The following is a 573,353-nucleotide window of genomic DNA, read 5'->3' as shown; positions in this document are numbered from 1 at the left end:
GAGCTTACTGTAGGATACTATGCTGTTATATTAATAAGTAGCTGAATGACTGGACACGTACAAATTACTATGAGGAGAAGAACGGGGGCCACCGGAACAAATAGCAGAGGTCTTTGAGTTGATTTAGGAGGTTGGGAAGACTGCTGAGGATTTGGTCTGGACCTGGGGAACTGGCTGGGTGAAGGGTTTGCAGGGCTTGAGACCAGAGACAGGAAGGGAATCAGCCTTGGGAGGAAGTGAGAGATGGACTGAGAACTAAGGCCCAGAGAGTGATGGGAGAGTGGCCCAAGGGGAGTTAGGCGGGGATTCCCAGCCTTATGGGAGGTCCTGCAGGGCCAGAGCCCAAAGCAGGCCTTGAGGAATTTAAATGTGATCAGTTGTGATTATATTTGCGTTTTGTAAAGAGTACCCTGATAGGTGGGCAGAATTCCAGGTGATTGCTGGAAAGCTGCTGTGATGATCCAAGTGAGAACCAAAGTGGCAGCCTCATTAGGAAGGTGAGGGTGAACATAGAGAAAACCACATAGATCTTGGACATGTTTTGGAGGTGGACACCGCAAAACTGGTCATTAACTTGCATCTAGGCGGTGAAGGAGCCATCCGGGACACCTTACCAGATTTCTGGCCTGCACGGCTGGGCAAGAATAGTAACATTTTGCGAGAGAGCAAAGGATGAGAAGAAACAGGCTTGTTTTTTACTCTTGGGTGGGGGGAGGGGACGAGCGGGGATGAGCTCGAGTTTTAGAACCAGTCCATTGACAGAGGAGCCTTTGGGCTATCCACGTGGACTGAGCAGTAGGCAGCTGGAAGATTCCGGAGATTTCTGCCCTGGAGCTACTGGTTTAGAATAAGTGGAATATAAACCTAAATGGATCATTAGCATGAGAAAGATTGCCTGGAAAGTAGGCAGTACGGGAAACCTGTAGAGGTGGTTGAGGAGGAAGGAGAAAAACCAAGAAAGTGTGACAAAATGTGTTCCCAAGGCCACAGGAGGAAGACATTTGAAGCAGAGTGTGGTCAGTAGTCTCAGGAGCTTCAGAGAGGTCAAGCAAGAAGGGGTCTGACAAGTGTTTGGGTTTAGTGACACGAAGGTCATTGATGACCTTCATGAAAGCTGTTTTCTGTAGAGAAATGGGGGCCAAATCGAATTTGGGGGAATAACTAGGCAAGGTAGTGGTGAAGGTGTATATTTTAAGCATTTCCAAAGAAGTCTGCCTGTGAAGGATCATGAAAATAAAAGAGGGCCGTCACTGAGAGGGAGGAAAAGGGGGGCTGAGCGCCCCAGAAATACCCATCTGATAGACATTATCTGGAGCCTGTTATGTGCTTACTTTATGCGAGCTGCGTATAGTGGTGAATGAGACAGGTTCTCCCCGGCCCTTCTAGGGTGAAAGAAAATTATTTTCTTCCATGGTCAGAACATTTTCAAACCTACCAGAATTCTAATTTCTTAATATCATCTTAAATGTAATTTGTTTTCAGATTTCCCTAGTTGTGCCTAAAATGTGCTTTACAATACTATGTCCAAACCAGGATCCGGTTTAAAACCACACGCCACATCTGGTTGTTCAGTCTCTTGAGTTTCTTTGAAATTAGAGTAGTTTTCTTTTTTCCTGACTTTCCATTTTTCATGATCCTGACTTTGGTCTTGTGGACTATTCTTCTGGATTTATCACTTTGCATTCTCCTGGTATAATTTAGCTTGATCCTCCCTCTGGCTCTTGGATCCACTTCTAAACTGAACTTAGACCTTAAGCTTCATTGGATTCCTGATTGTTGTTAAGAAGGTCTCCTGGGTATGGTAGGCTCCGTCTTCATCAGAGATGAATCTGGATCCCCACGTTTGGGTCACACTAGGCTTGGCCCTTGAATTAAGTTAGTGAAAAGCCTGATTGATCTCTTGATTCAAACTTAACTTTTAGCCTTGTGGTCAGAAAGTAATCTGTGTAACATTATCTTGGATAGATCCAAATTCGCAGTTCCCCACCAATCAGTCAGCTATTGGTGTCAACCAAATGTTAATTTTTCCTTAATCGAAAGTTTTATTAAGGGTTGTAAAATAATGATTTTCCAATTCTACCACTCCTTTTACATTTATTAGTCTGTGTTCTTCTGTAAAGTATGATTTTTCTTAAACCATTGGACTCTTCTGGTGATTTTGAAATAAGTTTCCTACCAGAAAGAGATTAAAAAAACACTTAATTTTACTTCAATTCACAATGTTCAAAGCTTCTGTTAAAACGAGTAGTCATTATTCTTTTCGATTCTCAAATTGTCACAAGTTTGGCCAGTGGGACCTTTTTTAGACATTTAAAGTGTGGTAAAATCTACATAACAAAAATATCATTATAACCATGTTTAAGTGTATAATTAGTGGCATTAGTCATACCGCATTTCTGTGCGACCATCCCCACTATTAATCTCAACAACTTTTTTCATCTTCCATAATTGAAACTCTTTTATTTTTATTTTTTAAATTCAAATTTAATTAATTAACATATGATGTATTATTTGTTTCAGGGGCTGTAATTCATCAGTCTTCTATAATACCCAGTGCTCATTACAACACGTACTATCCCCAGTGTCCATCACCCAGTTCCCCCATCCCTCCATGTAGCAACCCTCAGTTTGTTTCCTTTAAGAGTCTCCTGTGGGGGGCGCCTGGGTGGCTCAGTGGGTTGAGGCCTCTGCCTTCAGCTTGGGTCTTGGGTCCAGGGTCCCAAGGTCCCAGGGTCCAGGTCCAGGGTCCTGGGATCGAGCCCTACAGTTGGGCTCTCTGCTCGGTGGGGGGCCTGCTTCCCCCTCTCTCTCTGCCTACTTGTGATCTCTCTCTGTCAGATAGATTAATAAAATCATTTAAAAAAAAAAAGAGTCTCCTGCAGTTTTTCCCTCACTTCTACTATGTTCCTCTGCCTTCCAAACTGAAACTCTTTAACCAATAAAAAGTAACTTCTCAATTCCACCCTGCCCATCTCCCTGGCAGGAAATCACCATTCTACTTTGTCTCTTTGAATTTGACTTTCTTAGATATCTCATATGAATGGAAACATACATTTTTTTTGTCCTTTTGTGACCAACTTATTTGACTTAGCTTAATGTCTTCCAGGCTCATTCATGTTGAAGTATGTATCAGAATTTCCTCTCTCTCTCTCTCTCTTTTTTTTTTTTAAGGCTGAATAATATTCCATTGTAGGTATATGCCCCAGCTTGTTCATCCATTTATCTGCTGATAGATACTTTGGGTTGCTTCTACATTTTGGCTCCGATGAATTCTGCTGCCATGTATATGGGCATACAATTACCTGTTTCAGTCCCTGCTTTCAATTCTTGTAGGGAGATACCAGAAGTGGAATTGTTACATCATAAAGTAATTTTATTTTTAATTTGTTGAAGGGCTGTCATACTCTTTTCCATAGTGGCTGCACCATTTTTCATTGCTGCCATCAGTGCACGAGGGTTCTAATTTTTCCATGTCTTGCCATCACTTTGGGTTGTTTTTTTGTTTTTGGTAACAATCATTTTAAATGGGTGTGAAGTGGTATCACATTGTGGCTTTGGTTTGCATTTCCCTAATGGTTAGTTATGTTGAGCATCTTTCATTTGCTTGTTGGACATTTGTATATCCTTGGAGAAAAGTCTAGTTCAGTCCCTTGCCCATTATTGAATTGGGTTGTTTGTTTTGGGTTAAGTTCTAGGAGCTCCCTATATCTTCCGGATATTAGTCTCCGTTAGATATGTGATTTGCAAATGTATTCTCCCCTTCTGCGGGTTGCCCTTATAACTCTGCTGGTGGTGTCTTTTGACGCACAAAAGATTTTATTTATTTATTTATTTATTTATTTTTAAGATTTTATTTATTTATTTGACAGAGAGAGATCACAAGCAGGCAGAGAGGCAGGCAGAGAGAGAGGAGGAAGCAGGCTCCCTGCTGAGCAGAGAGCCCGATGCGGGGCTCCGATCCCAGGACCCTGAGATCATGACCTGAGCCGAACGCAGCGGCTTAACCCACTGAGCCACCCAGGCGCCCCCAAAAGATTTTAATTTGATGAAATTCAGCTTCTCTTTTCTTCTTCTGTTGCCATGCCTTTAGTGTCATATCCGAGAAATCATTGCCAAATCCAACGTCATGAAGCTTTCCCCCTATGTTTCCTTCTAAGAGTTATAGTTTAGCTCTTGTGTGGAGGTCTTTGATCCATTTTGAGTCAATTTTCATATGTGGTATTAAGTAAAGGCCTTTCATTATTTGGCATGTGGATATCCCGCTTTGCCAGCACCATTTATTGAAAAGGCTGTCCTTTCCCCCGTTGAACGATCTTGGCACCCTTGTTGAAAATCATTTGACCATATGTATGGAGGTTTATTTCTGGGCTCTATTCCTTTTGTTGATGAATAGGTCTATACTTAATGCCAATATTACATTGTTTTGATGACTTAACTTTGTAGTAAGTTTTGAAATCACGAAGTGCGAATTTTCTAATTTTGTTCTTTTTCAAGATTGTTTTTGGCTATTTGGGGTCCCTTGCAATTCCATATGAATTTTAGGGGGTAGATGATTCTTGCAAAAAAGGTATTTTGGTAAGAGGTCGTATGGAATCTGTAGGTGGTTTTGCGTAGCATTGACATCATAACTATTAAAGTCTTCCAGTCCATGAACACTAAGATGTCTCTCCGTTTATTTTGTATTTAATTTCTTTCAGTAATATTTTGTAGTTTTCAGTGATTAAGTTAACCTCCTTGGTTATTTATAAATATTTAATTCTTTTTTTTTGATGCTATTATCCATTAAATTGATTTTGTAATTCCCTTTACAGATAGTTTATCATCAGTGTATAGAAACAACTGATTTTTGTGTATTGAATTTGAATCTTTTTTTTATTTTTTAATTGATTTTTATTTTTATTTTTTTTTAAGATTTTATTTACTTATTTATTTGTCAGAGAGAGAGAAAGACAGAGAGAGAGAGCACAAGCAGGCAGAGTGCAGCAAGGCAGAAGCGGAGAGAGAAGCAGGCTCCCTGCTGAGCAAAGAGCCCGATGCAGGACTCGATCCCAGGACCCTGGAATCATGGCCTGAGCCGAAGGCAGTTGTTTAACCGACTGAGCCACCCAGATATCCCCAAATCTTTTTTTTTTTTTTAATTTAAAGTTTACTTAGTTAACTTACAGTACAATATTGGTTTCAGGAGTAGAATTCAGGGACACCTGGGTGTCTCAGTCGGTTAAACATCTGCCTTCAGCTCAGGTCATGATGCCAAGGTCCTGGAATCGAGTCCATGGTCATGCTCCTTGCTCAGTGGGGAGCCTACTTCTCCCTCTGCCTGCTCCTCCCCTTGCTTGTGTGCTCTTGCTCTCCCTATGACACATAAATAAAATCTTAAAAAAAAAAGTAGAATTCAGTGATTCACTGGTATAACACTCAGTGCTCATCGCAAGTGCCCTCCTTAATACCACCCATCTAGCCCATCCCCACCACCTCCCTGCCCTCAAACCTCATTTTGTTCTGTATCATTAAGAATCTCTTATGGTCTGTTTCCCTCTCTCCTTTTTTCCCTGCTTCCCATTTGTTCACTGTTTTCTTTTTTTGTTGTTGTTCTTTAAAGATTGATTTTTGAGAGAGAGAGAGAGAGAGAACGAGCACTGGCAGGGGAGGAGTAGAGGGAGAGGGAGAAGTAGCCTCTGGACTGAGCAGGGAGCCTGATGTGGGGCTCCATCCCAGGACCCTGAGATCATGACCTGAACCAAAGCAGACACTTAACCAACTGAGCCACCCAGATGCCCTATTTTCTTTCTTAAATTCCTTACATGAATGAGATCATATGGTAATTTATCTTTCTTTGACTAATTTCATTTAGCGTAATACAATCTAGGTCCATCCACATCATTGCAAATGGCAGGATTTTTTTCTTTTCTTTTCCTTTTTCTTTCTTTCCTTTAAGAGAGGAAGAGGGAGGTGGGGAAAAGGGCAGAGGGAGAGGGAGAGAGAGAATCTTAAGCAAGTTCCACACCCAGTGCAGAGACCCATATGGAGCCTGATCTCATGACCCTGAAGTCATGACCTGAGCTGAAGTTAAGAGTCAATCACTTAACTGACTGAGCCACACAGGTACCCCCAAGATTTCATTCTTTTTGATGGCTGAGTAATATTCCACTGTGTGATTGAGATAGATATATATCCCCCAATTTTGGCTGTTGTTGATAATGCTGGTATAAACATGGGGGTGCATGTACCCCTTTGAATCTGTATTTTGTGTACTTTGGGTGAATACCTAGTAGTGCAATTGCTGGGTCATAGGGTAGCTCTGTTTTTAACTTTTTGAGGAACCTCCATACTGTTCTCCAGAGTGGCTGTACCAGTTTGCATTCCCACAACAGTGCAAGAGGGTTTCCCTTTCTCTGCATCCTCGCCAACACCTGTTGTTTCTTCTGTTGTTAATTTTAGCCATTCTGACAGGTGTGAGATGGTATCTCATCATTGTTTTGGTTTGTATTTCCCTGATGCTGAGTGATGGTGAGCATCTTTTAATGATTCTGTTAGCCATCAGGATGTCTTCTTTGGAAAAGTATCTACTCATGCCTTGAATTTGAATCTTACTACTTATGGGGTGCCTGGTGGTTCAGTTGGCTAAGTGTCTGACTCTTGGTCTCAACTTGGTCATGATCCTCAGGGTCATGGGATGGAATCCTGAGTTGGGCTCCACACTCTGTACAGTCTGCTTGAGATTATTTCCCTCTTCCTTTACCCTCTCTGACACTCACATGTGTGTACTCATGCTCTCAAATAAACAAATAAACAACCTTTTATAAAATGACTCTTACTACTGCTGAATTTGTTAGTTCTAACAGGTGTATGTATAATCCTTAGGTTTTCCACATATATGATCATATCATCTGGGAACAGACAGTTTACTTCTTTTCCAATACAGATGCCTTTTATTTTTATCTGATTGCTCTGGTTAGAACTTCCAATACAATGTGGAATAAAAATGGTCAAAGTGGGCATCCTTGTCTTCTTGATCTTAAAGAGCCTTCAGTCTTTCATCATGAATATGCTATAAGCTAAGAGTTTTTCATAAATGCCTTTTATCAAATTGGAAGTTTCTTTCTATTCTTCGCTTTTTGAGAGTTTTTTTCCTTAATCATGAAAGGGTATTGGATTGTTTCAAATGCTTTTTCTGCTTTCTCCCCCCTTTATTTTAGTTTAATTTTCAGATGCTGAATCAGCCTTGTCTTCCTGGAATAAATTCCACTTGGTTATGTTGTATAATCTGATTAATATGCTGGTGGATTTGGTTTGCTGAATTTTTTTTTAAAGATTTTATTTATTTATTTGAGAGGGAGAGTGAGAGAGCATGAGAGGGGAGAAGATCAGAGGGAGAAGCAGACTCCCCATGGAGCTGGGAGCCCGATGCGGGACTCGATCCTGGGACTCCAGGATTGTGACCTGCACCAAAGGCAGTCGCCCAACCAACTGAGCCACCCAGGCGCCCTGCTGAATTTTTAAAAAAATATTTATTTATTTATTTGACAGACAGAGATCACAAAGAGGCAAAGAGGCAGGCAGAGAGAGAGGAGGAAGCAGGCTCCCCACTGAGCAGAGAGCCCAGTGCGGGGCTTGATCCCAGGACCCCGGGATCATGACCTGAGCCGAAGGCAGAGGCTTTAACCCACTGAGCCACCCAGGTGCCCCTGAATTTTTTTTTTTTTTAAGGATTTTTTTGGTATCTGTATTCACGAAAGATGTTGGTCTGTTGTTTAGTTTACTTGTGATGTCTTTGCGTGGCTTTGGTATTAAGGCAGTGCCAGAATGAGGTAGCAAGTATTCCCTCCTCTTCAATTTTTTGAAAGAATTTGAGAAGCATTGATATCCATCCTTCCTTAAATATTTAGAATTCACCATAACCCATCAAGTTCAGGGTTTTTCTTTGTCCTAGAGGGTTTTGATTACTGATTCAGTCTCTTTACTAGTTATGGGTCTGTATGGATTTTCTACTTCTTCATGATTCAGTGTTGGTAGATTTTGGTCTTTTTAGGTATTTATCCATTTTATTTAGGTTATCCAAACTGTTGGAATGAAATTGTTCCTAGTACTCTCATAATCTTTTTTGTTTCTGTAAAATGGGTAGTAATGTCCTCACTTTCACATTTTTCTTGGCCAGTCTAGCTAAAGGTTTGGCAATTTGTTAATCTCTCCAAAGAACCAGTTCTTGGTTTCATTGATATTTTTTCTAATATTTCATCTCTTCTGCTAGCTTTGGGGTTAGTTTGTTCTTCTTCTTTTTTTTAAGTTCCTTAAGGTGTAAAGCTAGATTGTTGATTTGAGCTTTTTTAAAAAATTATTATTATAGGGCGCCTGGGTGGCTCAGTGGGTTAAGCCGCTGCCTTCAGCTCAGGTCATGATCTCAGGGTCCTGGGATCGAGGCCCGCATCGGGCTCTCTGCTCAGCAGGGAGCCTGCTTCCCTCTCTCTCTCTCTCTGCCTGCCTCTCCGTCTGCTTGTGATCTCTCTCTGTCAAATAAATAAATAAAATCTTTTAAAAAAAAAATTATTATTATAAGCATTTACAGCTACAAATTCCCTCTTGGGAGGGAAAATGTATAGAATATTTCCTATTTAAATTCACCATTATTTTTACGTAGTTTATTCTGATTTTAAATTAATTAACTAATTAATTATGAAAGATTTTATCTATTTATTTGTCAGAGAGAGAAACAGTGAGAGAGGAAACACAAGTGGGGGTAGAGGGTGAGGGAGAAGCAGGCTTCCTGATGAACAGGGAGCACGTGGGGCTCAATCCCAGGACCCTGGGATCATGACCTGAGCCGAAGGCAAAAACTTAGCAACTGAGCCCCCGAGGTGCCTCTACTCTGATTTTTAAAATAGCATTTTTCACTTGCTGAAAATCCTGATTTCTTACAATATTATTTTGAAACTATTTTAATGAAAAATAACAAACAGAAGTGAATATAAGTGTACAGCCTAATGGATGATTACACAGTGAAGATCTATGAAACATTGCCACCACTGCAGAAGCCCCCTCCATGCCCCTTATCATTGTCTCCCCTGCTCCCCTCTAATAGAACTTGTACCTTATTATCTGGACATAACTTCTTTGAATTCCGCTATTTCTGTTCTGTGATGTTTCTGTAATTGGTGTAAAAGCCGGAATTGCTTTCTTAAGTTTGCTTTCTTTTTGTGTGTGTGCGTGAATGTTGCTCATTTTTTCTTGATCTGTGGCAACATTTTTTCCGGTCAATTTCTTTAAGATTTTATTTATTTATTTGGGAGAGAGAAAGAAAGCGAGAGAAGCAAGTGCCTGAGCCTGAGCTGGGGTGGGGGTGTGTGTGCAGAGGGAGAAGGAGAAGCAGTGGGGGAGGGACAGAGGGAGAAGATGCTGGGATCCATCCAAGGACCCCCTGGGATCATGACCTGACCTGAAGGCAGATGCTTAACCAACTGAGCCACCCAGGAGCCCTGATTTATTTTGTTCGTTTGTTTTGGTTTTTGAGATTGCAATATTCAATTTCTCTTGGTGTTTTAGTATCTTCTGTGGATACTGTATTTTTTACTTAGGTTTTGGTTTTCATATTTGAATGGATTGGTCTTTTCTGGACTGTCGCAGTGGAGGAATAGATGGGAAACTATTCATTAAGGTAGTTTCAAAATAATATTGTGAGAAATCAGGATTTTTAGCAAGAGCTCTCTCTAATGCTACAGTGATGGACAGCTTTAAAATTTTTTCTTGGATCTCGTCCTGTTTCAAGAGGTTCTACTGCCCATCTCTTCTTTATTTCCCTTTACACCAGACAGTCTTCCAGGAATACCACCTCTTGACTTCCAAGCTAATCTCCTACCCTTGTTAAAAATCGTCCTCTTTTCCTCACCTCCTCTAGTGTTTGATCTCAGACTTGTCCACTGCAGTTCCAACTCAGCTCAGACCCTCTTCTGTAAGTAAATATTTGCAGATGCTTTCTAAGTTTGACTAGAGCCATGACCCATCTGAACCCTCAATTCTTCCCACTCTTGTGTCTTTCTGCACTTAGGCCAATTTTGTATGTTTTTTCACCCTTACACTTAAAGATATCTTTGAAGGTTTTCTCAGAGTTTTACTGAAGCTATAGGCTATGGAATATTTTTTTTGCTCTCTTGGTTCTTTTTTTGACATGAACATGACAAGGAGGAAAAATGGCATGTGTCCCATCCAGGCTTCCACTGAGCTCCTATCAGCTAGACTTGCTTCTTAGAAAGTCCACCCAGGAGAATGGCCTGGTGCTGGGATAATTCAGGCAAAAGATTTTGGAGGCTGGATAAGGGAGATGGGAAAGAGGGATGGAGTTGGGAAGGAGGGACATGTGGAATTGGAATTTGAACTAGGGGTGAATTTCACTTCTCTCTCTTCAAGGATACTGAGAAGTCAATGTCCATCTTGGACATGTCTCCATCTCCTAGACGCAGTGGAGTGCATACCTCTTGGAATGATGGCACATCAGGCATTCACTACTTCCTTCCGTGCACAGAGCTGGAGAGGATCCCTTTGGCCTTAGCTGAGGCTCCCAGGCAGAATGCAAGTGAAATGGGGCCACAGTTCAATATGCTGCTGCCTGAGCATGGTGTGACTCGCACACCTTCCCAGATGATGTACTGTGAGGGAATGTCTCCCTCCCAGCCAGGCATGGTGATTTTCAAGGGTCCTCAGATGATGCCCTTAGGAGAGCCCAGTACTCCAGGGGTGGCCATGACCTTTGGTAGGAATCTAAGGATGCCCCGCAGTGGGCCGCCAGTCTCAGCTCCCAGTGGAATCTCAGTGACATCCCACATCAATGTTCCATCAATGCCTTATTCTGGCCCCCCCACAGTACCTTCTAACAGAGACTCTTTAACACCTAAAATGTTACTGGTCCCAACCATGCCTTCTACTGAGGCCCAGGCAATGCTTCCTTCTTTGACTCAGATGTTGCCCCCTAAAGAACCCCATGACTTTAGGAGGAGCCCAGCTGGGTCCCCATCATTTCTGGCTTTAGAATCCCAGGACTCTCTCAGCCAGCCAGGCTCCCAGGAAGACCCCTTACCCAAGCAGCCCATGCATGCCCCACTGAAAGCAGAGCGGAACTCCAGGTCCCAGGAAAGGGCTCTCAGGAGGAGATCCCCGGTTTCAAGGCCTTACTGCTGCCAATATGAAAGCTGTGGAAAAGCTTATACTAAGCGCTCCCACCTTGTGAGTCACCAACGCAAACACACAGGTGAATGAGGTGTCAGATAGGTGGGGTAGGGTTGGGTGGGGTAGAGGAGTCTCTGGGCTTTAGATTTGTGCTAGACCACTGGTTTGTAATGGCTTGGGATTAGCTTGTTATCTTTCAAGCTTGGGGTCAAACTATATTGGCCCCACCAGTGTGCTTTCCCTGCTATCTAGTGTGACCATGTCAGAATCATGGGACTGCTGGTTTTGTTGCCTCCTTGCTCCTTTCCCTTGGTTTTCTTGTGGTTTCTCAACCTTGACTGCTCTTCCTCAATAGAGTCAGACCCCTTTCTAAGCACCTGCTGGCATGTTCTTCTACTTAATTTCTTCTGTCCCTTGTCACCTCCCCACAGGTGAGAGGCCCTATAAATGCATGTGGGAAAGCTGTATGTGGTCTTTCTTCCGTTCTGATGAGCTTGGACGACATATGCGGATACACACCAGATACCGACCACATAGATGTGATCAATGCAGCCGACAATTCATGAGATCTGACCATCTCAGGCAACACCAAAGGATTCATCAACGGGTGCCAGGATCCCCAGATCCCCAGGCCAGCAATGGACAGATGGCTGGTCCTCCTGCTGCTGGTCTTTAGACCAATCTCCTCTCCTCATCTTGGTTTCTCTACCCAGATCTTGCCTGCCTCTGACCAGCTAGTCTTCAGTAGGTATAGGCTTAGATGAAGACAGAGAAAGATTATGAGGTGGTGTTAAAGCCTATGAGCTCTGGACTCCTTGGAACTGTCTTGCGTGTCCTCGCCTCTCTGGGGCCACCTACTTTTGCCAAGGTTCGCCACGTGGGAAAATGAAGGAAAGTAGAGATTGGGAGCTTTATCCAAAAGCTCGCTCTTTATCTTGTGTCACTGCCCAGCTTGAAACTCTTCAGCGACTTTCCTTCACCTGCTACATAAAATCCAACTTCCTTATCTTGGTCTTCTATAGTTTCCAGAACCAGACTATGTTTAAATCCTAAATTTACCACTTACTAGCCATGTGACCTGGGAAAAGGTGTTTGGTCTCTATACCATGTTTCCTCATCTGGCACACAAGAAAAACAGTGTTGGACTGTTTTGGACCCGTCTTAGGTACTGAATGAGATTCTCTCTGGCACTCACCAGCCACATGTCCAGAGATTTTCTTTCCTATAGCTTCGAGACTTGGATGGAATGCCGCACTGCAGGGCATGGGATCTGGTATCTCAGGTTGCTATTAGCAGCCCAGAAGTGTGGGGGAGTAAATGCTCCTGAGATAACAATTAATGGGAGATGGGAGAAACTCAGGCGGATCAAGTACCTTCTTCCCTCCCTTTCCTTGGTAGCTGCAAGGCATTGTTTTTCCAATGGGGAGATTGCCCAAGTAGCCATTGGGCACACCTGCTGTGTTTCTTCAAGGCTTGTCATGAAGCAGGACCCAACTGCTATCACTTTGCATTACTATCAGTTCTTCCCTGCCTTGCTTCCCTTTTCTCACTCAGTGTCCTGGGTTTGCACCTCTCAAATAAAACATTAGTACTTAGTTCTTGTTTCAGGCTCTGTTTTCTAGGTGACTTGGGGTGGAGGACAGTAGACTGGGGCAGAGAAGGACAAAGCCTACTGTAACTTCCTCTTCTCCCCTAACCGGTACCTGGGCTACCAAATACCAGGTATTAAAGGCTCTGTCCTGCCCTTTTCCCTCCTGTAGGGTTGAGAGGATAATAGCTATCCTGAGTACTCAGGTGGTTTTGAGTCTCATTTCTGGACTTCTCAGCCAGCCATTCCACTGGCTGGCAAACTAATAGGGACTTGCCTAAACTCAGGTGGCAGAGCTGGAATTCCAACCAGAATTGGGATTGTTGCCAAACACTGCCAGGTGATAGCTGCAGAGATATGAATCAGGTCCTGTGGCCAAGGGATCATCTTGTCTAGGGGCTGAGAAGTCCACCTAGGTGTGGCCATGGAGAGAAGGAACACCTAAAGGGAAGGTCACCCTTGAGCTCAGTGAGTATATGTAATATCTAATAATCCCTTAAGTGTTGAAATAAACTGAGCAGGTGAATGAAGAGAAAAGAATTCCAGACAGATTGCTGGACCAACACAACTGCTCAGAGGAGAGTCAAACCAGCAAGCTTCTATTCATTTGACAAACATTCTTTGAGTCTACTACAGGAGCATCACAGCTGTGGGGACTCATGGTGGAGAGCACAGGGACAATGGAAGGGTGTGTCAGGGAAGAAAGACTTCTCAAAAGGAGGTGCCTGAGCCAGCCCTGAAGGACTCATGGGCCTTAGCCAGACCTCAATTTCCTGGATATCTCCCCTTGGTCATGTCCTGTGTTGGACACTAAGGACTCAGAGCATGACAGTACCTTGCTGTGGGCCATTAAGACCACAGTTAAACATTCTGAAAGCACTCAGTGTTGCCAAGAAGAGCTGCCAGATCTCGGGGGGGCTCAGATTTATTCTGGGCATTGTGGAAGTCCCACAGGTAGAGTGACACCTGTGACCCCCATCCCCACCCTTACCTCCTCCTGCATGGCCACCTTGGTCTGTTCCCTTGGTAGCCCCGGTGTACCTGCACCATGCATTTGGTGCCTTCCACCCAAACTATTGAGTGGGGGGAGTGGACATGATAAATAAGGGCAGGGGTGCTTGATTGGGACCCATTGCGTGGCCTCAGGTCTCAAGAGCCCAAAGTCTCTCTCATTCCCACCTGGGCACCGGGTCCCTTCTGTGAAGCAGGACATCTCAGGCTCAGTGGGCCAGAATGGGTCTCCATTCCCTGCCCTACCTGGCTCACACACATCCCTGCTGGTAGGGTCAGAAGGCCAGATTGCTTGTTGGGACATAAGAGAGAGGTCTGTTGGTGACCCATCACTTTAACCAAGGAATGGAACTGGAAGGAGCCAGAGAGGGCAGGGGTGTGCCAGACACTACAGAGTTGGGCAACAAGGGGCCCTGCCCTTGTGGAGGTCACAATCTAGTGGAGGAAGGACAACAGACATTTGGAATGCAGTGAGGACAAATATCAGGGACTTGCCTGTAAGAGGACAAGGGTTAGGAAGGCATTCCCTTGGGAAATAGGGTTTGAGCTCAGTGGTAAGGACTAACTAGGAGGCAGATAAGGAGGTGAGGAAGTTACTGGACGGGAAGAAGTTTACAGGTTACCTTATCGCAGGCCTTGGCTAAGCCTTTCCCAGAATTATCTTGTTCAACACCAGGTAGTATGGGTGGGGTAAAGGCTTTGTGGGCTCTGGAGTGAGATTAGTAGATTTTGAATCCTGCCTCTGCCATTTTCTGGACTGTGGCCTTGGGCAATTTCCTTATCTCTGCACCAGATAGCAAGTGGGGCAAGATTGACACCTTCAAACTGATGAGAGAATTAGTCGTGATTAAAAATGGTTCCTTCTGCTTAAAGGGAAGGGATCATTTCAGGTGAGAGTGGAAGAGAGTGGAAGGTGGCTGGGACAGGGTGTGACCGTGTAGGTGGAGAGTAGTAGAAAGGTTTAAGAGATAAAATCAACCCGGGGATAGCTGGATCTGGTTGGCCAGGGAGAAGTCAAGGATAACTCCCAGGTTAATAGCTTGTGTTCGAAGTGACTGGAAGGAGAATGGATGAAGTTTATTTTTTTGTATTTTTATTATTGATGTCGATCATGTGCAAAAAAGTTAGCTTATATACAGTTTAAAGTAATAATGTATTTGCCCTTTAGGCCACTTTAAAAAAGAAGCACACACTAAAAACATTTGATGCCTTGGTGCTCCCCTCTGACCAGGGGCCTCATCCTCTACAGAGGTAACCACTATCCTGAATTTTGGTGAATTTGTGTTTGCTTTTCTTTTTTACCATATGTATATATTCTTAAACCCTATAATGATTTGTTTTATGTGGTTTTGAACTTTGTTTATTCTGTCCGGGGTTCATTGAATGTCTTCCATCTAAAGGTTTATTGTCAATAAAACTCGGAATTTTTTGCATGTTTTGTCAATTTTTTGTCCCCCTCCCCTTTTTCTCCTGACTCAGAATCTCCCCATATAATAGACTGTTTGCTGTTGTCCCACAGGCCACGGATGCTCTGTCCATTTTTTTCAGTCTTTTCTTTCTCATTTTAGATCTTTTCTTCTACAGTGTAATCTGCTCTGTTTTTCAGATACTGTACTTTTCATCTCTAAAAATTCCACCTGGATCTTTAAAAAATCTATTTCTCTTCTTATCATTCCCATATTTTTCTCTCCCTCAAACATAAGAAGCATAGTTAAAAGAGCTGTTTTAATGTCCTCAGATGCTGGTTCCATCATGTTCATCATTTCTGAGTCTGTAATGGTTGGTTTTTCTCTTGACAATTGTCCTTATTTTCCTGCTCTGAATAGCTGATAATTTTTGTACTAGAGGCCAGACAATTTTGAATGTACATTGTTGGTTGCTGGATTTTGTTTTATTCCTTTACATATTGCTAGTTTTTAATTCTGGCATGCATTGCACTTTCTTGGAGTTAATTGGATCTCTTTGAGGCTTACTTTTCTTTCCCTTGGAGAATATTTATTTATTTAAAGATTTTATTTATTCATTTGTCAAAGAGAGCATGCAAGCAGGGAGAGCAGCAGGCAGAGGGAGAAGCAGGCTCCCTGCTGAACAAGGAGCCTGATGCGGGACTCGATTCCAGGACCTGAGCAGAAAGGCAGATGGTTAAATGACTGAGCCACCCAGGCATCTGGGGTATTTTTATTCATGTGAGATTTACACTTTCAGCTTTTTTAGAACAGTCTCAGAACTGCATTTTTTTCTAGGGCTAATTTAACCTCACTACTAAGGCAACATTCTGAGGATTCTTCCTGATCCGTATATTATGTTCTTGCATTCTGGTTGGTGAAAACAAACTATTTCCCATCCTGTGCGAGATCCAGGAATTGTTTGCCTACTTTTCAGTGTTTTTCTTCTTAGTCTCAAGTAATTTCTTCTCATGCTTGATCAGTACTTAGTCAAAGACGCAGAGGGGGGACGCCTGGGTGGCTCAGTTGGTTGGGCCGCTGCCTTCGGCTCAGGTCATGATCCCAGCGTCCTGGGATCGAGTCCCACATCGGGCTCCTTGTTCTGTGGGGAGCCTGCTTCTCCCTCAGCCTCTGCCTGCCACTCTGTCTGCCTGTGCTCGTGCTCTCTCTCTCTCTCTCTCTGACAAATAAATAAATAAAATCTTTAAAAAAAAAAAAAAAGACGCAGAGGGACTCCTCTCTGGATCTTGAGCCACCCAGGTACTCCTCATCATTTTTTTTTAATAGAGTTAGAGGATGAATGGGGGGGTGGAGGGAGAGACAGAGAAGATCCCAAGAAGGCTCCATGGTCAGTGCAGAGCCTGACATGGGGCTTGATCTCACCTCTCTGAGGTCATGACCTGAGCCAAACCAAGAGTCTAATGCTTAACTGACTGAGTCACCCAGGCACCCCTCATTCCTTTTTTTTTTTTTAATTGAAGTATAATTGACACACAACGTGACATTAGTTTCAGCTGTACAACATTGTGACTTGACAAGTCTGTTGGCCATTTGTGTATCTTCTTCAGAAAAATGTCTATTGAGGTCCTCTGTCCATTTTTATTTTATTTTATTTTATTTTTTTAAGATTTTTTTTAAGGATTTTATTTATTTATTTGACAGACAGAGATCACAAGTAGGCAGAGAGGCAGGCAGAGAGAGAGAGAGAGAGAGGAGGAAGCAGGCTCCCCGCTGAGGAGAGAGCCCGATGTGGGGCTCGATCCCAGGACCCTGGGATCATGACCTGAGCCGAAGGCAGAGGCTTCAACCCACTGAGCCACCCAGGTGCCCCCCTCTGTCCATTTTTAAATCTGATTATTTGTTTTTCTGCTGTTGCGTTGTATAAGTTCTTTATATATTTTGGATATTAACCCCTTATTAGATATATAATTTGCAAATATCTGGGAGAACAATGTTTTTTAAGTAGCACTGTAGTGAGACATCCCAAGGTAGATGGGATGGGAGAATGAATCTTAGGGTAGGTGGATGGGTTGGGATGTCTTCACAGGGCAGAGATGTGGCAAGACGTGAAGTCAAGAAGAAGAAATAGTTTCTTGGAGGAGATGGAGGATGTTGGGGAGTTCCCAGATTATGGAACAGTTTCAGAGAGTACAGTGGGCTAGTTTGGGAGGGAACTTGGAGGGAAGGATGGGAAATAAAAAATAAAATGGGGGAAGGCTTTCCAAAGGTCTTTGGAACATTGTCCTTGAACAGTGTTAGAAGTCGCATTGTATGCATTCTCTTCCATTCATCAGAAAATTTACTGGGTGTCTACTGGGTGCCCAGGGGTCTCAGTGATGGGGATACTGTGGCCAGGTGGTCAGCTGGATCTTAGCCCTCCCTGGAGCTCTGAGCTAAATGCAGGAAAGGCTGACTCCCAAACAGATGATTACAGTTGCGTTTGGAAAGCCCATCTTGGTTGCCTTGGGTGAAGAATGGATGCATTATACTGGGCTGAGGAGCAGGCGACTGCATTTGGGGAAGATGAAGCGTGGTTTGCACAGACAAGCAGATTCACGAGAAGTGGTTACATAACGTATGTGAGCTGAAAAGAATTTCTGACTTCCTGCTACAGGGCACCTCCCAGCCCTCAGCCACAACTGCTGCTGGTTGGTTGTGCTGGGAACTCATCCTGCCCTGGGTGCATTTGATGACGATCCTGCTTTTGTCAAACAGGTTCCGGGGGCTGCCTGGCTTGAGGCTCTGGGGCTGTAGCTAATGCCCTCCCAAAGGCAACTTTCCTGGGTCCAGCCTGGGTCCAAAGGAGAACACTCTGTCCACTGTCTGTGCTGGTGTAGAATTCAGCCACCCTCCACAGACTAGAGAGACAGTTTTTTTTTTTCTTAAGATTTTTTATTTATTTATTTGAGAGAGAGAGATCACAAGTAGGCAGAGAGGCAGGCAGAGAGAGAGGGGGAAGCAGGCCCGATGTGCAGAGAGCCCGATGCGGGGCTCGATCCCAGAACCCTGAGATCACCACCTGCGCCGAAGGCAGAGGCTTAACCCACCGAGCCAACCAGGCGCCCCGAGAGACAGTTTTTAAAGAGAATCCTAGGTTCCGGGGCAGTGGGGATGGAAGCCACCTGCAGATTGGAGCCCTGAGTGGGTACAGAGATGGTGTGAGGGGTCAGGTCGGGGAGGGAGAGGAGGGATAACCGGTGAACAGGTTTTGTTTGAGAAAACACTGGCACAGCTATTCTACTCTTAACATATGACGTAGCAAGAAGAGTGGCTTTTCCAATAAATAGTCTTCTTCTTCTGGTTTTCAGATGTTCATCCATTCACTCAATTCTCCCTTGCCTGACTCGTACCTCACACAATGAATCAGACTTTTACTTGTATTAAGTGTTGAGATAAAAGATAAGCAGGACCTCTGGCTTTCAGTCTTCTCTTCCCTTTCTGTCCTCCTTTTCCTTTGGCTGGCTCATGAAGAACATTTTAAAGATTTTATTTATTTATTTGACAGACAGAGATCACAAGTAGGCAGAGAGGCAGGGAGAGAGAGAGAGGAGGAAGCAGGCTCCCCGCTGAGCAGAGAGCCCAATGTGGGGCTCGATCCCAGGACCCTGGGACCATGACCTGAGCCGAAGGCAGAGGCTTTAACCCACCGAGCCACCCAGGTGCCCCATGAAGAACATTTTAAATAGACAATATATACATGTAGTACAAAATTCAAAAGGCGGAACATAGTAGTCAGGGAAAAGTCCTCCTCCTGCTCCTGAGCGCCTCCTTGGAAGTGATGCTTCTTTGGTAATGTGCCAAAAAATATTATATATTACATTTATATATTTATATATATATTATAGGTATATAATATGAATATTATATATCTGTAATATATAAATGGCGGATTATTCACACGGCTGGGTGTCTTGCTGTCTTCGCTTATCAGTATGTCTTGGAGCCTGTTTGGTGGAAGCAAATAGAGAACGACTAGAATCTTTTCAATGGGTGCATAGAATTCCGTTGTGTGGATGGACCATATTCATTTCCTCCATCTTCTGTTGCAGGATGTTCGGCTCATTTGCCATGAAACAATGTTATAATCTTGAGAAAATTGTTTTATTTATTTGATAGAGAGTGTGAAAGAGAAAGAGAGAACACAAGCAGGGGGAGCAGCAGGCAGAAGGAGAAGCAGCTCCTTGCTGAGCAAGGAGCTTGATGTGGGACTCGATCCCAGGACCCCAGGATCATGACCTGAGCTGAAGGCAGACACTTAACCGAATGAGCCACCCAGTTGTCCCCGCACTTTCCTTGTTTTTGGCAACCTTGACAGTTCTGAAGAGCACGAGCGAGATATTTTGTAGAATGTCCATTGGTTGGGATTTATTTCTTGCAAATGGGCCACACATGTCCATGTGCATATGTATTTCTAGCCCAGTGGCCTCCAAACATTCAGAGGTTTCTTTATGGGAGCCTTGGTGGTCTGAATCAGTACTTTTCCACTTGAAGCCCTCCTCCCCATCCTCCCTCAGATTCCCTAGGTCCATAAAAAGGCAGGAGCCTTTCAGTTCAGGGCTCCTCAGCAGTGAGGCATTCCCTTGTCTGTCTGTATCCAAGTGACTTTACTTGGGGGCTTTAGGGAGCCAGCACCTCTCCTCTTCACCTCTTGCTTGTACTGTCAAAGAAAGTAAATAAAGCCTTGACTTTTACCTTCCGTTTGGCTCATTGTCCTAATGAACCATCTCAGCACCTGGCAACTCAATAAACTGATGGAGCAAGACAGTGGGGGGCCTGCTGAGCACAAAGCTGTTCTGGAAGAATAAAACCCCTGAGGGCCCCACAAGGCACCTCCACAGCCATACCAACAGGATGTGGCAGTGGGGGTGCTAGCGGATTATTTACAGATACTTTTCAGTTCAAAGGGGAATCATGGGTCTCTTTTAGCCCTCCACTCCTGGCTAGGCTTGCCCAGTGGGTCCAATGAGAAATCCAACTCTAGGAAACTCTAGGAACTCTAGGAAAGCTAGGGCTTCTGTTCCCTAGCTACTACTGCTCATGGTCCTCCAGAAATGGGACCAAAAACTGTGAGAACACACACGCTGAATTGCACCTGATAACTATGAGCTCTTTTGCTGATGCCAAAGGACGTCCTGCGACATAGCGTGATAGGAGACTTGACTTCAGTGAAAGAGTGTAAAGGTCTTTGTCCTGTGGCCCAAATAGACGTAGAGACTTGGTGAATTTGCCTCTGCAATGAAATAGATCACCTTGTTGGACTAGCGATGGAGAGAGGCGCTCGTCGGGCGCACTGCTACAAATTCTCTTTGGAAGTGCCCTGGCGGTGGGCAAACATCTGAGACCACCTTCCTCAATGGGTGCTGTGTGGCTCCAACAGGTTTGTCCCACCTGTGACAAGTTCCATGTTTGGACCACACTTGTAGAAGCTCTAATGTTGCTGCAAACCAACCTTGTGATCCCTTGGTCTACGATGAGGGACGGAGAACAGCAGATGGTCAGATTGTTAGCCAGATTCAAATTTCCAAGTTTGTTCATGCTACTCCTGCCGGCCCTGGTCACCAGGCCTCATTAAACCTCTGCATGAGATCAGGTCAGTTCACCTGTGACACAATCCAAGTCTTCACTGACAAATTCTTGGACAGGGAAAAAGCAGCCACTGGCAAGAAAGCAAATTGACCAGGACAAAGAGTGGCATTAAGAGTAATAAACTAGGGGCGCCTGGGTGGCTCAGTGGGTTAAAGCCTCTGCCTTCGGCTCAGGTCATGGTCCCAGGGTCCTGGGATTGAGCCCCACATCAGGCTCTCTGCTCAGCAGGGAACCTGCCTCCTCCTCTCTCTCTGCCTGCATCTCTGCCTACTTGTGATCTCTGTCAAATAAATAAATAAAATCTTTAAAAAAAAAAAAAAAAGAGTAATAAACTAGCGCCCTCTCCTGGGAAGCCTGGGTAAAGCCTTTCCAGAAAGATTTCTGAATTTGGTTACTTTGTGACAGTCTCAAAGGAAGAAATTGGTAGGGCAAGGAAATAAGGGCTGGAGGGGTATCTGATAGCAGGTTCCTCCCAGTGAGCCTGGACCTCTTGGCATTCAAAAATAAGACTTTGGGATGGGCCAAGACCCCTCTGTTCCCATGGGGTATCAGAGGCCCTATGCCAAGGTCAAGGTTCAACACCGTTGTGGGGGAGAGTTGCACTTCTTGGGTCTCTGGCTGCTGGCACACAGGTGACTGTGATCCCTGAAATCCTAGCTCCAGGATGGGGGGAAATAGATAAAGCTCTACCACCCATGCCTAGCTATGGGTGGATCCTTTTGGGTCCCTACAAACTTCCTTTGCTATGGCTCCCACTAGTGAATGTATTATTGGTATAGAAGTATTGTCTATGTCTATAGATGACTTGCCTTTGCCCCAAATCCCTGATAAGAACTGCTGTATTTTAGTGGGACCTGTGGATGAACCTACCCTATTGCCTACCAGTGCCTAGTACTGCTGTCTATTCCAAAAAATACTGACTGCTTGAGGGAGAAAAAGAAATAACCATCCACACTGCCCATCTCAAGGAAGCCAAAGTTCCATGAGATGATTTCTTCATTCAGTAGACCAGTTTGGCCTGTGCACACGGCCTAGGGTATCTGGAGATTCATGATTGGTTAGAGAAGGCTCAGGGCCATAGTTCTGAAGTACCTGGTATCATGATTGTCACAGAGACTACTGCCCAAGCTGAAGAAATCTGCTATGTAGCAACTGCGATTAAAAATTTTTTTTTTTTTCGGGACGCCTGGGTGGCTCAGTTGGTTAAGCAGCTGCCTTCGGCTCAGGTCGTGATCCCAGTGTCCTGGGATCGAGTCCCACATCAGGCTCCTTGCTTGGCAGCGAGCCTGCTTCTCCCTCTGCCTCTGCCTGCCACTCTGTCTGCCTGTGCTCACTCTCGCTTCTCTCTCTATGACAAATAAATAAATAAATAAATAATCTTTAAAAAAAAAAATTTTTTTTTCTAGGGGTGCCTGGGTGGCTCAGTGGGTTAAAGCCTCTGCTTTTGGCTTTCTGGTCCTGGGATCGAGCCCCACATCGGGCTTTCTGCTCGGCGGGGAGCCTGCCTCCACCTCTCTCTCTGCCTGCCTCTTTGCCTACTTGTGATTTCTGTCTGTGAAGTAAATAAATTAAATCTTTTTTTTTTAAAGACTTTATTTATTTATTTGACAGACAGAGATCACAAGCAGGCAGAGAGGCAGGTAGAGAGAGAGGAGGAAGCAGGCTCCCCGCTGAGCAGAGAGCCCGATGCGGGGCTCGATCCCAGGACCCTGAGATCATGACCCGAGCCGAAGGCAGCGGCTTAACCCACTGAGCCACCCAGGCGCCTCTAAATTAAATCTTTTTTAAAAATGTTTTTTCTAGCAACCCCTCTCTAGCCAGATCATCAGGGTCAAATTCGTCTTTATGTGCAATGCATTGCAATACACCTTTCATGTCCTGTTACAAGGCTACCTAAATTTTCCAGCTCTTTGCCATCAGTGTGACCTGGAAAAAGTTCTGCTCCCAGAAGGAGCACTAGCCTTTGTTATATTGATAACATCCTCCTAGTGGGCCCACAAAAGGGCACCAGCCCATAAGAACGAGATGCTCTATTGACCACCAAGCAACACAAAAGTGGGTCGTTAACACAGGCAGGGCACAATGACCTCATGCCCAGTGAAACTTTAGGCATTATCTTGGAAAGGGTGTGATGTCTCATTCCAGAGATGACTGCCCTTATACATTAGGGAGGCCTAGTGATTAGTGGGGTGCTCTGGCTATTGGCGCTCTCATAACCAATGTAGGAATATTGGGGGCATCCATCTATTGGGTTACCAGAAAGACAGCTCCCTTAGAGTGGGGCTTTTAACAAAATACCTGGAGGCTCTCCAATGGGCCACCCTGGCTGACCTTCCCCTGGTTCCCACAGATCCACATTTACCTTTGAGTTAGAAGTTTCAGCAAACTCTTGAGTTCACTAAGCACAACTTATAAGAACTGTGCCATGGGCTAGTCGCACCACCTGGTTTTTTAATCCATAAACCCCTGGAGTTGGCTGAAAGGTACACATTCTTTGAGAGGCAATTACTGGTCTCTTAGGGTCTTTCTGGTACCTCAAGTGCACCAACTTAATGTGGACACGACACATTGCCACTACTGGATTCTATAGGAGCAAAACACCTCCCTAAATGTAAACTCACTCCTGTCAGAGAAGGAGGCAACCAGAACATCTGGGAGAGCAGTGCAGGGTCTTCCATCAGAGCTGTTTTGGCTACAGTGGTGGTGGCCTCCCTCCCTCCGTTCACTCCTGCCCTACAGAGGCTGTGTGGTTATTCTCATTGTCCTCCAATTAGAAAAGGTTGTACCAAAAAAAAAAAAAAAAAGAAAGAAAAGAGAAGGTCATACACTTATCTGTCCTTGCTCTTCCATTGAGATTATTACTAATCCTATCCCAGCCTCAACACCTTGGCCCAAGTACTGTTGGCTAACTGCAGAGTCCTTGGCTTCCTGCTGGCCAGCCGAGGAGGGTCGTTGTAATGGCCAACAACTTGGATCAATGAATCTGGCAACAGAGAACGGTCCATTAGGTGGCTTAGATAGAAGGGCTCCTGGCTCTCTAGGATAGATGCTAAAGAGCTCTGTATCTTTGCCTGGCTTAGCAGCTGTTAGGGCTCACGGCTATATTCACTCTTCTGGGCTGGCCTGATATTCTACTTAGAGTGACTTTGACCATGGCCGTCAGACTGATTAACCAGACTTGTTGCAATGTCTGGCTCATCTGAGTCCCTCATGGAGCAGACTATTTTTCTCGCTCAGGCCCTGAAGGATCAAGGAGTGAAGTTGAGGAGTCCAGCTCCAGGCCAAAATCCTGTTTGTGATCTTTCAGGCCCAACCGTAGGTAATTAATTACAAGACCTTGCCTGCCAGTCCTTGCCGGGAAAAAGCTGCTCTCTCCACACCAGACTTGGTGCCCAGCAGGTGCACCACAATTTTCTGAACAGAGCTGTTGTCAAGAAGTCACTCCACAGGCCAGCCCTGCTCATATGCGTATCTGCATATCTGCATTCCCAGCCTGGGCACCTCCATTCAGAATCCTCTCTTCACTGGGGAACCTGCTGAGATATTTTTTTTTCTCTAACTGACTCAGTACTTTTCCAATCCTAGCACTTTCCCCTCTTCCTCCTTCTGTTATCCCTTCCATGAAAAGGTAGGAGAATCTTTTTACTTAGGGCAGTGCGAGACTTCCCCTGTCCTCACTGCATGCCCCTTAACCCTAGCCAGGTGCCCTTTCATGGGGAAAGATGCAACATTGAAGAGCTGGTGCCTCTTCTCTTTGCATCCTGCTTTCTCTATAGCCGGAAGCAAGACTTGTTATTTTCAGTTTGGCTCATTGTCCTAACTGGCCATCTTGACATCTGCCTGTGCACCATGGGGTGATGGGCTCCCACAGATGTTCACTGGTTTATACTTCTAACTTACATGGACTATTTCATATAATACCAAATACAACATTAAGATAGGGTTTTTTAAATGCTGTCTGAATCCCTTAAAGACTCAGGGATCTAGTGTCTGGGGGTGAGGTGAAAGTGTGTAGGTCAAAAGCGCTTCAAATGCTTCAGAGCTGATTGAAGCCCTGGTGTTTTGTGGTCCACTCCCCTTTTAGGGCTCCAGGTGGAAAGAGCTTTTCAAAGTGCTCCCTTTGGAAATGAGGAGTGGGATAGATCACATCCTTGGCTTTTCCCAGCCTTTTTTGCCAGGAGGATATTATATAAGCTGGGGTTTGGACAAGAGTCAAGCCCAAAGAGGGCAGAATCTTTTGAGAGCTGGAAGAGGACCTAGTCAGCAAGGAAAGATGGCGGAGCTTCTCTGAAGCAGTTGTCAAATCATGCCCAGGCAAAGACCAACAGATTGCAGGTCATCCTGCCTGCAGAAGCAATGAGCAAAGGGCCCAGAGCCCAGTGGCAAGGATAGATCCTTCTCCTGGCAGCCGTCCCATGACCACCCCTGTTCCAATACGATCACTCTCTGTATCCTGACAGCATATGGAGAAGGTAGGGCAGGAAAGAGACACTTTGCCTGAGAGAAGAAACAGTCATGACAAGAAGTTCAACTTTTGAATAGATTTAGTACTCATCCAAATGAATTCCATTTTAATTTTAGAGCATTTTACACAATATGTGACCAAGTGTCTCCCTCCTCTTAACTGCATAGAAAGGGACACCCAGAGAAACGTGAGCTTAGATACAGAATGCTACAGTCTTTGCACACTGGAACTATGTATAAATTTCAATCATCTACATATATACATCTTTACCAGTACACATAGAGGCAAAGGCACAGAGCAAGATCTAGAAGGATCAATAGCACAGGATCAAAAGTAACCCTTGCAGTGGGAAGTGAATGAAAAGTGCTTCTGAGCCTATTGAAATGCACACACGAATTCCTTGTATGTTTCTGAAAAAAATAAACAAAAACCTTAAAAACTTACAAATATCAAGCTCTTACTACATGCTGGCACAGTGCCAGGTACAGAGCAAACAAAGACATAGTAGAGAGAATCTTTCAGCTGAACTCATTTCTTCTTGTTCTGACAAGTTTATAGTCATGGGCGAGTATTATCTATGGATTCTCTGATGCTGCTTCAGGTGATCAGATCGTGCAAAATTCCGGCTGCATTTAGTACACAGGTAGGGTCGCTCCCCGCTATGCCTCCTCTTGTGTCTGTTGAGCTCATCTGAACGGGGGAATTTCCACGTGCATCCCTTCACATTGCATTTGTATGGCTTCTCCCCTGGACCAGAAAGAGAGAAATTTGTCATGCTTCAGGGCAGCATGGGACAGGGAAGTGGAAAGAGAAAAGAGAAGATAAAGGGCTTGAGCGTGTTGGAGTGGGAGAGAGAGAGTGTGAGAGGAGAGGAAACCAGAGGTGGTAAGTGAAAGAGGAAAACAAGGAAGGCAGAGTGAGCTGGAAGGACAAGAGAAAAATTGTGAAGGAGGGAAAGGAAGAGAAATAGGCAAAGCAAAGGTCAGCAGGAAAGTCAGTGAGGAAATAAGGTCAAGGGTACGTATCTGTTGGGCCTCAGGAGAGGTCCATGTAGTGTCAGTCCTAGTAGAGGTAGGGTCAAAAGCAACCACAGGAGGGCAAACAAAGCCTTCCACTTATTCCCACCATCCCAGCACAGGTAACAACACAAAAGGCTGCAGCCAGATTGGCTCTGGCCCAGAACTATGTAGTCTGTTTCTGGGACTGCTTTATATACCCTTTCAAATAGGCCAACTTTTTCTAGTCTTCTGAGGTCCCAGACTTAGAGAGAGGTGACAACAATCTCAAATGATCCCAAAGTTTTATAAAGGCACCTCCCAGTCCCTTAGCCTTCACTTACCAGTGTGTTTGCGCTCATGGATGCGGAGGTGGGAAGGCTTAGTATATGATTTCCCACAGTCCTGGTATGTGCAAGTATAGGTCTTCAAAGTCCCAGGATTCTTCTGGAATTGATGACTCTGGGTCTTGATGTTGTTCTTCTGCTTTTCTAAGGATTGTCCTTGGATCAAATGGGAACTTGAAAGATACAGGAACCCCGGATATGGCAGTGATGGTGATTGATGTGGCATCATATGGCCTCCATAGAGAGTGTTGTCATCAGCAAACGTTGTCATATGATCCTCCTTAAGGGTCATCATCTGATTTCCATAGGGGGTCTGGTCACCACTGTATATTGTCATTTGGCCCCCAGTGAAGGTCTGGCCACCAGTGAAGGCCATTGTATAGCCCCCTTTAAGAGTTGTCATCTGGCCTCCATAGAGGATCTGGTCCCCACTGAAGGCCATCTGTCCTCCATAAGGGGTCTGGTCATCACAAAGTGTCTTCATCTGGCCCCCACATGGGATCTGGTCCACACTGAAGGTAATCTGGGCTTCATAGAGGGTCTGGTCACCACTGAGGGTCTTTATCTGCTCTTCACACAGTGCTGTCCTTTGGTTCCAATTCAGGCTATGGTCACTACTGGAAGTCATTGTATGGCCCTCAGTGAAGGTCTGGTTACCACTAACAGTCATCACATGGCCCTCTTTAAGAGTTATCCCTGGTCTTTCATAGAGGATCTTGTCGTCACTGGTCATCATCTTCATCTGGCTACCTTCACTGGGGATTGCTATCTTGTTTGCAGTGATAGTTACCTTTTGGCATTCAGTGAATGTTTTTGGGTTGTCAGTAGTATCTATCATCCAAGAGGTTGTTGTGGGTTTCCTCTCATCAAAGAAGGCCACCTTTGGGTTCATGGAAAAAGTTTCACCTCGGTCTTCAGGGGGCATATCAAGGGCTTTAGCAGTGGGTATTATTGAGTTCTGAATAAGGTGTGTCCCAGGGATGTTAGAACATGCAGAAATCATCATTGTGGATGTCAAAGGAGTCATTGCCCTCTGGGTTGACTCCTGTTGGTTGTCCTCACCATGGGCAGTCGGAGGTATATCAAGCTGTGGTTCTGGTGCAGCTGAGGTTCTTGCCTTATATGTCTCAGAGACATCCTTCAGAAACTCTTCAATTTCCTCAACTGTTCGAAGTAAGGAGTCTGTGGAAGTCTCTTTGCTATTGCTGGATAATTGAACTGGATCTTCCGTTGTGGGATCCTGAAAAAAAGTTAGAAGTTCAAGGGTCTCACCCAGCTCAAATTCCAATTCCATAAACCCTTCCTCTCCATCTTTGCTGATCCTATCCTAGTCTACCCCACCATCATCTCTTATCTAAAAGCCTGCAGTTGCCTCTCAGCTGGTCTTCCTGAGTCTGAAATAAGAAGGAACAAACACAACATAATGAAGGCCAGATATGACAAGGCCACAGCTAACATCACACTGAATGAAGAAAGGCTGAAAGTTTTCCCTCTAAGATCAAGAACAAGACAAGGGTGCTCATTCTCACACTCCTTTTCATCACGGTGCTAGAAGTCTTACCCAGAGCAATTAGGCAAGAAAAAGAAATAAATGGCACCCAAATCTGATAAGAAGAAGTAAAATTTTCCTTGTGTACAGATGATATGATCTTATATATAGACAACCCTACAGACTCCCCACAAAAAACTGTTAGAACTAATAAACAAATTCAGTCAAGTTGCAGGATGAAAAATCAATACACAAAAATCAATTGTGTTTCTATACGCTAGCAACAAACTATTGAAAAAAAATTTTTTTAATCCCATTTACAAAAACATGAAAAACAATAAAATTCTTGGGAATAAATTTAACGAGGGTGAAAAACTTGTTCTCTGAAAACTGTAAGACACTGAAGGAAGAAACAGAAGACCCAAACAGAAAGCTATCACCTATTCTTGGATTGAGAAGGTTATTGTTATAATGTCCACCCTATCCAAAATGATCTACAGATTCAAAGTAATCCCTAACAAAATTCCAAAGCAATTTTTCACAAAAATAGAAAAAAACAGTTCTAAAATTCAAATCAAACCACAAAAGATTTAAAATAACAAAAGTAATCTTGAGAGAAGAACATAGCTGGAGGGATCACCATTTCCAATTTCAAATTATGTTACAAAGCTTTAGTAATCAAAATATATATATAGCACCACCATAAAAACAGACACATAGGCCAACAAAACAAAGTTGAGTGCACAGAGATTAACCCACACATATAGGTCAACTAATCTTTGACAAGGGTGCCAAGAACACACAGGGGAAAAGATAGTTTCTTCCATAATGGTGGGAAAAATGGATATGCACGTGCAAAAGAATGACAGTAGATCCCTTTCTTACAGCACTTGCAAAATTTACTTAAAATGGATTGAAGAGTGGGGCACCTCAGTGGCTCAGTCAGTTAAGTGTCTGCCTTCCGCTCAGGTCATGATCGAGCCATGCACAGGGATCCCTGCTTAGCCTGGAGCCTGTTTCTCGCTCTGCCCCTCCCCCTGGCTTATGCTTGTGCTGGCTCTCTCTTTGAAATAAATACATAAAATCTATAAGCCTCTGTACAGCAGAAGGAAATTAGCAACAAAGTAAAAAGCAACCTGTGGACTGGGAGAAAAATACTTGCAAGCCATCTGTCTGATAAGGAGTTAATATCTAAATAATGAGAAAGTCATATAACTCGATAGCAAAAAACCAAACAATTCCACTGAAAAATGGACAAAACACCTGAATAGACATTTCTCCAAAGAAGATATACAGATAGCTGATGGTATAGGAAAAGGTGTTGACCATCACTAATAATCAGGAAATGCAAATATAAACCACAACAAGCTAGCACCTCATTAATTGTAAAATAGCTATTATTGAAAAGACAGGAGATACCACAGTTGGGGGAGGATGTGGAGAAAAGGGAACCCTTGTGCACTGTTGTTGGAATTCACAAACTGGTACAGTCATTATGGAAAATGGTATGCAAGTTCCTCCAAAAATAAACAGTAGAACTACCATCCAGGTGTTCTTCTTCTGTATGTTTATCTGAGGGAAATATAACCAGGATCTCAGGGATAGCTGCACACCTCATTGCAGCATCATTCACAATGGTCGAGATATGGAAACAACCCAAATGTCTGTTGACAGGGCGAATGGATAAATAAAGACAACATAGGGGGTGCCTGGGTGGCTCAGTGGGTTAAGACTCTGCCTTCAACTTTGGTCATGATCCCAGGTCCTAGGATCTGAGCTCTGCATGGGGCTTTCTGCTCGGCGGGGAGCCTGCTTCCCCCCCTCTCTCTGCCTGCCTCTCTGGCTACTTGTGATCTGTCAAATAAATAAATAAAATCTTTATTTTATAAAGATTTTATTTATTTATTTGACAGACAGAGATCACAAGTAGGCAGAGAGGCAGGCGGGGGGGGGGGAGCAGGCTCCCCGCTGAGCAGAGAGCCCAACTTGGGGCTTGATCCCAGGACCCTGGGATCATGACCTGAGCCAAAGGCAGAGGCTTTAACCCACTGAGCCACCCAGGTGCCCCTTAAATAAATTAAATCTTTAAAAAAAACAATGGGGGGGGGTCTAATATATACAATGGAATATTATTCAGCCATTAAAAAGAAGGAAATTCTGTCTTTTGTGACAACATGGGTGAACCTGAAGGACATGATGCTATGTGATATAGGTCTGATGGAGAAAGACAAATACTGGATCACTCTGATGTGGAATATACAAAAGAAAAGTCTGAAATCAGAGAGTAGAGGAGAGGTTGGTCAAAGGGTACAGACTTGTAGTTAAAAGCTGAAGAAGTTCAAGATCTAATGTACGGCCTGGAGATGGCTGCTAATAATGCTGAAATTACTGAAATCTGCTAAGGCAGTAGGTCTTAAGGATTCTCACCTACACAAAAAGGTGACCACGTGAGGTGATAGATGTGTTAATCACCTTGATTGCAGTGGTCATTACACAAAGTATACACACATCAAATCATCGTGTTGTACATTTTGAATAGATTCGAGTTTGCCAACTAACTTGCATAAAACTGGGGAAATTTTTAAAAAAGATTTTCCTTAAAGAAAAAAAAAAGGGGGAAAGAAGGAAGGATGGCGGGAAGGGAGAGAAAGAAGGAATCATTCCCCCCCCGCCCCGCACCCGCATCCACACCATGGCTCTGTCTCCAGATGCTAGCTAATTTTTAACCGAACCCACCCCAGGCCCCTCTGCCTCATCGGCCTTGCGTTCTGCCCATCCTTCCATCCCTTGCACGATGTGTGCAGTCGCCCAGGGCCAGGGCGGTAGTCTGGGGACCTCCAGCGCACCAGGCAGGGAGCGGACGTGCCCCCAGACTTCAGGGCCAGTAACCAGCAGGCCCAACCCAGACCATGTCTCCTCGGCAGGCCGCGTCCGTCTGTCTGGAGGAGGACGGCACCCCCTCGGGCAGGGCAGGCACGCAGGGGTGAAGGTGGAGGGCTCAGGAAACATATTCCCCAAGAAATGAACCATTTCGAATGTTTCGAACCCCTCCTCCCCATGAGGGGCCAGGACCCCCGACAGTCCACCTGAAGACCGTCGGACCTCCTGCTCGCTTTTTTTGCCCCAGGACTTTTGCCCCTGCGTGGGAAGGGCCAGACTCACCATAACTGGCTCCAGAGCGCGAGCAGAGAGGGTGCGGTCGTGAGCCAGGGCGAAGCCGCTCTGGGAGGCCAGGCGCAGGGCCTGGCTTCATATAGGGCCCGGCCGGATGCGCGCGGCTCACAGATTCGCGCCTTCCGTCGGCCACGCCCTTCGGGGCGGAGCCCCGGGCACCTATCCCGCCACCTGTGCAGCCGCGACAGGACAGCCGCTGATCGCGTTACCTGCGAGACGCCTCTGGAGGTCGTCGCAATCGTTTCCCGACTGTTCTCACTGGGCGAGGGAGTGATGCGCACGCATTAGCCCATTCGTCCCCACGACGCTGCCGTGAGGTGGATTTTGTCATTGGCATTTTACTATGTGAAAAGTGAAGCTCAGAGAGGTTAAGTAATTAGCTGCGATTAAAAAGAAAATCGACCGCGGAGATCAGAACTAGATTTAAACTCAAACGGCTTTGCGAGTGTAGTCTGTCCCGAAACAGACGAGGCTTCAACCCTAAATCCAATCAGCCACTGAGTTCTGAGTCCACCTCTTTGGGGCAAATTTAATCAAATTAATGGACCGAGGAAAGCTCTAGATTCGGTCAGGTCACCTAGAAATGATAATGGTAATTCTTGATGCCCTTCTCCCTTCCCCCACTCCTCAGGTCCCGAGACTGTTTCACCCCCGTAAAGGCACTCACGCCTGGGGTTGCAGGAGTGACTTCGACCTCCTCTGGACTCTGCTCCAGGTCTCCGTTGGGTCCCCACCACCGATGGCCCAGCCGTCACCAACTAGCCTTGGGGCTTTAGCGATTCCCAGAAAGTCCCGCCTGAGGGCCACCCCCTCTCCAGCCTCGGGTCTCTAAAATTTTTAACGCAAGTCACCTACGCCCCTTTGCCTGGGGCCTGAGATGGGTTGAGAGGTGAGGGGAGACGGGCCGCAGGGACTCCCAGACCCTGGCTCCGGCTCTCAGCGGCTGGAAGGCCTGGCTGAGGAGCTGCCATCATGGGATAAATTTATAATCCATATTGGTTTCTCGCTCCCACCGTTCCATCTCCCGGCAACTACTCACCTGCTTTCTCCCTACTAATGTTTTTATGTGCTTTTAAATTCATTTAAATGGGGGCGCCTGGGTGGCTCAGGCGGTTAAGCGTCTGCCTTCGGCTCAGGTCATGATCGCCGGGTCCTGGGATCCAGCCCCGGTTCCGCATCGCTCGCCCTGCCCAGCGGGGAGCCGGCTTCTCCCTCTCCCTCTGCTTCTCCCCCTGGTTGTGCTTTCTTTCTATCCAATAAATAAATAAAATGTTAAAAAAAAATAAATTCATGTAAGTGTCATTATCCACCGTTTATTTCGAAATTTACCTCTTTTCATTTGGATGTTATGTCTTGACAACCATTCATGTGGTTAGGGATCAGCCTTTTAACTGCTGCTTTTGTCCCTTGTATGAACAGATAAATGAGGAGGGGCCGCTGAGATGTCTCAGGGTTCCCAGGAGAGACCGGCTTTTCTGATTTTTTTTTTTTAAGATTTTATTTATTTATTTGTCAGAGAGAGAGGCGCAAAAGCGAGCACAGGCAGACAGAGTGGCAGGCAGAGGCAGAGGGAGAAGCAGGCTCCCTGCCAAGCAAGGAGCCCAATGTGGGACTCGATCCCAGGATGCTGGGATCATGACCTGAGCTGAAGGCAGCTGCTTAACCAACTGAGCCACCCAGGCATCCCCCCCCCCCTTTTTTTAAACGATTTTATTTATTTACTTGACAGAGACAGAGAGATCACAAGTAGTCAGAGACGCAGGCAGAGAGAGAGGAGGAAGCAGGCTCCCTGCTGAGCAAGGAGCCCAATGTGGGACTCGATCCCAGGACCCTGAGATCATGAACTGAGCCGAAGGCAGAGGCTTTAACCCACTGAGCCACCCAGGTGCCCCCCCGGCTTTTCTGATTTTGAAGCAGGGCAAGTAGGGAAGCTTTTAGCGCCACCGCACCACCAGGGTAAAGGAAAGTCGGTTCCTCTGCAGATTACTGTTGAAGAAGTTGGGAAATGACCTTTAAATAAGGAAGGTCAGTCGTTTTTCGCAGATGCATGCAAAGTCAAGGGCCCAAGCCCCTCAACAACAGTGCTGCTGATTGAATTTGTATCGATCTATTAAAGTAGTACAGTAAATAGTTTGAAGAAATTAGTCTTTCGTACTCTGGATCTTAATCTCTTAAACCTCTGAGGGAAAAAAAAAAAGGATGGGGCAAGTGAAAAAAAATAAATTGGACTAGAATGTGTTTTAAAACTTTGGTTAAAAGGTAAACATCACACTCTAATAAAAATTTAGAACTTCAGGGCGCCTGGGTGGCTCAGTTGGTTGAGCAACTGCCTTCGGCTCAGGTCATGATCCTGGAGTCCTGGGATGGATACCCGCTCAGCAGGGGGTCGGCTTCTCCCTCCACCCCCCACCCCCCCATGCTGTGTCTCTCAAATAAATAAATAAAATCTTTTTTTTTTTTTAATTTAGAACTTCGTGTAAATAACTAGGTAAACAACTAGGTTATTGAAAGAATTTTATTTTGTTTAAAGATTTTATTTGACAGAGGGAGAGTGTGCATGTGCACCAGCAGGGGGAGCTGCAGGGGGAGGGGAGAAGGAGAGAGAGAGAGAGAGAGAGAGAGAGAAGCAGGCTCCCTGTGGACCACAGAGACAGCTGAGGGGCTCCGTCCCAGGATGCCGGGGTCATGACCTCAGTGGAAGGAAGCTGCTTAACCAATTGAACCACCCAGGCGCCCCTGGTATTTAGAAACATTAAAAAAAAAAAAAAAAAAAGATTTCACCTATTTATTTGACAGAGAGAGCCAAAGCGAGAGAGGGAATACAAGCTTGGGGAGTGGGAGAGGGAGAAGCAGGCCTGTTGCTGAGCAGGGAGCCTGAAGTGGGGCTCCATCCGAGAAGCTTGGGATCATGACCTGAGCCGAAGGCAGACACTTAATGACTGAGCCACCCAGGCGCCCCTGGAAGCATTTTAAATAGTATTCATCTAATTCCTTTGTCTGAAGAGTGTGTTTGATAAAAGAAAAGCCTTTGATTGATGGCATCCATGTCACTGCTGGGATGGAGATACAGAATGAAGATGTGCAAGTTGACAGCAAGTCAACAATTACTAGTCATAAAAAAGGTTTTAAGGAACTCTTTTGTATCAAGACTTTTTTATTAAGTAGGCTCTGAACCCAGTGTGAGGCTTGAACTCACAACCCTGAGATCAAGAGTCACATGCTCTACCGACTGAGCTAGCCAGGTGCCTCTGTACTAAGACTTTTAACTGATATTCAGAAAGTAAATGAAATCAAGGAAATTGAAATTTCATCAATATTAATTAATACACTTAAGGTAAACCCTTTGATAAATTGTTTGGGGAGTCTGGGTATTTTTTTTAAATTTTTTTTCTCACTATCTAGGAGACTTTTTTTTTTAAAGATTTTATTTATTTATTTGACAGAGAGATCACAAGTAGGCAGAGAGGCAGGCAGAGAGAGAGGAGGAAGCAGGCTCCTTGCTAAGCAGAGAGCCTGATGCGGGACTCGATCCCGGGACCCTGAGGTCATGACCTGAGCTGAAGGCAGAGGCTTAACCCACTGAACCACCCAGGCACCCTGGGTATTTTATTTATTTATTTGAGAGAGAGCACAAGCAGGGGGCAGGGGCAGAGGAAGAAGCAGGCTCCCCACTGAGCAGGGAGCATGAATCATCAGGACTTGGTCCTGGGACTCCAGGATCATGACCTGAGCCAAAGGTGGTTAGTTGCTCAATGGACTGAGTCACCCAGACACCTAAATCTGGGGTTTAAATGATGACTGTATGACTTCTAGATTTTACTTATGTGATAAATAAACATGCAAACAGTTTAATTTATCTAAGGCTCTGGATTTGATTTCAATAAAAAGGCTAGATTAAAAGAATCACCTAAATTCCTTAAAATTGCCTTATGAGGCATATTATTATTTACACCAATATGTAAGAATTCTAAATGTAAACCCAGGTGTACAATTAAGTTGAATTATAATTTAAATATATAGTACCTTTAGATGGAAGCAACCTAAGTGTTCATCAATAGATGAATGGATAAAGATGATGTGGCATACACCTACAATGGAATATTATTCAGCCATTATTGTAGAACTGTATTTCTCCCTTCAGTTTTTCAGTTTTTGCTTTATATATCCTGACTTAGTATTACATACATAAATGTTTGTAATTGTTCCATTTTCTTCATGTATTAAATATTTTAGGAATGCATAACATCCTTCTTTGTCTCTTGTAACCATGGAGCCAACTCAGGCTTGAACTCAGGACCCTGAGATCAGTGCCTGAGTGGAGATTAAGATTGGACACCCAACTGACTGGGTCACCCAGGCATCCCATCTTGATTTAAAGTCTGTTTTGTCTGATAATTAGTTTAGCAACTTCCCCTCCCTCTTGGCTACTATCTGTGTCTGTATTTATTCTGTAACAGAAAAATATCTATATTTTATCATTTTCTTTTCTTTTTTACTTTTTAAGATTTTATTCATTTATTTGAGAGAGAGAGAAAGTGCACAAGTGGTGGGGGAGGTACAAAGGGAGAGGGAGAAGCAGACTCTTGGCTGACCAGGGAGCCTGATACGGGGCTCGATCCCAGGACCCTGGGATTATGACCTGAGTCAAGGCAGATTCTTTGTCCACTGAGCCACCCAGGTGCCCCTTTCTGTTTTGTTCTTTCACTTTCAACCTATTTGGGTCTTTGGATCTAAAGTGAGCTTCTTGTACACAGTATGTAGTTGGATCATGTGTTTTAAATCCATTCTACTAATCTCTGTCTTTGGAGAGTTTAACACATTTACATTTAATCTAATTACTGACAAGAAGGGATTTAATTCTACCATTTTGCTATTTGTTTTCTATATGCCTCACAGCATTGTTCCCCATGCCACCCCCCCCCCCGCCGCTGCAATTCCTGCACTACTGTCTTCTTTTGTATTTAGTTTATTTTTTAATAGGTTTTCATTTCTTTCTGGTTTCCTTTTGCATATATTGTATAGGTATTTGCTTTGTGGCTACCATGGGAACTATCCTTAATATCACAAAGCTTTAATGCTCTAATTTGAATTTATACCAGCTTAACTTTAATAGCATATAAACACTAAGCTCCTGGGCACCTGGGTCGCTGGTTCACTCAGTTGGTTAAACGTCTGCCTTCAGCTCAGGTCATGATCCCAAAGTCCTAGGATTGAGCCCCATGTTGGGCTCTCTGCTCAGCGGGGAGCCTGCTTCACCCTCTCCCACTCCCCCAACTTGTGTTCCCTCTCTCGCTGTCTCTCTCTCTGTCAAATAAATAATTAGAATCTTAAAAAAAAAAAAAAAGAAGTTTTTAAAAAAAAAACACACAAAAACTGAGCTCCTATGCAACTCCATTCCCCTTTCAGGAAGAGCTAATGAGAACAATGTTGCCTGAGTTGGGGCATGTTTAAAATTGCTTTCCTACAGCCTTGGTATTACAGGCAAACTGTCTCACAGTATCTCTCCTTTTGTAGGTGCTATTCCACTGTTGTCTTGTACTGAATGTTTATGTCAGGAACATAATGTTGTACTGATTTTCCTCTTGTTAAATGACTTGGTCTTTCTTCCTAAAATCCATAAGGTTTTTTTTTTTTTTTAATCTTTAAAGTCTAATAATTCTTTTTTTTTTTAAGTCTAGTAATTCTTTTTTTTTTTTTAAAGATTTTATTTATTTATTTGACAGACAGAGATCATAAGTAGGCAGAGAGGCAGGCAGAGAGAGAGGGGGAAACAGGCTCCCTGCTGGGTAGAGAGCCCGATGTGGGGCTTGATCCCAGAACCCTGGGATCATGACCTGAGCTGAAGGCAGAGGCTTAACCCACTGAGCCACCCAGGTGCCCCTAAAGTCTAGTAATTCTACCTGTCCTGAGTTGATTTCTCCAGGCAGATGTGGTGCTTTTTTTTTTTTTTAAGATTTTATTTATTTATTTGACAGACAGAGATCACAAGTAGGCAGAGAGGCAGGCAGAGAGAGAGGAGGAAGCAGGCTCCCCGCTGAACAGAGAACCTGATGCGGGGCTCAATCCCAGGACCCTGAGATCATGACCTGAGCAGAAGGCAGAGGCTTAACCCACTGAGCCATCCAGGCGCCCCAGATGTGGTGCTTTTAAAATACAATAAAATCATACATTTGGATCCTATTTAATGTCAAACCATTTTTTAAAATTAGAATTTAAAAATTAGTTCCACTCCCCTGCTTTTCTTGCTCAGAAACTCCAATTATACATCTGTTGCTCCTCCTTGCCTATATTCTGTATTGATCTCTTTCTGATCTTTTTACTTATTATGTTTGGACTTTCAAACATTTTAAATTTAACTTTCTGATATTAAAAAAACTTTATTTTTGAATCATTTTCTTGGCTCTTTTCATGTATATTCTCTATATCCTTTACTGTATTTGCAGCTAATTTATTCTCCCTTGGACATCCTGTAATTTAATCTTCATTTCTGAGATAATTTTACCTTTTTCAGTCTCTTTCCTGAGCTAATCAACTCCATTTTACATCATCCTCTGGTTTGGTCCATTTTGTATTTTTTTGCATTTCTGTTTCTTGTGACCCATGCCCCACCCTACCCCCAGCCATATCTACAATTGCTTTTTAAAGTATTCTAAATTCAGGTTGGATCATTGTTTTACGATTTTCCTCTGCTATATGATAGAAATGTTTCTGAGTGTTTTCATCTGAAAATGCATAATTGATTTTCATTTTTAACACTTACTGTATCTTTGTATGTATGCTTGATTTTAATTTTTTTTTTGTTAGTATTTGGAATGTGTTGGGTTTTTCTGGACCATTTATTTGTGTTAGGGCCGATTTAATGTTGAAACCTGTTTAACTATTAGGGCCTGCTTAGCTAGAGTGACTCCATATTGCCTAGGTGGCCATATTGTTGTTTACATCCATGGACTTCATTCTGGGAATAAATGCCCCAGTAGTTCCTAGTATCAGTTCCTGGTATCGATTCCGGGAGTAAACGCCTTAACAATAGAAGCCACCTACACTGAGGTCTGCGGTTATGCCCTATAAAACCAGCCTGTGAGATCAGGATGGGGTGGCTCTCTTTGGAGGTGGCCCTGGCCGGTCAGTCTGACTTCTAATACTTGGCATAGAATAAAGCTTTGCATAACTTACACTTTGTCTCAGTCTCGTTCCTTTGATAACAGACCCCAACAATTTGAAGGAGGAATTTCTGGAGGATAAAGAAGGAAGGTTTAAGTATTTTTACTGATGTTCATCTCAAGAGTTCCCTCTTCCATTGCCATAGTATAAGGCTGAATACCTTTAGGCTGTTACCCTTTACTGTAGGGTAACTTTATTTCTGGTCAAATTTTCTTTGATCCTTAGATCTCATCTATTTAAGAAGAATCCTTATTCTGAGCTACTTCTTTCCTTTTCTTCATCATCTACTGAGGCCTTCTGGGGTCACTGCTAACTTTCAGGGTGCCTCTTTTTTTCTCCCTTAAAAGTAGTACCTTCTGGGGCGCCTGGGTGGCTCAGTGGGTTAAAGCCTCTGCCTTCGGCTCGGGTCGTGATCCCAGGGTCCTGGGATCGAGCCCCGCGTCGGGCTCTCTGCTCAGCGGGGAGCCTGCTTCCTCCTCTCTCTGCCTGCCTCTCTGCCTGCCTGTGGTCTCTGTCTGTCAAGTAAATAAATAAAATCTTAAAAAAAAAAAAAGTAGTACCTTCCAAAGATCGCAGGCACTTCCCAAGCCACTTCCCATGACTTCTCTCAGACCTGCTCTCAGTAGTTCCCTTCAGGGTGGGTTCCTTTCCTTTGAGGAGTGAATCTTGTTGATGTTACCTATGTTCTGCCACTGGTCAGACCACCTAGATTCTTTACTCTTGCATAGCCACATCTATGTGGGCTCCAGCAACAATTCTGCTAGTCTCTGGCATTTATCTCCTTCTCGTTCTCTTAAATTGGAATGTGTAGTCTTTCCTGTTTGTGAGTTATACTCTGAGGATAAGTTCTGGGTATTTTTATTTGCTCTCAATTTTCTATTTGATGTTTAAATATCTTATTTATTTATTTGACTGACTGACACACACAGAGAGAGAGAGAGAGAGCAGGGGGACTGGCAGGCAAAGGGAGAGGGAGATGCAGGCTTCCTGCTGAGCAAGGAGCCCAATGTGGGGCTCAATCCCAGGACCCTGGGATCATGACCTGAGCTGAAGGCAGACGCTTAACTGACTGAGCCAGCCAGGTGCCCCACAACATCCTTTCTTGATTAAAATTCTTCACAGTGTAGGGATAGAGGGTACATACATCAATATCATAAAAGCTGTCTATGAAAAACCCACAGTGAATATCATTCTCAATGGGGAAAAACTGAGAGCTTTTCCCCTAAGATCAGGAACATAGCAGGGATGTCCACTATCGCCACTGCTGTTCAATGTAGTACTAGAAGTTCTAGCCTCAGCAATCAGACAACAAAAAGAAATTAAGTCATTCGAATCAGCAAAGAAGTCAAACTCTCACTCTTTGCAGATGATATGATACTTTAATGTCAAAAACCCAAAAGACTCCACCCCAAAATTGCTAGAACTCATATAGGAATTCAGTAAAGTGGCAGGATATAAAATCAATGCACAGAAATGAAATAAGTTGCATTTCTATACACCAACGAGACAGAAGAAAGAGAAATTAAGGAATCGATCCCATTTACAATTGCACCCAAAACCGTAAGATACCTAGAAATAAGTCTAACCAAAGAGGCAAAGGATCTGTAAAGAAATTGAGGAAGACACAAAGAAATGATGGATTGGAAGAACAAATATTGTTAAAATGTCTATGCTAACCAGAGCAATCTACACACCCAAGGCAATACCTATCAAAATACCATCAACTTTTTTCATAGAAGTGGAACAACTAATCCTAAAATTTGAATGGAACCAGAAAAGACCCCAAGTGGCCAAAGGAATGTTGAAAAATATTCAAAAAAAAAATGTTGAATACCAAGACAGTATGGTACTGGCACAAAAACAGACACATAGATCAGTGGAACAGAATAGAGAGCCCAGAAATGAACCCACAACTCTATGATCAATTTATTTGCAGGAAAGACTATCCAATGGAAAAAAGACAGTCTCCTCAACAAATGGTGTTGGGAAAACTGGACAGCCACATGCAGAAGAATGAAACTGGACCATTTCCTTACACCATGCACAAAAATAGACTCAAAATGGATGAAAGACCTAAATGTGAAGCAGGAATCCATTAAAATCCTAGAGGAGAACACAGGCAGCGAATGTCCCTTGTGACTTTGTCTACAGCAACTTCTTGCTAGACATGTTTCCAAAGGCAAGGGAAACAAAAGCAAAAATGAACTACTGGAACTTCATCAAGGTAAAAAGCTTTTGCACAGCCAAGGAAACAGTCAACAAAACCAAAAGACAACTGACAGAATGGGAGAAAATAATTACAACTGTCTTATCAGATAAAGGGATAGTATCCAATATCTATAAAGAAGTTATCAGACTCAATACCAAAAGAACAAATGACCCAATCAAGAAATGGGTAGAAGACATGAACAGACATTTCTGCAAAGAAGGCATCCAGATGGCCAACAGACACATGAAAAAGTGCTCAACATCACTCGGCATCAGGGAAATACAAATCAAAACTACAATGAGATACCACCTCACACCAGTCAGAATGGCTAAAATTAACAAGTCAGGAAATGACAGGTGTTGGCAAGGATGAGGAGAAAGGAGAACCCTCCTACACTGTTGGTGGGAATGCAAGCTGGTGCAGCCACTCTGGAAAACAATATAGAGTTTCCTCAAAAAGTTGAAAATAGAACTACCCTATGACCCAGCAATGGCATTACAGGGTATTTACCCTGAAGATATAAATGTAGTGATCCAAAGGGGCAGCTGCATCCTTGTTTATAGCAGTAATGTCTACAATAGTCAAACTATGGAAAGAGCCCATATGTCCATCAACAGATAAATGGATAAAGAAGATGTGGTTATGGAATGGAATGTTATGCAGCCATCAGAAAAAAAGAAAAAAGAAATCTTGCCATTTGCAACAACGTGGATAGAACTAGAGATTATTGTGCTAAGCAAAATAAGTCAGTCAGAGAAAGACAATTATCATATGACGTCACTGATATGTGGAATTTAAGAAACAAGGCAGAGGATCATAGGGGAAGAGAGGAACAAGTGAAATAAGAAGAAACCAGAGGGGCACCTGGGTGGCTCAGTGGATTAAAGCCTCTGCCTTCAGCTCAGGTCATGATCTCAGGGTCCTAAGATCGAGCCCCACATCGGGCTCCCTGCTCAGCAGGAAGCCTGCTTCCCCCTCTCTCGCTGCCTGCCTCTCTGCCTACTTGTGATCTCTGTCAAATAAATAAATAAAATCTTAAAAAAAAAAAAAAAGAAGAAGAAGAAACCAGAAAGGGAGACCAACCATAAGAGACACTTAATCTCAGGAAACAAACTGAGGACTGCTGGAGGGGAGTGGGGTTGGGGGTGAGGTGGTTGGATGATGGACACTGGGGATGGTATGCTTTGTGGTGAGCACTGTGAATTGCGTAAGACTGATGAATCACAGGCCTGTACCCCTGAAACAAATAATATGTTATATGTTAATAATAAAAAATTAAAAAGGAAAAAAGAAATATGTTGCCTTTCTTCATCAGTATGAAACTACCTATTCTGGTGGAAAATTCATGGGTAGGGGTGCCTGGGTAGCTCAGTGGGTTAAAGCCTCTGCCTTCAGCTCAGGTCGTGATCCCAGGTTCCTGGGATCAAGCCCCGCATCGGGCTCTCTGCTCGGCAGGGGAGTCTGCTTCCTCCTCTCTCTCTCTGCCTGCCTCTCTGCCTACCTGTGATCTCTGTCTGTCAAATAAATAAATAAACAAAATCTTAAAAAAAAAAAAGAAAATTCATGGGTAAAGTATATAATATAGGTTTTTTTTTTAAGTTTCAGGATGGAATGTGTAATCATATTTCTTCTTTTTTTCCTTTTTTAAAATCATATTTCTATTCTGAGTATATTTTTTATTTTATTTTTTTAAAGATTTTTTTATTTATTATTTGAGAGAGAGAGAATGAGAGAGCAGAGCAGGGACCCTGATGCTGGATGACAAAGGCAGTCATTTAACCAACTGAGCCACCCAGGCGCCCCATGAACGTATCTTTTAAAATCATGGATGAGGGGTGCCTGGGTGGTTCAGTGGGTTAAGCCTGCCTTCAGCTCAGGTCATGATCTCAGGGTCCTGGGATCGAGCCCAACATCGGGCTCTCTGCTTAGCAGGGAGCCTGCTTCCCCCTCTCTGTCTCTGCCTGCCTCTCTGCATATTTGTGATCTCTATCTGTCAAATAAATAAATAAAATCTTTTAAAAAAATAAAATAAAATCATGGATGAGGGGTGCCTGGGTGGCTCAGTCAGTTAAACAACTGACTCTTGATTTTGGCTCACATCATGATCACAGGGTTGTAGGATTGAGCCCCACACTGGGCTCCAGGCTCAGTGCAGAGTCTGCTTATCCCTCCCCCTCTGCTCCCCCATTTCTGACACTCTCACGGTCTCTCTCAAATAAATAAATTAATTAAATCTTTTTAAAAAATTGTGGATGAATTGGGTCTGCTTATTTGAAAGGTTATTTCCACATGTCAGAAGCCCTAGGTCACCATGGTCTTCGTGTCTTCCACACACTAGGTGTCACCTAAGTCAAGGAACTGTCGCCAGGTTCCATTTCTGATAAGTTTTGACAAGTCTGTCTTCAGAAAATTTCAATGCTATGGGAATTTCTAATTAAATTGTGACTATCTCTCCCAATGCAAATGTTACCTCAGGGTCACTCTGCTTTTATTTAAATCCTTCCTTTACTGTCATCCCATTCAGTCATAATTTCCTTTAAAAATCTCCCTCAGGAGGGGCGCCTGGGTGGCTCAGTGGGTTAAAGCCTCTGCCTTCGGCTCAGGTCATGATCCCAGGGTCCTGGGATCGAGCCCCGCATCGGGCTCTCTCCTCAGCGGGAAGCCTGCTTCTCCCTCTCTCTCTCTGCCTGCCTCTCTGCCTACTTGTGATTTCTGTCTGTCAAATAAATAAATAAAATCTTTAAAAAAAAAAAAAATCTCCCTCAGGAGACCTGGTGGAGAATTTCTAGAGGACAAACCACAATCCCAGGGCAGGAGGCTTCTGTGCTAGTAGCTCTGACTAAATCTCCAGTGTCTACTTCTAAAAACCCTGTTTCAGTGATCTTTAAACAACAAGAATTCTTCCTTCTGTTCCTCTTTCCTTCTGGTCTTGACAGAGGTTGAATTATTTGTTGTGTTTCACCAGCAAAAAGAGGTTTTGGGTAGGATTCTTCCAGAAGTCCTCTCTGAGGCTAGGGCCCATATGAAGTGGCTTATTAAGGAAAGTTCTCAGGAGAACCAGTGAGGGAATGGTGAACCAGATTCCTAAAGGGGCAGGAACCAGGCAAGAATGAGGTTGCTTGTGATGTCTCCGATACACCTGGTCCTGCTGGGAGCTCTAGGGCAATAATTAGGCTTCAGAGTTCGGTCTGTCCTAAAGACGGGCTTTTTTTTTTTTAAGATTTTGTTTATTTGGGATAGAAAGAGCACTTGAACACAAGCGGGGGTTGGGGGTTGGGGGATGGGGATGGAGGGGTAGGGGCAGAGGGAGAGGGAGAAGCAGGCTCTCGGTGGAGCAGGAAGCCTGATGTGGGGCTCAATACCAGGACCCTGGGATCATGACCTGAGCTGAAGGCAGACACTTAACCGACTGAGCCATCCAGGCACCCCAAGACATAGGCTTTTGTACTCCTAGCCAATGACTGGTTAAGGGCAGGCTGGGGTGGGAGGTCGAATGGTCTTTTAAGACTCCCAGGCACTTCCACCCCTCTGCATGGTGGGTGGGGTGGAATGGCATATGGGGGTGGGGGGAGGGGAGGGGCAGCAGGAGTCCAGTGCCCAAGGGCAATCCTGAGAATGCTGCAAGTAAGTGTTAGCTTTTAGCAGCGAAGTCTGCAGGAGATGGAGGAAGGGTGCACAGAGCTGATAAAGCAGAACTGAGAGCATGGGCCAGGGGAGCCCTGCAGGAACCAATTCCTGTAGATGAATCTATTCTCAAAGCACCTGTTATGGGCTGAATTGTGTCCCTCTCGGGTTCATATGCTGAATTCCTGACCCCCAGTACCTCAGAATATGACTGTATTTGGAGACTAGTCTTTGAAGAGGTAATTGAGTTAAAATGAGGACATTAGCATGAGCTCTAATCCAATCTGACTGGTACCTTTATAAGGAGGAGATTTTGACACACACAGATAGGCAGAGAAGATCCTGGAAGACCCAGGGAGAAGACAGACATCTACACACCCAGGAGAGGGGTTTCAGAAGAAACCAGTCCTGACAACACCTTGAAATCAGATTTCCAACTTCTACAACTGTGAGAAAACAGACCTGTGTTGTTTAAGGCACCCAGTCTGCTACGGCAGCCCTAGCAAACCAAAGCATCCCTGGCATCTGGAAGCAGGAGGAGTCCCTTCTGTAATTATACCACTTTTAAAGCAATAAATTAAAAAATAAAAATAAATTCAAACAAGAGTGTTTCTGTACCTGGATACCTTCTAGGAAGACCACAAAATTAGTAAAAATACTTATATTTTGTTTTTTGGTTTTTTTAAGATTTTATTTATTTATTTGACAGATGGAGATCACAAGTAGGCAGAGAAGCAGGCAGAGAGAGGAGGAAGCAGGGGCTCAATCCCAGGACCCTGGGATCATGACCTGTGCCGAAGGCAGAAGCTTTAACCCACTGAGCCACCCAGGCACCCCAAAAATACTTATATTTTGATTCAATATTTCTACTCGGTGAATGAAACGATTTTGCCTTCATTTCCATTTGCCCCTCATTCAGCCACATGTTTGGTCCAACATGCCAGCTACTGCTAAGTATTCCATAATTGCAGACTTAGATTCTACCTTCGTTGTTCCAGTCTACGTATAAAACATTCCAAGGCCTATCTGTTTCACCAAATGATTTTAAAAGTTTTAAATAGGGGCGCCTGGGTGGCTCAGTGGGTTAAGCCGCTGCCTTCGGCTCAGGTCATGATCTCAGGGTCCTGGGATCGAGCCCCACATCGGGCTCTCTGCTCAGCGGGGAGCCTGCTTCCCTCTCTCTCTCTCTCTCTCTCTGCCTGCCTCTCCGTCTACTTGTGATCTCTCTCTGTCAAATAAATAAATAAAATCTTTAAAAAAAAAATAAAAGTTTTAAATAATATTATGTTTCCTGGTTGCTTAGCCTCATTCAACATAATGGTGATCGATTGCTCTTCCTTCAGTAGATGCCCTCAAACAGAATAACCATCTTTCCACAGTTCTGGTGCCCGGGGTCCACTACCTGGAACATAATATCTCAGTATGGAACAGCATCTCTACCACACCCAACAAACAGTTATTTTTGAGAAATCCAGACACACTACAATTTCACAGATGTACTCTTTGTTGGAAATGTTCTCTTTTCCTCTCACGAATAAAAATAAGAAAAAGCTATGACTAATGGGAGTTCCATATTCAAAAATTTTTTTTGCATTGAAGTGAACATTTTTTTTAAAGATTTTATTTATTTATTTGACAGAGATCACAAGTAGGCAGAGAGGCAGGCGGGGGATGGGGGGGCGGGAGCAGGCTCCCCACTGAGCAGAGAGCCCGATGCGGGGCTCGATCCCAGGACTCTGGGATCATGACCTGAGCCAAAGGCAGAGGCTTTAACCCACTGAGACATCCAGGCACCCCTGAAGTGAACATTTTTTGTAAGGATGGATACTAGAACTGCACACAGCACTTAACAAGCCTTGGTGGGTGGTGCTTCCAGAGACTTGGTGAGCTGGGGAAACAAATCAAAATCAGAACAAGTGTCTATGCCCCTGGGGTCAAATCACTACCACTTTATGATGTGAACAAACTGCCCCAGGGTGCCTAGCTGTCCCCAAGTGCATGTGGCTAAAGGTTAGTCACCTTGCTGGCGCATTGGGCAACAACAATGGCAGCAAGCCTGTTCAGCCTTGGTAAGGGGAAGTCCATGTCATTGAGCCCATTTTATTTATGAATCCATTGAGCAAGTTCTGGGGTGACCGGGAGAGGAGGCTGACCAACCCCCAGAGAACAGGTCCTCTTGTCTTCCAGAGTGTGGAAAATCTCCCCCATTTTGAAGATTCATAAGATGCATAAATACGTTTATAGTCTGGACCCATTTTCAGAGGATCTTGAATCCATCTACATACCTCTTCTCCCGTCTTCCTTGTCATCCATTTTCTTTTCTTGCCCCTTCCAAGTTCCTGACCCTATAGCTAACAATTTGCCACCCTTTTTGTATCACTGTAGGACCTTATCTCAGGTCAGCTCCCCTAATAGGGAAAGTGGACAAAAAGATGTGTTACCTGGGGCGCCTGGGTGGCTCAGTGGGTTAAAGCCTACGCCTTCGGCTTAGGTCATGATCCCAGAGTCCTGGGATCGACCTCTGCATCGGGCTCTCTGCTCTTCAGGGAGCCTGCTTCCCCCTCCCCTCTCTCTGCTTGCCTCTCTGCCTACTTGTGATCTGTCTGTCAAATAAATAAATAAATAAATAAATCTTTAAAAAAAAAAAAAGGATGTGTTACCTGAAATTCTACCCAGAGTTTTCTTCTCTACAGTCCTTCAAGGACACTTTGAATATAATATAATGGCACATATAGCACAATAGTATACGTTTGGCCACTGCCAGTGTCCTGCCAAGTAGTCTATAAAGGCTAAAAGCTTTCCTTCTTAGCTCGCTGATCACAGAAAGCTCTCTGTGAGGTCCTAGGTATAGGCTGAGCATGGATGACATATGACAGGAGTCATACTGGGGACGGAAACAGCTCATGCAACTTACATGTATGTTCAGACTTGGGCCTGATCCTGTAAGTACCATTTTTAATTAATGGATGATGTGCCATCTAGTTTATGGTTTGGGACCAGTCTGGGCTGTATAGTCACCAAATATTTCATGGCTAAGTGTTTTTATACTGTCCTGGCCTCCAGTAGCAAGCCAGGTGCTAGTTCTCAAAAGAGCCATTTGCTGGAGATGCTTTCCAAATGATACTTGATGAGAGCAAAGCTAGCTTCACCTGGCAATTTCAAATGATTGTTCTCCTGGCCTTAATGCATATGTTTCTAGCACACCAGTGCATCTCAAACTAAAGGCCACTGGCCCCCATCTTTATTTTGCTCTAACTGGTCAAATAAGAGATTACCTCATGCCTCAATTTTTCCCTACCTGCTCCCCTATCCACTGATGATAAAAAAGAAGAAGGAGAAGGAGAAGGAGAAGGAGAAGGAGAAGAAGAAGAAGAAGAAGAAGAAGAAGAAGAAGAAGAAGAAGAAGGAGAAGGAGAAGGAGAAGGAGAAGGAGAAGGAGAAGGAGAAGGAGAAGGAGAAGGAGAAGGAGAAGAAGAAGAAGAAGAAGAAGAAGAAATAAGGATGCTGGGTTAGAGAGCCCTTTGGGAAATTTTCCTATATTGGGTTCTGGGTCCCATAAAACTACCATGTAAGTATTTATACTTCTCACGGGAAGCATATGGGATTAACAGACTGTGACAATGGTCTTTTATTTTTCCATAATATTTTAACTTCTAACTGTTAAAAGCCTTTCAAGACCAAAGAAAGCAACTTAAAGAAAGCAATTTATATTATAAAACTTTTATTTGATCTAACACTTGATCTTGCTCTTTTGAGTTCAATGACTTTACCAGGAGAGATGTGAGTGAGGGAATTCATACCTTTTTATTACGGAAAGTTTCAAACATACATAGAGAGAATGGAATCTTGAGCCTCCATGCACCCATCACCCAGGGTCAATGGTTATCAACACTCTGTTCCTCTTATTTATAATTTGTCCTTCTCCCCCCCCCCCTAGTTTTTTTTCTTTTGCTAAAGTATTTTATTTTATTTTTATTTATTCTTTTAAGGATTTTATTTAATTATTTGACAGAGAGGGACACAGGGAGAGAGGGAACACAAGCAAGCGAAGTGGGAGAGGTAGAAACAGGCTTCCCACCAAGCAGGGAGCCCGAGGCGGGGCTCAATCCCAGGACTCTGAGATCAGGACCTGAGCTGAAGGCAGATGCTTAAGGACTGTGCCACCCAGACCCCCTTGCTAGAGGATTTTAAAACAATCCAAGAGGGGCGCCTGGGTGGCTCAGTGGGTTAAGCCGCTGCCTTCGGCTCAGGTCATAATCTCGGAGTCCTGGGATCGAGCCCCGCATCGGGCTCTCTGCTCAGCAGGGAGCCTGCTTCCTCCTCTCTCTCTCTGCCTGCCTCTCTGCCTGCTTGTGATCTCTCTGTCAAATAAATAAATAAAATCTTAAAAAAAATAAATAAAAGAAAAATAAAACAATCCAAGACATATCATTTCACTTGTAAATACTTGGGTAAAAATCTCTTAACACGTACAGACTAATTTTATAACCAGAACATGACCATAATTTTATGACACACAGCAAAATTAATAATTCCTTAATTCATCTAAAAATCAGTCCATGTTCAGTTTTCCCCAATTGTCTCAAAATGTATTTTTATAGTTGGCTTATTTAAATCAGGATCGAAACAAAATCTACATATTGCATTCGGTTGGTAGGTACCTTTAGCCTCACTCTCTATCTTAAAAAAGTAAAATGCAGGCTTTCTATTGAAAAGAAATTTCCTTCCTAATTCCTAAAATAGACATCACATTTCTAAACAGAACAAAAAAGTCTTCGCTGAAGAGCCTTGTATGAGACATTCAGACTGGTCTAGGAAAAACGATAAATGAATAAATGGATTTGAATAAATTAAGGTGCACATTCAGAACAGAACTGTAGCTTTTAGTTAGAGACCCCAGAACCAAAGGCCAAAAACCTGCCAAGATGAAGGCAGGTTTTCACTGCTATTTATTTATTTATTTATTTATTTATTTATTTATCGTTTACTGCTCCAGTCAATGAAAGGAAAACTTGTCTGAGGACCCAGGGCCTTGGGGCTCCGGCTGGAGGCCGCCCCCCAGCCCCCCAGCCCCCCAGCCAAGGAAGAGAGGGAGCAGGGGCCTTATTTGACCTTCTTATTGGGGCCAGGTTACTGGCGTGGGTGCATTTCTGGAGGCCGGGGGACAGCGCCCGGTGCGGGCGAGCGTCACACTTGGGCCAATCATCTTGTCGCGGTCGTGTTTCTGGGCCAGCGAGGGGAGGGAAGGCCCCATGAGGCCACCTCGGTGGCGAAGCACCACGTGCAGGGTAGACTCTCTCTGGCTATTGTAATCTGACACCGCAAAAATCCGAAGCTGCGGGACGCCTGGGTGGCTCAGTGGGTTAAAGCCTCTGCCTTCGGCTCAGGTCATGATCTCAGGGTGCAGGGATCGAGCCCCACATCGGGTTCTCTGCTCAGTGGGGAGCCTGCTTCCTCCTCTCTCTCTCTGCCTGCCTCTCTGCTTACTTATGATCTCTATCAAATAAGTAAATAAATAAAATCTTAAAAAAAAAAAAAAAATCCAAAGCTGCCAGGCAGGCGGGATGCCCTCCTTGCCTTGCATTTCGGCTTTGACCTTCTTAGTGGTGCTGCTGGGGTCCACCTCGAGGGGACTGTCCTGCCGGCTAGGGTCTGCACAAAGGTCTGCAACTCTGAGTTTGCTGCAAGGCCACCTCCTTGAAGAGGAGGAATCTTTATTCACTTTTTAAAAAATAGGGATGCCTGGGTGGCTCAGTCATTCTGCGTCTGCCTTTTTAGCTCAGGTCATGATCCCAGAGTCCTGATATCTGGTCCCATACTGGGCTCCCTGCTCAGGTGGGAGCCTGCTTTTCACTCTGCCTGCTGCTCCCCCTGCTTGTGCTCATGCACTCTTTCTCTGACAAATAAATAAATAATCTTTATACACACACACACACACACACACACAATGTGTTTTCTTTGTTTCCCTTCATGTAGTGTTCATCTTGATGTTATATAAACTGCATTACCAAACTAGAATACAAGCTTTTATTTTTTATTTTATTTTTTTTAAAGATTTTATTTATTTTTTTTTCTAAAGATTTTATTTATTTATTTGACAGAGAGATCACAAGCAGGCAGAGAGGCAGGCAGAGAGAGAGGAGGAAGCAGGCTCCCTGCAGAGCAGAGAGCCCGATGCGGGGCTCGATCCCAGGACTCCGAGATCATGACCTGAGCTGAAGGCAGCGGCTTAACCCACTGAGCCACCCAGGCGCCCAAGATTTTATTTTTTTGACCCTGACCAGGACCCTGGATTCTAGGCGCCCCTAGAATACAAGCTTTTAAATACAATTTAAAAGTTTAGTGGGTATTTCATGCAATAAAAAAAGATGGCATAGAGGGGCGCCTGGGTGGCTCAGTGTGTTAAAGCCTCTGCCTTTGGCTCAGGTCATGATCCCAGGATCCTGGGATCGAGCCGCGCATCGGGCTCTCTGCTCACTTGGCAGGGAGCCTGCTTGCTCCTCTCTCTCTGCCTGCCTCTCTGCCTACTTGTGATCTCTGTCTGTCAAATCAATCAATTAACCAATAAATAAAATCTTAAAAAAAAAAAGATGGCATAGAAAGTTCCTTTTGGTTTTAAAGTTTTATACAAAAACTTTCTCATATATACACAAGAAGTGTTTCCTTTTTGCCTTCACATACTTTAGTGTAAGACATTACTACAAAATCACATGACTCCAGGGCAAACACTAGGTCACAGAGCAGGATGATGGGCATTGTAAGGAACTGCTCTCTTCCTATGCGAGAAGCCGCTCGCGTGCTGCCAGTTTCCTAGGAGGAAGTGGAAGGCTTTGGCAAAGATTGTCATTCATCTCCAAGGCCAAGTCTACAATGATTGTTTGTTTTTTTTTTTTTAATTTTTTAAAGATTCCATTTATTTATTTGACAGAGACAGAGTGGGAGAGGGAACACAAGCAGGGGAGGTGGGAGAGAGGGAAGCAGGCTTCCCACCGAGCAGGGAGCCCGCTGTGGGGCTCCATCCCAGGATGCTGGGATCATGACCTGAGCTGAAGGCAGACACTTAATGACTGAGCCACCCAGGGGCTCCTAAAATGACTGTTTAGGATGTCATCACAAAAGCAACATAGCCTGGAGAGCTGTTTCAAATGTTCTTATAATTGAACTTTGGGAAAGTTCACTTTGTAAAGAGGTGCAAAAAAGCCAAACACACAGGCACCCAAAGTAGGCATATCTCCAAAGAAAAAGAGATGTTCCCAATCTGTTTGCCAGAAGGTTTAGGCACCCCTTGGCTTGTCTGTGTATATGTGTTCCGCTTCTCGGAGGTGGAAGAGGGAAGGCTGTCCTCTGATCAGGAGAATACTATGCTTAATGCTCCCCAAGGCATTTTTCCAGGCAGGATCAAACTGGAAAGAAAAGGAATTCAGGAAGCAAACCCAAGAATTTTGTCACAGTCAAGAATTGTGAGTCATCCAAGAATGTGGAAAAACTGCTAGAAGCAGCTTCTTTTCTAGAAGAGCAATGTAAGCCAGTGTATCTGCCCCCTGCATTGCCCAGAGATCATAGTCAGATCTGCATTTGTGTTCTTAAAAAATTTAGTGTTTTTCCAGCCGAGAAATAATGTCATCAGTGATCAAAATTGCTACCTCCCCTCTTGAACCTCTCTGTGTATCATGTATGATACTGATGTTCAAGAGTGCACCATAAAATTTGTCATAAAACATCACCACCAGGGACTCACCATGTACAATGGGAACCCTCCACCACCACCACTTCTACAGCAGCTGAGCTCCAAGGGGGCCGCCATCTTGCTGGGCCTGAACTTTGCCACTCTTAAGTCTCTTTCAATCAATAGAATGGCCACTCTTTCTTTGTTACTGGTTTCATTTTGGTTTTGTTTTATGCAATTTATTTATCGAAGAAACTGGGTGCTTTGGCATGTGGGATCTCCCACATTATGGATTTGGATTTGTAATTTTGTGATGTCATTTAACATATTTTTCTATCCTCTGTATTCTTTATAAACTGATACCTGCATCTAGAGGCTTGATGATTTTTGTTTTTGTCGTGAGTACTTGGTAAGTGGTACTACAGGTTCTACCACATCAGGTCAGGAGGCACAGTCAGCTTGTAATGAGGTTGAAATTAATCAGTGAGGTCAGGAGTTTCCAGCCTCCTTTAAAGTTTGTCATCAACTTCCACCCAAAACTTTTATTTTATTTTAATTTTTTTTTAAGATTTTATTCATTTATTTGACAGGCAGAGATCACAAGTAGTCAGAGAGGCAGGCAGAGAGGGAGGAGGAAGCAGGCTGCCCGCTGAGCAGAGAGCCCGATGCGGGGCCCGATCCCAGGACCCCGAGACCACGACCCGAGCCGAAGGCAGAGGCCCCAACCCACTGAGCCACCCAGGCGCCCCTTATTTTAATTTTTTAAGAGTTTTATTTATTTATTTGACAGAGAGAGAGAGCACAAGCAGGGGGAGCTGCAGGCAGAGTGAGAAGCAGGCTGCCTGCTGAGCAAGGAGCCTGATGTGGGATTTGGCCCCAGGACCTTGGGATTACAACCTGAGCCTGAGGCAGATGCGTAAGTGACTGAGCCACCCACGTGTCCCCCATCCACAACTTTTAATTATAATTTTTTAAAAATATTTTATTTATTTATTTGACAGAGAGAGAGCACAAGTAGGCAGAGAGGCAGGCAGAGAGAGAGAGAGGGAAGCAGGCTCCCTGCTGAGCAGAGAGCCCGATGTGGGACTCGATCCCAGGACCCCAAGATCATGACCTGAGCCAAAGGCAGTGGCTTAACCCACTGAGCCACCCAGGCGCCCCACACAACTTTTAATTATAATTGATGATCATTGCCTAGATCCATTATTTCATAAAGGAGTGTGAAACAGAAAAAAATTTTTTTTGTTTCCACTTTTTTTTTTTTTTGCATTTATTAGCTGTGGTTTTTCTATAAGTTACTTTCTCTAATCATTGATTCTAATAGCCTAAAATACAAGATATTCAGGAGAGGCCCCTTTTTCCTTCCCTTAAAAAAAAAAAATCTGGGGCACCTGGGTGGCTCAGTGGGTTAAAGCCTCTGCCTTCGGCTCAGGTCGTGATCCCAGGGTCCTGGGATTAAGCCTCCAATTGGGCTCTCTGTCAGCGGGGGGCCTGCTTCCTCCTCTGTCTCTCTGTCTCTCTGCCTACTTGTGATCTCTGTCTGTCAAATAAATAAATAAATAAAAATCTTAAAAAAAAAATCAACTTTTGGAATAATGAGATCATACTCTAGCCATGTCCAGGGGTGGTCGATGAGTCATTACATGGTCCTATGTATCATGAGGTTTTGGAGGGTTTTTTTGTTTTTTGTTTTGTTTTGTTTTGTTTTTAAAGATTTTATTTATTTATTTGACAGACAGAAATCACAAGTAGGCAGAGAGGCAGGCAGAGAGAGAGAGGGAGAAGCAGGCTTCCCGCTGAGCAGAGAGCCCGACGCGGGGCTCGATCCCAGTACCCTGGGACCATGACCTGAGGCGAAGGCAGAGGCTTTAACCCACTGAGCCACCCAGGTGCCCCGGTTTTGGAGTTTTTTAAGCCGCTACATTTTGCAGTGAGCTCGTTGCACAGCAGTAGGTATTCAAGACAGTGAGTCGCAAAGGATTAGCATGTAACAATGAGGTTTCGAAAAATTGTTATTATGAACTCATGGACGGTTATATATTCCATGTGTTTCATTCTTTGTAGTCAATATTTCTCTCTCTCTCTCTTTTTAAGATTTTGTTTATTTGAGAGAGAGAATGAGAGAGAGAGAGCATGAGCTGGGGCAGAGGGAGAAGCCGACTCCCCACTGAGCAGGGAGCCTGATGTGGGGCTTGATCCCAGGACCACAGGACCATGACCTGAGCTGAAGGCAGACACTTTTTTTTGCAGAGACAGAGACAGAGAGAGAAGCAGGCTCCCTGCTGAGCAGAGAGCCTGATGCAGGACTCAATCCCAGGACCCTGAGATCATGACCTAAACCGAAGGCAGCGTCTTAACCCACTGAGCCACCCAGGTGCCCCTCAAGTCAGACACTTAACCAACTGATCCACCCAGGCACCCTGCATTTATTTTTCTATAATTTTCCCATTTTTCTACTGGGTTGTTAGACAAGGATTTGAATTTCTTTTTAATATTTAGAAAATTTGCATATTGAGATATTGGCCTTTGAGATATTGTTACAATTTTGTCATTTGTTACATTTTTTAATTTAACTTTTGACATTGCTGATGGTGTTTTGGGCAGGCATTTAATTTTTTTAAAATTTTAGATAGATAAATTTATCCATTTTCCTTTATTGATTCCAGGTATAGAATCACAGTTAAGAAAGTTGTCCTCCTTCTTATGTCATAAAGAAACTGACTTATACTTTCCTCAAAAATTTGTATGACTCAATTTTTTTTCATTTAGGTATCTGATCCATTTGGAACTTATCCTACTATAAGGTATGAGGAATGAATCCAGTTTTATTTTTATCCACATGGCTATCAGAGGATAAACTGTTTGTTTATCAAACATTAAATTTCCATATGCCTTTGGAGTCTATCTTTGGATTTTATATTCTCTTCCGTTAGTCATCTGTCTACTTATGCACCAATAGCATAATGTTTTAATTACAGGGGCTTTATAAATGCTTCAATGTATGGGTAATTTCCCCATTGCTATTTTTGGGGGACAAGGGCAAGGGAGAGATTTTTTTTTAAATGGGAAATGCCACTTAGATTTTTTAAAAATTTATTTGACAGAGATGGAGAGATCACAAGTAGTCAGAGAGGCAGGCAGAGAGAGGGGGAAGTAGGCTCCCTGCTGAGCCGAGAGCCCAATGTGGGGCTCAATCCCAGGACCCTGAGATCATGACCTGAGCCGAAGGCAGAGGCTTAGCCCCCTGAGCCACCGAGGTGCCCCGATTCCTGGCTAGTCTTGTATTTATTTTTCAAAATAACTAATAATCAACTTGTGTGGCTCCAGGAAAAAAAAATTAGTAACTTGGATATTTTTATTGGAATCACATTAAATTTGTAAATTTTAACTTGAAGAAAATTGGTACCTTCTGATATTGATTCTTCTGATCAAAAATAAGGCATCTTTTTCCATTTGTTCAAGTCTACTTTTTGTCCTGTAAGATTGTTTTATGGTTTTTCTCATGTCGGTTTTACACAATTTTCTTTAAATTTGCACCTACATTTGTCCCTACATTTATTTTGCTTATGCTATTGTAAATGGGATCTGCGACTTTCTTTTCCATTATTTCTTCCGACCGGTTACTGTTGTTACTGTTTCTTCCAAGTGGTTATGAAAACTATTTCTGTATGTAATTTTTTATCTTGCTACTTTGCAAAATGCTTTTACTATTCATAGGAGGTCTTCATTCATTATAAGCTTCCTCAAAACATATCATCTGCACATGTATGTAATCTTATCTCTTCTTTTTAAATTCTTATGCCTCTAATTGCCTTTTCTTGTATTAAAATAGTGGCCATCCTCTTCTTGTTTCCGATTTTTGCAATGAGTTCCAAGCCAATTATCTGATACCAACTGAGTGTTCAACAATTCAGTTCAGTTCTGACAATAACTACCCACAGGGGGTCTGTGAAGACCCCCACAGGGAAGGGTTTTCAGTTCCACAAGACTGGCCCCATGGGGGATGTTGGTTGAAAATCCTTAAGCCATTAGTACTTCTGCCTTGCTGGCTACACACTGGGGTCCTCATACAACCTCCTCAGGTTGGTAATTCACTATTGACAATTACAATTTTATTATAAAGGATACTAATGAACAGCTAAATGAGATGTACATGAGTAAGATCTCGAGGCCACTTAGTCTGTGGCCTACCTTGGGCTACAGAGTTTCCATGCCCTCTCCTTACAGAATCTAAGACGGCTGCCCTCTGAGCCCATCAAGGTGTTCACCAAATGGGGAAGTTCCCTTGTGCTCCAGGATTATTAAGTCATTGTCTTCATGAATGAACTCTATCCCCAGTCCCTCTCCCTTTCCCCAAGGTTGGTATGTGTGTGTGTTGTGTGGGAGGTCGTTGAGATTTCCAACCCTCTAATAGCATGGTTGGTTCCTCTGGCCTTGGCCACCATCCTGAAGCAATCAGATCCCTCTGCCCGTGAATCATTGCCATGAATCATTTTATTAGCATGAACTCGAGTATTGAGTTGATAAAGTATTGAGTTTATAAACTCAAGTATCAAGGAACTCATGAGTAACAAGACATTCCTATCATTCGGGAAATTTCAAGGTTTTTTTTTTTTTTAGCTTTTATTTATTTATTTGACAGAGATCACAAGCAGGCAGAGAGGCAGGCAGAGAGAGAGGGGGAAGCAAAGATGCGGGGCTCGATCCCAGGACCCTGGGATCATGACCTGAGCAGAAGGCAAAGGCTTAACCCACTGAGCCACCCAGGTGCCCCAATTTCAAGGGTTTTTGAAGCTCCGTGCCAGGAACCTGGAACAAAAACCCAAATTTATTTTTTATTATATCACAAACAGGAAAGACTCTAGAGTTTGCCCATTAATATTAATGCTATATTTGGGGTCGAGATATGTAATGGAAATATCCCTCAATTTCTATTTCATTGAGTCTTTAACATGTATGGGCTTTGAATTTGTCAAATGCCTTTTCAGGGTCTGTGGAGGTTATCTGTTCATTTTTTCCTTATGTGTATAAATTTGATACATTATGTTAACAGATTTCCTATTATTAAATTATCTTTGTATTCCTGAAATAAACCCCACTTGGTTATGTATTTATTTAATTTGCTGGGTTATGATTGCTAATACTTTATCTGTTTTATTCATTTACTATCAATATTATACTTTGTTTCACAAAAAAGAAATTAGAAGTATTTCTTCATCTTCTATGCTCCAGAATTGTTGAAGCAACATTCAGATGACCTTTGCTTTAAAGATTTAGTATAGGGCGCCTGGGTGGCTCAGTGGGTTAAGCCACTGCCTTCGGCTCAGGTCATGATCTCAGGGTCCTGGGATCGAGTCCCGCATCCGGCTCTCTGCTCAGCAGGGAGCCTGCTTCCCTCTCTCTCTCTCTCTCTCTGCCTGCCTCACCATCTACTTGTGATCTCTCTGTCAAATAAATAAATAAAATCTTAAAAAAAAGAAAGATTTAGTATAAATCCTCTGTGAAGCCATCTTGGTCTGATACTTTTTTTGTTGGGTTTCTGTTTTACAAAATTGCATTTCTACATAATTCTATCTGTTGAGACTTTATGTCTCTATTGGGTTCAACTTTGGTAAATTTTATTTACTTCGAAAGTTATCTATTTCTTTGAGATTTTCATATTTATTTGCATAAAATCATACAAATTAGTAGGCTATGTTTTGGGGCCACATATCCCTTATCATTTAGCTTGTATAATTGTTCTTTCTCTCAAGAAAAAGTTGTCTAATAGTTTGTGTACAGTATTAGTGTTTTCAAACATTAAGTCTTCTTATGTATGTACTATTTTTGCTCTGATTCTGTTTTTTAATTCACTAAATTTTCACTCTTAATAATTCCTTCCTTATGGGACGCCTGGGTGGCTCAGTTGGTTAAGCAGCTGCCTTCGGCTCAGGTCGTGATCCCAGCCTCCTGGGATCGAGTCCCACATCTGGCTCCTTGCTCAGCAGGGAGCCTGCTTCTCCCTCTGCCTCTGCCTGCCACTCTATCTGCCTGTGCTCACTCTCTCTGTCAAATAAATAAATAAAATCTTTAAAAAAAAAAGATTAAAAAAATAATAATAATTCCTTCCTTATACTTTCCTTTGAGCTTTTTCTAGCCAATGTTTCATTTATTTACCTTCATTTCATTGACATACATATCTACTATAAGAATTTTCCTCTGATAATGATTTTTACTGTAGATCATTTATTCCGATGGGATGATTTCGTTATTAATGTAGTATTTCCAAGAAATCCTATTTTTTTTTCATTTTCCTTTTTCTGCAGGAATCACTTAAAAGTATGTGCATTAAAAAAAAAATCCAAGTGGAAGAAATTTGGTTATTAGCACTATCAGTTTCTAACATTGTAGTTAGACAGCACTGTTTGTGTTATTTGCATTTTATTACAGTTTTTCTTTATGGCCTGAGATATCCATATGGACATTCCAAGTGCATGTCAAAGAGAGGTATATTCTCTAATATTGGGATTCAGAGTCTGATGTGTATTTGTAAGAGTTACCATATTGATTATGTTGTTAGGTCAATGCAATTCATAGAAGCTGGTCTACTGTGTCACTATAAGCTCACAATAGTTCAGCTGATCTCCCCACTTCGGTAGCAAGACTTTCTCCATGAAGGAAGTGATGCATTGATTTATATTCTGGGACAAGCTTCCAATCTCACTGCATCTGGTAAGCACGGTTCATGAATTGGCACCCACCTCTAACCACATTTTCAGTAGCGCTGGATTAGGTTTCCTAAATCCTTATTCATTTTGGTTTTGTCCACTTGATTTGTCTTCAACTGAGAGTAAAGTGTTGAACTTTCCTCTTGTTGATGTGTTTCTAGTTCATCTACATCTCCTGTAGTTTTTACTGTCCAAAAGTTGATTGCTGTGCTATAAAGCAGATATCTACCTCCATTGTTAATTTAGCCAGTAGAATTATAAGAAGCCCTTCTTTTCCTTTTTAATGCTTCTTGGTCAGAATTATACCTTGACAGATAGACATGAACCTTGCATTTTCTGTGTTTTATATTTTGCCTAGTATATATGTGTCTGTCCATCCTTTTATTTTTAAACAGTCTCAGTCTCTTTGTTTTTGATGTGTCTAATATGTAACAGGGTTAGACTTTGCTTGGTTTGATGATTTGAAAATACTTTCATTTGATATATGAGTTTGCCTCATTTATATTATTGATAAAGACCAACATGTTTTTTTTTTTTTTTCAATTTAAAATATCTCACAATATGGTCACCTGTTTTTTTTTTCCTCTCTCCTTTTCTTTTGAGCTTCAAAAACTATTTCTTTTGGATAAGGAGTTCTATATTTTGTTCTAATTGTTACTTTCATAATAATACCTTTGCAAAATACTAGTTCCTTCCTTTTTAAGGTAATAGTCCACTGGTCCCTACTTTGAGCAATATTAAAATTAACAAGTTACAACTTCTTCACCTTCTGCTTCCTCTCCCTGAAATTTAGTTAAAGCGATATATTATTATTCACTCTTAATAACTATAAGGCAATTGATGAGCTTATCCTGTTTTTCATATATTCTCCCTTTCCCCATTTTTAAAAGATTTTTAAAAATTTTTTCCTTTCCCCCATTTTTGATATGCACTTTATCTACATTGTCAGAGCACATAACAAGTACATGCCATTCTGTCACCCTTAATCTTGACATTTGCTTTTAGTTCTACAACTAAATAAATTCAGTGTTTACTGCCAATCCTCATGCTGAAGTTTTTCTAGGTATTTCATGGTTGTATAAAGGCCATTTTATAGTAGATTCCTCAGGAATGATCTCATGGGAACAACATTTGCTAAGTTTTCACATGTTCATAACAACTTGTCTATGGCCTTTATACTTTCTGGTCATTTTAGCTGGATATAAAATGCTTGGGCCATATTTTCTTGAGTATTTTAAGGATGTTACTTTATTGTCTTCTGGTATAAAGTATTTTGGTGGAAAACACTGATGCAAAACTGATATCCTTTCATTTGTAAGTAATTCAGTCTTCTTGCCTCACTCAGGTTGTTCCCCTCCCCAGGATAGCCCACATCGATGACCAGCTGGGATGGGAATGCAAGGACCTGGTTGGTTTCCTCACTCCATCTAGAGACAACTCGGAAGGGTCATCTCACCTTCAGAGCATCTCTTGGGGCCAACTGAGGTCTTTCTGGGATTTTATCACAGTCCAACTTCTCCCTTGAACTAATACAATAATGTTAATAATATAAAAACCCAGATCTGCTTTTCCCCTTTCCCTCTACAGATATTGGTACCAACAGTACCAGTTTAACAGATATCACGATATCTATGTTTCAGAGTACGCTTCTCAAGGACTTTAACCCACAGTAACGTTTGCATGAATCAAAACAGCCCCTCATCACACCTCCAACTGACACTGCTCTTTTGCTCTAATGCAACCTATGTTTGCTCTTTCTTAGAGGTGGAAAGCAAATATGTAGCTTCAGTAAACCCCTGCTTAAAAACCCCAACCCCCAATTTGTTTAGAACCCATCTTGGTCGGGTTTCCTTTCTCCTTCTTAAAAAACAAAAACAAAAACAAAAACAAAGGAATTGAGGTACCTGAATGGCTCAGTTGGTTAAGCGTCTGACTCTTGATTTCAGCTCAGGTCATGATGTCAGGGTTGTGAGGTCAAGCCCTGCATTGGGCTCCATGCTCAGCCTGGAGTCTGCTTAAGATTCTCTCTCTCTCTCTCTCCCTCTACCCACCCCCACTCTCTTTGTCTCTGTCTAAAATTAATAAAAAAGGAATAAACCTAGACTTGAGTATCTAAAACAAGGTAAAATTGAGATGGGATATCAAAAAGTGCCACATGAGCATGAGGAGAGTAGTGAAAGGTGCCAGAACCCACCTCCACTGGTGTGACAGCATTTGCACCCTTGGTGTTTGGCTGCACTTCAGACCCTCCTTCCTGCCACCGGTCCCCATTACCCCCCATCACCCCCACTGCCAAAACCGGCTCTGGGTCTTAGGACTGTTTGGGTAATTTAAAACTCTTTCCTTCAAACAGAGGACAGGAACAGTATGAATAAAATCTGGATAGTGCTTGGCAATGGCTTAAATAGGAAAAAAAGAAAGTAAGACCCTTTTGGGACACCTGGGAGGCTCAGTCCGTTAAGTGCTTGTGTTCAGCTCAGGTCATGGTCCCAGGGTCCCAACACTGGGCTCCCTGCTCAGCAGGGGAGTCTGCTTCTCCCTCTACCCTTCTCCCTGCTCTCTCTCTCTCTCAAATAAATAAAATCTTTAAGGACAATCAAAAATGAAAAATAAAAATAAAAAACAGAAAGTAAGACCCTTTGGTCAGTATTGGTCTCTGAGTGTGACTTCAATTTCCATCCTACAAATTTGTATCAAATTATACAATTTCATTGTATAATATGAAATCAAAGTAGTCTTGTTTACAGAGGGGGCATTCCCCTCTATATTTTGGTGGACTCTGGAATGAGATCTGCTATATGAAGTTGTTACTCCCATTTTTCTTTTTCTTTTTTGAAGATTTATTTATTTGAGAGTGCAAGAGAGAGAGAGAGAGAGAGAGCGTGTGCACGTGCGCGCGCACGCACGCACACACACACGTGTGTGTGTGTGTGTTGGGGAAGGGCAGAGGGAGAGAATATCAAAGACTCCCCACGGAGCAAAGAGCCCAATGCAGGGCTTGATTCCAAAACGGATGAGATAATGACCAGAGCCAAAACCATGAGCTGGACCCTCAACAGACTGAGCCACCCAGGTGCTCCTCTTACTCCCATTTTCAAATCCTGTTTCACTTTTACACAAAACCAATATTGAGGGACAGCAGTGATTGCTGCCTTCCCTGTTCCTGACTTTAATGGCAGTGCATTTAGCCATTTGATATGATGTTTGCTCTTAGTGTCTTAGAAAAGGAAAATAGACTAACTCTTTATCATAGTTAGGAAATGTCTGGTGCCTCTTGTTTTACTTAGGGTTTTTTTTTTTTCCAGAAATAGTTCTTGAATTTTCTCAGCTGCTATGTAATATAATTGTATAGCTTTCAATTTGATTTTATTAATGTGATTAATTAGGTTGATGGATTTCCCAATTTTGTACTATCCTTAAGGGCCTGAAATAAATTCTATTTTTTAGGTTTATTCTTAGTGTTAATAGTTTTTGTTGCTATTGTGAATGTCATCTTATTTGCTATTACATTTTCTAATTGGTTATTGCTGGTATATAGGAAGGCTATTGATTTTGCACTTCGATCTTGTATGTGGTCCCCTTGCTGAATTCTCTAATTCGTTCTAATACTTTGTCAATTGATTTTTTTAGGTTTTTCTGTGTAAGCAATAGTGTCATCTGCAAATAATCGCAACTTGCCTCTTGCTTTTCTAATGTTTATGTGTCTTATTACTCTTCTTCCCTTTTTGAATTGGAGAGAACATCTGACACCAGTTTGAATGAGAATAGTGATAAAGGTCATTCTTGTCTTATTCTTGACTTCAATTGGAATGTGTCTATTGTTTCGCCAGTAAGTGTGGCATTTGCTGTGGGTTTTGTTGTCGTTGTTCATTTTATTGTTGTTGTTGTTGTTTTTAGATTTTATTTATTTTTAGAGACAGAGAGAGAGCACAAATGAGAGGGAGGGGGAGAGGGAGAATCCAAAGACGACTCCACAATGAGCAAGGAGCCAGACACGGGCTCCATCTCACTACCCCTGAGATCATGACCTAGCCCAAACCAAGAGCCGGATGCTTAACCAACTGTGCCATCTAGGTGCAACCATTTGCTATAGGCTTTTATCATTGCTTTATCAAAAACAAATAGTGTATATGCCCTCAAAAAAAATAGTGTATCAAATTAAGACTATTCTTTTCCTAGTTTGCTAGGATATTTTTTCTTTTAGATTATTAATGGGTATAGAATTTATTAAGACAGTCATATTTAAACATTTTTAAAAAAATATTTTATTTATTTATTTAACAGAGAGATCACAAGTAAGCAGAGAGGCAGGCGGAGAGATGGGGAAGCAGGCTCCCTGCTGAGCAGAGAGCCCGATGCAGGGCTCCATCCCAGAACCCTGAGATCATGATCTGAGCCAAAGGCAGACGTTTAACCCACTGAGCCACCCAGGTGCCCCATATTTAAACATTTTAAATTATTAATATAATAAGTTAAATTGATATATATTCTTTTTAAAGTGTGTGTGTGTATATATATATGTAGAGAGAGAGAGAGTATGCTCATTGAGTCTAAGGTGCTAAGTCTCATTAAGTCTAAGGTGATCCTGGCACAATCTTCTTCTTCTTCTTCTTCTTTTTTTTTTTTTAGATTTATTTGAGAGAGAGAGAGAGAGAGAGAGAGAGAGAAAGCACAGGAGGACGGGCAGAGGAAAGGGAGAAAGAATCTTAAGCAGGCTCCGTGCCAGTGCAGCCCAAGGCCAGGCTCAATCTCATTACCCTGAGATCATGACCTGAGCTGAAATCAAGAGTCAGACGAATTGACTGAGCTATGCAGGCGCCCCTAAATTGTAAGGTAGATTCCAACACCTGATTTATAATTCTTGCCTCACATTCTGTAACCCCCATCTCCTTCAGGGTTTTAGCCATTGTCTGTGCCTCTTGGCATACTCTTGGGAGAAGCCATCTCACCAGACTCCATGACATCCAGTGATCACACTTCTTGGGCTAAATCACCCACATGAATGTATTTCATTCCTGGTCTTGATGCAAGTTCTTTGCCTGACATGGTTCTTCCAACCTCTGGTGTAGCTTGCCTTTCCCACCCTCCAGCTCTGCCTCCATGTGCCCTGACCAGGGAGCAGAATGTTCAGCCTTTTCTTATTTCCTTAAATTGTTTACATAAGGTGAGAATTTTTTTTTAATATTTTATTTATTTATTTGACAGACAGAGGTCACAAGTAGACAGAGGCAGCGGGGAAGCAGGCTCCCTGCTGAGCAGAGACCCCCGATGTGGGGCTCGATCCCAGGACTCGGATATCATGACCTGAGCCGAAGGCAGAGGCTTAACCCACTGAGCCACCCAGGCACCTCAGAGAATTATCTATTTTTCAAAGCATTCCTCTCTTACGTTCTGATATTGTGCCATTTTCAAAATTTGAATTGAGAAAAATTTCAATTTCTTATATGCTCTAAAGTCAATTTGAATAAATGAGGAAACTTCTGTTCCTTGAAGGTCAACTAGAACTTTTCTCTTTGTAATTTTCAGCCTGCTACCTTTTAAAATTGTAGCTCAATAATAATATTTTGAGTTTTTCTTGCTTACTGCTCTATTTAGTCTCCTAATTCTTCTTGGAACAATTTTGGATGCTTGTTTTTATTAGAAATCATAACTAAAAATTATGCCTTTAACTGATAAACACGTTAATATCAGAATAGTCATGAATTTGTATTTATTTTTGGACAGTAAAAACCCAGCTAATATCAAAGGCAGCCCAGGGCCTGCTACTAATAGATTACCACCTGAATGAAAGTTGCACCGAAGGCAAAGCCTTGGGGAACCAAATGGCCTCTGTACAGAGCAGCATGAGGGCAGGGGGCTTTGGGAACTGCAGTGAAGAGGGGTTTCTTTCTGGACAGAGTAAAGAAAAAGAATGTCAATCTCAATATCCTGAAATTTTGGCTCAAGACAAGTCCCAGACCATCGACTTTATAAGTCTATGATAAAAATAACTTATCTCTTGCAGTCATGGGGCTGAGTATAATTGAAAATCAAATCTAAAGTGTGATATCAAGGGACGCCTGGGTGGCTCCATCACTTAAGCGTCTGCCTTTGGCTCAGGTCATGATCCCAGGGTCCTGGGATCTGTCAGGCTCCCCACTCAGCAGGAAGCCTGCTTCTCCCTCTCCTACTTCCCCTCCTTGTGTTCCCTCTCTCTGTGTCAGATAAATAAGCAAAATCCTTAAAAAAAAAAAAAAAGAAAGAAAGAAAGAAAGAAAGGAAAAGAAGAAAAACTTAAAAAAAAAAATGAAGCGTGATACTGAGAATTGTAGTATAATATCAGGTAAAATGATAGCCTTGCCATGTCCCTTATGTGAATATTAGAGCACTGATCAGAAAAGAAAGCATTCAGATGACTTGGAGCATCCAAAATTTTACCCCCTTGAACCTCCCTTGCTGGCAGAAGTTCCTCTTTCTTCCTCTGTTGAGGTTAATGAGTGACTCCTGACCATCCCTGTCAGCAGGCGGGAACTGTGACATAATTTCTGTCAAAGCCTTCTATTGACACCTTCTGGTAAATCAAGAATGCACCAGGGGATGCCTGAGTGGTGTGGTCCACTAAGCGTCTGACTCTTGGTTTCAGCTCACGGCATGATCTCAGGGTCATGAGATCAAGCCGGCATCAAGCTTTGCACTCGGCACTGATTCTGCTTGAGATCTCTCTCCTTCTCCCTCTGCTCCTCCCGCTGTGCTCTCTCTTTCTCTAAAATTAAAAAAAAAAAAAAAAAAAAGAATGTGCCAGGATCACAGCATCCTAGATTCAATGAAATAAAGCAAACCCTGTGGAAATAGACGGCAGGGGTGTGTCTGGAGGAAGTGCCTGTCTTACATACATGTTACCTCGCCTTACACCCTCCTACCATATTCAAGGGGCAGAAGACCATCTCATTGGTTCACATTAAAAAATAATTAAAAATTCACATAACATAACATTAACTATTTTAACCTGAACAATTCAGTGGTGCTTTGTACATTCAAAATGTGTTTTCTTCACATTTTAACATCTCTGACATGAAATTCTTCTTACAATTAATGGTATATTATGGCTGAACTACTAGTGCTTTTAAAAATTCTTCATGGTGGAATATAAATGAAGGTGTGCTTTGCAGTTGATGGTGACTTCGATTAGTGGAAATGTGGTACTTGGTGGTTTTCTTGGATTTTTGAGGAGTATACATTATATTTGGGTATCTGGCTCCCCACTCATTTACTGAGTCACCTGAAAGGCTGTCTGCTTTGAGAGGAATCCAGAACAAAGGAAAACTGCCCAGTTGGTCAAGGCTGCCAAGTAAATAGACGGGCCACTTGGTCTCCACGACCCCCCCCAGATCCGATCATGTTCATGTCCCATGTTGATGGAGTCTATAGCAAGCCCAGGAGGAACAATGCAGAAGAAGCCCCTGGGATTTAGGAAGAAAGCTGTGCCCTGTTTGGCAAATAACTGATCTCCCTTTGAGAAAGCTTTATCTTATGTTGGGGCCCTGATAGAGACTGACTGCTTATCCATGGGACAACCAGGTGACCTTGCAAACCTAACTGCCCAACACAGCTTGCAAGCTATTGGGTCCACTATAATGTCTGTAGTGTCCAATAGCACTCATTATCAAGAAGAAAGGATACACATGTGGCCAGGCCTAAGCTTGTTCTTTTTTGCTACCCATCCAACACCTATGGTCTCAAGAGGCAGAGGTTGTCCAAATGGATGAAAAAGAATAAAACTCAAACATGTGTAACAGAAGCACTTAAAATGTAAACATACCAAAAAGATGAAATAAAATGGAAGGAAAAAGATATACCATGCAAACAGCAAGCTTGTGAAAGCTGGAGTCGCTCTTACTCAACTGAAGTATACTTTAAGACAAAGACCTTGCCAGAGATAAAGATAGATATATAACAATAATTAATGGGTCAATTCACCAGGAAGCTATAATAATTATAATAATAACAGAGCTTCAAAATATATGGAACAAATATGGACAGAATTAAAGGAAGAAACAGATGATTCCACAATCATAGTTGGAGATTTTAAACCCCCTTCAGCAATTGATATAATAGACCAAAAAAAAAAAAAATCAATAAAGGAGATTATATGAACAATACTGTCAATCATATTGACCTAATTGGTATTTCTAGAACTCCATACCAAACTGTGGGACACACATTTTTTTCAAGTGTACCTGGTATATTCACCAGTGGACCATATGCAGGGCCATAAAAGGGCTCTCAATAAATTTAATAAATTCTCAATAAATTTAAAAGAATTGAAATGATATAGAACATGTTCTCTGGCCACAGTGAAATTAAATTAGATATCAATGATCATCAGATACCTAGAAAACTCTCAAACATTTAAAAATATAGTGAGCCACATAGTTCTAAATAACCCACGGATCAAAGAAGCAATCACAGGGAAATTAGAATGATAATGAAAACGTAACATAATTTGTAGGATGCAGCGAAAGCAGTGATTATGGTGAAACTTAGAGCATTAAGTATTTATAATGGAAAAGAAGGAAGATCTACATACCCCTTACATTTTAGCATGGGATGCTGACTTGCATCTCTACCTTGATAGCGTAGGGGATAGAATAATTCTCAGCTCATGTTCGGGAGTTCAAGTCTCATACTTAGTGTCTCATGGTCAAGCATTCAGTTTCTACTGGGTCCAGCTGTAAGCCAGAAACTGCTTTTCAAGTGATGGCTGCTTGTTTGCAGCCTGGGTGCTTGTGCTATGACTCTCCCCTTGGGACTGCCTGCAGGTATGTATAAGATCCTTGTCACACACAGAATCTTCCCAGACCATCGGGTCTGCTGGCTACTCAGGCCAAATTGCTAACACAGCTCGCACTGCAACCTGGACCAACCGGGGAACCCCTTTTTGAGCCAGACCCCTCTCTGACCTTACAGGTTACCCGGTAAATGGGTCAATGCAGCAGGCCCGGATCTTGGACATGTGGCCTCCAACCCCAAAGAAGACCACTGAGCTTTGTAACGCTTTCTTTGAGGTGGGTGGTACAAGGTGCAAGGTCTTGCCTCTGACTTTGATTTTTATTTATTTGGTTAATTTAGAAAAGCAAGAGAATTGAGTTGCAAAGAAGTTTTATAAGGGACTCCAGACTTTAGAAGGAGTGGCTCGCCAAAGATGAACATGTATTTAAAAGAAAAATATCTCAGGGCACCTGGGCGGCTCAGTGGGTTAAGCCTCTGCCTTCAGCTCCAGTCATGATCTCAGGGTCCTGGGATCGAGCCCCGAATGGGGCTCTCTGCTCCTCGGGGAGCCTGCTTCCCCCTCTCTCTCTGCCTGCCTCTCTGCCTATTTGTGATCTCTGTCTGTCGAATAAATAAATAAAATCTTTAAAAAAAGAAAAAAAATGAAAAATATCTCCGTTCAAGCTGTTCCAGCAGAACTCCTACAGACTGGGTGGCTTAAACAATAGAAACTTACTGGACCATGGTTCTGGCAGCTGGGAAGACGGCTCTATGAAGGGAAAAAAAAGAAAAAAAAAAAAAAAAGGAGCCACATGGCATAAGATAATCAGGAGGTGAGGGTGGGGTGAGGGGGGGTGAGGGCAGGAGCCAGGAATCCACTCTGGAAAGTTGGTAACTGTCAATAGGACACTGGCAGGGGAAGAAGAGAGATGTATGCGAGAGAGAGAATTCCAGGGGCCCCTGGATGTCTCAGTTAGTTAAGCGACTGCCTTCGGCTCAGGTCATGACCCTGGAGTCGGGGATTGAGTCCCACATCAGACTCCCTGCTCGGCAGGGAGTCTGCTCCTCCCACTAACCTCTCCTCTCATGCTCTTTCTCTCATTCACTCTCAAATAAATAAATAGAATCTTTTAAAAAGAAAGAGAGAGAATTCCAGAAAGGTTGAAATGGGAGGCGGCACAGAACACCCAAGAGACCCTGAAGTAGGCGGAGGTGAGGGGACCAACAGCAAGCTTTTCCTCTGTGGCGGATGGGGGAGGAGTGTCTACTGGGCTGCACGTCTGGAGACTCAGTGCTGGGGGTTGGCAGCAGCCCAGAGAGCCCCCCAAGAAGGACTTGCCCCACTCTCAGACAACTGGCTGCTGGCGCGCCTATGTCCTTCAGTTGTTCCCGGAAAAGGGCTTCATCCTTCTTGATCCCCAAACTAATCAGGGCCCACACAAGCCTCCTCAAAGCCCCTACCCCCAGCTTCTTGCCCTGGACTTCCGGATCCCAGCCAGCTCCCTATGGGCTTTCCCCCAGGGGCTCCACCTGGAAGTCTCAGGGCCTTGGGGAGGGGCCATCTTGATCGGGGCCAATCAGAAGCTTCCCTCCATTTACTTGTTTCTTCTTATTGAGGAATAACTTTCCCAGTCTATTTCTTAAGATAAAGTGCCCAAGATCCCTGTTGGAGGCAGTGATGGCATTTGTCATTACTGCTGTATACTCAGGACTAGCGCAAGGCTTGGCATGAGTGCTAGGCTTCTTCCTCTTTAAAAAAAAAAAAAATTATTTGCCTAACCTCTACACCCAACCTGGGGCTCGAACTCATGACCCAGAGATCATAAGTCGCATGCTTCACTGACTGAGGCAACCAGGCACCCCAAGAGCCACACTTCTTTTTTTTTCTTTTTTTTAAAGATTTTATTTATTTATTTGACAGAGATCACGAGTAGGCAGAGAGGCAGGCAGAGAGAGAAGGGGAAGCAGGCTCCCTGCAGAGCAGACAGCCCAATGTGGGGCTTGATCCCAGGACTCTGGGATCATGACCTGGGCCGAAGGCAGAGGCTTTAACCCACTGAGCCACCCAGGCACCCCAAGTGCCACGCTTCTAAGTGACTACAGTAAGTGCTAAACAATTTGTTGAGTGAACTAATGATCAAAATTGCATCATTTGACATTCTCATCAACCCAGTAGGCTGGAGTCTAGGGCAGAAGTACTCTTGCCGAGAATGGGTATCACAACTATTATTTTACAGTTTTCACCTACCCAATAAGGCAAACACTGATATCTCATTATCGTTTTCAATTTCTCCATTTCCTTTCGTCAATTTACTTCTCATTTCATTTCACTTCTTTCATCAGATGATGCTGCCTGTTTACCTGTACATGTATTGGCTGTAGCACTTTTTCTGGAGCTTTCCTAATCACGCTCTTTGCCCATTTTGAAAAGTGGGAAATCTGTCCTTGTTCGTTAGAAGTTGTTCCTGATAGTTAAGCTGAGCAAGACGGGGTCAGAGTGAGAGGCTCTGGATCTTGAGCACAGCACGTACAGATTGCCTCCCCTTTCCCGCAGTTTCTAAGGAGCCTCATGCATATAAAACCTGTGGGGACCTTGTGCAGGGAAAGCTCCGGGGATGAGGAGATCTGCTCCGCTGCTGCTGCCGCTGGAGTGGTACACTCCAAGGATGAGGCGCAGGGTGGAGGGTGAGGAGGTAGAGGGGAGAGGGAGAAGGGAGAAGAAGCAAGGAAGGGAAGAGCCAGGCCCGGTCCTTGGGAGCCCCAGTCTACTATTTCTGGGCCCAGATGTGAATAGACAAGCTGAGGAGGGATGGGCTTCTGGGCCCCTCTAAAATTCTGTTTTCTGTATCCACATGCAATCATGCATGTTCCTAATTCTAGGGGATGCTACCACTGCCTCCCACCTGGTTCTTCTCCTCCAGCGCCCCCCCCCCCCCACCCCCCAACTGGCAGGCTGTCATGGCCACTCCCACATGTCTTTCAGTGGCTTCATACTGCTCTTAGAGATAAGCAAAAATTCCTTTAAGGTTGGCTCTGCAGCCCCAGAGTGTCCGGGCCTGAAGTCCCTCTTCCTGGCTCTGCAATAGGTCACTGTAGTGAAGAGTCTCTCCAGAAGTGATGTTGTGTTCCCACAGAGGATCTGATGGGTGTTGCAGAACAAGCCCCTCTCCGGGTGGACAGTGGAACTGTTGCCACTTGCAATCTGGTTGAGGAAGTGTGGGCAGTGGCTCCTCAGATGGGTCGAGGGAGGCATCCTTCTCTTGTCCCCTTTTCCCAATCCCCGGACTCAGTTTTCCCAAGGGAAGAGAAGCTCTGGACCATACATTTGGGGAATTTCCCAATGATGGCAGCTACAGTGGTACACTCCAAGGATGAGGATAGAATCTAGACTGTGGCCAAGAAAAGATACCATCTAATTGCTCACTGGGTAAAACCCAAACTCTTTACCATGGCCCTCTATACCTACCTCTGATCTCAAGTCTTCCTATTCTCCCCCTCCTCACTCACCACTGGCCACACTGGCCTTTTTTCTTTATGTGCCTTTAATATGGAGAGTTCCTTCCATCTTATGGATTTTGTGTTTATTATTCCTCCTGTCTGAAACATTCTTTCCCCACATAGTCTGTGGCTGCTTCCATCATTTAATCCTCAGCTCAGATTTCAGGGGAGGTTTCCCTGACCACACTACGTAAGTAGTCCCCTATCCTATTACCCTATTTTATTTTTTTCATAGCTCTTGTCACCATAAAAACTAACATTGTTTTATTGCTGAGTTTCTCGTTTTCCACCAAGGGACATTTGTATCTCATTCACCTACTGCATCCCTAGAGCCTAGAACAATGCCTGATACATACCTACATTTATGTATCATGATCCTCATAGAAATAAATCTATCAGGGGAGGGGCACCTGGGTGGCTCTGTTGACTAAGTATCCGACTCTTGATTTCAGCTCAGGTCATGATCTCAGGGGTCTGCACTGGGCATGGAGCCTGCTTAAGATTCTCTCTCTCCTTCTCCCCCTGCTCCCCCACCCCATACCCCCACTCATATGTGCTCGCTCTTTCTCAAAAAGAAAACAAAAACAATAAATTAAAAAAAAAAAGTCTATCAGCAGAGATAGCTATAAAACAAATAATTACACAACTAACTACAAGTAGAGTCAAGTGTTTGAGGCACAGGTGCAGGACTCTTTCCCATTGCTCTGTTCTCTTCTGGCTCCAAGGACCATTCCTTTACCCTGAGGGCAATTTCTGCACGAGACCCTGGCTTTGCCTAGAAACTAGAGCCCAGAGGATTCACCCAGAAATCAGGTCTCTGGAAAAGCGCAAGATTTCTACCTCCAGATCCAGTTCTTCAAAGTTTTGGGATCTAGGTAGGCTGGCAGCTGCAGCTGCTGCGTCCCTGTCCCCTCCAAGCCAGAGCAGGCTACAACATTGATTGCTAAGTTGTGCAGGCTCTGTGCTCCTCAAGTCCCTGCTTGGTTCTTTGGCAGCCTGGGGTCTAATTTCCTCAGGGCCTTGCCAAGCCCTCACTCCATGCTCAATGGCTACGTGTCTTCCATGTTTGTGGGATGGTATGCAGAGACTGAAGTTGGGAGCTGCTTTCCCTGTGTCTTCTGCGCTTCCTCAGGACCTCCTGTTCCAGACGTTTCTCTCTCCAGGGAGATTAATAAATTTCTTCCTTTAAGAGAGACTTCTTCTGGCTGCTCCCTGCTCGGGGCTGTGTTCTTGGGCCTCTTTGTAACCCACACTAGCGCTGTTCGCTTCCAGGCCAGTTTAGTTCCAGGAAAGCCCCATGGGAGGGTGAGCTCCCTCAGAGAAGCTGTGAGGGTGCAGGCCTCACTCCAACTTGGCAGCCATCCTGGGATGCTCCGCTTTGACTAGTTCATCTCTTCACCTCCGACGCTTAGCACAGTGCCTGGCACACACTTAACATTTAATGAACAGGGGCCGTTAATACTACTAATTCATTTAATAAAAAAATTAAACGTGCCAGGCAATTTGCTAACGTTTTGCACGGATTATCGGTCCTTCACTTAAGCAGGTGCCATTACAATTTCCATTTCATAAATGAAACGGCCTCAGAGGAATTAAGCGACTTCCAAAACTCTGCGCTGTTTTTATTGCCCGAGATGCAACAAAGCAACGTAGAGCGGAAATGCCAGAAAGCAAGCAGCACCCGAACGTCGGCGAGCGGGTGGGAGCCAAATCCTGCCACGAGCTCACCAGTCAGCCGCTTTCGCACTGTGTTGCCAGCCGGCTCCATTTCCGCGAAGCACAGACCGGAAGTGTTCCTGCCGGCCGAGTTTAGAGTGCGCACGACCGGAAGTTTCTCTCCGCGGCTTTGCGGGCATAGGGGAGCGGTAGACCCCGCAGTCAGAATCCAGGTGCCGAGGCGCTGGGGTTTAGGAGGCAGACGGGGCAGTTAGTGAGACCCAAACGGTGGGAGACAGGCCGAACCCCGACCACATCTGAACTGCCCTCCTCGTAGCGGTCTGTCTCTTCACCCTGCCTCAGTTGGGGCTGAAGTGGCTCCGCCCCCCGGCCTGAGCCTGGTCCCTTCTCAGGCACTGACCCTTGACCTCGGGGCGCTCCCCCATCAGGCGCGATGGCCACAGGCGCGGATGTGCGGGACATACTAGAACTCGGAGGTCCAGAGGGGGATGCAGCTTCCGGGACCATCAGCAAAAAGGACATTATCAACCCAGACAAGGTAGCGGGGGCGCCTGAGAGCCTTGGGTACTGGGAGTGAAGTGGGGAGCAGTGACAATGGGAGAGAGAGGGGGGAGAAGGAGGGCGGTGCTGCGCTCCTAGAGAGATGGGCGATAAAAGGTGTGACATAATGGGACAGACAGTGTTACCTTGATGAGATGGGATGGAGGTGGTGGGACACCCATGGGAAATGGTGGGGACGAAGAGAGTGTGATACTCCTAAGAGATGAGAGTACCAAAAGAGTGAGACTCTTGTAGAATATTGGGGCAGGGTGGCACCAGGTCGGTGTGACGTTCTGAGAGACGGTGGAAAAATATCTTCTACTCTGACAGGTCGGGGCTCTACCCAGCGAGGTGGGGTTGGGCAGGAATGACCTGCTCCAACTAGAGGTTTCCCTGTGAGTGGGCCTTCCCAGTGTGTCGTTATGTGTCAAGTGTGTATGCGTTATCATTGTACCTGTAGGTGCTGTTTTGTTCAGGGATTGGGCTGGGCTAGAGAATTTTCAGGGAAGGGAGTCTAGGCTGGGGTTCCTATCCTGTGGTTTCTCTTCTCAGAAAAAGTCCAAGAAGTCCTCCGAGACATTGACCTTCAAGAGGCCCGAGGGCATGCACCGAGAGGTCTATGCACTGCTCTACTCTGACAAGAAGCAAGTACTAAAATCCCAAGCACCCTAGATTCTGGTCCTTGACCAGTCTGCATGTCCCTATCTCCTGGTTTTCTCTGCCACTTCTCTCCCTGCTGCCCTCCCCAGTCGGGGCTCCTGCTTGCTTAGTAGGATGTAGGAGGAGCTCAGACCTCTCATTCCAGGATGTGACTTCCTTGCTCCAGGGTAGATCAGCCTGGTCCCAAAGGCTCTCTGCACACCTCTGACTCTAACCTCTCATCTCTCCAAACTCTGCTGCCAGGGATGCACCCCCACTGCTACCCAGTGACACTGGTCAAGGCTACCGCACAGTGAAAGCCAAGTTAGGCTCCAAGAAGGTGCGGCCCTGGAAGTGGATGCCGTTCACCAACCCAGCCCGTAAGGATGGAGCTATGTTCTTTCACTGGCGACGGGCAGCTGAGGAGGGCAAGGACTACCCCTTCGCCAGGTTCAATAAGGTGAGCCATCACCATTTGGACATAGGCCAACATAGCTCAGCCACTCAGAGCTACTCCCGGGAGCTCTCAGCCTCCTGGGGTTGGCTCCAGAGGTATGGTCAGTCTTTGTGTCAACCACGGTTACTCACTCAGTCCACATGGCACATACCTGCAGGGTGAGACTTCATGGGTCTCATCCGCCCATGGGATCCTGTCCTTTCCTGGGCCTGGTCTGGTTTTTGGTGGTTTCTCTTGGCCCTTCCAATGTTGCTGTTCCTCAGAGCTGTGTCCCTGTCTGTTTGTACTTTCTCCCTAGTGGGTCTCATTTTCCCTGTAGCTTCGGTTGCCTGCTATGTGCAAGGCATTAAGTGACCCCACTTAATATCTTCAGTCATTTACTTAATGTCTCTTCGGGAAGGCCCCACAAGAACTTCAAGTAGGTACCCCTGAGCAGAACTCATCTGTTCCCTCTCTTCCTCACCCGTATCAGTGAATGGTACCACTGTCCACCCAGCTACCCAAACCGAAAACATGGGAATCATCCTTGACGTCACTTCTCCTGTGGTCTCTAATTATTTCATTCAACAATAGGACCAAGAAGGCAGGGAAGGATAGATGACAAAAATGTAAGCAAATAAATAGGATTCTTTCAGATAAGAGCCATCTTATCTGAAATGAAAAGTAAAAAGTAAAAGGTAAAATGAAACCAGGATATGAAATGAGTTAAAGAGTGAACTTGTAGGCCATAGGGGAGGCCTAATTTAGATAATGTGGTTAGGATAGGCCTCTGTGAGAAGGTGGCACTTGAACTAAATCTCAGCGATACATTGAATCATTGAGTCCACGGATTCTGTTCCCATGATAAACCACATCTGCCTTTGTTCTTCATTCCCTATGCCGGCACCCTGGTCCAAGCTGAATCATTTCTGGTCTAGATGACTAAGGCTCAGACGGAGCAGGGCCTTACCCACACTCCCCCAGCCAGTGAGAGGCAGAGCTGGACTAGGCTAGGACTTCCTAGGCTGTTGTTCAAGCCATTATATGATACGGTGTCACAGTCCCTGCAGCCTGGAGCAGCCTCGACTTGGAGGCCCAAAACACTGGGCCCTGATCCCAGGGCTTCAAGTCCTGACTCCCCCCCCCGCCCCTCAGCCCAGTGTAGCCAGCTGTACCTGCACTGCTCTGCCTGGGTGGCTCACAGGCTTCCCGGACTGAGCACATCCGGGTGTGACCCGTCATTCTCCCTCACCTCAGAGAGACCAGGTTTTCCTCCATCTCACCACCATCCTCAGACCCCCTAAGTTCCAGTGGAGGGAGAGGCTGGAGGTACAGGATTGAGAAGGGACAACCAAGAGGTGAGGTGTTGAGATGGGAGGGAAGGTTGAATGAGACAATTTGAGAAGACAAAAGAATGTTCATTTTGTATTTGGTAAAAGCTGCTTCATGCCAAGTCAAACCTTAGGTATTCAGAACACAGAATTACACCAGCAACAATAACTACCCTCAAGAAACTCTCCATATTGTTGGGGAAGGAGTGGGGAGAGGCACAGGTAATTACAGTCCAGTAGGATGCATGCTGTTTGGGGAGGACTTGAAGGCCATGGAAGCTTCCTGGAGCAGTTAGAGTGGAGTTGTGTCCTAAAGTATGTCACCAGCCAATGTTAGGAACAAAGTGTAGTGACTTTTTCAGACAGAGGGCCCAGCAGGAGCAAAGGCATAGATAGAAAACCAGTCACATGTATGGTGTGCTGCAGGCTTTTCCCTCCTGATGAAGCCTAAACCCGGGGTAGGACATGGTGCAAGATGAGGCCCAAGAGGTCAGCAGGGTCTAGTCAGGCAGGGCTTGGCAGCCCGGCTCAGGAATCTGGGCTTGGCCCTACTATCTTTGGGTAGCGACTGACAGATCTTTAAATAGAGTACTGTCAGGATCCGATTTGAGTCTTAGAAGGATCGTGGTGACTGCAGGTGGAGAATGAAGTCGGAGTAAGGTGAACTAATGATCTTCCTTCCAGTACCACTGGTTCCTGGGGCCCCATTCTCAGTCTGTGGCTCCCCAGCTGCTCTCTTGCTCAAGCCTGAGACACAGGGGTCACCTGTGATGGTGTCTTCTTTTATCCCTTATGTCCAGGTGCCAAGTCTTGTGGTTTTAACCCCAAATTAGGTCTGTGCCCTGTTCCCTACCTTCCACTGGTGCGGTTTTAGTTCAGGCCTCTTCACTTCTCACCTGGATTGTTTCTAAAACCTGCCAGCTGGCCTTCCAGGCTCTGGTTTCCCCTCGTCTGTCCTTACTGCTGCCAGCGTGGTCTTTATAAAAGAGAATCTTGATCATTTCACTCTTCTCTTTCAAAGTAACCTTATTGTTTCCTGTCACCTCTTCCCTGACCAACCCTTGTCCCCAGGCTGGATCAGGTATCACTTGTTATACCCTTAGGTGTACGGTTGGCATCAAACTCGCCACACTGGACTAAATTATTTTTTCAGCAGACTCTGAGCTCTGAGAAGGTAAGGCCACTGTCTGTCTTACTCAGCATTCAGCACTGGTGTTCTCAGCATAGGTCTGGCAGGCCCAGGATAAATATATGTTGAATGAATGAATGTCTCCCTCACTTGACTGTGAGCCCCTTGAGAGCAGAACTGGCTATACAGGTCCTGAGCTTTTTTTTTTTTTTTTTCCTTAATTAAATGGAATTGAAATACTTGGAAGGGATACTTAACCAAGCCTGGGAAACCAGAGAGACTTCCAAGAGGAGCTGAAACCTGTAAGAGGCCAAAAGGATGAGAAGTTAACCTATGTAGAGGAAGGAATGTGGAAGTGGAAATGCACTTTAGGCAAGAACAACAAAGGCTGAGGGGAGCCCAGTGAGTTCCCAACACTGCTAGTCATTTGTTTGGAACTTGGGGCACGTGAGCGTGTGGCTGCAGAGAGGCTGGGTCACCCACCCCTGTGTTCATTGGTTGATTCTGTAAATATTCCTTGATCCTCAGAGTGTCCTGTCCTGGTGCTGACCTGTGCTTTTGAGGAGTTTGTGAATTAGCAAGAAGACACTTTTAGTATAGTAGAGAACTTCCGAGGGGTTTAGGAAGAGATGGGTGACATGATCAGATATTTATTCTAGAACAGTGCTTCTCAATTATCTGTGATGAAGAGCTTAAAAAAATAATTTCCAGTCCATCAGAGACTGATAGTAAGGTGACAAGAAAAGACAAAATACAAGTCCCTGGGGTTTTTTTTTTTAAACTTATTAGAGAGAGAGCAAGGTAGGTGGAGGGGCAGAGGAGAGGGAGACTCCCCACTGAGCAGGGATCCTGACACGGGGTTTGATCCCAGGACCCCAAGATCACGACCTAAACCACCAGGTGCCCCCCAACCCGCGTGTTTCTTCATATTCAATTCAGTAGGATGTGATTTCTGTGAAATTGTCATAAAGGTTTCTAAATGCCTACTCTCACTTTCCATATTTAACATAGACCACTGGTACCAGTTTGCAAACAGCAGTGGTCTACAGGCTGTCCTTTATGTAGTAGCACTGGTCAGAGAGATCACATCTTGGATGCAGATGGAGAATTATTTGGAGGGGGATCAAATGGAGACAGAGAGGCTGATGGGGAGGCTGTTTCTCTGATGCAGGCAGTGGTGGTGATGGTCTGGACTGGGATGTGGCAGGTAGAGATAGAGATCCTGGGGGTAAAAGCCCCAGCTTTGTGGAAGGGGAGGGGTGAAAGGTAAAGGTAGGAGTTAAAGATGCTTAAAGATGCTTTCTAGTCTTCTGGCTTGGGCACCTGTGTTGGCTAATGGTGACATTGACTTGAGAATCGACCTGAAAGAGCTAGAAGTTTGAGGGAGGGTGATGAGCTCAGTATACTGAACACACACATATATTTCTTTTGAGGTATAATCAACATACAATATTGTTTCAGGTTCATATTTGTGTATATTGCAAAATGATCACCACAATAAGTCTGGTTAACATCTGTCACCTGAGCATATTAAGTTTGAGGTGTATGGGGGACCTCCAGGAGAAGTCTTCCAGGAGGCAGCTAGAAACAGGGTCTTGAGAGCAGGTTGCTAGAAACAGGGTCTTGAGAGCAGGTTTAGAACCAGTGTGGTCTTTGATAGAGAAAAGGAACTTCCCTAGTCTAGCCTAACATTGACTCCTTCCCGGGGTTTCTGACTGGCTGGCTCATTTGGTGGTGGTGCTTTTTGTCCCCGAGGAGGGTCTGGGGGTTGGGGCATGGCAGGAGGGAGGCAGGGATGTGTGCAGGGGTGCATGTGCTGGGAGTAGGATTCAGGCCCCTTTTCTGTAGAGAGATGAGACTTTGGCCTGCTCTGGGGAGCTGCAAGTCTCATTGTCGCCACTGGGTGGCAGCAGTGCTTCAGAGAAGGGTTCCCCAGACTCGGGCATCCTGGGCCTTTCTCCAGTATTTAGCCATCTGCTCTACTCCAGAGTTAACCTTTGGACTCCACAGAAGCCCTTACATGTGAGCCCACCTTAACCCTGGGGACAGGAGCATGTATCCTGTTACTGAGGTTCTGGAGCTGAAGGCATGGTCACATTGCTCCTGGGCCCAATCCAGAGGCAGGCTGCAGTCCTAGCCTGCTGGGGTCTCTGGGCAAGCAGTGTGTTTCTTCACCTGGAAACATCATTTCCAGGCTGGAATGTGCCGGGCTCTAGGCAGAGGGTTTGCTTTGGTCCCGCCTAGGAATGGGCGGTACACAGATCACAGGCTGTGACCACAGGGGGCTGAAGCCTGCTGGCCATGACGTGGTATGCCCCTACTCTGTCCCTCTGTGCCAGTAGACCGTGCAGGTTCCCGTGTACTCAGAGCAGGAGTACCAGCTATACCTCCACGATGACGCCTGGACTAAGGCAGAGACGGACCATCTCTTTGATCTCAGCCGCCGCTTTGATTTACGTTTTGTAGTAATCCACGACCGCTATGACCACCAGCAGTTCAAGGTGAGCTGGTGTTACGCATTTGCATGTGTGTCCCACCCCTGTGCCTGGCCAGCCCCCTGCCTTCATGAGACTTCGTCCCTGTGCCTCTGGGCACGCACCGTCCATTCCCACCTTGTCTTTATCCTCAGAAGCGTTCTGTGGAGGACTTGAAGGAGCGGTACTATCACATCTGTGCCAAGCTTGCCAATGTTCGGGCTGTGCCAGGCACAGACCTCAAGATACCAGTGTTCGATGCTGGGCACGAGCGGCGGCGGAAGGAGCAGCTGGAGCGTCTCTACAACCGGACCCCGGAGCAGGTCAGTCCCTGAAGCCCTCTGCTTTCATCCCGCAGGCTCGCAGTTCCCTCCCCTCCGGGTTCTGCCGCTGCCCCGCCTAGTCCTTCCTCGCTAGCCACTCTCCCCACTCCCCACCCCTCCCCCTCCCTCATGGTCCCTTGCCTCTCGGTGTGGCTCACGGACAGGCTAGTGGGCCTGCAGCTCCCCATCTGCCCCGGTCCCCCCCCCACCGCCATGCACCCTCACACTTGAGGTGTCTCGCTTTCCCAGGTAGCAGAGGAGGAGTATCTGCTGCAGGAGCTGCGCAAGATTGAGGCCCGGAAGAAGGAGCGGGAGAAGCGCAGCCAGGACCTGCAGAAGCTGATAACGGCGGCCGACACCACCGCAGAGCAGCGCCGCACCGAGCGCAAGGCCCCCAAGAAGAAGCTACCCCAGAAAAAGGAGGCGGAGAAGCCGGTGCGGAGACTGAGTCAGCCCAGTTCAGGGTGCAGAGCTCCGAGGGCACCCAGAGCTGGCAGGGCATCGGGACTAACCCTGGGCCCTCCCGCCACTGTGCCTCGGTCTCCATAACTTCTTCTCCCCCAGGCTGTTCCCGAGACTGCAGGCATCAAGTTCCCAGACTTCAAGTCCGCTGGTGTTACCCTGCGGAGCCAGCGGGTACGTGTCGCCTCCATCGCCGTGCTGGGGCCCTGGGCTCCCTGCAGCCTGCACGTGGCAGCCGTGGCCCTGGAGCCCCGGGCGGGGGTGGGCATGTGCTTCAGAGAGAGGTCTTGGGGGTGTGGCCGGGCTGAAGTCAAAGCTCTTGCTCTGTTCCACAGAGCTCCTTCCAAGGGTTCACTTCTCTCCCGCTCCCCTTGCCTTTGGTCCCTGTTGTCCTTAACCACTCGTCGGGGAGAGGGCTTAGTATCCTGGGTCATTGCAGATGAAGCTGCCAAGCTCCGTGGGACAGAAGAAGATCAAGGCCCTGGAGCAGATGCTGCTGGAGCTTGGTGTGGGTGAGTGGGGACTGGGCCCACGGGACCTGGCCGCCTGTGGCTCGCGATCAAGGCTGGGCGGGGAAGGGCACTTCGTGTCGCTGGCCTTCCCGCACACCCTGGCTCTGCCTGCGCCCTCCACCCACCGCCTGCAGAGCTGAGCCCGACGCCCACGGAGGAGCTGGTGCACATGTTCAACGAGCTGCGGAGTGACCTGGTGCTGCTCTACGAGCTCAAGCAGGCCTGCGCCAACTGCGAGTACGAGCTACAGATGCTGCGGCACCGGCACGAGGCCCTGGCCCGGGCCGGTGTGCTTGGGGGCCCCGCCACGCCAGCGTCCGGCCCAGCCCCAGCCTCTGCAGAGCCGGCAGTGCCTGACCCCGGTCTCGGCCCCGACCCCACCAAGGACACCATCATTGATGTGGTGGGCGCGCCCCTCACGCCCAATTCGGTAAGAGCCCAGTTGGGCAGGGGGAGCGCGAACGGCCGGCCCCGCTCCCTCCAATGCCCGCAGTTACTGTGACGGGGTTCTGAGACTGAGGGCAGGACTGGGTGGCCGTGGGCATCACCCGCCCTGAGTGTGAAACGCATGCACCGAGCCCGAGCAGAGCTTGGGGGCGCCATTGACTCCATTGCCTTCTGTGTCTTCTCAGAGGAAGCGACGGGAATCAGCCTCCAGTTCCTCTTCTGTGAAGAAAGCCAAGAAGCCATGAGAGGCCACAGTGGGTGCGGGTGCTGCTGTGTAAATAGAGCTGCTGAGTCGGACTGGGCTGCTTCCTTTTCCTTCCCACCCCTGGCTAGGGGGGCGGGGGGTGCAGTCACCACACCCACTCGACAGGGGTGGCCTTGGGACCTGCCTGTGTGGATGCCCCGAGCAGCCTTCTCACCACTGCCAGTGTTGCCCAAACATCTGTACTTGGTTCTGCTCTCAAGATGGCTTACACATAGCAGTGGCTTCAGATCCAGCCACTTCGACCACTGCCTTGTGCTTAGACAGTGCCCATGGCCCTGTGCTTATTCAGGGAGGGTCTCATAGGTGCTCCAGTGACTGCCAGCCACTCCGGTGGCCTTTAGCCCCAGAGCAGCCTGGAACACACGCTAACCCCTGTGCACCTTGGACAGCAGGCACAGCAGCGCCCAGTCCACACACACCCACAGCCTCGTTTCCCCGACTTTATTCAGTGGCACGTTCACAGCGGGGATGGGGGTAGACACAAGGTGGGGCCTGATCTGTCCTGGAGCCCTGGGGGCACCACACACCATGCACTACAGATGGGAGGGGGCACAGGGGGGCTCGGTGGCCCCAGCAGAAGCCTGTGTACCAGGGAAGAGGCGGTGAGTGCCTGGGTCCCCCTAGCCCAGGCCCACAATGGGAGGGGCTAATACTGGGCTGAGGTTGAGGGATTGGGGTGGGGGGCACAAAGTGTCTGCTCCAGAGGGGCCGATTGGCCAAGCCCTTACCCAGGGCACAAGCCCACAGGGCAGGCTGGGGGACACTCTGGATGTAGAGCTGTGCCACTCTCCCTTTTCCCCTCTGGTGAGGGAAAGGAGGGTTCTGGGCTGGGCCAAGCAGCTACCCTGTCCTGCCCCATCCCGTCCTCGGCCAATCAGAACGGCTTTGATGTCTGCTTGAAGATGAAGCCTTGATACGCAAGTGTCTTCATGATGTTGGCAATGTTCTTGCAGTCATCTGAGAAGAGAAAGAGAGGACATTTAGATGGGGTCCAGATCCTTCCCCTCTGTGCCCACAGGTGCTCTTACATGGCTGGGGGAGGGGAGCAGGGTCAGATTCAGGAGACACAGGCTCTTAACCAGGGGGTCCTGTGGCGGCATCTCCAGCCTTACGTTGGGCTGGATGAGGCTGGGCCAGCAGGAAGCATGATCTCAATGCTGCTCAGTCCCATAATTCATGCTGGAAATTGGCCGGCGTGTCCCGCCCCAGCCCCAGCGGTGATGTATGGGTGCCGTCGCAGTAAGAAAAAGGCAGAGTAAATGTGTAATTTCTCCCTTGACGGCCCCCGGCCGCTGGGCGATCCTTCTTGTTGCCGCCGCGTGGGGACGGCCCGTCCGCCACACTCCGTCTTCCCGCCACCCGCCTTGATGTCTCCATTTCATTACTGTGCGGCCATTCATCACGCCCACGGCCAGGGTGACTTTGCCGGCACTTGTGTGTGTGTGTGTGTGTGTGTGTGTGTGTGTGTGTGTGTGTGTGAGAGAGAGAGAGAGAGAGAGAGAGAGAGATGGAGATGTGGCCCAGGCCATAATGGCTGGTAACAAAGCACAGGCCTTGGCACTTTTGGGCCGGGAGCCTGGGAAGCCTACTCTGGGCCCCAGGCTTGTGCGCTCCCAACAGCAGCCTGCCTGGGCCCCTTCTCCTGTGGAGCCCAGAGCAGTAGAGAGGGTCCAGGTCTGCAGTCCTCCCACACCCTGGCCCGCAATCCTCCACTAGACGTGCCTGTGTGCTCAGGCTAAGCTCTGCTTCTCCCACCCCACTAGGTTCGAAGCTGGTGCCCGTCAGGCTTCAGTAGTCCTGTCTCTGGCTGTATCTAAGTACATCTGCTCCTGCCAGACCCTGTCACGGCAGTTTCTCCAGTACTGATCCCTGTGAGAAACTCCTGGAACCCTGGTGGCTGCAGGAGCAGGTACTCTGGGCCGTCAGTATCATGGACACCCACCAGGACTTGTTCTAATGCCACCAGCAGGAGGTGCAGCTGCCCAACACTCGTCCCTCTACAGAAAGCCAAGGACGGAAATACCCAAGTGGCCAGAGTTTTTCTGTTCCACTGCCAACAACACCAGTCCGCTCCCCATCCCTTCGTCTGCCTCTCCTCCCACCCCTCTCCCACCTCCTACAGATGCTCCTGGGCCATAACCAGGACCTCAGCCGCTACCAGCCCTCATGGGATCGATGCTGTGATTGCAGAAGCATTATACTTCGATGTCATAATCAGGTGCGGGGCGGTGGTAAGGTCAAGGTGGGGTCAGGAGGCCTCTGCATCTGTCAAGGGCCAACTCCTTCCATTGAGCCCTTCAGCCTGCCCTTGCTAGAACCTTAGACTAGGAAACAGGGCCCAATGGAGCTAGAGAAGGGCTGTGGGAGGGGAGTCGGCCGGCCCAGGTCCCATGTCATTAGCCAGACACGACTCTGAGCCCTGTTTAGGGCAGACCAGTCGCACATGGTCCTCTTTAGCCGACCTCTACATGAACATACTCAAGGGGGATACGGACATGTAAGTGATACAGGACCCAGACACGGGGACACCCTTTTCCTCCAGGGACTCAAGAAGCCACGAGGGCTGGTCTGAGGCAGGACAGTGGGAAGACAGATGGGTGGGTAGTGGCGGCCATGGCAACTCCAGACGTGACCCGTCCCCGTGGTTTATGGGCCGGACACGCACCCCGCTCAGCAGAGGCCCCGTCATTTGTCTCCCTTAGTGTGTATGCCTGTGCTGTGGGGGTAGAAGTTGGAGGGAGGGGGCTGCGACAGGAGTGAGGCAGCTGACAGGAAGGAGAAGGGGGCAGGAAGATCTGTGTAGGAGGGGCAGGCTGAAGATGGGGCAGGAAGGGCCCTGGGAGCAGGAGGGTTTATGATAGGGTCCAGAGGCTGTGATGGCACCGTCAAAAGGTGCTACGATAGGGTGATTTTCTTCCCAAAGATGTCTGGCCTTGTCAGGGCACCTCCAATCCTTCCTGTCTCCTGCACTCTGGGGACCATGGCCGCTGTGCATATTAAGAATAAGTCCCCTCGTTATCTGCAATTACCCAGCGGCCACACACCTCATTTCTTCCAGCAGAAAAGAAAATTAGTTTTCTATTGACTTCATCTGGCTCCTCCCTCATTGCTGGACAAATCACTCAATCTGCCTCCCCCGACCCAAGTGAATGTGCCCAGCCCCTCCCCCCAGGCCACCAGCCATCCAGAGAGCCAGCACTGACCTCCCACTTGTGCCTGGCCCCAGTCAGTCCTTGACCTCTCCCCACTGGACACAGTGGCTGGTTTCGTCCATGCCCTGAGTTTCAGCGAGCCCTGAAGATCGCCGTCTCCTGCCTGCACTTCTCCTGAGCTCTGGAACATCTCTTTCTAGATCATGTAAACTCAAAAACATCCAGTAATGCACCAATGTCCTTCCCACATGTCTTCACTACCTAGTGTTCTCCATCTCAATGAACAGCAACCCAAGTGCTCCCAAAGAAGCCTGAGAATCGGGCTTGACACTTTGCCTTCTCCCTCCCCAATTCTCAAGCATCAACTGTGAATTTTACCTTCTTACTGTTTAATCATCTACTTCCCTTCATTCTGGCACCACCCCCCCACCCCCACCGCCCAGGGCAGACCCCATGATCTCTTGCTCTTACACAGCCTATCCTCTTTCTTCTCCCTCTAATCCATTCTCTTGTAGCCCAAGTGATCTTTCTTACACAAATCTGATCACATCCTTGTCTCTTTAAATCCTTTCAATGGCTCCTGCTGCCCTCAGGTTCAAGGCTATATACTCTTTAATATGACTTAAAGGTAAAGGCCCTATAAAAAACGGGTCCCCGCTCTCTCTGGTCTCACCTCTGCCATTCTCTACCCCCAATCCCTGTCTTCCAATCTCCAGGAACCACTGTTTTCTGAAAATGACACAGACCCATTTCTAGTCTTTGCCCACTGGCTGTGTGCTTGTGGCAAGTGCTTAAGTTTCTTTGAAGTTCAGATTCCTCCACTAGGGGTGATCAGGGATGCTACCTGTGTTAACTGTGAGCACTGAGCAGGTGACACCCCTCCACACCCTGTCTTTGTCTAGGTACTCTAGGTTTGGAGTACTTCCTCTTTTTGGAGGGAAGGCAAGGATGCTAGTTTCCCGGGTGACCCGACGGTGAGAAGGTAAATCCCGTACAATCTATGGCGCAGATGACAGAGAGGCCAGCACACGTGCTGAGACCAACTGGCATTCACTGCACAAGCTCACACTGACTACTGATCCTGTTTACTGAGCATTCTGGAGTCTAACTTGTTGTAACTGGTCCACTACAACAAAGACCCAGACTGGGGAAGACACCTGCTTCAGTTCCCCAAGTCCGCAGTATGGCAGTTGTGGGCTTCTAGCCCAGGCTCTTTTTCTAGCCCTGGAAACCTCGTGAGCTAGTGCAACCTACTAAGCAGGTTTAAAAAGTCAATGGTATGGTTAGAAGATGAGGAAATGGAGCAGAAGCAAAGAGACAAATCTGGGCCTTTTAACAGGCCACAAGTTCAGAGAGAGCAGCAGGGTGAGGCTGGTGACAACATGGCCTCTGGGAGAGTCCTCTGCTTAAAGCCCAGGGGCCACCTGGTCAGCAGCTCCCCCTTCTGGAACCTCCCACTGAGCTAACGAGGCCAGCCTGACGCTGGCATGGTGTAGAAGGTGAGGGGCGGGAGGCACACAGCCTCTTGCCCACAACAGAGGCCTCCAAGGTAGGTCTTCCTTACCTCCAAATTCTAGAAGACTAGCCTGATTTTATGTTCCTGCAGGGTTATCAGCTTGTGACAGGATGACTCTCTTCTGTTTGGGGCATTAATATTCTTAACATTGGAAATATTTTTATATTGCCAACTCCATAAGGGGAGATGTGCAGCTGCTTAAATCTGTCAGAGGTGAGTGGGGCTAGCACCTGACAAAGGATAAGCTTGTTGGCTGGGCCCAAGGGTAATCAAATATCTGCTTGGCAAAGCTGCTAGTGGAAGGAGGGCTCAGACCACAGAGGACACCCAGTGAGGGCTTACACAGAACAATGACCTGAGGCTGACACGAGCCAGTTAGGAGCGCTTGTCTGGGAGCCGAACAGTAGAGGGCTTCCGGGAAGCAGGGCCTGGGTGAGGGCCACCCTCAGGAGGCAAAGGGCCCAAGGAAATTCTTAGAGAACCATTTATTCGTGCATGCCTTCATTCAGCACACGCACACTGATACCTCTGCATGCTGGGTGCACACGGGCCAAGCCGGGTCACAGGCCTGGCTGCAGACCCGTCAGAGGTGCGGTGTGAGCAGTGCTGTGGGAAAAGTCAGCACAGAAAAGGCACGGAGGATGGGGAAAGGGGTCCCCAGGGACAAAGCCAGGCAGAAGTCTAAGGGCATGTGGGAGGGGGCCCGCCAGCAAGCTGGGCTTGGAGTGGGGAGGGGACCCCGGCACACGGGCACCTGGCTAGAGGGGAAATGTAGTGTGTCCAGAAACAAGTACTTAAGTCTAGCAGGCGGTAGGGGTGCTGAAGAGTAAGAGGCAGGCGCGCGGCGAGAGACGAAGCTGGACAGGCTGGCAGTGACTGGCCAGAGGAAGCCCTGCAGACGGACGGGATGGCTAGCTAAGGAGTTTCAGAGCTTACTACTCCGGGAATGACGGGGAGACGCCAACCTAGGTGAGGAGGGACAAGACAGAACCACATCCGCATTTCATAATAATCACTCAAGGATTGGAGGGGTTAACCCTGAAGGCACAGACACCAGTTAGCAGACTGTACAATGGTCCAGGCCAGAAACAGTGGCCCAGAACTGGCCCAGTGGCGGTGGAGACAGAGGTGGGGATGTACGGATGGTGCAGAGACATGGACAGAGGCAAGAGCTTTCAAAGGAACAGAATGAGCAAGGCTTACTGGGGGGAGATAGAGTGTGGGGCTATGGGTGGGGGGTGAGTCTAGGATCTTAGCACCACCCACAGAGGTAAGGCAAACCTGAGGTGGTGTAGGTTTGGGGCAGTGGTGACCTTAGTGTTAAATCTCGAGATTCCTATGGGACATGTCAACATATCAGGCATTTCCCTTACAGCTTCTAGGCTTTGTATCTCACTGAAAAAGGCCTTCCCTATCCCAGTGCTATTAGAAAACTATCATGTATTTTCTTCTAATACTTTTGTTTTTATATTTAACTTTTTAATCCGTCTGGAATTTATTTTCATATATGGTGAGAAATAAAAGATCCAACTTTCCTTTTTTCCCCCAGTGGATAGCCATTGTCCTATCACCATCGACTGAACTGTCCACACTTTCCCCACCCTTCTGAAATGATGCTGCCATTATATGTACAATTCCCATACGTGCGTCTGTTGGAGCGAGGAAAGAGAATGCACATGAAATGATCAAAGAGACAAACGGGACTGGGAGACATCAGGGGCAGAAGGGTGACGTGCTGCTGACTTTATGGGGCTGCAAGGCAGTGTGGCCTAAAGGAAGATTCAGACAAACAGGAGGCCTTCTGTCTCAAAAACTCAGCCTGGTAAGCACACTTTCTTAGTGATCTCTAGGAGCTGGGGGCCAGAGCCCATGGAGCAAGAGCCAGGAAAGAAGGGGTGGGAACAGCACTGGGAGCAGGAACCTTGGTAAGGACGGAAGAGCAAGAACCCTGATGTGTTGACATTCTAGAACCTCATTTTGCTGCTACATCTTTCTGTCTGTTAGCACATCTTGGCAGCATCATGCCCGAGAGCAAAGGGCCAGTGAGTCAATGCTGGGCCTGCTTGACAGAGGACTGCCATATTAAGAAGTCCCCAGCTCCAGAGGGGACATACTTATACTAAAAAATTATTTGTTCTGGGCCCTTGGGTGGCTCAGCGGCTAAGTATCTGCCTTTGGCTCCGGTTGTGATCCCGGGGTCCTGGGATTGAGCCCCACATTGTGCTCCCTGCTCAGTGGGGAGCCTGCTTCTCCCTCTCCTACTCCCCCAGTTGTGTTCCCTCTCTGGCTGTCTGTTAAATAAATAATAAAAATAAAATCTTTTTTAAAAAAAGTTATTTGTTCTTTGGCTGACGTTTAAATTTAGTTAGTGCCCTATATTTTTATTTGCTAACTGGGCAACTCTATGCTGGGGGCCAGCATTTCAAGCTATACTGGGTACAACTCAGGGTACAACAGCACAGGGTAACTCAGAAGGAAGACAGGAGCCAGTGAATTTAGGACTGAACCAGCAGAGGGCCCTGGATATCCTGAGATTCTGGGTTCAAATCCAAACTCCATCACTTCGTAACTATGAACTAGAGCAAGTTATGGTCTTATTTCACCTCTCTGTGTCTTGGTTTCTTCTCTTCTAAAATGGGAACGATAATGATAATTATAGCAACTATTTCCCTCAAAGGGTTGTTGAAAGATGAAATGAGTTTTTATTTGTGAAGTGCTTAAAACAGTGGCTGGGTTAGTGATTATTATTATGGTTGCTATTCCAATAATATCCAATAATAACGTTATTCCAGGAGTAATCCCCTGATATCCCACAAGCCCCTATTCCTTGTCCCAGACATGGCCCATGCAGTCCCCTGGGTGCCCAGACAGGGCTACCCTGGCCCACCTAACACCACCCCCAGATACAGACCCCTGTCCCCAGACACGGCTCCCACAGCTCCCTCTGCTCCCCCCAAGTCAGGGCCCTTATAGCCTCAACTCCAAAGTGACCCCTTCTTCTAGCCCCTCCCCACCGCCCCCTCCACGCCACCGAGGTGCCTGGAGGTGCCACAGGGCTGATGGTGAAGGATGACGGTGGTTCCACAATAAGGGGAAAAGGCAATTTCATCTTGATTAGCAGGCGATTTCTCTCTCCGTAATAAGCGCGCTCCAAATAATTAGCGTGTTTTACGTAATAATGAAATTACAGAAATGCAGTCCACTTATTCAAACAACTCACCATTACCATATTTTTAAATATTAGACTTAATTAGAGTTTATCACTTCAGAGAAGTATGCGGACCGAAGATGTTTTTAAAAAAATCCTCATAAAGTGTTTATTAAGCGCTGGTAAAGCTGGGATAATGATGTGTTTGGAAATTAAGGCAATCAAACACTTACCGCCGCTCCTGGAGGCCGGGCATGGAAATGAGGCCATTACACGCCCATTACCCGCCAGCTCACAGCCACTTGGGGGGCGGGGAGAGGATGTGCCCGGCCGAGAGGGCATAGTGCCCGGAAACGCCTATGCCAACAGCCCGCAACAGCCTGGCCGGCGAGCAGGTGTCAAAACCTTATGTCACTCACATAGCATTTGGTCACCAGGAACCCAACTCAGACTTGGCCACACAAATGACCAGAGCGGTCCCAAATGCCAAAGAAGACACCCAAGACCAATCCTGAACTAGACTCCCAGGCTGGGCAGGACCTGTCACCTCCATTTAGACCCTAGTGCTGAAGGGGACAGAAGCCAGCTTGGGCAGCCAAGAGAGGTCAACGAGTGGAGGCGGAGGCTGAGGAAGCCACAGATCCTGAGCAGGTGACCACTTCCAACTCTGGGCCACACAGGAAGGACTAGCTACAGTTGGGGGAGAAGGGTCTAAGAGGGAACTGTGGAACTGAACCACAAGCCAAAGGTATAGAGGAGCCAGGGGTCAGGCCCGTGAACACACCTGGATCAGGAAAAGCAGGCAAGAAGGGTGGAGGGAGAGGGGCTGGTGGCTCCAGGCCCCATTTATCCCAGTGAATAACTAATTCCAGAATTTATAGTGCTGGGTTTTTGTTCTGTGGCCATTTATATCTGCGAGGGGAGGAAATGAAGAGGCAGCGCGGACGCCACATCTTTCTGTGTTATTGCTTGTCTGCCATTTGCAAATCATTATTAATTGTGGGCCCTGGTGGCGGGCTGGGCGGGGGCCGGGCTGGGTACATCCACATAGCTCTTCATCAAGGACCCCAGCCGCTGCCCCAGAGAGCCAATTACCCCGCCCTGATTGGGATCAGATAAAGAGGGAATTTTTACAAATTAGGGAATAAATAGAATTTCCACACAGGGCGCGGGCAGGACCTGAGAGGCTGTAATGAAAAACCATCCGTCACCATCAGCAGCTCGGCCTGGGTACGCAGCCCCGGCACTCCCTCCCCTTGTGGGCCCGCCCTAACGCTCAGGGGCCTGGGTGTACAGGTCTAAGGACACCACTACCCCCCACCCCCATCCCAGGCCCAGAAGCAGGGAGAGGACTTCCCTGGCGGGGTATCTCTACACTCTTGGGGTTAAGAGGCCTAGGCCCCAGCTCCAACCCTTTCCCTACTGCCTCCATTTCCTCTGGATGTTAACAAGAAGGACACTGAGATGGTCAGGAGAAAAGCCAGAGTTAGGGACCATGGGGCACCATAGCCCCTACAGCTATGGCAGCTCTAGGGCAGAGCCCTGGCCCTGCGGACCACTCACTCCGGGCTCCCATTAGCGCTCCTCCCCTTGGATCATTAAATATGTATATCTTATTACACGCCTTGTTAGAGTATCGAGCTCTATTGACTGATGATAAATCCTGAGCCTCGTCCTGGCCATAAATTTATCTGGAGATGATGAAGACTCAATAATCTAGTCAGGCAGATAATATCATCGGGCCTTAAAAAAGATCATTACATTATATGTCAGAATTAAAAGTGAAATACGCCATAGTAACAGGGCGGCTGCTCTGGCCATTACAACGGGTGCCCACCTCCCCCACTCATTCCCAGCCAAGGCCCCATCCAGGTAGAGGGGCCGAGAAGCCTCGCCCTCCTCCTCCTGACTCTGGGATACTACAGCTAGAAGAGCCAGAGGTTAGCGGGATAACTCAAGGCTGAGTGAAGGGGACCTGGCCAGGAGTGGGGTGAGGAGCAGAGGCAGCTCCAGAGCACAGCTGAGCACCTCTGCCCCATTCCACCTTACCCTGTCCCTAGGGGTATCCCGTGGCACTATCTTCTAAGGGTCCCTGAGTGGCTCCAATAGGAAGGTGACAGGGCCTTACCCCCTTCCAGAATGGCCTGACCAACCAGGGTAGATTTTTTCCAAAATGCCAACACTGGGATACAGACAGGTTAGGCCACTTGCCTGTACTGCCCCAGGCACCTGTGACCTGTCCCCAGACCCATGTGCTAGCAGCCTGAGGCCTTTCTCAGAAGCATGTGCTGGCAATCCAGACCCTGACCACCTCCTTCCCAAGAGACCTGCCTGCCACAGCCTCTACAACCAGTCCTTGGAGAAACTTGCTGCCAGCCTCTTAGATCTTTGAACTCAGCACTAATGACCATTTCCGCTGTATCCCATTTCTACTCATTTCCACAGTTACACCTTTTACCTTTTTAACATCCTCCACTGCTCTTCCTTTGAAATATTAAATTCAAATCTCCCTAGTTACTGGCAATAATACACTTTTCTTTCATCTCACTGGAACCTTGAAACATGAATACCTCTGCTCTCTCCGGATACACCACCTGCCTCCTGTCTACTTTCTCCCCTGTATACTCGTGACTGCTTACCCAACAGTCATGCTCTTGCTGCCAGCCTGGCAGAGCCCACTCCTCGATCATGGGACCAGGGGTGAGTCCCTTGGGTCTGAGCCACCTGCGGTGATCCCTGCCCCCTTGTGGGTCATTGGTATAGGGGTGGCCGTGTGTTCTGACTAGTGAGAATGAGGCTAAGTTTGCTGAAGGACCTGAACGGAAAACTTCACTCTTATGAAAAGAAACATGAGGAGGAAATAGTTCTTTATATTCTGCCGGATGTTTTCATGTCTGCATATAATGTCTGGGACTGCAGAAGCCATCTTCCAGCCATTAGAGGAGTTAGCCTGTGAAGAACATGCTGAAGATAACAGAACAGAAAAATGGGAAACGTCTGGTCCTTTATGACATTGCTGAGATGCTGAATTAACTAATCCTAGGATCACCTTATCTCCAAACTTTTGTGAGGTAATAAATCCTATTTTTTAAAAGATTTTATTTGTTTATTTGACAGGGAGAGCCCACAAGGAGGCAGAGAGGCAGACAGGGGGTGGGGAAGCAGACTCCCCACTGAGCAGAGACCCCCCCCCACCCCCCATGTAGGGCTCGATCCCAGGACCCTGGAATCATGACCCAAGCCAGAGGCAGATGCTTAACCCACTGAGCCACCCAGGCACTCCAATAAATCCAATTATTTAAGATACCTTGCATTGAGTTTTCTTTTTCTTGTAGCCAGAAGCATACCAACTGATAGAGAATGTAAAGACAGGAGAGAGAATGACAGAACAAATGGGCCCTATAACATAAACTTGGCTGAAGGGTGGAGGAGCAAAGGGCAATGAGGGTGCTGTTATTTCGAGCCAGGAAGCTGGTAACTCTTGTTATGCTCTCTTGAAACATCTGACCAAATTGTTTCCTGCTATATCGCAAGACACAGGCCATGTTCCACTAGAAAGGCTAAAAGAGTCAGGTTTTGATGGGAACCCACATGAAAACAGAGAGGGAAAAAAATGCAGCTGAATGAAGAAAAATTGTTTATGTCTATGGTTTGTGATCTAAGTTGCCTGAAAGCCCTGTGGCTCCATAAAGCCACGAGGGGCTTAGACTACTTCCTTCTGCCCTTTTCAGCATGTTGCTTCCAATTTCCAGGTTACCTCCTGGTCCAAAATGGCTTCGGGAGCTCCAAGCATCACATCCACATTTCAGGAGAGAGGAAGATGGGAACAGCAAAATAATGTACTTCCCAGTTGAGTCACTTCCTTTTAAAAGTATTCCTGGAGGTCTCACATGCTTTTCCTTTTACCTCACTGGCCAGAACTCAGGGACGTAACTGTATCTAGCCGCACGAGGAACTAAAATAAGTGGTGTTTTAACTGGGCACATGCTGCTGCCCCTAGTGATACAAGGGCTCCATTTAGTGAGGAAGGAAGACAATGGCTATCGGGTATGTACCAAGCAGTTCCCATCCTAGCAACATGACCAACACACCTCACACAGGAGCCGGCATTCCATGGGTGATCATCTCAGTCCTTTCTTGCCAATATTCTCAACTCTCTTGCTCCCTTTTCTTCTCATCATCCTTGCCTGGAAAAACCTAGACTGCCTTCTCTCTGCTTGCATCTGGGCGGAGGGTGACTAGAGAACACGGCAACCGTACAGATCTGTGCCCCTACAATCAGTCTGCAAGCTCACCTGGTTGTATAAAGCCACCCAGCCGGCCTCCTATGTCCCTGATCAGCGTGCACGCTCTTTCCCTTTCTCCCTGGCAGCAACGTCACATTTTCTCTACTTCCCCCATTCGCAAGTCCCCCACCCCGACCCCTCTCCCACAGTTTGGTCACCTACTTCACAGGAGACATAGGGGGCGCTCTTCTCTCACCTGCTACAGAGGGAGGAGAGAGGGCGCATCCTGATGGCACTTCTAAAGCCTGCCCTCACTCTACCTGGGTTCTCCACCACACTTCCTTTGGGCGGCATTCCATGCTAAGCAAGCCCCTTTCTCTCTCACAGAGCCTCAGTGGTTTTTCTGCACTGCTTCCTTAACATAAGCATGTAAACATAACAAATCTCTCCCATCTTTAAAAACAACCTTGCCTTAACTCCTTTTCCCCCGTGACTGGTACCCAACCTCTCCTCCCTTTCATAGCCAAACTTCCCAGTCAACACTCAAGGCCTCCTTCCCTCATTTCCCGCCCTACAACCCGATTTCCCCACCTGCGTCCTACTGAACCACTTTCTCGAATGATCCCTCCAACCTCACAGGGCTCAAGTCCAGTGGTTTAGATCGCCCCAGTGGACTAACTCGTGCCCTGAAGCTCTTCTCCCGGGGCTACAGTGACAGCATCTTTCCTCCCTCCCCAACTCCTTCCGCTTCTTTGTACGTGTCTTTCTTCTGATCGTCCCTACAGAGTGGGTATTGCTCAGAGCTGCCACTGGCCCCCTTCTCACTCTCCATCCAGCCCTGAGCCTTATCCACCCTAGATATCCCAGTGATTTCTAAACCTATATTCACACTACCACCACCCTGGTCAAGGGTACCACCACCTCTCACCTAGGAGACTGCATTGCCCCCATCAATCTCCTCCAAGGTGTCCTTCTAAGCCACAAATCTGGTCATTTCACTCCCTGTCTTAAAACCCTTCAATAATCCTGGAACAGAAAAAGGAAAGCATTGGTGACACTGCTGAAATCCAAGGAAGCCCTCCAGTGTAGGGCACAGTATAGTAGCCACGTTTATTTCCTGGTGCTGGTAACTGCTGCAATTATGTCAGATGCCAACATGAGAGAAAGCTCGGTAAGAGATGTATAGAAAACTTCTCTGCAAGTAAAATTGGTTCAAAGTAAAAAGCTTAAGAGTTAATCATTAAAATAACAACCACCACTCCAACAGCACTTCACTGCTCTCAGGACAGCATCCAGACTTCTTTATACAGTTCTGGGGATCTGCCCAGCTTCCCCCTTGGGCCTCGTCTTCCCCACTCTCTTGCTGGACCCCAGAGTTCAGGCTCTTTTGCTTCTTGGCATGCCTTCCTTCTGCTGGAAAGCCCCACCCCTTGCTATCATTTCCTCATGCGTCTTACCTGGGCCCTCATGTTTGTGTTAGGGATCCTTCTCTGTCACCTCCTGCTAGATCACAAACCCCATGGCACTAATGTTACCTGTGCAGAGGCCCTCAGTAAACACATGCTAAGTGGAAAAAAGGAAGAACTGGAAGAAAAGAAAGAGGGAAGGATGGGAGGCAAAATCATAGGCAAACCTATTACAGCCCTGACATCTGTTGCCCGAAGCCTAGACGTGCCCGGGCCCTGAAAATGAGTCAAGGTCCTTGTCCTCAGCTTCCAAAGTGCTGGGGGCTGAGCCCTTTCCCCACCTCCCCTCCTTCCTAGTATCTTGATTTCCCCAAGACCTGCTGGGCTGGGACACTGGCTGGGACCTGAGCTCTCAGCAGTCTGGCCACAAGTCTGTCCAGCAAACTGATGCATCTGGGGGCAGCAGTATCGGTGGTGGGACTCCCCAGTCCTAGCAGTGATGCCCTGGAGAAGGGCCTGGCTCTGCCTGGGGACTCTGCGAGGGGGGCTGCCTCCCCGAAGCCCAGTCCCACCTGGTAAATATTTCATCCTCAAGCTGCTCAGCTAATCCCTATTAATTTCAATACCGCCGCCTTGCCTGGCTCAGCTCCCAATGCATTATTTATCCCCTTTGTTTGTTTGTCGCTAACAGGTGGGCCCCAGCGGAGGCGCTGACTGGGGACAAGCCCACTCCATCACAGTGTGGCTGTGAATTAATCATGAGGACTAATGGGAAGCACCTCAGCTCCAGGCACTGCCCTCGCCGCCTCCCCCTGCCCTGGCACCCAGGGGTGGGCCACGGCCACCTCAGCTCAACTTCATTCAAAACAACACATTTTATTTACTAACTGCCTACACGAGCCAGACACAAGCTTACCCTTTGGGGATACAAGGTGAACAAACGGGCGTCAGTTCCTGCCCTCAGGGAACTTACAATCCAGCTGAGGAGAGAGGCGTTAAAGGACTATTAATTAGGATTGTGAGGAAAGGCTGTGCAGGGCAAGTGCTGGGTGGTAGGCAGGTGTGCCCAGGTGAGGACCTGACTGAGTCTAAGAGTCAGGGTAGGCTCCCCTGGGGAAGCAAACTTTGAGCTGCTCTCTGAAGGATGGGCAGGAGTTAATCAGGCCAAGGGATGGGAATGGGGGGCACCTAAGGTCCATAAAGCCACGTGGGAAGGCCTTGAGGTGAGAGAAGGAATGGAAGTTTCCAGAAAATGGGGGAGGGTCCTGTGCTGGAGTGCAGAGGGCATGAGGAGAGAGGCTTGAGAAGGGGCAGGGGACTGGGCGACAAGGCCCAGCTTGGGGATGCTCTTCTCCCTACACGACCGGCATTTGCTCCTAGTGGATGGCCATGGACACATCCTGAACACCTGATATGCACACTCGCACCACCTTTGCTGACGTGAGCAACATCTGATTTCTTGGCCTTCTGCTTGTGGCTCCTGAGATCGTCAAGATCATTACCCCTCAACTGCACCGATTAGGAAACACAGGTGGGCATTCAACCTGGGGCTTATGTGAAGGCCTCTGTGGGCCCCTCAGCAGCCTGAAGCTTAGGTGTGCCTGTGGCAGGACCAGGCTGGATCTGGCCCACTGACTCTACGTGGGGACCAGGCACAGGGCTGGGAACCCTGAGCTGCCTCAGCCACAAGTGCTCACATCACCTCCTGGCAAGGAACCTCCCTCACCTCTGAAAGCCAGCACTGGCCTGGGCCCCCAGAAGACCTCAGCAAACATCTTCTGAATGAATGACTGAACAGAAGTGAATGAATGACCCACAATTCCCCACAAAGATCTTTCCCTCAGATACTCTCCTCAGAACTTTTACAGAGATCTAAAATAGACAAATGAGCTAACTGGCACTCGGTAGGCAGGGAGGGTGGGGTGGTTTACAGTATTTTCAAATGCATTACCTCTTTTCTCCTCATAGTAGGTCTGGGAGGTTGGAGTCACCATCAACCCCATTTTAAAGAGGAAGAGATAGAGGCCCAGAGTGGTGAATGACATATCCAAGACCACACAACCTGGAAGTGGTGAGTCTTGACTAGAACAAGGACATCCTGTTTCTAGGATCTAGGCCCCAGCACATCCATGGGTCTGCCCCTCTGTGGGCATTTCCCCAGGGATCCCTTGGTGGCTCCAGGGACCCTAGTTCTCAAGAATGATCCCCAAATGGCCCCACCTCATTTTTTAACCAAATGGAGCTCTGCCAGGGCAGAGGCTTCACTGTGCACATGGTCAGGGTTTGTAATTCTATTCAAAGTGGCCACTTTGAAAATCCATATGTCTCCAGGCTCCCTGTACATCATGGTGTCAAGTCCTGGAGCAGAGGCATCCATCAGCACCTCCCGACGCCATGGCCTGTGTGCCCACACGCCTCTTCCCACCCCGTGCCTGTCCTTGGCTCCCGGCCGCTCAGGCAGTACTAGCCGGCCCCGGGCAAAGGCTCACGCTGGCCCGCCTGCTGGGCCCCAGAGTACCCTTGCCGGCAGACCAGCTTGGCTGCTGGGCCGCACCCCTGCCCCACATGCGGCCCCCGCCCTGCCTGCTCCTGCAATCTCTCGGAGCTAGGCAGCCGGCACGGAGGCAGCCTCGGTAACTTGCTAACGTGCTGCCCATGCTGTTCTTAAAAATTTATGACTGTGCAACATGAAAAATCCGGCTGAGGAGCCGTCATTAGCGGCGCTGCCTCCCTCCCCCACCAGAGCCGCCCTCGTAAATTGAGATTTATGGCTGCAGCAGGCGGGGCGGGGGCGTGTGCAGGCGGTGAGGATGTTGTGGGGGAGACAGGGAGACCGATGAGCTGGCGGCGGGGCCGGGGGCTCCCCCCTGCGGCAGCTCCAGCTTATCACAGTCTGCGGTGAGACCCACGGAGAACAAGGTCTTGGCTGGGGTGCAAGCCTGGCACAGGTACTGGATTCCACCTAGCCGCAGGACTGGACAAGGAGGGGCCTACCCCCTGCCATCACTACCTCCTTCAGGTGGAGGACCAGATCCTGAGGTCCAGGTGCGGAGCAAAGGCCTCTCAGGAGGATGACCTGAGGAAGAAGAAAGTTGGACGGAGGGAGGCAGCATCGTGCTCGCTGGAGTCACAAGGCCTGGGCCCCAGAGCCAGCTTCTCCAACCAGAAGCACATAGGTTGTCTGTGACTGTGGTAACCCCACAGAGAACTGGAGGGCAGGCAGGGAGTGGGGAAGGAGGGTGCCAGCCTCTTCCCTGCTCCTCTTTTCTCTTGTAAGGAGGGCTGGAGGAGAGCACCTTGGTGTGGGGTGGGGGTTGGGGAGGGCAAGCCCTAGAACCAGACTGGGGCTGAAGAGGAGGTAATCCTGCAAGCCATTCCCCACTGAAGCCCCCCCCCCCCAGACCCCTCCTATTACCTCCCCGCTGCCTCCTCCCCTGCTCACTTAGCCCTGTCAGCCAGGCCATTATGAAATTGGGGTTTCATTTACAGACTAATTAAACATTACAGCTTGTTCACAATTACAACGCGGGGATGAGGGAGTAACTAATTACGGAAGAAATGAGCTAACATTTATCTCTGCTCCCACCCTCCCTCTCCCCACCGCCCCCCCCCCCCCCCCCAATCTGGCTTCCTCCCACTCTCTGGTCAGTACCTGCTCTCTAGGTTTATTTCCTAGGATGGGGGACTGGAAGGGCCCAGCACCCACCCACCCCGGACACAGGATCTGACTATTGTTCCCAGACACTCTGGGGAGGGGCTCAGCCCCAAGGACCCTGCTGCAGGAGACAGGGGTTTTGTGCAAGACCTTGGGTGTGATGAAAGTGAGGGTCCCTGTGATGGTATGTGTGACTATGACATGGGGGAAGGGTCGGAGAGACACTCTACTTCGGTGTGAGTGTGACAGTACAGCGGGGCTGAGGCGCTGGGCTATGTTGCTCTACCTTGCAGAGCAGGGTTTTGGTGTGACTGCTGCAGACAACTATTTGTGTGATGGGGCATGCGTGTGAATGAACCACACCCTCACCCTCAAACCCAGACAGAACAGACAAGAACTAGGTGGTTGCAGGAGGTGATGGTCAAAGCAGCCCTAGGCCCAAATCTCCACTGGGCAGCCCTATTCATTCCTGCCTCAGAAGCAAGAAAGGGAGCAAGGTTACCCTGTGCTGGGAGCTCAGCTCATCCCTGCCCTCAGGTTGGTCTTGGCCTCTGGCCAGATGCCTCCTGGGGCCCAAGAAGCCTCCTGGGGGCCTGGGGTGCCCCCTGTGGGCAGGAGTCCTGGGGTCTGGCTGGCCTGCCGCAGAGTTTAATAATAGTAACAGTGAGAGTAAGCGTTTCCATCCTTCCTGCCTTTGGGCAGAAGAAGAAAGGAAAGAGGAGGGAGAGGAGGGAGTGGAGGGAGCGGGCTGAAGGGAGGCTTTGAGGCCTCAGAACTCACATCAAACGGCCGGATCTGGGCCTAATTGTCTGACCCCTGCCCCTGCCTTCAATCAGCTCTGCGGCTCCCTGCCCGCCCCTCGCCTAACTAGCAGCCATGTTCTCCTCATTAGGACAAGCTCCCCTTGCACACGTGTCCCCGGACATGTCCCCAGCACTCTCGGCTTCCAACCCTGCCTGGTGGGAGGGTACAGTGGGGACCGAGTTTTGGAGGGGCCCCTGGGACAGCTCTACCCTCTGCCACCACAGCTGCCTGGACCGAGATGCTCAGCCCCTCTTCTTGAGCTGCAGGGGCCTGGATGCCACATGTGGTGACATATCCTGGGGCTGGCTCGGCCGCTGGGTGCATTCTGTCCTCTGTGCGTCCTTCTTGCTACAGCCCGACTGTCTCAGACACACTGCTCCTGAGGGCGGCATGTGTTTGAATCCTGTCCTTTTTGGTCTGGTTCAGCCCAGCAGGGGTTCTGGTCTGGGTCAGGGTCTGTGTTCAGAGGCTGGGAGCGGAAGGAACGTGTCTGCCCACTCTACAAGGGTGGCTCCCTTCCACAGGCCCAGGCATGCTGACGTGTGGAGTGTCTGGGTCTGCTGCCACAGCAGTGAAGCCACAGAACTTGGTGGTTTCGAGCTCTGGCCTTAGAGAGATACATGCTTAAATTCCGGCTCTCCCACATCCCTGCTCTGCTGCCTGGGGTGAACGGGAACCTTCCTGAGCTCCAGTGTGCTCACATACGCTAGTGCGGACAGCCCCTAGCTCACAGGGTTTGGGAATGAGATGACAGCTGGAAACTCCTCTGTACTACATCAGGCGCTCAGTAAATGTGGGGTACCGGTGTTGGAAGGCAATTGAGACCAAGGTGCCCCCTCTACAGGCCAAAGCCCCACTGTGCCCAGGAGAGGTCTGGGCCCTGGTCACAGGGTGTCAAGGAGGAACTGTGGACAAGGGGCTAATACCAGGGGCAGAAGCACCCGATGCTGGATGCTTGGGGGCAGGGATGTCACACAGAGGCTTCAGGTGGCAAGGTCCGGGCCCAGCTTAAGGACTGTTGGGGGGCATTAGGTCAGCTACGTGGGTCTGGGGCTGGCCCATGAAGCACGGCCCCACCCAGGAGTACTGAGAGCCTGGGAGCAGGCCTGCCGTGAACACCATCAGAGTGCAGGCTGTCTGGCTACACACAGTGCTCACTTCCAGGGTGCCAGACCTGGATGCAATCAGGGGAGGGGCTGGCCTGGTCTGGGCCCTGACATTGTCTCTCACCTTAAACCAGTGGTAATGACTTGCAAATATTGATGAAAACGCAAACTAGAGAGATTGTGTTTTTCGGGGAGTGAAGGTGGGGAGCAGGGATAAGGAGGAAAATAAACTGAAATGAAGTCCAGTTATCTCCCATCTGTGGCTGCTCCTAATCCCCCAGCCCAAAGGAATCCAATGCAGCCCCTTATCTGCCCTGTCAATCACTCCATCACCGCCCAGTGCTCAGTGGGCACCACACACCCTCACACACACTCAAGCACATGCTCGCACATGCACACACACACGCACACACTCACTCCACCGACTCTTGCTCCAACACTCCCGCCCACCCCCAGCCCATTACTCCTCTGAGTAGGAGCCGCCAGCACGCAGGTCCTGCCAGATGGATGCAATTTGCATAATATCAGCAGCGGAGGCTGCAAGATCACCAGGGGTCAGGGCGCTGACATCCCCGCACAGTCTATCTGCAAGTGCTAATTTGGCCGGCATTGATCTGTCTTTCTGATTTCTTTGTCATTTACGTGTGCGACGGTTTGACAGGAGATACAGAGAGAGACAAGGGGAGGCCAGGCCGGGCCTGGGGCTAGGAAGGTAGGGAAACAAAGATTGTACTTCCCAGTGCATCACACACACACAACACATACACACATATACCAGAACCTTCCCCCATCCATCCAGCAGTCCACTTGTCCATCTGTCCAGCCATTTTTCCACCTGTGGTTGCTACTGAAGACCACAGCCTGGTGTCTGGCAAGGACCCATTCCTCAGACGTCCCCGGGGCTCTGAGGGCACCAGTTCAGGAAGGAAGGAGTACCCCTCCAGGGGAACACTGCCTCCAGGCAGGCCACTGGAGCCCATCGATGCCTAGAGAGCTATCCCTTCTCATAGCCACCTGTCCCCCAGCTGCTCGTTTTCTCTGGGCCACACCAGAAACAAGTAGATGGAGTGGGGGGTGGGGGTGGAGCCAAGGAGGCACATATTCAAGCTCTCTCTGCCCCCTCCTGAACCCACCCTGAAGACGGCCAAAGTGGAGGGACTCGGGAGTGGCCTGAGCAGCACCCAGCACCTTTCTGCCTCTCTGGGATAGCCAGGGAGAGGGCTACTAGGTCTGCAGGGGCCTTATATCAATACTCACCACCCTCAGGTCTTCCAAAGCCCAGACTGGTTTTTAGCTGATTCTGAAGGCCCTTAGCTCAGCCAGAAAGCCTTAGATCAGACCAGATCTATATGCTACCCGCTCAACCCTCGGCCACTGTCCCCACATTCTTCCGTGCCTTGGGAGAAGGGTGCCCCCATAGGGATGGGGCACTGCCTGGATAGATGTCAATGGTAAGGGGGAGGGGAAGATAAGACTGCAACTCTGGAGAGAAAGAATCCACTGCAGAGAAGTGAACATGGTCACTCTGTCAAGGGAGGAAGAGGGGCCTGAGCCTTCCAAGGGTGAAAACCCCCTCCCTGACAGCCACAGTGGCTCTGTCTTGGCCCCACCTCCTTTCCCTCTCCGATGGCAGCAGAGCAGGGTGATCAGAAGGAACTCCCTGCTGGGCAAGAGGGGGGCTGGCGTTTGGTGTGTGCTAATCCCGGGCCTGAGGTCTTCAGAGGGACCTGGGGAACTTCAAGGAGGGGAAAGCAAAGCTGTACTGTAGACGAGCTCATTAGCCAGCACCCCCACACCCCCACGAGGAGGAGGGCGGGCGGCCCAGGGAGCGTGGCGGCAGAGGCGGCAGAGAAAAGGCTGTCACTGTCCTTTCTTCCTTTTGGTACAAGCATCTCCCTGAGCCGACGATTCTCCTGCAGTGACACCTCTCACGGGAGCTAATGAGATCCGTGTCACAGAGCTAATGTGCTCTGACTGGACTCTTGATAGACACCCTACTCCTTCAGGGGAGACCACAGGCCAGTACTGCCCCCCTGGGGCCAGGTTCCCACCTTGCCTCCTGCCAGCCCAGCTCTTTTTGCCAAACCACGCTGGGCAATGACCTCCTGAGAGTCCACTTGGTGTCTGGCTGTCCCTCCTTACCATGAGCCTCAGAGGGACCCTCCTCAGGCCCTGAGCAGAGGAGCTAAGGAACCAGGGCAGGACCACCCAGTGGGCACCAGGGAAGTTTCCAGTTACTCTCCTAGCCAGCTGAAATCAGCAGTCTGTGGGGCCTCCATGTCCCCAAAACAGGTGAGATTTTACTGACATTTCCTATGCAGATTTCTGGGACCTGCTGTTAGAGATATCAAGTATGGAGAGCCTGAACATCACCTCTGACAAACTGTGAGTGCGGTCCAAGGATGTATTTTGTACATGCACACTGGGAAGTCCAGACAAGATTCCCAGAAGAGGTGGCCCCTGGAAAAGGGGCAGGATTTTCCTGGTCAATGAGGTGGAGAGCAAACAAATCAGAGTAAGAACTGTCAGAGCCAGAAGGAGGTCAGAAGCCAAGAGTTGCTGGGCTCTGGCTCTGAGGGCAACTGTAGCAGGCGTGAAAGAAAGGGTGGCAATGCCTCCTTTCCTTTCTTCCTTGACAAGGCTTTGTCAAGGCCTGTCTGTTCACACTGATTGAGGAAAATGAGGGAAGTGAGCCTGTGTTCTTCCTCATGTCTCTGTTGGTAGCACAAAGCCCAACACCCAAAAGGTGCCTTCTAGATCAGCACAGCAGTAAGAACATAGAGCCTGCACTCAGACGGACCTGTGTTTGAGCCCTGCTCTTCAATTCAACCAGCTGTGACCTCAACTTCCTAGTCTATAAAACGGGAATGCTAATGCCTGCCTTCCATAAAACTGATGTGAAAATTATGTTAATAAAGAGCACCCCCAAATACTTGCTGACCCTTTGCAGAAACACGAGAAGCACCACACAGCGCTCCGAAGCCACCTGCGGAGGCGGCCCTGCCCCAAAGCCTTTGGTCCACAGCAAGGGTGCAGATGGGAGTCCGCGTACCGCCAGGCGTCAGCAGTCCCCCACTCGTGGTCCCTCTTCACCCACACCCCGCTCCACACCACGCTGTTCATGGGGCTCGCAAAGCCAAATCCACCAACCGAGGAGGACATGTCCCTCTCCTGACTCAGAAGCCATGCTGACAGCCCTTGACACCCCTGTCTGCCTAGAGCTCCACCACCTCTCCCTCCGCAGCCAGGGCCAACTGGACCTGTGCTGACGACCGTACCTGAGCTCTGTGGGCACTCTGACATCCTTACCAATACACCTATCACAGCTCTTGACACATATAACAGGTGCAAGGTAAACATTCACTGACGGGTCTTCTGCCTCCATTCCCACGGCTCCTGCTGGCTCTGAATTAACCGTCGCCTCCATGAACCTTACAGAACCACCCCCTCTGCAGTTTCTTCTTGCTAGTCCTCCCTGTGAAACCTGTCAGACTGTTCGAATTGCAGCCCAACTCTGACCAGGGCACTGCTCTGCCAGGATGCCCCCCGGCTCCCCGGCAAACAGTTCAGCCATGCACATTCATCCCAGCGGGCCCTCTCCCCTTCTATAGCCTACCGTCCAGCCCAGGGCTGGCCGCCCAACCCTCTAGCACGCCTGCCCCTCTCTCTCTCTCAGCACCACCACACCGGGCGCTCAGCCCACCCAGGTAGGCCCACAAACTGTCCCTGCCACCCATACCTTAGAAAGAGGCTCAGGAGCTCTCTCTAGGTCCTAGGATCATCAGTGATTTGTGCACAGAGAAACTGCCTACCCACCCCCACACTGCATCATGGGAGAGCCAAGCGGATCCCAGAGATGGCTAAGCTGTGGGATCTGTGGAACCCTTGGCCCCCATCACCAATGCCGCCCCCCCCATATGCATACCACTCCCCACTTCAGGCTGGCAGCTCCTCACGCAGTTAATTAGCACTATGTCACTGAGGACCAGCCTGAGTGGCCAGTGACAGGAGCTGACCCTTGACCCCAGGGCTGGGAAACAGTCCACATCAAACTCTTACAGCGCGACCCTTTTAGCACGCACAGTAACTCGGGGCACCACCAGCTGAAGCTCATTAAAGCTGTCTCTTTGGTGCGAGGGCCATTAACCTCACTGCTCAAAACCAACGCCTCCCCTCCCCGCCTCTCCCAGCCCAATTAATGCCCTGCATCCTCCCTCCCCTCCAAACACCCTCACCCACACCTCGGAGCCAGCTGGGAGCTGGCAGGGCAGCCCTCTGTGCTCAGAGATACAAAGACCCAGTGCAAGGAACCCCACGGGCCCTGGGGAGGCCACGGTGCTGGCAGGACCACGGGGGAGGGGTAGCTGCTTGAGTACCTACTATGTGCCGGGCCAGGCACGGCACAGCCCTTTACACAGGCAGCTTCACAGAACCTCCCCAACAGCCCTGAGAAGCACTGGCACTGTCCCTTGTCTGAGGTCACAGGGCTCTGGGCGGCAGAGCCAGAACTACTTCTAGCTCCAAAACCCTTACCCCATTGTCCCCTAGACAGGGAACACCTCAGGAGTCCTAACAGAGAGGGAGGAGGAAGCTCTTCCTCTCACAAACACACCCTGGGACACATCCACAGACACAGGGCACCCAGCTCAAGGCCGATCCAGCCCCATGATCCCTCTGGCAGCGAGACTCAACTACTGGCAGTGCGTGCTGACTCCTGATCATCCTGCAAGGGTCTCCTGACTCAGAAGTCTTTCTTCTCTAGGAAACTCCCTGCTGAGCTCCCACACATATGACCTTGCTAGGTTTGGGGTCTCCTCCAGGTTGTATGGGATAACTCCTATGGAAGGGAATAGCAGCTGCTGTGGGGTACCCCTAATTCCTTAGAGCTGCTGACTGATTCCTCTTTCCCCCACCCTGGACCCCAGAGGGGCCTTGGGGTGTCCCAACAAGAATGATACACGGCATCCCTGAAGTCAGTGAGATGTACATAAATGAGCAGAAGTCACTTTGGCCCCTGAAGACAGGGGAATCCTCCCTTGGGACAGCCTAGGTGCTCCTATCACAGCCCTTAGTACCCAGTTCAGTCTCCATCTCATCCTAGGATGTGACCTCCTTGAGGACAAGCATCTCCACTCAGCATGCCCAGCACCCACCAGGTACCAGTGATCTCTGTGGAAAGGATGAAGGGCTAGTCTGTGACAGGTGACTGGGTCCTTTTGGTGTATCTTGCTGGTGCCTCTGCCACCATAGCTCCCCACAGGTTACACAGGTTATGATTACACCACCTCCCAGGAGTACCACTCCCCGCCCCTGCTCCTCCCCACAGGAACAAAAGCCTGTGCTTGTCAAGTACCCCGCCTGAAAGCATTTGCATGACGTGTGCTCACACACAGAAAATCAGATACACAGAAATGAACAGACACACTTTCGGGTGGATACACATACAGGTTGATGGTCGCTTCCATATACAGACCAATGTCCTCAGGAAAATCAACCCAGATATATCATTACACTCACTCACACCCCCGCCCAATACTGATATATCTGAAGTTAGCAGAGCCTCCAATGCCTAGAACAACAGCCACTCCAGCCCCCTCCAAGCAAGGATCCTTCTGAGGATGCACCCCCACCTGGTACCCCAAGTGGCCCCTCCCAACCCAGGCACCGCTCAATGGAGGCTGTGCTCCTGCGGGGGAGTCAATACCCTGTGGACGGAGCCATCGGTCAGAAGGACCCCGACTAATTAAAAGCTGGTGAGGTTTAAATAATTCATCTCCTTAACTCCCATTGATCGCCCAGTTTAGTAGCCACAGACTTGAAACAATATTAAACAGTCTCCTCTAGCTCCACGGGGAGGGGGCGGTAAGCTGACATGTGCCCACCCCTCTGAGGACATCACCCACCAGAGATGCAGGCAGGTGTGGGGGCATCTTGCCCTGAATCCAAGGCCACCTGTGACCCACCCAAAGCCCAGACCCCAGTCTCCTCCTAAACAGTGTTTTGAGAGATCTTTTCCAGTGGTCTGGTTCCATTTTCCGGTACACCACCCTCCTTCCCCACTCCCCCCCAGCTATGGGAAGCACCCCGTTAGAACACATGATGAGCCACAGAACCCCTCTGTGTGCCAGGGGACTGGGGCATGCGGGCAGGGGGCTGACTGAGCTGCCAGGGGGTATATGTGGAGGGACTGACCAATGCCGCTGTGGGGCCGGCCTATGTGTTGAAGGCTGAGGCCCTTGTTCATGTCTAGAAGTCCATTCTTGGGCCAGCAGCCCATGGCGAAGCTGTAAGCCTGGAAGACAGGAGGCAAGAATGGTTAACAGAGGCCCTGACCCCCAGGACTCACCACCTCCACCCTCCAGCCAAATCTTCCCCCTAAGGGTTTACTCTCATTATGTCATTTCATGAGAGTCCCTGCACTAGGTCCCCTTTCCACCAGGGCCCCCACCAGAAAATCCCTTCCTCTTTCAGAGGTCCTTTTGTCCTAGGCATCTCCCCATCAGAGACCTCCAGCCCCCAACGGATACCCCCTTACCAGTCTCCTCTAGAGAGCTCCCATTTACTAAGACCCTCCTTCTCAGGACCATCGTGTCATCAGGGCACCCCCTTCACCAGGCAGCCCTGTTAGATAACCCTCCTAGGGTACCCAGCACTGTGCTGGGCCCCTCCCCCACAGTACTGCTGGTCACAAAGCCTGGTGTCAGGAAGTACTTGGAGACCAACATATGCAAACTGAACTCTGTATAGGAAAACTGAAGCAGGAGGGGGCTGACCACCTGCCCTTGGTCTGTTTGCTTTAGACCGAGAGGCAGACCAGGCTATGGAAGGCTGAATGCCATGCGTGGGCTCAACAGAGGAGGGCTAAGGTCACCTGGTCGACTCAAGCAGCTGTGAGGGGAACACATGAAGAGAGAGAGAGAGAGAGTGTGTGTGTGTGTGTTTGTGTGTGTGTGTTTGTGCGTGTGTGTGCACACCAGAATGTGTGTGTGGTAGGGGGAACAGATCTCTGCTGAAGGTCAAGTGCTCACTTATGCATATTCAAAGCAGCCACCCATCGATCTGTACTTAATTGTTTTCCTGGGGTTGGGGAAGGAAGTGCTGGGGGCATCGATCTGCTCAGGCCCCTAGCACTTCATTGTCCCCCTCCATCCCCTGCTCGCACCACCTGGCCGCCACCAACCTCCATGGTGGGGGGGCGGTACATGGCAGGACAAGGGATGGCACTTTCCTTTCACAATCCCTTACAGGCACAACAGACTTGACATCACAGATGAGGAAACTGAGGCCCAGAAAGAAGAGACTTGCAAGGGTTAGAATGCTATTAAGTGGCCTAGTGTGAACTGAGTTCCTGCTCCACCAGCTAGCGAAGTCCTGGGCTTCTACCAGGGGGCTTGTGTAGCTGGCTGGCCTTCAGACATTACCTATCCCCTCACCTTTTAAGTCCTGGAACCCAGGCTACCCTGCTCCCAGTGGCAGGAAGCATATGGGATGTGGTCAACAGGAGTGTAGCCTGGGGGAGTTCCCAGAAGCTCAGTGCGGAGACCATGAGGCGAACTAAGGGGACTGCGGCCACTTCAGACAGGCACTACAGTGTCCCCACCCATGCCCCGGCCTGGAGGTCCCCATCCCACTAGAGACTCCCTCACAGCAAGGAGGGCCTAACACAGAGTCAAAAACCAAAGACAGGAGGCTGGACACAGAGTCCGTGCTGAGGCCAAGGGGCTGGTACCCTTCTTTCCCAGCTGCAGGAACCAAGCCCTGGTCCTCAGAGTCCTTCAACCTGAGCGCCCTCCAGAGCCGCTTTCCTTGACCACAGAGGTACCAGCCACAATTCAACGTCCCAGCCAACCCTTCCACACTTTCCCAGGCAACAGCTGGACCCCCAAATCAGGGGCTGAGTGTGAGGCTCAAGGGCAGGGGAGAGAACACTGGCTTGTGGCCAGGGCAGAGCTGGGGGAAGGCAGGCAGCGAGGGAAGTAGCCGGTGGGTGGGGCACAGCTGGACGAGCTGCTAAGCCTGGTCAGGGCCATGGCTGGAGCGCAGTGGGCCAGAGAGCAGTGGCGGGCCGGCTTTCAAGTACTTTAAAATCACTTACAAAGGCCGGATTAAATGATCAGAAATTCCATTTAATAGGACAAATAAAGAAATAACAATCTGCCCTATCAGCCTGGAGAAGGCGAGCTGGATGGGTTTTTTTCCCCCTCTAAAAAGGAAAAAGGGAAGGAAGGGGGAAAAAAGAAGGATAATGTGTGTTTACTCAAGCAAAGAAAAAAATATTTAAGTGATGTCGGGGAGAAGATTGCAGTAACTAGTGAAGAATAACATCGTCTACTTTGCTGTCAAATCACACCCGAATTTCAGTAATAGATTCTCGGCTGACACTCAATTCAATTCGAAGGTGATCCTGCTTTATCCCAGCCCATCAAATATTAAACACTTGCATTAGCAGGTGCTGCCGCTTCCCGGCTTAAAGCGGCGGGCGGGCAGCCCCTCTGCGCTGTTCGCGGCTTGGGGACAGGGCAGCTCCGTTATCTGCCCGTCACCCCGAGTCTTATCGCAGCTCAGCGGGAAGACCACTTCAGATAACGCTTGCCCTGACGCGTCACCGTGATTAGATTATTATAGTAATTATGACTCCCCAAGATCTCCCCTAGACTGGGACATGTGGAAGGCGGGTGGCGGGCTGGGCTGAGCCTGGCTGGACGAGGGCAAGCCAAAAACCCAGGCAGGGAAGCAGAGGTAGCAGGCGAGGCAGCGGCCCCGGTCCCGCCTGACAGATGCCTTTCAGGAAGGGCAGCCTAGCTTGTCAGAGCGAGGCCGAGATGAATTGGCGTCTGCAGCGTGGCCGCAGGGTCATGCGCCCAGTTTCATACTCCCAGATAAGGCACGATAACCAACCGCTGCGGTGACACGGCCTCAGCCAGTACTTCCTCAGGGGGGCATAGGCGGGAGGCAGGGGGCAGCACGTGCACATGGGTCTGCCAAGATCCTAATAAGAGGGATTTAATTTTTACAAATGCTGCTTCCAGCGGGGCCTTCACATACCAGCCAAAGTCCAAAATGATATTAAAAACGGTTAATTAAAACTGCTCTCCTTCAGCCTGGGCTCTCCCCCTGCTGCCCTTGCTGAGAACCCCGGCACGTCTCCCCCAGGTACTGTCACACACCCTGTAGAGCTGAACCTTCAGAAGTGACCACCAGCCTCAAGGAACCCCCACAGGCACAGTCCCAGGGCACAGTCTCACAAGCTCCCTCCAACTCCTGCCATCTGAGGTACCCCTCAGCCACAACGAGCAGATGCAGAAAGCCACCCAGAGAACACAGGGCCCTACAGCAATCTGTGTTCCTACTTGTGTGTGGTCTGGATCCTCACACCTGCTACCCTTCTACACCTGTACCCACACGCCCACCACCCCCAGCACTCACTTCTAAAGTCCCTCCCTGCCAGATACATACACCATCAAGTGTGCACACGGCACAGGCACCAAACTCTCCCTTGGGTTACTCGGTGCATCCTTCCACTCCCCACTCCCTCCAGACATCCTCCCCAAGATTACAACCATCTATGAATCTGAGCAGAGCCTTCTCAGGAGCCCCACTCAGGACAAGGTGATGTGGGTTGTGTCTCGGAGATTCTGGCTAAGAAGTCAAGGCTGGGACCTAGGGAACCAGCAGAACAGGAGAATCAGGGAGGCTATCCCCTGCGGCTGCCCACAGGGGCACTGGAGAGAAGCAGGCCTGTGTGGGGTTTGGAAGCAGCTAGGAAAACTTCCTGGAGGGAGTGGTAGTGGAGGGCTGGACGGGGGTTTGACAGCACTCCAGGCAAGAGACACAGCAAGGACAAAGGAGAATGGCAAGAGCAGGCTTGGTGAGAGCACAGACCAGGGCTTGGGTGTGGCTGGGGCAGCCCGCCCCATCTTCAGGTGCTCCCTCCCAGCTCTGTGTTCCAATGGCAACACTGGCATCAATCAAGGGACCTTATTACTTGTCCATCCCCTTTATTCCACCTGCTCCTTTTCCCTGCTCCCTCCTTCTCTCCTGCCAGCCTGCAAGGACCTAGGAGTTTTCTGACCTCAGTCAGCAAGGGGTGGGAAAATGTTTTAAGAGCTCTCACCAAGAGCCTGTGCCCAAGCCCCTTTTCCATACTGGTTCCAAATTCTTGGGGTGCCACTTCCCCAGCTGCCCCTCTCCTGGCCACCAGGACCCATCTGCCCAGCTGTGGCTTCCTGGCCAAAGAGTGGGGCAGGTGGAGCTGGGGTGAAAGATGCTGGGTCTACCAAACCACCCCACCGCAGCCCTGTGCCAGGCAGGCACACACACTTCCCGTCCCCTGGGCTGCTGTAATTTCCATGCGCGGGGAAGCAGGTGCCGAGCTGCTCCCGGCTGGCTCTTCTCTCTCGCGGCTCTGCCCGCCTTGGCTGCTGCCCCATTAGCTTAGTGGCCAGCCATCTGCGACGGGCCTGCCGCGCAGCCCTGCTGTAGGCGCGGCGGGTGGCCCCCTGTGTAACAGGGAGCTTTGCCATTAGCGCCTTTAATATTCTGACACCTCAGCACAGCCTGCTATTACATGCAAACGCTGATCGCCCTGTGAAATTACATTGCTGGGCCCGCGAAATGGAATCGTGTATAATCAGCCTCCTCCATGCACTGTCAGTCCCATCACAAACACGGCGCCCGGCGGCTTACGGGGGCTTAGCAGCTGCGACAAGTGTATTGGGTTTAATAGATGAAGTAGCCCTCATCGGCAGCAGCATCAGATCCTTCAAAGAGGAAGGACGAGGCATCGATGGCTACGAGGGTGCCTCTGCCCACCCACTCACTACCTGCCAGGGCCCTGAAGGGGGGTGGCCACTGAGTGGGCAGGGCAGTGGCTGGGGTTAGAACCCAGCTCAGACTGCATACAGAAGCACAGACGGCTCTGTAACTTCCAGAAAACCCAGAGCTTCCAAGCTGCAACCAGCACGTGGGACCCACCCAGCTTCCTCATGATGGGGGGAGGAGCAGGCCTTTAACCAGACCTCTGGGTGACATGTCACCTGGTGGACCCAAGGCTGATGGGTCATTTCCCAAGATGAGGAAGCCAATCAAATCACCTGCCATTCCCAAGAACACCCAACAGATGAAGCTGTAAGGGGAATACTCTGGACGATGGGGGAGAGAAAACCTGACAGACACAACTACTACTTAAGTCCTTATCTAATTGGCCAGCACTTCTCTATCTGGTGAACCAAGTACCAAGGACAGAGGTAAATACGAGGATGGCAGACCCAGCAGCCCAGGCCTCGGAGAAAGGCAGTGTGGTTGGGCTCAGGAGTCAGACAAGTCATGAATTCAGTTCCCAGTCTGCCAGTTATTAGCACTGTCACTTGGGAGGAGTTACCAAATGTCTCTGAGCCTCAGTCCCCTATACTATAACATGGGAGGACAGTTCTTTCTCAGGGTATATCTGAGGTCACTCAGAACATACACTCCCACTGCGACCTCCAGATATTCTTGGCGCTGTCACCTGAAATGCCTTTGAGAATGCGGTTCCCTCTCCCTTTCCTGGGCTCAGACAAGCACCAGTTGTGGCTTTCCAGGGATGTGTTTTCCAGGGATGGCTGCAACACCATCTCCCATCTCATATGCTCTTCTTCCAATGTGACTTTGACTCCCTTGTTATCAAGAGAGGGAGTCTATGCCCCTCTCTTTGAAACAGCATAGGCTGTTGGGACTATTTCAACTAGCAGAGTAATGCAGAAGTAATGCAATGCGACTTCAAGGCGATTTCAGAAATAGAGGAGGCAGCTTCCTCCTCATTCATTAGAACACTTGCCGGGGAACCCTGAGCGGCTCCGTACATAGCCAGATGGCCCCAGGGCAGCCATCTTGTAAGGAAGCCCACACTAGTCTGTGCAGAGACCACATACAGAAGCCATGAGAATAGCAAGGGAAGAGGGATGCCCGCAGCCAGCTCCCAGCTGATCCAATCACACCCTATGCCGGCTCCAAGGACTAACTACAAATGAATGAGAGAAGCTGAGCCAGAACCTATTTACTGAGCCCCTCCTAAATTCCTGACCCACAGAAACCACGAGATAAAATCAGATAGCTATTGTGTTAAGTCACTAAATTTGGGGGTGACTAATTATGTGGCAATACTAGCTAGAAAACCAATACCTACGCAATTCTGGATATACTCTGTCAAAACCCCTTCAACTTCTTGCTGCTTTGAGACTATTCCTCCCCTCTCTCTGGGACTCCATTCCAGGTCATCATCATACTGGGTAACTTTAGTATCTACAGGACAGCCCAGCCATGAACCTGGCCTTTCAGTTTCTCAACTTCCTATGCTCTAATGACCTTCTCCTCTACCTATTTCAGCCATCCATAGGGAGTGGGTGCTTGAATGGTAGATCTCAGGGCTCCAGGCCTGGTAGACAGAGGATCAAGACCAGAAGGGAATGGACAGACTAGGAAAAGAGCAAGAGAAGGTACAGAAGCTGGCAGGATAGGAGGCTGGAGTCAGAGTGGAATCTGTCATTGTAAGATTTCTGAGGGAGAGCAGTTCTGGTTGATAACAAGGCCCCAGGATCTACCAGTTTAAGCACCCACTTCACGGTCTTCAAGCCCCCTGACCACTTATCCAAGTACATCTTCCCTGAGAAAACCCAATGGTGACTCCATTTCTCCACACTTGAACCTGAGCTAAGCGATGCCAGAAAGTCACTCTGATGCATAGAAAGTGGCCACAGTGGGTCCAAGATCACAAACTGAGCAATTTTCAGTGGTATGCAACACTCCTACTCTTCTCTGACTTTCACAAAGCTCATAAAAGCTGTGGCGCAGAACTCTTTCAACTGCATGCCCCTCGTCTACAGATGCGTCTGTACCCTTCCCTACCTGCTTCTCCACCAATGCTCTTCCAACAGAAGGGACACCTCGCTTCTTGTCTAAGGCCAATCCCGTACTTGTGCTTGACATCTCACCCTTCTCCTGCCTGCTTGGTCCTCCTCCATCTGGGATCCCCTTTCTTTCTAATCTTTTAAGCTCCCTATCTCTGCTGGCTCCTTACCACTAGCATTCTAGCAAATGTCTGAATCTCTATCAACTTTACAGGATTTATGTCTCAGGTTCCTCTTTATAAAATGGGGGCAATAACAGTTTCTATCCCATAGAACTGATGTGAGGATTAAATGAATTATTGTGTGTAAAATGTTTAAAACAATGCCCAGCCCTCTGAAATTTATGTCACTATTAGATTATTATTTTTAAAGCCCTCCTTTCACTCCAGGTCCCCACTTGGCGACTGACTGTTTTCCTGTTAACAACCAAACTTCTCAAGATTATCTCCACTTGCCTCCACTTACCTCCCCCATTGCTCCTTCACACCTGCCCGTCTGCCTTCTGGCCTGACTGGTGTCATTCAGCTCCTGCTAAAGCCAACAGTCCTCCTCATGCTGTCCACACCTAGGGACGGTTTCAGAGCTTTGCTGTCCCCGCCTCTCTGCGGCCTGCTTCAGCTTTTACACTCTTCTCCTTTGGTTCTCTTTGAGTTCTCTTATCTCTCTGCCCTGCCACTTTCCTCATACTCTCCCAGTAGTCCCCTCTGAGTGCAGACCATCCTCCTCATGCCCTCAGATCTTCTCGCTTCCTGTCTTTGTCTACACTCTACCTACCTACCCTCTCCCCGGGTGACTTTTTCAACTTCCTGTCTTCCACCTCTCCACCTTCCAAATCGATCATCTTTGCCACTACTTGAGTATAAACACATATTTTCTATTGCCTACCTGACATTTCTACCTGGATTTCACCCAGGTACTTCATTCTCAAACATCAAAACAAAACAAAAAATCCCAAACTAAAAAAACCTGTTCCAACATCTCCTCTCCCAAGTTATCCTTCTCTTGGGTTCCCAAATCCCAGTGAAAGCCATTATCATTTCTGTGTCTATCAAAAGTCCTTTTCTTCTTTACTGCCCCCTGAGTCTCGGGATTGCTGTTTCATGCCTCCAAGACTTGACTTGAGCAATTCCTTCAGCCTGCCTAGAATGCCCTTGGCCTTCTCCCACCTTTGTCCCAGTAAACACATACTCTTCTTTCACCACTGACTCAAAGTCTTTACCAAGTCCTCCCTGACTTGTCCCTTCTTTAAACCCATCCACACTCTGAGCAGCATCTGTAACACCAGATTTGTTCACGTAACTGTTACCCCACGATGGCGCTGGGAGATTCTTAAGGTCAGGGGCTGGCTCTGCTGTTTCTCTAAATGATCTTCATTGAGGGGATGGGAAAATAAGACCTCCCTTTGGGCCTAATTTTGCCAAGCGGGAAAGTCTGGTTTTCAGAGTTGCTGCTCCTGTTGACCCTATCTGGTCTCCTTCGAGAACCACTGCTGTTCTTACCCAGCAGACCAGCAATCTCCCCAAAGCCAACCTTAGAACTGGGGGCTCGGCTGTCTGTGTTACGAGAGAAGGAAAGACTGTTTCTGTCCCTCCTTCTCTTTTTCTGAGCTCTTTGGCTTTACGGGGAGCTCCCACTCCATTCCTGTGACCCAGCAGAGCAGCAAGAGGATGGACACTCACATCAGCTGACACATCCCATCCTCTCTATGTCTAGTGGATAGTATGTCCACAGTGTTCCCTGGTCAGGGGTCCCAGAGCTGCCGCCGCCTCTGTCCATCAACAGACCTTGAGTAGGATGATTATTGTCTCTGTGTACTTAATCTTCCTCCACTCGGCCCACAGCAGGACGGCTGCCTCCAGCGAGCTGGACCACCACTATTATAGCAAAGGCTGGGGCTGCAGCACTGGGAGGACAGCTGCCAACTTAGCTGGATCCCATGAGGGTCCTGAGTCTATTTTCAGGTGGAGTAATCCAGAGCCTTTGCTTCACTGCTGAGTCAGAGGGGACTTGGGGACACCGAGGTTTCTGAGGCGAGAACCAGATAAGGAGCTCCTGAGCCACGCTGCCTGAGCCCCCACGGAAGAGGCTGGCCTCTCTGGGGCACCACACGCACTGTCACAGAGTCAAAGGCAGCAGGTCTCAGCCAGCTGCCCAGGGTGAGAGCTACCTTGTGAATTTTCTTTGTTTTCATTACAATTTCCTCTCCCATTGCTTCTTTTTAGCCAGCCCTCTCCTCCCCGGGGTGCTGGGGATTGAATGAAACACCACCCCCGGCTCCAATAAGTGTATTTCAATTACATCTGTCACTGCATAACGATATAATGATATATCATGTGATATTAAATCCATGGTAATCATATCAGGGATTTTTTTTAATCGTGCACTAATCGCATTATTACATCTCTATAATTAACAACAGGAGGTATGGAAATTCAGTTAAGGCAGAAGGCTCAATGTACTCCCCTCACCCCATCCATGCCCTAGCTTCCCCAGATTAGGGCCCGATTAGGAGTTGGGAACTGCAGGGCACCAACATGATGGGCCAAAGCTTCCACCTCCCAGTGCCTTGGCCATGGGCAGAGCCTTCAGCATCCAGGGCTGGCAGAGATAGGACAGACTGAGACCAGGAGCATCTTGCAGACACTCAGAAAAGAGCGTGGGGTGGAGGCCACACAGAGAGGCCCAATGACGAGGCTCAGCTGGGTCTTCTAGACCTCCTGTTCCTGCAGCACCAAATCTTCTCCATGGGGAGGGGTGTTACCTTTCCTTCCAACCAGCAAGGTTCTCAAAGGTGCTTGCAAGGCACAAGGCAAAATTTTTTTTTTTTTAAAGATTTTATTTATTTATTTGACAGAGAGAGATCACAAGCAGGCAGAGAGGCAGGCAGAGAGAGAGGAGGAAGCAGGCTCCCTGCTGAGCAGCGAGCCCGACGCGACGCGGGGCTCGATCCCAGGACCCTGAGATCATGACCTGAGCCGAAGGCAGCGGCTTAACCCACTGAGCCACCCAGGCGCCCCCACAAGGCAAATTCTTGCCTCACGGTCTCCTAGATCAGAATTCCTCTTGCTACTGCTACACACATTCCCTCTCTCTGACCTGGCCCACTGTGGTAGCAGGTCTCTTAATATCACCAGGTCCAGCAGCTATGATGTCGCTACCTCTTGGTCCTAAAATCCCTGAGCTGAACAAACCAAATTTGCCCTGGGTCCATTCCTCCCCAATTCTTTCTCTGAAGCCTGTCCCTTCATATTGCATGACAAGTGGGCTTTTTGATAACCACTGGGGTTGTTCCCCCATCCCCCAGAATAGTCCAGGTTCTTACGTCCTCCCACCCAGACCTATATGGAGAAGGGAGGGGCCTGGGACTGCAGCTTGAACTATGTCAAATGACCCTGACTCTCCCACCTTCCTCCCCCCCACCCTTTCCTGATACTGAGCTGTTAGGGCTAATCCCCTCAGGGGTGTCAGAACCAGTCTGCAAAGCAGAATTCTGTGTTTCAAGTCCAAAGCTTTGAACTTGGCATGTAACTAGTCCTCAGTGAGGGGCAGGCATTTTGCTAAGTTTGACTCTCAGAAGTTGGACAGGCCTGAAGATAAAAGAGAAAAATCATGTCCTTTTTCCTAATAAAAAGGAGACACTAATAGCAGTCAGCACTTAGGCAAAGCACTTTAAGTTTCTAAAGTGCTTTCCAAATTAAAATATAATCCTTTACTGAGCATGTGACACCACCACCACGACCACCAACCCCTCACACACGAGAGCATGTGCCTGCTTGCACATAGCACATACACCTTCCACTTTCCTTCTCCCTGGGAAAAATGAAAAGGGTGTTCAAAACTTTCATCTCAGAGCTCTCTGCACCTTCATTGGCTTGCTCATATAACACACACTTACTGAGTAATGACCACGTGCCAAGCTCTGTGCTAGGTGCTGGAGACACAAAGATCAAGTGGACTAAGCCACTGCCTTCAAGGAGTGTCCAAGCTAGAAGGAGAAACACAGAAATTTACATGCAGTGGTAGGGGGAGCTTAGATCCTGTAACAAGAGGCAGAAACCCTAACCAGGCCTGGTGGGAAATCAGCTAGAAGACTGACGTGGCCTTCCGTAGGACATCCAAGGCAGGGTGCCTAGAGAATGTGGACGTGTGGGCCTAGAGCTCAGTTCAGAGGTCTGAGATGAGGTAAGAAAAGTCCTAAGAATGTGTAGGGGCGGCACTTGAAACTGAGTAGGTTAAGATCACCCAGAAAGAAAATAAAAACCTTTGAGGGTCACAAGAGGCCCTCTCTTCTTTGATGTTTGGATAGAAAAGGGAAAGGCTGAGAGATGGAAGGCTGAAACCCTAGAGCCTCTAGGACTGATACCCAAAGAGCCTCCTCTCTGGACACGCCCACCATCCTGTCCCCTGTAGGCTCTTGTCACCGCCACCTTTGCTCTGCCTAGATGTGTTTCAACGGAGGACTGCAGGCTCTGCAATCACACTGACTCGCTCGTGACAAACATTAATGGACAGCCTATCGTATGTGAGGTCACATGCATACATTAGCAATAGAGACACAGTACTGTCCTCAGAGAGCTTCAGTCTGTCGGAAAAAGCGGATGTTAACTAAAGAGCAATGTAAATAACCACTAAGGACCTATAGTAAGGACTCAAAGAAGAAAGGTAGGCTGTTAAGACAGGATAGAAGATGGAAACCTGACCTAGATGGGGAACACTTCCCTGAGGACAGGGAAGCAGGAACTGATGGACTGGAGGGAGAGGTGTTTGCGGTCAAGGGTATGAAGCGTGCTAGGGCCTTTAGGCAAAGGGTAACAGCACTTGGAAGGAATCAAACACTTGGTATCTCTGGAGCACAGGAGACAAGTATGAATTGCGGCTGATGAGGAAGACAGGAGATGCCCAGACATGTAGGGCCTCAGAGGACACAATAAAGAGCTTCATTATTGTTTCCTAAGGTGATGGGATGCCATCCGAGGGTCTACCACTGTCATGTGATGTGATGTTAGGGTGCTATACCAAAGTCAAAAGTTAGTTGCTGTGCACACCTACCCCTCCCCATTCCTAAGGGTAGTCAGGCCCGGGAAAAGCTAATAGAGAACCAAGACCATTTTATTCTGAAAGGAGAGGGAGAAACTGCACAAGCAGCTGAACTCATTCATTTATTCACTGAAGACTCACACAGTCACTGAAGGCCTGCCAGACCCTGGCACCTCAACTGAATCCCATGTACACCCTGCCCTCAAGAACTCACAGTCCTTCCCGGGAAAATGAATACAGATGCCATGAAGCGCCCAGTCACTGTGACAAAGTGATCAGTGAGAACTGCAAGAGCGTTACGAAGGAGGAAAGTGCTTAGGCCCAGAGGCATCTGGAGCCCGGAATCCGTGTGCTGCCTCCTGGTCCTCTCCTCACTGCAAGCAGCAGTTGGCTGGCTGGGACAAGCACTCCCACACAGACTGCACACTGGGCAGTGTGAGGAGGACCCTGAGCCAAGGCTCCCAGGAAAGGGCTGGATACCAAGCAGGAATGAACTTGAGCCAGGATCTTCTGATTGCACAAATGAAGGTTGGAAGGATGTGACCAAAGCTACAGAGGACAGAGGAGGGAAAGGATCACTGTATCATCCCAGGATGATGGAAGGGGCACCTTTAGAATAAGCAACAGGGCTTAAATAGGAAATCATCCAGGACATGATTCAGGCAACTCTAGTCCCCTGCCCTGTCTCCGCTTTGGAACGTGAGGGGCTTAATTACTTGACTTCTTAGGTCTCTTCCTGATCTGAAATTCACTGGATCTGAGGTGAAACTCCCACAAAAGTCAGGCTTATTTCTGATCCCACATCTTTGCTTACACCATTTTACCCCCAAAACAGTGGCCTTCTTCCACCCTCTCCAAATCCTGCTTGTCTGCCAGGACACCACTTTCAGGAAGCCCGTCCTGATTTCTCTTCCTCCCACCCCCACGTCCCACCCTGACCTCCACAGTTCATACTATGTTTCTCCCTATAGCACTTTGCTTAATTACTTATCACAGGGGTCTGGTTCTCTCACTCGACTGGTCTGGGGACTGTCTTGTCTCTCCCCGACCCCTGACATCCATTTCAGAGGCAGGCGGGGAGCTCCACTCTTGCAGGCCCTAGAGGCAGGCAGAAGTCTGGGTCCCCACTCCCTCTGCCCACAGTCCTTTGAGAACTCGACAGGCCTCCACTTGAAAAGGGTGCTAAAAGCAATGATGTCTCCAAGTGCGATGGGAGATATTTGTGTCTGCTTTACCCTTGGCTTTTTGCTCCGGTTCAGGTAGGAGCGGGGTGGGCCGGCTGGCAGATCTGAGAGCGCGGCACGCCCCAGCGGGCAGGGCGCACAGCGCGGGGAAGGCGCGAGTCAGTCTGGAGTGCTCCCCATTTATCAAGCTCACGCAGGCCGCCAGCCGAGCGAGTCTTTCTATCATTACACCTCTCAAAATCCGATTCATACCACTAATCCTGCCTTCATTCTCCCAGATTAATAACATCTCTTTCAACCTTCACAGTGTGATAAATAGACAAAGAGAGAACAAAAGGAGAGACAGAAGAGAGAGAAAGAGCTGGAGCAAGTCCCCATAATAGAGAGAGACGAGAAAGAGGAGAGGGAAAAAAGGAGAGCGAGCGAGAGCAGGCAGCGGCCGGAGACTACAGCTACCTCAGAGAGCGGCTGAGGAGAGCGGGCCGCTGCACCCCGCTATGCGCTCCGCTCCGTCCCTGAAGAGAAAGAAAGGCTCGTTAACAGCTCCTTCCTGCCTGCACTTTTGTTCAGATTCTTTTCTTCCCTTCCAATCCTGCTTTAGGTCAAATTCTAGTGAAAATGAGTCGCGGTTTCCCGGGCTCCTCCCAGCCTCCCTACCAGGCCCAGGGAACCAATCGGGCCCCTGGCAGCAGGGCTGGATCTAGGCCCAGGCAGGGCTGGAATGGGTTTAGCAAGGGAGGGGTAAGCTGGCCTAAAAGCTTCCCCAGAGCTGTTGCCTTAGCCAGGCTCCCTGCCTTGCTCTTTAGGCTGACCAGGAGAGGAAACGGAGGAGAGGGAGGCTCCAGGGTCCATTTCCTAGGGCTCTGTCCTGTACAGTTCTCTGACCTAAAGCTCTGGCTGATCCAATCCAAGGCTCCTAGCCCCCAGCAGCCCAGCCCCAGCTAGATGGTGGAAGTAGGCCCCATGAAGGCTTGCGAAAACTGAGGTGTGGCCCATACAATCAAATCATGATGGAGAAGTGTGCTGGGAAAATAAATCCCACTGGGTCCCAGCGCTAGGCCTAACACAACTGATCTGTGACGATTCTCCTTGTTCTCTCTGCCCAGAGGCTCGCCCACACTTGTCTCCATAGCACACTCCCCATCCTCCTCACAGAATGAGTTCAAGAGCCCCCCTTCTTCCCATGACCCCCGCTTCTGGATGCCAGTCTGAGCTCTTCCGGGAGAATTCAGCCACTCCCTCTTCTGGGCTCTGGAAAGCAACACCATTTATACCACCCTGCAGTGAATGTCTCCCTCACTCCACTGGGAGTCTTCCAGCATTCTGAGTTCTCTGTTCCCAGGTGCAAGCTACCCATGGCACTTTCGCTCTTTCTTGACTTTGCCCAAACTAGCCCTAGCAGAAAACTAAGCCAAACAAGAGCTGACCCTCCCTCTGGACTGCACAGTATTCCTAGGGAGTTCACAGGCCTAGCTGAGAGGCAGGGGTAGAGGCATTCGGCCCTGGGAAGCTCTCTTGGCTCTGCGCACCCACTTCTTTCACAACTCACCAGATGGGACAATGTGCATTTTTTTTTTAATAATCCAAAGACTTTAATGACTTAAACCTGATTAGAATATGCCACATGAGAATCAGTATTTTACAGAAAGTTGTACAGAATTTTTTACAAAGAAAACTTTATGTCTGTACCACATACATTTTATCTATTTGAAAAATTTTTTTACATTAAGCTCCTCAGGTTTCTCAATCCCTTAGTATACTCTTACGGTGGGACGTGGGTGGTATAGGTGGTATATGCGCAGAACAAAGGCCTGTCCTGCCCAACCCAGCCTAGTATGAGGAGCCGTCCAAGAAAGTCAAGGCTTCTCCAAGGGTGGAGGTTGGTGGTAGAGAGAAGCAGAGCCTCAGTAGAAAGATGGTAGCCTTGTGGTCTGCTTAAAGACAAGTCCTATCTAGGAAATATCCTGCAGACACTTGTCAGCTACTTTCCTCTAAAAAGCCTCCCCCTATCCCCCAAACACAGCCCTGCTTTTGGATCAAAATGGCTGCTACCTACCCCCACCATCATTCCCGGGGACCCCGTTACTTCTAACTCCAACCCTCAGGTTTGGGGAACTTGAAAAAGCTCGAAGAACTGGAGAACTGGAGGCTTCACAGGGCTAAGTAAATGAAACAAGTAGGCAGAGGGTAGTCCTTGGGATCATATCCCTCTCACAAAAAAACCCAGAGAACCTGTTAACCTTCCTTCAGCCCTGTGTCAGGACTCTCCGCACTCACCTGTGCCACCAGACCTCTAAGATCAGACACCTACAACAGACAGGGTGAAGGAATGATAGCGACTGATATTTGTCCATGGGTCCAAGTGACCCAAGGAGTTGGGTAAGAGGGGGACTCATACAGTCTCAGTGAAGGAGAATGGTCCTCCCTACAACCAACCTAGCCCACTTGTACCCTGAACTCTGGTGCAGCTGGCACACAGGCCCATACTGCTTTCAAGCCCAAGGCCACAGGAGAATGCCAGAAACATGGAACTTGGCCCCTCCCTTCCCTAAGAGCCCACATTACTGGCAGATCAGAGAGCCTCAGCCAGTCAACCCCCCTGCAGCCCTCTAGACACAGGCAACCAGTAGGTCCAGACACCCCTAAACTTGCTCTAACCAGCTCCCATGCTCTAAATTCCCAGGCAACTTCCTGGAAAAATTTCCCAGGGGCTCAGAAAGATGCTCTAGCTGCTGCAGCCTCACCCCAGACAGAAGGACAACCCCAGAGTCTGAGAAGTCAAGTCATAGCAGCCCCTCCATCCTCTGCTTCTGCTGCCAATCCTTATTCAATACACAGTCTCACTGCCACCCCTGTAGGTAAGACTCTACCACGTACCCAACTCTGAGGGATGAACCTCATTCCTTCAGGGGGTTTGACTCCTTCAACTGAGAGGGACAGCCTAGATCCCAGTAAGGGACCTGTCTGGGGAGGAGACAGAAGGACGTCAGCCAGACACAACAGGGTCTCTGTCAGGTCAGGAAGCTAGATCCCAGTGATGCTTTTCCCCTGAACCGGACTTGGAGAGTTCACCCCCGAAGTTTCCAGTTCTAGAGCCCACTCCTCCAGGCAGCCAGTGGCACAGAGCAGGAAGAAGTTGGGTCCTAATGTGTAAAAAGCTCCAGCAAAGCAAAATCATTTACTCTTCGGTGTGACTGCTCAGCAGAGCTAATAAATCTTGCATGAGCAGGGCCGATTCTAATTTCCTAATATGAAAAGGCATTTGGATTGAGAGAGAGGGGGAGATAAAAGTGATTGAATCTCCAATAGTCCAGGTTACTGACAAGAAACATCCTGCTCAGCCCTGAGAGAAGGATGGCAGCGCCCGCCCGCCCGCACACACCCATCCATTCTGCCCCCCTCTTGGCGCGATACATCTCAGTCTCGTCTATTGACAGGACGTGGCTTTAAACACAGTTACACAAGTTATCATTTCTGCTTTCTGATCAATCTGAATTTTCAGGACAATTACCCTCTTAATCAATGATTGCTATCAGCAGCCCTGCGCCTGGACGGATTTCTCAGCAAGGTAATCATGCCGCCAGGCTGGACGGCGCGTGCATAGGCAATGAAGCTCCGGGTGGGGTCTCCTCCCTCCCTCCTGAGTTCCCCATATCCCAGCGCTCCTGCCAGTATCGAGGACAAGGACGGCAAAGTGTGAAGGCCACTTCAAGGAGTGATGGGAATAGAAGGAAGGGAGGGGAGGGGAGGGGGCCCAGCCACCCAGTCAGCCTTTCAGACCACCTGATTATGGAGCAAGCCTATTAAAACCCTAGATTTACTGCCCAGCACCCTGATGCATCTCCACATGCCCTCCTGCCATCATTCCTACCTCCTAATTAGCCTAATAAAGCCCAATTCTAATTATGGGCTCAAACTATTAGGGTGAGTAAATGCAAAGAAAAGAGAAATATTGGTTTTACCAATCTCTCAGAGGCTATTGGTTCTAGAAATTCCTTTTCTTTTATAGACCTGGTTCATACGGGCTACTGACTAGAATGGCAGAGGCAACCTCCTCTCCTCAGATACCCAGGTTTCTGGAGCTGTCACAAAGCCAGCCTGGCCTAGAGCCAGGAGGCCACCCAGCTTAACAGCCCCTCCAGGGCCTTTCCACAGATCCTACCCTCCCTGTATAAAACAATCTGGGGCCCCTCAGGAGAAAAGGGAGAGGAGGGGGTAGAGTCAGCCTCTACATCAGTGTTGAGTTAGCCAGAGACCTTACTGACCTTACTTGCCATCAAGGGGGCAACTTAGGAAAGCTTCTCGGACTAGCTGTTGTTGGGCAAAGAACTTACACCAGAGAGGCCAACAGTGGAAATGAGAAGGGCATGGTCTGGGACACTGATGAATGAGCTTACACCTCAGTGTGGGTGGCAGATAGGCGAATATAGATACAGGGGACAGAGCGGCTTAGGGAACTGCTATTATATCCCAAGAGGGAAGAGAATTAGAAGGCATGCATGTATTCATTCACTGATATTTACTGAGAGCTAGCCACGGCTAAGTGGTGGGGATACAGCAATTAATACAGGAGTGACCCTTACTCTGAGGAGCTCACAATCTACTTGAAAGACAGGTGTAACACAAACAAACAAAACACCAAAATGCAAAAATAATAAAGTGAACTTGTACACGAATATTCATAGCGGCATTATTCGTAACAGCCAAAAAGTAGAAACAATCCGAATGTCCACCAACTGATGAATGGATGAATAAAATGTGATATATCCATGCAGCGGAGTATTAGTCGGTAATGAAAAGAAATGAAGTGCTGATTCACGATGCAACATGGATGAACCCTGGAAATGATGCTAAGTGAAAGAAGCCAGTCACAAAAGACCACATATAAAAAAACTCCCAGAACTGCAAGAATAGGCAAATTCATAGACTGAAAGTAGATTAGTGGTTGGCTAGGGCAGGGCCATTTTGGGGAAATGGTTAAGTGTTGGGGGCAAAAATGTCCTAAACTCAGACAGGGATGATGGCTACACAACCCTAGGAATATACTAAGGAAGACTGAATGGTACACTCTAAGTGGGTAAATTGTATGGTATGTGAATTACAGCGCAACATAACTTTTTTTTTTTTTTTTAAGTACTCTACCACAGAAGAAGTGCCAAGAGCCCACAGCAGGCTCACCTAAATGAACAAAGCCAGAAAGCTCTACCACAGTACATAGGCACTTAATGAATAGGTGTGTGAAAGAGCAGGAAGTTGCAAATGGGAAACACAACAAGTCTTCAAAGAGCACATAAAGGGGTTAGGTCTTGAAGGGTAGGTAGAAGTTCACAAGGCAGAAATGCAGCAAAGGGCATTCTAGATAAACAGAACACGAGTATGAATAAGGTCTGTGAGTGACCATGCAGGCCGTCTTCGTACAGCTAAAAACCCAAAGGAGTTTCAAGAGGTAGGCTAGAGAGCTTGTACTGTACCTAGCAGTCAAGATTTTTCAAGAGTAGTACAGGAATAGCTTGGGCTTTGACGGTTTAGGCATGGGAAATAACATGTCACAGGTGAAAGGTCATGGTTTCTGGAGTCACATGTCCAGCATTTAAATCCTTCAATTTTTCTCCCAATAAACTCGAATGACCAATAAGGGCTGGAATTCTGTCTATTTTGCTTGCTATTTTATTCCCAGTGCTTGGCAGAGTGCCTGACCTAGTAGGTGGTCAACAGCTGTTTACTGAATGAAAGTGAATGAATGAATATGTTGAATCCAGTCCCATTTGACAAACATTGATTTACCATCTACTGCAAAGTTCGCACTGGTTACGCAGTGTGAGCTCTTCGTGGGCAGGGTCCCTGTCTGATCTCTGCCTCAGTGACTCACAGTTTGGAACGGGGCAAGTGTTCGAATTGTATTAATTCCCCTCCCTCTCCTGGTCTGGGAGGTTCCCCTCAGACGCAGTGACTCTTGGATAGGTGTGGCACAAACACGCTGCAGTGGCGGACAAGAAAAGGGGAGCTGAAGCTGTCAGGGTACAAGGCTTCAGGAGCAGGTGGTGGTACCCAAGGTATCTGTCCCACAGCAAGCCATGCGATCTAGGAAGCTAGCAGGCAATTCCAGTTATCAAAGCCCATGAGGACCTGAGTGGGAATTCACAGAATCCTCTGCAAACTACCCTGCACCCAAGGCCCCCAAGCAGGGCGGGGGCCAGCACAGACATAAGGTGGGAACATAAGCTGTGGGATGTGCAGGTAGATGAGGAGGAGAAGGTCTGGCCTTATTTCCTGAGCACCTGCCCTGAGCCCAGAGATCCGCCATTTCCACTCCTCTCCTCCGGTCAGGAGAGCCCTTTAGCTCACAGCTGACCACAGTATGAAGGGGGATCCTCAGTCTCCCAGCCCCCAATTCCTGTAGGGCCTCTCCCTCCCCTCCCTGTTCTTCCCTCCCTTTCCTTCCTGCAGAGCTTCCCTTGAGCCATAAAAATAAAATAAAACACAAACACCCACAGTCCAGGAGGAGGGCGTCAGACAGATAATGGGCATTTTATATCTTTTTATGACACTCCCCATAGGCAGCTCGGCAATCACAGCGCAATAAAGGCAGGCATGCAGCTTGCATAGTTAAACAACTGCTGGGTAATTAGGCACAGCAAACACACCACTGGGGAGGCCTCAGGATTGCCCTGGGATCTGCCTGCAGCCTGTCCTCCTGCCAGCAGCCAAGTAGGTGCAAAGCCCAGGCCTAGTGCCATAAGCCCTGGTCGTGGTGCTGAAGACGGACCCCTGGCTGATGCCCTATGCACACTTGGGCTCATGCCCATGCACTAATAGCCGCAGCTGTCTGCACCCATACAGAAGTACTTCCCAAGCAGCTAGCCTGGACCGCATCTTCCCAGAAGGACCACTCCTCTTTACCATGTAGAACAGCCTAGCGTCTCTTGGGGCCCTGCATTAAGGCCCCTGAAAAAGTCACTGGCCCAGATGCAGCTGGGATGAGCTCACCTGGGTAGCTCTGAGCTTACTGAGTCACACAGGCAAGGGACATATAAACACAAAGACATGCCTACATGGATTCTCTCTCTTGTGCATTCTAACTCATACAAAGCTGAATTCAAAATAAATTATTTTTAAAAGCACACCTAAACATACCATACACATAATTCCTATTATTGTACTTAACTACCTCTATTGTATATTTCCCCATTTTCCCTGCCAGACTGGGAGCCCTGTATAGGTAAAGACTAGACCTGATTCATCTCAGAGTCTAAATGCCCGATACACAGGGCTTTAGAGAGTGACTGGTGGCTCAATGTGAATGTAGAGGTCCTGGCGCAGGCAGGGCACAGGTCACCAGGTTCAGGCTGATCTAAGCTTAGCTTACAGACAAACGTCCTCCCAGCACCGAGGACACCTCACTGTGAGTCTACACAATGCCTTTTCCTTCTCTAGTGACCACCCAGCCAGTCAATTTCAGAAATTTCAGGGAGCTGGTGGCTAATTCATGGGACAAAATAGACAAAACCCTGCTATAATCCCATCTGAAGACTGAGATGGCCAAAGGTCCCATTTCGAAGCCACCCAAATCAGCTTTGAGGAATCAGTCAGGGGAAATTAAAGCACCCAACCCTAAGCCACTCTTCCCCCAAAAGAGCTGATAGCAGGCCAAGTGAGCTCACACAAAGGCTCTGGGTTGAACCAGCAAGTTCCATATGAAGGTGAACACACATCCAGCTCTTTGTTCTGGTCTCTACCTGACCGTCACTCTGCACCTGCCAGGACAATCAACAATGGGGATCAAAGGCCAGAGGAAAGGCCTGGGCTGCACCCTGTCTTTAAAGGTATCGAGAGCCCCCCTTCCCACCACCCCCCTAAAGAACCAGGGAGACAACAAGCTTCACCTCACCCCATGTTCTCATGGAGAAGTCCAAAGCCTCCACAGCACTCAACTCTAGTCCAGGCCATCCCAAACTGTGACAGGACCAGCTATCCAATACCTGAGCCCCAGCCCTTCTGAGCTGATGCCAGGCAATGCTCTGCCTTCCCTGGACCCTCAGCTTCTCCTAGTGGGATAGTGGAACAGTCAGTCCCAAGGCTGGAGATCAAAGTAGGTACGAGTTTAAGGGAAACTTCTCTCACCTTCCTTACATCTGTCTCATTTTCTACTGAGAACAAAAAAGAGGAAACAAAGGCAGAAGAGACTGCCTTCTCTGGCCCCCTTATTTGTTAGATGAGGAAACTATGGGCTCAGAAAAGGCAAGTGACCCAACACCAGAGCCCAGCCAACACCAGACCCAACACCAGAGACTTTAATCTTCCAGCTTCAAGTTCCGCCCAGGAGTCTTTGTACTGTTCCATGCTGTCCTCCAGAGATAAGGGCCTCATCTGTTCACCTTCAGGTGCACATGTATTTCCACAGAACCCATATTTACATACTTTCCATATCCCTATATGTGGGCATGTGCAAGTACCCAAGTATACATAGACACAAGCCTCCCACATGGACAAATACAATTCTTTAAATACAGATAGATATCCACGTACACCTGGGCACACCCCATACACACACACATAGATCCCCGTTAAGTAACTGCCACTCTCAAGAGACCTGGATCATGAGGCCAATCCCTATCCTTCCCAAGTCACTGCCTTTCACTGACCATACAACTAGTAATGGCCAGCTATGTGTTTGACCTAGGCTCTTGTTCCAACCAGGCCAGACCAGAAGAACTGCCTTGAGGTGGTATCTGTTACAGGCCAAGTGACAAGAAAGAGGCCATGAAAGGAGAGAAGCTGAATTTATATCCTGGTCATCGGGCTTTGGGCAAGCTTAGTTTCTCTGAGTCTCTACTTCAGCACCCATAGCACAGGGACAATAGCCCTCCCTTGCTGCATAGTTGTGAAGATGAAACGAATGAACGGATGTAAGGCACCGAGTATGGAGACTGGCACCAGCTGGGGCTCCGAACGTTGGTGCTCTGTTATTGACAGTGACAGACGTGGTCAGCCCTGCTTTTCCAGAGTGGCAGCAGGGCAACCAGGGAGGGACAAGGGAGGCAGGCAGGGCTGTGCCTCCTGCCTTCAAGAAAGCCTCCTTATCCTTTTCTCTCCTTTTCTGTAACTCCTTTTGGTTTCTAGGGTCCAGAGTAGCAGTAACAATAACAACAAAGCAAAACAAAACACAAAAAGAAAAAAAAAAAAAACGAAATGAAACAAAAACTTGGGAGAAGGCAGAGTAACTCAGTTCCCTTACTTCTCTCAGACTTATCACCGAGTGTAGATGAGTCAACCTCTCCCTTGCCTCGCCTCTCTCCCTAGCGGCCCTCAGCTCTTCCACAGGGTCTTCCCGACATCCCCTCTGCTGGCCTAGCTCTGTGGATCGAGAATTCTGATGGATTCAAGAATGAGATCTAGTCCCTATGCTTGAGCGGCTCATGGTCCTGCACAGGGACAGACCAGGCCACATAAAATAACCAAGAGGCACTGCCTAGGTTATTCAAAATAACCTAGAGGATAGCCCGAGGGTTACAGTGCAGCTGATAGTCGGGATGCCTAGGCTTAAATCCAAGCCCCACACAGATCCAGGAGAGCTCACACGCTCCCCTGTTCTCAGGATTCACTTCCTCAAGGACACAAGAGAAAGACAGAGGAGCTACAGAGTGGGACCAGGAGATAGAGGTGGCATCACCTGACAAAACACAGACTCTGAGCCACGGCCAGCAAGAGACAGACCATGAGGTGGGCCTCATCGCAAAGACCTGCCATGGAGGCCACTACAAGCAACTCCAGGGCAGAGTTGCTTGCTCCCTCATGGAGGGAGAAGGAATCCCGGCTGGCTTGAGCGGACTCCCTCATTCGTTCCATTTCCCCTTGTGGCCACACTCATGGGGAAGGCAGAACAAGGAGGGCTGGCCCCTTAGCTGTGAATGTGCTAGGCTAGCCAATCACACACCAAGTGCCAGCACATGCTAAAAGATTTACACACATTACCTAATTGATTCCTCACACTGTATTGCATTTTTTTTTTCTTAAGAAAGGGAGAGAGAGTGGGGAGGCGGCAGAGGAAGAGCAAGAGAGAGTATCTTAAGCAGGGCGTGGAGGTGGGGCTTGATCTCACAACCCTAAAATCCTGACCTGAGCCAGAAGCAAGAGTTGGATGCGTAAGTAACTGAGCCACCAGGCACCCCGGTTCCTCACTATAATTTGCCACCTTCTACTGGAAGGATATGGAGGTCCTCTGGCACAGCAGTGTCAGACTGCCCAGAGCTGATAATGCTACAAGGCATGGTGCTCTCTTTCCCATCCTGCTATCCTGCGCCCGTGGCCTCTTTCTTCCCACACATGGACATAAACGTGGCATTTTACTGGAGCTACCGCCACATTCTTAGAAGGAAGCTTAGGCTAGCTCCACCGAGACACTGGGCAATGGTACCTTCCTGTCCTTACTCTCCCAGCTTCTCTGGGAGAAGGCATACACATGGCTGGCCCACATCAGTAGCTTAAAAACCCTATAAACTACTTTGCAGGTCCCCAATTCGGCAAGTTGCTGCACTCCTCCAGGCCTCTGTGGACATTGCTGCCTCCGCCTGGAATGCCCTTCCCACCCTATCTCCCCAACACTTTCAAGGCCCAAGTCAAATATTCCCGTGAAATCTTTGTTGACTTTCTCTCCTGCCCCCAGATGAAAACGACTCCTCCCTCCTCTGCGCTGGATGCAACAGAGCAGTAAGAGCACGGTCTTGGAGCCTGCTGCCTAGACTCGGAGGCTGCTCCGGCTCTCGTTAGCAGGTGAACCCTGTGCCAGGTGCCTCAGCCTCTCTGGATCTCCGTCTCCTCATCTGTAAGATGCCAATGCCAGGGCTTAGTTCTTAGAATGGGGGATTAGGGACCTAATTCATTTAAGCATTTAGACCAGTACCTCTTCATTTTTATTAATTACCTCTACTTTATTTACAAAGGAGGAAACCAAGATTCTGAGAAGGGAAGTAACTTGTCCAAGGTCATAACGCAGGTAGTGACAGAGCCAGGGATCATCTGAAGGTAAATGTGACCATGCACTCCACTGTACACCAGCCACGCTGATGGCAGCTGGAACCAAGAAGAGGAGATGGACAGCTCCGTTCACTACCTTCACACTCAGGGTGAGCTCGTCCACAGATGGCATGAGGCTTGTCCTCCCTGTACCCCCATGAATTCTGCCAGGGGGCCTCTTTCTCCTAGCTCCTACGCACAAAGTCTGCCTTGAGCTCCTCTCTCCTTTACCGCCCATGTCTAGTCACCTCGGTCCTAGTGGTCAGTACGAGGACAGGGGAGGACCTTTCATGTCCAAGACAACTCTAGGAGTGATGGTATTGTTTTTCTTCTTCTATAAAGAATGATACTAAAAAAAAAAAAAAAAAAAAAAAAAAAGAATGATACTGAAGCTTAAAAAAGTGACTTTCCTGAAGCCCCACAGCTAGTAAGTGCAGTCAAGATTCTAAATCAAGCCTACTGGACTCTGGAGCCTGCTTCTGTGGTATTAGTTGTCTTTTACAGGTTCAGGGAGGTTCAGGAATTTGCTTCAGATCACATAGCTAGTTGGGAGCAATGTTAGAAGTCTGAGCCAGACTCATCTGATTCTAAAGCTCCTTTTCTTGCACTAATGGTCTCCAGCCTATGAGCAACATCCCCAGGGACCAGTGTCCACACCAAGCATCACCTGAAGACTAAATGAAGGGTCCATTTCACATATAGCCAGGCCTGCTGTTTAGGTAGGTTTATGCAGATAGCGTTGTAATTAACAGTACAAGTCCATTCACCTTAGCTTTTTCCATTAGTACTTTCCTTATCTTATCTTTAAACACCCAAAACATCAGTTCCACCAAGTGCTGAGGGGGGTGGGAGGGGAAGAATGCCTGTGAAGTTTTCCAACAATACTAAGAGCTCCAGGTACTCTGCCTGCTCACCAACTTAAGAGCTCTCTGCAACCACAGGCAGGAACTTTGTCAAGGCACTTTTCCCCATAGTTAGTTACAAGCACACAGTAGAGAAGTGTCTTTTGTATGGAGTAACTGTCCAAAAGTCCTTAGCAGTGACAGGAGGCACAATCCCTTCAAGGACTTGAGACCACGAATGCTAAGAACCAATGCCATCTCTAGCAAAGGGGACTCAAGTCTGGAGCTAGGAAAGGAAGGAAGGAGTCAGAGAAGTGAGTCTGTCTTTCCAACCCTGGCTTCCAACTCCTTCCCTGCCCACCTGCCTAAGTTATATGGTCAGGGAAAAGAGCACCTCACCCAGGCTCAAATCCTAGCTTTATCTCTTCCTGGCTATGTGTCCTCAGATAAGTTACTTAACTTCTTCAAGCCTATTTGTCTGAGAGATCTGGCAGGGGACTAGGCATGGACTCCTGAGCTCATTAGTCCAGCCCTATATTCAGTGTGGCTTCAAGTAGTTCTTGTTTTTGCCCAGTGTGTGTCCCATCCAGTGCTGAGCACCAGAAATACAGAGATGGATGGCATGTAGGCCTCAAAGTGCTCACAGTCTACTAGGAAATACAAACGTATGAGCAGATAATTACAAGAGCATGCAATACACTCATTATAAAGTGTGAAACCATCCAAAGGAGGAGGTGATTGACTCTTTCTACCAGGGGTCAAAAGCCTTCACAGAAGAGGGTTTTGAAGGATGAACAGGAGTTTTCTCAACATACTAAAAGGGGAAAGGCAAGGTAGGCAAAGGGAACAGAATGAGCAAAGGGAAGTAAAACAGTCCCTTTTGAAGAGTGTATTTGAAGAATGGCAAGAAGTTTGATATGGTCAGAATGTTAGAGGGACAGGAGAGACGAAGCTAGGGATGCTGCAAAGGGCCTTGGGTACTTTGCTCAAGAGAAAGGATGGGCCACAGCTTTCCATACCTACCCTCTTGGCTCCAGTGCTTTTCCTGTCAAAACAAGCACACTGCAATCGCACCCTTTCCTGTGCCTTTGATTTAAGAGTTCCTCTCCTGGCCCTGACAGTAAGGCATTTCTGTCCCACAGATTATAACTCACTCTGGGCTATTATTCAGCTCCCCAGCCCTGGCCCTGCTGCAGTTAGTCCAAACATAATATCCTTCATGCATATATTATCTGTCTCCCTATTATCTGGAATCATTTCGGAATTAAATTTCAGTCCTGCAATATTGGCTTCAGGAGCGGCGCGCTTTATGGGCTAGTCAAAGGTTAGAATACCAATCAAAATAACAGTGCCGATGCAGCGAGACATTTTAATATTCCAAAACCCGGTAATTGTAAAAGGACATAATATTTTTTCCCTGATTACCCCAAAGGCAACACATGTTAACAAGGCGAGGGAAGGAGTGAAAGAAATTTCAGAGTTCAGACAGCTGTAAGACATATTTAAAGGAAAAGCCGGGCAGGGCACTACACCATGGGGGCAGGGATATGCGAAGAAAGGAGACATTCTCTCCAGCTCCAGCTGCCCCTGATTCCAAACACAGCACTGTTCCCTCTGCTACTTCTGGACCACATCCCAAGAACTCATACCCAAGGGCAGACATTGCAGAGGGTGGGATGAAAGGAGAAAGAGCTCAGCACATGGAGTCTTGAGGCCTGGGTTCTAGTTACAGCTCTACAATCCAGGAGCCTCCAGACCCCAAGACTGGCTCCTCCCAGGGCTTCAGCATCAAACCCAGCAGCAAAAGCTCCAGGTTGTTTTCTCACTTGCCCCCCCATTGTCCCACGCCTGTGCCCCCACTTCTCCCTCATTTACACCTGGTGCTCTGTGTCCTGTCCTCTGTGTACTATTTCTTCCCCAACACGGCCAGAGGCCCTGGCCTCAGAGCTGGTTCCCACCAGGATAGTGGCCCATAACTGCCCCACACCATGCTCTGTACTTTGGATGATGCCAAAGACCTGGACCACAGCACATCTGGTTCTGACCACCGAGTGGTCCAGAAGCATCTGTCTTGATGCAAACCCTCTTGGCCCTCCAAAATAAAACACCTTGCAGGGCCCCTAGATCTTCATACCCCTATCTCAGTTTTCAGTTCTGTTTGGTCTGTTTTTTTCCAAATTAGCTTGTGAATAACCCCGATGGAGGGACTCTGCAGGAGGCACCATGTGGCCACCATTCTATAGAGTCCCAGCCTCTGTCAGGCTGCCTATCACTTGAGCAGTTTAATTCCCAGAGCTCCAAAATAGTGACCTGACCAACAGAGTTTCAGATCTTTTCACTCCTGATGGCTTCCCAGCTAGCTGAGTCTACTCGCTGGGGCCTCCAATCTGCATCACTCCGACCTGCTGACCTGCCTATGGCCCCCAGCAAAGAACTTCATTAAGGCCAAGAATTTATTCCTCCATAAGCCCTTAATTTATTACTGCACTGATTGGGACTCTGAATGCTCCAAGGTCAGGAAAAGTCGTGCTCAATCGTAGACACCAACCTTCCCTTCCGCAGTCTCTCCTGCTGTCCACTCCCAGGGGAGGGGGAGATAGAAATGCTTCTTGGAGGGACCCAAAAAGGTCTCCTCCTCTTCATTCTCTCTTTCACAGCTGGCCCCAACCCCACCCCCTTCAGAGCACCCAGAAATTACAGCAGGGCAGAGAGCACAGATGGCACAGGCAAAGTGGAACAACAGTCTTCACACTCTGGCACATCTGGGTCTGTTAAATTCTAGGTGACCCCCTCCCTACAACTTCTGAGTGTGATTGGTTGAGCCCTGTCAGTGCTCAGAATCCTCCTAAGACACTTGCCTGCTTCCCCCAAAGCCCGTCTAAACAGGCCCAGAGGGAATTCCAGACCATTTGTGAGCGTATGTGCACGCACCTAACTGGCTTGGTCTGAATATATGTTAACTGTATATGCATACATGCGGGCATATCTTTGTATATACATTTACCCCTCTGCATCCATACATATGCAGAGAGAATATATACATTATGTGTGCGTTTGTGTGTCCACATACTCACTTCCTTATGGAAGTCGCATCTGACCTATCCCTTTGTTAACCTCTTGTTTACAGTAACATTTTCCTCCACCCAATCTTAGCTACTCACTCCCAGGGGTACACCTTGGAACCTGCCAACATGGAGAACTGCCCCATGTCTGAAATCACTAAATCACACATCCTGTGCTAACCATAATCTCTTATCTCTCCATGTGGCATGCTCAACTACACCTGACACACTTTTCCTCGCCTTACTGGGACCTAGCTACTTCTTCCATATCCATCAGGCCCCCTGCTGTCTTCTCTCTCCTCAGTATCCAGCTGAGATGTCCTAGTCCATCTTGGCAACCACCGTCTTGCCAGTATTTTCAACTCCTTTGTTCCTTTCATCATACTCCTTGGGAAAGTCTTCACCCTGGATCAATTAAGTGTCTGCTGCCGGCATGCCTACAACCAGGCAGCTGAGCTCTCTAAAGACAAGTCCTACAGCAGAAGAGAGTGGTTCCACCATGGATGAATGCCAACAACCTCGAAAAGACCCTCAATACTGCCTAGAAATCCTACTCTGTTTCTCAAGCTGGCTCACACTTCTACTCTTTACTCTTTGCTAAATTTACAGCAATCCTTTCCACTTTCTACAAACCTTCCCACTCCTCCACTATTAGCAAGTGGCTCATCTACTTCATAGGGGAAACAAACCATCAGATGGGAATTACTTTACCTTGTCGTCAAATCCGCATGCCTTCTGCCTCTACCGCACCCACCTTTCCCTTCCCCCTCGTGGCAGGTCTTCCTCCTGCAGAGAGCCGATTTCCATCCTTTTCTCCACCCCATCTCCTCCTCATCGTCTCAGAGACCTCTCTCACTCCTGTATTTTTAAACTTTCCTTCTCTAACGGTGCCTACAACCAAGCACATCTCCCATCTTAGGACACACCACCTCCTTCAACCCCACACTTGCCCCATCACAGTTCTCGTCCTTTCTCTCTCCTTCAAAGCTATGTTTCTGAAAAGGTTAAAATATCTCTATCAGCTCATTTACTCCCCAATTCACTCCAATTTGGGTCCAGTTCCTCTCACGCCATCGAATTTTTTTTTTTTAAGATTTTTTATTTATTTGAGAGAGAGATCACAAGTAGGCAGAGAGGCAGGCAGAGAGAGAGGGGGAAGCAGGCTCCCCGCTGAGCAGAGAGCCCGATGCGGGGCTCAATCCCAGGATCCTGAGATCATGACCTGAGCCGAAGGCAGGCACTTAACCCACTGAGCCACCCAGGTGCCCACGCCATCGAATTTTTACCAAGGTTGCCGAGCCCTTCCGTCCCAGGCGCTCAGGGTTCAGTCCTTCTGTTATGTGGCTCTTGTTCTGCGAGCTGACTGGTCCTCTTGTTCTGAAAATTCTTTTGTTTCTGTGGCTTTTGTGGCACCACATCTGGTCTATCCTTTTCTAGCACTCTTTACTCTCTCATTTTTACCCTCTCTTTAGCACAAAAGGTTAGGCAAAACTAAATTTCAGTTCTACCCCTACCAGGTATCAATGTGGGACACTGAGCAAGTTGCATCCTCACTCCCTTGTTTTCTCAACAAGGTAGTACCTGTTTTCTCAACCTTAAAACATGAAAAATAGAGATATGCAAATAATAACAGATTACTTCAAGAAGTAATCAATATAAAAATTACTAACAAAAAATTAATAAACCGTTTTGTATTTAAGTATGTAACTTATACTTAAAATGTATATCAATTCAGGGGCGCCTGGGTGACTCAGTGTGTTAAAGCCTCTGCCTTTGATCCCAGAGTCCTGGGATGGAGCCCCATATTGGGCTCTCTGCTTGGCGGGGAGCCTGCTTCCTCCTCTCTCTCTCTGCCTGCCTCTCTACTTGTGATCTCTGTCAAATAAATAAATAAAATCTTAAAAAAAAATCTATCAATTCAGATGCTAAATCTTCATTAGAAATATTAGATCTCTATTTAGATTTTAAGCAGCTAACAGTTGAAAATGTAAACTCACCAATATAGGTTGTTCTAAATATATTTAAAAGAAGTTCTTCAAGAAAGTTTATTTAAATATAAGTTAACTAAACTTTTAAAATGAAAAAAAAAAAGGCATCTATAATGGACAATACAGGTAGAGCACACAAAATGCAATCAATAAATGAGAATTTTTACCACTACCACCAGTGACCACTCCTTCTCTAGTCTGACTCTTTCTCCTCTATTAAGTACTGGCGTTTCTCAGTGCTCATCCTAGGCTCTCTTTCCTTCTCGCCCTGTATATTCTACACTCCCATGGCTTCGGTGAGCATTCCTATACCAACAACTCCCCTGAACATGTAGCTCTTATTCAGACCCTATCCCTGAGCCCCGGACCTATATATTCAACTACTCTGTAGTTTCACAAGAACATCTGAAAGCATCTAAATTTTATGTGTGCCAATTGATCTTCTCCTCTAATCCCCAAACTTCTCTTCCTTCCATTTCATCCAGTTGCTCAAATCATAAACCTTAAGAGTCATTGTGGCTTCCTCCTTCATCATCAACCGTCACAGCCAATCAGTCACTCTTTCCTGTCCATGGTACAGTCTGTTCTGCTATAATACCTGTTTTGCAAGAGCACATTCATTTCAATGCAGTCAATGTATTAGGAAACAGTCTGGCAGAATGCGAATTTTATCTTTGTTTATGTGTGATTTTGTCCATAATCAATACCAGATAGGCACAGGAAAGTATACCCAGCTGAAGAGAGCTGTGTAAGAATATGCAGAACGCACACATGCTTACACTTCAAACATATCGTAGCTTCCTAGAACACTACATGTGTCATAAGCCGCATCCATCTGGCTTCAACTTTCCAACCAATTCCAGAGAACTCTCCTTCTACCACTTCGCAATAACTCACAAGCTGCAACCTTTCTCATGCCTACTGCCAAGCAAACTTCATGGTTTTTTCAAGGTAGAGAGCCATATCTTTTGTAGTATTTACGTATTTCTTAGCCATTTAACATGTGTAAAATTATGCTACCATTTTTATTAGGTTCTTATCTTTTTTCATACGTCACTGATGAAGTTTTTGAGTATTGTGCTCCTAACCCCATTTTTATTGCAACTTTTTATTACAACTTTTCATAGCACGGTGATTTTTAAGAAGGTCTATGTTGCATTATAGCAGAACTGACTGTACCATTTAACACTCTAGAATCAATCCATTTTTCTACATTTCCACTCCTATCAGTTCAATCCTGGTGACTATTGTCTTTTACCTGGACTGTAGCAATGGTCTAATTCTGTGGTTCTCAACCAGGGACAGGACCTCCCCACTCCCACCCTTGTCTAGGCCACCGTAAATGTATGTGCATATGGTGGGGATGGAGCACTTTTGGTTGGAGCAACAACTTGGAGCAAGGCACTACTAGCAGGACAAGAATGCTACAAGTTCAGCAATGTTGTCCATAATTTCTCCCACCCCAAGATGCCAACTATAGACCCATTAAGAAAAACCAGTACTGATCCCCCCCATATCAACACTCAGCTCTTTCTACACTGTAGCCAGAAAGAGCTTTTTCAAAATCCACATCAGATGACACCTCTCCTACGTTTAGTAGCCTTTAATAGCTTCCCCTTACCCTAAGGATAAGGATCAAAATCTCAAGTGTGGCCTCCCCTTCCAGCTTCATCCCTCACCACTCTCCTCTCTTCTCCACATTCACTATGCTCCAGGCAGTCATTCATTCAACAAATAATGACTAAACATCACTGTGTGCCAGGAACTATTCAAAGTGATGAGGACAGAACAGTGAACAGAGGAGACAAAAATTCTCCACTCTCATGGAATTCACATTCTAGTTCCATGAAGCTCCCAGCCTTCTCCTTACCTCAGGGCCTTGCCACACGCTTGTTAGCGAATTCCTACTCATCCTTCAGATCTCAGCTTAGATACCCTTCCTCAGGGAACCATTCTATGCCTCCCTAAGTCAGGCCCCCTTATGAAATGATGCCATGACTCTGGAACTTAGCAGTGTTACAACACAATTAGAATTATTTAATATCCATCTTTTCTGTTGTATCTCCAGGCCTAGTACAGTACCTGGAACACAGAGGGCACTCAATAATATGTGTTTACTGATGAAGATGTGTATGTTTTTATATATATATATCTACACATGTCTTCATGCCTTATGAATATGTATGTATAAACATTCGTGCCTGTGTTATATTTCCATATATTTCTGAGGGTGAATATGTGACTATATATTTATACCCATATGTATGAATGGAAACATACATACAATTTTGGATATGCCTACTTGGGTATATTCATTCACTTGAGTAAACACGTGTATATTCATGCACCTGTGTGTGTGTGTGTGTGTGTGTGTGTGTGTGTGTGTTTGTGTTCTTCTGGCTCCTCACTGACAGCTCTGACCTCCTGGAGGGAGCTGGGAGCAGGGCCCCAAGTCTTCTCTAAGCTGACAGTTCAATAAGAGTGTAAGATCATTCAATGACACTCCAAATGTCAGCAAACACTGGCTTGCTTCACTCTGCTACAGGGGAAGTGGGTGGAGGCGGGCAGTGTGGCAGCCTGGCCACTGAGAACCTGCTCTTCCCTGATGCAGTGCACACCATTTCTGGACAGGAGAGGCTTTAGGAAATGGGGATGGTGAATTCAGTCCCAGTTCACTCAATGGCTAAGTCTTGGCAGCCAAACAGACCACAACCCCTACCCCTGTACTCTTTCCATGGGTAAAGTTCTGCTTGTGGAGTTGAGGAGGAGAGGAAAAGGAAGGAAAGTGGGAAGGAAAGTGGGGAGGAAAGAGTCAGATCAAGGACAGGAGAGGGCCCTGGAGACAGTCAGGGCCTGGTCACAACTCAGGGAAAGAAGGGCACGGAGTAATACGCTGCACAATACCCACGCAACCCAGGCGATGACCTCTCTGGCTGGCTCTTATTGTTACTATTTTTAAGGGAGCAGGAATCTTTGTGCAGCCTGCACTAACTCATGCTGTAAAAAGGTCAGAAAGATCAACATGCCCCTGGAACTCCAGGGCCCCGTAACCCCTCTGTCTGGAATGGCTGCTGGCAAAGACAGGCCCAAAGTCTGGAACTGAGTCATTTCTCCTGCTGGGCTCTCAGGTACATCTGGAACATGATGTGGCTAGAGGGCAGAGAGGAAGGGATTAGGCCTCTCTAATGCCACTTGCCTCATGCCACTCTTGTTTTTCCTAGACCTGCTCAGTTTACCTAAACACAAACACAAGGCCAACTGGGAACAGGGTCTCCAGTTTCCACTGGTACCCATGTCCCTCCTATAGCTTGGCACAGTCCAAAGAGAACCACACTGAACAGGCTCAGGACAGCTTGCCTCCAACCCCAGCAGCATCAAGGTAGCCTCGAGTGGCAATGGTAACACACGGGTTGGCTGTTTTCCTGCCTCTCTGCCAAGGAACCTGGAGGCAGGGACCTATCTGGACACCAAAAAGTCTAGTGAACTTCACAGAGCAATTGTTCATGGTCAGTGCCCGCTTCGCCTGGCCGGGCCTTCACATTGCATTTGCTGAGGCCAGCAAGCAGCCTCAGATGCGCGCTGACAGCTGGCACGCTGTCTTTCAGGAGCGCAGACCCAGCCGCACCCCTGTGCAGAGCCCCGCCAAGCCCTGCGTGAGAGGGCCTGTGGAGCCAGCTCTCAAAGATCAGCCAGCCAGCCAGCCACTATTCGCTGAGCATGTACTCTGTACCTAGCCCTGGCCTGGCCGCCTCGGACACAGAGAGGAAGCAGCCTCAGTCTCCGTGCTCCAGATGGACAGGTCTGTGAGGAAACAGAGAGGGACTCGGTTTCAGTACTCAAAAGTCACTGATATCTAAAGGGCCAAGGGGGTCTCAAGACTAGAGACTGACTGCTGACCTCTCAGAAGAGATGATGCTTGAGCTGAATCCTCAAGAATAGCAAATGCACTTTAGGAAGGTGACCAGGGGCACTCCAGGCAGAGGTAAGGCCACAGGCCAAGACCTGAAGGTAGGACAGAGACTGGCCCCTCACCCACAGATGGAAGGCAGTAAGTAGCTACTGCTCAGGTCCAAGGGAGGTCAGCTGGAGAGGTGGGTGAAGGTCAAAATATAAACAAGGACCAAGGGTAAAGGACCTGAGTACCAGAGGAAAGCAAAGGAGTTCACAAATGATGCCACAAAGAATGGCTGCCCTGAGATGGACGGAAAGAAGTCCAGGATCATTCTCCTCTACTGTTCCTCTACGTGTTCACTCAGCTCCAGCCCACACACACACCAAAAGCATGCTGCTCCCCTCGCCTGGAAAGTCTTCTTTCCTCTTCAGATTCATATTCCACCTGTCTTGAATGCCCAGTTCATGACCCAAATCCTTGCAATACCTAGTCTTACCCTTCAATGACCTCTCTCTTCTCTAAGCCCCCCTGGGAGCCACTACTCTGACCCCTGGTGTCTTCTCTCTTCTCTGATTTCCTGGGGGTCACTAAGCTGATCAGCAGCATGGGGTTCTTGAGGCTGCTCCAGGGCTGTTGCCCTTACTTGAGAATTATGGGGGTGAGTCTCTCTAGCAGACTGGAGCTCCAGAAGGAAGCAACCCAACAGAGTGATGGGAATCCCTATCTTAGGAGTCTATTCCTATACCTCCTTTCTTCTGCTTACCTGAGAAGTATAGCACATATTAGAAAAGTACAGTTTTCTGGGTAATTCATTCTCTGCCAGGCTCTAATTTTGTAGCCACTTGGGGTTCCCTCCCAGCCCATAGGCCCAGCATGCACTCCCCAGGGACTTGGTGCTACATTAGGGCCAGACTCCTTCCTCATACTCGAAGGGAATTGGACTCCAGCTTCCACGGTCCTTCTCACATGAGCAGGCTCTGCTGGGGCGAGGCAGGACCAAAGCTAGCCTGAACCAATTCTACCTCCTAACCAGAGGGAGATACCAGGGCCACTCAGAATGGTCAGAGGCCACACTCATGATCACATCAAAGCAGGATACTTTCCCAGATGGTCAGCTAGCAGCACATCCCTCCTAAAGACAATGCGGCTCAGCCCCGTGATTCAGTTCTGAGCAAGAACTGACAAAGTCCCCTTCGTTGCGACTTCTCCGCACATCTGGATGACACTGCCATAGGACAATGTTATACTCTACCCCAAACAGCTCCCCACTTCCAGAAAGGTCCACTTCCAGTGCATGTTAGCTAGGAAAGAGGAAGGAGGGATGTTGAGAAAAGAGAACAAAAAGAAAAGGAAAAAGGCGACAACAAAAAGAGAACAGACATGAGTAGAATAAAGAAAGCAAGGGGGGAGGGGATCTAAGGCACAGGAGACCCAGAGAAAGCACCCGAATGGGGCTCAGACACAATACCTTTTTCAGATTAATCCACTGCTTGAAGTAATCCGCCACCGGCAAGCCCAAGTACTGGCACTGGCCTGGGAGCCTACAAGAAAGGGAAAAGAGAACAAGTTGGGAACATCCATGTCCCAGGTATGGAGTGTGAATCTAGGAAATGCAAACACCTCCTCGGAAGGTAACCCATTAGCCACGGGTCCCACCCTGCCCAGTAAAGGCACCCCACCTCTAGCACCCCAGACACCAGGCTGCAGATCTACATGTGAGCACCTGGAGCCTCTCTTCGAACTAACACGAGCAGCCACTATTTTCTGATGGCCTGTAGAATGCTAAGGCTCTTACTTGCATGGGCACGTGATTCCTCAGCACGGCGCTGGGAGGTACCATTGCCTACTTTTTACAGATGAGAAAATAAAATTCAGAGGGGTCACCGAAGGTCCCACAGCTAAAAACTGACAGTGCCAAGAACTGAACCCAGGTCTATCTCACCCCAAAGCCTATGTTCTTTCCAATGTACCAGTTTGCAGTTGTTTTGTTACAGCAGAGAGGCAGGCATCTAAGACGGGAGGAGAGAGAGAAGGAGCATGTGAGTTGGTGATACCTGGGCAGGGGCTCCAGTTCACGTTTAAGTCTCTAGCAAGAGGTTTTCTGCCGACAGAGAAGAGACCGTGCAAAAGGATGAGATCAGAATTTAAACCAAAAGCCCGTTTTTACTTTTCCTTGTAATTTATAAATGGTCTTTCCCTGTAAATAGGATGTTGTACCTGCATAAATCCATTCAACCAATCATTTACTGAAGTTTAATAATAGACAGGCACCTAGAGCTCAAAGCGAAAGTCTCAGCCCCTGCCCCTAAGGGGCTCACAATCTGTTCAGTGAGATGGACAATAAAAGAAACAGACTAAACAGCCTTAAGTTGGAGCACTGGGATACATGAAAACATGGAGGAAGATACCAGAAATATTAGCTGGGACAGAACACAGGATTTTCTTGCTAAAAGAAGAGCTTGGCCTTAGGCAATGGAGCCCCCCTGAAGAGTTGTGATTTACAATGATTTATCTGGGGACGACAAAAACAATACCCTGAAAAAGCTGGATAGTAGCCGAGAGCTAGATAGAGGCTGTAGAAACAACGAGCAAGGAACACACATGAGAGGTGAAGGAGGCCTTGGCAACCAAATGGGATGTGGGGCCCAATGAGAGAAAGTGGTCTAGAGCCCAATTCAAAGGTTTGTGGCTTGGCTAGCTTCATGCTACTCTCTGAATCAGATAGAAAGAGGGAGGCAGGGGCAGAGAGAGGCTATAAGACACCCAGAGCAAATCAGCATTTTAGTCAATTTTACAGCTGTTTCTAAATTCTCTACCCGAATCGCGGTGCACTGCTGGAAGGAGGCGCAAATTTGGGAATGCAGCTTTATGTACATGTATGGTACATGGTGGGCACTCAGTGTCTGCTGAGTTCAAAGTGCCCATGAGACATGTGGCAGGCAAATGATATCTACAGAGGTGGCCGCATATTCAGTTTTGAGCAGATGTCTGGACTGGAGATATAAACTGCTGAATCATTAATGTAATTCAAATGAAATTAAAGCCACGAGAACAGATCAACAGGGAAGAGTATGGAGTAGGATAAGCAGAGGGCCCAGGCTAATGTCTCGAAAGTGTTACTGAGCAAATATGCAATCAGGTCTCCCCAGAAGATCATCGCCACACACATGGAACTCATTACTTTACGTAGCAATCAGCTGTAGTTTTGAACTCCTTCAATTCTAGAACATCCTTTCTCGATACTGAACTAAGATCTCTCTCTATAACTTCTGCCCATGAGTCTTTAGAAACTGGACAGAGAGACTTCCATTTCTTCCTTACAGAATACTCCCAAGATCTGAGGGCCCAGGAAGCCTCCTCCCCCAGGGGTCCCTTTTCAGCTCTTCCAGAATTCCACAGCAGGTAATGTACCATGAATCAGGACTCAACCAATTTACCCTCATTCTAGAGGGCAGAGCTTCTGGACCTTTTTCAGGATACCAGATACCCAGAGTTACACATGTACTTTTGACCTCAATTTGTGTCAACCTGTGGTCAACCTAAACAACCTAAAAGCACATTTCCCTTTTCTGGAATATATATAACTGATTTTTGAGCTTAAGTTACAGGTCATTAGTGTCAAATGCCACAGAGTGGTCAAGCAAGATGACAGCTGAGAAAAATCCAATGAATCTGGCATCAGTGGGTTGGTGGGAGCAAAAGGTAGCATGCAACATGTCCAAAGGTAAGAGAAAAGAAAGTGGAGACCACAGTGTAAAGTCCTTCCTGAGGAAATCTGGTTAAGATTCCAGTTAGGATGACTGGTTCCAGCCCAGAAAGTTCCAGGGCAGTCCAGCCTCCCCTCCATTACTCCATTGTTTGGCAGACACTGAGAGGAAACGGATACCCATGTTTAAGGCAGTACAGTAAGAATTCCCCTTAGTTGAAGGGGAGGTCCCTCTCAAATATCCAGGTGGCACAGGAACATTAACTACAACTAGTCAATTTCCCAGAAAGAAAGTTCTGGTTGAGACCATGATGAAGGAGTATCCACACAGCCCGTCCCCACGTGGGAACCGAGGACCAAGAATATAAGGATACTGGGAAAGGTTTTGAAGGCTGAAAGATAGCCTTAGGAGCTACAATTTGATTGCTTAAGGAGAACTATATTGTTTGGATAACTTTCTCATTTCCTTCCATTTTTCTTTTATGTTCCTTATCCTTGTTATTTGTGAAAATGTTTGCTGAGCTCAGCTATTTTTGAAAAGCCACATTAGTCTGTAAGTGAAGGGGCCACCAGAAGTAGCAGAATCTGCAAAGGACTAGGTCGGGGGACCAGCCAGCCAAAGGCAGGGGTCCTGAGCTACCTATCATATTCTCCCTTAGCCATTCCCAGTGCCCTGATTTTTTTGGATGACATGGACCAGGAGTCCTACTGACTGTGGCTTACACTGGTGGGGGGCGCAGGGAGGGTTGGGGGTGGTGGTGGCTCCCTCTTCAGCAAGATCTTAAAGGTAGACATTTCTACCCAGGTAGGAAGGTCTGGCACAGTAGAATCCTACCTGACCCTCTTGGAGGAGGGCCTATATCAGACGGGCCGCATCAAAGACAGACTAGACAGGCCATCGGGCAGGTTGGTCAGCCTCTGATACGGCTCAGCAGCAGCCCTGCACGTTATCTGTACCCGTGGCTGACTGAGGCAGGGCATGATGGGACTGTAATTCTCGCTCAGGCTCCAGGACTTACAGGTCTACATGCAGTCTGCAGACTTACAGGCACTCAGGTTGCGGAGTCCTTCAGTCTATGGCTGGTCCTAGCCCTGTGATTCCAAGGCACAAGCAGTTGAGATGCAGCAGCGTCCAGGCCCAGGTCCGCAAGAGACACAGAGCCAAATGCAAAACCTGAACTTCCAGTTACCTCATGGGAAGACAGCTACACATTTCTATGACAGAACCCTACCCAGCTCAGAGAGAGCACCAAGAGAAACTGGGCGAGAAAGGTAGGTCAGAGTAGTTGTTATCCCCTACATAAAATAGGAAAGTGATGCCCAGAGAAGAAAAAGGATTTGCTTGATCACACAACAAGCCAAGGGGAGAACAAAAAGTAGGACCTCAGGCTTCCGACTGCACAAGGTATCAGTCACGCACATGCACATGGAGTTCTTTACAATCCCTAGGAAGGCCAGCGCTGGGGCCTCAGAGAGGCAGGTAGCATGGTAAGCATGGTGGTTACTGCTCAAGGTCACACCTGGCTCCAGGGTTCTTAGGAGCCTAAGGCTACAGTCCGTGGGTAACAGGGGGTACATGGTTCTACGAATTTGGAAAGGAAGAGGGCAAAAGTCCCCCTGGCATAAAGGGTCTGAAAGCCGTGAGTTCCTACCAGATACTGATCCCAGGAAAAGAGCCACTGGCAGTGGGCCCTGGACTAGCCTGCGGGCATGAACGTGCAGGCAGGTTTATGGTGCCCAGGTCTCCGTGCAGCTGGAATCACTGGGCACAGAGCTCCTCAACTGCCCAAACATCATCTGGCCATGCTTATTACTGTTGCCCAATGAAATTTTATGCACCGAGTCCACAGGTGTGATTTCCCCTTCTTTATGAGGGTCGGAATGACATCACTGATGGCCAATAGAAAAGAACCAATTATGTCCAGGCCATAAAAAGGAATGAGATTTTTTCAACCAAATCAAAACTTCCTTCAGCTTCATGAATGCAAGGGGCCCCCTTTAAGGAAGGGCCCCCCCAGTCCTGCCGTGGGCTCTAAACCGAGGGATTGCGATCGCTTTTCAAATACTATGGGGCCTAGGGCTGGAGAGGGGTACGCCTTCCGCATTCACCATGTGATGCTGCTCCTATCACACTGGGCCCTGGGGTCATCAGCACAGAATATCAAACCCTACTCAAAGATGCCTGATTAGCTCTTCACTACTTCAAACTCCAGGCAGGAGTTAAAGATGAGGTATTCTTCAAGTTCCCTTATTACTCCTTCCAAATAACAAAAAAGAAAGCAGAGAGCCCTCCCCCACTTAGAACAGTGTGGGAGGAAGAGGGGTACAAGAAACTGCCCCCTCCAATAAGCATAGGGCACAAAGCATAAGGAACCCAGCCCTCCCCACCCACCCCTCATCCAGGCCCACCACCTGCAGCCCAGCGCTTGGGCTGGGCCCAGACAGCCCTGATGGCAAACAGGTGTGATCAGCTCGGCGCCAGCCAAGGCAGGGGACTAGCTCATTAAGGGAACACCACCCTCGATAATAGGTAAGGGCAGGATGAAGCCATTGTGAACAGTCGCTCAGCTTTGAAGATTAGGTGAAGCAGAGCTGGGGGCTCTAGAACTGCTAGCCTTGAGTTGAGGAGGCCAGCAACATCCGCGGAGGTTGGACAGACACCAACAGCCAGGATGAGCAGGAGCACAGGCACCAGTGCTGGCAAAGGTTATGCACGTAATTCCTTCTGCGCTTTTCTCTCTAAGTCTAAGGAGCAACTCCACATGAGGGAGATATAGGTCACTCGCACTTTTAGCAGACCTGAGCCCTGAAAGAGCAGGAGGCCAGCCAGATCTGGAGCCACATGCGATCCCTTCCTGCCTCTCTAGGAAGGCCGTGAGACCCAGATCTTGAAATAATGTAGGCCATCTGTCCTGGAGTCCAAAAACTCGAGGAGACACACACTGCTCACCTGCAAAGGCACACTGTTTTGTCCCAGATATGCAGAAATGGGGGGGGTACTGAGGGGCAAAGGGAAGAGTAGGGAGAAAGGCTCGGTCTTCTCCCAAGCCACAGCTGTGCCACAGAGGGACAGAAGGCCCAGCCTGGCAAGGAGTAGGCAAACAGACGAAGCCAATCAGCCAGGTGCTCCTGCTGAAGTGACACCTTGGAGAGGGAGTGGGGCTTGCTTCCATGTGAGGTCTCTACGCTTGCTCATTCTGATACAAACGTGAACGTGGAGTGTTGTCATGCTGGCTGTCCTGCATTCCAGAACTGCCATGTTTCCGAGGCCTCAGGAAAGGTCCCATTTCCAGCAGATCCCAGTCTGGGAAGTGCACCCATTAGGAGACCACACGGCCGGGGCGATGAGTCTGCATCCGGCACAGGCAGGCTGTCCCAGGCGAGGCAGCACTTAGCCAGGGACACAGCTCTTTGTCTCTCCTGTTTCCAGTCCCCCCCCACCAGAGGAGATAAACAGACCCTGGGTGATAAACGGCCCGCCTTTCACGATCACTTTTCCTCAAGTTGAGGAGAGTAGTTAGTGATGGATGGGCTGGAATTTGGTTATCGGGAAGGGCTGTCAGCCAGAGGTGCCTATCTCCTCCCCCACTATGCAGGGCATCATTACACTGTGGCATCGAGGTAAAATATGAGCAAGGGGAGGGAAGGAAGAAAGAGGGGAAGGCTGGGCTTCCACACAGAGCAAATTGAGCTACAATGAGAGCGGGCACAAGGCTGGGACGTTCGTTATCTGCCATGACACCTTTATCTCTGTGCAAATTGGTCCTTCCTCCCCCACAGCATCCTCTTGTACAAACAGAGGCAGGCACAATGTGTCACCACTGCAACAGCGTAGCAATTTAACCCGAATTAGTGAGGGGGTCAAGCCAGGAAATAGGGGTTTCTCATTTCAACAGGTTCCTTAGTCTCTGCTCTGAACCACCACATTGGAGGGAGGAGGGTGGACAGAAAGCAGACTCATAATTGAATTCACTCACTTGGCCACTGCTGATGTTTAAAAAAATGAATGCTGGAGCCTCCTACTTATCAAAGCTGGTTAGTTTCCATCTCACCTGCGAGACGCACTATGGCAAAAGACATGACCTACGCCACCCTTGCAGGATGAGCTTCCAGTGCTTTAAGACCACGTGGGAATCAGCAGGGTCCGGAAGGTAGACAACAGTGCTGCCCAAGACAGCAGCCCCATGCCAACAACCCCTTCTAGAAGCCTACAGGACGGGGTGCTGGGTGGCTCAGTCATTAAGGGTGTACTTTCGGCTCAGGTCATGATCTCACGGTCTTGGGATCGAGCCCCCACATCAGGCTCCCTGATTGGCAGGAAGCCTCCTTCTCCTTCTCCCACTCCTCCTGCTTGTATTCCCTCTTTCAGTTTCTCTTTCTCTCTCTGCCAAATAAATAAATAAAATCTAAAAAGAAGACGCCTAGAGGATAGAGTGCAGGGTGGGGTGAAGGATGTAGGCCAGGGGAAGGGGCAGTAGAAGGTAATCACATTAAAGATGATTCTGGACAATTCAAGAATATACTTCAGTCTACATACATGAGAAGCATTCCGGCTCCACTCTCTACCCAATATCCAAGGTGCTTTAAGAGGGGTGTCCTGTAACCCCTCTCTGCACCCCTGACAGATAAGACACACACACACACACACAGAGTTGTGCTGAAATTGAGGAAGCCAAAGGCAGCACTGATGGCAATGACAGAGCAGGAATAGTCAGGCCCATTCCCCAGTGGCTCCCCCACTGCAGACCCTGGAGCTAGAAGGGGGCAGGGGGGTGGGAGAGGGCAGCACAACCCCTGGCCAGCACATGGCTCTGCTGCACAAGGAGACAACTTGGTCAAGTGCCCACATGTCCTTGAGCAAGTGCCCACACACCCTGCTCTATGAAGGTTGTAGGAGCCAGCCAAGGGAAACACATTCCTACATGAGCACTTGTACAAGTGAATCTGGCTATAAAGAGGTCAGCTGTGACCAAACCTACAATAGCCTTTGGAGAGGCTTCCAGGCCACCAGCCGCGAGAAGACAGCACCTGACTCAGGAAAAATACCCTGGAGAAGCTCTGCTAGGGATGACACAGAAAGGGGATATTCTAAAACCACTGAATAATTTCAAAAAATGAATTCCAAAAATTCATTTGGGGATGAAGGAAGGAAGCACCTTGGGATTCATTCTCCAAATCCAAAGAATCAGCACACAAATAGGAGGGAACAAAAATCAAGGCCTCAGTCTAGACACAAAATTGAAGAACATTCTACCTCAACTGACACTACAGACTTAAGGGTATCACTGAGACCCAGGACCCTCAAGGGCAGATGCCAATCAAGCCTGATTCCTAGACTCAGGGAGCTTCTAAGACCACCCAGAAGATAATCACAACATGAAACATAATGATCACTCCAGGAAAAATGGCAGAAAGGGCCATCCTATTTTTGGTGATGGGAGAGCACTGCTGGGGAGCACTTACAAACACTCCGCTTTAGTCCCCTATTAGAACACACACACACACAGTCTGTCTGTCTGTCTGTCTGTCTCTCCCTCCATTCATTCTTCTCTGCCTGCCCACAGCCCTGGGAGAGTGCCTACTTCTCAGCCCACTTTGCTCCCACACTTGCTCCCATCCTCTGGGACAGCTGCAGGTTACAATTCCAACCACAGGCTTCAGAAAGATGATACACTTGCTGGAGCCTGCAAAGGGTCAGGAGAGAGTACTGTTTGAAATACCAGCGTGACAGCTGGCTCCTTGTCTGTCTCTTCCTCCCTCACCCCCCTCCCCAAACTTGTCATGGTACAAGAAGTCTATAAGCAGCCCATCAGCTTTAAATATCAGTGTGCGTGAAGCAGGAGCACGAGAGCGAGGGAGCGGGAAGCAGACAGCGAGCGCCTCTGTCGCCACTGCCTGTCAGGGAACACTAATGAATTTCACCACCAGCAGCCATGCTTCAGATTGGGAGGGGGGGATGTGGTGGGGGTGGGGAGTTTTCTAAGGAGAACCTCGCAGTATTAAAACATCTTTTCCCAAAGCCCTGTTAATAAATGTCACTGCAGAGCTGAGAACTGCGGCCTACCACTAGGACTTCAAGGCAAGGGAGGGGTAGGACAAGCCCTAAGGTCCTCCCAACAGAAGAATGCCAAGTGTGAGGCTGGAGGGGGTCAGCTGGGCTCTGCAAATTGGGAGGGTGAACACCATGACCCACCCATGCTCATCTTATAAAGGCCTTGGGCTGCCTAGCTCAGAGGACCAGGACAGGAAGGAAAGGCCTCAGGTGGGGGGGATATCACCAGCTGTGTCTTCCAAACCAGAATTACTGTCCACTCCACTCCCCATCAACTTTAGCTACCTCATTTCACAGGGAGGCCCGTGGGCAAGGGACTGCTGGGGCTTCTAGATCTCCTAGATCTAGGGGAGGGAGGGGGAGGAAACTCTGGCACCAGTCCCAACAGGAAGTATTCCCCCATAGGGGGCAGGATCCAGAGCTTATCGTAATCTTCATTTTACAGATGAGGACATGGAGGTTGAGTGGGAATGTGATTTTTCCAAGATCCTACAATTACTAAGTAATGGAGTCAGGACTCGAACCCAGGTCTCTTAATTCTAAAGGCCCATCTCTTTCCACAGCACTATGCAGGTTCTTTAAGGAAGGGCCAATCACCTCATGGCCTCCTGTGTGTCCTCTCTTCCCAGGCCCTGCCCATCCCCTCCATTCCCTCCCACTGGTACACATGCACCTTTGGCCTGGCATAGGCCGCAGCTGCCATGTAGCACAGGGCTGGGCTCCAGGCCAGGGTGAACCCAGCCTGGCAGAGAAAGCCCTGGGAGCGAGCCAGGCCATCACCTGGGAGTCTCCACAGCTCAGAGGGCATGGCTGCAGGCATAAGCCTTCCCTTGGGTACCCTCTGCACAGCTCTGATCAGCAGTGTCTGATCTGGCAGCGACCTGCTGTGCAGGGGGCAAATGACATTTAATTTCCTCTTGGTTTCCCTATGGTACAGACGAAAGGCCGTCACCTGCGTCTGGGTCTGGTGGCACAGCTGGAAGTGTTCCCAGACATGCTGCTCTGGAGAGTTCCCAAACAGAAACCAGAACACAAGCAGAGCGGAGGGACGCCCCATAGGCCAGGCTGCTGGTCATCCCTGAGAAAACCAACCTCAAATCCCCATTGCCAAGCAGTTGCTCAAAGCCTCCAAAGGCACTGAAATGTAAACGGCCCCTCCCGGCTCTGCTGCTTGCTGGCCCACTGGCCCACCATTTCTCCCCCACGGAGCCCACAGAAATGACCACAAGCACACAAGTGCCACAAGTGCCACACGCACCCTATGGTGTTTAAGATGTATATGAAGTATAACATGCACTTCCCTGTGCCACAAACAGTTCAGGAAGTCAAATACCTTCTATCTCCCCACCCCCTCTCCAGTGAAACAATAAGACAAGCATCCCTCCACGGTCTCCCCAAGGCCAGTTCCTCCAAGTAAAGGGCACGGTGCCCCACCTGTTGTGACTATGGGAAGTGTCAGAGCTGCCACCAGGTCCTGGCTAGAGCTCTCTCCCAGATGGAATGGCCCCAGCAGGCAGCAGGGAAGAGGGTAGAGGGAGGAGGGGGAGCAGGTGATAGGAGGTTTCCAGGGCACTTTGGTCAGTGTCTCAGCTGATGAGCTATTCTCTTTTTTGGCCAAGGAAATCAAGAGCTCCTTAGCAGTTTGAGCTGTTTCCAAGACATCTCACTTGTCCCCCACTACAATCTCCACCTGGCCTGTGGCCATCTTGACCCTTTGCCTGGGCTGCTTTAGTGTGGCCTACAATGCCCTCTGGAGGCTCCATGGAGAGGCATCCTGCAAGCAGCCAGGTTCCGGGACGTAGACTGATCGCTGCTGCGATACACAAGGACGTAGCTGTTCCCCTTACCCTCTGGCTGATATCTGCCCTGACCCCAGCTCCCCTGGCTCCCTTAAAACAGGTAACCACTTGGCCTACACAGAGTCGCACTTCTGGGTGGGCATTAGAACAGGCTAGCGGTTTTTAAACTGTGCTCAATGGGGTTCTAGGACTCTAGAGGGGACATGAGGCAACTCTGTGGACCGGGGAAAGGGAGGAAGAAGGACAGGGTCTTGCCCTAGCTTCAACCAGAGCAGTTCAACTTTTATACACTTTGTAATATTGGGATTTCTTTAATATTTGTGTTTTTTTTTTAAAGTTTCCTGCTAAAAAATACTACTCCTTCAGTCTCTCTACTATGTACCTGTAGGCTCTCACGGCATTTGTTCTGTATCTTCTCTGTAGCGCTCCCATCCTCCACTTACTCAGCCTATAGTTAGTCACGTGCATGCCACATTCTGTCCCGACCACCTGTGCTGCTGACGGTCCCCAGCACAGGACTTCCCGACTTTCCGGCCGGAGCGGCTCTCAGCAGGGGCTGACTCTGGGCTGTTGCTAGAATACCAGCACTTCCAGCAGACACAGTGGTCAGCACCTTCAGGGGCAGTTTCTGAAAGACTTCTCTGAAAAAGAGCTGCAGTGGAGGAGGACTGACACTCACAAAGAAGGTCCTAGTGAAGACACGTGGCATATGTCACTCTTAAATCACCAAGTGGGACACACCCGCTACCATCATTATCACCCAAATCGACCTTTGGGGGAACCAAAGAGGCTTTCGCAAACGGCCAATCTTTAGGCAAAATGCAGACATTCCAACCGGAAATATCACTTATTAGAAGTTTCCAAACCATGAATGTGAGACCATCCACGGAAACACAGATGATGCTCATCAGCTGAGTACTCGGGGTCTGTGGCCTTGGAAAAGAGTCACTAGTCCCACAATTCTGCTTGTAGCACTGAAAATGGGTGAAGCCCCTTGGCCCCATAAACCAACCCTACTGCCTGACCTCCTCCAGCCAGCTCTGGGGAAGGGGCAGGAGGGAGGCAGTGGTCTGTGCTCCTCCTAGCTAAAGCCACTTGTTAATAGGCCCTAGATTCCCTTATCCCCGGGGAAAGGAAGGTAGCAATGAGCCCTCTCCCTTGCACGCCACCCTCCCCAATATGCCTCCCAGCAGGGCCAGGGAAGAGAGCCATTAGTGTGTGCCTCAGCAGACAATGGGGAGGAGAAGTCTCCAGAGCAAAGGACAACTGCAGCAATTAGAATGCAGGGAGGTTCAGAAGCTATTTAACTGGGTGACCCCTGAGGTCGCTGCATCTGACTCCCATCCCTGGATAAATATTGTATGAGAGGGGAGGGGGGGGGAGAGTGAGGGAGCCCTCAGAGCGCTGCTCCTCCTTCCACTCTCTTCCCCACCCCACACGGCTGCCTCCAGCCACACACACCAAGAACATTATTTACAGCCCTGACAGTCAGAGCAATCACTCTGCTAACCAAGAGGGAATGGACAAAGTCGACTTACCAAAAATTGACTATGGCAATTGAAGAAGAAACCAGGGCTGTGGGGGAAGGGAGCTGAGCCAAGACTGAGATGCAAGGCTTCCCCCACATTCTGGGTCCGGCTGGAGCAAATATTTCCCAACACCCCAAGACCACTGGCAGGTGAAGCTGGTCCCAACTGGCAGAGTAAATCAGAAATGGTGTATCGTTCCACCTTTTGGGGGCTTCCTAATTGAAAAACTCCTGGATCTCATCACTACCCAGGTGTTCCTTAGCAAAGACGGGAGTCCTAGCAACCTGCCCAGAGGACGTGGGACTAGCCACATTGTCACTCATCCAGCGGGTTCCTCAGCTGACCTCTAGGAAAAGGCCACAGGCAGGAGAGTCAGCCATAGCAGAAAGGGGTCAGGCTGGGGGAAGAAGAGGAGGGCATCTGAGTGCGGGCTGCGCCTCGGCCCCCACATGTGTCGCTCCTCCAGTCCTGCTCTAATGCACCCTGACATGCCTCTGAAGACAGAGAGCTGTTTGCAGTCAGCACCGTGATTTGTTAGTAATTATTTCCATGGTGTCACATTGCTGTCACTCTGTTAACAAAGAGACAGGCTGCCTCAGGCTGCCTGCAAGAAAGAATCGCAGAGAAAAAGGCCTGTCAGGCTCCCGGGATTCTCTGGGCTGGCTGGCTTTCTTCCCCAAACCAACATCCTTGCAGGCTTTGGAAGAAACAGTTTTACAGAACTATCAAGTCTGAGTATGTCACCCTTTAGCCAGGGACACTGAAAATTTACCCCACCCACTCACAGCCATCTCTCCCAAGCCCTACTGAGCTAAGCCCCCAAAGTCCACAGATCATACAGGCCCAGGCCATTATGCCAGTTGCAGCTTCAACTTCCCCAGCCTTCATCTTCCAAGACCCTTGCCTCCTGACTCCTTTCCCCCACTGGGGTGTTTGCAGCCTCTCATGTGCTGTTAGGAGCCCAACAGAGGAAACCTACTTCAGACCAAAGTGAAGCAGCTGCCCCCCTGGCATGGAGAGTGGTTAAAGAACACAAGATGGCAGGGCATCTCCCCTCCTTGAACCTGCCAACCACAGTTCAGGACCAAAGCTGCTCCGGTGTCAATGCCCCTGCAGTCTCTAGACGCTGTGCACCTGTGAGGAGATCCCCACAGACTGCCCGTCATTCCTAGTGCCTGCCTGGATCGGTCTGGTATCCACACAAGAACTGGTGGTTTGCTTTAGCACAGAGTAATGTCTCCATTACCCTGGCTGGGAATTAGAGGACAGATTGGCAAGCGCTGACAAAACAGAGGTCACTCACCTTACAGGCATGGAAAGTTGGAGATTAATTCTCTCCTCTCACGGAGGGAATCAGACTCCTGGACAGTGGAAGGGAAGCACCAATACTGAGAAACCCTTTCACTGCCAAGCAGTAACAGCAGGAGAGGGAAACAAAAGCCATACAGAGGCCTTGTCAAGCTGGCAAGGGCCATTGCCACCCAGCTCCCTTGGAGCCCCACAGGATAGAGGAGCCTGGGCAAAATCAAGATTCTTCTGGCACCAGGGTCCAAAGGGCAGAGGGCAGGGCTGGCTGCATGCACTGGAATGTAAACTCTATGAAGGCAGAATGTTTTAGAAGTTTTATCTCCTAACTTTGCTCCTTACCTAGAATAGTGTGAGACAGAGTGGGTGGGTATTTAATCAACATCTGCTGAAAGAGTAACTAAATGGGTCAGTATGGCTCAAAGGCCACTTCCACAGGTCTGGGGCCAGCCTCTACCTCAGAGAAGAGGGAAGCCAGTGCAGATTCCAGAAGAGACAGGGAGGCCACATATCCAAAGGACTGGTATTAGGTTTTAAAGGATGAGGGAGATTTGGATAGGCCTTGGGAGATTCTCATATCGAACAGAACATCCCCATACTCATTTGACAACCATGTACCGAAGGGCTAAAGAAGGTATGTAGTCCAACAAAAGGAGAAGGGATAAAGTACAGTACAGAAATACAAGGGGACACTATACGGCAATGAAAAGGCTGAACTGCTAATACATAAAACAACCATGGAAGACTCTCTCATATGTTGAGCAAAGGAAGTCAGACATAAAAGACTATATTCTGTAGGATTCTACTCATTGGAAGTCAAGAACAGGCAAAACGAACCAAAAGTAACAGAAGTCAGAACAGTGGTTACCTAACAGCAAAGGGCATTACTGAGAAGTGGCACAAGGGGATTTCTAGGACGACGGAAAGGGTTTTTTTTATCTTGAGCTGGATGGCGGCTGCACAGGTGTGTATTTGCATATAACCCTATAGAGCTGTACATTCCACATTTGTATGCTTTATGTACCCGACATGCCTATTTCATACCAAGATTTCTAAAAATATTAGGGAAAAAAAAAGGTTAGGTCTCAAGAGTCACACAGAGTTGTGTTTTTTTTTTTTTCTTTTTTAAAACACAGAAACATCTCACCCAGAGTAAAACGTTTTCCAGAAGCAACAGTGTCTCCTTCTCCTTGGGAGTTCAGGAGATAGGCCCTCCAGCCTTCACTCTCTAGCTGCCAGAGGACAGAGGAGCCCAAATGACCAAGGCCTGGGAAGGTTCAGAAATATTCAAAACACAAAGGAATGCAGCCCGAGTCCCCGGCCTAGGAGGCAGTAACAGCCTCTATTCCGTACCAGGTGAGCTTCGGGGAAGCAGAGAGGGAACATATGGTCAAGCCACGGTTCCAGCTGGTTCTGAGGCTCTCTGAAGCAGCCTGTCAGAGACTGCCACAAAGGATAGAACCAGACTTCCAGAGACAGTCTCCAAGAGCCACAAGACCAATTTGTCTTCCTGACAAGCCAGGCAGACACTGGCTGAGCTACCCCAACTCTGGGTTACGCAAAGGTCTCAATGCCTACAGCCCCTGCTGTCAGGGAGATGGAGGTGGTAAGACCCTCACAGATGGTCAAGGGGAGTGTAACTCGGGGCCAGTACTTGGGCAGCAGCTCTTGCCTCAGGACCAATGAAGCAGCTAAGAGCCATCCGGTCAGCGGCCCCGCAGCAGCCTCCCCCGCACGAGGCTGCCCCGACCACACACACCTCAGAGCCTCATCACTTACCACACAAAGTCTTTATCTTTTATCGGGATTTTAGCCAAGCAAACCTTCCATTCCAGGGGTTCCAAAAAATCACCAGAGTGCTTTTAGATCCTCGGACACCTTCCTAGCAGATGAGGAGAGGAGGCCAACATTACAGTCCCACCACTGGGCTGAAAAGTGCCCAGAAAGTGGATCACCAGATGCTCTGCCTCCCATGGAGGGGCCAAACTTATTGATCAGACAACAGAGCTTCTCCCCAGTGCCCCTCCAGGTCCAAAATCCTTCCAGACCAGACCAAATGCCCCAAACTCAGGCTCCCAGGTAAGGACACGGGCTGAACTGCCTGCTGACATGCGGCTCCAGGACCACATGGAGAAGAATGGAAAGGGGGCTCGGGCAGGGACCTAGGAGTCCCCTGGGCACCCCAGAGAAACCTACTCCTGCCCTAGGCCCTGCCCACAGGAAAGGGGATAATCCCAAGCCCACACTCAGAAGCCCCTTTACCACTAGTGCTGGGCACCAGGACACGTGCTGGAGGGAAGTCTCACGTGTCTGTGAGTAGGCTGGCCCCAGAGGCCTGCAGGCTCTCAGGGGGAGGCGGGGCACCCCTCGCTCCTCAGAGCCCAAGAACTCTCGGCCCAAGGAGCTGTCAGGCTAACGAGGCTACCCCACCGCCACTCCATCTGAGCATGGCAGGCTGCACCGCACGACTGGCTTCAGGTGGCTCTTCTTTAATTAATGGCATCCCAGGCTCTGCAGGGAGCTTCACCCTACAATGAATGGCCCTCTCTCATTAGAGGCAGGCCTGCCATGATGTATTCAGAGCGAGGGCCAGGATTCATTTCCCTGTCTGTGGGCTGGGGATGGGAGGGAGGGAGGGGAGAGGCAGCGGGGAGAGATTTATATCGAGTGACTTGGATTAGCTGCAGCTGAAACATGACCCCATCAACTCCAGCTGCCTTCTTGGGGCTAACCCAATGCACCTCTGCTGACGAGAGGGCTCTAGGGAAGCTGAAGGGAGGGCAGAAGGTCTGATTCTTGTTCTCTCTGGGCTTAGGCTACAGCTCGAAGGCCCAGAATTCCTATACAACCTCCAGAACCCCCTCCCCAACCACCACACACACGCACTGAGAGCCTGGCCTGACTCTGAGCTCGTCTTGCCCGCTGAGAGCCTCTTCACAGCCAGGAAGCTGACACACTGGCCTGCGAGCTAGAGGGCTGCTCGTGGCTGGCGGCTGGCTTTCCTACTACTTTGTGGAGGAAACACCCCCCCTCCCTACTTCAGAGGACAAATGCACAACATAGTAATGCCCCCATATCTGCTGTCTGGACAGGATCCAAGAACATTCTGCCACAGGGCATCTCAGACCTCAGGCTACCCAGCCCCAGGGAAAAGGCAGGCATTGGTCTGACACTAAAACATGCTGTCAGCTATCACCTCACCAAGCGTCCAAGGTGGGGAGATTCTGTACAAAACTGCTCGTCTCCACCTCCCTCTGAGGCCATCTCACAGGGATCACAAGACTGAGCACGGGGACGTGGGGTCTTCAGGGCAAAAGGGTATTCACATGTCCAGCGTACTCAGAGACTCAGAAAGCTACCCTGCGTGCTGCTATTCACACAGATGGGGGCTAGGTAGGTTCAGGTTGGCAGCAAACAGCAAACTCGCCCTGTAAATCCCACTGAATTTGACATCAGTCTTGCTTGTGCTTGGGATAAAAATCATACATCAGAGCCTGTCCTCTAACAATCCTTAGCCCTCTTAGAAATGCCCAATTCACTGAGAGAGCTGGAGAGTGGACCCTCACCTGCCCCCGCCAGCCAATCAGAAGGCTGCTCCGCAAGCTTGCCACGTCCCTAGGAAGGCCAAGGCAGAACGCCTATCATCTGTACGCACACCCATTCCATGTCATCCACGCTTCTCCCTGGCCCTTGTGGAAGAGCATTTACCCTTCCTTCCCTACTCAGAAAGAGATGTAGCTCAGTTCCGCTTTGCTAAGCCCTATTTGGCAATGTGTCTAAACACATGCAAACTTAATTAGTTCAGGAGGGGAGCCCAAGCACTTGCAGTGAGAGATAAAAGTATTGGGAAATGAGACAAGTCAGGACTGCCAGGGAGTTCTTACTCAAGGCCCTTCCTCCAGCAGGCTGCTAATCAGAGGTGATGCAGCTCAGAGCTGGGACCAACTGGCACACCCATGGGCAAGGGGCAAGGCTTTCATGAGCTTAGTGACATGATGAGATCCCCTACATGCTTCCAAACATACTATAGGAAAGAGGTATCCAAAATGACACTGGCAGTGGTTTCCTTAGAACACATTTGAGGACTCATTCATTTGTAGCTCATCGAGGAAGCTCCCCGACACCCCAAACCATCCCTCACAACACCTGGCCAACCACGCCCCCATATCAAAATAAACCTAACAGTCCAGACCTCCACCAATACCAGATCAGGTACCAGCAGCCTAGGGTGTCAGAGAACACCTGCCACTCAGTGCAAATAAAGGAAAGAGGGAAGGGAATCCCCACCATATCACAAAGCCATGGGCCATGAAGGGCAGATGGCACAGTGGTTAAACACACGGGTTCTAGAGTCAGAATGTCTAAGTTCAAATCCCCACCACAAACTGGTTGTGTGCCCTTGACAAATTACTTAGCTCTCTGGACTCCAGCTTCCTCATCACTTATTTAAAAAAAAAAAAAAAATTATAAAATGAATTTATTTCATAGGACTGTGGTAGAATTAAGTGAGATAATGTGTAAATAGAACAGCAGGACTCCTGGTATATAATACATGCCTGATACATGCTGGCTATCTTTATTATCTAATGTAAATGTCTCCAGAGCAATCCCAGCCCTTAGTCTTAGAAGGCACAAACTCTCAGAGAGCCCTTCGGCCAGCTCCTAGGACCAAATTCCTCCATGGCCCAGGCTTGTAGGCCATCTCACCCAGTACCCACCATGGAAGGAAGACCCAACACCCTGTGTTGGCAGTGAGAAAATCCAGGAGCTTCCTGGCATTAGCAGCATAGTTCTCCAACCCCTCATACTCAGCTTGGTGCAGGAAGGCCCAAGATTTCCTCTTCTGTTCCATTCTCCCTGAATCTACCTTCCATTGATCCTATGTCATTCTTCCTGAGTACAGATTCCACAGGCTCACTCCATTCCTGAGCTGTCATTTATTCAACATACATTTATTGAACAACTACTACATACCAAACATTGTTCAAGATTATAATGGTGCCCACAGTCTAGTGAGAGGGACAGACAAGTAGAGGCAGACACAATACAATTTCATGTATAAGTACATGTGCTCCAGAAACACACAGGAAGGCACCTAGAAATTGATGTTCCGAAGGATCATGAGGAACTGGCCAGCTAGAGCATCTGGCTGGGGTTGGGGGGGGAGGGTGCACAGAGAGTTATGAAGATGAGGTTCGAGAAGTAGACAAGGGCCTCATTAAGCAACATGACTTTGCCTTGAGGGCAAGAGGAAGCCTTGAGAGTGTTTTGCGGGTATGTGACATAATTTGCTATAGTCAGAATGGCAAGGAGGTAAAACTAGAGTCAGAGAGACGACTTAGAAGACTTTTGTAATCCAAGAAGAATATGTTGACCTGAGGGGCACCTGGTTGGCTCAGTCGGTTGAGAGTCTGACTCTTAGTTTTGGCTCAGGTTGTGATCTCAGGGCTGTGGAATCGAGCCCTGTGTCAGGCTCCATGCTTCACAGAGTCTGTTTGAGATTCTCTTCTTCTCCCTCTGCCCCTCCCCCTGCTCGCACTCTCACTCTCTCAAATAAATAAATCAATCTTAAAAAAAAAAAAAAAAGGCAGCACCTGGTGACCTGAACTACTGGCAGCCATAGTGGGGATGGAAAGAAGACAAAGTCTTTGAGAAATCTCTGGCAGGAAGAATCAATAAGATTTGGCAGTTAATTGGTTGTGGCTAGAGAAGAGGCATCAAGGATGAGTCTCGGGTTTCTGACAGAACTACCAGACAGTGGTTCCAGTCACAACTTGAGAGCAAGTTGGAGGACGAAGTGTTGGGAGAAGGAGGACACCTGAACTTTAAGGGGCCTGTGGCATTCAGATGGAGATACAGAATAGGTAGTTGGATATCAAAGCTTGGAGTTCAGCTGGCAGATAAGGCAGACTGCTTTTCCCCAGCAGGATCTCTGCTGCCATGTCAAAGATGGAACCCCTTTACAGAGACATTCCCTGCCTGGGTAGGCAGAGAAGAGAGAAAATTGGAAAAAGAATACTAAACGCCATGAAGAGCTTCAAGAACCATGAGGTAAGGCAAAAGAAAGGTGGGTCAGGTAGGGGAGGAAGCTGACCAAGGGCCAAAGCCATAACAAGTGTCATTTCTTAAACAAGTTGAAAAGGAAAATTAAATCCGTGCCCACTAAATTAAAACCCACCTCGGCAGGATCTGTGACTACAGCATCAAAAGCCCACAGAGTATCAACTCATCTGGCTTTGACAAAAGATGGACACAAAATGATTCTGTCGGGACCGGAGCAGATTTCTTTTCTCCAGTGGGATTTCTGCTGCCACTTTAGTTCCCATTTCTCAGTGCTTCACTAATCAGGCCCTTTCCAACAAAAGTGATGGGAAGCTGGCTGGGGGTGGGTGTTGGGAGAGAGGGGAAGAGCAGCAATGAGAAAAAGCCATGGCTCCGGGAAACTAGAGTGGGAAATGAAAATATTTGCTGAATTCCTTAGACTTAGTTAAATCTGAAAATGGATGTCAGAATAAGAAGCGAGCCCCATACTAACAAGTTGCGGGTGTCAATTTACCACCACCCTTGTCAGGTTCCTCAGCAGCCTTTACCGGGCGCATAAAAAGGTGATGGCTCTGACGAGAGCCATCTGATGAGAGGTTCCAGGAACACCGATAAGCTGTGCACTGTCACGAAACACTACTTAGGTTTCCTCTCTGGCTGTTTTTATTTTGTTACACATTTAATTAAGAGCCTTCCCAGCAGTTATGTGGAGTCCTGCTTCTAAAAGGCAGCCACAAAGCTCTCCTCCCCCAGCCCCCGCCACCTGACATCTGCTTCTTTCCTGCATATTCTTTTTCAGAGCTTCACTGGTCTTTTCAATACAAACCCAAACCAGCTACCAAAGTCTGCCCAATCCCTCTCTTTTAGAAGCAACATGGTCTTAGAATTCAATTTTGTCTAGCTACGAGTCTACCAGTTTAGGCCTCGGTTTCGAATTCTGTTTTGTTTTTTCCCTCTATAAAAGGGAATATAATTAGGAGGACCGAATGAAATTAAATGAAATTAAACCATTAAAATTTGGTTTCAGTGTGGCTGGGTGGTACAACTGATTAAGCAACTGACTCTTGGTTTTGGCTCAGGTCATGATCTCAGGGTCCTGGGATGGAGCCCCATCTCAGGCTCTGTGTTCAGTGTGTAGTCTGCTGTCCGCCCCCCTACCCCCCAACGCCAACTCATGCTGTCTCTTTCTCTCTCTAAAATAAATCTGATCTGGTGCTATAGGTCAAAATGGCCAGACCCAAAGAGAACACCCTCTGAAATTCCTTCTTTGTCTCATGGAGAAACCAACTGAGGAGACCTGGCCAGACAGTCCCCACAGGGATGCACAGGGACGTTTTCATACACACACACATACATGCCATTCCCAGTTAATGCAGAAGATTCTGGAATATGGGTGTCTGGGATATAAATACACCAAAGAGCAAAATCCACCTGGAAGAGTGGGAGTCCTGGGAAGCTATCTGGAGAAACTGGGCCTCTGGACTGGGTTACATGAGCCCCAGATGCTGGGTATGGCCTGAACTGTGCCCACCCCAAACAGCTTCTCTTAGGCTACGGAGCTCAACCTAAATCCCTTCTCTGCTTCAGGCACTCAGAGCGGCCCAGATGCCATAAATAAGAGCAAGACTTCTTCCTCCTCACCTTCCCCACAGAACCCTCCCCCTGATTCATATCTGCTTCCAGATCCAGCCTCTGTCATTTCTCTGCCCCATGAGTGTCGTCTGGGAACACAAATCCTCTGGAGCTCTGGGAGTCCTGTGCATACACCTAGAGGTACCCAGTCAGTGTGGACATGAGGTGCGTAGGTGTTTATGTGCTTTGGATTTGCTTCTCCTCCTGTCTCAAGTCGGTGTCCAGCAGCAGGCTTGATATCCACCAGAGTGTGTAACTTCACCTCAATACCCAGCATCCAAAGGCATAAAAAAGGACCTTGGTGAGAAGATCATGCCTAATTTGGTAGGAAATGTCACTCCAGAGCCACTATTCCTCACCCCCCACCAACACCCCAACTATGCACACAAGTGTGCACGCACGTGCGCGCACACACACACACACACACACACTCTCCCAGAATGCCTGCAGCTGCCTTTGGTCACAAAGAACACAGAGGTATCGATTCTATCAATCCTCAGCAAACAGTGCCCCCAACCACCTCCACCCCGCTTTAGCTCCCTGGGGGCTGTCTGAAGCCAGGTATCCATGAGGACAGACAAGAGGCAAAAGTGTCAACCCAGCAACGGAACCAGTTCTGTCTTCTATGACCAGGGCAAGACCCAGAGACAAAGAGAAAAGGCAGTGCGGACAAAGGAGGGACAAGGAGGCTAGGGAACTGGGTAGCTCCCTAGAAGCAGCCCTCTCTCATCCCACCAATGGGCCTGCAGTTGAATCATCAGGGCCTTGTACCCCAGATAAAAGGATGGCACAGCAGAATGGTTAAGAGACAGGATCCTGGAGCCAGGTTGCCTGGGTTTGAATCCTGGCTCCGTGTGTTCTTGGGCAAGTTACTTAACCTCTCTGTGCCTTAATTCCCTTATCTATAAAATAGGAATAAAAGTACCAAGGTTTATTAAACAAATGACTATTTCTAAAGCATTAAGGGTAGTAAACACTATACATTTGGTAGAAAAAAAAAAGGATCTTCTTTTAATCCCTTCCTTCCTTCCAGGGCAGTAACACGGAGCCCCACAACTGGAAGGGCTGTCCTGAGCAGTGGGACCTGGCAAAGGCAGGAAGGTCCAGACAATTGCAGACCTAGTAGGGTCCTTGATTGGTCTACTCCCAGCTCCAGAGTCAGAAGGCGGGTTCCCAGCCCTCTTTACACCGTGGCAGCCCCAAAGATCCAGGGACTCGCTGAGCCAGCTTCCCTGTAGGCTTGGACGTGTTGGCCTGCGAAAGGCATGACCTGGTCCCATAGTTTCCAAGCCCTGCCAATAAAGTAGTCCTTCTCATACTCACATGACTTTCAAGTCCCAGTCTCCACAGGTGACAAAAATTGACTTGACGTTTGGATCTAAGAGGCCTTCTTTCGCCATCCACTCATCGACCCTCTGAAAAGTACACAACACGAACAGATGAGATTTTCCTTTTTTTTTCTTCCCAAGTCTGTGAAGAGCCACACCAAAGAAACGCAGATAAGCTGCTTGTAATCAGAGCAAAAGAAAAATGTAATCTTATCCGGCCATGGCTCTGCTCTTGGCTCTCAGCCTTGGCTCAGGGCTGAGGGGGCAGTGGAAGGGTGATCCCTGCAGGGAAGATCCACAAACCTGAATGAGTGGGGGAAGGGAGCCCCTCCACTGCGCCGATGCCTGGCAACCTAACCCCAGATGGGATAAGGACATATCCCGGTAAGTCGGTCCTCAAAAGCAAAGCCTAGCACAGCCACAGGATGCCCTGGGCCATGAGGACAGGCGGGAAGGAGGCCCCAGGCAGGGACTCCAATCCACAGGTTCATTCATTCCTGTTCATTTCACCCTCCCACCAAAGGCTTATTAACCAAATTTATGAATTTCCCAAATGAGGATGAAGTTAATCTTCACTGTGAGTCTAGCAGAAAAAGCTCCCTTGCTGGGCTGGAACTCCACCTTGATCCCTGGGGTGGCACTGCCCGCTTCAGTCTCTTGAAAGCTCATAAACTGGCCCCAGACTTTACGTTTCCCCTCTCCTGGTTGAGGATTCAAATCCAGATTCAGGAGAATCTTTTCAAAGCTGAGCTCAATGCCTAGACAGGGATAAAAACTGCTCCTAAACACACTTTAAGTATTTCTTTCCCTTCATCCCTTTAATCAGTTTCAGTATTTGCACTCACAGGGAAAGTACAGATACTAAAATCAGTATATACTGAGAGAATTATCATAAAGCGCTCCTGAAGCATTGCCTATTTTTCAGAAGATCCAGGAATGGGGTGGGAGTACAGCAGATGACCACCGTGCCATTCACACAGAAGGATTCGTTTTTAAAGGCTACATTGCAAAGTTGCTACAAATGCAGGATTGAAAGTCAGACACATCTGGGTGCTAACCTTGGCTCTTCCATATCCTGGCTGTGTCACTGATGGGAAGTCATTTAAAAGTCATTTAACCTCTGTGAACTTCAGCTTCCTTCATCTATAAAACGAGGTAGCATGACTAACCTTACGGGGTTGTTTTGAGAATTAAATGTAATAATGTATTAAGTGCCTACCACAAAATAGACAGTAGGCTGAGAAGGCGAGAAAGGCAAATCATCTAAATACAATAAAATAGATGCAGCCACGGAGAAGCCACCAGAATGCTGTAGGACCAAGAGGAGGAGGTGACCAGCTCTACCTTTGACAGAGAAAGGAGTCTGAAAGGAAGGCTTCACAAAGACGCCACTCCCAACTAGGGGACCTGGTGGCTGGGTTTGCATGACAGGGTGGAGCAGAGCAAAGGAAAGTACAGGCGCAATCATTTTGTATTGAGAAGCAATTGTGTGCTCAGTATCTGCCTCCCCCAACAGACTAGAAGCACCATGAAGCAGGGACTTTCATTCATCTTATTCACTGTGTAAATCCTTAACCCAGCAGGGTCCTCTCAACAGATTCCTGCTGATTCACTAAAACATGAGTAGGGAATAGTGTGACTGAAGTCCAGTGTGTAGAAAGGAAGGACAGGAAATGACACTGGGGGATACATGGGCCATACTGTGAAGACTCCAGTGGGTAATGGAGAGCCCACTGAAATCGTGAAGGAAGCTAACTCTTAGCAGGTGTAGGCTGGCTCCCTGGGACATCTCAAAGATACTGGAGGCCTGGTCCACGCCAAAGCAGTCTTTGAGTAGAGCCAAAGGTCCTAGGTCATTCTCTGGCTAGAGTGGTCCTACCTCTCAGGGGGTCAGAGCTGCTCCTTGAGCCAAACTGTGCAGACCCTCCTCACGGTCTGCACACCAAAGAATTGCCCTCAGCCGAAGAGTCTCCCCAGCAAGCTAAATTCTGGAACTTCCACTGCTGAATGGCTTATTTCCCCAGCCTCCATGGCCCACTTGCACAGAGGACATGGACACATTCACATTCATGTATCCTTTCCCATGACTTTATGTAAGAAAAGAAGTAAGGCAATCCTAGGGCTGCCTGTGTCATCCAACCTTGCTCTAGCTCACTGGCCTTATATCCCCAAGGTAAGTGCCCTATCTGCTAGGGGGGTATCCCAATGCCCCAACTCCTACACAGTGGTCTTGGAAAAGATAGCAAGACAGGATTGTCAGGAGCCAGTGCCCAGCAGGACCTACCCCATGAGAAGCACTTACTATTCCATGGGGTTATTCCTTGGAAGCTTAGACCCAGCCCATTCACTGGTGCAACAGATGTTTAGTGAGAACCTTTTAGGGTGAGCTGTCCAGGGAAGTGGTACTATATTTGGAATAAAGACTGTTTTTTTCCTTCCCTTCTCTGCTTAAATGGACGAAGAGTTAGAGGAATTACCAAGACAATCCCCAATGAACTGTGACCACCCTCCCAGCTACTGAAGGTCTAGCATGAGTCCTACCTGAACCAAACTAGTCAGAGAAACATCTAGCTGACCACTCGCTCAGAGCCTTGGTTAGGACAAGAAGTCAGCTTTTTAGCTATTTGACCAACTCAGGGCTAATGAGACAAAGCAGAGCCCATTGTGGTCTCCTGGCCAGAGACTCCCTATTCAGGCTGATGCCAGGTGTCTTCCCTTTTCACCCACAAAGTACGCTAAAGTAGCAGAAAGTAGCCTCATGGATAAGACTCAGAATCCCCCCAGCATTCTGCTCCAGGCTGACCTGAGATTAGCAGGAGGAAGCCTCCTAAAGACCATAGCTCCCTCAAACAGCACCACTGAGGGAAAAAAAAAAAAATCCCATAACCTCAATAGCTCTGGTTTGATGCTGGACGTCTTCCTTCTAGGATCCTGGCCGGAGACATTCCAGGAAATAGCGTGTGGCCTCCCTCAGAAGCTAGGCCCTGGCTGGGACATAGGAAAGGATGGGTTGGTCCCCTCTTTCTCCTTGAGTCTGGTCTTATAGGGAGCATCGATGCTGAGGTGCCCCCTCAATCATAGGAGCCAATCTCCCCTCAAAAAAAGAGGGTCAGTGGGGCTGTGAGACACCTCACAGTTCATCTTCTCTTCTCCCAACCTACTGCAGGCACCCTAACACTGACCCGACCCAGAGCTTGACTGATCAGAGAACCCAGGCTTGTACACTCCCAGGGACAGGGAGTATACCTGCCACCGGGTGGGCCTAAACCCGACTCCATCCTGAGGAGTCCCAGGAAATTCAGTCTGCATTTCTCTCTCCCATGGGACAGGGCCTCTAGATCTTCTTCCCTCCCCAGTCTACCCCCCCAACTTCCTCTAGGCTGACTACCTCCACTGTAGACGTGCCCTGCTACCCACCCCCAACTCTGCTTCCTCCTGTGCTTTGATAGGGGCTGAGCTTTGGGTTTACTGGTCTTAAAGATAAATAAAGCACCTAATGAGATCCATGGGCTTTTTCTCTTCTCCCCTCCCCCTAGAGAGGAGGGAGGGGGGAAAGGGACCTTCTCCCTCCCCCAGGCCAGAACGGGTGGGAGAAAAGCTGAGGCCAAGCACAGCCCTCGCTTATTCCCTCAGGCTGGAGCACAAGCAGCAGCATCTTAACCTTTTCCAGCTCCCTGAGGAGAACATCCTAGAAGTGTGGTCTCTGCCAAGGGTTCTAAAGCCTTTAATTTGATTTCCCTCACATAGGCAATTGTTGTAATTATTCTGATTAGGAACCATTACCCAGTGCAGCCTCTGCACCCCTGACAGGCACAGTGCATCCAGCGGCAAGCTGCAGTGGGGCAGGCGGGCCCAGCCGCACCTCCTGGAGGAGCTGACAGCAAACAAAAGCCATCGATGGGGAGTTCTGGGTGAGTTAATGAAGTGCTCACATGCCACAAGAAGCCAACACTAAAGCTAAACAAAAACACCTTCGGTCTCCAGGGCTAGTCCTGCGGTGCCACGGCTCGGCTCCCCTCCTCCCCGATGCGCCTAGCGCCGGCCGCCTGTGCTGCCCAGCCCAGGGCCAGGGGCCAGGAGGAGGTGGAGGCCCCGTGTGGAACTCGGGGCAGCACTCGGACATCTTGCCAGTAACCCTGACGGGAACAGCTGGAGATGACAGATCAATGGTTCAATACTCTCAACAGCATGTCACTGATGTGACAGCAAATGTTATTCTAATCAAGCCATAATCATAGTCAAATTACACGGCTACATTCTCAGGAGGGGAGGGAGAGAAAGGCAGCGGAAAAGGGTCAGAGGTCAGGAATTAAAGGTCACTCAACCTACCTCCAGTACTTGCTGCAGGCTCGGCTGACCATCCACCATGGCTTGAATAATCCCAGTGAGCTGAAAGGAAAGAGAAATAGCCAATAGGTGGAATAGCAGGACACAGGGTCTCAAAGCCGGACTGGATCCTCTCCTTTCTCCTTCTGCCATAAAAGACTGGCCTGCACTGCTTTTGGCTCAGAACCTGCCAGAGGCCTTGGGAATATAGTCCCAGGACATAAGGTGAACTTTCTCCACAACATCCTGCCCCAAGAGGGGGAAACACATCCATGCTGACCACAGGGTATGTTTCGTAGCTATTTCAGCTTTCACTTTGAAAAGAAAAAAAAAAAGGAAAAAGATTTTATGTGTCTTGTATTCAATAAACTCCAATAAATCCCTACAAATTATAATCTAAAATACATTTACCTCCAAGCTTCACAGAAGATCTTGTAGACCTTGAGGAATGCTCACACAGGACAGCCACACCTGGGTTCAAGTCCACCCCTTCTCTGGGTCTCAATATCCAGCGTTTTCCCAACATCAGAGAAGAACCGGGGGAACCCGACAGGCATCTACCCTTTACCCTGAACACCTGGGTCCTTGATACCAACCAGGCAAGCAAGAAGTAGACATCTTTAACTGACAGGGAAACACAGATGCAAATGCCTAATAAAGGAACCTGGTCTAGAGAATTTCTGACTCACAGGTCTATGCTCCACCCACGTCAGACCTAGGTTCAAACAGGCTTGTTGCTTTGCTTTGTTTTGTTTTAAAGTGAAAATATCCTTCGAACACAGAGGAAGATAGACTGCCTCAGGGATCTGAGGCAGGAGGCCCCTATCCACAGACCTGGACCTTGCTGGAAATCACCATGCCCAATGTGCCCGGGGCTACTTCTACAGAGAGCTGCATCTCAGGCTTGCTGGGGAACTTCTTCTTCTTCCTTTTTTTAAAGTGTTGGGGGGGGGGGATTAAACTCCAATTAAACTATAATTACATTTAATGAATATCAAATATCCAACTCACAGGAACCGCTGGCTCTAAGAAGGAAGGTTATTTTCTCATAGCGACTTACACGGAATGGTAATACACACCTTTTAGGGAAGAAATTTTCATTTTAAGAACGCGGAGTTCCTCTAGGTGGGTTTCTGTAGTTCATCAAGTCATTATTAGGTGGTATTTTAAGGAAGTGTAAGGACACAGCCACTCTATTTTATATTCCAGAAACTGTTTTTATATTAATCTGTATTTTAATTGGGTAACAGCTGCTGCCTACAGACTTCCCATGGTCTAAAAGGAAAATAAATTAGAAAGATTAACTACACTGTTGTTTCGCAAGGCTTTAACCCACAGCAGGCCCGCCCAGCTGGCCCCTCCACACCCTTTCCTTGCTTGGGAGACCGAAGAACTGCCCAGCAGAGGGAGGGCCTGAGCCAAAGAGAAGGAAAGTTGGTCCACTGAGGGCTAGGGGTGGGGCTGGGAGGTGAGGGGTGAGGAAGACCTCTGGGTCAGCAGCTTTAATCTTCGAGAGCTAACACTCCTCCTTTCATTTAGTCAACAACTACTCATGGACAGCCTACAATGTACTGGGCCCCATTCCAGGAACTAGGGATCCAGCCGTGAGGAAAAACTGAAATCCCTGCCCTCATGGAATCTGCATTCTTCTTGGCAGCCCCTTCTAGGCCCAGCCCTGCCAGCACCCAGAGCCTGCACACCTTCCAGAGCACACCCTAAGCAGGCAGCGGCCCTGTGTTTTGTCTCAGGCACACAGAGGCCAGAGTCCAGAGTGGGCTTGTTGTTGACTCCAGGTGCACTACCCAGGTGACTAACAAGCACCCACCACTGCTCTTCCTGGCCCCGCTTCTCTCCTGCTTCATTCTTCCAGGACCAAGCCATACCCCCAAGCCTGGAGCTAAGACTTGGGTAAGGACTATCCTGGAAAACCTATAGCCACTCATGCTTCTTAGAAAGCTCTAGGGTCTGTGTGCCATTCCCATGTCTCATCTGAGTCTTCTGGGGTAAGGTTAGGTCTACCATTTCTTTTGAATCCTTATACCCAGGGTCACTGAGATGAGCTGAGCACTGAAGGGTTTCCAGAAAGGTTCACTCACAGAAAAAAACCAATGGCACCCTTGTCAAGAGACCTCCCTCCTTGGAGATGGGTCTTGGGTCAGCATCTATGTACTCCACCTGTTCCTGGCCCCCAGAAACTCACTAATGTGGGGAGAGAAAGTCACTGCACTATAAAGGAAAACCAGGGCACCGCTCTGCACGACCTCTCACTACAGACTAGGCCCGCCTTTTCCACCCTGGTGGTAGGCAGTAGGGCTCCAGGGTCCTGGGGCTTTCTCACACTCCTGTCCAGCGGTCAGCAAGCCTGGAACATCAGCCTGGGAGAAGCCCAGTGAGACCAGCTCCCTCTCTCTCTCCCTGGTTCCTAGACCACTCGTGGTTCAGCCAGACACAGCTTACAGCTGACGTCCTAAAGGGCTTGAATTCAACCTCCAGAGACACAGGCGCTTGCACTATTGGTTCAGCTAGAGGCACCCTTCCAGGGGAAGCCCTCACTCCCCTGTATGAAGCCTTCCAAGGACAGACTACATCTTACTGGCTCCACCAAGGCACTAGTTGAAGAAGAGTGTGAAATTAAGAAATTAGTCCCTGTATCTGATACAACCTAAGACATCTCTAAGACATAAAACAGAAGCCATGAAAGCTAATTTAATAAATTTAATAAATACTGGAAAGTTCTACCTTAGGCATAACTTAAGTCCTTCATGCTGCAGTTTGAATCCAATCCCACTTGGGTTAATATATATTTGTAAAAAGCTTTTACATCCTCACAATGAAAGGTACTAGAGCAAAGCCAAGTATTATTAAGCTGAGAACCAGGGCTCACAGGCTAAACAGAGCTCAAAGACCTTAACCACTTAAAGCTGGAGAGGTGAGAGGAAGAATTAATGTGTGCTCTGTGGCTCCTTTCACTGAGGGATTACAGATTAACTCCCGCTTCTCCAGACTCGGAAACCACAAGGCAAGGGGCTTTTAACCCTGACTGATAACATGACTGGTTACTGAGATCCCCTACCCTCACAAGGGCTTTGTCCGGGAACGAGCTGGCTTCATCATAAACACTAGCCACTACAGGAAGCAGCCCAGGACACTCAATGCCAATAGCATGTCAGCATCCAGCGCTTTCTCCTTTCACAGTTTATCTCCAACACAATCGTATTCTGACACCAAGACAGTTTGTTGATTACATAAGCACTTGTCTCTGGTGTACAATCTGATAATCAGACCCACTCTTTCTCCTCAGACAAAGAGACCAATAAATCTAACCCTTTATAAGTACAGGTGCAAGACAAAGCCCTTTACTGGCATTTAGCAAAATTGGTATTTTTTTCTAGTTTTTTTTTTTTTTTTCCCCCCAAGACAATGACAACAACAACAAAAAAGACTACACATGGTCAGGGACTCTGGCAGCAGCCCAGCTGCTAGAAGCAGAGATCTGACAGGTTGGAACAGATTCTAGATGTGGGAGAGAAAGGGCTTGGGAAGGAATGAAACTTATCCCATCCTGTCTCTGTTAGAAACAAGTCAGACTATGAACTGGAATGAAGAAAGGATGTGAAGAAGGCTACTCACATGCCCATTACAGAGAGCAGTAAGAGTGTCTGTATGTGGGTCACATACCCACTCAAGGCAGCATCCCTCTTCTTGGCTGCCCAGCACTGAGCCTGTCTCTCCCCCGCACAAGCATGTGCTCATATGTGTACTTATGTGTCATGATGTGTGTGCACACACATACACACACAGGCCAGGGTTCTTAAGAACTTCTTGTGCACAAGAGGGAATCCTACTGGAGGAGATGCTTAGGCACAATCCTTACTGAAGAAAGATCTTCTCTGACCGTGATGATCTCTCTCTCTGCCCCAAAGGCAGCCCACTGCCACACAGGACGAGGTCGCACAATGTCGGCCTGCATCCTGTGCCCATGCCTTTCTCTATATTCCACTCCATTTGGAATGGAAACGGCAATATTTAGATGATCTGAGGTTTTCCAAAGAAGACTTCACTTGCTCGAAAAGACAGAGTGAGCAGGACAGTTACTTCAGGGCAGGGGCAGGGTGGCAGGCAGCAAGGTGTGGTTGAATACTCTTTGACAATATTCACTCATTTAAGAAACACGTGTCAAGTGCTTACTTGGCACCAGGCTCCAATGATGGGCCAGAGATAGATCAGACCTAGGTTCTGCCCTCAAAGAACACACGGTCTAGTGGGGAGACACATAAGTAAATACAGTATAATGCATCGCTCAGGGCTTTGGGTGGTGGCACCAGCCATGGGCTCAGGGAAGGCTCCCCAGAGAAGGTGACCCTGAGCAAAGTCCTAGAGGACAAGTGTTGGGGGTGGGGAGGGAGAGGACAAGAGTGGGAGCAGCGTACCGGCAAGAGCATCACAGGCACAGGGAGACGGTGAGGGGGCAACCTTAGGTGAGCAAAGTGCAGGGCATGAAGCAGGAAAATGTGAGGCTGGACAAAAGGCCAGGACCAGGTCAAGGAGAGTTGGAGGCTCCAGAAGCCTGAGGCGAAATCGCACCCTTGGTGCCACAGCTCACTCACATCTTCACTTTCAGATAAGGCTTCAGGACAATGGTCCCAACCTCACCATGCCTCCTGCCCTCCAAATTATGTATGTGTGTCCTGGGGTGAAGCTTTCCAGAAAAAAGAAGAATAGCTCTCATCATAGTCTCACAATCCCTCCTCCCTCTACCCCCCAAAAGAAGCAGCAGCAGCCCTGATCTCAAAAAAATCCCTTTTCCCAATACTCTCAGGTACTCACTCCTGCCCAGGGCTGAGCTCCAACAGCACTGTTCCATGCCAAAACAAGAGTAACCTTTCCCAAATTGGGGCCTGCCCGGCTGTGCCAGGTAGCCTAGCTGCAGCTGGAACCCCCATGGGGAGTCTGCACACAGACAGGAGGAAGAGAAGGACAAGAGGATATTGCATTTTCAGGCCAGTGGCTTGCTTAAGGAAAATCTTCCCTTTCCACAAGGAAGGGGATTTTCACCATTAAAATGGTGACTTTTTTTTCCCAAAAGGGGCAAAAAGAACAGATTAGCGCCCCCTGGTGGTACAGGTAATTTCCAGGGGACAAGGGGGGAAAAACAGCAGATTCCAAGGGAGCAAGAATCTCAACATCATTAGTGGGAACAAAGGGGGTGAGAGACTACACACCTTGGGAGATGGATGCCTGCACCAAAAGGCCTATCTGGGTTGGGCGTGAAACACTGGCATCAAGCCCAGTAGCAACCCCCGGAAACTTCGTATCTGGGCTGAGTCAACCTCAGAGTCCATGGGGCCCTCCCATCAGTGGCAGGTAGGCCCTTTCCCAGCATTCCCCACACCAAGACAATGGTTTTAGGGTCACTCAAGAGCTTTTTTTCTCATGTTTCACTTATATGCAGAAAGTAGATTTCTAAACAAAGGCACACTATCTTGAATATACCCCAGCCCCAAATTCTTAAAAAAAAAAAAAAAAAAAAAAGATTCCAGAAACACTCATGTTTTCCCATTACTTCTGCTGCCACACATACATGGCCCATGATTCCACTACAGCCTGTGGCTACCACAGTGCAAAACATGCCATGTCACAGGGGAAACTAGTCACAGAAGATCCTGAGAATAAGAACTCTGCAGGGGCACCTGCTCTCCGCTATTAGCTCTTTTAAGCCTCTAGCAAGCATCAAGATCTCAAGTTAGCCCAGTTTTACAATCTGCAGAATGGGGCCAATACTAACCTGCTGGCAAAGTGGCTGAGTCCAATACCAGCACAGCATAAGGGTAAGGCCATTTCAGCCTCATATAACCACTTAGACCACCCTTCTCTTTCCTCAACGATAGGGTTGTGCTTCCCACAAACTCAAGCAGGGCCACTTTGCTCCAGGACAGAAAAACATCACCAGAAGCTAAGAGAGCCTTAACATAACCTCTCCTTCCAAGAAGCTGAAATCTTTACTTCTTGTCAAGAGGCCCAAAGGGAAATGGAACTGAAGAGAAACTGAGCCCCGGAAGCACCACCCTCGAGTGGGGCAGCACTCCAAGTGCTGGTCACCAGGAGGGGTAGGGACAATAAGGGAGGGAAAAGGCTGGGGAAGCCGGGACAGATTGTGCCACTTCTTGGGTCCCCAGTGACCACAGCAGTGCAAGTGGAGTGGCAGACTTTGTAAAATGCCAGCTGATGGCTGGGTCCCATGCTCACCTGCCTTAACCAGCAGTAAGACTCAAGCTGCCCTAAGCTGCAGGGTCAGCGAACAAGTGACCCAAAACTCCTGTCCCAGCAGCCCGGGCTGCCCCGCTCCAGGGCCCTTACCTCTGTACAGAAGGGAGTAAGCTGTGGATGGACTACGGGCTGGACATACATGTGAAAGGTAGACTCAATCTCCATGGTCCGACCATTTAGCTTCAGGATGGGGAACTCGATGATTTCCTGGAATGGCAAAGACATAGAAAAAGAAGAACACACTTTTTTAACCAACCATTTCAAGGAACTCAAGAATGAGGGACTGTTTTGGACTCCTGAACTCCTGACAGAACAGACCCAAGACTGAAATGGCACCAGCTCAGTTTCCATCCTAACCTTCCCACTGTCACTACCCTCACAGGCAGCAGGGACTAGACACACCCCACTCCCACTGTCTCTGGAAAGAGGAAAGAAGACAGTAGTACAAGCTGCCCCAGTTTCCCCAACTGGTTCTCTGCCAGAGGCCTATTTACCAGAGCCCACAAAAGTAGCCCCACTGCTTCCACTTGCCCAGGCCTCTGCCCTGGATGGGCCTGGATCTCCAGTCACCTAGACAACCAGCCATAAGACCAATCAGAGCCTTCTGCATTTGAAGTTTAAGCAGAACCGATGAGTTTCTTCATTCGTTTTTCAAAAAAAAAAAAAAAAGATAAATAATAAATAAAGCCAAAGGGGATACTAAAGAGAAGCAGAAAACTGAGTAAGAGTAATAGGAGCTAGTGCTTCCCACCTTTCTTTCAGGCAGTACACCCTCCCCCAGCCTGCTCCCCCCAATCACTTAGCCAGCCCTTCCCAGTCCACTGGAACGTAATGGAAGAGAAGGAGGAGGAGTGACAATTTGTTTGGTGTCTCTAAGATTAATTTGTCTCCGTTATTTAATAGAGATGCACAGCGCCAAGGTCCTGGTGTGCAAACAGGCTTGCAGAACGCTGGCTGTGCAGCACGCCTCCCACATCGCTCCTGGGAAGGGAGGAATGCACCAGAGGGGGGAGAGGGCAGGAGAGCACACACGCACCAGAGAGAAAAGGGAAAGCGAGGAGAGAGAATAAAAAAAATTATTGCTTTTTAATATTCAAAAACAGTTTGCAAAATTTAATCAAAGCAGAGGAAAAGCTAACATTTTTACCACTTTGACATTTTTATTAGCGCTTTCATAAATTTTTAAAACATGAATGGAATTAGTTTACAACACAAAAAAACTGCCCTGAAAACATCTGGAAGAGACAAATAGGAAATAATAAAAAAAATAAATAAAAGCAAAATCCTCCGAGTAAAATTAGCATGTGGAAAAGGCCTCCACTGCAGAGAGCGAAGGGGGGCTCTGCCTACTCCGTGCCCCCAGTAGTCAGCTCCAGCGGCATCCCTACCCCAGGTTCCCAGTTCTAGAGGGGATCTTTCTAGTATCACTAAAGTCAAGGCAAACTGGTTCTCTCCAGGGACAGCCTGGAGGAGCAGCACGGAAGCTATTGACACCTGACCATGTGCAGGACGTGGACGAGTGGGAAGATGGGAGAAATGGCCAATCTCCTTGATGTCGCAGGGCAGCCAGGCAGCCTCTCCCTCAAACGCACTTGTGATTATCGGGCTTGTTTTTAAAGCATCTATTTTTACCCAACACCTTCAAGCAGGACTGAAGACCCAATCAAGGCAGTGAGATTTCATGACAGAAAAACCCAGAGGTTCTGTTTGCTTGGCCTCCCCAGCTGATCCCCCCAAATGGGGAAGCTGACAGGAGCCCCCTGAGATAGGAAGGGCAACAAGGCTGAGGCAGAGGGGGCAATGGCAAGGAGGCCCCAGCTTTTGCTTAGGTTAGGTGATACCTTTCCTCCCAACTTGAGACGAGGAGACTCCCCCAGTCCCCCGGGCCTTTCTCACTCCTCACAAAACACTCCTTAGCAGAACTGGCAGAAGATAGTTTTGTGCTGAAAAATAAAATGGAGGCACACATACACAAAAATACATACTGGTCCCCCTGAAAAACCAGACAGCCAAGATTTCCAAGCACTCCCTCTGAAGCGGGGCTCACCGGATGCCCGAATTTCTGATGTATCCTGCTTCTCCTGCTACGGAGAAGCAGCACTTCCCCAGAAGGAGCTCCACAGCCTGGTGAGTTTGGCTGCCCTGGTGTCTAAAGAAACAAATACAGCCAGTTCCTCACTAACAATGTTAGCTTGGCCCACAATGAAATTGAACCTGTGACACAACTGTACTTTTCATTTAAACTTTCATTTGGAGAGAAGCAGTGTTTGGAGACCTGCAGTTTGTCCTGCTAATAAAGACAAGTGTTGGGACCTTTAAGGATGCCATTCATCTCTGGCTTTTATTAAATTCAATTTTCTTAAGCCCATGATACATTATGAAATTAGGAGATGACATTCCTCTGGAAACAAAAATATCTATCAAACATAAATAGAAAAAAACCCTCTATTACCAAGAATTTATGGCTTAAAGTTGATCTCTTTCCACTTTTTTACAAGCACATGGTTTGTTTTAGATATCTGAAATGTTATTACAGATCTAGAATTTCATTAGTATTTATTATAAAATAGTAAGCGCTTCAGCTCCTGCTCTGACCAGCACCAAGTCGGCATCCCCGGTAGATTCTCTGAAAATGGCCTTTGGGTTTCCCCACCGCAGCTTGCTCTTCCACCTCTCCTGCTGCTGGCTCCCTCACCCCGAGGGAAATGGAGCTAACCCGTGCTCACACTCAGTAGTACCCTTCCAGGGACGAAGAAGCAGCTAGCCTCAGCTCTAAGCAAACTGAGAAAGGAGATCCCAGAGAGACCTGGCGGCCAGGGACACAGCGAACTGGACCTATCCTAAACACACCTCTCCAGAGGTCCATCAACCAGGCCTTCTCCCCAAGCCCAAGAAGAGGGACTTCCAAGAGCCAATCTTAGAACACGACTTTGCATGCGTCCCTTCTCAGCACCATCAGTGGCTGCTGTGTCAGTGACCTTGCACACTGGCACCCTCATTTAAGCCAATGAGGATGGAAAGAAGAGCTTCGGACAGAAGACCCTCTGGGGAGTCAGAGCACAAAGGATTTCACTTTGGTACTTCTTAACCCTCGCATATTACCCATCCAAGCCCAGAACCTCAAAATCCTGGCCCCAACAGCCCATTCATGGGAGAGGAACCCTAATCTCTACCAAGGGGGCGTGACTCTGCAGCCAGTGCACCCAGAGCAGGCCAACAGTTTTTGGCTCATAAGGATCGGAAAGGTAAGATCAAAGTTACAGGTTGATCACATTAATTCCAACCAGGCGCTTGGGAAGCTGTGCCTCCGTGCTAGCTTCGGGAGGCAGGCGCTCTGATGATGATCAAACTGTTATTCCTGCCCCTCCTCCTTTTCCCTCCCTCAATCTCCTCATTCCCCTGGGAGGAAGTTTTTAGGAGTAGCTGAGTGTCTGCTTACGCAGAGGTAGCACCAGGAAGGAAAGAAGAACCAGTGTGTGTGCACCAGCCCTCTCTTCCTCCTCTAACAGTTTCCCAATTCCTTACATGCGTATGTCATGTGCATTCAATTAAACCACCTGGGCGGCATCTACTGGGAGCAGGGCACTGTACGGGTGTTGGGAGTGGGGATTTGGAGGAAAGATGTAGCCTCTGCTTTGGAGAAGTGCACAGACTAGTGAGCAGAGAAGATACTGACCAACTAATGAACAACGCACTACGATAAACATCTTAGTGGAGGGACATACTGAGTGTTAGGACTTTCAACTTACAGGTGTGCTTGCAAATACATTTTCTTATCTTACCCTTATTAATCCTGGAAGATAGGTCCTATCAGCGGCAGCAGCAGCTCATAAACTAACACTATTAAGCAGGTACTATTTACCAGGCAAGGGCTGGGTGTGGACATAGAGACAAATATAAGGAGACGTGGCTCCTCCGTCTGAGGGGCAAAGAGTAGAGAGGAGCTGGCCCCAACACCCTCAGGGCCACGTGGAAAATGGAATCATTTCATTCCTTCCATTTGTTGTTTACTACATAGCAGACCCTCCGCCAGATGCTTAACAGGAACGACCTCACTGAAGCTTCCTAATAACTCAGGAGGTGGGAATCACTAAGATCTTTATTTTACAGATGAACTCAGGCCCAAAAAGAAGTGGTGCTTTGCTCGAGGTTACACTCCTTGTACGGGGCAGAACTGGGACTCCAAATGGGGAAAGGAGACTTAAGAGAACAGGGCTCCCAGCTTTCAGAATCTGACAGTTCAAGAGCTGATTCTTCCAGGCTGAAAGGCTGTCTTTAGGAGGCTTGGCCTGCTATCTCCTCGGAAGAGAGGCTGCTCTCGAGTTACCAGAGCACAGAATGTAGCCTCCCTGGGCAGAAAGTCCTGGAGGACCACTGCTGCACAGTGATGCAGCTGGCACTATGCTCTGAGGGCAGGGACAGTGGGAACCCGGAGCCTTAGGTCTGCATCTCCAGCACCCAGCTCTGTCCTGGCACACAGAACTCACTCTCTCCGCTTCTGATGAGTAACACCAGAGGGGGCCGTAAATGGCAAGGCAGAAGCCAAGCACTTGGCTCTAAGAGAAACATTTCAGCTTTTACACAGCTCCCCACAGGTCAGGGAGATGAAGTGATCTACTGAAGGTGACAAACAGGGTAAAGGTGGTGGTGGAGACAGGATTCAAATGCAGACATAGAACACCCCAAAGCACCTTGTCTCTCATCTTTAAGCGGCTTCTCATCCTCCCTCAACTGCTACAAACCACCAACATCCAGCTTTCTGTCTGTCCAGACCCAGGGTTCCCTGGAACACAAAACTTTCAGAGCTAAAACTGGGACAGCAGGTCACCCTTCACTATCCACAAGCTACCTGGACCACTAGGTTGTCCAAGGATAGAGCATAATAGTCCCCAAAAGCTGGTCTGCTGATGGTGGATGGGAATTAGCCACAACTTGACAACTCAGGACAAAAGCCTCAGAACTTGAATTGTTCAAAGTATCCAGGGTTCCAAACCTACTGTGTCTGTTGTCTCCCTCAATAAAATGCCAGCAGCAAACCTTTCTTTGTTTTTTTAAGGGGAGAGAAGACAGATAAAAAGGAAGAACTAAGTAAATATTCTTTTACCTTTTTAAGTGAGCAGAGGTATAAGTTGGAGCAAAGGTTTTAGACAGAGCTGCTTTCTAGTTGCTCAACGAGGAACACCAGAGATTGTCTTGATTAACTGAGGACAAAAGTGTAATAGCATCTCAAGTGAAATTTCACACCTACAACCAGCAGATTACAAGAAATAAATGTGTAGGTTGCTTTCAGGGTATTCAAACTCCCTTCAACTAAAGTGTCTTCAGTGATAAGATTATATTTGAAGATAGAACAACAATAACAAAAGGATTTTTAAGGAGAAGGGACTTAGGTTAGACTGCTGGAATTTCTTGACAATGGGACAGAAGATTTAATAGTGTCACGTTCTTACAGACCTTTTCTCCAAAGCACAGTTTCTCCTTTGCCTGAGCTGATGGCTCTATGGTCCTGTCTAAAATAAGGGAATCAGCAAATCATTATTCATGGCTTCCTCCTCTCAACCCAGGAACTAGCATTCCTTCAATTTAGAGATGGTAACAACTAACCTACCCCTTCCCTCCGGCCTCAGAAGAAAATACTGAACTTTGCAACACACCTGCAAGGAAAGGTTTGATAAATCCAAAAGCGACATTGCACCACAAGGTAGAAAAAGCAGTACGTGGCAAAAACATGAGTTTTCTGCAAATATTTGGGTTTTGCCTACAAGTCCCATGCAAAGGCAGGCCCTTCCTCAAGGGATCGAGGAGGCTCCTGGCCACAGGGAAGAGGGGAAGTTGAGAGGGGAAAGTGAGGGCTACACTGGGCAACGAACAGGGCATGGTTTGCTTAACAGTTTCTCCCTTGGGGGAAAAAAAAAGACATTTTATGCACAAGGAGCTTATTTCTTAAACAAACACTCGTGGTTTTGATTTACACCACAGCCTGCTCCTAAATAATTTATGGCGGTTTAAATTTATTGCCAAGCCCTGGCTGGCTGCAAATTCGAATTGCCAAATAATTAGATTTTAGGGCAAAGCTTATAAATTACCCGTCGATTTGTCCGGACTTGTTTGTCAGTTGCTTTGTGCTTCAGGTCATCTTTGGCATTTGGCTGTTTGGGTTTTAATTGCTGATTTACACTTTGACAGATGAGAGCTGATGCTCGAAGTTTCAGGACAAGGAAGGGTAAAAAATTGGAGCTTTAAAAGGCTGGTTTTTCACCTATATGTCCGTTTTCACTATCCCTACAGACCCCAAAGCAATTAAAATGTAGAAAAGAGGCTGAAAATAGACAGTGCTATTCTTTATTGGGGGGGGGGGGGTGCAGAATGATTTATAATTCACTTTTACTATAATGTGAATTTTAAAAAATAATAATACCAATAAATGAAGGGGCCCAAAAGTTTTCAAAACTGCATCCTCACCCAGGAGTGTGCCTGTCTGTGTCTACCTTCACGTGACTCTGGATCCACCTCAGTTCAAGCATTTTTACATACTCAATTGTAAATAACTGCAGATATTAGTGGCCTCTTTGAAGCTAACCCTCCAGGACAGCAAACAACCAAATGATTCCTTTGTAGCTACCTGTATACATACTGGTCATAAAATTAATTTAAGCAAATCTCGGGGTTGTGTGCAGGAGAGGCCCCCCAAAGGCAGGACTAAGGGAGGGCACGGAAATGGAAGGTTTCCAAGTCCAACTTACCATTCCAGTACAGGAAAAAAAAAATCTCTAGGTGGTGCTTCAGCTCTACCCACTATGTTGATAGAAGGCCTAAAGGCTTTCTCTATGCTTCCAGAAGCAGGGCCTTCTTCCCAGCCACCTGCTCTATCTCAATACCCTGCAATGATGCCATGATTAAGAAGACTTCTAGTACTAATTCCACTAGGAAGAGCTAACTCCTATAGCTATGACATGTAAGGCACTGTTCTAAGCACTTACACTTTATCCTCCCAACAGTCCTATGAGACTGGTGCTATTATTAACCCCTTTTTGCCAGTAGGGCAACTGAAGCATGAAGAGTACAAGTAACTTGCCCAAGGCAAGTCATACCATTAGTAGGTGGTGGAGACTGGGCTCAAATCCAGAGTCCAGTTCTGGAATCTATGCTTCGAACCATTATGTTGTATTACTTCTCATCAGAATAGCCTCTCCCTCAGTTTCCCTCACTTTGGGGATCCAAGGTCCACATTCTAGGACTTGGGCACATGCAGCCAATGACTATTCATTTACTCAACCAGTAAGGTGAGGAAAAGTCACGTAACATGCTCAGGATCACAAGACGAATCAGAGGCTTGGTTAGTCAAAGACCATTTTCCCAATCAGTGCAAATACTGCACCAAAGATCCAGTACTTTAGGGTAACAGGTGATCGGGAGAGGCCCAGGCCCACTCAGGCAGACAGAGGTCCTGGCCAGGCATCTTGGGCAGGAGACCAGAGAAACTGGCTGGGCTTCAGGAGGCCCTGCTCCTGAAAGGGCTACTGGTCTCTTCACAGAAGGCTTAGTTCCATGGGGTGCTTCATAGATTCCCTGCTCTCTGTACAAAGCTGCTGGCCAGAAGCCAGGATAGGAAAACCGTTGTGCTGGTATGACAGCAGATTTTTAAAATCACTGACCATGGAGCAAGCAATACACAGACTGACATCCTGCCTACAATGCACGGAACACTTTTGTCACACATTGGCTCATTTGATCTTACATCTCTGTAAGGCAGGCAGGAATCGCTGACCTATTTTATAGACGAAAAAGCTTGGGAGGTCAGTGGGCCTCAAAGCATGTTCCCTCACTGGGAGCATCCCATCACTAGGGAATTTACCAGAAATGCAAATTCCTAGCCTCTAACCCAGACTCTGGATCAGAAACCCTGAGGTTGGGACCAATAATCCATGTTTTAACCAGCTCTCCAGGTTAATTCTGATCACTCTTCTGACTAAGTTTAAGAACCACTGGTCTAGACTAGAGCAGTGTCTCTCAGACTTCAAATTACCCAAAGATCTTGTCAAATTACAGATTCTATTTAGTGCTGGAGTAGGGTCTGATATTCTAACAGCATTTCTAACAGGCTCCTACATGATGAGGATGCTGCTAGTTCTTCCACCACAGTGACAAACAAAGGTTTAGTCTAGAACATCTATGAGATTATCTCCTCATACTGACCAAGTGAGAATCTGTGCCACAAGTCTTAGTTCCTTTCTTAGAGCAAACCCTTCCTTGGCCCACTTTCAAACACTTGGGACAAGCCTTTTTCTGCCAACCACTCCTGGCTCTAGCCATCAGACATTTCATTCTCCTTGCTGCCACAATCCAGGGGAGAAAAACTGGCAAGTCACACCCCAGAGCTTTACTGAGCAAGCTGGCAACTCTCTGCTAGGGAGCCAATAAGAGATCTTCTTTCATGACAATACGTGCTCCTCTCCAGAAAAAAACACCTTCCTTCTGTCCAAATGAATCAAAAAGCAGCTCTGGATCCTTCTCCAATGAAGACTTCTTGAGAAATACCTAACTGTGGGCACAGATCTGGAACAGGATCCCAGCAATTCCTACAAATATCCCGAGGTACCAAGCTGGGGATTCCTCACCAACATCAACCAACTGCTACATTCTACACCATCACCATGAACTCCCTTTTAAGGTCTACCCCTGGCCTTGTTTCTCTAGCCACTTACCCTTCCAGTGAAAGTAGACCTTATCAAAATGGCATGTTTCATTCCCATTCTTCAATGTCTACCTCCTCTGTCCCCAGTTAACTACCAATCCCTTTCAGTCCATCAGTTGGCCTTCCATTCAAATGCTGCTAAGACTGGGGAAAGAAAAAAAAGCACCCATGAACAATTCAGACAGACTCCCTGGAACTCTATTTTCAAAACACCACAATCTCAAGCCATGACTCTCAATTTCTTTTTTTTTTTTTTTAAAGATTTTATTTATTTATTTGACAGAGAGAGATCATAAGTAGGCAGAGGCAGGCAAAGAGAGAGAGGAGGAAGCAGGCTCCCCGCTGAGCAGAAAGCCCAACGCAGGGCTTGATCCCAGGACCCTGGGATCATGACCTGAGCCGAAGGCAGAGGCTTTAAACCCACTGAGCCACCCAGGCACCCCATGACTCTCAGTTTCTATCACACTTCTGGAGAGCAAGATTCCAAGCTTTCTTTCCAGTTATCATGCTATCTACCTGATCATCACTACCAACCTCCCCTAGGCTTCTGGCCAAATGATTCATCAAAAAGATCCTACTTACAACACCACTAAGGAACTCAGCTTATCGGTGCTCCCTGATAGGAATCTTCAGTTCGGAGCACCCCTTTTACAACCACCATAGGTTCCACTTTTACTCCTTGCCAAATCTCAGTGCCACTGATCCTCAGGGGCCCACCAGTATCCAAAGAAGCCACCGCCTACTTTAAAGCATGGTTCTCAAGCTCACTTCTTTCCCAGCACATCTAAAAACTACAGCACATAACTTTTTCTCTCTAACTCCACTATCACTACCGTAGTCCAGCCTATGAACAACTCTTTCAAATAATGCCTCCTAATCAGGTTCCCCACGTCCATTTCTATTTAAAACCTTCGAACACCTTCCCCACCATTCCCATGAACTCTGGCTTGCAACATCTCCTTCTGTTTCTTCTACTCCATTCAATAACACCTTCACACTTTCTCTTCTGGCTCACCATCTTTCCCCCAGCCTCACCGTGGGACCCTGTATGCTCCCTTCCTTTCAGAAACATCAGCATCTTCAATTAAGAGCCTCTGCCAGCATTCAGCCTTCAGGCCAACCCTTGGCTGGGAAAGGCCTCCCTAGGACTAGACACTGACCAGGGTACTGGAACAGAAGTGGACTGATCACATAAGAGATGTGTTTTCCTGCCCACAAACCAAGATCGTCCACTGGCCACTACATACAGGGATAGGACCAAAACAGCAGGCTATTCCAAGGTACGTGCACATCAGATTAAAAGCTTTGCTCATGTTTGTCTCTCCCTCCAGGGTCCACTTACCTCCTTTCTGATTCTCTCAGCGCCGAATGGGGCTTTGCCCGTGGCAGCACTCTACACTCACAGACCCTTGTCTGCCTGTCCCAGCCTGCTCACCCTTTTGCTGCAGACCTGCCAGCCTGGGGGGCTAGTGTCAATCTGGGAACACTCTTGTTTCAGGCTTTTAGGCTATGACTCAATTTTCACAGCTAGAGCTCAAAGCTCATCACATAAATGTATAGCTGTGGGGTTTTTGTTGGTTTTTTTTTTTGAAGTACTGTGAACACCCAGCATTAAGAAAATAAAAAATAATCACCCCAGTGGCATCTTAATCCAAATGATGTAGGATTCTTTTCCCCAACAAGATAAAGGGATGGAGAAAGCATCTCCTAGTATCAGTTTTCTCATGTCAAACAACTGAGATCAGTCTACAAAGTAAGAAATGTAATCAATATCGGAGAGAAGAAAAAACAAGACAGGATGGAGGCAGGAAGAAGTGAAGCCTATGGACTTAGCTAAATACTCCTCTGGATTTCATTTCACTACCCCCATCCCAAACTACTTGTTTTCTTTCTATGGCTGTGTACCTGTTGCTCCTGCTCAGAGGAAGAGCTTACCCCCATCCTGACACTTCTGCTCTAGCACATTTTCTCTTGTTACCCAGGCCCGCCTGCCTCTTCCTTAACCCTTCCATCTAACCTCTCGGTGTTAGTCAGCCAGCTTATCTGTTTGATGGATCCGGTGTAAGGAAGGTAGCTTCTTCCCAAAGGATGTCTCGCAGATCCAGATCCAAACTGCCAGTACTGTGCGGGATCAGAGGGAGCCACCGTGTCATTCTCTAGCCCTTCTTTTTCCCTGAAGGCCTAGTAGCCCAACCCCGTGCTACCTTAAATAGCACCGGGGTATCCGATTAGCCCTCCCCAGCAATGCTTCAAGGCCTCAGCTTACATATTTTTTTGTTGATCCTTACGTTTTTGCCCACACTTTATTGGCTAAAATTCTCTCAAACCTCTGCTAGCCTTCATACTCTCACAGATCCCACTAAGACCTTCTAGCTCGCAGGGCGCCTGGGTAGCTCAGTCCGTTAAGTGTCTGCCTTCAGCTCAGGTCATGGTCCCAGGGTCCTGGGATGGAGATCCACATCGGGCTCCCTGCTCAGCAGGTAGTCTCCTTCTGCCCCTCTCTGCTGCTAAAAACAAAACAAAACAAAACAAACAAAAACCACCTTCTCAGTTGAATGTGAGAAATACCATATAACCAACACAGATAATCCTACTAAACAAACAGTGAAATATTTGTCACATTCAAAGCCTTTACTCTATCTCTTCCTCATTTTCAACATTTCCACAAACAACCCTGCAATCCATGTCAGTTTTTCAGACTCGGGTCAATTCATCTTGGCTTACTCTGTGAGCACCTTCTTTCATTCCTGCTACAACAATTCTAGAGGCCAAAGGCTGGCTTGGCTCTCTTGGATCTCCTAAACTTCTCTAACATCAGGCCTATGTGACCCCTCCTCCACACTGAGCAGAGTTGATTTTTCCCCTCCTTTGAGCCCCCACTGCACCAAGTACTTATCTACAGGATATACTCAAATGCTTAACAGTGGTTACATGCAGGTCTATCCTCAACTACCAGCTCCTTGAGGGTAAGGACTGTTTCTTGTTTCTATGTCCCCAGCATCTAACACGGAGCTTGAAGTTGCTATCCAAAGCGTAAAAAGAGGCCTTTTCATTGCCTCTAAGGTAGTTACAATGAGGTCCTCCCCATTCCTTTGCTTACTTGGTTGGTTTTGTCGTATCCAACAAAAACTTTAAAAGGCAGCTCAGTGTCACTGTTCGTTTACAGTCCCTGATTTCATTCATCATTTATCAATGGCCCTATTCTTTACAGCTCTTCCCCACCACCAACCTTAGCCCAGTGTCTAACAAAATCTGCATTCCAACAGCTGTCTCAGCCCTGGGGAAGCCACCAGGATAATAAGAGGCTAGGGGGAGGTTTCCTGATTTGTACTAAATTATGTGGTGATTTTGTTACCAATGACCCAGTGCTCCCCAAGGAAAGTTCCTGGTCCCACCCCCAGGCGACTCCACAGCCCTAACTACACACCACAGCAGCTTAAAGGTATAAACCCTGGGGAAGATAGAGAAGCAGTGTGAATAGAGCAAATAAACCCACTTCGATCTCTGCCTCTGCTATGCCAAACACATAAGGCAGCACCACCACGCATCGGTGCTCCACTCCCGGGGATGTATATTTTACTTCGACATTGCTATGTCTGCTCCAAATAAAGAAGGGCCCTTCGGCTTTCACGTGAAGTTACAACAAGGCCAAGACCCGGACACAGCAAATGCTTGTTCCCATTCAGGGAGCAGTTGTGAGGAGCCACAGTGACAGTCAGAGGGAAGGGATGGTGGGGGTGGGGGGTGGGGATCCCTGTAAGGGACCACCAGGGAACAGCCGTCTGTGAAGGAGGGGGGCTTTTGGAGGTGGAGGGGGAAGCACCACTTTTATGGAGGCAGCAACAAAAAGGACAAAAGCGTCTAGTGGGCTGTCCCATTCCCACCACCATCACTGGCCACCAATAGAGGAATTCATTTACGATGACCCTGGAAAAAGAGATGTGTTAAAGCAGAAATATAACTAAAATGAAAGGCAATAATTGGTCTGATGGGCAGGGGAAAAATTATACCAGGAGTCGGGAGCCTGTGCAAGAACACTTACAGCTCACACAGTCGTCATAACTCAGCCCCCTCAAGCATTTTGTGCTCTGCTTATGGTGTTAACTTTAATGTCTTAACATATAACACCATCCGCACTAACACAAAATACTACACACGCCAGATGAGGCTGAATTATAGTTGCTGTGGGAAGCATAACTTTGAATTTCCTGATTTTGGTGCATTTAATCTCAACCATAATGTTACATTAACGTCGGTTTTGCATTTCATTTCCCAGTTTAGAAGAATAGCGTCAGCGCCTTCGCCTGTCTGTAGAGAAAAAAAGCGCAGGCTGACTGGGGCCACAGGCGGATGGCCCACAACCCAACAATTGGGCCCTCCCAATAGAAAGCCTGGCTGCACCCGTCCTACTTGAAGGAGCTGGGACTGGGACAAGTGAATGGGGCAGGACGGGTGGGTTCTTTCTCTAGAGAACTGCCTTTCTGTCCACTTGGAGGGCACAGAAACCAAGAGCAGGGAGAAGGAAAGGTGACTACATAGGAAGATAGTATGTGTGCGCACACTGGTTGGGAGCAGGGGGAACGGATTGGGGGATCCTGCTTTTTAGCCCTGAATGGAGAAGGGAATTGATACAGTTTGATTTGTAGGGAGCTTAACAATTTCCTGTAAAGTTTCCCAAAATGTCTTTCTCACAGAAGACTAATAATGATATACCAGTTCTAAGTCACACTGAAATCCTCCCAATGCCTCTCTTCCATATTATTCCTTCTCCTGTCACCATTAACCTTCCTCCACCTACCTTCCCAAAATAACCCAGCATCTGGACAATCTTCTATAAAAGAGAAACCCCTTTACTCATAGTTCTAACTCAAAATGCAGATGGAGTTTCTTCAAGGTTTCCTTTAAAAAAGAAAGAAAGAAAGAAAAGCCCCTGTGGACAAAGACCAAACACTAGAAAACCTCAACCCCAAAGGTCATTTTTCTCCAAAGTTATGGGCACTTGAATACAGATGAGAAGGAAAACAGTCACAGGGCTGCTGCAGAGCAGTGAGAAAAAGACCATACCCAGGAGCCTGATGGACAGCTAGAGGGAACTCAGGGAGGGACAGCAGGCAGTGGCCAGAACTTTGCTCCACAGAACTTTTGCTCCACAGGAGAGCAGGGCGGCCCTCTCCCTGGCCATTCGGATAGCTGACGTTATTTCCTTCTCCTCTGCGCTAAGGCCTACACCTCACTGTCCTCACATTTGCTTTGTTCCTTTCTAAACAGTGAGGTGGTGAGAGAACTTGCCCCCAGGTTAAAGATGGACAATTAAAGATCCCACCAAAGCTTTCAGGCTGCTCCCTGGGCTTCAGGGTCACAACCACCATTATTCGATGCACATCCACACCAAAATGAGCACATGAACTCCTGCTAACCAGGAGAAAGGAGTCAGAATTCTCCTAAACCAGATAAAAACCTACTTCCCTATCAGGAAACAACTCCTAAAGTAAGAAAGGAATCCTATTCCTCAAACTTAGAGTCTCTAAAGCAATTTAAACCATCTAAATTAACATTTAAGGAGCGCCTGGGTGGCTCAGTGGGTTAAGCCGCTGCCTTCGGCTCAGGTCATGATCCCAGGTCCTGGGTTCGAGCCCCGCATCGGGCTTTCTGCTCAGCAGGGAGCCTGCTTCCTCCTCTCTCTCTGCCTGCCTCTCTGCCTACTTGTGATTTCTCTCTGTCAAATAAATAAATAAAATCTTTAAAAAAAAATAAATTAATTAATTAACATTTAAGCGGAAAAATGTTTTCAAATGTGAAAGTCTCGTATTCTGCCAATATCTACCATGTTAATCTGAATTTACATTTTAATTCATCATCATCATCATCATCATCAAAATGAGTGCAAAACCCAGAAAAGTGAAGTCTATCACTGGTAAACCAACCACTCCAGCTACACCTAGCTGAACAAAGTACAAAAATAAACAGCAAAAATGATGACAAACGGAAAATACCAGATATTTTACCACATTTATAACCAATACTGTTACTCACCCAAGTACAACAGAGCTTATACATGTTCGTTTTCACGGTGCCATTCCTTAAGAACAGTCTCAATAAGCTGACTCAGGAACTTCTGAAGACCAAAGATGGATCAGAAAAATGAGCCCCGTAGCAAGCCTTCAGATAGATCCTGGACCCAAACTTGTTTCTCCCTCCTACACCCCACCCCCAAGGGGTAACAGCACACTCTCATAAGGACTGGAAATGTACTGTGTAGATGCCTTGAGTATTCAAAGCAACTAGGAGCCAGGGAGGAAGAAGGCTGATTCACAGTCCCAAGCTCGTCCCCAGGAGGCACAGAGACCTTGCCTATAAAGCATCTCTGTCGAGTGGATAGCCATTAAGCTATTCTGAGAGGGCAATAGAGAGGGCTGGATTCAGCTAGCAGCCCATCTTTTCCAGTCTCTTCTAAATGTTCATTCTCATCCCAAATCTCACTCTGTTTCCATTTAAATTCATTTCTTTTTTTATCCTTATTAAAATGAAGAGCAAGTTATTAGTATACTCCTTGGAACACCTCCCATGTGAAGAAATAAGTCACTAAAACCATATTCAATTTCTCTTCTAAGTCCTATTTTTGTACCCTAATGATTTTTTCCCCCCTCTTAATCTGAGCTTTTCCAATTCTCCACTGCCCCTGCTGACTGGAAGACCTACACAGCCCAGAGGCTCTAATGACAACATGACTATGATAACCTCAGTGGAAGGACGCTAGCCTATGTGGGACTGACAAATTCTCCAAACCATCTTCCAAGATTCCTCAGAATCCTGTCAGGATGCTGCTACTTGCAAACTTTAGAGAAGATTTTTTTTTCAAAGAGAGATAGGCTTTAAGTTGCCACAAACAAGTCTCAAATCGCTCCTGAGCTACACATCCTTCTCCTGAGAATGATCCAATGGGCAGTCCAACAGAGCTGCCTGGCCCCAACTCACCTTCCCACCTGTTGATCACAGCATTGTGGAGGCTTAATGAAGTAGAGATGCATTACATTTATCACTTACCCCAGATCCACTCAAATCCATCACTGTGTCACAGCAAGAAGTTAGATTGATCTGACAGGATTTGCTCTTCTTTGCAAACCCATGTAAGTTATTACTCAGTACCCTATGCTCTTCTAGCTGTTTGCTGATTGATTATCTGACGATCAGGTCAAGTATCTTCTCTGGAATCACAGTAAACTAACGGGTCTATAATTTCCAAGATCATTCGTATTCCCCTTTCTAAAGATAAGCAAGACAGCGAGTGCTTCTTCCTGAGTTCTCTAAAGCAACAGCTAATGCTTTCTAATAATGAACCAGGGCAGCCAATTCTTTAAGTGCCCTTGGAATCACATAATCAGGGTTCATTGATTCTGGAGATAATCTTCAATCAGGCCCAGAACCTGGTAAACGGCAAGAAGTCCTACCTCCGCCTAGGTCAGGAAGGCCTTGGTGCCTAAGTCTGGGTGGGAAGTTGGTGATACGAGGGATTTAAATCTGTATTGCATTATATCTTTAGCATTGCAATAAATAACTAAAAAGAACAATGACCTTCAAAGAGAGATGGAAGGTGATCCTGACAGACCAAACTGAGACATGAATCAAGCTTCACCTTCAGCAACATTGATGGGACACTCTGTAGGACAAGAGAACAGAGCTACAAAATTATCTGAGCTTACAATCTAATTGAAAAGTTCAGAAATAAGCATATACAAGCATGTGCCAGAAAGCAGAATGTAGAAAATGCCACAAAGGAGGTGCCAAGTGATTACAAGAGTTCAGAAGAGGGATGAATCATAGGCAATCGGGATGTGTTGGATCTTAGACTCATGTCCACTAGGGCTTACTCAATAACTGAAATCTACATCAGTAAGGGAAATAATATGGTGTGTTATGATTTGGATCCTTGATTCCTAAGCTGGGAGAATCTACGTAACCAAAATTCCCACCCACCACCCAGAAACAGCCAGCAAAGAATCTCCAATAGTTTGGGGAGGCAGAGAAGACTCTAGAGAATGGGCAGGAGCAAGAGGCTGAGAAAGTAAGTGTGGCTCAGACAGCACCCAAGCTATATTCCTTTTATGCAAAATTCCTCCCCTCGGGACCTTCTCCTCATCTTGCTCCTGTCTTCCCAAACCTCCACAGGCCTAATTCCAAGGCTCCCAAAGACAGACCACTACTTGAAGGGAGAACAGGAAAAAAGAGAGAGAAGGAGGAAGGTAAAAGGGTGGTGGCATCTGCTTTATGGAAAATAATCTACTATTCTAAAGACAGAACCTCTTCATGGGAAAAAAAAAACAACCATGAGAAATGAACCCAGTTCATCTTTGAATGGACCCCGCTCCTCCCTGTCTCCCAAGTGCCTGATGCTACCATCCTCCCCCTTGCCCCCTCCTCCCTACCACTGAATGCTGCTCCAGACTAACATGTCTACACATCCCAAAATTACACTCCTAATAACCCAGGCCCGCAGGGAAGAGTAACAGTCCTAGAGCCGTGCATACTAAAGGCCCCCACAGCACAATGAACTGCCACATCAGCCCCCAATCGTTCCCCCTAAAGAGACACCAAGCATGCCAATATCTCTAAGCACAGGTGCCTCTGTGCTGCTAATCCAAACCTCCTAGTAGCACTACCTTAAAAGTTAAAAGGTCTCTGAACTCAGTTGATGACAGGAAAAAAAGCAAGCAAAAACATTTTCCTTTCCAACAAACCAAAAGTTGTACTTTTTCAGGTTCTCGAATGCTGCAAAACACATCATCCCCAAACTCAGTGGTTTAAAACATCAATAATCACTTCTTAACTCACAGTTTTTGCCAGCCAGGAAGGAGTGGCTCAGTGGACCAGACTGGCTCAGGGTCTCTCCTGAGGTTGAAGTCAGATGTCACTGGGGCTGGCAGATTCACTTCCGAGACAGCACCAAGAAACATGAATGGCACTGGTACTGGTTTTTAGCTAAGAAACTCGGTTCCTATAGATGCATGCCTCTCCCCAGGCCCTTTGAGAGCCCTCGATGCATGGCGGCAAGTAATCCAGAGCAAGTGATCCAAAAGAGCAAGGCAAACCACAGCGCTTTTTATGACTCAGCCTCAGAAAGCCCACTATGGCTTTTCCTCTCTAGTCTACTGGTTATACAAGGCTAGCCCAATTCAGTGTGGGAGAAAAACTACCAAGGGTTAGGAATCTCAGGAGGCAAGGGTCACTGGGTGCCATCTTTGGGGCTGACTTCCACAATATTCCTCAAAATAATGTGCAGCAATAGCAGGAGAAGGAAGGAGGGAAGGGAAAGGAGAGAGGAAAGATGGGACATTAGGAAATATTTAGATTTCCAAAGGCCGAGACCAGAGAGAAAACAATATGCCCAATTCTCTCCAAAGACTTGTCAGGTCTACCTTACCCTAAAGCATGCCTGAACCAAGTCCGGCTTCCTAGGCAGGAATTCCCAATGAGTAGCTAGAAGCCAGGAAGACATGAGAAAGTTCCTCTGGAACCCAGAAAGCAAGACTAACCTCCCTCCCTCCTTGCCCTCCCCCCCCTTTCCTGAAGCAATGATGCAACAGTTACCTGAGGATGAATCTGTGGCTTGTCGCACGTGGCCTCAAAGTCCAGCACTAAAAAGTAGTGATACCTCTGGGGAGGGAAGGGCACCATTGCCGCCATGGATGCGCCAAAGCCGTGGGCCGCCAGTTTTCTGGTGGATATGGAACAGAACTCCGGGACACCACAGGGAGAAAATAAGTGGGAGCCCAGCACTTTTCTTGCTCTTGAAAGTAAATATGAAGAAAATCGAGCTGCTCCAGTCTGTAAAGGTGCTAGCATTGAACATCCAGAAGCATCTAAAACTTAGGGGAGGAAAGTTTAAAAAAAAAAAAAAAGAAAAGAAAAAGAAAAGAAAAAAAAAAAAAAAAGAACAAAGAGCCTGGGTTACTCCCCTCCCACGGTGGCCCTGTTCCATCTGGTCTTCAGGAATAGTCCCACAACATGAACCACTCCCCAGTGTTTCCGGACCCCTTTTCGAAATCAACAGTATTCGTTACTGCAGTTCAAGACCCTAATACTGGCCCCCGCAGCATTATGACAGCTCTGAGTCTCCAAGACCATCCTCAGAACAATCTGCCATGCTGGCCTTCATCTTTAAATGGAGCTCTAAAGTTCAAAAGAGAGAGAGAAAAATTCTGTGGTCATTTCTCAGGTGGCACAGTTAATGTAAAGCTAAGGTTCCCAAAGTAACATGAGGTGACAAAGCCACACAATCCATCCTGGGAGCTAAGGAGCCTCAAACAGTGGAAAATGCCAAATATTCTCTTCTCAGCTCATAACAAGCCATTTGCCCCTGGGTTTCCAGTCCCTATCGCACACCTCCACATTCCCTCCCTCTGGTCTCCCCAAGGTGAAATGGAACGCAGCCCAGCCGCAGCCCAGCCGGGGAGCTTGCTACTGATGTGCTGGTGATTCCCCAGCCCCCATACCAGTAAGTGGCACCCTGGGGGAATGAATGACGCCTGGAGAGCACAGCTGGCAACAGCCTCAGGCCTTCCCTTCCCGTTTGCTGCGTTTAGACTCACTCTCTACTAGAGACCCTGAATGACTGCGGGACTTTTTTTAAATAGGGAAGAAAAAGAGAAAACCCAGATGTGGCAGTAATGGGAGCATTCCTTAAAGAAAAAAAAAGAAAAAGAAAAAAAGGTCTAGTAAAGTTTTCTGAGTGAACATGTGCAAAAAAAAAAAAAATCCAAATCACTTTTCAAGTTTTTCCTTTAAATTTGCAGAATGTCTGCTCTTTAGAGGGTTAAGAAAATTTAAACACCAAAGCCTAAGTTTTATTCACAAATAACTCAGGCTTCCTTAAAAAAAAAAAAAAAAAGGAACAAATAATTTTTTTTTTTTTTTACCCATCTTATACCAATATTCAAATTCCCTCAGCTTTAATCCTCAAAGTCAAAAGAGAAATCTCACTGCTCAATGCAGAAATGGCCATAGTTTATGCCTTCCAAAGCCCTGTTCTAATAGAGCCAAAAGCTTGCCTCTGAAAGGCGGCAGATGGGCACTGGCTCCTTCCTGCAGGGCTGAGGGGGGTAGCAGCATGTGAAGTCCAGGACACACTCGGAGGCAATGAGGTGACCACTGCCTGAATGGACGTATACAATGCCAAGTATCAATTTTCCTTCTGGCTCTTCCCTGACTCACTGAATGACCTACAATAACTTGTCTGCATATTTTCTAGGACACATGTGGGTCCTCGATTTCCCCATCCCCGTAGTGAGATTCCATGGGGATTCAGAGGTGCTAAGACTGAAAAGTATTTGAAGTTTCTCATGGGTCCTACAGAGCACAGTGCTTGCTTTCACCATGGCTTTACCGCATTGCCAAAAACGCAGCCCCAACTCTTCAGCTTAGGGTAGACAAAGGCTGGCTTGGATTTCACTATGGAATCCCTTGGAAAGGCAAAGGGGCCAACATCCCTCTGAAAACCAGAATCCAAAATAACTTCACATCACCCCCCACACACACACACACGTACCCCTGCCTTGAACAGTACTGGAAGCCTTGCTGAGATGGGAGACCCACTCTGTTCAGATTATGCATTACAGTTTGGACCCAAAGTCCCTCAGGGCCTTAGAATGCTCCTCTAACTCCTTGAAGTCAGGCTGTATGGATAAGGACTTTTGAGAGTCCTAATATTTGTCAATATTCACAGCGAGTGTATATAGTATATGTAGTCAACCAGACCCCATCTGCCAAACACTACCGGCAATTAAGCATCATGATTAAGGAGGCCTTCCAGGTTTGCATCCTGGATGAGCCACTCATTTGCCATGGCACCTTTGGCCAAGCTCTGTTCTTCCATCCTTCACCTGTAAAATGACAATATTTCTTATTCCATAAGTGAGAATGAAATGAGAGGACACATGTAAAGCATTAAGAGCAGTGTTGGGCACATAGGGGCTCAATATAGTTTACTATTATTACTATTACTACTATTCTATACTACTACTGCCTGGCCAAGCCTGGACCCCCCCTTACTTGGAGCCTATATATCCAATTAATGCCAAATCTCCTGCATGCCCAGAATGCTCCAGGCCTCCCATACGGCATACTATATGTGTACTATCCCTTTTCATGAATGACACATTGATGACCAGGAATCCTCTTGCCTGCAGGCCTTGCTTTCTCAACTGATTTCACCCACATCAAAAAGCTTCTCTTACAGGAAATCTTGAGAATAGACAATAGTAGGAGACCAATCCTCCACATGTCAGTAATCACTGGATTCCACACTTCCTCTACTTCTAAAAACCAAGTTCAACTCAAGTCAAGAAACAGAGGGCAGCTCTTCCTCTTCCCTTCCTGAAAAAATTTATTCTTATGGCTTTAGAGTCATTAGTTGTGGCAGAGGAACATAGTATCTACAAGTTGAAATGGGGGGAGCCAACGAGTCTGGCCATGGGGGCAGAGGGTATCAGAGCCCAAGCAGAGTAAGTAAGGCATCTGTATAGAGGCAAGAAGGTGTGACACAGCATGTCAGAGCCCATGTGGGGTGTAGAGGGTATGGGGAGGAGGGGAGCAAGCCTGATGCAGGGAGTCACAGGCAAGGTAAAAGAGGCATTCAAGATGGGGAAGGAGCAATGGTAACAAATGGGAGATTGGTTACATACAGAGGGATTGATCAAAGGGCATATATTAAGGGTAATGAGAACCAGGTTTCTCACTGTTACAGGTTGGAATTAAAATATGGAATGAAGAGGGGCGCCTGGGTGGCTCAGTGGGTTAAGCCGCTGCCTTCGGCTCAGGTCATGATCTCAGGGTCCTGGGATCGAGCCCCGCATCGGGCTCTCTGCTCGGCGGGGAGCCTGCTTCCTCCTCTCTCTCTGCCTGCTTGTGATCTCTCTCTGTCAAGTGAATAAATAAAATCTTTAAAAAAAAAAAAAAATATGGAATGAAGAAAAAAAATACATGGAGTGAAACTGAAATTGGAGGAAACAGTGTGAACTCATGGTTTCTGATATATAATATATAAAAATAAGCTAGACATGGGCACCTTGGTGGCTCAGTCATTAAGCATCTGCCTTCGGCTCAGGTCATGATCCCAGGGTCCTGGGATCAAGCCCCACATCGGGCTCCCTGCTCAGCAAGAAGCCTGCTTCTCCCTCTCCTACTCCCCCTGCTTATGTTCCCTCTCTCACTGTGTCTCTCTCTGTCAAATAAATAAATAAAATCTTTTTAAAAATAAATAAATAAGCTAGACATAACTGTGAATATGGACACACACACACCCACACACACATCTGTTTTCTAGCTCTATTGAAAGGTCAAAGAAGCAGAGCAACACTCCAGCAGCACTAAGCACACCTAGCACCCACTGCCTTCTAAATAACATTCTTCAGTGGAAGAACCAGAACTCTTAGGAGAAATAGCTAATCCTGCAACTATGGCAGGGAAAATACAAGATGAATCTAGAACATCTTGTTTTGGGGCCAGAAAGCAAGGAAATGCTAAAAGAATGATGGGAATTATTAATCAAAAGGATGCAGAAGCCAGTTTGAAGGGGCTCCCACTGGCAGTAAATAATGATATTAACAGATTACACTGCATTGAATAAGAAAGGAAACCATGAATCTGAAATACACAAATTAATTAACTAATTAATAAATTAAAGTCTGGTGAGGGATATTCACGTATTTCAAACTATCTCCCCACAGAATGCTTATTAACTGTAACAGGAAGTATACAATGGAGAAGCCTGGCAGACATCACCTTAATCAAGTGATCAAAATGAACACAATGGGAAAAATCAAAATCATGCACCACATGATAGGAGGCCATGAGAAGAAAGCATCATTTCTGTGATATTTCTGTTAAAGATGCATAATCTAACTCTAATCATGAGAAAATATCCAACAAACCCTAATTGAGGGACAGTCTACATAATAACAAGCCTATAATCCTCAGAAGTATCAAGGTCATGAATGTCAAAAAACTTTTACTGAGCAAAATCTAAAGGAGATTAAAGGGGCTTGATAACTAAATGCAATGCACATTCTGAACTAGATCATTTTGCTACAAAAAACATCACTGGGACAACTGGCAAACTTGAATGGAATTTCAGAACTAGAAGGAGGTAAGGTAGCAATATTAATTTCCTGGTTTTGCTGGTTGTACAATGGTTAGGTAAGAAAATGTCATTGCATGTAAGAAATACACTCAAAGTATTCAGGGTGATGGGACATTAAGTTAACATTAGCTCTCAAATTGTTCCACAAAAAAATCTCTGTACTATTAATTCCAACTTGCATGTAAATTTGGCCTATTCCAAACTGTCTAAAAATTATTTTTTTAGGGGCGCCTGGGTGGCTCAGTTGGTTGAGCTACTGCCTTCAGCTCAAGTCATGATCCTGGAGTTCTGGGATCAAGCCCTGAATCCCTGCTCAGCAGGGGGTCTGCTTCTCCTTCTGCCCTTCCCCCTCTCATGCTCTCTCTCTTTCTCTCTCTCAAATAAATAAAATCTTTAAAAAAAAATTTTTTAAATCTATATGCTGCAATGCAGTTTTAAAAAGGGGTGGGGAGAGGAAAGAGAGAGAAGAGATGGTTTGTGGGGCTCAATCTCTCCATACTGCCCATGAAAGGTAGGCTGTGCATACAGCCTACTGTCTACCTTAAGAGCCAAAGCCAGTCCTTAAAGCATCAAGTCTCAATGCTAAGAGCCCCCACTCAATGCCTCCTCACTGGGCACTCCTGCCACCATTCTCAAGAAATAGCCCTGCACTCCCTGCAGGGGCATCCCACCTGCCTTGCACCCTCTGGCCTCTTGGGGATGCCCCTTTGGTGGGGATGCCCCTTTGGTAGTGCTGCTTTATACTTTCGTCCCAAGCTTGTAGACTCTAAGCCTGTAACTTGTATCATCAACTGGGACTTCAAGTATCTAGTCAAGGGGCAGAATTCAAAAGGAACAGTTTATGATTCTATGTATTTCTGCATGCTATCTTTCATCAGCGACCAAGACTTACACACCTTTATTCTCAGACACCCTTTTTCTTCTCCTAGCAATTAAAGGTAGTAAGTAGCCTGTGGCAAGAAGGAAAATAAATGATTCCCTCCTCAAAATGAAAGGACCAGCCCCCAACTGAGACAGGGGAGTGGTAAATAGGGACTGCCATGGGGCCAGTCCGATTTGGAGAAATAGGCCTGCGCCACAGCCCCTGGAGGACGGTCTCTGTGCACAGTATTTACACAACAGACACCAATGGCTCCTCTGCAGCCATTATTGTCGGTCAGGTAAATAACGCATGTGCCAAAACACACATTTAATGAGGGATATAATATGCCTTTATAAAAAGCCTCTATCTGTATTTACCTGAGAGACCAGAGAAGCACCAAATCACCAGATTAGTGGAACCACAGAGGAGTCATTCTGGTGTCTTGGGTAAATAGACATTTTACAGCCTTCCATTACTGAGGGAGGAAGAGAGAGCAAAGGGAGGGGGCCATCCTTGAACATCCACATACACAGACCACAGGAACGTGGGGGATAGGAAAGAAGAGAGGGCCATCATGAAATATGGGATCTACACCCACCCCATCTCCCCAACGGCCCATACAGTTGACCCTTGAACAACTCAGAGGTTAGGGCCACTGACTCCCCCATACAGAGAGGAATCCGCCAATAACTTCTGACTCTCCAGAAACAACTACTTATAGTACTGTTGACTGGAAGCCTTACCAATAACATAGAGTCAATTAATACATATCTTACATATGTATTATACACTGAATTCTTAAAATAAAGGTAGAGAAAAGAAAATGTCAAGAAAATCTTGAGAAAGTACACTGACAGTACTGTACTGTATTTATTGAAAAAAATCGACAAGTAAGTTGGATCTGCACAGTTCAAACCCATGCTGTTCAAGGGTCAACTGTACTTGGAATCCCTGGGGAGGGTTTAGGCTGGCACCATCCCTGGATTCAATCCATTCCATTAAAAACTAGACTGGGAGGCAGAAGCACACGCCAGAGAAACTCTAAGGCACTAGAGGCAGGCTCTGAGTCCAGCCAACTAGAAGCACCTGAGAGAGCTACAGCTTCCCGAGGTCCCAGTCCAGGGCAAGTCCCTGACCCAATCTGACTGACAGTATCACAAGGGTTCAGGTACCTGAGGCACGGAGGCATCAGCAGAGAGCACAGTTAATACGTGTCCAGAACCACTCAGTCACAGGCTCTGTATTAGGCAGCTAAAAATGGCCCGGGAAAAATCTAAATAAACCGCATGCCTTCAAATGTCATCATCTTCCAGCTAATGAATGCATCCTTGCTGCCAGAGCACTTTCTGTGAAAATCACAGACTGTTAAAGGTGAAAGAAAACCTAAGGGGAGACACTGTACAGCCAGCCAGGGAAAAGGAGCCCCAGGAAGAGTAAAGGACTGCCCAAGACTCACATCGCAAGTAACAACAGAACTCAGCGCTCCTGACTCCCACACCAGGGTCTCAGACCACTGCCCCAACACAAGGAGCAGGCCTCACCACTCACCTCCCAAGATTCTCTGCAGTCTCACCATGGAGGCTGGGGGCCTGAGGGTTCGGCCTAGTCTGCTGAAAGCTAGAGGCTGAGGCAGAACAAAGCTTGACATGCTCTGGAACCTCTCTACACAGCTTCCTGATGGCCCCAAAGTAGAATGGAAGCAGGAACTCTAAAGCTGTCGTCACCTCAGCAAAACACTCTCTTGCTCTCTACAACCTGTCACTCCCTTGGCCAGTAACTACAGCTGCTTCTGTTCCAAGGTGGAGCGAGGGAGAACATTCTCAGCATCAGAAGCAGCTGTTAACCCTAAATTACCAGGAGAGCTACAGTCACTAAAGACCTTCGGGAACACCACATGCCGATGGCAACATCACAGGCCACAGGAGGCTTACTCTCCTTTTCAATTAGCCGTCTCAGCAGCTCAAGGCAGCACCTAAAAAGAAGTGACTGTGATTTGCCTGCTGTTTGCTAACTAATCCCTATACCAGTAGTTGGGCAAACTCCTTCAAGGGGCCAAAGCTGGGAGACATCTCTTTGCAATGTCCTACAAGTCAGCTGTGATGTCCATTGCATGTGAGAGGGGACAAAGGTTTGTTTCTAACATACCGTAAGTAGGACAGAAATGACCAAAGGGCAGAGTATGGTACTCTTATCCCTTTAAGCACCTCTCACACTTGTAGACAGCACCTGACCCCAGAGGAGAGGTACCAAGAACCTGCCATTCCCCTGCTTCCAAGATGGAACTGGTATAGAAACAAGGAGTTACACAGCCCAGATGTTTAAACACTGGAATCAGACAAATCTAGGTTCAAATCCTGACTCTGCCACATATTCTTTTTTTTTTTTTTAAGTAGGCTCCACACCAACGTGGGACTTGAACTCATGACCCCAAGATCAAGAGTTGCATGCTCTACCGACTGAGCCAGCCCCTCTACCACGTATTTTTAATAATAACAGCTATAATAACAATACCTATCTCTCTGGGGTTCAGTGCAACCACACAACGTATATAAAGCACTTTGTACAGTTTAAGCACTCAATGGAAGGGAACTACTGCCAGTAATGCATGAGAAAGAGGAGAGGGAAACACAATTACAAGCCAGAAGCCAGGCACTGTATTAGTGATCTACGTATTTCATCCTCCTAACTCTCAAGCAAAATGGGGGAACAGTATTTCCATTTTACACACGAGAAAACTAAGCCTCAGAGGTCTTCAGCTCTTCGGGGCCCTGTTCTCTCCCATGTTTGAGGGCCCACATTCCCCACTTGATTGAGTCCCCTATCCACGAAAGGGCTAAAAACACATATCAACTTCAGTTTTTCCTTTGAGGTAAGGTGTGACTTTAACTAAAAATAACTCAGCCATAAGCAATGATCGGGTCTGTCCAAATCACCCAAATCTGTTCTCATAATACATTTACCACATTTTAACAAGAAAAACAAATTGCAGCCCTGGGTACAAAAAAGTAGGAAAAGGAAGGGCTGCATTGGACTAAAACAAATGGAGCACAAGAAACTCAAAGCCTCTTCTCAAACACAATTCCAGAAGAGCAGAGAAACTGGCAGGAGCCAGGGTGACGACTAGCTCTTGCTCAGGTCCCCAAATGTGATGCTTCCCCAAATGTGATGTTTCCTTTTACAAATCTATGTCTTGGCAAATGCTACTCCCCCTGCTTTGGAATGTTACTTCCATTTTCACCAGGCTCCTTCTTCAAAATGCAACTCCAAACTCCCTTTTAGTAGCGTTCTCCAATACTCCATCAGAAAGTTAATTACTTAAGTGTGATCCAGTAACACATTCTATTCCTATGTCATAACTTTTTGTCTCACTATATTCTAAAATTTTAATCTAGTTCTCCTACTATAATTTTCAGAGCGTTTGGTGAGAAAGCTGTAAGATAGCAGGTAGAGGTATGTGTGCATGTGTGTGTAAAAAAAGCATAATTTCTTTGGCTTGTTCTTTTAAAGACCCTTTGATGTATTTTAAAATTTCAAGTAGCGTTAAAGAAACGCATCAGATTAATTTTTTCACATGCATGAGTTTAAAAACTCTGAAAAACACTGAGATTCCCATAGATCTTTAAGGGCAAGGACCACATTTTAATCAGTTCTGTATTCCCAGCACCCAGCACAGGGCCAGGCACAAAGTTAGTGTGAATCAGTGTTTGCTGAATGAATATGCCCGAAGTCCCAATGTCAACTGCTCTGGAATCAGAACGTGTTAGAACAGAGCAAACCCTAAGCACCAAGCAAAGCTTCTTTTTTTCCCTCTTTCTTCCTAGCCCACCCCATTCTGTCCTCCCCAGTTAAAGACAGAAAGACACCACATTGCCTTGGTGCTAGAATACTATTAAAAGGATTAATTTAGGGACCGGTGTTTGGACTGTCACATCCAATCACTACCCCCAGATCTACAGCTTCCCAAATCAAGCTCATGCAAAGAGGAATCAATTGCAAGGACACAGAGGGTCTGAACAGGCATACTAATGGCCTCCTGAGGTGCCAGCGGCCAGCTCTGACACTCCCATAAATTATCCGCCTTTTGATTTTACCTGTAGCTGTGGGGCACAAGGCACAATTTTGAACATATCAAAGCAATCTCTTGTAACCCAAGGCTCCCCCAAGAATGTCCCCAAAGGAGGAGGGGCTAAAAACAATGACCCAAAGGGAATCTGCTTCCCTGGTCCAAGCAATCGTCAATTAAAACCCAACAGGACCAAGTGGATAAAGTGGGACCCAAATCACTCCTAGCACATCTGGACAAAGCATGCATCAGTCTGCAGTTCCGCAATGACGACACGTCTCTCACTCAAAGGAAGAGAAATCACAGCAATAAACACAATTTCTTCTGGGGGCAAATCTGCACTAGCTCCGATGGTACCTCACAGTGTGTCCTCGAGCAACATACTTAACCTTTGTGGGCCTCAGTTTCCTCACAGGGGTAAGCAGGGACAATAATACTGACTACCTAACTCATTCCCAGAGTGATGGTGAAAAGTAATAAAAAAAAAAAAATTCAAGAGACACTTTACAAAGATGTAGGGCCACAAGGGTGGCAACACTAATAAATGACCCTGACCAACTGGGAGAAATGACAGGTCACACTTTGGTGAATTTCTTTCGAGCAGCTGCTCACTCAATTCACTTCACTGATGGTACTGGGGCTAAGGTCCACCTGAAGAAAGTTCTGATTTTCTGGACTCCTGATGGCTGAAAAATTTCCATTATGAAGAGTGGCCCTTTCTGTTAGTTATAACTCCCTTCTGTCTACTGGCTCTCACCACCAGTGGTTATGTTTCAATCATACAGCCATAATGACAACTGTGAGGACCCAAAACATACGAAGGCAAAGGCCAACTCACCCAATTGTGGGCTGCTTTAAAAAAAAAAAAAAATTATTGTGTAAAATAATATTAGTAACTAAAGTTATTAAAACACTGTGCTAAGAGCTTTACATACATTATCTCATTAAATCCATTAATCGACAGTCTTAAGTCCCATTATCTGTATTTTACAGATGGGAAAGTAAAGCTCAGAAAGGTAAGTCACTTGCCCAAGGTTACACAAACACCTTAATGTGGGTTATCAGAAACCTATAGGCTTCCCTTCAACAAGGCAAGTAGGCTTGCAGGAGGAGGAAGACAATTCATCAGACACTCAACAAACACTTTGGCTCCTGTGCCTGGCATATACCAGCATACCTGAACCAGGAGACAATACCCAAAACAGAAAAAAGGTCATCAGGTCGCTACAAACAAGGAAAGTTATGACTGAGTAGGGCATGTAACAGAATGAGGACAATTCCCTGGAAAACTTATGAAAATGTGTCCTCCTCTGTTTATATAGTTCAAAACATTTAAAGCAATTGACACTAAGCTAGGAGCCCGAAGACCAACATTCCTACCAGCGCTCCATTTATTCCCTACTTCTTTGATTAGAAAAGAGTTCCCCAAACCTTTTCATTCATTCCACACTTTCCCTTCCTACATCTTTTCTAGTCTGTAAAATAGGAGCTGGTATTACCAACAAATTCTTTGGTAGACACGCTTTAAGTTCTAGTCAATAGCCGGGAAATTAATAAAGATAACCAGTATACACATTATGTAAAAATTCAGTTGTGTTGAATTTTTAAGTGTCAAAATACTGCCTCAAAGGGTTAAATATAAAATGCTACCATGCAACGGTCACCGGCTCCTTTAACTGGTTTCTGCCTCCAGTATTGTCCCCTCAGTTCATTCTTAAGGTTCTAAAACACAAATCTAATTATCGGTCCACAGCTTAAAGCTTTTTAATGGCTTCTTACTGCTCTTACGATCGTCTGATCCAGGCATTGGCAAACTATGTTTCATGGGCCAAATCCAGCTGCCACTGGTTTTTATAAAGTTTTACTAGAACATAGCCACGCTCATTCATTTTCATACTATGGCTGCTTTCGTGCTGTAACAGCAGAGTTGAATGGAGTTGAATAGCTGTGACAGAGACCACAAAGCCTAAATAGTTACTATTTGGTCCTTTATAGAAAAAGATCTAGTCTAACCTAATCCTAAGAGCCGATAAGGCCTTGGCGTCTACTTACTTCTCCTGCTTCATTTCTCACCATATTCTCTAAACCCCTGTCCACTGAATATGCTGTTTCATCACATTGAACTTCAGTTTCTCAAACTCAACAAAACTCTGACCTTTACACTTGGTCCCTAATGTCTTCATTTAATTCTAGATGAGGAGCCTACAAGTCTGGGTTGTGGACCCTTTTGAGTACTCCCAAAGCACCTAAATTTGCTTTATTATAGCACTCCCAGAGTGTATCAGAACTGCTTCTTTACTACCCATCTCTCCCCTGAATTTGTAAGCCCTGTGGTATCAGAGACAGAAGCTGTCTTGTTCACCACTACAATTCTGGTCCTAGCAAAGTGTCCGGCCCTTTGTTACTAAACAGCCTCTGAGATCCGGGAAATTAGTCAGAGTCTGCCTTTTCAGCCAGACCTGATCCTTGCAAAACGGAGACAGGCTGGGATTCACCATCCACCCAACTGTGACTCCCAAACCAAATCAAACCAAGATCCCAAAGGCCTTGGTCAAATGCATTATCAGAAGCCAAATCAATGTGTTCTTCCTGTTATCTTAAGCTGTGTATTTCTCAGGATGAAGGACTATTTCTGAACCTATTGTAGGGTGCTCATGCAATGCCCACAGAGAAATCCTAACAGAACTTGAGAGTATGGCTACCCCACCTCTAATCCTTGCCACTTTATAGGTGTTGGGTACATTTCACTGGTCTTTGAGCACATAGTGTCTAATCAGATAAAACTACAGAAAAACACAGTCTGCACCAACCACCACCCCTTCACCCTCTAAACCCAAATACTCATAAGAAAAAGTCAAGCCAAACTTGACCATGCAACAAGATTCTCACCTCTCCTTACTTCGAAGATGCCAAGACTGCCAGCTGGGGATGCTGAAGGTTCTGTGAGAGCTGGAAACCCCCAATGCTGTGGATAAATACACATCTCTGCAACAAGTCTATTTCAGTATAAAGGATCAAATCCCCAGGGGACGGTAGGACCACCCGAAACCTCAAACTCCTAAACTCAAACTACTTTGGGGTAACAGTTACCTATGAGGAAGAACAAGACCCGAACAGAGCTTTCAGAAGCTACTAGCACTATATATTTTTGGAATGATGAATTTCATGTTCTCTAATAGCACACTTTTCTTCCTAAGGAGGTTATCTCCTAGAAACACTAAACATTTATAATAGCTGAGCTTGGCCTAAGAAAGATGGCCGTGAAATTGTGTCTCTCGGGATCACACCAGAATCCTAGTCTAGTGGAGGAGACACTGGTGGGGCGCCTGGGTGGCTCAGTGGGTTAAGCCTCTGCCTTCAGCTCAGGTCATGATCTCAGGGTCCTGGGATCAAGCCCCACATCAGGCTCTCTGCTCAGCAGGGAGCCTGCTTCCCCCCCTCTCTCTGCCTACTTGTGATCTCTCTGTCAAATGAATAAATAAAATCTTTAAAAAAAAAAACAAAAAAAAACGGAGGAGACACTGGTAAGGCTGACAATATTCAGAACTCAGGAACTGAGACCAGGACTGGGGGAGAGGCTGGCTGCCACAAACCCAGAGGCCACATTGAAAATGGCCAAACAAACCATTACACGCTTACAGTATACTTCCAGGTCTACCTCAGTCCTAAGAAAGTCAAAGTGTAACCAAACCCTAAGTCAAAACATTAATGGATGCCTATCATATTTATCACCTAATTCAGATTTTCCAAAAAAGTAGAAGTTGCAGAGGTGCTCCTGTAAGCTAGCAATGCCCCTGGCGCAGAGAAAACACTTGTTTGGAACCAATCTATTCCTGTCTGCCACTCTACTCATTTAAGACTTTATGCTACTCAGATCCCCTGGGAAAGACCAGTTACAGACTTACCCCACCACAAAGAAAACACTTTTAAAATGAAAGGGAATAAAGGCACTTTGGAAATTTCAAGTTGGAAGGAGAGCTCTCAGCCAAGCTCTAGGACCTAGCTAGCCGATTATTTACAGGATCTTTGGGCAGGAATTGTTAATGAGCTTTTAATTTGGAGTGCTTAAGTTGCCAAAGTGCTCTGAGCTCCAGTGAAGCACCACAGAATCCATAAAGGAAACCTTATCAATCACTTCCCGGCAGCTCCCTTCCCCCACATCCCACCTCTCTGAGGAAAGGCAGCCAAGTGGGTTTCTAACCAAGATCACAGACATACACATTAGTGGAGTCACACTCCAAGTCCCTGTTTATAAATTGGCTTTTAAATGCTAGGGGATTCAGGTATAATATACTTAAGCTCCAGGAACGAACCCACTAAAACAAGGCATGCCATGTATGATAAAGTCAGAATAAAGCAGAATTTGATGAAGCCAATTTCTGGTAGAAACTCTACAATCAAAAATCATTCAGCCAATCACAACCTACTATAGTTCAAATAGTGTACAGTCTTTAGCCAATGGGATTCGTGGTTTTTTGCCCTTCAGCTCCAAGATTGATAAAATGTCTAAAAAAAGCTAATCCCGTAGAGGTGGCCAGAGACCTAGAGCAGAGACAATGATAGGCATTATCCGTTTGCAAAATCCAGCCCTAAGGGCAGAATCCAAACCCCCAGGAAGGAGCCACACGCACTATCTTCCAAGTCAACCAGGAAAAGTTACATTATGCAAGAATTCACAATCAAGCCTCTATTCAAGTTCATACTTTTTTGTTTTAAGAGAACCACCTGTTGCTGGAACACTTGCAGGAAAAGCAAACAGAAAGCTAGCTAGGTTAGGCCCGTTACTCACTCGTTCCACCATCACTGCTACTACCACTGCTACAGATTTACAAAGAGGTAAAGCGCTAACCTTGTGTATGTGGAGAGGGAGGAATGGGGTTATTCTATCTACTACCTCTTTGCTGAGTTTCTGTACCTACTGTGGTCAAACCTCTCTTCCTCTTCCCTAGTAATCCCAAGTAAAAAGTCAGTACCCTTCATCACCCCACCCAGTCAGTCTGGCAAAGCCCTGCCCCGCTCCCTCTCGGCCAGAACGTTACTCAGTAGATCATGCATCCAGGGTGAGCACATGGGCTAGCACCCCAGACTGCACAAACTGCGCGCCGCGACCCTCACCCCGCATGCATTAAAGAGGGCCCAATCTGGGGGGGCCTCCCCGCATCACCCACCCCAGGGTGTTGCCCCCAACTTGGGCCCATCCAAGTCCAGGGGAGAGTAAGGGGAGGGGCAGGGGGCCAGGAGACCAGCCCTCCTTCCCAGGGCCGCCCCCGCCCCCCGTCAGCGGCGGGAGAGGCTGTCGCCATGGCAACGCCCCCTCCTCGGGGCCAGCGCGGCAGGCTCCCTCCAGGTGCAGGCCCCGACGTCTCCCTCGGCCTCAGCAGGCGCTCAGGGCAGTTTACGGCGGCGGGCGCGGCCCGCGCCGACTGCGGCGCCGGCCAGGCAGAGGCAAGGCCAGCTCCGCCCGCTCCCCACCGCCCGTTCCCGGCCGCCTCAACAGCGGCAGCCAGCACCACGAGTCCACAACACACCGACTCACCTCCGCGCACTCTGACCCCGACCGACGCGACTGACGGGCGGGCGCGGTGGCCAACCGCTGAGCCCGCCGCTTGCTCCTTCGACCAATGGGCTTTAGGGGGGCGGGGCTTCTTCTCCCCAAATGCTCGCTCTACCGCCGACATGCGCGCTAAGGTGTATCAAGATGGTGACTCCCCGCGGCTGGCCTTATGGGACTTGTAGTTTTGGGGTGGCACGTACTCAGAAGAAAGTGAAGGGGGAGCTCCCCTTCCGAGCTGGGAAAGAAATATTTTAAATAACGAAAACTTTCTAAGGCCTAAAGCGACCCAGATCCCCCACTTCCGTTTTCCCACCTCCCAATATACTCATGAGGTGAGTATAGGCTCATAAGATGACGTGTTATATTTAGATAACTCCTCATGATCTGTTCATTCAACAAGTCATTATTACCATCCACTCTCAGAGGTGGGCCTGGAGAGAGCTGAGGGGAGGCAGATTTTAGGCTAAGAAGAAAATTCTTAGATTTCTGCTTCCTGCATAAGAGGGAACTGATTTGTTTGGGTCAGCTCCGGAGGGAACGTCAGAGTTGAAAGGATTCTGGCCTCAACTATAGGGAGCTACCACAGACAGTCTATTCTGTCATCTGGAGAGAAGTCTGGCTAAAGACAGAAATGTGTTTCTTCAACTGGTTTATGGCACGTTGGGAAGTCATGGGTAACAGGTTCTGAGGCGGGAAGCCCCCACCCTGGCCAAACCAGTGATGGTTTTGACAGCTTCCCAGTCAGCCAGGAACCATCTTCTGGGCCCATCTTTGATCACCAAGCCCTCTGTCTTCCATTTGTGTGTTTTCACATAAGAAAATGATGTCATTTCTGGGTCTACCGTTTCTGTGAGATCTGACGTTAACATAATGGTTCCTGCCTGAGCTGGAAATGCCTGGTAATACCCATATTAGGGAATGTCTTCCTTAATCCCATGTAATGGGCTAGGGGATTCTACTCTGCACCTACAGAATTTATTGCATTGTTTTATAATTGTCTATTTCCTTGTTGTCTCTCCCCCAGGCCTGTAAATTCATTTAAGGTAAGCATTATTTCTGTATTCTTCATGGTGTATGAGTAATACCCAGCACAGTTCTGAATATAAAGCAGGAATCTGGTAAATGGTTGTGGACAAATGAGGAAATAAACATCAGTAGGGACAGATGTCACTTAACCCAAGGTCAGTAAAGCACATCTTCCTCTCTGATTCTTGGGGCTGGAATTGGGTCTTCCTCCTCCCGTTAATGTCATCTAGACATTAATCCCAGTTGATTAGTCAGTCAACATATATTTATAGTGCCTCGGCTAGGTGTTGGCAACTGTTTTTGATATAAGGATGCATTGGTGAATAAGGCACCCAAAACCTGGTCCTTGAGGAGCCTTTATATTGGGAAGGGGAAGGTAGAGGCAGAACAGACAATAAACAAATAAGTAAATAGATAAATTAAATTAGACAAATGAGAGGCTCTGAGATGGTCTCTCCTGTCCCTGGCTTTCATGTGTCCTGAGTCTGGCCTGGGAATAGGGCACAACCAACCTTTTTGGCTGTAAGAATGAAGTCAATCTACACTGTATGGATTGGAGGCTTCCATTAAGGCCTAGCACCAATATCCTCCATGGAGTCTTCCATGGTGCTCATAACTTCCCCAAAATGTGCTCTTTCCTCCTTGGTGCTCTAGAGCTCACCCCTACAGCTTCCAGGACCTCACCAGACTGTATTATATATAAGCTCTTTTTGGACAAAGACAAGGCCAAATGTATTCAAATAATAAACAGTTTAAGAGATCGATATATATTTGGTATCTTACACTGCTGCCTAACCCTAACACTGCTCGAGGTTCCCTCAAGCCTTTGGCTCTGATGTGATTCCCTCTGTTTTCTGATTTTGTAGAAAACAGAGCTTGAGGTAAAGCTTATGTGGTAAAACTTCTTTAGGAAATATAATCCCAGGGCAGCAAGAGTTGAAAAGGTAAAGGGAAGTGAGGCAAAGACGAAAAGGAAGAAAATATAAGGTTGTATATAATAAAGTTGACCAGAGTTTCATAGAAAACACAGCTAGTCATTGAGGCCTTATAGAACCATCATTTAAATAAATAAAATCTTAAAAAAAAAAAAAAAGGGGGCGCCTGGGTGGCTCAGTGGGTTAAGCCGCTGCCTTCGGCTCAGGTCATGATCCCAGGTCCTGGGTTCAAGCCCCACATCGGGCTTTCTGCTCAGCAGGGAGCCTGCTTCCTCCTCTCTCTCTGCCTGCCTCTCTGCCTACTTGTGATTTCTCTCTGTCAAATAAATAAATAAAATCTTTAAAAAAAAAAAAAAAAGGACCATCACTTATAAGGGAAAAAGGAGGTTGTATTACCCCCACCTGGCCGGTAGCCACAGGGGGTGCCAGATCCCACACCCTAAAGCACAGCAGTGCATCTGAGACTAGATGAGACTAGACTATATGAGGGGAGTCATAGCCCCTGGTTTGGCCAAATTAGGCCCACTGCAGTCCCATCACGGTGGGCACAATGGAAGCTCTGTCGAAACCTAACCCTCCTCCCGAGGACTAAGACAACCAGATGTGTTAGTAAATAAGATGATGGTAATGGCAGCTGAGCTGTGCAAAAAACTGGTGGCCAAGGCCCAGGGTAGGAGTACAGATGGGGCAAGTAAATCTTTGGAGGCAGATGAACTGAGTCTGGTACACAGACACAGATATACCTTGGGCAGCCTCCTGGCTGATGGATTTTTTTTTTTAAGATTTTATTTATTTGACAGACGGAGATCGCAAGTAGGCAGAGAAACAGGCAGAGAGAGGGGGCAGGGAAAGCAGGTTCCCCGCTGAGCAGAGAGCCCAATGCGGGGCTCAATCCCAGGACCCTGACATCATGATCTGAGCTGAAGCAGAGGCTTTAACCCGCTGAGCCACCCAGGCACCCTTGATAGATTTTTTTTTTTTTTAAGATTTTATTTATTTATTTATTTGACACAGAGAGAGAAAGAGAGCGTGTGCACAAGTGGGGGGGGGGGCAGCAGGCAGAGGGAGAGGGAGAAGCAGTCCTCCTACTGAGTAAGGAGCCCAATGTGGGGCTTGATATCAGGCCTCAGGGATCATGACCTAAACCAAAGGCAGACGCTTAACCAACTGAGACATCTAGGTGCCCCCTGGTTGATGGATTAAGTGACTGAGCTAAAGTGAACACACAGCAGGAATTGAAGAGAGGGCCAAGTTGGTTCTGCTGCCCTGTGAAACCACAAGAGAAAATAGCAAGATGGCCAGCAAAGCTGGTACCTTAACCAGCACTCTAAGGGCAGAGAATCCAGGACCCAAGGACAATGCAAGCATGGCAGCCCCTAGACTTGGCACAGCTGAGAAAAACCAGATTGGGTCTGAAACTATTTTATCTAAGAACTGGAAATGGTTCTGCCATTCACAGTCCCTGTAAGCTGCATAAGATAGCATCGTGCAGTTAGGAGGAGTGTGAGCATAGAGACAGCCTGTTCAGGCTGGGGTCCTGACTCCATCTCTGACCTTAGGCAAGCCACAAACCTCTCTGAGGCTCCGTTTCTTCATCTGTGGAGTGGCGATAATACTAGTATCTACTTATTAGAATTAAATACAAACATGCTTAGCATAGCATCCAGCATAAAGAGTTCAGTAAATATTGGCTGTTATTACTGTTATTCTCACCCCTCCTCCATGCCTCTGTCCAACTCCTCTTTCCGCCATGACCACAACCACCCCCCCTTCTCACGCCCCCATGCCCTGCCCCCCACAGTCTCTGCTGCAAGAGCAGTGGGAGCCAGACCTGGCCATGCCTTCTCTGCCCTGCTTTCCCCAGGGCTGTTCCCCATGAGCCTGAGCCATTCATCTCCCTGGTGACCTGAATCTGAACTAAGAGATGGATGTGGGGTGGCTGAGGCCAGGGTGGTAATGTGCTCCCTTATCTCCGTGCCCCTCACTGGGGCCTAGTTAATTTTCCCTTTGATTTTAATATAGATTTATTGAAAGTTTCAGTTATCAAAACAAACTGCAGCAGCAAATTGGTGTTCTTTGCAGGCCTACAAGTGCCTATAAAGCTGCCATGGTCGGGGACGAATGGCGCTCTCCGGGAGGTCAGTCATGGCAACAGGAAGTCCCTGGGGACACACACACTGCAGTTTAATATTTTTCTTATTAGCCTTTTTCTTCTTGGCCATCTAAGCCTCCCCTTTAAATCGGAAATCAAATGGAGCCACCTGCCCAGGGAGGCTCTCTTCCCCAAGCTGTTCCACTCTGCCTTCTCTGTCCTAGCCTCCCCACCTCTTGTCCCGACTTCTCCCTGCCTTGTCCACTGTTCCAGAGAACGTGCTGATTTACATGGCCCAGAGGTGTGGCTCAAAGCCCCACCCCAACTATGAAGCTTGGCTTGAGCTATCCAGTCACTCTAGTCAGAGGAAAAGCATCCCTAGAAAAGACTGGGGCCCCAGACCTCTTGGAATCTGGGGCTCAGAGGGGAGGGAAAAGACACGTTTTTAAAGCAAAGGAGTTGTTTTCAAAAGGACAGATAATCCTGTCAGGATCTATTGAATTCAACCAGAAGCAAAAAAGAACCTGGGCAAGTTTTCCTTCCAGCTCCCAAATTGTCTGATTTCATTCCCATTTCCCCACGGCCACTAGCCACTCCCAATATGGCCTCTCTTCTCAATCCCAACTTGATTTTTGAGAGCTCCCCTCCCCATTCTCTAGTCCCAATCTGCCACTCTAAGAACCAGCCTGGTTTGTTGCCTCCAGTGGCTCCCATAACTAGAACCACACACTGCCACTTCTAGATGCTGGAATCAGTCCTGTCCTTGGAAAGCTTCCCTGACCTGGTGACCCTGAGGCCGCCATCATCTCTTCTTCTGGACCTGAGCTACTGCTGGGTCACCTGTACATGTCCCATCCCAATTCCCAATATCCTCCTCTTGCTCTTACAACTTCGCTGCCAGCAGCATGGGCTCCCACCCTTCCTCAGAACTTGGGCTCTGACTAAGCCAAAAACTATTGCTATGTGGCTAAAGTGGTGGCAGGTGCTAAGGTTTGAATCCAGACAATCCAGGAATTGAATCCTGGCTCTGATACTTAATGACTCTGTGACTTGGGGAACCTCTTTGTGGTGTCATTGTACTTCGTGCTTCTGTCTGCCCTTGTCTGCCCCTGTATCTCTCACCCCCAATATTCGGTGGTCTTCAAAGAAGAAGACTGTGTTTTAATCATCTTTATATTCTAAGTGTGTATATTTGATGAATAAGCAAAGTCGTCTTACCTTGGCCTGTTTCCTCCACTCAGAAATGGAGATAGTATCTGTGTAACCAATAAAGCGAAGAAAGCACTGTAAGGTATTTGCTCAGTGAGTCAAATATCCTTCATCAGGTTTCTCTTCAGGTTGGCCCTCAGCCTCCCACTTCTGCCTTTTGCCTGTTCCCATCTCCGCTTCAAGTTCAGCTCTCTCCTGTTTGCCTTTTTTTTTTTTTTAAAGATTTTATTTATTTATTTGAGAGAGAGACAGTGAGAGAGAGCATGAGCGAGGAGAAGGTCAGAGGGAGAAGCAGACTCCCCATGGAGCTGGGAGCCCGATGCGGGACTCGATCCCTGGACTCCGGGATCATGACCTGAGCCGAAGGCAGTCGTCCAACCAACTGAGCCACCCAGGCGTCCCTCCTGTTTGCCTTTTAGAGCTTCTCATCACTGATCAAATGCCAGCATTCAACCTGGACCCTTTGGAGTGGTACTGATGTCTCCTCTCCTCCAGGCCGGACTCCCTCAGTTTTTCCAAACCCACTCACAAAGTGTTGCCTCCTGGTGGTTCTGTTTCTATTCCCTAGCTGGCCTCGTAGTTCGTCTGTTGCAAGGCTTTTCCAGCTGGCGGTACCAATGAGTTTATGTTAACATTCTTATACCAGTCTTGCTAATGCTAGCCCCACCTGCTCCTATAGAAATACCAGTCCCTGGCAATGTTTCTTTAAAAAGACCCTGTTGTGCCCATGGCTCCATCCAAGCTACTGTGCTCCACTGGCTTCTGTCGCTAAGTGCACCATAGATGCTGGCCTTGAAGCCTCTGCCTGATGTGCTCAATTCTCATGATACCGTGACAGTGTGAGCACAGCAGTCTTTCACAAAGTAAGAAGAATTCCTCCGTATTACATTCAGCTAGGAGGACATGAAGCCCAGCTCAGGTGTTTGAGCTCTTAAGTGTTTCACAGACAGTTCTTTCCACTTACTCAACGATTCCTCTTTCCTCTCATTCTGCAAACCCACTACCATGAGAGTAGCCAGTACCCGTAAACTTGGGCGAGTTTATGTAAGAATCATCATACTGAACCAGAGCCGCGGTCCTCTTCACCCATTAGCCTTACTGTGGAAACTGGCTCGTCTGCCAGCCTCCTCCCTTCTCTATCATTAGGCCTCTGTCTCTCTCAAGCTCTGCTGGCTCTTCTGGCAATCTGGGATCCATTGGGTTGTCCACACACCCCCACCGTAATCATGCTGGTCCAGCATGGTTCAGGCTTGGTTCAAATATATTTGTTTGGCTTTGTAGCTCCATGTAAAACAGTAGATTCAAATAGAGTCAGGGGATGTTGCCTAATTCCCCATAGTGGATGTAGCCCAGTATCAGTTCCAACACACTATGACCCCCATTATACAGCATATTCTCCCCAGGATTCAATGAATAAACTTGTACTTACTTTCCCTTTCCTTGGCCTTCCCAGACAAATACAGCCTCGTCTTTCCAGTGGACCCCTTGTGATTTCATAGTTCCTCCTTCCTGATCTCGACTCGGCCTTCAAGTGCTTTACACTCAGGCTTCAACCTACACTTTCAGTCTTATTTCCTAGTAGTTCTATTTTTTTTTTAAGATTTTTTTTATTTATTTGACAGACAGAGATCTACAAGTAGGCAGAGAGGCAGGGAGAGAGAGAGGTGGAAGCAGGCTCCCCGCTGAGCAGAGAGCCGGATTCGGGGCTTGATCCCAGGACCCTGGGATCATGACCCAAGCTGAAGGCAGAGGCTTTAACCCACTGAGCCACCCAGGCGCCCCTCCTAGTAGTTCTTTACCTCTCCTTCTCTTCCAGGCCAAAAGAACTAATTATTATTCAACAAGGTGCTTTGCACTTCTCTGCCTCCAAGACTTTCTTTGCTGGTGGTAGCCTCTCAACTAAGAGTGCCTTCCCTGTTTCCATCTCTACCATTGAACTCCCTGAGAAATGTGCCCTGCTCCAGGAAGCATTTCCTGATCCCCAAATGATTGTTCCTTTCCCTCCTCTGAGCCCCCAACCCCCTTTTGTGTGTCCTGCCCAGTGTGGCACTCACTAATCCACAGGGCAAGGGTTTGCTCAGAATTTTTTCTTTTTTAAAGTAGACTCCATGTCCAACGTGGGGCTTGAACTCGTAACCCTGAGATGGAGAGTCACGTGCTCTACCAACTGAGCCAGCCAGCCAGGCACCCCTCAGCATTCTTATACTGTAGGCACTGCCTGACCACACCTCCCAAGACCCCAGAATGCTGTAGGGCTTTTAGGAGGCATCTGAAGCCTTCAGGGGATCTCTTCCAGCAGCCCCAGCTGATCTAAGAGCTTGAGCTCATCCTTCTCAGAGTGTGTACTTTTTCAAGATTCAACAACATTCTTTGAATTCCTGCTTTGTGCTAGGCTCCTTGAAAGCACAGGACAAGATCATGAACAGTAGACACAGTTCTGCCCTCTTAGAGCTTACACTGAAATGAGGGAGTCACTGATAAAGAAGTGTGTCACTCAGAGTGATAACTGTGATCAGAGAGACAGACCAATTGCAGTGAAAGTTCGAAGAGGAGGCACCAATCACAGCTGGAAAGGTTTAGCATTGAAGTCAGGTGTTTTTTGAGTAGGAATTTCCCAGGCCAAGGGGGAGGGCGGGGAGAAAAGGGTGAAGAGGAGAGGCCAGTCCAGGCAAAGAGAGTAAGTTGAGCAAAGCCATGAGGCAAAGAAATGACTCCCATGTGGATGGAAAGAAACTCAGTGCTATTGGAGCAGTAAGTGTGACAGAGCCTGTGGTGAAAGGGAAGTTTGAAGGAAGCAAAAGTTAGACCATGCCTAGTCTTAAAGTGAGCCTTCTTGATGGGTTTGGACTTGAGTTTGAGAGCAATAGAGAGCCAAAGGGTTTAAAGCAAAGCAGTGACCCGGTGTGTTCTATATTAGATCATTGCTCCTCAAACCTAAGCGTGCATTCCAGTCACCTGGGAATCTTGTTAAAATGCAAACTGTGATAATGGGGTCTGGGAAAGGCCTCAGATTCTGCATTTCTAACAAATTCCTCAGTGATGCTGATGATGTTGGCCCTCAGGCCACACACAAAGTAGCAGTCCCTCTGGCCCACCTTCCCCAAACACTCATCTGCTTACATCTGCAAGCACAGAGCATTTTCCTTTCCACGGAAAATGGTCCAAGGCTGCTGTGGCTCTTCGCTTTTAAGTAGCCGCTATCTTTTAGAAGCTGTTTATTGAATATTTATTTGCTCCATGCCTGCCCAGTTTAGGACTAGGTGAGGGGGGTGCGGGGGGTGGGAGGAGGAGACTGGGGAAAAACAAAAAGCAAGACGTTTTCCTGCCCAAAAGTGTTCGGCATCATCTTGAAGGGGCAGCTTTCCCTGAGCTGCCCTCTGCCAGACCTGTCATAAACATGGTAAATGAAGCCTGTCTCAGTGGTTCTCCCTGGGGCTCCCACCGCCTCTGTAGCCCCATCCATAGATGAGCCTGTTTATCCCTAACGGTTGTCTCTGACCTCTAAATCAATTCCCTGTCTGATACAAAAACCCCAATCCTCCCGGTCCGCCTCCCAATCCCAGAGTATGACAGTTTTTAAAACTAGAGGCAGTATATGATGACAGCGGTTCCCAGCCCAGGCTCTGAAGTCAGACTGTCTGGATTCATAGCCCAACCCTCCTACTTATTAGCTGGGTGACCTTGGGCAAGTGGCTTAACGTCTCTAAGCTTCAGTCTTCTCATCCGTAAATTGGGGATAATAATTCTTTCTGTATCACGAGGCTGTTGTGAGAGTCGGTATGACAATGCATTATAAAACACAGCCCCTGAGACAGGCAGAGAACATGCAATCACTGTTAGCCACCGTTTTTGTAAATATGAAAACCTGTGTGTCTAGAAGCTTATTAAAGCCTTCTCGGAAATCTATATAAACAAAATTCTGTCTCGGTCATCCTTATCCACCTGTGATGGTTTTTTCCTGCTGGCATCAGCCCCTCCTTAATGCTGGGAAGGCAGAGGCAGCCTTGGAAGTCAGTGCAGAGAAGCGCTGCTGAAGGAGGCAGCCTTTGGGGAGCACTTTTGGGACGGGAGGTTTCAGCCTGAGGCTCTGCGTCGGAGGGGGATGCTTTGTGGATCCCCTCCTACCCCAACCCCACCCCACACAGTGTCCCCTCTGTACAGGGTCACCCAGGCTGTCCCTCCTTCTGGCTGCAGGGAAAGAGGCAGCTTCAATCATTCATCTTAATGTCTCTATTAAGCAGGGTTATGACCAGGATGAGACAAGAAACAAGGTCTTTTAGTGTAAAAACATGGCTCCCAGGGCTTGGCCTCAGGGGACTCCTTCCCTGCGCTGCTGCTCCCAGCTACGACTGCGGTGGTGCCGGAGGGCTAGTTGAGGCCCCGGATGGGACAGGAAGTTTCAGCCCTGAGTTCTTTCTCTCCCTTTCCTTCCCTGGATCCTGCTACGTGCCTAGAGCTTTCTTTTCCAAAGAGAAGAGCAATGACTTGGCAATTAGTTGCAGCCACAGGGTCCTTGAGTCCTGCACCCTGACTTGGGATCACCGTCCTCATCACTATCTCACCTCTCGTTGGCATTGTGGAAGCAGCTACAGCCTTAGCCACTGAGCCCTGGGCAGGCGAGGGCCTCACCCGGAGTCTGGGCTCAGAGCCTAGGGGATTACAGGAATATTCTTGATTATGGAAAGATCTTAACGAGACCATACCAGAAGTCCCCATCTCTCATATTCAAGGAGGCTTAGGAGCCATTGGTGGAGTCAGCATATGCTTAGACCTGGGGCCTGGGTTCTAAGGTGGTAGCTGTCTGCCCGAGGAGCCCTGTGCTTACTGATTCTCACCTACGCCCGTGCATGGGCAGAGGTTGGCAGGCGGCAGCTGGACCAACCCCCTCACCTGGGGAGAAGGGCTGAGGCTCCCGGAGAACTGGAATCAAAAGGCCTCCAAAAGAGCAAAGGCACAGACCCGGCCTTCAGAGGCATAGAAAGAGTCCCCAGATGGCTGCTCCCACGTGTTAGTAATGTCCCATTAGAACGCGAGTCCTTGAGCTAACTGGAGTGGGAGATTAAGAAAGTGGAACCCAGAGGGGTCAGGGCCTGAAGAAGGAGACCGCTCACCCGATACTGCTTGCTGCCCGCACTCCTGCTAATGCTCGGGCCACTGCCTTCTATTTTCCACTGTGCTGCTGCCTTCTCCCTGGTCCCGGGATTTCCCTCTGGATCACCACTTACCCTAAACATGACCTTTCTCTGCGGGCTTCCCGGAGGTGGGCTGGCCAAGAGGAAAAGCCATAGCCGTGGGGCCAGGTAAAACTGGGTTCACATCCTGGCGCTACCCTTCTGAGCAAAGTGACCCTGACAGAGTCAATGTCGCTCCCAGAGCTCTAGTCTGTTCTTTCATTCTTAAGATCTTGAGGAGTCAACGAGACAGCATGCATGCATTTGCTTGGCTTAGAGTAGAACCTGAAACACTGTGGAAAGGGAGAAGGGGTGGAGGAGAGAACTGGGAGTTTCAGGCCTCTCCATGTGTAGGAGGGAAGGCTCTGTGCCTAAACACGGGGGGTGTGGGTCTTGAGCAAGGAGGGTTGCAGGAGCAGGGGGGCTGTGGAGGGAATGCCAGAGCAGCTGAGGGCAGCACAAAGTCAGAGTGAGTTAGCACTGGTCCCAGGGGCTGCATGAGCCGGGCAGGCTTTTACAGAGATATCCAGGGAACAAGAAATACCAGCAAGGAAGTTGCCCCATTAATAAATAAGAAGGCGGGAAATTAATGATGGTCTGAAAATGGCTGAGCTACTGAACTCGTTCCTTAAATCTGTCTTTAACAAGAAAAATAAAGAAAAGAGATTTGGCCAATTAGGAGGTAATGAAGACATCGCAGAAATAGCACCTGACAAAAGCACACGTGGGGGTGGGGGGCGGGGTTGCTGAGTGAACATCCAATGGCTTTGACCCCTTCAGAAGAAGAATGCTGAAGGAGAGGAGGACGGGAGATCATGGCAGGGCCTGGGAAGGGGTAGGGAGGGAACTGGGATGGGGGTGGGGGCTGAGGGCAAGACACTGTCCCCTGAAGGTGAGAATGGGGGTTGGAGGGGACACAATGAGGGCAGATGGAGGTGACTGGAAGGGGCCCAGAGAAATCTCTAAAAGCAGAGAAAACCAGAAGGACCCTGATTAGAAATACAAAAGGGCTAGATCCCTGACAAGTCTGGGGTGGTCCCTTTTAGGGAGTCTATGCCTATAAATGGGAGAAGGGAACAGGAGAGGAGTCATGGGAGGGAAGGAGAGAGAAGTCAGGAAGAGAGACCTGGGGCCTGAGGGAGAGAGGGAAAGGTAACTGTACAGAGAAAGGAAAATTAAAGATGGTATTTAGGCAAGGCTTAGAGAAGCGGCCAGGGGGAGAGTGGGAGGGAAAGGGCTGTTTTGCTAAATGGAGAAAAACCACACTGCTGGCCAGCCACGGAGGCACAGGTGATCCATCCGGTGAGCAAAATGGCAGCCTCAGTGACAGGTGGTGGTAGGATAGAGGGGTCACAGGTTGAGCATAAGCAGAGGAACCTCAAGAAAAAAGGGGGGGGCTAGAAAGATGAGGGTGAGAAAGGAGTCCCAGAGCAGGGGAAGCTTTGCCACTGAAGGGGGGTTCTCTGGGGAAGTGTCTGGGTGCTGTTCTGCACACCCTGCCGCTGGGTCACTGCTACAGCAGTCCTCCTCCCACCCATGCTCTATGAGGATGTAAGGAGAGGGTGGGGGGCCTGTGAGACAGGCAGCATCACAAGGACATTGAAAGGAGGGCTCTTGGGAAGATCTAGGCAGGGAAGGAGTGGAACGTCTTGTGGAAGAAAGGAAGGAATGAGAAGGCAGGTCCAGCCATTTAAGCCCCCCACCCCCAGCCCCTCCCTACACAGAAATAAAGGCTGACCTATATTTAGGAAGGGAGCCCTCTGCTCCGTTAGCCCTCCCATCCTTTTCCAGGCCAGGGCCTCCATCTCCTGCAGCCCCTGGGTGCTGCCTTTGGGCTAACCCCAGTTGCCCAGGGAAGCCAAGGCCCACAGCCCCCCAGGGACAAGAGCAGTCTGGCCTAGGAAGCTCATCAGCTCCAGGGTCTGTCCTGAATCTACATCCAGAATGCAACCCCAAGTGGCTGGGCTGTAACACTACTGACACCGTCTGCACAGGGGTTGGGGTGGGGGTAAGAGCAGTGAAACCGCAGGAGAAAGGGAGGGTGGCCAGTGATGAATAGGGGCGGCCAGAGCCTCGTTAGAGGGGGCTGTGGAGAGGCTGGCCGCTGCAGGGATGAGCCCTGGGCCTGATTTATCATCTTCAGAGCTGATCCGAGCGAGAGGGGTTAAGTAGCAAGTTAATGAAATCCGCAGATGCTGCTAAATGGGGAGAGTGGGGAGCACCAGGCTAGAGGGGGTGCCAGGAGGCAGGCTGGCTGGCCACTGAAGAAGGGGAGTCATCTGGAGGGAAGAGAGGATGGACATATTCCTGCTTGGGGGGGGGGGGATCCTGTCATAGTCCCTGAAATCTGGTTTGGTCCAGCCAGAGAGAAAGAGGTTAGAGAGACAGCAGGGATTCAGAGAGAACACGGGTCCCGTCCCAGGGGTGTCCCCAGTCAAGCTTCACAGCCCCCTGCCCCAGTCCCAGTGGGCTTCAGCAAACACTGGGCGGCCCCTGAGCCCCAGAGACCAGGAGGTGAATGGAAACGGGCCCCTGCCTCTTTCCCCGAGGCTGAGTGGCGGAACAAGTAACTACAGTTCGCTGTGATAAGTGCTGTTGAGCAACACAAAAGGAGGGAGCAATTAATTCTGACAGGGGAGGGCAGGGAGGTCAGGATGACATTAAAGCGAGGCTTGAAAAATAAGGATTTTGCCAGGCAGAAAAAGGAAAAGAGGGACTCTGGGCAGAAGGAACAGCATGAGCCAAGGCCAGGAAAAGCACAAAGGAAGCCAAGGGAAAGGGAGCTGACCTGGCAGAGACACTGTTCACGGAAGGGAAGGGGTAAGCAGAACCCAGCCAAAAGCCCTGTGTACCCCACCACGGGGCTCAGCTGAGGACACTGGGTGTTGGGTGAGGCCGGTGGGCCTAGGCATTGTGTTGGGTGGGCCCAGGCGCTCTGGTGGTCCTGTAGTGGTCTGACTGTGCAGGACAGGCCCAGGAGCAGCACAGTCCTGGCCAGAAGAGCCCCTTCTACATGCTGACCTCCTGTTCCACTTCTAACAGTAGGCCTGGACCTCCCCAAAGGGTTGACACAGAGTTAAATGATGTCATCCATAGAGCTTTGGGCACAAGGCTTGGCGCACAGTACGTGCTTACTAAATGTAAATTATGATTATTTTGGTAGTTAGTATTTCCAGGCTGAATGAAAAAGAAACAAAAAACAGAACCTGAGCCAGGGTAAGATTGGGGCTCCAGAATGCATGCAGGGAGCAAGCAGACAGGTGGTTACTTAACAGGTAGAAACTTGGGCCCATGGGATGGAAAGTAATCAATCTCTCTAATGATGCGGTGGGGCAGGGTGCTGCTGAGACATCAGGACTGATAGCCCCAAGAAAGGGAAGATGACCCATAGGCTATAACTAAAGGAACTCTGAAGACCAGACCATCAACCCTTCTGACCAGGCCCATCAGGGGCAGCTCTTAAAGCAGAGGAAAGCAGTTTCCATCTTTGGGCCAAATAGCCACGTCACTTTATTCCTCCTCCAGCTCTCAGAGCTATCTGGGCCAATGAGTACAGCCTTCCGTGTAGAGGTCCTCCCTTTTCTACTCTTGTCTTGAGCAGCCACCCTCTCCATGTAGGAGAACCTTCCCTAAGGGTATAGTAGCAAGTGGCAAGACATCTCCTTCGCTCCTTATAATTCTGTAGTAACTAGGTATTCATTGAATGTTTGTTGGATGAAGGAATGGATGAACCAGTAAAAATCCTGAAGCTCTTCAGCATAGCAGAGTACAGTCAGAGCTAGAAAAATCTTCCCTGGCCACCATTCATACACACACACGCACACACACGCACACAAGAACGCACACGCACATGCACACACACACACCCTCTTTCTTCATTCTATCTCAAGGCAGCTGGCCTGAAGAGAATGGCTGATACTGTGGCTATTTAAAGAGTAGGCCTTGGAGTCAGACTGTCTTGTGATTCAGACTTTGCTCCACTACTTACCAGTTCTGTGCTCCTTAACCCCTGCCAAGTCCTAGTTTCTAGGGTAAAATGGGAATAATAACAATGTGAATAATAGAATCGTGCCCACCTCGTATGTTGTATGGATTAAATTCATAATTCATAACAGTTCATATGAAGGACTTACTACAGTGCCTGGCTCACAGAAAGACTTACACAGAAAGAATTACTATTAAAACAGTAGAGAAAATTAAAACAGTAGTAGAGTAAATATCTTGATTCTCCCTTCACCTCCACTTTGTGTCCCTTCAAACTTTCCTTGTGGGCCCATACTCCCGCTGCTGCCGCATGTTTTTTCAGGCAGGTCCTAAAACTTCATCCTTTCACCAAAACTGAGTTCTGAGATCCACCGAGTCATGGGGTTAGGCAGGCCCAGTAAGAATCCATCCTAAGATGGAAGAACTCCATGTGAGGCCGAGCATGAGCAAAAATGGAGCGCACAAGCAAGCTACAGTGTAGTATCCCATGTCATCTACCACTGGTGTGCCAGTGCCTCTCCTCTGCTCACACCTAGCTTGTATGGAAAGATTCCTCATAATGAGGAAATAGGAGAGAAAAGCCCTACCTTAGTTTATGGATGGCTTGATGCAAGGTGTGAGTACAAGCAGAAATGGACAGTGGCTACCCTGAAACAGTGGTGAGGGAAAATCCTCTCAATGGGCAAAGTCCCCTGGTCACCCACTTTTTGTGGAAAGAAAGGAGATTCAAGGATAGAATATTTATGGATTCAAGGGCCGTGGGTAATGACTATGGCGGCTGGAAGGGGCAAGACTGGAAGATCACAGACAAGGAGGTCTGGGGTAGTAGACCGTGAACGGACATAAGAGAATGAACACAAAGTGGGAAGATCTTTGTATGACATGTTAGGGCCCACCAGTGAATATCCACCATTGGAAAGGGAACTAAACCATCAAGTCAATAAAATGACTCAGCCTGTTGACATCAACCAGCTTCTGTCATTGGCTACCCCAGCGCCAGTACGATGAATGCATGGATGGAGTAACAATGATGGCAGGGGTGGATGGAAGTTACACACAGGCTTTATAGCATGGGTTCCCATTTACCAAGGCTGATCTAGCCACTGCCACTGTGCAATGTTCAGCCTAGAAGTAACAGAAACCAATGCTAAGTCCCCAGGATGGCACCATCCTTTGAGGAGATCAATAAGCCCATTGGTGGCAAGTTGATTATTTTGGGCCCTTTCCATTTTGGAAGAAGTATAAATTCACTTTGACAGGAATAGCTACATATTCTGGATATGAGTTTGCCTTTCCTGCTTCTAGAGCTTTAGCCAGCACCATCAAATGAAGGCTTACAGAATATCTGAACCATCAGCATACAATCTCATATCCTATCTACCATGTCATACCAAGAGACCTACTTTACAGGAATGGAGGTGCAAGAGTGAGCCCATAACAAGGGGTCCATTGGTTTTATCACATGCTATGGCACCCAGAAGCTGCTAACCTAACTGAACAATGAAATGGCCCTTTGAAGGCACAGCTGAAACACCAGCTAGGACATGATACTCTTTGAGAAAGGGGCACCATGTATTTGGATACTGGCTCTCAACTGGGGATGATTTTGCCCCCTAGGGGACATTGGGTAATATCTGGAGATGTTTTTCATTTTTGCAATTGGAGGAAGGGAGAAGGAGAGGTAGTGCTACTGGCATTTAGTAGATAGAAGCTAGGGACGTGCATTCTACAATGCACAGGACAACCTCTCTCTCTCCCCCACACACCCAAATAAAGGATTATCCATCCCAAAATGTCAATAGTGCCAAGATTAAGAAACTCTGTTCTAAGACATGGTGTGCATTTTTTAGGAGGGCAAGTGGGGGGAGCAAATCTTAAGCAGACTCCACGCCCAGCATGAATCCTAATGTGGGGCTCGATCTCACAACCCTGAGATCATGACCTGAGCCAAAATCAAGAGTCAGGGGCTTAACTGACTCAGCCACCCAGGTGCCCCTTAGGACACAGTATACATTTTAAATCAAAGATCTTTATATGGAGATGTGTTCCCAGTGGGGTCCAGAAACCAAAGCCTCATTTACAATTACTCCCAGTAATCTATGTGTGAAATATACCATGCTGGGCTTTGCAAATTTAGAAGAGCTAATACCCAAAGGGGAACACTTCTGTTAGAAGACACAGCAAGAGGCCCATTAAACTGTATACTATGACTGCTGCCTGGGTTCTTCAGGTTCGCCATGCCATGGACAACAGGCAAGAAGAAGAGTCACTCTATCTTGGCAGAGGTAATTGGCTCAGATCATCAGGAGACAGCAGGGCTGCAATTACACAATGGGAATAGCCAGGCAATCCACTTGATACTTGATCTATTGGTACTCCCTTCTCCTAATTTGATGATATAAGGACAAGTGCAGCAACCTCAGCCTGAGAAGGGAATAGTAACCAATCTGAGATCTCCCCCAAGGATGAGAGTCTGTGTCATGCCATTGGCTAAGCTATCAAGACCAACAGATGCGCTAGCTGAGGGAAAAAGAAATCCCAGATTTTGAGCCGAGGAGGAGTATAATGGATCTAATCTGCGACTCTGAGACCAGATCCAACAATGGGGTCTGCTGTTCATTCTTCGGAACTTCTTCTAAGTTTCCCCTGGAAAGAGAGGCCTGCAGAAATCCTGGAGGAGATGCTCTCAGAACCAGTATGAGAAAGTGAATCTAAGTGGTACCAGGGTCAATCGCAGTGAATGCAGTCATCTGCTGCCTCGCTCCCTGTTCAGGAATGAAGGACTGATTGCACCAGTTGCTGGGAGCACTGCTAGCAGCCCTCAATGGCTGGCCTTGTTGGAGGATGGCTCAGCTGAAGAAAACTTCTTTGCCCAAGGTCCTGCCTCTTTCTAAAGGCAGTTGCATCAATGACTCATCCATACTGGGGCATGAAGATCCACTTGTCCCAACTCTGGGTAATTTTGAAAGATCATCCCAGCTCCAGGCCTTCCTATAGGACTGGCTGAGGTCCTGTTGGGACTGCTTCCTAGTTCCTAGTTCTGAAGCTTCTAGAAGTTCCTAGAAGTTCCTAGAAGCTTCCTAGTTCAGCTTCTCCCTCTGCCTAATCGTGCTTGCCTCTATTGGTGCTGATCCCAAGAGCAGTCTACTAAACATCTTGCATACTAATCTTTGTCTCAAAATCTGCTTTCTGGCTCGCTCTCCTCTCTCTCTGACAAATAAATAAAATCTTAAAAAAAAAAAATCTGCTTTCTGGGGAAACAGTCAATAAACAAAATAAGACCTCTATCCATGTTGCGCTTACATTCTGGGGCAGGTGAGTGGGGACCTAGGGGAAAAAAACCATAAATGAATAAGTAAGTAAATCATCAAGTATGTTGGAAGATGGTAAGTATGATAAGTTCTAAGGAATAAAGAAAAAGAGTGGAGTAAGGAGATCAGTACAGTCTGGGTACAGGAGTTGGCAGACAGGCAGCAGTATTCACTCAGATGCCAAAGTGGGCCTCATTGAGAAGATGAGATTTCAGCAAAATTTAAAGGAAGTAAGGGAGTTGAACAAGTGGGTATCTGGATACATTCCAGGTAAAGAGAAGAGCAGAGATCCTAAGGCGGGAGCCAGTTTGTTTCAGGAGCACCCAGAAGGCCAGTGAAGGTAGAGTAGGGTGAGCAAAAGGGGAATACAATGACAGGAATAGAAAACGGAAAGGCAATGAGGGTCACATAATGTAGGGTGATTTTAAGGGTGATGATTTGTGGTTTGAGTAAGATGAGAACTGTATCTAATTCATCTTCCTCTAGGAAGCCCTCCCTGACTGTCTCTGACTAGATGTGCTCTTCCTGGTGCCTCCTCTGTGCTCTCACAGCCTCCTGGGCTTCCGCCATGGCTGCGTTTATCACACTCTGCCATAATTGCTTCATTGTCTGTCTGTGTTACCCACTTAATCGTGAATTCCATGAGGACACACTGAAATTGTGTTGGTAATAGGGGATCATTGTGAGGACATAGAAAGTAATAAGGAAGTCGAGACAGAGCCACACCATGAGACTTCACAGAGCCCTTAGAAACTCTGAGAACACTGTTGTTTAGGATACAGTGTAATTCTAGAAATGAGGTATTTTCATTACTGCCTCTGAGTGAGCATTCATTGATCTCCAATCTTGTCTTTTGCCCGTATAGTCACTTAGTACTCTGCCCTTGCTTCTGCAGCACCTAGCACTTAGAATTAACGTGAGTTTCTATTTTCCAAGGAAAAGAATCTAATTGGCTTGGCCACATTCCAGTCCGTAACTCTGTTGAGCAGAATTCCTTGCTAGGCCACTTCATGGACTCCTGACCAACGAATAGATTGGCTGCCTTTGGGTCACGTGTCCAGCCCTGACCCAGTTAGCTGTGGTCAGAGTAGTAAAGTCACTTGACGCCAAGCATGGTCATCTCTGCAGAAGGAAGCACCCGGAGGCCCTTCTCCTAGCAAGGATCTGTAGATGGAGCAGCTGTTCATTCTCTGGTACAGATGACTCTCCGGTACAACTTACAACAGGAACTTGCGAATGGGAAACCTCAACCCATCAGTCATTCTTAGATAATGCCCATCCCTCCTAAGGGCTCAGCGCGGGGCCCAGCATAGAATAGGCAACAATAATTATTTCAGAGTGGAAGGCCAGGACTTGCAGATGACATGGCACGAAAGGAGGCGATACAGAGTAGTGGTTTACACGTGGATTCCTGCCAAAGACTGCTTGAGTTCAGATCCCAGCTCTGCTCCTCAGCAACCATAGGACTTTAAGTAAGCTCCTTAACCTTTCTGAGACTTAGTTCTTGCATCTGTAAAATGAAGCCACAGATGGCATCCATGACATAGGAAACTCGGGTGCATGAAATGAGAAAATATATATAAAGTGCTTTTGTACAGTCCCTGGCACGTGGTGATGCCTCCGTGAGAGTAGTATGGTGATTTTCCTTTGTCAGACTTATGCTAATGAGCATGGAGCTCTAGGCTAAATACAGGTCTGGAAGGCAGTAGTCCTATCCTTCCTTCAACTGAGTGGGGTAGGGTCCTACCACACAGAGAGCTGCCTAAGCATACGCTGATTCTGAGACTGGCAAGGCCATGGTCCACTGGCTGGACTCGCTGTCTTCCCTGTGGCCCTGCCCACCTGGTTACAAGTAACCTGGACTTTATGGGTCATCCAAGCAGCTACTGCTGATTTTAGCAAAGAAAGCCACTATGAAGGATAGATCCCAAATCTTTCTGGGTCAGCAATAAATATATTAGTTATTGGGCAAGCTGTACCCACAGTCTCTTGAGAAATGACAGGTAAGTCCAGCAGAGAATAGGGGGAGAGGAGAGAGAGAAACAAGAGTGTGCACTGACCACAATCAAGGATTCAAAGATTCAAGGATTCTGTAAGTTATAATTCAGTATCTAGCCAAGCCAATCTTAATATTTCCAGTATGGAGAAGCCTTCTGGTCACCATGTCTCAGCACACAGGGATCAATGGGAAGGTCAAGATGGAGATAGGTTTCTGTGCATTTGTGTGAAGGTAGGCGTGTTTGAGACTGGGGGCTCTTTCAGGGCAAAGAAAAGCAAGCCAGCCTTACACCCTCCTGAGCCCCACTCCAGGCTGGCATGCTGAATGGGACTGAGAACTGACAGAAGATGAGGTTCTTCTTAGGAGCCTGCTTAACCAGGAAGGGCTCCCTATGGAAGAGATTACTAGAAGGTTTTGGGAAAGAAATGAGAGTAGTTGCCTTGGCCCAGGGTATGTTGAGGAGACAGAGGGGTGAGAGGCAGGGAGAAGGAATACAGAGAGCAGAGGGAAGATGGAGTCACTGCCGCATTGCTGGACCCTCGGTAGACTGAGCAAAGAGCAGCAAGAGTTACTCTCTCCGTAGAATTCCATGGTGGCCTGCACTGGGGGCTGGAGCCTCAACCGCTTCCCTTTGAGGCTCTCTGAGGCAAGAAGGCTGGGCTTCTTGGTTCCCTCCAGGAGCTCCCAACTGCTACAAAACCCCTGCCACCCCCCCCCCACACCCAAGGAACACCACACAAGCAATGCCAGCTCCCTCTTTATTGGGCACAGCACCTGGTAGCCTAGAGGCATACTTGTCAAGAGAGAAGTTTCCATTAGGAGAGGACAATTCTCGTTTCCTCACCAGTTCAGCTAGGAATTTCCTTTGAGGAAATGGTGGTACCTCAGGCACCACCAGGGGGCACTAGGGCCTCTAGGCACCAGGGGCCAAGGCACGTTAAATCCCAGAAGCTTGGAGACCCAGGTCCAGTCTCACAAACCCCACCCCCAACCCCTGCAGCAGCCCCTCCAGCAGGACCTTGGTGCAGAAGATCAGGGAGACTGTGCTGCTGACTTATCTAACGAGAAATGAGAGGACTGGGCCAAAGAGCCCTATTTCTGTCCAGCCCTACACTACCTGCCATAAAATTAAATGATCACAATGAGTACATTAATTACCTGACACAAACGCTTTAACATAACAAAATTATTAGCCGTTTTAGATTTAGTGTTTGTACAGTACTTTATATTTGCAGGGACGTCGCAATAACTTCCCCTGTTGAGGGCGCGTTTCGGGCCCGAATGACATCCTAAAGCGTTTCTTCTGGCCGGCCAGCTGTCTGGCCTCTGCCACAGCTGGTCCCCTGCCTTTCTTGCCTGCACTGACTGCTTCTCTTCCCCTCCAACAGCCACCTGGCAGTCCCTTGTGGCGACCCCCCCCATCTGTTCACCGAATCTCTTTTGTCTGAGAGCCGGGAGACCGTTTCTTCCCTTGTGCCCAGGTTCCCTACTTGACCCTGCATCAGAACTCAGGGGCCCAAGGGCAAGAGCCCTGGGCAGGGCTGGCCTTGGTGTCTGGCAAGTCTCTCTCTCACGCTGGCAGTGGTGGCAAGTATGGACACACGATGGCTTCCGCACACAGTAGGAACTCTGAGTCTGGGGCCTGACGCGGCTCAAACTCCACAGGAACCGATGGCTTGTCCTGTCCTGTCATCCATAGTGAGCTTACCGTACCCACACCAGAGCCAGCCCTAGGCCCTTGAAGGGGTATGGCGTTGAAGGGACTCGCCGCGGTGCAGATTCAGTTCCAGACTGGATGGGGTATTACAGGAAACTTCACTAGTAAAACTTGTTGCAGTTGGCTTGGGTGTGAAATCTGCTTCCCAGGGCAGAGAGATCAAAAGCCCAGTTGATGGATGTCTGTGTACCCAGCTCTCCTTGCTCGCTTTCATCTTCCTTCCAGAAAGAGGAGTAAACATTCAGCTCGCGAGCACTGCAGGTGTTCCCTTGAGGCGTGGAAAGGAATATCACTGAAAGCAGACAAGACCACCAATGAAGGTGTCCACAGGATATCGAGGGTCTCAAGAAGGAGCAAAACGAAGGACATTTGCAGCAGCAGTTCCAGAATTTCTGTGTAGGAAGGCCTTTGGGGTAGCAGCAATTTGACTGGAAGGCAGCTGGGGGACTATACTTGAAGCTGAATTTGTGTAGCTTATACGGTGCAGATCCATAATATTTCCTGATGCTTTTGGTCATACTTTACAAAAGTGGAGAGAACATCAATTATCTATATAAGGTTTATCTTGGTGCATATACAGCGGTTAAGGGCCGACCTCTGGATCTGTATTGCTTGGGTTCAAACTTCAGCTTCACCATAAATCATCGAGGTAACCTCAGACCAGGGCCTTAACTTCTCTGTGATCTAATTTCCTCATCTATAAAAGGTGGGTAACTATAGTGCCAACCTCACAGACTTGTGAGGATTAAATGAGTTAATCTGTATAAAGTGTTGAACATATAGTAAGTCCTCTTTGAGGGTTACTAGTTACTAGCTACTGTTACTTACAGTAGAGATTTGAGAGCGCCTAGGGGTGGCTGTGTGCCCAAACTGGGTGTTCGAAAGTCGTTTTCTAAGTCATTCAAAGTGAAGGGGAGTTGAGGAGAGGGACTCGCGATTTAGGCAGGAATGGTGTGTACGGTGGGGTGCTGAGTAGACTCCTGCTGAAGTCCAGACAATTCCATCTCTATAGGTGTCGTGGAAGGAAAAGGACTGGGTTCCAGGGCATTAAAGACCCACAACCTTACAGTGTACATTAAGGAGTGGGGACAGCCTGGAACCCCCTTTGACAAAAATAGATGTTACCCCTAAGAGTAGTGGGGGAAATGGCTCTTTTCTTGCCTTTGTGAGCACAGTCTAGGAAACCTATAGAAGGGGGTACAGAATGGGAGGAAAGAGGATACAGGCCCAGCCAGGGGAGCAGGTGGGGTGGGGTTGCAGAGACTGTCCCAGGCACAGGATATCTGTGCAGTGGGCAGGTGGCCCTGCACCGCTGCTCTGCCCCTGCCTTACTGTCCAGGCTTTAGAGGGAGAGTGGCTCTCATGGCTAATCACAGTGACCGGCTAATTAGCTGGCCTCCTCCTGCTTTCCCTGCTGCCTCCAGGATCTGGGCCTCTTAGAAACTCAAGGGGGATGAGGGAGCAGTGACCACTCCCGGGAAAGAGGACATCCTGGTTCTTGGCCCAGACCCAGAGTGGTAATGGGGTGGAGATGAGCTCAGTAAGTGAGAAAACCTCACCTTTGGCCGGGTCCTGGAGTTGGGAGGCTTGGGCACCTCATCCCACATCTCCCTCTAAAGTGTAACGGGGGCAGGGGGGTTGCTCTGACAAGCTTCCCCTAAAAGCCTCTTCCAGCAGCAAGCCTGTATGAGATTCTGTCTCAGTTTGTGGTCGGGGAAAGGAAAATGAGGGAGCAGACCTGAGTTCTACAGTCTTGTTAGGACACCGATAAGCTCGGGAACCTTAAAACTGAGATGACTAGGGCCAAATCCTGGTCCTGCCCCACACTCCAGACCCAGACCCATCCACCATACAAGTGGCCCAGATGTCCATGTGCTCTCTACTTGGTAGGTCACCTGGTCACCTGTCATGAAGGGAAACGATGTATCCCGATGGGGAGCAGGGAATTCAACAATATGGAAGATTAACAAAGGTTCTTTATATATATGCACAGTAGAATTTTTCATTGAAGTATGGTTGACATACAACATTCCATTAGTTTCAGGGGTACAACATAGGAATTGGACAAGTTTATACCTTATGCTATGTTCATCACAGGTGTAACTACCTCGTCACACGCTATTACAATACCATTGACTGATTTCCCCATGCTGTACCTTTAATTCCTGTGACTTAGTCACTCCATGTTTGGAAGCCTAGATCTCCCCCTTGCCTTCACCTATTTTGCCCATCACCCCCATCCTTCTCCCCTCGAGTAACCATCAGTTTGTGCTCTGTATGGGACTGTTTCTGCTTTTGTTTGTTGCTTTGTTTTGTTTTGTTTTAATTTAAATTCAATTAATTAACAGATAGTGTATTATTAGTTTCAGAGGTAGAGGTCAGTGATTCATCAGTGTTATATAATACCCAGTGCTCACTACATCACGTGCCCTCCTTAATGTCTATCACCCAGTTACCCCATCCCCTCAACTCCCTTCCCTCTGGCAACCCTCAGTTTGTTTCCTATGATTAAGAGTCTCTTATGATTTGTCTCCTTCTCTGATTTCATCTTCTTTTATTTTTCCCTCTCTTCCCCTATGATCCTCTGTTTTGTTTCGTAAATTCTACATATGAGGGGCACCTGGGTGGCTCAGTGGGTTAAGCCTCTGCCTTCGGCTCAGGTCATGATCTCAGGGTCCTGGAATCAAGCCCCTTATCCAGCTCTCTGCTCAGCAGGGAGCCTGCTTCCCCCGCTCTCTCTGCCTGCCTCTCTGCCTACTTGTGATCTCTCTCTCTGTCAAATAAATAAATAAAATCTTTAAAAAAAAGAAAGATTTTTTAAAAATTCCACATATGAGTGAGATCGTATAATTATCTTCCTCTGATTGACTTATTTCGCTTACAAATACACTCTAGTCTCACCCACGTTGTTGCAAATGGCAAGATTTCATTTATTTTTTTATGGCTGAGCAGTATTCCATTGTATAAGATATATACACCACATCTTTTTTATCCATTCATCTATCGATGAACATCTGGGCTCTTTCCATGGTTTGGCTATTGTGGACATTGCTGCTATAAACTTTGGGGTTGACAGAGGTTCTTAGGATGTGTTGCAGTTAATGTGCGCCCAGTTAAGGGATTTAATTATATTAACTAGTTTTAGCTAAATTTCTTCATGGAATGGACAGAGGTTTTAAAAAATTCCTACAAAGAAAACATGACTTTTAAATAATACCGAAAAATGCAAGCACAATCAATCACTTCTACTCCTATGGGAGCTCTTAGACAGATTATTAGATACAAACAATCATAAGCTAATCAGATCTGACAAGAAGTCAGCAAAAACGTTTTGAAATTATTCAGAAGAGTATTTGAAGTAAGGATTTACATACATTATAATGAATTCTGCCCTAAGTATATATTGTGTCTTGAGATATTAGCTGATGGTAGTAATTCAGAAATAAATATACATATATTGGGAGAGGGTGTGCTTTTTTTACTGATAAGTATGCATGGTCAAGAGACCATGGAGACCATTGGAGACCACTATTTCAGCTTATCTGTGGCTCAGGTTTTGTCAAAAATGATTGTTGTTTTCCAGAAAAGTGATAGGATAATACTTCACTTCTCTTAATTTATGGTATGTTATTTGGTGTGTGGACTGTCGTTTTCTATCTGTGAAACCTTGTACAAGTGTCTTAAAACTCTCTGAGCCTCGCTTTACTTATCTGTAAATTGTTATATGGTTGTTATAAGATTACAGAAAAATGTTCAAATGTCCACAATGTGGGCCCTTGATAAATGGCTGATGTCATTATAAAGGAGGGTATTGCTAAGTCAAATTAAGAGGTTTAATAAGTTAATAAAACAGACAATAGTTTGGTGCAACATATTTTTTTAAAGACTTTGTTTATTTGACAGAGAGATAGAGAGCACAAGTAGGTAGAGCAGGAGGAAGAGGGAGAAGCAGGCTTTCCACTGAGAAGGGAGCCAGATGCGGGACTCGATCCCAGGACTCTGGGATCATGACCTGAGCAGAAGGCAGCCACTTAACCAACTGAGCCACCCAGGTCCCCTGGTGCAACGTATTTTAAAGTACTTGGAGGTTCAAATTCACTTTGGGCTAAGGGCTAAGAATCCAGAGAGGAATTTGATAGAGACTCTATGGTCTAGAATTTGGAGCTGGCTTGTCCAATTACTACAGCAGCTTCCTGACTAGTGTCCCTAGCTTCCTTGTCCCCCACGGTTCCCTGGTTCCAGCCACTACCTCCCTGTGAGTGGCAGACCTGTCCGCATCACTTCCTTCATTTCCATGTGTAAAAACCTTCGATAACTTGTACGCTACACAATTCTCTGTTATAAACTGTTTTGAACTGTTCAGTAATCTCTCTTCAATTCAGACTTCTCTTCCCAGATAAAACTGTTGTAGTTAGGACTTAGAACTTATAAATAAGGAAAATAAGGTTGCCCCTGAGAGAATTTAACTTAATGGGCAGGTGATGAAAAGAACCCAAGGTCTCCTAGGCCCTTGGGAACAGTTACTTAATTACTAATCAGTGGTATGGACACATCTAAGGGAAGAAAGCTTCAATGTGGACTGCTTTACAACACAAAATAGAGGAAAGCTGCAGAGATAAATGTTAGCTGAATGCATCCAGCACTGACCATGGGATAAAGAAAGATACCGGAAACAGGAGAACCTGAACATTTCAGGCTTCAGGGCTAGTTATTTCCTCTGGCCAGGAGAAGTCCCCCTCCTTTCTATGTCTCCAGTAAAGGTACTCAGTATTCTTGTCGTCTTGGATCTCCTGAATGAAATAGTCCCCCTTTTAAATTACTAGATCTGGCGATCTCATCAGACTGCTTGTTTACTAATTCTGCTTTTCAGGTATTTACAGATTGAGATAGGGCACCTCTGTCAGGGTCTCAAGCACTCTGGTCAATTTATGTGAGTCTGACAATCTTAGTTTATGTGGATCTGATAAAGTAAAGATCTTAGTGAAAAAGATGAAACTTATGAGACAGGAGAAAATATAGCAGAATATTTTATTTATTTGTTTATTTGTTTATTATTTTAAAAGACTTTTAAAATTTGTTTATTTGACAGAGAGAAAGAGCACAAGCAGGGGGAGCAGCAGGCAAAGGGAGAGGGAGAAGCAGGCTCCCTGGTGAGCAGGGAGCCCAACACGGGGCTCAATTCCAGGACCCTGGGATCACGACCTGAGCCGAAGGCAGATGCTTAACAGACTGAGCCACCCAGGCACCCTGAATATATATATTTTTTAGTCACATGGTTGAAATGTTCCTTTTAAGTAAGACATACCATCTACAATCTATAAAGGAAAAGATCTAACTAGGTACAAGACTTAACTTCTATACAAAGAAAAACACTATCAACAAACTTGAAAGACATGATAGACTAGGATCACATATTGGCAAGTAACATAATAAAGGATTGATTGATTGATATATTGTGGGTATATGAAGATGAAGATATATTGTAGATACAATATATGAAGAAAACCTAATAATGAATAAAGGAAAGACTACCCAATAGAAGAACGGGCAGAGGATATGAATTAGAAAAGTTACAGAAAATATGTCTAATAATAATATGTCTCACAAACATTTGAGAATGGTTGAAGTTCAATACAATAAGTTCAAGACAATAGGACAGTTTGTCTCATTGATCAACTCTTCCTTTCACAAAAGGTTTCTCTATAGCATGTAGTGCTGTTTGATAGCATTTTACCCACAGTAGAATTTCATTCAAAATTCAAAATTCAAAATTTCATTCAAAAATTGAAATTCAAAATTTCATTCCTTCCAAATTTAATCAACTAAGTTTATGGAATGTCCTAAATCCTTTATTGTCATTTCCATAATCTTTTTTTTTAAAGATTTTATTTATTTACCTGATAGACAGAGATCACAAGTAGGCAGAGAGAGAGAGAGAGGAAGGGAAGCAGTCTCCCTGCCGAGCAGAGAGCCCGATGCGGGGCTTGATCCCAGGACTCTGGGATCATGACCCAAGCCAAAGGCAGAGGCTTTAACCCAGTGAGCCACCCAGGCGCCCCTCATTTCCACAATCTTCACAGCATCTTCACCAGGAGGAGATTCCATCTCAAGAAACCACTTTCTTTATTCGTCCATAAGATGTAACTCCTCTTCGGTTCAGGTTTTATCAAGAGATGGCAGCAATTCAGCCACATTTCAAGGCTCCCTTCTAATTCTGGTTCTCTTGCTCTTTCTACCACATCTGCAGCTACTTCTTCCACTAAAGTCTTGAACCCCTCAAAGTCATCCAGGAAGGTTGGAATCAACTTCCTCCAAATTCCTGTTAATGTTGCTATTCTGGCCTCTTCCCATGAATGACAAATGTTTTTAATGGCATCTAGAATAGTGAATCCTTTTGAGAAAGTTTTCAATGTAGTTTGCCCAGATTTTTCAGAGGAATCACTCTCTATGGCAGCTATAACCTTACAAAATGTATTTCTTAAATAATACGTTTGAAAGTTGAAATTACTCCTTGATCCTTGGGCAGCAGAATGGATGCTATGTTAGCAGGCATGAAAACAGCACTCATCTCATTGTCCATCTCCGTTAGAGCTCTTGGGTGACCAGGTGCACCATCAAGAGCAGCAATATTTGGAAAGGAATCTTTTTTCCTGAGTAGGATGTCTCAACAGTGGGCCTCAAATATTCAGTAAACCATGTTCTAAAGAGAACAGTAAATGAGCATTGGCTTCAACTTAAAATTTCCACCTGTATTAACCTCTAGCAAAAGCGTCCGCTTGTCCTTTGATGCTCTGATGCCAGGCATTGACTTCTCTCTAGCTATGAAAGTTTTAGATGACATCTTCTTCCAATATAAGTCTGTTTTGCTTATATTGAAAATCTGTTGTTTAGTGCAGCCGCCTTTGTGAATTCTCATAGCCAGATCTTCTGGAGAACTTGCTGCAGCTTCTACATTATCACTTGCTGCTTCACCTTGAACTTTTATGTTACAGGGGTGGCTTCTTTCCTCCAACTGCATGAACCCACCCCTCCTAGCTTCTGACTTTTCTTCTGCATCTTCCTCCCCTCTTTGTCCTTCACAGAATTGAAAAGAGTGAGAGCCTTGCTCTGGATTAAGTTTTGACTTAAAGGAGTGTTATGGTTGATTTGACCTCTCAAACTTTTTCCATATCAACCGTAAGGCTCTTGTTTTCTTTTCATTCATGTGTTCACCGGAGTGGCCCTTAAGATTTCATTCAGGAACTTTTCTTTTGCATTCACAACTTGGCTATTTGGCTTATGGGGCCTAGATTTTGACCTATTTAAGCTTTTGACATGCCTTCCTCACTATGCTTAATCATTTCTAGTTTTTTATTTAAAGTGAGGGATGTGCAGCTCTTCCTTTTACTCAAACACTTAGAGCCCACTGTAGGGTTATTAACTGGCCTAATTTCAATATTTTTGTGTCTCAGGGACTAGGAGAGGGAGAGAGACTAGGGGAACTGCCAGTTGGTGGAGCAGTTAGAACACATAAAACATTTATTGTTTAAGTTTGTCATCTTATATGGGCACAGTTCATGGCACCCCATAATAAATGTTCATGGTGTCCCAAATACAATAGTAACCTCCAAGATCACTGGCCACAGATCACCATAACAAATATAATAATAATGAAAAAGTGGGGAGGGTATGTGATATGGTGAGTGCTGTGAAGTGTGTGAGCCTGACGATTCACAGACCTTACCCCTGGGGCAAATAATACATTATATGTTAATAAAAATAATTAATAAAAAAAAATAATAATAATGAAAAAGGTTGAAATATTGCAAGAAATACCAAAATGAGGGGTGCCTCCGTGGCATAGTCGGTTAAGCATCTGACTCTTGGTTTCAGGTCAGGTTGTGATCTCCTGGTTGTGGGATCAGGCCCTACAATAGACTCCCTGCTCAGCATGAAGTCTGCTTGAGATTCTCTCTCCTGTCCCCTCTTGTCCCTCCTGCTCATGCTCTCTGTCTCTCAAATAAAATAAAATAAACCTTTAAAAAAACTTACCAAAATGTGACACAGAGCACAAAATGAACAAATGCTGTTGGAAAAATGGTGCCAATAGACTTGCTCAATGCAGGGTCGCCACAATTTATAAAAAACTATGAAATGTAATAAAGCAAAGCACAATAAAACAGGATATGCCTTATTTGAAAAACAACTTGACTAAGAATAAAATTCATGGCTTGCATTTGCTTCCCCTCACACCCTTGAAGTCATGCTCCATTGTTTTTCTACTTTTAGTCCAGCATTTTCATTCATCTCTTGGTTGGCTTGATTTCATCTGAAGTTGTTGTTTTTTTTTTTCAGAAAGGATTGTATGTTATTTACTCCCCAAGTTCTTGCTTGTTTGAGAATGTGTCTTATTGGCTTATTGACTTAAATGACAACCTGACCAGATATTATATTCTTGGGCTCACTTTATTGCCCTAGAAACTTTGCAGCCACCGAATGCCACTATGGAGAAGTCTGAGACCAACCTGATTCTTCCTTCTTATAAGTGATCTGCTTTTTCTGCCTGTATAGCTAAAGAATTCCTCCTTTATTCTGAAAGATGAAGAACTTAATAAAGATATATCTTGGTTTCAATTGTTCTTTGTTGGTTTTCTTACGACACAGTGTGTCCTTTTCATGTGTAGACTCAGTACTCCTCAGATCTTCACATCAGGAAAAATTTCTCTTGTTATAGATGAAAACACCTTTTCTTTTTAATTTGTCACGTTCTTGCACCCAGTTTTACGTCTTCAAAGCATGTGTCACTACTTGAAAGTATCTTATTTGTTTAATAGTTTAATGTCTTTCTAACCCTTGGAATGTAAATTCCATGAGAAAAGGAATTTTATCTCTCCGTTGTAATTTCTGTATCTCCCATATCATGAACAGTGCCAAGGAAGACCATTGCTGTTTCAATAAATATTTATTTCCAATTTTATAAATTATGCAGTGAACATTCTCAGCATACATCTTTTTGAACCATTTAAATGATCTCTTTAGAGTAAATTTCTGGAAGTGGGATTACTGTACCAAGAGGTACACACATTTCATATTATGGTCCCCATTGCCAAATTGTTTCCAGAAAGATTCTTCAAATTTATGCTAAAGTGCAGTTGACTGCCCATTTTCCTTACCTCCACAGAATGTAGTCAATCTTTCTAATCTTTGCCAACCTATGGGTAAAATGTAATAGCTTATTGTTTTACTCATATTTTCTTTAGGTTCTTAGACACTTGTAGATCTTAGACTGTGCATTTTCTATTTATGCAGCTTGACCTTTTGCTAGTGGGTTGTTAATATTTTCTTGTTGATTTATAAGAGCTAGTTAGATATATGTTATTAACTCTTTTTAATTAAGTATGATAAATATTTTCACTATTTGCTATTTGTCTTCCAGTCTTATTTATGGCCTTTCTCACCATGCAGAATGTTAACACTGGTATGGGATTACTAGTTTCTCTTTATGGTTTCTAACTTTTGGGACATGTTTTGAAAGCTTACTTCAACTCCAAGGTTATACAACTATTTCCCTGTGTTTTCTTCAAGTATTTTTATGGTTTCATTCCCCACCCCCCACACGCTTTGGGTCGAAGGAGTGAGGTAGGGATAAAGCTGTATTTTTTTCCTAAAAGATTAGCCAGTTATTCCAAAGTCATTTACTGAATTATTCAACATACATCCACTGATTAGCATTGATTGACTAACATCCCTGTGTTTTGTTCAAGTATTTTTATGGTTTCATTCCCCACCCCCCACATGCTTTGGGTCGAAGGAGTGAGGTAGGGATAAAGCTGTATTTTTTTCCTAAAAGACTGGCCAGTTATTCCAAAGTCATTTACTGAATTATTCAACATACATCCACTGATTAGCATTGATTGACTATCATGTGCCAGACACTACGTCCTTTACATGCATAATCTAGTTTAATCCACACATCAAGAGATGACAAAATCAGATTTGCATTTAAAAAATAAAATAAAAGTTTTTGGATGCCTGGGTGGCTCAGTCGGTTAAGTGTCTGCCTTCAGCTCGGGTCATGATCTCAGGGTTTAGGGATTGAGTCCCGAATCAGGCTCCCTGCTCGGCAGAAAACCTGCTTCTCCTTCTGCTTATTGCTCCCTCTGCCTTATTCTCTCTCTGATAAACAAGTAAATACAATCTTTAAAAAAAAAAAAAGGAATGAATCTTTGTTTCCAAAGAAAATAGACTGGAGGGAAAAAAGGGATTTCAACGTGACCAGTTATTTAAGTGATCCAGGCAAGAGACCCCTTTGCTGTTGTATATTCTAGCACTTATTGGTCATGGCATGTGATAATGACTTGGACCAGAGAGGTGGTGGTAGGGATGGAGAAAAATGGACAAACTTTGAGAAATAGGTTTTTTTTTTAAAGATTTTATTTATTTATTTGACAGACAGAGATCACAAGTAGGCAGAGAGGCAGACAGAGAGAGAGGGGGAAGCAGGCTCTCCACCGAGCAGAGAGCCCGATGCGGGGCTCGATCCCAGGACCCTGAGATCATGACCTGAGCTGAAGGCAGAGGCTTAACCCACTGAGCCACCCAGGCACCCCTTGAGAAATAGTTTGGAAATTGAATTAACAGATCTTACTTAAATATGGGAGAAGTAAGAGAGGGAGATGTCAAAGGTGACTCAGGTTTATGGAAAGAATATCTTTAATGGAAAAGTGATGAGTTTACTTTTGAACACACTGAGTTGAAGATACCTTGGAAGTATTCATCTGAGGATGTCAGGTAAGCAGTTAGTTACATCAATCTGGAGCTTAAACAACAATTCTGAATTCGGGTATGAATTTGAAGAGCATAAGCATACTGATAGTAGTATTGAACCCATTGGAAGAGCTGATTACTTAAGGAGAAGGTATTGAATGAAAAGAGAAAAGCACCTAGGACAGGTCCCTGAAACACTCCGGCATTTAAACATTTAGTAATAGAGGAGGGAGAAAGGAGTAAAAATGTCTGTGAAAGGCTGCTGGACAAGCAAGAGAAACCAGGAGAGTGTGGTGTCTTAGAAGACAAGGAAAGAATGCATTCAAGGAGAGAGTTCAGGGTAATTCTAAGAGCTAGTGAAATGATAGACCATGAATGCTAAGCTAGATAAATAGAGAAGTAAAGATAGGAAGGGGGTGATAGAAAGGAAGTGAAGTGATCGATAATCTTTTCGAACAGAGGGAAGGGCATTTGCCATCAGGCTGGTGTAATAACTGAACTGAAAGTGGACTATCAGAATTAGTGATTTTAGGGGAGAGGGGAAAAGAATTAGTGGTTTTAGAAATAAAGAAAATAGGGGCGCCTGGGTGGCTCAGTGGGTTGAAGCCTCTGCCTCCGGCTCAGGTCGTGATCTCAGGGTCCTGGGATAGAGCCCCGAGTCAGGCTTTCTGCTCGGCGGGGAGGCTGCTTCCCTTCCTCTCTCTCTGCCTGCTTCTCTGCCTGCTTGTAATCTCTGTCTGTCAAAGGAATGGATAGAATCTTTAAAAAAAAAAAAAAGAAAGAAGGAAAGAAAGAAGGAAAGAAAGAAGGAAGGAAAGAAAGAAAGAAAGAAAGAAAGAAAGAAAGAAAGAAAGAAAGAAAGAAAGGAAATAGAGGGGTTTTAGGTGATGAGTGATTGTGGGGGTTAGGTGGCCAAATAGTATTGGAGGAGGACTTCGGCGATTAGGTGGGTCTTTCATGAGGACTCGAACTCACTTAGGATGACGGCAGGACTTGCAATACCAGAGAACACAGTAACCAAGTGCCAGTGTCTTCTGTGAACAATGAGTCCACACAGGGCAGGTGGATTACAGTGACTAATCAGGGAGAGGGTGGCAGGGGTTTTTACAAAAGGGTGGGGGAGCAGTGGACTCTGACTAGCACCGGGGAGTATCCTGGTCTCCTGACACTAAATAGATGTGAAAAATATGAACAGACCTCACTGGAGAGAGCAGCCTGGGAAGTGGCCTAGAGAAGTCTAGGTTGAAATAAATACCGAAGTGGAAAGAACATTCCGGGAAATGATTGAATGTGTAGAGGAGTTGAAATTCCAGAAGGTAAATGGAGGGTTTGTGTAGGGAAGGAGGAGAGGGATTACACTAGGCTTAAGGAAGTGTAGAACATTTTAGGAATGACAGTTCCATAGAGGACAAATTTGGGAAGAGAGCAGGTAATTCTGTTTGGAGCTTTGACCTATGGAAAGTGGAATGAAGCTTGGTGATTTAGTCACAGCTGACTCCTGGAGAACAGTGGACACAAAAGTTTAGTAAAAGTCAACTGTGGTCTGGAAGGTCCTGCAAGTATTTATTCTCATGCAGAAGTGTGATTAGTCTCAGGAGATGCAGCGGAGGACAGTAGTGGGAGCTAAGAAGCTTGAAGTTCAAGGTTCTTTGAGGGGAGGAATGAACAGTTGTCCTAAGACTGTTCTTAGGTGTAGCATCAACTGGGGTCCTCTTTAAACAGAGGTTGGAGGTCTTGATACTTATAGCTTCAGGTGGGAGTGGGGAAACAGGGACTTAGTAGTGACCCGGGAAACGAATCTAGAGCTGTAAATGCAGATACAGTTTAGAACTTCCTCTGGAGAACAAATTTTGATTTTCACTCTTCCAGCATAGAAATGATTCCAGAACTATGATCTCAGAGTATTTTCATCCATTATTACAAGCTCAAATTTGAAATGATTTGGGCCATTTCCCCCAAGTTTCCTTCTTATTTTAGCAAAGTATGTATTTGCTTAATTCATAATTTACGTAATTGTTGGTAAGTTAAATTTTCCAACACAAGAGATATCATGGTTTCTGGTTGGTATAACTATAGAATTCAGGAGTCTTAACAAAACTTAAAGGTGTCCCATTTCAGGGGGTAAAGTATAAATCTTAGTTTTTAACTTTTTCTTTTCCTGCCAATGCCTTTATAGAATCGGTAGAAAATGCTTTAACAGGGGCGCCTGGGTGGCTCAGTGGTTTAAGCCGCTGCCTTCGCCTCAGGTCATGATCTCGGGGTCCTGGGATCGAGTCCCGCGATCGAGTCCCGCATCGGGCTCTCTGCTCAGCGGGGAGCCTGCTTCCCTTCCTCTCTCTCTGCCTGCCTCTCTGCCTGCTTGTGATCTCTGTCTGTCAAATAAATAAATAAAGTCTTTTAAAAAAAAATGCTTTAACAGAACTAGGCCAATGTCATACACAGGGCCCCTCCCTCCCTCCCCTCACTCAGCTCCTTGGGACCTCTAGTTGCGCTAAACTTCTGGAGATGCTTTGTGTTTTTAGCTCTCACTTGGATATGGATAGATTCTGTTTTTTCACTGTGGAAGCTCATTGTTTTTTACTCATATAAAATCACTTCTTAGATGCATATTTTTCCACATTTTAACAGCTCAGAAAATTGAGATGTTTCTTATAATCCAAACTGTCTTTGATTTGATGATCCCTCCCCTCCCACAGCCTAACATAATTCCTGACACACAGGAAGAGCTGAACAAATGTTTGTTTATTGATTGACTAATATGTAAATTAAGAAGAGGCCATACAAGTTGAATTATTTCTTAAATACCAATTTTAACTTGACCTCCAGCATTTATTCAAACTTTTAAGTTTCATGAGTCTTTTTATTCAAGAGAATGTTAGGTTGTTACAAAAATAGAGGAAAGGAATAAAGAAAAGCATAATAATTTGTCTGCCTTTATAATGATTTTAAAAAGGATTTAATATTTACAAGGCATTCCTTAACAATACCTAACCTTACTTTTGTGTAGAATTTGTCACCAAACAACAGTAACAAAAACAACCAACCATACGATATATATAGAAAAAAAGTGACTATTAGAATAATAGAGGGATGCCTGGCTGTCTCAGTCTGTAGAGCATGTGACTCTTGATCTTGGGGTCATAAATTTGAACCCCACATTGGGCCTAGAGATAACTTTAAAAAAAAAGACCACTCACTTTATGGGGTACCTGGCTGCCTCAGCTGTGGGAACATGCAACACTTGATCTTGGGGTTGTAAGTTCGAGCCCCACATTGGCTGTAGAGATTACTTAAATAAATAAACTTTAAAAAATGGATAATAGAGGGGCACCTGGGTGGCTCAGCGGGTTAAGCCACTGCCTTCGGCTCAGGTCATGATCTCGGGGTCCTGGGATCGAGCCCCGCGTCGGGCTCTCTGCTCAGAAGCCTGCTTCTTCCTCTCTCTCTGCCTGCCTCTCTGCCTACTTGTGATCTCTCTCTGTCAAATGAATAAATAAAATCTTAAAAAAAATGGATAATAGAGAAATTTATCTAAATTCTATCTAAGTTCTTTTTATCTTTTTTTTAAATTTAGATTTACCTAAATTTATCTAAATTGGTTTCTTGGTTTATAGTACTTGTTCTTCACACCAGGCTGGGTTGTCCCACGGAAAGACAGATGTATCAAAAGCATTCTTAAATGAAGTGCACTTGTGCAAAGTGCTTCTTAAAACTGATAGCCTTAAAGTGAAATTCTCACTGCTTATGTGCATTCATCTCTTTCTAGTCTTCAGAAGAAGGGGAAAAGGGAAAAGATGCAGCACCGCTGAAATATAATTGCTTAGTAGGCACCATTCAATAAGGGAGGCAGTAAAAAGTGAAACTCCTATTATTACATAGTAAAGAGCACCTTATTTAGCTCTTGGGAAAGATTGAAGGATATTTACAGGTAAAATGCAATTTTTCACTCACTTTGTAGGTATGATCACAAGTGTCAACTCGTTTTCTGACTTAGAACCTTTAAGTCATCCTCATGAAATGTTTATATTCCTTTGTCTTACCTTCTCTGCTCATACCGCGGTGGTGTCACTCCACTGCTTTGCTGTGATTTGACTTTGGGAGTAATTTTCACTCCTACACATATATTTCCAGGCTCTCCTTAGGTTATCCCTTTCTTGCTTTGGCTTTCATTGCAATGATATGTTCTCTGACATCCATTTTAGCCAAGATTAACTTCCTTTTGCCCCTGAATATTTTATTTTTCTCTACCTACAAGCTGGTTTTGAAGTCAGGTGTGTCCCAGGGTACAGGTGTCTATTTTTCATCTCACTAAAGTTACTTCCTGGAATTGCTTCTTTCTTGGAAAAAAAAAAAAAGGGTGGGGTGGTTTTCAGCAAAGCTCAGGACTCCAAAAAATTAGTGAGCACTAACTTTGCAAGTTTTAGTGAAGAATGTTGGTAGTAGTGGTTGCCTTCTTTTATGGGGAAGTCATCATATTGATGCTTATTTCTGCCTTCCCACTCAAAATGCCTACAAGTTATCAGAGAAGGGACCTCTCGTGACCTCCAGTTATTTCCCCCTTTGACTTTTTTTCAATTACTTTTTTTTTAAAGACTTTATTTATTTATTTGACAGAGAGAGATCACAAGCAGGCAGAGAGGCAGGCAGAGGGAGAGAGAGAGAGAGGGAAGCAGGCTCCCCGCCGAGCAGAGAGCCCGATGCGGGGCTTGATCCCAGGACCCCGAGATCATGACCTGAGCCGAAGGCAGCGGCTTAACCCACTGAGCCACCCAGGCGCCCCTCAATTACTTTTTTATAGTTTGTTAGTTCTGCTTTCTAGCTATGTTTTACTTTTTTTTTTTTTTTAAACAAGCTCTGGCCAGTTTCTTAAAGATGAATTTTGCATATTTTGCTTTTCACCAATCTGTTTTGGCATGCTTCTAATAATATCAGGATCACCTGGATCAACGATAGCCAGTGTGCATACCCCACAGTATTTCCCACATTCTAAACCCAATTCAGTAGTATTGCCACTGTACTGATGGACACCAGTTTTGGCCAAAATGGCATAGTACTCTATTTCAGATTTCCTCAAGGCGGGACAGTAGTTGGCAAGGACGATCAGTTTCACTTTGCTGTGTCTGATAATTTTCAGAGTCTGCTTGTACCCAAGCACATACTTTCCACTTTCCATAATGAGTTGGAGCCCACAGTAAAGAGACTCCAGTACCTTTTTTGTCTTCTTTGCAACCACCGTCTTCCTGCCTTAGGTGTGGGCAGACCCCAACCAAGAACAGCCACCAAGATGGCTGGGAGCAAGAAAAAGGTGCTATGTTCTACTTTTTAAGCTACATTTTAGCTAACTTTCTGAGTGGGCTATTTAATCTAAGCTTCAATTAGTTTATCTGTAAAATATGGATGAAAATGCCCACCTATCAGCAGTTTTTGTGACACTGCTCATCCAGAAGCGGCTAGCTCATTCATTTCATAGCTCTTTATAAAATCTCATTCAAGGGGCACCTGGGTGGCTCAGTGGGTTACGCCTTTGTCTTTGGCTCAGGTCATGATCCCAGGGTCCTGGGATTGAGCCCCACATTGGGCTCTCTGCTCAGTGGGGAGCCTACTTCCCCATCTCTCTCTGCCTGACTCTCTGCCTCCTTGTGATCTCTCTCTCTCTGTCAAATAAATAAAATAAAATAAGAAACCTCATTCAGTTCAGTACATTCCTTCACTGTCTGCAACTTGAAATCACTCTAATTTCTTGCTATGCTCTTGTCCTAAATGTTCTTCCCCTTAACTCACTATTCTCACAAATTCGTGTGGTCTTCTGGTTGGCTGGTCATATAATTTATTTGGACACTTTTTTTTCTTTAAACTAAGCTCTATGCCCAACATGGGTCTTAAACTCAAGACCCTGAGATCAAGAGTTGCATGCTCTACCAACTGAGCCAGCTGGGCACCCCTAATTTATTTGGACACCTGTAAGCATACAAGGGGACAGCACCATCAATTATTATGCTAGGATAACAGATGTAAACTGGGATTGTCCTAAGCAAATTAGAATGTATCCCATCCATTAGCCCTCTCCTGGCTAAAGCAGACTACTTCCTACTCTGGGAATTATCTTCTTCACGTTTCCATTTCAGGACTCCACTGCTTTATTGACCTTCTGTATAAATCCTTCCCTCTGTCACTATGACTATCAATACCTATGCTCAGAACTACATATATTTACTTTTTTTTAAAAGATTTTATTTATTTATTTGAGAGAGAGACAGTGAGAGAGAGCATGAGCGAGGAGAAGGTCAGAGGGAGAAGCAGACTCCCCATGGAGCTGGGAGCCCAATGTGGGACTCGATCCCGGCACCCCAGGATCATGACCTGAGGCGAAGGCAGTCGTCCAACCAACTGAGCCACCCAGGCGTCCCTACATATATTTACTTTTTAAACCACCTTCCTTTACCAAGTTTTCCATTTCTGTTAAAGGATAGCCCACATTTCAGAATTTATCTTTGACTTTCTTTATTCCCTCAGATCTCATATCCAGCTGGTTGGCAACGTCTGTTAATTCAATTCTATAAGCATATATTGAGTATTCACTTGGTTCCAGACTCCAAGTGAAGTGCCAGGGATACAAAGAGAAATAAGATATAGATAGTATCTTTGGTATAGTGGTTATGTTAACATGGAAGTTATCGATTCTGCTTGAATGAGTCAAGGAAGACTTTGCAGAAATAAAGTTGAAACTGATCTGTCACTTACTATATGAAAATATTAATATATATTTTATTACCAAAATTTGCTAGACACTATGCTATGCACTAAGAATACATTGATAGGTAGGGCAGGACTCTGGAGTTTAGAGACTATTAGTGAAGGTAGACCATATAAAAGTGAGGAGTGTTAGAAAAGGTAAGAATGGGGCATAATATGAATGTATAGAAGGAGAACTGGCCAACTCTGCTTTCATTTAAGCCAAAACCTATAAAGACAAATAGGAGTGGTTAGGTGAAGGGGAGAGGTTGCTAGGAGAGAGGAGGAGAGATAGGTGTGAAAGAGGAGAGAGGATGATGCATTGAAGCACTGATGGGAGATGAACATGTCTTTAGGGAGAGAGAAGTGGGGAAAGGGACATAGAATGAAGGTGGATGCTCAGACGGGGGTCAGAATGTATAAGACCTTGTAGACCATATTAAGGATTTTGGACTTTATCCCAAAATCAATGGACAACCATTATATTACACATAAGCACTGACAGTGATAGCCCTTTTTTAAAGAAGACTATTGCAGTAGCTTAGATAAGAGATGATGGTGGTAAAAATGGAAAAGAAGATGGTTTTTAGAATATCTAGAAAGTATAATGACAAAATCAGTCATTGATTTGTAATGAATGGTGAAGAAGGAATGGTCGAAGATGACTCTCAGAGCCGCTGGTACTAGCATGTACTGAGCTGAGAAACACCAGAGGAGGACCAGGTTTGGGAATGAAGATGATAAGTCTAGATTTGGATATGCCAAGTTTAAGGTGCCAGTGGAAAATTCAGGTAGAGGGCTTATGGAGGCAGTTGGATATATGAGTGTGAAACTATGGATTTGAGAGTTGTAGGTATGCCAATGGTAAAAAAAAAAAAAAAAGCCATTTACCTTAGGTAAAAGCCAAAGTAGGAAGAGATGTGTGCATTAGCACAGAAAGTGAGAAACATTTATTGGTTGCACAAAAGAGATGTAAGATGGTCAAAAAGGAACATCTAGAGAAGAGAAAAGAAAATCATAAGTGTGTGATGTCACAGACTTTAAAGGAAGAAAGCATTTCAAACAGAGACTGGCCAAGTAAAAGGAGAAATAAAAATTGATGATCTTACTGAGACAGTTTTTGAGGAATGGCAGGAACAAATTCCAGATTGATGGGGTTGAGGAGTAAGGGGTGGTTAATAATATCAAGGCAGAGTCTGTGGGCTAATACTTTGGGAAGGCGGGGAGGGAGAGCATAAGAGCTGGAGAAGGATGTGGATGAAAGACTAAGGAGGATTTATCTTTTTTTTTTTTCTTTTAATGAGGGATACTTGAGTATGTTTAAATATTGACTAGAAAGGAACCATTAAAGAGGACGAGGTTGGAAACAGGAAAGAGACCATACTAGTGCAAAAGGCTCCAATGAAAGCCAGGGCTCCAAAGCACAGGTGGAGGGTCCAGCTTTTAAAATGAAGAGGAGCTCTTCTTCCCTTTCTGCAATGGGAGAGAACAAAGAAAGGGAATTACAGGTGCAGGTAGGAGGTGGGAAGTGAAGTAGGTTCCCCTCGATAGCTTTTCATCTTTCAAAAATAGGTACTCAATAAATATTTATTAAGTCAATGAATGAATAAATGCAAGTAACACAAATCTGAAATCCACTCAGTTTCTGTTTTCCTCCAGGAGCATTCTGTTGTCTAGAAAAGCATGGAGATGATAGTGGAGGTGAGCAGGATTCAGAGTATTTTTAGGAAGAGTGAAGAATACCTTTCAAGAAAGGATGTTTCAAAATCAAACAATAAGTATGCTAAAGTCATGATCCAAAAGAGAATCAGCAGGGATAACGCTGTTCTGTTGAATGAAGGGAAAGCAAAAAGGCTGACTGCCTTTTCTATACAGGTCTGTTTTGTTCTGTATTTTTAATTTTGAAAATTCTTTTTCAATCCCTAGAAGTTTCAGACCACAAACTGCGACTCTGGGGGGAGAGCATAGAACTATCACCTACTGAGCACTTATTTGCCAAGAACTATGGAGAGTAACTTTCATTTTATCTTCATGTCAACTTTATGAGGTCGGTGTAATTAATACTGGCCCCATTTTAAGATGGGGGAAACTGAGCTTCAGAGACAATGAATGTGACAAGGCCCCTCAACCTTTCAGTGGTAGAAACAGGATTCAAACCCAGATCTGCCTTCAGTTGTTCTTAACTGCAGTGCTATATGGATCCATCTCAGATTTTAACACTTTTTCTTTTTTAAAGAATTTATTTATTTATTTACTTGAGAGAGAGAGTGAGAGAGCACAAGAGGGGAGAAGGTCAGAGGGAGAAGCAGACTCCCCATGGAGCTGGGAGCCGAAAGCGGGACTTGATCCCAGAACTCCGGGTTCACGACCTGAGCCGAAAGCAGTCACCCAACCAACCAAGCCACCCAGGTGCCCTCAGATTTTAACTCTTAATCATTACAGACACTCTTCATGATGCGGTCATGAGTAAAATGTTCCCTGACATGCCATGGGCGCTATTCTTGTGATATTCCGCTCTCTTCAAGATTCAAATTCTATCGCTATTAATGCCCTGTCTAAATCCTACTTCTTTCCTAAACACGTCAGGATACCTCAAACCCCAGTGGTCTCTCTGTCTTTCGAAATCCTACAACAGTTTGTGTTACTCATTTGAAGAATTTTTTTTCTGCATTGTAATTGAGAATATTAACTTTTCTTTTGAACTTTCCATAGGATTATTTTATGATTATAACTTAACACCACAATTCCACAAGCTTCTTATGGGGTAGGAAGTACATCTCATGTCCTTTTATTTGTTTTCTCCTTCCTTCCTACCTTCCTTCCCTCCTTCCTTCCTTCCTTTTTAAATATCTTTTAAAACTTTTTCCTAGTGTCTTGTCCATAGCTTGCAGTCAGTATTTGTTGCTTAAGATTGCTGGCTCAATCCCACCACGGATATTGGTTGAACGTCTCTGAGAACTGTCCTCAACTACTTCAGAAAGTTTCTTATTGATAAGTCAGTCTGAGAAATGGAGGATTTATTATTGTTTCTGCTGTGGATCTTATTTTTCTTGTTTGGTTACAAAACTGGGAATCTCAAAGAGACTATTCATTTGTATGTGTATGGGGGGGTTCCTTTGAAAGGGACTTTAGAAAAGCAGACTTTTTATTTTGTAAAGGATTTTTGCAGCTTACAAGTCCTCATAAAAAAAAAAAAGCCCAAATTGGTTGAACTTGATGTTCCCCTCCTCCTTTCTCCTCCTTCAGAGCCTTTTTCTAAACCTACTTCCCTTAAAATGACTTTTATTGATTTTCACTCAATGAGAGTTATTCTTCAGAATGAGGATGGAGGGGTCAGAGAGAGAAATTTACCCTGTGTTACCTGTGGAATAGGTGTACCTCCGTATCTAGTCTTGTTTTATTTGTTCTGTTTCCTGTATCCAGAAACCTGCACACTAGGGATCATTAGGTCCTCTGTGTCTTGGTCGGAGCTTGAGTACAGTATACTAATAGATCAATTTATGTGTTCATTCATTCAGCAAACATTTATTGAGCAGGCATGTCCTAGGCATTGGAGATACTAAGATGAATAAGATGTAGTCACTGCCCTCAATGACCTCCAGATGTACATGAAGGCACCAATTCGGTGGGGGTTGGGGTCAGGGAAGGCTTCCTCAACGAGGTAACTGAATATCCTCCCTTAGGGAATCCTAAGAGACTAAAGAGGTCAGCCTTGTAAAATACATATAAACATCTAATCAAATTAGCCAATTAGAAAGACATTTATTAAGAAAGGACAGTCTTTTACCAGTATGTCCTATGTTTCTTTTTCAATTTTTTCCAATTTCTTTGTCTCCAGTCTTATCCCTCTCCAGTCTACATTTAAAATTGCCTCCAAAGCTATTTTTCTAAACTCTGATCTGATCATGTCGTTTCTGTCATGAGAATTTGTAGTGGCTATTCATTCATTCATTCATTCATTCATTCATTCATTTATTCTATGTAATCATCAATCACCTACCATGACTGTTAAGTGTTTGGGATGCGGTGGTGAGCAAACCGTCTTTCCCTTTAAGAAGCTTTTCAGTCTAGGGGTGCCTGGGTGGCTCAGTGGTTTAAAGCCTCTGCCTTGGCTCAGGGTCCCCACATCGAGCTCTCTGTTCAGCAGGGAGCCTGCTTCCAACCCCACCCCCTCGCCTGCCTCTCTGCCTACTTGTGATCTCTGTCTGTCAAATAAATAAGTAAAATCTTTAAAAAAAAAATAAAATAAAAGAAGCTTACAGTCTAGACCAGGAGACAGACAAGCAGACAAGTAAGTAGACAGTTTCAGTATAGTTTAATACTAGCTTTGACAAGGTAAGCACACGATTCTGTGGGAGTGTATAGAGGAACACCTTGTCCTGTCTTGGAAAGCCAGGTAGTACTTCCTGAATCTTGTCCTTATCTTTTTATCAATTCAGTCTAACAGATACTAGTATCTATTGTGCTAAGTCCTATGCAAAACAACTGCTTTCAAGCAGATCAAAGTCTAGTGGAGGTGCCTGAAAATTTAATCGATAACTCCAGCACCATGTGGTAAGTGGATAGATAAATGCATAGCATGCTCCAATAACACGGATTGGGGAAAAAAGAGGCCGGTGGTAGTGCAGCTTCCTGGAAGAGACCAGGCCTAAGCAGAGGCTTGAAGTAGGAGTAGGAGTTGGCTAGACAGTGCATCGTTTAGATCCTTAACAGACAAAAATACCCCTTCACAATCCATTGATCTACTTCCTCAATGCGCTTTTACATCTTCTATGCCTTTGTTTTTCAAATGAGAAAAAATAACCCCTGGATTATTTAGTGTTACACATGTGATATGAGAACGTGCTGGACAAATGTGGTGCATCTTTCTGGAGCATCAGTTTTATCAGCTGATAAATCATTGAGAACACTGTTTTATATTCAAACACAATATATTTGTGGAGTTGAAGGCAAATTTTCCATTAAGTATTTCAAGATAAAACCGGATACGTAAATTCAGGCTTGCCCTTAGACACCACTATCCACCATCACCCCTTTCTTTTAGAAAAGTTTGAAAGGCACTATCTGAATGCGCCAAGAACTTTTATGTCTCTGTGCCCTAGCATATGCTGTTCCCTTGCCCTAGAGGACTCATCCCACTTTTCTCCCTAGGTAAACTCACTCTTCTCCTCCTAGATAAACTTTATACTTCAATGTCCTACTTAATGTCATCCCATAATAGTCTTTTTTTTTTTTTTTTTGAGAGAGAGAGAGAGAATGGGTAGGGGAGGTGGGGTGGGAAGGCAGAGGAAGAGGGAGAGAGAGAATCTCAAGCAGGCATGGAGCCCATTGCAGGGCTCAATCTCATGACTCTGAGATCATGAGTCTGATACTTAACTGACTGTGCCATATTATGAGGAGCCCCCTCCTCATAATAGTCATTTTAACACAATTTAAATATCATCCTATGTAATGTTTTGGGGGTTTGTTTTTTGTTTTCGTTTTTGTTTTTAGATTTTACTTGTTTATTTGAGAGAGAGCACAAGAAGGGGGAAGGGCAGAGGAAGAGAGACAAGCAGACTCCCCACTGAGCAGGGAGCCAGACATGGGGCTCAGTCCCAGGACCCTGAGATCATGACCTGAGCCAGTCAGACACTTAAACAATGGAGCCACCCAGGCACCCTTATAAAGGTTATTTTTTGAACACCCACTTCAGTCCCTGCCTCCTTTCTTAGTAGCTCCAGGTAGAGCCAACGCCTCTGGTCGTCCTTTACTCAGGATCTCCATTATAGCCCTGCTCACATTCTACAGCACTGCTTACCAGCTGCTTCCTCATTTGTCTCTGCTGCTGGAATTGGAAGCTTCTCTAGGGCAGGGATGGACTCTTTTAAAATTTAACTTTGTTTTCTTAATGCCTGGCCCAGTAAATACCTGTTGAATGTTATTTATACGGACCATTCCTTATTCTGCATCAGCTCTGCTCTTACCTAAAATATTATCTCCTTTACTTCTCATTTTCAGGGAGTGGTGTGTTCCATGAATGTATATTTTCCAGACAAATGCAATAGACTTCCTAAAGCATCAAAATCTGCTTTGGGTGGGAATTTATTTTTCTAAGTTTTTACATATTTGCTTGCTCTCATAAGTAAAATATACTAAGCATAATGTGTTCCTTGATGATTTAGCCCTTCAAGCATTAGGGTTTTGCTGGTTTGGAATTTGTGACATCCTCTGGGGCCACTGACGGGATAGGGCTTCTTGCCTCCACACTGAAGAACCCCATCATCTTCTAGTTTGTGACTTATAGTGCTTGCTTCTTGTATATTGGTCACGGCTTCTGGCTGCGAATGTGCTCGTTCTAACCACATTGCTCTTTGCTCCTTTTATATGCTTTTTAATGGATATTAAAATTATAAAACTAATATATGTTCACTGAAACACAAACAAACAGAAGCATTTGAAGCAAAAAGCCCCTTCTTTATTCCCGCTCCCCCTCTCCCCTCTCCCACCCACATTCCCACTCCCGCTCCCTGGCATAACTATTGTTGGCAGTTTAATGTATATCCCTACAGGCCATTTCTGTCAATATGTGTACGTACTTGGGTACATACAAATATCCGATCATATTACGTATGCTGTTATATGACTTGCTGGTCTTCCCACTGGACAGTATACAATAGGTATCCTTGTGTGTCAGTTCATCCAAGTCTATCTCCTCCTTTTTAATGGCTGCCCCCTTTTAATTTGACAATCTTAATCAGCTGTAAATGGGAAAGCCAAATAATCAAGCTTATTAGAATTGTACCTAAGAAAGAGTAAATCGGCTCTGAGTGAAAGCTTGAGGAATTCTCCTAGGAGTAAAATGTGTTAACTTTAGTGCAAGGACTTTGTAATGTTTATTTTGGCTATTCTGGGACCCTTTTTGCTTATTTCCTGGTCCATTGTGTTTTGGATAGCTGAGGTTGCTGGACAATGACCCGCGAATTCGTGAGGTATTACATATTCGATTTTGCATTATATAATTTTGCTATGATTTTGTGGATTTAATTTTTTCATTATTTCACCTAATTCTTAAGTACTTGCATCATAGTGCAGAGCACTGAATATGGTAGGACTTCAAAAATGCTTGGTTTGGTGATTGACATAGGGCTTCTATCATCTCCTCGTGAGAATGTCCACTGGATTTATGAGAACTCTAGAAGCTGATCTGAGGAAGCCTTTAACTACTAATGAACATTAAAGTACTGGGGTGCCTGGGTGGCTCAGTGGGTTGGGGCCTCTGCCTTCTGCTCGGGTCGTGGTCCCGAGGTCCTGGGATCGGGCCCCAAGTCGGGGTCTCTGCTCGGCAGGGAGCCTGCTTCCCTTCCTTTCTCTCTGCCTGTCTCTCTGCCTACTTCAAAAAAAAAAGGACTGATAGAATCTTGTCTTCCAAATAATAAAGTGCTATTTCAGATTCATAGAGGGTCTTCTTTTGCTTCATCTACCATAGAAAGTGGCTAAATCCTATTGTCTTTTTTTTTTTTTAAATAGACTCCAGACCCAGCATGGAGCCAAATGGGGGTGGGGAGCTTGAACTCATGATGACCCTGAGATCAAGACCTGAGCTGAAATCAAGAGTTGGAGGCTTAACTGACTGAGCCACCCAGGTAGCCCTGCCTTTTATTTATTTATTTATTTATTTATTTATTTATATTTTTTAAAGATTTTATCTATTTATTTGACAGAGAGAGATCACAAGCAGACAGAGAGGCAGGCAGAGAGAGAGAGGGAAGCAGGCTTCTCGCTGAGCAGAGAGCCCGATGCGGGACTCGATCCCAGGACCCTGAGATCATGACCTGAGCCGAAGGCAGCGGCTTAACCCACTGAGCCACCCAGGCGCCCCTATTTATTTATTTTTTAAAGTAATCTCTACACTCAATGTGGGGCTCCAACTTAAACCCGGAGATCAAGAGTCACATGTTCTACCAACTAAACCAGCCAGGCACCCCTAAATCCTGTTGATCCCACCTTTCGATCTCACTGCAATGTGTTCCCTCCTCTCCATACACTGCCTCAGTACCTTGATTCAGGCTTTACTAGATCCCAAATGACTTACCTGTCATAAACATCTTAACTGGTCTTCCTGCCTCCTGTCTAACCTCCACCATGCTCACCCAATAACTGGTACTCTTTATGAGCAGAAATCTTACCATGTCATATCCCTGAAAAACACTCTAGGGGTTTTTCATCAGTGGATAAAGTCCACTTTCCTTAACTTAGACTATATAGCCTTTTGTGATTTGCCCCACTTGTCCTGATTATCTCTTGCTGCTCAATGCCTCATACTTCAATTTCTAGAGAAATCAAGCAGCTCATAGTTCCTTCAACACATCACACAAGAGAATTCTCAACAGATGCTTGTTAAATGAATGAATGAAACACCCCATATAGCTGGGATGACCATTCAACCCGCTCAGCTGGGGATGGTCCTTTTTCACACCGGCCATCACAGCGTAATTATGAATGGTGCTCCTTTTCATGATCAGACTTGTCTCACACCAATAAATTACACGGTCATCCCAATAGCAGCCACCAAATTGTCTTCTACCTCTAGTCTCCTCTACCAGACGGCGAGCTCTTTGAGAGTGGAAATTGTGTTTGTTCACTTTATTTTTATATCCTCATATATGCATTCAGCTAAAAGGTTACCACTGTTAGATACTGAGGATATAATGCTGAATAAAATAAAAATGGTTCTTGCCCTCAGGAAGCTTACACTCCAGCAGGAAAGAATAAACTAATGGGAAGAATAGCACCTACTATAATAAATCCTGCTGTGAGTAAATGACTAAATGTGGACTAAGATTTAGAGGCTCCTAAACAGTGCTCGCTTCGGCAGCACATATACTAGAGGCTCCTAAACAAACAACGGTAATCCCATGAATTACAGATACAGAAATAGTCATAACCATAGAACTCTAGATTGATCAAATCAATCATTTACTTAAAGAATTGCTCATTAAAATTAAAAATAAAGAAAATTTTAAAAAATAAAATTAAGAACCTAAACATACATGATGTGTAGATGCTACCTTAATGTTAAGCATAAGAAAAAAGGACCATGCAATAATAGCAAGAATGAGACTCTGAGGGCTCTGTGTTTTTAGAGAGACAGTTTGTAATCCCATGTGGTTCTTTGCTGAGTGGATTATCAGTATGTACTCTATCCCCCCCAGCCCCCCACCCCACTTTTTTTTCAGATGGGAAATCTGAGGTTTCAGAAACTGAGCCACAAACAAAGGAATGATTTCTTAAACCAGGATTAGATTTTGGTTGGGCTTTGCTTTCTGAGCTAGGAGTACCTGCTATCCTAGACTTGTTAACCATATTCCATGAGCAAATTGCAAAAACCCTTTCAACCTCAGTTTCCTATTTTATATATAAAATAATGATAATATTATCTCCAGAATTAATCTAAGGATTAAATGGGGTTATGTAAAGGCATTTAGTCCTGTAACCTGGCTCTTAGAAGGCACTCAGGGAATGTTAGTTCTCCATCCATTTCCCCCTATTTATCTTTCTGTACTTGGTGAATTAAAAAAAAAAATGATAGAAAGAAAAGGGGCACCTGGGTGGCTCAGTCGTTCAGCATCTGCCTTGGGCTCAGGTCATGATCCCAGGGTTCTGGGATTGAGCCCCCAGTTGGGCTCCTTGCTCAGAGGGAAGCCTGCTTCTTCCCTCTCCCACTCCCCCTGCTTGTGTTCCCTCTCTCACTATCTCTCTCTCTCTCTCTCTCTGTCAAATATATAAATAAATAAAATCTTTTTAAAAAGGATAGAAGATGATTAAAAAAGAAAAAGAAGTGTAACATAAATACCAGTAAAATTTTTAATTCTTGATTCTGGGTGCTAAACTAGGCCCTCTCCACAATCTCTAAAACTTGTAGTTTTATTTATATTCATCTGTTATCTTACTCTTTTTTTTTTTTAAAGATTTTATTTATTTATTTGACAGAGAGAAATCACAGGTAGGCAGAGAGGCAGGCAGAGAGAGAGGAGGAAGCAGGCTCCCCGCTGAGCAGAAAGCCCGACGCGGGGCCGGAACCCAGGACCTGGGATCATGACCTGAGCTGAAGGCAGCGGCTTAACCCACTGAGCCACCCAGGCGCCCCTGTTATCTTACTCTTATAGGCAAAGACCCTGAGAAGTATTCCAGGAGCAAAGCAGTAGGTAAGATTTTTCTGGAAAAAGGCAGAGTTTATGAGGAAGCCAGGATTTGGGAGTCATTCAGCTGCTGTGGGTGTCAGCCTTAAAGACCATTTACTGTTGGTCACTTTTGGTTCAAGAAAGGAAGAGCACTAAGCAATTCATTGAGATCTCCCTGGGCGGGGGGGGGGGGGGGGGGGGGGGGGGGGAGGGTGTGATGAGGGGGAAGTGTGAACAAAAGCATGCGCTCTCTGTTGGGTTGCCACAATATCCAGCGACCCCAAGACTTTCCAGCTCTTTCCTGAGGGCCAGCAGGTCTGTTCTCCAGGAGTGCCCTGGATCTGGACTCCATTTCCCAGAGTCCCTTAGTGCCCTAATGTATTCAGTGCTCAGAGTGCCTGTATGTGTGTGAGTGTGAGAGAATGTGTGCGTGTGTGTGCGTGCGTGTGTGTGTGTGTGTGTCTCCGAGTCCCTGGGAGAGTGGAGGCTCATTCACTGATTAGAGCCAGCGCTGAGAGGCAGCACTGCTCCTTCTCTCACACCAACCGAGTCTCTTGATCTGTACATGCAATCCCAGGCAGCTCGCGAACACAAACCCGGGGCCAGCCGCCTACTGCTGCTGCTGCCGCTGCCGCCGCCGCCGCCACCGCTGCCTCCGCCGGCTCTGCGCACCCGGGACTTTTCATGCACCACACTCACTGCCTCCTTCCCTCCGTGTCCTGAAAAGTGCGACCGTTCTCCCAAGGAATTTCCACGGCAAGTATGGAGACCAGAAAGGGGTGTGGGTGTGTGCGCCTACACAGAGGGGTGGGTGCGAGAGCGGCGGGTTGCTCGGGAACCTAACTTTCCGGGTCCGTTTCCTAGGGATTCGGGCGGCTCCCCGCGACAGGGGCAGGGACTGGGACCTGGGCTGGCGCGTCTCAGATCTCCGCGACGGTGCCTGCTGGCAACGGTGCCCTGCGCACTCCGTGCGCTGCCTCGCTCAAACTTTCCGTCTTGAGTTTTCCTTAATGTGTTTTATTTGGGGGGTGCGAGGGGGAGGGACCAGACGCGGGAATTGGACAAGTAGGGAGGGTGAGGGGACAGCCGGGGAAGGGAGCAGGACTTCTTTTTTCCATCTTTTAATAAGCCCCGTTCCCACTTTGTTTGGGTCGCTGCGGAGATAGCCTTATCGCCGGGCTCCCCCGCGTATCCCGCGGCGATTTCCGGCAGGGCCTGGCCCGGGCGGTGCTCAGTGGGGAGCCTGAGACTGCAGGCAGGGTGGGGAAGGGGAGAGCCTAGGGAGGAGCATCCCCACCGCCCCCACACTGCTAGCCACCGGCCCGGTGGGGTACGCGCGCAGCGCTGGGAGCCTCGGGCCCCCGGTTGCTGGGCTCACTTTTTCCCAGCGGGGGCGGGTGTGAAGGGCGTGGAGGGAGGTGGGGGTGGGGTGGGGGGAGTCGCGGCGCGCAGGAAGGAGGCAGGTGCTGGCACTGAGGTGGTCTGTTCTAAACGCAACCGGTAAACTCCCTGCTCCGCCCGGCTGGACCCGCCTGGCCTTAGAGCAGCCGGACCCGTGGGGGGTCTCCCGGGATTTTCGGGGTCGGGACTCTAGCCCCGTGATTCTACGGAGCCGGGCGGGAGGACCGCCGTGTAGACAGCGGCGCGTGGCTCTTTTTATTTTAATCTTAGACCTGCCTTAAACTGAGTAACAATTTCTCTCCCTCCGACTTGAGAACAAAACTTTTCAGCGAGCACGCAGTTCGCTGCAGTCCTGCGGCCACCGCCACCGTGCTCGTCAGCCCCTGCGGAGCGACCTTCTCCGCCCGGAGCCGGGCCCCGCCACCGCGCTCCCGAGCCTCCGGCCGGCCCCTCTCCCCAGCCCCGGGCTTTTCAGGGCTCGGCCTGGGCGTTTCGCCTTTGTGCTTTGTAAGGGAAAGCCTTTTCTTCCAGGGCACAACAAACTTGGGCGGAGAGCTTCCGTGTGGCCCACCGGGCGACGCCGCCCACGGTGGTGAGACCATCCGAGGGGATGCCTGGTCCGTCCTTTGCTCCACGAGCCCCTCCAAGAGCTAGAGGCCCAGGTGGTCCCCGGCCGGCGAGGGCGCGCGGGAGCCCCGAAGTAGCGGGGGCTCCGGCTGCCCAGAGGCAGAGGAAAAGCTCTCGTTTCCCGTTCGGAACGCACTGCTTTTTTGGGCCCTGGCCGCAGGTCCAGCGGAGTGGCAGGGCCCCGGCTCCGAGCCGGGCGCGCGTCGCACCGGGTGGGTGCATGGGGCGGGGGCGCCCGGTGTGCGGTTCAGTCCTGCCTGGCGTGGCCGGGCCCGGCCGTCCGGGGTCTGTGGCCTGCGCCGCCTACCTGCCCGGGGAAGAGCAGGGAGGGAGGACTCGGGCGCGCTCTGCCCGCGATGCCCACCAGCCACGTCTCGCCTCCAGCCCCCGCTCCGGACTCGGCTTGAGCAGAGGTGGGGGGGGGGGGGGGAAGGAAAAATAAAGAGAAAAAAGGGCGGGCAGTGGGGAAACGGCGGGTCAGACTGGAGGGAGCTGAGCGGCCAGGGATGCCCGGCCTCCTCCTCTGCCCGTCTCGGGGGGGTTCTTGCCCAAAATGGAAAACGAGCCGAAGGGGGAAGGTAGAAAGAGCGTCGAGGAAGAGATGCGGGAGTCTTACGTTCCCATCCCTCCTGGCCCGCGGAAAACCGGCAAAAGTGGCATGAGTTCGCTCGCTGCGATCCGGGGCGAGGTGGGGGAAGGCCGAGGACAGGGCGGCGCCGCCCCGCTGGTGACCGACCGTGGCCGGGGCCGGGCGCCCAGCGAGCGGGGACACACACCTGTTCTGCGAGGCTGCGTCGTGTGTGGCGGCCGGACGGCGTAGGCGCGAAAGGCAAAACTCTCCCTCCCTCACCCCAGGCCCGCAGTCCCGGAACCGGGAGGGCCCGGTTGCCCCGCGCCGGCCCGCATTTACGGGAGCGCCAGAATCCATGAGCCCGGTGGCTGCCCGCCGAAGCGGTGGCGCGCGGCGCGGAGACCCGGGTGACCCGCGGGGCGGGGTTGTTCAGCGGCACGAGGTCCCTGGACTTTGATCGAAGGCAGACTCCCCCCAGTCCCTGCCCCGCGGGCCTTGCCCGGCTGTGGACCGGGGCTCCTCGCACTTGTCGATTCTTGCCTGGCCGGCGCCCTGTTTCCCCCAAAGTTACAAGCAGCTGCTTTCGTGCAGAGGTTGTTGGGATCTAAAGTATTCTTTGTGCAATGGCAGCCGAGAGCTGGGGGAGACGTCAGGCCAAGGAGTGGTGGGCTCGGCTCTGCGTTGGCCCCAAGTTTTTGCAGGTTTCGCCTTCACCTCTTCTTCCTCCGTTTTCCCTAAAAGAGTTGGTTTTCCTGGGCTAAGACTCCTCCCGGCTGAATTTTGCACCCGCTTGGCTGAGCTGGCAGCCCCGCAGCCCCGCACTCTTCGAGAGGCCGGGTTATTTCGGATTCGCACCCGTTGGCCACGCCGGGCCTGGGTCGGGGCCCAAATCTGGGACGGATACCCGGCCACGTCTGAATTGCAGGCGTTGGCCCCAGCCTTTGGAATAGTGTTAAGCTTATGCTTCCTGAGCTCTTGCATATGGTGGTAAAATTTCTGTTAGAGCGGTGTTTCCAAATACCCCCTGGGCATTTGGTGTGCGGGAATTCTCTTCAAGCGAAGAAGTCTGTGAACTTAAAAAAAAAAAAAAAATTCTTTCCTGAGTTCTTCACAACCCCCCACTACCCTGGCCCCACTTCCCATTGTTCTTTGCTTTTTAAGTTGCCTGTTAATTTTTTAAAAGTTTATTTATGCAAAGGAAAAATATCGTTTAATTTGTTCTATTATTTTAATTCCTGGCTTTTGGAAACGATTCAGAGACCACAAAAATGTCACCTGTTGTAATAAGCAGAGGAGTGTTGTGTGTGCGTTTTAATTGCCCGCAGAGTCGTAGTTTGGTGGGCGTTCAGAGCCAGGGCTCGGGGAAAGAGGCTTTGCAGCTTTTCTTTGTGGCAGTCATTTGCAAGTGGGTTTGGCTCCTAGCGGCAGCAGCAGCGCCGCTTCCTTCTACGCGGATCCCAGCGCGGGTCAGGAAGCCCAGACCCTGAACGGGGATGGTCAGAGGCTGGGGTGGGAGATCGCCCACTCTCTGAGACTTTCTTTCTGACTTTCGGTTTTTCAATGCGAAAGTGGCTAGTTCGCGCCGGAGAGCGCGGAGCGCTGCGCATCAGCCCAGCTCCAGACATTTTCACGTTCCAAACGCCAGTTTCTTCGTTTCATTTGTCTTGGTTCTGGCATGTTTAGCCCCGCAATTAGTAATCTCACTAATTATTCAGTTAGCTGGCGTTTTGTAATCACTTTAAACCAGGGTCGGGTGTGTGATTTAACAAACAAACAAACTCCCACACATACGGACCTCAACCAAGCCCATCACGTCAAGGATTTGAAAATTTTAAAACTCAATATTTGCTGGTCCCCCCGTCCAACCTCACTGCCTGCCAGACAATTTATTTAGCTTCGTGGATTGATCCCTCCTCCTTGTTTAGTTAATTCAACAAAGACTTTTTGCAATCTGTTTGGAGTTTGTCTGATGCCGTGGAAAAGTAGCTGATGATTTATTTGGTTGCTTTTCGATTTCTGTCTTCAGTCCTTCTTTCTCCTCCTTTCAGCAGGGATGTCAGCTGTTATTACTTCCTATTGATCCCTTTGCAAAGTGAGAAGTGAACTAAAATTAATGTCAATTCCACTGCTCGGATCAATAGCTGGAGTTATTTTAATCTGGATTTGCACGAAGTGCTAAATTAAAAAAAATCAGCATAGAGGCAGAAAAGTAACAGTTACTTACTTTCCCTTTGCCTGGTTCTTTACAGTCACCCAAATGCTCCATCAAGCTGATTATCTTACAATCCATATTTTTTTAATTAAGAGGGTCAGTTAGTTTTCTTATTTTGGGTTCTGTGTTTAAACCCATGACATTTTGACATTGGGAGTGTATTAACTATAGATTTTCATAATGACTGTGGTCTGCTGAAGCCCCATCTATACAAGTTGTTAATGTGAGGAGGGGGTAAGAAAGAAAAGGAAAAAGAAAACACACACACACACACACACACACACACACACACCCTCCCCCTACAGAGACCAACGCCCACACAGTGGAGTAAAAGAGATGTGGCCTGGAAAAATATTGTTGATTTATTTTCAGTATAATGAAGTTTCAAATGAATAACCAGGTTTGAGTGATTCACCGTGTTCTGTTGGAGTGTCCGGTGCTGTCGCCAGATTGCTAATTTATGAAACTCATTTAACATAATGAGGTGATCCAGGAAGTAAAAATAGAAAGTGAATTCTCTGGGCAATTGGTTATTTGGGGGGAAAACATTCCACCCTTCACCCCCCACCTGTGGTGTATTATGTTTGTCCTTTTCTCCTGCTTGCCTTATGTGATATTGCTTGTTGAGAGACAAGAAGTTAGTTATTTCTGTTATGAAGAGCTGCTTAGAACCCTTGGAACAGCCCTAGACCCACTTTTAGAGCATCCATGTTGTGTGACCATTAATCTGACTTGGAAACAGCCAAGAACAGGATTCCCAGACCAGGCTTGTCAGGCTAACTGGCTGTCCTTGGCAGATCATTCCCTGAGCTGCTATAACTTGACAGGAAAGTTATTTAAAATTTGGAAGAGAGAAAAATCCGTTAATGTGAGATACATAATCTGGTAATTTAGCAATGATGTCTATAAGAAGAGATGCCAAATGAGGAAGCAGTCTGATGGTGTGCACTCATCTTCCCAATTAATAACAGTCATTGACACGTCTGCTACAGGATGAGAGAAGGAAATACTCTCTTTGCACTGCATTAAGCCAAGGGGATTCATCTACAGTTTAACTGAGGCTTCTCTAGTTGAAGGAATATCAAAGATACTCCATTATCTAGTGTTTTGTGGGTTTTTTTTTTTTCCCCTAAAGGGAGGGGGTAAATTCTTATTTGAGCTATGACTCTCAATTTAAAGGTGATAATTTGTAGCATATGGTGATTTTTGGTTACACTTTGAGTTTCATTAAGTTTCTGTCTAGTGTATATTTTTGAAGCTAATAAATTCTAGTGTTCATCTTATGTAATCCTGACTTTTGATATATAGCCCTTCTCTCACTTCCCCAACCCCCTACTCAAAATAAATTTTGAAATGGAATCAGTGGCTATGGAGATGTACAACCTAAATTTAAAAGGGAAATTGAAGGAAGTCTCTCCGAACTCCAGATTTTTCCATGGGCCTTTATCAGACAACAACTGTGACCAGGCCAATAAGCAGAGCAAAATAAGTCAGAAATTTTGTTAACATTTTGCTCCAAATGTTAATGGCAAATTCAAGGCTGTTTACAAATCTACTTAAGAGCGAGTGCATTAGTAACTAAAATTACCGATCCGTTCTTTGCTGCCCCTGGAAGACAGCCGCTTCTAGAGAACGTATGCCAAAGGCACCCATTATGGTGTTAAATATTGTCAGAGATGCCAGGCATTTTACTGATGAAGGTTTTGTTCCTTCTCAGGAAAGAGAAAACCTGTATGATTAGAGAGGGGTGTGCATCAAAAATAATATTGCACTTCTTTCTGGAAACAGCTTTAAATGATACATGAAGATATGTGTTGATGTATGTGCCAATGTGTGTGATTTATCCACACGTACAATTCGTACCGACTAGCATGTACAGATGGTCTAGATGTGCTTGATTTAGGAATTTTTCAGCACCGGGGCATTGTCAGGGGAGATGAAGAGAGAATGTGTTTGTGGGGGTCACCTAGGTAGAACCTCGCCTCTGTTTGAACATCAGGCCTGCCATGAGCGGTGTTTGCGGGTAGAAACCCTTTAAAATATAGACCCCACCTAATCTACTGGATGTCTTGGCCTTCCAAAGCTCATTTGCTCAGGGAATATTGTATTTGGAGGTTTTATGATTTTTTTTTCCTTTGCTGGGCTCAGGCGCATTTCACCCGGAACGTGTAGGGACCAAAGTCAGCTACGCGTACATCACAGTAAGTTGTCTATTGATTTTCCTGAATGAATATGGTCTGATGCTGACTGGCTCCTAAAGCCTCTGGTGTCTCTTGCCCGAGCATCTGTAAGCCAGAAGGATGGTGTTTCGATCACTTGGGGTTTCCCTTTTTTTCCTCCCCCTGACCTTCCTCCCCCCTCTTTTCTTCTCTTTGCTGTTTCTGCAGGTCTTAGAAGGGGATGATTCCCCAGTAATATTCCCTGCCCTGATCCAAGGTGCCACTCGGCCTCCTTCCCAGGGAAGACTGCTTCTCGTGTGACACCAGCCATAGAAAGAGACTCCGATGGACTTACACCGGGCAGCCTTCAAGATGGAGAACTCATCCTACCTCCCCAACCCACTGGCATCCCCAGCACTGATGGTCCTGGCGTCCACGGCTGAGGCCAGCCGCGATGCTTCCATCCCTTGTCAGCAGCCACGACCCTTTGGTGTACCTGTCTCAGTAGACAAGGACGTGCATATTCCCTTCACCAACGGTTCCTACACCTTTGCCTCTATGTACCATCGGCAAGGTGGGGTGCCCGGCACTTTTGCCAATCGTGATTTTCCCCCTTCTTTACTGCACCTCCACCCTCAGTTTGCTCCCCCAAATCTAGATTGCACCCCAATCAGTATGCTGAATCATAGTGGAGTGGGGGCTTTCCGTCCCTTCGCTTCCACTGAGGACCGTGAGAGTTACCAGTCAGCCTTTACGCCGGCCAAGCGACTTAAGAACTGCCATGACACAGAGTCTCCCCACTTGCGCTTCTCAGATGCAGATGGCAAGGAATATGACTTTGGGACACAGCTGCCATCTAGCTCCCCCGGTTCACTTAAGGTTGATGATACTGGGAAGAAGATTTTTGCTGTCTCTGGCCTCATTTCGGATCGGGAAGCCTCTTCTAGCCCAGAGGATCGGAATGACAGATGTAAGTACTTTGGTGCAAGCCTTCCCTATCCCCAGCAAGCCCTGCCTCACAGTAATGTTCAACAGGTCGGTGGCAGTTTTCATGCTCCTAGGAGTAGGGAGGGCCGGCTCCTTCCCACTCAGTGGCTGCGGAGTGCTAACATTTACTTGTCTAATGTCGATGAGAATTGACAGTTCCGGGAGGACATGTTTTCCTGATGGTAGCCAGAGGCAAGTTGGTCTCCAAGCTGCCTCTCCCCAGGGCATGATTGACTTATTCTCTGGGGACTCACTCTGGAATGAAGAGGGGTGCCATATGTATACAGAAGCAAATGTCATTTTATTAGAAAGCGTAGGTTCCTAGGATATTTGGGGGGCCCGAAGAAACTTGCCCATCCCTCCTCTCTTTGCTATCCTCATTATATTTCTCTGATCTTGACATTATTTTTTAGCTTTTCCATTGTATCACATCCAGTGGACTCCACGTGATTTTATTTTCCCAACTCTCAGCCCTTGTCCACATCAGGCTATTTTTCAGAGACGGACAAAGGTGTCGTCAATCACCATAAAGCATTTCAAACAGCTGTGTTTTCCTTGCGATCACAAGGCTAGAAAGCCAACTTCTCTTGGGATTTAACAGGTTTGCTGGATGCTTATCCTGGGGCTCACTTTTAGGACTAGACATGGTTGACCTGTGTGACTATTCCATATTTGATGTTCACAACTATTATTAATTTCTGCTTATGGAACAGCTTTCTTGTGTTCTCCCAGTGCCTCGTTGAGCTTTGGTGACCTTGCTAATAGTTGGAACCAAGCCTTTATTTGGAACTTGTAGACCAGGAGGGCTGAACCCTGCAATTCTCCTCTAATAGAATCAGAGAATAATTGTGTTCTGACGCTTTTGGGCTGTGGGTAGGCAGAGCAGTTTTCCTCAAGCCTAGTGAGAATTTATGAACTGAGGGCGTTTTTCCACTCAACCCTTTGTTCTAAGATTTGCTTCATTTTATTTTCTTAAGAAAACTACATCTGAGGTTTGCTTTCCCCTCTTTCTTTTTTTTTTTTGTGCTTCTGTCCTCTCCATAACCAACACGAATACCATTTTTTTTCTCTTCTCTTTATGATGCCGAGGAGAGTAATAGAGACATTGCAGCTCTCTCCCCTGTCGGCACTGCTTCCTCAGGCTGTCTCCTTGAATTAGGTACTGTGTTAACTTTCCTGCGCTAAAAGGCATCTGCCTAAACCCAGCGTACCTTTTCAATAAAAGTCATCATAAAATCAACCTGCCTTGTAAATCCATCGCTCTTTGGTTTTGAAATATGTTGCAAGTGTGTCTTTTATGTCAGCGTCTGTAAGCCCGAGACCTCCCCACTTCAGGGAGAAGCTGCTAGCACAAGTGCCCATGTGTTCTCTCACTTCGCTTGGGCCCCTCTTCCGTTGTCTCTCTCCTTTTGGACAGCTGATGCATGCATTACCATCCTGCTTTCCCAGTATACCTGCAGGACACGCTGGCGTCTTGTGGGTCTGTTGTGTTTTACTTCAGTGCAGTTTTCATTTGTCAGTGGGCAAGCCATCAAGGCGAGCTGTCATCTGACCTCTGGCTAAGCTGGCCTGGGTGATTCTGCGCCCCTTTTTGCTCCAAATACAAGTCAAAGATGAAATCCTCTCAAACCTAACATGCCGTCAAGTAACATCTGGAGATCAAGATTCCTTTCTTCTCTCCCAGCAGATCTGGCTGGTCTCCGTTTTTCTCTCTTTTTAGTCCAAACCTGTGTCAGACCCCCAGAGCAGGAGGAAGCTTGTTAGTCAAGTCAGAACTCATAGATGTGGCTATCCATTCCCCTCCGAGTGTCAAAGCCATAACTCTTCTGTTTGCCTGGTTTGCATTGTGTGGTGGTGCCATTCCCCATGGAGATGGCTCCCTCACACAGGAATACGCCTGGGTGGAGAAAAATTAAATGAGTCTATCTCCCAAAGTGAAATGGAATTCTGACCTTGAAATTAATGAGATTCTGATCAGAAGGGTGGGGAAACTTCTTTATTTCAAATTGTAGTGCTGCAGAAATGGGAACCCTTTCCCCTTTTATTTGCTTAAAATATTCTTTCTTTCAAGAGTACTTTGTCTTCTCTTTTTTCTCTTACACAAACATAAAACCTATAGGGGTGTCTATGAGCGTAGGATGTTTGCGCACCCACAGTATTACCTAGAGTTGCGTTAGTGACTAATCTTTAACAAGAAACAAAGGTGCCAAGTGAAGAGGAGCCTCTTAGCCTGTGATAGCCCTAGGTCTGGGTTCCTTCCTCCTTTTCTTTCCTTAGGGGGCAGAGCAGCCTTCGCAGGGTTGTACTGGGGAGCGTTTGTGCTTTTGGTTTTGAGTTTTTGGAAGGCGGGAGAAACATTTTTCTGTAGGGAAGGGTTGAAGAGGCACCGTGACAAAGTCGGCAGCGGCTCTCTTGGCTCCTGTCATATGCCGACGTGTGTCGGAATATTTATGGTCTGTTTTATGTAAATACATATTTAAGGGCCGTTAGAAGGCCTGATTATTCCCACTAGATGCCTTTCAGGTCCTCCCTACAGAACCGTTTTGAAATAAGTAATATTTCTCAGATAATCGAGTGACAGTGTACAAGACTACTTCTGAAGGGAGAGCTTAAGGGGCAGCTGGGGCAGTGAGGGGAGATGGGGAGGCCAGAAGAGAGAGGATAGAAAGTGTTCAAAAGAGCAAAGTAATAGGATGCAGTGACTTTTGGTCAGATTGCCAAAATTAACCAGGTATATTCTAGTTTTTTATTCTTTAAATTTAGAGTTAATTTCTGATGTGGTGGACTTATTCTTCAGTTCTCTTCTTATAAATAAATTTTTCTCATAAAATGTTAAAAAAAAGTCTTAATTAAATACAACAGTAAAACTTCCAAATAGGCACTTAGCTTTAGGGTTTTTTTTCAGGGGTGGGAGCTGAGCATGGGTGTGTGTGTGTGTGTGTCCTTAGAGTACAAGTTTTATGACTGAGTTTTAGGTCAATGAAAAATCAGTTTTACTATGGAAACACTGACAGTTTTTACTGTCGCAGCCACCCCCCTGCTCACACACTGCATCCATATGCAGATATGTCCACATGTGAGCGCATTTGAAAGAGGGGCCTGCAGACATGGTGTAATGCACACGTGTTCTTTCCTTAAATCTGGGTGCCGATAGGCAGGCTTTCTTTTGCGATTAAATATGCATTTTTGTAGACCTAAATTGTAGCTATTTGGGTAAAGTGTTGTCTCTCCTAGTAGATGATTTCCGGTTTGCTTCCCTGTTCACCTACCTGGTATCACAGGTGATTCGTGAGTTAGGTGTTGGGTTCTATGGAAAAAAGAAGCCTTGACTCGGCAGGACTGACTTATTTGCCCTGGAGAAAGGGAGAAGTGTTTTGTGAGAAGCCGTTCATGGAGGATGCGTAATTCCCCAGGAAGGGAACTGAGGTAACTCCTGTTTATTGTCACTCCCTGAACCAGTCTCCAAGGCTTCTTGTCCAGGGAAATGATGCTAAAATTTATGGACCAATTACGAATAGTCCACGTGTGTCTTACATATGAAGTGTCTTCAGATATGTTTCCCAGGGCTTTTAAAATAAACATTTCCTCATTAAGGAAACTTTACAACAAGAGGGAAGCTAAGTATTGTCCGCTGCCTTGTGCTAGAATCTATACATTTATTAGCCCCTTGGCGCCCTGGCTCTTACCATGTGCATTTCCTTGTTGTGCTCTGTTGGCCACCCCTGTGCCCAGATTCCTGCCTGGGTGATGCAGGTGTTTTTGTGTTTTGGGGTGGTGGGGTGGGGGGAACCAGCCTGCCAGTCATTCTACTCCGTCAGCCCAAATTGGAGTTGGCTAGTATGCAGGCTCACCAGAGGGCTGAGAGGAACCAGAACTGTCCCAGTTGGAGCAATGACTGGCCCAGGCTTCTGATTCACCTCAGGGACAGGCACTGGGCATTGACCCTGCAATGGCCCTGTTTCCTTGGCCCTTCCCTGTGTCAGGCAGATTCACAGGTAGGCAGGAAACCGGGTGGCTTACAGCAGTTCCTGGATGTTCAATTTTGCTCTCATCTTTGATGTAGTTGAAAAGTCTTTCTTGAGCCCTGAATAGGAGATGGTATTTGTACCCGGAGAATGTGTCATGTATCATCGAAGACCCTGTGTCTTAACAGATCAGCTGAGCCCACATACGCCCAAGGACAGTCTGGAATGAGGAGTCCTGGCTACATCATGAGGGTGGTATTAAGGGGGATTCTTCCCAAGGGCCCTGGGACTGGAGTGGCCAGGGATCCTAACCTGGGGTTTTAGGAGAATTGCTCTCACTGGGGAAGATGTCTGGGATAGTTGTCAGGTCCCCAGGCTCAACTTCTGGATTGTAGCTGGAGCAGATGACTGAAGTGGAAGGGCCAGCAGATCGCCAGGGGAGATGGGTCAGATGGCTCCTTCCATACCCACTGCCCACACCTAGCCCAGTTATCCCTCAGCTGCTCCCGGATTTCTCCCGCAGCCCCTTTTCTCCTCTCTCCGGGGGTGGAGGGCAAGAACTCCTGTAATGTGTGGTTGTTTCTGGTTGTTCGCTCCCAGCACAGTCATGGAGACTCCTTTTCATGCTGCCGGGTTTAATTGTCTTGTTGGGATAAAGAAATGTTTGCACAGCTAAAGTGGGGCCGGGCTGGACGGGAGCAGTCCCTGATGGCTGCAGAGCCATCTGGCCTGTCTTGGCTTGGCTCAGCGCGCCGCTCGCCCGCCGCCCGCCCGGCGGCTGGGCTCGCTCCCGCTCTCGCTCTCTTCCCCCGTCCTCGCTCCACGCCGCGCCGCTCTGGTCGGCGGCTGCCTCCTCGCGCGGCCGGAATGCCTAATCACCATGGTGAGAAAACGGACACCGCAGCCGTCCTCCCTCCTCGCCTCGCGCCCTCCCTCCCATCAATTGTCATGCAGAAGTGATCCGGGCTGCCGTTTCCTCGCGGCCGCCAGCCAGCCCCTCGCCGCTCCCGGCAGAAGGGTGGCTGGTAATTGATCGTTTGGGGGAGGGGGCGCGGAGAGACGCGAGGCCCGGCCAGGGGAAGGAAGGACCACAGAGCGGGCACCGTTGGCTTCCTTGGAAAGGACCCCCCTTGGAAAGGACTCCCCAGCCTCCGCCACCGAGATGGCTTTCAAGTGGTTTCAGAAATGTTGGCGACCTCGCCGTCGCTCGGCCGGACTCGGAGGCTGCGGGAGAACTCCGGGCGCTGCCCCAGGGCCGGGCGAGAACCGCGCCAACGCCGCCGCCGACGCCGCCGCCGTCTGCGGCCGGGACCCGCGGGCCGGCCTGGTCCCCCGCCCCGCCCCACCCCGCCCTCCACGTCCCGCGGCCCCAGGTCGCACTAGGAACCGAGCCCTGGGTCGGTTTCCTGTGCTGTCGTCTCAGCCGCAGAGGGAGTGTGGGGACGGGGGTGAGGACAAGGGAGTGAGTGTGACCCCCCGGGGGGGCACGCCCACGCGGGGGGTCGGGCTGATGGGGGACGGGGTGGGAGGTGCAGGTGAGCGCGTGGCTGTCTGAGGAGGCGAGGGGACCCAGCGCGGGCGGCCAGCGCGCGGCAAGGGGGTGGGGGGGGGGGCGAGGGGAGGGAGGAGGGCGTGGGGGAGGGCGCGGGGGCGCGTCCAGGAGGACGGACGTGTGTACACGCGCATCTGGTGCTAGCATTTCCCTCGGCAGCCGAGGACTTTGAGGTTTCTCCTGTAGATTCGAAATGTTTCCCCGTCTCGATTTTTAAATTTGTAAAACGCTCCGGGGAATGTTTCCCAAGTCCTGGGGTTCGTGAATCCGCAGGATGGCTGGTTTTCGGGCGAGGCGAGTCTCGGTCGCCTCGGACAGTCTGAGGCTCTCAGCCAGCACAGCGGGGCTTGTTAAAGTCCGGGCAATTTCTGGAACTCTTCCCACGGGAAGTTTTCCGGGGCTGCCTTCCGGTCAGCGGCCCCAGGTTGATTATTTGGTGGCCCTTTTTTGTTTGAAAACAAAAAACACACATTGTATCCTAATAACAAAAGTTGCTCTCCCTCCCCATCCCCTTTCCTCATTAGGCAGAAGAGGAAACTGAAAAAATAGAATTATATTTTTATATTAGTTTTTCTTATTTTTAACCCTTGTTAGCTACATCCATCTGGTTAATAAATATTAGCACACATTGAAACGTATTATTTGTAAATACTTGGCAGCTGGACTGACAATACATTTAATAGAGTTATATATTCATAATGGTTTTTCATATTTTTTTTAAGATTTTATTTATTTATTTGACAGAGAGAGATCACAAGCAGGCAGAGAGAGAGGAGGAAGCAGGCTCCCCGCTGAGCAGAGAGCCCGATGCGGGGCTCAATCCCAGGACCCTGAGATCATGACCTGAGCCGAAGGCAGCGGCTTAACCCACTGAGCCACCAGGCGCCCCAGTTTTTCATATTTTTAAGTCTTATTAACCACGTCCGTCTGGTCAATAAATATCAACGTCCATGTTGGAATGTACTCTTTATAAATACTTGGGATTTGGAGTGATGATACATTTTAAGTGTAAAACCCACACAATTGTAACACCAAAATTACAGTAATCTTTGGATTTGACTATTCTCTTCCAACAGTTTAACAGCATTTCCCAGTGCCATTCCCCCCCCCCCCAACGACAGATGAACTGCAGACTTGAGGATAACTTATTGCCGTATAGCAGCTAAAATGCCTTCACGTTTAAAAAATACCATTTAAATTATGACGTTTGTGGCTGAATAGAACCTGCAAGTCTGTGCTGTGGGTGGGAATTTGTAAATATCTCTTTCTTTGGGCAAGGAGGAGAATTTTCTGCAAAAGAACTTTCACCTACTTAGTCTCTCTCTTAGGCCTTTTCCAGGAAAAGATCCTGATTTGGGACTATGGGTTTAGGCCTGGAGAAATGATGGGCTGTGGTATGAATTAGTAAACCTGGCAGATGCTGAGTAAACAGGAGAAATTCATTCCCTTCTATTTTTTACCCAGTGGATTAGGTTTTTCTATACTCTTAAGCACAGTTTAGTTTTAGTACTAAAAAAATTTTGGGGGGACACCGGTGCCAATCACATCGAAGGGTTCAGTGTTAGTTGAGTATTGAATAAATTAACGGTGGTGATTATAACCTAATTTTCCTCCCAAGTTTTCGTCTGTTTGCCACTCTGGCATTGCACTGAGTAATATCTATTAGACTATTCTATCCCAAAGGTGTAGAGGTTGGAGGGAAGAAAAGAAGAATTTATTTACACCTTGAGGTTTAATAATGACAAAAGTAGGTAGGGAGTTTTTCAAGAGATATGTGAAATTGCCTTTCTCAGCTATAGACGTATTGATTATTTGGGGGTACCAAAAGAATCTTTCCTAGCTTAAAAAATAATTCAAAATTTGCTTTTCTCACCTAACACTCTAGGAACCTAAGATCAGAGGCTATCTCCTTCCCAAATGTTTTCTCACAGCATTACGTCCCCTATCATGGCGTCCACAAATGCTGATCTGCTTTTGATGTGTATTTTTAAAAAAACAAGTTCCTACCCAGGTCCTGGGTGAAGCTGGAAACAGTCAAGTGATGTGGAGGTTTTGTGGACACACATAACCATCTGGCAGTTCAGACATTTGACCGTCAATCTTCCCTGTGGAATGTGTTCTGATTGAAGATGACCTAGAGGAAATGAAAGTTGTGTTTTTTGGGGGAAGACATGGTGCTGCATCCAGCATATTCTGTTCAGCAGATGCGGAGCTGCAGGAAAGTCTAGAGCTGTATGTGTAAGGAAGGGACCTTTTGGTACAGTCTCATGAGAAATCAAGCCCAGTAAGCCTGAGTGGGACTCACCAGATGAGGGTTGTCTTTTTCCACTGAAATTCATTTGCAGGCTGAGACTTATGGCTTTGCATCCATCTTAGAGCAGCAGACAGTGCGAAAGCTGTAGGGAGGGGGCAAGGGCCAGTCCTGGACAGATCTATGCTTTATTTTCAGGTGTATGACTCCCCTTTAGGTGCCAGCTAATCCTAGAGTGCTCTCATTTGGTCTTTGCTTTTTGGAGTGTGACTTACACCAAGTCAGAGTGGCCTAGCAGAATAAATACCTGTGAGAGGAATAAATGTTGCATTTACCCTTTTGGAGCCTCAACTTGAAAATATTTTAGATCAAAGGTGGGAAGACAGTCTAACACAGTAGTTAGGAGTTCAGCCTCTGGAGTAAGATCCTGACCCTCTAACTTACTTACTCAGTGATCCTAGGCAAATTACCTGACCTTTCTGGGCCTCGGTATTCTCACCTGTAAAATGGGAATTACACAACTTAAAGAGCTGTTGTGAAGGACTGAATGAGATTAAATACACAGCTAATGCTTGGAACAGTACCTCAGACATACTAAGCATTCAATACCTAATGACTTATTCCAAGGATAATCTGGTGGTATAATCTTCATGGTTAGAAGCACTGATGTAGCCAAACACAGGGTCATTAACAACTGGCATGTATGTAGGATCCTTTCATACATTCGTGCCTTATGGCAATATGGAAAAAGGAGAGAGAAAGTCTAAGAGCCCTTTTCTGCAATACCCAGCTGCTTCACCTCCCTTCATTATTACCCATCCACCATGATTAGCCCCGGTGGCCCTCTGACCTCTTTCTCCTTTCATTTTATTTAGAAGCAAGGCAATATTAGAGTTAAAGAAACCCAGTCTGAGTCAGGAAGCGACCTGACCAGGGTTAGTTAGTTATCAAGGCAGTGGCCCAGGTCAGAGAATCCAGATCTCGTCATATTTTCTTATTCTGGAACTTTGTATTATCAGATATCATTTGAAACAAATGGACCATTAGAATTTGTTTGTGGTAGAGATTTGAGCTACATGTAATCAGATTTTCTGTAATGGTATTTGACTAGTATTAGAATGCAAAGTCCCAGACTCTCTAGTATGTCCCTAGATTTTAAGTTATACAGGCACTTTTACCCTCTTGCCTATGTGAGAGAAATCTGTGAACCTTCCCCGCATCTGTGTGTGTCACAGTCCCACAGCATGATGGATTGTCTCTGCTTGGGGGAGGCTTAGGACGGGGCTTGAAGGGGGCTTGTAGGTCAGGAGAGAAATACAGCAGCAGGACTGAGCTGGGGGAGCTGCTGGGGCGGGATTAGCAGGGGAAGGGGAGGGCAGGGTTGGGTGGGGATAGGCCTTTTCCATGGTGTCTGTGTGCATTTTCCTAGGAGTAAAAGAGGGCTGTCCATTACTCTGAGTGCACAAATAAACTCAGTGTTTTCTTCTTTGTAGAAAGAAAGCCCCATGAGGCTTGGGAATATCAGAGAATGATTCTGCACGTCAGTGGGAGAGGTGGAGAGTAGGGGGATGGGAGTGGGCAAGACTGACCTTCTGCCTGAGGACCTTGGATTTGAGTCTATTATTTAAACATAGTGGTTTGGATTTGAAAAGTCTCCTGTTCACATACATATGTAGCAGAAATAGCCATTGGCGGCCAATTGAGGCCGACACCTCAATCCTTGTTAGGTCCTTCATGGTTCTGTTGAAGAGAAGGGGTTCAGGTCCGCGGTTGGTGGTAAAGAGCACCCACTTCTCCTCTCACCCTATCCCCAGTCCTTAGGTAGGAAGGGAAAAGCTCACCACTCTTAATTTTGAGTTGTTAAAGAAGTGGGGAACGTCGGAGATTTAGGCCCCAATGCCAAAATCAGTGGAAGGAAGGAATTCCAGAAAAGAGAAGAGTTGGACCCAAGAGGTGGATAGGGAGGTAAAGGCAGTAGTGCCTACTGGGGTAAGGAATCAGCAGGGACTGCAGTTAGAGCCTAGGCTTTGCCTTCCTTCCTGAGCAGTAAAATTTAAAAAAAAAAAAAAAAAAAAAAAAAAAAAAAAAAATCCTTAGAACAACAAAAGTCTGGACGCATGGGCTTCCTTCCTGACAGGCCAACCTGGTGGGGCTTCATTCAGCCTGAGCAGCAGTCAAGGCTGATTTACTGGTAAGAGATCCCAGGCAGACGTTTGGGCTTAACCCTTTCCTAACTGCAGCGATGCCTCATTGCCAGAGCTGCCCTCTTCTTCCAACTTCCCATCACAGTGTGAGTAGCTTCTTACAGTCACTTGTTCTTTATTTAAAGAGGGTCCTTGCTGCTGAAGGGCCTAATACCCTCTTCGTGAGAAAGCTGGGTCTAGGAGAAGTTGAATGACTTGAAAGAGAGGTCTTACCATCAAGTCTGTGACAGGGCTGGCATTGTGGCTTACGGATGATTTAACTCTCAGGCTCTTAGTGATATTATATTGACTTTGGAGCGTTATATTCATCCTTTGGTCGTGGAAGTGCCTCCTGGAGTCTGTATTGGGGTGATCCTCTGAGCCTCAGCTCTGCCTCCATACTGTGCTGGCCCCACAGAAGGAACACTGCTGCTTATCTTAAGTGTTTATTGGTGTATTATGGATAAAACTGGCTGAGTACATGAGGCATGATTCAGTTTCCATCTTGCTAATATGATGCACTCATTAATTCATGTAATTATTCAATCAGTATTTACTAAGTACCTGCATTGTTCCAGGCATTATGCTAAGCGCTGGGAATACAATGATGAGCAAGGCAGATTATATACAGTCTCTGCCTTACTGTAGCTTAAAGTTTAGCAAGCAATTGCCAGATGTTGTAAAAAGTACAATAGGGGAAGTATAAAATGCCATGGGATTAGAAGCTGGAGCACCTAATCTTGTCTGTGAATGTGGATAACTTTCTGGAGCGAGTGACCTTTAAGCTGATATCTGGACATCAAGAAGGAATTACTTTATTCAAAGGGACTAGGTGTGGCTGTTTGCCTTTATGGACAAAGTATAGCATCTGAGAGTGGAAGAACTCCAGAGCTGCCAAGGACTTCTTATGATAAAGGAAAAATAGAATTTCTGTCTGTCAGGACCTGAGGCATGACCTTGGGTCTCTATAGTACTTCATCCTATAGGCAGGTGTTCCTGAGAACTTCCTTTAATGCTTATATACTTCTGAAGCCGAATATCATATAGGGTCTTGTTTTTAAAGTAACTTTCTCTTGTTTTGTCTGTTTTGTTGAAGTATAGTTAACGTGGAGTAGTAGAGGGAGGAGATAACTAACAGAGTAGTAGAAACATTGGTTTCAGGCATATAGTATAATGATCCAGCAGTTCTGTACATTACTCAGTGCTCATCAAGATAAGTGTCCTTTTAATCCCCTTCACCTGTTCCACCCATTCCCCTCTGGCAACCACTAGTTTATTCTCTGTATTTAAGAGTCTGTTTGGGGCACCTGGAGTCTGCTTCTCCCTCTGACCTCTCCCCTCTCATGCTCTCTCTCTCAAATAAATAAGAAAAAAAAATTTTTTTTAAAGATTTTATTTATTTATTTGACAGATCACAAGTAGGCAGAGAGGCAGGCAGAGAGAGAGGAAGGGAAGCAGGCTCCCTGCTGAGCAGAGAGCCCAATGCGGGGCTCAATCCCAGGATCCTGGGATCATGACCCGAGCCAAAGGCAGAGGCTTTAACCCACTGAGCCACCCAGGTGCCCCAAATAAGAAAAATCTTAAAAAAAAAAAAAAAAAAAAAAAAAAAAGGGAGTCTGGTTTTTGCTCTCTTTTTTTCCTTTGTTTTGTTTCTTGAACTCCACATATGAGTGAAATGACTTAATATTATACCCTCTAGGTCCCTCCATGTTGCTGCACATGGCAAGATCTCATTCTTTTTTATGGCTGAGTTATATTCCATGGTATATATATGTAGCCACATCTTCTTTGCCCATGCATCTACGGATGGACACTTGGGCTGCTTCCATATCTTGGCTATTGTAAATAATGCTGCAATAAACATAGGGGTGCATATATCTGTTTGAACTAGTGTTTTCATTTTCTTTGGGTAAATACCCACTAGTGAAATTCCTGGATCCTACAGTAATTCTAGTTTTAATTTTTTGAGAATACTCCATACTGTTTTCCATAGTGGCTGCGCCAATTTGTATTCCTACCAACCGTGCACTTTTCCTCCACATTGTCACCAACACTTGTTACTTTCTGTGGTTTTTGACTGTAGCCTTTTGACAGATGTAAGGTAGTATCTCACTGTGGTTTTGATTTGCATTACCCTGATGATTAGTGTTGAGAATCTTATCATGTGTCCGTTGGCCATCTGTATGTCATCTTTGGAAAAAAGTCTGTTTGGGTGCTCTGCCCATTTTTAATTGGATTATTTGTGGTTTTGTATTGAGTTGCATAAATTCTTTACATATTTTGGATATTAACCCCTTATCAGATACATCACTTGCATGTATCTTCTCCCATTCAGTAGGTTGCCATTTTTTCGTTTTCCTTCGCTATTAAAAAACAAAACAAAAGTAACTTCCTAAAGATAAGTCACTATAAAATACTTTGTAATGACCTATATGATATCTTAAGACCGGTGAATACCCAGAACCATGCTTGATACAAAGTACTCAGGAAATATTTGTTGAATATGGAAGACCATTATCCTTGAGGATGTTTCAGGGGCTAGATCAAGGGTCCTGGTCTTTTTACTCAAGTTGATGCTCAGCTGTATACTCTCCTTGCACGGAAATCCGATAAGCCTGAAGGTCTAAAGTCCTCCCTGACCGTTAAACTAAGCCACACAGCACCCAGGATTCTTGGCAGGATTTCTTGGCAAAGCTTCCTATGGGAGGTGCTTTGTTCAGGCATGACTTTCATGAGGGAGGTTAGATAAGTAGTGCCAAGACTATTGAAGAAGGAAAAAAAGAAAGCAAGGCAAACCGTTGTTCCAGGCTGGCACACGTAGGCATACTAAAAACAGTTCCCTCCAGCCAGGGCCTCGGTACTCTGCCATCCCTGTTGTGGTTTTCCTTCCCCTGGCCTCTTATCGTGGTCATCACTCAACAGCCACAGCATTTCCTGTAGAGCTCGGTGCTCAGGGCTGTTTGCAGAGGAGTCAAAAAAGTAGAGGATACTTCCTCTTCTTGTGGGCCTATGGTTAAGGTGAGTGGTTAGGATGTATATATGAAAAAAGAAATGATGATATAAAATAACAGACAGCAGGGGCTCTGGGATCTCAGGGGGAGTCATTCCCAAAGGTGGGCTTCTTAAAATGTGATTTAAGGACCACCAGCTTCCCTACCACTAGTGGTGGGGGGGGCGGGTTTTGGGGTGGGGTGGGGGATTATTACCTATAATGCAGATTCCCAGGGCCCACTCCAGACCTCCTAATCAGAATCACAGGGAATGTGACCTGGAAATCTGTATATTTAGCAAGCAGGCCATTCTTAGATTCCTTAAAGTGTGTGAGTCACTCACCAAGGGTAAGAGTCTCAGAGGGAAGATTTCACCAAGGAGTACAGCTTTGGAGGAAGGCGAGTCAGTATGGGCAAGCAGAGGGGAAGAGCTGGGCTTCCACCCAGAAGCCCGGAGTGGTAAGAGTGAAGATGCAGCCTCCGCTTAAGACAGTGTCTTTCTTCTCCAGTGTGTGGGATCTGTCCTACTGCCTCTAGTTGCCCCCTTGGCCCTTCCTTGCCCCTCCTCTGGTTGTTTCCATTTTCCTCCCTTATTGCTGACCGGCTGATGGTACGTGCTCAGACCGCCCCTTTCTTGGTGCAGTATAGTAGCTGTAAGGTGGCCCAGTGGAGGGGCTCGCGGTGCTTAGCCAGATGTGAGAGAGCCAGTGCGCGCTCTGGTACTTCTTGGGCTCCAGCCAGTTGGCTGCTCGCTGCTGTTATACTGCCGAGTTGGGGCTAGAGAGGGGTTTTGCCAGCCTCCTCTCTCCTCTTCCCCAGCCCTTAAGCTTTCTTCTTATGCTAAAATGCTCATTTGTAAAGAAATAAGGGTTCGTGGTGGGTTGGAGGGTTAGAAGAATCTCTCAGAGGCTGAATTAGTCACCAGCACCTGCAGATTGGCTCTCTGCTGCAAGCTTTAACCCTTGTGGGTACAGCCGGGGGTGGATGGAAGGTTCAGCAAACCCCGCGCTTCAGGTGGTTCAGGCACCTGCGCAGGAGCCGATGCTCTCATCTATTTTGCTCATGAACTCGGGAGTGGTGTCCCTTTCTGGACCTACTCTCCCCATTTAAAACACTCATCACACTGTATTTTAATTATTTGCCTAATTGCCCCTCCTCCACGGGCCCAGGTCTGTCTTCTTATGTGACTCTACCCAGTGTTTCTTCTCCTGTAGCACCTGGCTCAGTAAATATTTGTTGTGAGAATACGTGAACGCATGGTCCCTGTTTCCTCGACCGAGTTATGCTGAGCATTGCCAGCTGGCTCTAACTTAGAGCTTTAACATAGTCTGAAGGACCATGTGGGATCCACCGCTGGGCTGGGCAGCCCCTGGCACATGGACAAGTGGGAAGTGATGACTAGAAATAGAGGCTTTGGAAACAGCTCAGTGACAGGCCAAGAGCCCAGAGCCAGAAGCTCCAGCTTCTCATTTATGAGCTGTGTACCTTTGGGTCCGTCCGTCTCTCTGAGCCCCAGAGCCTCATATATAAAATGAAAGGCGGCAAACAATCCTCACCCTCCTTTACAGGGTTGTTGAATCAAGAAAGATAAGACAGATGTGTTTTGTCATCCAAAGTTACCATATAAATGGCACACGAGCACACAGACCACAGATAACACGTACCCATACCCCATATAATGCGTTCTTCCCCTTCTGGGAGCATCTGTCTAAGGAGTAGCATGGTCTTGGGGGAGTAAAGCGGTTTATGAAATACCTGAGTGTTCAACCTAGAGGGAGCCCTCCTACCTGCAGTTCCATCCTTGTAGCCGGACTCCACGGGAGAGGCTGCGGTCCCCGCCACAGGCTGGGCTGAAACATTATTTTCCCAGGTGGTTTGGGGCAAAAGTTTTGTACTCTTTGTGGATGCAGGTTGGCAGGCTGCTTTCTGTATGGATCCGTGACATCTGAGCTGAAATATTATTTTGCCGGATTCCCACTGAAACGAATTCACCCTCTGCCTTTCTTCTCAGCAAAGCTCAGAGCACCTTTCTTTTTCAATTCCCAGGGCCCGTGACTCTATTCCTACTTTGGGGAGGGAAATATTTTGACTTAGAGGCAGAATGCCTTGGCCAAAGGATTGATAGGCAGAATCGAGGTGAAGAGGGCTTTCCGCCCTGGAGACCTTGCTTGGGCCACAAGAACAGCCAGGCTCTACAGGCGAGTAGGACAAGGTGAAGAGGGCTATCAGATTTGGAAGGATTTGGAAGGACTTGCCCCGCAGGCGAGATCTTTAGAAGTCAGAGCTGAGCCAGGAGGATTGGAAAGAGCAAGCATTTGAAAAAGGCTTTACTTGTGCGAGGTAAACTTCATTGTGTGATTATTTAATAGACCATTAACAAGCAGATTCATTAACAAGATCTTAATTAACAAGTTCCAGGGTTATTCCTCCAACTTCCCAGGGGAACTGTTCTCCTCCTATTTAGTCCCAGAGACTTCCTATCCTCCTTAAACTAACCATACCAGACGCATTTAAATTCAGTCTTTTTATTGCAAGAGGAATGACTGCGGGCAAAGACAGACACACAGCACTACTCCTAATAAGAAGAGCTAACACCTTTCGAGTGCTCTCCATGAGTTAGACACGGTTCCGAGTGCTTTACAAGTAGTTGTGTGTTTAGTCCTCATAAAGTCCCTTTGAGATCGATATTGTTATCATGTCCATTTTACAGATGAGGAAACCGAGGCCCAGAGCATTTAAGCACATATCCACTGTCACAAAAGCAAGGGATAGCAGAGGTGAGATTCAGAAGCAGGAAGTTTGGCTGCCGAGCCAATGGGAAGGAGGAAAACCCCAGGAGAGGAAAGACTGTGGGTCAGATTCGTGAGGTAATAAGAATAATACTTGTATCTGTTCATGGTGCAACAGATACTTCTCGGTACCTCGTGTATGTATGCCAGGGCGTGTCCACACTGGAAGAAATTGTAGGACTCCTTTGTAGTGAGGCAGCCCTTAGGCGAGGACCCTTTTGGCCCACTCACAGGCCTCTCTCTCGCCCCACCTGCTCTGTGAGTTCCTTGAGGTAGGAATGGTGTCTTACTCATCTCTGTTCTCAGTCCCTAATGTGTTGCCTGGAACTTTCTAGTTATGATCGCAAACAAAACAAAACAAAAACAAGTCTGTCAGATATGCCCCTCCATGGGAGAGGGGGCAGATGGTTTTAGCATCTGCTAACTCCTCATGCTGTCTGTGGGCCAGAGCCTGCCGGCGGGGAACTCTGCACTTCACAGACCGAGCCATTCAAAGAGAGCTAACTCTGAGACAGGCCAGACGTGTGTGGTCTTTCTCTGCCTCAGTTTCCTCAGGGTAAAGTAGGACTCGCACTACTACCAGTCTCCTAGGGTTGTTAGGAGGTAAGTGAGTTCATATAAGATGCAAATAAAGTCCCAAGAATAGTTCCTGGCACAAAGTAGACCCTTAAAACATGTTGGGTTTCATAGTCGCTATCACAAGGACTCTGTCACAATTTTGAAGTCTCTTGGACCAGGCCTTTCCCTCACCTGCCTCTATTCTTGTTTTGGGTTTTTTTTTTTTCTTCTTTTTTTCAAATTTTTATTTAAATTCTAGTTCGCCCCAGCTTCTATTCTTGATTACATTACAGAGGCAGTGACCGATGAGCCCTGATCTCTTACGAGTTTGTGCAGTTTGTGCCAGTTCTTTCTATAGCTGAAAAAAAATTCCCACTTGACATTAAGGAGCTGGTCCCTTTAATGTTGTCTTTGCCTTCTTGGCTCCAGTTACATGGAGACTAGAGCGAGGAGACTACAGCTTATCTGATGATCCCTCCTTTTAACTACCTTAACTGGCATAGGGTGGAAATAGCCAGAATTCCACGCTAAACTCCTACCAGGGAAAGGACAGGGAGCCATCAGGACTTTATTTGGGAATAAAGGGTTTGGTGAGTCTTGTTCTTGGCCTCTTCCTTGGCAGCCTTTCAGAGAGCAAGCCTGTGGGCTCTGCCAGCTGTGTTGGAGAGAAGATGAGGAAGCGGCGGGATGCCTGAAATCATTGGGAAATGTGACCTAGGAAAGAACTATTGTAGGCGGCTTTATTTTGCTTGTTCTCTGATTACTTACGCGGAGCTTACGTGAAGCTGTGTTCTTCCCCTTAGCCTAAGAAAAGAATTACTTCTTCTCTATCCAGATTCTAGTCTCATCTGTACATTCTGTAAATACCGGTCTCCTCAGTCTCAACCTGAAGACCTACAAGAGCGCCCTTTTTCACGCTGGCTACTTTTGCTCCCACTCCAGGATCCACCCGCTGCCCCATCATCTTTCATTAACGATAGATGCTTATAAACCCCCAAACTGGCCTCCCTCCTCCCAACTTACTATCCTTGTGTTCTTTCTGAGTAGCTTGCTTGGCCATAATATCACTTTCTTCAGCAGCATTCTAACTTCTAAGAAGCTTAATAGGCAAGGAGATTGTGGGGTCTTTGACTTTCTCTGAGCCTCAGCCTTAAGTGGTTTATTCTATTAAGCTGATTCTTGGTGGTGGATAGAGCTTTGCTGGATAAGAAGTTGGGGATGAAGAGGGGGTTGCAGTTTGAGGAATAGGATCGTTTCACTCCCTCTTTACTGTTCCCCACCCTCAAACCCATTCCTGCACTAGGATCCTGTTTTTAGAGCTCAGGAATGAAAGGGGGTGGTGATGGATCCAAAGTAAAGAACTTTTCTTTGAGGACTTAAGAAGTTGGCTTTTTTTTTCTTTTTTTTTAAACTGTGCTTTGCCTCCTTACCTCTACCCTTCCTGCCCATTTGTTCCTCTTCTTCAGGCAGCCACTTTGGGATTTTCCCTTTGTTTCCTTCCCTCCTTTTGCCTCCTCTCCAATTCTGGCTACCAAAAAAAAAAAAAAAAAAAAGGAGCAATGAATAAAAATTACGAACTGTTGATTTAAAGAGAGGAAATCCAGGTGTGGAATGTAGAAGAAAAAATAACAGATTCAATTCTAACAGAGGAAATAATGCAGAATTCTTCTCAGTGTTCTTTTTCTTTAGAGTTACACCAAGATGAATTTATTCCTTCTTATATTTTGGCCCAGATTAAAGATCTTCAGGTTTCCCTATTAACATTCTCTCTCGGTTCAGAAGGGCCAGCAGGTTGGAGAGCAGGGCAGGGGAACTGTTTTTTTTGTTGAATCATGGGGAGCTGCAGGAAAACTATAATGGAAATTTGTGAGCAGGAAAAAGCAAGGTGGCCGGAGAAGTGGGGGAAGAAACCAAGAGTGTAAGTGTAGAAAAAGGTGCAGCGAGACAGGTGAAGGGAGGGTAAAGAGGTACAGACTTCTAGTTAGAAAATAAATAAGTCAGAGAGGTGAAAAGTGAAACATAGGGAATATAGTCAATAATATTGTAAGAAGGTTAGATGGTGACAGGTGATGACTGCACTTATCATGGTGAACCTTGTGTCATGGAGAGAATTGTTGAATCACTATGCTATGCACTGAAACGAATATAATATTGTATGTTAACTAGATACTTGAATAATAATTTTTTTTAAAAAAGGTACAAGACAGTCTTATCAGAGAGGGCAGGAAGAAAATCAAAAGTAACCAGAAAGCTAAAAAGAGGGAAAGAATACTTGAAGATGGAGGTGGGAAGATGATAGAACATTTGAAACATCTCAGGGAATTACGAACAATTTGTTTCATAGTGTACCCATGTTGATGAAGGTGCTGGGACACAGGGCCTTGTACATAGTTGATGGGATTGTAAAATGCCATAATCTCTTTGGAGGGCAATTTGGTAATATCTATGAAACTTTTTTAAAAAAATATTTTATTTATTTATTTGACAGGGATCACAAGTAGGTAGAGAGGCAGGCAGAGAGAGAGGGAGAAGCAGACTCCCTACTGAGCAGAGAGCCCGATGTGGGGCTCGATCCCAGGACCCTGAGATCATGACCTGAGCCAAAGGCAGAGGCTTTAACCCACTGAGCTACCCAGGCGCCCCTATGAACTTATAAATGCAAATATCTTTTTTTTTTTTAAAGATTTTATTTATTTATCTGACAGAGAGAGATCACAAGTAGACGGAGAGGCAGGCAGAGAGAGAGAGAGAGAGAGAGAGAAGCAGGCTTCCTGCTGAGCAGAGAGCCCGATGTTGGGACTCGATCCCAGGACCCTGAGATCATGACCTGAGCCGAAGGCAGCGGCTTAACCCACTGAGCCACCCAGGTGCCCCGCAAATATCTTTTGATGCAGTTCAACTGTAGGAATTTATCCTACATATATTTGGTCAAGTACATAAGGATATATGTACTTTATAATATTGTTTGTAATTTGAAAAAACAGAAGCAACCTAAATGTACATTGATAGGGGGAAAGAAAAGTACATTGATAGGGAATTGGTAAATTATGACACATCTATGTAACAGAAGACTAGGTAGTGGTTTTAAAAAGTAAGTTAGGACCATAGGTTCTTATATGTAAAACTAGGTACAGAGAAGTATATGACCTCTTTGTATAGAAAAGAAGATACATACATATATGTCTTTATACACATATATAACTTTTGGAAGGGGACAAAGGGGGTTGTTAACAGTAGTTTTATTTGGGGAGTATAACTAGGAAAGAGAGTTGAAGTAATACTTTTTATTGTATGCTCTTCTGCAGTATTTGAATAAGTGATATGTGTATATACTGTTTTTATAATAAAAAAATCTAGTTTATGATTTAATACATAGTTTGGAGGTGCTAGAATCGAAAAAGGACATTAGGTAAAAAGTAAAGAAATCTGAATAAAATATGAACTTGAGTTAGTAATAGTGTGTCAACATTGGCTCATTAGTTATAACAAATGTACCATACTAAAAATAGATGTTATAATAGGGGAAACTGGGTGTGAGGATATGGGAACTGTCTGTACTATCTTTGCAATTTTTCTGTAAATCTAAAAACTTCTAAAAAGTTTATTTTAGAAAGACAATTTGGGTGCGCCTGGATGGCTTGGTTGGCTAACTGTCCAACTTGATCTGAGCTCAGGTCTTGATCTGAGGGTTGTGAGTTCAAGCCCTGTGTTGGACTCCACTTTAAAAAAAAGACAATTAGGACGGGGCACCTGGGTGGCTCAGTGGGTTGGGCCTCTGCCTTCGGCTCAGGTCATGGTCTCAGGGTCCTGGGATGGAGCCCCGCGTCGGGCTCTCTGCTCAGCGGGGAGCCTGCTTCCCTTCCTCTCTCTGCCTGCCTCTCTGCCTACTTGTGATCTCTGTCTGTCAAATAAATAAATAAATAAAATCTTTAAAAAAAAAAAAGACAATTAGGGGCACCTGGGTGGCTCAGTGGGTTAAAGCCTCTACCTTCGGCTCAGGTCATGATCCCAAGGTCCTGGGATCGAGCTCCGCATTGGGCTCTCTTTTCAGCGGGGAGCCTGCTTCCCCCTCTCTGCCTGCCTCTCTGCCTACTTGTGATCTCTCTCTGTCAAATAAATTAATAAAATCTTAAAAAAAAAAGACAATTAAAAAAAAAGATAATTCGGAAGACTATATTATGTGAAAGGCCCATGACTAGCATTTAAGGATTGAATCTTAGAGAGATGATTTGATAAAGCTGGATGATTTCTCTAGTTGTAGAACTCATTACTGATTGGTTCCATTTCTTGCAAATGCCGAGTGGAATGGGATGGATAGTCACAATTTCTGTGAGTGTGTCTGATTTTGTTGTTGGTGTTATTTACAAAATTAATTTTCTTTTCCGAATTAGTTTAAAAAAAGGTTAAATTAACTGATGGTTGTTTCCGCTTCACCATCCGAAAAGTACAGGCTGGTGCAGGAGCTACCTAGTGAAGGGAGTTTGTTTATTTATTTTTTTAAAGATTTTTAATTTATTGATTTGACAGACAGAGATCACAAGTAGGCAGAGAGGCAGGCAGAGAGAGAGCAGGAAGCAGGCTCCCCGCTGAGCAAAGAGCCCGATGAGGGGGGAGGGGGGGTGTCGATCCCAGGACCCTGGGATCATGACCCCCAGCGGAAGGCAGAGGCTTAACCCACTGAGCCACCCAGGCGCCCCTAGTGAAGGGAGTTTAAAAATGAAAAGAGACTTAAAGGTGGTCAAATGCTTGCTACTTTCTTTGAGTGAGTGAGATGGGGTAAATAGAGAGCAGATGGGAGGATTAAGTTGTATTCTACGTAAGCAGTTCTGTTTGTGGTCATTTATATGAGATTTAGCACAATAGCCAACTAGGAACAGACCAGAAGACTCTATCCCTAAGCCATCCTCCAAGTGGCCTCTCTTCCCTTCTCATGCACTGGTCAGGGCTACTGACAGCCATTGGCTGAGTTCTTTGCAGGAGTAGGGTCTAAAGATCACAGAGCTGCCATTGGCTTAATATGATATGTGCTTTTCTATCTTTCTGCCTCTTACATTAAGAAATGGTTAAGACCAAAGATAAGAATTTCTCCTTTGAGCTAACTCACATGCCAGCTAGAGGAAAGCAGACTTGATTTTTAACCTTTCCATGTAGCGAAGGGAGATCTCTAGGCTGTACTTCGGGTTGGCCCTGGCACCCAGTTCAGAGGAGGGAATCCTTTATGGTACTGGATACAACTAACCCCTGACTTCATCCTTCTTGGAACTCCCACTCCCTTGGCTTCTGGGACATTATATTTCCTTTGTTCTTCTCCTACTCCTTTCCCCTTGTTTCTGTTCTCCTAATACCTGTATTTCCCTGTATCACAGCACTTAAAACTTTTTTATTGTGATAGAGTGTGAGGGGAATTAAGTGCTGTGTTAGCCTGTAGAGGAATGTCAAAACAACAGTCAACTTAAAGTTGGTTTGCTTTTTAATGTCATCGTGCACTGGTGATTTTAAACAATGTCAGTTATAAAATATTTATAAAATATTTCTCTCCAAAAATATCTTTTGTTGGTCTAAGTTCTGAAAAATTGCTGGGGTCACTGTTGAGTTTTACCAATATATATGTATCTTTATATTAGCACATTTTAAATTTTATTCTTTACTAAATACTGTATTCTGTAAGGAAGAATTGGGAGAATTTTTGTTATCCTGTGGACCCATGACACCTGTCGGCTCGGTTGGCTTTTCGAGCAAGTGCCTAACACTTCTGAAGCAGCTGAGCTTACTTCTGTCCTCAGCTCCTGTGATATGGCTCAACTCCTGCTTGCAAATGGGAAATTCAAAATAAATAATGAGAGCACGTTAATTGTAAAGATAAAGAAACAAAAATTGAGTTATTTCAGTCTGCCATTCTTTCTGACCTCTTGGAGTTCTTATGTTTTAAACTTTGAAACAGTGGAACAAACTATGAAATGGGGTGTGACATTTCCGTTTGGTAGGGGCAAATTTTAGTTCATCTGGTTAATAGTTTACTAAATTAGAATATCTTTAAAAAAAAAACATTAGGGGCGCCTGGGTGGCTCAGTGGGTTAAGGCCTCTGCCTTCGGCTCAGTTCGTGGTCTCAGGGTCCTGGGATCGAGCCCTGCATCGGGCTCTCCACTTGGTGGGGAGCCTGCTGCCCGCCCCACCCCCCGATTCTCTCTGCCTGGCTTTCTGCTTACTTGTGATCTCTGTCTGCCAAATAAATAAAATAAATTCTTAAAAAAAAAAACCATTATCTTTCAGTTGTTAATCACTTACATTAAAACTGAAACATCAATCAAAATAATTGTTATGATTGATCATGGCATGATTATTTGTCATAGAAAATGGCCCGCTGTGTCCACTATGCCTGGTATGCCCCCGGAGGTGATGTTCGAACAGGAAATATGAGTGGTGAGCAAGTGGCAACCGCAGAAGCGTTTGGGTCCTGGTACATTTGAGGGACAGAGAGCCTGAGGGCTGGGATGGGGTGAACTTGGGGGAATCCAGCAGTAGATGAAAGAAAGAGCAGCCAGATCTCCATGAATCTTTTAGATCATAGAGAGTTTGGATTTTATTCTTTATGCAACAGGAAGCCACAGAGTATTTTGAATGGAGAAATACCATGTTGTGATTTATCATTTAAAAGAGGACTATGGGGCGCCTGGGTGGCTCAGTGGGTTAAGCCGCTGCCTTCGGCTCAGGTCATGATCCCAGGTCCTGGGTTCAAGCCCCACATCGGGCTTTCTGCTCAGCGGGGAGCCTGCTTCCTCCTCTCTCTCTGCCTGCCTCTCTGCCTACTTGTGATTTCTCTCTGTCAAATAAATAAATAAAATCTTAAAAAAAAAATAAAAAATAAAAAAAATAAAAGAGGACTGTGGCTGTTGTGTGACTAATGGGTTCAAATAGGGTGTTAGTAAAAAAAGATCATTGTAAAAAGGCCATTGCAGTAGTCACAGATGAGAGAGCAGGGAAGGAATAGTGCCTTACACTTAACTGAAATAGCAAAAATTTCCATAGTAAGTACTCAGTAAATACTAAATAAATAAATTGGCAGAACACTAAATGCTTAAGAAAACAAAACAAAAACAAAAACTGTAGCAGAGCAGTGCTGAACAACACGGTGGTAAGCCAAGACCACTGACTTTGGAGTTCAACACATTGAGCTTTAGTTCAACAGCTTGGGCTCTTATTAGATGTGCTGCTCTGAGGTAGGTAGTTTAAACTTTTGAGCCTCAGTTTCCTTGTCTGTAAAGTGGGAACAAACTGACTCACCTTTTTGTTTTATTAAAAACTGTATATTTTTAAAAAGATTTTATTTATTTATTTGTCAGAGAGAGAGAGAGCATGCACAAGCAGGCAGAGAGGCAGGCAGAGGCAGAGAGAGAATCTGGCTCCCTGCCGAGCAAGGGGCCCAATTCGGGACTCGATTCTAGGACCCTGGGATCACCGCCCGAGCCGAAGGCAGTGGCTTAACCAACTGAGCCACCCAGGTGTCCCTGAAATACTGTATTTATAGCATGGTGTCTGATATACACTAGCCACTCAATCAGTAGTGACCATTATAGTTAGCAGGACATGAGCTAGTGGTCAGTGAAGTTTTGATGTGTGTACAGGCACGGGGAAGAGGGCATCTGGTGTTCCTCAGGATTTCAGGAACACTCTGGACCTTTTAACAATTGAGAGTCCATCTCCTGAGTCTAAACTTTTACTGGCCTTTGAGTAACTCTGTTTGAGGGCCTTAGGAGGAAAAAACAGAAGAGACCTTTAGAAAGAGACAGTTAAAGATTAGCATATTCTCTGTCAGCTCAGCTTTTTTCCCTGATTTTGGGAAGAGTCAAATCTCCTGTCTCTTCATTTCCAAGTTGAACTGTGAAGTCCTAAGGTAGGTGCTTCCTTCACACGCAAAATAGCTACTCTCTGAAGCAAGTTTCCAGTTTTCTCTGCCAAAGCGGCCTGGGGCACCAGATGCTGTAGGCTTGTACCTAGTTAAAGACCTTGATTAGGGATGCAGTCCTAGCTTTTGTCTCTGTGTATCATTTGACCCTACCTAAAGCAGCCCCAGAGGCCTGGTGATCATTCAAATCCATGGTGACCATTCCAGATCCATGGTGATCATTCCAGATCCATGAGGACAAGGTGGAGTTGGAGACTGCTTCTATCCCTCGTGGGGAGATAGCTACTTCTCTGGGGGTGATATAGTTTTCTTTTTCTTAAGATTTTCTTGCCAAGATATGTGTGTGTGTGAGTGAAAGAGAGAATAAATAGAAAGGAAAAAAAGGCCCAACAGTGCACAGAAACTGTTAGCACAAAGGCTGGGGGAGGGACTTGCAGGGGAGGACAAGGAAGTGATTTTGCCCAGTTTAAATCCCACTTGAACCGTGTGGTTTCTGCGTCCTGAACCTTTTGAGGTTCAAGTTGAGTGCACTCTTGACAAAACGTGATTTTCTGGTTCACATCAAAAAGGCTTTAAAAGACTTCGAAGTCTTTTCCTTGGGACATCAAACAGTCCTCAACAAAGCAGGGTGTTGATGAGATGCGTGCAAATGGACAGATTAAATTCTCCCGTGAGAATTAGATGCTCCTTAAGAAGCAGGCAAAGTTGGAAACACGGGAGACGAGACGAGGCTGTGCCCAAACATACTCACACGCAGGGACCCCAGAGTGCCCTCACGCCCGTTTCCCCACATTACCTCCCTGGGCCCAGGGGCTGACCTTATTTGTTACCAGGTTCACCCAGGAGTACCCAGGGAATTAGAAACTGAAACAAACTCTTCTGTATTCTCTCTCTTGCCTAAGGCAGCACTTATGTTCCCCAATAAAAGGTGTAAATTAACTTAGAAAAGATAGGGCATTCCTTTGAAAAATTGTCAGTTGTCTTGGTGGCTTAGAGCAGAATTTTGCTTATTGAAGCAGCCTCAATCTTTCGAGAACTAAGGACTTCCATGTCTGCTGCCTTATGGTAAATGGACTAGCCAACTTGAGGACTGGTGTGCCAAACCAACCAGCGCCGTCGAATTTTGTTACCAGCAAAGCCCCGAAGCTAGAGTCAACTGCATAGACACAACGGCATCGAGCATGGTTTCTGAGCTGAGCAGCTAAAATATTAATGATTAGCTTTGAGGAGGAGCAACTCTGACCGAGACCACTCTCTTGAAGATACCATAATTAGCAATTAAAATATATTTTTAAAAAAACTGTTCCAAACCAACAGCTTCTAAATAAATAATTGTCACTGCTGATTGAACTTGTTTTATTTTCCTGTGTTTTTTCTTATCTTTTCTTCTCCCTGCATAACTTACAACCCGGTAAATGCTCAGGAGCTGTTAATATGATTCTGTCAATACGTTTACCATGGTGACTTGGGCTGTATTTGGCGAGCATTTGAAGAAATCAGTCACTGGTTGGAGGGAGGAAAGACAAGCTGTCGATATCCGGGGAAAAATGCTAATAACCCTAGTGACAAATCGTCCTCTGGATTCTCCAAGGGTTAAGAAAAAGCACCTCTTTGACATGGGAGCTCCGGGCTAAGTGGTGGTGACTCGTTAGAAGGCACAGACATTCGCTGTCACAGAACTGCAATGTCCTTTTCATTGTCATACGTTGCACCTTTCAAGCCACAGATGAGTTTTGGATATAAACGGGCCTGGAATTGGATCCCGAGTCCCCTGCTTTTTAACTGTGTGACCTTGAGCAATCACCAAACCTTCATTTTCTCATCTGTGAGTTAGAGGGTGTGATACGTAGTCTCAAAAGTGGTTGGGAAAGACCTTGCACAAAGATATTATTTGCTGCTCCTCCAACTCTTCTGGGAAAGTACACAAATGATAAAAGAACAGGAACTTCCGGCCCCCCAGCATTGTAATGGTGTATAGAAAATGTAACATATTTGGGAGTCTTATAGTACCTAAGTTTTTGTGAATTTTACATTCTGGGTTTAATGTATCAAGACAATGTTTAAATATGCTGATCATTAAAACTGGTGCTCTGATATAATTCATTAATTGAACACGTATCTGTTGAATGCCTATTATGTGCCAAGCAATTCAAGACGCCAGGGATACCACAGTGAATAAGATAGGTTGGGTTCGTGCTCCCAGTGACTTACAGTTGCCTCAACCAGGAAACTTGGTACTGGATATTTCTCAGGTTCCCTGTGACCCATTTGAGGGGACACCAAACCCCATACCAGAGAATCCTGGGGAGGACCTCCCACTGGCTAACCGCCATGATTTTAAGTGGGGAAAGAGAGAACCATTAATATTTTGGCATCTGTCCTTCCAGGTTCCTTTATATGAGTTGACAGATAAGTAAGCTGACATATATTTTTATGCAAAGAGGATCGTACTAACATGCTTGTTTTTTCACTTTTTCATTTATTATAGATAATGCTCCATGTCAATAAATGTAGATCTATAGCAGCAACCTTAAATAGCTCCTTAGTATTCCATTGTAGAGAAGTACCGTATTTTATGTAACCAGTTTTCTGGCTATCTAATTAGGTTGTTTCCAGCTTTTCAGTGTGATAAACAACCCTGCAGAGAACATCTTTGTAAATTCACCTTTGGCAAGTATCTGATTATTTTCTTAGGATAAAAGGAGAATTGTTGAATAAAAAAATGTACATATTTGGGGCACCCGGGTGGTTCAGTTGGTTAAGCATCTAACTAACTCTTGATTTCAGCTCAGGTCATGATCTCAGGGTCTCCTGAGAGACCCTGAGCTCCACACTGTTGGGTTGCACACTGGATGTAAGGTCTGCTTACAATTCTCTCTCTCCCTCTTCCTCTGCCGCTACCCCCCATGCACATGTAAAAAAAATATATATATTTACATTTTTATGCTTACTGTCACATTACCTATTTCTTTATACTCTTATCAATATATTATAAAATATTTTCATTTTGTCAAATAGGCAAAAAATGGTATTTTGTTTACTTCACCTGCATTCTTTAATTACTAATGAAGTTAAACATTTCAAAAATATTTATTGACATTGGTCTGTCTTTTTTGTATTGCCCGTTTATATCCTTTCTCCATCTTTCTCTTACTGATTTCAAGAGCTTTTTTATGAGAAGACTGGTCATCCTTTTCTATCATATATGTTGTACATTTTTTCCCTAGTTATCATTTGTCTTGATATATTAAGATGGTAGGGTTTTGTTGTTTACTTTGCATACAGAAATTCTTCATTCTTAAATGAGCTCTTTTATGGTTCCTATCGTTTTTAGTTTCTGACTTGGGCTTGTCCTTAGAAAGGTGTAAGGCCACTTCTGATCAATCCCTAAAGCATATGCAAATATGCAGTAGTTATCTCAGAGGTAATGGTCCCCAACTTGGAAAAAGTCTAAATCTTGAGCTCCTGTGGATTTCCACTAAAAGGGAAGTTAAGAGGCATCCAGATCAGGGAGGTAGTCCATAGATAGGATAACCAAAGAAACTGACAACCTAATGGAAAGTATAGACAGACAGTCATTAAAATAAAATGTGATTAGTGATATAACAGGAGAAGGCAACAAAGGGGAAACCAGACTGGGTCCAGAGTCTGAGGATGGGCATCCTGGAAGAACAGGTGTTCAGGTGGAGATTTTCAGCCCGAGTAGAAGTTAGCTAGGTAAAAAGTGGGGAAATACATTTCATGCAGCAAAATGGCAAACACAAAGACCTACAGTCTAAACCTGTCAGTTATGGTATGGGGGCTATTTAAATTTAATTAGACTTGAGTAAGATTACAATATTTTTATGAGTCCCACTAACTACAATTCAGTCCCTGACATGTGACTAGTAGCTATTACAGTAAAGAGCTCAGGGACAGAACTTTTTCTCTTATTTTAGAAAGTCCTGTTGGATAGCACTATGGAGGAGGAACTTTATGTATTCAGGGAACTGAGAAGACTTCATTCCAGCAGGTACACAGTGTAGAGTGGAGGGGGGTGGCAAGAGATGAAGAGGACACAGCAAAGAAGGGAGGGGCTTGGTTGAAGCTGACGGTGGCATTGGGGCTGATGTTCGAAGCCTGTTCCAGAGGAAGTAGAAGGGAAATGGGAATAAATTTAAATTTTACTACACATCAACCTTTCTGGTAGATTTTATCTCCATTAGACAATGCAGTGGAGACTGGGAGAACTACTTAAGACACTTGACTAATGCACACCTAGTTAGTGGCAGAGCTGAGATTCAAAGCCAGACCTGTCTGGTGCTGAAAACTTGTATTCTTTCTGTCAGTTCAATTGACTAAAGAAAGTTCTATGGAGTCATCTATCGGATCAGGGTGGAAGAGATTCTGACTTAGAACAGATTGCTTCTTAACTTGGTACTCTGTTCTGGGAGTATTACTGATGGGTGATTTTGGGACCCAGTTTGGAAGTATGGGAGAAAGAGAGAGAGAGAAAGGGAGGAGAGAGGAGAGAGCTTAGAGGCAGAGCTTTCTTTGGACCTTTAGACCTCTTGATCCCTGAGTCCCCCAAGAGAAACTCCTTCTGCTGCCCTAGAGACATTGACATTAGGCAAATTTAAGGGAGAGCTCTGTCCAGGGGCTGACTCTTAGAACCAAGACTACATTACCAAAAAGAGCAATTGGCTTGAAGAATCCTGTCTGAAATCGGTCAGAGGAACTCACGGGTATTGGAATATATGACTTGATTCATCTCTGACCTAGAGTCCATTCTGGTGGCCACTTTCAAGATAGTATCTTCAGAAAGGAAGGGTGCTGATCTCCCGCTAAAGAGGGAGGTCCTTGCCTTAGTACAAGCCCATCTAGTCCAGCAGTTGAGGAGTGTGTGGGGCCACGTCTGACCCAGCCCTAAGCAGTCATAGGGACTGAAGTTTTTCTTTTTTAATTAAAAAAAAAATGGGGGGGGTCGAGGGGAACTGAAGCTTTTAATTTGCTGTCATAGCACCAAGCATTTTCTGAGCCTATGAAAGTCATGCCTGGCAGGATATTAAAGAGTGTATTACCAACAGAATGTGAACTCTACATAAGTCTGTTTCCTAGGTCTCATGTTTTCTAGAGTGAGTATGTTACCTTCACATTCTCTGAGCTGGTATGAGTAATTGGGAAGAAAATATGTATGATCATATAGATCAGGAATAATGAAGGATGCAAATCTGAGAAACAAGTGCAAGAGAGATAGTTAAGGTGATGGATAAAATGGTTAGCTTTGGAGATGAGCAGCAAATCTAGGAAGGGCGATAGAGAAGATTCTAAATGGGGGAGGAAGATGCTATGGCCTCCACCTTTAAAGTAGGAAGCAAGATACTTTGTGGAGAACTGTGGAGGAAAGGATGGAGTAGCGATTGGAAAGTTAGTACGTGGAGAAGGTTCCTGATCCCTGTTGTGCGGTGCAGAGAACACTCAAGACATGATAGTAGGAGAATTGAGTAGCAAGCATATCATCATTTTCATTCACTCATTCCACAAATGTATTGAGTACCCGTTACATACTATAAGCCATTCAGTCATTAGAATCCAGAACCCTGAGATCATGACCTGAGCCGAAGGCAGACCCTTAACTGACTGAGCCACCCAGGCACCCCAAGCCTCTATATCTTATTGATCTCCTTATATCTGAACTCAGACCCTTTTAATCCATCTTTGTCATAACTACCAAAGTTCTATTTCTAAGACAAACCTTACTCTAGTAATTCCCATGCCTGGAACCCCTCAGTTCCATTGCCTCCTGGACAACATAGCAGGTAAGGTCCTCCATCATCTGCCCTAAAAGCCTCAGCCTGTGCTGGATCCTCTCAACCCCCTCCTTCCTCTTTATTTACTGTAACCTCCATCTCTACCAAACTGCTTACAGTTCCTTGAACACATAAAACTCTTTTTTATACCTCCCTTTGCCAGAGTTATGCTTTCCCCCCCGCTTTGTCTTTAATTGGGAGAATACCTACTCATCGTTTTTAAATTCAGTTCAAAGGTCACTGCTTCTTTAAGACCTTTCCAACTCTCCTTTTCATCCCTCATTAACCTCACCATCTTTTGTCCTCCTACTAAATACACTAGTATTATTGCTAGCAGGGCATCTGTTTATTCTACTGCAAATACCAGTTAATATACTTCCCTTTCCCACTAGACTATACAGATGCCCTCCGAAGGCATGGGGAGCCCCTTGAATGGAGGCATATTTCTTACCCCTCTCTTTCATCTTGGGCCTACCACAGTGCCTGGCACAGAGTAGGAGGTGGTAAACAGTAGTCATTGTCATTAGTGTTATTAGTGTTATTGTCCCCCTGTTTCCTTGTTAGGTTGGGAACTCCTTGAGGGCCTGACACTTGGTTGGCATGCAGTGACATTTGTTGAATGAATGAATAACTTACAAAAACTTCTAGAAACAGCGATTGGTTTAAAGTGATATTTGGAGTAGGAATATAGAAGCCACGTGTATTATATTTGCAGAGGAAAAAAGCTGATTTATATCCATTTCGTGGGGATGAAATCTGAACCTCAAATAAATGCAAAGCAAAATTTTATAAGAGCAAATGTAAAATTTTATGCTTGGGTTAAAAATTTAAGCTGCAGGGCGCCTGGGTGGCTCAGTGGGTTAAGCCACTGCCTTCGGCTCAGGTCATGATCTCGGGGTCCTGGGATCGAGTCCCGCATCGGGTTCTCTGCTCGGCAGATATCCTGCTTCCCTCTCTCTCTCTGCCTGCCTCTCCATTTACTTGTGATCTCTCTCTGTCAAATAAATAAATAAAATCTTTAAAAAAAAATTTAAGCTGCAAAAGTAAAACTGGGAAAAGCCCGACTCATCCGGGCCTGTGGGAAAGGAGCTGAACTCTGTTATATGATATTGTCCCTCCTCTAGAAAGATTACATTTTTGCAGCAGATGATAATTTGTATGTGAGTGTGACTGGAAAGATGAAAATCTAAGAACACGGTCCTATCCTTTGGTCAGCACCGATGTCTGCTGTCTGAAGAGCTTGTCAGTGTTACAGTGACATCTTGTAAATGGCCCAGCTAAGACTTTCTTTGCTCAAAAAGAATGCCTCTTCCCTGGAGTAACTGTTCTTAAGCAGCTATCTTCATCCCCACACAGTAGATGAGGTTCACGTGCATGGTCATCTGTCGTAGACAAATCCGCGTTGATGTATAATTTCTGGCCCATGAGCTCTGCCTCCTCCTCTTTGTCTCCGCCTCAAGAAAGCATATCATAATGGAAGTGTACAATCATGACATTATTTATTAGAGTGATAACCTTGATCTGCTCCAAGTTCTGTTTTCTCAAAACTCAATAATTTCTCCAAACTTCAATACTTTCATTATTAGTGGTAAGAAATTACTATATTCCTCACAATTGACATCTTGGTTGAGAACCAAGATATGAACAGCAGTCTATTTTATTTGTAGAGAGATGAGAAACTTTGGAGTCAGACCAATTGTGATTCATTTACAGTGCAGTCCCTGCCACGTGATCCTAAGTTGCTTAATATCTCTGACTTTCATCTGCAAAATGGGCCACTTTATAAGTTGCTGTCAGGACTATAAATAATTATGTAAAACACCCAGCATAGTGCCTACCTCCTAAATATCTTTCAAATCTGTATACCTCTCTCTCCCCACTTCCTACCCCACACCGGCTGTATGCATGGTACCATGTTCCAGATACCTGCAGCAGCAGCCTTCTTTCTAGTCTTTTGCCCCCACTTTTATTTGCCCTGTTTCCTTCAAAGCAAGTATTCTCAAAGGGTCCACCCACAACAGGTATGTCCCGGGTACGGGTATGGAGACTTAGCTTCCATTTACGGAGTGCCTGTCACATGACAGGGGCTGGTCTCTAGCATTTTGTGCATGATCTGTTTAATCCTCACAGTAAGCCTGAGAAGCAAGTATCATCATTCACCTCTTAAAAACGAGAGGTTGGAGAGATCGAGTGACTTGCCCACCGCCACTCAGCTAGGAAGCGAGGAGCTCTGTGTGTATCCAGGTTAATCTGGTTCCAAAGTTAATGCTCTGTTCCTCTTCCATGCTTCAGAGCCTGGTGCTGTTAAACACCCTAATCCTATTACTAGCTCCGTGCATGCTGATTCTGAGCTTACCATCCGGTCTGCTAACAATTGGGCTTTGCACGTCCCTTGGCTACAGGCCGATGATGGTGGATACAAATACCTCTTTGTATATTAATAAACTGACACTCTAGTTTTATACTTCAGTTTTTCATGACTTAGTGGACATGTGTAAACCTCCCTGGTGTCTCTCACCTGACAGGATTGAGTTTCTGGACCAGCGAGGCTGAGGGCCAGATTCTGGACTTGGATAAATTTGCCAGGGCAATACCCCTGGTGTGAGTCTTCTGGCAACTAGCCCACTGCTCCAAGCCACAACTTTCTGATGCCTATCATTAACCTTGATGACATTGATGAAACATCTTTTATTTGGTTTACCAAAACCCGACTGCTTGTCTAGGCTTCTGGACGGTAACAGAGATGAAGACTATCTACACTTGGTTTCCCAAGACTTAGGCTAGCCTTGTGTATGGCTCCTCACTTCTTAATGTTTTCTCAAGCATTCCATTGACAGACATGTTTGGGGTTTTTTTTTTTTTTTTTTTTTTTGACAAACATGTTTTGAGCCTTGTAACAAGGGAATACAAGAAATTTAGTATTTAAGATACTTTACTGTGTAATTGGAAGCATTAGACATGAAAAAAAGAAATGACCAACAATTGAAAATACCAGATCACAGTACTTTCATATAGTTAGCTTTCTATGAATCAAATCGGTTCGAAGTGAATGTTTGATATCATATGTGGCTGGAGCTTATATGGGAGCTCAATAAATATTTATTGAATGAGGGGCATCTGGGTGGCTCAGTGGGTTAAAGCCTCTACCTTTGGCTTGGGTCATGATCACAGGGTCCTGGGATCGAGCCCCACATTGGGGCTAAATCTTTTTTTTTTTAAGACTTTATTTATTTATTGGACAGACAGATATCACAGCTAGGCAGAGAGGCAGGCAGAGAGAGAGGAAGGGAAGCAGGCTCCCTGCTGAGCAGAGAGCCTGACGTGGGGCTCGATCCCAGGACCCTGGGATCATGACTTGAGCCGAAGGCAGAGGCTTAACCCACTGAGCCACCCAGGTGCCCCAAATTTAAAAAAATCTAAAAAAATATTTATTGAATGATTATTGAATGTTGACCTCCCAAATGCCACTCTCCCATAGATAACTTCCAATCCATATCTCTAGCTCTGACCTCTCTAAGAAGCTGCAGGCTTGTGATATCCAGCTGCCCCCCTGGACAACTCCACCTCAATGAATACCCCATTAGCATCTCAATCACAACATGTCAAAATTGATTTTATTAACTTTCCATCTTTGGAGAGGCACTCTAACCCCGGGATTAAGAGCATGGAGTCTAGGATATTGGTTTGAATTGCATCTCCCATATTTAGTGGCTGCATGACCTTGGGAAAGTCTCTTGACTCTTCTTTCCTTGTGTGAGGTTGTTCTTAGGAGTCAATGTGATAATGATAATGGATATAAAGCATTTAGCACAATACCGGCCCATAGTCAGTAATCATTAAATGTTAGCTATTGTCATCATTCCCCCAAACTTCCTATTTTCTTTACTTGGTAATGATGCCATTACCCACTCCAACCCTCACCTTCACCCCATCCCATCTACTTAGTTACCTAAAACTGTGTGTTTACCTTTTTGTTATCTTCCGGATGATGACTCATTCGACATACACTGACTCATCATCTGCTGAATGCCAAACACTTTGCTAGGCTCTGAAGACCCAGAGATGAATACTTACCAGTCTCTGTGTTTATGAAGGCAGATACATGCATAATTGTAGCCTTTAAGTAATCCACTTAGTGGAAATGCATGAAGGGAGTTAAAAAGAGCCTGGGAGAAATATTCTTTCCTCTTTTCAAAACCAATGCTCTCGCTTCAGCCTGTATCCCCTCTAACTGTGGATATTACAGTTCTTCCTCTCCTTCCTCTTCCTCTTTTTTCTCTTCTTTCTATTCTTCCTCCTCCCTTGTTCCTCCCCTCCTCCTCCCCTCTTCCTCTCCTCTTCCTCCCCTCCTCCTCCTCTTCTCCTTCCCTTCCTCTTCCCCTCCTCCTCCTCCTCATTGTTTTTGAAAACATACAGGTAAAACAGAAATAGGTGCTCATTGAAAAAGAATAAATTACAGAATAATTACAAAGTAAATTTGTCCTCCACTTCTGTAATCCCGCTTCCATCCACAAAGGTTAACACGATTTACAGTTTAGTATGTACCTCCTATAGACCTTTTCCTATTTATAGATGTGTATGCTTATGTAGATATAGTTCGATGTAGGTAAAAGATATGTTTTTACACAAATGGGATCATACCATAAACAGGTTTTTTGCTCTTTTTACTTAGCAATATATCTTTTTTTTTTTTAAAGGTGCATTTATTTATTTGAGAGAGAGAGAGAGCAAAAGAGCATGCAGCACAGAGGGACAGAGAGAGTCTTAAGCAAACTCTGCGCCGAGCACAGAGCCCAATCCAGGGCTCCATCTCACAACCCAGAGATCACAACCAGCCAAAACTGAGTCCAAAATCTAACTGACTGGGCCACCCAGGCACCCCTTAACGATATATCTTTAAAATTTTTTCATAGCAATGCATAGTAGAATCACCTTACTCTTTTTTTTTTAAGATTTTTTTTTCTTAAAGATTTTATTTATTTATTTGAGAGAGAGACAGTGAGAGAGAGCATGAGCGAGGAGAAGGTCAGAGAGAGAAGCAGACTCCCCATGGAGCTGGGAGCCCGATGCGGGACTCGATCCCGGGATTCCCAGGATCATGACCTGAGCCGAAGGCAGTCGTCCAACCAACTGAGCCACCCAGGCGTCCCGTATCACCTTACTCTTTTAACCCTTAATGCTATTCCATATTTTGTAACTACCATAAATTTATTTAGTTGTTTCCCTATTGGAATCCTTGTAGTGCTTTGTTTTTTCACTATCACAAGCAATGCAGTTGCAAACCTTCTGCACAGATCTTTTTATGGCTGTATGCAATTGTTTCTGCAAGTCAGTTTCTAGCAGCAGTAGGGCTGAGATAAAAGATGTGAGAATTTAAGTTTTTGTTAGAGTGTGCTTCAGAAAGATTGTATCTGCTTACATTGCCATCCAACAGTGAATGAGAATACTCATTTTCCCACATCTCACCCCTACTGGCTATGATCAGTTCTCAGTAAATCTAACGAGCAAAAAAGCTATATTAATCTTTTGCAGATTTGTATTTCTGTGGTTACTAGTCAATTTGAGCGTGCTTCCATATATTTATTGATCACTTGTATTTCTTCTGCAAATGGCCTGTCTATATTATTTGCCTATTTCCCTATTAGATTGTTGTCTTTTTCTCATTGATTTGAAGGCTTGCATCATTACATTTTGATATTAATTCTTTTTCTGTTATATATGTTGCAGCTGCTTTTTCCAAGCTTATTGCTTTTTTTTTTTTTTTGGCTTGTCTTTTTACTGTCTGTCTTACATCACACAAAAGGTTTTCTTATGTAGTAAAACTTGCCAGTCTTTTTCTATTATGACTTCTGAGGTTTGTTTTGCTTAGAATGCCATCCTTACTTTCAAAAGATTATATATATATATATAATCTCTTTCAATACTTTCACAGTTTTGTCGTCCCAAATTAGATCTTTTTTTTTTTTTTAAGATTTTATTTATTTATTTGTCAGAGAGAGAGAGAGAGAGAGCGAGCACAGGCAGACAGAGTGGCAGGCAGAGGCAGAGGGAGAAGCAGGCTCCCCACAGAACAAGGAGCCTGATGTGGGACTCGATCCCAGGACGCTGGGCTCATGACCTGAGCCGAAGGCAGCAGCTTAACCAACTGAGCCACCCAGGCGTCCCCCAAATTAGATCTTTAATATAATTAAAATAAATCTTTTTCAGTAATGTGAATTAGGATTATAATCTTAGTTTTTTCTAAGGTAATTTCCAGTTGTCCCAACGTGATTAGTTAAATACTCCACCTTTCCCCACTGATTTGAGATGCCAGGTTGTACATAGGTCTGCTTCTGGATTCTATCCTTATCCCTTGATTTCTTTTCTTTTTTTTTTTTTTTTTGGTCCATTTTTGTACCAGCATCACTCTGTTTCAATTACAGTAGCATTACAGGACATGTTTATACCTTAAGGGACCCAGAACTGTATATTCTACATTTTCATTATGTTTCTTTTTTCTTTTCACATTGTTTTTCTTTCTCATAATTTTTTTGACTGCCTTTGTACATTTCCTCTACCAAGTGAACTTTGGAATCAATTTGCCAAGTTCCATAAAATATCCTATAAGTATTTTAATTGGAATTTCATTAAATTTATAGTTTAATTTGAGTTTCATCCAAGAACATGATGTATTCTTCATTTATTTTTGTCTTCTCTTAATGTCTTTCAATAAAGTTTACAGTTTCTTCATATAAATCTTGGGCATATCGGTGAGTTTAGTCACATGTATTTTACAATTTGCTTGCTATTATAAATTAGATACTTCCCAATACATTATAGTTGGTTGTAGTTGGTTATAGTTGGTTATAGTTGGTGTATAGGAAAAGGAATGATTGTTGTTGATCTTTTATCAAGCTTTTCCTGAAATCTAGTATTCGTTTTGAGTTCTTACAGTTAATTTTTAGATTTTCTAAGTTGAAAATTTTATCACTTATAGATTGTGACAGTTTTATGTCTGACTTTGTAATGCTTCTATTTCTTTTTCTTATCCTATTGGACCATCTAGGACCTCCAGTGCCGTGTTTAGTAGTTACCATGATAGCAATGAAAGCTGGCATCATTTTCTTGTTCCTGACCTTAATGGGACTGGTAAATGTCCTTTATCAAATTAAAGAAATTTCTTTCCATTACTGGCTTGTCAAGAGTTTTTAAATTTTTGTTTTGTTTTTTGTTTGTTTGCTTGCTTGCCTCTTAAAATCAGAAATGGGAATTTAAGGTATCATTTTTTAAAGTGTCATTTTGTGTGGTGATCATGACTTTTTCTCCTTTAATCTATTGATGTAATGAATTATATTAATAGATTCCCTGATAGAAAATCAGCCCTTACATTTCTGGATAAATCTGAGCTGTTATTAGTTATGAAAAAGCCTTTTTAGAGCAATTAATTTAAGACATTTGTACTGATGTTCTTAAGTAAGCTGATAGTTTTCTTCTTTGTCTCTTTTTCATGTTGGAGTAATATTAGTTTAATACAATGGTTCTCAAATATGTGTCCCAGGACCCATGTACTCTCTTAAAAATTATTGAGGAACCTCAAAGAATTTTTGTTCATGTGTTTCCTGTCAATATTAGAAACTAAAATGAAGCAAATTTTTAAAACACATGAATGTACAAGCACACATTTCGTTAATTGCCAGAGCAATGACGTCATTACATAGTATTTTGTTAGTCTCTAGAAAATGCCACCTACACTTGTGTGAAAGAATGAGAATGAAAAAGTCAAAACATCTTAGTATTGTTATCAACGTAGTTTTGACCTTATGGACTCCCAGAAAAGTCCCCAGGGATCTTAAGGGATCCCTAGCCCACACTTTGAGAACCACCGGCTAGCAGAACGAGTTGCAAAATTTCCACTTTTTTTCCTGTACTATATAAATAACATCGAAATTGTTTGTGTCTTGAAGGTAGAACTCATCTGTAAATTATTTGGAACTGATGGTTTTGGGGATTTTATATCTTTGCCTACCATTTCAATTCCCCATATGACTATTAGCCTACTCAGGTTTATACCTCTTCTTGAGTTAATTTATACATTCATATTTACCTAGAAAAACATGCAATTTCATGTAGATTTTTATTTTATTTTATTTGTTTATTTATCTTATTTATTTTATTTTATTTTATTTTTATTTTATAAGTAATGGTTATGCTTAAATTATAATTTTTAGATTTTCTTTATATCAAAAATTAAATCCGCTTTTTTTATTTCCAATATTGTTTGCCTATGTGTTCTCTCTTTTACTCTCATTTGGATTTGCCAGAATTTTATCTATTGTATTGGTATGTGTTGGTGTATTTTAAAGAACCAGTTTTTGTATTATTAATCAGGTTTATTGTTTTTTGTTTGTTTCTGCATCTCTATTAATTCTTCTATTTTGGTGGATATATTTTTTAAAGATATTTATTTATTGAGATATAATTTACACATAGTAAAATTCACCTTTTATAGTGTACAGTTCTAGGAGTTTTGACAAATTCATACAATCATGTAACTACCAGCCCAGTCAGGACACAGAAAACTTCTGTCATCCTCAGAAATTCCCTCATTCCCCTTTGCAGTGATCTTCCCCTTGATCCTCAGTTTCTGGTGTCATGTTTCCTATTTTAGTAGTTTCTTTTTTTTTCTGAGTAATATTCCATTTACCAGTTGAAGGATATAAAGGTTGTTTCCAGTTTGGGGTGATTATGAATAAAGCCACTATAAACATTTGTGGATATGTTTTTGTGTAAACATTTGTGAATATGTTTTTGTATTGTAAGTTTTCATTTTTCTTGAATAAATACCTAAGAGTAGCATTTCTAGGTCATATGGTAAGTATATGTTTGACTTTATAAGAAATGGCAAATTGTTTTCCTGTCATTCTCTGTTTACTGGATTTCTGTTTGTTTTGTTCTTTCCTTTACTTCTGTCGGATCTCTTTTTTTAGAATGTAAGTTGGTCACCTCTTGCTCATTCACCTTAGCAAGGGCATAGGGCATACTGCAATGCCTCAAGCATAAAACACCAGGGAAGACTCCTCAGTGACAAGACTTGGGAAGTGGTTGAGTAAGATGATATGAAGTTTTCCCAAGTGAGACACCCATTGGGGGTCATAGGAGGGAGAGGAGGAAAATGGAAAAGATGAAAAAAAGAAAGAGCAAAAGAAGGGCAAGAAAATAAATGAAAACAAAAGTGCTACCCTGTAGTAGCTTCATGTGTCATGGCAGCCTAGAGCACTGACCTTGAGGGCAATAGAGTAGGGGAGGTGGGCCAGAAGCCACCAAAGCAGATCCTTAAAGCCTATGGTTCCAAGGTTCAATATGAGTAGAGAGGTAAGCCATTGTGGGCTTTGGGAAAGGGGAATGATCTGATCCCAGTGATTATTGTGATGGGATTGGGGTTTAGGAAAAGGAGAGAGGCTGAGAAGGGGACAATAGTGAGGCAGCTGTAAGAGTCTCAGGGCAGGGGAGGGGGGCTTCATGGTGCTATCAAAGGAAAGAGAAATTTGTGGGATGGAAAATGTGGTAGGTATTCAATAAATACTTGTTTAATTAACTGATTAAAGAACTCTTGATATTTCAAGTCGGTTGTAAGAAGTAGAGGTTTCTTAGAACTACAAATGAATGAACTAGAGAGGTGAAAACATGGAGAACAATATGGAAAGATGAGTAAGCTGGGAGGCGAAAAGAATCCTGATTAACTAAATTAATGGTCTAGGGTAAGGGAAGGAGTTGGCAACAGAGACTTAAAGCTGTAACTATAACATGAACTTTGTGAATAAACATGGAAACCTCGTGAAGCCCAAGGATGAATTTCTGGGTTCTCTGGCTCAAGCACCTGCCATCTGTCCCTGGTTGAGGTCTGAGCTTGTCTATGGATACCCTGAGGCCAGACAGCCAAGTGATGTGAAGGAATGTTCCTGAGGGGTTTGAAGCTTTGGGGTGGGGGTGAGGGGTAGATAACATGACTCTGAAGAACTTTTCTAGCTTTGGGATCCTGTGATTCTAGTGAAATTACTACTCGAGTGTCATATTCCCAGAAAAGAATAAGGACTCTCTTGACTTGGAGAAAGGCCCTAAGGCCTTCAGTGGGAAAGAACAAGTAAAGGTCAGGAAAGGTCAATAAAATCTTTTAAAAAATACTTCGTTGCTAAAACAAACAAACAAACAAACAAACAAAAACATCATCTGAGTTTTCAGCCAGTCATAATACTTTTGCTGGTGGAGGGTCAGTCTTGCCCCAATGTTGGTGGCTGCTGACCCAATGTTGGTGGGTGCTGAAGGCTGGGGTGGCTCTGGTGATTTCTTAAAATAAGACAAATAAGACAATAACGAGGTTTGTCTCCTCGGTTGCCTCTTCCTCTCACAAACAGTTTCTCTGTAGCATGCAATGCTGTTTGATAGCTTTTTATTCACGGCAGAACTTCTTTGGAATTGGAGTTAATCCTCTCAACCCTGCTGCTTTATCAACTAAATTTATACAACATTCTAAATCCTTTGTTGTCATTTCAACAATCTTCACAGTATCTTCACCAGGAGGAGATTCCATCTCAAGAAACCACTTTCTTGGCTCACCCATAAGAAGCAACGACGTTCAAGTGTCATCACGAGATTACAGCATTTCAGCCACATCTTCAGGCTCCACTTCTAATTCTGGTTCTCTGGCTCTTTCCATCCCATCTGTGGTTACTTCCCCCACTGAAGTCTTGAACCCCTCACAGTCATCCGTGGGGGTTGGAATCAACTTCTTCCAAACTCCTGTTTCTTTTGCTGTTTTGACCTCTATTATGAATCATAAATATTCTTTTTGTTTGTTTGTTTGTTTGTTTTTTTAAAGATTTTTATTTATTTATTTGACAGAGAGATCACAAGTAGGCAGAGAGGCAGGCAGAGAGAGGAGGAAGCAGGCTCCCTGCCGAGCAGAGAGCCCGATGCGGGGCTCGATCCCAGGACTCTGAGATCATGACCTGAGCCGAAGGCATCGGCTTAACCCACTAAGCCACCCAGGCGCCCCAATCATAAATATTCTTAATGGCATCTAGAATGGTTAAATCTTTTACAAAAGATTTTCAATATACTTTGCCCAGACTTGTCAGAGGACTCACTGTGCCAGCTATAACCTTACAAAATATATTTCTTAAATAACAAGACTTGAGAGTCGAAATGACTCTTTGATCCATGGGCTGCAGAATGGGTGATGTATTAGCAGACTTGTAAACAGCATTAATCTCATTGTCCATCTCCGTTAGAGCTCTTAGGTGACCAGGTGCATCATCAATGAGCAGCAATATTTGGGAAGGAATCTTTTTCTGAGTAGTATGTCTCAACAATGGGCTTAAAATATTCAGTAAACCATGCTGTAAATAGACTGGTCATTGAGCATGGGATTCAACTGAGAGTCGCCAGCTGCATTAACCCCCAGCAAGAGAATCAGCCTGTCCTTTGAAGCTTTGAAACCAGGCGTTGACTCTCTCTAGTGATGAAGGTCCTAGATGACATCTTTTTCCAATTTAAGGCTGTTTTCACTACACTGAAAATCTATTGTTTACTGTAGCCACTTTCATTAATGGTCTTACCCAGATCTGGATAATTTGCTGGTGCTTCTACACCAGCACTTGCTACTTTAACCTTGGACTTTTATGTTATGAAGATGGCTTCTTTCCTCCAACCTCATGAACCCACCTCTTCTAGCCTCTGACTTTTCTTCTACAGCTTCGTCCCCACTCTCAACCTTCACAGAATTGAATAGAGTTAGGGCCTTGCTCTGGGTTAGGCTTTGGCTTAAGGGAGTGTTATGGTTGGTTGGAGCTATCCAGACCTCTCAAACTTTCTCCTTATCAGCAGTAAGGTTGTTTTGCCTTCTTATCATTGATGTGTTCACTGGAGTAGCTTGCATTTAACTTCCATCAAGAACTTTTCCTTTGTAGTCACAACTTGGCTTTTTGGCACTAGAGGCCTAGCTTTTGGCTGGTCTTGGCTTTCCACATTTCTTCCTTGCTAAACTTAATCATTTCTAGCTTTTTATTTCAAGTACAGATATGCAACTCTTCCTTTCACTCAAACACTCACAGGCCACTATAAGGTTATTCGTTGGCCTAATTTCACTTTTGTGTTTGCATGGAATAGGGAGGCCCGAGAAGGAGTGACATCAGAGGAACTGCTGGTTAGTGGAACGGTCAGAACACGCACAACATTTATCAATTAGGTTATATGGGTGGGGTTCGTGGTACCCCAAAATAATTATAATAATAACCTCAAAGATCACTGATCACTGATCATCATAACAAATATAATAACGATAAAAAAATCTGAAGTATTGCCAGCATTACCAAACTATGGCACAGAGACAAAAAGGGGGCAATGACTGTTGGAAAAATGGCACCCAAAGATTCACATGACACAGGGTTGCCACAAACTTTCAATCTGTAAAAAACTCATTATCTGTGAAGTATAATAAGATGAGGTGTGCTTGTAATTGGCAGAATGACTAGAAATAGGAATAAGGGAATTGGCTGAAGATAAAAATCATAGAGGTAAGAAGGATCCTGTCTGTATCTTTGGATTTTTTCCCAGTTGGGAGTGGGAGAAAGGAACGGAAATCAAAGGGTTTTGGTTTTTTTTTTTTTAATTCAATTAGCCAACATATAGTACATCATTAGTTTCTGATGCAGTGTTTAATGATTCATCAGTTGCGCATAACATCCAGCACTCTTCATAACACGTGCCCTCCTTGATGCCCATCACCCAGTTACACCATCCCCCCACCCACTTCCCCTCCAGCAGCCCTCAGTTTGTTTCCTAGAGTCAAGAGTGGAAATCAGATGTTATATTCAGATCTGTGTTTTCAGAAGATAACAGATTCTTTATTGCTATTCCATCTCCAAAATTTTAAATGCTAAAACAGAAGAAGTCTTACTCATTCACCATTGCTACAATGTTGATGAATCAAAATCAGTTAAGATAGGAAGTCATGAAAACTACTACATATAGGTGTTCACCATTTTATTCTAATTTAGAACATATAAATGCACACTGGCTCTTTTTTTTTTTTTTTTTTTTTTTTTTTTTTGAGAGAGACAGTGAGAGAGAGCATGAGCGAGGAGAAGGTCAGAGGGAGAAGCAGACTCCCTGTGGAGCTTGGAGCCCGATGTGGGACTCGATCCTAGGACTCCAGGATCATGACCTGAGCTGAAGGCAGTTGCTTAACCAACTGAGCCACCCAGGTGCCCCAGGTGCCCCACTGGCTCATCTTCTTCCTTTTTTTTTTTTTAAAGATTTTATTTATTTATTTGACAGACAGAGATCACAAGTAGGCAGAGAGGCAGACAGATAGAAAGAGAGGTGGAAGCAGGCTCCCTACAGAGCACAGAGCCCGATGCGGGGCTCAATCCCAGGACACTGGGAACATGACCTGAGCCGAAGGCAGAGGCTTTAACCCACTGAGCCACCCAGGTGCCCCACTGGCTCATCTTCTTAAGACCTTTCCTTAAGTGTGGAGTCCTTAATTCTTGAATGACTGTACCCATATGGAATCATCTTTGGATTTTAGCTTCAAGTTTTTTAAAGTAGAACAAAAGGGCGCATGGGTGGCCCAGTCGACCATTAAGTGTCTGCCTTCAGCTCAGGTCATGATCCTAGGATCCTGGGATGAAGCCCCGAATCAGGCTCCCTGCTCAGCAGGAAGCCTGCTTCTCCCTCTCCACTCCCTCTGCCTGTGTTCCTTCCCTTGCTGTGTCTCTCTTTCTCAAAAAAATAAATAAAATCTTTTTAAAAAAAAAAAAGATAAAGTAGAACAAATACTTCTTGTAAAATAACCTTAGCACAGATTCTATTACTAGGATTTTTCAGGTTTTGTACAGAATAGCATAATAATGGTAAAGAGCGCAGCCTCTCAAGCCAGACAGCCTGGGTTCAAATCCTGGATGCACTGCTTCCGAACTCAGGCAAGTTGTTTAGTCTCTTCGTGCTTCTGTTTCCTCAATACTCACTTTAGAGAGTTATTATATTTTATATAAAGGCTTTGTGTGGTACCTGACACACAGTAAACATTCAGTAGATGTTAACTGTTTTCCAGTTTTTCCACCCATACCCAATTCAAGAACATTTAAAAAAGGAAACCTAGGGGCGCCTGGGTGGCTCAGTCGGTTAAGTGTCCAACTCTTGGTTTCAGCTCAGGTCATGATCCCAGGGCCATGAGATCAAGCCCTGCGTCAGGCTCCGTGTTCAGTGTGGAGTCTGCTTGAGATTCTCTCTCTCTCCCTCTGGTCCCCACCCCCGTTCACTCTCCCTCTTTCTCGCTCTAAAGTAAATAAATAAATAAACTAATTAATTAAATGAAATGAAAAGGAGATTTACCTTTATTGAGACTTTCCAAAGCATTTGGTTTTGTATTCTTGGAAACAATTCTCTTTTTTTTTTGTACCATTGGTTTACATAATGTTTACTTAAATTATGTAAATTCAGTGACCATTATCATTGGCTTAAACAATTTTGGGCCTAAACAGCCCCTTCCACTCAACTGTTGGAATCAGACACAGACGTACCGGACTAACTTACTCACCAGGAACATTGAGGGTGCTGTGGCCATTAACTGGTGAGTATCACAATGGAAATGAAAAGTTGTAGTGAATCCAGTAGGTCAGTAAAGACAAGGTCAGTTAAGAGAACATCTAATCTTGGATGACAACCCCTATCCTTCCAGCATCCTCTCTCCCTTGTGTCTCTTCTAGCTACATCTTAATTTCATCAACTTCCCAGACCCAGGCCAGACCTTTAATCTTCCTAAACACCAGAAAAGAGAATGCTCCCCTATGGAATTTAAAATAAAAACAATACTAACTTGTAAAATAAGCATAAGGAAATCCAGTAAAGTTCTGACTTTTCCCATGGTGATTATTTCAGCACTCTTTTTTTAAAATTTCAGGTTCTTTCCCCAGATATGTTGTAGGTGGTCCCTTTGCTTTGCTGGTACCCTGAGAATGTGTGTATCTGTTGGGTAATCCCAGACTGCCTTTGACTCTTCCGTTTTCGTGCCAATCTCTCAGCCTCCCAGAATCACTTCCCTCCTTTTTGAGCCTAGATCCTGTGGTGCATTGCTTTTAACTGCTTTCTTACCAATATCTTCTCTTCCATTTCCTTACATACTTGTCTTTACACAGAACCCATCCAGTAACCCTTTGAACACTGGATATATTGAATTTGGGGTGATTTAGCAGCTTATGGGTGAAAATACCCAACAGGCAGTAGAACATAAAAGTCTAGAACCTAGGAGAGAGTAAAAGTAGATAAAGAGATTTGGAAATCTTCAATAGATAAGTGCGATTTGACCCCATGTGTGTATGTCACATCACTAAGGGCATGTCAAGTGGGAAGAGCATTGGTGGAGCTGGGAACTCTGGGGAATATCACCGTGTAGGGGGTAGGTGGAACAGGAGCTGCTGATGGAAGAAGGAAGTCTGAATCTAAGGAAAGAGGGCTTCAAGAAGGAGTGGTTGCCAGTATCAAAAGTAACAAAGAGGTGAGGCAAGATTAGACAGTGCCCAACACCTAGCAGTTACTCAATGCGTATCTGTTAACTGACTAAGTAATTAGGACTGAAATGATTAGGATGTTGGTAGTGATCTTGGTGCTTGGTTTGAGTTTCCCTAAGCAGACCCTGAAATAAACATTAGTGTATTTGGAAGATGAAGGAAAACTGGGAGGTGGGAGAGAGTGAAACAGGACGGGGGAGAACCCGGTAAAGGATGAGTTATCAAGCCAGCAGCCATTGGAGTGAGCAGTTGGGAGTTTAATCTCCCAGGGAAAATTCTGGAAGTCAGTGCAGAACACCCAGCTCATTGTTATCCCTCTCAAGGAATGAGAGAACTGGAGTATTTATATACCAACTCCTGCAGGTCATTGGTTGAGAGCTGCTCTTGGAGGGCATTAATTCAGTGACATTTCCAGTCTGCTGTTTAGACAAGAAAGCAGACCTTGGATGTATAAGGAAGCAAATGAACACAAGTCCTGGCATTTGGAAGTCTAGTGTGCCCTCTAGTAGTAAGGGCAGGGATACAGACGGGACACCAACAGCCCCTGTAACTCTTGGTATCTGCAGTTTTAGTAGCAGAAGCTAGACTTGTGTGAGTTGGTAGTAAATTGGAGGTGAGAAGTGGAGATAATGAGTGTAGCTATCTATTTCAAGATGCTTATCTGAAAGTAAAAGATGTGCGAACTGGCTGACTCTGTAGAGGGAAAGAAAGAAGAGCAAGGAGTATTGGAAAATCAGAACGTCCTAGTGATGTTCACTGAAGAGATTCATGGGGCATGTGGTTGACACAGTCAGTTAAGTGACAGACTCTTAGTTTCAGCTCAGGGTCCTGGGATCGAGCCCCTCATTGGGCGCACTCAATGCAGAGTCTGTTGGAGACTTTCTCTTCCTTTGCCTCTACTCCTCCCCACCACGTGCTTGCTCGCTTTCTCGCAAATAAATAAATAAATCTTGAAGAAAAATAAAAGGGGGGGAAATTCACAACATTTTCCCATTTTCAGTTAGGTTGAGATGTACTTAGCTGCACTAACTACTACTCACCTCAGGGTCCTTCTTCCGCTTCCTTGGACCAGCAGCTAGAGTTTCCTCTGCTGGGCTTTGAGAACTGCGGTCCCCTTCTGGAAAAACCCTTTTGAGCTAGCCTTTTCCAGCCTCAAAGTCCCAGAGGATGAGACTGACTGTAGCACCAAGCGGATTTTGGCAGGTGTGCCTCTGAGCCCACAGAGGACCACAAGGTCGGAGGAGAGCTGCTTCTAAGGGGCCTTCCACTAAGTAGCTCCTTGCTTTCCTGCCCTTCCCCTCTCACATTCACAAATCACAATCATTGGTTTGATTGGGGCATGGCAGGCATAATGCTAAAAGAAATATTCTCGTGACATTGACCTAAAAAAATGGCTCTTTATTTGATTGCTGTCTATCTCTTAGCCAAAGCATAAATTCATGAGGGACTATGTTCATTTTAGCAGCATCCTATCCCTAGTGACTGGTTCATAGTCAGAATTCAATAAATATTTGCTTAATGGAGAAAAACCCACGGATACTACTGTCTGTTGATGGTGCCTCGACCAAGAAGAAGCTGAGATTTTTATTTTTTAATCCCCCCAGAAGTAGATTTTCTATGAAGCTAATGAAATTGAAACTTATAAAGGCCCCTTACCTGCAGGGCTCCTTCCAAGATACTGGGAGAGGCCTTAACAATACTTTTACATGGTCACAATTTTTATATTTGCAAAAATAAAATACCTTAACCAAAGTTGAGTGAGACCCCTGATTCTGCTCAGACTGCACGTCCCCTCCTGTGGAGTGGCTTTGGAGTGGCTACAGGTGTTTGGAGGACCTGGTTAAGGGAAGTTGAATTGGGAATATATTCAGTTTATTTGGGTTTAATGGGATCTACTTATGTGGGTTGCGGTCTCATCCATGCTGTGTAACTTACTACTGGCTGTCTCAGTGTACAGCTGGCTCTCAGGAGTAGTGCTTCTGCCTCCACTGCTAACTCAGAGGCATCAGGACAAGAAGGTGGGTGGCCAGAGCTTGCAGGAAATGTGAATGTGCCCCATGGCACCCTGCAATAGAAGAGAAGCAAGGCTAAAAATATATGGGTCCAGAAACTACGATTTTGTTTTATGATTTTTTTACTAAAACTTTATGTATTTATTTGGGAGAGAGAGAACATGAGGAGGGGGAGAAGCAGACTCCCCGCTGAGCATGGAGCCCAACGTGGGGCTCGATCCCAAGACCCTGAGATCATGACCTGAGCCAAGGGCAGATGCTCAACTGACCGAGCCACCCAGGCGCCCCAGAAATTTTGGTTCTTATTAATGCCTGGTTAAAACAAAGCCTCTCCCCTGTTGGGAATATCCTCCTTAATGCACTGTATACAATGATAAACGCATCATACACATTTTTTTCAATGAAAATCACATAAGATAGAGTTTATTAAAACTCCTATGTTTATAGGGCATAAACCCATAACAACACTATTCATAATGAGGTCATTCTTATGCAAAGTTATATATTTTACATATCTCCACAGTATATTGACATCACCAAAGGTAAAATAAAACTCCTATTATGCCATTATAGCTAGGGCATCAATAATAAACTGACAAAAAAAAATGTCAATAAAGTCCAAGAGTATTCAGGAAAATTCAAAATGCCCTGAAATCTTACAACTCCTAAACAAAAGAAATTTGATAGATGTTTCCCCAAATTTCACAACAATACTAAAAGATTTATATAACAATACTAATAGGGAGTTTTGAAGCTGAAAGAAAATCTTCTAAGTTATAAATAATAAAGTTTGATCAACAGTGGTAGAAGGCTGAATTATATTTCGATTTTTCTATAGAAAATGATACATAAACATGTTCATATGAAGATTCCATCAGAAAGTCTGCAACCCCAAAATTGTAGGCAATAATCACTTAGGGGTATATCAGACAATTAGTTTTAAAATCATATTAAAAATTTGGGGGGATGTTTACGGTCAACTTTAAAGATTTTCTTTATTTATTTGACAGAGAGAGGAGACAGAGCCAGAGAGGGAACACAAGCAGGGGGCGTGGGAGAGGGAGAAGCAGACTCCCCACTGAGCAGGGAGCCTGATGTGGGGCTCCATCCCAGGACCCTGGGATCATGACCGGAGCCGAAGGCAGATGCAAACAACTGAGCCATCCCAGCGTGCCTATGGTCAACTTCAAAAATTTTGTTATTTGTTGTGCTATCATTTGTCGTGTTAAATACATACTCACTTTTGAACGTAATTTTATAGTTGTTCTTCTGTTTCATTTTCTTTTCTTTTTAAGAGGACCCTCAAAGTTGTATATGCTAAGCTTCAGAGGCCACAAAACATGGATCTGCCCCTAATCCTCCTTTATCTTCCTAGCGTTAGGTGATTTTGGATAAAAAAAAAACATTATCTTTAGCGTCCTAACTACAGACCATTGGTGTATAACTAGTTTCCATGTTTTAGACATTTTAGATGGCTCTTGGCCTTCTTTTTTGGTTTATAGAGTAAATTGAGTTTCTAGAATTAGCCAGGTGCTGAAGACCACTCCCTTCTGATTTATTCATGGCGTCTGAGTTTGAACCTCTTAATTCTAAAGTCTCTTTGAGCCCAGGCCCCAAGGACAGAATTCTTCTTCCTTTTGGAAGGAAGAGCCTTCTATTTGGCTGGCTCTAGGATGGAGGCAGAGTGAAAAGGAAGAGGGAGAAGAGGCCCTCATGAACACAGAATTCTAATTTGATGACTTTTGGGGAGTACCCCCTAATTGGTCCCAGTTGGTATATCTTGTTGAGAAAAGAGAAGGCATATGATGACTGTGGAAGGAAGTGAGGATATTTAGCCTAGAGAAGAGATCTCTTGGTCGGAAACCTGTATTAGCAGCTCTTGCCCCAACCTTGCACAACAAACCACTCAAAACTCAGTGCTCGAAGGTAGTGAGTATTCATTTCTTGAATGCACAGATATCTGGATCAGAGGATCTAGGCTGGGCTCTGCCAGGCTTGGCTCCACTGTGAGTGAGCTCCAGGGCTGCTCCACGTGCCTTTATTCTCCTTGAACCAGCAACTCCCAGAGGCATGTTTTTCCTCACGGTGAAAGGCAAGAGCCCAAGAGACCAGCCAGCACATTTCCATCCTCTGCTTGCATAATATCTGCTAACATTTCCCTGAATGAAGCACATCGAGAGCCAAGCCCAAAGTCAAGGGTAGGAAGATGACTCCGCCCTGCGGTGAAGTCAAAGCAAGCCATAAGAGCAAGGCAATATCGGGGAGCCGGGAAGATGGAGGCGGAGGCACGGAAAGAGGAAGGAGGGACTATTTGAGGGGCGATCATCTAATAATGTCACCAGAACTGTCATAGCGAAGAGAGAACAGATTCCTCACCTCTCAGTCCTCAATGCACTACTCTAGTCTCATCCCTTGCTTTTACCAAAACCACTAAGTCTTACTTATTTTGCTTCATTATATGTAGAATGTGGTTCTTCTTCATGCTTGCCTGGATTGCTGCCGCAGCCTGATAACTGCTCTCCTTGTCTCTGGTCTCGTCTTTCCCCAGTTCATCGTGCACAGGGCCACCGGCTGTCATCCAGACCCCGTCAGCAACAGCATTCATGTTACGTATTCTGCGTTACATGTACTAGTTATGTGTCTTGTGTCTTCATTGTACTGAGAACTCCTGGAGGGCAAGAACTGTGTTTTTCTTATCCTTTTTTTTTAAGATTTTATTTATTTATTTGACAGAGATCACAAGTAGACAGAGAGGCAGGCAGAGAGAGAGGAGGAAGCAGGCTCCCCGCTGAGCAGAGAGCCTGATGCGGGGCTCGATCCCAGGACCCCGGGATCATGACCTGAGCGGGAGGCAGAGGTTTTAACCCAGTGAGCCACCCAGGTGCCCCTCTTTTCCTTATCTTTGAATCTCCAGGATCCTGCACTGGGCCTGACACAGCAACACTTCAATAAGGAAAGGAGGATGATGGGGGACTCCGATTTAAGTCTTGCATGACCTTAAAGCCCAAACTCTTTCTACTCTACCATAATTTAGACTTAGTCACAGGTATGTTGATGATAAAAAGAAGGCCAAAGCTCAAACCCTCCCACCGCTACCCCAGTGGGAAAGTAAGCTACTAGATCAAGATTAGCAAAGATCCTTTCTCCCGTAATCACAGTAATCCTTCTTAATCCTAATTCTTGGAAAATGGAAAAGTCTTAAAGCCATAAAAAATTGCAAATGGTCCTCAGCATTTTAAATATAGGAAAAGATGCTCAACTTCCACTCTTAGAGGAATGCATGCAGCCTTTTTTACCTATCAGGTTGTCAGGGATCAAGAAAAGTTTTAACATTGTCTTGGTGAAGGGTGAGGAAAGAGGCATTCACGTGTATTGCTGATGGGAGTGTAAATCACTCCATCCTCTATGGAGGGGGGTGGCAATTGGGCAATGTCTGTTGGCTCTTTAGGTACTGATGCAGGGAGGTCTCTGATAAACCCTGTGTTGTAAGTAAAAAAGAAAATTGCAGAATATGGAGTACACTGTTACTTTCTGTGGGGGGGCGGGGGAGGGAACAGACACCATACAAATTGTTGTGTTCAAGCAAGCTCTGGAAAGATCTGTAAGACACCATTAATAGCACTTGCCTTTGGGAGGGGAATTGAGCTGGAGAACAAGGATAAGAGGAAAATTTCTTTGTCCTCGTGTCTATTTGACATTTTCTTCCATTTAGAATAGAACTGTTTAGATGACATAAATAATATCAGAAGATCAACAAACTGGAGAACATATTTGCCACATGATATTGCAAAGGGCTAATTTCCTTAATCTACAGAGTTTATAAATCAGTTAAATTAAGACAGAGGGAGAAGTAGGTAAGAGATATAAGCACTAATTTTAGAAAAAAATACAAAAAGCCAGTAATTACATGAAAAAAAAAAAAAAGCTCAACTCATACATTATTAAAGAAAATAAAGGAAAAATCAGAAGGAATCTTTCAGAGAAGAATTGAGCTTTGTTATTCGATGTGTTTAGGTGGAGACAAAGTGACCGAGTACTAAGGTTGCCATTGAAGAGTCTTTTTAAAGTCTCTGACCAAGGAAAGATTTCTAGCACCCGAAGGAATGAATTTATTCCCATCCTTAGAGGACTTAATTCCTTCTGGTACCCAGTGGAGGGGTGTTCACAACGTCTAGTATAAGAAGGGAAAGGAAAATAATGAAAAGTCACCTAGAAACCACAAAATCTCAGAAATGGAAGGGAATCTACCACCTAATGCTCCGTCTCTTGGGACATAGTCCCAGATCTGCCACTTAATGACACTGAGCAAGTTTATTACTATATCATTCATTCAATAAATATTTACTGTGTTCCTTCTGCGTTTGTCAGGCACAGCCCCTATCCTCATGGAGACAGACATTAATCAAATATTTATTCAAACAAATGTAAAATTGGTAACTGTGGCGGGTTGTGAAAGCCTCAGAATATGATGTGACCCAGACAGGGGTTTTAGGAAAGTTGAGTAGGAGTTTAACGAGGCACCAAGGAGAGGGGAAGGTGCCAGGTGGAGGCAGCGGCGCGTGCAAAGGGCCCAATGGGAGGGCTCATGACAAGGCCTAGGAGGGGGGAAAAAATTGGACATGCTGATGACTGTGTGGTCTGAGGCAAGGCTGAGGAGAGACAGGTCTGGCCTTAAGGAGCTCAGTCAGAGTCCTCAGGCCAATGGAAACCCTTCAGAGGGTTTGGGGATGGAGAAGAAGGGGGCCAAGACCTGGAGCAAATGCACATTTTTAAACTACTACTCTGGCCATAGAGGGGAGAGTGAATTGGTGGCGGCAAGAGCGGATTGCACTGGTGGGCCAGGAAGCCGAGAAGGGATGGTGGCTCGCGTTTACAGCGCCGGAGGGCAGGTGGAGAAAGACGCCTGGGCGGTAAAATCGGCAGGACTCTCTGGTGGATTCAATCTGAAGAGTGACAGAGGGGAAGGAAAGTGTCAGCCCTGCTTCCTGAGTGGCTAGATGGCAGTACCATTCACAGACAGTAGATAATGGGAGAGAACTCAGTTTGGGAGGAAATGTCAGTTTGTTTAAGAGACCCTGAGATGCTTTTGGGAGGCCATGTCGGTCGGTCAGCAGCATTTACCATGGAGCAGCGTCTGTGCAGCTGGCCGTGGAATATACGAGTGTGTTTATTTGCAATAAAGGGGAACAAAGAGATGAACACAATACCCCCTTTGAGGCCCTTTCTGTTGCACTATTCTGTTGTTTCTTCCTTCTTCCTTCTGTCATTTGCCAATTTTCTGACTCTCCTCCTCATCTGTTGGATGGAATGATCCAATACCTTACATTTATATCTTCTTGGCCTATTAATTTCTAAAGACCTTTATCACCATTAACTTGGCTGTCTAGTCCCACGGCCACACCGTGAACCTTATCACTCAGAACCCACCAACCTTAAACTTCTCACAGTAACTGTGCTCTCCTATCCTGCCAGATTTCCCTTCCCCTCTGTGTCCCCGTCCTCCTGCATTTACAGTCCTGTTTTTTTTCTTTGTTTCTTTGTTTGTTTTAAGATTTTATTTATTTGTCAGAGAGAGAGAGTGAGAGAGCACAAGCAGGCAGAGTGGCAGGCAGAGGCAGAGAGAGAAGCAGGCTCCCTGCCTCCTTCCCAGGAAGGGAGAAGCTTCCCCTCCCTGAGAAGTAACCCGATGTGGGACTCGATCCCAGGACCCTGGGATCATAACCTGAGCCGAAGGCAGCCACTTAACTGACTGAGCCACCCAGGTGTCCCATACGGTCCCATTTCTTTCCTTCCCATTATTTCCGAACCTCCCGGAAGGATCTCCTCCCTATCATCGCTGGACACATAACAGGCATTCAATAAACATCTGTTGAGGGAACGAAAAGTTGTCTCTGCTTCCTTATTAACCAACTGCTTGCAGAAGTGTTGACTTGCATCACTCCACTGGTAGGCGGATGGGGCGTCCTAATTACCAAATCCAGTGGGTACTTTTTTCAGCCTTTATTTTAATCAGACCGCCCTTCATTGTAGCTGGCCTTGGTGCCTTTCTTTTCATACTACATTTCCTTGAATTCTGCAGTTTTCTGCCTCTCTGCTTTTTCTTTGCCTCTTTTGAGGAATCCTAACCCTCAAAGAGTGTCTTCAGCCTTCATCTACCCATTTTCCCTAAATGATTCTATCCACTCTCTGTGTTGTGAATCCCAAAATATCTACATCCAGCGAAGAATTCTATCCAGCTCTGAAAATGAAGTCAATACCTGCCTCCTGGGTATTCCCACCAGACACCTAGTAGGTGTTTGCATATTGGTTGACTGAATGAAGCTATAAGCTCCCACCTCGTAATTACCATGTCCAAAGAAGAAATCATATTTTCCTTCCAGCCCTCTCCTCCTCTTTTTTTTGTTTCCTATTCTGGTTAATGGTAGCACTGCCCATCTAGTCATCCAAACCCCTCACATTAAGCACTAAGATCTGATTACTTTTACCCCTAAATATGTTTAAATCTGTGTCTTCCTCAATCCCCACTACCACTACCTTAGTCTAGCCCTTCATCAGGTCCCTGCTGTTTTTTTTTCCTTTCTCACTCTTATAATTTACCTAGATTATTCAAATAGGTTTCTAAACTAGTCTCTCTGGTCTTTATCTTGCTGCTCTCCAGTCTATTTTTTTAAAAATCAAATAAATTTCATCATTTTTTTCATTTTGAAGTAATACAACTCAGTGGTTTTTAGTATATTCACAATGGCATACAGCCATCACCCCTGACTAATTCCAGGACTTTCCCATCACCCCAAAAAGAAACTGTGCCTCCCAACCCCACTTTGGCAACCACTAACCACTCTTTGTATTTATGGATTTGCCTATTCTGGACATCATACATAAGTGGATGCATACAACATGTTGCCTTTCATGTCTGACTTTTTTCACTTAGCATATTTTTTTAAGGTTCATTCAGCATATGTCAATACTCCAGCCCTTTTTATGGCTGAATAATATTCCATCATATAGATGCATCACATTTGGTTTATCCATTATCTTTTGCTGGAGATTGGGGTCATCTCCTCTTCTCGGCTATTATGAGCACTAGTGTGGTGTGTTATGTGGACATAGGCTTTTGTTTCTCTTGGGTATATACCTAGGAGTGGAATTTCTGGGTCATTGGTTAACTCTCTGCCATACGGTCTTCCACAGAGGCTACATAGTTGACAGCCACCATTGCCATAGGTAGGTAGTATGTGAGGGTTCCAGTTTCTCCACATCCTGGCCAATCTTTGCTATTTCCTGGTTGGTTGGCTGGCTTCTCTGTTTTTAAAAGCCATCCTCCTGGGTGTGGAGTGACATCTCATTGTGGTTTTGATTTGCACTTCTCTAACGACTAATGATGTTGAGCATCTTTTCATTTTTTTCGCCATTTGTACATCTTCTTTGGATGTAGAGTCTTTTTAAAAGACAATTCCATCATGGCACTTCAGTGTTAAAAATTTTTAATCATGGGGCACCTGGGTGGCTCAGTGGGTTAAAGCCTCTGCCTTCGGCTCAGTCATGATCCCAGGGTCCTGGGATCGAACCCCACATCGGGCTTACTGCTCAGCAGGGAGCCTGCTTCCTCCTCTCTCTCTGCCTGCCTCTCTGCCTACTTGTGATCTTTGTCAGTCAAATAAATAAATAAAATCTTAAAAAAATTTTTTTTTTTTTTAATCAGTCTCGGGGTGCCTGGGTGGCTCAGTGGGTTAAGCCTCTGCTTTCGGCTCAGGTCATGATCCCAGGGTCCTGGGATCAAACCTCTGCATCGGGCTCTCTGCTCAGCAGGGGGCCAGCTTCCCCCTCCGCTCTGCCTGCTTCTCTGCCTACTTGTGATCTCTCTCTCTCTCTCTGTCAAATAAATAAATAACAACTTAAAAAAAATTAAGATTGTTGTAAAGACTTGAGATTGAGGCCGGCCCTTATGATGTACCTTCTAGGGCCCAGGGAGAGCCCTCTCTTCCTCAAAGTACTCCATAGAGCGAGACATCCCTTTAAAAAAAAATTTTTTTTTAAGTCACTCCCTATTGTCTAAATAAAGGCCCTTCAAGATCTGGCCTCTGCTTTTTTTTGAGGGGCAGGGCTCAACACCTTCTATTACTCTCCTCCTCTGACTTGATGTTTTAGCCATATTGAACTGAGAAGAGGCAGTGGGATTGTACTTTTGTTTCCTTCTGTGTCAACTCAGTCTCCAACGATAGAGGATGCTCAACCAAAGTTAAGGAAGAGTCATCTGAGCAGCACAGTGATGAGGTGGGATTAGGATACCTGTGAGCCCTACTGGTGTTCCCTTTCTTCCTCTTATTCTCTTGGCAGCTCTCACTTTGCCCTGATCAGACCACGTGAGCACCAGACAGGACACATTCATGTCTCTAGGCCTTACTGAAAGGTTCTCTCTTAGGTCTTCCTGGACTGCGAAGTGTGTGTTTCTTCATGTCCCTGCACATCCTGGGACTCTACAACCCAGGAGGAGGCAGGCGGGCAGAGGAATAGTGGCCAATTTGTTCTATAGGCCCTTCCCTCTCTTGTCTTGACTGCAAAGGGCTGGAAAGTCAGCTTCTATTGTGATTAAGTTATAATTTAAGGCAGTGAACATGTGCTCTGCTGGCGGCTATAAAGATTCAAATCATAAAGTTTTACAGTGGAACGGTTTCTGTAAAAGCATCGTTAGGAAGTGGGAACCATGCCTTTAATTCTTATGACATATGGGACTGCCTGGTTTGTTTTGGTTTCAGTGGAGTTTAGTAGGGTGACGGTCTGACTAATTAAAGTCAGACCTTCTTCCTCTCCACAGTGCTGTGCCCTGTCAGAGGACAGTGTAGAAAGGTGGAACTTTCTCTCTACTTATGTTCCTCTCAACTTATCAGGGACAAGGGACTCTTAGAAATCAAGAGCAACTTCAATTGCTGAGTATCTTAGAATCTCTTCCAGCCTACCAGGCTTCATTCACTGGGGAGTCCACGTCTTCCTCTGTCCCTTACTGGCCAACGGGACAAACCTAGAAAATGAACCAAGCCTAACAGAAGAGGCTGATTTCATTCAGGGGGATCAGCTGTGGAGATAGATGGGCCTTGTAACTATGGCAATGCTAGAAGCAAAGAGAATAATAGTTGAGTAGCTCTCTAACTAACTTTCACTTAACTTACTTGCCTGGTTAACCGTTGCTTTCTATGCCATGTGTAAAATGTACTACTGCCTACAGTGATGGCTGCAGGTGATGGCTACTCTTGATTTTGCTGTTATCGGATACGCCATCTCACTGCTTCTCCCACCAGCTGACTTGTAACCAAGACCCGGAGATACTTGCCCCTAAGCCTGTTTATGCCATGGCAGTTGCTATTATAACTGGCTGATTTCATGAAATATTTTGTTAATTCAGCAATAAAATTGGAGAGATTTTTATGTTGTTGTTTTATGAAAGCCAAGTTGAAAACCAAGGTGAGTTTTTAAAATAATGGCTGCTGAAAGAGCTGTGAATAATACTGACTGAGGGAAAACATCACAACAATCTGGGAATCGGCCCTCTAATTTCTCTAAGTTCTTGTTCCTCTATAAAAAACTAAAACCAAGAAATGAAGACAATGTATCATGGGTGTGATTTATGCGGGAAAGATCTGGAAAGCCAGTCAGCAGACACATTCCTTGGCCTTACACCAAAAAATTGGAGAATGAATCCACATTTGTATATTTTAAGTTAAAATAAAATGTTTGAGGTAAGTATATATCTTTTTAAATGACATTCTGCTTTACAGGACTTTTTGGATAATCAACCAATACGTCGGATAAGAGAGTTTCTCTGTAATGGGATTTATCATTCATTGGTATCGTTATTGAGTGTGTAAAAATCTTTGCAGTGGAAGGCACTGCAATCCCCATTTTACAAGTGAGGAAACTGAGGCTTGGAAGAGTTAAACTGTGCTAGTTCACACAGAGAGGGTGAGCACTTCAAGTCCGTTAGCTATAGAAGTGAGAAGAAAATGAAAAAAGTCCACTGTGGAATACAGGAGCAAATGGGTCAGGGAAAGAGGTGTTTGGGTTTGATCAAAAAAGTAATAATAAGTAGCACCTGGTGGGCTGCTGGGAATAAAAATTTGGTATCAACACTTTGAAAAAACAAAACATTATCTTCATTTATTCAACCACTAACTATTGAGTCACCTACTCTGTGCCAAGCACTGTTCTATATTTTGGAGAAATGGTAATGAACAAAATAGAAGACACTGACCTCATGCATTGTAGCTTACATTCTTGTAGAGCTGAACAGATATATATCACATGCCTTAGCATTTCCATCCCTTGGTATATTCCCTAGAGAAACTCCTGCTCACATCCTCCAAAAGACGTGTGTACAAGAATGTTCATGGCAGAATTGTTCGTAATAGCAACAAAACAAAGCCTGTAAATAACCTGTATGTCCATTAACAAGAGGAAGGATTAACAGACTGTGGTATAATCGTATAACTGAATACTACAAGGAGGTGAAAATGAAAGCACCATTACCATAAGAATCAACATAGAAAACACTTAGAAATAAAACTTTGAGTAGAAAAAAAGAACAGTTGCAAAAGAATACACATAAGTCTGGGAAGGAATGAGGGAGGGAGGTAAGGAGATGGGATCCAGAAGGAGCACATAACTATTAGTTGTTATGTTCTATTTCTTAAGTTTGGATGGTGGTTCACAGATGTTCATTTTATTATTACGTTTCATATCTTCATATCATATAGAATATGTCCGTATCCTATATCTTTGTATCATAAAATTCATATAATATTTAATAAAATGTTAGTGCCTGAACAAAGAAAAGAAAATAGAAAAGTTTTAGAGATTAAAGTAAAAGATCTTGGAGCACCTGGCTGACTCAGTCAATAGAGCATTGATCTTGAAGTCCTAAGTTCAAGCCCAGGGGTGCCTGGGTGGCTCAGTTGGTTAAGCTTTCAGCTCAGGCCATGATCTCAGGGTCCTGGGATCGAGCCCCACATCGCATTGGGCTCCTTGCTCAGTAAGGAGTCTGCTTCTCCTTCTCCCTCTGCCTGCCGCTCCCCTTGTTTGTGCTCCCTCTCTCTGTCAAATAAATAAAAATAAAATCTTTAAAAAAAAAAAGTTCAAGCCCAATGTTGGGCATAGATCTTACTTTAAAATAAAAAGGTCAGGGCGCCTGGGTGGCTCAGTGGGTTAAGCCTCTGCCTTCAGCTCAGGTCATGATCTCAGGGTCCTGGGATCGAGGCCCGCATTGGGCTCTCTGCTCAGCGGGGAGCCTGCTTTCTCCTCTCTCTCTCTATGCCTGCCTCTCTGCATACTTTTGATCTCTCTCTCTGTTTCAAATAAATAAATAAAATCTTTTAAAAAAATAAAAAAAAATAAAATAAAAAGGTCAGAGATCTTGACTTGGAGAAGCTTGGGGTTAGAAAAGCTAGAAAGTCGGTCCCCAATCTGTAGCTTGTACCAGGATCCAGGCCTTGGTTTTTCTTTCTACCTCTCCCATATAGGAGGATCTTCATGCTCTGGAACCCCTCTGCTTCTTCACAGTATATGATCTGTGACTTCAGAAACACTGTAGAGACTGACATTGGGACCTTGTAGCAGGGGCAGCAAATACTACAGGGAGAAGCTAATGGTAGCTTGGGAAAGGTATGTGCTAGAGTTCCCAGGCTGTGGGCTCAGTCATCAGGCTGAAGGTAGAAGATATCTTTGGACTTCATGTTTCTGTCATAGCCTCGAACCAAAGCTCTGGGTGTCTGCATGTGTTTTATGGGTATGTTTATGTTTTTGGAGTGGGTGGAATGCACCAACCAAGCTTGGTGAAAAAAAACTTGCTCTGACCTTGGCAGAACAGCAGATAGCCTGATCTACATCTTTGACCCCAAGTCATAATAGTTGTCTCAAAACAATCAGAAATAATGTAAAGAAGGAGCCCATCAGTTATATATTTTAACTGTGTTGGTTGGTTTGTTTGCCAGCCTAATTATTTGGGAAGCATAGCTCACTAGGAAGGGAACAAAGCGGTTACTATTAAAAATAAGGAGAAGAGGGGCACCTAGGTGGCTCAGTCAGTTGAACATTCAACTATTGGGTCATGATCTCAGGGTCCTGGAATCGAGCCTTGTGTCAGGCTCTGCACTCAGTGGGGAATCTGCTTGAGGATTATCTCCCTCTGCCCCTCCCCAGCTGTCTTTCTCTCTCTCTCTAAAACAAATAAATAAATCTCTAAAAAATTAGGAAGAATGGAAAAATTGAATTACACGTTCTAAAGCTATTTTCTAGGCAGGCCAAAGAGTATTCCAAGTTCATTCACTCCCTTTAAAAATTCCTTTACTCAACAAATATTTACTGATAACCTATTATGTGCCAGTACTAATCCTAGACTTTGAGAGTGCATTAGTGAATAAGTGGCTATGGTCCTTCCCCTTACAAGGCCTATAGTCCAGTGGAGAAAGCAAACAAACTAAATATTTATTCTTACACACAGGGGTGAATGCTATGAGATAAATGGCATAATAATGTAGGATAATTGGGTGATGTACTAAAGGTGGTCTCTGAAGAAATGAATTTGTATGAAGATCTGAAGTAAAGACCTACAATGAGCACAGGGCACATTCAAAACAAAGAACAGGTTGTTTCAATAGTCTTGAAGCAGGAAAGGGCGTGTTGCATTTTAAGAACGAGAAAGAACCAGTTAGCTTTTGCTACATAATAAACTAGCACAAAAATCTTAGCTGCGTACAACAGTAGCGCTTACTTCTCATGCATCTGTAAGTCAGCTAATCTAGCTTTAGCTCGGCCAAGAGTCTTTGCTCCTTGCAAACGTTGAGCTCTAGAATGATCCATGGGTACTCATTCTGCAGTTTGGGCTGAAGAGAGAGCAGCTTCATAGGGAGAACATCTCTTCAAGAGGGCCCCTCCCACAAGTACATTTCAAGTCCGTGCTTGGGAATATCTGCCCCAACGTACCATTAGCCAAAACAATCACATAATTGAGCCAAAAGTCAAGAAGCAGGAAAGTAAACTTCTCCATGGAGACAGCAGGGGAGTAAATATTTTTGGACAATAATCTAATCTAGCACAGTCTACCCCTTGTTCGTGAATAGTCACATAACTCCCACTTGCCAAACACACTCACCTACAATCCCAAGACTCCCCCACATTTTTTTCTAAATCATGGCACCTGGCTTATTAAAGTCTAGGATCTTATAATCCCTATATTAGGTCTAACTGTGATTTCTCTTTATCTGATGACCTAAGAACCAAAATAAATAAATAAAACAACACCACCACCACCCATTTAATATACATTGGTGGAATAGGTACAAAGATAATAGCAATAAACTACTCCATGTAAAAAAGAGAAGAACTAGATGCATATAGAAATTATCAATCCGTAGCAGTTCTGAAATTCTACTGGGCAAATGTTGAACAGGTCCAACCATCCTGGGAGTTGGGAATTCTTTGATTAGTCCTCAGTTCTGTTTTCTGGGAGTAGCTCTCCAATCTGTTGTTCACTATAGCTCTTTGTTCTATCCTCTAGAAGTTCTTCCTTTTCCATAAGCCTTGGATGCTTCTTCTAGGATGCAAAGGGAGAGGGAGAGAGAATATATAGTTTTTAAGATTCTATTTATTTATTTGACAGAGAGATCACAAGTAGGCAGAGAGGCAGTCAGAGAGGGGGAAGCAGGCTCCCTGCTGAGCAATTCCCGCTAAGCAGGGAGCCCCATGCCAGGCTCGGTCCCAGAACCCTGAGATCATGACCTGAGCCGAAGGCAGAGGCTTAATCCACTGAGCCACTCAGGCGCCCTGGAGAGAGAGAATCTTAAGCAGCCCAGTGTGTACCCTGACACAGAGCTCAATCTCACAACACTGAGATCGTGACCTGACCTGAAATTGAGAGTTAGACCCTTAACCGACTGAGCCACCCAGGAGCCCTGCCTTGACTGCTTCTAAAAAGAACATTAAATAGCATATTTTTCTGATGGCTGAGCAGATTTTTCTGCCTACTGCCTATCCATAGAAATCTGAGGACTCAGAGATCTTTTTACATCTTTAACAGTCTCAGTCTCTTTTAGTTGGAGCTGACAGTGTTTTTGCCAATACAACTCTCTCACAAACTTTGTGGGTTTTCTATATATTTGATACTAGTCAGCTCTGGGTGCCACAAGCCCCACCCACGGTTTTTGCAAGACTTGATCCATCCAGACTTAATTACTGGCAGTCTGGACATGTCAGGCTGCTGGAGAACCACACTCATGAGCTATCTAGGAGCCTCTTTTCCAGCAGAAAGAACCTACTAGATGCTACCTTATTTCCTTCAGAGCTTAATGAAAACCCTTAATTTTTACCTCACCTGGAAACGATCTTTTCTGGCAGCATCCTAAATTTGATCTTTAGCCCCAGGATGGATCTTAATTGAAAATATTTTGCTGGAGAGGTTGGAGTTGAGAAAGTTTTATGTTTCAACCCATTAAGCTCTGAGTTCTTTGTATTTTACTGAATTCTGCTTGTAGACTAGCCAGTTCTTTTTAAAGTTTATCTCTTTCTTCTTAGTGCCTCATCAAATGTACCTAAAAGCAACAAGCTCGTGATTTCAATATTTTACTGTAAGATCTCCTTCAGTTCTACTAGCTCATTAGATCCATTTTCTGTCTTCCAGATTACTATTGCTTAACCAAGTATTTACCTCTACATGATACAAGTTACTCTTTTCTAGTCTTTTATATCAGCTTCCTTGCAGCTCTGCCTAGTTCCAAAGCCAGTGTCCTATATTTGAGATGTTTTGCTGTTTTCGTTAGAACAACATTTCATTACTTAGAGTGTTAAAAAAGATGAAATCACCAAGGCAAATCATGTTAAAAGCAGGAAAAAAGGGCACAGATCCAACCCCCAGAGACCTATAACATTTAAAGATTTAGGAGAAGAAGAAAGGACTCTGAGAAGGATGGTAAAACCAAGGAGCAGAAGGGGAATTTTAAGAAAAGAGCAAATGGTGAGCTATGTCAAATGCTACTGAGAGATCAAGTAAAGGGTTGTGTCTGCGGGATTTGGCAATATGGAAGGTGATTGGTAGCCTTGAGAGCCGTTTTAGTGGAGTGACAGGGCAAATTCAAATTGTCATGAGTTGAAGAGTTAATGAGAGGTGAGAAAAGGTACATAGCATATGTAGACAACACTGGAGATGTTTGGCTATAAAGAAGAGCATAAAAATATGATGGCAAGTAAAGAGATGTGAGGTTAAGTGAGGGATTTTTTTCTTTTTAATAGAGGAGACAAGTACGTGTGTGAATGTTGATGGAAATGATTCAGACAAAGAAAAAGATGGGTAGTACAAGAAAAAGAGATGATGATTAATGATGCAGTTTTTAAATGGCAAGAAGGGATAGGACCCAGAGCACATGTGGAGGACTGACTTCAATAGGAAGAGGATCATCGTTCTCATCAGGAAGATGGGTGTTAATCCAGAGACAGGAAACCAAAACAATGACAGCTAAGTGGGGTGCCTGGGTGGCTCAGTGGGTTAGAGCCTCTGCCTTCAGCTCAGGTCGTGACCCAGGGTCCTGGGATCGAGCCCCACCTCGAGCTCTGCTTCGGACTCTCAGCTCAGCAGGGAGCCTGCTTCCTCCTCTCTCTCTGCCTACTTGTGATCTCCATCTGTCAAATAAATAAATAAAATCTTTAAAACAAACAAACAAACAATGACAGCTAACATTTCCTGGGTGCCTGTTATTTGTCAGGCATTGTGCCAAATGTTTTGCATGCACTACTTCAGTCCCCGTGAACTTGCTTTTATTTCATCCCCATTTTACAGGTAAGAGAACAGAGCCTTCAAGAAGTTAAGTAATTTTCCTAAGATTTCTCTACTTATAAGTAGCAGAACTAGAACTTGAACCTGATCAGCCTGACTCTAAACCCACACACACTTTTTTTTTTTTTTTTTTAAGATTATTTATTTGAGGAGGGGAGTGGCAGAGGGAAAGGGAAAGAGAGACCCAGGTAGACTCCACGTTGACCGGCGAGGCTGAGAGGCTCTCTCTGACAACACTGAGATCAGACCTGAGCCAAAACTAAGAGTCGGGTGCCCAGTCAACTGTACCACACAGGCTCTCCTGCACCCACACTCCTAAACGTCTATTCCAAACTGACTCAATTCATTTTTCCATAAAGGGATAATATTTTTTTTAATGAGATAAAACCAAGAATGCTCTGTAAGCCAGACCAGAACTGGTCTAGACGAGGTCTCTGCAGGCTCCCTTCTCAAGTGGACAGGAGGGGTAGGGAGAGAGGGCTGCAGTAAAGACATTTGAAGGAAGGAGGGAGATCAGACCAGTGCTAATACTGATCTCTTCCTCTTTTGTTTTATCTTTTTATTTTTAAAATGATTTTTATTTATTTATTTGAGAGAGAGAGAGAGAGAGCGAGAGTGAGAGAGCATGATCGAGGTAAAGAACAGAAGGATTAGCCGACTCCCTGCTGAGCAGGGAGCCAGATATGGGGCTTGATCCAGGACCCTGGGATCATGACCTGAGCCGAAGGCAGACACTCAACCGACTGAGCCTCCGGGCATCCCTGTTCCCCTTTTATATGCCGCAGATTTTTCAAAGCATTTTTGTGTTCCTTCTCTCAGTGAGTAATGAACAGCTTATGTGGAGTTAACGGTCCTTCTGTAGGAGGAAAAGGAGTTCTTTTCTGGTAGCATGAGGTACTTGGGCTTGTTCACGTTTCACATTGCCGGCCCTTGGCATAGCCTGTGGCTAATTCAGTCCTGGTGTTAATTGACATACACCTGTCAAGGAGATCAGCTCCATCTCCTGTGGGCCAGTTAGCTCTGCTCCACCCTCTCAATGCCAGAAGCCCAGCTTCCAGATAGTCGCTCTGGATCAGGAAGAAAGCTGAAAGGAAGTATGGGGAGGAACCATCTCCAGTGTCTAGGGCACTATTTTAGAGGGCATCCCAACATGGGCAGAGTTAGAAGATAAACTCATCACATTAACCTGCGCCACGTTGGGAGTGCCTGGGTGGCCTGGGTGGCTCAGTTGGTTAAGCGTCTGCCTTCGGCTTGGGTCGTGATCCCAGGGTTCTGGCGTGGAGTCCTGAGTCAGGCTCTCTACTCAGCAGGGAGCCTGCTTCTCCGTCTGCTGTTGCCTCTGCTTGTGTTCTCTCTCTCTCTCTCTCAAATAAATTTTTAAAAAATCTTTAGGGGGGCACCTGGGTGGCTCAGTGGGTTAAAGCCGCTGCCTTCGGCTCAGGTCATGATCCCGGGGTCCTGGGATCGAGTCCCACATCGGGCTCTCTGCTCTGCGGGGAGCCTGCTTCCTCCTCTCTCTCTCTCTGCTTGCCTGTCTGCCCACTTGTGATCTCTCTCTGTCAGATAAATAAAATTTAAAAAAAAAAAAAAAAATCTTTAGGGCACCTGGGTGGCTCAGTGGGTTAAGCAGCTGCCTTCAGCTCACGTCATGATCCTAGAGTCCTGGGATCGAGTCCTGCATCGGGCTCCCTGCTCGACATGGAGTCTCCTTCTCCCTCTGACCCTTCCCCTTCTCATGCTCCCTCTCTCAAACAAATAAATAAAGACTTAAAAAAAAAATCTATAAAAACAAAACAAAAAACCGACATGTGCAATGTTTTGTGCCCATTCATTCTGCAGATATTGAGGTAGTCCTGAGCTAGGCCCGGTACCGGCTAAAGTGGTGTAGAGTGGAATGAGGCTCTTCTCCTGACCTTGAAGAGCTCCTAAGCTCGTGGGCAAGCAGATTACCTTGGAAAGGTGTTTGAAAATATGTCCAGGGAGCTGGAGAATAGGCAGTAGGCAAGAGTAGACAAGTAACCAGATGAGACAGGGCCGAGATGTGTAAGCAGCCCAGCAACTCGATCTGATTCGAGATCCTGATTTCTAGTTTGCTTTCATACACATGTTCATTATTCTATCTGATCAGACTTTCAGACTACCCCCTCATTACCTCTTCTCCCTTGAGCCTTCCAAAGCCTATCAGATGAAATCAAGTATGTGAGGGACCAAGAAACCCCCAACGCTGTGAGCTCCCTCTTCCGGGTGGAGAGTCTGGGCCCACAGCTGGCTGTTGCCATCCTAAGCCCCTCACCCTATCCAAATATGTTTTCCTAGCCTTGGGATCCAGACTCTCCTTCCTCACCTATCCTTCACAAGCTGTAGAGCCTCCTGAGAAAGGGGCTGGGTCAGCTCACTTTTAGAGTTCATTACTCAGTGTAAGGTATTTTCTACACCAAGCAAACCTGTTCTGAGGGCAGCTTCATAGCAGTGATTTGGGAATTCAAGTTTGTCAACACTAAGGGTTCAGAATCCTCTTCTAGATGTTCTAGCTGGCATCTGAGGAAAGAAAGAGAGCATAAAGGATCAAGTAGGAGACTTATTGGCCCAGGGGAAGTAGCATAGCACACATCACCTTCACCTATGATCCAATGACTGGAACTCAGTCATATCTAACCACAAGGGAGGCTAGTGAAGACCGTCTATCTGTACGCCCAGGAAGAAGAAACAGGTTTCAGTGGGCACACACTAGACTCTGCCACACAACAGGCAGAACTGACAGAGAATAGACTGCTGAGCTCTGGTGACGATGACAACAATGAAGCAGCCCCAGGGTCCCCCAACGTCCATGCCTGGAGACCAGAGATATTCTACTTCAGGTTTTCAGTGGGATGGTCAGTGAAGGCCCTATCCACTTCATGAACGAAAGGAGCCCCGTGTGAGGGGTTGAGTGAGACCTGCTGTGACTAGGATGGCAGGGCAGCGGGGAGAGCAGACTCCTGTGGCCTGGAAGAGGGTTCTCTGGTGGGCTTTCTGAATAATGCTGTACCAGAGTCTGTCTGTCTGTCAGCCTTTCCATCCAGAGTAAGCACAGATGCCCTAAGCTGTCCCTTCAACATAATGAATTAACTTCTCTCTTGTGCCTTTAGAATGTACTGTCTAGATGGACTAATCGTACCATCCTTGGGAGAACTAAGAAAATAGTTACTGAGGTAATTTTTCGGTCTCTGAGGTTCAGTTGAGGAACCCTGGTTGAGAACCACAGCCTGTGGTGCGGCAAACAGCATTTTGTATTTGAAGCAAACACTCTGGGCTCTTTTCCCCCTTCCCCCAGTCTCCTGCCCCCTGAAAGGAAACAAACTGATGTCATGAGAAATTCCTTTCTAATAACAAAAACAAATGGGCTGTCTCAGGGGACTGTATGCATGGAGAGACAGTGGTCGTTTAAGAATGAGGAAATGGTGACTCCTGCTCCGAGTTCTCTTTAAGTATCAGGTAGAATCTTTCCAGCATCATTCTGAATCAAGAGAGGCAGGAAAATCACTTTAGTAAAATCTTGGAGTGGGAAAAACTGTAAAGAAAACAAAATCCTACTAAGGCTGCTTTTCCCCAGGAAAGGCATTAGTCGGGCAGGCTCTCTCAAGAGCCTGTTTTTCAGTGTCACTACGGTGACTCTCCATGCTCTGGGTTTTAATTCTAGCCTCTAATCTCAGTTGCTTCTGTGATAAATTAATTGTAATGATAGAGGCCCCAGTTACGAGGTCTGCACCGTTTGCTTGTAATGTGAGCGACAGGTTTAGGACCTGCTTTATTTAAGATGCTGGGGTAATTACATGGGAGTTAGCATATGCCGGCAGAGATATGATTCATTCTTCCAGCCACAAGCATGACACAGCTGTTTGCGGGATAAAATAGGGGAACCGTGTTGTTACAAAATGTTCCCCTTATTATACCTCATTAAAAACAAGGCTGTGATAAGTCAGGACTGGCAATGAAGAAAATCTATTGCCCCTCTGTAAAACCTGATAGGAGAGAGCCTCAGAGCTGTGCCGTGTCATTTTATTTTTTATTTATTTTTATTTTTATTTATTTATTTTTTGCCCCTTCTCTGACTCTTCTCCCTGTTATTTAGCAACTCACCGATACCTGGGGAAGGAACAGTCTCCCAGACCCTCTTCCTTTCTTCTAATGAAATAAGGTCTGCCCTTTCCCTTTCTTAGATAAAGCTGAGCATTTTCAGAAAGAGAGAGCATTCACTGAGAACAAAGGATTGGGGTCTTTTGGGCGACCTGGCCCAATTTTGTCCTCATCACCTTCAACAGGAGCACGTGGGCTGAGAGGGCACCCAGAGCTCGGAGGCTCCAGCAGGAAGCAGAGCTTCAAAGTCAGAGAAAGCCACGGGCAAGAGACAGAGGCTCTTTCCTTTCAAGAGACAGATATATGCTGTCTTCCCCCATCATCTTGCTTTTTAAAAATAACCTTAAAAATTGAAATGCATTGTTGGCCTCATTTTCCTCCTCTTTTCTCTCTCCGAGGGAACTAGTGAGAGTCTAAACCAACCTGCCGATTAACATTGAACCCAGGGCCAAATAAATTAGGCTATTCTTCATCAAAATGGATGGTTAGGAAAGATAGGAGCTACCAGGTGAAGAATATTCTTCAGGAAAGAGCTACTCGAGCCCAGTCCGGAAGAGTTGTTCCTTGAGACATGGATGTGTCTGTCCAACAGTAAAGCCCACTTAGGAAGCCACTAGATCTTAATGATTAAGAGCATGGGCTGAAATACTAGACGACATGGGTTCAAATAGCTCCACCACCTCCTACTTTTGTGGCTTTGGGGAAATGGAGTCAACATTTCTGTGCCTCAATCTCCCCAATCTATAAAATGAAATTGGCAATAATATTGCCTACCTCTTGGGTTATTATAAGAAGTAAATATGATCGGGGTGCCTGGGTGGCTCAGTTGGTTATGCATCCGCCTTTGCTCTCAGGTCATGATCTCAGGGTCCTGGGATCCTGCTTCTCCCTCTCCCTCTGTTGCTGCCCCTGCTTATGCGCTCACTCTCTCTCTCTCTCTCTTTGTCAAATAAATAAATAAAATCTTACAAAAAAAAAAGTAAGTGTGATAATACATGTAAGAGCTTTGAATAATGTCTGGTAAACACCATGTGCCAAGTAACTGCTGTTATTATAAGTAGTGCAATTAACAGCAGCGAACTGCTAGGAGCCAGGTTGTGTGTTAGATTTGAAAGGACAGTTCCAGGTGGGTTTCTTTTGTTTTTTTGTTTTTTTTTAAATGTTGTCGCTGCAACAGAAATAAGGACTCTAACCAGATTCGTGATCCTTTTCCGAAGTTTGGGGTTGGGGACAAAGTCTCAAAATTTTGGCTAGAGATACAGGGAAGGAAGTCACGAGCATTCTTAGTTGTTGAGTTACAGACCAAAGACCTGCGCATCTTGGTAATATGTGTGTCTTAGAGTAGTGGCCTTCAAACTTTTTACAGTATGATTTATATTTTAAAAAAATATGTTTTACAGTGTGACTCAGTATACACACTCACCAACTGAAACAAAAGTTTCACAAAGATAGTAGTTTCCTTACTTTATGTGATGCACTCTACAATTTTCTGTCTTACTCTATTGCATTTCATTAAAAAGTGCTGATGATCATTCTTAAGTTGATATTACCCTCCACTAATGGATCTCACTTTATAAGTGATGGACACTTGATTAGTTCTCAAAAAGTGCTTGTTGAATTGAGTTGAAGTATTCTGGAAGAGGGGTTAGACTATGAGAAGGACAGAATCAATTGTATATGGCATGTTCAAGTTTTAAAATACTGCTGAAGTTATAAAAGTTGAATGCTGATGTAGTAGGGTATATATATCCAATAGTTAGAATCAGGAAAGCATTAGATCCTAAGAGAACAGATAATAGAGGTTTATAGATAACTATACTATGAAATCAAAGGTTTTCAACACCATAAGAACAATTCTGAGAATTTTGGGAGATTGGAGGAAGTTGAGATGGCTTTCAGCTGGGAAATCTTGGTATTCCTCAGGATTCTGTTCTACACATTGTTCATTCATGCATTTATTAAATGAATATTTTTTGAGTTCCCACTATGTGCCAGACACTCCCTTGGCTCTTATCCATCTTCCTAGTTTCAACTGCATGAGGAGAACTTGAGTTTTTAGCTGTTCATTTGGCACTTTCCTGTATGGAAAGGTAAATGGTTTTACTCCAAATCCCAGTTGGAAGTCCCAGTACCACCTTTTGGCTTTGACTTGTGCCATCCTGAACCATCACCATGCCAGGACAACATAATGCTCTAATTGTCTTATGCCTGGGTCACATCCATTACCCTGGAGTGATGGGTGGAATCTGCTTCACCAGAATCTCATAGACTGAGGATAGGGAAAAGGGTGGTCATGAATACCATATTTTGTTTCACAGCTCTAAATCTACATATTGTTTCCACTGCCTGGGAAATGATCTTTCGCGATTCTGCCTAACTAATTAATTATTATTTATCCTTAAAAGCCCTGCTCAGTAATCACCTCTATTGTAAGAGTTAGTCTGTTAAACAGAGCTAATTACTTTATTTTCTATATTCTTTGGAACTTTAAACATAAGTCTGTCATTGAATTTATCAACCTCTATTATGCTTATCTGTTTCAGGGTCATCTCTCCCACTGTACTGTGCATTACTTCAGTGCAGGAAGTGTCTTAACCATTTTTGTATTCCCAGTCCTCAGCTTGAACATAGTAGGTCTCAAGAAATGTTTATTAAACTAAACTGTTCTTCATAAGACTAGTCAGGCAACAAAATATCAACTAGAAAGGAAAGTACTGGATATGTTTCTTAGGGACAGTTAAAGATACATATGGAAGGGTCAAAGATGAAATCAAAAGGGAAATTAGAAATTGATATGAAAAAAAAAAAGAAATTGATATGAATTAAAATGGTAACACAACACATGAAAACTTAAGAGATGCAGCTAAAGCAGCGCTCAGAGGGAAATCATAGTTCTAAACACCTACACTTTAAAAAGAAGAACTATCTCAGATTAATAACCTAACCTTGCAGTTTAAGAAACTAGAAAAAGGAAAGCAAACTAAACTCAAAGCAAACAGAAGGAAGGAAATAATGAAGATTAGACAATAAAATAAGTGAAATATTGAATTAAAAACAAGAAAATCAACAAAACTAAAAAGTGGTTCTTCAGAAAGATCAACAAATGGGCAAACCTTTAGCTAGACTGAATAAGAAAAAAGAAAAAATACTCAGATTACAAAAATCTAGGAATGAAAGAGGAGACATCACTCCCATCCTTGCAGAAATTTAAAAAAAGAAAAAAAACACTGTTAGTGAATAACTAAACAGTTGTTTAGTAGATAATTAGTAAAAAAAAAGTAGGTAACTAAAAAAAGTAGATAACTTAGACAAAATGGACAAATTTCTAGAAAAATAAAAACTACCAAAAGTGACTTAAGAGAAAGAAAATCTGAGTAGACCTATAACAAGGAAGTTGAATTGGTAATTTTAAAACTTCCCACAAAGAAAAGCCCAACTCCAGATGGCTTCACTGGTGAATTTTCCCCAACTTTTAAAGACTAGTCAATACCAATCCTTCACAAACTCTTCCAAAACATAGAAGAGGAAGGAACCCTTCCCAAGTCATTCTTTGAAGACAATATTACTGTGATGCCAAACCAGTCAAAAGGATCATAAGAAAATAAAATTACAGATCCCTCGTGAATATATGCACAAAAATCTTTAATAAAATTATAGCAAATCCAGCAACATCTAAAAAGGAAGGATTATGCACCTTAACTAAACAGGAATGCAAAGTTGGTTTAACATTTGAAAAAAAATCAATGTAATACACTATACTAATAGAATAGAGGACAAAAACCAAATGATCATCACAATACATGAGGGAAAAAAGCATTTGACAAATTCAGCAGCCCTTCATGATAAAAACACTCAAGAAATTAGGAATAGAAGGGAACTTCCTCAGTGAGGAAAATTGGGAGTATCAAAAAACAAGATAAGAAGTCCACTCTCACCACTTATGTTCAACATTGTGCTGGAGAGTCTAGCCAGAACAGTTAGGCAAGAAAATAAAATAAAAGACATCCAGATTGTGAAGAAAGAAGTAAACTCAATAATAAAAAGCATAACCCAATATTAAAATGGGTAAAAGATTTAAATAGCTATTTCTCTAAAGAAGATACATGAAAACCCAGTAAATACATGAAAAGATGCTCAATACCATTAGCCATCAGGGAAATGCTCACCAAAACCACAATGAGATTTTACTTCACACCCACTAGGGTGGCTATAATCAAAAAGTCAAGTAAATGTTGGTAAGGAAGTGGAGAATTAGAACATTTATAAATTACTATTGGGAGTTAAAATGGTGCAACCACTTTGAAAACAGTCTGAAAATTCCCCAAAAAGTTAAACATAGAGTTACCATTTGACCCAGGAATTCTGACTCTTAGGTTTATGCCCCAAAGAACTGAAAACATATGTCCATACAAAAATTTGTACACAGATGTTCATGGAAGCATTATTCATAATAGCCAAAGGTAGAAAGAATTCAAATATTCATCAAGTGATGAGTGAATAAACAAAATGTAATTTATGCAACAATGAAATAGTATTCAGTCATAAAATGGCTGGTACATGAAGTACCAAATATTTAAAGAAGCATTAATACCAATCTTTCTCAAACTCTGACAAAAATTGAAGAGGAAGAAACACTTCCAAAAGATTTTTACAAGGTTGCACTACCTTGATAGAAAAGCCAGATAAGGACACTGTAAGAAAAGAAACCTATAGGCCAATATCCTTGATAAGGAAGTTCTCAACAGAATATTATTTTTTTTTTAAGATTTTATTTATTTATTTATTTGACAGACAGAGATCATAAGCAGGCTGAGAGGCAGGCAGAGAGAGAGGAGGAAGCAGGCTCCCTGCTGAGCAGTAAGCCCGATGCGGGGCTCGATCCCAGGACCCTGAGATCATGACCTGAGCCGAAGGCAGCGGCTTAACCCACTGAGCCACCCAGGCGCCCCTCAACAGAATATTATTAACAGCACTTTAAAAAAAAGGATCATACACCATGATCGAGTGAGATTAATCCCTGGTTTGCAAGGATGGTCCAACATACACAAATCAATAAATCTGATAAACTACATTAATAGAATAAAAGATAAGAATCATGTAATTATCTCAATAGATGCAGAAAAAGCATTTGACAAAATACAGCATCCTTTAATGATAAAAATTTTTTTGGAGTGCCTGGGTATCCCAGTCAGTTAAGCATCTTGACTCAGGTCTGATCTCAGGGTCGTGAAATTGAGCCCCACCTCAGGCTCTGCACCTACCCACCCCCCACCCTCACCCCTGTTGGGCGCTGTACTCAGTGTGAAGTCTGCTCAGGTTTCTCTCTCCCTCTCTCTCTGCCCTCCCCACCTCTCTCTCTCTCTCTCTCTCTCTAAAATAAATAAATAAATCTTTTAAAAAAATTCTCAACAAATTGACTATAACAGAAACACCTCAACATAATAAAGGCCATATGACCAGCTTACAACTAAAACATCATACTCAACAAAAGAGTCAAAGCTTCTCCTGTAAGATCAGGAATGATACAAGGGTGCCCACTCTCACCACTCCTATTCAACATTGTACTAAAAGTCTTAGCTGGACATTCAAGCAAGAAAAATAAAATTCATCCAAATTAGAAAGGAAGATGTAAAACTGTTTGCAGATGATACGATCCTATATGGAGGAAATCCTAAAGACTCCACCAAAAAACGAACAAACAAACAATAACAACAACAAAAAACCTGTTAGAACAAATCAACAAAAATCAGTAAGGTTACAAGTTACAAAATCAACATATAGAAATTGGTTGCATTTCTATACACTAGCAATGGAATGTCTGAAAAAGAAATAAAACAATTCCGTTTACAAGAGCATCAAAAACAATAAAATACTTAAGAATGACTTTAACCAAGGAGGTGAAAGAGGTGTACACTGAAAACTATAAGACTTTGGTGAAAGAAATTGAAAAAGACACAAATAAATGGAATGATAACCCATGTTATTGGATCAGAAGAATTAATATTGGTGAAATGTCCATTCTACACAAAACCACCTATGCAGTCAAGGTAATCCCTATCAAAATTCCAATGGCATTTTTCACAGAAATAGAACAAACAACCCTAAAATTTGTATGAAACTACAAAGGACACCGAATAGTCAAAGAAATCCTGAAAAAGAACAGAGCTGGAAGCATCACACTTACTGCCGTCAAGCTATCTACAAAGCTGTAGTAATCAAAACAGTATGGTACTGGCATGAAAATAGGCACACAGAACAATGAAACAGAACTGAGAACCCAGAAATAAACCCTCACCTAAACAGTCAACTAATATTCGACAAGGGACCCCAGACTACTCAATGGAGAAAGGATAGTCTGTCTCTTCAATAAACTAGTGGAAAAACTGGCTAATCACATGCAGAAAAATGAAATTGGACTCCTATCTTACAATGCTCACAAAAATTTAACTCTAAATGGATTAAAGACTTAAATGTAAGCTCTGAGACCATAAAATTCCTGGGAGAAAACAGAGAACATGTTCCTTGATGTTCTTAGCAACAATTTTTTAGGTATGACACCAGAAGCACAAGCAACAAACGCAAAAATAAGTAAGTGGGACTACATCAAACTGAACAGTTTCTGCACATCCCAAGCAACCATGAACAAAATAAAAATGCAACATACTGAGTGGGAGAAGATATTTGTAAGTCATATATTGGATAAGGGGTTAACATCCAAAATATATAAGGAACTCCTACAACTCAATAGTTGAAAAAAATCTTATTGAAAGTTGAGCACAGGATCTGAATATTCTTCCAAAGAAGACATACCAGTGTCCAATAAGTACATGAAATACATTCAGCATCACTAATCATCAAGGAAATGCAAATTACAACCACAATGAGATATCATCTCACACCTGTTAGAATGACTGTCATCAAAAAGACAAGAGGTAACAAGTGTTGGTGAGGATGTGGAGAAAAGGGAACCCTCGAGGCACTGTTGGTGGGGGATGGAGCTTGGCTGAGCTACTATGGAAAACAGTATGGAGGTTCCTCAAAAAATTAAAAATACAATATCGTATGATCCAGAAATTCTATTTCTCAGTATACAGCCAAAGGAAATGAAATCAGGATCTCAAAGAGATATCTGCACTCCCATGTTTATTGCAGCATTATTCACAATAGCCAAGACAGAGAAGCAACTTAAGTGTCCATCAACAGATAAACGGATAAACAAAATAGGATGCATACATATACAGCATTAAGAGTATTCAACCATAAAAAAAAAAAATCCTGTCCTTTGTCATAACATGGATGGACCTTGAGAACGTTATGCTAGGTGAAATGAGTCAGACAGAGAAAGCAAATACTGTAGGATATCACTTACATGTGTAATCTAAAAAAATGTGAAACAGGGGCGCCTGGCTGGGTCAGTCGGTAGAACATGCAAGTCTTGATCTCAGGGTCATGAGTTCGAGCCCCATGTTGAGGGTAGAGGTGACTAAATAAATAAGTAAATAAATAAGCCAGATTCATAGAAACAGACATTAGAATGGGGGTTTCCAAGGGCTGGTGAGTGCGGGGAAATGGAGATGTTGGGCAAATGATAGAAACATCCACTTATACGATGAATAAATTCTGGGAAATCTCATGTATAGCATGGTGATTACAGTTAACAACACTATATTATCTACTAGAAAGTTCTGAGGGGAGTCAGTCTTTTTCTTTTTTTCTTTTTTTTTTTTTAAGGGACTTAGTCTTTAATGTTCTCACCACAAAAAGAAATGGTACTTATGTGAGGTGATAGAGATGCTAACTAGCCCTACTATGGTAATTATTTTGTGGGTTTTTTGTGTTTTTTTTTTTAAGATTTTATTTATTTATTTGACAGAGAGAGAGATCACAAGTAGACAGAGAGGCAGGCAGAGAGGGGGAAGCAGGTTCCCTGCTGAACAGAGAACCCGATGCAGGGCTCGATCCCAGGACCCTGAGATCATGACCTGAGCCGAAGGCAGAGGCTTAACCCACTGAGCCACCCAGGCACCCTGTGGTAATTATTTTGTAGTAGGTGTGCGTCAGATTAACACAGTGTATACCTTAGGCTTATGCAATGTTGTATGTCAATTATATCTCAATAAAGCTGGGGAAAAAAAAGGGATGGATACATGCTTTAACAGGGATGAACCTTGACTATGTCATACGAAAGGCCATGTATTGTTTGGTTCCATTTATATGAAAGCTCCAAGATAGGCAAACCAAGATAGAAAGTAGATTAGTGGTTGGTAGGACTGTGGGGAATAAAAGGATTAAGGGTGATAGCTTAAAGGTATGGCTTTTTGGGGGGGTGATGAAAATATTCTAAAATTCATTGTGGTGATAGCTGCACAACTCTGGATATATCCAAATCATTGCATTTTTAATGGGTCTATCGTTTGGTATGTAAATTACACCTTAATAAAGATGTATTTCCAAAAGACAAGAAAGCTGAGGACTTGAACTGGAACAGTAATAGTGAGAATAAAAAAGGGGGGATAAACTAAAGAGAGGTGAAGAGGTTGAGGATCTATTGGACTTAGCTAAGATTTTGATGTATGGACAAGTGAGAAAAAATAATTCATGATTAAGTTTCTAAGTTGTGTGCCTGTGAGCAATGGGTAGCACCATTAATATGAACAGGAAAGAACAATTTTTTAAAGAAGAGTATGTTTGGGGACACCTGGGAGGCTCAGTCAATTAAGCAGCTGCCTTCAGCTGGGGTCATGATCCCAGGGTCCTGGGATCCAGCCCCACATAGGGCTCTCTGCTCAGCAGAGAGCCTGCTTCTCCCTCTCGCTCTGTCTGCCTCTCTGCCTACTTGTGCTCTTTATCTCTCTGTCAAATAAATAAATAAAATCTTTGGGGAAAAAAAAAGTATGTTTGGATGGCAAGATAAATGTTCTCAGAATTCCACAATGCTAGGCACTGAGGATAAAAGAAGATGATGTCGAAAACTGCCTTCAAATAATGTACAAGTCTTATGGCAATACAGACAGCTTAAAAAGCAGTTAAAAGAAAATGTAGTTGAGTGCTTTGATGGGGCTGGTACAAGTTGCTTTAGAAGCATGTGGTTAGGGGAAACTAACCTGGTCTGGAGAGCGTGAGAGACCTAAATGATGAGTAGGAGTTAGCTAGGCAGGAGGAAATGGAGTAGGGAGACATTCTGGTAGAAGGAAGACAATGAGCTTTCCAGGCAGAATAATAAACTTTGTATATATTGGCCCAGAGGTGAGAGGGGAACAGAAAGTACATCAGGATAGCTAGAATCCAAGATGGTGGAGACCCATTCTGTTCACTGCCTTATCCCACCAGTTGGAATACTATCTGGCAGGTAGTAAGCACTCAATGCACAGTCACTGAATGAATGGGTAAATGAAACAGTGACAAGAGATTATGCAGGAGAGGTAGGCAAGAGTCAGCCATGGGGGGCTTTTATCAGCCTTGTTAAGGAGCTTGGTCCGAATCCTAAAGACAATGGGAAACCATCAGAGTTTTCAATTTTAGGAAACACCGCGGATTTGTACTTTAGAAAGAGCAGTATGGTTCTCGAGCGGAAAATAAAGAGTAGCTCCAGGATAGACTGGGTGGCAGGGTGAACAGAAGGGGCATCCACTGAAATGGGAGGGCAAATTAAGATGAAGGGGAGTAAGAATGAGTTCTGCTTTTGACATACTGCATTTTAGGTGCCTATGGGGGAATCCTGGTGAAGTTGGAGGTACCAGTTTTCCCAGGATGGAAATCAGAAGAGAGGTCTGTTAGAACCACTAACCTTTCTATCACAACTAAAGCTGTGAAAGTGAGTGAGATATCCCTAGACGATGAAAGGAATGGCAGGAGAATGAATGAGTGAAATGAATGAATGAAACGCAGACACCCACTCTGAAGAGCTTTGGCTAAATACCCATGGGGTGAGAAATGCTGTGGAAAGATGGGAAGACTTAAATGAATGAACCAGTGCCCCCTCCCAACCCCAGTCCTGCAGAGCTAGTGTACGAGAAGAAAGGGGCAGGCCATGGAGTAGGGAAGGAGGACTCGCCACATCAGCCGCTCCTACTTTTCACCCTTGACCTTTGTTCCCTCCCGAGTCCCATGTGGTGCTGCTGTGTCTAGATTAGTGTGATGTGGGCTGAGAGTCCAGAGCCCAGCTTTTAGTCTAGTTCTTCCCTCCCCCGCCCCAACAATGAAACAGCCTCCCCAGTTCACCTAGCAAGTTGCTAAAATTGAAACTTAATCAAGCATGGTCACTTGGGAATGCTGAATAATTTTGCAGCCTGCTCTCGAAAACATGGAACTGCTAGGGCAGAGAAGGACAGCATGAGGGCTGCGGAAGGTGCCTGCTCTTTCCTATGGTCCCCGTCCTGATGAGCAGAAAGACAGTGGCCCCTTCCTCCTGCCCACCCGCCTATTGCTTTAAAGGCAAAGAGTCCCGGCCAGAATATTTCCTGGCCTGAGGTTGGGGGCGGGACCTTCAGGACAATTTCTCCTCTGACCACTTCTGCCCTTGCCCTGGATACAGAGCAAGAGCTACGTTAGTGTCACCTTTCAAATTAGTTCTGAGTCTCAGAGCCCAGAATTCCTGAGGCATCTCTGGGGTTTCCTTTAAAACAATGCTGCTATGACAGACGTATTTCATACGTCTGTTCCCTCTTTTCTGATGGTGTCTACCTTACCTTATTTACAATCCAGATATGTTCTCAAGGCTAGTGATTCTGGGCATATATATACTTGATGATTCCTTCCCCCCACCACCGGTCTTCTACCCTATGCTTAGAGACCAAGCTCTTCCTGTATAAAGTCACCTGCCCTTTATGTCCTTGGACCTTTACACACCTGTGTGGGATAATCTGGAATCTTAAGTGACCCTCAGGTCTCACCAGGGTATGCTCAGACTCCAGCATCTGGCACTTCCTCCCATCCGCTGGTGTGTGATCCCTTAGTGCCCCATCCCCACCATGTGATAACCCTTCTCTTTGGCCTTAGTGTTGTTTTATTATATGAGAGAATCTCCCTCAATCAAGTCTTCCTGCATAAAGACCAAACCAGGGATGCCTGGGTGGCTCAGTTGGTTGGACGACTGTCTTCGGCTCAGGTCATGATCCCGGGGTTCCAGGATCGAGTCCCGCATCGGGCTCCCAGCTCCGTGGGGAGTCTGCTTCTCCCTCTGACCTTCTCCTCGCTCATGCTCTCTCTCACTGTCTCTCTCTCAAATAAATAAATAAAATCTTTAAAAAAAAAAAAAGACCAAACCATAAAGCATCCATATATGATCATCCTTACTCCTTTTCCCTAGTACCTGATAATCTCCCCCATTCCCCCCAATTCAATAATTCTCCTCATTCCTGGGTTTATTATCTACATTTATTAAGCACATATTATACAACTCTCAAGACCCTCCCTTTCTGCTAGAAGTTGCTCCTAAATTCTTAGGATACATCTTCTTCCAAAGCTAATTGTGTTCCTTCTCTTATCTGAACTCCCAAGGCATCTGGACTGGACGTGGAGGCCAAGATGCCTGGTACATGAAAAGCTGCTTGTGCTTCCATGAGAAAAGAAACCAGCTGGGGAAAAGCCTGGCCTGGCCAAGGAGCTCACTGGTTGGAACAGTGCATCAGCAGAGACCTTGCCAGAACTTGGCTCAGAGAGCCCTTGCTTCCCTAGACGTGGGCATGCCCAAAGGAAGCCAGCATTTACCATGGAGTGTGTTTGGTGGACAGTGAACATACCTCTTTCTTTCGTTTATAGATCTGTCTGTCCTCCCAAACTACATTGCTTCTGGGTTCCCAGAAGAGAAAGACACATTAACTTTGGAATGCGGAATGTGGAAACTCCAGAGGTCCACATGCTCCTAAAAATACTGTCATGCCTTCTGTGGTAGCACAACCAGCCTCACCACTAAGTTCTGCCCCAGAGTCTACCTGAACCAGTGTCATCATGCTTTCTGTTTACGTACTCACCACCAAAGTCCCTGGCTCCCAGGAGGACATCATCACCTGGACTCTGTCATTCCTTAGAGCTCTGTATAATGCATAATCTAGTGGTTCTCAGCCTTGCCCACATATTGGAATCACAGGGCAAACTGAAAAATACTGATATCCTCAAAGTCCCCATCCCTGACAGATTATAATTTCACTGATTCTAGAGGACAGTCTGGGCACTGGGAGTTTTAAAGCCCTCCTGGTGATTCTAAAGTCGTGTGCCCGTGGTTGACAACCACTGCCCTAATCTGATCCCACTCTCACCCCACCCCCTGCCCAACTCCCACAGTCCATCAAAATCTACTATACCAGTAATCGTCAAACATTAACATCATCAAGTCATCCAGGAGGGCTAGACTTCTGGACCCTATCCTCCGAGTTTCTGATCGTATCAGAAACTCTAGAATCTAGAGTTTCTGCCCAAAGAGTCCAGCCCAAAGATTTGTGTTGCCAGTGCTCCTGGTCCAAGGACACCCCCCTCCCCAAGAACCATTTCCAATTTCCAGCTCTCTTGGTTCTTAAACCTTCTCTCTTCTAGTAATGTTGTCTTCCACTCTACCTCAATGAAGGACTCTGAAGTTCATTCCTAAAACCTTGTCATTATCATTACCAAAACTGAACCCCTTTGTAATATTCATTACACCAATTCAGTCCAAGTGCCCCAATTCCAGCTCCAGTGGGACAATACTCCACTGGTCCTACCAGCTTTTCACTGTCCCTTACCACATCATGCCCTAATTTCTCTCCTAACCTAGCTTAGATTTCAGGGCCCACTGTTATTTTTGTTGCCTTTTATGTACCCTCAACTAACTACCTTACCTTTCTCTCTTTCATTATACTCTCCTAGAGAAACTCCAACCCTAGCTGCGTCCACCTCTTGCCTTCTCTCTGCTTAATTCTTGCTTCTCATTTAATGGAGAAAATGGACCCATCAGAAGATAACTTATACCAGCTTCCCCCATCTCATGGACCTCATTTCATCTGTATCTGTACCTCTGTTTGACCCTTCTCCCTATTGCTATAGGTGACATGTCATGTTTCTCTAGAAGGAGAACTCCTATACTTATGCTCTGGACCCCAGTCCCTCTTACTTCATTAAGGACACTCACTGTCCCGGCAGTTGTCTCCTCTCCATCTCATCATCAGATTTTCTCTCTCTGCTGGATCATTCCCGTCAACATACAAATATGTGTCGATATTGACCACCTTCTAAAGAACCCTTCCATTGATCCCATTCCCCTTTACGTCGATCCTTGTTGTCACCCTCCTCTCCTTTCATTCTCACTCAAACCCTCTCCACACAGATTTTTCCCCAACCTTTCCTCTGAAATGGCTTTTGTCAAGGTTACTAGTGACTTCTTCTATTGCCAAATCCAATGACCAGTCCTCAGTCTACATCACACTCAACCTATCATTCCCTCCTCCCAGCCTTTCTTCACACGCCTTTTAAGACACCGCTTTCTCTTGATTCTCCTACCTCACTCCTTGCTCCTCTTTTGCTGGTTCCTCTTCCTCTCTGACCTCTAAGCTTTGGAGTACCCTTGGACTTGGCCACAGATTTCTCCTCTTTTCTATCTACACTCCCATCCTAGGCAATCTCATCCAGTCTCTTGGCTTTAATACCAGCCATGTGTGGGCGACTCATAGATGTATACCTCTAGCCCAGGCCTGTCCCCTCAACTTCAAACCCCTGTTCCCAGTTGCTTACTGGACATCGCCACTGGAATGTCTAATAGGCAGCTCAGATGTATAAGCCCAGAACTGAACTCCTCATTCTTCTAAGTGCATAGGCCCAAATAAGTATCCCCTTTATCTCCACCTTATCAATAAATGGCTACTTCAGTCTTCCATTTGGATCAGACCCCAAACCCTGAAGTCTTGCTTAATTCCTTTCTCTCATGCCTTCCATGCAACCAACCAGCAAATCCTGTTGGCTCTACCAGCAGGACATAACCAAAATCTGGCCACTCCTCTCCATTTCTACCTCAGTCCCTGGTCCAAGCCACCATCATCTCTCGCCCAGGTAATTACAACAGTCTCCTGATAAGGTCTCCGCACTTCTGTGTTTGCCCTGGGAACTTTTAAGACATAAATCAAATTATCTGACCCTTCTGGCTTCCCACCCATTCAGAGTAAAATCCAACCCCCTTATCAAGGCTTAAGAGACCCTACATTATCTGGCCTCCCAGCTCCTCTCTAATCTCATGCTTACAGTTTCCCTTTGATCTCACTGCTTCAGCCTTTCTCTTCCTTTATCAATAATTTAGGGCCTCTGTTCTTGCTGTTCCCTCAGGCTGGGATCCTCCTTTCCCAGACACTTCCTTGAGATAGGCCTTGGTCTAAATTCTGACTGTATCAGGAGGCCTTCATGACACACCCTCCCCTCTCCCAGTTAACACTACCCCACCTAGCGCTCTCTAGCCCATTTTCTGTCTCTGTTTTTCCATACACACTTACACCTGAAAGTTGATTCAATTTGTTGGTTCTCTCTCTCCCACTAGAATGTAAGCTCTGCAAGGAGGGGACTATATTTTGTCCACGGCCATTTCCCCAGTGAGCATATGGTAGGTGCTCAATAAATACTTGTTGAATTAATTAATTAATTGAAAATTGTTTAGATTTTTTCCTCCCCAGTGGCTGCCACCCTGCTCAGGGAGGTGTCCCCCCGCTGCCTTTCTCTATTCTCTAATAGCCTCCTGGCTACCACCTGGGCCCCCTCCCTTCCCCAGAGCCTGCCAGACCATTCTAATTGCTCCCGCAGCAGAGGGAGGGAGGGAGTCTCTAAAGAAGGAGGAGGGTGGGAGGATCTCCATCTGGTGTCCAGGAAAACAAGGGGGCAAGCTTGGGGCTGCTGTTCTAGGTCCACTCTCAAGCCCGCCCGGGATGTGTGGCTAAGGAGCCATGACGCCAGGCCCTCTTCCAGCCTAGACTTGCTCTTGGCTCTCTTTACTTCCATCAAAGGGTGGGCCTTGAACCTCCATAGAGGGCCCCAACTTCTCCTGGTTTGGTCAACTAAGCTGGGCCCAGCATTAGGCCTCCAAGCTGCAGAAGGCAGTGGGGGTGGGGTGGCCAGAGACAATGGGGAGCCCAGAGCCAGCTCTCTTTTTCCACCAGCCTCAAGTGATACAATGATACAAAGGGAGAGTCTTGTGCTTGGGGGAAGGGGATGGGAGAGCCCTTTGTCCCTCTATTTTATGCATTGCTGGGGGGGGGGGGGGCGAGGGGTTGGAAGGTTGGGGGGGTGGCTGGTGAGCGGCAGTCAATATGGGGAGGAGTAGAGAGTGGTGCTGAGGGCCCTGGAAAGTTTTTGAATTTCAATCAGATTGGCTTTGAAAGAGTTTGGCTTTTGTTGTAAGAGAGAGAAAGGTTAATGCTAAAGTTGAGGGGGAGGGGGTGGGTTCTGAAGATGGAGTCCTGTTTGCAGGCCAGTCAGCTGTGGGACCCCCTGGCTGGTGGCAAGGCTGGGATGGGAGCACAGGAAGGTGGAGAAGTCCCATCTCCCTCCACGGGAAGAGGATGGAGGAGTGCCCTGCAGAGAAGCCTGGGGAGTGTTTGGTTGGGTAGGAGCAGATGAACCGGTCAGCAGGGAAGCCCTGCAGGGCCAAGCAGGGGAACTCCTTTCTTCCTTTACGAGGCTTACCGAGCCTTTGACTTACTTTAAGCCCGCGGAGAATGACGTTCCCTCGTGCTCTCCCCTCCCCCACCCCCAGTAGCCGCAGCGCCGTGGCCAGGACTGACTTGTGACAAGTGCAGGCTTAGGTTGTGGGGGAGGGGAGGCCAGGGTGGCTTAGGACCCCCTAGTGGTAGGAGTCAGGTGGGTTCCCTGCTCTGGGCTTCTGCTGACCCTCCCCAGCACCCTAACTCTCCAACAATAAAACAAAATTGTGGTGTTGTTGTGGTCTTTGGAACAGCAGGAAAAGAGAAAGGATGAGGGACCCCAGGCCAGGAAGCAGGCTGCAGCCACCAGTCGGGTGTGGGGACCAGCCATTCCCGGGACAGACCAGGTCCACAGGTCATTCCCTTCCCTGAATTTGCGGCAGGAATTCCCACCCACAGCCCACGCATCCACTTTCTAAGGCTGTTGGCTAAGGCTGCAGTCCGATCTGTTGTTCTGGGAGTCCTTGGGGAGGAATCTGCGGGGTGCTTAGTTTTCCAAATGGTACCACTGTGTGCTCTAAGCTCCACGGGTTACAGACCTGCCAATGATAACCACCCCCCACCCTCGGACTCCAGTCTCGAAATACTGGAGGAGCAAAGAGTCCGAGGAAGAGAGAAGAATTGGTGAATGGGCTTATTCTCATTTCTACATTTAATAAACACATGCACGGTGTTAGGCCTCTTCTTTACAGAGCAATATTTGTTCATTAAATATTTGTTAAACCTTCCTTGGGTTAAACGTTATGCCAGGCCCTTGAGTAAGAACTGTCTCTGTCCTCAAGGAGCTCACAGTCTAGAATAGAAAAACAGGAACAAATAATTATAATCCAGTGAGATAACAATGCTATCCCCACACCACACAGCACATTGCAACGTAAATCACATCTAATTTCATTTGACAGAAAAATACTACAGAATTATGTGTGAATTCATTTTTTAAGATTACATTCACTTTTTTTTTTTTTTTTTGTCTTTTAATTCTGGTCCATTTGAAATGTCTACCAAAAAAAAAAAAAAAAAAAGCATTCCAGAGATGAAAACTCGCCCCAGTGAGCAAGAAGAGGCTTGAACTCCAAATCTTGGCTAAAAGAAATAAAAGAGGAATGTGCCCATTTTCGTGTGCACGCAAATTTAGGTGCTGAAAGATGTCCAGATCTGTGCCACCCTTCATCCACTGGCCCGCTGAGAGTACTTTTCTGATTTTTTTCTCTGTCTGGTTTGCAGCCAAAAAATCATCCCAGGACCCCCCAACCTTAACCCCCATCCCTGCCTCCAACAGTGGGTCTTTTGGTCCATCTTTGAAGACCAGGTCTGAGATGGTAAGAGAGCACTGGGAAAGTTGACCAGAGGAAGATTTCTCGGCCAGTGTCCTCATAGCCAGGTCCCTGGACCGGTAGCGTCCACATCACCTGGGAATTCAGAAATGGGAATCGTCAGGCCCCACTCCAGACGTGCTCAACCAGAAATTCTGGGTGTGGACCTAGCAATTTGTCTTTTAATAAGCTCTCCACTCGATTCTGATGCTCCTTAAAGTTCTAGGCATGCTGATCAACTACCTTTGGTTAGGTAATCCCGATGCACCTCAAAAATATCCTGATCTGGGTAGAAGCCAAGCCCGTGGGCCAGCCCAGCCTGCCACCTGTCTTTGGGCTGGATCACGAGCTCATCTGCCCAAGGTTGTGAACGTTAATGGCTGCCACACAGAAGCTGTAAGGACCACCTTAGCGTGGACCCGTGGGGCTCAGGCCCTTGTGACCCTCCCCGGCCTCCTGGGCTCAGATTCAGAGACCAGAAGGAGGCAGAAGGAGGAGAGACTGGTTGAAGCCCAGAGTGGCGACCCAGTGCGGCCGGTTCCTTTGAGATTCCTGTCAGGAATCCGGGCTTGTAACAACACCGAATGCAGTTTAATTCTCTGGGGTTCTGGATGGGCACAGGTTATGACAAGTGGTTAGAATGGAACAGGCGGAAAGGGCAAAGCCTCCTCTTGCATATTTGATTTTGCGGATAGTGTTTGATACCTCGGAAACAGGGCTCCAGAGACCTGGGCCCCCCGCAATCTCTTTGTCATCAATAACTTTCTCAGCATCAATGGACAGTGTCCTTTGGAGGCCACATGACCGTTTCCGTCTTAAGAAGGAGGCATCTATCCATTAATCCAATCTGTGTCTCTGGCCTTTTTCCCGCCCCTCACCTCACGCTGGAAACCTTTGGAATGCTCAGGCCCGTCTCAGGGTGCTGTCATCGCATGACCAGTTTTGATCTCTAAATGTGAGGCTAAGAATTCCTTTCAGAGGGAGAGAAAAATCAACATTGAATAGATGTTAAGTGCCAAGCACTGTTCTCCCTGCTTTACATTCATTTCATTTATCTTCATGGCGGCTCCCAAAACTGCATGTGATGTCTGCCATTTTATCACCGAGGAAACTGAAACTGAAAGAGAACGCCACTTACACAGGGTCCACGGGCTTTTAAGAAGCGTAGGATTTGAACCCAGGTCTGACTGACTTTGAAGCTCCCATTCAACTCCCTTTACCTCATGGCTTCCAGAGAGTTCCTCTAGGTCCTGGCTCCCTCCCAGGCAACCATCAAGGAGACAGGACTCTGGCCAAGTCCATGGGCCATGTCGGTCCTGGCTGGATTCCCTCTTGGTTGGGCTCCGAGTCAGGCCTTACCTAGTTTCTGTCCTCCCCTTCCGGCTTGCTGTGCTGTGTGCCCTCTTGGCTCTTCATGGCCTCCCATGGGAGAGGGCAAGTGAGGCCTAGACAGGTCGCTGGGAGCGTCCCCTCCATCCCCTGTTAACCCCTGCGGCCAGCCCACAGCAGGGAAGCCTTCTTGCCTAGCTCGGCGAGATCTGCTCGCCTGCCTGAGTTTGCATTATTTATTTAATGTCTTGTACCGTAAATAATGGTAACTTTATGGTTATTAGGAACGGGTTAAGGTACATGCGGGTAGCACCAGGCTGCCTTCAAAAGGAACAGTCCTGGCATAAAATGTTGCGATAATTGCTTTACTGCTGAGTGTTGGTCTTTATTTTGTGTCTGATTTGTCCCTTAAGCCAGCGTAACATTCTCCCCACGGCAGGAGAATGCAGAGAGCAAATTGAAGGGCTGAGCATGAACAATGCGACATGGCGCACTGCTGGGTTTTTCTTTTTTCCTCTTTCTTCGTTTCTCCCTTGACCTCGCTCCAATCCTCTCCGCTCCCCTCCCCCCATGCCCTGCCCAGTCTCCGCCCTCCTCTGGTTGGTGGAATCCTTTTCCCCCACCCTTAACACCTCAGGAAGGTATCCCATTTTACCCCCCTTATTTTGAAAAACGAGGCGAAAAGAACACTCCTATCCCTTACCTCTGCTCGGGGCAGCAAACTAGACAGAACAAAAGAATAAACACAAACACCGAGGCTTCCTCTGCGTGGACCCAGGGCCCAAGCAATGCCCAGGCATCCCAGCCCAGAGGTGGCTGTCCCTTCATTGCTTACAAGGAAGTGGGGTACTGGCACCAGGACACTAATCTCCTTAGGGCCATCTCACCAACGTGACAGTCCCACAGTGGTCAGAGCGGGGCAGGTGTGCAGGAAGGACAGTCCCACAGTGGTCAGAGTGGGACAGGTGTGCAGGAAGACCCGGTCTGCCAGCAGCTTCTGATAGTGGGATAGGGAAGTGGGCTCCAGTGGCCGCTGGAACTCTTCCCCCTCTCTTCTGTCATTACACCAAGACAGGCAGGCTGAAGGCACTGGAAGGAAGGAACTGCCAAGGAAGATTGTCATCACCGGCCAGGGAATAGAGAAGAGGGAAAGTGCCATGGGGCCCTCGGTTTGGGTCCATCTTTTGACGCCCTCATCTGTTTGCCCCGAGGGTTATCTCTCAGTCTCTGGCCATGCTGCATAGGCTGGGATGACCCAAGAAAGGTAAGACCTCCACTCCCTCTTCCCAAAGAGCAAGCCCAGAATCCTTGCAAAGAGCACTCCCGTTCACCCTGGGCCTCTCTGACATTCAGGGAGTTTGGCTGAGGGGAGGACACTGATGCGGGAGTCAGGAGGCCTGGCCTCTTGTCTTCGTTCTGCCATTGACTCGCCGAACAGTAGGTGTGGTGATGGAAGTTCCTTGGAGTCTTTCCATCTCAAGTTCATGTGTAAAGTGAAGGCAAAAATATCTGCCTTGTGAGATGGTGAAGATCCAAAAGGAGAGAACTGATTCATACAAACCCCAGAACCACTGTGGTAGGGTTATCATGGAGGCTCAGATATCCCATCATGCTCTCTAGCCAAAGGCAAGTGGCTCATTCTGGGCAAGGAAGGGAAGGTGAGAATGGGGGGAAATTTGGGGTGGTACAAAGAAGGAGAGAGGAGGAAGGTAGAGCCCACCCACCCAGCCCACATGGTTCCCCTTGGGGAGGGAAATCACTGCTGCTCTTGTCCACATAGCCCATCATTGGTCAATGGGGCAGATCACCACGCTGTGCCTGACCTCGTGGGATGCCATTCATCCAGCAGGCAGGATGGCCTCTTGCCCTCGGACCTATGCCCTCCTCTTCTTCTGGCTCCCTTGCCTCAAGCGTTTCTTTTCCTCCCCGCTAGGGTTTCTCCCTCTGGGCTATAAACGCAGGGACAACAGAGTCCAAGCACGTTGACAGCCAGTGCTTTAAGCTACAGGAGACTGAGGAGATCTGTACCTCTCTCCACTCACCCCACCTCTCCAGAGCCTAGTAACTCATCAATAGCGGAAATTTGAACAAAGTGGAGAACCTGGGATGAAAGGAGAAATGCTGCAGTGATTGGGGTTGCGGGGGAAGGGGGCAGGGGGATGGCTTTAATTAGGGCTTCTTGGCCTCTTTAGTCCTGGGGCTGGTTGGGGTAATCCAGTTAGAGTCCTCGCCTTTCATCTCAGCTGGCTGGCCTCTCTGGGGCCCTGTCAGAGCCTTTAGGGGGCAACAAGTAGCGGGCTGCTCCGAGTGGGGGAGTGGGGTGGGGGTTGGTACCGCACTCCTTTCCAGCTGGACGCAGAGGGGGGTGTGGAATGAAGCCCAGCCAGCTCAGCAGTTGGTGGTGGGCAGTGAAGTGGCCTGTGCGGGCGGCTTGGGCGCTGGGCGGCTGTCTCCTGACACCAGAAACTCTCTTTATGAAAGGATCAAGTCGGGAGCATTGTTCCCTAGGCCAGGGAACCAAGGGCTCAGAATGCTCTTTTGTGTGGCCATGCCCCCCCCCCCAACCTCCCCCTTCTTTTTTCTCCCTTTGAGCCACTGCTGGCTGTGCCTCTGCCCCCGTGCTCGGGAGAGGGGGGAGCCATGGAGTGGTGGAGATGGGCTCGGGACAGACAGTCCTGGGGGAGCCATCTGTGCTGGGGTAGGATCCACTGGAGCTGAAAAATTAAACAGCATTTTCAATTAACTTTTCCTCTCTTGTTTGGGGGTGGGCGTGAGGGGGGTGGTGGAGCGGGCTGGTTGAATTTAACCTTTGAAAAGCTGCTGTGGAGAGGAGGAGGAGGGAATGACCTTTCTTCCTGAGGCAGGGTTGGGCGGGGGATGGGGAGCAGTGGGATTGTTTCCTTAGGCAAGCCTGGGGACCCTCTCTCTGGTGAATATTCGAAGAAGCTCTTGGTGTTCTTGACCTGAGGGCCCACCTGTGTAGATTGGGTTTGTGCATGTGTCCCCAGAAGGCACACCCTAGAAGAGATGGGGGAACCGCATAGAGTCAGCAGGTGGGGCGCAGACTCACTGCTGGGCAGGGAGACCTCTTCTACCCTTCAGTTGCCCCTTAATGGCTATCCCTGTTCTCTACACACCTCCCCTTCTTTTCCTCAAGAAGTTCTGCCTTTGAGTCTCAACTCTTGGGAGGGGTGCCCCAGAACACGGAAGAACGCTGATGGAAGGGTTTCTGTTCAGGTGGTGTTTGACCTAGATGTGTTCAGAGGCCTTTCCAACCCTGTTCCGATGGCAATGTGGAATATACCTAGAATATTACATCATCCAAGAGTCCAGGTTGTACCATTCTCCCGTCCCCAGGGCTGCATCTCGTGGCCTTATCCATCTTCTGGAGGCTCTGGGGGCAGATCTTCCTCAGGCTTTGCTGGTCTCTTCCTCACTCTGGGCTACATAGCGACTACAGGGCCCCCCAGCTCTTCCTGGGTCACCATAGTGAAGACTTCTCTCTCCATCCTGACCACTACTAAGCCAAAGAACACTCTGTAGTTTTCAAAGGATTCCCGTGAGTCTCCTTGCGATCTGTGGAGATAGGTGGATAGGGTTAATCCCTTTTTTTAATGATGGGGAAACTGGGACTCAAGAGGGGTTAATTTTGAAAAATTAACCCTTGGATGGTATATCAGCATCACCTAGGGACCTCTTCCAAATTGCCTGTCCATTCCCGAAGATTCCAAAACTTTCACCCCCTCCTACACCCACCTTCACTCCAGAGTAGAATTGTTTCATGAGGTTGTATCTTTCGCATTTTTCTTTAGCCAAGCCTAGACTCCCATTTATAGGTGAGAAAATCTGGAGGGTCACTTGATTAGCTAAGGCAGAAGAGAGAATAAATCCAATGGCTTCACTTGATTTTTTACCATCCCCTGTCATCAAAGCAACAGGGGGGATGAACTGGAATGTTCCAAAGTACTGGAAATGAATTGTTCCTCAACTCTTCTAGGGCACAGTGGAGCATAATTTTCCTTCCCAATCCTGTTCCTTATCTTGAATTTCATCCTCAGTTTAGGGCATTATTCCCTCGCCTTGGCTGACGGCGTTCTCCCCTTCCCTGTGCTCAGTCAACTACTTTTCCTTTGGTTCATCGAACGTTCAAACTTTCCTTTGAGGCATCTTAGTGTACATTGCACCCAACTCTTACCCATCCTTCCCACCTCTGTGAACGTCACTGCTTAAAGAAGCCTTCCCTGTCCTCCCAATGTAAGTCTTGTCTTCTTGTTTTACTTTCTCATACCACCCGGAGAGCATTTCATGTCTCCTCTACTAGACCTCAAGAACTGTGAGATCAGGCATCCCGCCATTTTGTTCACTACTCTATCCCCAGTGCTTGCGGTAGGCGCTCAAGCACTTAATACAAGTTGAATGAATGAGTAAATGAATGAATGAGAGAATGGGGGAATGAATGAATGAAAGGAGAAAGAGGAAAGGTAGCAACTCACAGAGAAAATGAGCAAAATGAAAACCAAGTCTTCCCAGAGGTAAAAGTGAGAGCTAAGTATTACTCTGAGATCTAGAAAATGTCTTTAGAACCCCATAATGGAAGCCAGTAAGCCTGAATGGCACAGAGAACATTTTCAAGGCAGGGGATGGGAGAAACTGGAAATGATGGTCGAGGTCTTTTAGGTGAGGCAGGGAAAGCAGTCAGCTAGCTTCAGTTTTCCCCCCTATATTCCAAAGATGCCAGTTCAATTTTGGAGCCCCAAGGAGGAGAAGGCTGGAAAAACACTCAGAACTTCAGCCCAGTTCTGATGCATAGTAAGAGAAAAAGAAAGGTTTAGCCGGCTAGAATAGCTTTGGGTGAGGTCACCCTAGTGTTCAGCAAAATAAGAGGATTGTCTTTGGTAGGCAGCAGAGGAGAGATCCTGGGGCCTGTGGGCAAGAGAACAAACCATAGGAGGTGGAGAGAAACTTGAACTAGTGAAGAGTTAAAGGGAATAAACATGTTTTGCAATATATTGAGGGTGAGGGGAAGGGAAAGGTGGGGGAAAGACCAGAGAGCATACATAGACTGTTAATAAATGAGGAGAAGTGGGAGATTCATCTTACCTCCTACAGGGCAGAGATACTCAGCTCATTTTTTAGATCAGTCTTTAAAAAGAAAAATGACAAAAAGGAATTTGGATAATTAGGAAGTAAATGCAGACGGTGCAAAAATCGTTACTGATAGAAAGCAGGTAGGAGAATACTCAGAAAATGTAAAGGTTTCACAAATCAGCAAGCCAGGATGACATCCATCATGAGGTATTAAGGCCAGTGTTCTGGGAACATGCTAAGCGGGGAGCTGATTGAACCACTTATAATTATGTCTTGGAAAATCATAGAAAGTAAAAGGGGCCATCAGGAGCCTGGAGAAGTGAAACGGATGTGACTTCTAAAAAATGGTCCAACAGTCCTAAAAATGTTCATCCGGTTAGTTTGGAGCTAGATACAGTGAAAGGGGGAGGGAACCTGTCATCTTTGGGAGGAAAACAGAACTGAGAGCCGTGCGTGCGTGTGTGCGTGTGTGCGTGCGTGTGTAAGTGTGCCTAAGGGCCAAACCACACCAAACAGAATAACGCTAAGTGATCAAATTGGAAACAGAACAACAGATGTGTTGTAATGGGTCCACCACAAGTGGCTCTTGTTAAAACGGGTTCAGGTTTTCTCCAGTGGTGTAGACATGTAGGTGAAGACTGCACAGAAAGGGAAAATCAGCAGCAGGGAATCCATTCGGGGAGAAGGACACCCTCCCAATGAACAGAGGGTTCTGAACCCACTGACGAGGTCTCAATTTGGAGCAGTGTGGGGAGGGGGTAAACTGTGCGCTGAAGGAGCTGATTGGGGGGGATGTGGCCAAGGAATGACATGGGAGCCTGAAGAAGTCATTGGTGTAGGCACCTACGTATGCGTGTGTGTGGTGGGCTTGGGCTCGAACAAATCAACCTGGCCGGGGGAAGCTCCCCTGCTCTTCCAGGAGAACCATAGGAAGGCCCGGGGAGCCACCTGGCTTAGAGGGCTACATGCTTGCACAACTGTTTTAAGGAAGAGCTAGAAGGGAGGTGACACTCTGGAGTGGCTTCAGAAAGAGTGGGGAAGGCCCCTCCAGGCCGGCTGCGGGGGGAGTGGCCTCTCATGGTAATGATCCTAACTGACTCCCCGGCCCCAGCGCCCTGCACGCTTTTACAAGGTTAAAGCAACAGCTTGAACCTGTATGGGGTGAGCATTTGTTTCCTTTCCAGATTGCCAGCTAATGAGGAAAGATTAAAGGAGCTAAATCTGTTTAGCTTGGCTAAGTGACGATGGAGGCGGCGGGAGTTGAGTGCCATGCTGGGCCGGCCAGGCTGGGCTAGGGGTGTGATAACTGGCTGCAGATTTTGGGAAGGTGTAATTCCAGAGCAGGAGGAGCAGAGGGCTCAGGTGCTGTGTGAACCTCAGATGAAGGGAGTGCCCCCGGGAGGAGGCCGTTGACCTGAGGGGTGCACAGAAGGTCCCCGCTGAGCTAAGGGAGGGACCAAGCCAACCCGTGTACTTAGCAAGACTGTCCCGGTGGGCCGGCTTTCATTTTACCTTCTGCTAACAGCACCTTCTAGTATTCCTGATGGGCCTCTTCGACCCACTGCCCCCACCACAGCCTGTGACTTAGGAGACTTGGAACCCAAAAAGGTGACTCCACTTTCTGGCCTGTGACGTTCTTAGTAGCTGGTCTGGTGGTTCATAGCCAGGCGGGGCTCTCTGGATGTCTTCCGATGGTATCTTTCCTAAGCTGTGAGTTCAGCACCTGTGAGAAGAGCCCTTCTAGAAACAGAAAGAACTGGTCCAAAAAGGGGGGACAAGGCCCAGGCTTTCCCAAGCCCGGACCCTCCTCAGGAGACCTGGGCTGCCTCTTGTCATGCTTCCTGTTGGCAATCTCATGGTTAAACACTTAAACAATCTTTCTTTCTCCTCTTTTCTCTCTCCCCCTCTCTCTCTCTTTCTCTCTTCTTTTCAGAGTTGACAGGGGCCAAATAAAGGCCCTTTTAAAAAAAACACACAAAACAATTTTGTTCCTTCTGAAAGTGATGGAGCGAAAGTGAGTGCAGATTATAGGCCTGTGAGGCGAGGGCCTTCCTGACAGGGGAGAAGCGGTGACATGATGGGAACCTAATGGCAGTAATTGGCCCTGGCTTTGACAGGGCCCATATCACAGCTCAGGAAAAGAGAGATGTTTAAAGTAAAAATTTACACAAAATTATATGTTTTCGGGGTGAAAAAGACTGTTTGGATTTCATTTTTTTTCTTCCTCTTCTTCCCCCCAGGGCATGTTTCATGGGTCTTCCTTTGCCGGGTGTGTGTGTGTGTGTGTGTGTGTGTGTGTGTGTGTGTGTGTTTGTGTACATGCATACACACAGCCATGCCTCTGTCCCCCTGGGTATATGGGCATTTTATACCTGCGTGGTCAATGCCTTCTGTTTTCTCCCTTACTGCATCGGAGGTATTGCTTAGCTTTGGAAGTTTCTCTTCCAGAAGTAGAGGGAACCTACAAGAAGGGAGAAACAGAGAACCATTCGAAAAATGTCTTAGGCCACCCTTAATAATGTCCCCTTAGCATTGCTTGTTCAGATCCAATATATAGGCAGCTGGCATCTTGTAGTGCTTCATCCTAAATATAACCAAGCAATAGATTGGGTAATTGTATTTGTTTAGCATCTGACTCCTGCCCCTCCAGACGGTGATCCCTTTGAATGCAGGACTTTGTCTTGTTCAATGCCATAATCCCAGCACAGTGCCCAGCACCCAGCAGGCATTCAGTATTTGTTCCGTGAGTGGCCCAGAATCTTAGAATTACGTTGAGACGGGAACGGTGTTGGAAAACCATACCTCCCTGAGAATAAAATGCTGAGAAACCAGACGTTTGTCTTGGGTATCAAAATATGCAGAGAATTGGTTCTTTGTTGCTTATTGGAAATGTGGCCTGACGGGAAGACTTCCAAGATGGCAGAGAAACTAGAACATGAGGTGTTCATCCCCTGTTCTGAGTAGTTCCGACTTTCTCCACTGTGAGCTATACTCTATAGAAGCTCTACAGTCAAAGTCCAATCAACTCTTTAATGCTAGTGACCATTTCCAGTGTAGGCTGGTCCACTGGGGGCTTGCAAGATGGACTACAGCTCCCTATTTGATCTGGAGGGTAAGCATCACGCATGGGCCAAGCTGAACTCTGGTCAGCCCTCCAGCTACTTCTTAGATTTTTTAAAAATATATACCCCTTGACTAAAGTAGTAATGAGATGCATGAATGAAACTAAATTGAATGTTTTCTTCAGATGAGCTCAAGGTGAGATACTGGAATCACAGTCTCTCAGACTGGGGAGAGACTTTACAGGTTCTGAAGTCTGTCTTTCATAAGTTGCACGCATATAATCTCTACACTAATTCCTCAAGCTCCAAATGCAAAGATTGGTATGTCCGGCAGGAGTCGAGAAATGAGGGGGCTAGGAACTGGGCTGGGCAAGAGTCTGTCCTTGGGAATGGGCCAGTCATGGGGGCCACAGTTAGAAAGGGGAGATGTGGCAGGGACTGTGCAGGGGAGTTGTTGAGGTGGTAGAAACCAGTTCTCAAAGGAGAGTCCAGGAGACTGGTAGAGAGTGGTAGGGACCAGGAGCAGAGACGAGGCAATATTCTTTGTCCTCTCCATTTAACTCAGTGAACTGAAGAAGATTTCAACCGAGGCAGAGTAGAAGGTTCCAAAAACACTGGGGGAATCCAGAACCCTGGGTGGACATCACTGGGGGTGCGAGAAGGGCAGCAGTGGCTAGAATCCAATGGAGTGATGCTCCTAGAGCTGTGACACTCACCGAGATGCTGACTGATGATGAGTCGATACAGTTCAGGGGACAGTTCTGGAACAACATCGGGTGTGGCCCACGTGCTCAGGACGGAGTCAGGTACAGTAATAGCAAGTGATGTAAGTAAGTCATAAGATTCACGAGCTCTAGGAGGAGAGAGGATGAAGGGATCGCTTATGGTCAGAGTACAGGTTCGGAAAGAAAAACCGAGGCATTTGGGGCTTTAGAACCGTTTATCTGTGCCAATATTTATGGAATGCCTACTCTATTCTAGGCATCCCATTTGGTCAAAGCCCTCCAGACCTACTGTTTAAGTCACTTCCCTTTTATTTTCCCTTTATATGCTGGATCAAAATTGTGAGTAAAGAAAAAAAAAATGGCTGGCATTCCATGAAGGAAAATCACAAAATATGAGAAGTCTCTCTTGGCAATCTCAGGGTTCTCTGAGCTCTGTAGACGCTCCAAGAGTGTAAGGGAACAGCTGCAGCTTACAGAAGTCTCCTTCTTTTTGGCATTTAGCACAGAAATGATAACCTTGTCCTCCTATATTACCTCAGTGTAGGAATATTACAATTGTAAATTACTTGCATTTTCCTAAAATACAGTCCTTTCACTGGGATCTGGAATAATGACTTGGCTGCAGGTGCCTCTGGGTACCACTTGGCTTGCCAGTCACTGCAGCACGTTGATCTGAAAGATGAGATGCTGAAACCTTCTAGCCTGACTCCCTTGGACGTGATCTTGGCTGTTAGAGCTACTCTTCTAACAGGATAGCAAAGGAGCTGTGGGTGGTGCTTGTTTTTTCACTCGTCTAAACTTTTTGCTTAAAATCATGGAATTTCAGAGCCTTGGAGGTCATGCAGCATTTCTTAATAGACTTCCTTCTCTAAGTTAAATGCTAGAGATACAGAGCTTAAAAAATAGTTCCCGCTTAAAGGAATTCGTAGTCCACAGAGGAGACAGCCCAGCTAGAGAGATCATGTCAGTATACTACGATACGTGCCAAGATAGAAGTCTGAACGAGTTGCAGAACCACCTAGAAGCAGCAAGTACCTAAATCAGCTAGAGACCTCAAAAAAAGTCACAGAGTTGGCAAAACTGTTGAATGATTCCTTACGGAGAGCCCAAGTTTGATAAGCCGCGGAAACGCACGGGGAAGGGCGTTCCAAGTAGAAGGCAGAGTGGAACTGTTGAAAGCATGAAATTTAAGTTGACCAGTCCCAGCCCTGAGTTCCGTAGCAGTTTCTCAGAAGTTCACTCTCCTCACCTTTGTGACAACTGTGGGCAAGGTACAGGGTCAGCGAGAAAGGGAAAGGGCTTGGAGAACCATGAAGAGAAAGGAAGTGGGAATAGATTAGAGAGCAAGAGGAAGAGAAAGAAAGGAAACTGGTATTTATGGAGAGCCTGTCCTGTGCCAGGTGGCTTTACATTATCTCATTTCGTGTTACTGCTCCCACTTTAGAAGTGACGAAAATGTGATGAATGAATTCCTTCACCCTCCCTTCACTCTTCCGTCCTCTCCCGCCCACCCCCCAGCCCCATCCCCACTCTTAAGTCTACCTCAGACCCCTGCCTGCTGGTGACTCACTTGGATCTCTGACAGACACTCCAACTTACCTGTCCAGAATACTGCCAATAATTAACCCTCCCGGCTAGTCTGCTCCTTCTCCACTCTTCCCATGCCCCCTCCCTGCCCACGTGCTTGCACAGGAAACCAGAACCACTCTTGCTTGAACTTTCCCTCTTGCTGGGCCCCACATTTGATGCCTCATGCAGTCCTGCCCATGCCACCTCTGAGACTTCTCTTAAGGGCATACACTTCTAGCCCAATTCTCTCCACACACACACACACACACCCACCCCCACCCCCACCCCCAAGCAGCCTGTCGTCACCTATCATCTGGTACGGCTAAAATAGTCTTACTTGGTGTCTTTCTTCCATTCTTGCTACCTTCCAATCCAGCCTCTCCACTGGGTAACCCAGAAATCTCTTTAAGATGCTTGGCCCCTAGAGTCAAGTTCATAATCCCTAACGTGGTGAGACGGGCTCCCTATCAGACCTGTCCCTCTCCTCACTTTGGGGGTCTTTGCCTCCCACCCACCTCTTCACATGGCTGGGTCCTTATGCTTCAGATCTTTGCTTAAATGCCATTTCCCCCAGAGAACTCTTCCCAATCTAATAAAAATGTCTCCTATTTTTCTATTTATTACCTTTACCTTTAAGTGTTTATGATGAACTGTAGTGATATGTCTGTTTGTGTGTTTGTTTGATGCCTGTCTCCTCCACCAAACCTAAGTTCTGTGCAGGGAGTACTATGTCTCCTTTGTTCGCCTCTGAATCACCGCCACCTTGCACAATGCCACGCTTTGAGTAGGCACTTAATATTATACATTAAAATATTATGTTTTGTTAAAAAAAAAAAAAGGAATATCGGGGTGCCTGGGCAGCTCAGTGGGTTAAAGCCTCTGCCTTCAGCTCATGTCATGATCTCAGGGTCCTGGGATTGAGCCCCGCATCGGGCTCTCTGCTCAGCGGGGAGCCTGCTTCCCCCTCTCTCTCTGCCTGCCTCTCTGCCTACTTGTGATCTCTGTCTGTCAAATAAATAAATAACATCTTTAAAAAAAAAAGAATATCAATTAAAACTGGTTCAAGATAAGGAGGAGCTTGGATTTAAATTCACCTCTTTCTGGGGTTCCTGGGTGGCTCAGTGGGTTAAGCCTCTGCCTTCGACTCAGGTCATGATCCCAGCGTCCTGGAATCGAGTCCCGTGTCGGGCTCTCTGTTCAATAGGGAGACTGCTTACCCTCTCTCTCTGCCTGTCTCTCTACCTACTTGTGATCTCTCTGTCAAATAGATAAATAAAAATCTTTAAATTCACCTCTTCCAGAGCCCCAGCACTTTCCTCTCCACCATCCTGCCCTCCTGTGACCATCACACCCCTGAGAACCAGCACGGACAGGCAGGCAACGTGTGGTCTTTCTGGAGTTCTTCTCAGGGACGGGATGAAGAGCCTTCAGAAACTTAACCCTGATGGGACAGTGAACTCTGTGAAGCCAGGGGCCATGTCCTCACTGTTTAGCAAAGCGCCTGGTACAGAGCAGGTGCTTAATAAATGATGAATGAACAAATGAACCATGAGAAACTCTTAGGTTTCTAATACGAACCAATGGGCGTAGGTACCATTTACAGAGGTGGAAAGGGGAGAGGAGGAGAAAGAGATTCACTGGGGGGTGGGGAGACATGGGGAGAAACAAAAAGTTTAGTTTCAGAATGACCTGCCCGGAAGGCACAAACATCAGTTAGTGTGTGTTTCAGGAACCATGAGCAGTTTATCCATTCATTTCTTCGTTTATGTGACCATTCATTTAATCGACAAATGCCTGTTAAAGGTTTAGCACAGACCAAGTCCAATGCTACATGCTTAACATGAGACAGTAAGTCAGATATAGTCAAGTAAGGGGAAAGGGTAAGAAAACAGATTAAAACAGAGAGAAGTGACGCCATTATAAAAATGAGTACATAGTTCCGTGGGACTTCAGAAGTGGAGGCAGAAAGACTTTCTGGAGAAAGTAACACCTCACTTGCATCCTGAAAACTGTAGGAAGTAGGTGCCAGCCTGACTGAAAGCCAGAGGAAGGGTGTTCGAAGCAAAGGAAGTAGCATGTGCAAAAGCCCAGTGGCAAAAGAAAGAAAAGCGTTCAGGGAACTATAAATAATTCAGCAAGTGGGAATCATGGTGTTGGGCGCAGAATGCTCCAGGGAAAGTAGTAAGACATTCAAGCCGTGGACCTCTTCAACATCCCTGCTCTCTGTCTCCCCATTTGGACAGAGAGAATAGATAATGCTGGAAGTCGAGTGCAGATGTTAGTTAAGCCAGTGTGGCTCACAGTGATGTGTGTGAGGAGAAAGTGGGGTTGGAATCATAAGCTTGCACCAAGTGGATAAGAGCCTTTTTTGCCATAACAAAGCATATGACTTCTAGGGGCAATTGGTAGCCACCGCGAGCTTTAAATCAGGGAGGGTCTTGGGGGTGATATGATCAGATATGTATCTTAGAGAACTTATAGCTAGCATGAAAAATGGATTTGGATTAACAGAGACATAACCGGAAGCTACTTTCTGTCATATTTTCTGTCAAGAAGACATTCTTCAGATTGGAAAAAAAAAAAGGATGACAAGAAAATATCGAAGTCTGAGACAGTGTGTGTGGGGGGTGTTATGTGGTGTGTGTGCGTGCGTGCGTGTGTGTGCACGCGCACGTGTGTGTGCATGTGATCATAAGAAGCTATCTACAAGACTCCCTATTCTGAACCTCATGGCAACTGAACTACTTGCCATGTATTTGCCTCACATGTCCTAGGTTTGCCTCTATGCCAGAACATATTTGCCACCTCTTCTCAAAAGGTCCTCCCTGCCTCGTGTCCATCTGAAATTAAAACCGTAGGTCTCAGCTCAGCCTTCCCTCCCCCTCTTCCCCCAGCCAGATTTAACAGTTCCATTCTCTGGACATAACAACTGCTCTAGAACTACTGGTTTTCTTTTCCTCTATGTATGTATTTATTTATTTGAAAGAGAGAGTGTGTCTGTGCAAGTGGGGGGAGGGGCAGAGGAAGAGAGGAGAGAAAACTTCAAGCAGCTCCCCTCCAAGGATAGAGTTTAACATGGGGCTCGCTCTCATGACCCTGAGGTCATGACCTGAGCCAAAATCAAGAGTCGGACACTCAACTGACTGGGCCACCCAGGCATCCCTAGAACTACTAGTTTTCTTCTCTGTCTCTCAAAGTTGACTGTAGGCTCCCCAAGAGCTAAGACTGTGCAAGTTTCCTTGTATCCCCAGCATCAGGTAGGCTCAGGGTAAACAGTAGGTACTCTAAATATTAGACAGATTGAAATTTATCAGAATACTAATAACTGGCATGGTCTAACGTGAAATTTAACAAATGCAAACTCCTGCACTTGGATCCAAAACTTCAGGAGTACCAGTAGAGGATGGGAAAGCAAGATTATTCAGTCAGCAAACATCTATTGACTGTCAAGTACATGCCAGGTACTGCGCTTGACACGGGACATAAAGCAGGCAAGCAGGGTGACACATTCTTTGCCCTCATGGAGTTGATAATCTGTTAGGAGGATCGATTTTGAACAAGTAGTTAATGTAAGCGAAACGCTACAGAGAAGAACACAGACAGCCAAGGAGATCTAGCCTTGTCCGGGGGGCGGGGAAAACTCTACAAGAAAGTGCTGCAGAGGCTGATCTGAAAGACAGCTGGAGTTCCCTAGGCAAAGTCAAGGGTCGGTGGGGCCCTGTAGTGGGGATTGGGGTAGGAGATCCGGTTCGCAGCAGATCTCAGCTCTGTTACTACTTCCGTAGGTCAACTTTCCCTGACCTTCTTGACAAGGTCACATCTCCTATAGCAACATGGATGGCTCTTGCAGAACTTATCTGCATCGCAGACTCACACGTATTTCTGTCATTCCTCGAATGCCCATCACATCCCTAGACCGTATGCACAGTGAAGAGACTTGTCTCGTTTTTGTTCACCAGCGTATTCCCAGTGCCTATATCTGGCATATAGGAGGCTCTCAATTGATGTTTACTGAATGAATGAAAGCGTATATGAATGAATTAGCAAGAGAATGAATGAGGAGGTGGGCCTTCCAGGCAGAGGGAATAAGCAACGAAGAAGACCTACCGATGTGTCTGGGAACAGAGTGAGGGGGACACGGAGAGTGAGAAAGCCTGAGGGTTTGGTTGACGGTCAGCTGTGTATAGAACAACAAAGGAGGATAGAAGACTAAAAACTCAGGCTTCATTGAGAAAAGTCTCTCTAGTCTGCCCTGGCTAGACTAAACCCAGGGTGTTATTTTCTTTCCAGGGGGCCACACTTTAGTAAAGACTGTGACAAGTATTTGCAAAACATTTCCATGTGGGGAGTTCTGTCACGTAATGGAAAGACCATGGGATTTCTGATTCAGACGGACACCTGAGTTTGAATTCCAGCTCCACCATTTGCTCGCTGGATTGGACAAATCACTCAACTTCCCAGAGCCTCTTTTCTTGTCTATAACATACAAATAATAATATCCAAAGTTCTGAAACCCAAATAAAATAACATGTAAAATGCCTAGTACAAGAGGCATGTAGTAAATGTGAGCCCTCACATCTATTAGAAGATAAAGAACTCTGAGCTATTTGAGTTAAAGAAGGCGTCTTTATTTATTTTTTTAAGATTTTATTTATTTGAGAGAGAGAGAGAGAGAGAGCATGAGCAGGAGGAGGGGGAGGGCGGGGCCGAGGAAGAGGCAGAGAGAGAGGGACAAGCAGGCTCCCCACTGAGCAAGGGACCCTGACTCAGGGCTCCATCCCAGGACCCTGAGATCATAACCTGAGCCGAAGGCAGACACTCAACCAACTGAGCCATCCAGGTGCCCCAAGGAAGGCTACTTGAAGGGGGCAAAATCTGAGCAGATCCCTTAGGGACTGGAGGACTTTCTTAAGAGGCCTCAGTTGAGGGGGTAGGCAGTTACTGAGCATGGCAATATGCTGGGCCCTATGCCTGGATAGAGAACCAAGTAGAGCCCATTCCAAGCTCCCGGCCAAGAATTTCCCTTCTGGGCGGCAACCTTCTATCGCTTATCTTACCTTCCCAATAGGAATATAACGCCCAGGAACCATCTCTGACTAGGGCACGGGTTTTGGAAAGTAGGGAACCTCCAGCCTGGTTTAGGATTTGCTCACCAACTCGGGCAGCCTCTGAGAACCTACCCTCTTTGAGCTGATGTGGAACACGCACTCCACTAACGGAGCTCCGAGTCAATGTGTGCACGCGCGCACGTGTGTGCGTGCCCACACGCACACGTGTGCACACACTAAAGCCCGCAGCCAAGCCCAAACAAAGCACGCTAGCCACACCACAGCTTGGCCGTGACATCCAAAAGCAGCCCATCCAGAGGGTAGCTTTGGGTAGGGAAGGACCAGTAAGGGAGAAGGGAGGCGAGAGATGGGAAAGAACATATGTTCAAAAATAAACACTGCCTCCTGCTAAATGGTCTAGAAAGCATGTGTAAGAGGGGCTCTGGGCTGTGGGGTTTCCGAGGATGGTTAGCGCGGGGATGTTTTGTCTGTGCAGTTGGGGTTGGGGGCTTCCACATCCTGCCCCATTGCCACATCTGGGGAAGTCATCTGTGCTGCACTGATGGCTCCCCGAGCACTCCTATTTTAATGGCTCGTGGTACCGCAAGAAGTGGCCCTGGAATGGCCATTCCAGGCTGCCCTGGGGAAGGGTCTGGGGCAGGCCCCAGGCAGCCTGTTTGCTTTTCTCCCACCCCAGCCCGTCTTGCACCTTCCAGGCTCTCTCCGCCGCAGTGAGCTGGCATGCATCATGGTTGGTATCCTCCAGCTGCCCGCAGGGTGACCGTGGGACCAGGGGACTTCAGCATGGGGCATGGGGAACGGACCTGGCCCTGCTCTCCTGGACTGCCCTCCCCTTGATGAGGCACCAGCTCCTACATCCATCGTGGTTTTCTTTCTTCTTTTGATGCCGCTCTGTCTCATCTCCTCGCAAAAGAGGGAGGTTCAGGGTTATGGGGTCACTTCCAAGACCAAGCGGTGCAGAAAGGGCAGGCACAGCACATTTTGAAAGAAGTGCTTCTCTCTGTGAAGCATGGTATTCGGGCGAGAAATGAAAAGAGCAAAAAGCGGAGAGCCGTGTTGAGGGCTCCTGCCTCTGCTGTCCCCTCAGGTCTAAGGGAACCCCCTAGTTCTTTCCGCCTTTGTGCTCCAATGCAGCCCCATTCCAGAGACAGTCCCTCAGCCCGAGGCAGATGGCTGTAGGTGGAGACAGACCCGCTCCCAGGAGAACTCTGGGATGGGGCCATTCTCCCTGCCTTGCTGACAGCCCTAGAGAATTACCGGAGGGACCCAGGAGAAGGGGCATCGCCTGGGGAGGTAACTGCAGGTGGCCAGGATTGAGTGAGGGACAAAGGCTTCAGCAAGGGCCAGGACCCCCTCCATACACACACACATGCATATCGGTGTCCCCGCAGCAGCCTGGCTCGAGTGGGGGCCCACAGCGCATGGGGAGAAGCTGGAGGGGCCGAGGAGAGGGGAGGGCTTGCGCTCCTCCCTCGGCAAGGGCTCGTAAAGCTGCAGGTGTGAGATGTTGTTATTTAGTCTAGAGCCTGGTATGTGACAGCCCGGGCCCTCTCTCCTGTGACTGCCGCCACCGCCTCTGCTGGCCAGATAATTAGTCCATTACGACTCTCCCACCTCGGGTGGGTGGGGGCAGGGCGAGAGCCCACCCTCAGACTCCTTGTAATTCAACTTCCTGTGTTTTATGGAAGCGGGCTGTTGGGGGCAGCCAGTGAAAGGCCCTCCCTAGGCTTGGCCAACCCCTCTCTCGGCTCCCAGCCCCCACCGCTCTCCTTGCCCCCCCCCAACCCCAAACCCAGTTGCTGTGGTGACCAAAGGTTATTTCCCAGCTTCGTATTCCAACTAATTTGTAAAAGTTTTTTTTACATCCCTTACCTGCCGAAAACATGAATACGAGCTGGGGTCTATCTCGTCCCGAGTCTTGCTCTGCCGGTCTCTCTTCCTCCGCATCTCTCCTCTGTCTCTCTCTATTTTTATTACACGCTTATCGCCTTTTTCCCTCCTGCTTTTGAAATTGATTTCCTTTCCTTTCTCCCCCTATTCAGGACCTAAACGCTGAATGTTCGATATTTCATTTGAGACCGCTAATCGCATTACTGCCCTTGACGTTTCACAGATATCATATTATGGGCGCAAATTTGGCAAATTATTAGCGCTGTAATGTATAGCTTGTCAGAGGTATTTAAGACGCTAAGAGCCCAAGGCTTATCGGGGTTAGCAGAGAGCTCTCGTTGAGCTTTTGAAATGCAGAGAGCCAGTTATAAAACACACTGTGACTCTCTCTTCAGCTGGTGAAAAAAAGGAAAAGAGAAAAAGAGAAAGAAAAAGAAAAAAAATGTCACCCGTCTATCAGAGGCTTCCAGGGCTGATAACAAGCAAAATTCTTCTCTGTGGGTTTCACTGGAAATGTGAGAAGCTTTTAAAACATTTCTCAAGCTGTCTGGAAAAGAAAAAAAATCTTTATTGAAAGGATGTAGCAATCTTTTTTACCGTGGCCTATTTATCTCTGGGGAAAAAGCTGTAACAAGAAGATCTCCTACCGGCCATCAGCCGTGTCACGGCCTGCCTGGCTTTGGTGGCAGGACTTTGGTGTGGGGGGCTTGCTGAGAGAGAGTGGGGCCACCTTTGGCAGAAAAGGAGAGGCTGCTGGCTCTGGTGCATTCCTCTGGGAGAGAGAGCCTTGTCGCCACACCTAGAGCCCTCTGTGCTCAGGGCTCATCGGACCCATCTTATCACATCCCTTCGGAATGAATGCGCGATTGAACCGACCAACTAAATAAACAGAGCCTGCCCCCCACTGCCCCCCCCCCACTTTGGCTGGCCCACCAGTGCCCTGAACCTGTTGGTTGGCCTATCGTACCCTCAGCAGTGAGGTGCTTGCTCAGCGCCACCCCACCCCCCAGCCCTGGTCTCTGAGCCTACGCCAGCCACTTGGTCTTCTTGTCACTGCCATCTGCTGATGACATCTCCCCACTAGTCACTGTGAACTTTGGCCCTTGACTCAATATCTCCCCAGGCCCCGATTCCCACCTTTGTCCTGGGAATTTCAACACCCACAGGGACCACCGAAATCCCAGATTCTCTCCTCCAGTCTCCTATACTCCCACAGCAGAAGGCCAGAGACACACGGCCCCACCCTCCATCTGACTGTGTCCCAGGATTTCTTCACCTCAGAAAACCCACATTCTAGCCAGACCCTTCTATCCTTCTACATCTGTACTACTGCCTCACTCCCACGGAGGCTGTTTTTGACCTTATATAGACCCTCGATCCTTGGACCATTCCTAATGTAACAAGCCCATCATTCTCTCCTAGGCTTAGTTTTGTTCTTACCCAACCTTGACCCTCAATCTTTTTAAAGAATTTCTTGGTTCCGTTTCCTTACCCCTTTGCCTTCCTGCCTACCTCAGATACAACTCCGAGTAAGTATCTGCTTTCTCCCCTACCTCCACCCTGTGATGCTGGACTGAGAAAAATCACACAACCATTTTGCCCAGTAAGAACTTTATTTAGCTGGGCCCTGAATGCTTCTCGCCAGTCCTCCAGCTCGGCCTAGAACCAATTCCCTTTTCCATTTCCCACAGCAGTTGTTTTAAGCCTTTCCTTCCCTCAAAAAATTTACTTCCTTGCCTCTGTTTACCTCATTCTCCCTGGATGACTTCATTTTCTGCTTTCCAGAGAGACCAGAGACCAAAAGCGCAACTTTTCTCCCCTTTAACCTTACCCTTGACCCAGACGGTCATCTCCACAGCATTGGGTCCCGACTCAGTACTAATCCTCCCCCTGTGCCCTGGTGCCCGTCTCCGCTGCTCCTTGAGACCTTATACCACCATGTCTTCTTCAACATCCCTCTTTCTACAGGTGCCTTTCCCTCTACCTTCAAGCACCCTCACGTCTCCCCTGCAAACCTTGTTCTACACTATTGTTCAAGTACGTTACCGCCCCATCTTCCGCATTCTCTTTACTGATAAACTTGTTCAAAAGCAGCCCTAACTCTCATGTGTCCACTGCCACATCTCCAGCTCATGCAGCACATTGTAGACCATGTTTGATTTCATTGCTTTACGGTTACTTGGATCACCTTTCCCCCACTTCAAGTTCTCTTTTTCCTTAGCTTCTCCAACTCATTCCTTTGGGTTTTATCTACTTCTTCTCATTCTCATTCCCTAGCTTCTCCTCCTATGTACGTCCCTTCCACATGGCTGCTGCCCAGAATACCTTCACTTGTCTCTTCCGACTTTACGCCTCTGCCCTGCGAGAGCTTATCATTTCTGGTGGTACCACTTGGCTTCTCAACACTGATGACTCCATGGCTACAACTTCAGCCTCAACCTCTCTCCTGAGCTTCATGCCTCATAGTCCACCTGCCAACTCAACCATCTTTGAACCTCTGCAGGACACTCATATTCAACATATTTGAAAGTGACATCTGTATATTTTTGTCATTCTGCAACTTAAATGATCCTTAAGCACCATCCAATCAAACACACAAGCGAAACCTGGTTCAATCTAGATTCTTCCCCCTTTCCCTGCCCTTTACCTGTCCTTCTTCGCCTGAAAAGAAAAGAAATATTGGGAGGTAGCTAAAGAGCAAGTCCCTTGTCTTGTACCTCATATCAAAATAAATTCCAGATGAATTAAAAAGTTAAATGCAGAGGATGAGCCACAGCTAGATCTGTATCAAATATGGATATGTATAACCAGTTGGGGAAGGACCTTCTTAGCATAAAGACAACAGAAGAAGTCACCAAAACGTTTAGATTTCTGTACAACAATGAAAGTCCTGCCACAAACAAAAATAAAAGGCAAATGCTCAAATGCCACCTGAAAAACAAAGATTTGCTTTAAACACAGCAGAACATTTGGTATTCTTAATATATAAAGAGCTCTTACAAATCAATGAAAAGCACTACTAGCTCGATATAAAATGAACTAAGGCATGAACAAGCAGTTTGTGAAAGAAATAGGAAAATCTTCAAATTAATATAGCTAATATTAATTAAATAAATGAGATAATATTTTGCTTATACAAATGGACAACTTTTAAAATGATAAAGTTCAGTGTTAATAAGGGTGGAGTTAGATAGGCATTTTTGTATACTATTCTTAAAAGCACACGTTTGTATAACCTGTCTGGAAGCAATATTGTAATGTGTAGCAAAAGCCTTAAAATATTCATGCCCTTTACTTCAGTAATTCCTTTTTTGGAATCTAGTCTAAGAAAATAACTGGACACGTAGTCAATGATTTATGCATAAGGATAACCATTTCGCTGTTATGTATAGCTGGGAAAATTTGTAAACAACCTAACTGTTCAACAACAAAGGAATGAGTACATAAATTATAGTGAAATCATATGAAGGAATTTTGCACAGCTATTAAATAATCATGTTTTTGGAGACTATTTCAGAGAATATTTTGGAGAATATTAGCAGAGATCCTAAAATAAGGTTAATTAAAACTATGCCTAGAAAAAGATAAAAGGAATACACCAACATATTATACCAAGTGGTGGGATTATATGTCACTCACTGAGTTTCCTTCTCTAGAGATCTCTTTATTTTCTAAATTATCTACAATGGACATATGTTACATTTACAATTAGAAAAAAAATTCTTGGGATGCCTGGATTGCTCAGTCAGTTAAGAGTCTGACTCTCAATTTCGGCTCAGGTCATGATCTCAGGGTCCTGGGATGGAGCCCCTTGTGGGGATCCTGAGATCGTTGTGCTCCATGCCCAGCGGGGAGTCTGCCTCGGGATTCTCTCCCTTCCCCTGTCCCTCTCTCCCCACCACTCACTCTCGTGCTCTCTCTCAAATAAATCTTTTTTTTTTTTTAAGATTTTATTTATTTATTTGACAGAGAACACGAGTAGGGGGCATGGCAGGCAGAGGGAAAGGGAGAAGCAGGCTCTCCACTCAGCAAGGATCCTGACATGGGGCTCTATTCCAGGACCCTGGGATCATGATCTGAGCCGAAGGCAGATGTTTACCCACCTGAGCCACCCAGGCATGCTTGTGATCATTTTTAAATGTAGGTGTGACTGTGCCACTGTTTTTCAATCCCCGTTATGCTTTCTGTAACCCTTACTGTACATTCAAGGACTTCAGCAAGTTGCACTATGTCTTTAGTCTCGCTTCCCACATACCTCATCCTCCCTGAATGTGCCCTGCTGGTGCACAGTACCATGGCTTTGCACATCTTGTCCCTTCCACCTGTTGTACCCCTACTTCCCTTTTCCATCGCGTAAGAGCATTTCTTAAAGACTCACCTCGAGGACTCCCAGCACTTAGTTATTCTCTCTGGCGTGCATCCAAGCTCTTTGCCAGACCTCTGTCATGACAGTTAACCCCATAAGACGTAAGAGCGCTGAGTCTTTTTTCCTTATTTTTGTTATTTTTTTCAGCATCTAGACAATGCCTGGCATGTAGTAGATGTTTAATGAATATCAGGATTTCTGATTCTTCCCTGCCCCTTTAATGACAAAGAGCCATGACATTTCAGGGTAGGAGAGCTCTGGTCTCAACCTCCCTGTTTGAATTCTCTCTACTAGACCCAACTAACATCAACCAACCTCTGCTTGAATACCTCTTATGGGGTGGGGGGGGCTCATTACTTCTCAAAGCAGTCCTTGTCTGGATATCTGATTGTTAGAAAATACTTTTCTTAAAAGGAACCCAAATTTGAGGAGTCTAAATTAGCTTTCACTTTCCTGTTCTTGGTTTTTCTCATGGGGGACTTAACAGAAATCAGCTCCTTCTGCCTTTACCAGCTTCCTTCTTATAAAGTGATGATTCTCCCCCTTTCTTTCTATGATGCTGAGTCCCCTGCCCTCCCTTGCAGTACTGTTTATTGCAATACCTACTACAGATGATCTCTACCTCACTTGCTAATATGCTGCTGACAGCTCATAGTAGTGCTTTCCATGCGGACAAGCTCTGTGGCTTACAGGAGGTCTTCATGTGTATGGTTGGTTGGGGCTCTTGGAGAATGGTGCCCGGACCAGCACTGCCCGAGGCAGATCATTCACTGCTTTGTGAGTGCCGTGGGATCTCTCACCCACTGCTGGCTTCTACTGAGCTGGTCACCAAACCAAACCCCAAACTGTTCATTGCTGAATCATGTCTCTTTCACCCCATTCTATGCTCTTGGGTTTTTATTGTTTATTTTATTTTTTTAAGATCTTATTTATCTATTTGAGAGAGAATAAGAGAGATCACAGAGGGAGAGGGAGAAGCAGACTCACCACTGAACAGAGAGCCTGATGTGGGGCTCGATCCCAGGACCCTGAGATCATGACCTGAGCCGAAAGCAGACGCTTAACCAACTGAGCCACCCAGACATCCCATATGCTGTTGGGTTTTTAGATCCAAATTCAGACCTTTTCATTTATTGGTATTAGTATTATCTCTACTGTTCATTAAGTCTTTGCTGTCTACCAGGGGTAGGCACTTCAGATATATGCATACAATGATATCTTCTATCAAATATTTTAGTCCTTATTAATGTTATGGGTGGGCTTTATTATTTCCATTTTATAGGTAGGAAAAGTGAAGCTGAGGAAAGCGAAGCAGTTTTCCCAAGGGTGAATACCTTAGAAGAGACAGAAGTATTTTTGGACTTCCAAGCCCATGTTCTTTTTTTTTTTCCCTCTTTTTATGGTCACAGTGTGTCTTTCGATGGGAAAGAAGTGTGACTTCAGTGACAGTATGACTTCAATGCTCCTCGTGTGACTTCCCAGGGTTAGGGGCGCTATGTCGGGGTCTCAGTTCCTCTCCGTCACCACCCTGGGGAGGGCACCAGTAGCCTGCTCCCTATCCACCTCAGGCCCCTGCAGGTGCGAACAGCCCAGAGGAGAGGGGGCTCCTGGGGCTTTCTGTTGAACCACCCCTGAAGACACCCCCGCCCCCGACCACCACATGGGAGCAAGAGGGGGCTTCCAGGGTCCTCCGGGAACGGGAGTGGTGGCCCGCCCGTGGCAACAGGACGGAGCCACAGTGGAGCTGTGCCCGGACCGGGTCAGTAGCTACCTGCTCCTTTAAGGACTAGATGCAAAGGAAGGCGAAAGTGGACGACAGTGAAGCAAAGGACTTTTGACATCACAAAACTGGGGTTTGCCCCTTCTCTCTGGTTTCAGAGGGGACTGCCTGGCTTTGAGTGCCTAATGCATGCTGGATTATCTGTTGTTATCTAGTGAGGAAACGAAGAGAGTTCACTGAAGGCTCTATCTGGCTTGGGATGCTGGGTGTGGGTTTAGGAGCCTTCAGTTCACGTTGGTTCTTTTGCACCGCAGTCAGTAAAAACATGTTCTGCGTGCTTGGTCTGGGCCGGGCTCTGTGCTAGGTGCTAGGACCATAAGCATAAGACACCTGCCCTTCAGAGATTCCAAAGCTGCCAGTCGACATTGAGCTAGAAGTGAGTACAGGCACGTCAGGGCAGACCAGATCAGACTAGGGGTGAAGTCTCAGAAAAAGCTTCTGCAGAAGATAATGCTCAACCCAAGTTATGAAGAGTTGGCAGTGGAAAAAAGTAGATGGCCATTCCAGGCAGAGGGGATCAGAATGAACAAACAGGAAAGCCTCCTTTGCTAGGGGGAACTAGACCAATTCAGCACTGCAGGGACATTGGGGGAAAACAGAGCACAGAAGATGGGGTGAAGAGGGAGATGGACTCATGGAAGATCTGATAGCCTCTGCTGGAGAACCTGAACTTGATTCTTTTGTCAAGTCACATAAGAAGTGCCCCTATATCCCAAAGTCACATGACAAGGGGCCCCCATCCCAAAGTCACATGACAAGTGCCCCCATCCCAAAGTCACATGATAAGTCCTCCCATATCCCAAAGTCACATGATAAGTCCTCCCATATCCCAAAGCCACATGACTAGTGCCCCCATATCCCAAAGTCACATGACAAGTGCCCCCATATCCCAAAGTCACATGACAAGTGCCCCCATATCCCAAGTACCATGTATTTGCTGTGGACTCTGCCACAGCACTGGCATGTATCTGTTCTGGAAACACGGATTGCCCTTCAGCCGGCTGTTCTCTCCTTGGATTTGGAGACTATCAGGCATCCCAATGAGGTAGTCATTCCTTTATCATCATTGCATTCAACACCACGGTTATCATCATAACCAAATGATAAAATGGAATTGCCTGTGAGAGAGAATTGTGGTCCTCCATTTCATCAACCTAAAGCCTCTGGGACATGAAAGCATGACTCTGGCATTAGGAAAGGGTCCAGTGTCGGGGCGCCTGGGTGGCTCAGTGGGTTAAAGCATCTGCCTTTGGCTCAGGTCATGATCTCAGAGTCCTGGGATCGAGCCCCACATTGGGCTCTCTGCTCAGCAGGGAGCCTGCTTCCTCCTCTCTCTCTGCCTGCCTCTCTGCCTACTTGTAATCTCTGTCTGTCAAATAAATAAATAAAATCTTAAAAAAAAATAAAATTAAAAAAAAAAAAGGAAAGGGTCCAGTGTCACTTCTTCGGCCAGCTGTAGTCTGATTCAGACAGACTTTTAAAGGATGTAGAGAATGAAGACAACAAAGGACATATCGAGAACAGAAAGTTCTGGCACATTATGAAGCTCTTCAAGTGGAGATGTCACACACAGGGAGAAAGGGGAGCTCTTGAGGGGTCCAGGGAACAGTGACAGCATGTTTGTACGACACATCTAGAGCACACGGAGCATACACAGGGGCAGGGGAGTTACAGAGTGTCCTCTTGTTAGGAGTAAAGCTTTCTGGCTTCGTGAGGGTGGTGGCCGTGGAGACCAACCAGCTTCCCACATGCCCTCCCTTCCGGAGGCTGCCAGTTCTGGGAATGTAGTGAAACTCCTACTGGGTCTGCCTGGCATGGCCTGGCTTACTACCCTTTGGGTTCTTTGGAAGGAGCCCAGAGTCTAGGCTCTGGGTTCAAAGGCTGAATTTAATCTGTGAATTAGCAGACCCACCATAGATCACTAAAGGGAGTATGGCTGTTAGGGGTACATCTCCAGCCTTTGAAGCTGACATCCACTTCCCGGAACCCCCATGCATCCTTTGGTACTACGAGACAGCAGAGAGCAAGACAGAATTGCCTCCTTGCCTTGCCACAGCTCCTGGGGAATGACTAAAGTCGATGTCGCCTTGCAGGTCTGAGAGGACACACAGGGCTTAGCCAAGGCTTCTGGTCGGAGGGCTCCCTGACATTTTTGATCCTGTGGCCCGTTCCTGACCATGAGGCTGTCAGGAGCTGGTTACGTGCTATGGGTGCAGGCAGTCCAAAAGAGACCTTGCCGGCAAAGTGCAGTGAGAGCTCAGCAATTCCCCTGTAGCCTGGGGGGGGGGGGTCGGGGGGAGCTGACAGGACCCTACAGCCTCTTCCTGCTCCATCACTAAATAAGGGGGCTCTTAAAAAAAAAAAATCCAACAGAAAAACGAAAGGGGCCTCTCCATTTCCCAATCCCAGCACCAACCATTATGGGCCTCTCCTGTGTCTGCTGGGGGTGATGGAGTAGAGTGACCTTAAGACATGTGGCCTGGGCTCCGTGGACTGGTTGGAAAATTCTTGGGCTGTTTCCTCACTTACTTTCAGCTTCCCTGCGGAGTGGGAGACTGGGTGGTAGGTGTGCCTGGAGCACCCCGAGGCAGAAGGCAACTCTTTGCAAGAACCACTGATCTCAGCCCGTCTTCCCCAAACAAGGCTGTCTTGGCTAGGAGTCCTCCAGGAAGTGCTCTGGGGTAAGGCAGTGGGGGCGAAGTTTTGCTTTGAACTGGGTTACTTGGGCCACCACTCTGGAAGGTTGGAAAGCAAGTGGTGCAGATTTACAAGGTCTCATTAAACCGCCTGGGGGCCTAATACAGGACCTTGTCCTCAGAGGTTCTGTGCTGTCCAAAGGGCTATGGGCGCGGCGTCTCCTGGTCCGGAACCGCAGGGTCCCGCATCCTTCCTCGGTGCTCACCCTCCTTGCTTTCCCCCTGAGCTGCCAAGATGGGGAAGGATGGGATCTCGTTGCTTCGCTCTCATGAAATGGCGCATCAGTAAGTGCTACTTAAGAAAACACATGGTCTGCCCCTCGAAAAGGCCCCCCTCTGCTGCTGCCGCCACCAACACCTTTCTTTATTCCGCCCAAACCTCACCAAGGGGAATTCGAAACAACTGTGGTGATAAATCCGCCTGCAGATAATTGGCAAGAAAACAACACTTGTGCAGTATATAACGTTTTATGGTTGTTTCATGTACTTTATTATAATACTAATGAGCAGTTATATATCAGGAGCTAACTGCACGCCGGATTAGCTTGTTAGCATGATATGAAATGGCAGAGCAAACAGTCCAGGCCCCTCGCTCCCCGCATGCCTCCCCCACCCTCCCTCCCTACCCCTCAGTCCCATTTGCACTCAGTAATTAGTATGCAAATTAGGCCCCGGGACCACACAAGTTCTAGTATATTACAAGGGCTTTATTATGCTCTTGTGAGTACATGATGGAAACGGCCCATGACAGTGTTTATCTCAGTACCTCTGTCTTGCCTTCCCCTTTATCTCTCTCTCTCTCTACCCCTCTGTGCCCACACACACACACACACACACACGCACACACGCACACACATACACACACACACACACACCACGCACACCTTCCTTTTCATGGTCTACAAGCAACCTCTTCCTGAATCAGACCTCCAAACTTGATAGAGGTTTTAGTTGGTCTTCCTGCCCCTATCCCTATGCAAACATATCTAGTAATGGGAAGCCTGCTTCTTCTGGAAGTCATAGTTCCATTCCAACTGCCATAACAGAGAGACAGTTCTCCCTTTTTCATGGTTGTTAATGTGTGTGTGTGTGTGTGTGTGTGTGTGTGTGTGTGTGACAGACCCCATTAACAATTTGTTGGAAGTCAAGGGCCCCATACCTATTCACATATATGCAACATTTTATATTTGGCCTTAGGAATCCTAAAACCCATGCATGGGGCGGGGGGGAATCCCTAGTCTTCCTACCTCATAGTAGGTCAAAATTTAATTTGCCTTTATTTAATTCTTGCCCTGGGTTAAAGTTCTGCCTTTTGAATCTCTTAAGAAGAAATCTCTCCTCTTTACTCTTTGGCAAATATTTAAGAATTCCTATCGCATTTCTCAAATTATTCTTTCCCCAGCTGCCCCAACGATTGATCACAAATCATGGTTTCAAGACCTCTTTCCACCCTGACCAAATCTGCCCTAGTTATCAATGGCCCGCCAGTAGTAGGATGCCCGAGTCAGAGTAGACCATCTCGGCTGCGCCGTGACAAAGGAGGTATGACCTCCTTTGTTCTATACACCGTACCTCATTAATGTGGCCAAAGTCTTACGAAGTCTTTTGGGAAATGTAAATTCACCCAGGACTCTCAGGTCTTCTTCCCATGAATTCTTCTCAAGGTATAATTCCTCCAACCTACATTTTCTCAGATTTTATGTATTTTTTTTAGTCTACATGTAGAATACTTACTTGTTCTGTTAAATTTCACTTGTGTTCCAGCTTATGGAAATGACTTCTGAATCCTAGTTCTGTAGTCCATCTTGGCTGTCCTTAGCCTCATCTCACTTATACATTTGTCAGCTTTATCTTTTCTGACTTCAAGTTGTTGATAAAAACGCTGAATGGGGCAAAAGACATCATCCTGCTGTATGCCACTCAAGACCTTTTTCTAACACGGATCAGTAGTCTTCTGGTATGGTTATTCGGTGTGCTCTGGATTTCTCCTATACATGTGTCATTTCTTTTTTAGACTCCTTTTTTTCTGTCTCGTTTTACCCAACAAATGTTTTTTAAACCCTCCTCCTTCCTGAAAACATCTTCCCTTGATCTTGTTTTCCCCTGAAGTACCCCTATTTTTCACATTCCCTCTTGAAAGAAGAGTCCACACTTTCTCACTTCCCATCCAAAAGTGAACTGGCTGGTCTGACTTCTGCCTGCCCTGACTCCAGTGCGACTGCTCTCACAAAAATCACTAACAGCCTCTGAACTGCCAAGTCCCGTGGACACCTCTCTCTTTGTCTTATTTGATTTCACTTTTGCATTTGGCACCAAAAATCATTGCCTTCTTATTTTATTTTATTTTATTTTATTTTAAGAGAGAGAGAGAGAGAGCAAGCCAGCAGGAGGAGGGGAAGGTTGAGGGGGAGAGAGAAACCCTCAAGCAGACTCCCCATGGAGCTCTGAGCCCAACAGAAATCTCTGTCTCACACCCCTGAGATCATGACCCAAGCTGAAATCAAGAGTCAGATGCTTACCCAACTGAGCCACCCCTCATCGCCTTCTTCTTAAAAAGCTCTATTCCTATGACTTGCCATGAGCCCGGGACATGACTCTCATAGATCCATCCTAACTCTGAGCATTCCTTCTCAGTCTCCTTGGGTGGCTCCTGTTCTTACACTGCCCCTAAACCCCTCAGCTTTCTACATTCTGTCTAGTTCTATTTTCCCTCCTCTTTTGTTTGCTTATTCAAAGTAAGTACCACTGAGTAATTCTATGTGATATGCATGTATTAGATGGCAAGATGCAAGGATTGCGAGGATTGCCCAGACCCTAGCTCCAAGGAGCTCAAGCTAATAGTCATCATAGAATGTGAAGAATGGTTCGAAGGGAGGAGAAGTATGAGGAAGATATTATAGGAGCCAACGGGAATGGGTGAGCCAATCTGGAGAGGATGGAAATGATTTCACAGCAAACGTAATACTAAAATCAGTCTTAAAGGATGAGTAGAGGGTTACTAAGGTGTCCAAAAAAAATCGCTTATTTCTGAATCCGCTACCATATCCTTCTTCCATCTGTATCACTGCAACACTCTTCCAGAATTTCCAGATTCCCGGTCTCACTCCTTGCTCCCTTCAACCTGCACGACTCCCCAATCCATCCTCCACAGTGGTCATGAGAGTTTAAAAGATAAATCTGATTCTTTGTAAAATACTTCGTTGTCTCCCTTTGCTTATAAGATAAACTCCAAACTCTTCAGCGTGTTGGTATGCACAATCTCTCTTACAAATCTGGCTCCGTTCATGGGTCCCCTCTCTTTGGGTGCTTTCGGCTTGACAGGTGGTCTTGCCTGCTCTGAGAGGGTCCACCATAGCCGGCCATGAGAAATCCAGACTATGAAAGGCATTCGCTCACATAGCTTCCCTTGAACTTTTGAAAAAGTCTCTTCCACCCACCCAGGCTCAAAGTCTACGCTTCAAGGCCTCCTGCTGATACCTCCGAGCCAGCTTCCTCTCCCACTGCCTGCATCTCTTTCCCAGGCTGCAGCAAAGCCCTTCAGTACAAGCAGGAGGAGAGAGCAGGGCAGTGGCTGCCCAAAGGAGAAAGACAGAAAGGAAGAATCCGTAAAGCAGGAGCACAGAATAATGGGCTTCATGAATACTTAGCATAAGGAAGAGAGGGGAAAAAAATCCGTGTAGCAGGCAGTTTTTGTAAAGCCTTGAACTGTACCACACATCACCCCCTGACAGGCCCTGATGTTAGCTCCTGGAATGGATCACAAGAGACTCATTAGAAAAAACAAATATTATCGCACGCTGAAATGATTTATGGAGAAAAATGAAAAATTTTGTGTTGTTGCGTTCTCTCTCACTCACTCCCCCTCGCCTCTGCCTTCTTATGGGGAAGTTATTTATGGCTCCAGACCCTTAACAAGAGAACAGCAAAGCTCTGAGCTGATCACTCCTGCAAACTGCCTACATTTGATTTTTATTAGTGACTTAAAGCTTCCTTTTTTTTCTTTATTGTCCTGGGTGAACCAAAATGCATTTTAATGCCTGCTATTCAGGCCAGATAAGAAATGTGTAGATGCCTCCCATACAAGCCAGCCACCGCAACATCTCTGCCCAGAACCAAGGCTGATGTACAAGTGGGGAGGGAGAAAGATCAGACTCTCTGAGAGGACGAGCCAGGTGCCGCGGATAGAGGCGCTTTGCACATCTCCCCCTTCCATGGTGGCCACGAGGTACAACAAATTGGGGCTCCTTGTTGAGGCAGAGACCGAACCAAGGAAGCTTCAGACGAGGAAAGGAGACAGTAATTGACAGCTATCGTGGTTTGCTATAAAACAGACTTTCGGGGGGCCTGGGTGGCTCAGTGGGTTAAGCCGCTGCCTTCGGCTCAGGTCATGATCCCAGGTCCTGGGTTCAAGACCCGCATTGGGCTTTCTGCTCAGCAGGGAGCCTGCTTCCTCCTCTCTCTCTGCCTGCCTCTCTGCTTACTTGTGATTTCTCTCTGTCAAATAAATAAATAAAATCTTTAAAAAAAAAAAAAAACAGACTTTCTTCGAGGCGTTTTCACTTAGATTATTTCATTCGATCTTCCTAACAACCGGGAGTTAGGTATCCTTATGCTCATTTCATGGAAGAGCTGAACTTCAGAAAAGTTCAAGTAACTTATCCAAAGTCGTGTAGATAGTAATCAACTGAGCTGGGGGTCCAGTCCAAGTCCGTCTCATACCATTGTCTGGATTTGTTCCTCTGTACACATTGTCTCCTAGATTGAGCCATGAAATCTCTAGAAGCATAATTTCTGAGCACTAATTGGAAGACTCCTCAGAGACCTATTTCATAGTCCCATCTTTTACCCACCATAGAATCTTCCCCTTTTCTGTCTTGGATTGGTGTCACCAAGGCCCCGCTGGACAGTGTTATTTTTCAAGGCAGCCCGTGGAGCAGTTCTAGAGGTGGGCCCCTCACACTGGACATGATCTGAACATCTCCAGTGTGGTCAGATGCCTTCCCATTCTGGTCACCTCAGTCTGGCAACTGTTAGCATCCCTCTTACCCTATGGCTCTTGGATGTAGGTCATTTTACAAAATGCAATAACGAGGAATTCCTCTTGAGAAAAATTTTATCATTGAAGTCCCCAGATGGAAGGTGGTCCTTGCTTCCCTCACGGTGGCAACCAGGACAAGGGCTGCAGGAGAGTCCGGGCTTGACCTGTGGCTGCCTGGTCCTCTTGATCTTTGACCTCTGTCTGCACTCTGGTCCTCTAAGGCCCTAGAGTCTCTCTAGCTGCTTCTTGTTAAATAACAGCAGCACTGGACCAAGAACAGAGTGGGTACCAGTGCAGAACCCTCCAGTGGAGGACCCTCCAGACATGTTTACAGTCAACCATCATTTTCCCTTTCCTGATTATTTCCATTCCGATGCTCAAATAGCGAGCTCTTACCGTGAAACAGTTACCTAAGAAATCTCAACGGGTAGGGGTTGACCAAGTCTTTCATTGGTCTCCGGGTGCTGCTAGTCCAAGGTTGAAGCCTCACTAAGGACAGTCAGTGGTAGGTTACAAACCGAGTCCCCCCTCCACCCCCAGTGACTAGCCTTGGGAAATGCCCTACTAATGTCTGTGTGCTTCAGGCTGTCTCTTGTGGGATGGGGAGGATGTTGGGAGTGGAGAAGGGGTCAACAGGAAGTACGGAACTATGGAGAACTGGCCTGGGAGGACAATCCAGCTAATCCTAATCTGGGCTTCCGTGCCACAGTTTGTCCCAGGGGAAGCGCGAGTCCCTGGAGATAGGACAGTCCTATCGACACTATGGGCCTGGGAGCCCCAGATGAAAGGCCACGGGGGCTGCCCTTTGGTGTGATCTGTAACTCACTCTGACATCTGAACAGAAGGAAGGGCCACTGACTAAAAAGCAGCCCATCCCCCTACACACACACCCTTGTTTAATCCCCAGGAGAACTGGCAGCCCAGCCTGGACATTGCCAGCAGGGCCTCCCTGGAGCACCTCTCTCTCCTTTGGCAAACTGGGCTGAGCCAAAGAAGCCTGTAGAGGGGAGCAAGGGGGTGCTAGAGAAAGCAGGGGTGAGGGAGCAGCCTGGAGCCCGGAGGCTCTGTGCCTCTCCGCCCTGCCGCAGCCCTTCCTTTCCCCGGCCTACTCTAGGGCCAGCCACACGGGGCCTCATTCCTGCAGGGCCCCGTCTCTCGGCAGTGTTGCTAGGTGCGGTGAGCTCGGCGCCTGCCACCGGCTGGCCAAGGCTCTGCCTGGAGACCACTGGGGAGGCTGGGAAGAAGGAGCTGCATTATTTGGTTGATCCCTCCCTCCCTCCCCCAGCCTCAGCACAGTGAGCTTTCCGGAGGGATGGTTATGAGCCAGCCCATCCCCAGGCCTTCCTCTTTGTGCGGAGACCTCCCCGTCAGACCCCCCACCTTCGCTCGCCACCCCCTCCCCCTTCCCTCCAGTTCAGCAGAGCCAGAGTTAAGCCCGGGGTTAATGCCCAGTGACACCTGCAGGTTGGCTAGTGTTGTTGACATGGGGGTGGGGGGAGGGGAAAAGGGAGGGGGGAGATCGTTGGTGGCTTTATTATGGAGAACTCAGCAGGCCTGGGGCCTTCTATTGTCCAAGTGGCAAATAAATAAATAGGAGAAAGTAAGTCTTCCCCATGGCTTACCGACGGGAGGTTAACAGCTGGACATGACATGACAAATTGGGCATTTTTCTTTGGGGACTGATCCTTACAGCAGCGAGCAGGGAGAATGAGAGAGAGAGAGAGGGAGGGGGGAGTTGAGAGAGAGAGAGAGAGAAAAAGAGAAAGCCAGAGCACAGACCCAGCTCGTCACCGAAGTTAATGTTGAAGGCGCCTGTGTCTGGGCAGGGGTACGTGACTGCGGTGTACCATGAACATGGCATCATATTTTGGACATTTGGAAAAAAAAAAATCACAACGATTTTGCATGACTGCCTCAGGAGTGAATCCCAGAGCCACAGAGGCTGGGCATCTGGCTGTGGGGAGAGATGGCCCTATCTCCTTGGACCCTCTCCCCCATCCTGCCAAATGGAAAACCGAAAGGCCAACATTGGCTCCAATCTTAAAGGATCTCCTCCCTCGGGATGGGTGGAGTGTTGACAGTGGTGGAGCCTACAGCCCAAGTCTGAGACGGCAAAGGTGTGCCCAGTTGGCTGGTACTGGTCCCAGCTAGGCAGCAGAACATCCCACTTGTCCTTGTAGCTCAGGTCAGGGAGCCCGGGCCTTTTCTCTGGTCCAGTCCAACCTTCTATCTTTTCCCCCAGCAATGCCCAGCAGGAGGGCTGGAGGCCCATCACCTCTCTCAGACAATCTCTGTTGCCCACTGTAAATCGAAGCTGGGGGTGGACAGGGGAGCAGCAAAACAGAGCAGAAGCCGATGGAGAATTCTGATCTCTGCCAGGGCCTCAGAACCATTCAAGCCCAGACTGGTCTCCACCTTCTTCTGAGGCACCAAAATGTAGTGATTAATAGCTTGATTCAGACAGATCTAAGATCCCATCTTGTTCCTTTCCTTCTCAACCCTGTGATCTTGGCATGTTAATTTAACTTCTCTAGGCCTTGATTTCCTTATAGATAAAATGGGGATCGTACTAGTACCTTCCACATTGGTCGAGGCAAAGTTTAAATGAGTTAAGGCATGAAGTGTTGAGTGTAGAATCTGGCGTGTAACAAATCCTTTATAAATGTTGCTTAGTGTTATTCTGGGGCTGGCCAAACTTTCTCTCCCTTTTGCCCTGTATTTTAAGACTGACAAGGGCAGGAGGTTGTGCTGTATGGAACCGTCCTCAGCAGGGGGAAGGAAGTAAATATTCAGTCCAAATCCACAGAAGTTAAATCCATTGGATTTATCCTTTAGAGATAAAGGCCTGGCATGAATTAACCTAGAGCCTTCATAGGGCCTTGGTTGCAAGAGTCACCCTTTCCACCTCATCCTCCCAAAAGTCACATTTCTAGCAGTGGTTTGCCAGGAGATCCTTGCTGGGAGTGATTCTACCCCCTGCCCACTCCATGGGGGAAGCCTGGCACACATTCCAAGGACATTTCAAGGGAAGAGAGGATTCTTGACCTTCAGGAGGGTTTGTGGTTTTTCTAGAAGGTAAACTGTCCGTTCTCCCTCTGGAACCAGAGAAAAATCACAGGAATTTGGTAATTTACCAAAATTACCAAACTGAAGTGACAGATGCATATAGGAAATACTGGAGCATTTACCAGGTGTTGAGCTCTGCTCTAGACATTGCTAGACATTGCTAGACATCTGCTCTAGACATAGACATTCTATGTCTAGACATCTAGACATAGAGCCAGAAACAAAGCAGGCAGAGCCCCCTGCCCTCGGGGACCTTACCTCCCAGGTGTCTAAGGAAGGAACCTCAGTGATGGCACAGGTCAGAGTTGCCTCCGCCCATCCCATGGGCTCTCCAGTGTGGCCAGGGCCTCCTGTGGTCTTTGAGGGTCTTCCGGTTGGCTTCAGGCCCACAGGAAAGCCAATCACAGGGGAGACTGAGAGGTGTGGAGGATGTGAGAAAAGAGCTGATGGAACTTCTGGGAACTTTGGTTGCATAGAGGACAGTTTCCAATGATTAGCAGAAGCTTCATCGAAGGGAGGTTTGAGAAGAGGGGGAGAAATGCGTAAAAGGAAGCTAGAACATTAGGCACTTCACTCATAGGTGCCCTGTGAGGCAGTTAATATTATCCTTCCCACACAGGTAAGGACACTGAGAGTCAGAGGAGAGTGACTTACCCAAGACCATAGCTGGTCCATGACGAGGACTGGATTTGAATCCAGAGCTGTGGGTCTTTCCTCTGCCCCATAATGTTTGGTTTGCAGGAGAAAACCTGCCAGAGGCTTCAAAGGCAACAGCTGTGGAAGGGGAGAGGTAGGCAGAGTGGCCAGAGTTTGCAGTGTTAAATGGGCAAAGGAGAGGAGAAATCTAGGGGGGTCCTAAAGAGCAGGCGAGACCTCAGTCTCCCTAAAACATCAACCCCCTTATTCTTTCAAAGTTATAGTCTCCATCCTTGGCCCAACCCTGCTGCAAACCTTCCTGTACTAGGTGAAGAACAGTTTGAACCTGAGCGGGAGAGAGGGACTAGTTCTCTAACGATCACTGCCACACCGTAGAGCCAAAGAGGTAGAAAGTTGATAGAAAGGAGATTTTCAAGTTGTGGGGCTTTAGCCAGTGACCAAGAGAGGAAGCCCTCTATGGTGGCTCAAGCACGTGGTCAGGCGGGCAGCTCGCTCCCAGCCTGGCTTGGTCTGACCCTTCAGCCTCCTCACAGCCAGTACCAAAGGCCAAATCTCTTGTCCTCCTCCCCAAGCGCAGAGCCTTGGCTCAGGGGCCCCTGAGTGCCGCCCGAGAGTTTCAACGGTCAGGCTTTCTACCTGGAGAATCACTTCCACCACCAGGATCTGAGAGCGGGAGCCACGCAGGAGGGCCCATTTTCCAGGAAGCCCTTCCCCCAGCCCCCACGACTCACTCCCCTATATAATATTCCACGTTAGAGCTCATAAATGCTGCTGCGGGTCCCCAGCCTGATTGAATTTGGAAGCCATTGTTTACAGACGTCTGGCTGTACAGGGGGATTTATTGAATTTTCCATGAAATGTTGCTCCCCTAATGCTGTAAAAGGCAAGCAGCCCACATCAGAGGAGCCCTGCGTTACAGGATCATGTTACCCCGGGATGGAGTGCCTGCTCCAGGATCGTTGACGCCCCCAGCCCTGGCTGTGAGCAGGCGAGAAGGGCCTTGGGGCTCGCTCTGGACCCTGCCACACCGGCACCCCAAAGCTGTGACTTCTAAGGCCGCATCTGTCCTTTCTTTCCCCCAGCCCTCTTCCAGTCAATCCCAAAGGCCCCACTGCAGCCTCAGAGCCAAGCCCCCTCTCCCCACACCTGCTGCTGCCGCAGACTGCCCACGGCTCACTGCCAGCCACCCCCCTGCCCCACTTCCCCTCCGGGCTGTCCTGAGCCACCTAATGGTGACACAGGTGACACAGCATAGCTGTTCAGTCAATGTTCATTTTGCAAAGGCATAGGAGGAGTCAAGGCAGAAAGAAGGGAGGAATGCCTCAAGGTGTTCCGTAGTGTCAGCGGTGGCAGGGGACCCTTCCTCCAGGATCGCCAACACAGCGGCCCTCAGGATCCATAACCATGAGAGGCCCCAGGACAAGGGAAGGACATCACCAACAGCTCTATGAGATGCCTGAAGTGGAAATGTGTCCTTGCATGCATCACAGAAATGCAACTTGGCCAGGTCTTTCCCATTTTCCAAACGCGCCCCCTTCACTGTCTCGTGACTCAAAGGGTTGTTTATGCTTAACCCCCTCCGCTTCTCAGCCCTGGCTCCTTCCTGCCATCATCCCTGCCTCTTCCCTGGATCTGCTCTCTTAACGGTCATGTGTCTGAGTCCCTAAGTCTCTCAGCCCTTGCCCTAATCAGCACCTCTTCGACTCATTGGCCCGTGCCTTTCAGAAACTCCTCCCCGGTCCCACGCTTCTGGTTCGTGCAGACAGCTTCTTCTCCTGCTTTCTGCCCCCCTCCTGCCCTAAATAGAAGTGGGTGTCTTCCAGTGTTCTGTCTTTGACCCTCTGCTCTCAGTACACACATGCATCTGATGATCTCATCCGTTCTTCGGCTGCAACTCTCATCCTTACTTAGAGGACTCCTGCATATAAAGCTCCAAATCTGACCTCACACGGCTCTGATCCCATTTTTCCAAATGCCTGGTGAATGCCTTTAGCACTCTGTCCCATAGACCCCGCAAAATTCAATCCATCATCGAGCCCCCACCCCCGTCATAATTCACCTTCAGGGGTCCTTATTTCTGCTGATGACATTATCATCCTTTCATTTACCCAGTCATGAAATCCTGGAGTGATCGTTGGTATCGAGGCTCTAGCCCCACAAACCCGTGGCATTCTGAATACCCCCACGTGGGCCAGGCCTGTCCCCACATAGCATTATGACGCCTCGACATGCACACACGTACACACACCACTCGTTCTCTTTCCGTCTTTCTCTCTCGGCGTGAACAGTGCCATGCTTCTCCAGGGCGCATAAGCCAGAAACCCAGGTCTCCTTGATCTCTTCCCTCTTGGCCTCACATCTCCCGTGTTCCATCAGTCACTAAGTCCTAAAGATTCCTTACCATCCCTTCTGTATGTCCCGTCATCTCTAGCCCCTGCTACTGACTTAGCTCAGTATGGGGTCCTCCATGGGCCTCACTAGTATTCCCTAAAAATCCTCCCAGCTTGTGTTCACCATCCAGTCTTTCTCCCACCCCTCCTTCCCCCTGCTGCTAGCACAATGCTGCTAGATTGCCATCCTCATACATGTCTAAACCCCACAAGGGCTCCTCGCTGCTCCAGGACAATCTCCAAGCCCTCCAAGCCTCCAAGCATTTGCACACAACATTTTACCTGGCATGCACTCCTCCACCTGAGCGCCCCACCCCGACCCCTTGGTTCGGTCCGTTCGGTACACTCCCCATGGTACTTTTAAGACCCAGCTCAGAGGTCCTCTCCTCTGTGCCATCTTCCAACCCCTCCAGGCACAAATGGGCACTTTGTTCACAGCCACTATGAGAACAGACATGCTATAGCCTTGTCATGCCTAGTACACTGGACGGCTATCTCCTCTTGTTAGTGTCTTGTTAGTTTCTAGCCCCAGTAGTTAGCATAGTGCCTTCCATCGAGAAGGATCTCTCTGAACCGGTGCTAAAGGCGGGTCAAATTTCAGTAAAGGAGGTACAGCATATCTATGGTGTATGGAAAGGAAACGTCACCTATGGTGGGATTTTTTTTTTTTCTCCACCCTTTCTGAGGTTCTCAAAAGGGGCAGAGCCCAAAGGGGATCATCTCTCTCTTGCCTCACATTGTTCCCAGACCAATCCCGGTGTGTCCAGGGGTAGGAGGCCTTCATCAGCCTCAAGTTTCTGAAGTCTGGGACTCCCTCTCTCTCCCCCGGCCTCGGCCCTCCCCATTCTGCCTCCCCAGTGTGACAACCCCTTCCCCTTCCTGTCCCTGCCTTTTAGCTGGGGCACACCTGGGCTCTCCCATTCCTTCCTCCAGGGTAACTGAAGGACCTCAGAGAGAAAACAATGGTCCTCCAGAGACATGTGTTCACCACGTTAGGAAAACACCCCACGCTGCAGGCGCTGGCCCGAAGGAGGGGGTCTCTAGCCAAGGATGGGGAGAGTCCCCACACTAGCCTCTTAGCTCTCAGACAGACCCACCCTCACTCTGACTCGAGGGTGGGCAGTGGTTCTGGAGAGAAGTAGCAGGATGTTGTTTTCTCAGATTTAATTGGTTTATTTATCCCATGCCTGGGCTCCATCTGTCCAACATGCAAACAAGAGAAGCAGCAGGGGCTCCAAGCCACCATGGGAGCCCTGTCCTCAGCCTGTAGCTCTGCGGGGACCTGGAGCCAGCTGAGAAGTTTGGAGTTTGTCCTCTGTGGGGCAGAAGCCTGGGAGGCCCTTAGGCCCTAAGGGCCAATTGCCCAGAGGGCTAGAAAGAGAACAAATCAAGCGAGAAGAGAGCGGAAGTGCCCTCCTGAGCCCTCCTGGCTGCTGACTGGTGTCCCTCCACAGTCCTCTTGTCAAGGCCAGGAGGTCCCACGGGTCTTGGAGAGTTGGCCTAAGATGAGTCCAGAGAAAAAGCCCAGAGGGCCCAGGTCTGACCTTGCCTACTGCAGCTGCGTGAGGCAAGTTTGGTGAGGAGGCAGGGGGAGATATCTGGGGTCAGGGAGACATCTAGGGGAACCCACCACGTGCCAGTCTCCGGGTGCATTCGCTGGAAAGGCCTCTAAAAGCTGCCCTTGATTTTGCCATGGTTGGGCAGCATTCAGTCCTCTGAACTCGGACAACAGGACCAAGCTCCTCGCCCGGGCGCTGAGGGGGAAGCTGAGGGCTTGTCGGCAATGATGAGCTGATGGGAGGAACCAGAAATGGGGAAATCCGGAGAGCCAGAGATTCTAAAGAGATGCAGAAAAATTGCTTTTCCACCCTCAGGAGCAGGAACCTCTCCAGACAGAGAAACCGTATCTGCTGAGGACTTGTCACCGATTCCTGCTCCAACTTATCCCAGCCCCGGGACTAGACTGGCAGGAGCAAAGTCTAGCAGCCTAGTAAAGTCTAGCAGCCTCGATCGTAGGAATCACTAGTACCTTGTAAGCCTGTGAGCAGCTTCAGTGGCGACTTAGGGGAGACCCTCAGGAAGTTCTTGGGCCTCCCTGCAATGCTTCCCCTGGTTGGGTGAGCCCCATTCATCTCCTCCCCTCCCTCCACCCCTGCCTGCATGCCTTCTCCTAGTGTCACGTGGTGTACTTAAACCATGGTCCCCAGAACCATGGGGACCCTGAGGCAGGCCCTGACCTCCCACTCAGGCTGTGCAGGCAACATTGGCCATCCCCTGGCGCCTCTACCCCAGCAGAGCAGAAGCCGAAGTCACTGTCTTCCCCAGAGCCCCCCAAAACCGGCCACGTGTGCGGCCATCTTTGATTCTTGATTCGATTTATCACCAGGCCTCATCCGATGGAAAGTCCTGCCCATTCTTTCCCCATCCTCTCTCTTCCCACAACAACCCCCAAGGGGGAAAGACAGAAATATGACTCGGCCTCCCAGAGATAACTGCTACTAACCATTTGATACTGTGTTTCTTTTTTCAATGCAATTGAAAAAGCACAGACCTTAGAATCAGGAATATCTGAATTCAAATCCTGGCTCTACTACTTAAAATCCGTGTGACTTTGAGCCTCCATTCCCTCGTCTCTAAAATGGGCTATAAAGGGGATGCCTGGGTGGTTCAGTGGGTTAAGCCTCTGCCTTTGGATCAGGTCATGATCTCCAGGTCCTGGGATCGAGCCCCACATCGGGCTCTCTGCTCAGCAGGGAGCCTGCTTTCCCCCTTCTCTCTGCCTGCCTCTCTGCCTACTTGTCATCTCTTTCTCTCTCTGTCAAATAAATAAATAAAATAAAATAAAATAAAATAAAATAAAATAAAATAGGCTATAACAGTATCTACCTCCTAATAGAGTAGTGAGTATTAAATGAAATATTGTAAGAAATGTAGTTTACACAATGCCTGACATGTAGCAAGCCTCAAAAAATGTTAGCTACAGATTTACAGAAAAATTACAAAGATGGAGAAGGTATTCTGATACACACTCACCCAGCTTCCCCTAATGTTAACATCTTAGATGACCATCTTCTGTTCATCGAAACGAAGAATTAGTTAACACTGGTACGATGTTATTATTAACTAAACCATTGAACTATAAGTACAAACTCTTTTTGGATTTTCAGTTTTTCCACTGATATCCTTTTTCTGTTTCAGGATTCATTCCAGGATACGAAATTTCATTTGTACCATGATTCTACCACTTAATCACTCTCTTGTGAACATTTCTAATTCTGTTCAAATATACTCCCAATGCCCTTTTCCCAATGATGTTAAAATATTTCTTCACTTACTTTCTTTGTTATTTCTTTACATTTTAATTTATTGAACCATTCTCCCTTTATAGGTACTTAGATGGTTCTTTCTTTCACTATTATTAATAACACACTAATGAACATTCTTAAGCATACATATTTTTGAGAATTTTTTATAATTACCTTGGGTTAGATTCCTAGCAAAGAAATTATGGGATCAGATAGTATGAACTTTTAAAAATTTGTTGATACATATTGATAGACAACTTTCCAGAAAGGTTATACCAATTCATAGTCTCCTCAGCAGTGAATGACTATACCCATTTTCTTTTCTTTTCTATCCTTCTCTTCCCTTCCCTTCTCTTTCCTCCCCTCCTCTCCTCTTCTCTCAGTAGGATCCATGTCCAGCATGGAACCCAACATGGGGCTTGAACTCACAACCCTGAGATCAAGACCTGAGCTGAGATCAAGAGTCAGATGCTTACCCATTTTCTTTTTCTTTTTCTTTTTTTTTAAAGATTTTACTTATTTATTTGACAGAGATCACAAGTAGGCAGAGAGACAGGCAGAGAGAGAGGGGGAAGCAGGCTCCCCGCTGAGTAGATAGCCTGATACAGGGCTCCATCCCAGGACCCTGAGATCATGACCTGAGCCAAAGGCGGAGGCTTTACCCCACTGAGCCACCCAGACGCCCCTACCCATTTGCTTAAACTGTTATCCACATTATCAATTTTTAAACCTTTACTAATTTGATTAGCATTAGAAAACCCTATACAATAAACAAAAAGCCACTTTCTGCATTATTGTAGCAACCTCCCTACCTCCAAACAACTCAGCTTGCCCATCACCACCAGCTTACACATGCTACGGTTACAGTTTCACCATGTTCCTTCCCCGCTCAGAATCCTGTCCTGCTCCCAGGCTGGCCTGCGGCATAAGGCAGAGCTCCTCAGCGGACATTCCAGAAGCGAAGCCGTATATTTTGTCTCATCCTGACGTGCACTTCCATTTTCCCTCTTTATGGGAGACGGATGGGAGTCCCCACCTCCGGGGGCCTGACCCAGAGTTAGAACTGGTTTGATGTATGCGAGTGGAAGCTAGTGCCCCTCCAGGGCTGGGAGATGCCATCCCAGGACAGGCCGCAGGCTACTGAAACAGGAACTGCGCAGACTGCTTCGTGGTTCTGATAAACCTCACCCGAGACGATCTCAGGGCACTCAGAGAAAAGAGCCCAATAGCAGACTCAGAACTTGTGAACGTGGAAACTCCAGATCCCGTAACCGCCTTCCTTTAGGTTGTCCACAGACCTGTCCATCTTAACATCTCCTCAAGAAGGCAAATGAAACTCATCTTCCACCTCCTGCCAGACCGGCTCCTCCCCTCTTCCTTTATTTACTTCCCCTCTCCGCAGACACTAAGTTGGAAATGGGAGCAATCCCTGACTCTTCCGTCTTCCCATTCTTCCCAACAGTCATCACTCACCAGCCACATTCTATCAAGTCTCGCTGTCCTTGCTCCGGTCCCTGTCTCTGCCTCTGAGATGGCGCCCTGCTTCGCTCTTGCCTCTTCCAGCATTCATCATGGTACAGGCAGTTACTTTGATTCAAAATTGATCGTGTCCATTCCCTACTTGAAAACCACCAGTGGCTCCCTATTGCTCTCGGAGCCAAGTCCAAACTCCTTAGAACAGTCTAGAAGGCTGTCTATGATTTGGTCTACCATCTTTCCTGACTAATCTCTCACCACTCTGTCCCTGACCTACAAACTCCAGCCATACTGACTGACTTTCAGCTTTCCGGCACACCGGGTTCCAATTCCTGGCCTTTGCACATGCTCTTCCCTCCTCCTTCCCCCAACTCTGCACCCTTGTCACTTCCATGATTTCTTTCACATCATGGCTTAGACTCATCTCCTCTGGGAAGCCTCCTCTACCCCACCGCCCAAGATTAGGATACGTAACACGTATCTCCACTGCACCCCGTATACATCCCTCTAGTAAGGTCTATTTACTATAACTACCTAATTACTCCTTTGTCTCTCCAACAAAATCATGTGCACAGTGAGACCAGTATCGTATTTTGTTTATTATTATATCCATGGTGCCTAGCATAGTATCTAGACCATGTAGGTGCTCCACAAATATTTGCTTAGATACAAGAATGAATGAACAAATGAATGAATGATTGAATGCTTCAAACCCTCCATCTTCCCAGTTCTTTTTTTTTAAGATTATTTATTTATTTATTTATTTGTTTATTTATTTTAGATTTTATTTATTTATTAGACAGAGAGATCACAAGCAGGCAGAGAGGCAGGCAGAGAGGAGGAAGCAGGCTCCCCGCTGAGCAGAGAGCCGGATGCGGGGCTAGATCCCAGGACTCTGAGATCATGACCTGAGCCGAAGGCAGCGGCTTAACCCACTGAGCCACCCAGGTGCCCCAAAGATAATTTATTTATTTATTTAACAGAGAAAGGGATCATTAGTAGGCAGAGAGAGAGAGGAGGAAACAGGCTCCCTGCTGAGCAGAAAGCCTGATGCGGGGCTGGATCCCAGGACCCTGAGATCATGACCTGAGCCGAAGTCAGAGGCTTTAACGCACTGAGCCACCCAGGCACCCCTGGCTTCCCAGTTCTGACACTCTTTGTGTCTCGGTTTAACTTGTTTTTCGCCATTGTACTCGTTACAAAGCTGGAGGAATGAACATCTAAGTAGAGCTACATGAGAAGCTGCCCAGACTAAAAGCATGGAATTTAATTTGTTTGGCTCTTCAGTCTGCCCATCCACCCAGCAAGGAGTGACATTTACTAACACTATCCTAAAAGGCCGGTGGTAGACAAAGTAGGATGGAACGGAAGAGAACTCGCTGGAACAAATGTATGTCTAGCTAGTGTGATATATCTGAGCCTGCCTGCAGTATTAGTCGGGATTCTAGTGTGAAACAGAGCTCCACGAATGGAGTAGCTGAGGAAAGTCTGACGAAGGGACTATTAGCAGAGAGAAGGTGGAGCGCAGCAGGGGAGCTGTTACCACTTCCGGCCTGAGGGAGCATGCGCCAGATCCCACATGGAGCTGGGACTGGGACTGTGGCTGAGCTTAGGAGCTGTGACCTTCAGTAGAGGAACAAGGAACCAAGCTAATGTTATCCCAACTGCTTCTCTCCTCCTGTCCACCAGCGGCTTCCATGTGTCAAACTCAATAAGAATCCTGAAGGCAAGTGAGCTTGGTTGAGGCTGCCCACAGCCGCCCGCCTCCAGGACACGTGAAAGCATCGAGAAGGGTGGTGTGTGGAACTGGAGGGGCAAACAGGTTTTGTCAGCTCCTGCTCATGAGATGGAGGCAGGATGGAGATAAGAAGGGCTGGCTCTCCTCGTCCACTCAGGCTTCACTGAGGACAAGAGTCGCTGAAGAGGCAAAGCCTACAATGTGGGCAGCTGACAGCCTGGTGGGCATTGAGAAGAGACGTAGGCCAAAAAGTGAGAACTGCTTCTCACTGCATAGGAAGTGTCCTTCTTACCTGCTCTGCACTCTTGGGCTAGCTCACTCTCCAAGCACCTGACCAGGCCCCAAGCGAAGCAGAGTAGGAATCCTGGCCCTTATCTCAAGATTGCTTTCTCCTGTCTGTCCATACTCAACAGAGCTGTCTGTCCTGCGCAGCCAAGAACCATCAGTGTGTAGAAGGAAGGGCTCCGATGTTAGACCCAAGAACAGGTAACAGTTGGGCTGGGATGGGAGTGGGGCGTTGATCAGGGGCCCAGAATCAGCTGACAGGAGAATGGAGAGACAGAAAGATCTACCTTTTCCCTAGAAATCATCTGAGGCAAACCTGTGGGGCCCAGCCAGGGCTCCATAATGGAGCAGCCCAAGTGTCAGAGGATCTTCGAGATCTTGCCTTCCAGATCTTGCCTCCTTACACGCAGCCAGGTGGAGAGGCAGTCTAGGTCCCGGCTGGAATTCCAGAGCAAGCAGGTAAAAGGCAATGGCCTTCTCAGCTCACCTTCTCCACTCACCCCTTCACTCTGTTTTGATCTCGTCCTCTTTACTCCCACTGTTCCTGTTCTAGCTCAGACTTGTCCTCGTCATTTCTCCTAGACTTCGGCAATAGCTCCTGTGCTAGTCTTCTTGCCAACAATTCTGATTCCTTAATTTCTCCTCCATACTGTTTCGGGAATTGGTATTTCTAAACTGCAAATCCAACCACGTCTCCCCTCTGCCTTAACTCCTTCAATGGCTCCTTTTTTGCCGACAGGATCAAGTCCAGGCTCATTAGTACAGCGTTCAAAGCCCTTTATGAGCTGACCGCACCCACCTCCCCAGTCTCAGCCCTTACGGCGCCTCCATGCATACCCTAAATTCCAGCCACACTGAAGTACTTCCTTTGCAAATACCAATTTATTTTTACCTCCTTGATAGCACATACCCTTCCCTCTGCCTAGAATGCTCTCTGTCCCTTCATCCACCTGTTGGAAACTCCCACTCATATTCCAAGATGCATTCAAGGGACATGTCATGCTTAAAGCCCTCCTTGGTGTTGCTGATGAGCCCCTCCTCAGTACCCACCCAGTACTTAGCTTTTCTAACCACACCATTTTCTAATGATCTGTCCATATGTTCTTCTCCCCTCCCAGACTGTGAGCTTCTTAAAGACAGGTTCTGTATTTCCTTGGCTCTAGCACCGTGCCTGGCACATAAAACAAGCTCCACAAGTTGCTAGTTAATAACAACCGGAATGAACAAATGACTCCTTTCTCTGTCGCAAGATGCGGCTGCTGCCTTCTAGGAAACCTGTCCTCTTTTTAACACAACTCTCCAGCCTGGCTGCCCCAAGTTCAGGTATCTCCTTCCCTTTCTTATCTCTTCCTGGCTGCTCCTCATGTTCATTTTTAATCAAAGTTCCCCTGTACAAATGACACTGGACGGGGAGGGAGTACCCAGGGAGCTCCCATTGTGACTGAACTCAATGTTGTTGCCCACTAAGATCCCCACGAGGCCAGAAATGGCAAAGGCAATCTCTGTACTAACGGGGAACCATGGGGCCTCATTCTGCATCTCCCTAGGGGCTGAGCTGAAGGAACTTCTTTCTGCTTAGCTCTGAAATCTACCAGTTATTTTGAGTCTTAAATTTAAGAGCTACCCTAATCTCTGCCTGCTCCTTTCCATCTCAGGGCCCGATTGTCAGAAGATTTTTAAGACCTTGCCTTTGCAATTCTGACCCTGCCTTTATTTGCTATAGGGTGGCTCAGACTTTCCTTTGCTATTCGAGGGTCGCTGCTCTGTTCTTCTCTAAGTATCTCTTCTCTCCCTCCCTCTCTCTGTTCCCCTCCCTCCCGCCCCTTCTCACTGTGCATATTATCTATACCTAAACATGTCCTTTTATTTTTTTCCACCTTCATATCTTGGGACTTGTCATTCCCTCTTTCTGGGATACCTTTACTTCCTCTTCCACTTGCTAGAAACGAACTTGTCCTTCAAGGCCCATTTCGAAGATCTCCTTCTCCATAAAATCTTTCTTGATCCCTTTTCCAAACCTTACACAATCTCTGCCTTCTATGAGTGGCCATACCCTCCTGCATTTTTCTTACACACTCGCTATGTTCTCCCTGTGTTGACACTGTGCCTTCTAATCCTCTTATAAAAGTGTAAGCTTCTGGATAGAAACTGTTCAGGTTTACATCCTGCAACAATGCTTTGTCATAGTAGGTTCTCCATGAATATTTATTGCACCGAATTGAAATACCTTGAAAACCAGGGTCATTCATATTCATTCGTTCATTCACTATGAACAAACCCTGATTAAGGGACATAGAGGACTCTTTCATAAATGTGTCCAAATACTTTTTGATTCATTTATGTTTTTTGCTAGACCCACCCCTTGGGCTATGTTTTTTGCTAGACCCACCCCTTTCTGGAATTTACTGGCCGCTGTGTAAAATGGCAATCACCTGTGTTCATCTCAAATGGGCTCAAGCTTCCAAAGCAAACCCACTTGCCTAGGGTTTCAGGATTTCATGAGTAAGTCTTTAATCACCTTCTCTACCCCGCTTGTGATTTCCTGCACATCCCCCAGCAGCCTTCCACTTTGCAGACTTGAGAGTAAGCAATTTAACCTTTCCCAGTAAGGAAGTCTCGCACCTCCTGGATCTTCTCCAGGACAGGACAGAGAGACCCAGCAGAGCCCTGCAAGTGAGGCCTGTTCCAGCTGGACACCTCGAGAAGTATGTTCTCCTTCTTCTTTTATATCTTACTCGCAATTCTTTTCGTCTTTTGGCCAACAGCCTCAGGGAGCTGTCTAAATGAAGAAGGATTTCTAGGTCCTTTGCCAGAACTGTGGCTGACCATGCAGAGTTGAACACCGGAGAGGGAATTTTGATGTGTTTATCACAAAAGGCGCTGCCTTGCACTTGCTCACATTTAATTGAGTCTGTATCCTTTTGCCCTGAAGTCTTCGTGCCAACTAGATCCAGAAGGATCCTGGAAAACAGCATCCCATGGCCCATCCCACTCCATATATACACATATACTCCAAGGGTCATACCTTTCTTTGGCTGGATGCCTGGTGCTCTTTTCTGGGAGAGTCCTTGCACCATGTGAGATAGCAAATCCTTCCCGGTTCTCCCTGTCTAATCGGACATAAAACCTAGAAGACTTTGTCTAAGCTTTCAAGGACCTCTGGTAGGCTTGGGGAGGGAGGCGGGGAATAGACACATATGATAGTATTGTTAGTAGAAACACCTACTGCTTCTTGAGCATGTCCTACACACCAGGTACTTTAAACATTCTTTACAATGAGGATCAAGTTTAGTTTTTATGATAGTCCCGTGAGGTGGGTACTTTAAGCCCATTTTACAGAAGAAGACACCAAAGCACAGAAAGGTTAACTCACTTCCCCAAGACCACACAGCTAGTAAGTCCACACTAGAATTCAGACATAGGTGTGTCTTGCTTCAAAGTCTGTGTCCTCTGCCACTACCTCACATGGTCCCAACACATAACAATTACACAACATGCAGTAGCCCCCGTGAAAGTGAGCCGTTACTGGGCTGTTCTGGTCTTCTGCACCACCAGAGTCACCTGTCACCTGTCTCAGCCAGTCTTTTCAGACCTTAGCTTATACCTCATTTCCTGAGGGCAGCTTTCCCCAGCCCCCATTATTCATTCCGGTAACACCTGTCATTGTCCCTTATTTAGTAAATGGTTTGTTTACTGTTTACCTTACTTCTTGGAAAGCAAGTCCATGAAGGCGGGGCCATGATTCTTTGTTCACTATTTGCTTCCAGCCCCTAGCAGAGCTCCTAGCATAGAGTAGATGTTCATTAAACATACCTTGCTCAGCACGTCTCCCTTACAGAGCTTCGCTGGCATCCAACACCCCCACCACCCCTCCCAGCTTGGAGCAGGACAGCCCAGGCCTGCTCTGCTCTGCCACCTCCACCCTGCCTCTAGAATTTCCTTCAGTGGTGGTGGCTCCGGCACCCCCTGGCCCCGGCCCTCAACCTTCCTGTCTCTTGGCTCCCAGGAGTTTATTCGCATGTTCTGGCTTTTCTGTGGAAGCAGAGGCTTCCCCTCGGCTCAGGCCCAGCAGGGCAGGGTGCTGACAGGAGTAGCCAATAGCCAGGGTACCAGGTTTCCCTTTGCTAAGCTTTTTCCTGGGAGTGATTTAAGGCCCCAAACAGATAAGTGAAGAGCAAACCCGCAATGAAGTCAGCACTCTGCTTATTAAGTGGAAAAAGCTGTGCTCGGCTTATTGAAATGTTCATTAGACAGATATATAGAGATGAGAAGGAGGAAGGGGGGCGGGCAGCACCACAGGATCTGACCAAGCCCGCGTCGGTGAGGCAGGGGGCACCACGGGGGAGACCACCATCTAGCCCAGAAGGAACAGGAGTGGGGGCTGCAGCTGGCCAGTGGGGGCCCAGGACGCAGAGGGACCACAGCTTGGACTCATGGAAAAGAGAGCGAAAGGGGAGATTCTAGAGCTGTACCCTGGAAGCTGCTGTCACTCAAGGGCGGTGGCTAGAGGGACTTGGCCCTAGGTTGCCAGGGCATCCTGGCTCACATTGGAGGACGCTTACTTCTCTGCGTCAGATGTCATTCCTTTCGCCCTGGGTGTGTAATTTCTGAAGAGCTCTGACCTGTTCACTTGCCGACCTTACAGGCAAGAGGGTGACCTGTGCTTCGTCAGGGAAAATGGGCCTATACAGAGAAGCGTTGTGAAGCGGCCCTCTGTGAGGGAGCCGGATGTCTGGTAGGGCCCCCCACTTCCCCACCTACAGCTCCCTCAGCCTTGAGCTCCCTCCAGGAAGGGCTGTCCCTGGGGTGGAACTTGGTGGGGGGCTGGCTGGGTCCCCTCAGACCAAGCCGAGTCATGGTTCCTTCAGCAGTCTCCATGCTCCCTGGCTTCTGTCCTCTTCAGAGCCCACCCAGCTAGTGTCAACAGAGCTCCACGCTCCAGAGTGGGGTGGCCTTTGACACAGCTGTACCCCCATGCTAACTGTATCCCCTCCTGAGACACAGTGAGAGATTCTGGGGAGCAGGAGCTTGTCTGACAGTTCTGTGTCCCCAGCACGAGCACAGAGCCGGGCCCACAGAAGGGCTTCTTCTCTACACGGTTGAGCTGAGGGCTGACTGAGTGAGGGAAAACTCTGCACCCCTCTCTCCCCTTTCAGATCCTGGAAGGGGGAGGAATCATGATGGTCTCAAGGAACAGGTGTACTTTGGAAACAGGAAAAATAGCCTCAAGGTTTTCCAATATCTTCAGCTTCCTTTCTTGCCTTCATCAGTTTGGCTCCTGGAGAATAGAGGCGGTGGTCACCAAATGGACAAGAAGACAGATGCTAGCAGGAAGCCTGGGAACAGAACAATAAAAACAGGATCTTTAGAGTTTGAACGTTTTCCCACACATTATCTCATTTAATCGCCATTCTCTTATTCAATAAAGAGTTGAACTCTTTTTCAACTCCTGTACCTAGCAAGCCAGCAAGCCGTGTTCGAACCTCCTCTGAAGCCATCTGACCCTTCCCTGCCCCTCCTTCCCAGCGCCCCTGCCCTGCCAGACGCCCCATCTGTCACTCTTCCCTGGGCACAGGGTTCACTGTTGTGAGTGAGACCCTCACTGCCCCTACCCTTGTGTAGTGTACGGCCTCGCAGAATGCAAACCTTGTAATGATTCTTCATTCATGCTTTCGTTCAGCAAACCATGGTGCCAAGCCAGACACCTGGGGGTGGAGGGATGAATCAGACTTGAATCTTGCCCTAGAGGAATTTATGGTCTATGAAGCACTTGTGCAAGGAACCGCGATTATTGTGTGAGGAATGCGTGGAGCGGTTAGAGAAGGCTTCCTAAAGACGTCTGAGCCAGGTTCTTAAAAAAGAGCCTATGTAGGGGCACCTGGGTGGTTCAGTGGGTTAAGCCTCTGCCTTCGGCTCAGGTCATGGTCTCGGGGTCCCGGGATTAAGCCCCGCATCGGCTTTCTGCTCAGCGGGGAGCCTGCTTCCCTTCCTCTCTCTCTCTGCCTACTTGTCATCCCTTTCTCTCTCTGTCAAATAAATAAAATCTTAAAAAAAAAAAAAAAAAAAAAGAGCCTATGTTTACCAAGCACCTGGGGACAAGGTATTTCTTGGCAGACAGCACACAGATTTGGGTTGAAATCCAAATTGTCCAGCCCTGGAGGGAAATAGTGGAAATTGGTGTTAGAGGTCGAGGAAGGGCCCAAGTCCTGAAGGAATGTCCATACTATAGTGAGGAGTTAGACCCATTCTGGAGGCAACTAGAGGCCGCTGAAGAGGCAGGATCACCCCAGCAGCAGTGGGAGAGGTTGTCTAGAGGTCCAGACTGCAGACCAAATGCAGGGCCCTTTGGGAGGCCGTCAGGATGGGCCAAGCGATAGTCGAGGTGCCTGAGCAGGATAGTAGCCCTGGGAAGGAGGGGCGGGGATGGGTCAGATGCTTCTGAGGAGGCTTGGACTCAGCGTGGTGACCTGCTAGGCATGGGAATGAATGAGGGAGCTTCCGTTTCACAAGGAGGGAGAGTGCCAGGGCGGCACCCCATCCCGGTGGAGCAGAGCGGGGCGCCCCGGGAACAGTGGCCACCTCGGCCGATGGGGCAGTCTCTGCCTCCCACGCGGAGGCAGCTGTCACCTGCTCCCAGGCCCTGACGACTCCATTTTCCCAGCTCCCTCCCAATGCCTCGCTGACTTTGGAGGTGATTAGTAATAAAACTTTAACAAGCATCCATAGGTGCGTCTCCCTGTCACTTTTATGAGGCCATTTCCTGAGCAAAGATATAGGGACGCCTTCAGCCTCTCCGGGCCATGTCGTTGCTGCCACTGTTTCAATCTGCGCCTCAGACTCAGCGGGTCCCAGACAACCACAGGGCAAGGCTGCGGGGGGTGCCTGGAGGGGACTGGAACATGCTTAGCCCAAGGAAGCCCAAAAAGGCAGCTCCCTAGGAGGACCCCAGCGGTTCTTCCTAAGGACTGGAAAGCGTTGCTAGAAAGCTCGGGGCCATTTGCCCTGCTTGGGCCGTTATAAATCAGAAAGGGCCTCCTTTCTCCTACCCTCCCCTCCTTCACCCCACATGTCCCCTTCCGGCCTTGTCCTAGCGTTTCTTGAGTCATTCCATCAATGTGAATTTATCCTGTGCCACCACAGAAAGATGTCGGGGAGCCAGTCAAGAGTCATACTTGCTCCCTGCCCTTGGGTAGCTTGTGACCTGATTGGGGCCCACCAGGTAACCAGAATACACTGGGATCAAGTTCTCACAGGCCTGAGGACAGCGCTGTGGTGGGATTCCAGATAACAGAGCAGGAGCCCTTCTAGCTTCGGGATATTTCCCCGGGAAGGGAACGATGGGTCAGGGCCTTTCCAGGCCGGAAGGATTTCGTGAGCTGGGGAGGAGGGAGGCAGCCCCTTCTTTCCTGGCACCATCCATGGTCCACAGGGGTAAGGCCAGTCTGGGCCCCTCTGCGCTAACTGGGCTGAGCTGAGCCCCAGGCAGACCCCTCCATACACACACACCCCACACAGCCCGGGCTGTTGGGCCCCTGCTGCTGGAGGAGGCTGAAGTGGCACAGTGACTGTGGAGAAAGGCGCTCTAGCCCAAAGAGCTGAGGACTTGAGGGGTGCCATGATTTCCTCCCAGCCATTATGGGGCCTGTTCTGAGGCCATCCAGGGAAATGGGGCCAGCTGAACAGGAAGAGGGGAAGCTGCTGCATTTGATACTATTGACTCCTTCCTCATCCTTGAAATTCCCTGTCACTGGGCTCTGTGACCCTTTTGTGTCCTGCCATGTGCCATAGGGCTAAGATATCTTTGATTGGACAGACGTGGTTTCACATCTTAGCTCCTGACAGGGGATTCCCTAACCTGAACTGACTTACACTCTCTGAGCCTGGATCTCTGCCTATAAAATAGAGACAGAGCACCTTCTTCAAACGGGGAAGTTCAAATGCAGGATAAGTCTTGTGCACCCAGGACAGCGTTGCGGGAAACCTGTCTACTCGGTTTGTTACCTCTCCACACCCCTGTTTCCCACCTCTCTGATTGTCCCTTCTGTCTCTTTTCTGTGCTCCTTTCCTTCCACAAGCCCCTTGGTCATCCCCAGGGCTGGTGTGCCCCCCGTCTGTGTCCTCTCCTCATGTTTGTCTCCTGAGCTGGGGACCCACACTTCTAGGTGCCCACTAGTCAGCTCAGTTCAATGTCTGTTAGGTGCCTGTCCTGTGAGAGCTCCACTGACCCCCGTGAGTTCAGAACTGCTGCCTGCCTACAAGGACTTACCATCCTGCCAAGTCTTCCCTGATGGCATCAGTTTCTTCTGTGAAGTTATGATTGAGGTCATATGATAAAAATGGTGGAAATAGAGGTTGAATGGGGGACCAGAGAGTGTTACCAGTTAGAAACAGCTGCAAGAGAAACAGTTCTCAAATTTCCTCTCCCTTCCATCCATGTTATTGCTGTTCTTGTTTGGATCACTGTCTACTCCTGGCTGGACTATTGCAGTAGACTTCTAATACACTGGTCTCAATCTTGGCTCCAGGACATCGGACTTTCCCGATGGGGTAGGCTTTTTAAAATCTGATGCCTGGATCTCTCCCCAGAGATGTGGATTTGGTTGATCTCTGTGTGGCCTAAGCATCCTCACTTTCAAGGTCCCCAGTGAATTCTGTTGTGCTGCCGCCAGATTTGAGAACTACTATTCTGCCTTCCTGCCTCTGAGCGCACCCCCACTAATCTGCTCTCCACCCTGCAGGGACAAGTTTGGTTGTGCTGTTCCCTTGCCTACCTGCCCTGCAATCTTAAGTTCCCCCAGGACTAGGGACTATACCAGAATCCCCTGAGTATCCCCAGGACCCAGCATAGAGCCCTCCGTAGACAGTGTTCAGTCTGCACTCAATGAATGAGTGAATGAATTAATGAATCAGTAACCAACCAACCAACAAACTAGCAGTCTATGGGTGAATGACAGCGGTTTACCACTAAGCCAGGAGAATAAGGCCAGTTGGGTCCAGATCTCGAAGCCTGGGGAGGAGGCTGGGCAGGGGGAGAGCGGGAGTCAGGGAGGAGGCAATGAGAGGTCAGAAAGGCAGAGTTTCCTGAGAGGTGAATTATCAGTGGGACCACCATGGGTCGGGTAAGCACCTCAGCCTGGGAGTAATGGAGTTAGGGAGGAAGGCCCAGGCAGAGCCAGGGAGAGCGATGGGCGCAGCTTACTCTGCCCCCAGGAAGTGCAGGCTGGGGACAAGCAGGCAGGAGGCAGCAGGCCATTCCTCAGCGGCTAATGCCCCCAGCCTAACCCAATTCCTTCTCCCTCAGCCCAGGCAAGGGGGAGGTTGCAGGGAGGGCAAGCATGCCCCGCAGCTGGGAGGGTGGGGGCCCGGCTAGAAATGCAATCAGGAGTTCCACTTCTGTATTAGCCTGAGCTCCCTGTTGGAGCTGGCGAGACTAGCAAAGGCTGTGGGTTGGGGCTGGGACAGAGATGCTGCTGGGAAACCTCTGAAGCCCTCCCGCCCGGCCCTCCCTGGGCACCGCTCGGACTTGATCTGGAGACTCCTGTCCCCTCTGGCTGAGCCAGTCCTCCCGCCCAGCAGGCTCCCCTCGTCTCTGAAGCCCCAGTGCCAAGTCAGGTGCATGCCCCCACTGCCGCTCCTCACTCCCCCGCCACAGCCTCTCACCCTCCCTCTCTGCTCCACATTGATATAAATGGAGGCTTCAGCTGCCTTTAAATAGTCCGATCTATCAGAGGGGCACACGCTGCCCATAAATCTGCCGGGGCTGATGGCTCCCTAAGTGGACTGATGGGAGCTATTTCCGGCAAGGTGTTCAGTTACTGTGCCCCTCCCGTCCCTCCCCCCAGCTTGCCCTTCCCCAGGGGCAGGGACCCTTTTTGTCATCTGGTAATTGGCGTTTTTTTCACTTGCACTTGGTCCTACAGAGGGAGTGCAGCGCCCTAGCCTGGACCCTAACCCGATTAGCATTGGCTTTCAGAGAAGGCCCCTCTGGAGTCAACCTTCCTGTTCCAGAGATCAAGATCGAGCTGTTGGCTCAACAAGGAAGGGGGCCAAAGTGGGAGGAGGGTGCCCAGGGGAGCCAAGACTAAGTGTCGGGGGGAGTGGAGTGTGGATCAAGTCCCAGCCCCACTCTGGCTAAGCCTGCCTGTTTCCCAGGCCCCAGCCTGTAGGACAAGGAAGGGATCATTATCAGAAGATAGACTCTAGAGTTGGGGACCTCCAACCTGACGGTCAGATCTATCTCCCGCTCCCCATCAAGGCTGCCTTGGGCTAGCCTTGAGCTTTCCTTGTCTGGAAATGACCTAGTAGAGGATAGGGTCTCTGCAGACAAGTGGTATGGATCTGAAACAGAGCTGGAGAAGCCTCAGGGCTGACCGTTACAGTCTGGGGGGTCTGTGCAGGAGCACATACATTACCCTAATTCAGAGGGCAACTTACTAATGGGTAGATTTCCCTGAGGGAGGAGAAAAGACCTCTAGAACTCTGCCTGGCCTCCTGGCCCCAGAGCCCTGCTTGGGGAGACAGAGATGCCCTTGGAGGTCACCCCAGTGGCCTCTGGTCCAGAGGTCTCTATGTCACTCAGAGAACATCACTAACATAGCTCTGTCTCCCACCCCATCCTCACTGCTTTCCGAGGGCAGAGAGCTAAGCCAGCCTGATTGTATGGGCCTGGGCCCTTGCCCCTGCCAAGGACTCCTAGAATGTTCCTAAGGTTTTTGTGTCTAAAGGGGAGAAACAGCCAGAGATGGTGAAGTACAGGGAAGAACTGGTGGAGAATTATACTGGGATATGTCCCTAGAGCACTTGTCATCTCTCTCTCCTGAAACCTGGGCTCTCGGGAATGATTTTGAGTGGGTGGGTTTGTGTTCCTCATCAAGGTGCATGAGGTGGGAGATTCCTGCTATGGACTCTAGTCAGGGAACCAGGAAGAGTCCAAACAGAAGGTGTGGAAAAATACTATTTTGAACAAAACAAGATTTTCATATTCCAGCAGCCCCATTTCTGACTAGCTGCTGGGGATCCGGACATAGCAAGAAGGTGGAGGGAAGAGCATGTGATGAGGTTCCCAGCAGGGCAGGATCCTAGAGCAGGGAGACAAACTGACCAGAGCCCCCAGCCAGAGTTTCAGACCTGAAGGAGACCATTTCTCCTGCCCCACTCATGGCAGTGACAGACAGAGCCCTACGAAGGATATCAAGAATGCCTAATACCATGGCAGTTGTGTAAGTAACCAAGAGCATTTCCCAATGATCTTTCAGGAGGCTTGGAAAGAGCCTACACTTCCTGGGGTAGAGATGGGTGGGGGTAGCCTTTGTTTAGAGAAATCCAGAGAGAGTCTAAAGCACCCCCAAGACCACAGGGGTTGCCTCAAAGAGCATAAACACGTGGCCCCTCCCTGCATTCGTCCATTCATTCATTTGCTCATTTAGTGCACTCTTGCCACCAGCAACTGTATAACCTGCCCTGTGCTGGTGACCAAAGGTGGAGAAACTAACCAGGCCCCGTTCTTGCCCCCAAGGAGCTCAAGTCTAGTAGAGAGAAACAGACCTGTAAACACAGATCATGTAATCCTGCACATGAGGCGTGGTGCAAGCCCAGAGGCCCCAGGCTGAAACCAGTCCGCAGGGCCCAACCTGGACCCGCCACTCTGGACTCCACCTGGACTTCCGGACATCCCCACTCGTTTGACCCTCGCACCCCTCAGATGCAACTTGTCCAAAATCGAACATGTCCTCTGTCCCCTAGTCGGTTCCCTCTTCGGTATCCCTCACCCAGTGAATGGCGCCACAGCCAAAATTACAAGCCATCTTAGGTGGCCCCCTCACTCTCAACCTGCACAGCCCACTGGCAATCCATCAGAGTGTTCTTTTTAACAGTGTAGGTGACACTATGCCACCCCCCTGCTGAGAACCCCCAGTGACCGTTCCTCTCACTCAGGATAAAATCCTGACTGTGGCCACAAGATCCTGTGGGATCTGCCTCTCCAGCCACACGGGCTGCCTGTCAGTTCCTCAAACATTCAATAAGAAGAAGAAACATTTGCTATGAAATAAGCATGTGTTATTTACATGTGTTACCACCCATAGGCGTTTGCGTACCTGTTACTGTCTTTCCCACTTGTGATCTTAAGAACACCGAATTTATTTATCTTCATTCTCTTTGGATAGATGCACTGTTGTTACCCTGGCACCTAGCACAGTGCCTGGCACGTGGTAGATGTTTAATGTCTGCCCAATAAATGAATGGGCAAATGTCAAATGGGATATCCCCGCATGGAGTAAGACCTCAGAGAAAGGCACTAGTCTAACCGCTCTGCAGAATTTAGAAAGTATTTCTCTGCAGCTCTTGCCCTCCTGGACCTCTGTCCAGACCGATGACAGTCCTAAACAGAGAGAAACCAAGGCCACGTGACTAAGACTGATGAGCAATAGACCACGTACTCATAGGTGCCCCGCATTTGAGCTGGGTCTTAACAGATGAGAAGGACGCCCAGGCTGGCAACCCATGAGAATGAAGCTGAAAAGATGGAGAGAGAGAGAGGCTTGGGGCTGTCCACCTGCAGAAGGCCGGGGCGGGGGGTGGAGGGGGGGGGCGTGGTCACTTGGGCCAAAGTCCCTGCTCTCCCCAAAAGACTCACTGTGTGGCACAGAACAACCCATGCCTACTCTCCACCCTTTTATTCCTGTCATTTATAGACAGAGATGGGGGGGGTAGATGGAAAGATTTCTGAGGGTCATTCCTTCTTGAATATTCTAGGATGCTATAAAAACAGTTTGGGTCCAAACTGATTGGACCTGGAAGCCCAGCCGAGGAGGCTGGCTTTGGTCTTGTTATCAGAACAGTTTCCAGGCAGAAAAGTTTGTCTTCAGAACTTGTCCCACTTGAGGACCAGAGGGAAAACTTCCTTCCTGCCCTCCAAACAGACCTTGAGGTTTTTGGAAAATTGATGAAGAACAAAGACTTCACTTGCGGGCAGTCTGCGGTGTGTAAAGCTATGGAGAGGTGGCTAGGGCCAAGGCGTCGTCCCCCCAGGGAGACTCGGGAAAGGGGCTTTTGTCTGTTTTTAGACTAGCCTCTTTCCCTGCCACACTCTCCCCAAAAATTATTATAAAGAATTATTGCCATTAGTACGTCTTTCCTACTGAAAGGAGAAAATCGCCTCATTCATAATTTATACCCTCAATTACTATTAATAAAGAAATATTTCAGCAGAAAATCGCCTGGGAAAATTACACGTAACATTGCATTAACATTCTATTTGAACATTTTCATCACATTTGTTATAGAGTTAATAAGAGGGATACGGTCCCCTGACTTCTTCATGAAATTATGGGCTGACGATGATAGTTTAATCTTTTAGACTTTATATAATATATTCACTTTACTAATTGAGCTATCCAAGGAGCAGTTAGAGATGTTCTTAAATGTGGAGACAGAGGAGTCAGGGCCATGACTTTGCTGCCAGAGGCACCGCCTGTCAGGGTGGGGCTGTGGGCAAAGCCTGCTAACTTAGGCTCGCTAGCCTAGAACCCCACCCTGGCAGAGCCCAGGATCTTTGCACGACCTCCAGGGGCAGCAGCTGGCCTAAACCCCATGGGAAGGTGTTGGGGTAGGGGGCTGCTGAGTAGAGAACAAGAGAAAAGGGAGAAGGGAAGCCATGCGAGAGGAGAAGAGAAGAGGAGGCAGAAGGGGCATTCCTTTCTAGACCCTTCCTTCCATAGTCATTTACTTAGATGCCTTCTGCCTTTGTTGTCCTGAGTCCCAAGGGGAGTTTAGCCCCATGATGATTTGTGGGATGGCACGTGGTGGTGGTTCCAGATACCAAGAGCTCCTGGAAGACCTGGCATCCTTGGGATAATACCACGAAGACCCCAGAGACAGGTGCTGGAGAAGGTGGAGCCCTGGAGGGCCAACCTAGCACAAAGGAAGGAGCTGTGTTTGTTTATTTTTCCAGGTCTTAACAGAAATGATGGGTGTATATTTTGGGGAGGAGAGCTGAGCCAAGTTAAGGCAATCATTTGTAACTGCTTTCGTCAGTGTGCTTTTCCATCTATTGTCTCAGAGAACGCCCAGCAAAGCTGGGAGACAGACCCAGCAAGAGGTGCAGTTCCCACTCCCGACTCAGCTCGAGGGTCACCACCATGGGAGCTTTTCTTCCCCGTCCCCCTTTCCCTGTCACCTTTGATGACGGTACCCTGATTGGTTTGTGGGGTAACGTTTATCGCTTCCTCAAATTGCTTGTTTTCTTTCCTACTAGAATTTAAGCGGTTTCGCCCTGCACCTAGCACGGGGCCTGCCTACCATAGGCAATCCGTACATATTTGCTGGACTAATGGAAGTAAAGCAAAGGACAGTCAGATGGCATTGCAGAGACCACAGAGTTAGAGCAGAGAATTGAAGTCTCCCTTCTGATTCCCCTCCGATTCTTGGCATCTCTTCCTACCTTACTCACCCAATATATCCGCCAACAGGACTCTGTTCAGACTACTTCTCACCATCTTCCTTGCCCCCGTGGTCAGGCAGGCCACTGTCATCTCCCACCGCACTCCTTTCTTGCCCTCCAACAATCTGTTCTCCACACAGCAACCAGAGTAATCCTTTACAACGTAAGTCAGATTGTATCGCTCCCTGCTGCAAACTTTTCCAGGCCTTCCTGTCACACTAGAAGAAAATCCAGTTCCTCATCCTGGCCTATAGGACCTCATGGTCTGGCCCCCGGTTCCTCTCTGCCTCCATTTCCTGCTCCTCTCGCATGGGTTCTCTCCACCCCAGCCACATCAGCCCCACTGCTCCTTACTACGCCAAAGCATATTCCCCATCAGGGCCCTTGACCTTGTTTCCTCTGCCTGAACCATTCTTCCCACAGGTTCCCATGAGTCTCTTGCCCACTTCATTCAGAACTTTGCTCAAATGTCACCTCTTCAAGGAGCCCTTCCCTGACCACCTGCCATCGCTCTCCGCATCTCCTTGCCCCGCTTTGTCTTTCTTCATTGCACCTATCCCTATCTGACCTCCTCTTCCATTTTTATTTGTCCATTGTCTGCTTCCACCAGTGGAAGTTAAGTTCCGTGTTCACTGTTTTATTTCCAGAACCTGGAACCGTATCTGGAACACGGTAAGTGCTCAATAAATTTACTGAATGAATGACTGAATGAAAGAACGAATCAATTTATTTTTGTTCTGCTTTTCTCTGCACACAGCCTGTTTGTGTGATCTCATCCACTCACATGTAAACGCTACTCCAGTAAGCCAATGGCTTCCGAATCTCAACTTTAATCCACATCAACTGCCTGAGTTTCCAATTCACTTTCCAACTACCCACTGGACATCTCCCCATAAAGATACTTAAAGCACAATACATATCATTTTTCTCCCTCTTTTCATTCCCATCTCATTAAATGGCACCACAATCTTAGATGTCCAATCCAGAAACCTGGGATCATTTTTCCTAAAGGTCTTATTTTTAACTAGTCTCTGTACCCAACATGGGGCTCACACTTACAACCCCAAGATCAAGAGTCACAGGCTCTACCAACTGAGCCTGCAAGGCACCCCACCCTGCGATCATTTTGGACTCCTCCTTCCTTCTTACAGGTATGTCCATTCAATCACCCATTGAATCATCCATTCAAATTCTGTTAACCCTACTCTCAAATACTCTCAGATCTAGCCAGCTCTCTCCAAGGCTCTTAGCCTAATCCAACCCAGTGCCATCACATCTCCCCTGAACTACTGCATCGGTCCTAGCCGGTCTCCCTGCCTTCAGTCTCCTTTCCCTTGAATCCATCCTCTACAGGATGTTTTAGGTTTCATCTAGAACGTAAATCTTGGAGTCCGAGATAATGTTCAGGCTTTTAGCTTGAGGAATTAAATGATAATGATTCCTATCACACTAAATGGGAGAAGAGGCCGTCTGGAGACAGGAGACATTTGACTGCCTTTGTGGCATTTTTTTAGCTTGGCTGTCTCCTCCCACTAGGTGGCAGAAATCAGCTCATCCATCCCTGTGTCCTCCGAGTCCTCAGCACCCAGCACTGTGCCTGACACAGAGCATGGGCTCGTGAACATTTATTGCGTGCAACTGTCACCCTGAAATTCATTAGGAAAGGGACTCTTTTTGAAATACATGTCTCGATGGCACCGCACCACTTCTATTATAATATTTATCATGTTGTAATATAATTTCTGTTTATTTGTCTGACTCCTTGCTAAATGGTGAGCCCCTCTTCCATCAGACTTAATTTCTCCCTAGTACATTTCAAAATCTTCTTTACTGGTCCTTCTACTCCTCCTGACCAGCCAGACTCCACGGCCAGCCTCCCAAGGCCAGCCATTCTGCCAGGCCCATTTTTTCCAGCTCAGCTACTTCTCAGCTCCCTGGGTGTCTGTGAATCACTGCCTCAAGGGTAGCTTCTGATCTCTACCATCAGCTACTGCCACTAAAGATTTTGGTCATTGTCACCGCTCCTCTCTACAATACCAAGTCACCATGGCTAAGTGAAATGCGTGTCCATAGCATTTTGTTCTCTTGCTGTGCTTGTGGAGAGATGCTCATGAGGAAGGATGATGGGGAGCTGATAGAGTAAATAATAAAGGAAAGAGTCCTCCAGGCTGAAATGAGGTTGGGTGAAATGGACGAGGACATGGAGGCTTGAAAGAGGAGTTTTCTAGGAGCTCGCGGAAGAAAGCATGGAGGAGAATGGCAAAAACAGAGACTGAAGAGAAAGACAAGCAGCAGCATGTGGGTTGGGGGGAGCTTAGACTATGATTATAATATGACACAAACTGTATAATTATTATTATGGTAGTAATAATGGCTACTATTAATGGAATGCCCAAAATGTCCTAGGTGGCTGGCCAAGAGCTTTCTGTGCCTCATCTCATTTCCCCTTCACTAGAACCCTACGAATCAGGTGCTAAGGAGTTTGAACTTCATCTTGTTTATCCTAAGGGCATGGGGATCCACTGAAGGCTTTGAAGGAGGCGGGGGTTGCCTGGTCAGATTTGTGTAGGGCCTGCATGTGGAATGCTGCATGCAAAAAAGGGAGATGTTGGGACCAGGAAAAGCATGAGGTGGGTACTGAGCTATCGGTCCATGGGTACACCAAGTCAGAAAGAAGAGAACAGGCCAGAATCTATGAAAGGAAGCAAGATGGGCATCAGGGAAAGTGGAACTGAACCAGGGCAGAGCCCTGAGTTAGGATCAGAACTGAGTTTGGGGGTCACCTGGGTCGCTCAGTGGGTTATAGCCTCTGCCTTCAGCTCAGGTCATGGTCTGAGGGTCCTGGGATCAAGCCCCACGTCGGGCTCTCTGCTCCCCCCCACCCCTCTCTCTCTCTGCCTGCCTCTCTGCCTACTTGAGATCTCTGTCAAATAAATAAATAAAATCTTAAAAAAAAAAAAAAAAAAAAAAAAAAAACCTGAATTTGGAAGGAGACCAGGAGGAGTTCCTACTGGCTAGTTTGAGTTTCAGGTGTTTACATCCACTGACAATTGGATATGAGAGTCTGATACTCCCAGGAGAGCTCCAGGGTAAAGATACAAATTTAAAATCAACAGAATGTAGATGGCAGTTGCTTCCAAGGAAATGTATCCCCATTTGGGACAAAGAGCTGGGCTTCATCAACCAGTGGTTGCTTACCTCCCAGGAATCATTCCTCAATGTCCTTCCAGAATTATTCTCCCCTCTGGCCATACTGTAATTCTTGGCTTTCTCCAGCTAGACCTTGCCGGTCCACCTGCAGGCTGTTTCCTGGCTCTTCCCACTAGTTCTAGTTCTGAACTGTCTCTTCCCTACCCTCTTCATGGCTAACTCCTACTTGTCCTTCAGATCATATTTAAAGATCAAGCTTTAAAGATAAGTCCAGGAGAACATATGGTTATCATGTGCTTTCTGTAGCCCACAAGTAGGCCATCACTTTCCTCTTCCTGTTCCAACTGAAGAGGATTGGGGAGCATGGACAAAAGCTTCCCAAGGGTTCACATGATTCCTTAATAAATTTACTTAGGGAAACCAGATTCAGACAGTTCACCGGCCTCGGGGCCTAGGAGCCTAAAGCCAGGCCCTTAGGTACTATGTTGGGAGGACAAGGGAACAAGAGAAATCACCCAAGACACCCTGCCATTAGGGATTTGGCAAGTTCATTCTTCATTTTATTTATTTATTTATTTATTTATTTATTTATTTATTTATTTGACAGAGAGATCACAAGTAGGCAGAGAGGCAGGCAGAGAGAAAGAGGGGGAAGCAGGCTCCCTGCTGAGCAGAGAGCCTGATGCGGGACTCAATCCCAGGACCCTGAGACCATGACCTGAGCCAAAGGCAGAGGCTTAACCCACTGAGCCACACAGGCGCCCCTCATTCTTCATTTTATAAGCACATTTGCTTACTGTAGCTTAGATGCTGTTACCACCAGGGAGGAGGCGTCCTAGGTGCTTACTCAGACCCTATGCCCATTCCCGACCTATCATTGTCCACACCGTGTTTTTATTACCTGTCTCTCCCCCTAGTCTGAGAGTTTCTTGGCACCTATTTGTTTCATAAATGAAATAATTGCGCCCCACAGTGTGCCATGCTCCATGATGGGCCCTGGGGCCACCAAGTTGACTAGGACAAGGGCCATGCCTCCTAGGGGCTGGAGATCATCTGTTTCATCTCAATGAATTACCGTAGATCATTCCATCATAGTCACAAGTGCTTTGCAAGTCTTGGCATGCAAATAATTTCCTTTGATCCTCAGAGCAGCTTGGAGGGAGTGGCAGATAAAGCAGAGACTGGTTCCCAGACCCTAGGTACCAGGAAGAATGGGGGCTGGGGAACAGGGAGCTGCCATCTTTGTTGTCCCAAGTTCACCACCTGAAAGAACAGAGACAGAGGCCATGGGATGCAGCAGTCCTTCTTTCTCTGGGGCTCCTAAGGGCAGAAGTTTAGCTGTGGGGCCGAGTCTTACTCCATTTTCACTCCGTCTTGAGGCAGTGCCTTCCCTGGCATTGGGCATGTAGGATCCCCAGCCCTATTGCTCCCCAGCCCGAAGAGGAGATTGAGGCACTCGGGGCTACGAGAGGCCACTGGCTGGGCTCTGACTTGAGCTCCCAGCCCAGCCAGGACAGGATGGGCCCCACTGTAAACCGGAATCGCCTTGTAAACAGCTGAGCAGCTGGGCTCCATCTTGGCGGGGGAGTCCCAGCAACGACCCAGCAGGACAGCCCCAGCCCAGCAGGGCATTGTCCAAAGAAAAAGGTGGGGAAAAAGCTGAGTAAACAAAGAGGGCTGGCCAGTGTTTCAGTCTCTGACTTGTTATTTCAGCCGGACCGTGGCTGTGCTGACTGTGGAGCGGGGTTGGGCCCGGCGGAGCTAAAGTCTGAGTAATCTTCCTCACCACATCTCCTCTCTTCTCCCTAACCTCAACTCACTCTGCCTTCTCTACTCTAGGCTCACTTCTGAGAAAAGGGCCAAAGATGGAGACTGCAAGCTAGTGGGGCCAGGCTCCGGGAGCTGATGGGAGGGTTAGGAACTGGCCATTTGCCAAGTTTCCACGCGTCCATGGGGTTGGGTCCAAGATGCTGGGAGAACATAAAGCAGAGATCCAGGCAGTCAAGACAGCTTGAACTACCTTGTCTCGGATACCACTACTCAGCCTCTGCAAAGCAAGGTCACCTTCACCTTGCAATGATCTTGATCCCAAGGTTCCATTTGGAACCCTAGGACTGTCCTTCCCATCAGCTGTCACATCCCAGCCATCTCCAGTCACTGCCCAAGTACAAGCCCCTACAGTCTTCCCCCTAGTGTTTTCATCCCAAATTACTATGCACCCCTTCCTCCTGGCCCTCTGCCACCTCCCCCCACAGCTTTTCCCTTCTGCCCCATGAAGCCCCCCGTCAATTCCGCACAACCTCAGCTTCTGGATATTCCCTCTACTTCCCATCCCGCCGGAAATACAGCTCTCTGCAAAGGCCTTGTCTACAGCTCTTGTCTGCAGAGGCCACAGACTCTCCTGGATCCCAGCTTCGTGCTCCCCTCCTGCACACTTCAAGCAGCCCCCGGTCCACCCTCATTTAAAGACAAAATCCCTGTTCCCTTCAAGCTCTTGTTATTTCATCAGACTACGTCTCTTTGCTATCTTTGTCATCTACTGATTTCTTTGTTGTTCCCCAACACATACACCTATATCAATCTTCTCCCCCCATTCCTTCCCTCATCTTAGGGAGTCTCAGGGCCCCCAAAATGATGATCCATCCAGTTCCCCTAGTTCTCAGACTTGACCACCTCAGCTTCAGCAGTCTTCACTACCACTTTATCTGTCCACCCCTGATCCTATGTCATTCACCCATTGAACATGTGTTTATGAAGCACCTAGCCATGTCCTCAGCCCTGGAGAGAGAGTGCGAACAAACCCCTGCTGTTATCAAAAGCTTTTGTGTTTGAGACAGGAAACAAACAATGAAAAAAATACTGGGTAATTAGCGTGATCAGTACTATGAAGGAAATAAACAGCATGCTAAGATAGAGAGTCATGGTGGGAGGGACTTCTCTATGTAGGATGGCCATGGAAAGGGTTCCTCCATGACATTTGAGCTCAGAACTGATGGAGGAAATAGGGCCAGGCATGCAAAGAAGGGTCCCAAGAAAGGGAAGAAATGGGAGTACTCAAAGACCTGATAAGGAGGCCAGAGTAGCTAGAAGGTATTAAGGGGGAAATGGTACAGGATGAAGTCAGAGAGGCAGGAAGGAGGCAGGAAGTAGGGCCCTGTAGCCTATGGCAAGAAGTTTGGGCATATGCTACGGGGCGGGGGGGGGGGGGGGGGGGGGGGGGGGGGCTATATAAAGGTCAAGTTATTGGATTAAAAAACTGCATTACCATGGGGTGCCTGGGTGGCTCAGTCGGTGAAGCGACTTGGTCATGATCCCAGGGTCCTGGGATAGAGTCCCGAATCAGGCTCCCTGTTTGTCAGGAAACCTGCTTCTCCCTCTCCCTCTGACTGCTGCTCTGCCTACTTGTGCTCTCTATCTCTCTGTCAAGTAAATAAATAAAATCTTTTAAAAAAAAAAATCTGCATTACCTCTGAATATTTTCCATTCCAGCCACCTATGCTTTCCTGTCTCTCACACCCAGACTCCTGCTTCACCTCCTAACCGCCTCCCATGGGAGGGGCAAAGACAGCATCCAGCAGGTCCCACCCTTGTATCCTTGGCCCGTGATTGGTTCCCAGTAAGGGTTGTTTGCATGAGGGAATGAATAATCAAATAAATTACAGTTGAACATCTCCCCTTTGACCTCATGAAGCCTTCTGGTACCCAATTCTAATGTTTTCTCCTAGTGTATCAGCTCATTATTTCTTTAACAGGACTCAGCCGCTGACCTCTTTCTTACCCGTGCTCCTCAAGCCCTCTGCACCTGTCCTGTGATACTACTTAGCAAAACCCTATCTCTGAATCATTGCCACAGTCCATCTCTATGCCCGTGGCTGAGAGCTGGTAAGCAAAATCACACAACTCTACAGACCTGTCCTCCACATCATCTGAGTCTCGGATGACTCGGTGTTGACTCACTTCTGTCCCTCTACCACTCTTGCTTCCTACTTTACATAGAAACCCAGGATACCTGACATCCCTCAACTCTGAGCCTAAACCTGTTCTTCTCTCCTCTCTTCCAGAGGCACACCTCCTCTTGTTCTAGACCAAGCTTCTCTGCCTTCTTCCAAGTTCCCTGTGATCTGATCTCTACCTTGCCCTTCTCATCACCCTTCCTTCTGTGCCTTATCCTTTAACACCAAACAGTGTTGTACTCCGTAACCCATGTAACTAATGTCTATCGAGACCTTATTATGTATCTGACTCGCTTCTGAGCCCTTGACATGTGTTAACTCATTTCATCATCGCCCTGGCCATGTTGCACTGTATTATTCTTTATTATTAGACTATTCATACTATGCCATAATTATCCGCATTTTGCAGATGAAGAAACTGAGGCATAAGAGAGGTTCTGTAACTTACCGAAGTCACATAGTGAGTATATGGTAGTTAGGATTCAGATCTATGCAGTCTCACTACAGAGTTCATACTTTTTGCTCTACTTCTGTTTTTTTCTGCTGAGCACACACTTTGCCTCTACTTCTTTGCCTAATCTCTACTCATCCATGAAGACACAGCCCAAGAATCATTCACTCCAGGGAATATCCCTTTACCACCCTTCCCCAGTCTCTCTCCCAGATCCCCAGGTCTACTGCTTCCAACATTTAGCTTGTAGTAGATGCCTGATTAAGTTTTTTAAAAAGGGCATTATGATGGGCACCTGGGTGGCTCAGTAAGTTAAGTGTTTAACTCTTGGGGGAGGCGTGGGTGGCTCAGTTGGTTAAGCAGCTGCCTTCGGCTCAGGTCATGATCCCAGCGTCCTGGGATCGAGTCCCACATCGGGCTCCTTGCTCATCGGGGAGCCTGCTTCTCCCTCTGCCTCTGCCTGCCATTCTGTCTGCCTGTGCTTGCTCTCTCTCCCTCTCTCTCTCTGACAAATAAATAAATAAAATCTTAAAAAAAAAAGTGTTTAACTCTTGGTTTTGGCTCAGGTGATGATCTCAGAGTGGTAAGATTGAACACCCCCCCCCCATCAGGCTCCAAGCTCAGCATGGAGTCTGCTTGGGATTCTCTCTCTGGGCCCTTTCCCCTGCTCTATCTCTCTCAAATATATATATATATATATATATATATATATATATATATATATGTGTGTGTGTGTGTGTGTGTGTGTGTGTGTGTGTGTGTGTGTATGCATTATTGAGGTAAAATTCATGTAACATACCATTTGAAGTATACAGTTGAATGTAATTGGGGTATTTAAAGTGTATTCACAGGGCTATGCAATCATCATCAGAATCCAGAATCCGGAATTTCAGAACACTCTGTCCCTCTTTAAAAAAAAAAAAAACCCACTGGTGGTCAATCTCCCTCCTCCCGCTTCCCAACCCTAAGCAGCCACTAGACTACCATCTCTAAAAATTTGCCTGTTCATATCAAGGAATTCTGTAATACATGGGGAGGGGGGTGAATGGCTTCTTTCATTTAGCCTGCTTTCAGTGTATCTGTACTGTAGCATGTATTAGTATTTCACTCTTTTTTATGACCAAATAACATTCCATTGTGTGGATATAGCCCATGTTATTTATCAGTTCATCAACTGAAGGGCATTTGGGTTGTTTCTGCTTTTTGGCCCTGATGAATAACGTTGTCATGAACATTCACGTAAATGTTTTCGTGTGGAAGTACGGTTTCTCTTCTCTTGGGTATACCCCTCAGCGTGGAATCGTTCTGTCTTATGGTAATGCCGTATTTAGCATTTTTAGAAACTGCCCAACTAGTTTTCAAAGCAGCTGCCCCATCTTATGCTGCCACCAGCAAATACTGAGGGTTCTAGTTTCTCTACATCCTCTCACCAGCCCTTGGTAGAGTCTTTTTGGTTCCGGCCTTCATAGTGAGTATGAAATATTCTGACAAATGTTTTTTTAAATTAAATGTAAGCTCAGGGTTTTTAAGGAAGCTTGACATTGGAGTTAGGTCCCAAAGGACGAGAATGAATTGACCAGGTAAACAAGGAGGACTTGAGACAGCTGGCTGCTAGGCAGAGGGGATTTTACTCTGCTGGCTCTGGACTATGGAATTTCACAAAAGATCTAAAACCTTGTGGATGAGACCTGCAGAAGCCACGACTCTAGAAGGAAAGATGATTGAATCAGAATAGCAAATGATCTAGACGGGCTCAAATGATGGGTAGAAACTTCCAGCCAGATGCAATGCAACCAGGATAAATATTTGATTTTGAGGACACGCGGAGGGGAGGGAGAAAAGCTAGAGAAGCTCTGGGGAATCTTCAATAGTAAATTCAGAAGAATTCAGCAAGTGCTATGGCTTTCCCCTCCCCCCCCGCCTCCACTGCCTAGTATCTGATATCATTTGGATCCCACAATGAGCGGACAGGTAGTTCTGCTCCACTTCGCACCGATCAAACCAAACTGGAGGCCCGGGTCCGATGCAGGAGAACAGGCAGTCAACAACTCGAATCACCCCCAATTGCCTGATTGTATGCCAGGAATGACATGTTCCTATTATCTAGCACCCATGACCTTCACAACTCTCCTAGGAGTGGGATAATAATAATAATAGCCAATATTTATTGAGTGCTTACCGTGTGCTCAACTTTCTTTGTTCTAAGTGTTTTACATGTATAAAGTCACATAATCCTTGCAACACCCTGAGGTAGGTAAATGATCAGCATATTTCAAATGAAGAAACAGGTACAGAGGGTTAAGGAACTCGGCCAAGGTCACACCCAATTAGCGAGCCGTAGACCAAGATTCAAACCCCGGTAACTCAAGAGCCTGCACAAGCCAAGGACATGGTGGGTCTCTGGGAATCGGGGCGAGTTCTCTGGTAGGCAGTGCAACCTGGATCTTCGTCTCTGCCTGGACCTGGGGAGCCCCACTCTGAGCCGTGATACTTGGGTGCTGGTGCTGTGGGGCCTAAGAAGGGAGTGGCTCCCTCCCTGAGACGAGCAGCCTCTTACACGCGGCCTTGTTTGTTGAGCATGAAGGGCAAGAATGGGGACAGGCTTCGTGCTTGAAGCTTTTTACTAGGATTTGGGGCAGTTAGTTCCGGACACCCATCTGGGACAAGGAGCTATTTGTGGATAGTGTTTACTTTTTCTGCCCTTCATCCTACGACCTCTGCTGACCTCTTCTGACTGAGGAGCTCTCCGCAGAGGTCCTGGCCTGTCCTTGGACCACATCCTGAAGAAGTTGTTTCAGTCAGGAAGCTGTTGCCTCATCTAAGGTTATGAGAAAGACACCATATCTCAAAAAAGGTGAAGGACCTGACTTAATTCCTCTCACTATTAAAGAATGAGGCCAGAATTTTGTTTTTTTGTTTTGTTTTGTTTAAAGATTTTATTTATTTATTTGACAGAGAGAGATCACAAGTAGGCAGAGCGGCAGGCAGAGAGAGAGAGAGGGAAGCAGGCTCCCCGCTGAGCAGAGAGCCCGATGCGGGGCTCAATCCTAGGACCCTGAGACCATGACCTGAGCCGAAGGCAGAGGCTTAACCCACTGAGCCACCCAGGCGTCCCGAGGCCGGGATTTTGAACCTTGGGCTCTGACTCTGGATGCTTGCTCTTTTCCCCTTTATCATGCAGACTTTCTTGCAATAGAAAATGGGTCTTATGTCCTCAGTGGAACAGAACTGGAGTGCCTAGGGGTCATGCTATGTGAAGTTGGGTCATACTGGGAATCACCGAATGGATGAGAAATGCTCAACCTGGAGAAAAGAAGACTCCAGGGAACACTGTTAGTGTTTTCAGATTCCCAAAAGGCTGTCATGTAAAACAGAGATGAAGGACTTTTCTGTCTGAAGCCAAGGGGTTAAACACAGACCTGTGGGTGGAACTTCCAGGGAAATAGATTTTAGTTCAAGCTGTGTGTGAACTTTCTAAACAGCCAAAGCTCTCCAGAGCTGAAATGGCTTCCTGGGGATGTCTGGAGTCTCCTGGCCTTGGAGGTGTTTAGGCAGGCCACCTATCAGGAATATTGCAGATATAAGCTAGACCATGGGAACTAGGAGGATTTAAACAGAAGAGTCTGGGGTTCTTGGCTCCAAGTCCAGCCTCTCCTGGCCTCCAGAGTTCTGGAAGCCTCTGAACCAGCTCCTTCTAGTTATAAGTCCTTCATTTCCCAAGTGTCCTCTAGCTTCTCCATGAGACCAAGGGAAGGAGCCCTGCATGCCTGGGCCTGTGTCTACAAGACATCAACTTCTGGGCCTCTGCAGTCTCTAGGTCTTGCTTTTCCTCTGATGCTGGGTATACCTTCCTAGACCAGGAAGTGGAGCCAAGGCCAGGTCCAAAGCCAGGGTCTCAGCCAGGAAACTTGGTGGGAGAAAAGTTTACCTGTGGTCCAGAGCTAAGGTCTAGGGCCAAACCCTGACTGAGAGAGGGAGTGTCCTGAAGGTCTGCCTTTCTGGGGCTGCGGAAGGAAGGCTCGTCTGATGACATCTTCATTAGGATTTTCCTCTCGTCATACTGACTCTGCACCACACTCACACACATATATAACTATTGGAAAAACGATTTTAATACCCATGGCACATTGTCCTTGTGTGATATAAAATCCAATGACATGTGGCATTTGGAAAAGGTCACTTCTCCCATCAGGATTCATTAGCCTGTTTCAGCCTCTACGCCTGCAGGACGGGTCCCAGCTGCCTGTCCCCTGAAGTAGGACCAGCTGGACAGGTGGGGCCCATAGGGACCCTCCCTGGAGAGCAAAAGGACTCCCCAGGGTGCTAGCCAGGGAATCCTTGCTATGGCTGAACCCTTTCCCACACGTTCCTGAGGAAGAGGGAGGGATGGTCTCCAGAGAAAATGAAGTCTCTTGCCAGGCAACCATGACTTTCAGTTCTGGAGTCCAGGGAAAGGAGAAAGGCAGAACCAAAGCCTCAGTGTTTTCCTAAGAATGTCATCCTCTGGGCAGAGGGAAGGAGACATGAAGAGCTCTGCAGAAAGAGCCGGGGGTCCAGAGTGAGTGCTCTGAGGAAATAAAGGATGTGAGGGGAAAGAGAGACCTGCGAGACCACAGTGGGCAGGATCCTAGGTCTTCCTTTAGGGCCCTGGATAGAACCTGGGATGTCCTGGTGTTTTATTCAGTCCTCTCTGGCAAAGCTGGGGCCCAAGCCGGGTCTTCTTACTCCACTCTTGTGTTCTTCATGCTCTTGGATTTCATCTCTAGGATGAAGCATTGGGGCCCAATGGCCAGGTCCATGGGAGAGGCAGTGTCCGTCAGTGGTGACACTGGTGGGGCCAAGGGATGAGCCAGGTGACACCAGCATTTGTGCCCCATCCACCTCCTGTGTTTGACCCGTGCAGGTGCATGAAACAGCCAGCGCTCACCTTGGGAGGCCATGTCTTTACCAGCAAAACGGGAGCCGCCTGATCCTTGGCGTCTGGGGTGGTTGGTTTGTAAGGAGCTGCCAACAGATCCCAGAGGAACTCTGATTTCAGAGTAGGAGGACAAGGACAGTCGGCGTCAGAGAGACAACGCTGAAAACACTGGAACTGAGGGGCCAGTGAGCTAGGAGGAGGGGAACCAGAAAGAGGTACTCCCTGAGGGAAAGCCCGAGAAACCAACCCCCCAGCATAAGCAGAGGGTGCTGGAGCCCGCCCTGCCTGTCGGTTCACTCACACACTCGTGTGAGCCTGCCGAGGGACCTGGCCTCACACTCCAGTATCTAGTGGGTGCGAAAAGGAGGGAGCTCCAGCAAGGAGACTAAGAAGAGACGTCCAGGGAGGCAAGAAGAAAACAGGAAAGTGGGTTGTGACAGAAGTCAAGTAAAGGAAGTGTTCAAGGAGGAAGGAGTGAGCCCCCGTGCTCAAGTGCCTGTGGGTAGAATAAGGCGACAGGGTTACTGAGATCTAACCTCGAGAACCAGCTGATGGGATGACACCAGCCAGCCCACCCCCCAACCCACCCCCCACAACAGCGCATTGGAGGGAGGATAGAGAAGAAGGAAGGGGAGATGAGGAACACTGACGGCTCTTTTAAGGAGAGTTGCTCCCAGAAGCAGAGACACACATCCACACAGACACTGGCCTGTTCACCTGAGAAACACGGATTGCAGCCTCCACGCCAGGCCATCTGTCCCCAGAAGCAAGCAGCTGGGTGGCTGGATGAGGCAAATCCTCTGTTCTCTCACTGACAGTTTGAGCTTCATTCTCCTGACTGTTCCAACAGAGATGCCGTAGTCCCTGCCCTCCCTGCTTCTGGAACTCGGCATGTCACAGAGTTTTTTAAACAGCCCGAATTCCCAATGTTTTGACCTATTGTCACAGCAGGTGGTCACCCTGGGTTCTAATTTTTGATTCAGAAAATGTGGTCGTTATGGGATTGTTGTGAGAATCAAAAGAACGAATCACATGGAAGTATTCCGTGACCTGCCAAGTGCTGTAACCGCACAAGGCGTTACTCAGACTGGCTGAGACGGGACAGGCAGGCCAGGCCACTCCTTGCTTTGTGCTCTTCCAGGGTAACTTGCTCCCCACTCCTTCCCCACGCTGCTCTCCTTGCACTTTCAGGGCGCTGTAAGGTATGTGCCTCTCGCACCAACTTGTGTGGGACACAGGGCCTGGCACACGGTGTAACAGACTCCCTGGACTTCTGAATAAGTGGGCACATGGTGAGGGACACAGACGAATAAACAGCAAATTACGATGTGAGACAGAAGAAAATGGTAGTCACCACAGCTACCAGTTATCGGGGACTGACGCAAAGTTCTTCACACGTGGTACCTCACCTCTTTGTCACGGCGTCACTGAGAGGTAGATGGGATCATCCCTCTCTTCCAGATGAGGCTCAGAAACATTAAACAACTTGCCCAAGATGCAAAGATCCTGAGCACCGGGGGCCCCAGCTTACGTCAGCCTAGCAGAAGGTTCCAGAAAGGGTCCTTTGGCCCTTAGATTGTCCCTTCTCTAGTCCTCTCCCAGGCAACTGGCCATGAACCCACCACTTCAATCTTCTCCCCTCCCTCACCAGGGCGGGCCAGGCCAGGCTGGTCTAACCCTAAGCAGCCGCTAGGGAAGGAGCTGCCCAGAGCATTCATTTCTCTTTTATAGCCCTTGTCAAACTCCAAAGCAAGTCGTAAATTCATTAACCTCGAACGGATTAAGCTGTACAGCTTACTTAGCACCATAAACAAGATCATTGGGATGTTGATTTTCCCCTTTTACTGCTTCACTCAAGGAAAGCATGGCTGGCTCCAGCTTGGAAACAGGGTTTTGCTCCCCTGTCAGGGTGTAAGATGCTGGCGGTCCAATAGTAGTTAGTTGCTGCTACCGGCAAGACTGGGGCTTAGGGCTCAGGTACACCAAGCCCAGCGTTGCCCTCCCCCACCCCCTGCTTGTCTTGGCACAGCCAGAAGTAGCCATTTCTAATCCAGCCACCCAAGCCCCTGTCTCTGGAGCTGGCACCAAGCGCCCCTGGGGGAAGCTCAGGGGAGAAGCTCAAATGCCTACCCTCCAGGTCACTGGCTGTCCCACGAAAGATGGTACTATGGAGGCATCTCCTTCTCCCAGCTCCCCAGCCCCTGCGGTTTCCTCCAGCTCAGCCCTTCCCCAGTGAGGCTGCCCTTATCCATTTAACTCCTGTCTTTCTCCAACAGAGTAACGTCCCTCCCGGTCAGGAAGCGTCCCCTCTCCGTGCTTGGGATCCTGTTTCCTCACGTCCTCTCTGAGGCCCGGCTCTAGCAATGGTGCCCCCTCCTGGAGCCCCAACCCTTTTCCCTAAGCTAAAATGAAACACACAGCGGTCATGACCCAGATCCCATGCCTCTCTCTCCGTTCTCTCAGGTCCACACCTGACTCCCACCTAGCCTCCTTCCCTCCCCTTCACTCCTTAGACCCCTGCAGCCATACCTCTGGCCCCACCTCTTCCTTGACCCTGCTTTGGCCAAGGTCAGCAAGAGAGGAGACAAGATACTGGTGTCCAGTCATCTGAGGAGGAAAGAACGACAGGAAGAGGAGGGCCGGCAGAGGTGAGGGGAGATGGCAGAGCAGGGGCATGAGGAAAAGCTGCGGATGCTGTGAGAAGGAGGCCACGGAGGAGCTAAGGGTCAAGGCTTCCATGGGGCGCCAGTGAGCAGCTGGGGGTGAGGTCATGGTAGTGACACCAGCGGTGATGGGTGCTCCATCCCAGAGGGCGAAGGCCCTGACTCTAGGAAGAAGATGAGAAGACAGAAGAAACTTAGAAAAGTCATAGAGGAATTAACAAGGTCAAGGGAAGGGCTGGCCATGGCAAGAAAGAAGCTACATACACGTTTGAAGACAGGACTAATGGAGAGGCAAAAACCCAAGAGAGAGAGGAATGAGGAACAGCCGAGAGAGGGGAGTTCCTGCTGAGGACAGAGAAGGCCCTAAGGGACACTGGGCACCAGCTCTGGGGGAAAGGCAGAAATTCTGAGACCTGAGAAAACAGGAGGAACCAACTAGAGGCAAATGCTTCGTGAGCCAAGGGGAGGAGTGGCAGACCCCTTCTACATGGTCTTCCCAGTACGAGAATAGTAATGAGCACAAGAGTGACAATATTGATAATAAACCAGTATATTGAGGAGCTCAACTTGGGAGACACAAATATGAAACCTCTTCCCTCCCTACCAGCTATCCTTCCTCAAATACCCTTTGTCCGATGGACAGTTGATTCCTTCATAACATGGGCAAATTTCTCCCTAATTCCCAGTGACTTCTGACCTTTAAAAGTTGGAGCACTTTTCAGTTCCAGTCTCCTATCTGATTAAGGCCTTCCTCTCCTGGCTTTTTAGTCTCCCTTCTATCACTTTGCAGGGGACCAAGGGGCAGGTCTGCTTCTAGAACATTCCCTCCCACTCTGAACCAGCCTCCAGCTCCTCTGATGGGGAAGAGGGAGGAGGAATGGGATGGCCTGTCTTAACTCCCACCCCCTCAGGCTGCTGACGGATTTACTGTTTCTTTGGCCAAGAGCGTAGGCATCGCGGCTCTCTGTAGAGCTGGTTCCCTCGGAGGGCACATGTGCTCAAACAGCTTAACCTACCTGAGCCTTAGTTCGCTTCCTCTTCTATAAAATGAGTAACACTGCTTCAACCTTACAGGATTGGTGTTAAGGATTAGACAAATGCCCGTAAAGCACCCAATACACCGTGCTTGCTCTACAAATGGAATTCCCATTACTGCGTGCGTGAGTAGGATAGCTCCTGGGCATGAAGGTGCATCTGTGTCTCCGTGGAGATGTGTGCATGTGTACCTGCGTGTGCAAGAGAGAGTTATGTGTGGGCTGGAAACGGGGCACCCTTGTGAGTCAGCTATTGTGTGTGTCATTGCCTACAGCTGACCCCAGAGCTGTAAATCCTGCGTCTTGACGGCTACAGTGAACACTTTATAGCTGCAGGTCAGGCCCATGAATCATAAGTGGGGCTGGCAGGAAGCAATCAGACTGGGCTGGGTGGGGCCAGGCCAGGGTGGGGAGCGGGGCTGGAGGAGTTCCCAGTCTCAAGACCACTTGAAGAGGAGCCCCGGGCATATCCTTCAATCGAAATCTCTGGGAGCCCAGGTGTTCTCAGCAGTTTCCCTGGACCTCCACGGGCAGGGGGCCCTTCTCTACCGAAGGCACCCCTCACACTGGGGCCGTGAGCTGAGGCCTTGCCTTCCCAGGACCGGCCTCTCCTGTCTTTCGGGCACCAGCACGGCTGGTGGGCGAGCTGTACTTTAGGCTTTAGAGGATGCGGGTCCCGAGCCCCGGGCTCTCAGCCTAGTGGATGGGGAGCGCCCAGCCCTTTGAGCCAGATGCTTTTATTTCTTCTTTTCCTTTCCAATCTGTCTTGGGGAAAGTGGCCCCAATAAGGCAGCCCTTTCACTCTGAAACCTTTTTATGACTCCAGCCATAATTAACTTGAGTAATAAAATTTTTCAAATCCAAATAGATATAATTAACATTTAATGCCCCTGGTTGGTGCTGGTGGCTGGGCCCATTAAGAGCACAGTATTGATTGAGAAGGTGAGCCAGCTGGGCCTGCTGTTGGGCCAGGGGGCAGAGATAGTTGGAGCCCAGGGCTGCCCATAGGCTGGGCCCCCCAGCCCAGGTGCACGGAGGATGGCAGGTGGCCAGTCCCCACCCCTGCCTGCAGAACCAGGGCGTAAAGAGTGTCTGGGCGGGGTGGACTCGTTTCTGCCATCCATCTCCGGGGGCTCTCCCACCTTCAGGCGCTGGGATCTCAAGCCTCCTTACCATCATGCCTACCCGCTGCCTTTCCTGGGCCTGAGACCTGCTTTCTCTCCCAGAATTCATCAGGCACCCAGAGGACAGGGCCATGTCTTCTCCTGAGGAGCCCCCTGCCTGCAGGCAAGGCTCTCCCCACTCTTGTCTCCTCTCTGATTCACCCTGCCAGGCTGTGTGCCACAGGCTGAACTCCATACCCCACTGGTCAGATAAGAACCTTACCTGACTCCCCTACTTGACTTACACATCCCTACCTGCAGCCAAACTTCACACCCTCCCCCCAGCTGAGGTGTAGCAGAGAGGGGGAGAGGATGCATTAGAATCCCAACCCCCCCACTTCCCGGCTCTGTGACCTCGGGCAAGTCCCCAACCTTCTCTGGGCCCAGGATGCTTATCTGTGAAATAAAGATAACAAGAACATCCATTCCTAAAGAAGGACTCATGTCAGTCTTAATCTCACTTATGCTTCCTAGATATCCCAAGTGATGGGGATCACTGTCTCCATTTTACATGTAACAAAATAGGCTTAAGAGAGGCAAAGCCCTCATCCCTTAATCTACTTCTCTGTCTTTCCCAATAGTTAAACTATATTTATAAACAACATCTAGGCTGGGAACTGCAAAGAAAAGGTGATGCTTTTTTTTTTTTTTTTTTTTTTAGGATTGATTGATTGATTGACTGATTTTAGACAGAAAGCGTAGGGACAGGGCAGAGCGAGAGAGAGAGTCCTGAAGTAGGCTCCCCACTGAGTGTGGAGCCCAATGCCTAGATTACACGACCCTGAGACCATGACCTGAGCAGAAATCAAGAGTCTGGATGCTTAACCCACTGAGCCACCCGGGTGCCCAAGAATGAGAGGATTCTAAAACAAAGCCCCTGCATTCAGGGAGCTCCTGGCCTGGAGAAGATACGGGGCAGGCCAACGGGGTGCATATAGTCAGCGGGTTGAAGTTGAGGCTGCACGGACAGGCGTGGAGGTTGTGAACCCTGGCCCAGGTTAAGATGTAAAATGCTGCAGGAGAAATGAGGCAAAGCCAGATATGAGGCTGGAGGCCCTGGGAGGGCTGGCCCATGGTATGGTCCTCAGAGGATACGTGCTCTGTGGTAAGCCCTGAACTGGGGAGCAGTGCCTGGTGCCAGGATTCACGGGTGTGGTTTATGACGGGCTGGTTCAGGCACTCAGCATGTTAGAAGGACCAGCGTTCTGGGCAGTCACCCACGTGATGCCCTTTGGTGGGGTGGGCAGCCCAGGCCCTGCCGGGCAGAGAGAGTCTAGGGAGGGGGCCAAATGCCTTCCTCTGTCCATGTTTGCTTTCACTCAACCTCCTACCCCCAGGTTTACAGTCCTCTGGTCTCCATGAGGTGTGGTATTCCCCATCCTTCGAGGGCCTTCCTCTCAAAGACACCTGTCCAACCTCAAAGTGTCACCAGGGCCTGCTTTAGGCCAGGTCCTGCCCTAAACCTAAATTCAAGTGAGTCTCTGCTTTCTCCAATGCCCCCTCCTGACCGTTTGCTCCTGGCAGGCCCAGGACCACCCCTAGCCTCCCCCATGTTCTTTGAGCCCGGGCACACCTCCCTTCCCGTGGTGCTGATGTGCAGGTAGGAAGGCTAGGCCTGAGGACATTTGACATCCCTCACTATGCCAGGCCCTGGTGAGAAACCAGACAAGAAAAGCTTAATTACAACATGACAGGGAAGGCTTGGAGGCTATGGGGACCCACGGTTGAGCCTAAAGATCCAAAGAGTAGTGCTTCCCGGCAGAGTTCCCCGTGAGGCCGAGATCTGAAAGGTCTGCCATCCAGACAGAGGGAACAATGCATATAAAGGCCCACAGGTGAGAGGAAACGGCCCTCGTGGGAAACTGAAAGGGTTCGGTGTGGCCAGAACCAAGGTGCACATGGTGGGAAGTAGGGAAGAGACCAGGCTGGCCGGTAAGCAGGGACTTACACAGGAACGCCCTTCCGGGCCTTGCTCAGGAGCCCAACCTTGCAAGTCCCAGCTCCATTACACACTGCTGGGGGACGCCAGGCATCTCACCCGACTCCTCTCACTCCTGCATCAGCAGAGTAGGGTAATGACCCAGCCACCTCCACCACATGCCAGGATCGAACTGCTTCATGCTGCGTCAGTGCCTGGCTTATGAGAGTCACAGACATGGTCAAGACGCATCCTTCTGCAATGGACTATTCTAGTTGTAAGGCTCAATGCCCTGTCTAAAGATTGAGGGGGGTCAACAGGCCCATGGGGGTCGAAGGCCCAGGGGAGCCCCCACCAGGCGGTATCACCCAGACGCCATGACCCCTCCGTCCTCCTCTATTCCAGCCACGCTCTCAAGCCCTACTGGGCCATGACCCTGCCTTTACTTTGGTCACTGTCCTCCATTCTTTCTCTTGCCATCTATCCTACACTCCAGACTTCCAGCACCACCCCCTCCTCCAGGAAGACCTCTCTACCTCTGAGCCCCAGCCCCATTCTCCTCACTCCTTCCCCCTTCAGCCTTGCAGTGGGATCCTCTGGGCCCAGCCCTGGAGCCTGGGTTGCTTTTCTTTCCCAGGCCCCGGCCTCCAAACTTTGAGAGTGTTCCAGGACTAAGTTCAGAATGGCTCATGATAAAATGGAAAGGAAAGCAAGAGAAAGGTCTACAGACCGACCAGTAGACAGAGGGGAGAGAGAGCAGAGGGCAGCCTCTCCCTTGAGCAAACCCTGCCTGAACCGTGGGAGACTCCACTGGATTCCTTTCCTCAGCCCCACTCTGCAATTAGAACTGAGAACTAGGACACAGGAGCCCAGGGCTGGTGTCTTTCAGCTAGGGGGTGCTGGTGGTGGCAGGGCTTAGAGCCCCAGGGTGCAGCTGGTAACAGGCTGTGCCTGGCCAGGCAGCCCAGCTGCCCCTGCCTCGGGCCCTCTTTGCACAGAACCTCTAGCCCAACCCCCCACACAGCTGCCTTCCTCATGACACAGGCCTATGTTGTCCTGATGACCACTGACCACTCTGCCTGGGGGAGGGCTGGGCCTGTGTGGAAAGAGGAACTCTAGTGCCTGTGGGCCAAGCCTCCCCAAGGCTCCCCGGGTTATCAGCCTGGTCCCCCTCACACTCCCAGGCCTCCAGCAGCCCCCACCACCCCCACTTCCCAGCCAGGCAGGAAGGCATGCTGAGACCTACTCTGTGCAAGCCTTTGTGCTTCACGCTATGCCCACTGGTTCACTGGTTCGAGCAACCTGGGAGGTGAGTAGTATTATCCTCTGTCTCTAGGTATGAGGAAACACAGACTCCCGTAGAGTAAGGCACTTGCCCAGAGGATGCGTGGCTAGTAATGCTAAGTAAGGTAGGTTTCCAGACCAGATCTCTCCGACTCCAAAACTCATGTTCCACCCTCCCGGCCTCCTTACTCCTATTCTCTACCTTTAGCCCAACTCTGGCCCTGGGAGTCTGCCTATGACTGAGCCACTGGGCAGAATGCGGGGAGTATGGATGGAGAAGCATGCCAATGTAGTAAGGAACAAGATACGAGCTGGAGGTGAGAGGAAGAGGTTTCTGGTGCGGGGATTGGGTCCAGAGCTGCCATGGGAAGCGTCATGACTCAGTTCTCTCACCGGGTCATGGAAGCCCAGCGGGCAGCCACGGAACAGAACCAGGAGCACAGCCTACCCAGTCAGCTGCCCCCATGAGGCCCTGCCACCGGTTCCCATGACTCAACAAGGGGGAGCAAGCCCACCTCCTCTGTTCCCTCCTATTGCCCAGACCCAGCAGAGGGCAGGGGGACTCATGGACCCACCCCCCTCCCCAGTTACTTTGGCCAGATGTTTTTAGTGTGGTAGACAGAACACAGCAATAGACTATAGAAGCCAAATGTCCATTTTTGTAGTTTTTTTTTTTTTCTAAGTAGGCTCCCTGCCCAACGTGGGGCTTGAACTCGCGATCCTGAGATCAAGAGTCACATGTTCTACCCACTGAGCCAGCCAGGCGCCCCAAGAGTTTCATTTTTAAGCTTACTGGCAACAGACTTTGGACAAGCACTTTTGCCTATCCCGATCTTTCCCCTATCTCAGGTGCTAAATATCCCAGGATATTGGTAATAACAACAGCAGCAATAAAAATAGCAAACATTTGACATAAATGGCTTCTATGCACCCGGTGCTATTCAAATGACTTTATGCATAACCCTGTGAAGGAGCTACTCCTATTCTTTCCATTTGACAGATGAGAAAATTGAGGCACAAGGAAGTTAAGTACCTTTTCCAAGGTATTCAAAAGGATCTTTTCATTTAAACGTTTGATGAGAAGTGATCTGTAAAACTATGGAGTTATTTTATACATGTGGAGGTGCTCTAGAAATGCAACAGCAGTTTTCCTAAATAGAGCTATTTATAAATGAAGAAGGGGAGAGCTTTTTAAAGGCAGAGGTGTTTGACACGTGCGGCCGTATTTTTTATTACTCTGTGCCTCCCAGCGTGAGAGATGGTTCTTCTCTGAGTTGACCTATCTCCTGCATGCCGGGGTTGAGGAGTGGGTCACAGTGGGTAGCCCACCAGGGCAAAACCAAATTATTCCTATTTAAAATTGCATTCCTTCTTTAAAATCACAAAATGTCAGATCTATAAGAATCAGCTTCTGTCGTGCCCGGGGAGGGCCACATTGTAGACAGAGCTGGGAAAAGAGGAGAGCCCCTCAGAAAAACCTTGATTTAGGGGGGGGAAAAAAGCCCTAGAGAGTGCTTTGCTTGCTTCACCCTTCCCCCAGCACACACACGCACACACGCACACACACACACGTGCACACGCACACACACGCATCCTCCTTTTTCACCTATCAGGGCCGGGCAAATGGATATACTTCCTCCCTGCCTTCCCCACATCCCCAAAAATGGAGTCTTTAGGACAGAGAACATAGAAAAAGGACAAGACTGGCTGCGTTCCCCAGCAGCAAGGGACCTTCCAGAATATGTGTGGGAATCCCTAATCTCAACTAGACTGCCAAATCGCTTTTCCCCTCTGCAATGCCTTAGTCGTTGAGACGGAAAGCCTGGACCAGCCTGATGAGGCAAATGTTCTCAGGTCCTATTGCCCTACTTTCCTGGCTCAAACTGGTGTTGAGAAGAAAGTACGGCAGAGGATGAGGAAGATTATCAGACAGGATAAGGGGGCATTCAGTCTTGGGACAGGACTGAAACAATGGATAGTACAGTTGTTGGATTTAGGGGGGTACAAGAGTTGAGCTGAGGTCAGTATCAGCATATAGCTCTGATGATGGGAACTGGGGTGATCTGGGGGAATCAGGATTAGATTCAGGTTTAGATTTAAATTTAGGAGTTAAGGGGCGCCTGGGTGGCTCAGTTGGTTGGACGACTGCCTTCGGCTCAGGTCATGATCCCGGGGTCCAGGGATCGAGTCCCACATCGGGCTCCCAGCTCCATGGGGAGTCTGCTTCTCCCTCTGACCTTCTCCTCACTCATGCTCTCTCTCACTGTCTCTCTCTCAAATAAATAAATAAAATCTTAAAAAAAAAATTTAGGAATTAAGGGGCGCCAGGGTGGCTCAGTTCATTAAGCTTCTGCCTTTGGCTCAGGTCATGAACCCAGTGTCCTGGGATCAAGCCCCGTGTAGGCCTCCTTGCTCAGGGGAGAATCTGCTTCTCCCTCTCCCTCTGCTTTTATGTGTGCACGTGCTTGTTCTCTCTCTCTCTCTCTCTCAAATAAATAAATAAAATATTTTTAAATCAATAAATAAATTTAGGAATTGAGCTGGGTGGTCGGACTGGGTTGCCTCAGAGAACTGGAGTTAGATTTTGTATCAGAGCTTCCCTATAAACTGTCTGCTTCATGCTGGTCTCCAAAAAGAGGGCATCCTTAAGAGTTACCCCGGCCTCTGGTCTAGGAGCTTTACTGAAGAAATAGGAGTGAGGGTACGGGTTGGCTCAGGAAGGAAGCGCTGTCGGCGTCCCCTAGTTAGGGAGCTGTCCAGTCTAGAAGCTTGCTCCTCAGAGGGTGGTCCACAGAACAGCTCCACCAACTCCACCTAGGAACTCCGGAGAAACCAACAATCTTTGGGACCCACCTCAGAGCTACCAACTCCGAATCTACGTTTTAACATGACCTTCTAAGAGTTCTGTACCCTTAAAGCTTGAGAAGCGCTGGAGAAGCTTCCCTGGCAGAGAGACCTGAGGCGAGGGCAGGAAGGCCAAAGGGCATCCAGCCCCTAGGCTTCCTACAGGGCCCCCTGCCTGCCACCCCCTCCCACTGCTGGAGCCACAGCGACACCTACTGGCCACGGGCACCTAGGCCGCCCCCTCCAGGACTTGTGGACCCTATGGTCCTGCCCTGCAGGGCCTCTACCCGGAGGCGTGCATTCCTGAGTTCTGGGGCTTTGGCTTCCCCAGCTAGGCTGGAGCAGGTGTTGCAGGGACTGGGGCCTGGGAGCTGGGCAGGGCTGCATGCAGGTGGCCTCTCAGGGGCCCAGAGCTCCGGACACACGCCTACCCCTGGTGACTTTCCACCCTCAGCAGCAAAGTTCGCTCCCTTCACTGCCACCCTCAGCCTACACGGACAGGGTGCAGCTTCCCGTCCCAACCAGCTACCTGTCCAACCTGATGCCCCTCGAGTGGGATTTGAACCTATGTCTGAACGACTCTTCCTGGAAGTGGACTTTAAGGAACTCCAGTTGAAAATCAGCTCGGGGAAGGGGAGCAGCTAGGATATTTCTGGTCCAGAGTGGTTGCTGGAGACCGGATTCCCGTGGCAGAATTCTAAGTCAAAAAGATGGGCGAAGTTCACAGGGCAGAGACGTAAGAGGGTGGGGAAGGAAGGCCACCCACTTCAACGCAGGGCTCAGCTGACCCACCCCGGGGGACCTGGTGGTTCCAGAGGGCCCCTGGGCCCAAGGCTGCTGGCCCAGAGCCACCAGGGAGGAGAGGTGGGCCTCGTTGAGGCAGCAGTGATCCCGTCCCTCCCGTCATTGCCAATCCCAGTAACTGTTAAACACAGGCACACCCCCCGAGCCCCGCCGGTCTGCTCTCAGCTATAAGAAGGGGTTTGCCTGGGAACTAAATGATTGTGATTGCCCACCAGTGTCTGCCATTAGTGGTGATTAGTTAAAACATCAGAGTCTAAACAGTCAATTGGCTCTAATAATTAATACCATGGCTCAGCTGTGACTGGGAGCGCGCGAGGGAAGAGAGAAAAAAGAGAAAGGAAGACAGGATTGGCAGGGGAGCCCTGGCTCTCCAGCTACCATTTCTTGACCCACACGCCACGTGCTGGGCCAGGGTGCCTCCAGCTCCTAATTCTGTGGGCTCACAAGACATTTTAATAAATTACTTCACTGAGTTATCATCATCGCCCTGTTAGTCTCCGCTTTCCAGGTAAGAAAAATGAGGCACTGAAAGGAAAAGCCAGTAAATGCTCAGTAACAGGTGAATGAACGGATAAATAAGTGAATGAAGAGCGCAAAACTGAAATTCAAACCCAGGTTAGCCTGACTCCAGGAACTCTGTGGAGGGGGCAAGATGGGAGCCACTGCAAAAAAGCCAAAGCAAAAAAAGAGAAAATACCTACCCTTTTCTCTCCCATCATCTCTCCTTATACACGCTCCCTTTCACACACTCCTCCCTCTAGCACCTAACACACCCTGCTGGCTCCTTACACGCACACACACGCACACACGCGCACATGCACCCTTCTCCGTCACACACAGATATCTCCACTAGACACCCCCCTCCCCTGCCTTCCCCTCACTGTGTGCCCTACTCCGTACCCTTCTCCACACAGTGTGTCCTCTCAATCCCAAGCCTGTCTACACACCCACTCTGTCACACATGCCTGTTTCACACAAATGTCTCCCACCCTCTCCCTTACACCTGCCCTCTCCCCGTCCCTGCTTCTGCACACAGATCTCCCCCCAGCTCCGCCTTTCGTATGAACCTCTCCCTCTCCGCTCCTGTGTTCACACCTCTCTCGCGTCCAACTGCTCGCTTGCATTTCTCTCTCACACGCTTCTTCCTTTCTCTCTCTCACACACACACCCCTCCTCTTTCTCGGGGCCCTGTCTGTCCTCTTCCGTGCTGTATTTCCAGCTCTTCGAATATCACTTGGCCCATAGTAAGCCCTCAGAGAGTGTTTGGGAAATGAAATCAAGAGTACCCACTGCTCTCTACCTCCTGCGCGCGCGCGCGCGCGCGCGCACACACACACACACACACACGCGCGCGCGCGCGCGCTCCCCGCACTCTCTATCCACCTCCACCCCATACCATGCACACATCTCTCACACACACAGGGGCACACTTTGGGCCTTATCCTAGAACCGGCTTCCATTGTGCACTCCTGCTCTGTCGCCCTTCCAGGAGTCAGGCCCCAGGGGCCTCCAGCAGGGTGGTCTCAGGCTCAGCCTATGCACCTCTGAACCGTCCCCAGATCTGGAAGAGCCCCGGGGACTTCCCTGTCTGGCAGTGGAGGAGTGCTCTCATGCAGACCCCTTAGTTATCCTAGAGCCGGCTCAGCCCCTCCCCACCCCCTCCCTGGGTCACATGCAGCGACAGAGCGTCCGGTGAGCAGGATGGCTGTGTGTGCATTGCTATTAATCACCCCTCCTGGTCCGCTAACGAGGCTAATGCGGTAAGTGACAATAGCCCATCTTGGTTCCTGATTTAGGGGCTCAGGACGGAAGCTGGGCTCCTGGGAGTGAAGACGTGAATTCTCCACGACACTAAACCTTCAAATAAATCTCCTCCAGTCAGAGAAACCCAGGGCACTAAATCCCAAGCGCCGGTAATTGAAACCCTTAGAGCTTTCTTGGGTAGGGAAATTGCTGAGAGAGAGAGAGCAGCCCAGGGGTTCCGGGTGGGGTGGTGGGCTAGCAGAGAGCCCCACAGAGGGCTCTTTGATGGGGGAGGCTACTGGAGACCCTCTCTGAGCACGTGGGTATCTGTCCGCTCTGGGGGGTTATATCTGTCAGTGTTCTAGGCATGGGATTGTTCTGTCCATCTGTGTTCATGTGACCACAGCCCACCTTCTTCACACCAGCTCTGTGGACACTGGTATTTTTCTAGGACAGCTGGAGCTTCTGTCTTTCAAGGGCTTCTCCCTGTCACTGAGCATGAAACCAGGCTTTATTTAAACAAAAGAAATTGACAGCATGACCTCATTGGCCTGCCTTCCCCTCTTCCTACCCCCCACCCCCCCGACCTCCACCACCCACCCACCCCATCTTTTACAGTCTTTTCAGACAGTCCCTTCAAGTTCTCCTCCCACCCACGAGGCCGCTGAATCATTCAGCAGCTGCTACCACCCGCTCTGTGCCAGACCCTGCCTACAATCAGATCCTGAGTCTACCAAGTGAATCAGAGAAACTCCCTGCCCTCAAGGAGCGCAGAGTCTACCAGGGAAGATAGACAAACAAATCATTGCCATATTATAGGTAGGACATGTGCGATAATCGATAATCCTAATCGAGGTAAAGGCATATAAGAAATAGCATGAGGAAGAGAGTAATTAACATCACGAAGGCGTCAAAGAGGAAGTAACGTCTGGGTGTGATCTTCAAGAACAAATAGGAGTTATATGTTGCCTCTGAGGAGGTAGATGTCACGAGCGCTGTTGGCAGTGAGGACCAGCTGCAAAGAGCTGGCCCTTGCCCAGGACAGCACACAACATTGCTGGAGGGGATACGAGGCTGGAAAGGGGCTTGCATGATAAGAAGCTCGGAACAAATTCCGTGGGCTTTGGGGGCCGAGGAAGGGTAAGTGGCTGAATGATGAGATCCCACTTGTGTTTTAGGAAGATCCCGCTGGCTGTAGAGATAGAACTGGATTAGAGGGGACACAGAGGTGTTAGGAGACTTGACAGGAAAGACTGGAGATGATGCCTGAACTAAAGCCATGGAGAAAAGATGACGCCGGGGTTCCTTAGGAGGTAAAGACCGCTCGGATGTAGGGACCAGAGTAAAGAGGCGGAGTCCAGACCGCTGATGCAGGGAAGTCTGCGGGGGCGGGGGGGGGGGGAGGTGACATGCGGGGAAACAGAAAAAGCAGAAGGAGGGCAGGTCTAGAGAAAGACAAGTCCCATCCCAGGCACGCTGAGCTTGTAGAGCCTACAGCACATCCAAGTAGAGGATCCGAGTTGGTGCACGGTGATAGGCATGGGACAGGACTGGAGGTGGGGACTGAGGAGGACAGCGTGCAGAGAGAGGAGGGGATGAAGACAGGGCCACAGCTCACGTCTGAGAGCACGGAGGGGAAGGGTCAGGGTCAGGAGCACGGGCTGGAGGGTTGAGTCCAGCCGCGTGGCTTACAGGGTAACCGCAGGCAACTTACAGAGCTTCTCCACGCCCGTTTCCACGAGGAATAGTAAAGTACTTAGCATGGAGGAAGTATTTGGTCCACGTTATCCCTTTCCTTCTTCCTCCTCTACCCAACTCGTACTTACCCATCACCTCTCAGCTTTTGCCTCATCCCCAAGGAGGCCTTTCTGGATTTCTTGAGCAGGGCAAATCTGCCTTTATGGGTTCCCATAGCACTGTTCACCTCTCCTCGGCATGAGGGCAATTTTACAGTTGTTTGTATAATTTCATTGTATCTGTTTCCTCCTGCTTTGGAAGTTCCAAAAGGACATAGATTTAGACCATGGGACAGTGCCTAGCCCATAGAAGACCCTCAATAAATATTTATTGAATTAACAGATAAATGAATATCAGTGGAGGATCTGTCATAGCAGGCGAGTGATGACCACTAAGGACCTGATTGCGAGCAGCCTGATGGAGAGTGGGGGTGGGGTTGCAGACCTCAATGAGTTAAGGAGTGCTAGGAGACAAAGGAGGGTGGACAGCAAGCACGACTCTTTGGAGCATCTTAGGTGAACCTGGAAGGAGGAGGGAGAGCGTCAGCTACAAGGTGCCATCCAGAAGGGAAAGAGGAGTTGTTCATATTGTTGTGGGGTGGGGTGGCTCCAGGTGTGTCATTGCTGATGGAGGGTGGCACAGGAAAGAGGGTCCCACAACAGCTTTCCCCGCCGACATAGGCAGGAATGGGATTCTCAACCCAGGAGAAGGGATTATGGCCAGAACAGGAAGATGAACACCTCTTCCACTGAAACTGGAAGAAGAAAGGAGACCAGTGTGGATCTGGAAGTGGAGGGAATTCATACGTAAGGACTTCAGATTTCTGAAGCGAAGTGGGAAGCAAGGCCACCTAGTAAGAGAGAGGGGGACAGAAGATGGGGCGGGGGACTCTGGATAGTAAAATATTATTGGATTGTCTCTGTGGGAAAAGGGAGACCGAACTGACCAAGGGCATGTTAAGGGATTGCTTAGTAGTGCTGGGATTGGAAACTGTGAATTTTTATTGGCACATATCTGCGTGATTTTGTGATTTTCCCCAGCTGCGTTTAGCTGCCTATGTGTCTGAGACCAAAAGGAGACCAGTTGGATGTTGGAGGAGGCAGAGGAAGCAAGAGGGTGTTGTAGCGACGTGCCCTAGGACTTGGGCTAGAATCCATGAGTCAGTGGTGTCTCGGGAGCTGGGAGGACAGAGGGAGAAGTAGGATGGGTATGAGGCTGTAGGAGGATTGGGGAGAGAGGGAGTTCTGTCACAGAGCAATTCAGGCTGTTGATCAGCTCCTCCAGGAGGAAGTGAGTCCAGGGGAAAAGAACAGCCGCTGAGGAGGTCAGTGATGGGGCTTGGCCTAGACAAGTGAATGTCAAAGTCCTGGAGGACCATGGAGAATAGGGGACATCAGTGATAAGGGATGCAGGGGACAATTTGACCTCAGAGCCCATAGGGTGGGAAAATGGTGGGCTGGAAGTGGCAGTGAGCACAAGGAAGACACTGCCCTCACCCTCCTGGCCTGAGGAACCTGAAGTTGGGAGAATAAACAGCCTGTGCTGGGGAAGACTCCAGAGAGAGGTGTCTCCAGGGCATGGCCTGGTTTCCGGGGAAATGATGAGAGGAAGTAAAGGAAGTACCCAGGGACCGAGGAAGGAGAGTTCACTGGCACGGAACTCAGTCCCGGAGGGCATGATGGGAAGATGGTAAAGAGCCATCATCATCAGTGGGGTCACCTCTGCGCCCTCCTTCCCCGGCATCTCTCCTAAGACTGTCCGCCTCTCCAGCCCACCTCCCCCGACTTGACATCACTCCTGAACCATCCACTCCCCACCCCACCTCCCAGCGTAAGTTCCCCGTGCTCCCCCACCTCCTCCCCAGACCCTCCCCCTGCCCTGCCCCACCCCAGCCGGCCTGAGTGAGCAGGAACCCCTGCACCTTCATTTCTCAGGTCACTGCTTGGCTAATGGGCTATTAATTTGCTCAATCGTCCCCTGTGAGGCAAACTCAATTTCTGCCAGCCAGTCGTCCCTCCCTGTCGACAGTATGATTGATTGGAGGAACAGCTGTCACCGCCCGGCCGCCTGCTCCCTGCCTCCTTTCCTGAGAGTCCTCACCACCCCTCCTCCTCGGGCCGCTGCCCCGCGCCCACAGAGGCAGCGCACCCCGGCCACCTGCCCAAGGATCTGTCGCCAGCAATGAAAAATGACAGAAATATTTAAGGACAAATAAGGTTTCCCAACGCAATTGAAAATGATTACAGGCAGCTACAGATGGGGCCAATCTGATGCGCAGCAGCAAATCAAATCGAATTTCCTTATCGGCGTATTATTTTAGGCGTTATCTGGCACGTTGATGCAGTTATCAATTCAATTTCAGCCGCCGGTCCGCTGTTTACTGTCTCGCCTTTGCTGGGAAAAGGTAAACATGCTCAGCCCAGCAAATTAATTTCTGGCTGAAGCCAGAGGCTGCGAAGGATGGCTCTGGGACCCGCGGCCCCCACCTTGGCCCTGGGTGAGTGGGCCAGGGTGGCCGGGCCTGGGGCAGGCGAGAGCTTGCCCAGGGACCAGAAGCCCCACTAGCCGCCTGCCCCAGCCTGGCCCAGGCCCCCGAGCAGGATTCAGGGCTCCTAGGAGACTGAGGTGACCGCTGTTGGCTCCGCGGCTGCTGCCAGGGAGAGGTGAAGGTCTCCCATTAATTCCCAGCTAAAAATGACAAATTCATCTTGGACGACAATTAAATGAAGTCAGTAATTGATGCTAATTGATCTCCAGATGCAAGGGCTCCCCTCAGCCTTAGCAGCACGTGCCTGTCGTGCTCACTCTCCCCATCCAGCCCCCCTCCTCCTCTACCTCTCTGCGGCTCTCTCTCAGTCCTCGCCCCGCGCCCTAGGGCCTTGGGTCTCCTGACCTCTGCAGGTCTGTGGGAGACAGCTGGCCCAGGGCTGGGCTAGCAGGCAGTGCCTGAGGCCGAGAAGCTGGCCCGCTGCCCACCCAGCCCCGCAGGCACTTGTAATCAGTGCCCCGAGTCCCACCCATCAGCCCAGAAAGCAGGTAACATGCCCTCCTGGCGGTTCAGGATTTATTGTCCACAGCTGCAGAGGTTCCCACTTCATTTTTATAAGCCCATAGTCAGAGCCGGCGGGGGGTAAAGCACACTTGGATTTACTTTACTTTAAACAGTACAGTGCTAGCATTTTGGATCCTTGGCAGGGAAGGCACGGGGCAGGGCTGGGGGGGGCATCCAGGTACACTCCATCCACCCTTGCAGATAGGCAGAGGTGTGTGAAAAAACGCTCACACTCGGGGCACCTGGGTGGCTCAGTGGGTTAAGCCTCCGCCTTCAGCTCAGGTCATGATCCCAGGGTCCTAGGATTGAGTCCTGCATCGGGCTCTCTGCTCAGCCGGGAGCCTGCTTTCCCCCCCTCTCTCTGCCTACCTCTCTGGCTACTTGTGATCTCTCTCTCTGTGTCAAATAAATAAATAAAGTCTTTAAAAAAAAAAAAAGGCCCACACTCATGTGAGCACCTACCTGTGTGTGCCAGTGCCCCCCATGTGCACGTTTGTGTCCAGACACTTCAGAGGATAGGTGTGCAGGTCCCCATAGGAAGATTTTCCTGAATTGGGCCTTTCCTACAGTCAGGCGTGGCTAATCCCAGAGAACCGCCCCCCACCCCACCCCAGAGGCTCCATCTGCCCCACCCACCAATGGCTCGGCCCAGCCCGGGGCGCTGTCTGGAAGTTATCAGCTAAGGGAGGAGGGGAACTGAAACCTAGCTCCAGAAGAGAGAGGCTGCAATTGTGTGTGGGACAGCCAAGGTCAAGGGTGTGAAAGAGCTGGGACCCCTGAAGCCCCACCAGTCTCTAAACAGGTTGGCTGGTGCTCGCTTCGGCAGCACATATACTAAAAAGGTTGGCTGGTAGCCCTCGATGGAGCAAAGGCTGATGGGGCCAACAGCTGGGGCTCCAGGCCCCACCCTCGGTGAGCTTGATCACGCGTTGGCCCTGAGCCTTTGGCTCCAGTTCGAGCCCAAGTCTGAGCCTAAACCTGTCCACAGGCTGACCTCCACCAGGCTGTCCTGCGTAAGTTTGCCATTGGCCAACCCAGGAGACATGGCTGGCTCAATCCAGGCCCCCTCTACTGTCTGGAGACAGGAAAGAGCATCCATCACCAGTGGGGTCAGGGGACCAGCCAGGCTCTTGTTTTCTAAGGACCCGGCGCTGGTAGGAGGCCATGTGGAGTGGGCAGGGCCAATCTGAGCTTTTATAGGCGGAGGTGGGAGAAAGGAAGACGGCATGCGAGCATGAATGTGTCACCTGTGTATTATATCTGTGTATCAAGGCCACATGTAAGGAACTGGTGCTATGTGAGGGGGTCTGCACCATCTCATGGAAGGAAGAGGAGCAAATTAAGGACAAGGCACTTACAGTAGGTTAGAGGACCAGACCTAGATAAGGGTCAGGGCAGAGGCAAGAAGTCAGAGAAAACTCCCACGACATCTCCCAGCTAACGTCTGCATCCTTTGGGTAATTTATCAAGGTCAACCGTCATGTATTCATTCGTTCATTCCAAGAATACTTATTGATTTCTATTATTACTATTACTATTCTCTAACTTGGGGCTATGTCCTCTGCTAGATGCTGGAGTGGCAGCTGTAAACAAGTTAATACTTGCCCTCGAGAAATTTCCAGTCTACAGAGGGTGACAGAAGCAGAATAGGCAGTGGTAACACTGGGTCACTAGAGGTGGCACGAGAGGCTGGGGGAACACAGAGAAGCCACCTGGTATGGTCTGGGGAGTCGGGGAAGTCTCCTTGGAAGAAGGAATTCCAAGTCCCATAGAGTGAGAGTAAGAGTTAGCCAGCTTGTGCCAATGGCCCCGGCCATACCCTTCAGATGTTTGCCCAGCCCAAAGCAGAGACAGATAGGCCTATGTGGTTCCGAGGGACTCAGGAACTGCTAAAAATGTAGCCTCCCCCAGAGCACCAGCCGCGGCCCCAGGGTCTGGGCAGGAGGGTACATGGTTGTTTTCAGGGCACCCCTGGGTACTGGCAGATAAATATGGGCCATCGCTAAATGCACGGCTCTCCTCCGGCGGCCCTACCCCCACCTCCTCGACCAGGGATGCCTATTAATCCTGACAAATGATGACTTACGAACATGTAATGCAAACTGATTCATCATACATTCAAATCCGCCGCCCCGCCCCAGCGGGAGGCCCCAGCCAGACAAGTGTATTACACGGATAATGTATTTGACGTATTAATAAAACCAGCCGCATTGCTCTGGCGCGGGGACTGGGGAATGCCAATATACGATGACAGATCACATATTGATGAAATCCAGATGTTTGGAATCATAGTCTTGGGGCCTTGTTCATATTGACTGAAGGTAAAAAATGCCATCTGTCAGCATGTTAACTCTTCCTGTCCCACACTCAACAGAGGCACCAATCATGGTTTTCTGGAGGGAGGAGACGGAGAAAGGGAAAGAGCGAGAGGGGGCAGGATGAGTAATTAGGTGGTCTGGATGGTGACGGATGGATGAAGTGGGGGTAGACGGCTGTATTGTAGATATAATGGGTGCAGGGGACACTTCACGCCTTACGATCTTGACCTCTCAGCAGCATATGACCCTACCGATGACACCCCCCTCCTTGACACTCTTTCCTTCTTGGCTTTGATGACATAGCTCTTGTTTTCGTCCTCCTCTTGACGGTTCTCGGTCTTTGATGACTTAAACTTTCTCCACCTGTCGGAGTTATTCAGGGTCTGTTCCAGCCTCTTCTTTCTGTGTACTTGCTCCCTGGCCGATCTCACCTACGCTCAACTTCATTAACTGGTTCATTCATTCCGTAAATATTTACTGACTATTTACCATATGCCAGACGTTGTGCCTGGCACAGAGAATGCCTTGGTAACTTCAGCTCTTACCTCTATGCCAGCATCTCCAGCTCTGTCATTCTGGCTCTGGCTCCCACAGAGTACCTGGAAAACATTTTCAAATGGACGTCTGCTAAGACATCCTCAAACTAACCTCAAACCACATCCAACACTGAACTCATTTGCTTCTTCACCAAGCCAGCTGCTCGTCCTCCTGTTGCTCAAGCCAGAAACCTTGGAATCACCCTTGGCTCCTTTCAGTCCTTTACCCCCCATGTCCAACCCATCCCCTTCTGCTCACCTCCATCACCAACACCATCATCATCACCATCGCCCTCCAGCAAGGCACCACTGTATCCCACCTGAGTCAGTGAGATCACCTTCAAAGCAGCCTTCCTACGTTCTCTACTTCGCCCCGTCAGACCATACTCTGCAGTTAGAATGATCTTTTTAAGTGCAAGCCTGATATGTCTCTCTTCTGCTTAAAACTCTCCTGTACGTTAAAAAAAAAAAAATCCTTAATGTAATTAAAAAGCCGTCCAGGATCTGGCCTCTCTCTCATTATATCTCAACATTCAACCCCTCACTCACTCGGCTGCAGGCACACTGCACACTTTCCAGCTCCTCAGTTGGTCCTTCTCCTCTTCCGGACCTTCAGAATGCTGTTTTGTACCTAGAACATCACTTCCCTACAATCATTGCCTGGCTGGTTCCCCCTCATCCCTCATACCTTTGCTCGAATATCATTGCCTTCTCCTCCCAGGCCAGCTAATTCACTCCCACGGAGTACTTCCCTTTTTCTAAAACCACTCTGGGTTTGTGTGTTTCAGGTCCCTATCTGCAGTCAGTTCCCAAGCTCCTTGAGGGCAGAGAGTATACCTGTCTTGTTCATTACTGCATGGCATGGGTACAAAAGTAGGCTCACTGTCAGCATCCAACTGACATTGGTTGACTATTACTGAATTATGGCGTAGGTGAGTGGATAGGTGGGTAAGTAGCTGGGTATCATGCAGCGGTTAGGAACACTAGCTTTGGAGTCAGACGGCCCTGAACTGAAATCCTGCTCTAAAACCTTCTAGCTCTGTCCTTCATTGTTCCGAACCCCATTTTCCTCATCAGTGTGATTGCAATAATATCTACATCACAGGACTGTTGTAAAGATATGAGATGGGATAAAATAGGCACAACATTAAGCCTACAGCCTAACGTACAATAACACTCAATAAAATGTTATTTTTATTAATACGCAGATAATGGATAAATGGTTAGGTGAATGGACAGATGGATACGCTGGCATGCAAACCAATCAACAGATAGATAGGTATGGATGGATAGGAAGAAGGACCTCCATGGAGGCCAGAGAGGCCAGGGCCAGGGTACCTAGGGAATGGTACACAATCTTGACCATGGCAGGGAAGAAGGCCAGATACGGGGCAAGGCCAGGCTGATGTCAGAAGGGGACAGATACAGGCACAAGCAACAAACTGTGCTAGCGGCATACTAGAGATGATAATGACTCATCACTTTGTACCGAGCCCTGGTTTAATGGAATCTTCACCAAGGTCCTGGGAGTTAGATATTATTATACCTGTTTTGCACAGGAAAAGCCAAAGCTCAGTAGTGTTAGGTGATTGGCCCAAGGTCTCACAGCTGGTAAGACACACCTCTGTTGAATTCTGCTTGAAGGCTCCTGTGTCTTGCTCACCAGGAAATGGAAACCTTTCTCCTGGGGGTTCGGTGAAGGGGAGGGTGGGGCACACACGTTTATATGCACAAACACACACCTGTACACACACACATTCTCTTAAAAGGCCCAGCTTGTGTTGTCATGCCCGGTTAGTGGTACCCTCACTCTTATTTAACCTTCCACCTTTTTACATCAGACACTGGGCAGTCAAGCCCTGACTTGTGGTCTGCAGAGAAAATATCGTGAAGACGGGTCTTGCTGCTTGAACAGAGAGCCAAGAATGGAACCCACAGGCGACAGAACTAGGACACAACCAAAGAGGCCAACCCAGAAAAGCCATTGCTGGGCGGGGCGTCGCAGGGTCGGCTGTGGGTTAGTGACCTAGGAAGGGAAGGCTTTCCCTCCCAATGAGCCCCCAGCCCCCAGCGTCCAGTCCTGCGCCCGGGCTTCACTATGGAAGTTGGCAGAGGAGGAGCAGCTTTGCGGGGCCCTGGAGTTCCTGCTCCCAATGGTCAGCACTTCCCAACAGAGGAGGGCAGCAGAGGGCTGATGTGGGACCCCAGGTGCCCGAGGCCGGGTTCCGAGGCCTCAGGGCGCGACCGGTTGGAGCCTGGCCCCGGCAAGGAAAAAGCTACTTGGCGGGAGCGCTCAGCTCTCCTCTGGCATGCCTATCCGGCTTCACAGCCTGCGGCCGGTCGCTTCCTGGTGGAGCCTCACCGTTTTGGGTGGGGTGGTGTTCCAAGCAGCTCAGAACGCGCGGGGGGCGGGGGGTCCTCATGGAGGCCACACAGCTAGGGAGATCGACGCTGTCATCGCCTCTGGCCCTTGGAACTCGAGGTGCCCTGCGGAAGGCTGAGGACAGGGTCGGGCCCCACTGCTCCCTGCCCTCCTCTTGCTTCGGGGGATACCTGCGGCGGGCGGGCAAGTGGCGGTGGCAGGCGGGGGCGGGAGGGAGGTGCGGTAATGAATGTGGACGGGAGGCGGAATGAGCGATCCATCTTTGCATGGGAGGGGAGGGGGCCGCGGGTGTTCCCCCCACACATTCACACACTCAATCAGGCGCTGTCAGACCTCGGGCCGCCTGGCATTTTGGTGAAGAATCTCTCAGCTAAAAATTGTTGTCAGTCCCATTTCCTCGTTATCAGTGCAAGGGCTGAGGCAGCGCCCGGGGATTAACAGGAGCAGCGAGCGCCCGCGCCGCCATCCACCGCCGATAACACCGGGCCTCCCACCTCACCTCCCCCATTCATCATCTTTAGCACTGACAGCCTGTCCCAGTCCCTGTCCCCAGCCCCTCATGCTTCCCGCGTCTCCCCACTAGGCTGCTCAGCCTGCCTCCTGACCTCCCTGTGGAGCTAGGACTCCTGAAGAGGGACAAAATTCAGCCTAGGCCAGCATGACCTGGACCCACCTGTGGCAAAGGGCCTGGCCAGCTGGGAGGGGGGGAGTGGTGAGGAGGGCAGGGGCAGGAGTGAGGGATGCTCAAGGAGCAGATGCCTTCTGACAGCCTTCCTCTGGAGGGCTTGGTCTGCCTGCCTGTGATGCTGGCGTTGGCGTTGGTGAAGGGATTCCTACATCAGATGGGCAGCTGTACTAGGGATTTCCAGAGGTCTCTCCAGCCTGAGAAGGACTCTCATAATTCTGGGAACTGTGGAAGATAAGGGCCAGGATGCCTACTCTGGTCTAGGAAGAGTAGGGGGTTGAGGACTTCATTCCCACCCCCCGCAAGACCACAGCCCCCTCCTCTTGGCCATTCCCAGCGGTTTTATGGCCCGTTTTACGGCCACTGTAATGGCCCAGGTCAAAAGCTTCAGGGAGCTGTATTCTGGGAATTATGCAAAGGAGGAGCAGGCCCAGGGCCAGAGTATGGATTTTGTCATTAAACCTGGGCAGGCCATGTCGTTAGTGCAGTAAAACCCACGTCATGACCACAGGTCTCAATATAAAATTATAGGGAACACAGCGGGGGAGGGGAAGCAGGGGGCCCATGGCCAGGCTGTCACCTGCCACTCTAACCCCTGAGAAAATGGGGAGTGGGATGGAGGGCATAGGCTTCAGGGTCCCTCGGCGGATCACTGTCAACGCTATTCCTAAAGCTGGAGCCAGGAAGAGGGCCCATTGTCCTGATGGGGAAACCGAGGCCAAGCTCAGAAAAATAGATCTCTGTGGCAGCAAAGCAGATGAACTAAGAACAACTATATAGGACTGCTGATTCCTGGTCCCAGCCTTGGAGGGAAAACTATGGGCTCTAAGAATCCCTAGGAGCCAGAGTTGGTGGCCCAGGCTTAAAGGGGCAGAAACCCTGATGTTTCCACCTCAGATCAGACCCCATGCCCTGGATCCTCCTCTTTGTCAGTCTTCTCCCTTACCATTTCCCCCAGTTCTGCCCCAGGCCTTGCTTCAATGATCCATTTCAAAAGCCTTGTCAGTTCTCCCTGATTCACCCCTCATGCCTTCCATCAGGCACTGCCTCCCCCTGGACTCTCCCAACCACCCTCCGGCCCCTCCAGCCTCCACCGTAGAGCACCCGTTCCCACCTCCCTCAGCCCTGGCTGGGTGGCACTGACTGGACCCACTGACCCTTCTTCAGCTTTCCTCTTATTTTGTGATCTCCTTCAGGCCAAGCATGTGTTTTATTTATCTCTGAACTCCAGTTTCTCCTAGAATAATCCCTGAAGTAAAATAATTGTTTCATAAATGTTTGCTAAGTGAATAAGTGAATGAAGTGTAGAGATCATGAGCTGAGTACAGGGGTCACTATCCAGTTAGAGCCTTGGTTTCCCCACCTGTAAAACAAAGGTAATGGGCCTGCAGAACTTCTAGGGTCTCACTCACCTCTGAGATTCTCAGGCCAAATGAAGTTCAAGGCAGAGCTGAGACTAAAATCCTCATCTCCCATCTTCCAGACCAGGCCACATCGGCTTCTTCGACTCAGAACTGCCTTCCAGCTGTCCTCTGAGCATCTGAGGCTTCACCAGCAAGGCACATGATCAATAGGGCTCCTTCCCCTCCTCAGAGACTTAACCACACAGACTAGAGCCACACCTACCCAACCCTGGCATATGCCAAGCCTCCACAGTGGACCTCCCAGCTCTGCAAAAAGTCATCTGGCTTCTAGGATGATCCGCTCTTTTTCCTACAGCCTTTCCCTTCCTCTTTTCCTCTCCTTTGCTTCATTACTGCACATCTAGTCAATGTCAGGTCTGTTTTCAATTGTCTGTAAATATCAAGTTGGATAAAAATGACCACTGCCCACAGGAAACTCACAACTCATTCGTTTCCATTCTCTGCCTGAAACACTTCTAAGGTGCAACTTATATTTCATTTCTTTGGTTAAGACTTTTTTTTTTTCACTCCTCAAAACACACACCCATAATGAACTACTGCTTTCTTTGAGCTCTGAGATGACTCAGTCTGGGCATCCAGGAGAGCTGGGACCGTACCCAACATCAAAGCGAAGTTCCTGTGCTCAGCCTAAACTGGGAGTTCCTTCAGGCATGGGGATGCTAGAGTTAGCAAATAAAAATATATGATACCTCTAGGTAAATTTGATTTTTGGAAAAACAATGAGTAACTTTTAGTATCAATATATGCCATGCAGTATTTGGGATGTACTTATACTAAAAAAAAGTATTCATTCATTGTTTACCTGAAATTCAAATGTAATTGAGTATCTTTTTTTATTTTATTTTATTTATTTATTCAACAGACAGAGATCACAAGTAGGCAGAGAGGCAGGCTGAGACAGAGAGGGGAAGCAGGCCCCCCGCCGAGCAGAGAGCCTGATGCGGGGCTCGATCCCAGGACCCCAAGATCATGACCTGTGCCAAAGGCAGAGGCTTTAACCCACTGAGCCACCCAGGTGCCCTGTAATTGAGCATCTTCTATTTAATCTGCAACCCAACTCAACCACCTTGGTCATTACTGGCATGACCTTTATCTCTCTGAAAGCTAATTTTGACCCTCTCTGGGCAACAGCGGGAAGAAGAAGCAGGAAGAAAGATCTTGGCTAAAGCTGAAGTACTCTTTCCATAGTTGGCATTTACATGGATAGCAAGAATGTTTCTGGATGAATAGGCCTGCTCTAACCCCATGCCTTAAGCAGAGGGCAGAAGAGCACTGGGTGGCGAGAGTGACAGGGAGAGGGTTTAGGCTCCCCAAGAGGCATGCACTAGGCAAGTTCAGCCTCCTTCCTAGAATAGTGTGCTCTGGTCTCCATCGGCAACAGAAATAGTGACAGAGTTGGGACACAGTGGGGACAGAGTGCAGGCTCCCAGCTGGCCCCCAAGCCTGCATAAGCCAGCACAATACCCACTTGTATTCCCATACAATTTGAAGGTTATTTTGGAGGAAGAAACCCAGAATCTGTTAGGCTTACAAGAGGCCAATGAGTTTATCCATGTAAGAGGTAGTAAGAGCCAAACAGAGAGACTATAGATTCCAGGAATTCTGAAGAAGCAGAACGGACAGGACCTGGTGGTTAAATGAACGTAGGAGGGACAGTAAGGCAAGGGAAGGGGCCTCGGGGGAGGCAAAGTTTCCTGGCTTGGGTGACAAGGCGAGTGCTGGTGTCATTAACTAAGATGAGCACTGCTGAAGGGGAGCAGTTTTGCAAAGGGTAAAGAAGCTGAGGGACTTGTTTTGGGATCATTGATTTTCAGATTCTTGGGGGGAATGTCCAGGCATTGAAGCCCATTAGGTGTTTGGATACAGAGGCTGAGAGAACCAGGGAAGGATCTAGGGCAGAAACACTGATTCTGGAGTCTGCAGGACACAGATGGGAGTTAGGGCTGTAAGAAGGAAGAAGATCATTCAGCGTGCAGAATAGGGAAAGGAGAGCCTGTGGGCAGAATCCTGGGAAAGTGAGGAACTGGGAGAGAACGCTACGCCAGAAGTCACATGAGTCCTTTCTGGTAGTTCCCACCCTGACTATGAGGGCCTCAAGGGCAGGGACTAGATCTGATTATATTCTGTGGCCCCACTGCCCCGTGGCTGGTTCAGAGCAGACCAGCCCTCAGACAGTGTTTGTTGATTGACTGCAGGAATGAATCCCCTCTCTCCCTCTTTTCTTCCTTCTCCAGATTTGGAGAATATGAAGGCAGTGAGGAAAGGAGAGACAGAGGGGGCACTGGATATTCTGGGTGATAGTATGATTACACCAAGACCTTCCCTAAACTGTATGAAATGGAGTGATCCAGCTTTGATTGCACAGAACATTGATTGTGTCCTGATAGATTTCCCAGAGGGGCAGCTGGTTAAGGAGATGCCATTCATGGCCATGAGCCACAAAGAAGACTGAATGGTCATGGTCTCTGAGATCCTCAGGCTCAACCCTCCTCTAGGGCCAAGAAGCCCTGGGAGGCAGCAGGCTTGGGTGGGAGGATTAGGACACTGGGTTTCCGTCCACAGACTAGCCTCGCTTATCCGTCTGTCTCTTCTTCTTCCCTCCCCAGGTAAGAAAAAGGCAGCAGCGTTGTTTGACAGCCAGGCCCCTATCTGCCCCATCTGCCAGGTGCTGCTAAGGCCCAGTGAGTTGCAGGAGCATATGGAACAAGAACTGGAACAGCTGGCCCAGCTGCCTGCCAGGTAAGCCAGCAACTGGGGGAGCCTGCCTGCCAGATGATTCCACTCTGGGTTGTAGACATCAGGTCCCGGGAACAGCTGCCTGGCCCAGTCCCCAGCCTCTAGGTAGAAGGCAAGGCCCTCCTATTATTCTCCTCTACTCTGCTTTCAGTCCTCGGACCCTCCAGGCAAATGGTGATGCCTTTCCCTCCTTGCTGTATTTTTGGGGATGGGAAGAGGGTGACCCCTCTTTAGGCCTCAACCTCAAAATGGCACAAAAGGAGCTGGAAAGGGATGAGCCACAGCCATGGGCCTTGCCCTGCCATGCTAAGCCTCAGGGTAGGGTAGCAGAAGCAGGGACAGGGCCTGGAGGCCTGACCAGCCATGTGGCCTGGTGCTGACATCCAGGGGCGTAGGCACTACCTTCTCGGCGAATCTCAAGGTCAAAAAGGTGACAATCAAGAATGGGCTCAGGCGTGTGTCCTCCCCCAACCTCTCCATCCTCTCTCCCTTCTCCCTGTCTGAAGGACCAGGGGGAGCGCCCTATACATAAGCCGGGTTATCAAAGGGACAGAGCAGGGGTGTAACAAAGTACCCCAAACCTTAGTAACTTAAAGCAACCATTTCCTTATACTCACGGAATCTGTGGGTTCAGGAATTCAGACAGAGTGCGGAGGGATGACTTGTGTTGCTCCACGATGTCTGGGGCCCCGGCTGGGAAGACTCAATGGCTGGGAGCTAGGATCGTCTGGAGCCCTCTTCATTCACATGTCTGGTGACGGATTTCGGCTATCAGCTGGGACCTCAGCTGGAGCTATGACCCAGGCACCTCCACTTGTCTTCCCCACGTGGCCTGGGCCTGCTCATAGCCTGGCAACCTCCGGGTAGTTGGACTCCATACAGGGCAGCTTAGGGCGCTAAAGCAAATGTTCCAGTCCACGAGATGGAAGCTGGATCCCCTTTTACAACCTGGCCTCAAAAGTCACTTAACGCCACTTCCACTGTTCTCTGTTGGTGAAGGCAGAATCAGCCCAGCCAGACTGAAGGGGAGCAGACATACACCCCACCTTTTGATGGGGGAGTGGCAAGGTCATATTATAGGAGAGCACGTGGGAGAGGAGACATTGGCCGTTGCCGCCCACTCTGGAAGATACGTCACCCAGAGGGGAACAGCCTGCCCCACCATTCCCAACCCCACCCCATCCCACCCCCTTCTTCAGTCCAAGTCATCAGACTTGACTGATCTTCCTTCTGCCTTGATGGGTGCAGGAGACCCAGAGGTAAGCTGGAACTGGTCCGTCTCTCTCATTGCATGAGAGTAAGGGGAGCAGGGCTAGAGAAACAGGGAGGGGTAGAGGCTGCTCTATGGGAAGAACCGTGGGGTACAGAGAAAGCATGAACCCCAGCGTGGAGGAGAGAAGACCTCCTATGGGAGGGGCGGCCTGAACTGAATTTTGAAGGAAGAAGTATTAGATATCTGTTGCTGTGTTACAAATTACCCTCAAACCCAGTGGCTTGAAACAACAAACATTTATTATCCACAGTGTCTGTGGACCATCAGTTTAGGAACAGCTCGGTTGGGTAGTTGTGTCTTCTGGCTCAGTCTCTCGTGAGGCTGCAGTTAGGACGTGAGCAAGGCTGCAGTCATCCGAAGGTCTGCCAGTGACTTTGGGAGCCGTTTCCAGATGGTTCATCCACACATGGGTCTCTCCATGGGACGGCTTGAGTTTCCCTCTGACATGGCTGCTGACTTCCCGCAGAGGAAGTGATCCCAGAGACTCAGGAGGAAGCCACAATGCCTTATATGGTCCAGTCTCAGAAGTCATATGCTATTGCTTCCAGTGTATTCCATTCTCTCCATTAGAAACAAGTCACCAAGTCCAGGCCCCACTCAAGAGAGAATTAAACTCTATAAGCTCTATGTCTTGACAGGAGGACTATCAAAGAATTTGTGAGAATACTTAAAACTAGCATAGGAGACTATAGAAATGATAAAAATAATAACCCTGTTTAAACACTCACTACATGCCAAGTTCTCTACATTGCACTGATGTATTTAATCTTCACAACTCTCTAGGATAGGTAATAAAAAATTATTAATTCCATTTTACAGATGGGGAAACTGAGGAACAGAAGGGCTAAGTGACTTCTCTAAGGTTGCACAGCCCATCAAGTGGTAACGATAAGATTCAAATCCAAGCACTGGGCTGTAGTGCCATGCTCTTAACTGCTCCTGGCACACACAGACACCCCTGACCTCCCCCATCCCCCCCCCACACACACACCTGGGACCAGCCTAAAAGGGGCACAGTGGGGAAAGAAATACCTGAGTTCTACACCTTGACTGTCTGGGAGGGCTCCTGGGTGATTTGCTTCCTGTAGAGGACTTCCCCTCCGTAAGAAAGGAGAATAGAGGCAGAGGTGTGTGGAGGGACCTGCGGCCCTCTGTAAAAGCTGTGGATCCCTAAGAATCTGGAAAATGGGGGCCCAAGCTCTCTTTCTGCCTCCTCAGTGGGGGGCCACAGAATAGCCTACTCCCTGTGGCTCCACCCCTGCACTGCCCAGGGCATCCACATCTACTCACAGAAGTGCCCCTCAGCCAGGATCCTGCACCAACCCCCACACCCCCATATTTTCTTGGGGCACCCCCTACTTCCACTGCCTTACCCCCACGTCTGTTTCCCCCACCCAGAGCCCCCACATCGGCTCCGCCCCTCACGGCTGTGTCTTGCGTCCCCCACTTCTGTGCCCCTCACGTCCAGGCCCAGCCCAGCACCCCCTAACCCCTGGCACGCCCCCCCTCCACCCGGTGTCTGACAGCCGGACAGCGGGATCTGCACAGCAAGTGAAATTCCCGTCGGATCGATAAAGCCGAAGCGCTGGCGGCGACGGGTCGATGGTTTTATCTGTCTCGGCCCCGCCGCGCCCGGCGCGCTGACAGTCCGACCGGCCGGCAAAGGCGTTCAAGGGCAGCCGCGCCCGCCGCCCCCTCCCCTCCCCTCTCCCGCCCTCCCCTCCCTGCGGCCGCTGCGCCCACCGGACTGCAGGCTGGACCGGCCGCCACCGCCCTCGTGATTTATCTGGATTTTTAATTGGAAAAAATTTGCGAATTAATTGATTTCAGGAACTTGCCAATTAACATTGTAATTGGGTGCGTGATAAATTCCCAAGGAGTATGTCAGCTCCCTCCGGGCTGAGGGCGCCGCGGAGCGCGGGTAGCGCGCGGGGAGGGCCCTAGCCTTGGCTGCCCTTGCCCCGCCCCTGCCCTCTCTTTGGGAGGCCGGAGGAGAGCAGAGAAGTGGGGAAAAGATGTGGCACCTGGGCTCCTAAGACTCCTCCCTCCTCTCTCCCTGCCACCGGCTCCCTGAGCTGAATGTGACCTTTGACCAGCCATTTCGCAGATGGGGAAACTGAGTCCTGTGGGAGGGCAGAGCTTGACTGTGCCTGGGCACAAGTGGAAGGAGGGCATACCCCATCCCTGGTATGTGGCCAGAGCCTTCCTCTCCAGCTCTCCAGTCCTCTCCTTTCCCTTCCACTCCATGCTCCCTTCTTCCTGCTCTCCTCCTTTCTCCTCTTCCCTCCAACTTCCCACTTCCTTCTCTTACCCTGCCTTTGCCTCTGCTCTCCCACCCCTCTGAAGACGTAGTGGGCTGCCGAGTCTGTGGATGCCACTGCAGGGTGCCTGTCCATCCCCTGGGACGCCTCCCCTGTCCCGGCCAAATGGCTGCTCCCCCAGAAGTTCTTCAAGATGGGCCTGGTGTTGTGCCCTCTGCCTCCCTTTGCCCAACAGCACAGAGCAGCAAACTTCCCTCCTAGCAGCCGCTCCCCCACCCCCAGGAAGCCACTATTTCAGACCCACCTAAGGATTCACACAGAGAAGCGGGGACCTCCCAGCTCCCAAACTAGGGCTGGCTAGTTCCCACAGACACAGGCAAACATGTCCATGACATACAGGCACCCATACACCCCCACATTCCAGCACACATAGATATGCTCACACACATATGCTCATTCCCACAGGTACGTGGGCACACAGATGCCTACAGGAAGAAGAGTCGGAACTCCTGTTGGCAAAGCCATCTACTTTTCAAAGTACTTTCACATCTGAGATCAGGCTGTGCGCGCACACCACACCCTCCTTCAGACCAGCCTCCCCTTTCTCAGTCCCGCCCAGGAGCACAAACAGACCCCAGGACTCAGCTAGGTAGAGCAAGGAGAGCAAAGTTACAGTAAGGACAGTCTGTAGGCCTGGAGGGTTGTCCTGGAGGTAGTGGGGGAGTCAGAATATTGGTGAGCCACAGGAAACTTGACCAACTTGCATTAGTGTGGGAGAAGAGCTCTGGAGGCCGGTGTGGAGCGTGAACTGGGGGTAGAAGCAGGGAGGCAAGTGAGGAGGTTGGCCAAGGGTCCGAGGGACAGATAATGAGCTGACCCACTGACCTGGGACAATGGCAGTGGCTTTGGGATCGGAGAAGACGGAATGCTGAGAGACCGGTGGAGGACGAAGCAAGAGAACTTAGGTGATTACCACAGGGTACTTACTAGGAAGAACTTCTGACCTGGGTGACCAGAAAGGTGTTGATGGCAGAGAAGCAAGTTTCTGATGAAAGGAGGAGACAACGGACAGGACTCTGGGCATGCTAAGCCTCAGATGTCTCTGGGATGGTGATGGGGTAGAGTTTGGATGTGTGCAGACAGACCGGCAGGCAACGACACTCTGGGGGTGGGGACTAAAGATTGGAGGGTGGTGGGGAGTGACCCCCAGACTTCTCTGGGGCTCCCAGGCAGGAGTTTCCATCCAGAGAAAGGAAAGAGCCCTAGACATGGAGAGATGGCCTGCAGCTGCGAGTGAGGCGTGGCTTGGTGAGGCCTGAGCCTCGGGACCTTTCCTGGGAGGCTCCCAAAGTCACTTTGAGATCTGGCATCTAGGATGGGAAGCCAGCTCTCTGGTCAGTGCTTTCAAAGTGCTGAGAGGAGCCACAGGGAGGCTGGGTGACTCTAGAGAGGCAGGGTATGGAGACGGCCATGCCCCCACCCCCACTTAAGCCTTATTTAAGGCCGGCCTCGGTGTTTGGTTGGGTAATGAACTAGATAAACAATTCCCCAAATAGATTAAAACGAAGTGTAACTTACAAAGGTGGCTGGTGATGATGGTTTATTCCCGGGCAGCACACCATTTCTTTATTTCCAAGGATAATTCAGTGTAAATCACCTTAATTAAAAGTGTCAGCCCAGCCCATGAATATTGTACTTAGGAACGCGTTTCCTGGGTCCCAGTTATAATTTAAAACCCATGGATCACTAGGCAGCGAGTGACTGAGAAGGGAGGAAATCGTTGGGGGCGGGCTGTGGAAACAGGGAGGGACGCAAGGCAGGGGAGCTGGTGGGCTGGGCAGGAGCCTGTCTGCCTGTAGCTCTGAGGCTCGGACCTCCCCCTTTCTCGGTGGTAGGCTTTTCACCAGACTCCTGTCCCTGGGGGACCAGGCTCACTCGGGAAGCCTGAGATAATCAGGTTGTTGGAAGAAAGGTGGTGTGGGGTGGGTGCACTTTCTCCAAGAGGGGGAAGGAGCCTGAGGCAGGACCAGCCCAACTTAAGGGAAAAGGAAGAGTATTGGCAAAGGGAGAGGCTGGACATTCTCACCCTAGATGTCTTCACCTCTGCTCACCAGCAGAGTAAACTAAAGCCCAGCGTCAGTGGGATGTTCCCCAAGTAGAGAGAGAAAAAGAACTCCAAGAACTCTGTCCTCCAGCCTAACGCCTGAGTATCTTCAGGGAAGCAGTGTGAGCAACGGAAAGGCCGCACTTTGGACTGGGTCCGACCAAAACTCAAATCCCTAAACCCTGCATGGCCTGTGTGAACACAGGGGTATATCATTTACCCTCTGTTCATGTCCTTTGCAAAGTTTTTGTGATGATTAAAGCGAGAACACATATGGAGCGCCTGGCCCATACCTGCCAACCCCGTCCCATGTGGTTGGTGCATAATAATTGCTCACTCTTTCCTTTTCAGTCCCAACCTGATCCTGTCCAGACAAAGCTCAGACCTCAGGCCAGGGGTCCAGTGAGAACAGGGTAAATGCCTCGTTTCTAGCATCTACAGATGCCTCATTACCAGATGCCTCATTTCCGGCTTCAGTAGATGCCTCATTTCCGGACCTGTCCAGACACAGGTGCAACGGGATGTCAGTCCTTGTTGACTGAGGGAAAGTTCAAAATCATAAAGTCGCCAACTAGTTGCTCCTCAAAAGAAACTCAGTCTCCTCTCCGTATCCCCATTGCCTAGATCAGGGCCTGGCCGGGAGCCCGAGTACAGGGACTGTTCAAGAATCCAGTGGAACTGAGTGGAACCTGGTCTGGCTGTCCTGCCAAGTCTGTGATGCCCGCACCATGTGATCACACGGGCAGACAGCTCTGTGTTTACACTCAGACCTTGGGCTCGCGCTGTCACTGAGCCTGGTGGCCTCCGCACGGTGATGTGTGTATCCGTGTGGGTATGCATCCACATGGGTCTGCATGTATGGGTGCGTGTCTGAGCACGTGGGTGTCTGCATCTACGCATGTATTTCTATGGATGTTGGCGCCTGAGCAGCTCTTCACCCAGGTCTGGGGGACTGTTGTGAATGGGTCTTTTTTACGTGTTTGACCCTCGTGACTGTGGACAGAATTATGGACAGTGGATATGTGCGTCTTTGCCTCTAGGCCAGGGTTTCTCAACCTCAGCCCTATGGATATTTGGGGCCAGATAATTCCTTGCTGTGAGGGGCTGTCCTATATGTTGTAGGATGGTTCATATCCTCCACCCACCATATGCCAGTAGAAAACTCCCTGCCCCCAGTGGTGACGATCAGAAGGGTCTCCAGACATTGCCAAACGTCCCCTGGGGGACAACGGATGCCTTTATCTGAATCTGCCTAAGCCTTGGCTCACACACTGGGTGTGTCTGTGTCTGACCCTGTGGGTGTCCCCTGGGTCCATGCCCTGCCCTGTGAGTCCACGTGTGCCTTGGGTGTGGGTCTGTGTGTCTTTTGTGCCTTACGGATAGCCCTGTGCGTGTGTTCTACCTGCACAGCTTGCACGCGCCTGTGCAGGGGCCCTATGTCAATGGGCTGTGTCTGCCTCCTGCACGTATCAGCCAGCGCCTCTGTGTGCATGTATTTGTATGTGTGTGTGAGTGCACATGCGTGAATGTGGGAGCACAGATGTGGTGAGCACAGTGGGGGCAGCAGGGAGGGAGGGACAGGAACAGGGATATTAATGTTTCTGAAGTGGATCTGATTTGATACGTCTTGTTCCATTGTCAGCATCTGTTTAGCAGGGATTTGTAATACTTTGTGGCTCTGGATCACTCATGCTTAGCGCGGGATGTGGCCTTGCATACCAATTTTGTTATTAAACACAGTCCTCGCCTCCCCCACAGCCCATCCATCACCTCCCGCCCCCGCCCCCGCCTGCTCTGAGCCGCCCACCATATTTCAGGGCCCAGCTCCCGCCCGCCTGCCGCGCCCGATGCCGGAGGGCCTGGGGCTGACAAATTGAATCAGGGGGAGATCATTCCTGGCCTAACGCAGTTTGCAGCATGTTGGAGGGAGAATTGACAAGAGCCATGTCAGTTCCATCACCCCAATCCCATAGGAGCTAGGAGCAGGCTGGGGACAGGAGGTGGAGGGAAGGGGGCATCCGGGAATGCAGAATCCTCGGGGCTGATACCAGGAGGCAGGTAAAGCCCCTTTCCTCAGATTCATGAGGGAGCCCACAGGCCTACTGTCTCTGTCCCCCTCCCAGGAGTCAGCTCCTGCCAAGGGTCCCTGATGGGGGCTGAGCTAGTCAGGGCCAGCTGGGGTTGAGTGGCCTTGGTAGAGCCTGGCTGCACAGGGCCGGGCTAAGCTGCCCGTGCCTTCTCTCTTTGGGGTTTTCTTGCTATTCTTCTCTTGCACGCCCTGGGTGAGTGGGATGGTCACTCTGTTCTCTTCTTTCTTGGCAGCAAGAATTCCCTTCTGAAGGATGCCATGGCTCCAGGCACCCCCAAGGTAGGTGGACAATTGTGTGTTTTCCTCCTACCCATCCTAACCTAGGCCTCCCCATTACTGATTCCTCTTGAGGAAAAGGAGCTCTTCCTGGATCCCCAACTGTCTCCAGGGTTTGGTCGTCAGCCTGAGGCCAAGGGCTGCCCTGTGTGCTTAAGCGTGTGTGTGTGTGTGCGCGCGCGCCTCTGTGTGTGTGTGCATGTGTATGTAGTCTGAGTGTGAGCCAGAGTATGTCCATCTGACTTCTTCCTCTTCCAGTCAGGACAGGGGTCAAAGCTAAAGAATGACCTGGGGACATGGGGGGGCTCAGACACTAAGACTCAAAGGAGGAAGGTGAGCTATAGCAGGTAAAGAAAAATACCGAAGTATAGATCAAGACAGAGCACACAGGCCTTCGAAGACAGGCCCTGGGTGTGTGTGTGTGTGTGTGTGTGTGTGTGTGTGTGTGTGTGTACTTTGTCCTGAGGGCAGCAGGGAGCGAGGGAGGATGTTGGGCTCTTCTGGGGGGACAGTCTACCCCCTCCAAACAGATAGTGTGGGAGAGAAGTTTGAGAGTATCAGATGCAGAAAGGGAAAAATGAAGGGCAAGTAGTTGGCTTGAAGGAAGGGCCAGAGAGGCCTCACACAATGACATGATTTGTACCAAGAACTCCCATAGGTGGCCCCAGAGGCAGATGGTACTGCTTCCCCAAAGGTGACGATTTTGAGGGAGTGGGGACCTGGGGAGGAGGACTAGACCCTACTCACTGAGTGTCCCCTTCCTCACCCTCTGTAAGGCAACTCCTTCCTTACGAGTTCTCAAAATGATTCATAAAGATAGGAATCCCTGGCCCTTTTTATAGGGAATGAGGAGTGAGGGTTAAAGCTTCAGAAATGATGCAGTCTGGAGGCATGCACAAAGAAATTAGAGCAAAAGCCAAGATGAGAATCTGGGGACCCCTGCATGGGGGGGGGTCAAGATAAGGTACAGGCACCAGGAAAGGGGGCAGAGGAGAAAGAGTCACAAATTAGGAGGGGCCTAGGAGAGCCTGGTACCCTAGACTCTAAGGGGAGAAAAGTTCCAAAACATATGGGTTGGTCAGCACTTGAAGAGAGCAAGTCTGGAGAAGGGGGCCACTGCATTGAGAAGTCTTAAAGGCACTGGGGACATCTGGCAGTTTGGAGAAAAGGAGCCAGAGCGATAACGTTACCTGTAAGGGTTGGCCCTGGAGGCCTCAGAAAGGGTGGGAGTGGATTTTGCGCCTTTATTCAGGAAATCACTCGCCACAGAAAGTTGGGCAGAGGTGGGGCAGAGACAAATGTAGGCTCTGTCCAAGTAAGCAAAGCCTTCTGGCCCTAAAGAGAAAAAGGTGGGGCTTGCCCCGCAGCTGTGGACCGTGCAGGTGGGGAGCCACACTCGTGGGGCTTGGCCTGGCCTCTAGCACTCAGCGGTTCTGGTTACGGAAGACCGGCCGGCCGCTGACACCTGGCACCGGAGCGCAGCTGCCAGGGCTGGGCCCTGGGCCCCCGAGAGGCCGGCGCTCTAAGGATAAACACGGTTGCAATCCATATCCATACCCGGCCCCGCACAGATGCAGACGCACACACGACGGAGCTCAGAACACTTACACAGGAAGTCTTAAAACATGCGTGGATCCTGCCACCATCGACACAGGCGCGTTGATAATCAGACTCTGAGGCGAGGACCCCTGTTTGCCCACTCCCAGGTTCATGCTCACACCCCCCAAAGCTGACCGTTGCAAGGTCTGTCCCCTGCCTGTGGCTGAGGTTTTAGGGAAGCAGGCCGTGGGTGGAAGAGGCGTGAGGTAGAAGGTTCAAGCCAGAGACTGAGAGGACAGGGAGAAGGAGGGAGGGAGGAGGGGGAGAGGGCGAGGGGGCCTTAGACAAGATTGATGGCCTCATTGCCATTAAGAAAAAAATTAGCCGGTGGCGGCTATCATATTAAAGGGTGAAGAAGCCGTGAATTATTTTCTTAAAGATCTTATCGCTTACAATGATAATTTTACCTTCCAAAAGGCCACTTTTAATGAGGCGAAGAGCCAGGCAAAAAGTCATGATTTAATGCTGGGATTTTTTTTTCAAAACACATTTTACTGCTTTTTGGTCCATGTTTAAAAAGCACCAGTGACCTTTTTTTATTCTGCTTGCCCCAGGTGTAATGCTGGGCCTCTCAGGGCTTCTAACCTAGAGAGAATGAGAGAGAGAGAAAGCACACAAGAACGAGCTTTCTCGTGGCAGGGGGCAGGGACCCCCACATCGTTTCCCCTCCTCAGCGTCCTCCCTGGGGCCAGAGAAGGAGAAAGACATTGCCCAAAAGCCCACCGCAGTCGGCACTGGGCCTTGGCTGGGTGAAGAAAGGGCTCTAAGTGGCAGGCCCTTCCCGGGCTCTTTCCTCCACCAGCTCCTTGGGGAGAGGCTGAGTCAGGGCGCCCTGCCAGGCCAGCAGCCACCCCTCCCCTCCCAGGGCCCTTGCCTGAGGATGTGCAGCTTGGCCACCACATGCAGGTCACATCCTAAGGCTCGGTCGGAGATGAAGGATAAATGGCTGCTCCATCTTTCCCAAATTGCTTTCTTTGGGCTGTCACTGGCGATTTGGCATGGTTTCTAGGCTGGGGAGGCCTCCTAGGGAATTGTATGCTTCTGGCTCCGAGCTGTGCAGGCTGGAGAGGGTGGGGGAAGGAGGTCGGGATCACTTGCAGGCCTCCAGGCCCCCCGCCCAAGCCCCGTTTGCAGCTGAACAGGCCTTGGCAAGAGCCAGCAAGAGCCCGCCGAACGTGCCATGTGGTATTTAGAATTGTGGCGCTCGCACACAATGTAAAGCAGACAGTTTATTAATCTAAACTGCGGGCGCATGTAGGAGAGGCCGCACAGGATTGACGTGGGGGGGTTAGTTGTGCTGGGGTTCCTGCTGGGGTCACTGCCGCGGCGCTGGGATAAATGGACCCGGCGTACATCCCTAGCTGCATGTGGGAAACTCATACATACTATTTAATTTACTGTCTCCATAGCGGGGCTGCCGTCAGCCTGTATTAGGGGCAGACAGGGCTGCAGGTGTGTGGCTTAACCACAGCCCCCCAGGGAGGGGGGTCCCAGAGTCTCTACTTGCTATGGGAGAACAAAACATGTATCATCTCAGCCTATTAGGGGAGGGCAAGGCGTCCTGCCCCACTGGGGCAGAGATTACCTGGGGTCTGGGAGCTTTGGACCCCCCTGGAGGTCTCTACCCCTTCCTAGAATCAAGCCATGGTCTCCCACAGCCACACCCCCAGGGCCCCAATGCCTGCCTGCCTTCTGAGACTATCCCTCAACCTTCCTCTCTGCCCCTCTCCCCAAAGCTCTGGTGGACTGGGAACTCTAGGAGTCTGACTGACTGCAGGTCTCATTTGGCCCGAGGCTACATGTCCTTTTTCTTCTTCCAGTCCCTCCTGTTGTCTGCTTCCATCAAGAGAGAAGGAGAGTCCCCAACAGCGTCCCCACACTCCTCCACTACCGATGACCTGCACCACTCAGACAGATACCAGGTGAGGAGGGGCTGGGTGAGCATCAGAAGGAAGCCCCCATGGATGAAAGCTTAGAGGGGGCTGCCTGGTGCCAACTCCTCCTGTCCTTGGAAGAAGAGAAGAGAAGCCTGAACTCTATTTGGTTCGCTCTGCATCCAGTGCCCCTAACCGAACCCAGAAGGAACAGGTGTCGGGTAATGGGCCCTCGACAGATGGGTTTTAAGGAGTGATGCCAAGGTCACCTGGGTTCTAGTGGGCTCTGAGCATATCTAAAGCATCCTGTTCATCAAGAGGAATCCTATGTGGTTTCGTTTCATGGGGGCCCTGAGACCTAGCCCCAAATCCCCTGAAGACTTCAGACTTCAAAACCAGGATCCCCTGAGCAAATAACGATTCAATCCTGCCAAACCTTGGTACCAGACCCGAGAGAGTCAGACAGATGTGGCCCACGAGTGCCTTGGGCAAACAGGAAGGGAGTAATCACACAGTCCCAAGAGATCACAGCAAGATGGTACCTGAAGATAACATCCTAGCTCTATAGGGATTCTGTAACTCTATATGGGACTCAAACTGCATAGTCCAAAGTGCCAGCCTTGAGGAGGAATCCCCACTCTAGAGAGGGTATTCTAAAGAGGCAGCCCAGTCCAGCCTCTGGAAACACTGCTCTCACCCAATAACCCTAGCATAAGTGGAGAAATGACCCAACCCCAGGGAATTCTGGTGTGATAGGGAGACAAGGCTCTGCACCAAGAGTTCCACTCGAAAGGGATGGACAGAGCCCTGTCCTTAGCCCTGTCCTGCACAGCAGTCAGCCTCAGTACCTGCCGAACTAGGAAAAGAACTACCATCAGGCATAGGCATGGCATGCTAAGGCATGGCACTGAGGTTTTCTGTGATTTAGGTTCAACCTCTATCTCCAGCTGCTATTCCTAACACTGCCCTCCATGAACCCTATGGGCTATCAGCACAGAATTAATGCCAATCACTCCCTCCCTGTCTGTGCCATTCCTTTCTTGCCTGCACACTTTTACACATGTGGTTTCTTCTAATGGGACTACTTTTTACCCCACCGTGTCACATTTCTATTTATCCGTCAATATCCTGCCCAAATACCATCTCCTCCAGGAAGCCTTTCTGGATTAGCTATCTCTTCTCATGATCCCTGTATGTCCTTATGATTGCCCTTATCATCCTATATGGTGATCACCTGTTTAGCTATGCTTCCATTTTTTTTTTTTAAGATTTTATTTATTTAGGGGCGCCTGGGTGGCTCAGTGGGTTAAGCCGCTGCCTTCGGCTCAGGTCATGATCTCAGGGTCCTGGGATGGAGTCCCGCATCAGGCTCTCTGCTCAGCAGGGAGCCTGCTTCCCTCTCTCTCTCTGCCTGCCTGTCTACTTGTGATTTCTGTCTGTCAAATAAATAAATAAAATCTTTAAAAAAAAAAAAGATTTTATTTATTTATTTGACAGACAGAGATCACAAGTAGACAGAGAGGCAGGCAGAGAGAGAGGAAGCGAAGCAGGCTCCCTGCTGAGCAGAGAGCCCGATGCAGGGCTTGATCCCAGGATCCTGGGATCATGACCTGAGCCGAAGGCAGAGGCTTAACCCACTGAGCCACCCAGGCGCCCCTATGCTTCCATTATTTACTGACATATAACATGCTATATCAGAACTTAGTGACTTAACACAATGTGCTGTTTCTCATGGTTTTTTTCAGTTGACTGGGCCTTTTCTCATTTATGCAGCTCATTCAGCTGGAGGATTGACTAGGCTGAAAAGCCTCTCATTCTGGGAGATCAGGATGCCTCGGTTCTCTTCCATGTGCCTCTTATCCTCCAATAGGTTAGATCAGCTTCCTTCCTTGGAAGCCTCAGGGCAGTGTCATACCAAGAGGGCAAAGACCAAAACTGCAAAGCCTCTTGAGGCCTAGACTCTGGACTCACCCATCAATTTGGCAAAACAAGTCACAAGGCTAAGCCATAACCAAGGGATGAAGAAATGCACCTCTTGACAGAAGGAGCCACAGAGAATTGTGGCCATATTTAATCTATCACAACGAGCATGACTGTTTCACTAGACTGGGAGTTCCTCCAAGGCAAGGTCCTTGTCTCATCCTTCTTTACTCCCTTCTTATACTCAAACATGCTCACCCCAGTGTCCTTGCCTTCAAGGGATTAGATTTGCAAATAAATAATTATAGCCAGTGGTTTAAGTGCTGTGAGAGTTAAGTAAGTTTCTGGGGCAGCACAGCATAAAGAGGGGCAAATCAGAGCAAGCTTCACAGAGGAGGTAACAACTGAACACAGACAAGTAGGAGTTCACTTTGGTGGACAAGGAAGGTCTGCCATTTCAAGGCAACACTGTGTGCAAAGGGCATAGAGATGTAACACAAAATGATGTACTTGGGGACATGCTAGCTGTTCAGTTTTGTTAGCATGTAAAATACAAGGGAAACTGGTAGAATGTGACGCAAAGTACCCCAGGGACTAGCTATGTATTCCATCCCCTGATCCTTACACAATGCGTGGCATGTACTAGTTGGTCAATTATGGGTTTTTTGTTTTTGTTTCTTTTAAATCATCAAACTAGGTCTTGAAAGCATGGGGTACTGGTTTCTGGTTTGGATTCCCATATACTTAGCCCCCCCTGGATTACCTAAGCCCCTCAACCATGACCTCATTTTACCCTCATAGCAACTGTGCAGGCTAGGATTCGTTGCCCCCAATTTATTGCCAAGGAAACAGGCCTAGAGAGGGGATATGACCTTTTTTGGAACCCATAAATTATGAGTAACAGAGTCAGAATTTGAACTGTAATCTCTCTGGCCCTGAATCCTTGTTTCCCAGCCCTGCACTGGGCTCAGGGGCTTCCCTTTTAAATCTCCTTTTCCCCTTCCCACTGATATGTCCTACATGCTAGAACCTGTGCTGGGTAACTGGAGAGAGATGATCCCACCCCCGGTAGCAGGGACACACATGTAAATAATCACAATATACAAGATCAGAGGGGAGCCAAGGGATGGTGAAAATTCCGAAGAGGCAACTAACCCAAACTTTGGGGAAAAGTGAAGCCTTCCCAGAGTCCTGAAGGGTGAACAACCCTCAACCAAGCCGCAGATATGGAAGCATGGAGGATAATCTAGCCTAGAGTCCAGAGCGCTCAAAGAACTACCGTTAGCCCTGCAAAGGTAGAGTGCCAAGATGGCAAAGGGAGAGAGCAAAAGTAGTAGAAGAGTCTGAAGAAAAAAGGCCTGTATGCCATGCTGCAGATCTTCTAGGTGGAGAACCATCGAAGGATTTAAAGAAATGGGGGTCAATTTTGTACAATACAAAGATCACATTGTGTGTAGTCTGAAGGATGGGTCGCAGAGAGAGAAACTGAAGACCAGAACGCCAGATGAGAGACAAGTTTTGAGAACTCACAAGATTATGACCTAGAGCAGTGACATCCAATGCAGGTGTAGCCACTGAAGAAACAGGCCATACCAAGCGCTATGCAGGGCCCTGGGTTCACCCATATGACTGACACATGGCCCCAACCCTGGAGTGGTCAGTCCACCACGAGAATTTGTATGAGCTACAATGAAGATAGAGATGGAAGTACTCTAACGGGAGGAAAAGATATTTTTGCTTAGGCCTGGAAAGATAAGTAGGAGATACAGAGAGGTGGAGATGGGAACATTCAAGAGTCCTTTAAATATAGACTGGCATCTAAAGTTGGACTGAGTGTGAGGAATGAAGGAGGGCGGGGCCAAAGACACCTCTCAGTTTCCGGTATGGGCACACTTGAGTGGATGGTGGTATCCACTTCCGAACGGAGCACCCCGGTGGAAAGCGGCTGTTTGGGGATGTCGAGTTCCGCGTTGGCCGTATTGGCGTGCGGTGCCTACGAAACCTCCAGGGTCTGTCCGACAGACAGCTGAAATGGGAATCCTCTAATAACGGGACTACAGAAAGGCTGGGGGGTGGGGGCTGGGGGAGGGACAGTTTGGGACATTCAGTGGGATCGCCCAGGGACGACCGGGAATCCAGACGCCTCCTCCCCAGAAAAGAGCTGGCCGCGCGGGAGGCGGGGTCCGGGGCCCGGGGCCGGACGGAGGCTCTGGGGCGGCAGGAGACCCGCGCTGGCAAGGGGGAATGGAACGCGGTGGGAGGACCCGGAGGTCGCTAAAACTCGAACGGGTTGGCTTTGCGGAAGGTGGGAGGGACCCCAGGGCGGCCCCAGCCGGTTACTACCGGAGTACGAGCAGCCGTTTCCTGGTCCTGGTCCTGGTCCGGCCGCGGCCCCCCCCCAACCGTGAACTTTCACCCCGGCGCGCGACGGCAGCGAATCACGTGATCAGGGCCAACATGGCCGCCGCCGCCGGTGGGAGCTGAGGTGCCGCCGCCGCCGGGCAGCCGGGGGGAATCCGCCCGCATCGCTGCCCTCGCCGGCCGGGCGGCCGCAGAGCCCGGAGCGCCGGAGACCGGGGTTGGGGCGGCACCGTGCGGCGGCCACGGGGTCCCGTTAGAGCATCCCCCGGCGGCTATGCCGAGGGCCCGGAGCGGCCGGCGGAGCAGGGGGGCCGGCGGGAGGGAGGAAGTAGGTTTGTTTACGGGCTGTTTGGGGCGGGGCAGGCCGGGACCGGGGTCCAGCGCTGGGGCGGGGGCCAGGGCTTCAGGCCGAGCCTGACGCTTTCTTCCTCTCTCCCCCCCCCCCCCCCCCGCCCTGCTTCTGTCCGTGATCTTTTCCCAGACCTTCCTGCGAGTGCGAGCCAACCGGCAAACCCGACTGAATGGTGAGTCTTGCCCAGCCCCTCCCTCCGCCCCACCCCCGGCCTCCTCCCTCCCTCGCTGCCTGAAGATCCAGGCTTGCCTGGGTCTCTTCGACATTGGGGCCATTTGGCTTCGTCGCAGTCACAGCGCCTAAGATTGTGCTAACCAGGGCGGCAGCCCTCAGTTTCCCCGTCTGTCTAATGGAGGTTATGGTTCCACTTCTTGCCCACGCCTCTCTGAAGGCCTTCAAGAACCATGGTGGGCAATAAGTACCAGAGAATGAGGAACAAGCTACACAATTCCACTCGGGAGCTCAGCTTTGAATTTGCAAACTGCTGGGACCTCACTGTACAAGCCGGCAGGGCGCTGAGAATGTTTTTCTTCCAGTTTTTAATCAGTGCCCAGTAGTGTGAATACAGCCTCTCTGCTGAGACTTGACAATGCAGTGAGATCTGGAGTTCCCACGGCAACAGGAACTAACTCATCCCAGGGCTCTTTGAGTTATCAGTCGGCCCACATTTCACAAAGGTGATCAGCGTGGGCTCGACAGCTCTTAGAGGCCTTCTCTGAAAGCACATCATGTATGCACTACCTGGTGCCCCCTCCCTTTTGGATTCAAACCTCTGGAGCATTACTATTTGCTGAACACAATTGGATGAACCTTGCTTTTTGTGCTGACTAGGGTGTGGTATATCTGGGTGTTGGCTATAAGGGGCTTAGAGTCTCTGGGCCAGCTGGTGAGTGAGTGAGGTTGTGGACATTCAGAATCCCCAGCTCCTGCCACTTGGGTTCTGCTGCCTGGCTGAGCCCTGATCAGGAAAAGGAAAGCATTCATCATGGGCAGACACCATGTTAATCGTCATTATCATAACACTTATGAGAAGGTGGTAACACATTTTGTAGATAGGGAAACTGAGGCTGTGAGAGGTAAAGGTGATTTGTTTAAAATCGTGCAGCTGGGATGTAACTGAACCATGATTTTATTTTATTTTATTTTACTTTATTTTTTTAAAGATTTTATTTATTTATTTGACAGAGAGAGATCACAAGTAGACAGAGAGGCAGGCAGAGAGACGGAGGGAAGCAGGCTCTCCGCTGAGCAGAGAGCCCGATGCGGGACTCGATCCCAGGACCCTGAGATCATGACCTGAGCCGAAGGCAGCGGCTTAAACCACTGAGCCACCCAGGCGCCCTGAACCATGATTTTAAACTGAAGTTTACCTCCAAAACCTGTGCTTCTGTGACCGTGTCTTGCTGCTTCCTTACACAAACACAGACCTTTCCCTGCCCACACTTTAGTAAGCTTAGTTCAGGACTTGAAAGATGAATGACGAGTTACTTTTCTTTTTTAAGATTTTATTTATTTATTAGAGAGACAGCACAGCAGGGGGAACAGCGGGGAGAGAGAGCGAGAAACAGACTCAGAGCAAGGAGACCAATGTAGGGCCCCATCCCAGGACTCCGGGATCACGACCCGAGCAGAAGGCAGACGCCCTGTGACTGAGCCACCCAGGCACCCGATGAATTGCAAGTTAAACCAAACCTGCTTGCTTATCTGAGAATCTTCAGATGCTGTTCAGCCCATCAGGTGCTTTCCTGGGATTATACAGGATCTTCTGTCCTGAGTGGCTTGGGCAAGAACAGTGCCCAGTATCATGCTCTCCTTGGAAGATCTGTAAGATTCATTTCTTTATTCAGTTGTCAGTGTCTGTCACAGGCCCTTTGTATTGGCACACTGCTCCCTATGGGCTTCAAGAACCATTAGGGTCCCTTGCCCTTCTGATGTCTACCATCCCTTCTCCATCCTAGCCCTTGATGCAGGGTGCAAAGGTGGCTCAGGCCTGAAATACCAAGTGTTAGGACAGTTAAGGCAAAGGGATCTAGATCATTGTCTACAAAATTAAGGTGGGTACTAGAACATAGTCCCCTCTCCTGTAGAGAGAGCACAGGAAAGTGAAGATACGGGCCAGGCTACAGATCAAGATTTCTTAAATCCCATGCCATCTCTGGTGGGGTGATGGCTTTCCAGTTGGTTTGGGTCTTTCTAGAGCAACTATTTTGGAGTTGGAGTGGCTCCCTGCCTCCAAACAGGCAAGAGGTATATGTGCATATTCTTAGTGCTCTAGCATACTCAGGGATCAGTCTTAGGTGCTGCAATCAGTCGGGGTGGGTGTGGTACTCAGGACAGAAGAGCAATCTCCCTAGGGAGTCAGGCATGATTTCTCCTGTCTTTGCCACTTTTTAGCTACTTGAGCAAGTGCCTTGTTCTCTCTGAGTCTTAAGTGACTTCTGTTAAAATGGATAATGCAGCCTTGCTTTAGGTTGAATATAGAATTAAATGAGTTACTTTGTGTAAGGTATTTGATGCTGAGCCTAATACACAGCTGAAGCTTTAAGTTGTAACATCAGCTTTCACCTGTGTCCCCCTCCCAAAACTGCATTCATGAGCTTCCCACCAGGGTCAGTATCCATGAGAAAGTTCTTCCTGGCCTGGCAGTAGGAACCTTTTTCTCCCTGGCTGGCTCCCACAGCCCCCAGTCAGTCTGATCTCAGAGTGGCTAGCTCTCCTGCTATTGCATGGGGAGGGTGGCAGTCCCTTGTTTTGACCCCTTCCTGCTTCAGTGACAGGAGGGCTGCAGAGAGGGATTAGTGAGCTAATTAGAAATGATTGCATCTCTCAGCATTAATTAGCAGTGCTGGGGGCTTACAGTGTGCACTTTGGAATTGAGCCCCTGTGGGACAGCACCGGCAGGCAGCAGTCTGCCTGGGGGCCTGCCCGCCCCCTGCACTGATTAGAAATGATGGAACAGGTTTGGGTAGGCATAGTGAAGGCTGTCCTCTCAAGGTACCCTGGGCTCTCTGACTCAGATCCTCTATACCTTTATGAGTGGGCCTCAGTCTCCTCTTCTGTAAAATGGGACCAGTAAAGTGCTTTCTTCATCAGCACATATACTAAAATAGAAATTAGCAAGGACCCAAAACAAGGCTGATATGCAAATTTATGAAGCATTCCATAAAAAAATTTTTTTTTAAATGGGACCAGTGGACATGAGAGAAAATCGTTCTGAGAGATTCTAGGTAGGACACTAAGGGCAGTGCCTCAGGGCCGTTGGCACAGGAACAGAAGGGGTTTTAGCTGATGAGTGAACAGCAGGACAAATTGGCCCTCTGGCAGGGACCTTGGTTTCTAGCCAAGAGATGTCTTGGCCTTCTGGGCAGATACTTAGCAACTTTTTGAGTCTTTGCTCATTGGACTTACTAAGCACTACAGGTAGGAAGGTATGGGTTGAACTTGAGCCATCTGTGGCCAAAGAGTAGACACTTTGCTGGCCCAGCACCAGTCTCCTCCCCAGGTGCTCCTGGTGAGACCCAGTCCCCAAAGAGTAGAGGTGCTGCGTAATGAGGGCCGGATCAGACCCTAAACAAAAGGGCTAATGGCTGGCAAGAGGTCAGGATGTGTCAGCTCCACTGGGATCCTGGGAGCTCCAGTGACCTTTTGCCTGTTCTGTGCTTTGTTTTCGGTTTCTCCATGCAGCTCGGATTGGGAAAATGAAACGGAGGAAGCAAGATGAAGGGCAGGTATGTCCCCTGTGCAACCGCCCCCTGGCAGGATCGGAGCAGGAGATGAGTAGGCATGTGGAGCATTGCCTTTCGAAGGTAGAGGGGCCATCCCTACCTACCTCTTCTCCCCTCCCCTCCCTCGCTTTCCCTGACACTAGCTGCTGACTGCCCCCAGATTTAGGGGCTGTGTTGGGGTCCCCGTGGGGTCTCAGCAGCTGCTGCTTCTCCGTTCTTCATCCTCTTCCTTTGCTTTCACACTTTCACTCCTTCCCTGGGGCTCCAGTGGAAAATTACTGGGAAGAGGCAAAGGTTCTTTGACTTTTGGATTGGTTTCCTTGAAAGGAGCCGAGAGCTCGGGGCCCATCTGACCCACCAAAGCTGGGGGCCAGGGCTGTGCCTTCCTTATAGACCCTGGGGAGCAGGTGGTGGTGGCCTGGGACCCACATGGTCCTGCTTTGCTCTTCACAGAGGGAAGGCTCCTGCATGGCTGAGGATGATGCTGTGGACATCGAGCATGAGAACAGCAACCGCTTTGAGGAATATGAGTGGTGTGGGCAGAAGCGGATCCGGGCCACCACTCTCCTGGAAGGTGGTTTCCGAGGTACAGGCAGCTGACACGTAAAGCACTGGTGCTCTGGTGGCCAGGCCTCTGCTGGGTATCCATCTGTTGGGAGCCGAGAGGCCAGGGCTGGTGGCTGGTCATCCGTTCCACCACGTGGGAACTGCTGCTGGCGGGGCTCCTTTGTGACCGTGCTGCCTGCCTGTGATGTGCATATTAAAATGGATGTATTTGGGTGGGGAAATGGAATTGAGGCTGCAAGCTAGGAGTGACGAGGGGGGCTCTCAGCCTCGGGTGATGCATTGAAGGTGACAGCCAAGCCGCGTTAGCACCTGCATAAAATATTAAAGGGACGGTTATGCATTTATCACTCCATCCCTCTTAAGGCTGATAAATGAGAATCCAGCAACCTGCTGTACACCTCCAGCACTGGGGGCCCTGAGGGCTTCCAGGCAAACACATTGGATTTTCCTCCTCCTCCTCCTCAGCCCCACGTCAGGGAAATCAGTTACAGAGGAGAGAGTGAGTTATGGCAAAATTTGACCTCCCATGAGCTTCATTGGGGAATCTAATTTTAGCTCTGATCCCATCCCTTCTCCCTGGGCGCCTTTTCCCTGAAGCAAGAGGGGCCTGGGCCCAGCTGCTTCCTGCTCCCCTTGGGCTCGCCCCTGTTACTGCAGAGGGGTCCTCAGGGCACTGCGCAGCTCCGTTGCCCTCCTAGCTCCTTGGAGGGATGTGGCTTCGCCCAGTGGAAGTCTCCCATACCCCCCCCCCACCAGGTCATACAGTAGACTGGCTGGTTGCCTAGGGTCATGTACTCCTGTCATACTCTCCTGCTCTAGTCAGGGGAAGAGGGAAAGAGTCTGCCTCCTGGCCTCCAGCTCTCCTCTTTCTGTACAAGCACAGCTGGCCCTGGGACTCATGATCATTGAGTGAACCAGTCTGCTTCCTGTCTGCCTCCAGTTATCCAGGCAACACCCCTGGGAGTAGTGGTGTGTCCCTGGGGAACTTCACAGCAGCTGGGAAGAGGGTCTCTGTCTTGTCAGGGCCATGCTGCGTGGGCCGGTCCCAGGGAGTGGTCTCCATAGCGCCGTGCAGTGCAAACTGGACACATGAAGGGGCTCCAAGTCCAGGTCGGGCATTATGCCTCTGGGTTTCTCTCATTCCCCAAGCCTTTAGGGTCAGTCAGGACAGTGAAGGTATCAGGCAGGATGGTAAATCAGCCTAAACCGTTGCCCAACCCTGAGCTGGAGAAAGTTCATTTGCCACGTCACTCTGGTCCTGTCCTAGAGCTCTAGAGTGTCTGAGGCCCTGGAAGGATGAGCAGCAAAAACCCCAGGATCCTGGGAATGGGACACACAGGTGTCCGGCAGTGGCCCATCAGGGTCAGCTGCAGGACGCAGCTCTGGGTTCACTCTGTTGGCCCTGCAGATACATCTTCCATCACTGTGGCAACTTCTTAGGTTTCTTGGCACCGAACTGGACCTGAGGCCTTCTGGGCACCAGACCAGGCTTACAGGGACTACAGCTGCAGACGGGGCCTGCTGACTTGACGGTCCTTCCCCTGCGCTGGGACACACTTGCAGAGCCAGTGTGCGGTGCTCTTAGACCCTGGGCGGGTGTCAGTTTTCCAGTTTTCCCTGAGTGTTTACACTGTGAGGTTGTTCCTTTCAAGAATTCCTGAGGGGAGTTCAAAGGGGGCTTTTCTTTGAGCGGTTTGGAGAGCGAGAATGAGAGTGAGGCTTGAAGAGGGAGCAGGGCCGGAGGTGCCTTTATCTGCAGAGAATGGCTCCAGCTTGCCTGATAGAAGCTGCTGCCGCCTCTTAAACAGCTTAGTGCAGTCAAAAGACAGGCAGACTTGAAAGGCTGTGTTACAGCAAGATCAGCGGGGGCCACAAGGCAGAGAGCGGGGCGCAGTGGAGCAGAGGAGGCTGAGGCTCCTCGGTGGGGGGGAGGGAGGCATCAAAGGAGGCCCTGGTTGATCCTGACTGCCTCTGCCCCTGAAACCCCGGCTGCAGAAGCTGGCCATCTGTCAGTCTACCCTCCCTGGCCAGGACCGGTAGGCCCCAACTCTTGGGGGGTTGGGTGTGGCCCCGCCAGGCGGGCTGGTGTCAGTGCTGCGCATTGATCGCCCGCCGGGCGGGCCGGCCGCAAGCCGGGCAGCGCGTGCTTAATGTGATTGAAAGGCAGTTAAAATGGCGGTGACCTTTTCAGGAGGAATTAGATTGCCTGCCAAGACCGGTTAGAGGGAGTGATAACGCCGGCTGAAGAAGCTGCCCAGCCGACTTCAGAGAGAGGGAGCAGAGGCAGGATGAGCGGGCTAGTGCTGAGGCCCATTTAAGCTGCGCTGTGCGTGCTGACAGAACAGAGATTGCTGTCCTTGTTAGATATGAAAGAATTGAAGGATTGCAGATAAGTTCCTGTATCCGATCATCCCCTATCCCTCCTCTCAGACCGGGGCTCCTTCGTCATCCTCAGCAAGCTTCCCACCAGGCCTACTGGGAACTGGTCTGATGGAGTAGATCTGTTACCTTGAGTGTAATCTGCTGTGGAGCTAGGGAACAAGCAAGAGTTTTGGTGGAGGCACTTGGCTGAGGGGAACAGGCCTTGAAGATGGATCTGTGGCTATCGAGGTCAAGCCTAGGTAGCTTGGACCCAGGAGTCCTTGGAATTGGGACTCTAGAACAAAATGAAGGACAAGACAGAACAGGTAAGCAGGCAGCAAGCACCAAGATAGGTCCAGCTAGAAATAGATCTTTAAGAGGCTAAAGGAAATAAAGATTTCAAGACAGGTTGGAAGACCTAAAACTTTCAGTATCTAAGAAATACTGTGGCCTTCCCAGTTCTCAGAGAAATCCTGGGCTGTGTGCCTGAGCTGTTGATGTCCTCTCAGAACCTTAGGGTTGCTAGTCTGCTACTGCTCTTTCCCCCACCCAGCATTAGAATTGCATAAAGGGTAGCATGGAGCCTAGAGCTTCCCCAACATTCCCCTGAGAGAGCTTAGCAGTTAGAAAAAGATCCTCTTCTGGGGCACCATGCCAGCCATGGGCAGAGCAAAGGGCTTCTGGGCTAGAGCAGCAGGCCCCAGTGAGAACCTAATGATACAGCCCCTTGGGACAAACCTGCTCCTATCTGTAGCCAAGGGAGGTATGTGATGAGTGAGCCACACCTTTCCTCATTTCCTGTCTCCAGCTCCTGGGTCCTCAAAAAGAGACTTACGGTGAGCTTTGATCCTTCCCCTGTATTGGTTGCCATTGAAAGTTCACCCAGCTGGATTTGGGGAGCCTGGAACCCATCATGTCTGGAATGGACAGGCTAGAGAGAAGACACGGGAATGGTTGGTTTCAGATAAGGTAACAGTGATGGGGGCAAGCACAAGAGTGTGGAAGATGGAAACCTCTCCCAGGAGACTGCACAGGAACTAGAGGGTGCTGTGGCTGTGTCTGAGCACTGACAAGAAATGCTTCGCTAGAATCCAGCAGTGAGCCCCTTTGAATCAAACAGGTGGAGGGGAGGGAAAATGACGGTACTTAGAGGCCCAGCTGTGCAGGTCTCTGCCCTCCCCAGATCCTGGCCTGGTGACTCCATCTTTTTCAAGTTCCTCTCTTGGATTTAGGCTGGTTCCCAGTAGCCTGGGATGAGATCTCACAGAGAGGACAGCTCTGGCACCGATCTTTTAACGACCTATGGCTTGCTAAAACATCACCGGATCCTGGGTCAGGAGCTGAGAGGTACCGTGAGTCCCAGGGCACAGAGAACTAGGCCTTCCCCTAGCTGCTGCCCGCTCTGGCATGTTAGTTCCCAAAAGAAGGGGACCCCTGTAACTAAAAGCATCCCCGGTGTAGCCGTGCTGCATGGTCCGGTCAGTGACAGATGTTGGAGCCCCCAGCTGCTGGAGGCAGTCTTGGGGCAGGGAGGGCTGGGGCTGCTGCTTTCTAGCTCCTACCACCTTTAGTTCTAACTGTTGCTTGGTGGGAGGGGTGAGGGGAGGTGGCAGGGGAGCAGGGCACCTTCTGTCCCCTGTGGCAACTGACGGGGATTTAATCGCCTTTTGGAACACAATTGTTAAGCTGGGATAGAGGGAGTACAGGCAGAAGGAGCAAGTATCAATGGTTTTAAACGGCGTCTGTCTCTCTGCGTCTCTCCTGACGTGAGGCAGTGAAACGCGTTATTGAGGAGGCCCGGAAAGTGGCTAAGTGCGTTTGACACACGCCAACTCCCTGCCTCCACACTGGATAATTGCATTGTCAACTGTTCAGCGAGGTGGCAGGTGACACTGCAGGCCGATTGATTGTCCCGCATCGCAGCTCCCCAGACTGTCAGCTCCCCAATCGATGGCGTTTACACAAGACACCGTAACTGCATCTGTAACTAATTCCAGTGTAAAACTCTCCGGAAACTGCTGCCCCTGTCTCTCCCCCCCGCCCCTCCCCAAGAGCATGGCCTCTGAAGGGCCCCAAGACTTTCCTTTCTCCCTGGGCTCAGGTTTTGTTAGAAGCAGCAGGTGAGGAAATTGATGGCTCCTTTTTTGTGGTTTCGGGTTCCAGGACGTTAGTGCCCCCAGTAAACGGGCATCTCCAGTTTCTCAATCGATCACCTAATCAATTGATTAAATTAACACTGATTTTTTTTTTTCTTCTCCTTGATGACCCGGGAAGAAATGAGTTTATGGGAGAGGTCATTTTTATAAAATTTAGACTTGCTTATCATTTTTGCACTTAATCCTCTCTGTTGCTAAGTATTCGTTTGGAGGGAAGGGATTTTTCACACTGCCTCCCCTCCCAGAACCCATTCTGCTGAGCATCGCTGACCAGCAGCCTTGTTTGCCTAGAGACAGCAGCTCAGCACATTGCGCCACTTTAACTGGGGTTGAGTCATAGCAAGGGGCCTCCCCTGGTGACTAAAGGGTCCTCCAGGTCATCTTGGAGGTCCTGGGAGCTGAGTCCCTTCCCTGGATAGCAGCAGCAGGAGCGGCAGCTTGCTTAATATCCCCGGAGCTACATGGAACAGGAGCCAGAGGCTTGGAAAGGAGCTGTGTGTGCCATCTTGCCTCTGAGTACTGGCTTGGGATGTTCCAGCAGCTGAGAACATAAAACGGCTATGGAGCCCTCCTCTTGAAGCTGGGGGTGGGGGGAGGGTGCCAAGCGGGGGGGTGGGGGGACGCTGTCGGCATAAAATGGCTTTATGGCAGTTTCTTTTTATTATGATTCTGCCAGAAGTCAGCAAGTGACATTTCATTAAGAAAATAAAGTTTAATGTGCTGGGAAAGAGGTTGGAGGAGGCTGGGGCAGCATAAGAGGGAAATTGGCAGTAGCAGCCTGTTCTGAACACCTGTGGGGTAGGGAGAGGTTCCCAACATCTGTCTCCACAGGGGGGATGGGGTCAGCGTCACAAACCAGAGACAGGCCTTTTCCTTGGCGGTTAAGATATGCCATGCTCTCTGTCCTGCCTGGCAGGTCGTCACTGCCCTGCTGGGGTTGGGGTCTGACAGGGAAGGTTGTATCCTGAGAGGCTTCAGGCCTCCGCCTCCTTTCGGACATAGGGCTCTCAGGACCTGACAGGACAGCGCCGTCAGCATTTTAGCCATCACTGCTGTGGACCTGGGCTTGCAGTTTGATGAGGGACCGTGAAGTACATGTAGTTAAATATGACTTTGGATTTGCACAGAAGTCTGGGTGGACACCAAGGAAGGGACACCTACATAGAAATACCTGGGGAAGTCTTCACACTCAGCACCTCACGGGTGGAGATCAAATCTTGAAACTCTTGTGTCTCCAATGCCAGGCCAGACTGAGGATGAACTCAGTAAAGGTTGAAAGAATGTTGGGGTATTTCTGGAGCAACTGTGTGCATAGGCACTGTGAGTTCTTAGCAGGAGGCATGGGCTGAGCTAGGTCAGACTTGCAGAATAAGCAGGCGTTTGTTCTGTAGACCAGGAGGGAGAAGAGATAACAAGATGTACGAAGGCGGTGGCGCACAGACAGACGTGGAGGGTCAGGGAAAGCATGGTGGCTGCGCTCTGCTGGGGTGGGAGTCCTGGTCTAGGCCTGGCCGAGGAGAGGACTTCAGGCCACAGGGCTGCTTTCTGTGTTGAGAAACCGGGACTCTTCCGGGCAGTTCTCTGGTACCCTGTTTTCTCAGCTTTGCCATGGGCCCTTTGCTTTCCTTCTCGTACACTCACCAGGCAGGGCTGGATAGGGCCCGGCCGAGGCGAGGCTGTGAGGCCGGCTGCTGAACTGTGTGTACTTGGGGGAGGGGGCCTTGGCAGGGTTCGGGGGCACAGGGTGTAAGTGAACCTGATAGCTCCATTCTGATTGATGGCAGAGTTTGTCTCCCAAACTGTCAGAGGGTTTATAGAGGTGCCACTCAGCCACAGGGAGGGAATTGCTTGTCAGGACACCTGGCCGTGAATAGGAGACAGAGCTGTAACTTGGTGTTTTCTCAGCTTAATGGCCCCGCTGCTGACCTGCCTGCTGCCTTGAGTTTGTTGGTGCCTCAGTGTGGAGTGGAGATGAGGGCTGGCGGGGGGGCGGAGCGGAGGGGAGCTTAGCCAGTGCCTAGCGCCTCGCTTTCCCTCGTGATACTTGACTTTGGGATGGATGAAATCTTTGAGAGACCAGAGACGGGAGGCGTAGGTGGGGGGAAGAAGATCAGGAAGAAAAATGCTCTTGAAACGGGCTTAAAAGATGGAGAACAGGGGCGCCTGGGTGGCTCAGTGGGTTAAGCCACTGCCTTTGGCTCAGGTCATGATCCCAGGTCCTGGGTTCGAGCCCCACATCGGGCTTTCTGCTCAGCAGGGAGCCTGCTTCCTCCTCTCTCTCTGCCTGCCTCTTTGCTTACTTGTGATTTCTCTCTATCAAATAAATAAATAAAATCTTTAAAAAAAAATTAATAAAAAAAAAAGATGGAGAACATTCCACATGGAGCGAAAAGCATGAGCAAAAGTCTGCAGAGCAGGACATAACAGGGCTGGTGAGGCTCAGTAAAGAGTGTGTGTGTAGGCATGGGGTGCTTGGGGCGACAATGAAAAAAGCAAAGGTGGACAAGTAGGAACATCCACATCTTGCTGGGCCTGGCTGAGGAGATAGGCATGCAGTGGGAAACCACAGCTGGTTTTGAAGCCAGGGAAGGAAGGGTCAGAACCATCTGGGAAGCAGGATGAAGGAACAGACAAAAGGCTTGAGGACCCATCATAAGACTGTTGTCTTGATGAGAGTGGAAAGAACAGACAAGAAGACCTTTCTGAGATCATCAGGCAGAACCCCAAACTGCTTCCTCGCCTCTCTGAGGATTTTCTTGCCGATTCTACTTGCCACAGATTCCACCATTTTCGTCTATCTCCATCCTGGCAGGACTGCTGTGCTTGCCAGTGGGATGTGGTCTGAGACCACTGGGTGGAGACAGGAGCAGGGAGGGAGAAAAGGCTCTGTGGCCCCTAACCATGCCTGTCAGGAAGGGTGATCCTGGGTGTCAGAGCACAGGACCAGGTAAGGGGCCCTGATGTGGCTTTAGCAGCTCACCCCTCCCCACTGGCTGAGGGTCTACCTGTGGTTGGGCCAAGTACACCTTGGTAGGGTCACCCACCTGCCTGGCCTATGGCCCTGCCTCCACCCAGCCTGGTTGCCTTTGTGGATTGCTTTGAGAAGCAGGTGTGCGTGCCTATCCTCCCTCGTCTGTCCCTTCCTAATCCCTTTATAACTGCACTTGTCCAGGAATCTGGGCTGAGTGAGGTGGAGATGAATAATTAATGTCAGGCGCTTCAGACACCAAATATTTGCACAGCTGCCTGGTGTTTTTGCTGGCAAGGACCTGGCGGCCAAAATCAGGACGTTGGCTGGGGGGTCTCGCTGTGTGGCTCTGACTAGCCCTAGCCAGTTTGCTCTTCCCTTTGATGGACTGTCACAGTGGACCATGGGACACAGGGGATGGCCAGGTCTTGGGCGGGGGTGGCTCTACAGACATGAATTTCTGTGTCCTCTTCCTGCTCTTCCTAGACCTGGAAGACAGGTGGACAGCAGGCTAGCTTGAGTGTCTCCTGAGGACCTGACATAGTATATGAATGGGCTAGTTCATGAGCAGAGACCACCAGGAGCAGCAAGAAGTGGCAGAGGAAAAGGAAGAGGTATACAGAGTGAAAGGGAATGAAATGTCAGAGCCAGAGTACCTAAGTATTTGGCTCTGTGTTTCAGGCCCAAATTTCTGTCTGGGGCCTTACCTGGCCCCAACTTAAGCCTTACCTAGAGGCAACGGAAGGGGCACGCTTGGTATAGTCTCGTTGGCCCCTGGTCCTATTCATGTCTTGCTTCCCACAGGCTCTGGCTTCGTCATGTGCAGCGGCAAAGAGAATCCGGACAGCGACGCTGACCTGGATGTGGATGGGGATGACACTCTGGAATATGGGAAGCCGCAGTATCCTTGGAGCACTGTGGGACAAGGTGGGGCTGGTGGGACAGGCCAAAGGGAATTGAAAAAGTAGCTAGCAGCTCTCGTACTTGCCTATACCCTCTCTCCAACCTGCCCCCCACAATCTTTGGGGTCAGTGTCAAAGCTTTAACCAGGATTCAACCTTCACGGCCTACTGCAACCTAGGATCTGTTGTCCTTGACCACCATGCCAGATACACAGAGGCTGACGTCATCCCCTGCACAGGCGAGGAGCCTGGTGAAGCCAAGGAGAGAGAGGCACTCCGGGGCGCAGTTCTAAAGCAAGTGTGGGCACAGGCTTGGGTGGGTGGGGTAAAGGGATGGGAAGTCCTAAGGTGGGGGAGTCAACCCAGTACCCACCCTCAGGGCTCCTCTGCCTGCCTTTAGGGCTCACTTTGTTCTTTTCCCCTCTCCCTAGTGGCGGCCCTCCCAGCACACGTATCACACCTGAGTTCTCTAAATGGGCCAGTGATGGTAAGTCCTGACCCACCTTGAGAGTAGTGTGGGAAAGGGGACATCCTTTGGGTAGTGGTGACTGACTCAAGCCCAGTCCCTCACCTGTGCTGCCCAGTCTGGCCAGAATATGAGTTGCCCCTCTGTCCCAGCAGAGATGCCATCTACCAGCAACGGTGAGAGCAGCAAGCAGGAGGCCATGCAGAAGACCTGCAAGAATAGTGACATCGAGAAGTGAGTGTCCGACCAGGAGAGGGGCCCCTGGGGTGGCAGTTCAGGGAGGGGAGAGAGGGGGTCTCTCTGCTAGCAGGAAGGCCTTCTGCCACGACTCTTGGCCCTCCAGAGCATGGCTTAGTCCTGCGGCCCTGGGCACACGACAGCAGTGGGGCCCAGCTGGTGCTAAGCGTGACTTTGTGAATTGATCGCTGGGCCACTGCCCTGGGAGTCCTGGCGGAGGGAGGAGCAGTCGGCCTGCCTGCCTGCCCGCTGCGGCGGCCTCCACCCGGGAATGTGATGTATGGCCGCCCAGCCCAGCCGGCGCACTTGATTCATCTCCAGTTTCTGTTTCTTAATCGGGAGCTAAATTGGTTTCATTTTTCTTGTCCCGGGTGGCGCTCGCAGTGGATTTTAGGCAGGAGCATTGGGTCTCATCACTTCTGGTAAGGAATTTTTGGCCTGGGTTCTCTGGCAGAGGGAAAGGGGATCCGTTAGCACTTCACATGAGACTGGCCAGCCCCGGCCTGGATCCCCAGGAGCCACGAGGACTTGAAATCAGCTGGGCATCTTACCGCCTTTCCAGAAGCCCAAGCAAGGCCAGTTCTGGCCCCAAGAAGTGGCACTGTCTGGCTCTAGCTGCCTAGAGTTGCTGCTCTTGGCCACTGCTTACCTCTCTGCACCCCACCCCTCGCTCTGCTGGAGGCTAGGTTGCCTGGGCTTAAAAGGCAGCCTCTTCATTCCAGGGCCGGTGTTCCATCTTGCCTCCTGCCAGGAGAGTGGATTGCAGGCCAGTGCAGGGCCGGGTCGGTGGCCCAGGGTCACCTCCCATTTGTTTCCCTCCATTTTGTGTTGTCATAAATTCATTCCAGCCCGTTGTGGTTGATCAGTTTATCTCGGCCGGGCCGCGAGTGCTGCTGGCATGATGTATGGGCCGCGGCTCGGGGCCTGGCTGCCCATGAATCACCGCAGCTGCTCCGTGTCAGCGCCGGAGTGGGCCGCACGGGTTCGGCGCAGCCAGCTGGGGGGGGCGGAATGACGTATGGATGTTTATTTAATAATTCTCTCCTACTCCAGCTGAGCGGGGCGGGCGGGGCCGTAAGGGGCGCCCACCCTTGTCTGGAGGGGCTGCTCATAAATCAGAAAGACAAGATCATTAATCAGGGATGGCGCCCGAGGGGGAGGTGGGGGCCAGAGCCAGTGGCCATCCATGAAGGTACTACCCACCCAAGGCTAGGGGAAGTTGGGACTTGTGTCCCACCTGTACGAGCACAGGCACCAGTAGGCAAGGTTCTCTGGGATGAGTCCTATGCAGAGATCTCCACTGGGTCTGGCCCCACCAAGATTGGGGGGTTCCCCATGACTTCCTGGTACACACAACGTGGGTTCCCGCCCTAGATCTTTTTCACAACCCAGGGGAAGCAGGACACCATGGCGGCTTCCAGGAAATTCTCTATCCCGTGCCCCAGAGGGTGTCAGGAATAACTCACAAGTAGCCTGGGTCAGGGACTGGAGAACCAGGTATTGTACCAGAGCAGAGATAACAACCAGGTGTTTGCCGAGCAAGTCCACAGTAAGGTGGGCTCTGCAGTCAGATGTGGCCTATAGAGCTTTTGGAGATGAAGGGGGAGATGGCTTCATTCTCTCCTGGCCCCATCCTTTTTGCCTTTCTAGCTCTAATTCCTCTGATACAGAGTTTGAGAGTGCTCTGCTCTGGGCCTTTGTCCCCAGCTCCAGGCCTCAGGGTCCCAATTTTTGAAATAACTTCATAGGACCAGGCAAATGCCCAGCCTGGTCCTTAGAAAGGGAGCACAGCTACCTTGTCTTCTTGGCAGATATTCACCAACAGTCCAGATGAGAATGGCACATGTGGCATTGGACAGAAGGCCAGGGGAAGAGCCGTGCTGGCGTGTGTAAGGGGCGGGGGCTGATGAAGGCTTCCAGATCTGGAAAGTTGAGTGGACACTTGCAGCATCAGCCAGTGTCAGAGGAGCCGGAGTCATTCCCTTCGCAGCTTCCATGGATAGAGGCAGGGATAGAGCCGTGGACCCATTGAGTAATGGATTGAGGGCATCCCTGACACAAGGACACAACACCAAGACTTCCTCTTCTTTGTTGCTGCTGGTGCCCTAAGAGAGGAAGGTTAGAGGTCAAAGTCTGTTGCTGCCCAGACTGCCCAGGTGGGAATGTCACCACCGTCCTCCCATGCCCCCGATATCACCTAACGCCAGTACCACCTGTAGCTTTCTGGCTTTCTGCGCCAGTTGTCTGTTCCAAGCCGGCCCGAACAGGCCGTCCTTGGAGAACGCCTCTGCCCACACAGCGCCACACTTGGCGATTCCCCTCAGACTGGTCCCTCTTACCACCCTCCTCTGGTGGGCCCAGCAACTTTCCGTTGCCTGTGAGATCAGCTTCACTTTCAGATTGTGGCCTCCAGAGTCTCCCCTGATAGGATCTTCCGCTTTCCCCACGTTAGCACTTACCCATAGGTGAGCCTTACGGCCACATGGACCTCTTGGCCTTTGTTGGTCCTGGTCCCTGGGTCTGGAGACCCTGCTCCTCCTGGATATTGTCAGTGTTGTAATGTTAGTCACAAAGTGGTTGGTGGATCACAGCAACAGTCTGGGGTTTGAATCCCAGCTCCCCCACTCTGTGTGAACCATAGGCAAGCTATTTCATGTTCCTCTGCTGCTTTAGTTTCTTCATATATAAAATGGGAATATTACAATCTCCTCGTGGGGTTTTTGTGAGGTGTAAATAAAATAATAATTTTCAATCCCTCAGTACAATCGCTGGCATTTAGTAAGCACTTAATAAATTTTGGCTCTTTTATTTGTGTTATCATCATTATTATTCCCTAAGGCCCATCTCTAGTAGCATCTTTTCTGCTCCTCCAGGCAGCATTCTTCTTCTGTGAGCTCCTCTAGGTTCTGTTCAGTTGTTTCAGAAGGGGTGGGAGGGATCACTCCACTCCTTCAGCTAGTCCTAGCTCTTCACTGTTCAGTACTGCAGCTCAAAGAGCCTTCCAGAAGTTACAGGGACTTTCATGGGCAGAGCTTGAACAGCAGGTGAGGGCTCTCAGGGCATCTGATGTGCCCAGGAAGGAACAACAAGGAGCCCTTGAGGTAGGGCGGGCCTGTGGCCCAGGACCTGGATTCTGTGGGACTTGTGCAGTCCCCACACCTCTTACTCTGGGGGTGAGACTGGCTTTTGGGTCAACAAACATTTACTCACACTCCCGTGCCCGCCATGGGCTAATGTCCGTAGTCAGTACTGGTGGTGTGAGCAGCCTGCCGTTGGGAGACTGCATCTTGCCCAGGAGACAGGGACATTTGCAGTTGCACTGCTGTGGTGCGGTCCGCCGCAGGGTGCCAGAGAGCACGGGAGACCAGCCACCCACGGTGGAGCTGGCAGGAGGTGCGGTGGGCCAGAGGAAGCAGGAAGTGCTGCCAGAGGCCAGGGGCGTGAAAAATGGTGCTGGGTGTGGGAAGCTTCAGTTTGGTGTGGATGGAGCATCACGTGCGGTGGGGTGCTGAGGGATATGGGCCGGGGCTAGGCCAAGGAGTCCCTGTTCAGCTTCCAAGGAGTTTGATAGAGCTGTATTCTGAGGGAAACATTGAAATGTTAAAGTAGAAATGGTCAAATCTGTAAAATTCTAGGTGCTGAGAGAATGGAATGAAGGATCTGGAGGCAGAGGGGCCATTCAGGTCAGCAGAGGAATCGTAGGAGAAACCATGAGGGCCTGGACCAGAGGTAGCAGTGGACACACTACTGAGATACTAGAAACTAGATGACAGATTGTAGGTGTCGAGGGTGACTGGGAAGGAATGGTTTGAGAATGGTTCCAAGGTATCTGGTTTGGAAATTCACCAAGATGGAGGTGGAGGAACAAGGAGGGTGAAGAGTTCAATTCGAGAGAGAGGAGTTTGCAGATAGAGGCTTTCAGCAGATGGGGGGCAGGGACATGTGAGAGACATTTATATATATGCTTCTAGAATTCAAGGGAGGTGTGGGCTGGAGGTTCAGATTAGAGATGCCAGCCTGCTGCCTGCCCAACCAAGCCATCCTCTTTACAGAATCACCGAAGATTCAGCTGTGACCACGTTTGAGGCCCTGAAGGCTCGGGTCAGGGAACTTGAACGGCAGCTATCCCGTGGGGACCGTTACAAATGCCTCATCTGTATGGTGAGAGAAAGGGAACCTGGGATGCCTCTGGTCAGGCTTCAGTGCCCTTTGGGGGTTGGAAAGGGCCTTTGCACTGTGATTTGAGCTCTTTAGAGGGTGGGCCAGCCTCAGAGTGACCCCTTTTCTAACCCCACTCCTCCCTAGGACTCCTACTCGATGCCCCTAACGTCCATCCAGTGTTGGCACGTGCACTGCGAGGAGTGCTGGCTACGGACCCTGGTGAGGTGGCATGCGGTTTGGGGAGTGGAGGGCGGTCTCCGGTGCTGCCCACACGTCCATGCTTATTCTTGAGCCTGCTTGAGGGGAGGGTGGTGCGAGGGGCAGGGGAGAGCATGAGAATCGAACACAGCAGCAGGAAGCCAGGATATTCACCCCCCCAGACTCCCCCCCCCCCCCCAATTCTCTCCTCCCCCATCAGGTTTATTCTCTCCCTCAAAAAAAAAAATTCTCTCTCTCCATGGGTTTGCTGCCTGCTCCCCTCCCCCTGCCCACCCCCAAGGCTCCCTCTATCACATATACTGGTGAGATCCCGGGTCAGGAGGAGGCTGGTTTGTGGGTAAGCAGGACCAGGGCCTCAGCCCCTCCCCCTGCCATTACTAGGCTCCTTCTGCTCCTGCCCCTGTTCTTCGCTCCTGAGCAGCCATTAAAATGTCGCCCGGAGACAGCAATAAAAGGCCCGGACGTGGGCTCTGTGTCCTGATCAAAGGCCGCATGTAATCTCGTTAGGGCCGCCGCAGCCACAGCTGGACCCAGCCTTGTTCTCATTACCGGGGCTCCCGCTGCGGGGCTGGCCAGGCGGTTTGATCCTGGCGTCCCCCCAGCACAGGAGTGAGCCTGCCTGCTTGCAGAGGCCGCCTTTGCATCCCCAGCCCGGGCTGGCAGGACCGAGGTGCCAGCACACACGGGCGCAGGGAGACGTGGCTGCAGGCCCAGGTGCTCTCACCAGCAAACAAGCGTCGTAGTGTGTGACCAGAGCCCTCCCTGTTCTCCCTGCAGGGTGCCAAGAAGCTCTGCCCTCAGTGCAACACCATCACAGCGCCCGGAGACCTGCGGAGAATTTACTTGTGAGCTAGCCGCCCCCGGCGGCCCTTGCTGCGAGCAGCCCCACCTGCCCGCCTCTGTGATGTGACCCTCCCCCTTGTACATACTTGCACACAGGTTCCCCATGTACATACATGCGCGCACACACACACACACACACACACACACAGGACTCTGGAGCCAGAGTGGAGGCTGAGGCCCAGGCCCTGCCTGCTGGCTGCTACCAAGCCTGGGACCATACCTATTCCAGGTTCTGTTCCCAGGGTGGGGCAGGGAGTTGGAGGTAAGGGGGAGTAGCGGGGCAAGGCTCCTGAGATCCAGCCCCCAGACGGACAGACTGACAGACAGACATGCAAACGCCAGACTGAAGCACATGTAATATAGACTGTGTATGTTTACAATGTTGTGTATAAATGGGACAACTCCTCGCCCTCCACTCCGTCCCCTCCCCTTTGGTTGTATGATTTTCTTCTTTTTTTAAGAACACCTGGGAGCAGTGCCCCCTTCAGGGCTGGCTGGGGGCTCGGCCCATCCACCTTTCAGGGCGCCTGCCTCTCTCTCCCCCATGGCATCCCTTTCCCTCTCCTATGTGCTCGGTGTTCAGTGGTGTATATTTCTTCCCCCAGACATGGGGCACATGCCCCAAGGGACACGATCCTCTTCTTAGTCTTAGCTCCTGGGGCTCTTTATAAGGAGTTGGGAGAGGGGGGAGACACAGGAAATGGGAACCGAGCTGAAGCAGGGGCTGAGATGGGGGCTGGATGAGTGTGCTCCTGGCTGCCCAGCCTTCTGCCAAGAACCATTCCTGGGATTAGAACTGTTCCCAGGGAAAGTGGTCTCCCCCGCCCCTCCCTTGGGCCCCATGGTGTGATGCTGTGTCTGTATATTCTATACAAAGGTACTTGTCCTTTCCCTTTGTAAACTACATTTGACATGGATTAAACCATATAAACAGCTGCTGCCTGTGTGTGTGAAGGGCTAGCTGATGGGGCAGTGTGGACAGAAGCAGGTAAGGGGTTAACTCCAGCAGTGTGGGGCACAGGACTTGGTTGTGGGTGTGCAAAGCAGTGCAGGTTTGGTCTGCTCAGGGGGCCCCTGGAGCGCTCCGTCAGGAGTGGGGGTGGGGCTGGGGACCCGCACTCCTGACTATTGATGGGTAGGGGCTCCAGGTTAATTCCTTATCGATGCAGAATCGTCAGCTCATTAATCACAGAAGAGGTCAGAGCTTGGGGGTACACAGCTCTATCCCCCAATCTAGAGCAAGAGCAGCTATAAGCTTAGGTAAAGACACAGACCCCAAGCCTCTATCCCTTTCTAGTCCCCCGAAATGAGCCAGGGACCAAAGTGACCATGGCAGCCACTGCGGCTTTTTTTATAGTGAGTGACCAACACCCCAGTGTAGCTACTGCCTAGATCCTCGGGTGGCCTCGGGAGAAAGCCCCAGTTGTCCAAGGTGGACTCTTGCAGCAGGGAACTGAAGCTGGGCAGCCAGCACTGAAGATGGCGTTTTATCAAATCGCCATCCCCAGAGCTGCCTGCTGCCAGGTAGTAATCTGCATCCTGGGTGCTCAGGCAGGTTCTTCAAGCTGCAGGTGAGTCCCGTCCTTTTCACAGTGTCACGCACCAGGCCCATCCCCCATCTTCCCAAATCCCACCTTAGACGCACCGACGTCTGGGGTGCCCTTGGTGTGTACTACGGAATAGGGTCCAGCCTGCCGCTCCTGCCTTCTGCACCCCGGTGACACGTCAACCTGTTTGGAGCTCAGGGAAGGCCCTGCCGAGCCCCAGGCCCAGCTTGATGGCACCGAATATCCCGAGTCCAAGAATCTTGGGGCCCAAGGTTCTAGGGAATGTATGCAGCCTGCCAGAAGAGAGCGGTCCCGGTGACGGCTAAGGTTTCAGAAAAATGGGTAATGCCCAGTTCCCATAGGGCTGGCTCCTTTCAGGCCTCAACTCTCCCCTCTCTTTGCCTTGGACTCCATAGGTCCCTGATGGCTGGTTACTCTCAACCCAGGTGGGGGGGGGGCGCATATGCTTTCTAATAGGCCACATTAACCCTGAGTGAGGAGGGCCTGAAGCCTACTCAGCTGTGGTATCCTTAAGCTTGGTCTTCTGGCCCAGGCAGCACTGCCACCTGTTGGCTATGGCTAGGAATGCAACCACACATCATAGAGGATCAGTGACCATGGTCCCAAGAGATTACAGAGGGCGGCAAGATGCAGACTGAGCTCGGCTCTGGAGCCAGAGGGTCGGTCAGTCCTGAGAATATCAAGCGTCAGCTCCCACCCAGAGCCTGGCCAGCCATCTCCTTCACTGCCTGTCAAACTTACAAAGCCCATCCCTGTCCCCCACCCAAGTCCCTTGAATGCCACAGTGAGCTCATTCAGTCAGCATGTTTATTGAATACCTACTATGTGCCAGCATTGTGCAGCAGGGACTTAAAGAACAGGAGAAGGTAGAGAACTCAGGCTGAAGCCACCTCTCCAGCCTGGAGATGATCCAAGTGGGTCTCTCAAGGAGATGAAGGAGTCCTCGCCCCGGCTCTGGTCTCCAGGGCTACCAACTTCGCTTGTCCCAGGTCCTGTATGGCACCACTGTCTTCCTACTCCTCACTCCAGCTGCCTGTCAGACACCCTGCAGCCTTCCTGGACCAAAAGCTTCCCAGCAAAGCGTTGTGGACCCCGGCAGGCCTACCACCTGCACCTCAGCTCCCCTCTCTCCAGCGGTGAGGTGAGAGAAGTCTCTCTACATCAACTACCAAGTGGGGTCTATGCGGATGGCGCGTCATGCTGTGGGGCTTGGGAGCAGAAACCCTAGCCCGTGCACCAGCCTGACCCTGTCCTCCGGCACCACTAATCAAAGCTCACCTGCCTTTCAAGAAGTTAAAGATCAACGCTGGGGCTCCTCAACAGCCCAACCTTCCCCACTCTGTGAGCCCTACCTGGCCTAAGAGCTCCAGGCAACCACAGCCTGACGCATGCCTGTCCAAACACAGCCAGGGCAAGATTCCCGCGGAAACCTGTCTGGGCACTCCCACCCCTAGGATCCTGAGAGAAACCATTCCCAGGGCAGAGGCTGCTGGAATTCAGTGAGAGTTCTCTCCTCGTGGGACCACAGAGTCCCAAAGGGCTGTCACGGAGCTGAAGCAGGAGAGGACCCCGCCGCCCACGGACAGAGGTTGTGGGGAGGTGTGGGGCGTTTATTTCTGGAGCAGAGAGGAGTTGGGTGAGGGGGGCAAGGAGCTCAGCAGTGGACACAGCTGTGCATGAAGTCGACGCAGAGGCTGGTGTAGTAAGTAGGGTAATCACGGAGGTGGCTGACATGCGCAGATGACACAAAGTCCACGGAGCGCACGAGGACCTGGTGCGCCAGGCGTGCCTCCACCATGCGTTCCACGTCCCTGGCCAGGACCACCTCGTCGGCCCTGGAGTAGAGGTAGAGCTCAGGCCAGCGAGAGGCCGCATCAAGTAGCCTGTCATAGAAGTGGGTATGGAAGAGGGCCGTGAGGGGGGCGAGCAGGACATGGAACAGGACTGCCACCAGGGCGAAGGCCGCCAGGAGCAGCAGGCGCAGCACAGCAGGCCGGTGCTCCAGGACGGCCGCCAGGGCCCGCAGAGCCCCCAGCATGTTGCTGTCACCGGGGCCGCTGTCAAAGATGGTGCCCACCACACGCAGGTGGCAGAAGCGCCGATGGGTCTGCAGGAGCTCCAGCACGTATCGGTAGAGCATGACGCCGGCATTGCTGAAGACATGGAAGAGCAGGGGCTCCTTCTCCACCTCGTAATCAAAGAGGAGCTCAAGCAGCTTCTGGGCCAAAACACGAAGTGAAGGGATGCCCAGGGACTCGGAGAAGAAGACCATGTGCCACGGGGCTGTGTATCTGATCACGATGCAGCCCTGGGAAGAGGAGAGAGGCCAGGTCGGTCCTCAGGGATGGGGGTAGCGTGTGGGTGGGGAAGGGGGGAGTCCAAGCTAGGGTCAGAGATGTCCCACAGCTCTGACTGCTGGGGGCCCATAAGCCTACGGGTGCTCCAGGCACCAGCTCACCGCTCACAGACACCGGGGCCTTCCAGATTGCAAGGTACACTCAAGGCCCAGTTGCGGAATAATCACTTCATGCTGGCCACAGCCACTCAGCCTGGCATGGTCTGTAAGGCTGGGAGCCATCTCTGGCCCGTACCCGGTCTCTCTCCCACCTTCCCCCTTGCACCTCATCTGCTCAACTCTGGCATATTTAAGGCCTCACTGCTTGGCCACACCTGCCTGCAGTGACTCTGCTCTGCGCCATCCCCACCCTCCCAGGCACAAGGAGCTGCCCCCATAAAATCGGACACCACAGATGCAGCCTGCATGCCCCAGCCTTGACCACCAGAGGCCACTCGTGAGCTGGACCCACATCAAGTCCACCTCTGGTGTCTGAGAGCAGAGTCCGTGCTCTCTGGCACAGGGGCCTGGCACCCCAATTTCTCTGGTTCTAAGGCCTGGGATCGCTCCTCCCACTCGCCTTGAAATTCCAAATATAATAAACACTGTTCCTCAAATTCTAAAATCTGAGCCAATTTCATGTACCCCTCCGTGCCTGGGTCAAGCGTGCCTCAAAATTTCCAGACAGATCCTCTCCTATGTCTGTTAAAAAAGGCAGCTAATGCCATGTGCCTGAATGCTAATCCCCTCTCACTGTCCTGCTCAAGAGACAGAGGGCCCTCTATCAGCAGAATCTGAGTTAGGCGGGTTCTGGGGTCACACAGGTCTGGCTTTGATTCCTGGCACCACTGTTAACAGTAGGGGCGAAGAGCAAATTGCATCACCGTCCTGGGCCTGTGCCTTCTGTAAACTGGGATAACGTCTACCTCGTTGGGCTATGGTGAAGACCGAATGAAAACACACACCTCAAGTGCCCCAAACAGCATCCTGCACAAAGTCAACCAACAGTAGTAGCCATCAGTGGCGGCAGGAGTAATAATGAGAACAGCCTTGAGTGACCCAGAGCGAAACCAAATGGTCAGCTGACATAACCCTGCCGTCAGCCCCCTCACTGCTCCCCTGTCCCTGACTCCAGTGTGACACCTGTCCCCAGCTCCTCCTGGCACTATTCTCACTGGGGCCCTGGCGTGCCTAAGCACCCCCTCCCCAGACTCTGCAGAGGGGCCAGTGATGCCACCTGGCCGGTCGGGATCTGGGGAGAGTTCATAAAATGCTCTGTTCTCGCTTCCCAGTGGGACTTGCAAGATCTTTGCCCCAACCCTCCCCAACCAAGCCACAGCATTTCCCACAAATGCAAACACACTCCCACATCACACGGCCGCACACCAACTCCGAGAACCCAGCAAAAGCCCACCCATTTCGTATCCCACAGACACAGACGCATGCGGCACCCACCACTCACTCATGTGCACCCGCCACACCCTATGTAAGTATACAACAAAGCCACAGCCGGCAAGACAAAACCCGCGTGCACACATACCACTGGCAGGTACACAGTGAGATGCTACACTCTCTTCAAGAATACACACACACACACACACATACATACACACTCCTGACTGGGAACATTCACATGGAGACATAAACAGCAATTCCTGTCAACACACCATCTATGAGGACATAATACGGTGTGTGTCCTCCAACCCCACGTCACCTATGAGGGCACATGCGGAACATACCCTCTGGGGCCCCAGCACTCCCAGGGAAGGGCACATGTGTGCCCAGCTTCCCAGTGCCCACAGGTCTGGGCCTCATGTTGAGATTTCCCAGGTGCCCACATCTCTGCTGCCACCTCCCCAGTCAGAAGCTCCTAGAAGTCCCTGCTGGTCACATCCCAGTTTCTCCCCCACCCCCCAGCCAAGCAGATCTCCATCTCTGGGCACCCTCGAACCCACAGTCCTGCCATGGGTCTTTGCCTCCCTCTCCTGTATTTTCAGTCTCCTCCTCTATCTCTCTCAATTCCTGACAAACCAATATCATTTAAAAAAAATTTTTTAAAGTCTCAGGGCACCCAGATGGCACAGTCGGTTAAGCATCTGACTCTTGGTTTTGGCTCAGGTTGTGATCTCAAGGTCCCGAGACAGAGCCTCACATCTAGCTCTGCACTCAGCAGGGAGTCTGCTTAAGACTCTCCCTCCTCTCCCTCTGCCCCTTCCCCCTCCACCCCCCACATGCACACTGTCTCTCAAATAAAATTATTTTTTAAAAAGTGTCTGCCAGGGGCGCCTGGGTGGCTCAGTGGGTTAAGCCTCTGCCTTCGGCTCGGGTCATGGTCTCAGGGTCCTGGCATCGAGCCCCGCATCGGGCTCTCTGCTCAGCGGTGAGCCTGTTTCCTCCTCTCTCTGCCTGCCTCTCTGCCTACTTGTGATCTCTCTCTCTCTGTCAAATAAATAAATAAAATCTTTAAAAAAAAAAAGTGTCTGCCATTACACTGTGTTCCCCTCTAACTCTATCCCACCCTCTCGCCACCTTCCGAGACAATCTTTGACACCTGCCCTCTTCACCTCATCCCCTCCCACTAACTTCCCTGCACTGTTCTCACCAAGGTCACCCGTGCTCTCCCAAATGGGCCAAATCACACAACGCCTCTTAGCACCCATCATACTTTCCTTCTAGCATGATTCGGGATCACACGCTCCTGGATATATTCTCTGGTAGCCCCATGCTGGGTGTAGAGATAACTTAAAAATAAATCTTAAAAAAAAAAAATAAAAGAGCCTTAAGGAACAAAGTAACTAGATCCAATGGATAATCTAGATTGGATCCTAGTTTGGGCAAATCAACTATATAGGACATTTTGGGGACTGTAGAGCATCTGAATATGGACTGAGAACTCAAGGAGAAGAAAACAGATTAAGCAAGGTGGAGATCAGGATCTGAGAAAAAGCAAGATGCAAAACAGTATATTGAAAAACTGGAATGCTTGGATGGCTCAGTCGGTTAGGCGTCTGCATTTGGCTCAGATCACGATCCTGGGGTCCTGGGATCAAGTCTCACATCATGCTTCTTGCTCAGCAGGGAGCCTTCTTCTCCCTCTGCCATTCTCCCCCTGCTTGTGCTCTCTCTCTCTCACAAATAAATAAAATCTTCTTAAAACAAAAAGTAAATGGGGCACCTGGGTGGCTCAGTCATTAAGCGTCTGCCTTCGGCTCAGGTCATGATCCTGGGGTCCTGGGATTAAGCCCCACAATCGGGCTCCCTGCTCAGCTGCTGGGTTCCACAGGGAGCCTGCTTATCCCTCTGCCCCTCCCCTTTCCGGTGTTCCCTCTCTCTCGCTGTGTCTGTCTCTGTCAAATAAATAAATAAATAAATAAATAAAATCTTTCTTTTTTTTTATAAGTATATTCAATAGATCTTGTTAGGTAAAGAAAAGTTACACACAGAGAAAAGCTGAAAGGATGGGCACAAATGAGTAAACAGAGGTCATCTCTAGGTGGTAGATCCAGTATTTTTACTTTCTTTTAAATAATCTAGTATCAGGAGTTTGGAGTTGGACTATTTTTTTCTCCACACGCATGCTGTCCTGACCCCCTTCCTTTCCCAGAGGAGCCCTCCGCCAGCCCTGCCAACTCAACCCTGCTGCCTTCCTTGGAATCTAACCCTACACCCTCCCCCCAGGCCCCCCTCCTCTCTTGACATTTGCCCTTTCCTTCATTCTCTGCTCTGGCCACACTCACCTATTCCTATTCTTCCACCTGCCCTCAGGGATCTTAATCCAATGGCGAAGCAGACAAACAAGCCTGGCCCAGTGAGTGGAATTCAGAAGTAGCTGAAACTACCCCCAACGCAAGGCCATTCATAAAAGGCGACACCAAAGGACCAGCCTTGTTGGCTGGGGGAAGGCCTCAAGCTCAGAACAACATTTTGCCCCCAACCCTTCTCCCACTCCAGGGCCACACCCCCTTCAGGCCCAGTGCAGACGGTGGTCAGTGGAGGGAGGCTGAGGCGAGGGGCTGGGGGAACTGGCTGACCACTGGAGATCCCCACTCCTCCTCAGCCTAGGGCTTCCAGGTGGCAATGAGGGCTGTCCCCACTGGCGTCTCTCTGCTGAGGAGGGCAGGGCCAGGCCAGAAGCCACAGATGTAAAAGAGGCTTCCAAAATATAACCAGGCCCTCCTAGGGCTCTCTCCAATTACCATAAGCTCTACATCCAACTCTTGGGGTAGCCTAAGAAGAAGCCAAAAGACCTCCAGCCTGAATCTCTTTTCCAAGAGGCTCTCCTGCCACGGGAATGTGAAGGTGCCATGTCAACCCCAAGACAGAAACTCACCTGGTCAGAAAATGGAGAATATCCTGGGGGTACTCACTGTGCCCCACACTCTCAGCCCAGGCTCTTGCTGCCCATCTGGGCAACAACAGACTTGAGGTCTTGGCCGACTCCACAGCTGGGAGAGGTCTGGGCCAACTCCACAGCTGGAAGCACATTGGGGCTGGGCTGCCCACCACGGGGTTTAGGGAGGAAGGAAGAGGAAGCAGGTCAGGGGGCTGAAGGAGACAGACCCGGCCACAGAGCTGGCAGCAAAGGAGGGAAAATCCTGCCAGAGACCCTATGACCCCAGCGTCTTCCTCACAGGCTGTTCTCAGTACCAGGCCTGTCACATTGGTGCTCAGCAGTCGCTGCAGCCCAGAGATGAGGGCAGCCAAGGCTGAGCTCGCCACAGAGAGGCCACAGGTGGCAGTGCCCCCCAGGACACGGTGTCCACAAGCCTGCAGTACTCACCCTTTTGTGGTAGATGGCGCTGTACTTGGCAAGGTTCTTGTCCGTACAGCCACCCCAGCCCAAGAGAATCACCAAAGGCTGTCGCGTCCCAGCCTCCTTCCCGCCTTGGTTGGTGCTGTTCTCTGAAACAGAGACATGGGGGGACTGTCAGCACTAGAGGTGGCACACGGGGTGAAGATGACTGGCCAATCCAGAGCCAATCTAGCTGCAGGCAGGGAAGCAATGGATGCCAGACCTTGGCATATCCTGCCAGCGCCCGCGCCTCGGGTCCCCACAGGGCTCCCTCCTCTATCCCGCCTCAAGTGGCATTTAGGCCTCTCAGGAGACAATGCAGGGTCACTGGAAAAACCCACATGAGAGCACCTTTCTTTCGTAACTCAAAGACATAGCCCAGGTGAGAAAAGTGAGAACTTCCTCCATGCAATGTCACTTTCTAATCCAGAGGTCAGCAAACTACAAGCCATGGGCCAAATGTGGCCCATGCTCTAGTTTTGTATGAACCGCACACTAAAAAGAATAATGGTTTTTATATTTTTAAATGGTTAAAAAAAATCAAAAGAACTAATATTTTGTGACACATGAAAGTTATATGAAATTTAAGTTTGATCGTCTACAAGAAAGTTTTATTGGAACACAGCCATGCTCATTCATTTACTTCCTGTGTGTAGCTGCTTTCATGTTGAAACAGCAGAGATGAGTCATGGCAACAGGGACCCTACGGTTCGCAAAGCCTAAAATACTTATGGCCCTTTACAGAAAAAGTTTGCCAGCCCTATTCTAATTTCACAAGCAGTTAGAAGAAGGAGATCTTAAAAGGAAAAAAGGATGGGACAGTGCCAACGGGGAGGTAGAGCAGACAGACTCTGCGGGACCACATTAAAGCACCCGCCCTCTCCTGCCAGAGAATAATCATCGCCATATTTGCCAAGACTTAACGGTCATAACAACACTGCAAGGAATATTATTGAAGATGACGACACTGCGGCACAGAGTGGTTAAGTTACTGGCCTAAGGTCACCCAGGAAGTGTACAGCTGGGAATCTGGCCCCTGTTCCCCATCCTAACTAACCCACTTGAGATGTTCTGTGCCACCGGCACTGTCCGCAACTAGAAGCAATGTCTCCTTCAGTGATGTGCCAAGGCACAAGCCAGCTGCTTCCTCCATGGCTACTTTCCCAGAAGCTTCCCTGCAGCCTTGTTTGGTCAAACCTCATCTCATTTCCCTCGCCAAGTAAGGACCCACGCACTCAGGGGGACTTCAGTGCCAGGACTGTCCCCTCCTAGTTATCTGCCCTCCCACAAGGGCCAGGGTGTGCCCTTCCCAGTATCAAGCCCCTTGTCTCCGCTCAGCGGCCACCTCGAGATTTATGGATGCCGGTGGTGACCTGGCAACAGTAAATTTCAAGGCTAGTTAGGAGGATGGTAAATATAAATCACTAACCTTTGGACAAAAGGAAGACAACAATTTCCTGTGGAAATTAACATGATTGAAAAGTTCAATGTTCCTGCTCTCCAGCAGTGGTGACTCTGGCCTTCAGAGATTAACGGCCTGCCCCCAGGGGCATCCCAGGCTGGGCTGCAACTCAGCCTGGAGCAGGAGCTGCCGGTGCTCCTCAGTGCCAGCACTCCCAGGCTCCCCTTATCCCTGCCTGGTCCCCGGGGGGGGGGGGGGGGGGGGGGGGACGGTCCCACAGATCTAACTCAGGCCACTCCAAACATTTGCACCACCTTTCCCGGCTTGGTGTCCCCATCCCCTGCTAGGGCAGCTCTTCGGCTGTCCTGGCCCTTCTGGCAGAAAGGCGTCTAGGCCTCCCTGGGGCCCTAGCCCACCCTGCTGAAGATGACTGCCCCCTGAAGCTTGGGCTGCAGCAGCCTCAGGGGTAGCCATCAACAGCCACCCACTTGGATCTGCCTTTGAACCTTGAGATCCAGGAACTCGATTCCTGAGACCTGCCCCAGGGAGGCTCTCTGACCTCCGTGCAGCTGACTGAGCACAGTCTCCCCTCCCCCAGCCTACAGGGGTTCCCCCTCCTGAGCCACCACCAAGACACAGCAAAAGGCTTCAGCATTTATCTCCAACCCAGAGAAGGCAGCCAAGGGATGCCACACCCCCTGGCGGCCTCCTGAAGTTAAGGTCAGCCTGCACCGGCCCTGATGGTGCATTCCCGGTTGGGGAAGGTTTGAACAGCTTCTGCAGACCCTCTGACCTGCCCCTGCACATGAAACTCCCTTCTGCTCCACCAGGTTTTACGTGCCCAGGCTTCACCAACTCGGGGAGGAATGACTCTTCCCCAGAAAGGCATTTCCACGAAGAAACTCTCAGAATATGGACACCCTGAACACACCGCCCACTCCCAGAGCCCAGCCTTTCGGTACTGCTCATCATGGGCGGGAACACGTCCCTACATTCAAGCCAGGCACTCAAGTCTGCCCTGCCCCTGAGCCACAGCTGCTCTTCCTGCCCGTGGGAATCTCCCATTCCCCCCACACAATCTCATCCCGGGGCCCCACTCTCTCTACTCATTCCTAACTTCAGCCCTCATGCTCACCTCCTCCCGGCCGGAGCCTTGCTGCCTGCTCTGATTCTAGATTTCAAGTGCTATAACCAGGAAAGTCCAAGGTGCTCTGGCAATGAGGCTGAGAGTGCTGGCGACTGGGAAGGCCCCCCAGAGGAAGACACACATGCTGGGCTGCCCTGGAGGCCCAGTACAAACACACCAGGTAGAGAGAGGCCATGGATGTGGGCAGGAGGCTCTGGAGATGCTGGGGTTGGTGTGAGGCCCAGCAAGCAGTCCTGGGGGCTCAAAGCCGGGGAGAGGAGCGACAGTGGTTGCGAGAGCTGCTGAGAGTGGCACTGGAGTCCCATCCTGCAGAGACTTTCAAGCCATGCGTAGGAGTTGGGATTTTATTCAAAGAGCAAAGGACGATTCTGGAATTGGGGAAGTGGCAGGATCCAATCTGGATTGATTAATGATTTGTAGGATGATTTAACGTCTGTCTCTCCCTTTAGCCAGCAGGCTCTGTGAAGGCAGGCGCTGAGCGTGGCGTGTTTATCACTCCATCCCCAGTGCCCAGCCCTGTAGCTGGCCCATTCAGGCACGCAGGAGAAACGTGCTGGAATGAACCTGGGGCTGCCAAGTGAAGGATGGATCCAAGGACAAGAAGCTAGCATTCTTCTTGATACCCACTGCCCTTTCCAGAGTAATACAAGTAATTGTTATGGCCACTGTTATTTATTGCCACATCCAGATCACGATTCCTCCATCCTCTTAGAAAAGCCCCTGTTCTTTCTGTGCTTATTCCACTGACCAGATCACCCAGTTCTCTCCTGTGGCTGACATCTCAGGGCCTCCTGAGGTGCTGCCCCTTGGGGACAAGACTTGGGCTCTGGCTCTACCTCTCATTTATGTTCCAAGACTTCCCACGACTCAGTGCAGGCAATCAAATCCACTTCCTAAGCCATCACAAACCTCTTGAAGCCCACATCTCCTTCTAGCTCTTTTCCCCCCCTTTCCCCATCACCAAGAAAAACATCGATGGTAACAGGGAAAAGAGCGTTTCGCCTCGAGCACTGTTCTGAGCCCTTTATGTGTCAATTCACCAAACTTTACAACGATCCCATGGACAATGTACTGTGATTATTCTCATTTTGCTGATGAACAACTTAAGGCACAGAGATAATGGATAACTGGCTCAAGGTCACACAACTAATAACCAGTGAAACTGGAATCCCAAACCAAGTGGTCTCGAGACCAGCTTGTAACCACTGCCCCAGCCGGCGCCCTGGGTAACAAAACCGAAGCCCCCAGGCTGAACCAAGTCTCTACCACCTAAGCTCCAAACGTGTACACACAGCTGTCTTTGCCCATCAACAGATCCACTCTGACCTCTCTCGCCTCCTCCTCGTCCTCAGGGACCACCCCCCCACAGCCAGAGCCCCCATATATGCTTCCTCATTGGGTCCTAAACCATCCTAGGAATTAGGTACTATTGTTCCCATTTCCCAGATGAGAAAACTAAAACACAGAGAGCGTAAACCCCTCTCCCCAAGAACATGCAGCCAGGAAGTAGCAGAGCCAGCATCCATCTCTGGACCCCGACGCCACCCCGCTCCCATCGCCACCCTGCTCCCATCTCCAGGACCTCGCACGTGCTCCTCACTCCCTGGCCCAGCGTGCCGCCACTCCATGTTCATGCCTGGCTACTGCCCGCGCCACCTGCTGAGTCGGCTCACTGTTCACTTCCAGGAAGCCTCCCCGGAGGGCTCCGGTAACCCCTTTTTATCCCCCACCCCCAATCACCAGACTGGGTTAGACTCCGCTGGGATCGGGGAGGAGGCTGTAGTAACACGCAAGGCCAGGGAAGGCAAAGGCCTGAACCCCAACAGTGGAAGACAGGTAGGAAGGTGGGGGGAAAGGACAGGGACAAGAGTAGTTTTGGAACATGGATCAAAAATCTCAAAAGCATGCCATCTTTGACATAGCAATTCTAAGAAAGAAAAACATTTAATCATACGGAAATATTTGATAATACATGAAGCAAACTAGAGGCACACACGTAAGAGCTAAAACCTTTAATAAAACCCTTCAAAGAAAACACAGGAGTAAATCTTTGTGGCCGCGCATTAAGCATGGATATGACCAAAAGTTCAAGGACTAAAAGAAAAAAAAAAGATAAATTGGGATTTTGTCAAAATTCAAAATATTTGTACTTCAGAGGACACCATCAAAAAAGTGAAATGAGGGGCGCCTGGGTGGCTCAGTGGGATAAAGCCTCTGCCTTCAGCTCAGGTCATGATCCCAGGGTCCTGGGATCGAGCCCTGCATCGGGCTCTCTGCTCAGCGGGGAGCCTGCTTCCCTTCCTCTCTCTCTGCCTGCTTCTCTGCCTACTTGTGATCTCTGTCTGTCAAATAAATAAATAAAATCTTTAAAAAAAAAAAAAAGTGAAATGAACAACTTCCAGAACAGGAGGAGATATTTGTAAATAATATATTTGATAGGGGGTTTGTATCTGGCATATACCAAAAACTTCTCACAATTCAACAATAAAAAGACAACTCGATTAAGATGGGCAAAGGATTTGAATACACATTTCTCCAAAGAAAAGAGACGAATGATCAATGAGCACATGAAAAGATGTTCAACATCACAGTCCTTAAGGAAATGAAGATGAAAACTGCAGTGAGATCCCATGTTATACCCAGGAGGATGGCTATAATCAAAAAAAGTCAGGTAGTAACAAGTGTTGATGAGGGCGTGGAGAGATCAGACCCTCATACACTACGGGTGAGAACACAAAAAGGTGCATTTAGAAAGCATTTTGGCAGTTCCTAAGAAAAAAATTAACCATCAAGTTACCACAGGACCCAAGACGCCTGGATGGCTCAGTCAATTAAGCATCTGCTTTCGGCTCAGGGCATGATCCCAAGGTCCCTGGATGGAGTCCCACATCAGGTTCCCTGCTCAGCAGGGAGCCTGCTTCTCCCTCTGCCTGCTGCTCCCCCTGCTTGTACTTCTTTTTTTTTTTTTTTTAAGATTTTATGTATTTATTTGTCTCAGAGAGAGAGAGAACACAAGCAGGCAGAGTGGCAGCCAGAGGCAGAGAGAGACGCAGGCTCCTGGCTGAGCAAGGAGCCAGATGTGGTACTTGATCCCAGGACCCTGGGATCATGACCCGAGCTGAAGGCAGCGGCTCAACCAACTGAGCCACCCAGGAATCCCCGCTGCTTGTGCTTCTATCTTTATCTCTCTCTCTCTCTAACAAATAAATACATAAAATCTAAAAAAAAAACCCAGGACTCAGCACTTCTATTCCTGGGTAAACACACACCTAAGAGAAGTAAAAGCATGTGTCCACACAAAAACCTGGACACAAATGTTCAGAGCCACAGATATTCACAAAAGCCACCAAACAGGAACAATCCAAATGCCTATCAGTAATATGGTATAGCCATACCATGAAATACTATTTGGTCATTAAAAAAAGCAATGACGGGGACACCTGGGTGGCTCAGTGGGTTAAAGCCTCTGCCTTCAGCTCAGGTCATGATCCCAGGGTCCTGGGATGGAGCCCTACATCGGGCTCTCTGCTCAGCAGGGAGCCTGCTTCCCTGATCTCTCTCTGCCTGCCTCTCTGCCTGCCTCTCTGCCTACTTGTGATCTCTGTCTGTCAAATAAATAAATAAAATCTTAAAAAAAAAGCAATGATGTGCCAACACAGGCTGCAACATAGATCAACTTTGAAAATCTATGTTAAGTAGAAGAAGCCAGCCACAAGACTATATATCACATGATTCTATTTATATAAAATGTCCAAAATAGGTAGATCCACAGAGAAGTTGAGTAGTGGTTACAAGGAGCTAAAGGTGGGGGAGGGGGATGGGGCATGACTACTAATGGGTATACCTTTTCTTCTGAGGTGAAGGAAACTGTTCTGGAGTTAGTGGTGACGGTTGCACAATTCTGTGAATATACTAAAAAACAATACAAGCTTAAAAGGGTGAGATTTATGGTATATGAATTATAGTTCAATAATGCTCTTATTTTTAAAAATTAATAATAATAGGGTTGCCTGGCTCACTCGGTCTGTAGAGCATGCAATTCTTGACCTCGATGTTTTAAGTTCAAGTCCCATGGTGGCTATAGAGATTACTTTAAAATCTTTTTAAAAATTAGTAATATATTGGGGCGCCTGGGTGAGCTCAGTGGGTTAAAGCCTCTGCCTTCAGCTCAGATCATGATCCCAGGGTCCTGGGATCGAGCCCCACATCGGCTCTCTGCTCAGCAGGGAGCCTGCTTCCTCCTCTCTCTCTGCCTGCCTCTCTGCCTGCTTGTGATCTCTGTCTGTCAAATAAATAAATAAAATCTTTTAAAAAAAATTAGTAATACATTAAGTGAAAAAGCACGTTGAAAAGCAGCATATACAACAGAATATATATATATGTGTGTGTGTGTGTATGTATGTATATATATATATATGTATATATACACATACATACATATTTATTTATTTATTTATTTATTTATTTATTTATAGGTGCTGGGTGCCTGGGTGGCTCAGTGGGTTACAGCCTCTGCCTTCAGTTCAGGTCATGATCCCAGGGTTCTGGGATCGAGCCCCACATGGGGCTCTCTGCTCAGTGGGGAGCCTGCTCCCTGCCTCGCTCTGCCTGCCTCTCTGCCTACTTGTGATCTCTGTCAAATAAATAAAATCTTTAAATATATATATATATATATATATGCATATATATATATTTATAGGTACATATATACTTACGTATATACACACACATATATATTTATGCATAGAAAAAACACATCAAATACTAATAGCAATTGTTTCTGGGACTAGAGGCAATTGTTTTTTTCATGATTTTTTTTTTACCCACTTTCTAAAATCAACATGTTATCACTTTTGCAACGAGAGTTTAAATATTATTTTAGCCCCTTGGTAAGGCAGAAGTATTCTTTTCAACCCTGGTGATTCTTGAGCACCCACAAAACAATTTAATCTCACAGTCTCCCTGTCCCCTAGGATTTCTCAACAAAACAATACTGACACCAATAATAGAAGAATTACAGATACACATATTGTACAACAGTTCAAGTCATAAAACTAAAGCATAGATTAGATTGTGTATATCCCAGGGGCATGTGGAGAAGACAAAGGAAAGGCTGACAAGGAATAAGGGTATACAGCACCATACATGCTTTGTATCTGTAAGTCAGAATGAAAATGCAAAGAACCTATGTTTTCTTTTTAAAATGCAAAGAATAAAAGGATCCTCAGTGTCCTCTACTCCCCAGCAAAACTTTCTAAAATCTCACATACCTAGGTCCAGTATTTATTTTTTCTTTAAGTAAACTCTACCCCAAACATGGGCTCGAATTCACGACTCCAAGATCAAGAATCACATATTCTACCGACTGAGCCAGTCGGGTACTCAACAGTTCCCATATTTATATACTTATATTTAAGTTACTTTATTTATAATTTTTTTTTTTACTTTTTGAAATAAGAGCCTAGGAAAGTAGCACAGTACATACTTTATAAAACCATATCTGAATTCAAGAGAGAGAGACAAACCAAGAAACAGACTCTTAAGGCTAGAGAAAAAGCTGATGCTTGCCAGAGGGTGGGGCAGGGTAGGGGTGAAACAGATGATGGGGATTGAGGAGCACACTGGTCGTGATGAGCCCTGGGTGCTCTATGGAAGTGTCAAATCACTATATTGTACATCTGAAACTAGTAACAGAACACTGTATGTTAACTAAATGGAATTAAATTTAGAACTTTACAAAAGATAAAAATAAAACAAAACCTATCTGCGTCCAAATCTCTGGCTATGCCACGAATAATTACGAACCAGACCTTGAGCAAGCTCCTTAAACTTCAATTTCCTTATCTGTAAAATGGGGCTCTTAAGGGGCGCCTGGGTGGCTCAGTTGTTAAGCAACTGCCTTTGGCTCAGGTCATGATCCCAGGGTCCTGGGATCGACCCCAACATTGGGCTCCCTGCTCAGCGGGGAGTCTGTTTCTCCCTCTCCCCCTATTTATATTCCTCCTCTCTCTCTCTCTCTCTGTGTCAAATAAATAAAATCTTTCTTTAAAATGGGGCTATTAATATGTAGATTAAATAAGATAATGTCTGTCGAGGGCTTAGCATGGTACCTGGCACAAAGAAAAGAGTTCAATGAACCCCAGATACTATTATTCCTTCACGAGCAGCACGTGCGTACTGCAGAGAAGGAGAAAATGAATGTCTAATAAAATTGGAATCCCACTGTTTTGTAATCTGCTTTCTTCCATTTAGCAATATATTGTGAACCTCTTTCCCTGTCAGCTTATATATTTCTACATCACTCTTTTTAGTGGCTTCGGAGCAACCGTAGAATATTTCATAATTTGTGGTGACCAATCTCCCATTATTGGACATGATGTTTCCAATTTTTGCTATTATAAAAGTACTCTGTTGCACACCTCTTTCTTTGTGTGTGCCCTTAATTGTATCCTAGAAATGGAACTATAGTCAAGCAACACTTCCTAAGGACAAGAGGAATCCGCACACACTAGCTGAGGAGTGGAACTCGAGTTGAAATCTGGGGTAATTTGGGGTAAGACACCTCAGCTCCCTGGAGTTTCTGGTCCTCATATGTAAAACGGAGTAAAACCTCTCCCTCCTTCACAAGGTGGTTGCCATTAATAAAATCATGAGAGGCGCTCCTGGCAGGCCTGGCATGTGAGCAGGACACAGTCAACAGAGGAAGGGCAAGAGAGACCATGGCGAGCTCAGAGAAAGGAGGCCTGGAAAGAGTCCACCAGGTTTGGACCTCAAATCCAGAGCCTAGACGGCGCCTGGTATAGAGCAGACAAATTAGAAAGGGTTTTCGTTAATGTGCGAAAGAGACTGTGATTCCGAAAAATATAGGCAGACCTTGGAGATACGTGGGCTTGTTCCCAAACAACCCCAAAAAAGCGAATATCACAATAAAGTGAGTCAAACAAATTTTTTGGTTTCCCAGTGCATACAAACGTTATTTCCACTATACTATGGCCTATGGAGTATGTACTTGCATTGTCTAAAAAAACAATGTACTTACCTTAATCTAAAAACACTTTATTGCTGGGGTGACTGGCTGGCTCAGTCAGTACAACATGGGACCCCTGATCTCAGGGTTGTGGGTTCAAGCCCCACATTGGGTGTAGAGTTTACTTTAAAAAAATTAAAAAATAAAATCTTTAAAAATACTTTATTGCTGGGGCACCTGGGTGGCTCAGTGGGTTAAGCCTGTGCCTTCAGCTCAGATCATGATATCAGGGTCCTGGGATGGAGCCCTACATCGGGCTCTCTGCTCGGCGGGGAGCCTGCTTCCCCCTCTCTCTCTGCCTGCCTCCCTGCCTACTCTCTCTGTCAAATAAATAAGTAAAATCTTTAAAAAAAAAATACTTTATTGCTAAAAAATGCCAATCACCATCTGAGTTTTCAGCGAGTCTTAATCTTTTCGCTGTGGAGGGTCTGGACTCGATGTTGATGGCTGCTGACCGGTCAGGGTGGTGGGCGCTGAAGGCTGGGGTGGCTGTGGTGGTTTCTTCAAATAAGACAAAAAGGAAGTTTGCTGCACTGATTGGCTCTTCCTTTCAGAAACGATTTCCCTGTAGCACGTGATGCTGTTTGACAGCATTTTACCCAGAGCAGAACTTCTTGCAAAATGGGGACTCAGTCCTCTGCAACCCTAAAGCCGCTTCAGCAACTGAGTTTACGGAATGTCCTAAATCCTTTACTGTCATCTCCACGATCTTCACAGTGTCTTCACCGGGAGCAGGTTCCATCTCCAGAAACCACTGTCTTTGTTCCTCCATAAGCTGTAACTCCTCACCTGTTCAGGTTTTCTCAAGGGATGGCCGCACCTCAGCCGCTCCTTCAGGGGCCACTTCTGACTCTCGTTCTCTTGCTCTTTCCAGCCCATCTGCGGTCACTTCCTCCGCTCACGTGCTCAGCCGGTCACAGTCACCCGTGAGGGCTGGAACCACCTTCTTCCGAAGTCCTGCTCATGATAGTGTTTTGACATCTTCCCATGAATCACAAATATCCTTAATGGCGTCTAGAATGGTGAATCCTTTCCAGAATGTTTTTGATTTACTTTGCCTGGGTCCACCAGAGGAATCACTGTGTGGCAGCTCTAGCCTCAAGAAATGTATTTCTTAAGCAACAGGACTTGATTTGAAATTACTCCTTGATCTATGGGCTGCAGAATAGATATTGTGCTATCAGTCATGAAAACAACATTAATCTTATCATATACCTCCATCAGAGCCCTGGGGTGACCAAGGGTGACGAAGGTACATTGTCAATGAACACTAATATCTTGAAAAGTATCTTTTCTTCTGAGCAGAAGGCCTCAACAGTGGGCTTCAACCATTCAGTAAACCATGATGGAAACAGATGTGCTGGCATCCAGGCTTTGCTATTCAATTCAGAAAGCACAGGCAGAGTAGACTTATCATAATTCTGAAGGGCCCTAGAATTTTCAGAATGGTACAGGAGCAATAGCTTCAACTTAAAGAGTCACCAGCTGCCTTAGCTTCTAGCAAGAGAGTCAGCCTGTTCTTAGAAGCTTTGAGGCCAGGCATTGATTTCTCCTCTCTAGCTATGAAAGTCCTACATTGGGCGCCTGGGTGGCTCAGTGGGTTAAGCCGCTGCCTTCAGCTCAGGTCATGATCTCAGGGTCCTGGGATCGAGCCCCACATCGGGCTCTCTGCTCGGCAGGGAGCCTGCTCCCTCCTCTCTCTCTGACTGCCTCTCTGCCTGCTTGTGATCTCTCTCTGTCAAATAAATAAATAAAATCTTTAAAAAAAAAAAAAAAGAAAGAAAGTCCTACATTGCTGCTTCTTCCAACACAAGACTGTTTCTTCTACATTGAAAATATGTTTTTTACTGCAGCCACCTTCGAATGATCGTAGCCAAGTCTTCTGGTTTCTATACCATAACTTGCTGCTTCACTTTACACTTTTATGCTATGGAGATGGCTTCTTTCCTCCAACCTCAGGAACCCATCTCTGCGAGCTTCCAGCTTTTCTTCTGCATCTTCCTCCCCTCTTGGCCTTCAGAGGATTGAAGAGAGTGAGGGCCTTGCTCTGGATTTAAGCTCTGGCTTAAGGGAATGTTTGATCTTCTATCCAGACCACTAAAACTTTTTCCGCATCAGCAGTAAGATTGTTTTCTTATCATTCGTATGTTCACTAGAGTGGAACTTTTGATTTCCTTCAAGAACTTTTCCTTTGCCTTCGCAATTTGGCCATTTGGTTCAAGAGGACCTCTCTCGGCTTTCCACGGTCCTCCCTTAATAAGCTTACTCATTTCCGGCTTTTGATTTAAAGTGAGAGACTCATGATTCTTCCTTTCACTTGAACACTTAGAAGCTACTGTAGGGTTATGAACTGTCCTAATTTCAATACTGTGTTCTCAGGGAATAGGGAGGCCCCAGAAGAGGGAGAGAAACGATGGAATGACCAGTCAGTGGAACAGTTAGAACACACACAACAATCATTGGTTAAGTTCACTGTCTTACACAGGTGAGGTTCGTGGCGCCCCCAAACGAGGCCAATAGTAACATCAAAGGTCAATGATCACAGATCACCATAAAAAAAAAAATCATAATGGAAAAGTCTGAAATATTATGAGAATTACCAAAATATGACACAGAAACGTGAAGTGAGCAAATGCTGTTGGAAAAATGGCACCCATAGACTTACTTGATGCAAGGTTACCACAAACCTTCAATCTGTCAAAAACAAAAACAAACAAACAAAAACCCCACATCTGCGAAGTGTAATAAGGCAAAGCACAATAAAACAAGGTATGCCTGTAAATTAAACTCCTGTTTTAAAAAAAAACGGGGGGCCCACAGGCAAGGAGAGGATGAAGTCCCAACTTACTCTTCACCTGGGCCTCTGAGGCCTCTCTGGTGTGACAGCTCTGTGGGACCACCTCAGTCCTCCCCCGGTGCCCCGACTTCTGCATTTTCTTTGCTCACCATCTACCCATCAGCCCTATGAAGCTCTAGGTCCAGTGGGCCACTCTTCTCCAGAAGCCCGCCATAACCACTGGGGCCCACCATGGTGTTCAAAACCACTCAAAACTATTTCCCAGGTGCCAGTGAAAGCTTCCTGCAGGTTAAGTGGCCTTTTCTTTTTTTGGCCCCCACTCCTTTTCTTTTTCTTTTTTTTCGCAAGTGCTTAGCAGAAGAGCAGGTTCACAATAAAACCTGGGCTCACAATAAACCTGTTACTTCTCCTCTTTGTGACCACCAAAGGCCTTCCTTGTACTCAAAGGGTAGGCCCCTTATCCAGACTCTGTGACTCAATTATTTCTGAAAATGTTTACTAAGCATGAGAGCAATATAATGCTGTTAAGAAGGCCTCCTGGCCTGCCAGCAAGCCAAAGAGGGGCCTGGGGCAGCGCTTGGCTGACCAATCTCTGGCTGAGAGAAGGGGCAGCTTAGCCTCAGCCTGGGATGTCAGAGCATCTCTGGCTCAGGCCTACAGAGCTGCCAAGTGACTCCATTCAGGTCCTTTGGCACCTCATCCTTGCCAGGCCCTAGCAACAGTGAACAAAACCATCAAAAGCACTACCACAGGGATCCCTGCTATGGGAGCCAAGAGAATAGAATCTTCCCCAAGAAAATGAGATGGGAACAGAGTATTAGGAGGGGACAGGGATCACTGGTCAGGGAAGAAGGATGCAGGGAGATTCCAGGTCAAGGGATCAGCTTCAGCAAAGGAGTGGACAGACTACTCTCCCAGCATGGGCAGTCACAGATACTGGCTGGTGGGATTCCCAGCAGAAGGATCCAGGCTGCCCAGCCTGGGCTCTGAACAACCCAAGATCCGCAGCTGCCTTCTGCGTAACAATATGCCAGCAGCAGCTGCTCGCCTGTCAGCTCACAGCAGTGCTGGGCATCGCAGTTTTCATGTTCGAATATGGTGGAGAGAAATTCCAGAAACCAAACATGATTGCCCTACATACTTCTGTACCATTAAACAGCAAATGCAAAAGAAAGACAGTCTCCAGGATCCCCCTAGCCTACCCCCTTGTGAAACCATGTCAGCCTGGAGGGAGCTCTCTGCAGATGGGAAACAGATTCAGGGGATCACAGTGCTGTTATCTCCTGCTGAGGGGGGCTACAACCCCCAGCCCAGCTCTGGGGCATACGCTTTGAGAGGGAAAGGCATGATGAACTAACTAAAGCCGATCCAGAGAAGCAATCAGATGGAGGACGTCCTTAGAACCACATCGGAGGAAGGACAGCTGACAGCCCTAGAGGTATTCCTCTTGGAGAACAGAGATGTGAGGAAGGCATGAGCTGACCTCCTGAAGAGAGAGGAAGAGAGATTACCTTGCTGTGTTGCACCCACCCCGACCTTCTTGTCCTGCAATTACCACATCATTGTGAAACCAACTGCTTATACATCCTCCCACCTCCTGAAAACCACAGCTCCCTGAATGAAGCCTGTGCGTGAGTTACTTCTCAGGCACCAGCAACTAACCTGCGGCCAGGACACACCAAATACTGAACTGAAAACAGAAACGACAGGACGGCCTATAGTGGCTCAAGAAAGGGAAGTGCTTTCTAACAATCCCAGTTACCTCCAGCAGGCCAGGATGTTTGGGAGGAAGCATCCTGTCAGATAAGGGTCTGGAAGCAACAGAATACCCTCATGCTAGTAGGACTAAATGCCCCCCCTGAGGTTTCTTCCAATTCTAGGACCCCACCTCCTGACGCAGTGAGGGGAGCCACGAGAAGAGGAGATACACCAACATGCCACGCACACACACCCAGTCACTGTCTCAGAAACCCTCACAGTCCCATGAAAGAGGCACTGTTATGGAGGAATCTGAGGCCCAGGAAGGTTCAACAACTTGTCAAAGCCCTAAAACCAGTAGGAGATAGAAGTGAGGCAAACCAAGACCACCAGGCTGCTCACGTGGGCTGAGAGAGCACATCTGCCCTCCTAGCCACGAAGAGGGCAGCTCCAGCCCTTTGCAGCTGGTGGCTCTCCACAGGCAAGAATATTAACTGGCGGGGCAGCTGGGTGGCTCAGTGGGTTAAGCCTCTGCCTTCGGCTCAGGTCATGGTCTCAGGGTCCTAGAATCAAGCCCCGAATCGGGCTCTCTGCTCAGCGGGGAGCCTGCTTCCCCCTCTCTTTCTGCCTGCCTCTCTGCCTACTTGTGATCTCTCTCTCTGTCAAATAAATAAATAAAATCTTAAAAAAAAAAAAAAAAGAATATTAACTGGCTTCATCTCTCCCTGATGCTTCTGAAAAGTATTTTTACACCCAAAGCCCAAGAGCCCTCTGCCACCAAACGCAGCCCTAAGGAGCTAGGGCCATCTGTCCTGTGGAAGCCTAGGGCTGCCCTCTCCTCCTAGACCCCAACCAATAACAGAAGATGCTATGGGAAGGGGCTGGGGAGGATCTCCTGAAGGAGGCAACATCTGAGCTAAGCCTTCAATGATGAACTGGACAAGGACAAGGGGACAGTGTGGCACAGCAGAGGGGAAAGGGCATTCGACAGAGGAAACAGCAGGAGTAGAGGCAGAGAAGCAAGAAGTGTGTGGAGAATCACAAGCAGTTTGGGTTGCCAGAACATAAAACTCAAATTGAACAGTGGAAGGACACTGTGATCAAAGAGATAAGCAGGGGCTACTAAAGTGCAAAGGACTTTGACTGCCACCTTAAGGAACCTGAACTTGATTTATCCTGAGGGCCCTAAGAAGCCACTGAAGGGTTTTAGGCAGAGCGGTGATAAGAGTAAACCTCTACATTAAGGAAGATCGCCAGTAGCCATACAAGAGGCTGCTCGGTTGGCAGTGAGACTGGAGGGCGGAAAGGCCATGTGGACCAAAGGAGGGAGAGACATGTTGGGCTCAGTACCTCAAGCCTCCTCTATCAAAATTCCCAGTCAGCGCCAAACTTTCTGTCCTCTGGGCCTGCAATCCAACTCTCACTGCAGGGACCCAGGCCTGCTCTACAGGCTACTCATTTTGTGGAGCCTCCCCCACATCGCTCTTTAATATACGACTCCAGGGAGGAGGAATGCTAAAAACTGTACTTACTCCATGCCAGGCACTATGCTGGGTCTGTCCCACAAACTACCCCAGTTGTGCAACCAACAGCCCTGGAAAGGGGGTTACTATGGGTAGCCTCGTTTTGCAGATGAGGAAACTGCCAGAGGTCATCTAGCTACTAAAGAGGGGATCTGAACCGACTTCTACCTGACGGCAGAGACTGCTTGGTTCACCACTGCCAAGGAAAGTGGGAGGGATGAGTCCCGTGTTCCGGGCTTCTGCAAGGACCCCCGGGAAAACAGTGGGTGGAAAATAATGTGGGTGGGTCCCCCAGCCACAACCGCTGACGAGAGGCTGGAAGTGGGAAGCCTGACCCCAAACAAAGGAAGGACATCCCCTGCCCTCGGCAGCCGTCAGCTTCGAGGGGAGAAACGAAGGCACGGACCCGAGAACTGCCACCGAAAAGACAGAAAAAGCCCCCAACAGAGCCGAGGCCGCAGGGAAGGGGCGGGACTTGGACGCAGAGACCACTCTGGGGCGGGGCTTGTGCGGGGCGGGACTCTGTGGGCCCGACCAAGTCTAGGACCTGCAGGACCCCGTGAGGGGGCGGGTCGCGAGAGGGCGGGGCTCCGAAAGGGGCGGAGTCACAGCTGTGCCTGCGACCCAGAGACTCGTCAGGTTACCTCCCCAAGATGGGACCCGACCCTCGTTCCATACCCTGGCTCCAGCAGGGCTGATCCGGGATCTCGATGGTGTAGTCCAGCTCAGCCGAGGCCATGGTGAAGGCGCCAGCCCTCAGCACGGGCCTCCGCCGGAACTCCCGCTCGCGCGCCCGCGCCTCACCCGGGAGCCTCCTGGGCGCCGCCCAATCACCACCCCGCTCTCCTGTCGCTGCCCAATCCCTGAGCCGCGCTCTGTGACCTCCCGGCTTAGCAACCGCCGAGTCTCTCTCCGAGCCTCTCACGGCACCCCCACGGCTCGGCCCTAGCAACCATTCCCCGCCCCGTTCTAGCCGTGCTTCACAGCCATTGGCTGACTCGCGTGATCTGGGTCAGGTATTGGTCAACCGGGACGCCTCTCGGGAAGAGTTCCCACCCTCCCGTGTAGGTAAGAGGGTCTGCGGGAGATTTGCGGTGTTCTGGAAATGGGAAGGTCTCCCTTCTCCACCGTGTCTTATCCTACGGGGTGGACGGCAGTGCCCTTTGACTTACGCCATCTCCTACCTCTACCGTCCTTTACCAGACGCAGCTCCGAGGGCTGGAGGTAGAAAACCGTACAAAACGGCCTAGGGGACGCGTGCCAGCCCATCCTCCATCCAGTGGGTTGAGGCATATTCTGGCTGGTGGGGTGAGGGGTAGGCAGGGGAGTGGTGTCTTCAAAATGTTCTGTCCGTTGGGGACATAAAGGGGCTAGAGAGTACAGTTTTCTTGCATTTATCCATGTATTTAACAAATATTTACTAAGCGCCTATTATGTAGGTGAGCTCTAGTGAAGATTACGCTTTTGGTCTTGACTTCCGTAAGTCTTAAAAGGAGAAGGAGAGAAACCATACATGAACCAACTCTGTGTGAGGGATAAATACTACAGAAGAATAGGCCCTAATGATTTAAGGGTCTCAGAAAGTGTGGAAGGGGCAATTATGACAACGGGGATATGTCTTGAGCTGGGCCTTGAAAGACTCGTGGGGATATGGAGGACAAAGGACTCCTTGCAGGAGCTCAATGAGGGGAAACTGAGAGATGAGTACCAGAAATTTTGAGCATCTTCTGGCCAGTGGAGATACTAATGTGAGAGTAAACTCGGAAGAACAGTTAGGATCTTGGAGGGTCTTTTGTGTCAAACTCAGCCTGACAATCTCCAGTCCTGGAGGGTCTTTGATGTCAAGCTCAGCTTTGAGCTTATGGGTAGATGATAAAAATTTTCCAGTGTATTTTATACCTGTGAGCACAAGAGGTGCTTTATCCTCAGACTTTATCCTGAGGACAATGGAGAGTCATTGAAGTACTTTAAGCAAAGGAATAATGATCAGATTTGCATTTTAGAGAGATCAATGGAAAGAATGGATTGGGGATTGGGAGAAGGAAGGAGACTAGTTAGGAAGTTGTTTCAGTAATGGGGAAAGGTTATGGTGGCCTAAGGAATGGAGAGGTAGCAGGAATGAAGAGGCAGAGATGGATTCCTTAGATACTTACGAGCTAAAAAGAACTGGACAGGGTGCCTGGTGGGGCAAGTAGGAGAAATGAAGAATAACTTCTAAATTCCTGTCTTGAGCAAACAGAAAGAAGAGGTAGCAGGGTTTTTAGGAGAGGGTAAGTTCTGGGTCTGATGAGTCTGAGATAACAGTGGGACACATCCAGGTGGAAGTGTCCCAAGAGGTTGGAATATGCCTGATTGGTGCTTGCAAGATAAGCCTAAACTGGAAATAGAAACGTGGTCTGTAGTGCCTTATAGACATCAGCCACACCAGTGGATGGATTTGTTGGGCTTCCCAGAAAGTATAAATAGGAGTAAGAATAGAAGAAGGCCTACAAGAGAGCCCTGAGAGGGGCGCCTGGGTGGCTCAGTCAGTTGAGCGTCTGCCTTCGGCTCAGGTCATGATCCCAGGGTCCTGGGATCGAGCCCCGCATCGGGCTCCCTGCTTGATGGGAAGCCTGCTTTTCCCTCTCCCACTTCCCCCACTTGTGTTCCCTCTCTCACTGCCTCTCTGTCAAATAAATAAATAAAATCTTAAAAAAAAAAAAAAGAAAGAAAGAAAGAAAGAAAGAGCCCTGAGAAGCCCCCTAGTCTGAGGATCCGCAAAGGAAGGATGAACCTGCAAAGTTAATTGAGATGAAATGTCCAGAATGGTAAGGTAGTCAGTGGTAGAATGGCCACGGCAGGAAAGTATTGAAGGCTGATGACTAATCAAGTAAAATAAGGTCTGAAAAACAATCCGGTGGATTTAGAAACAAGGAAGTTGTTGGTGACCTTTGTAAATGCAGTTTTGGTGGAGCCATGGGAACAGAGGTCAAGTTACAGTGAATTGAGAAGCAGGTGAGAAGGTAAAAACTGTACAGTACACTTTTGAGACGTTTAGTTCTTCCCAAGAAAAAAGGAGAAGGCAATAGCTGGAAAAAGACAAAAGCTTTTATTCAGATGAGAGAAGTGCTGTTAGCATGAACCCAGCAAAAGGGGAAAAGGATAAAATGACAGAGAAAAGGCAATAACTGAGAGAGTAGCACCCCCAGAAAAGGAATAAGGTGGAGAAATTCACCTAGAAAAATGGAGGGACACTTGCATTGTGACAAAAAGGAAGCATTTGAGATCTGCATATTGGTAGGTTTGGTGGCAGGAAGTTGAGGAAATTCTTGTTTGGCAGTTTCTATTTTCTCTGTGAAATGTGGACATGATATCAGCCAGTGAGAGTGGGATTGGAGATGGTGTGCAAGGTCTGAGAAGAGCAGAGAAGGACTGAACTAGTCTCAGTGAGTGGAGAACAGGAGCACGATGACAGCGTGCAGATTTCTGGGCAGCTATGAGGTTGGTGACCATTTGGTGTCACAGCAGCGGTCTGCATGGTTGTGTGGGAGGTATTTTTTTCCCCCAACAGTATTCAGGCATCTAGCAGTGGGTGCAGAGAGCTTAGTTGAATCTATCCAGGTTTGGGTTTCATCAGGCAGATGAAATGGAAGGACAAAGGACAAGGAAGTGGATGATCCTGGCAAAAGGTTGAGATGATGGAGCTTAGAACCTAAGCTGCCTAAGAGGGTGTAAAAGTGTTATGGACTGGGGGTCCCAGTGAAGTCAGACAAACACATATCTTGGAAAGAGTTGAATGAAAGGAGTGTGATCAGAAAGTGGAATAATGGGGAACCTGAGTGGCTCTGCGGGTTTAGCCTCTGCCTTTGGCTCAGGTCATGATCTCAGGGTCCTGGGATCGAGCCCCACATCAGGCTCTCTGTCCGGTGGGGAGCCTGCTTCCTCCTCTCTCTCTGCCTGCCTCTCTGCCTACTTGTGATCTCTGTCAAATAAATGAATAAAATCTTTTTTTAAAAGGTGGAGGGGTGCCTGGGTGGCTCAGTGGGTTAAGCCTCTGCCTTCGGCTCAGGTCATGATCTCAGGGTCCTGGGATCGAGTCCCGCATCAGGCCCTCTGCTCAGCGGGGAGCCTGCTTCCCTCTCTCTCTCTGCCTGCCTCTCTGTCTACTTGTGATCTCTCTCTGTCAAATAAATAAATAAAATCTTTAAAAAAAAAAAAAAGGTGGAATAATGAAGTTTGAGTAGTGAGGTTTGTGAAGTAGTGAGTTGTGAGTAGTGAAGTTTGCCATGTGATGGCAAGGCCCAGGGCGTAGCCATGGGATTGGGTGGCTGGAGGGAAATACAGGACAGTCAAGATGTTGACTTGGCCAGCCCCTCTAGATGATGGCAGGATTTGAGGAGGGAAAAGGATGCTTGTGAGCTAGGTACCAAAGCCCTGGATGAATTAAGTACGTTGTTCTGGAGTCTGTAGGCGATGATATAAATATGAGGTGGGGTAATGGTCAATAGAGCAGAGTGGCGTGAGCCTCAAAGTTGTAAGGGTTTTTACAGGAAAGAAGTAGAAGAAGGAACTGGGTTGGGCTTTGATGAGCAGACACAACCCCCGCCCCCGCTGCCAGTCCTGAGAACTTTGGGGCATGAGAGTATAAGCAACCTCCACCAGGGAGGGCTCTGTGTAAGTGGCACCTGGTGTAGAGCCAACTTTGGGGGCAGGCTGAGAGGAGGCAGAGCAGCTGTGGAGAAGCTAAGGGTGGAGGAACCTGCTGGCGGGGAACAAAGGCTCTTGAGGGCAGAGTAAGAAGGCTGAGAAGGAGGGCGCCTGGGTGGCTCAGTGGGTTAAGACTCTGCCTTCGGCTCAGGTCATGATCCCAGAATCCTGGGATTGAGTCCCGCATCAGGCTTTATGCTTGACAGGGAGCCTGCTTCCTCCTCTCTCTCTCTCTCTGCCTGCCTCTCTGCCTACTTGTGATCTCTCTCTGTCAAATGAATAAATAAAATCTTTGGGGAAAAAAAAAAAAAGAAGGCTGAGAAGGAAAGAAGGGTAGGAAATCAGGTCAGGGAGGGTGAAGCACAGAGCAGTGCAGGGCTGAGGAGAATGTGGGTAGAAAGGTGATGGTTGACCTAGAGAGTTAACATTTTGTGGGGAGAGCGCAGAAGTGATCTGAGAGGAAAAGTGGGGTCTGGGTAGAGAGTGAGGGTAGGTCTGAGGAGACGATGAAGGCAGAGGGCGTTGTCAGAGGAAGGTGGGGGAAAGGTGGTCTCTGGGGAGAGGATGGAGGGAAAGGCAACTGTGAGGAAAAAATGGGGCACCTGGAGTCTGTAGGGAAGTGATGGGTGGCTGGAAGGATCTCAGAAGAAAGTACGAGGGGGGAAGCAGAAGGAAGGGAATCTATGAGAAGAAAGTGACCATTTGTAGCATATATACCCTGAGGGCAGAAGTAAAGGCCAAGACACCCTGTCACTGAGCCTGAGGTCAGAAGGAGAATGTTTCTTTCCCTGTCTCTCTTTCCACATGTGGAGCTGAGAGTGAGGAGTTGGGGTGGGAGCCCGAAGAGAAGGCCTCTGTCCTGTTCTGCAGGTGGAGCCTGCAGGAACTGGGGACAGTGACAGCCTTGTCTCTGAGGCCATTCGGGGACAGGGAGCCAGGCTGGCAGCCCATGCCCTGGAGGCTTCTTGCTTTTAGAAATGTGTCTTTGATTTAGGGGGGAAAAAAGCCCTATGAGAAATTTTATTTAGCAACGAGATCAAGTGACCTTTTGGTTTTTAATACCTCTTCTCGCTTGTCACTAAAGACTTTTGACTTTAGTACAATAGCCAGGGTTTTTGAGATTTTGTGATTTTAGTTTCCCTGCGTGAGGAAGAGCCATTTGTCTGCTATAGAAATGATTTATGGATGAGTCCAGATTTATTCATCACCTTTGAAAATGGAGAGGAAATTAAAAACAAAGAGTCCACTCCGGGCTGAAGACAAAGTAGGTTTGTGGTCCTTTCAGAAGACTTTGCCAAGGTTAAAAGGCCACAAACAAACCAATTTGGACCACGGTTCCTAATCTGGATTTTAATTTCATGTGCTTTGATTTTTCAGGCCATTTTCTCTCCAAGGTAAAATAATGACTATTTTAATTGGCTGCCACTTACAAGAGAGATTCCAATAAGCATGATGGCGTACGTATATTTTTCTCTGGCATTCCGTGTGTGCTCCAGTTCTTATGATCAAGCTGGTGAGGCCGACTTTTACTGCACGCTGCATGCCATGATCAGTTGACTATAAATTAAATCCCCTTTTCCAAAAGCCATTTTCCATTAGTGCTAATTTGTTTGCTTCTCATTTCCACTGATCATTAGAGTCTCTGGTTGTGAGCACCAAATTGGAAATAATTTCCTTGACATTTCAAAAAAAAAATTTCCCTCCTTCTTGAATGCCATTTGGCTGCAGCTAAAGAACATTATGGTTTGCAGAGGAACAGTTCACTCCAATTACAATTTAACTGACCGTTCATGGCACTGAATGCCTGTCCTTAGTGTCCAGAGATGACACCGTTGCTGACATTGCTATTTTCTGTCATAGCTGTAAAATGCCTCATAGACTTTGCACCGGCCTTCTTGGATGGAGATTCTGCCACTGCACATGGCGGCTTTGGGAAGTTGGTAGTTTTATGGACCTACATATCGTGGACATTCAGATATAACCATCCAAACAGGAGCTGGCTGATTCCTTCATTCAGTCACCCAGCATGCGTTTATTAAACATCTATTTTGTGCCAAGTATTATGCCAGACCCTGGAGACGCAAAGATAGAGAAGACCAACCCCTGCCCTTGAGGAACTCACACTCCAGTGGGATGGAGGGTTAAGTTTTACAGCAGAGTAGGGGAAGAGATGGCATAGGTGGGACCACAGAACCAACAGCCCCCAGTTACCTTGGGGAATCAGCCAAAGGGCAAAAAGGAAGCTGGCCATTCTTTTTTTTCTTTTTTTTTTTTTAAGATTTTATTTATTTTATTTGACAGACAGAGATCACAAGTAGGTGGGGAGGCAGGCAGAGAGAGAGAAAGGAAGAAGCAGGCTCCCTGCCAAGCAGAGAGCCCGATGCGGGGCTCGATCCCAGTACCCTAGGATCATGACCCGAGCCAAAGGCAGAGGCTTTAACCCACTGAGCCATCCAGGCGCCCCAAAGCTGGCCATTCTTGTTGGTAGAGCAACAGTGAGATCCACAGGGCCCTGGAAGGGGCCAGGCAGTTGAGATGTGAGATGCAGTTAGCCTGGGCCCAAGTCTGAAGGGCCTCGTGTGCCACACGGTGTTTAGACTTTATCCTGTAGGCCAGTGGGAGAAATTGGGTGGTGAAGAAGGGAGGAAGGATAGGAGCTTGAGGGAAAGGCATTCAAGGAAGGTGTTATTTATGTATTGATTTTGGTTGGTGAAGATTGAGCAGGTGTTTAAGGAGAGTCAGAAAGATGGAAGCTGGAGGGGCAGACTCATGTACAGGGAAGGGCTGGGTGCTGACCTAGTAGGGTATAGAAGGGAGGTGTACCTCATGGGCCCTATGTACTCTGTGAGGCAGAGAGCCAGTCAGCTGGGCATCCTTGATTCCTCCCCCACTTTCATCCTCCACTGCCAGTCTTCAGGTCCTGCTGCTTCTCCCTTCTCCAGAAATGTGTGGCATTTGTGCTTCTTTCCAGCCTTACTGTCACCAGAATCTTTTGCCAAGATTAGGGGAACAGCCTCCTAACTGGTGCCCCACTTCCAGCCTTGCACCCTTACGGTCATCTTTCTACACTGCGGTCAAGAGGATATTTCTAAAGATTTTATTTATTTATTTATTTATTTATTTATTTATTTATTTATTTGACAGACAAAGATCACAAGTAGGCAGAGAGGCAGGCAGAGAAAGAGGGGGAAGCAGGCTTCCTGCTGAGCAGTGAGCCCCACGCGGGGCTCGATCCCAGCACCCTGAGATCATGACCTGAGCTGAAGGCAGAGGCCTTAACCCACTGAGCCACCCAGGACATTTCTAAAACAAACTCTCTTCTGGTCAGCCTTGACTTAAAACCCTTCGGTACCTTCACATGGCCCTGGGGATCGTATGCAGACCCTGCAGCACAGCCCGCACAGCCCTTCACTCTCTGGCCTCTGCCTGTTGTCACAGTTTTATCCTTTGCCATTTCTCCCCTCAGACTGTCCTTCAGCTGTTCTGAGCAAACTCAGCCATGAAAATAGGAGCTCAGCTTTATGTGAGGTGGTCTGTTGGCCCCGTGAGGTATTACCACCTCTCCTCAGGCAAGAGAACAGAAGCCTAGAGAGGTTAAGTACTTTATGTCAGGTCACACAGCTGGGAGGTGTGCCATTTACAGAGAGATTTTAATAAGCATGATGGCATACGTATATGTATGGCAATCGTGGAGCTCTGATGTCTGTGTTCCTAACCACAGTCCTATACTGTCCCCCACTTGCAATCCTTTAAATATAGCTTACAGTCTCTCCTCTCTATAAGCCTTTGCATATTTTATTTCCTCTACCTGAAAGACAGTTTCATCACCTCTTCACTTGGCTGGCTGCAGATCCCCACTTGGCCTGGTTGGCGTCTCTTCTGGAATGCCTTCCAGAGCAGCCACTACTTCACTCCCCCACCCATGGCTGGGTTCAATGTCCCTTGTTCACATTCCCACAGTGTCCCGTGCTTACCCCCGTAGTAGTACTTAGCATGCTGTTGACACTGAAGAGTCTAGAGGACTCTATGCCGCCTCCAAATCGTGTCTTTTTCACATGCATAGCGTAAGGATGGGACACACTTGCCTGCCACTATTTGTGGAATTTCATGTTTAATGGAATTGCTGACAGTGAGATTGGAGGTCAGGCAGAGAGACTCCTAATTGTGTTTGAGGCAACTTACTGAGGCCTTCATGCAATGCGACAGGACCAGAGGCCCAAGATGGGGAGGAGGGAGGCTGCTGCCAGAAACGCAGGCCAGCCAAGAGAAGAGGTCAGGGTGCGGGGGCATCAGGAGGAATGCCTGTGGCAGCAGCAGGACAAGTGAGCAAAAGATTGACCTGTCCTCACAGAACTGAGCAATGAGGAGGTTAGAGACGCTGGGTGAAGTGAAGGGAGTGGAGTGAGGGGGATGGGTGGCATGGGAGGGAGAAGCCAAATCACAGTGTGTTGAAGGGAGACTGGTCAGTGGGGGAACAGGAAAGAGTGTGTAGAAGGTTTTTAAGAACGTTTGCTGTGAAGTGAGAGAACCAGAGAGACGACTGGAGGGGGATGTGGGGTTGAGGGAAGTGCGGTTTGTTTTCATTTTTCACTTGTTTTTGTTTTAGGCGATATACGAATTAAGTTTGTTATCGAGAAGAATGCCTAAATAAAAAGAATGGTTGAGGACACAGAAGAGGAGGGAGCAGTGGCTAGAGTGAGGGCCCTAAGGAGGCAGGATGGATGAATGGAGAGCCCCAGGAGGGGGGAAGGAAGACGGGAGGACAGGTGTGGGAACAGATCACATGGGAAGAATGAAGAGGACTGTGAGAACATTCTTGCCTCTTGGCTTTTTGTTAAACCCAGGAGTAGATGGAAGGGTAAGGAGCTGGGGATCTCAGACGTCACAGGCAAGTCACAGCATTGACCGTGTAGCTCGTGAGTGTGAATGCTGGCTTGGTTGGAAGTGCAGGTTCAAGGTCACCGGAGTCTAGATTTTGTGCCTCTCCTACATGCTCCAACACATCCTGGGATTTGCCCCATCAGAGCACTTTTCACTTTTCATTAAAATCGCCAGGTTGCCTTTCTCTCCACCGGCCACTCTTGGAAGCATCTTGAGGCCAAAGACTATGTCATGTTAACCAGTCCCACTCAAGCCATGCTTGGCTAGGACTTGGAACCCAGGACATTTGTTTAATTCATTACCATGTGGGGTTAAGGAAATTAAAATGCTCATTATGAGCACAGTGCAACAGATGTGGAGCACCCATTATGATGCTGGACCTCCAGATTGCAAAGATGGAAACTGTGGATACTGAAACCACCCGGCCGCGTTTAGGGGAGCAGGAAGACGGGGGTGCCCAAACCGTCGTTAGCGTGAGGGAGAGGCCTGTAAATGAGCACCAAGGCGCAGCAGAGGGGGGAGGACAGGAGGCTTGAGCTAGAGGAAAAGAAATGATTTGACATGGGGAATTTAGAAATCGGTTTGTGAAGCCTGGAAACGCTGGCAGCCACCTTTTAATTCCCACTGGAAGCCGTGACAAGGGGTGGGGGCTGGGGGTGTGGGGATTGCAGTGAACGGAGGTCAGATTTCAGTTGTAGACAGAAGTTCTCTGGGCTGAGATGTTTGAAACTCTATCTTGAGGGTAATGAGGAAGAGCTGAAGAGTCTGAAGCAGGGAATTCTGTCAAATTTGCATTTTAAAAAGATTTATTTATTTGAGAACACACACACACAAACATGGGGGAGGGACAGCCCGAGGGAGAGAATCTCAAGCCGACTCCGGCTGAGCACAGAGCCTGACGTGGGGCTCCATCCCAGGACCCTGAGATCATGACCTGAGCCAAAATCAAGAGTCAGATGCTTAACCAACTGAGCCACCCAGGCACCCCAGGGACTTAGGATTTGAAGAGTGTCTGAAATATAAGGAGGAAGACTTCAGATACAGGCATCTGGACCTCAGGAGGAAGGCCCAGGCTGACAGAATGGGTTTAGGAGTCCTGAAGCCTGCACTATAATACAAAGGGGTGGGAGTGAAAATTATAAGTATGAGAAGACAACTGAGAATAGAACGGAGCTGCAAAGGAGCCTGAAGAGAATCCAGTGAGGGACAGAACCAAGAGAGAGTGAGGTCGGGAGAGAAATGTTCAGAGTCATCCACAATCCATCAGAGGCCAAGCAAGATGGGACTGCAAGTTAGCCACAGAATCTGACAACAAGAGGTTATGGGTGACATTTTGGAACACAAGGGAGAGCAGAATCACTGCTTTGGGTTTAATGGAGAAAACCTGCACTCTGGAGTTTTACACAATCTGAGTGCAATTTCTGTTTCCACCCCTGAGACCTTCAATAAATGAGCAAACCTCCGTAAACCTTGGTTTTTACATCTGAAAACTGGGGATAATTATAACTACCTCCTCGGGAACTTAAGAAGATTAAAACAAATAATGTCCTTAAAATATATTCTATGTGACTAGCTCTTAGAAACACTAAAAAACATTAGTTTCTCCTGCCATCATTCCATCTCTCCTCCCTGCACCATGAAAGACACATAATGTGTCCCCTTATATTTGGTAGTCAAAAAGAAGCTCAGATACAAAATTTACCCCAGCAACTCCCTCCTGAAATTGGGACATTTCTTTCCTTTTCCCACTGTTTTCTTCTTCTTAATTCTTTTTAAAATTATACTTACTGGTTGTTTGGGTTTTGGGGGGGATAGGTTTGTAATCTTCATCAAGTCTTATTTTGTGGATGAAAGACCTAAATGTGAGACAGGAATCCATCAAAATCCTAGAGAACACAAACAGCAACCTCTTTGACTTCAGCCATAGCAACTTCCTGCTAGGCATGTCTCCAAAAGTATGGGAAACAAAGGCAAAATCGAATTATTGGGACTCCATCAAGATTAAAAAGCTTTTGCACAGCAAAGGAAACAGTTGACAAAACCAAAAGACAACTGACAGAATGGGAGAAGGTATTTGCAAATGTCTTATCAGATAAAGGGCTAGTATCCAAAATCTATAAAGCACTTATCAAGCTCAACACCCAAAGAACAAATAATCTGGTCAGAAAATGGGCAGAAGACATAAACAGACATTTCTTTTAATAAGACATACAAATGGCCAACAGACACATGAAAAAGTGCTCAACATGACGTATCAGGGAAATATAAATCAAAACCACAGTGAGATACCCCTCCGACTGGTCAGTCAGAAACAGCTAAAATTAACAAGTCAGGAAACAACGGATGTTGGTAAGGATGCGAAGAAAGGGGAACCCTCCTACACTGTTGGTGGGAATGCAAGCTGGTGCAGCCACTCTGGAAAACAGTATGGAGGATCCTCAAGAAGTTAAAAATAGGCCACCTTACAACCCAGCAATTGCATTACTAGGTATTTACCCCAAAGATATAAATGTAGTGATCCGAAGGGGCATCTGTACCCCAATGTCCATAGCAGCAATGTCCACAATACCTAAACTATGGAAAGAGCTCAGCTGTCCATTGACAGATGAATGGATAAAGAAGATGTGGTATATATATACAGTGGAATACTATGCAGCCATCAAGAAATGAAATCTTGCCATTTGCAATGACGTGGATAGAACCTAGAAGGTATTATGCTAAGTGAAATAAGTCAATCAGAAAAAGACAATTATATGATTTCACTTATATAGAGAATTTAAAAAACAAAACAGAGGCACATAGGGGAAGAGAAGGAAAAATAAGACAAAACCAGAGAGGGAGACAAACCAGAAGAAACTTTCAACTGGTTTCAACAAACTGAGGGTTGCTGGAGGGGAGGGCGGTGGGGGGATGGGGCGGGCAACTGGGTACAGGCATTAAGGGCATGTGATAAATTGAGCACTGGATTTTTACGTACAACTGATAAATCACTGAACTCTGACTGAAACTAATAATACAATATATGTTAATTAATTGAATTTAAATAAAATTTTTAAAAGTCTTATTTTGAAGAAAAGTTGAAATAAAAATAAAGAAGTGGCTGGAGACTCTTGACTAAACATAACTGTGGTCCTTATCTCCCCTCCCTCTCCAAACCTCCCTGACCTAACACTAAAGAAGTATAGAAAGGCAGGGCGCCTGGTGGCTCAGTTAGTTAAGCCTCTGACTCGGTTTCTGCTCAGGTCATGATCTCAGGGTCGTGAGATTGAGGCCCCTTCAGGCTTAAGTTTGTCTCTCCATCTCTGCCCTCCCCCACCTCTAAAAAAATAAATAAAACTTTAAAAAAATAAACAAACATAGGGGCATGTGGGTAGCTCTGTCGGTTAATTGTCAGCCTTTGGCTGGGGTCATGATCCCAGGGTCCTGCTTCTCCCTCTCCTGTCTCCCTACTTATGTTCTCTCTCTCTCTCTCTCTAAAATAAATAAATCTCTTTTTTTAAGATTTTATTTTTATTCATTTGACACAGAGAGAGAGATCACAAGTAGGCAGAGAGGCAGGTGGGGCGGGGAGCAGGCTTCCTGCTGAGCAGAGAGCCCGATGCGGGGCTCGATCCCAGAACCCTGAGATCATGACCTGAGCTGAAGGCAGAGGCTTAACCCACTGAGCCACCCAGGCACCCCTAAATAAATCTTTTTTTTTTAAGACTTTATTTATTTCACAGACAGAGATAAGCAGAGAGGCAGGCAGAGAGAGAGAAACAGGCTCCCTGCTGAGCAGAGAGCCCGATGTGGGGCTCGATCCCAGGACTCTGGGATCATGACCCGAACCGAAGGCAGAGGCTTTAACCCACTGAGCCACCCAGGCGCCCCTAAATAAATCTTTTTTAAAAGAAATACAGAAAGGTATTAAGTCACAAAAGTTCAGAGAAGGAGGCAACACCAGATAAAATCTGGGCAAAAAGGTAGAAGGCAAGTGGGAAGGCAAGTGGCTTGCCTTGAAACATGCTAAGAAATTACAAACTAAGTGCCCACAAGGGGAGATTACCATCGAGAAGCAAGTCAGTTCACCCATTTTAATCTCTATAAAGCTTAGTGCCTTGGAGACCCGAGTTAACCCAGGTTAGACATGAGGTAAGGGGCTAAACACAGGGGGACTTGCTGAAGTCAGTATGCAGAGCCCTTTGTCCCCTCCTCAAAAGCCACATGCCCACTCTAAACTCTCATGCTGCATAAGGAGGAAGGAAATTGAATTCTGGAGGCCTTCATACCCAGAGACCTCAGGCATAGTTTGAAAGGCAGGGATGAGAAATAGGAGAGAAAACTGAGTGATGGCAGGAAACCCTACACCCTGTGTGGTGGCAGCCCTGCTCCTCCCCCACCTCCACTCCCAGGATGCCACATGCCAGGCATCTAGCACCCCCAACCCTCTCACCGCACCCCACCCCTGGAAAGTAGAGAAGTCCTGAAAGACCCCCAGGAGGCAGGAAAAGCCCTCCACCGAGTGACATTTATGTATTCGTCCATGAAAAGACTAGTCATTGCCTGATAAAGAAATTTCCAAAACCCAAAGGACACAGCACCTGCTCGAAAGAGCCCACCAAGGGCCCAGAACACTAACTGAAAAAGACCTGCGGGCGCCTGGGTGGCTCAGTGGGTTAAGCCACTGCCTTCGGCTAGGGTCATGATCTCAGGGTCCTGGGATCGAGTCCCGCATCGGGCTCTTAGCTCAGCAGGGAGCCTGCTTCTCTCTCTGCCTCTGCCTGCCACTCTGCCTGCTTGTGCCTTCTTTCTCTCTCTCTCTCTGACAAATAAATAAAATCTTAAAAAAAAAAAAGAAAGAAAGAAAGAAAAGGATAAGATAGGGAAGATCCAAGGAAATGTCAGGGGCCATCATGGGGAGCGCCCAGCTGGACGTTTCCCACCCTCCATGTCCTAGAATTGCTGGGCGTGTCTCTGATAGCCTTCAAATTTTGATCCTAGAAAGAGCCCACCCATGGCAGCAGGGGGTGGAGGGTGGGGGACAGCTGGGTGGGCACAGGGTGCTTTCCTGCCTTATAAAGCTAATGGTGGTGTTTCAACTCCTCTTCCTTTGGGTCCAGAACAACCACTCATCCCTATTTTCTTGAGGATGGTTTGGCTGTTGAAGGTGGCCATGGCCTCTGAAAGTTATTCTCAGACTTAGGCTATAATGTCATTCGCAGTGATTGATGTTTGATCCTAGGAGGGATTTTGGTCATTTTTGTGTTTACGTTGATCCACAGTCTTTCACCTGGCTGTTAAGGCTGACAGGATTTCGTGGCTGTCTCTATCCCCAAGGCTACGTGGACGCCCTTCCCAGGAGCACATACCCAGTGTCCTCTGGGGACTAGTGGAGGTTGGTGTGTACGTATGTCTGTCTCCGTGGACCTCAGATTATTGCTTCCTAATAAAATTCTGATAGCTGGGCCCCATCAATATCTCAAATACATGTGAGGAAACGTTAATTTAGAATCAATTTTAGGATGTTTCAGACTGTAAAGTCCTTTTAACTAGATCTCTGGCAAAGATGTAGAAGCACTTTATGGGACTGTAAATTTCATGTTGAACAGTCTTCGTGAAATACACATCTCCCCTACACACAAGCTGTTCTCTCCATATCAATCATGGCCCCTGCAAGTAATGTTTCACAAATATTCTGTAAATCACAGAAAACCCCATGATAATGTGAAATATGACTTTCACTTGTCTGTTAGACAAAAGAATCACACATGCCTCTCTCCCATCAGCACTAACATTTGTTATGGATAATAACACTTTCAATCACAACTATTTTTGGAAAACGGGTTTATTTTAAACCTTCCCTCCCCCACTGAAAACACTCTCCCAAGGACACAGACTCCTACAAACCACAGCCCATTAATCCAACTATGGAATGGAAACTTTTTCTTCTTACTAACTTTTTTTTTAAGTTGTTTTTAAGAGAGTTTGTATAAAAGCCCAAGGTACAAGGTTAAGGAGCATTTTTCCTCAGCTGATGAGTATGAGAAGGGCCAGGTCTCTAAAGACCCCCAAATCTCTGGCCCTGGGTGAAGCAAGGGGTGAAAGGGACCCAGGTTTTTAGCAAGCACCTTCATTTCAGCTGGTTCTTTAGTTGCTGGCATCCTCAGAGGATCCAAGGAGCTAAAACATTAGCTCTTAAAGGTGAAGTAGACATTTACCACCTTGATTTTTTTAAAAAAAGATTTTATTTATTTATTTGACAGAGAGAGAAATCACAAGTAGACAGAGCAGTAGGCAGAGAGAGAGGGGGAAGCAGGCTTCCCGCTGAGCAGAGAGCCCAATGTGGGGCTCGATCCCAAGACCCTGAGATCATGACCTGAGCTGAAGGTAGAGGCTTAACCCGCTGAGCCACCCAGGCGCCCCTACCACCTTGATATTCTTAACGCCATTACAACACAGCTAAATCCTCTCTGTTCAAGTAGGAAATGATCAGTTCTAGAGGTGTATTTTGAATGTCACAACATCTACGTGGGTGACAGAGGCTCACCCCACCTCCAGCCGATTGTTGGAAAAGCAAAACCCAGAGAGTAACCTGTGGGACTTGCACGGTTCTGAATATTAGGAGACCTGTCTGTTTTCCGTCCCTCTGTAGCCATCTTGAGGACTGACTGGCCATGACCTCTATAAGGAGCAGGCAGCAATTAGCCGCCTCTTGAGTTTTCTACAGGACTGGGACAACGCTGGCAAAGTCGCAAGGAGTCACATCCTTGACAATTTCATCAAGACCAACCAAGGCAAGACCTCTCCTGAACTGGAGCAGGAGTTTTCCCAGGGAGCCAGCTTGTTCCTGGTTCGCCTGACGACCTGGCTGAGACTCATGTATCCTTTGCTGAACAGAAATAAGTTGGGCAATCGTCAAAGGAGACAAGGAATGAAGATTATTGGGACAACTTTTCTCTTGATTCTCCCTAAAACTATAGATCAGGACATCTGGTGACCAAAGTAGCATCCACAAAGTCAAGCACTCCCTCCCTTCCTGTCTTCCTTCCCTATAGGTGTATCCTCATTTTCACCCTTCTCCCGTCAGATTTGATGCGGGTATTCCTTCTCTCTGGGGTTAATCCTCTCCCTGTCCTCAGGGTCTTTATTCTTTCTCTCTGATGGCCTTCCCTTTTGCCTCCCTACCAACTTTTTCACCGGCATTTACATACGCTCAAATCTCTTCCACCTTAAAAAAATTATATTAAATCCCCATCTCAACCACTATTCCACCTAGTTCCTGCCCTTCATGGTAAAGCTTCTTGAAAAGGTTATTGACTTTTCCTGTCTACGCTGCTTCACCTCCCTTTTCTCCTCCACCCCCTGCAATCTGACTTCTGTCCCCTTCACTGATGCAGGTCTTGCCAAGGTTACCGCTGTTGTTCTAATTGCAAAACCCAGTGACTGCATCCTCAGTCATTCCACATGACCTCCCAGCAGCATTTGTCAACCATTACCACTTGTCAAAAAACTCTTCCCTGAAACTAACATAATGTTATATGTCAATTAAACTTCAATAAGAAGAAAAAAAGAGAGAGAGAGAAAGAAAGAAAAGAAGGGGGGGGGAAAGCACATACAGATCATCACAAAAACAAAAAACTACCTACTCTTCCCTTGGTTTCTGTGAGGCCAATTCTCTTGGTTTTCTCCTTTATTTCGGTCCGTTCCTCTTTTGCTTCAGCCATCCCTGAAATGTGGATCTCCCTTGGGACTCCCCATCCACATCCCTCTCCCTCAGTGACCTAATCTATCGTGATGATGTCAGCACCACTCCAGGTTGAGGACTCTCAGTTGTGTACCCCTACCCACATTTCTCTCTGGAATCTGAGTTCTATACCTATTCATCCAACAACCATCTCCACTTCCACCCCACACAGTGACTCTTATTTTCTGGCTTGGAAAACTGGGTGAATGGGGTACCATTATGTGGGAAGAGAAAAGGAGTTGGGGTAGATAAGTCTGGCTTGGGACATGTTGTGTTGGAGGTGTCCATGCTCAGGGGTCCCAGAGAGAGATTGGGGTTGAAGACAGATTTGAAAATTTAGGTTATGCATACATTTCAGGATATTCCTGCTCTGTGTGCCTACAGCATTCCATGGATCATCTCAGATCCTTTTTTTCCCCCTAAGACTTTACTTTTTAATAATCTCTACACCCAGTGTGGGGCTTGAACTCACAACCCTGAGATCAAGAGTCACACGCTCCACTGACTAAGCCAGCCAGGTGCCCCTCAGATCCTTTTATTATATATTGTTCTCCTTGTCTGAACTTTCTCCTTTCCTCTAAGCCTACTCCTTATTTGACTAATTCTTACTCCATCATTCAGACCTCAGTCTAAACATCCCTTCCTCAGGAAGCCTTTTCTGAGACCTAAACTAACCTTGGTTCCCCTGTTACATATCCTTATGGAAGCCCCTCTGTCTTAATCACTATAACATTGTGTTTATACCTGCTTAATATTGGGGCACATGGGTAGCTCAGTCGATTAAGCGTCCGACTCTTAATTTCAGTTCAGATCATGATCTCAGGGTTCTAAAATTGAGCCCTGTGTCAGGTTCCATGCACTCAGCAGGAATCTGCTTGGGATTTTCTCTCTCCTTCTCCCTCTGCCCCTCCTCCCACCCCTGTGTGCTCTTGTGCATGCACGTGCTCTCTCTCAAATAAATAAATAGCTCTTTTTTTTCTTTTTTAAAGATTTTATTTATTTATTTGACAGACAGAGATCACAAGTAGGCAGAGAGGCAGGCAGAGACAGAGAGAGGAGGAAGCAGGCTCCCTGCAGAGCAGAGATCCTGATGTGGGGCTCGATCCCAGGACACCTGGGATCATGACCCGAGCCGAAGGCAGAGGCTTTAACCCACTGAGCCACCCAGGCACCCCAATAAATAGCTCTTTTAAAAAATATCTTGGGCACCTGGGTGGCACAGTTGGTTAAGTGCCTGAGTCTTGGTTTAGTCTCAGGTCATGATTTCAGGTTTGGGAGATGGAGTCCCACGTCTGGCTCCACACTCAGCACAGTCTGCTTAAAATTTCTCTCTCCCTCTTCCTCTCCCTCTGCCTCTCCCCTCACCTATCTCTCTCTTTCTCTCTCTCTCTCTCGCAAATAATAAATAAGTCTTTTTTAAAAATCTCTCTTCCCCACTGGGTTAGGGGCTCTTTGAGGGCAGGAATCACTTCTGTTCTCTTCATCTCTACATTCCTAATTCCCAGGATCATGCCTAACACATAAGGGGTACGTACTACATGTTTGTTCAGTAAAGGAAGGAGTGAACCAGAACCTGCAGCTGGGCAGAACTAAAGGCTTCAGTAACCACAGCTCTGTTTTTCTCACAAAGTCATCAATAAAATTTCTAATCAGACTCAGGCCCAGAACAGGCCAAGGGGCATACCGCTGATAATGTCTCTAGGTTAACCCAATGTTCTCAGACATTAGTGTTCATAAAAGAGGTTTAAGTTGCAGATCACCAGTCTGCCTCCCCACCCTCAGCCCACTGTTCTGATGTAGTAGATTGAGGGAGGCTCCCTGGCATCTGTTTCTAATACGCACTTTGACGGGGGACCCTGATCCTTACTTATGTCCATCTACTTCCTGAGGAGATAGTCTCAGACAGGTGAATGACCTGTTCAGGTCTCAGATGAGTGAATGACCTGTCCAGGTCTCTCATGGTCCAAGGATGACACCTTGAGAAACATGAGCACCCATAATTTGGCTTCCACCTCACAACCTGTGACACTAACCTCCCCAAGGTTATCAGCAACCTCTTGGTCACCAGATCTAGACCACCCTCTGCCCTCCTCATCTTACTTGGCAGCATTCTCCATGTGACCTCAGGAGGAGGCAAGTGAGGCAGGGTTGTACAAGTACAGGGTCAAATCCCATCTTCAGTCAGAACTTTAATACTTTATTCATCATAGATTTTTTTTTGGTATTAATTTTGATTTTTTTTTAGTATTTTGATTTTTTTTATATTGTGCTATGGATCATTATTTGATCACTGAATGGTTTGAGGCCCCTCCCCTCAAAATGTCACAACTGAAACACGTGCCTCACTCACCTCCCCCTAGCCCCAGTCCTGCTTGACCACTGTCCTATGCTGTCCAGTCCCCAACCTTCTCCCATGGCCAGTTCTCAGTCTCTGTGGCAGGATCTTTCCTCCCCGCCCCTGAAGTGGTAGTGTCCTCTTCTTACTCAGTCATTGCCCTCACCACCCTCGGCACTGTCTCATCCTCCCCCATCTCCCAAGTGCCAGTAAGAACGCCCAGCGTTTACAAGACACTACGACATGCCATTGAATGAATGAAAGAACCGTGCTTTCAGACAACTGTTTGTTCACGCCCTACACCTGACACCATGCATAATTCCCTAACTTTTTGTGACCTTGTCATAAACAGAGAAAAGAGACCAGCTGAAGTGATGTCGTGTGTTACGTGAGTGACCCCCACGCCTCCTCCTCAGCCTTCGAGTTATGGTGGATCTGGAAGGAAAACAAATCAACATAACATCATTATGTCTTGTAAAATTGACTACCACCTAATCTCACATTAGCCTCAAACCCCTTTTTTAACCTCAGTAAAAAAAAAAACCTTAGTAAAACTAAGGATTTATTTATTATAATGACAAAAGTATTAGTTACCATTTATTGAGTCTTTTTATGCTCTAGGCACTGAGCTATGTGATGTACAAATCTCATCTCATTTGATCCTAACGCCAAGCCTAATAGGTGCTTGGCATTATTCCATTTTAGAAATAAGAGAGATGAGCTTTGGGGCTCCTGGGTGGCTCAGGCATTGGGCGTCTGCCTTCAGCTCAGGTCATGATCCCAGGGTTCTGGGATCGAGCCCCACATCCGGTGGGCAGGAAGACTGCTTATCTGTCTCCCACTCCCCCTGCTTGTGTTCCCTCTCTTGATCTCTCTCTCTGCCAAAGAAATAAAGTCTTTTTAAAAAAGAGAGAGAGAGAGACGAGCTTTGAAAGGTTGAGTAATTTCCTAGTGAATGGCAAAGATAAGGTCTGAAATGGGTCTGTCTGTCCCAAAGTCCATACACCATCCACTCTCCTTCACCACCTCCCTCCCCAGGGACAGGGCAGAGCCATAGTTCCACCTCCAACACCATCCTAGGAGATAATCTGCATAAATAGCCCCATACCCTCCATCTGTCTACATGCAGGAAGACCTGACAGGAAGAACTCAGACTCTGACCTAGATTGCTAGGCTCAAATCCCAGTTCCGTCAGTTAGCTTTGATACCTGGACAGGTCATTCACCTGTCTGAAATTGTTTCCTCAGGAAGTAGACGGATGTAGGACTAGCAGCTACCCCAGGGTGTGGTGAGGATTAAATGAGACAAGGCAGAGTGTCCCTGTGCCGGGCACGCGCTAAATGCTTAGTACTAGTTAGCGTCTGCTGATACTGTGGCAAACTTCTGGAACTAATTGCTCGAAACAATGGACCAGAAACATGTGTAATGAGTGATTGTGAAAGCCAGACTAGCGTGGGACAGAGGAAGAAGAGGTGACAAAGTTGGTGAGCCTGGCTGGTGACTGAGGAAAAGAGGGAGAAGGCAGGGAGGCAGGAACGGGGGCTCGTGGGGATCTGGGTAGAGGACAAGGTAGGAATACAGTGACTGCCCTGTGGTCTGATAACCTGGCCTCCAGCTGTCACGGCAACAGGCAGGGGAGCCTGGCTCCAGAGCAAACACTGTTTTTGCAGTAAAGAGCCTTTCCTAATGAGCCAATCTGTCTCCACTTCTATTGGCATCCTGGGAACCAGGGTGCAGCAGAGATAATTTGCCTCACGCGCCCTCCCCCGCAACAAAGCACCATTACCTCCAACCCATTACATTAGCCTTTATCAGTCTTGGAAGCTCTCAGTCATCCTCCATGAGCTGCAATAATTTCAGCTAATTTCTTAAGTGTTCTAAGAGCCTGTGATGTGTTATGAGCCTAGTAATTGTTGACTGGTTCCTTTTCTGTTGTGGGTTGATTTCATACCTTGTATCCGAGCTGATGCGTGCTCTGGGTGCTTTATTACAATGAAGCTTTTTGCAAGGCTCACATTAAAAAATAACACTAAATACGGAGGTTGTTTTAAATCAGAGTTTAATTTTTCCACCATCTCCCGTTGTTCTTATTAGGAAGGCACGCAATCCTTCATAAAGATAGTGACCTCCAGTGTAAAGCTTTGAGCAAGTACAAAATTGAGAATTAATGATGAAGCCGATTATTTTTAGAGAAGTCTAAAAATGAGGCATAAAGTAATGAACTGTGCTGAGACCCAAGGGTGCAATGGTCATGGCATAGAGAGGCTTGGAAAATTGACTAGGCTTTCTCCACACACCTTTTATTCATCAGAGCCTCCTTGTTCTGGAGGGGCCTGTCAGACCCCAGAAAAGCTTCCTGGGGACCCGGGAACAAGCCTGCTAGCACCCCACCCCTGTGGCCCCCACTGCGTGTTTGTTGCCACTTCCCCTTCAACCTAGTGGCCCCTCTCGGATAAAGGGCACAATTCAACTGTTGGTCATCCTGGGCCATCGATGGTACCAGGAATCGACCCAGAATCTGGTTACAGTGTGGAAAACCACCCTGAGATTCACTCTTTAACTTGTCATACAGCTATATGACTGGTTCCTGTTTAGATAAGCTTCTGCAGTCTATTGGCATCTTCTTGTCAGCTGTGAGCAGGTGAGTTCTTCTAGGGAGACTCTGGGGTCTCAGTTGCATATGGGGTTCATGGTGCCCTTGGCATTCACACTACATGGGACCACCACCTTCTACCAACATGAGTAGAAATCCATATTTTTAAGCTTGGCTAGACCCAGGGCCTCAAAAAATGTCATCAGTACTTGGTCTCTCCCTCTCTCTTTGTCTCCATTTCTCAGCTCTGTTCCCCTCTGTGTTCATAGGCCTCCATGTGCTATGGCCCTCAGAAGCTCCAGACATGTGTCCTTCCTGCTCAGCCACACTCAAAAGAGAGCATATCTTTGCCAGGGGTTCCCAAAAAAGTCCCAGGTGTTGAGCTTCATTGGACTGAGGTCACATGGCTGGTCCCAGCCAATGACTGCCGCCAGAATGATGGCATAGCCTGTAACCCGCTCACCCAGCCAAAACCTCACAAAACCTCTGTGAGTGGCAGAGGGGTGATTCCCCAAGGGATAGTTGAGATGCTATTTCAAGAAGAAGAGGAACAGATTCTGGAAAACCAAACACAAGAAACATCCAACGTGTTTAACTTTTGCACTTGCCGCTGGAAGGAAGAACTTCCAATTATTGTGTCACTTTGCCCATGAACACTTCCTGGATAGGAGGGCAAAGTCTGTGAAGGAAGGACCTTGAGATCCCTTAGAAAGGTGAGTGCCAAGGAACATGACAAGTGTCTGATTTCTCCTCTTGTATTCCCCTGAACAGTAATCGGTACCTTATAGAATTTCTTGAAGTTGGAGGCGTCCTAACACTCTTGGAAATACTTGGGCTGGAGAAGATCAAAGAGGAGGACAAGAAGGAATCCATCAAGCTACTTCAGGTTATTGCAAACTATGGCAGGAAGTACAAGGAGCTCATCTGTGAAAGCTATGGTGGGTACTGTGTTATGATGGGGGGTGGCGATGCCATGTCTTCCTGGGGACCTGGGTGAAATGGTGGCAGCACCCAGCACCACTCTCGGAAAAGGTTGCACGGAAGTACTTTGTACAGTGGAGTCAGTTAGCTCCTGTCCATGTCACCACCACGAGAGTCAGATTTATGATTTTCTTGATTCATCATTTGCTCCAATCTTTCCATGGTAGTTTTGGAAATACTTCTTCATTTTAAATATATCTTCTTTCATGTATCTATTCAATAAAGATTTATTAAGCCATTGCCTAAAATCCTTTGTGAAATTAAGTGAGTTATGAATAACTCTAGAAATGGAAATAAAATCATTGAATATGGGCACACACGTGCGCACACACACGTGTATGTATATAGTGCTGGGAATACAAAGATGAATAAAATACAATCCTTGTCCTCAAAGAGCTTACAGTGTGGTCGGAAGGGCAAATAACCCTGTAAATTTCCTATGTTCCATCAAGTGCTCTGATCGAGGGGGGTGGAGAAGATGCCATCCCCCCACATACCCCTTTTTCAAAAGAACCTTTCATCGTGGTTCTCCTCTGTTTCCCCATGGCCTCTCTGGGCCTCAGTGTATATATCCATAAAATGGGACTAACATCTCCCTCTTAGTATAGGTTAACCTGGGATTAAACAAGGCAGCATTTGTCAGAACATTTTGTAAATCCCGCTGAATGCTGCACATGTGTTAGGATCACAAGCAATCCCAAAACCCATGTTTAATTGTGCCTTTTGCAGAACCATTTTAAACTTTAGAACAGATTTTGGGGGCGCCTGGGTGGCTCAGTGGGTTAAGCCGCTGCCTTCGGCTCGGGTCGTGATCTCAGAGTCCTGGGATCGAGCCCCGCATCGGGCTCTCTGCTCGGCAGGGAGCCTGCTTCCTCCTCTCTCTCTGCCTGCCTCTCTGCCTGCTTGTGATCTCTCTGTCAAATAAATAAATAAAATCTTTTTAAAAAATAAATAAATAAATAAACTTTAGAACAGATTTTGACACGCTGACATGCCTGTGTCGAACCACAACCTCCAGTCACAGAACCACGAAGCAAACAAGACAGTGAGGCAACACGAGAACTGAGCTTGATTCTGCTTCACTTGAACGGGCCTGGTTCACCCATCTCCATCGTCCCCCGCCCAGATTAGGTCACCTTGAGTGAGGATTGTGTTCCTTATCCCCTTCTAACTGAGCCTTTCCTCTCTTCTGTGCTCAGGCGTGAGATCCATAGCAGAATTCTTGGCAACGTCGAAATCCGAAGAGACCCAGGAAGAAGTGCAGGTTCTGTTGGATTCTTTGGTCCACGGAAATCCCAAGTACCAGAATCAAGTATACAAAGGTCTGATAGCTTTGCTGCCCTGTGCATCACCTAAAGCTCAGCAGCTGTCCCTGCAGACTCTCAGAACTGCGCAGGTGGGTCCGGGCTGCACGCGCCCGTGGTTCTGATGCAACACACTAGCCTTAAAATTACCTGCCGTTGCCCTTAGCGCAGGCATGAGAAACAGAGCTCAGCCTCCCACGGCGTGTCTGCTACTCAATCAGCGTCACTTCCAGAAGGCCAAGGCAGGGCAAAGAGTTCATGTCTCCCAGCAGAGTGATTTGTCCTGTTTACTTAAGGATCAGAAAGATATTGGCAGGCTTAAAAGTGGTGGAGACAAGCAACAAGGATGATGAAAAGACTGTAGAAAAGCTTACAGGAGTCCGTTTGGTAGGGAAGGAATCACGGTGCTTTTGCAGACCGCATGGGAGGGAGAGGCCAGATAGCCAGGGCTTGGGAAAGCTCCTTCTCTCTCTCCCTGGCTTCCTCTCAGTGCCCTGGAATGTGAGTGGGATCTGATTTGGGACATGGTGGCCACAGGAAAACACCGTGCTAGTCAGGAGGGACAAGAGGCTCCAAGAGGGGTCTTAGGAGGGGCGCCTGGGTGGCTCAGTGGGTTAAGCCGCTGCCTTCAGCTCAGGTCATGATCCCAGGTCCTGGGTTCGAGCCCCACATCGGGCTTTCTGCTCAGCAGGGAGCCTGCTTCCTCCTCTCTCTCTGCCTGCCTCTCTGCTTACTTGTGATTTCTCTCTGTCAAATAAATAAATAAAATCTTTAAAAAAAAAAAAAAAGAGGGGTCTTAGGATCCATTAGCAAAAGCTCTCAAAACAGCTCCACGCTGGGTGGTGGTAGGGAGACAGGAGGGTAGAGGGATGGTGAGGCTTCCCCTGTGAGTGTGGGAACAGAGGCAACTGGGTCAGACAGACATTTTTGAGGCAGAGCGCCTGGGACAAAGGGCAACAAAAGAAAAGCCGTCAGACATGACAGCCCTCAAGAGAGAGCAGGAAGAACCCATCAGACTTGGGAGGAGTTAGGTTTCAACTCCATGAACCTTGGTGGCTCCCCAGCGCCATCCAAGGAGCAGGCCCAGACGGCTGCAGAAGATGTTAATGGATCATTTGTGTAAGAAACAAAACAAAAATCCTGGGCTTCCCTCCCATAGATTCTGACCTTTGGTAATGACCTTTGGTAATTCAGGAGGCCTTTGGTGATGCTTTTTCTTTTTAAGCTCCCCAAGTAATTCTGAGTGCTAGCTCAGTTAAGGATTACTGTTAAGGACATCTGGTAGACACCCCACCCACCACACAGTAGAAAATAAAAGTCTGAAAAGAGACCCGAGAGGAGGATGGCAGTTGGGTTTCCTGAGCAGAGATGGGATCACTGAAATGACAGAAGTGAGTAAGGTCAGCCAGGTAAAATGAACCAAGTGAGAGGAGAATCGCCAGCATTTACGAGACAGCTGAGCAAGATGGGCCAACAAAACAGCTGATTGTCACTGTTATTTCTGGTTTCCATTTATTAAGAGCCTCCTACCTGCCAGGCATTGTGCCAGGGGCTTACTTCCACGATCTCTTTTAGTCTTCACAATAGCTGATGGAGGCAGACACTTTAAAGATGGGGTAACTGAACCTTGAGGGGCATTCGGTGACTTACTCAAGGCCACACACGGAGGAAGAGGTATGTACTAAGCAGGCATTTAAATCCAACTCTTCCTAACTGCAGAGTTCTTAGTCTTTCCATAAGCCACTCTGCCTCTTTGATAAAGAGCAATGTAAGCTGTTAAAAGGAAACAGGAAGGGTGCCTGGGTGTCTCAGTGGGTTAGGCCGCTGCCTTCGGCTCAGGTCATGATCTCAGGGTCCTGGGATCGAGTCCCACATCGGGCTCTCTGCTCAGCGGGGAGCCTGCTTCCCTTCCTCTCTCTCTGCCTGCCTCTGCCTACTTGTGATCTCTCTCTGTCAAATAAATAAATAAAATCTAAAAAAAAAAAAAAAAAAAAAAAAAGGAAACAGGAAAAAACCCAGGGCTGTGAAAGTGAAGGGAAAAGAGTTTCAACAAGGACAACATGACCAGCTGGGTCAAATACCATAGAAAGGCTAAGTGTAGGTAGAACAGAAAGATGGTCCCCACGTGAAAAGTCTGGGTGAATGTTGGCCCCATGGCAGGAGAAGTTAAGTTGCAGCAGCCTGTCAAAGGAGGCACGGAGGCTGAAGTGGCTTCCCCTGGGCTCCTGGGAGGCTTAGGAGTGGAGAGAAGAAAAGGGCAATAACAAGAGAAGATCAAGCCGAAGGACAATTGTGTGCAAAGTAGGTGGGCTTGAGGATGTTTCACGCCAATGGACAGGAACCGATGCACACATAGAGCCTGAAGAGGTAGAAAAGATGGGTTCCCCAATCAGGCAAGGTCCTGAGGGAGAGAAGATTTAGGATCCTGGAGGAGTTCAATTCTCCCTAGCCGGTATCCACCCTCCCCGCCCAGCAAGGGTGCCGGTTTGTGCCTCCTCCTCTAGCAGGCCGCCACCTTGGCCCAACTGACTCACCATTACCCTCCTTCTCCCCATTCGGCCAGGCTGCCCAGCCATTGGCCAGCCTGCTCTTTATTTCTTCCAGGTGTACTAGATCTTAAGTAACCCCCTTGTGCTGTTGTCTGTCTCATCAGTCAATCATTGGAACCACCCACCCCAGCATCGTGGAGTGCGTCCTGAAGGTGCTGCGCACAATGCACCTGGAAGTCCAGTATGAAGGTAGGGGGGCCGCTGGGTCTGTTCCTACTCACATGGTACAGAAGCTGATCATGAGAACTAGACAGACTACCTCTGAGCAGTTTTCTCTTAGTCACAAAGGACTTTGCTGGGTATCCCGGAGAGCCTTGGCAAATGGTAGATGCTGGTTCCATCTGATCGGCAAGTTATTTAGAAAACAAGAGTCACTTTCTGTACTTCACATCAGCCACGTGGTAATTTAACATTTGCTGTGATCCACCGGGGTCCGGCGCTGGCTGGTTCCCAGTCTTTTTTTTTTTTTTTTTTTTATTAAAAAAAAAGATTTTATTTATTTTCATTTTTGCAAGAGAGAGAGAGACAGACAGACAGCACAGGAGCAAGGGGGGGTGGGTGCAGAGAAAAAAGCAGACTCTCTGCTGAGCTGGGAGCCTGACTTGGGACCTGATCCCAGGCCCCTGGCTGGGATCATGACCTGAGCCAAAGGCAGATGCTTAACCGACTGAGCCACCCAGGTGCCCTCTGGTTCTGTGTCTTATGTGGTACTTCCCCACTAACCAGAAATCACCCAGAAGACTATTCTTCTGAGAAACTACACTGGAGGGATGCCAGGGTGGCTCATTCGGTTGAGGGTCTCACTTTGGCTCAGGTTACAATCCCAGAGTCCTGGGACTAAGCACCATATTGGGCTCTCCACTCAGCAGGGAGCCTGCTTCTCCCTCTCCCTCTGCCTGCTATTCCCCCTGCTTGTGTACTCTCTCTCTGACAAATAAATAAAATCTTTAAAAAAAGAAACTAAACTGGACAGCAGTAGTATTAATACATTTGTGTGTATTCAGTCCTCCTCTGTTCCAGCTACTTTCTGTGCATCATTTCATTTAATTCCCAAAAGAACAACAAGAGTACAGAGCCTGGCATGTATTAGGTATTCAAATGCTCATAGGAATGAACAGTGAGCATCAAAGAACATCAAAGAACATAGATATTAAGTATGCTTCCCAAGGTTATGCAGCTAACCAGAGTCAAACCAGATCTGACTCCAAAGCATAGGTTTTTATTTTTTTTTAATTAAAAAAATATATTTGTTTATTTATTTATTTATTTATTGTGAGCAACAAAGCAAAGTTTATTGAGCAATAGTACAAAGCTCCCGAAAAGGGAGGGGACCCAAGAGGGTTGCCCTAATGTGAGCCTTTAAAAAAAAAAAAAAAAGATTTATTTATGTATTTGAAAGAGAAGGAATGCATGCATGCCCATGGTGGGGGGGAGGGGTAGAGGGAGAGGGATAAAGAGTCTTTTTTTTTTCTTTTAAAGATTTTATTTATTTGTCAGGGACAGAGGGAGAGAGAGCGAGCGAGCACAGGCAGAGAGGCAGGCAGAGGCAGAGGGAGAAGCAGGCTCCCTGCCGAGCAAGGACCCCGATGTGGGACTCGATCCGAGGACCCTGGGATCATGACCTGAGCCGAAGGCAGCCGCTCAACCAACTGAGCCACCCAGGCATCCCGGGATAAAGAGTCTTAAGTAGACTCAATACTGAGCATGGAGCCCAACATGGGGCTCGATCTCATGACCCTGAGATCAGGATCTCAGCCAAAACCAACTAGATGCTTAACCGACTATGCCATCCAGGTGTCCCCAAAGTGTATGCTTTTTTTTTTAAAAAAGATTATATTTATTTATTTGACAGAGAGAGATCACAAGTAGGCAGAGAAGCAGGCAGAGAGAGACGGCGGGGTGGGGGAAGCAGACTCCCTGCTGAGTGGGGAGCCTGATGCGGGGCTTGATCCCAGGACCCTGAGATCATGACCTGAGCTGAAGGAAGAGGCTTAACCCACTGAGCCACCCAGGTGCCCCTAAGTGTATGCTTTTAACATGAGCCCATGGCAGCCGTTCACAGGATGTTGTTTCCTTCCCTGTTCTTATAGTGGTTCAGAGAAGGAAGATTCTGTTTTCAACAGGAGGGAGCAAAGAAGGGTTTGCTGAGAAGGTAGTGTCTGAGCTGACCTTAGAGTACAGGAAGGATTTGGGAAAGTGGAAAGGAGCAGAGGAGGGCATTCTGGAAAGAGGAATGGTATAAACTAAAGGCCCAGACATACAGAAGTACAAGATATATCAGAGGAATGACAGGTAGATCATTTAGTGGAAGTTTGGTAGATGTCTTAGCCCAGGAAGACCTAGAAGAGTAGGCCAGGACCAGACTGAGGAGCACCTTGAATGCCAGATGGAGTCGTGGGCATCCTGTCCAGGAGGTTACCTGGGTGGCGGTGGCCACACCAGATCAGAACCACAGGGAGACCCAAGCCTGGGAGCCAGTTGGAAGGCCTTGCGTGTTGTTCAGACAACAAAGTAAGAATGTCCCCATCTAGCCAAATGCAGAGGCCCTGGGAAGAAGGAATGGACAGGATTGGGAAGTGCCTTGATGTGGAGAATGAGGCGGCCTATGGACAGGGGAATGGGCAGGGCTGAGGAGGCCGAGACACAGAGGTCCATGAAGCAGGAAGGTGTGGATATTAGTAAATATCAGGATTTCCGTGTCCAAAATGGCAGACGGGTACAGCGCCAGATCCGGGAAGCCTGGGAGGGGCAGGAGGAGCAGGCAGTTACCAGGGTTCAGGTGTGCATGTGAGATCCTGGGGAAGACCAGCCAAGGTCCAGAGGGGGACTTCAAATATCAATTGTTTTTCAGAGGCAGTGTTGAAATTGATGTCGGTCTGTTTTTCCTGCAGCAGCATTGCCATTTGTATAGTTTTTGGACCCCTGCAGGTGTGTTTGGGAAAGTGGACCTTGTGTGGTGAGAAGTAATGCTGTGTTAAAATATTACAAGCTGGGGTGCCTGGATGGCTCAGTGGGTTAAAGCCTCTGCCTTCAGCTCAGGTTATGATCCCAGAATCCCGGAATCCCCTGCATTGGGCTCTCTGCTCAGGGGGAAGCCTGCTTCTCCCTCTCTCTCTCTGCCTGCCTCTCTGCCTACTTGTGATCTCTGTCTGTCAAATAAATAAATAAATAATCTAAATAATAAATAAATAAAATTTTTTAAAAATATATTACAAGCTGGAGGAGTGTCTCCTAGCCGGGGAGGGGTCAGCAGTGAAGGGTAGGGTAGTGGAGGGACCTGAGTAAAGGTTAGCCCCAACAGCAGAGAACTGTCACTGCATTGGAGCTGGGGATGGAGTGCAGGTGGCACAGCAGTGATCTGGCAGTGGACTCATGTTAGGAAACATAGTCAAACGGCCCAAGAAGACTGCTTGGTGGCACTGAGTCTCCCTCCCTGCCACCACCTCCATGGGGCTTACATAACCACTCCTACTCATCATCTCTTCTTAGCTTATGCCTTTCTTCTCCAAGGCCATCCCTCACCTGCCTTCCAGCCCTGCCCAGATGCCAGCCCTCCTTCCTTTGTACCACCCTGCACCTCCTCTCTGGTGTCCCCCAGCCATGGAGCAGTCTTCTCCAGAATGCACAGCACAGTTTCAGACAATTCTCTTTTTTCCTTTTTTTTTTTTTTAAGATTTTATTTATTTATTTGAGAGACAGAGATCACAAGCAGGCAGAGAAGCAGGCAGAGAGAGGAGGAAGCAGGCTCCCCGACGAGCAGAGAGCCCAATGTGGGGCTCGATCCCAGGACCCTGAGATCATGACCTGAGCTGAAGGCAGAGGCTTTAACCCACTGAGCCACCCAGGCGCCCTTTACTATTTTTTTTTAAGATTTTATTTATTTATTTAACAGAGAGAGACACAGTGAGAGAGGGAACACAAGCAGGGGGAGTGGGAGAGGGAGAAGCAGGCTTCCCACAGAGAGCCCGATGTGGGGCTCCATCCCAGGACCCTATGATCATGACCTGAGCCGAAGGCCGATGCTTAACGACTGAGCCACCCAGGCGCCCCTCAGCACACTTCTTACCACTTCTGTCCTTATGTTCTCAGACCAGCCTCCGGCATAGGGTAGGTCCTTGTTGCATATTTGTTGAGGGAGAGAGGGAGGGAGTTCTGCCCATACACCCTGAACCCTGAAAGAGGCAAGAGAAGCGTGACGCTTTCTCACTGCCTTTTTGGTTTGATGTCTCCTCCTGTGGTAACAGTGAAACTGTGAGCTCCAAGAGCATTTCGGATAGACCAGACTCATAACAGGTGCTCAAGAGATGTCTGGTGAATGAAGGAATTACACTTTTTCACCAGGGACTTCAAAGTGTCCTGGTGCAACTGGGAAATAGAGCGTGTATATGTGCAGTTGTCCACTAGGGGGAGCTATTCCACAGGCTGGGCAGAGCGGAAGGACGCTCAGGGAGAGAACACCGGGTGGGCTCCCGCTGAAAATCCTCCCAAGGCAGGGGAGGGAAGATGTGACAGGTCTCAGATGTGGTTCTAACAGTGTCGACCAGACAGAGAGGATCAGAGAGCAATTTCTCTGAGTTGGAGGACACCAAATTGCAAAAAACAAGCTAAAGTTCCCCCAGGGTGATGGCAACAATCACGGAAGAGAAGCCAGGGGTGGGTGGTAGAGCGTAACAGGGCAGGGTTGGTTTGTTTTTAAACAAATATTGATTGAACATCTGCAGTATGCCAAGTACTATGCCAAGCACTGGGGCTGGGGGCGGGAGGGTTGCTTGTGTGTGTTTGTGTTGAGAAGAAAAAGGAATAGTTCAGAAGGAGGAGGAGAAGGAGGCTGGGGGTAGTTGACATCGCTCCCCAGAGAAGGCTGCAGAGAAGGTAGAATTCTCAGGGAGAGTCCAGTGACAAGGGGGTGGAGAGGCTTAGGAGGCAAAGTGACTCCTTCCCTTGCAGTGGGGGTCAGCGGTGCTGGAGCCAGGTGACGGCTTCACCTCTTTTTTCATTGAGAACTCCACCTCCCCACCTCCGAATCTGCCGACCTGCCTGGCCTATGACCCATGTTCTCTGCCCGATTTCCCATTTCAACTGAGTGTCCCTGCTCCTACCTCAGGCCCACTCTCCTGCTTCTTCTTATTCTCTGAAACACATTCATAAAACCTCTCTCATAAACAGAGCCTCTCTTTCTCTCTAGAGGATCATCTCCAGTGACATGCAAATATGTTCTGTATCTCCCATCTTAAAAAAAAAAAAAAAAAAAGAGCCCCTCCTTGGGGGCTTTCATCTATGGATTAAAAGAGATTTAAGAGACCTGCCCCCCCCAAATTAAATGATAGCATTTAAGGGTGCAAACTCCTCCTTGACCCCAAGTTCCCCTCCAGCTACTCATTTTTCCATTTTCTCCCTACCTGATCTCTCAGCTGCTTTTGACCCAACTGGCCCAAGGCAACTGGTTTTCTTCTCTGGGGCTCTGTGATACAACTTCCAGTTTTCCTCCCTCAAGCTGGGTCTGCCATGTTTGTTAGGCTCGCTTTGCTACTTTCTCCTATTTCTCTACCTGACTGTTGGCTCAGCCTACTTCTCATCTCTTTACCCACACCTTCTGTCCACATGATTTTTGTCTATTTTCCAGCTTTACACACTGTGTTAAATATTCGGGTACCAGACTGTGTCTCTGGCCTAATCTTTCCCCCAAAATCTCCCCAGACATCTGAAATTTATAGGCAAAACAGAACTTTTAATTTTCTTCCCAAATCCTACCCTATCTCCTATTTTCAGTAAACAGTGCCACCGCCAACCCAACTGCTCCAGTAAAAAGTGTTGAACTAGTACCAAATGATCTACTTTCTCTCAGCTGCCACCCTGTCCCACCCTTACTGAGTTCTCTCTGCACTGTCCCTACTTACATCTCCCTGTCCCCACTGCCACCATGATCGCCCACGGCTAACCTCCCATCCTTTCTGCTAACTTCCGCTTCCATCCTGGCCTCCTGTAAGCCACTCTTCCATTGCAGCCAGAACAATCATTTCAAAAAAATAGCTTGCCCTTGTACCTGCACAAAACTCTACACACCTGCCATGGCCAGCAAAGCTTCTGGAAGGCTTTTCCCCCAAACCTTGGATTGATGGACAACTTCTCAAACTTTAGCTCAGACATCACCTCAGAGAGAAGCCTCTGACCACTCTCTCTAAAGTGTCCCCAGTCCCCTCCACTGCCCCCCCCTCGGGCTCTCTCCAACACGCTCCATCACTGCACTTACCTCTTTCAGAAATTACCTTGTTCATTCATTTGCTTGTCTATTGTCTGTGCTCTACAGTAAGAAAGTCAGCCCCCTGAGACCTGAGACTTCATCATCTTTGTCTACTACTGGACCCCTGGTGCCCACACAGTACCGGCAAAAGCAGCCTCTTAGCTATTTGTCGAATGAATGAATGGAGATGAGTGAATCTTGTATATATCCAAGCTTATACGACAGTCATCATATTAGAATCAGAATTTGAAATACCTGGTTTGTTCGGCCCAGATGGCTAAGTGGAAGCTGTGTGTATCAAATGACCTTTTATTTCTTGAGAGTTCTTAGGGCCAAGGAAGAGAGTTTGGAAAGGGAGAAAAAAGGAAAGTTTCCTGGAGGAAGGAAAGAGACGGGAAGACCACACGCACAGAGAGTGGATGCTCTGGTCACCTATCGCTTCTAACAAACTGCTCCAAATTTAGTGTCATAAAATGATCACTGTTTTACTCTCACGTAGTATGTAGGTCAAGTGTTACAACAGGACACAGTAGAGATGGGTTATCTTAGCTCCCTATTATCGGGGGCCCATCAGGAAGACAGCTGGGGACCACAGCTGGAACGAGAGGCTAGTCCTGATTTTTCCTTTCCCCTCAGGCTCTAGTATGGTCCCACGTGGCACCTTTTCTCTTCTGAAAGATTGGAAAAGAACTCTGTGTGCCAGTTTTCCTGTTTTCCAGTCCTCAGTGCAGGGGATTCTGGCTATCCATTCTTTGCCTGTTCACTTTGAAGTAGAAATAACCAGGCAAAGGGTACTGATGTCCACTAATTTCTCAGGGTTTTATCTTTTCCCCTAGAATTAAGACTTTAGAATTTCTTTTAATGATCATCCCATTTAACATTAGAGAGCCAAAATTAAAATTAAGAGAGGCCTTCTTCAAAGTGGTCCTGCCTGGAATTTATCTCCATTTATGATTTCTGTGAAGTGAAAAATGGCAGTTTCCTCCCAGGGAGGATTGCTATTCCAGGAACTGGTGGCAGGCAGGGACTTAATCATGACGAGCAGTCAAAAGCCACAGAAGGGATCGCTCACTGGTCTCCCTTCCTAGACAAGAGAAAGGTCAAAGTCATAGCGAGTTTTGCAGAAGAAATTAATGAGTTCTGTTGGGAATTTGAAATACATACGTGTGTGTAAATATATTGGTATCTTTTATAAATCAATTACCTTAGGATCATAAAAATTACTATGTATGACTTAATTAGAAGCAGATCAATCATTGCAAATTAATTTGCCAAAGATATGCCTGCCAAAAATCAATTAGCCAAATGACCAATTTGCTGAGTGCCCAATTCACCAAATTACCAATTTACTGACCACACATTTCTTTTAAATATTTGTAAAGTATAGAGTATTGGTTGTATTAGTAGGACCTAAGAGAGCTGGGAGAAGCCAGGACTTCAGAGTTCCCTGGGCCTTCACCCCTATCTGCCCTTTGTCAGCCCCTCCTTCTCTAGCCCTTGGTCTCCCTTTCTCTGTCCCACCTGTCCCCATCCCCTCTTCTCAAGAATGGGCTGGCAAGGCCATGCAGTAGGGTGATGTCCAGCAGTGTCCCCCCACCGTGTCCCCCTTCCCTGCCACAGCAGCTACAGAGCTTGGGCAGAGAAAGATGACAATTCCTCAAAATGCTGCTTTGAAGACAAAATGAAAGTCGTTATATTCCAACTTTGCAGTAATCTACAAAAGCTGTTAAATCAATCCATCTGTATTCATTATCCATTGCTATATAACAAATTACCTCAAAACTTAGTGGCTAAAAAAAATAAACATTTTTTTAAAGATTTTTATTTATTTATTTGAGAGAGAGAGAGTACAGAGGAAGAGGGAGAAGCAGGGAGCCTGCTGAGGGACTCGATCCCAGGACCCTGAGATCATGACCTGAGCTGAAGGTAGATGCTTAACCAACTGAGCCACCTAGGCACCCTCCAAAAGAAACATTTATTATCTCACACAGTTTTTGTGGGTCAGAAATCTGGGAACTTTAACTGAGTGGTTTTAGCTCCAGATATCTCACGGGGCTGAGGTCATCTGAAGGCGTGTCCGGGCCTGGAGGACCCGCTTCCGAAGTAGCTCACTCACACACCTGGTGAGTTAGAGCTGGTTGTTGACAGGAAGCCTTGAGTCTTCACCACGTGGGCCCCTCCATGGGCTGCTTGACTGTCCTCACAACAGAGCAGCTGGCTTCTCCCAGAGTGAGTGATCTGAGAGAAGGCAAAAAGGAGGCCCCACTACTTCTTATTATCTAATCTCAGAAGTTGCACACTGTCACTTCTGTTTACCCTGTTCATTAGGGATGGGGGAGAAAATGGGCTCACCCCTTGAAAGAAAACAGATAAAATTTTTGTGGACATATCTTAAAACCACTGTACCATCTCAAAAAAAAAAAAAAATCACTGTACCATCTCATAAAAATTGCTAAGAAACGAACACGTAGGGATAAGAAACAAATTTATGGTAAAATGGAAATGTTTGTGAATTTGCAAAAGTGGTCACTTGGGGAATAACATTTTTGTCTAATTGACCTAGAACCTAGGATTAATTTGATCGTGTTTTTGTGTAGTGTTTTGTGTAGTGAAGTTTCAAGTGTTGTTTATCAGCCACAAAGGATAACAGCAGCATTAATGACTGAGCAAACTGTACCACACTAACCTAGCGGAATCCTCTAGAAATGTTACTTCAGGGAAACAGTGCTCCCAAGTGACAGGACAGACATGGGCAAGTCTCTGAATGTGTGATATCTCTTCCCCTGCCCCTCAAAGACCTGGAGAGAGACTGACAATGGACAAGAATGTCATTGTTAATTTTTCTTAGGGTTCTGGGTTTTGTGAGGTTACATGGATTCCTAATACTAAGGAGTATGATCTACTTAGAAATTAGTCATGGACTTGGGGCACCTGGATGGCTCAGTCAGTTGAGCATCTGACTCTTGATTTGGGCTCGGGTTGTGATCTCAGGGTTGTGAAATGGAGCCCCACATCCGGCTCGACACTCAGTGGAGAGTCTGCTTGGGATTCTCTCTCTCCCTCTACCCTCTCCCCGCTTGTATGCTCTCTCTCTTTTTCTCAAATAAATAAATATTGTCTTTAAAAAAGAAATTAATCAGATTTGGTTTAGTTCCTTTTTTCCACATAAAGGCATTTTTCAAATTGTGGTGAGATTCACATAACAAAATTAACCAATTTAAAATGAACAATTCAGTGGTGTTGAGTATACCTACAGTGTTGGGTGAACCACCACCACATCCAGCTCTGGAACATTTTCATCATCCCGTATACCATGTATTTGCTCCCTAGCCCTTCCCCTCAGACCCTAGAAACCACCAATCCTTATTCTGTCTCCATGGATTTACCTATTCTAAATAGGTAAATAGGAAAAATCCTATTCTGGATATTTCATACAAATGGAATCATGCAATATGGTACTGTTTGCATCTGGCTACTTTCACTCCGCATCATGATTTCAAGCTTCATCCACATGGAAGTGTGTACCAGTACCTGCTTTCCTATGGCTGAATAATATTCCATCATGTGTATATCCCACAGATTGTCTATCCAGTCACCCACTGGTGGACATCTGGGCTGTCTCTCTCTCTGGCTATTGTGAATAGTGCTGCTATGAACATGCACGTATCTGTATTTGTTTGAGTGCGTGATTTCAATTCTTTGAGGTGTATACCTGGGAGTGGAATTGCCAGATCATAGAGTAATTCTCTCCAGCCTTTCAAGAAATTGTCAAACTGTTTTCCACAGCAGCTGCACCAGTTTCCATTCCCACCGGCAATATATGAGGTTCTAATTTCTCCACATCCTTGCCAACACTTGTCATTGTCCTTTTTTTTTTATTTTAACAGCCATCCTAGCGCACAATGGAGTGGCAGTACCTCACTATGGCTTTGGTGCGCATTTTCCTAATGACTAAAGATATTGAACATCTTGTCAAGTGCCTCTTGGCCATTTATATTTCTTCTTTGGAAAAATACCTTCTCAAGTCTTAGACCCATTTTTAGAAATTGGCTTGTCTTTTCACTGTTGAGTTGTAAGAGTTCTTTGTATATTCTGGATACCAGAATGGTTTCTGTAGGTTGTCTTTTCACTTTGTTTTTTAGAGATTTTATTTATTTATTTATTTATTTATTTATTTGACAGAGAGAGAGAGAAAGCACATACGCAGGGGGAGGGGCAGAGGGAGTAGCCAACTCCCCTGCTGAGTAGGGAGCCTGACACGGGTCTCCATTCCAGGACCCCGGGATCATGACTTGGGCCAAAGGCAGATGTTTAACCAACTGAGCCACCCGGGCATCCTTGTGTTTTCACCTTTTTGATAATCTCCTGTGTTGGTCTATTTTTAAATGGTTTACATTTTTGTTCATTCATTTACTTATTCAAAAGAGCAGGCACTGAGCTGGGCACTGAATGTATAGTGACAAATGAAACGAAGTCCCTGTCCAGCTAGAGCTTTGACTCAGCAGTCATAATACCAGGAATGACAACTAGTCATCGCTACCAGTGACTGGTGAGGACTGTGTGCCGGGTACTGTTTTAAGCTCTGCAATCGTGTCACACAGTCCTCAGAACAATCCTGAGAGGTAGGTACTATTATCATCCCCAGTTTTCAGGTGAGGAAACTGAGGTACAGAGCAACTGAATAGCCCACCCAAAGTCTCAGAGACAGTAGGTGGGAAAGTTGTGGGCCACACCCAGGCAGGCTGACCCCTCCACCCAAGTCCTCACCACCACACTGTCCTGTCTCTCCAGTATTACAGAAACAAGACTTTTAACATTTTTACCACTTTTGAGAAACAGTCAAAAACCTGAGGATGGACAATATTATTATTACCATAAAACATAATTATGTTTTCTTAGCCACAAAGCCAAAAAATTCATGCCCTTCTCAGGGTCATGCAAATACCATAAGATCTCATTTAAAAAAATTTTTTTTTTATTTGACAGAGGTAACAAGTAGGCAGAGAGGCAGGCACGGAGAGGGGAAGGGAAGCAGGCTCCCTGCTGAGCAGAGAGCCCCCCAGGGTCCTGAGCCAAAGGCAGAGGCTTTAACCCACTGAGCCACCCAGGCGCCCCAAGATCTCATTTTTATTTTTTATTTTTTTTTAAGATTTTATTTATTTATTTGACAGACAGAAATCACAAGTAGGCAGAGAGGCAAGCAGAGAGGAGGAAGCAGGCTCCCCGCTGAGCAGAGAGCCCGATGGGGGGCCCGATCCCAGGACCCTGGGATCATGACCTGAGCCGAAGGCAGAGGCTTTAACCCACTGAGCCACCCAGGCGCCCCAAGATCTCATTTTTAAAACCACACCTTTTGCGCCATAGAACCTTGTGCCTTTACTTTCCTCTTCTGAGCTAACCCATATCAGGAGGGATGTGGGTGTGTAAGAGGCCACCTCTCCCTGTGACTTCATGTGATTTCTGGCTGTGTAAGAGGCCACCTCTCCATGTGACTTCATTGAACAACAGTCACAAGACTCTGATGTCAAAGGAGAGTTTCAAATAAAAGTCTGCTGAATATTCTTTTTTTTTTTTAAAGATTTTATTTATTTATTTATTTGACAGACAGAGATCACAAGCAGGCAGAGAGGCAGGCAGAGAGAGAGGAGGAAGCAGGCTCCCTGCTGAGCAGAGAGCCCGATGCGGGGCTCGATCCCAGGACCCTGAGATCATGACCCGAGCCGAAGGCAGTGGCTTAACCCACTGAGCCACCCAGGCACCCCTCTGCTGAATATTCTTAAAATATATGTTATTTCCCCAAAATCATATACTTCAACTACCACACTTTATTCACTGTTCCTAAGTTTTATTTACAGTCTGCCATAGTTGTTTGTTTGTTTTTAAATAGGAAGTCATTGGAGAGCACTCCTTTCTTTTTTTTTAAGATTTTATTTATTTGACAGAGAGAAATCACAAGTAGGCAGAGAGACAGACAGGGGGCGGGGGGAGCAGGCTCCCTGATGAGCAGAGAGCCTGATGCAGGGCTTGATCCCAGGACCCCTCGAGATCATGACCTCAGCAGAAGGCACAGGCCTTAACCCACTGAGCCACCCAGGCACCCAGGGAACACTCCTTTCTAATGGCCCAGTTTGCCCGGCCCGCAGAACCTCCGTGTCCGCCCTAGCCTGGCCTGGCACCCTCTCCCCTCAGGAGCCCGGGATGGTGGTCAGTGCTTCCCTCAGAGGCCCGCACACAGGGGGGTTGGACTCAGGGAGCCTGGCGTGGAAGAGAAGATTCCCATGGAAGATGCTACATTCTTTTTTTTTTTTTTTAAGATTTTATTTATTTACTTGACAGAGATCACAAATAGGCAGAGAGGCAGGTGAGGTTGGGGTGGGGGCGGGAGCAAGCTCCCTGCTGAGCAGAGAGCCCGATGCAGGGCTTGATGCCAGGACCCCGAGATCATGACCTGAGCTTAAAGCAGAGGCTCAACCCGCTGAGCCACCCAGGCGCCCTACACTACAGTCATTCTTAATTGAGCAGTACATATACTACTAGAGCACATAACATTCATTCCTTTATCAACTGGCTTTTTTCAAAGAAATAGTGTATAAAACATGCTTTTTTTGTGTTTCAACGGTGGGCTTTGAACAGGCTGTGATGAAAGAGGTAAGGAGATGTACAGGATTCAGAGATAGAATGCAGTTGGTCAGGAAGCTCCTTGACACTGGTCTCTTCCTTGTAATAGCAACTCGCCAAATGTATTCTCACTCCTGCCAGCAGGGAAAGGAGGCAAACCTGTGCCTGGACGCTCCCTGAAGCACACTTCTCACATGTGGCCAGCAGGTGGCAGTCGCGTGGAAGTGAAGACCGAGAACTGGGACTCGGGTTTCCCAAGGTTCTAGGAGCAAAAAATTATAAAACAAACTTCCTCAGTGCTGACTGCCTTAGAAATAGTCGCATGCTGGGGTGCCTGGATGGCACAGTTGGTTAAGCGAACGATTCTTGGTCTTGGCGCAGGTGATGAGATCAGGGTGGGAAGATCAAGCCCAGTCCCCAGCCCCAAGTGGGCTTAAGACTCTACCTCAGCCCCTGCCCACCACCCCCCACCAAAATAAATCTCAGAAAGGAAAGGAGGGTGGAAGGAGAGAAGGAGAGAAGGAAGGGAGGAAGGGAGGGAGGAAGGGGGGAGGAGGGAGGGAGGGAAATTGTCGCATGCCATCACCACAGTTCCCAGGTGCAACGCGATTTCTAAGTTTCCGTCTGTCCAAAGAATACTGAGCTGCGACCCTATCTCCTATTCACTGTGATTCCCAGGGCAAGTCATTTGTTCAGGGTTTCTTCAGCTCTCAGACAGTGTTAGGGTACGGAGTCGACCACCCCTCAATTAGACAGAGAACACTCTCTATAATGCAAGCCACACTGCGAGGTTTATTTCCAGGTAGCTGGGGTCCAAGTATCTGCCCGGCGCAGCGGGTTTCAACAAGGACCCCGAGCACTCAAAGCCAAGGGTTTATATAGCATTTTCAAGGCACTTCTTCATAGCTAGGTACATATCTTGCGCCCCACTTTGACAGTTTAACTTTGTTTAACCTTTTGCCACCCCGGTGTCACCCTGGAGCCATCCTGGCGGTTAAATGAGATTTAGGTTTAGAAGAAATTTAACTTGGGACGCCTGGGTGGCTCAGTTGGTTAAGCAGCTGCCTTCGGCTCAGGTCATGATCCCAGCGTCCTGGGATCGAGTCCCACATCGGGCTCCTTGCTTGGCGGGGAGCCTGCTTCTCCCTCTGCCTCTGCCTGCCACTCTGTCTGCCTGTGCTCACTCTCGCTTCTCTCTCTATGACAAATAAATAAATAAAATCTTTAAAAAAAAAAAAAAAAAGAAGAAATTTAACTTTATTTACATTTCCTTCTGCCTCAGCCTCCTTCAGTTTTATGGTGTGACCTTAGACCTTGAGGAACTGAGCCATTTGTCTCTGGAAATTGGGCCATTGAAGAGATGGCCTTTTTGTTGTAAATCACCAGGACATTTGCAAACCAAGGGAGATTCCGGTCTTGCAGGATTGTGATCTCTGCAAGTTAATTATTTGTTTTTCCTTAACATTTGGTCCCTGTGGCACCACCACCTAACCGCCCTGGTGGTATATGATTAAGTTGTTTTTTCAGGTTTTAGCTACTTTCTCTTGTCTCAAGTCACGTACGCCCTGCGGGCTGGTTAGGGACACTCAGTAAAAATGGCTTCCCGGCCTTCAGGATGGCCATTCTTATGCTAACCCACTCTTACAGTGCAAGGTGCCTGCTTTTGCTTTGCCAAGATGGCTGTACTTATGTCAGGGCTAGACTCAAGGTGGGTACAGCCTTGTTTTTCTTGGCCTCCACACCTGGAGCTGGTCTCTGGGACTTGTTTTTAAGTCCCCTGGGGGAAGGGGAGCAGGGACAGTTTAAGGGTTAAACAACAAAGTTATTGTTTAACTTCAATGGAAGCCTCTGGCTAAAATAGAAATATAAAATAGGTCCTTACAACAGGTGATCAAGGAACTTTCTTCCCAGGCTGACAGGCTGTGGGTTCTGTGGTTCCTCTTTGGATTGGAGGATTCCCTTCTTCTGCACTGAAGTTTCCATGAGTGTCAGTGGGCCACCCTTTGCCTCTGTTTTGTCTACTGCTGTTCCAGTCAGCACAAAGCACTGTAGCTGACATGGACCCGACCAGTTTGTCAAATGAAAGCGTGGGCCGGTGGAGGGTGGAGCTGCTGCTCAGCCTCCCCTCAGGGCATGACCTCTCCGTGGCTCTCACCCTCCTGATCACACTCTGCCCTGAATACTCGGGTCTCTTCCTTCCCCAACCCAGAACTCTCCTAGTTTCCCCCTCTCTCTCTGGAAACTGCTGCTCAGTCCTTTGTACATTCCCGTCCCTCCACCAGCCCCTTACGTGCAGGTTCTTTTTCTCTCAGGATTCAATCCCAGGTCCCCTGCTCTTCTCTTTCCGTTCTGTGGTACCTCATCTACTCCCACGGTTTTAGGGACCACCGACAGTGACAGAAACACGAGTGGCTGGCCTTTATAAGGTGTCCACTCCACATTAGGTACGCCTCCAGCTCTCTACTCGGTAATCCTCACAACAAGCTGACAAAGTAGGCACAATTGTTATTCCCATTTTGTGGCCTACGGGCAGAGCAGTTGAGTGAACTCTGTCCAGCTCACACTGCTCTCCTGAGCTCCATCTCGTTGTTTCCATTTGCCTTCTGATCATCTTGCCTCGGATGTGACAGACCATGTTCAGAACTGGACGCCTGAGATTCCAGCTCCAAGGTCCCAATCCCAGTGAAAAGCACCCAGTGCTTGGAAATGTAGGTCATTGTCATCTCTTCCTGCTTCCCGCCTCCAACCAACTTCTACCAAGACCAGTCAACTCTAACTCCTTAATATCGTTCAGATCTCCCTTTAGTTCATTCTGTCTCCACTGCTGTAACTTATGTCTCTATATTTCTCACCTCTAAACCAATCTCCATCTCTCTAGCATGGTGCCCACGCTATCTGTCCTCCTCATCCTCCAACGGAGCTGAGGCAGCGGAGCTTAGAAGTGAAGAGTACAAGCTTTGGAATCCAACAGAGTTGTTCTACTTTTTAGCTGATTGGCCTTGGGCAAAATACTCAACATTTTTGAGTCAGTTTCCTCTGAAATGAAAGACAGAGGAGTGCCTGGGTGGCTCAGTCAGTTGAGCATCTGACTGTTAATTTCAGTTGAGGTCATGATCTCAGGGTCGTGGGATCAAGCCCCGCATCAGGCTCCATGCTCAATGCAGAGTCTGCTTGGGATTCTCTCTCTCCCTCTGCCCCTCCCCCTGCTCACCTGTGTGCATGTGCATGCTCTCTCTAAATAATTTTTTTAAATGTTTGAAATGAAAGACAAGAAAAAACACCTGCCCTATAGGGTGGTTGGCACGTGCCAAGTCCTCAGAAGCCAGTCTGTCTCCTCAGGCTTAGCTCTCACTCTGTGACCCAACCCCCCATGTCCCAGCCAGACCTCCCTGCTTGCCTGGCCATAAGGTGGGATGCATTTGCCACATTCTTCATTCCTGTCCCTCCCTTCTCGTCCATGACTTTGCCAGCTCATGTGTCACCATCTCCAAGAGAGCCTTCTCCAGAGTCTCTATCCCCCAGTTCCTCAACTTACCCTCACACCAACCTGACTTCCTTTCTGTTCCCATGGCTCTTACAATACAACAGCATACATACCAGTTTCCTACTCGTATCTGCCATTAAACTGTGTCATCCCTGAGGATAGGGTTTGTGTCTTCGTCGTCCTCATAGCCCTAGCACAGAGGTCTGGCACATGGAAGATGGTGAGTGAGTATTTTGCTAGATAAATGAATGAATCGGGGCGCCTGGGTGGCTCAGTGGGTTAAGCCTCTGCCTTCAGCTCCGTCATGATCTCAGGGTCCTAGGATCGAGCCCCACATGGGGTTTCCTGATCCTCAGGGAGCCTGCTTCTCCCTCTGCCTGCCACTCTCCCTGCTTGTGTTCTCTCCCTCTCTATCTCTTTCAAAACAAATAAATAAAATCTTTTAAAAAAATAAGATAAATAAACCAATGAATTAATCAGTGACTGATCCAATTTAGGACAGTTGGGTGTTGTCAGCAACACAGGCTTTTGGCTAAGCTGCCAAAGACAGTAATCCCCTTTGCTTTCTGAATGGCTCTGCTGTGCTTCCGACCTAGACCAGTGGGTAAAGAATTGTAATTGGCCGGCAGAGACTAGCCCTTTCACTTTGGGGGTAAACATAGACAGCTGTGAATTTTAAAACTCAACCAAAAATGATTCAGTGGGGGCGCCTGGGTGGCTCAGTGGGTTAAAGCCTCTGCCTTCGGCTCAGGTCATGATCCCAGGGTCCTGGGATCGAGCCCCACATCAGGCTCTCTGCTCAGCAGAGAGCCTGCTTCCTCCTCTCTCTTCTGCCTGCCTCTCTGCCTACTTGTGATCTCGGTCTGTCAAATAAATAAATAAAATATTTTTTAAAAAAATAAAAACTTTCTCACCATTTAAAAAAAAATGATTCAGTGAATAAATCTTCATTTTTCTGAGAAGTTTCAATGTTGCAGATATACCAGCAATGAAGGCTTAAGCATTTAGGATAAAGTGAGTAAGCAAAAGCAGATATTTGCCTCCTGGAGAACTTGGTCTTACGTGGGCAGAGAATACCATGTGTGGTCAGGGAAATTTCATAAAAATATTTTCACTCATTCTTTCCACCCCTGATTATTTTGAGTCATTTCTTGCTGCAGGAGAACTCTCTTAAGCATAGGCAAGTGTTTTTCCCGGGTGTCCTGGCAGTAAGGTACTGCCAGCTTGTGGCCTGGAAGGGCCCAACTCCTAAGGTGAGGCAAGGTGTGCTGCGGCTGCCTGGGCCCAGCAGAGTTGGGCATGAGGGTGTGCTGACCACGCAGATCCGAAACCCCACTAATTCAAAAAGAAGGAAGAAAGTTGGGGCGCCTGGGTGGCTCAGTGGGTTAAAGCCTCTGCCTTCGGCTCGGGTCATGGTCCCAGGGTCCTGGGATCGAGCCCCGCGTCGGGCTCTCTGCTCAGCAGGGAGCCTGCTTCCTCCTCTCTCTCTCTCTGCCTGTCTCACTGCCTGCCTGTGATCTCTGTCAAATAAATAAATAAATCTTAAAAAAAAAAAAAAGAAGAAGAAGGAAGAAAGTTTCACAACCAAACAGTAAGAGAACAGGGTGAGAAAGACTTGGGGGTTTCATGCACCAGGCTAGCATCCCAGGCTGCAGTTTGGTCCAAGTGGGAGAATGTTTGGGGAAAGCCAGGGAGGGTCATGAGCTGGTCCCTCTCCCTCTGTGATTCCAAGTTAGAACCGCATCTGTTCAAGCGGAGGCTGGAGTTGGGAGGTGCCACTGGGATTGTGAGGGCTCTCCTGGAAGACCTGGAAGGAAAAGAAAGCCCAGCAGCAAGCAGTAGCTGAACATCCTAGGAAGTGTTTCTTCATGAAGCAGCGGTTTCTGAATCAGGTTGCTCCAGAGAGAAAAGGGGCTGCCGTACAAGGCTCATCCCTGGAATACTAAACCCCAGGAGCGGTTGCGGGGATGTCCTTAAGAGCCCTTCTGCCAGAGAGTAAATCTTTGATTCTGTGATTGGGAAAAACAGGCAGAGAAAAGACTGGCTTTGTGCGGGGCTTCAGGACAGGGCCTCTGTGTGCTCTGTGGCTCTGCAGTGTGGCTGGATGGGACGCTCCCCCCACCCCCACCCCGACCCAGAACTTGAGACAAGGGCAGTCTGAGGGAGGCCTGACTCACCAGCCCAAATTGGTTCTCCTTCCTGCCAAAGAGCACTCTGAGTCCTGGAGAGAAGTCAGCCCCCCTCCTTCTGGGAGTGTTGGCCGCTGGCAATGCTCAGCACCAGGCAGGAGAAGAGTGTATGGAGTCTGAGACCCAGGATGGGGCTGCTGGCTGCCTCTCCAGCCTCTGCCTCCAGGTGAACAGGCCACTCACTGAGCTGCTGGGGACTGTCAGTGACGGTCTTCCGACAAGATTAGAAGTCACCAGCACATGTCTGTGGTTAGGCACCATAGGCATGTTTGTAGTTAAGTTAGTAAAGCTTGCAAGGGCTGCACACAGCCTGTAGACACCCGTTCCATGCGCTCTGCAGATCTGTGCACTCCTATCACTGGCCCCTGGTCCCCTGCGCCTCGTCCCCCACTGCGCAGGAGGGGCTACAGTCCCTTCACCTTTCCGTGCGCCTGCCTTCTCTGCCGCGAGTACTCAGGCGTGTGGCTCAGTTCTAGGCTGACGAGGAAGCATAAGGTCCTGGCTTCCAAGTGTTCTCTCAGAGTTGGCCATGGCGGGGCTGGAAGGATGGCCTTGCGCCATCTCCAGCCTGTGAAGAGGCAGGGCCAGGCACAGTTCCCAGGCTCAGGGCAGACGAGGGCCGCAGCGGGCAGGGCAGAGCCTCTCCTGAGGTCATCTCCCACCAGGCTGGCAGTTTCCACAGTCTTGGGCTGCCATCACCTCAATTGTCTCTAGCGCGCGGGAATGCGGAATCCAGCCAATTCTCTTCAACTTTTATGGACTGGACTGGTTTGAGGCTTGGGGGAGGCAGAGGCGCCTCAGATATGTTTACTGGTGTTCACAGTAGTGGAGAGGCTATTATTGGATGACAGCAGGACTCCATGGTGAGCAAATGGCCAGAGACACAGGACACCTACTCCTCAGTGGTCCAGAGTGGAGGCAGAGGGAGAACAGGCCAGACAAAGCTACTTGAAATCTAGTTGCTGAGGTGAGCCTAGAAGAATAGGTAACAATAGGAACGTGAAGAAGACTCTTTTTTCTGATAATGGTAGGCTAGGAAATTTGGATATTGAGTAGTTTTTAGTCACAACACTTCTGATACCAAATGGGGGGAGGGGATTTCCACACCAAGCAATTGTCCAATTCTCCACAGAATCAGGTACCCTACAATTCAATTCAATTCTGACACTAACTACCCAGAGTTAGCTTCAGACTCCACAGGTTTGGAGACAGTTTGAGACTCCACAACACCTCAAGACTGCCCTTACTTCAAATGCCAGTCACAAGTATTAGGTCCCCATGTTATTCATCCTTCTGTCCAACTTGGCTACAAAGCCAGGGGATTCATGCAAGCCTTCCTCCCTTTCAAGTTCAGTCATTTGCTAGAACAACTCACAGAACTCAGGAAAGCATTTTGCTTAATATTAACAGTTTAGTAGTAGAAGGGAAACAGCTCAGCAACAGGAAAACGGAAGATATGTATAGGGCAAGGTGTGGGTTGGGGGACTGCTCTAGGCACACCACCCTCCCACACTGCAGTGCATTCACCCATCCAGAATTCTCTAGACCTATCATTTCAGGGTTTTTATGGAGGTTTCACTAGGTAGGCATGGTTATTGGTGATTGATGAGCAAATCATTGGCTATTGGTGATTAATTCACTCTCCAGGCCCTCTCCCCTCCCTAGAGGTCAGGAGATTGAGCTAAATGTTCCAATCTTGTAATCATGCCTTGGTCTTTCTACTGATCAGCCCCTAGGCTTCCAGTCAGTTATTTCATTTAACATATAAAGAGTCCTAGTTATTTCATTTAACATATAAAGAGTCCTAGTTATTTCATTTAACATATAAAGGACACTTCACATTCTGGAGATTCCAAGGGTTTTTCCTGAATGTGTACTAAGAGCCAGGGGCAAAAATCAATATCTAGTCACCATCATGCCATAAATATCTAAAAGGAAATTTGTAATCTTCTTAATAATAAAGAGCAGGGGTGCCTGGCTGGCTCAGTCAGCAAAGCATGTGACTCGATCTCAGGGTTGAGAGTTCAAGCCCCACATTGGGCATGGAGCCTACTAAAAAAAAAAAAAAAAAAGAACAGTACAGTAAGCAATTACCAGACCAAAACCTAGGGGAAGGTGAGAACCCAGAAAGATAAGTCCAGCACTCAAACCTGAGGCCACTTTCTGATCCTGAAGAAACTAAGCAGTATCAAATGGCAGGAAAGAAGGTACCCAGGGCCTGCCCCAGGTGGGAGGTGTGATTCCTCAAGCATAAATACATTAAGCTGGGACCCGGGAAGACAAAGCCCTCAAGATAAGGATGAGCCAGAAGTAAGCTGGTTCTCAAATGACCTTGCATGGACTGTACAACCAACTGTGTGGTCCAGGAAACCTCAAGTTTTGAACTTGGACAAAAATGGTTCAGAATAGTTAGAGCCCAGGTAGCCAATAGAAAGGGAAATGCTCTTTGGAAGAAATATCTTCATCCTAGCTCTGAAGTTTTTTCCGGCAATTAATTTTGCAAATATAAGGCCAACCCAGGGACTCCTGGATGGTTCAGTCGAGCATCTGCATTTGGCTCAGGTCATGATTCCAGGGTCTTGGGATTGAGTCCCACATTGGGCTCCTTGCTCAGCTGGGAGCCTGCTTCTCCTTCTACCCCTCCCCCTGCTCATGCTTGCTTTCTCTCTCTCTCTCTCAGATTAAATCTTTTAAAAAATACAACAGCTAAAAGTTATTACTCAATGTACACATTTAACAGTAGAGTAGACACAGATGAAGAGAAAATTAGTAACCTGGAGAGAGGAAGAAAAGTAAGGATAAGAGTGAGAATATCTAATAGAGGCAAAGAGAAAAAAAAAAGAATAGGCAGCACCATTAAGAAGACAATGATGGACAATTGTCAAGAACTGATGAAAGACACCAACCCACAAAAAAGTCTAAAAAAGTTAAATCAAAATAAATCTACACAAAATGACTCAAGTATGTACTATCTCCAAGAAATTCACTTCAAATAAAAGAATATAGGCAGACTGAAAGTAAAAAGATAGAAAAAGATATTTCATGAAAGTACTAATGAAAGGAAAATAGGAGTATCTCTGTTAATATCAGACAAAATAGGGATGCCTGGGTGGCTCAGTCAGTTAAGCATCTGGCTTTGGCTCAGGTCATGATCCTAGGGTTCTGGGATCCAGCCCCACCTCAGGCTCCCTGCTCAGTGGGGAGCCTACTTCTCCCTCTCCCTCTGTAGCTCCCCTTGCTTGTGCTCTCTCTCTCTCTCACTCTCTCTCAAATAAATAAAATCTTTAAACAATAATAAAAGAAAAAGAAATAAAAGGAAAATGAGTAAGTATATTAGAACTCAACATCATCAACCAGTAGGATATAATAGACATTTATAGAACACAACTCTAGGGGTGCCTGGGTGGCTCAGTTGGTTAACCATCTGCCTTCAGCTCAGGTCATGGTCCCGGGGTCCTAGAATCGAGCCCTGTGTTGGGCTCTCTGCTCAGTGGGGAGCCTGCTTCTCCCCCTGCATGCTACTCTGCCTGCTTGCGCTCTTTCTCTGTCAAATAAATAAATAAAATCTTAAAAAAAAAAAAAAAAAAGCACTCGGGGCACCTGGGTGGCTCAGTAGGTTAAGCCTCTGCCTTCGGCTCAGGTCATGATTCCAGGGTCCTGGGATCGAGCCCCACATCGGGCTCTCTGCTCCTCAGGGAGCCTGCTTCCTCCTCTCTCTCTGCCTACTTATGATCTCTGTCAAACAAATAAATAAAATCTAAAAAAAAAAAAAAAAAAGCACAGATCAATATCCATCATCAATATAGATGCAAAAATCCTCAACAAAAGATTAGCAAGTAGGGGGCGCCTGGGTGGCTCAGTTGTTAAGCATCTGCCTTCAGCTCAGGTCATAATCCCAGGGTCCTGGGATCCAGCCCTGCATCTAGCTCCCTGCTCGACGGGAAGCCTGCTTCTCCCTCTCCCACTCCCCCTACTTGTGTTCCCCCTCTCGCTGTGTCTCTCTGTCAAATAAATAAATCTTTTAAAAAAAGATTAGCAAAAAAAAAAAAAAAAGATTAGCAATTAGGGTTCAGCAATATGTAAAAAGAATCACACACCATGACCAATTGGAGTTTTTTCCAGGAATGCAAGGTTGGTTCAATATTCAAAAAAGTCAATCAATTTAATCTACCAAATTAACAGGCTAAAAAAGAAAACTTACATTATTACATAATCAGTGCAGAAAATGCATTTGACAAAGTCAGCACCTGTTGATGATAAAAACCCTCAGGAAAATAGAACTAGAAAACTTCCCCAACTTGATTAAAAAAAAAAAAATCTACCAAAAATCTACACCTAACTTTATACTTAATAGTGAAACATTGAACACTTTGCCCCTAAGTTCAGGAACAAGCCAAGAATGTCTACTGAAGGATTACTACTAGCAAAAGAAAAACGATCCTAGTAGACAATTCTCTACAGGTTTGTCATGTTTCTGTGTGTCTTTTAAGTAAAATACCGACTGCTCTTTGTCCCAGACTATCTTTTCAAGGATATTGATGAGCAAACAGTTTTGGAAAATAAATATATTTCCCCCTTTAGAGCAAAAGGCAGGCATGCTTACTGACTGTAACATTTAGGTTCTCTGAGATAAGTGTTTCTCATTGTAGTGCACACCACTATACAAGCAGGCATCCATGTGTGTTACCCCCAGAGGACTTGAGGGCAAAAGAATTTGATCCAGAAAAGTCACATAATCAATATGAAGAATATAAAAAAAGACACCACTAAAAATGCTACACACATTAAAATGATAAAAAGATATCATGAAATTATTTCAATGTTTGAAAATGTAGATGAAAACTACTAGAAATTATAACCTACCAAAATGGACTTCTGAAGAAAGAGAAAACATAAATAGTCCTCTAACCATTAAAAAAAAATCAGCATTTTGAAAAAGATTTTATTTATTTGACAGAGAGAGACACAGAGAGAGAGGGAACATAAGCAAGGGAAGTGGGAGAGGGAGAAGCAGGTTTTCCACTGAGCTGGGAGCCAGATGAAGGGCTCAATCCCAGGACCCCAGGATCATGACCTGAGCTGAAGGCAGCTGCCCAACCGGCTGAGCCACCCAGGTGCCCTGAATCAGTATTTCTTTTCTAAAATCAGCTTTAGAGAATTCTATCAGACATTCAAGATAAAATTCTTGTCTTACAGAAACTCTTGTCAAGATTAGAAAAAGAGAATACAAACCCCAACTCATTTTCTAAGGTTAGCCTAATCTTTTTTAAGGTTAGCCTAATCTTAATATAAAAATCCATCAATGATAGCATGCAAAAGAGAAACTATACACCAATCTTACTCATGAAGATAGCTGCAAAAACTCTACACAAAATATTAGCAGATTGAATCTAGCAGCATATGCCAGGGATAATATGTCATCTAGAAATGCACATATATCATCTTAATAGGAAATAAGTCTAAAAATTTAATGTCTGTCCAATAAGAGATATCTACAAAAAACTGTGACAAGTGCCATACCTAACAGATGAAACATTGGAAACTTCTCCTTTGAGCTCAGAAATGAGGCAAACTTGCAAACACTCCTCTCCCCAGAAATCTTTAGTAAAAGGGGACACATTTAAATCTGAAGAGATACCAGAGTGTACTTAGCTTATGTTTGCCACTTTTTCTGTAATTAACTAGTTCTCCAAGACTGGTGTCTGTTCCTATGCTGCGGTGCTACTGCTAGGAAAATTTGTGAAAGGGATTTTTGGAAAAGACATATGTTGGTCCAAGAAAACAAGGAAATGTGCAGTTTTTAACAGAAATGTAGTAGGGAGGATGGCACCCATGGGTATGCAAATGAGCCCGCTGGGTGAGATGGTAGGGTTGGCCAGTAGCGCAGGGTCACAGCTGCCCCACCCACTGCTCCGAGTGGGAGGGGTCCAAAACATTTTTTTAAGGGGCCATGGGTGGCTTAGCTGGTTAAGTATGGGATTCTCTGTTTCACCCCAGATCACAATCTTTTGGGTTGTAGGATCCACCTGCCTTACGTTCCTAGATCTCTGAGAATGCTTGAAAGATACTCCTGCTCACTCTGATTCCTCTTAACTCATGCGTGCGCTCTAAGCAAGTCTTTTATCCTCTTAACTCGTGCGTGCGCTCTAAACAAGTCTTCTAGAACAATACTTACAGACTTGGGGCGGGGGGGGGAACAGCATATCTTAAAACGTTGCTCAACCCTAGGAAGCCTTGGAATCCCAAAAAGCACTGTTGCTTAACTGTTAAGTTAAAGTCTTACTACTTCTTTATCAAGACAAGAACCTATTTTTTCTTATTTATTTATTTGACAGAGAGAGATCACAAGTAGGCAGAGAGAGAGGAAGGGAAGCAGGCTCTCTGCTGAGCAGAGAGCCCGATGGGGGACTCGATCCTAGGACCCCAAGATCATGACCTGAGCCGAAGGCAGCGGCCTAACCCACTGAGCCACCCAGGCGCCCCAAGACAATAACCTATTTTTGACACAAACAGTTAGCCTTACTTAAGTAAGGCCTCCAAAAATTGCACTATCAATTCTCTAATGTTTCATTCCGCAAACACTCTTTTGACATTTACGCCAAAGAGCCAATTAAAGCAGAAAAGAAACACTATATGAAAAAAATCTGCGCCCATCCTCACGGATACTGGCTGATCCCCCAATGCTTGCGGTGCCTTTACACCTACCGGCAAACGCTTTTCTTCCATGGCAGAGAATTATCTCAAGCATATCCTTACTGGGCAAAACTTTCCTGACAGGGACATAAAAGGTTAATTTTCACTATTCGAAGAGATATTAGTGGTAATAGTTCCCATGTGTCTATTATGAGTCCTGGTATGTAAATGAGCTAGTCAGGGAACTGCGCTTCCCCGACGTCTTAGCTTCCCCAACGTCTTAGCTCCCCCTAGCTCCCCCTAGCTCCCCCTAGCTCCCCCTAGCTCCCCCTAGCTCCCCCTAGCGTAGAGAGGCCCCCCCGCACCTGACTACCCAGCTGGGCAACAGCATGTTTTGTCTTTTCTGTCTTCCATGTAGCAAGCATGTGAGTTTAAAATAACACTTATCCCAGTGTCCCATCACTTGACCAACTTCCCCTGCCCTCTTCCAGCTCTGTCTTTGTGATTTCCTCTTGACAAAAATATTCCTGGAGCAAAAGGCGTTTAGGGCAGCCTTGCCCAAAGACTGGGGTAATGCTGAAACGAATAAATGGCTGGAAAGTATCTCTAGGAAAACCCCCCTCCATAAACTCTAGTTCCTTCCTCCTTCCTAAACAAGTGTTTCCTTTATGCTCCCACATCCTTCCTGGCCATAGTATCTTAACTAAAGTGCTTTATCTCTATGCCTCGTTTCCTGGGACCTATAATGGGTTAACGAGACAGTGTCATTGCAAAGCAAATCTCTTTTGGTTATGGTGAGCTTCAATGGGATGCTGTGTGGAAAGCCTAGGGAAAGAAGGGATCCATATATGGTTTGTCAGAAACTACTGCAGTCTACCCGGCTTCAACCCTCTCACTCTATGCCACACATCCTCCACCCACTTGCTCTGTCTCCCTCCCTCCTGGGTCTTGTCCCATCCTTTCTCCCCTTGAAGACCTAGCCCCTCCCACCTCCGTGACACCTCAATGGGGCCTCCAGCTCTGACAGCCTCTTAGTCTCCTTGATGGGTAGGCTCACCGTCCAACCTTTCTTCCTCCCTCTGTAGGTAGTTCTGTGAAGGGAGAGTGAAGGGAATGAGGCTCGACCCCCTCCTCCTCCTCTTAGCCCCAGATCCAGCAGGACTGTGGTGTTGCCTCCCCAGCTTCTCCCACACACATCTTGCACGGTGCTGGCCAGTAAAAGGTGCTAGGAAAAGTGCAGGAAGGGGATGGGGGTAAAAGGAAGCAACTTGGTTCAAGGGGGTCTTTGCTTGCTTGGTGGGGGTGGGGGCGGTTTGGAGCGTCAGGCCTCCCCAGGGCCTCTGCCCTTCAACAGCCATCGAGCTGATCAAGGACCTGGTCAGCTACGACGTGTGCCAGACCCTGCTCAAGGGCCTGGTGGAGCTGCTGATACCGTCCGTCAAGGAGACCAGAAAACTGCAGCCCAAGATCCTCAACGGTAGGGAGTCGCTCAGATTGAGGCTGGAGGGGGGTGGTTGGGATGCAGGTCCTCCCGCCTCACGGCGGCCCCCTCCGCCAGACTCCTTGGTTCCCCAGCTCACCGCCCACCTGCCGGTGTTCTTGCAGCAGGCCGCGGCGGCCAAGGCCATCGGGTAAGCGGGCAGGGGGAATGGGGATGGGGGTGGAATGCGGCAAGCCAGCTGGCGGGGCCCGCGGGGCCCGGAGGGGCTCGGGCCGCCCGGCGCCAGAGGGTCCCAAGGGCTCGCCGCCGCCCGAATTCCCGGCCCAGGGTCCTGGCGCGCAGCAACACGAGCATCGCGGAGGAGATGCTGCACCTGCGCGTGGTGCACGGCCTGTTAGCCGCCATGGGCAACTCGGACCACTGCAACAGCCAGCGGCAGGCCAGCCTCACGCTGGAGGTGAGCGGCGGGGCGGCGGGTGGGTGGGCCCCAGGCGAGGGCACCGCAGTCACCCCGCCGCCCCGCCCGCCGTCGCAGTACTTCGTGCAGATGTTCCCGGTGGTGGAGGAGCACGTCCGCCGGTCCATGGGAGAGGAGCTCTACCAGCTCTTCCTTGTAAGCGTCCCCGCCCCCAAGGGTCGGGGCCCCACCGGAAGGTGCCGCCTCCACAGCGTCCCTCCCCCGGGCCACACCCCCTACGCCCGCTGCGCCCGGGGGCCGGCCGCTGGAGGGACCTCCCCGGCTTGGGCTCCTCCCCACCTCCCGGCGTGGTTCCGTTCCCTTCCCGGCCCTTCCGGTCAGCCTCAGAGCCCGCCGCAAGCGTCCGCCCCGCGCCTACGTCCAAGTCCAGACTGCCCTGGGACCCCAGCAGGTGCCCCTTGCTCCTGTCCTCAGAGCAATGCCGAGGACTTGTACATGAAAATAGATAGCATTCAGGCGGACATCTTGGCGGCCAACAAAGTCAATGTTTCCAAAGGTAAGTGGGGGAGGGAGGGGACCTGGAGCAGAGGTGCAGCGGGCACCCAGACTCAGGCTCGCCTTTCTTGCTTCCAGTATTACACCAAAGTGGCGTCCCCCGCAGCAACACGACCTTTTATCTTGAAGCTCATGACAAGGATCAGATGGATTACATCTCATACTTCCAGAAGGAGGATATGGAGGGAAAGGAGTAACAGAGCCTCTGAGGCAATCCATAAAGGTCCGGGCTGTGTTTCAGGAAGCCTGGGAGAAGAATCCTGGGGTCACGCTCACGGTGACCCCACTGGCCCTAGGTGGGAGGCTGAGGGTTGGGCCTGCCTGTAGGGGAGAGGGAGAGCTGCCTGCTGGCAAGAATTCAATAAATAGTCTTGCTATCTGTCCTCTCTGTAGCGGGGAGGGGGAAATTAAATAAGAGCTTTGTTGGGCCGGGGTGCCTCTGCTCATCCAGCTTGCCCGGATGGAAGGAACATCAACGTTCTGGAAGATTTAAGGACATAGCCTGAGGAGAGACCCTCACCTCTGCTTCCTACTGGCGGTCCCCTGCACACTCACCTGCTTGTTCTCCGGTTACTTCCTCGTTCTCTTTTGCGGATTCATCCTCTCAACCCAGCTTCTTTCAAACTGGAGTGACCTTGAGGCTCTTTATTTTTTCACCCTGTTGATCTCATCCAGTCCCTAGACTTTAAATGCCATTTATATGCCATTGACTCCCACATGTCCATTTCCAGTTAAATCTTTCCACCTCTTTGTGTCCAAAACTGGACTCCTGATCTGTGCCACCCTCCCCAGCTCGACTGATGCCAACTCATTCTTTCTGCCACTCAAAACAAAATAGCATTCTCCTTAATGTTTCTCTTCAACATCTGCATCCCGTTCTGTTGATTTTACCTTCCAAATATATCCAGAATTCAACCAAATCTCTCTACTCTGTTGCTAATACCCTAATCTGAGCCACCGTTGTTTTTCCTGCTTTGTTTTTCCACCATTGTTTAAACTTCCCTAGAGGCCTTTCTACCCCATTCTCTTTTCAATACAGCAGCCAGGATAGTCTTTTCTTTTCTTTTTTTTTTTTCTTTTTTTTTTTTCTTTTTTTTAAGATTTTATATATTTGAGAGCAAGAGAGCACAAACAAGGGGATGGGGCAGGGGGAAAGGGAGAAATGGGCTCCCAGCTGAGCAGGGAGCCCCATGTGGGGCGATCATGACTTGAGGGGAAGGCAGACACTTAACCAACTAGCCACCCAGGCGCTCCCCAAGGTAGTCCTTTTAAACTTAGATTCTGTTACTGCTGAAAACCTTGCAGGGATCTCCATTTCAAGAACAGTAAACCTAAATCCCTTCCTGTGGCCTGCAGAGAGGGCCAGAGGCAGTCTAGTCTCCCATGATCTCTGAACTGTCTCCTAATTTTCTCTTCCTCCTTCACTGGATAGTATAGCTATATGGTTCTTAGAACCTATAGTTCTTGTCACCTCAGCTATATAGCTACATGGTGAACTCCCTCACCTTGCAACTCTATACAAAAGTCACCGTCTCAGTGAGGGCTGCTAATACTACCACGGCATATACTCTGGTCCCCAAGCCCCTTATGCTGCTATTTTTTTTTTCCCACAACACTTACTACTTTGCATATGGTCTCTCTCTCTACCTGTATGTAAGCTCAACTGAGGGGTATTTTTGTTCTTTACTAATACATCCCAAACACTGAGAAAAATGCTTGGCATGCCCGTGTTAATGACCGAGGTAATTGTGAGGAAATTGTCGTCAAATCAGAGGAAATGAAGTCAGATAGCAGTAATTCTGCAGGTGGCCACAAGAGGGCATCATCGGTTCCTGATAATGTTAAATCTAAGACCGCCCAGACTTTCCCTCAAACTGACTGAGCTTTGAGAGAAAAGTTAACAAAATATATAGTTAAGCTTTCATAAAGGTAAGTGGTTTTTCTGTTTTTTTTTTAATAATTTTTTTTTAATTTTATTTATTTGACAGAGATCACAAGTAGGCAGAGAGGCAGGCCGAGAGAGGAGGAAGCAGGCTCCCTGCAGAGCAGAAAGCCGGATGCGGGCTCCATCCCAGGACCCTGAGATCACGACCTGAGCCGAAGGCAGAGGCTTAACCTACTGAGCCACCCAGGTGCCCCTGGTTTTTGTTTTAAAGAAGTGTTTTTTGGGGCACCTGGGTGGCTTAGTGGGTTAAAGCCTCTGCTTTCGGCTCAGGTCATGATCCCAGGGTCCTGGGGTCGAGCCCCACATCGGGCTCTCTGCTCAGCAAGGAGCCTGCTTACCCCTCTCTCTCTCTCTGCCTGCCTCTCTGCCTACTTGTGATCTCTCTCTGTCAAATAAATAAATAAAATCTAAAAAAAAAAAAAGTGTTTCTTTGTAGTCTTCAGATGGCCTTTGTTTGTAGAATGATGATAAAAAGGTACCCTAGAAATTTTTTGGAAATTTGAATAATCGGAAAATCCAAAAATCTGGAAGCCACTGTTCTAAGATGACCATAGTTTAATAAAATAATGGAGGGGTGGCTGGGTGGCTCAGTCGTTAAGCGTCTGCCTTCGGCTCAGGTCATGATCCCAGAGTCCTGGGATTGAGCCCGGCATTGGACTCCCTGCTCTGCAAGGAGCCTGCTTCTCCCTCTCCCACTCTCCCTGCTTGCGTTCCCTCTCTTGCTGTTTCTCTCTGTCAAATAAATAAAATCTAAAAAAAAAAAAAAAAATACACATTACATGGGATTTATTAATACATATTTCCCCCACTGTTTACAAGTTCAAAGCTACAAAAAGTTGAAAGAAAAATACAGTGAATAGGGTTCCTGGATGACTCAGATGGTTGGGTGTCCGCCTTCGGCTTGGGTCATAATCTAAAGGTCGTGGGATGGAGTCCTGCATCAGGCTCCCTGCTCCTCGGAGAGACTGCTTCTGCCTTTGCCTCTCTCTATCTCTGTCTCTCATGAATAGAAAAGTAAAATCTTTTTTTGAAAATGCAGTGAATACCTGTATACCTGTCACTCATGGACACATTTACATTCTCTCTCTGTTTACTGAACCACTGGAAAATTTCAGTTATTGAGGCACATGGCTGGCTCAGTCGATAGAGCATGCAGCTCTTGATCTCATGGTCCTGAGTTCAAGCTGCACATTCAGAGTAGAGATTACTTTTTATTTTTTATTTTTTTAAAAGATTTTATTTATTTATTTATTTGACAGACAGAGATCACAAGTAGGCAGAGAGGCAGGCAGAGAGAGAGAGAATGTGAGGAGGAAGCAGGCTCCCTGCTGAGCAGAGAGCCCAATGCAGGGCTGGACCCCAGGACCCTGAGATCATGACCTGAGCGGAAGGCAGAGGCCTAACCCACTGAGCCACCCACGCGCCCTCTCAGTCTTTTTTTAAGTAAAAAAATAAATTTATTTAGATTTATTTTAGAGTGTGCATGAGTGGGGGAGGGGCTGAGAGAGGCAGAGAAGCAGACGCCCCTGAACTCATAGCTGGATGGGGGGACTCCATCCCAAGATGCTGAGATCAAGACCAAAACAGAAACCAAGAATAGGAGACTTAACCGACTGAGCTACCCGGGTGCCCCCGACCTTGAACTTTAAAAGTTTTATTGGGGGGACGTCTGGGTGGCTCAGTGGGTTAAAGCCTCTGTCTTCGGCTCAGATCATGATCCCAGGATCCTGGGATCGAGCCCTGCATCAGGCGGGGAGCCTGCTTCCTCCTCTCTCTGCCTGCTTCTCTGACTACTTGTGATCTCTATCAAATAAATAAATAAAATCTTTTTTTACTGGGGGATGGGGGGTACACCTGGGTGACTCAGTGGGTTAAGGTCTCTGCCTGCGGCTCAGGTCATAATCCCAGAGTCGAGGGATCAAGCCCTGAATCGGGCTCCCTGCTCACGGGGAACCTGCTTCCCCCGCTATCTCTGCCTGCCTCTCGGCCTACTTGTGGTCTCTTTCTCTGTCAAATAAATAAATAAAATGTTTAAAAAAAAAAGTTTTGTTCAAAACCTCAGCAAAAACGACTAGGAAATATTACGTAGAAAACATGTTTTAGGTGACTGCTGCACACCCACTTCGGGCAAAACACAGAAACCAACTCAAGTTAATTAATCCGTTAATCTCCCACCTACAAACACCATAAATTAAAAAAGCATAAGTTCTTAATACGAACATTATCAACAACAACAAAAAGTGCCGAATAAATGTTCCAAAACCAAATCTGACTTTTCACACACATTAGTAAGCCCTGCAAACGCAAGGCCTCAAAAAATTGGGTAAACACTCAGAATTGTTCCTCTCCACGGAAATCTTTAGTAAAAGGCGAAAGATTTATACGATCTGAAGAGAAACCAGAGTATGCCTGACAAACCGCTCACACAGCCCTCGGGTGACTGTCACTCCTAGAACAGCAATGGTAATTACTTATCCAAAAGAGCCACGGACATCTGCCTTTATCTCAGTCAATTCTGTGATAGCATTCTGATTTCTGGAGGGGGGAAAAAAAGTCGAAAGAAAAAGAAAAATCTAGCCGTTTTAAAATAAGAAATACCATGGGTGCAGGGCATTGTGGGTATGTAAATGACGCTTAGTCACCACTCTCCGGTTGCCGGAAATTCCTTAGTTCGTTTTCCTGCTAGGCCTAGAGCCACCACCTGGGGGCAGGGCAGAAGCCAGATTTGCAGGGAAGTAAGACGCCCGATTCAGTCTCATTTTATTTTTTTGTTTTCATTTTGTTTTATAATTGACACTCCAAGGTAAAATTTATCTTGAATTAAAAATTAAATTTGACCTTTTTTAAGTCTTTAAAATAATTGTCTTCATCCATTCATTCAACAAAGATGTATTGAACACTGTGTCAAACCTTGTGCTGGGCCTCAGGAATGTATGGTGAGCAGGGATTACAGAATGTTCAGTGACACATGGGCCAAGCGTGGAAGAATTCATCAAAGCAGGATGGTGAGCGCATTCAGGGCAGCACCATAAGCAGTCTGAGCCGGGGTAGTGAAAAGGCAAGTGGCTAAGGACCAAGGACCTGATTTTTTTTTTTAATTTATTTGACAGAGATCACAAGTAGGCAGAGAGGCAGGCAGAGAGGGAGGGGAGGAAGCAGGCTCCCTGCTGAGCAGAGAGCCCGATGCGGGACTCGATCCAAGCACGCTGGGATCATGACCTGAGCCGAAGGCAGAGGCTTTAACTCACTGAGCCACCCAGGCGCCCCCAAAGACCTGATTTTGATGGGCCTTCAATGCCAAGCAAAGACCTTCGACTCACCTTGAGGGCCGTGGGCAGCAACTGAAACTCTTTAAAGGACAACGTGATCAGATTAGTGGTTTGAAGCAGCATCAGCATCACCTGGTGTTATTGGTGTTACGAGTTGAATTGTGTCTTCCCAAATTCATTTGTTGAAGTCTTTACTCCCGGTATCTCAGAGTGTGACTATTTGGAAATAGGGTCATTCCAGGTGTAATTAGTTAAGTTGAGGCTTCCAGAACTGTGTAGACATTTCTGTGGTTTAAGCCACCCAGTCTGGGGTGCTTTGTTATGGAACTCTAGAAAATACACCTGGGTACTTGCTAGATATGCAAATTATCAGGCCCCACCCCCAGGCCTACGGAATCAGAAAAGCCGGGGGCGGAGGAGCGGGGGAAGAGCCCAAGCGTCTGGGTGAACAATCCTCGCGTGATTCTGATGCGGGCTATATTGCGAACCACACTGAACACCCACCACTCCGGCTCAAGTTTGAACACCCGCTCAGTTCGGAGAGTATAGCCAGCAAGAAAGCCAGAGAGAAATAAATGATGGCCCAGACTGCCCTAGGAAGGAAGGCAAGGGGAGGAGAGGCAATCCACTCAGATCCCTGGAGCACAGTGGCAGGGGCGGCTGGGTGGCTCGGTCTATTAGGCGTCTGCCTTCCGTTCAGGTCTGGATCCCAGGGTCGTGGGATCCAGCCCCACACTGGGCTTCTTGCTCAGCAGTGAGTCTGTTTCTCCCTCTCCTTCTGCCCCTCCTCCTGCTCGCTCGCTCTCTCTCAAATAAGTAAAAATCTAAAACACACAGTGGTCTACGTGTGCAATTAATTAGGAAGGCTGGGGGGAAACTAGGAGGGTGTCCCAAAACGAAACCAAGGGCGGAAAGACGTTTCAGGAAGGGAGTCGTCCCTTCTGTCCCATACGGGAGATAGGGCGGCAAGGTCCACAGGCTTCCCCAGCCGGGCAGTTGCCGGCGACCTGGCCAGAGGGGTTTCCAGGGAGCTGGGAGCTGGCGGGTGAGCGGAGGTCAGGAAGCAGGCGGGCGGCGCAGACAGCTCTAGGGACAACGCTGGCCCTGAAAAATGAAGAGACCAGGAAACGGGTTCTGGAAAGGCGGGAAATCTGCTCGGCGGGGAGCCTGCTTCCCCCCCCTCTCTGTCTGCCTACTTGTGACCTCTCTGTCAAATAAATAAAATCTTTAAAAAAAAAAAAAGTGACATGTTTCAGAATGCCTGGGTAGCTCAGTCCGTTAAGCGTCTGCCTTCAACTGAGGTCATGATCCCGGGGTCTGGGGATCCAGTCCCATATCAGGCTCCTTGCTCATTTGAGAGTCTGCTTCTCCCTCTGCCTGGGTCTTCTCCTGCTTGTGCTCTCTTGCTCTCTATCTCTCTCTCTCGGCAAAAAAAAAAAAAAAAATCTTAGAATTTTTTTTAAAAAAGTGACATGTTTCTTTTGTGCTAATATGACTCCTCTGAATGACCTAACTAGATTAACTGGTCACTAGTAATTTGGTTACCAGGCAAATTGAGCCCACAAGAAAGGAAGCCAATATTTAAATTACCAGGTTATTGTCTGACCCATTTAGATTTATTTTCAACATAAGCATATAAACTCAATGCGAGATGCCTAACTAAAGCAAGCACCAGCAAAAAAACCAAGGTAGTTTTTCTTCTTCTAAGGTTTAGGCTTTGCCCAGAATTCCTTATACATGAACTAGCCCATACCTAGGGTCATTGCTCCTACAACAAAGCCTTGGGCTGCCATATGCACGTGGATCAGGTGAACAGACATTTTAGTATTTCCCCCACTCTTCAGTTTATGTAATCCATATACAACAATTGTTGCAAACCCCACCATTCCAATGGGAACAAACGGTGCCTCTCTAGCTTTTCGGATAAGTTTAGATCCCTGATCTTCATCATACGAAGGAAAAACATCTGTGCCAGTTGACAGAGTGGAGGAAGAATCCTCCTACCATGACAGGACTTAGGCTCTAACTCATCATGTGACTCTTGATCTTGGGGTTGTGAGTTCAAGCCCAACATTGCACAGAAAGATTACTTAAAAAAGAAAAGATAAATACCAATGAATATGGAAAAACATATGCACAAGTGATTATTTTTAATAATGCAGTATTATTTTTTAGAAGATTTATTTATTTATTTGATGGGTGAGTGGAAGGGCAGAAGGTCTAGAGAGAACCCTGAAGCAGACCTCCCAGTGAGCATGGAGCTGGATGTGGAGCTTGATCCCAGGATCCCAAGAGTTCATGATCTGAGCTGAAAGGAAGTCAGCAGCTAAACGGACTGAGCCACCCAGGCACCCCAGATGCAGTATTATTTGTAAAAGCAAAATGCTGCTAAATAATTTAAATTCCTACCTACAGGGACTGTTTATAGTTTATCTGCACAGCGGAGTAGTATGAGGCCCCCCCCCACAAAAAAGGAGATCTCTAAAGACTGATATTGAACAATTTCCAGGATACATTATTGGGTGATTCAGGTAAGGTGAGGTGTATCTTTTGTTAAGGGAAATAAACTAGGGGCGCCTGGGTGTCTGAGTCAGTTAAGTGCCTGTCTTCAGCTCAGGTCATGATCTCCAGGTCCTGGGATCAAGCCCCATGGCTCCCTGCTCAGCAGGAAGTCTCCTTCCTTCTCTCTCTCTCTCCCTTTGCCCCTCCTCCCTGCTTGTTCTCTCTCTGTGTCTCTCAAATAAAATCTTTTCCATTTTTTTATTTAAAAAAATTTTATTTTTATAAAATCTTTTTTTTTTTTTTTTTAATGGGGGTGCACCTGGGTGGCTCAGTTGTTAAGTGGCTGCCTTCAGCTCAGGTCACAATCCCAGGGTCCTGGGATCGAGGCCTACATCGGGCTCCCTGCTCAGCGGGGTGCCTGCTTCTCCCTCTGCTGCTCCCCTGCTTGTGTTCCCTCTCTCTCTCTGTCTCTCTCTGCCAAATAAATAAATAAAATCTTAAAAAAAAAAGGGAAATAAGCTATGTGTTTGTTTGTCATTATTATAATTATTATTTCCAAACAGAATCACGGATTAAACCAGAAACTAATGAACACAGGGTAAGAGGGAATGAGGTGGAAAGGATGAGGACCAGAGTGACTTCTCTGAGTTTATATATTTTTATGGTTTCAGTAGGCAGCTAAAAGACTACATTTCCCAGCCTCCCTGGATTCTTATAATCACCATGTGACTAAGTTCAAGTTAAAGTAGAGGTGGAAATATTATAAGTAGATGTAAATGAAAGTATCCTAAGTCTCTGTAAAGTATTTCTGAGACTATGGGGGGGGGGGTATGTGGTATGGTAAGCACTGCCTGATGAATCACAGACCTGTACCCTGAAACAAATAATACATTATAGGTTAAAAAAAAAAAAAAAGTATTTCTGAGACTTTGAACAGGATGGAGTAACTCTTCCTTTACCTTTCTTTTACCTGCTTCCTGAGCAGGGGGCTGGGAGGTGGACGATGGCTGTAATGTCAGCAAACATCTTCCTGTGAGAATTGGGGTAAGGAGACCTGATTTGTATCATTTGCCCATTTTTGTGGGTGTAAATATTCCCACCATACCTGATTTCGAGATACCATCTCGAAGTCACTAAAGATGGAGTTGAGAAGAGATACACACATGAAGTGGTCAGCCCCAGCCATAAGCAGGTGGGTCATGTGTACATCGAAGGCCATGTGTAGCCGCAAGGGCAATAATTCGGTAAGGGATACACAAGATAAAAAGATGTAAAATGTGGGTCCCTGGGTGGCTCAGTCAATTAAGTGTCTACCTTCAGTTTAGGTTGTGATCCGAGGGTCCTGGGATGGAGTCCCACATTGGGTTCCCTGCTTGGTGGGGAGTCTGCTTCTCCCTCTGCCTCTGCCTCCCTCTCTCTGTCTCTCATGAGTAAAATAAAATCTTTTTTTAAAAAGATGTAAAAAGTGACATCAAAAATGTAAAATGTGGTAGGTCGGCGAGAGTAATAATGCTGAACAGTGGGATCAAACAAGTTATCAACTTATAACATTATTCTAGAGAGAAGTTATTGTATGTAAGCCTCTTTCTTTTTAATACAAGGGAACAAATCCACTTTATTTTTTTTTAATATTTTATTTATTTATTTAACAGACAGAGAGAGATCACAAGTAGGCAGAGAGGCAGGCAGAGAGAGAGAAGGGGAAGCAGGCTCCCCACTGAGCAGAGAGCCCGACGCGGGGCTCAGTTCCAGGACCCCGAGATCATCACCTGAGCTGAAGGCAGAGGCTTAACCCACTAAGCCATCCAGATGCCCTACTTTTCTTTTTTTTAAGATTTTATTTATTTATTTATTTATTTATTTATTTGAGAGAGAGAGAGAGGGAGAGAATGAGAGAGAGAGCATGACAGGAGAGAGATCAGTGGGAGAAGCAGACTCCCTGCCAAGCAGAGAGCCCGATGTGGGACTCGATCCTGGGACTCCAGGATCATGACCTGAGCTGAAAGCAGTCGCTTAATTTTCTTTCTTTTTTTTTTTTTTTAAGGATTTTATTTATTTATTTGACAGGCAGAGATCACAAGCAGGCAGAGAGGCAGGCACAGAGAGAGAGAGGAGGAGGCAGGCTCCCTGCTGAGCAGAGAGCCCGATGCGGGGCTTGATCCCAGGGCCCTGGGATCATGACCTGAGCCAAAAGCAGAGGCTTTAACCCACTGAGCCACCCAGGTGCCCCGGCAGTCGCTTAATTGATTGAGCCACCCAGGCACCCCCACACTTTATTTCGATAATAAACTTTTCAATAAGTTTGAATCCTTGAGGGGTAAAGCATCCCATGGATTCTGTGTCCAATGACCACAGCCAGAAGATTGCTTTGGAATTTGGCATGAATCATGCCACTGTTTCCATGGGCCCCAATTGTCCTTTCCCCAGATTACTCAGGTTTTGTTTTGTTTG

General features: G+C 47.6%; 7 protein-coding genes, 3 long non-coding RNA genes, 2 other non-coding genes and 2 pseudogenes across 29 annotated transcripts in view; 4 read left to right on the top strand and 10 right to left on the bottom strand.

The window, feature by feature from the left end:
• KLF17 (KLF transcription factor 17) overlaps positions 1-12,733 on the top strand; it is a 13,182-nt gene extending 449 nt beyond the window's left edge. Inside the window, exons 2-3 of the mRNA XM_047727141.1 lie at positions 10,399-11,236; positions 11,586-12,733. Of these exons, the coding sequence (XP_047583097.1) occupies positions 10,399-11,236; positions 11,586-11,830 (1,083 nt within the window). The 3' untranslated portion in view covers positions 11,831-12,733. The remainder of the gene's footprint in view (positions 1-10,398; positions 11,237-11,585) is intronic.
• Positions 12,734-34,425: 21,692 nt separating this feature from the next.
• Positions 34,426-34,498, bottom strand: TRNAK-CUU (transfer RNA lysine (anticodon CUU)). Its single transcript has one exon. It is a non-coding gene; the product is annotated as a tRNA-Lys (tRNA).
• A 14,866-nt stretch (positions 34,499-49,364) lies between these two features.
• On the bottom strand, positions 49,365-52,052 carry LOC125097404 (metaxin-3-like; annotated as a pseudogene).
• A 20,636-nt stretch (positions 52,053-72,688) lies between these two features.
• Positions 72,689-81,134, top strand: DMAP1 (DNA methyltransferase 1 associated protein 1). Its single transcript, XM_047725678.1, has 10 exons — positions 72,689-73,082; positions 73,637-73,728; positions 73,988-74,183; positions 78,962-79,120; positions 79,249-79,416; positions 79,666-79,851; positions 79,981-80,052; positions 80,318-80,390; positions 80,525-80,820; positions 81,023-81,134. The coding sequence occupies exons 1-10, from the start codon at positions 72,978-72,980 to the stop codon at positions 81,080-81,082; spliced, it is 1,407 nt and encodes a 468-aa protein (XP_047581634.1). The 5' UTR covers positions 72,689-72,977; the 3' UTR covers positions 81,083-81,134.
• Positions 81,135-81,528: 394 nt separating this feature from the next.
• On the bottom strand, positions 81,529-207,312 carry ERI3 (ERI1 exoribonuclease family member 3). Of its 7 annotated transcripts, XM_047725684.1 has the most exons (10): positions 206,926-207,210; positions 204,647-204,722; positions 192,284-192,561; positions 174,094-174,210; positions 167,740-167,799; positions 163,406-163,497; positions 141,486-141,558; positions 141,270-141,318; positions 106,308-106,407; positions 81,529-82,059 (listed from the first exon to the last, which is right to left on the bottom strand). In XM_047725684.1, coding segments are annotated over exons 1-10 (981 nt in total). In that variant the 5' UTR covers positions 207,061-207,210; the 3' UTR covers positions 81,529-82,058. The 7 variants fall into 7 exon arrangements, with proteins under 7 accessions (XP_047581640.1, XP_047581642.1, XP_047581644.1 ...); XM_047725686.1 differs by lacking the exons at positions 141,270-141,318; positions 206,926-207,210 and adding an exon at positions 207,294-207,312; XM_047725688.1 differs by lacking the exon at positions 141,270-141,318 and having other exon boundaries at positions 206,926-207,284.
• Positions 207,313-244,344: 37,032 nt separating this feature from the next.
• Positions 244,345-244,695, bottom strand: LOC125097403 (60S ribosomal protein L30-like). Its single transcript, XM_047724941.1, has one exon. The coding sequence runs from the start codon at positions 244,672-244,674 to the stop codon at positions 244,345-244,347; it is 330 nt and encodes a 109-aa protein (XP_047580897.1). The 5' UTR covers positions 244,675-244,695.
• Positions 244,696-263,599: 18,904 nt separating this feature from the next.
• Positions 263,600-485,202, top strand: RNF220 (ring finger protein 220). 5 transcript variants are annotated; one of them, XM_047725672.1, is made up of 14 exons: positions 263,600-264,336; positions 449,423-449,555; positions 457,513-457,558; positions 460,975-461,076; positions 465,791-465,833; positions 469,346-469,467; positions 469,840-469,972; positions 478,243-478,365; positions 478,520-478,634; positions 478,772-478,827; positions 478,959-479,040; positions 483,096-483,204; positions 483,349-483,423; positions 484,201-485,202. In XM_047725672.1, exons 1-14 carry the CDS (start codon positions 263,712-263,714, stop codon positions 484,270-484,272), a joined length of 1,836 nt encoding a protein of 611 aa, XP_047581628.1. In that variant the 5' UTR covers positions 263,600-263,711; the 3' UTR covers positions 484,273-485,202. The 5 variants fall into 5 exon arrangements, with proteins under 5 accessions (XP_047581628.1, XP_047581629.1, XP_047581630.1 ...); XM_047725673.1 differs by having other exon boundaries at positions 263,606-264,336; positions 478,243-478,339; positions 478,548-478,634; XM_047725674.1 differs by having other exon boundaries at positions 263,610-264,336; positions 478,243-478,339; positions 478,548-478,634; positions 478,962-479,040.
• Positions 436,833-450,281, bottom strand: LOC125097728 (uncharacterized). 2 transcript variants are annotated; one of them, XR_007126593.1, is made up of 3 exons: positions 450,170-450,281; positions 446,805-446,932; positions 436,833-436,939 (listed from the first exon to the last, which is right to left on the bottom strand). It is a non-coding gene; the product is annotated as an uncharacterized LOC125097728 (long non-coding RNA). The 2 variants fall into 2 exon arrangements; XR_007126594.1 differs by lacking the exon at positions 436,833-436,939 and adding an exon at positions 441,270-441,863.
• Positions 472,479-483,612, bottom strand: LOC125097727 (uncharacterized). Of its 3 annotated transcripts, XR_007126592.1 has the most exons (4): positions 478,912-483,612; positions 478,146-478,371; positions 473,612-475,855; positions 472,479-473,535 (listed from the first exon to the last, which is right to left on the bottom strand). It is a non-coding gene; the product is annotated as an uncharacterized LOC125097727 (long non-coding RNA). The 3 variants fall into 3 exon arrangements; XR_007126590.1 differs by having other exon boundaries at positions 472,479-475,855; XR_007126591.1 differs by having other exon boundaries at positions 472,479-475,855; positions 478,168-478,371.
• Positions 485,203-487,423: 2,221 nt separating the features above from the next.
• On the bottom strand, positions 487,424-509,392 carry TMEM53 (transmembrane protein 53). The gene is made up of 3 exons (XM_047725691.1): positions 509,234-509,392; positions 492,950-493,071; positions 487,424-488,142 (listed from the first exon to the last, which is right to left on the bottom strand). The coding sequence occupies exons 1-3, from the start codon at positions 509,292-509,294 to the stop codon at positions 487,489-487,491; spliced, it is 837 nt and encodes a 278-aa protein (XP_047581647.1). The 5' UTR covers positions 509,295-509,392; the 3' UTR covers positions 487,424-487,488.
• Positions 509,393-509,438: 46 nt separating this feature from the next.
• On the top strand, positions 509,439-563,565 carry ARMH1 (armadillo like helical domain containing 1). Of its 4 annotated transcripts, none has more exons than XM_047725679.1 (12): positions 509,439-509,623; positions 524,754-524,980; positions 530,753-530,821; positions 531,545-531,711; positions 532,954-533,150; positions 535,712-535,796; positions 562,127-562,249; positions 562,331-562,403; positions 562,541-562,670; positions 562,749-562,826; positions 563,106-563,187; positions 563,265-563,565. In XM_047725679.1, exons 3-12 carry the CDS (start codon positions 530,757-530,759, stop codon positions 563,381-563,383), a joined length of 1,119 nt encoding a protein of 372 aa, XP_047581635.1. In that variant the 5' UTR covers positions 509,439-509,623; positions 524,754-524,980; positions 530,753-530,756; the 3' UTR covers positions 563,384-563,565. The 4 variants fall into 4 exon arrangements, with proteins under 4 accessions (XP_047581635.1, XP_047581638.1, XP_047581637.1 ...); XM_047725682.1 differs by lacking the exon at positions 509,439-509,623 and adding an exon at positions 509,644-509,779; XM_047725681.1 differs by lacking the exon at positions 509,439-509,623 and adding an exon at positions 509,644-509,834.
• On the bottom strand, positions 548,262-568,750 carry LOC125097729 (uncharacterized). 2 transcript variants are annotated; one of them, XR_007126596.1, is made up of 3 exons: positions 568,452-568,750; positions 554,128-555,112; positions 548,262-548,728 (listed from the first exon to the last, which is right to left on the bottom strand). It is a non-coding gene; the product is annotated as an uncharacterized LOC125097729 (long non-coding RNA). The 2 variants fall into 2 exon arrangements; XR_007126595.1 differs by lacking the exon at positions 568,452-568,750 and adding an exon at positions 561,830-562,989.
• LOC125099431 (U5 spliceosomal RNA) lies at positions 567,423-567,538 on the bottom strand. The gene has a single exon (XR_007127160.1). It is a non-coding gene; the product is annotated as a U5 spliceosomal RNA (small nuclear RNA).
• A 1,353-nt stretch (positions 568,751-570,103) lies between the features above and the next one.
• On the bottom strand, positions 570,104-572,121 carry LOC125097402 (HIG1 domain family member 1A, mitochondrial-like; annotated as a pseudogene).
• Between the last annotated feature and the right edge of the window lie 1,232 nt (positions 572,122-573,353).

This window comes from Lutra lutra, chromosome 4 (assembly GCF_902655055.1).
Source record: "Lutra lutra chromosome 4, mLutLut1.2, whole genome shotgun sequence".
Taxonomy (NCBI): Eukaryota; Metazoa; Chordata; class Mammalia; order Carnivora; family Mustelidae; genus Lutra; species Lutra lutra.
The sequence above is the reverse complement of the archived record's forward strand: the minus strand, read 5'-3'. Positions and strand labels throughout refer to the sequence as shown.

Bases quoted from the DNA above. Each gene is read 5' to 3' on its own strand.
- DMAP1 (XM_047725678.1), top strand. From the start codon at position 72,978: ATGGCCACAGGCGCGGATGTGCGGGACATACTAGAACTCGGAGGTCCA. The intron at 79,417-79,665 runs GTCAGTCCCTGA...TCGCTTTCCCAG, and splicing joins ACAACCGGACCCCGGAGCAG to GTAGCAGAGGAGGAGTATCT. The intron at 80,053-80,317 runs GTACGTGTCGCC...GGGTCATTGCAG, and splicing joins TTACCCTGCGGAGCCAGCGG to ATGAAGCTGCCAAGCTCCGT.
- ERI3 (XM_047725688.1), bottom strand. From the start codon at position 207,060: ATGGCGACAGCCTCTCCCGCCGCTGACGGGGGGCGGGGGCGGCCCTGG. The intron at 192,562-204,646 runs GTGAGAATCTTG...TCCTCCCCTAAG, and splicing joins CATCTTCGAAGTAAGGAGAG to TTTTAGATGCTTCTGGATGT. The intron at 82,060-106,307 runs GTCAGTCCCTCC...TTCTCTTCTCAG, and splicing joins CCGGCCCCACAGCGGCATTG to ATGACTGCAAGAACATTGCC.
- LOC125097403 (XM_047724941.1), bottom strand. From the start codon at position 244,674: ATGGAAAGTGGAAAGTATGTGCTTGGGTACAAGCAGACTCTGAAAATT.
- RNF220 (XM_047725672.1), top strand. From the start codon at position 263,712: ATGGACTTACACCGGGCAGCCTTCAAGATGGAGAACTCATCCTACCTC. The intron at 264,337-449,422 runs GTAAGTACTTTG...TTCCCTCCCCAG, and splicing joins AGAGGATCGGAATGACAGAT to GTAAGAAAAAGGCAGCAGCG. The intron at 483,205-483,348 runs GTGAGAGAAAGG...ACTCCTCCCTAG, and splicing joins ACAAATGCCTCATCTGTATG to GACTCCTACTCGATGCCCCT.
- TMEM53 (XM_047725691.1), bottom strand. From the start codon at position 509,294: ATGGCCTCGGCTGAGCTGGACTACACCATCGAGATCCCGGATCAGCCC. The intron at 493,072-509,233 runs GTATGGAACGAG...TCTCTGTTTCAG, and splicing joins TCAGCCCTGCTGGAGCCAGG to AGAACAGCACCAACCAAGGC. The intron at 488,143-492,949 runs GTGAGTACTGCA...TCCTCTTCCCAG, and splicing joins GCGCCATCTACCACAAAAGG to GGCTGCATCGTGATCAGATA.
- ARMH1 (XM_047725679.1), top strand. From the start codon at position 530,757: ATGACTGGTTCCTGTTTAGATAAGCTTCTGCAGTCTATTGGCATCTTC. The intron at 533,151-535,711 runs GTGGGTCCGGGC...CTGTCTCATCAG, and splicing joins AGACTCTCAGAACTGCGCAG to TCAATCATTGGAACCACCCA. The intron at 562,827-563,105 runs GTAAGCGTCCCC...TCCTGTCCTCAG, and splicing joins AGCTCTACCAGCTCTTCCTT to AGCAATGCCGAGGACTTGTA.